This window comes from Chrysemys picta, chromosome 2 (genome assembly GCF_011386835.1).
Source record: "Chrysemys picta bellii isolate R12L10 chromosome 2, ASM1138683v2, whole genome shotgun sequence".
Classification (NCBI taxonomy): domain Eukaryota; kingdom Metazoa; phylum Chordata; order Testudines; family Emydidae; genus Chrysemys; species Chrysemys picta.
In genome coordinates this window covers 234,261,044-234,837,330 of record NC_088792.1, presented here as the reverse complement: position 1 = coordinate 234,837,330, position 576,287 = coordinate 234,261,044, and the positions used below count along the sequence as shown (strand labels likewise).

Here is a 576,287-nt window from a genome sequence, read left to right as displayed (position 1 = left end):
AGTCTCCAAAGGGTTTCTCAATGTATTTCGTGCTGTTCGCTTGGAGGCTCAGGTGGATGAAGGAACCAATGCCAGAATTGCTTTGCTCCTCTATCTCTACTAACTTTGGAAACTATCAGGCTGAAATTTTGCTTTTTTTCATGTTCTCCATGTTATACAGCAGCATGAATAGCACAAGTGTAGATCAGAGCAGTAGATTCAAAGGTAAGTCATTCATATGCAAGCAACACCATTGACTTTTGTGGCATTGCCTGGGTGTAATCAAGGAGATTGCTTAGGCATAATCCACTTCTTCTTCAATGCTTAGCCAGACTGTCGGCTGTAGCAATCATTTGCCATTTGATCCGTTCCTGCGCAACTGCGAAGGTGTGACGGCCTGAGAGTCCAACTACTCTTCACTTTAACAGTTGTATTATAAACATGTATTATATAAATGGCAGATAGCCCCTCCACTAAAACTCAGTAACAAACCAAAATGTTGCCCCTGGAGTTACACTCAGAAACAATCACAACTACACAGTTCACATCTGAAGCATCGGTGTCCTCCAAGCTCATGTTGCCCTCTTCTCTGTGTTGAATTCCAGGTGTCTCCCCCAAACTCTTTATGCAGGGTATCCAGCCTTTGCCCCAGACAAAAGGGAGTTGATAATTTCATTTCTCTGTCAGACTCCAGAAAATGCCTTCCGCTTCACAAATAAAACCCCTGAGTAGTCCAGCTAGAACGTTCCGGTTGATTCTCATGAGACTCTCAATGTAAGTGCCAGTTCCTGGGCACTGTAGCCTTTGGAAATTTTACTGCACTAACTTACAATGCAATCTTCCAAGTGCAATGTAATTTTAGTCTTTGTGAAACCTGTATTAACAAGAGGCCTGCTTCTACCTAGCTTTGTGCCTTGTGTGGTCATTTAAACCTGTACAAAGGGAGTGTAAAATGCCACCTGGCTCAGTGGCTAGTGTTTTGTGTTTACTTTGTGCAGGTATAAGTGACCACGCAAAGTGGAAGGCAGTTGGAGAAGCAGAACCAATGTTTCCTTAGGCTCAACATTAAACATTAAAGGATTTTTGAAGATTAATTAAACCTGATGCTGTGCTTCTTGAAAGAGCACAAGGTTGACTATTAACAACTCAGGTCCAGACTACATATGCTCAGAAAACTATCCAAGCAAAAATGGCACCTTCCTAGGCCTGCTCCCAGTGTCTAGTCAGTGTCATGACTTTATTTTTCTGACAAAAAAAGTAAGATTTCTACTATTTTTAACTTTGTTTAGTCCTGCGGAACCAGGACAGCGCTGAGTGAGTGAGCTGGATTTGTTTCGGGGTCATGAATTGGTAACAGAATTTGTAACGATTTTACAACTGCCGAATTGTCCATTCCTGGTGATGCCCAAACCAGGAATCACATAAACTGATGTTCACATCTCAGGTGGTGTGCACAGCTGGCAGTTACCAGCAAGGCCGGCTCTAGGTTTTTTGCCGCCCCAAGCAAAACAAATTTTGGCTGCCCCCCGTCCCAGCCCCGGGCTCCTTGCCGCACCCTCCTGCTGCCCCAGTCCTGGATTCTCCCCCCCTGAACCGCACCCCCCTGCTGCCCCAGCCCTGGGCTCTCCCCCCCTCCCCCCCCAACACACACACACACCCTGCCGCCCCCAGCTCTGGGCTCTCCCCTACCCCCCCACCATTGCCCCCCCAACACACCTCCTGCCGCCCCTGCCCTGGGCTCTCACCCCCCTCCCCCCGCACCTGCACCCTCCTTCCGCCGCAGCCCTGGGTCACTGGTAACTTGCTCCCAGGGCAGGTCATTCAGCAGGAATTTTAGATGTGCACAGAACACAGATAGGATTGGTTCCCATATGGTTACAGAACTGCAGTGAAGTGGAACAATTTTCAGCTTGTGTGATTGGAGGATATCTGGATGCATATTATAAGACTGTCCTACATAAACAAGGAAAAGTTGAGGTGCCTTTATTATTCTTTTGTTCCACTCTTTCTTTCTATGGGGAATTTGCCAATGCAATATCACTGTCTTCCTTTTAAACAAACAAACAAAAGGCAATGGCTGTTGAAAATAGCAATTCCAGTCCTAATAACCACTGGGAAGCATTTCTTGCTCAATTTTATCCTACTTTTTCTACAGCAAGTTATAGTGGATCAGTATATTTGATTTGGGAGAAATGAAGTAACAGCTGCCCAAACTGAGCTTGAGCACTCCTGAATTTTGAGGTGTTCAAATCTGGAAGGCAGGTGCTGGGGGAGGGGCTGTGGCTCCGCAGGGAAGCACGCAGCATGTATGCAGCAGCATGTCTGGTGCTGCACGGAGCCAGACACGCTGGTCTGAGTGGCACGGTAAGGGGGCTGGGGGGATTGGAGAAGGGGTATGGAGTTCCAGGGGGGCAGTCAAGGGACAAGGAGCAGGGGGGTTGCATGGGACGGAGGTTCAGAGGGACAGTCAGGGGCAGGGAGAATGGGGGGTTAGATGGGTCAGGGGTTCAGGGGGGCAGTCAGGGGACAGGCAGCAGTTGGATAGGCATGGGAGTCCCAGGGGTTTGTCAGGGGACAGGTAGGGGGTGGGGTCCTAACGAGGAAGTTGGGGGGGTCTCAGGAGGGGGCAGTTGGGGACAAGGAGAAGGGAGGCTTAGATAGGGGGTGGGGTCCTGGGGGGCAGTTGGGGCAGGGGTCCCGGGAGGGGGTGATCAGGGGACAGGGAGCAGGGGGGTTGGATGGGTTGGGGTTTCTGTGGGGGGGTAGTCAGAGGGAGTGGATGGTGGGAGGGTGGGGCTACCCTCCCGCCCCGTGGAGTGTCCTATTTTTTGAATGTTAAAATATGGTATCCCTACTCATAGTGCAGCTCTCCATTCAAAGCAGGCTGCAGCATGAGGTCTCAGCTTCCTCACTCCCTCCCCCTCTTTTCTGTTGGTAGTGGCCAAGGGAATGCTGGGAAATGTAGTTCTTTCCCTGCTCCAGGGCTGGCTCTATAGGCAGGGAGCTAACCAAAGAACTACAGCTCCCAGGACCCCCTGTTGGTTCTCAGCTCCCATGCTGGATCCCCCGGCTGCCGCCCCTGCAAATGGGCTGCCCCAAGCACGTGCTTGCTTTGCTGATGCCTAGAGCCGCCCCTGGTTACCAGTTAATCCCTCCCAGCCTGAAGGCCTGGAGCCTCTTTGATGAGGCTTCTCTGGGGTGGGAGGGTCTGGGAATGGATTTCCCTGGCCATAGATCAGGGGATAGGGAGGCTGTGGTCCTTCCTACTCACAGGCATGGAGAGCAGCATGGGGGCCTCGACATGTAAGACATTACACATGAATCCCATGGGACCAATTTACAGGACCACTTTTGAGGCATGCTAATGCTGGTGACACAATGCAGGTGTTCCAGTCTGTGTAGCACTGCTACATGCAACATGTTTATCAACAGCACAGCCGTCGTTCAATAGTCCAGTATAGCAGTGCACTTTGGACGGAGTTTGACCCTTGCTACACAATTTGCCAAAGATCCTGAGACCAGTTCATCCCCACTGGGAGTTACCCCAGTCATGAATGTGACCCTAGTCTCTAAATGTGACCAGACAGCAGCATCAAAATGCTATTCGGAAATGCTTCTCTGCAGTGATCTTAAAGAGATTTTCCTCCAACAGCCCTGATTCTTCCCTCTACAAAACTGGTAAATAAAAAATATTTCATAGTGTTTAACTGTTTTAAAAATGGACAATGAACATCTGAAATGCTCTGACATGTCCAGATATGTCTACTGTGCCTGGAACACTTAGGCTAAGTGGCACCACAGCAAATAATCATTTGTATTTAGTGTTTTAGATCGTACATTCTGTGAGGCAGAGTCTGAGTCAACTTTTGTTTGCAAAGTGCCTAGAACAATGCAGGTGCTAGTGCAAGCGAAATAACCACCACCACTTAGCCTGCACTCAGCATGTTTCACCCATGAAACATTTCACAAAGGGGAGCAAGCAGCCTCTTGCTATTTTACAGTTGGGGAACTTGTGGTACATTGTGAGGTAAGTGATTTGACCACGCCAAACAGTGACAGCACTTGCCATAGACTGCTTCTTCCATGCTACCTCCTTTGGCAGAGGCACGATCATTAAGGTCATGTCAATTTTCCCATTACAAGGGCTAAGCGCTAAATTTTTATGCAGTTATGGGCCTACAAGGTACACAGGTTAAAATGCGCCCTAATTTTATTTTCAAGCTATTTTAAGCACCTTCTGTGGGCAGTGAACCACAATATCTCACACACACACGAGAAGTCTTTTCACGGGGAAGTTAAGTATCTAATGAAGTTCAAAGCAAGAGCATTCACATGGTCAATTTTAGACCACTTATTGCCTCCAATTGCACGTATAGCCTAGCAACCAACAATCAGCAAATTCTGAAGGAAGTTTTTATGTTCACAAATGGATATTGCTCACTAGGCTCCCAAACAGACAGAGGCATTGCCTGCACTAGTGCAGAACACGGCAGTATGATGCTTATGGGGATGGGGTAGGTGAAGAAGATTTCTGCCTAAAGGCCCTTAATGGACTGAATCCTGGAAAGTGTTCTGAGCTTCCTACTTTCTCTAGATCATCCCATTCCTCTGAAGCATGAGGAAATGAGGATGAGCCACATGGGACTTATAGAGTCAACAGGGAAAATGTTTACATTTATGTGTCTGTGGTTCCAGCATTATGGAATCCCTTTGACCTGAGGGTGACCATGAAATTAGGCCCTCTTTAAAATAGGTGTAAAAGCCCTGGCTAGCTCCGACTACCCTTGAACTCACCAGTCTTATTGAGGAGTCGCTGCTGAGTTTTATTCATGTTTGTGCTCCAACTCCCAAATGAAACCAAAAGCAAGACTAACATTCACTGCAACAAGAGTTGGATCAAGTCCTTAATCAGTATTTTTGTCTTGTAAAAAAGCCTCTATTGTTTCTGATACTAAATGCTAGGCCAGGGGTGTCAAACTCAATTGCACAGGGGGCCAAAACTCAAAACTCGCGGGCCGAACAGTATAACCATTTATTTAACAGACTAAATATTTATGTTTTTTAACCATTAATATGAACCAAAATACAGGATATCATTCCAAAATAAATACATTTCAACTTAAAATATTTTGCTCTTCATAAAAAAATATCCTGTCAATACAATACATTCAAAATCTGTACATGCTGGAATATTAAAAAATCTGAAAATATAAATAAAAAATTGAATTTAAAGCAAAAGTATAATCATAACAAATCATAACATTCCATTTTCTTGTCCTATTTAGTCAGAGCCTGATACTTGGAGTCTTTTCTTTGCAACAAGTTCGTTTATGTTTGGGGTTAGGTTCTGTGTTGTGAAGATTCTCAGGATCGATTGCAGGTGTTCATCAGTGAGGCGACTCCTGTGTGACGTTTTGTTAATTTTCATCACAGAGAACAGCTGCTCGCACAGATATGTGCTGCCAAACATGGACAGGATTCGAGCCGCATGTTGGCGGAGCTGCGGCATCGCTTCAGGAATGAAGCGAGTGAACTGTGCTGGCCCCGCAGTGTCGTACTTTGCCTTCAGTGTCCCGTTACATTGCAGTTCTATCAGCTCCATCTGCATTTCTACAGGTGCGGTTTCCACATCGACTGCAAATGGGTTGCGAAGCAGCTCGAAGTTACTTTTCTGTGCCTCAAAGTCACTGAAGCGCCGTGCGAACTCAGTGCGCAGCGCGCTGAGTTTTTCAGCAAAGGTGGCATTTGGGAAAACTGTGGCACTTTCTTGGTTCCGTATTACTTGGCAACAGGGAAAGTGAGACAAGTTGCATTGGTGCATTTGTGTCTCCCATAAGCGCAGCTTCACTTGAAATGCCTTCACTGCATCATGCATATCGGTTATTATGTGCTCCCGTCCCTGGAGTTGAAGGTTTAAAGCGCTAAGATGCGACGTTATGTCAGCCAGGAACGCCAACTCACATTTCCACTTTTCATCCCGCAGAACTGTGCAGTCTTTCCCCTTACTGTCCATGAACTGGCAGATTTCCTCTCGCAGCTCAAAGTGTCTTTTGAGAACTTTTCCCCGACTTAGCCACCGGACCTCCGTATGATATGGCATATCGCCAAACTCGCTATCTATTTCCCGCAGAAAAGACTGGAATTGGCGGTGATTTAAACCGTGGGCTCTGATAAAGTTGACGGTTTGTGTTACAGTGTTCATCACATGATCCATTTTTAGGACTTTAGCACTCAGCGATTCCTGGTGTATGATGCAGTGATACACTGTCAACTCACCGGCACAGTTCTCCTCCCGCATCTTTGAGCGCATCCTTCCCACCAGTCCATTTTTTTCACCACACATAGCAGGTGCGCCATCTGTTGTAAGTCCAACGAGTTTTTCCCACGGCAGTTTCATGTCGGTTACACTTTGAAATACATTTCCAAAGATGTCTTCTCCTTTCGTTGTCCCGTGCATCGATTTAATGTCCAGTATTTCCTCTGTTACGCACAAATTGGAATCCACACCACGGATAAATATCGCCAGCTGTGCAGTGTCAGTCGCGTCAGTAGTTTCATCCACGGCAAGGGAGTATGCAACAAAATCTTTTGCTCTTTCAGTCAACTGTGTTTTCAAATCAGTCGCCATCTCACAAACCCGATTAGCAACAGTGTTTCTGCTGAGGCTTACATTTGCAAACGCTCGCGTTTTATCTGGACAAAGGACGTCGCACACTTTCATCATACAATTCTTTACGAATTCCCCCTCGGTAAACGGCCGTCCTGATTTGGCGATCTCTTCGGCCACAATGAAACTTGCTTTCACAGCAGCTTCACTTTGTGATTTTGCTTTGGTGAAAAACGTCTGCTGGGATGTCAAATTCTTCTTCAACTCCTCTACCTTTTGTAGCTTCTGTCCTGCGCTCAGGTTTTTGAATTTGTTCTCATGTTTCGTCTCGTAGTGCCGTCTTAGGTTATACTCCTTCATTACAGCGATATTACTCCCGCAAAGGAGACACACTGGTTTACCTGCAATTTCAGTAAACATATACTCATTCTCCCACCGGCTTTGAAAGCCTCGGTTTTCAGAATCAATTTTTCTCTTGGCCATTGTTGGGGTCTAGCTTTGATTTGATATTAGCGTTGTATACATCAACAGACCGCGAACTTGAACCGCGGCTTGCCGTTGGCGGCAATTGCACTGCATCATGGGATTTGTAGTGTGTGTTATTGGGGCGTCATATCACAGGGCCATTAAAAACAGATATATAAAACGATTTCGCGGGCCGGATATAATTGTATGGCGGGCCGGATGTGGCCCGCGGGCCTTGAGTTTGACACATGTGTGCTAGGCAAATAATGTGTATTGTTGGGAATATTTGTGTGCCTTTCTCCACAAACATGCAGGGTCCCTGCCTCTTTCTGCTTTCATTTGCATTATGTAAGCAGCTTTTCATGTCTCATTTTCCCTCTATATTCACACAAAAACGTCCTTTATAATGAAGAGGAAAATCAGTAGCTTGAATAACATATTCTGTAGTTTGTAGTTCTCTGGGGGCAGCATTTCATGATAAGTGGGAAAGGGTTGTTGTCCTTCATCAAGTCTCTTATTAAAACATAGCTAGTTATCTCCACGGAACTGCACCTACAGTATTAGTGATTAGTTTGTATATCTGGCAAGACTTGCACAGGAGATCTCCCTGGGAACTAGAAGAAGAGAAGGATGTCGTGTTCACCAGCTAACCTCCTACTCTGCCCCCACCAAAAACAAAGAACCCTAAACTAATGGAAGGAAGGTGTCAGTTGGAGGGGGGAAATGATGCCATCTGTATATGACTTCCCCTCATATCATCTACTCATGGCCCATACTTGCATGGGTTCCTTCCCCTTCTTGCTTTGCAATGATTTGAGCCTGAAGTGTGCAGTTTGTGGCTCAGACTTGCACAATGTTTCTGTGAGATGATTTCTATTAAAACACATGCCCTGTACTGTTTTAATTTTAAAGCACACTGCTTGACGTTTGCTTTATGCAGTTAGTCACGGGTAGGTGTGCGCTTTTGTACTTGGTGTTTTAACTTGGTAACAGTTTAGTACAAAGGAAATTTCAGGCATAACAATGAAAACATGTTTCTAATGTGTTCCCAATTAACTAGCCCTCAGTAATTGATTTGTAGAAAACAGAGAGTAAAGCAGTTACAAAGAGTGATTTCCAACCTAAAGCCTCCACTCTCCACCCAATGACACTCACCGGGCCACAATCAACCGTGGCACAACCAGGCACAATTCCAGTGGAGTTACAGCCATTTATTCCAGGGCCAACTTTGGCCCTTTGAGTTCAGTAGGGTTGCACTGGAATAAATTAGGGAAAAATTAGTCTGGAGAATGCAATTCATGCCCTTCCCTCCAGTGTGTTGAAGATAAACTTGTGCACTGAAAACAGATGGCCTGAGCCTGCCTGCTTAGTTTTTGCCTATTGTTTAGGTGCACCATAATATTTTTATCATGGTGTCACCTATTGAAATTGCTCACATGCAGCAATAATAATAAATCAATATTAAAACATAATTGGGCCTGATTCTCAGTTATACTGAGACCCAATTACACCACTCGAGCATTTCGACCAGGTGGACATGCAGTCGCATTTCTCACCCACGCCTCTGGTACAGCATCTATGGCATGGCCATCGTTAGAACATGGGCACAAAGATTCACTGTCGGCCGCAATTGGCAAACAAGGCTGTAGGCTAGGACCATTTTTATTATTATTTTAACAACTTGGCTTTAATGAGAGCTACACAGACAGTCCCAAAACAAAACATGACTAAAGGCCAAATAAGATCCAAACGCCACAGCTTTAAGTGGCAAATGAGTGAAATTCTGGCTCCACAGAACGCAATGGGAGTTTTACCATTGACCTCAATGGGGTCAGGATTTCACCCAAAGAGGCTATTGCACACCAAGCTAGAAAGGCAGCTCAGACTGAATAAGGTAAAAACTATTTGGCCTGAAGCTTTCTGATCTTATTTCATCAGATAAGAGCATGTGTCTGATGCAATAATCTTCTTATAACAGAAAATTTACCACCCCCAGGATGCAGCACAACAAACTGGTTAAAAAGGTCAAAGGCTTGGATAGAGTCACATCCTGGAGAAGTAGTTGAAACGACCTTCCCAAACACAGATGAAAAATTGTGCTTTTGAACTCAGGCCACATGGAAATCCAGGAGAAATCCAAAAGCAGCCCTGTCTTCCAAACCACTTGAACACCAGCAGCAGGCAGCACTATGCTGCCTCTTCCCCCAAACTAGCACCATCATTTCTGAATTCTCTGGATTGATCTTATTTGAGCTAAGGACGCTCGCAGATCATATTTCCTTACAATAAGTGGTGTGGCTGCAGTGCCATCATTGCCATATATTATCAATGCCTCCTTTTGGAAGAGAAGGGTGCTAACCATCTTTAGACATGCAGAGGTCCATCTCCTGCCACTGCAGTGCTCTCCTTTATGGAGAAGGAGAAACAGAAAGTCATAGTTTTTAATTTCAGGTGCACCTGCACCCCAGTGATACCTTGGGAAGGTTCCAGATTTGTTCAGTGTTTCTTTGCCATTGACATGATGCTTGTCAAGGTCAGGACTTATCTCCTGCCAACTTTAGAGCAGAGTAAGTCTTGGCAACTATTCTTTCAATAACTAAGGGACACTAACTGGTCTTCAGCATTTCAAGAAGAATTCCTAGAAGGTAGAAATCATTCACTGATGGACAGTGATTTATTGTCACCAATGGATTTCATATGCACCATCTTTCCAAGACCAATTTGTCATGTTGTTCAAGGTATGAGAGATTTCTTAGCAAAGTACTCTTTATACACAACTTAAGAGTATCATCAGTACGCTGAAAATTCATAGCTGTCTCTCTTTTTTTGCCCCATGGACCTGCAAGTTTGGTCTCCATCCTGTAGTAATGCTTGGAAAGTATAGCCAGCTGGGTGTGAGATACATACATCATCCTCTGCTCTAGGCAAACAGAAGTCTTGCTGCTGGGTAGATAGCAGCACTTACCTTCATGACTACTAGGCTCAATTATTGTAATTCCATTTTAGCAGCAAGTAATGCAATCCACTTCAACCCATTGTCCTTAGATGCCTTCTAGATGGTTTGAAACAACTTTTATTAGAACTAGAATAGAACTGATTGCACTTATTAAGACAGGTAATGGATTTTCAGTGGGTCTTGGAGACAGCATTTTAAATGAACCACAGCTATTAGAGATGGAAAGATGCATTAGGTCTTTTACTGTACTCCCTTTGTTCTGCCCAAGATTCCTGTCTCACCACTATTTGTACTTTCATCTTTGTGCCTACTTCCAAGCTGCTCCTTCATGCCTAGAACTCCCGCTTGTTCAGGATTGTCTAAGAATTCACGTATTGTTTTGAGTGTCCATGATCACATCTCACACCGTGTGTGTGCTCTACATCAGCTGCCTAGGAACTGACCGTTTGACTTGGAGTTGGCCCTGTTGATTTTTAAATCCTTGAACAGTGTAGATCCAGGCTGTACTTGATAGCTCCTTGTTATGCCTCATCCTGACAGATCGCTGGGCTCCCAGGCACCAAGCTTTTAGGGAATCGCGTTGTCACATTTTAGGTCAGATGGGATTATGTCCCCACCTAACAGCTACCTCAGTTCATCAATCACACACACACACACACACACACACACACACAGAGCGATTCACCCTGCTACAAACACTTTTTCCCATGCAAAAGATACATTTTCGGACCACTGTTAGTCCCAGGCTCATTCATACACGCTTACACTTATTTGGCCCCATGTAGTCATTTATTTTGACATGACAGTTTGGATTGGTTCTGTTACTTTGGCTGTTAGGAGCATGAGCTTTTAGGCTGAGGGTTTCTTGTATTTGAGATTTAAGTTTCCATTTCCTTGCACAGCTCCCACAGTTCTTCATCAAAAGGGGGAATGCTTTAGAAATAAAATTAGCATCACTATTCATTACCTTATGGCCTGCACCGAGGAATAATGGATGCAACACGCACAACAATTCATAGCTGAAAGCCAAACAAATGCTAATACCAAGAACTGTCAATAACTTGGTGCCACGTGGGTCTCCCATGTTGTGCAATTAAAGGGTAGCCTGGGTGACCAAAGCTTTAGTTTAGTGATACTGTTAAATGAAATTAATCAGAATTTGAGTTAACTTAAAATGTGCTTTCTGTGCGTTCCTTAGCCTTTCCTTTGGTGCAATAAAAAGCTTTTTCAAGAGTAGGGTAAAGGTTGCTCCCAAAGGCTGTTAACCTAGACTGTGTGTTTAGGAGGATTTCTCTGACTTCCATAATTCTGTGATATCCCTTTTAGCAGCCAAGCGAGTCAATCCCATAAATTCCTGTGGGTGGTTATTGGATGTGAGCTCTGGTATTAATTATTTATACAACACCACGAGTGTACATGAGGCTTTATAGACAAACGACGATACCCCCAAAGGGCTTGCAACCAAATGGCCCTAGTCCTACAAACACGTCCTACCCAGCATAGAATATACTATGCGCAATAGTCCCATTGAAGCCAATGGGGCTACTGACAGTCATAAGTATTCTGCTGGGTAGGGAGTGCTTGTGGGACTAGGCTGTGATTTAAAGCATGACGTGATCAGGGAAAGAAACATTTGATGGTAGGGGAGGGAGGGCAAGGGTTAGAGCAATAAGATCATGGCAGCTGCTTTGGGTATAATGAAGGTGTCTAGAGGAGTTTGTGTATTTTTAGCATTTTATGTTATTTATGGTACTGTTACTAAGAGAGGAAAGTGAAACTTTACGGGCCACACGGAGGAAGTGCAGTTGAAGGAGAGACTCGAAAGAAAGAGGGCAGGGCAGGGCAGGGCTGACTAGGTTGGGAAGGGGACTCCAAGCGTAAGGAAGGATGTACAAAGCGGGGCTGGCTAGTTGTGGGCATCTCTGTCCCCTGCTGCGGGACATAGGCACCGGGTTCTTCAGGGTTTTACTAAGAGTGTTTTAAACAATTTCCCTGTACATTTCCCTGCTTTTGGCAAGCCCAGAGCAAACACATTTGTGACATTTAACTGATAGGCTCCTTAGTAAAGGGAAGGTTGCCAGTGGACTCTTGTGCAACAATTTCTGCTACAAACCAATATGTACAACTGCCAGTTTCACTCTTGCAAAACAGATTCCCTTCTCCCTCCCCCACACCAGCTGAGAGTGTGGAATACAACAGAGCCTTTAAATACAGAGAAAACAATCAGCTGAGTCTAGGAGTTTGAAAGATATCAAGCATGACAGACAACGGGCTTTCTGCCCAGTAAAACAGACAGTCAAAGCCATGGCACATACGGTTTGAAAAGGCAGTCTACCTGTTACAACAATATAATACTCTGTGCTTTCATGCCAGGATCTCAAAGAATTTTGAAAAACTAAACCTCAAAACAAACCCCCCCCCCGCTCACCCGTGAGGGAGGGAACCCATCCTACAGATGAGTAAACCGAGGCACAAATTGGATACAGGATTTATCCAAAGTCTCAACATGTCAGTGACAGCAGTCCCAGGATTCAAACCCAATAGTCCCGATGCCCCGATCCCTTCTCTAATAATCAGATCCCATTTCACTGGAAATTTACCGTTCATTCAATCAAGGATTTTGTAGAAAAGTACAGCAACAGTGTAGTAGGTTGCTTACCGGGTCCAAGCCAATGACTGAACGTGAATGCCAAGCAAACCAGAGCGTTGTCTGTCCTGTCTGAAGAGCAGCATCTGCAAGCAGGAAGGTCTAGTGAAAATGAACTAGATGGTTGAAGGAAATCCCACCCAGGATGCCCCCCCCCTAGTAATCTGAGAAAATGACATACCACCTGTGGGCGCTTCTAAGAGGCAATACTTCCCCACTCACAAGCACTGAGTCTGTGTATAGCAAAGACAAACTTAATAAAAAGGGGAAAGGAACCGGATGTTAATTTGGGAAAACACCATAACCATGATTTGAACACATCTAACCGTGATTTGAACACATCTAACCGTGACCAAAATTCTAGCCCCAGAGTACCTTGGTCAGTGTCCTTTGCCTCCGTTTCTCACTTTGCGGTGTGACAGTCCAACAAACATACATCCCTTTAGCATGCCACTCCCCTCTCCTTCCACCACACCCCACTCACAGCTGCTGTCTTTGGTCAGACCTAGAGTTCAGAGGTGCGTTCATGTGAATTCACCTCCCATTGGGTCAGGGGAAGAAACATTTAGCAATGCCTCAGCTGCTGCCACCACCACAACTGCCTCCTAGTTGCCACCATTCGTTCTGCATCGCTGCCTGCTGCCATTGCTGCACCATCATTCACTCTGCTGCTGTCGGCCATTGTGCCATCGTGCTGTCATCTGCTCCGTCGCCCATGGCCCTGCAGCATCTCCTTCTGCTGCCACCGGCCTCTCCACTGTGACCTCTTCAAGTCGGCCTCTTGAGGTTCCACCCAGCTCTCAGCGAGTTCAGCGGCTAGAGGGGGAACCTCACTGCTAGTGCAGGCTGGGTAGTCTCTTCCACAGAAATGTTGTTCCACAGCAGGTCTAAGGCTGAGCTCGTAGACCTATTATCGGGGATTTCAGCTCTAGTGGTCACTTAACCAAACAGAAGACTCTCAATTGAGCCTAATCAGCTCCTCCTTTAAACAGTGGAGAGGGGCAGGTCAAATAGTGCCTATGACTCTTAGGCAGAGCCCACACCACTAGGTACAAACACCACCATCTCCTCCCTGGGTTCTGGCATCCAACCCCCTGCTTAACAAGTTCAGTTCAGTTAAGGGTGAGACCCTCAATCAGGACAGACTAAGGACAGTTCTGCTGCCCTTGACTCATACAAGCAGGATAACAATATTTCATTACCCCTGCATTCAGTACTAATGTGATTTGTACAACACCAGCCAAAATTGAGCACAGATCTATCTCACATCTATCACAGATCTATCTACACAGAGTAGATGTGTTCATATAAATACAGTCTAATCCTGAACCCTTTTCCCCTCAGCTCATCACTAGCCATCGGGGAGAGCTCATTCAGATCTTGCTTACGTGAGGCAAGGGATACTAGCCCTGGGGTCAGGGAGGGTTTTCAGGCAGAGATATATATAACAAGGCAGCACTTCTCCCCAGCTTGCAAATGATCCACTGCCACACCCACAGTCTCTTTGAGGCAGTTTTAGTGTCCAAACTTAAGCAAAACCAACAAAAACAGTTCCTCAGCTCACTCTAGGCTACAATCCCCAAGGGAATTTCCCCCTTTATCTCTCAGGCACTCACTGGCTCCCCTTCTAGGGGACCCTGACAGGCCTGCTGCTTCTGCATCCTGGTCCCTGAACACCACTGCACATGGCTTTCCCCCCCTGCAGCCCCATTTCAGAACAGTTCCTCGCAGGTTCTCACTGTCACACTCTCCCAGGGGACTCTGGAAGTCCTGCTCCTTGCAGCCTGTTACCTCTCACTCACTGGGTCTCCTCCTCCTTCCCCAGCCCCAGGTGCCCTCTTTTAAAGCCTAAGCTGAGTCAGCTGATGCAGCACAGATGCACTGGTCATGTTCCCCCTTAAAAGACCAGTGTCGCCATGTGACAGTGCAGATGGGAATGTTTATGTGCAGTAAGTCCCTTGCCTCTGCAGCCCTCTTGACATGAGTCCCCCATGAATCCTGCCTACCCTGCCACCACCAGAAAGGTGGGAAACGGGAGTTGCATGTTAAGGAGAGACACAAATCAGTGAAGGTAAGGCACAGCTGACTAGGTCAGGGAGAGGATTCTAGGTGCGGGGAAGAATGCAGAGGTCAGGGAAGCAGATGTTGGAGGTACCAAGAAGAGGGAGAGGAGCTGAGAGTGAACGTCAGGGCACAGGAAGGGAGCCAGCAACTGAGAAGCTGGGCCGGAATATTTCCAGCACATTACATGAGGCCAGGCATATGGAAGGGTGTTGTGTCAGTTCTAGGGGAGAAGAAGGGATCAGCAGTCAGAAGCAATCAGAGTACTCCCTAGGATGGGGGATGGAAGGAATCAAACAGTGAGGAAGAATATTCTTCTCTTCAGTTCCCCACAGCAACTTACTTGGCCTCAGTGCTCCAAGAGTTAAAATCCAGGGTTTTAGTTATGAAAGAAAGTAACATGGAAATCAAACTGGATGTTATTCCTCCTGCTTTCTGTTGGGCTATACTCTGTTCTCCATGACTCTGGCATACATTTGGAGTAACTCCATTGAAATCAATGGCGTTATTCTGGATTTACACCTTGTGAGAAAAGAATTTGTGCTATAATGAGTAGCTGATAAATCCCAATGTGACATTCCCCTTTGGTGTTATCTGGACTGGTGATCTGCTAGGTCACTCCAATCCTTGACTCTGGGAGCCAGCCTTACCCTCCTCTGCTGTGAGAACGCCCACTCCTGGGCTGTTCACGCACAGCCTCTGGCATGTGAGCTGCTCCTTGGATTGTGCAACTGAATGACACTAGCCAATATCTCCGGTCCCAGAGTGTCCAGTCTTGCAGTGTCCAGTTATGCCCGCTGGATGCTGCAAGTTTATATGAGTTCATCAATTTAACAAAGAAATTGATATGTACCAGGCTTGTTATCCCAAGGGGAGTCTCCAACATGCTTTAAACCAAATGCACTGTTTCAGGTAGAATAAACAAACGAATTTATTAACTATGAAAAATAGATTTTAAGTGATTATAAGTCAAAACATAAGTCAGATTCAGTCAAATGAAATAAAAGCAAAACGCATTCCAAGCTGATCTTAACATTTTCAGTGCCCTTACAAACTTAGATGCTTCTCACCACAGGCTGGCTGGTTGCTCTTCAGCTAGACTCTCCCCTTTGATCAGCGCTTCAGTCGCTTGGTGGTGGTGTCTGTAGATGTAGGTGGAAGAGAGAGAGCATGGCAAGCATCTCTCTCTTTTATCATGTTCTTTCTTCCCTCTTGGCTTTGCCCCCTGCCTTCAGAGTCAGGTGAGCATTACCTGATCGCAGTCCCAAACTGACCAAAGGAAGGGGGCGACTCACTCAAGAGTCTAACAGATTCTTTTGTTGCTGCCTAGCCAGTGTCCTTTGTTCCTGTGAGGCTGGGCTGGGTTTGTGCCCTGATGAGGTATGAATTGCCCCTCTGCTCTTGGAAAGTTTTTGCCTGGTCTTATTTTAAGCCATGAGGATACATTTTCAGACTCATAACTATATGCATGAAATTATAACCTCCAACATTACTATAACATTGTTGTAACAATGCTCAGTGCATCATGAGCCTTCCGAAGACACCCGACATGACAAACTTTGCATTGGATACCACACAATCATTTTACAAGGATGAACAGGGGGGTCCTGGGTGTTCCCCCAAGGTACAGAGCATCACACCCTGTTACACCTGAAGAGTGGAATCAACGTTTCCCAAAGAACCTAGAACCCACCCAAGACTCATCAGAATTCCCTTTTTCTAATCCATAAACAATTTGTTATTTTCGTCTCTCCTAACACTGCAAAAACAAATCCTTTCAGCGATTTTCATATCATATCACATACACAGTATAAAACACACGCACACAAAGAGGTTAAAGTTGCTGAGTTACATAAACACCAAAAAGAGCACAGAAAATTAAATTAGTAAATCCTCTAGAGACCATTTTTGCTTTTGTTGCTTTCTCTTACAAGTTTCACATTTTTAAACCTAAATTCCTGTGTGTTTTATTAAGAACATGATTTGAATTCCACATGAAAAGAACTGGTCATGTAAATAGCCAAAGCTTCCTCTCCAATAAATCATTTACATATGACAATTTAAAAATTAACAAAATTATCGGTCTGTTCTGAACTTGTTTCCCTTACTGGATGCACAGCTGTTGACATTGTAATCCTGTCTATATTGACCCCATGCATTTGACACATGAGCTTGAGTTTCTGTTGATACAGGATTCCCCTGAATGTCAGTTACACCAACCAGCCAGGCCATTTTCCTCCTGGATAATTACTATACGTCTCCCTTCGTAGAAAGCAGGTTTTCGGAACCAGCGTCTGATCTCATGGATGATATCATGCATTCTTGAGTTGTAACGTATGTAAACTAAAACCAAAAGTGCCAACAAAAAAGCACTCTCTCTCTCTCTCTCTCTCTCTCTCTCCTGGTGCTAGCCAAGGGGGGAGATTTTCATGGGGCTATAGCCAAGGAGGCACAAATGGCAATTTGGCTCCTGGCGCCCTTTGACAGTTAATAGGAGTTAGGTATCTAGCCTCCATTTATGCCTTTGAAAATCTCCCCAAGGTGACTGAGGGGGAGAAGGAGAAGAATTAGGGGGCAGAAGATAAAGTCACAGTGCAAACAGAAGTGTGCAATATGTGGTTGTGCAGATGAGGTCCTATCATGGTGCACAGTGGTGTGTGAGCCAATGCACACTGGTAGTGTCACAGCACAGCCAGCATGGCACTAAGCAGCATGGCACTTAGCTACTGCTATGGAGGTGCAAGTTGTAAAAGTCTAGATAGATTTGACTGGATTAAAATTGGTTCAGTAGGTTTGAGGGGGAAGGAGATGGGTGCCCCAAATCCACCAGATGCTTATATTGTCATCTGCAACAAGTGCCAAGCTGCTCCATTAGCAGTCAGGGCCTTGCTCCTGTCAAGTTCAGCACAGTGCATTGAACCAGCCCGATGTGCACTGTTCACCTCTGCAACAGTAACAGGTCTCTTTTGCTGGACACCTTGGGCAGGTTTTCTGGTTACCCACACGACACTGGCTTTCTGATGGATCATCTAATCTGGTTTGGGAAATTAATTTATTACTGTCTCTCATTATTCCTGCTATCAGAACCCGACATCATTAGATTACAAGCTACGGTTGCCAACTTTCTGATTGCTGAAAACTGAACACCCTTACGCCGCCCCTGCCCCTTCTCTGAGGCCCCGCCCCCGCACTCACACATCCTCCCTCCTTCCGTTGCTTGCTCCCCCCGACCCTCGCTCACTTGCTCATTTTCACCGGGCAAGGGCAGAGTGTTGGAGTGTGGGAGGGAGTAAGGGCTCTGGCTGGGGTGCAGACTCTGGGGTGGGGTTGTGGATGAGGGGTTTGGGGAGTATAGGGGGCTCCAGGATGGAACCAAGGGGTTCAGAATCTGGGAGGGGGCTCAGGGCTGAGGCAGAGGGTTGGGGTGTGGGAGGTGATGCGGGGTGTGGGCTCCAGGAGGGAGTTTGGATGTGGGACAGAGTTCCAACCTGATGCATGGAGTTGAGGTGTGGGAGGGGGTGAGGGATGCAAGCTCCTGGCGGCACTTCCCTCAGGCAGCTCCCGGAAGTGGCCAGCATGTCCCTTCAGCACCTAAGAGCATGGGCGGCCAGGAAGGCCGCGCACTGTCCTTGGCCACAGGCACTGCCCCCACAGGTCCCATTGTCCGCCGTTCCTGGCCAGAGCCGGATTAACTCTCCTGTGGTCCTGGTGCTATTAGATTTTGTGGGGCCCCTGTATACCACAGGCGGCTCCCGGCTGGCAGCAAAGCAGGGCTCAGGCAGGAAACGGCCAATGGGAGCTTCAGGGATGGTTCTGGGGATGGTGCCAGCGATCGGAGATGCCTACCCCCCTCGCCAGGGGCCTCAGAGACGTGTCAGCAGCTGGATGCTTCTGGGAGCGGCGTGAGGCCAGGGCATGCAGGCAGCCTGCCTGAGCCCTGCTGTGCTGCTGGAATTTTTTGCGGTCGGGAGATCCTGATTGACTGGCAGAGGCTCCAGGATCGACCAGTCGATTGCGATCGACAGGTTGGTGACCACTGATTATGGATTAATTTTTGTGGGGCTTCCCTTAGCCCGAGGCCCTGGCCTGCAGTCCCTAAAGCCCCTCCGTTAATCCAGCCCTGTTCCTGGCCAATGGGAGCTGCGGAGCTGGCGCTCGGGGCGGGGGTGGCGTGCGGCGCTTGCCTGGCTGCTCCTGTGCCTAGGAGCTGCAGGGACATGTTGCTGCTTCCGGGAGCTGCGTGGCACCAGGGCAGGCAGGGAGCCTGGCTTAGTCCCACTGCTCCATCGACTGGACTTTTAGCAGCCCAGTCAGTGGTGCTGACGGAGCCGCCAGGTCCCTTTTTGACTGGGTGTTCCAGTCGAAAACCGGACACCTGGCAACTCTAATACAAGCCCACCCCATTATTCCTCTTTTTACTAGCTCCCATTCTGGACTCTCTTTGGCTGCATGGTTCTCGGTTGCAGAGGAAGCATGTCTTCCCACCCTCTTACTCCTGGACCTAAGAGTATTCCAACATGGCCTATCACTGCAGGCCTCACAGCAGCATGATAAGGTCTATCACAGAGCCAAAGCCATCTTAACTTCTCTTAACATCGCCGCCAGACTGACTGTGGCTACTGAATGTCATGACATCAATCTAAAAACTATGCAGGGGAAGTACAGTTATTTAGAGCCCTGCAATGCATTTTGGTGAGGTAACCACAGGCACTGGCTTCCAACTTTACCTGGGGGGTGCTCAACTGCCTCTGCCCTCACTCCACCCCAACCCCGCCTCTTCCACCCCCACCCTCCCCCCCACTCTACCCCTCCCCCCAAGTCCCCACCCCACCCTGCCTTTTTCGCCCCTTCCCTGACTCTTCCCGCCCAATTCTGCCCCCTCCTCTGAGCACCCCTATCCCTGCTCCTCCCCCTCCCTCCCAGCGCCTCCTGCATGTTGTGGAACAGCTGATCCATGGAGAGCGGGAGGCACTGGGAGGGAGGGGGAGGAGTTGATCAGCAGGGCCACCAGCAGGCAGGAGGCACTGGTGGGGAGGGAGGGAGCTTGGCTGCCAGTGGGTGCTAAACCATCGGTGCCTATGGTGGTAATGATCAGAAACAACCCCCCCAAAATCCCCCTTTTTGTCATCATTGCACAGTGTAATCATAGCGTCATAGACTTCAATTTCTCAAAGAAACATGATACTGGTCAAATGTTGCTTTCAAACACACATATGAAGAATTCCCATTGGCTTCAAATGGGAATTGTGTGAGAGTATGGGAAGGCAGAAATTGGCACTGGTAATGTCCCCATATGTTAGTGACATTAGAGACTGTAGTTATTATTTAGTATTTGTATAGCATCAGCTATATGTTTGGTGCCTCCGAGACAGGTTTGAAAACAAGGCCTGGTCCTGAAGGCCTTACAAATGAAGAGCCGGCTCTGATAGCCTTACTCCCATTGAATGAGATTTTACTCCGCAAGTAGTCCTATTGGTTTTAATGGGACTACTTGGAGAGTAAGGCCCTATACAATGTAAGGGCAGTAGAATCTGATCTGAAATAACAATATACAAAAAAAAAAAAAAAAAAAAGGCAGGGGGAGGGAAGCCATGAGATGTGGCAGGAGTGAATGGTGAAGCTCAGCCCATATCTTGTTAGTTCAATGACATGTGTGTAGACTTTTCTAAGCTCACATTATTAAATGTGCCAAGCGAGTGTTTCAGATTTGCAGTCATCCATTTGTTAATACTGCCTGCGGTGAGGGGGGCAGGAGGAGCTGGCATTCAGCAGCTTTTTGGAAAAGGTGCATTTTAAGGAAGGGTTTGAAGCCAGAGAGGTTGAAGACACAAGGGTCTGGATCTGACAGGAGGTTCCAGGCACCTAGGGCCATGTGGGAGAAAGCCCCATGAGGAGAGTAGGGGAAGGCAGGGAGCCTCTTTGAGTTGACGTCTCACTCACATCCACAAGGATTAGACAAACGAACAACAAAAGACAAGAAGTCAGTGCATTAGTGATGGCAAAGGGGCACACACCTTTTCTGATTTCCCCCCAATCCTAGGGCTGCTCCGCACAGCACCAGACCACCCCCCCCAACTCCAAGTTAGAGCAGCCTGTGGACTGCTCCAGTTTATGCCAACTGGGAGGAAAAAACCCAAGGGTCTGAAAGCACAACCTGGGACTGGTCCAGCATATGGTTCCTCTGGCCACACCCCCTTCACTGGCAGTGGGTGTTGGTGGCAGAGGAGACTCTACCCCCAGAAGGATCATTCTGCACTGGAGAAATATCCCTGTGGCTGGATAAGCTGACTTTAAACCAGATTACACCCACAGTGTAACACAAGGTGGCCACACCGCCTAGAAGTGGCCGGATGTTCTTAAAGCTTAAAAAAACCCCTAATAAATTCCCCTCCCCCCCCTCCCCCCCGGTCCATCTGTTTTTCGTTAGGAATGCATTAACTTTGGCCAAATATAACTTATTTACACCTGAAGAAGTTAAATGGCCTCGTTCCCATGGATTCTCCTACAAATGCTGTCCTGGCCTGTGATTTATATAAAAGTAGCTGGTCCCTTAATTTTATCCACAATAGCTTCATTCTTACCGTATGAACCTGCTTTGTCAGTATTTGCTTTGATTTATGAAAGATTTCAAACTACCAAAATAACTATCCTTTTTCTTTTCATTAAAGCTAATCCCCACAAAGACACTTTCATCTGCTGATTAGTCATGCTCCAGCGAGCCTTGCTAACCAGAGGCTAAGTTATTGATGTGTTAAAGATGTAATCGCAGAGGCGCAAGCCTGCTGAAGAAAATGCAGTGTGGTGTTTGACAGTGTTAGGCTGTGCCTCGTTTATCCAGGCTGGGTGGCAGCGTGTTCCCATCTCCTCAACCGGGCAAGATGCAAGAGTAGAAGTCGTGTCAGATGGTGTTTCTGATACACAGGTACACTGCATTATAGTGATGCTAGGACTGGTGGGTGGATTTTCTAAAGCACATGAAGAAGTTAAGCATAGGAGATGAGGGTTTAACCCAATGAAGTGCTTTTGAAAAAATCCCACCTGACTGCCATACTTAAGGGTGCAACACAGTTTCCGTTTTAACCCACACACTTAATAACGCTCTGAAAACATTCACCTTCAGGGCTGAAGTTTTCCCAGCTTGTTATCTGACTGAAGGTGAATAGTTGTTTGGAACCCCTTGCAGCAAAACCCCTTCCGCTATTTCAGTGGAACAATTCTAATCACTGTGGGACAAATCCTTCCTCACCATGATCACTGCCTCTGAATGCTTTGTAGGACACTTTATTATTAAACTCTGGTGAGCAACATGCAAACCAGCAGCAATATAGTTGAGCTGGTCATCCCATGCTTAGCCCAGAGGGCATCCAAAGTAAGGCCCCTCGAGTTCTACAATGTAGCCTCTAACTAGTGGCCATCTTTGTTGATATTATGGAGATGAGGCCTGCAGAGATTAAAAGCCCCAGCCAGGCAATTAGTGTCAAAATGGAATAGTGCATGGTTGGACTTACGCTGTCTAAAGGCAGCACCTCTGTGGTAAATATACAGTCAGCTGCAATGTAAATACTTTGGATCTGTCAGTAAGTATGCGGGCGAGGAAAGGATCCAGTGCACATATCCTTTCACTGTGCATGGACTGTCTCCTGGCATATAATTCTAGGGGCCAGGAGACATTCCAGGCACAGCCTGCTATCTTTGCGCTGTTTAGGTGGCACAAAGGAGTGGAAACTGACCCCAAGCCTCTAGCAAGCACTACCCTTGGCATGGGAAGTCCCCAGCAGGTTGGAGCTGGCATATCAGTATTATTTGTATTATCATAGCACTTAGGAACCCCAATCACGGGCCAGGACCCCATTGTGCTAGGTGCTGTACAAACACAGAACAAAGAGACAGTTGCTGCCCCAAAGAGACAACAGATGGATACAGACAGATGGGCATAGCCAACTGCTACTCATCCTTCCCTGCGGCCACCAGAGGGCAAGCCACTGTCAGTAAGGGCTGGGAGGAGGGGTGACTGGAGTGCAAGGCCCTCAGGGACCAAAGCCCCAACACTGATCAATGTACGTACCAAGCTTCTAGCTGTCCAAATTAAGAGGCGAGGATGGATTTTAGAGGTGTTGTAAAGTGGGGGGGAAAGTGTAATTAATTTCGCTTAACCCTTACAGGTGCTGGTAAAGCCAGGCGTGACCCTCTTGCACTGGTGTGACTGACCCAGAGCATGTCAATGTGGCACAATTCTCACCATCAGAGAGTGGCAGAAGCTTTGAGGATCCCTGATAAAGACAACATGGCTCTAGCGTGTGGGCCTGATCCAGTTCTCATGAAAGTCAATGTGAACCTTACCATTGACTTCAGTGGTAGCTGGAGCAGGTCCCGAGCATCCCAGACACTGCATGGACACAGCCACAGTGCTTGGAAGCACTACTGTAGAGTACATTAATACTTTTTTAAAAGCAAGAGACGGTCTCTGGACTCTTCCTGGTGCAGAGAAGCTGCCTGGAATGGGGGACATATACATCAGCTGTGTAGGTGAGAGAAGGAGCCAATTTTAACTGCCTGGAAAGGGGAGAGGATGGCCATAGCTAACCCTCTACAAAGAGACACCATCCAAGGAGGGAGTAGGTAGCCTCAAAGTGCAGCTAAAGAAGCTGGTCCATGGGTCAATGCCATTACAAGAGGGATCAGGGACCTGCCAGGAATTCATTATAGAGGATGTCAGAAAGTTTGGAGCATTCATATAAGGGTCAAATCTTGAATGTTTATTCAAATCAAGTCTTCAGAATGACAAAACGCCTGCAGGTCAGCCCAGCTTCTGCTTGTGCAAATTATAAAGATACGGTTACTGGTTCTATCCATTGTGTGTCTCAATGTCCCCACCCCAGCTGGTTAAAATATTTCTGATTGCCTCACAGATCAGATATGACTGTGCTCCCGTGAGTCAGATAACTGACAGGTCACGATAAAAACATACCTTTCCTGTGCTCTCTCTCTCTTCACTGGTAACAAACTAAATTGCTTTGGAATGTGACACAGGCAGGTTTTGAGTGATTTTGTACATTTAATCTGATAAATTGCTTTAAGTAATTCATCATTTCCCCAAAATGAAGAAATGAAGGAATTGCATAAATTGGCTCTGTTCCTGAAAACCTTTGTGGAATCTAAGAAAAGCGCAAAACATAGAAATTGAACCCTTTATCTAATTCTGTAATTTTCAGAGTCTCTTTCACAGAGTCACTTAAGGTGGCTTTTAAAGTCACATTCACTGATGTGCTTATCTCCGTGCCTGAAGTGACCTCCTTAACCCAGTGTGTTGAGTTTCCATCCTCTTGTCTTAAACCCTTCCTAAAAAATCCACTTCTTCAATAAGACTTCACCGCTAACCTATGGGAATAGACTATCATCACCACTCCCCGTTTTTATTAACAGCAGCCACCTACAACATTGTCCCTACCCTCCCATCTGGTGTCCCATCTGATCTGAATCTTTTACATGGTTAGCACCTTTGGGCACCTTTGTATCTTCATTTGTGTCTTGAACACTGGCAGATACACTGTTAGCATTTAACAAATAATCACAGTCATTAATATTAATACTAAATGAGTTTAGATGCCAGAGTTCTTTTCCTCACAAAGTAAAATCAAGTCTTGCTGACTTAGTCTAATTTTGATTCAAACACTGATAACTGGGTATAAAGATTTTTACATCCAAGCCAGTGGTTTGACTCCAATCAGGTGGAAGCAGAGCAGAACAAAAGTATTTATTTGGTTAATATTTTTGCTCACAGAATATCAGTAAACAGATCATAATTAATTCAAATGTATTCTTTTTATTAAATTAGTCAGCAATGCTTGTTTATGCCATGCTTAGAAAACCACAATTCAAAGTATGTCACATAGGTGTGACACATAGCCACATAGTTTTGTTATTGTTGTCTGATTGGCTCAGAATAATTTATCAGCTTTATGGAGGTAATGCTAATGAAAAGCTAGCATTAAAATTCCTCACAATTTGTTTTCCATGAACAGTTGTGCTAGTAACACTCAACCGCATGAGCATTCACAGAAGTGAACACGTGGCAGATGAGAATTTGTTTAAATGCAAATTACTTTGCAAAGATTTTCTTTCAGTGTTCACCAAGTACTTTTGTTTTTACTGGGCGCTTTTAAATATCATGCTCCATGAGCTAACTTACCACTCTCTAGTCACAAACAAATGACATCTGGCCACTTTCAACAATAAACTTGGAAAGAGGAGATGTTTCCTGTTAGTTCTCTGTGTATCATCTGCTTGAACCTTCAAATTCCTACAATAATTGTTTTTTAAAATTGTTTTTAAAAGCCCCCAACGAATTAAGTCCAGCAATTAACTAACTTTCTTTACAGCCCCTTGATGTTTCAATGAGGTATCTTCTTACTGAAACTGTATTTTACTATAGAAAGACCATCAACTTGAGCCTGGCTTGCCTCACATAATACTGAGCTACCTTGTAAAGTTCACATTTGAAGAGGTATTTGTGAGTTAGACCCTCAAAATCATGAGATTAGCTTAAAAATAATAAATCAGGTTCTTTCTCCTTTGCCTTTTGGTTTTTGGTCCTTTAAGGTTCACGGTTTCAAGCTATACTTGGCTACCATAGCTCGCGGCAGTGTATGTCTACACTGTAAAGCAAAATCCACGCCACTGACTGCTCAGAGCCCAGGTCAAGTGCCTCGGGCTTGTGGAGCTTGGGCTGGAGAGCTAGCAATAGCCACATCGACATTCCCACTCAGGCTGGAGCCTGAGCTCTGAAAGCTGGTTGGGGGCAGGTTCTTGGAGCTTGGGCCCCATCCAAGCAGAAACGACTACATTGCTATTTTCAGCCCCACAGCCTGAGCCTCTCAAGCCTGAGTCAATTGACCCAGGTGCTGAGACTCAGTTCCGTGGGATTTGCTTTGCAGTATAGACATACTCTTACTTTGTTTGTTGAATCAAAGTTGAGGTTCCCATATAATCAAACGACTCCAGGAGCTGGGGCTGTTAGCGGAAAAAAAAATCAGATATCACAAGAGAGTGATAAAGTCACAGCAGTTGGCAACACCTGCTGCTGCTGTGGAATAAAGGAAAGACGCAGAGCAGTGCTGGTAAGAGACATTGATTGCCTACCCCCAGTCACATGACATGGCTCACTGACTCTAGTGCCTGCCTTTCAATCCTGTCCAACTCTTGAACTGCTAGGGAACATTTTTGGACTCTGCTGTTAAGTTTTCAGCACATACAAAGATCATTCATTCTTCACATTTTAAAATATGGTCATGGTGTCTGATAACACTAAGGAATTCTGGGTAGGGTCAAGCTACTCCCTAAAACTGCCTCCCTCAGCTACATCTCCTGGGGTATATCTGCGCTGCAGCTGGGCGTGAGCCTCCCAGCCTGGGTAGAGGGACTCGCTCTCGCTCGGCTCGAGCTAGTGTGATAAAAATAGCAGTGTGGACGTTATGGCTCGGGCAGCAGCTCGGGCTGTCAGGCCCACTTGCCCCCCTGGGTCTGGGTGGCTAGCCTGAGTCTCTGTTGAAGTAACTGCCACACAGTTATTTTTAGCCCACTAGCTCAAGCCCTGCTAGCCTCAGTCTACTTACCTTGGCTGGGAGGCTCACACCCAGCTGCAGGGTGGACATACCTTCTAGCCTGTCATCTGAGTCCCTATCCTGCATTCTTTGTCTCTCCAGAACTCCCAGTGAGAGTTTGGGGTGGGCAAAGAATGCATGATAGGGCCTTAACTGTCTCAAAATGCCTTCCGTATCCGTCATTGTTGCTGAGTTTACCATGGATGAGGCCACTTTACCAGAAAGAAATATAGCTTGCAGCACTATAGCACAAGTGTCACAGACTCTTACAGCATGCCTTAGCTTAGCACACATGCATGCAAGCAATACATGGAAAAGTAATTAGTTGCATACTGTTTGGTGGTCAGTCATCTGTAGAAAAGGGATTGGCTCATTTTGGTCAGTCTGTGGCTGCTTACAAGATGGAGGAATGAAAAGCAAAGAGTGTGTCATGCAGCTGACAGCAGCAGTTATGAAATCCTTTGAGAACAGTAAACTGAACTGTATAAATGGAACAGGAACTACAAAAATGGGTCCAGAGAGAGCAATGTTCACACACTCACTCTCTCACTCACATGTTACATGCATTCAAAAACATGACCTGGTTTAGAAGGCCACTGTGATAGTATATTGCCTAAGGGATATAGAAAAGTTTCTGAGGTTGTGATGCCATGCCCAAGGCAAAGAGAATTGTTTTAGAATAAAAATGTCCCAAAAAGCAGGAGAGGAGAGGGGGCAGTACACAAGTGGGAGATTTCTTTAAGTGGATTAATGTATTAACTAAAAATAAAGATCAGGCATATTTGGAATTCTAGGATTGCTTCAGTTGTCTGGTAAGAGCACATTCAAGCTCCCCTCTTGTGTTTTACGTCGTGTTCGGGCTCCATAATTCACAGTTACCAGGTAGCCCATCTGTTTAGCTATAAGCTTTTATCTATACACTGCATGTAAATATCTTCCTATGAACAGTGCCCTACATTGGGAGTTCTCATCTGATGTGAATGAATAAACTATCTTCAGCCTTCATGTTTTGCTAGAAGTGAATACCATTTAAAAACTTCACTAGAAGTAAAAAGAAAGGAAAAGGGTGTTTTATCTCATTGCTGTCTGCAAGTGAAGAAGTTTTGGATGAATAAACAGCTGATCTAAGATAATTCAGTGTTATGTGGGAAGCAATAATGAAGTATCTCCCTTTCATCTTGGCATCCAGGTAAATGAGTCTGGTTAGGCATGGGTTAAGCCCTTCTGCAGTCTCGGCCTACTCTGAAGTTTGACTCCTCCGCTCCCCTATAACAGTGACTTGGATTGCATTAGAGAAACATACCCGCTGTTGCTTGCCTCAGCTCAGGCTTTTGGATTGTTTTGCTGCACACTCAGTAATATCACTGAAATCTAGTTTTTGTATTTTTAACCTTTGATACATTGAGCTTTAACTATAGGAATCTCTTAGCACTACCCCCGCCTCCTCTCAGGAAACCAAGGTGCTTCATAACACACTCCGGGTATCAGTGGTAGTCATTCCGGAGATATCACATGAGTGTGTTACTAGGCAAATGCTGGCTTCTGTATAGAGTCATCATGGAGCCTTAGAGCCGCCGAAAGCTCTCAGTAACATAATTAGTACAGAATGCTGGGTCCCTCACAGTTCCCTAAGTTATTTCAGAATTAATGTGCTGTTGTACTAATAGCTTCAATTAGTTCTTTTATAAATGGAGGCAAACATTTTTTTTCTTGCCAAGCAGGCCCAGACCTAGGCGCTATATGTGTTAATCCAGCACTGTGCCTGCTGTCCAAATTCACTGAATTTTTTATGTCTTCCACTAGAAAGGACTAACCCTTTGTAGAATCTTTTGGTTACATATTAGCAGAACATCACTGGATAAAGAAGATATAACTAGAGTCAACTCACTTGACTTCTCATTTAGTTGGGTCCATTTCGTATCTGCCCTTCAGCTTCCTTGCTCACATTTCTAAACTCAGGTTATTTCGCCCCATACTAAACTGCAGGAACACCTTTAAGTTGCTAAATAAATAATAAAAATAAATAAATACTATAGCATGATTCTGTGTTGATTTTCCACAAAAATCTGCATAATTTCTGCAGGAAGTCTTCTATTTTATATTCGACTTGGGCTAATATTTACACTTTAGTACCAGGTATCACTGTAAGACATAATGAGGGTCATTAAATATATTTATTATCTTATTAAACTGAACAGCCATCACTGTTGCAGCTGGCCTGAATTTTATAGGTAACCCAGCAAATCCCAAAAGTCACACAACAGGAGTCCAATGCTTTTGAGCCAATGACAGGGTAAATACCAAATTTACTAGAACTAAACAAATTGGCAAATAGAGCAGTATTACATTATTTAAAACCCTGCCATGAGGCATAGTACATAATTCTCAATTGGAAAAGGTAAGTTTACTTTGGAAGGAAATATGAGAAGCAGTTTTATGGAATGTAGCGATACTTTCAGGAACATTATTTAATTACAGACAGTCAGCAAGCATTTGGATACTTTCTAAGGGCCTGCCCATTGAAGTCAATGGAAAGAGTCTCATCAGCAAGGTCTAGGCTAGAGTTGACCATAACCACCAGGTAGCAGGTTTTTAAGCACAGCTTGCCATATATACACTGCATGCCAAGTCCAATTCAAAATTATGTTAGTTAAAACCTGTTAGCTGACACATTTTAAAACACAACCTATTGTTCCAGTCCAGACATAGTCACAGACAGACCAGTGGCCATTGGATCTGGGCCTAAATGTATATGATAACTGTATATCATCCTTCACTAGGCTACCAGGATCATGTTTCTCAGCTCAAACTGTCTGCTCTAAAACCATTCTGTTTCCGTTTTTCCACAGAGATTACCAAAACTAGAGTGGTTTATTGTAAGTGCCTCTCCTGTCTCATCCAGGTTCCTGTTTCCTCATCCCTGCCAGGAAAGAAATGAGCAATGATGATGAGACTCCTAGATGATGATGTTTATTCAGTTGCTGTTGTTCTGAACTCATTGGGCCAGATTCACTCTGTGATGAGGTGGTAGCTGTGACCCAATGGGAGATTAACCCCAGGGAGGGCCTGGTATTGATATGGTCACCACACTCGCTCAGGGTTTAGCTTTAATTTCCACTGGGGTTCTACAGGAGCCCCATTGCTGTGAGAATGGACTGAATCAACACATTGCTCAGTCCCTCTTTGGTGTGCTCCCTCCTTTGGAGCTGCACGAAGTAATTGCCCATCCCTACAGGAGAGGTTGTGACCACTTTTAGCTGCAATCTCCCAACCACATTTTCCATCACTAGGGACCCCGAGCCTGGGGTTACATGTGGGTTAAATAGCCCTTTCACCCTCTCTTTCTTTTAAACCCACGTAGTGCCTAAACCTCTCCCCCTGTCCCCAACTTGCATTCAAAGGAAATAAATTATTTTCCCTTCACAATTCACTGAAACATTTCTTAAACTGATTCTCTGGGGCAACTATGAATGAGGGATTCTTTTGCGAATCTGACAGAAAAGGTTCATTTGAGATAGGTACAGTACGAGATATTTGCTTCTTTACATGGCTTTGTGTCAGTTTTGCCTTCCCACTTTCAGACGTAATCAGCTTCCACTGAATGAATCCTTATTCATTAGAAAGTTATTTTATTTTTAGAAATCTCTCTTTCTAAACATCTCCATCCAAGCAGTTGGGAAAGGGATCAGACAGGAAAGCAGAAGAACAATTTATCTAGATGATGCAACAAAACTGAGGAGTCATATTAGCCGGCTACACAGAGATAACAATGACCAAGAATGATGACCCACAAAATATTTGTCTGCCTGGTAGAAAAAAAAATCCCAGCATTGTCCCTTTTCCTTCCATTGCATCAAACTCATGAATAGCTTAACGTCATTTTCCGTAATGTCAAAGGAAACCCCCTGGTGAGGTGTTTTCACTCTCACTGTGTCTCACTCCTCTATACGAACACCCACTCTCCTGCTAGAGGTATAATGTCACAGTTTATTCAGCATTCAAGTCTCTGTCTCTCTCTCGCTCGCTCGCTCTCTTGATCTTCTGAATCACTGGCAGCAAATTTACTAGTAAAGATTATCACATTCTTTTTACTGTAATCCTGTAGAGCGGATTGGATGTTTCCAGAGAGTGCTTATAAAGCTGGATTTGTGTGTGTGGATTTGCCAGTAAATCATCTTAAATTTGTTCACTTGGAAAATCAATGGCTGCTTTGGCTCTTTTCTTGTAAACAAGACTGCATATTTTAACTGGAATAAAACATTCAGTACCTAACCCTGCACGCTTTGTGCTCACCAAACATTGACTTCAATGCACAAGCAATTCGGAAATGGGTCCCAACTAGCTTAAATACATGAAATATAAATAACCACACACATTTAAATAATGTTTCAGGGTTGACTTAGACGATCAACAGTCAGGAAATTCAGAATTCAGCATGACTCAGCCTTAATTTGGACTATTTTGCATGCTCTCTCTCTCTTGCTCTCTGTATGGCTGCAATTTAAAGATGGTGAATGAGCTTTAACCCCAAATTTCATTTCTTTGCTCAATTTACATTAGGTCCTTCTTTTCCAACTTTATCTTTTAAACTTCCTAAGCTTGTGTACTGTGTCGAGTTTTGTGGAAAATTGGAGTTCTGAGGAGAGCAACAAAAATGACCAAAGGTTTAGAAAATCTGGCCTATACGGAAAGGTTAAAAAAAAACTGAATATGTTTAGTCTTGAGGAAAGACGACTGAGGGGGAAACCTGATAACAGTTTTCAAATATGTTAAGTGCTGTTATAAAGAGGATGGTGATCAATTGTTCTCTATGGCCACTGAAGGTAGGACAAGAAGTACAGTAACTCCACGCTTAACGTTGTAGTTATGTTCCTGAAAAATGTGACTTTAAGCTAAACGATGTTACGCAAATCCAATTTCCCCATAAGAATTAATGTAAATGGGGGGGGTTAGGTTCCAGGGAAATGTTTTTCACCAGACAAAAGACTATATATATATATATACACACACACACACACACCACACAGTAACACACACACACACACACACAGTATAAGTTTTAAACAAACAATTTAATACTGTACACAGAAATTATGATTGTGAAGCTTGGTTGAGGTGGTGAAGTCAGAGGGTGGAAGTGGGTGGGATATTTCCCAGGAAATGCCTTACTCCTAAATGATGAACTAGCACTTGGCTGAGCCCTCAAGGGTTAACACATTGTTGTTAATGTAGCCTCACACTCTACAATGCTGCACAAATGGAGGGAGGGGGAGACAGCACGGCAGACAGAGACAGAGACACACACCCTGTGTGTGTGAGAGAGAGATGAGCATTGCCCCTTTAAGTACGCTGACCCACTCTAAGTACATTGCCTTTTTAAGTAGATCAGCAAATTGAGACAGTAGCTGCTGCCAGCAAGCTCCCTCCATCCTGAGCCCTGTCGTGTGTCCCCCCCCAACTCCCCACTATATGGAGATGGGGTAAGCGGAGACAGGAGCAGGGAGGAGGGGGACACCCTGACATTAGCCCCCCTCCTCTCCTCCCCGCCCCCCCACAGCAAGCAGAAGGCTCCCAGGAGCAGCTCCAAGGCAGAGGGCAGGATCAGCACATGGCACTGGGGGGAGGGACAGTTGAACTGCCGATTGATAGCCTGCTGGGCGGCTGCCGCACAGGGAACTTAGGGGAGTGGGGAGCTGAGGGGGGCTGCCGGTCCACCCTGGTTCCAAGTCCCCATCAACTAGCTCCAACGGGCTGCTTTTTCTGCAAGCAGTGGACAAAGCAGGCAGCTGCCAAACAACGTTATAAGGGAGCATTGTGCAGCTTTAAACAAGCGTGTTCTCTCATTGATCAGCAACGTAACAATGAAACATCGTTAACTGGGATGACTTTAAGTGAGGAGTTACCGTAATGGACTTAATATGCATCAAGGGAGATTTAGGTTAGATATTAGGAAAAACTTTCTAACTACAGTATAAGGATAGTTAAGCACTAGAATAGGTTTCCAAGGAAGGTTAGACAAGCACTTTTCAGAGATGGTCTAGATACACTTGGCCCTGCCTTAGCGAAATGGGGGCTTGACTAGAGGCCCTCTCAATGTCTCTTCCAGCCCTACATTTCTATGATTCTACAATAAATATTGCACAGGTGCTGACTTTCCAAGTGTCAGGGGGTGCTCAACCCCCAGTTCTGCCCCAGGCCCCGCCCCCACTCCATCCGTTCTCCCAAGGCACCACCCCGCCCCGCCTATTCCTGCTCCCACTCCACCCCTGCCCCACCTCTTCCTGCCCCACTCCCACCCTGCTTCTTCCTGCCTTGTTCTGCCCCCTCCCTGAGCACCGCCTCCTCGCTCCTCCTCCCTCCCTCCCTGAGCCTCCTGCATGCCATGAAATAGCTGATCATGGTGGGTGGCTGCATGAGGAGGGAGGGGGAGGCGCTGATCCCTGGGCCCCACCGGCGGGTGGGAGGTGCTGGAGGGTGGGAGCACCCACCATTTTTTCCCCATGGGTGCTCCAGCCCCAGAGCACCCAAGGAGTCAGAACCTATGAAATGTTGGCTAAATACTGTGAGTATGCTGCCTGTCTATGAAAGACATTCACATCAATGAGGGAGAGTAATTGTTTAAAGCGGTCGAAGGCATTCTAACCAGAAACAATAGGATGAAATTGAGGGAAGGAAAAGCTTCCTAGCCTCAGATCTGTGTACAGTGGAATAGTCTCCTGAAGGAAGCAGTGCAAGCCTCATCAATTAAGGCATTTTAAGCTAGACTGGAGGAAACACTTGAGAAAATATAGTCGGAAGCAATCTCGTATGGGTAGGGGATGGACTTGAAACCTAACGGATATTTTCCATCTTGAATTTCTATTGCACTCAGTGAAGTTTCTTCATTTGACTGAAAGGAAAAACAATGTTATTTGAGCTATGCTACATGTTTGTGTGGATCTCTTAGGCTTTAAATTGTAACAAACTATGGCTTATAAATGTATGCAAAGATTTTAATCTTATCTGCTTTGATTCAAGAGAAAGCATTGTCCATTCACAAACATATGCTCTGATACTACAAATTACAATGCATGGGTAGCACCTGCACCTATGAGGCTACAGCTGAAGGATCTGTCCCATTGAGCTAGTTTCTTATCCTGGCTTTCCTTTTATCTCCTAGTGGAGGCATTTTCAAAATCATAGATGCACTATTCATATACTGGCAATCAAGATACTGAGCAGGCATATGCAATGGCAGTTTCTGTGTAGTATTAGGCTACAGAATAGCTCTGAAATGATCATAGATTTAAATAAAGAGGTCAGCTAAGCTTCATATTTATCAGTGTAAAGTTCACACCAGCAAATGAGCTTTTAGTTGCTTGATGCTGTATGTTTAATTTTATGACCTTATGTGAATTATCAAGCAAACTAAATGAATTACACCATTCACTGAAATGGCATGCCCCAAGACTCACAATCTAAGAGTTTCCCAGTCAATCCATCCATCCCCCACAGCCATAAATAAAATCAAGAGTGGAAGATTCCCTTCAAAGAAATTTATCTCTTTGACAGTAAAGCAGGTGGCTATGTTAATGCAAATTCTCAAGAGAACTAGTTTGGTAAGAACTGCCCTGTAATAACTAACTCCAATGATTTACAAGGGACTAAATTGCAAGATTAGGCCTTGATAATTTTTCAACTCTTGACTTCATCATTACCTTTTGGATCTGAGTCTGACATCACCAGGAATGCCTGGGATCAAATTCAAGTGAAAACATCTGGTTCCACGCCAGTTAAAAAAAGTAGAAGAAATAAGACAGACTATTTTGAAGTAGAGGACCTGTTTTCTAAGAGAGCCTATACCCTTCTACTTCTCAAGCTTTGGGCCACATTTTCAAAAGTTGGCCTCTCTTTAGGGGTGCATTTTTGCCCCCACTACTATTTACAGTAATTGTATCTGCAACTTGGACATCTAAAGTTTTGATTTGTGAGTTGGATCAGTATTAATGTCCAGGTGACCTAAACGGTGGACTTAAAAAGGCAGCCTGGCTTTCTGTTTCTTGTAAGAAAGAAGTACCTAAATAAAATGGAATTGCAGGGAAAGTAAACAACACTACCATATTTAAAAGGGTACACAAATAGTTCTCATTAAATTATTTGTGAGCTCTTGTAAGTAATAGCTTGTTAGCAGGAATCTACTGTACAGATGCTCAGGCAGATATATAATTTGCATTTATTTATTAAGCTAGTTCCTAACACCACTCCTAAAACTCTTTATGGAAGGTCATTTGCAAACCTTTACACCTAGCCCATCATACTTCCAAGTGTCCTTCTCCCTCACTTTGGCCTAACCCAGAAGACTTTATCTGGGGTAAGCATACATTTATAAAATATAAATGCAGTATGTATTATTGTATATCAATGATCCTAACTGTTAGGAACAAGAAACTACATGGCTGTAAAATAGTATGTGGACCATAGGGATTCCTTTATATGATAGTTGAAAAGGGGAAGCTACTTACCTTATTGTAACTGGAGGTTCTTCAAGTCATGTGATTCCTATCTGTATTCCATCATGGATGTGTGCATGCATTCCATGCAAACTGAGTTAGAAAACTCTTGCTTTCCATGTGCTTTCAACCAAAGGGGTAAAGGGCAGAGTGGACCAACCACCTCTCCAGTTCCTACTCTACTGCAAATCCAGTAAAGATCCAACCAGAAGGGAAGGAGGGCAGCTGGTGGCATACAGATATGGACCACACAACTCGGAGAACCTCCAGTTACTATAAGGTAAGTAACTTCCTTTTCTTCTCCGAGTGCAGGTCCCTATGGGTATTCTACTATAGGTAACTGACAAGCAATACACAAGTAGGAGGTGGGTGAAAAAATGTAAATGGCAGAGCTTTTTGGAGAACTGCTGTCCCAAAGGATGCGTTAGTGGAGGCGTTCTGCACTAAAGCATAATATCTTGCAAACGTGGATGGAATTCTAGGTAGCTGCTCTGTACATAGGGGGGAGGGATAGCTCAGTGGGGGGAGGGATAGCTCAGTGGTTTGAGCATTGGCCTGCTAAACCCAGGGTTGTGAGTTCAATCCTTGCAGGGGCCACTTGGGGATCAGGGGCAAAATCAGTAGTTGGTCCTGCTCGTAAAGGCAGGGGGCTGGACTCAATGACCTTTCAAGGTCCCTTCCAGTTCTAGGAGATGGGATATCTCCATTAATTTAATTTATGTCAACTAAGGATATTTCTTGAAGCAATGTCAGTGAAGTTGCTTGTGCTCTTGTAGAATGATCTGCTTAGAAATCCTCTGGGAGGATCTAGTTTGACCTCAGGCTCATTCTGCTATAGCTAGAGACAATCTTTTCTAGAAGGCAAGAACATTTGTATGTCAAGGGAGGGAAGTCGCCTCTCCTCCTCAGATACATGCAGTTTGGGGGGTAAAAAACACAGGTACATGGATTGATTGGTTTATGTGAAACTCTGATGCTAGTTTGGGAGTGAATTTTGGAGGTGGTCGTAAAGAGACTTTGTCATTGTGGAATATAGTGTATTGCGGATCCGCCATTAGGACTCCCAGCTCACCCACTTTTCTGGCTCAGGTGATGGCCACAAGGAATGCAACTTTCATTGCTAAGTGAGACATGGAACAGGTAGCTAACAGTTCGAAGGGAGGGTTACAGAGCGCCAAAAGCACAAGATTTAAGTCCCAATGAGGATTAGGTTTCCTTGCTGGTAGAAAAGTTCTGTTTACACCCTTTAAGAATCTGCTAGTCAACCAGTGAATTAAAATTGAATAACCCTCTGATGGTGGATGGCATGCACTAATTGCTGCCAGGTGGACTTCTAAAGAACTGTGGGAGAGCCCAGCTGTTTTGAGAAAAAGAATATAATCCAAAATATGGGGGATATCTGCTGATTCAGGATCATATTTCTGCTATGCCCAGATGGAAAAAACGCTTGCATTTGGCTGAATAGCATTTCTTAGTGGAGACCTTCCTGCTATTATTAGTTATGGTTTGTATGGCTGCAGAGCAGGAATGTTCTAATGATGACACCCATTCAAAAACCAAGCTATGAGATGAAGTGCCTCAGAATTGGGATGTTTGATCTTGCGCTTTTCCTGGTCAAGAGATGAGAAAAGGACTGGATGCTGATCGAAGGATGAGATGGCAGTCATTGGAGATTTGGGAAACAAAACTGTCTGGGCCAGTGTGGGCAACGAGGAGGACTTGTGCCCTGTTCTGATGAATTTTCCATAAGACCCGAGGTAGGAATGGTAAGGGAAGAAAAGCATAGCTCAGATGGTCTGACCAGGGGAGGGGGAAGGAGAGTGTAGACCTATAGCTCCTCTGGAACAGTATATGTTGCATTTCTTGTTCATTTGGGATGCAAACAGATCCTGGTAGGCAGTCTCCCATTGAGTGACGATGCTGTTTACTACTGAATTGTGCAATTCCCACTTGTGATAGATACCAAAATGCCTGCTGAGGGAGTCCATCAACACATTCTGAGTTCCTAGAAGGTAAGCTGTCGACAGGGTGATTTGAGTCCTCATACTCCAGTTCCACAGGATGACCGCTTCTACACACAGGGGGATTGATCTTGCCCCTCCTTGTTTGTTGATGTAAAAGATGGTTGTCCTGTTGTCTGACATTATGAGGACATGGATGAATTGTAGAAAAACCTTGCAAGCTTCTGAGACTGCCTGAAGTTCCAGAAGATTGATGTGCATCCTGGTCTCATAGGGTATCCAAGTGCACTGTGCCATATGGCTGTCCATGTGGGCTCCCCAGCCTGAGAGAACCATCTATAATTATAATCTTTTCTGGGGAGGATGGTAGGAAGGGGATGCCCACAAACCTGAGGGGATCCTTTCAGCACATCAGGGAAGATGTTACTCTGGAAATAATTTTGACCATGGAATTCATGCTGTATTTGGTTGGTGAATAGACTGTCTGGAGCCATGCCTGAAGGCAACATAGGTGGAGTCTGGCAAATGGGTAACATAAGTACCTGAAGTGCCCCAGGAGAAAAAGGACAAGTTCTGACTGGAGCTTGAGGGTTGTGTATAACCTGCTCTATCGAGTTCCTCATGTTGTGAAACCTGTCCCTTGGTGGATAAGCTCTCACCGTGACTGAAACTAGGGTGGCACCTATGAAGTCTATAGTCTGCACAGGAGTGAGGACAGACTTTTTCAAGTTCACAATAAAGCCTAGAGAAGAAAGTAGTTGAAGCATTGATGAGGTCAACTCATAAGCTTCCTGACGTGTCTTGGCAATGAGAAGCCACTTGTCAAGATGGGAAAATGGTGAAGCTGTTCCATCTGATATGAGCTGCTATGACCAGAAAGACCTTGGTAAAGACCATGGAGACAGTGTTGAAGCTGAATGGGAGCACCCTGTACTGAAAGTGGTTGGGGCCTACCATGAATCTGAGAAAATGCCTGTGGGCAGGGTAAATTTCCATCTGAAAGTAAGCATTGTTCATATCAAGAGCTGTAAATGACTTGTCTTTCTCCAGGGGTGGGATTACTGATGCCAGAGTGACCAGTTTTCAAATAAAGATGATTGACGAGATCGAGGACAGGGTCTCCCACCTCCCGTCTTCTTGGGCATCTCCACATCTGACTGTTCATGCGTCAGAAGAAAAGGGAAAGGAAAAAATGCATTTGAAAATCCCCTCATGAGAATGGTCCATGAAGAGGGACAGGAATGGAGGTTTTGGAGGAGGTAGGGAAATAAACTCGATTGCATAGCCAGAATGGATGATATCTAATCATAGAATCATAGAACCATAGGACTGAAAGGGACCTTGAGAGGTTTTCTAGTCCAGTCCTCTGCACTCAAGGCAGGACTAAGTATTATCTGGACCATCCCTGATAGATCCCCACTTGTGCATTATTAGGGTACTCCAGTTGTGAAAATAGAGTGTTAAACGGCCCCTGAAGAATATGTGGAGATTGGGTAGTGGAGGCATCATAAATGGTTTGCCGCTCCCAAACTCCCATCCAAAATATTTTTTTGCTGAGGGATGGGATTGAGATGGCACTGTAGATGTGGGAGAAACAGGGAAATGAGACTTCTGTACTCTCTGTTTCTTAAGAGGAGGGTCAAAAGACTGCTGGTGATAAAACTCTTGAGATGCTGGTCTAGGTTTGTAAGACTGCTAGTGATACTTCCATTTTGGAGCAGGTATACATATTCCCATGGGGTGGTGGATGGCCCTGGAGCCCTTTAAAGTATGTAAGGACTCATCCACCTTTTCAATGAAAAGATGGGTTTCATCCAAGGATAAGTCCTCCATATTGTTTTGGCTCCCTGGCAGAATGCATGGGCTCTGTATATTTGGCATACAGGTCCCTTGCTCCCCAGTATGGTGTGTATGTTCATTCAGGCAGAGGTTGTGGAGGTCCCCAAAGCATGGGGTACCAACTGTCACAAGGTAAATGTCAAAGCAGAGGTTGGTACTAGGAGACTCTGGATCTATCTGGACTAACATTTCTTGGGGGAGATGATGACTCTCTGGAGGATCAGATTCTCCCAAGTAAGAGAAGAGAGTGTCTGTATCCAATGGCAGTTCTGACAGAGGATGGAAGGGGTAGATGGAAGAGGAGATAGGCTTCCGTTAAAGGTAACATCCTCTGGTGGAGTCACAGTCTCCTTAGAGAAGGTCCCAGTGATGGGGGGAAACTGAAGCTCAGAAAGAGCAAAGATGGCCTCTGGTGTAATAAAAGTTTCTGATCTCTCTGGACTTCCACGGGTCCCATTCGTTTGTGCTCATGGGGTCAGAGGATGGAGGCCCCTGTAGCCGGAGTGTGAGACAGCAACAGTACCATCAATGGTAGAAGCTCTGATCATGCCAGACTCAACAGATCATGACGTTTTTGACTTGGACTGTATTAATGGAGTGAGTATCGCTGGCACAGAGTCTGGTACCAGTAGAGTCCTGGGCTTATGGACTTTAGCGTTATGGCCCTAGGAATTAAGATGTACTAAGTCTTTAGGGATTGAATGAGAAGATTTGCTTGATTTAGGCAGAGTTGTGTCAGATGTCTTCAAAGCAGACTTAGAAGAAGGCCTGCTTTTATGCTTGTGCAAGTGTTCTCTGCCTTCTGGATGAGATCCCGACAGGAGGTCTGTTGATAATGGAGTCCCCTGCAACAGAGTCAGACTTCATGGCAGGAGGTGCACACCATGTTGATTCAGGCTGATGTACAGGGGCTTGGGGGTGAGGGGTGGGGAGGCCTATAGCCTGGGTCTGACTGTGGCGTCATGGCCTTCTCCATGAGGTGTTTTCTAAACCATGGTTCCCTCGCCTCACAGGTATGGCTAGGGAAAGAACAGCAGGTATTACACTTAGCTTTTGTGCTATGCGCCTCCCTGAGACAGTACAAACAGCACTGGTGGTTGTTGCTGACCAAGAAGGAAAGGGGGCAGGACACACCATTTTTAAAGCCTAGAGTTCTGGGCATAGTCCAATACGCATAATGAGGTATGTGGGAGGAGGCAGAGGGTGGTTCCCCAAGGAGAGGAAATCTAACTAGAAAACTATTAAAAACTTACTAACTATAAAGACCTTTACACAATAAGACATGAAGGCAAACTTTGAAATAATTGCAGATCAAAGAAATCGAAGGAAAACTCTGGACAGTGGAGGCTCTGACCCAGGCCAGGCATCGGTAAGAAAGAACCGGAGAGGTGGTTAGTCCACTCTGCTCTGCCCTTTATGCCTTCCATTGAAACCACAAGGCAGGCAAGGGCACATGTGTGGACCAACAGAGACTGCTTACAAGAATTCTCCAACACCAGGAGCATGGAACACATTCACAAACCCACCGTGGAATATAAATAGGGACCAGCACTTGATGAAGAATTGATAGTTTGTCCAGTCCAAATACCGCTAGGCCATGTAGTAATTAACTCTAATATTTATACAATGAAATGTAAAAATTCCATCCACTTCCTGCTAATAACTTTCCAAATAACTATTGCCTGCCCAGGCTATGAGCTCCAGGTCAGTGAATGCCTGCAAGGAGCCCCATTAACTTCAATGGGGGATCTGCCTGAATGGAGCACTTTGCAGGATCAGATCCTAAGAATGTGGACTGTGTCCAAAAATCAGTTCAAAAGTGCTTACTCTCTTGCATGGGTGTAACTTGTTTTGGATCCAAATCTTTGTGCAATACAAGTAACAGACGATAATAGGATTTTAATTCTACATTTCAGAGGCTGGTGTGTTCAGAAGGACGCAGGAGGGATCACATTTGTGACTCATCAGCTGATGGTGGCATCAGAGACTGGCTTTTTACCTGCAAAATTTCCAAGTGTTCTCTCTGCAAAGTCTGAAGGCACCAGCTGTGGGTGTCTGGTGAGAGCTCAGGGAAGTGTGACACAGCAGAGAGAATGGTAGTGAGCTGCATCTCAGTTTTCTTTAGCTTCCGTTTTGCCTGGAATGTCATAGGCTCACATCATTTTACATGAAGGGATTTAGAAGCCTTCCTATAAAATGTGTGTGTTAAATCAATGAAACCTGTATGACATTTTTTCCTCCTGTGGTAGTTTGGCTCCTCTGTGTCAGTGTCAACTAGAGCTCTTACTCGGATCTAGACTTACAATAAAATGAGACAATTGCTGCTCTTTTGCCTCCCTGAATGGGGAAGGACAACACAGATTTTTACTGTTGAAACATTATTTAAAACACCTGCAAATGCATGCCCCCTAAAAGGAAGATATTATTTTTTTAAGATGGAGAGCAGAGAGGATGGGAGTTAGCAGAAAGTGTGCTCTGTGCATTCTGGCTGGTGTTGCATTTTTCTAATGTCAGAGACGTCTTTGTTTTAAGCCACCAAATAGCTCCGAGGACAAGCAATTCAACCTCTCCCCTCTGTAGCTGTAATTGAAATTGGGCTAGAAATGTGTGTGCAGGCCAGTCAGAAAATGCCAAAAGAATAGCCTCTCTGACTTCATTTCGCTCTTTCTGAATTGCCTGGTTTGGGCTCAGAGACGCAGAGGCAAAAAAACAACTATAAACAAACAAAAATGCATAGCACCTTTTAACCCCCACCTCTCCAAATAGTTTCCATTCTTTTGTACCCAAACCAGAGCACCCATCCCCAACGAGAAATACAGCAGTCAGATACTGTATCTCTGGCAGGTGAGAAACTTCAGGCTTTCAAATACAAAATCCTGTCATGAATGGTCTGGTTTACTTGGTCCTGCCTCAGTGCAGGAGGCTGGACTTGACCTCTTAAGGTCCCTGCCAGCCCTGCCTTTCTATGATTCTGTGCTGCTGGAATTATCTTCAGGGAGTGCAACTTGAGGAAGAACTCCAGGCAATGATGGAACAGGAAGTTACAGCAGCTGTAGAATCTGAGGTTAATGATTTTCCCAGTGGGGCTTTAGCTTTTGCTCTGTCTCATTCCCCCTGGCCCAAAGTGCTGTATTAATTTCGCTGCTTCCCAGCCCTCTCAGTCCCACAGGCTACTTAGTTGAAAAATTTTCAAGGCAGCAGATTTTGTTATGGGTCCCATGTGAGAAAATAATTTTAAGTCCAATTCCAAATGTTTAGTAACAAAGACTCAGCTTCCCAAGGTGGATCCCAGGAACACTGAAAGCATCTCCACATCTGACTGTTCATGCGTCAGAAGAAAAGGGAAAGGAAAAAATGCAGTTTCTGGAAAACAAGAGATTTGGGCCTCACAAGCATATGAGTTATGGATTTGCATGTGTTTTTGCCCCTTCAGTAAAAGGGGATGGTTTGGCTGACCCAACCGTTCTCATTAGATACTCCAGGTCTTCAGATGAGACTCTTCGAATTGGACTGCAAATATTTACATACCAAAAATTCAGGGGAGGGAGGAAAGCTGCTTATTAGAGTATCTACCTCCCTAATCTAGCATAATTGTACTTCAACTAAAACCATGTCTTGAGAAGAGACTTTGGGCTTGGCATTTCTGACCCCCTGGTTTGACTTTCTTAGGCAGTGACTCAAACTAGTCAGTTTAAATGAGTGCCTCTCTCTTTAAGTGAGGGTGAAACGACTTGTTCTCTTGAGAAAATCGCAATCTCATCAACAGCTGTGGCTGAGAAGCACTCCTCAGACTATAAATAAGGCTCCTTTATTAAAATACTTTTAAATTTATTTTTTTAAAATTACTTCCATCAGAAAGGTTACAAACATTTTATGGTCTTTGGAGGTTTCAATAAAGGTAGGCCGGTTGCCCTAACTAGTGAATTTGCTTATTTGTCTCTGTATTGATCAATTTCCTCTAGTGGGCCATGAAAGTGTTCTAGAGAGAGACCCTTTACCTAACCACTTGAACAGCCTGCACCTTCCCCCTTCTGCAGCATTCCTCATACATTCCCAGCTGTCTCTGGAACTGACCAAGTGCCTTATATTGCAAATACTAAAAGATGTATGTCAACAACAAATTAAACTTTAATATAAGATTGTGGTTATTTAACAGAGAGGATCACTTTTATAACTCTGGAAATGAAGTTCAGAGAGCAATCACTAAATTGATTTTATTTTAAGCCACAGCAAGCAGACAGAGGATGGCATTTGGATAGGGGATATTAGGGAGATGAGAAAGTTCACAACATTTTTTTAGGACCTGTTCTTGTTTGTGGTCCTTCTGTTGGCAGCCTTGGTCTCATCTGTACACTGCTTATTTCTCACATTTCCTACCACAGCTAGCATTGATGTAGACAAGAATTTGGCAGCCACCATCACTTTAAGCATGCTAATACATAGACCTGCTCTGAGCAGTTAGGCAAGCATTGTACTTAAAAACTACAGCCATTTGCTACTGTTAGGGTGACCAGACAGCAAATGTGAAAAATCGGGATAGGGGGTGGGGGTCTATGTAAGAAAAAGACCCAAAAATCGGGTCTGTCCCTATAAAATCGGGACATCTGGTCACCCTAGCTACTGTACGTACATCTAGTGGTCTCAAGGTTGCTACCACCACCAGAGCTGAACCAGTAACAGTGGGAACTTTGGTGATTAAGGGCTAGTGTAAACATCTAATAAACTGATGAAAAAACAGCAGCTAAATTGCACAATATGTATGCTTTTGGTATGCTTTGTAAATTCACCACTAATGAAAGCTCATCATAGACTCCTTAGATAAGACCACTAGCTGTGCTGATGACTAGGCTTTAGCCAGGCCCAGGTATCACTGCTGCAAGAGTTTTTACCTGGATTAGGAAACAAAGGTTGCAGTAATCTAAAGCCCATAGACACTTGGCCAGGCACACAGTTGGTTTTAAATCAGTACGGGGCAATTTGTTTGAAAGATAATGTGAGGCTTTTAGATAGGGACACTGATTTTTAAAGAGATTTGGAGAAATATTATAGCCTGGATTGTAATTAGTACAGTCTGGGAAACAAACACCCTACTAAATTAATCTCTACTTTTGACCTGGTAGCTAGGTGCCCCAACTTATAGTTTGAAAGCTTTTTATGGGAAAGATCTATTTATTGTGTAGATTCAGCACAAAGCAAAAAAGGAAGCACCTATCTTAAAGTACTGTAGTCTTGGGGCTGTCTACAAGACTCTACAATAACCACTTCTTAATCTATGTTTAAGTAATGTTAGGGTTTAAGCAAATTCATGCCCCCCCCCTTTTTTTTTTTAAACTGGCAAAAACCAGTCATGGGCTTCTCCCTGCCCCCATCTTATAGCCAGGCTGAAGCACACCAGATTAATTGGGATTTTGTTTATTTAGCACCATGTCGCTGACTCCACTGTCCCAGAAATATTGTTCATTCTAGCTTCTTTGGAAGGAAGCAGTGCCAGTCTAGTTAACTATCTGGAATTTAGAGTTCAGAGTTTTATTACAAAGTCTATTTAAATCAATTAGATTCCTCCATTAACCATTGCTTCCCCAATCGGTTTTGTTTTGGGCATCTTATTGAAAGGAGTATGTTGATTTTACTTTTGTGGCAGCCAGTTCTATTTCCCATTCTTTGGGTACTTTTGTACTCAAGTAGAAGCTGAATGACTGTTCAGAGATCTATTTCATATGCAGCATTTTCTTCATGAGGGTTTGCTTTGGGAGGGAGTGTATTCAAATCACTATAGACAGGCACAGGCACACTTCATGGCTCACGTTTTAAAGGATTGCCATTTGTGCCCTGACCACTGGGCTTTGTTAGTGTCACTAAGATGAGAAAATGAATAAAAGTAATATTTGGGGGCGGCAGGTTTCTCAGAGAACTTCCAGACCAAATATGCAAGCAACTACACCTCTACCCCCATATAGTGCAACCCGATATAACATGAATTCGGATATAACGTGGTACAGTAGTGCTCGAGGAGGCGGGGGGGCTGTACACTCTGGTGGATCAAAGCAAGTTCAATATAATGCAGTTTTACCTATAACGTGGTAAGATTTTTTGGCTCCTGAAGACAGCGTTATATCAGGGTAGAGGCAGTGGCAGATTAACAAATTTGCCACACACACCCCCCCCCCCCCCCCGCCGCATGAGCTCACCTCTGCTCCCCTGCGGCAAGCCTGGGGAGGACGGGGGGAGAAGGGGAGTTGCGGCGTGCTCGGGGAATGGTGGCGGTGGAGCAGAGGTGAGCTGGGGTGGGGAGCGGTTCCCGGCCCCCCGGGTTACTCCCCGCACCCGTGGGCCCCAGCTCACCTCTGCTCCACCTCCTCCGAGTGCGTCGCTACTCACTTCTCCCTCCCTGCCTCCCAGCGCTTTCGCGTGGCAAGCCTGGGAGGGAGGTGGAAGGAGGGAAGCGTGGCGCGCCTGGGGGGAGGAGGCGGCGGGCCGGGGATTTGGGGAAGGGGTGCGAGCAAATTTGCCGCCCCTGCAAATTTGTTGGCCTAGGCGATAATACGCTGCTGGGTAGAGGTGTATTTAATTTCAAACTCAGGATGTTACAGCAAGAAAATGAGGGGAAAACAAGAAGATTCTACAATCAAAAAACTTAGTTAATTCTAGAAAAGGACAGAGTCCAACTCATTCCGGTATAACTGTATAGGGCTGCCAGGGACTAAGTAAAAGCTTATTAAACCAGTTCCAATTTGAAGTCACTATCATAAAGAATAATTTTTACAATAACACAACACTTGTCTAACTTAGGAAATGAAGCAGCTTCAAGCTAGCTTCTCCCTCCTGTGTTACCAAATTTGCTCCTTTGAGAGAACTTGTATTTTCTGTAATGGTAAGAAGTATAGCCTTGAAAAAACAGCACTTATTTTTTAAAAAGTTGGTTGTTTATATAGGGGGATATGGTACAAAGACTAGTCTACACCCAGTGTATTAGTTTCTAAACAAACTGAAGTAGCATATAGTCAGTGCAGCACAATCCCCTCATATGCATGCTGTAACAGCAGTACTTATTGGCATTACAGTATATTTACTGAAATAAGCTATAGACACATAAGCATCCTTTAGATTGTTACAGAATAACTGTATGCACACTAGGGGGTTACAGTGCATTGTCTATCAGTTTCTGAACAGATGGAGTTAAAGTGCTGCCAAAAACCAAAACCAAGATTGTTTAGGTTAGACAAATCATAAACACATATTTTGAGTGGCTTCTGTAACCAGTTAGTTAGTGAAAGAGTGATTTGATCGCTTTGAAACACTGTAACCAGAGGCCTAATCCTGCAGTCCTTACTGAGGCAGGACTTTCATTACCTTCATTAAAGGGTTGTACCACCAGGTTCTAGAACATGCAGAAAGTTAGTTCAGTAATGAGTAACTGTTCATTATTTGAACTACGTTGATGCCAAAGGCCATGTAACTGATATCAATAAGTTAGTACTGTGACATCAATAAGCCGTTCAAGGAAACATCCTGATTACGGTTTAAGTAAAAGGTGGCTCACTTTAATAAACAAACATTGGTCACTATTTAACAAGACATTCTAAAAAAGTAATCACATAATTTGTTTGATAGTAATTTACAAGTGGATGGTATACATTAAGATACAGAGGTAGAAGTTCACTTTTACAATGTTTCACTAATACACAAATTACCAAATTCAAGGCACAAAATTGTTTGCTTTACAAAAAATACTGTAAAAATGTCATTTGCTGTTCTACAATGCAAATACAACTTTCAAAAAAAGTCTTTACACCCTTCCATATTCCACATGTAAAGTTGCATCAAGCATTATTTTCTCTTTCTTTTGCTAATAGTTGGCACAAAACCAGAACTTACATAAACAATTTGTATCTCTGCTGGAGTTGCTTTGTATTTTAGGCAAGAGCCCAGCTACAGAAATTTAATACAACTTCCTCAGAGGGTGTGGTGATGCGGGTGCAGTGGGGCTGATGGAAGGAAGATTAAGAAGGAAGAAAAAATGTAGTTTATTAGGGCAGGAGTGATGGACAGAGCACATTTCAGGTCAAGTGACTTGAAAGAGTTGGATGGTTTAAACCACAGACCGCATTTCTCAGGAAAAAGAAAATGAGATGCCCAATACAGCTTTGCTTTGAAAATATTCCAAAGACATCTATTTGCCTTTGAATTGGAGATTTACAAATTCCTTTTTAAACATAGAAGGCATGCAGTCACTACATAAAAGAATGACACCGCAGGTCAGCCATGGGTCCTTTACAGCTTGGGTTAACATGTAGAAAGATGCATTCATAATCAGTCCTTGAATTAGCTAAAAAGGTCACGCGTAGGAGTAGTTTAAATTGCATGATTTTGTTTTAATACAGAGAGAAAGAAAAAGCCATTTCTGAAACACTGCATCTTCTAGTTGTAGACAGCTTTTAAACATTGGCAGTCTGAGGAAAAGATCTCACACAGTGCATCTCTACAAAAAAGTAGTATAACTAGCTTTACTGTACATACAGTAACAGTCTAAAGGACAATGGTGGCAGCTACATTTTAAATTCACTTTACCTATCACATTTTCCAAGTACTCTATAGTCAGTTTATTTACAGCATGTAAAAAAAACCATTGATTTTTAAGTTCAATACACAGGTTTAAGATCAAAGAGAATGCCACAGTAAAATGTTGACATTTGCATCAGCTAGATGCAAGTGCACTTCAGAACTCAGTCATGTAACATTTTTGATCATATTGAGCTACAAATGCCAGTCCGTACAAAACAGTGTTAAATTCCATTTTTTGCTTCATTGTTGTTTGTAGCCTGTTTTCTTTGAGCAATGAAAGGGTACATACACTTGTCTGCTCCCAAGAACCGGTACATGCACACAACTGCTTCAAAGGGCAGGATGCTGAAGAAAAGGGGAGAGGTTATAAATCTGTTATATGGCAGTGGAATGAAACTTACTGTGTACCATGATCACTTTTATGGAGACATAGTTTAGCCATTTCTGGGCTACCTAAGGGACAAAACATTTTATGTTTCTCATTTCACTAGGATATTTATGAAGAGAATAAAAATACAAGTCAGCTCAAACTACACAAATAGACTTTCTTTTGTGTCCTACTCCTTTCCAAGCCTTTAGCATGGAACCCCTAAACCCTCTTAATGACCTAGCCTGTGCTGGCTCTGTCACCTTCTTGTTTAAAAACAAAAGGTCTGCTAAAATCTAAGCCTCCCCTCGAAGCAGCATTAGCAAAATAAGACATTGTACATTTAAGAGATACAAAACTCCCAAACTGTAGAGATAAAGATGTGCAGTAACTCCATAGCTTAATCACTTGCTGTCTGTCACAACCCATATCCTCATCTTTTGGGCCTAATTTTCCCTCCCATAGAAGATACCCCAAAACAAGGAGGACTGAGGTTCCCCTCAGTCTTCTCCAAGGAAATTCCAATGGGGAAAGCAGGCTTTCCACACTCCTCCCTCCACTCATACATATTTGTATTACCATAGCAACCAGAAGTCCTAGTTATGCACTAGGTGCCAAGTAAGCTGTTGGAAGCTGAATGGCTGCTGGATTGGGACCAATGAGGCACACAGCAGGATCTGAGCTGTTAGAAGTCAACTCCTCCACTGCTGGAGCATTGGGAGGTAGATGTTGCTGATGCAGGTTCTGCTGCTGATGGTAGCACTGCTTGTGCAGTAACACTGGAAGAAGGCCTTTGATCTAACTGCCGCTGCCTGGGGCATGGATTGCCCAGAAGCTGCTGAGAGGGCCTTTGATCTCCCTGTTGGAAAGCTGGAGTGCTGAATGGGAGACAGCAGGAAGGGCCTTTGATCTGGCTGCTGATGCTGCATGGAGCACTGTCTGTGCAAGAGCACTGAGGCAGCCTCTGAAGAAGCCACTGAGCATGCTGCATCTCCAGCCAGTTCTAAAGGAGTTGCAGATAAAGCTTCCAACTTGTTGCCAGAAGAGGCACAGACTCCCTCCCGAGAAGGGCTGACATGATGCTGAGGAACAAAAACACCTCCTGGACTCTTGGGTGTGCCTGTCCACCATGATCAGGAGCTGCTGCATTATGAATGGAGCAGAACCCTCAAATGCCTAGGTCCAAATTCCTCACAAGAAGGCAATAAGAAAGGGTTGGAAAAAATAAAATAAAATAAAACTTTGCGAAGTTTTAAACACTCTTCCTATGTGCTGCATACTGGAGAATAAAAATCTAGGAATAGATTATCTGTAGAGCTGCCAAAAAGCAGTATGAATGGTGTGCTGCTCAAGTGGGTGGAATCCAGTCAGCTCCTTATGAACAATTGGTCAGGTTCTGCCTCTGATATTGAGATGAAACCCCAGTGCTGGAATGCCCAGCTTAGCTACAGAGAACAGATTCCCTCCACTTAAAAAAAATATATATATATATCACTCAACTGAATGGGGAGAAAGGAAAGTTTTTGTTCCCCTGCCTTTTCAGGCCGAGTAGTAGGTTCTACTTACAGATTTCCCCCTCTCCCACAAGATCTGTGTAGATCCCAGGGAATGTGCAGGAGCCTAGGGCCTCCGCATTGACTCTGGGGCTTGGCTGCTACAGATTCTTCTGCTGGCAACTACCTCAGGACACACTCATAAAGGGGTTCTACAGCGTGGAAGATTGCGGCAGGGAAATTAGTGGAGGCCTTGGCTACACTTACCCGCTAGTTCGGCGGCTGGCAATCGAACTTCTGGGTTCGACTTATCGCGTCTAGTCTGGACGCGATAAGTCGAACCCGGAAGTGCTCGCCGTCGACTGCGGTACTCCAGCTCGGCGAGAGGAGTACCGCGGAGTCGACGGGGGAGCCTGCCTGCCGAGTGTGGATCAAGGTAAGTTCGAACTAAGGTACTTCGACTTCAGCTACGTTATTCACGTAGCTGAAGTTGCGTACCTTAGTTCGAATTAGGGGGGTAGTGTAGACCAAGCCTCAGGCTTTTCTGGAAAAGGGAACTCATCCTGTAAGTCCCCAGATCCATGGAGCTCATGTTGTGTAAAGTGATCTTGTGAGCCAAGGCAGAGATCTGTGCATAGAACTCCAGGGAAACAGGCCTCTCACTAAGCTTTTTGGATTTAAATCTGTACATTTGTCTGAAGTGCTTAGTGGCTAGTATTTCATAAATTACCTTTTCATGAAGGTTACCATGTACATCAAGCGAGGTGTGCAAATCATAGGCTGATCAGTAAGGATAGCTCTCATAGCCTGCTTTACACAGTAGTCTGGTTTCAGAGGTGGGAGGAAAGGCTCAATTTCTTTTCTGAAAGATTTCATTTTTAAAATAGGTTGACAAAAGTAGATAGATGACTTTTGGTAAAAATCTGTTTACTTCATTAATAATTAAAGCACAGTGTCTAGTTCTAGAGTGTATTAGCTCACCTGTTTAGAGTATTTAAAAACTAATTATTTAATACTCAAGTAGCAGCAACTTTGCAATGATGTTGTATTAATATTTTAGCTTCGTTTAATTATAAAGACCATCGATAATCATAGATTTAAGCTACACACAATACATATAATTTGATCACATGTTGTTCTATTAAGTGCCATTTTAATTCAATATTAGGAAACATTAAATTTTAGTGTCGCTGGCGTGTATGAAAGATTGCTTCAGGTAAAGACAATCTCAATATTTTGCTGGCATAGATCCCTGCCAGGACTACTGTTAGAAAATGCATGCAAGAGATTAACACCATTTACTGTGGCTAAAATAATGGATATTTGTATAGCACTACAACCCAGAATGTCAGAATGCTTAAAAAAAAAATAGTAATAATAAAAAGCAAGTATCATAATTCTTACTTCAAAAACAGAAGCTAAACTCAAGGGAAGTAATTCAACTTGCCCTGGATCACACAGCAAATCTGCTATTGCCATATCAACCCATTGCCCATAATACCTTTAATCACTAGAATTTTATTGGTATTGGAATAAATGTATTTTGAGTAACATCTAACTTCAGGCAGATTACATGATACAGGGAAAAAATACAAAAGTACATTACACAATTGAAACATTTCTCTACACACTACTAGTAAGAGATTCCCCAAATCAGTAGTCAGTCACTGGACAAATGCTTGACCAGCACCTACCCTGAAGTGCACGTGTCCCCATCTCATACCCATCTTTACTGCCCCCATCGCACACCCATCTTTAACACCGAGAGGAGTTACATGAATAAAGGTACTGCAGGTGTCATTTTAACTGTTTTTTCTTTCCTATTAATTTGCAATCCCAAACCTCACTGTTTTTTGGGGGGGTTTAAATAAAAAGTGCTCAGAATTAGAGGATTAAGACTAGAGTTCCAGTGGTGTGGAGGGCAGGAGGGAGAGAGAAAGAATATGCAGTTGGTCTACTCACCTGATTCTACATCCTCTGAACATTCCTGTGTCTACAAGGTAAGGGCAGACCAGGGTTGTTTTAATGCCATCTTTGTCAGCAGCCTTCAATTCATGGCTCAAAGATTCATGGAAACCTACAGCTCCAAATTTGCTGGCACAATAATCCTATGTAGGCAATGAATTAAGAAGAAATAAGACTGTATCACAAGGAAGCGTATAACAGATTGAATGGGCCTATCCTTTTATCCTTTCAATCAAAGTTAAAGGTGATGATGTAACAAAGAGTAAATAATATTAAAAGGAAAGGCATATTTGATGTGGTTCTGTGTAGATCTATTTTCAAAGTGGCAACAAGATGAAAGATGTGCATTGAATACACAGCCACATCATCCCAAGTGTCATGTTACATTTAGGGCAGTTAACACAAGAACTCCGTGAAAGCAGACAAACTTGAATTAAGTATCAAGGAGATGACCTTTGAAGTGTATTTAAGTGGCCTTATTCAGCAAATTACATGGATACGGCAATTTGTTTAAAATAAAGGTTAGAACAAGAGACTAGAGACACAGTAGCTAGTAATACTACTTTTAGAGTCAAGTTCTGAGCGCATATAGTCCTGGAGCCAAAAACTCCCTACTGTAACTCCCCACTGAACGTCCTCTCGCTTAATGTTGTTTCGATCTTACGTCCCTGCTCAATTACAGAACATGCTCCATTTAAAGTTGTGCAATGCTTCGCTATAACGTCGTTTGGCTGCCTGCTTTGTCCACAGCTGGCAGCCCCCCTATCAGTTCCCCTACGCTCCCCCCCACACCTCCTGCCCGCGGCAATCAGCTGGCTTGTGGTGTTCGGGGGAGGGGAGGAGGAGCAAGGACTGGGCGCGCAGGCTCCCCCCTCCTTCCTGCCTGCGGCAATCAGCTGGCTTGCGGTGTTCAGGAGGCAGGTGAGGGAGGGGGAACCTGCGCGCTGTGTCCTCGCTCCTTCCTGCTCCCTCCTGCCTTCTGAACGCTGCAAGCCAGCTGATTGCCACGGGTAGGAGGCAGGGGGGAGGAGCAAGGATGCGGCGTGCGGAGTAAAGGGGGAGGGGGTGAAGAAGAGGTGGGTTAAGGGTGGGGGCTTGGGGGAAGGGGTGGCATGGGCGGGCCAAGGATTGAGCCCCCCGCCCCTGGTGCTTGTAGAGTAGGGGAAGCTGCCACTGCTGCTGCGCAATGTGCTTCTCCTAGCCTACAGCACCTTCAGCCTCCTTGTCTGCCTCATCGTCTCCAGTGCCAGTGGGTTGTGCCTGTGTGGGGTAAAGTGGGGGCACCTCCCAACTATAGTATTGTACTGTATGGCCAAAAAAAAAAAAAAAAAATTTTCCCTGGAACCTAACCCCTGCATTTACATTCATTCTTATGGGGAAATTGGATTCGCTTAACATCGTTTCACTTAAAGTCGCATTTTTCAGGAACATAACTACAGTGTTAAGTGAGAATTACTGTATTTTTAACCCTGGATTTAAACACATCACTTAAGTTGCTATGGAGCCTTGGGCAAGTTACTTAAATTTTGCCTCAGTTTCTCAACTGTAAAATGGATATAGCTTTCCCATCTCAGAGGTGTTGTGTGGATTGAAGTCCAAAAGTTACCTAGTACACAGCTGCAATTCTAAAATTTCTATTAGGATCATCCAGTAGAGAGATACTCGAGTGCTGATCAGTTCAAACAAGCATACTCTCTAGGCCATATGGGTCCACTGGAAACACTAAGACGGGGTCCTATAATCTACAAAGTCTTGAGAGCGATGCTAATTTAAGTTTTATTCAGTGGTGCAAGCAGAAATCATTTCTTACTGGTACGCTGCACTCATGGGAAGGACACGTGACTTCCCCGTGACTCCTCCCTGCCCCTGTGTGCTCCCCGTCCCCTCCCCATGATCCACATCCACCCCAGGTTACCTGGGGGGGGGGGAGAGGGGAAGGGGGAATTTCTGTCCTCCTCCCACTGCGCCAGAGACTTCTGCAGTACAGACCCCCAGGCAGGAGGACTCAGGAGACGCAGCTGCATGGAAAGCTGGGGGGCGGGCTCCTCCTGTGTCTTTCCGGTACTCTGTATCAGCTATAAGTAACTTACTGGTACAGCATACCGGACCGTACCACCGTACTTGCACCACTGGTTTTATTTCTATTCAGGGACTTCTACAATTCACAGGTATTAACCGGGCCAGCCCTAGAAAAGCTTGTACAACACTCGAGTGTTGCGAGTGTTTTGCCAGCAACATGGATGAATTTTCAGTGACTATAACTATTTGCAATGGATTGTAATGGCACAGGTGTAGCTCATGCTTGTTGCTTTCCAGTCCCTTGGCTCCCAACACAACTGCAGTACACCGAAGTCTTACTGCCTATTCTGATGCACCAACAAGTTATGCAAAAAGGCCAAGATTCAGAACTGACTAGTGGTTTTGGGTGCCCAATCGGACATACCTTAAAGGGGTCCGATTCCAGGTCGGCACTCAGCATTTTCTGAAATATTAGGTCCCTTTAAGATGTCTCAGAGTAGGCACCCAAAAAAGTCACCTGTCACTTCTGAAAATCTTGGCCTAAAAGCTTCAAGAGTAGCGTGAAGACACTTGCGCTTAACTCTCATCCACATTCGCAGGGTAGTGTTGTACCCAACAAGCATATATGTTGTGATAACACACAAACTAGTGGCCACCCAACTATGATGTTTTAGAACATTGCATTTGCTGATTGATAATGCAGTGCATTGACAGTGGTTGCTGCACACAGTCACTTTAAGGCTATGTCTACACTATCTGCCTGAATCGGCGGGTAGAAATCGATCTCTCAGGGATCGAATTATCACGTCTCGTCGGGATGCGACATTCGATCCCACAATCGGCACTTGTACTCCACCAGGGCAGGTAGGAGTAAGTGCCGTCGACGGGGGAGCTGCGGAGGTCGATTTGCCGCCATCCTCACAGTGGGGTAAGTCGGCTCCGATACGTCAAATTCAGCAACGCTATTCACGTAGCTGAATTTGCGTATCTTAAATCGACACCCCCCCCCCCCCGTAGTGAGGACGTATCCTTAGGAAGGTACTCCGGAGATATGTGAAAATTGCGTATAGGCTCACAGTGAATAAGACTCCTGCTAGTTCTTTCAATTTGCTAGTTAAATAAAGCCCCCCACCTCCCCAAACTAAGACATTAAAGAATTGTTCTTGGTTTCTGAATGCATTTGGTAAAATTGAAGTGGGCAAAAATCAATGTAATATTTTCATTGGATGAAAGTTAGGTTTGGCAGAATTCAGTGTTTACTGTTTTGATAATTTTAATGGATAATATTGAGGTTTGCTTTAAAGCATTTTTTGTGAGTTTCATTGATTTAAATTTTCACAGTTGCAGGAAATTGGGTGGCAGCAGTCAGACAAATTATATAATGACAGTAGATGTTGAGCTTCAAAAAAAGTTAAAGCTTTATAACTGTTAAAACAAATTGTCAACATCACATGCCAAAATACACAAAGTAAATATCCTTTAAATACACTAATAATTTCTCAAGCAGCATTTTTCTTACTTTGCCTATTTGTAAATTTTGGTAAATATCGATGGAGATACCTTTTCATCGGTTTGTGTGTGTACAGTAAAACTGGCATTTACTGACAAAAATCTAATATTTCCAAACCTACTTATACTACATTGTTAACAACAGGAGAAGGCATTTATCATTTGTGATAAAGCAACATATAATCTTTACTACACAGTTAAACAAACCTCCACTCCTGCAGTACTGAACAGTCCCAGGGAACTTGCAACTGTCACAATGTGTCCATGATTCATCTCCAGCATCTTGGGAAGGAATGCTTTAGTGGTCTATAACATGAAAGAAAGAGTGCACACAAGTCTATTACTGTAAGAATAAAGCATTAGTCATTCTAAACCTCTATTCCAGTTCAGTATCAGATGCAAGATGATTACACACGATTTTGAACTTCTGAGTTTTTCCAAAATTAATGCCAACAGAAAAACTATACTACATTCTTCACATCAGACTAAGGGACATAGAGGATTATAGCCTGAGAAATCCTAAGGTTAAAAGATCAGTTCAACTCAGACATGTTTATTTTTCTACGAGAGGCTAGTTACCCCGTGAAAAAAAAAAAAGAGAGAGAGAGAGAGAGAGAGAGAGAGAGATTTTGACCCTAAAATGGAAGTCAATTTTATAAAAAGGAAAGGAAAGTGTTTAATTACACCATAGCTGTGTTAAGACTAGTGAAAGTTACCAATTTAAGTTGCCTGTTGGCCAGGTGTTTTGTAAGTTGGGAGGTTCTTGTGATTTTTATCTGATTTACTCATTATCTTCTTGAGCATTTTACAAGAGCAGAAAACCTTGCCTCCAGTATTTTGGTTAGATTACCTTCCACATATAAGCTAAACTACCTATCTGTTAATCTCAACTACTCATCTCATGGTTATTGGCCAATATATTATATAATCTAATGATATATTATTAATTATAACAATGCTTATAGACATGTCTATGTTTTTACTGTAAGACTTAAGAGTTTCAAAATTCAGTAGTAAAACTTCACTTAAACTAGAAGCTTTGCATGTTTGATTTTTGCCCACTTCAATTTTACCAAAGGTTATTGCACTTATGCTATTCAATCTTAGAACATTAAGAGATCTGATTTAACATAAGTCAAGGGATTCAGACTCTGGGCTGAATCTCCTATTATGCCCAAAAGCTAATGTAAACCCTGTACATGCTAACAGACTTAACTACCCAATAACTATATTGCAAGTAGTCACACATTTCTAATCTGAAAAGAAAGAAGAATCAAAATGTAAAGTCTCACTGATAAAGCAATTTAATTGCTTGGGATTAAATAGCAAGATGTCCAACAGCAGTTACAAAAACACCCAAAACAGACTACTGATACAATATTTTAATAAAATTGCTCTTACCGTCATGATTTACATTAGGTTCTAACACAATAGCCATGATCAAAGTGTTCTTAAACTACAGCAACCTCAGGTAGTTATAAGAACAGAGGAAGTTATTACTTTTAGAAGCACATTTCTGGTTAATAACCAGGTCCAATGAAAATCATACCAACAATTCTTGATCTCAACACCAACTACCTCTAGCAGGGCCATTACTTTAATCAAGTCAATACCACTGAAGACTGTTTCAAAATTGCTTTAGTCTTCCCCAAAAACAAAAACTTCCAGCATAAAACTTAGATCCAGGCTCAAAGCACATAAGAGCCCCAGTAAGTATTTGCTACTTAATTGATGTCAGCTGCATACTTTATTTAAGTGTAAAGCTACAGCTGGATCCATCTAATTCCATTCTTACGCCGTCTGCATTTTCTAATCAGATGTCAGGACAGTTTTGCTTCAACAATTTTCACATGTTCTTGTACTACATTTTTGCCTGCAGGTGTTAAATGACTAATCCAAACCCAACTCCACACAAAAGAACGTTTTCAGTGGACAGCTGGCAAGTGATAGAAGATTACACAGCCCCAACTCTTGCCTCTTCTGTTGATTCCTATACATCTTTTAGGTTCTGTTTCAGCCATATAATTAATTTTTCCCCCCAGAAAGTCTGAAGTGAGCTCCCTTTTGTTTATTCCTCCCGTCATGGCAGGCCACGGTAAACTTCTTACGGAGTTTGAAACAAGAGTTCAGTTCACTTGCCAGACTAATCTGTGCCAGGCACACAGAGTTCCAACTTCTCTTCCCGTGCTGCATGGCAACAGAACCACTTGTTCCAGGGCAGCCTGGTCTGAAGTGTAACAGGCTTCACCCTGAGGGTAGAGTTGTTTCAGTGTGGGTTCCAGCCTCTGACACTATTAAGTTATCAGAAGAGGTGTCCTATAAATCATTCTCTTACAGTGTTGACGTGGATGGGAATTGGGAGAAACACACCAGAGATTTGAAACCATCTATATTGTATCAACTGACTAGAGGCCCATTACAATGGGCTGAAAGCAGCCATAGCTACACGTTGCTGTTGCTTCCTCCACAAAGCTCTATTTGTGTGTATCAATCCTGAGCTGAAACTTTTCAGCTAAAGGAAGGCCCAAGATTACAATAAAAATAGAGACACAAAGTGGGTGAGGTAATATCTTCCATGGGACCAACTTCTGCTACAACTGCACTGCATACAATAAAACAGATGCAATTTTTAATAATTTTAAATATATCCTATCTCCTAGAACTGGAAGGGACCTCGAAAGGTCATCGAGTCCAGCCCCCTGCCTTCACTAGCAGGACCAAATACTGATTTTGCCCCAGATCCCCCAAGTGGCCCCCTCAAGGATTGAACTCATAACCCTGGGTTTAGCAGGCCAATGCTCAAACCACTGAGCTATCCCTCCCGCAATAGTTGAGCTAATAGAGTTCAGAGTCATCTAAACAGTTGGCTTAGGTAGTTTGTATGTTTTGAGTTGTCATATGCTGTCATATCCCTGTTGTACATTTTAACTGGTGAAGTGTCCTCTTAAAAGATGAGCCCAATAGCTTGTGTGGATAGTGATAACTGCTACTGTTTGGCTACAAGCATCCTATGTAGACTTCTCATTTCCATTAAGCCTTCCTCTTAAGTTGTTTCAGAGGGCAGAATTTACCCCTGCTGCAAGCTGGGTTTATTCCTTCCAAAAACCTGCAGATGCCTTTTGATCTCTGCACCGAGGCTCAGTGCTTCCACAAATCCTAGTCTCCACTCCCTTCCTTATGAGAGTCATGCTCCCATATGGTCCCCACCGAGAGCTTCCCCAAACCCCTTATGGAGACTTTCATAAATAACCAACCTTCCACACAAACAGACTTTACTAAAATAAGACAGGAGATCTACATTACACACTTATAATAATAATTAATGGAGATATCCCATCTCCTAGAACTGGAAGGGACCTTGAAAGGTCATCGAGTCCAGCCCCCTGCCTTCACTAGCAGGACCAAGTACTGATTTTGCCCCAGATCCCCAAGTGGCCCCCTCAAGGATTGAACTCACAACCCTGGGTTTAGCAGGCCAATGCTCAAACCACTGAGCTATCCCTGCCCCCCACCCCTACAAAGGAGAAAGGACCATAAGCTGTCTAAAATCCTACCTGCCACATGGGGCCACAACAGTGGTACCCCTACCTCACCCAGCAATACCATCAATGTATCCTGCCACACACTCAACCCAGCAGAAGAGTCTGTCCTATCTCAGGGACTCTCTTTTTGCCCCACCACCCCCACAAACATGATCCAGTTCTGCGGTGATCTGGAAGCCTACTTTCACCATCTCCGACTAAAAGAATACTTTCAAGATAACACTGAACAGTGCACGGATACACAGATACCCCCCCCCAGCCCCCCAAGAGCACAAGAAGAAGAACTCCAAATGGACTCCTCCTGAGGGTCGAAATGACAGTCTGGACCTATACATAGAATGCTTCCGCCGACGTGCACAGGCAGAAATTCTGGAAAAACACATTGCTTACCTCATAACCTAAGTCGTGCAGAACGCAATGCCATCCACAGCCTCAGAAACAACTCTGACATTATAATCAAAGAGGCTGATAAAGGAGGTGCTGTTGTCATCATGAACAGGTCTGACTACCAAAAGGAGGCTGCCAGACAACTCTCCAATAACAAATTCTACAGGCCACTTGCCTTAGATCCCACTGAGGAATTTACTAAGAAATTGCACCATCTACTCAGGACACTCCCTACACTAATACAGGAACAAAACAACACACCCTTAGAGCCCCAACCGGGGTTATTCGATCTACTACCCAAGATCCACAAACCTGGAAATCCTGGACGCCGTATCATCTCTGGAATTGGCACTCTCACTGAAGGACTGTCCGGATATGTTGACTCTCTACACAGCCCCTACACCACCAGCACTCCCAGCTATCTCCGTGACACCACTGATTTCCTGAGAAAACTACAATACATTGGTGATCTTCCAGAAAACACCATCCTAGCCACCATGGATGTGGAGGCTCTCTACACAAACATCCCACACACAGATGGAATACAAGCTGTCAGGAACAGTATCCCTGATGATGCCACAGCACAACTGGTTGCGGAGCTCTGTGACTTTATCCTCACTCACAATCATTTCAAATTTGGTGACAATATATACCTCCAGACCAGTGGTACCGCTATGGGCACCCGCATGGCCCCACAATATGCCAACATTTTTATGGCTGATCTGGAACAACGCTTCCTCAGCTCTCGTCCATTCGCGCCCCTTCTCTACCTAAGCTACAGTGATGACATCATCATCTGGATCCCTGGGAAGGAGACTCTGGAAGAATTCCACCACGATTTCAACAGCTTCCACCCCACCATCAACCTCAGCTTGGACCAATCTACATGAGAGGTCCACTTCCTAGACACCACGGTGCAAATAAGTGACGGTCACATTAACACCACCCTATATCGAAAACCCACTGACTGCTATGCCTACCTTCATGCCTCCAGCTTCCATCCTGGACACACCACACGATCCATCGTCTACAGCCAAGCGCTGAGGTACAACCGCATTTGCTCCAACCCCTCAGACAGAGGCCAACACCTACAAGATCCTCACCAAGCATTCTCAAAACTACGATACCCACACAAGGAAATAAGGAAAAATCAACAGAGCCAGATGTATACCCAGAAGCCTCCTGCTGCAAGACAAGCCCAAGAAAGAAACCAACGGAACTCCACTGGCCATCACCTACAGTCCTCAGCTAAAACCTTTCCAATGCATCATCAGTGATCTACAACCTCCCTGGACACACAAAAGCAGACGTAAAGGTAGCCATCCTGTAGCAAAAAAACTTCAGGACCAAACTTCAAAGAGAAACTGCGGAACTTCAGTTCATTTGCAAATTTGACACCATCAGCTCAGGATTAAACAAAGACTGTGAATGGCTAGCCAACTACAAAACCAGTTTCTCCTCCCTTGGGCCTTGGCTACACTGGCAATTCACAGCGCTGCACTTGCTGCGCTCAGGGGTGTGAAAAACATCCCCCCTGAGCGCAGCGAGTGCAGCCCTGTAAAGCGCCAGTGTAATCAGCGCCTGCAGCACTGCACGCTTGCTCGCAGCGCTGCAAGCTATTCCCCTCGGAGAGGTGGAGTACTTGCAGCGCTGTGAGAGAGCTCTCGCAGCGCTGGCAGCATGACTACACTCGCGCTTCACAGCGCTGCCGCGGCAGCGCTGTGAATCCGCAAGTGTAGCCAAGGCCTTGGTGTTCACACCTCAACTGCTATAAGAGGGCCTCCTCCTCCCTGATTGAGCTAACCTCGTTATCTCTAGACTGATTCTTGCCTGCATATTTATACCTGACTCTGGTAATTTCCACTACATGCGTCTGACAAAGTGGGTATTCACCCACGAAAGCTTATGCTCCAATACGTCTGTTAGTCTATAAGGTGCCACAGGACTCTTTGTTGCTTTTTACAGATCCAGAATAACACGGCTACCTCTCTGATACTAGAATCAGTGTGTTTGTCACAGGATAGGCTCTTACAGGCCTACCCATTGGTCCTTCCAGCCTCTCCTCTCTACAGGGAAAAAAATAAATAAAAATCGCCAAATGAAGTTATTCCCTCCTGGGCCATGAATAGTCCCCAAATAAGAAAGACCTGACTGGCCCAATCTACATCTGTGATCAGTGCAGCCTCCTCCATGCTCTGGTCCCCAGTTTCCTATTGGTTATCTAAGGCAGGTAGGCCTGGTTTCCAGCTGAGCTACAGTTGCCTTAACCTCACCGATCCTTAGTCTTTTCCTGCCTAGTTCCTGAGTCCTAAATGCAGCATAAGGGACTGAGCGCTATGTGCCTCTTGGGTGGCCCTGCTGCCTGAAGTTGGGAGACGTAGATGGACAGTATAGCGCACACCAGTCTTCAAAAGTGGTACATGCGAGCTCTCCACAAAATATTAAGCTACAGGAGACTCGCAGTACAGCCAACCTAAAGCATTCAAGTCATGAGTCAAGCAAAAAACTCATGAGATTATTAAAATCACATGACTTGAGCCAAACAGATCTCAGGCTTAATTGCATTCTGCTTTTCTGAGCTTCCCCCTCCCCTACTTTTTCCCTTTGCAGCCAGGATGGGTAGAAATGTAGCTTTAAAAAATAAATACCATTCTTTTATATTCATGTGACTCAGAGCTGGTGCTCTTAATAAAAACCACACCAAATATGAGACTTGCCAACACTAAATATGAATCCACTGATGATCACAGAACAGTGGGTGGAATGAAGTTAAGCATGATATGGTGGGTCAGAGCAGACATGCTGTGATAGTGATTATGAAAAATAAACTTTAGTTAAGATTTCTGTCAGTCAGTCTATTTGTTCTAAACTACCATGTTTATACAGAGAGTTAGAAGGAATCTAAGACAACTTTCTAGATTGTTTTCAGAGTAGCAGCCGTGTTAGTCTGTATCCGCAAAAAGAAGAACAGGAGTATTTGTGGCACCTTAGAGACTAACAAATTTATTAGAGCATAAGCTTTCGTGGACTACAGCCCACTTCTTCGGATGTCCGAAGAAGTGGGCTGTAGTCCACGAAAGTTTATGCTCTAATAAATTTGTTAGTCTCTAAGGTGCCACAAGTACTCCCGTTCTTCTTTTTTCTAGATTGTAGAATAGTTCACCAAGGAAGCTAATGAAAGACCCACTTGAAATGCAATGGATGATGAACAACCCAGATGATTGACTAAACAACTCTTTTCCCAACTCTAATTTTTATGGATTCTTTAAATCAATTCCTTGCACTCCAAGCAGCTTCCTCATAGCTTCTGAATACATCACTGAAAGAGCGTGAACGATCCCTACAAGCTAAAATCAATGCTGTTTCCTGTGCACACAGCTTTAATGACTTATTAGACAAATGTGTGAAACTGAACAAGCATTTACATGTCATTTCATAGCTTTAGTAATCTGTTCTCAATCTTTTGGTTTACGGCAAATTAACTTCTAACAGTCTAGCACTTCTTCCCTCCCCTTCCCCAAATTCTTTAGTTCCATTCTTGGTGCTCTTAATGAAACAAAACTCAAAAGATTGTGCAACACAAAGAGCAGTGCAGCTGCAGTGTCAAAACAAATTAGTCTAACGTACAACAAATCAGAATATGAAGAAATACCATGTTTGGGAAAGTCTGATTTTTTAATTAAGTTTTGGATTAATTATGTTTTAAAGTAGTAAGTTAAGCATCACAAAATGTTAGCTGTATGCAAGTTCAGGACAATGGATGCAAAGTGCAAAGGGCTCATGAAAGTGGGAAGAGGTCAATGCCACACCATGTACACAAAATTGTCTTGATTTCATCAAAAAGGAGCAAGAAAGCCTGTACCAGCTCAGCAAATATAAATTTAGGAAAGGGGCTTTACAATACAGTGGAAGTTTTCATAACTTCTGACTCTTCTTTCAAGTGCCTAACAGCCCCTTTGCACCATTCTGGCAGCACAAAGGAGCTGGTTAAACTGGCTTTACAGCTATGCAGGAATTCCCCCTATGTTGTGGAATCTGAGTGACACAATAGTTCCATATTACTACCACCCTCCTTACAGCCGCCTCATATAAGGGGAATGGTTAGAGGAAAGGAGCATGATTATGCTTTTTACTCTAGGGTCTTGTCTACACAGGGAAGTTTACCAGCATTACTATAGCTGTGTAATCAAGTCCTCCTGTTCTTCATATTGCTATAGTTCTATCAGTATAGTAATGTCAGTAAATTTACCCATGTGGACAAGCCCTACCTATTCTCAGCTGTCAGAATTGCCCATTGGACAGCAGTGTAAATTAAAGTAGACACTGAGTGACTCCATCTTCAGCTGGAGCCCTTTCCTTTGATTCAAAGTCCTGTGTTAAGCACAGCTCAGCCAGACCAGAGAATTGAAAGTAGTCAAATAAGACAGGTCTGATTTAGAAATTTCCACCAAGCCTGCAGCCATAGGGAAACTCACCTCAGTAAGGACCAGATGATATGTTAGCTACTCATGTTCAAATGCCACATGGTGCAGCGTAAAAGCTGCTTCTTGTAGACTGAACTCTGGAATGAGTAATCAAAGATCCTGGAGGAATGGGGCACATCAGAGGTTTTAGCCTCCTCAGGCAGAACAGGAAACCATCACCTTAACTCCCTTTACAAACAACCTTCTCTAGACATACTTCCTGTGCATAACCATTCAACAGAACTACTACATGCCCCAACTCCCCGCACAGCTGTCCATGGAGGGTGGAGAGAGACAATGCATCTTTAGCCTAGCAGCTGGAGTACCCAATTGATGAGGCACAGCCGGCAGAGGCAGATTCTCTTGAACCAGCTCTGTATTACACATTCGATTATGGAATAAACGGACTATGTGAAAAAGACAAGAATCAGTGGGCTTGTCACTGGAAACATGGAAATGTTTTCAACTATGATGTTACAGCATGATTTGTTCAAAAAGACAGCTTCTTTAGATACATTTTGTAATTTCAATCTAACTTCATTTACTGGACTACAATTTCAGAGCCATCCCAACAACAGTTGAGAACACACAGGAAGTTATCTGTAGAACCCTATTATAGTTATTTATTCATAGCAAGCAAACTATCTCTCAAAACTGCAGCTTGACTGAAATACATTGATAGAAGTCAAGGCTTTATTTTTTTTAAATCATTTTACCTAACAGATTCCAATCCAAACTGACCAAATGGAAGTTTAATGTATGGAGAGCTATGAAAAACATAGTAACATTTTCAAATAACTGATCAACACATCTTTTTGAATATGCTGAAGATAATATTTTTAATTAGTAGCAAGACATTTATAGAGGGGTTTAAATTTTAGGATACGAGTGGCAACTGTGCTAAAGCTGAGGTGTGTGCAGTATTAAGATCTGTGTGAGTTGGAGAGTGCACAACAGAGCAAGAATTGGGGGGAGGTAATGTGGCACCATCAGCAGTAAGCAGAGCTAGAAAAGTAGAACAGCAGGTCAGCCAATTGCACAGTAGCGTGAAAAGAAACCTGGTACATAGTGTTGAAACAGACAGTTTTAGAGTCTGTCCCCCCCCCCCCCCCCCATACAAATCTTTATACCCACACCAGCTTTTCTATCACATAAGTTATTGTCTGCAACATTTCGCCACAGTCACAGCATGGGGATGCCAAGCTGGTACAAAGTTGCTGCAACCCTTGTCTAGCCAGAGAGTAGCCTGTTGAGCCTGGTCCAGGATCTATGATCATGTGTGGACAAGGAGGCAGGTACAGCAATGGATTCCTGGATTTGCTTAGCGTGTTAGACTCTTTCCAACAGATGCTTCCATTTGGTAAGAATGTAATTTTCAGCTCCCTGGCAGCACTGTCCGTGCACGATAGACCAGTGGCTTCATCCAAGGCTCAGTTTACAAGGAGTGCAGACACCTGCCTGGAACTGTCGATCAGAGAGACTTCACCACAAAAAACATATGTGACCATTTTAAGGGGTTGAGGAAATTAAACGGTTTCTTGGTTTATTCTATTGTGTGATGATCATCTTAGATTCTAAGCCTGATAAAAATCTTTTAATTCTGCACCACAATTTGGAATGGATAGTTTTTTTTATCTGAAATAGTTAATTTATACCGTTCTCTGATTTACATATAGATTGTTTCCGCTCTCAGGGATCTGGATGCATCAGAAGATTCATGTGATTTTTCCTCAAGTCAGACCTTTATGAAAATAGGTATCTATTTTAAAATATGAACGGAAGCTATTCTAGAAATCTCCCTCATTTGTGTCTGAAACAGGCCTTCTATTCACAACAGAAAAGCTAGACTTTCCAATGCTTTATTTCAAAAGAAGTCCCTTAGTTATTTAGCTCCTAGCAGGCAGTACAACCTTCAATTTCTCACTAAAGCTTCATTTGCCCTTCACATAAAAGACCCACTGTTTAGAAACCATGGGGATTCGTTTAATATTGAACTGCAACAGTAGTTAATACTTAACATACATGCACAGTAATATTGTTACAGTTGCCTTGCAACCAGAAGCTCATGAAAGAGCAAGATGGACTTAAAAAAAAGTCTATAATGATGACAAAACAAGCAAGCAAAACCACGCTTCCCCCTCCCCACCCCCAATATTAAACATGCTTGCTGATGAGGTGAAAATAGAGAAAGTTTGTCCAGGCTCAGAAGCTGGAGGTAACAAAGTAAAGGTCAGTAGATGGAAAACAAAAGAATTTGCGGTAGCATAGAAAATATTGGTCTTAAATTATAAATAAAAGCATAGTTTAAGACAAAATATATGAATCGTTTCCCTCCAACTCTGCATGAAATTTTGTTTTTAAGTTACTTGTTTTAACATTTACAGTTCTAAGAAGTTAACCTAGTGTACGTGAAATAATGGTTAACATTCTTTCCTTCTCACTGCCCCCCAAATGGATATATCAATATGGGTTACAGCATTTGCTCAGAACATGATTGACACTACTGAACTGAGATACAAGTGTCAAAGTTATGTCTCTCCCAGATTAAATCCATATGAAACAGATTTCTGACAAACTACTATTAAAAAAAATTCTGCAGCATACCATCTACAGGTACTATCTTTAGTTATAAATAGGCCTAAATACACCACTCTTAAATACTAAAGATAGCTAATGTGATCATGTAATGATCAATTACAAAAATTCCTCTAGATTTTGAGATCTTTGAGTATAATTGATATTCATGACCATTTCTACTGCTGGAGTGTTTTTCTTGTGTTCAGTAAGCGAACATGCAATGTATCAGAAGCAAACTGAAACTGAATTAAGTAGTTTTCTTAATCAAAACTTAGTCCCACAAAGCTCTTTACAATGGGGAGACAACAGAGATAAGATAAGTAGTTCTATTCAAATCATAGATAACTGGTGGTATTAGTTTGCTACAAGCATTAGTCAATTTTCCATTCTTTACCTACTATAAGAGTAATTATGTCATGTCTATGACAGCTGCACACAGTCTGGCTAAATTAAATCTCTTCTTATATACTGTATTAGAAGGCTTACTTGAGGTGGGGTGGTTTTAGAGGAAAGGATGGAAAATTAGAAGTGTTTAGACAGAGAAAAATGTAAGGATGTGTGTGTTATTGTGGGCTCATTCATGTAGTTACGTAGGTGCCCTTACGTTATCTAAAGAGCTCAGTTTCTTGTGATCTTGTGTAACTCAAGGCATGTATGCGACACAGTGGAAAGCAGCTCTCTCTTTTAGGTAAAGTGCAGATAAATACTCAGACTGAAACTAATGGTTACTTGAATAAAATATGACTAGGCCATTTTCTGTTCCATACATGATTACATTTTTTCTACTTTGAGTGGAGACTATAATTGACTCCAGAAGTTTCTTTCCTTCCTGAGATTCTTTTCAGATGGAGGTGCGGGGGAGTATCATCTCAGGTTTATGTGGGGTTAATGTATTCAGATTCCCATTTGTCTTAGATCACACTTTTCTACTTTTCCTTTATTCACTTTTATTTTCTTCCTCTCTAGAAGACAATTCCCCTGCGTTTACACACAAATACCACAGGAAAGCATAGTAGTGAATTTCCTCCTCTTAATAAAACCCAGTTTTTCCTCTAACATTTCACACACACACACACACACACACACACACACACACACACACACACACACACACACACCTGAGAGAGACCATCACCTTCGGCCCTTTCTGGGGGTATGGAGAGACGATTGGGAGAACTAGTTGAGCGTCTCATTATATTATACTAGCAAGGGGAAAGTTACAACTTTTATCTTGTTGGCATGCAGCCTCCTCCATTTCTTTGCTCATAAGCTGGTACATCCCTGTTTCTCCTGACAAAAGAATGGCAAATGCATTTTTTATATAGCTATATAAATATAAAAGGGGGGGGGCTTTTTCTGGGTTCGGAGTGCGGGTGGACTGGCCAGGGATCTTTTACTAGCAATGGTCTTAATATTTCTGGGAGTGGTGACACTGGAAGATGACAATTCGCGGACAATTCTAGAATGAAGGAAGCACCTGTTCCAGGTAAACACCCATTCATCTATGCCCTGGAGATCCTTTGTCACCAGGTGACTGAGGTGAATATTAAAGCCTGCAGAGGTTTAATAAGCTACGAAAGGCGGCATGGGAAGTTAGCTCCGTCTAAAACCCTGGCAGATCATTTGGAGCCGCTCCTGCATGAAAAGTTCTCCTACATCACTTGACTAAAACTCAGGCAAACATCAACAGCCTGCTGCACTAGGATGTAGCAACACAGAATAACCACAGACATGCCCTTCTAACTCCCCACTTTCCACCTCTGGCAGCTGGACTCACAGACCAGCTTTGGACTTCAGGAATTTGATTCTTTAACCTGCATTCAGATGCTCCAGTGAATACCATCCACTGCCAGCTTCTTGAATAGGTACTTGTGCATCTCCCTAAATCTTGGGTCTTACCAACCTCACACTAGCCACTTGTTGTCAGCATTCAGCCAACTGGCAGCTTACTGGGAGAATAATTTCTTGGCATCTTTGTTCAATTGCTATGGAACCACAATAGTAATAATGTAGCAGGCAGTGTGCTAGGTGTACATTATGTACACCAAGTTGGTGTACATACATTTTGTAGGATGACTTGTGGTGCAGAAGTAGCAAGTACGTAGAGGGGAAGAAAATAGAGGTCAGAAAATTATGAGAAGACTCTGAAGGACTATTGGCACCAGTGTTGATTAGCCTGCATCGACGCTCCAAAAACAAAAAAAGGGGAAAATTACCTTCACAGATTAAAGCTGAATCTGGCCTCAGACCTATACCCCAATCCATGCCAGACAAATCAGATTTAAAATACCATCAAGCCTGGGTTGAAGATTGTTGTGTGCACATGGGAGAGGGATTAGGGACAATATCCACATTACAGCGTAGGTAACTCTGCAGCGTAAACATACTCTTGGTCTACAGAGGGTCCTAGTAGCCTGCACTACCATGAAGTGAAGATTGCTTATGTGAGGCCTTGGCTACACTGGTGCTGTACAGCGCTGCAACTTGCTGCACTCAGGGGTGTGAAAATGCCCCTCCCACCCCCGAGTGCAGCGCTGTAAAGTGCCAGTGTAATCAGCGCCTGCAGCGCTGCAAGCTACTCCCCTCGGAGAGGTGGAGTACTTACAGCGCTGCGAAAGAGCTCTCGCAGCGCTGGCGGCGCGACTACGCTAGTATTAGTATCTAGCTAGTATTAGATTCAGATACATCTACACACTGCAACGGGTAGCATGCTTCCCAGTTCAAGTAGACAGACACTCTAGCTCTGTTCAAGCTAGCATGCTAAAGATAGCAATGTAGCCGGTAAGGGGAGGGGTAGCATGGGCAGCGCCTCAGGCTAGCCACCCAAGTATGTACCCAGGGGTCTTGGGTGGGTTTGTACTTGAGTATATTTCACAACTCAAGTAGATATGTACTAGCTCTCCTCCAGCTAGTGCGCTAAAAATAGCAGCATGGCCAGGGTAACATGTGGAGTGGCTCAGGCTAGGTGTCGGAGTACAAATCTACCCAGACCTCCTGGGTAGATAAGCTGCCACCTGTGCTACTCCGAGCAACACGAATATTTTTAGCGCGCTAGGTCAAGTACAGGAACAGGCGTCTACTCAAGCCGTGAAGCATGCTCCCAGCTGCAGTGTAGACATACCTTTAAAGCCATATTCCATTCATCATACAGTTGTCAAATGAGTAGAAAGGGCTAAACGCATGTGGCCTAGATTACAGAGTTCTACCACAGTTGTAACAAAACAAGTACATGAAGATAAATCCTCTAACTGCCACAACAGCTATTACTACTACCACCACCACGTTTCACCTAGATACATTTGCCAGTGAGGAAGACAGAACATATATTGATTGAAGTGTCAAACTCAATTCTTGAAGGGTTTCCACAGGCTCAGTACTGTCCTGAGTTAATGGGTACTCTCCCTCTCTTTCATAAAAATTAGGTTCAAGTCCTGGCTGAAATCAAGTGACTAAATGCTTTTGCTAATTATCTATATTGTTTATAGATAATCTAGAGGCCAGAGCTTCAATTAGCAAAAGTACTCAAAAGCTGCACTGAAAAGTTGTGTGAGGAAGCTATTAGTCTCTCACCCTCATTAATACATGTTTGTAGCAAGTATTCAAACCAGTTTGGGGTGCAAAATATTTTTATTTATCTATCACCAAATACTGGAAAGTCTTGACAAAAATTAAGCAGTTTCCAATTACTATTATGACTCTTCAATATACGTACTCCCTTAACTATTCAGAAAGGAATTTTATGTGGGTGTTTTATTCTGTTAGATAAGAGTGAGTTCAGAATACTCTGTTCAGCAAATAAGAATGCAGACTCTCTTTTAAATGCAGATTTTTTCCTAGACAGAACTTGCCATAAAGCTTAGTCATCATGTCAAACATTTGGCATAACTTTTTATTTTACTCTGCATGATATTCTGACAGCTTTGTTCTTCATTAAAAATGTGAAGGTTTTTTAAAAGAATTTATGGAAACTTATTCCTTAATATTAGAGTGAATGAAGCCTTTGAACTATGTGTTATGTAACAGATTATCTACTTCTTGAAGATGCACAATCTTTAGATTAAAAACTGCAGAGGTCATCTAAGTTTTAGATACCTTAAAGCCATTTCTTCACTATGACCACTGTTTACCATGGTATTTGTATGCAAATAGGAACTTTATAGTCAGCCTGCTCTTCCTGCTCAATGCATTCAGCAATACAAACACTGATTTGTGTTAAATGCCTTATAAAAAGAGTGATTTTACCATCTCCAAACATTCGACAGGAGGGATACGCCTATTGCCAGGAGAATGTTTATCTTTGTACATAAGCATTTAATCAGTAATAAAAAAGGAAATACAGGAGATTTTACAGTTGAGTGAAGGTTTGATAACAGTAACATGTGTTTGACTATGAAATAACTAAAGACTGCTGGTAGCTCCAACTTACTGTAGAGTAACCCTCATTGAATTATAACTAACATTTTTATACATAAAGTTTACTGGAGATTTTAGAAAAAAAGATGGATAATGCATTTTCAGAGATTCACTAACTGGCTGTACCAAGAGTATGGCCTTGGCTACACTCACGCTTCACAGCTCTGCAGGTACTCCACCTCCACGAGGGGATTAGCTTACAGCGCTGGGAGCGCGGCTGCACTGTTTACGCTTTACAGCGCTGTAACTTGCTGCGCTCAGGGAGGTGTTTTTTCACACCCCAGAGCGAGAAAGTTGCAGCGCTGTAAAGCGCCAGTGTAGCCATAGCCTAACTTACACAATCAACTGTTCTTCAAGAGTTTTCTTTAGTGATTTAAAGAAAGGGAGATGGACAATTCTATCTTTAGGCTGTCTGAGGACCAGCTAGGCTATGCTAGTGCCCCACATGCTACAACACAACTACTAACTGGTCTTCAATTTCTCAGCAGCATCACTGCAACCTAGTTCTACACACTTTTTTTTGGAGGGGTGGGGGGGAAGAGAAGGGGACAGCAGGAGAGCCACATCCACACATCCTATGCCTTTCAACAGCAAGAGCTATAAGAAAGCCTGAGAACCTACAACTTCTATCAGCTTCAATAATAGCTCTGAGTACTTAGTACCTTTCGACATGATGTCTACGATTTTGCATTACTGGTCTCTTGCAACATCTTTAGCAGTTTTTTAAAATTTAAGATTATTGGGAAGTGGTGGCAGATTGCAATGGCTAGGAAGGGTTTAGGACTATTAAGCTCTTTAGATCATTTAGCCGCATTTAATAGAACTCTTGAGCATGTGGTTAACTTTAAGCATATTCTTAAAAGGTAAGCACATGCTTCAGTGCTTTCCCAAGTCAGGGACATGGGCAGGATATTTGAGAAGTTGTCACAAAAATTTAAATAAACAGCAAATGGAAGAAAAAAAACCCCAAATGCTCATTCACAAACCAATTTAGGTGTAGAATTTAACAGCCAAACAAACTTGAATTTTCAAAGGATCGTGTTAAAATAGTCACCTTTCCACTACACATTTGTTCCTGTATTCTTGGAAATTTCCTCAGCCTATTAGTGCCTTCCATTTCTAGTTGTGACAGTTCACTGGTGTTGAGTCTCAATCTGATTAACACTATGAACTACTGGTAAGGTGCTAATTCTCTCACTCATTGAAAAAGTGTAATTATTTACATGGGCAAAACATTAATGAAGGAATTTATTGCAATGTTGTGAGTTAAGAACCCATCCACTTGTTTTATAAAATGTTTAATATTTTCTTCAATGTACGCATTTTCCCCAATTTCAGAAAGGCTTCAACAATCTAAGCATATTTACAAAGATGTACAATCTACACATATGTAACTACACTTTGAAAGACCTTATGCAGACTAAAATGTTGAAGCTCAGAGGAAAAGCTTACAGTATCAAGTGCCAATTTAACTTCTGTTTATGTCAGCCATTATCTTCCATGGGAGATGGATTGAGACTGAAAAGCTTGGTTCTGCAATTAAGTAGCAAGCATTTTTTTAGAAGTGGGAGGGAGGAGAGGAGATCAGTTATCTGGACAGGCTGCTGTAGGGAAAGGAGTATAAAATAGATAATCATACAAATAGAATGTGTTTTTGCACCACATTAGAGACAAAGGGCAAAGTTTATGCCTCAGTTACACCCATAGCTTGTTAGTGGTACAATAAGATGCAGAATTTGACCCATTGTACCCAATCTCTCCATTTTTAAAAAAAGGGGTAAGAGGACTAGTCAAAAGAAGTTTAATTAAACTCTTCTGACACTACCCCCATCCCATACACACGAAAATCTTGCTATCCCTAAATTGCAAAGTCAAGATATGCAATATCAAAGGCTGTGTCTGGGATTATAGTCAGTCAAAGGACAACCATAACAGCAGCTTAAATTTGCATATTGAGCTTGGCATTAGAGCCTCAAGTAGTCTAGAGGAAGTAAATGCAGAATTAGCCAAATTGCTTCTCAAAAGGCAGGACACATGCCATTTTACATGTAGTAGCCATATTATCAGCCTGAAGAATGCATTAGAGAAGAATGCTCACTTAGGAAGACGGTCTTTATTAAGTTATCTGGAAGAGAAGGTCAACAGCATATTAATGAAATCTGCAAGCTATACCAATTTTAGAACTTGGAAGGACGTGATATAACCTGACTTAAGCAAAGTTTTTGATACGGTCTCCCACAGTATTCTTGCCAACAAATTCAAGAAGTATGGATGGGATGAATGGACTATAAGGTGAATAGAAAGCTGGCTACATTGTCGGGCTCAACAGAGAGTGATCAATGGCTCGATGTCTAGCTGGCAGCCGGTATCAAGCGGAGTGCCCCAGGGATCCGGTTTTGTTCATCATCTTTATTAATGATCTGGATGATGGGATGGCTTGCACCCTCAGCAAGTTCGCCGATGACACTAGGCTGGTGAGAGAGGCAGATACACTGGAGGGTAGGGATAGGGTCCAGAGTGACCTAGACAAATTGGAGGATTGGGCTAAAAAAAATCTAATGAGGTTCAACAAGAAGAATCCTATGCTCTGCTACAGGCTGAGGACTGACTGGCTAAGCGGCGGTTCTGCAGGAAAGGAGCTGGATATGAGTCAGTGTGCCCTTGTTTCCAAGAAGGCTAATGGCATATTGGGGTGTATTAGTAGGAGCATTGCCAGTAGATCGAGGTAAGTGATTATTCCCCTCTATTCAGCACTGGTGAGGCCACATCTGTAGTACTGCGTCCAGTTTTGGGCCCCCCACTACAGAAAGGATGTGGACAAATTGGAGAGTCCAGCAGAGGGCAACAAAAATTATTAGTGGCCTGGGGCACATGACTTATGAAGAGAAGCTGGGGGAACTGGGGTTATTTAGTCTACAGAAGAGTGAGGGGGGATTTGATAGCAGCCTTCAACTACCTGAAGGGGGGTTCCAAAGAGGATGGAGCTCGGCTGTTCTCAGTGGTGACAAATGACAGAACAAGAAGCAATGGTCTCAAGTTGCTGTGGGGGAGGTCTAGGTTGGATATTAGGAAAAACTATTTCACTAGGAGGGTGGTGAAGCACTGGAATGGGTTACCTAGGAAGGTGGTGGAATCTCCATCCTTAGAGGTTTTTAAGGCCTGGCTTGACAAAGCTCTGGCTGGGATGATTTAGTTGGGGTTGGTCCTGCTTTAAGCAGGGGGTTGGACTAGATGACCTCCTGAGGTCTCTTCCAACCCTAATCTTCTATGATTCTAAGGAGACATGGAGAGGCTGGAGAAGAAAAAAAAATTGAGGCATGTGTCATTGATTCCCATGTAAAAGGACCTAGAAAGGTTAGAAATTTGCAAGTCACCACAAAGTGATTCACTTGAAAAATGCAAGTGAAGACAATGGAAGAAGGTTGTTCTAAACACAATATTGAACCGAATAGAGAAACCTGGAAAGCAATAATGCCCTAAGGACTCAAACTGGATTGTCCAAATCTGCAGGGCTAAAAATGCAAGTGATTGGGCAGGTGAACACAGCCTCCATATTCCTTGAATTTGTTTAACAGAAGTAACGGGAGGAGCTGGAGAGACTGGATTATAAAAGAAAGAGCTAAACTACACCTCTACCCTGATATAACGCGACCCGATATAACACGGGTTTGCATACAACGCGGTAAAGCTCTGACATCCTGCTCTGAGCAGCATGTTAAGATTGCCGGGCCTGGCCAGGGCGGAGGGGTTGGATAAGAGGGAGAGAGTCTCGGGCAGTTAGGGGCTCCCCCCAGGGTCTAGGAGGCAGGAGCTGGGGGGGGGGGGCAATTTTGGGGGCCCCGCAGTCCCAGAATGGCCCGGGGGATTAGCAGGGGGCTGGGAGCAGTCCGCTTCGCTTCTCTCGCCCTGGCCCCAGCAGTGTCGCTCGGGGGAGGGGGTTTGGAGGAAGGGATCCCCCCCGCTCTCACCGGCAGCGGAGCAGCCCAGCCCCAGCCCACTCCATTCCGCCACCTCCCAGCTGCAGTGCTCCACTACCTGCCGCAGATATGTGCAGAACCTTTCCCCAACCCACCCCCAGCGACACGGCTGGGGCTGGATCCCTCCGCTTCCCGTTCCTGCCGCCGGTGAGTGAGGAGGGCGTCCTTTCCCCAACCTTCCCGCACTCACCGGCGGCGGGAAGCGGAGCGCCATGGCTGGGAGGTGGCGGAGTGGAGTGGGCTGGGGCCGCGTTGCTCTGCTTCCCGCCGCCGGTGAGTGGGGGGGGCATCCTTTCCCCAAACTCCCCGCACTCACTGGCAGCGGAGCAGCCCGGCCCCAGCCCACTCTACTCCGCCAGCTCCCAGCTGTGGTGCTCTGCTTCCCGCCGCCGGAGAGCACGGGGGGCATCCTTTCCCCAACCTCCCCGCACTCACTGGCGGCGGGAAGTGGAGGGCCGCGGCTGGGAGGTAGAGGAGTGGAGCGGGCTGGGGCCACGTTGCTCCGCTTCCCACCGCTGCTGGTGAGTGCCTTTCGGGGGGGGTGGGGTGGATAGGGGTCGGAGCAGTCAGGGGGGTTGGGTAGGGGATGGTCAGGGAACAAGGAACGGGGGAGAGGGGCCAAAGCAAGTTCGGCATAACGCGGTCTCACCTATAACACGGTGAGATTTTTTGTCTCCCGAGGACAGCGTTATATTGGGGTAGAGGTGTACATGGTGTCACTAAAGCACGTTAAAAAAAGAGAGCAAACACTGATGGGCAGAATTTTTGGTATCATGTGAAGCATAATCCTAGTCACATCGTAACTGATTTAATTTTACTCAAAACACATGAACAGGCCACTCTTGTTTTAGAGAGGTATGCTGTGATCATTTGCTTATAATCAAGCAATAATCTGATATTGCAAGTATTTGAAAATAAAACCAGACGTGTTGTGGAGTGTATTTTTAATTTATCAAGAATCAAGACATTAAACAGCATTGATCCAATCAGCCAACGGCAGCTGGATTTTGCTCACATGAGATTTCACACCTCAATGATTTTGCATAGTAGAAGAGTATACAAGCCCCAAAACATGGTAAATATGTTTAGTCATACACTTAATGATCAAATCTATTTTCATATGTAGTTTCAGCTTGATGAATCTAATTAAATACTGCTAATTCTAAGTGGAAAGACAAATGACAATGAAGGGAAGTCTTCTCCCTTTTCCCTTACCAACACCCTTCTGCAATGGGAGATGGCATTTCACCTCTGAATGAAGCAGATAAAAAGATTCTACTTAAGAAGAAGAATTAAGTTAGGGGACCATTTTAAAGTGGAAAGTAGATATCAGCAAGTCCGTGAATGTGTAAACATGGTTTCATGAGAACCAATCAGGTAGCTGCTTGATGAGCACTCTCCACTGCCACAAAGACAACCCAGTTTTATTGTCTAATCCTCTGCCGCCTGTGAACGAAAATCTTCTGTTCCAAACTTTCATTAGGACACAATGTATTCCCCAGCCACATGAAAGCCATGTATTCTACCTTTGTAACCAGGTGTTTCCCTAAAGCAGTGAAAAAGCTAATCATATATTGTTAGGTTTCAGAGTGGTAGCCGTGTTAGTCTGTATCAGCAAAAAGAACGAGGAGTACTTGTGGCACCTTAGAGACTAACAAATTTATTTGGACATAAACTTTCGTGGGCTAAAACCCACTTCATAGTTCTTTTTGCATATATTGTTAGTGAGGATGAGGCACCTCACTGGGAAAGACCACAGTAATTATGTCTAAGGTTCTCCTGCTTCCCCAAATTCTCAACTCCCCAAATCCTATAATTTCTCTGATGCCTTTGCTCACATATTGTTTATTTTGTTGATTCTTTCCATAAGAGACAGGGATTTAAATTCCCTCTGATCATTCGTCCAGGACCAGTGCTTAAGAAGAGATTAGCAAATAATATTAATGTTTTGGGGATTTGTAAAGTGTTTGTGGCCTTGACAGGTCATGGGAGACCTGAAAGTCTGACTCCTACAGTCTTACTTCCTTATGACAAAACTCCAGTTCCAATTCTAGCTTTATTTTAGCAGCTGGTAGAGCCACCAGCCACAAAAATTAGATAAATAAATAAATTTGTTAGTCTCTAAGGTGCCACAAGAACTCCTCGCTGTTTTTGCTGATACAGACTAATGCGGCTACCCCTCTGAAACCTAAAATTAGATTAATACTCTATTCCTAAGGTTCTCAGAATGGCATGTCATAGACCACATCTTAACAGATGTAGGCTTCAGGAATACCTTCCCTTTGATATGGGGTTGTTAACTAGTCTGAGACACTTGCAATGGTTTACAAGGAATATTAGAAAAGCAGTACATACTCTATGCATTTTTGCCATCTTCATATAATTTAACAGCTGGAGACAAGGGTAAACCACATAATCAACCAGCTGTCCATAGACCACAACCCAGTACTTAGAGACCACCAATAGTTCCTAGGCCAGTTTGAGAATCATTGCTGTCTACCACGTCAATAGGCCAGACTTCAAACTTCTTCCAATTTGTGTAGGACATTGGAGTCTAGCACTTGTGGTTTGAAATAGCAGTTGCTGAAGTCATGTCATAATTGAAGTGGGGGAAAAAGCAAGATATTAATCTGAATGGCAGTTTCATATTTGTCATAACTCATTGGTGCTACAATCAAATGTTTTACACCAGAGAAAGCTAAAATGTTACAAGCCCTGCTGATTCACAAGATATTGAACCTTAAAGTTTACAGTGGCCATCCAATTGCCAGTATTGTTTTGCCCCAGTGCAGGACTAAGTATAGCAAGTCCAGACCAATGCAATTTTCAGCCTCTGATATAAGAGCAACAGTGCTGTGTCTGCATTAAAAAAAGGATTAATCACTGCAAAGCAGGATCAGTGCAAAGGCCCTAGTACACATGGGAAAGCTTGTGACCAGGAGGTTTGGTGGTAACATGTTCAAAGGCTGTTTTCAAAACACTTATTAACTGCCTTGATAGAAGCTTTCCTAACTAAAGACAGAAGCAAACTACTGTGGATCATTTTGTCTATGCACCTCAGTATATAACTACAAGTTTGTTATCACAGAGGTCTGATGATACTAGACAACAGAAAACCACAACTGAACAGACAGCATCAATGGATTTCAGGGAGTAGTGTTCTGCAACATCTGTACCACAGCTAGAGTTGAGTAGTGGATAACAGTTCTGGAATTCAATTTATGCATGCTTGAGTTTGCATAGTCTGTATATAAGGCAACATTTAGAAGGGCTTTTTCATAGAACGAAGACTTTTTTTGCACTCAACATGGTTAGCTATGCTTGCTGACTGTTCTCAAGGGAAATGATATATGGTCTGAAAAGTCATGTGTGTCTTGACTGTGTCAAGAACACTGCCACACACACTCTCTTCTATAACCTTGGATTAAGCATATAAATAGGCACTGAGGGTTTTTTTAATTTGTTTATTTTTAAAGAACCACACAGAAGGACCTTCAGCTTCATGAAGACAGATGATTGCTGGGGGCCTGTGGTCTAGAAGTATTCAAAAAGGACTAATGCAAGATAAATAGACATCCTGTGTACTGTTTCTAGTGGATGTCTGCCTGTTAAGGCCTGCAAATTTATATGGTGACAATTTAATTGTCCTTAGCACAAGACTACACAAGATTCATACAGAGTGCAAAATAACACAGTTGAAAGAAAAAAGCTTTACTACAAGACAGCTCTATTGGCTACTCAAGCTCCAGAAATAAATGTCCAGCAATCTAAAGAAAAAAATGTTTTCATTAAGACCTATTTTCCATCTTTGAAGGATGTTGTTTTCCAAACTACATTTCCTGAAGATGAAAAGATAGAAGCTTCATTCATTTCCCTATTTGAAAGTGTTTTCTTGAGAGTCACAAATGCCTAACGGTACTTACAGACTCTCTAATCCTCCCATTGCTACGGCTAAGGTCAGGTCTACACTAAAAAGGTAGGTCGACCCAGCTACAACTCTCAGGGGTGTGAAAAATCTGCACACGTACACCCCCCCGCCCCCCAGTGAGCGATGTTGTTAAGACAATCTAACCCCCAGTGTAGGCAGTGCTAGATTCATGGAAGAATTCTGCTGTTAACCTAGCAACCGACTCTCGGAGAGGTAGATTAACCACAGTAACAGGAGAACACCTCCCGTCAGCATAGGTAGTGTCTACACTGAAGCACTACAGCGCGACAACTGCAGCTGTGCCACTGCAGTGTTTATAATGAAGATGGAGCCTGAGAATCTTGCTGGGGCTTCACTATAGATGTTGCCAAGTAGCACAATACAAACTGTGTGTATGTAAGACCTGTGGACCAAAGAATGACAGCGAATGGGACTCAGTGCTGTCACCTGTTGGTGAAGTAGGAGAAGAGCGGCCAACAGCTGCTTAAGAGCTACAGATGGCCATGAGCTCCGCAGGCAAGGAAGCTCTCTGCCAGGATCTGTTGGAGAGCAAAGAGAGTTGACTGAACGGGCAGGGCCTTATTCGCATTTGAGCTATGTGAAGGTTTGAGGCATTTTGATAAATGTTAAGTTTCGCATTTGGGGGCAGTTAAATGCAATTGACCTTGCTGGGAAATAACACAGCTGTCCAACATGCTGGGTAAGGAAACCTGGACTAAGCTACAGGAAGAGGGGGGGGGGGAAAAAAAAAAAAAGACTCCTGCTTGTTATCTGTCAAGTGTCCCAGATCCCTCCCTAACAGCTAAGCTGAGACTGTTGGCTAGTGCAAAGTGATGGCAGCTTCGAGGGAGTAGAGGCAGATTGGTAACACCAGACAATGCAGAGCATTAGGGGCAGCAGCTGCAAGATGACCAGCAGTGCAGACTGCCAGAAGCAGCAGCAGCTTCTCCAAGGCAACGGACAGCTCAGAAGGGATGCAGAGCACAGAGCAGCAGTACAGCTAGGTAGCTTGGGCTGAAGTCAGAGAGAAGGCAGCAGCCTACCCAATGGATTCTGGCACAGATCTCCCTATCCAACAATTAAAGCTGAAATCATTCCAGCTGGGTTAGGTAATAAAGCCCCCAGAGAAGCCAAGGCAGCACTGACCTGCTAGAAACCTTGGACTTCTCCAACCCAGGACAATTAACTGAGTGGGGAGGACGGAAGTGGTCAGAACACATTAGCCATTTACAACGGCCAAAGGAGGACTGAGGTTGGGATTACTGTTAAGACCAATTCTTTGTTGTCTCCCCCCCCCACCCACCAAAGTATCTGCTGTAACCTCTGCACTCAGTGCTTGTGAGTGGGGAAGAACTGCCCACTAGGGGCACCTAGGATAGTGTATATAGATTCCCAGGTCTCTGGGTGGAGGTTTAAACTGGTGTTAGTTAAGCATTTAAGGAAATCCCAGTCTAGAAAACTCAACCTAGCCCTTTTTGCTGCCATCAGCACCTGGCAGAAGGGTATGTATGTCCTGTATGACTGTAGTTTGCAGAATTCCAAGACTATATCCAATAAAAGGACCAGAAAGAACATAGGAACACTTGCAAATACGTAATCCTTTCAGCTATCTTTGCTGGAATCTAGATTCCCTTTTGAGAGACTGGGTTAATGACAAGACAAACTTTAGATTTGAAAGAGCACCAGTTTGCCAAAGTCAGAGTTCCCCTAAGCCAATGGCTCACTGAGCTGATGCAGTTAAGGGATAACCACTGGTACATAAGGGAGCAATGTGGCCAGCATCACGTTCAACTGCCTTTAGCTGCCCTAACCCAATGGATCAAGTACTCCTTTTGCAGCAGGGTAAACTGGTGGTGACTGTTCAGCGTGAGATTGAGTGAGACTCAAACCCATGACCTTCAAGATTTTAGCCTAGCACCTGAACCACTCAGCCACCACAATTCACCTGGCCATCACTCAGATACTGTAGTAGGATACTATAGTAGCGGACACTATAGAAAAGCTTAAGATAGTAATCACTGAAGGCAAAGAGGACCAATAATTAAGTAAGTTACTAAACAGTACTGTTGGCAAAGCAGTTATATACTTATTACCAAGGGCAGACACAACTGAACCAAGGAACACGTTGAATGTAGTCATTTTGGTCACTCACATAGTCCTCTCCACCCAACATGAAGGTGCAGCCTCAAGAAGTTGTCACATTGTTCTGGATCCCTCCAATGAACTATTCAGATGGCATTTCCATGAGAAGGAGAGTTTCTATAAGCCCATTGATGTTCTTTGGGCCTATTTAGATTATTATAGTTTGCTTTTTCATGACAGGGCAAGATGTTTGCATAGGACACAGGGGATACTTTTCCTATTGTAACAGGTGCATTCCAAACTAACATCTACTATGGCAACCTATGGCATACGTGCCGAAGGCGGCATGCGAGCTGATTTTCAGTGGCACTCACACTGCCCGGGTCCTGGCCACCGGTCTGGGGGGCTCTGCATTTTAATTTAATTTTAAAATGAAGCTTCTTAAACATTTTAAAAACCTTATTTACTTTAGAATATATAACTAAACTATTGTTGTATGTAGACTTCTAGAAAGAGACCTTCTAAAAACGTTAAAATGTATTACTGGCACGCGAAACCTTAAATTAGAGTGAATAAATGAAGACTCGGCACACCACTTCTGAAAGACTGCCAACCCCGATCTACTGTATTGCAGAGAAACATTTTTTGTGTTGTTATAAAAGCATTAATATATTTAGCAAAGTCAAGAACCAAGACAACTGTTCGCTCAGTACCCCAACATCATGTAAGCAGTCTAGCAAGGTAGGACATGTCTAGGGACAGGGTCTTTTGCCCAGATGTCAACTCCTTAATCAACTGACTCTAAGGTGCTGGAAAGGGGAGAAAAGTCAATTGTGATGGAAGCCAGGTTGGATCATACTTCTTCCCTCACACATTTGGGACAGAACTTTACTTGGTTCACTGTTAAAAGCAGGCAAGTACTGCAAGTACTTTTAAGTAAGCATTCCTTTTGCAGTCTTGTACTTCTGAGGACAAAAGTTAGTTATTAGGAGCTGTAGACTACCTATAGTTACCATTTTGAACACAAGTGGAACAGCTATTTAGCATCTTAACTGATTAGCATATGCATTTAAAGTTAAACATACATAGTAAAAATACTAAAGAAAATCTAAAATAGAGTTATCTGCCATAAATCACTATGCACACAGCCCTCAAAACATTAAGCCAGGAATATTTGCAGACCTGCATATTTAAATATATGTGCACGTTATTTATACAGAGCAAATATATACATTTATATAAAGGTCATTTGAAATATGGCACATTTGTACATGACTATTTCAATGAGAAAAATTTAGCTTAGGTCTCAACAGTTACAAGAAAAAAGCAAGCTCTATAGCTAAAATATGGACTTTACTGAAGTACTAAAAGTCTCTGAAGTTTGAACAAGACAAGATTGACAGTAACTATAAGACACACCTGCATCACAAGCCTTTGGAAAGTACTATAGGTAGAGCAACTGCATGAGTATGCATTACATTTATTAAACACTATATTATGCAGTTTGTACTGGCTGGCTTTTAATTTCCTGAACAAAACATTTAACATTATTGGCTTTAGGTATTTCACAGGGAAGAATTCCCTGCTTAGGAAGGAGATAACTAATGAGAAATTTTCAGACAGTAGGTTATCTTACCTGCTTACTATATCAATATAAATGTCTGTCAAAGATTTAGGCACCAATTCCACAAAGACTTATATACATGCTTACACACAGAGTACTCATAGCACATAGTTAAACATGTGTGAAAAAGTCTTTCCAAAATAGGACCCTGTATAAAAATTCTGGAGAATACTCCAGAACTGGAGTTAAATGCTTTTGCTTCCCCCTTTTGGTTAGTCAAAGAGAAAGCTGATCTTCCTGTGATGGGCAAGATGCTATTCCTTTAGAAGAGGTAAGTTTAAGCTGAAAGTTTTGGAAAATTCATACATGGCAGAAAAACAGCAGGATTACTACCAGACTGATCTCCCTCAGATTTGGATCTTAAAGATCTGTGCCACAGATATTTTAGGTCTTCAGATTCTAGTATTTTGCTATATTCGAGCATTTGTTCAAGAGTTTTCATTCTAGCAACAAGACCTAAAAAGGCTCCTAGTAGACACCAAATGTCTACTGATGTGGAAATAGCATAATCTTAATCATATATGTACTGGAAAAAAGTCTCAAAAGAATCTGAAAGACTGTTCCAAGATGGATAATATGGGATAATATTTAACCAAAGCTATACCACAAATAAGAACAATTCCTATTTAGTGCAATTTGTTTTGTTGTTTATACAGTCCCTCATTGCTTAGGCACTTGGTTATGTATTTTACAATAAATACCAATACTCGATGAGGCACCCAAGTAATAGGAATGATCCAGTCATCAGTTAAAGAGGGCTAACCAAACAGGTAAGTCTTGCATTGTGACCTGAAGTTTATCAAACTGAAGTTCTGGCCAATTATCACTGGGAGAGAAAAAGTCGGGTGGGGAATTTAAGAGTAAATTCCTGGAACTGAACAACAGGGATGACTAAGTAAGTGGGTGTAAGGAGAAGAGACATTACATTAACATGCTGAGGTTTTATACACCTGTGGGCTACAAGTGCCAGCTTTGTTTATACAGCAGCATACTTATTGAAAACCATTAAGGGGCACTATCAGAAGCATTCTCATTATCTGAAAACTGAATTACATGTATTCAGTTCACATTGATAATTTTATTCAGTAAAGATTGCAATAGTTAGATACAGTGGTGACACATGATATATAAAACTCCCATAGAAAGTACTATGCAAATCATGCAGGTCAGTAAAATGAATGGTATCTTTTGGCTGAGGCATGCCACCAAATTTTTAGGCATTGCCATTCTGTGACATGGTACAGCCTAGCTGGCTCACAACAAAAGATACATGACATGCTTTTCACTCCCCACATGCTGGAAAAATTAAACACTTCTCATTTTGTATTAGCAGCTACCATTTATTCAATTTACTTGCAGTTTGCAGAAAAAAAAAGTGTGCCCATTTCACTAATTTCAGAAGAATAATGCCAAAGTCATATTTTTTAATTATTCATACACAGGTGCACTGAAATGTCAGAGTGTTTGAGGAAGTGGGAAGAATTTTCCTGTTATAATAGTGTGTCAATATTTTTAAGTCACATGACAAGGAATATGTCTTATTGTAATCCACTCATGGGTTTTTGGGACTAAACACCCTCCAAAAATAGTCATGTCTACACAAATGCTCTGGAGTACTAGGTTTTGCAGCTGTACCAGCAATTTAGCTGACATGGAAAAGTTTGACTTCACACATCTAGACACATTGTCCTAGTTTAAGTCAGCATTAACTTGCACTAAAAAAATCTGGCTCCAGATCTGGCTGTTTCAGATGGTACCTTATGAGTTAGTTTAAAAAACAAAAACAAAACAAAAAAAGAGTCAATCCACTTTTGGTTAAACCAGCCATTTGTGCGACCTGGAGAGGGAGAAGAACAGCTCTGCCAACACCAAAAACTGCCAAGCATCCCCTCACCCCACTTCCCCCAAAAAGCTAAAAACGTAGGACACAGGCTGATCTCTTGATCTAGAAAAGGAGTATATACAAGCAGGTCCTCAGTTAAACAAAGAGGGACAGCTCCTTAACATTTTTAGTGAATCCAAGTTCAGGAGACACCCCCCACCACTGATCTTTAGCCTTTAGGCCAATACAATTTTAAACAAGCATTCCAATACAAAAAGTTTGACTCAGTCAGAGTTTGGAAGAAGTTTCCTTTTAAATGGAAAAATATCACAAAAATAGCTTAAGTCTAACTTGGTTTCCCATAGCTGTTAGGAACTCAGCAAATATAAAATGGGTGCCTTAAAACAAGTTCTCTAAAACAATGCTGTAAATAAGTGACTTGATTTACATGCCTGAGGGAAGAACAGCTGGAGAATCTAGGATCCTCCCATATTTTAATGTACAGTGATGTCGTAACTGAGTTTCCAAGAGGTCTAAATTCTGTATTTAAACCACATTTTAAAAGCACAACAAGAACTCTCATTAAAGCTAGCGGACATCCCTGCTTTTGTAAGCATCAGTTGGACTTACTGCATTTTATCAGTGGACTGTACAGCATTTTTGGTTTTTGTCAGAGTTCACAAGATACTTTTAAACTTTTCAAGTTTCCTTTAAATGCATATTTTCAGAGTTAAGTCTCCATACACAGTATCTGATGTGCACTGAAGTTTAAATACGCTTTATAGACAAGTTCTACAATACTTGGGAAAAAGAGATTGCTCTGCTATTAAGTGTTTCGCAGTATTGATTTGAAGGGGCTCCTTTAGGGTTATGAAACAGCATTTAACTTCTATGTTAAAAAGTTACAGTAAAGAGGCATGTGAAGTTTCTGTACACCATGTATTTCACAAGATTTTAATATTACACATGCAGGAATAATCTACCAGCCATCTGCTGAAGTAGATTTCAGATTGCTTAATTCTTTGACTGTTTTGGAAGTAAATTTCATAAGCTTATTTGAGGGACCAAAGGACAATTATAATGCTGTGGACTTAGTCTGACAGCTAATGCAGGCCCAGTGTGTATCATACCCTGCTTTAACATTCTAGTTTTATATAAATCTGTTGAAATGAATACAAAAAATAAGAACAAAATTCAATGAGAATTTAGCATTCTTCAGTTACTAAAACAACAGCACACAAGAATCCATGTAGCTCTATTTTACTACTAATGGTTTACTCTGGAGAATGAGTTATAATTACAAATATGCAAGATTTCTGATAAGGACTTTCTAGCTTGGTTTTCCTTTGAGGTTCTCTTCTCCGCCCTGCCAAGTCTTCAAAAGTTACAGTTTGCCTTACAGCCAACTTTAGCTACATCTCAGACAGGGCTTTTAAGAAATATTTAAGTATCTTTTGAGAAATCGGTGAATCAATACTATAGCATCAAGTGCTATCTTAAAGCTGCTAAAATGCCAGTACAAGGCTACAAAAAGTATTAATTGAAAGCAGCAGAGAAGATTATTCAGAAGTTGTTCCTACAGAAAATGTTATACTGAAAGTCACGTAAAACATTGATTTTACAATTAAATGGTTGATACAAAAATTATTTTTCTCCCTTTGCCACTCTCCAACCCTCTTGGGTAATAATCCAAAAGAGTGGTAGATTGTATGTATAAGTGCAAATTCATATACAAAACTAAGTGATAGAACACCCTTCCCAAAATAAACTGAACAAAAGTGAAGCATAAACAAATGTATAGTTACCCAGAAGTGTGCATGGCAGTTAACCATCATGGTCCTTTCAATAAGCTCATCAGGACACTCTAGGAGATGGTGCCCAGAGACCACACCAGCATTGTTAACCAGGACTGAGACCTCTCCAACCTCTTGACGGACCCTCTCAGCTGTCAAGTAGACATTCTCTCTCTTGCTCACATCACAGGTATATGTATAAACCTGCAAGTTGCAGTGGGGCAGCACCTCTTCTTCACCATCTCCAGCTGCTAGGGAATCCAGAATAGAAAGGTTACATTCTCAATTAGATCTCAACATTCAGGTAAAAAGTCACAAAGAAGAAAGAGAGTAAACACTCATCCATTACACTTTAAGAGTTCTATTTACTTTGGCATCATCACAGTAAACAAACCCTATATTTACTGTTCCTGCCCGAAAAAGGTAAATTTGAGGCTCCAGGTTTACTTGCAGCCGTCTGAATCAAAGTTTATACTGATGAAAATGGTCTGTGCTCTTCCACTTATGAATCTTTCTTCCTAGCAAGGGATACAAGCACACAAACCCCACTCCCTCCTAGGTGGTCAGATATGAGTGATTGTGGGTGGGGGATGAAATCCTTGCTTACAGCTGGGTTTGTAGGACAATGCCAAATCCAACCTGGTTTAAGTCACAAACCATTCCCCTGGTCACCATCAGGCAGTTTGATCAGGAAATAGTCACAAGAACTAAAGAATCCCAGAAATATCCCCTCTGGATGTTCAGCTCTAACTACCATTTTTCCTTTCCTGGCAGAAGGACCACCACTGTGATAATGCAGGTGATTTTCTTGTAAGCACATCATTTAGCTACCCTTCCTGACAGGGCCGGCTTTAGGAAGTGCGGGGCCCGATTCGAACAGTTTTGACGGGGCCCCGGCAGGGATGACTGAAAAAAAAAAAACACGTGGGGCTTGTACTCACCGGGCGGTGCTCCTAGTCTTCGGCGGTGGGTCCTTCACTCGCTCCGGGTGTTCAGTGGCACTGAAGGACCTGCCGCCGAAGTGCTGCCAAAGACCCAGAGCGAGTGAAGGACCCGTCGCTGAAGTGCTGCCGAAGACCCGGAGCGCTGCCGGGTGAGTAAAAATTAAAAAGGAGCCTCTAGCCAGGGAAGGGATTCTCAGCCACTTGCCCCCACCCGGCGGCCCTGCCACTGGGCGCAGGGCCCGATTCGGGGGAATTGGTGGAATTGGCCTAAAGCCGGCCCTGCTTCCTGAAGCAGGTGAAAGATAGTTTTATGGGAAGTTAGGACGCAGTTGTACAAAAATAATAGTATGCCAATACTAGAGCCCTGCAGAAGCCATCTCCAGATATGTCCCCTGCCACGAAATACTGCCCGCACGTTATAAACTGGGTACTTTCTCCTCACCAGGGGTGCTGGAACAATTTTTATAACGTGGGTGCTGAGAGCCATTGAACCAAACTGTAAACCCTGTATATGATGGAAACCACTTCAACCAGAGGCTGTGGCAGCATGCCCAGCACCCCTAGTTCCAGCACCTATGCTCCTCATCCCTTGCTGAGCACCATCAGGTCTAGTGCCATGCTTCTGCCCCCCAAAAGACAGGCTGGCAGGTAAGGTAGGACCACTTCCTCATGGGAGACTAACCCAGAAAGAGTCCACTATCCCAGAGCCACACTGTCCCGGATCTCAGGTCGTGGGCTCTTATTGTAGTCTCTACATTTACTGGGGGGGGGGGGGGGGGAGGGGGAGAGGAAGGGGAGGCGTGATGTATTAGAGCTATGTTTTATGTTACGATCACAAAATACATCAGCATGTAGACCCAGGAGCACAGTATGTCACTGCCTGAGGTGGGCAGCGCAGTTACCTTGGTGGGCAGCGGCAGCCGCCTCCTCGGAGATCTCCCGGTAGATGTGGCGCACCATGCCTGCCGTCTCCTCATTGCTCTGGGTGTTGATGTCCCACAGCACCAGCAGCGCTCGGCGCCGGGCAAACTCCAGGGCGAAGAGGCGGCCCAGGCCGCTGCCTGCCCCAGTGATGAGGCATACCTGCCCCGCCACACTCTTCTCCTTGGGCCTCACCAGCCACTTGGCCGCAGCCAGCACGAACGCCCAGAGCACTTTGAAAGTGACTACGAAGAACTCCAGCAGGATGTTCATGCTTGCAGCGCTGTCCCCCGGGGCTCAGCTACAGTCCCTGCTGCCTACCGCGGGAAGGGGCGTCTCCGGTGCCCTGGTACAGGGGAGCCTGCCTGCTGTGCTCCAAAGGGTCCCGCAGCCCCTCCCCAGAGAGCAAAGAACAGCCCCCCCTCCGCCCGCCCCGAGAAAATCCGCGCGGAGCCCAATGAACTTAAGGGACACCAGCAACCGTGGCACAGTCCGCTCAGCCTACAGAGCAAAGGGCCGTGCAAAGCTTCCCTTGGCAGCCAGAGGAGGAAAGGAGGCGACTACCCCTAACACTAAGCACTGCCCAGGCTCCTGAGCTCCGCACTGCCTGCAGGCACCTGGGGCTGCTACTGTCTGGGAACCGCGGCGCTTGCTGCCTCCTCTGGCTGCTCGGGAGCCGCTGCGCCTGCAGCGCTGGCTACAGGGCTGAGGACAGGGATCCTGCGCTACCAGCTCTCCTTCCCCCGGGGCGGCAGCCCCTCGCCGAACGCCAGCCAGCAAGTTCAGCCACCCAATCGAGCCGCCCTAAGTTCGCCGACAGCCGGGGCTAGCTCCCCCCTCGCTGCCGCTAGCGCTGGCTGAGGAGAAGCTATCACTAGCGCAGGGCGAGGGGCCACCTCCACCGCTCAGCCAGGGAACGAAGCGCCGGGTTTCCCTTTCCTTCACCCCTGCCTAGCTCCCTCCTCCGGCGCTCTGCACCCCGCCACTGGTTGGAAGGGAGCATCTCCACGCTCCGCGCGCTATATACCCACGGCTGGGAAACCGGTCCCCTCCCCCACCCCATTCCCAGGCCCTCCCCCAGCCCAGCCCCTCTGCATTCCCAGATCTTCCCCCAGCCCATTTCCGCCTCCACCGGCCAGCCCACCCGCCAGCACAGCCCCACCCCTTCCTCACCGCCAGGTCCCCTGGTGCCCCGCCAGCCGCTCTCCGTGCGCTCCCCACCCCATCTCCTCCCACAGCGGGCCCAGCCCCCACCGCAGTCACGGGGAGTCGGTGGGATCCGCCCATGCACGCCAGGCCCCGCCCTCGCAGGCCCAGACCCAGCAACAACTCCCTCCCGAGTGGTGCCACCACTACCTCCCCGCGGCCAGCTCTCCGCCGCTGCCTGAAACACACGCGGCGCCTCGCACAGCGATACGTGCCCAAGCCCCAGCCACTCACATCCCCCACCCCCCGCCGCACAGCGGGACTTTCGGTCCCACTGTCTGTCAGGCGACACCGGACGCATCTCTCCACGGCAGGGAGCTCGCGGTTGGGTTAGAAACGCGAGTCCTGACTGTCCTCCAAATCTTCTAGCTAGAGGAGGAAACTGGAACGGACTACATGTCCCAGAATGCAAAGCGGCCCCCTTAGCCTACAGGTCCCAGGGTGTAATGCGCCATCTTGAGTCCGGCGACTTTCAGAGACTGCATGTCCCAGCATGCAATACGGCTACAGCCTTCCAACACGTCCTAGAGCCGTGGCCAAGGTGGAACTTGGTATGCTGGGACTTGTAGTCACCACCAGCCACATTGCTTCTCGGGCGAGCCCACTGTTTGAGGGTGATGTGTAAGCTGACGTACGAACCAGTTTGCAGTGTTCGACAGAGAAAGAAGTTCAGCATATTATTGTTAGTCAAATTCTAGCTATAGGACGATAATTATTCTAATATAACAATTTAATTGAACATTTGCTTGTGAATATATTTTTAATTCTCCTGTTATTTACTGTAGTTTTAATAAGATTCATGAATGTAAGGTGCTGTACTAATATAAATTAGTACTATCATTTGTTTTTACATCTATAATACTAACATAGCTGCTGTTCAAATGCTAATGTATTATTATTAATTCAACATTTTACAATAAAAGTAGCTAACATCTAGCAAAACAAACAAAACAGATCAATTAAAATAATAGATAGTAACACTTGATTATTCTGGGACAAACTGCTTAACCCTTACTCCCACTGAATGGTACCTCACTACACATACAATTCCATTGTTTTCAATAGGACTAGGGTGACCAAACAGCAAGTGTGAAAAATTGGGATGGGGGTGGGGGGTAATAGGAACCTATATAAGAAAAAGAACCCAAAATCGGGACTGTCCCTATAAAATCAGGACATCTGGTCACCCTAAATAGGACTGCTCTGCATGTGTGTAACTCTGCTCCATATGCAGTTCCACTGAAATCAATGAGAAAACTGGAGTAAAGTTTCATCCCTATGTAAGCATTTGCAGGATTGGGGCCCTAGAGCACAGTGAGTGGACATCTGTAAAAATACTTAGATGAACAGACTATTTTAGTCAAGTGGATTGAACTCCATTGAAGTTCATCTGTTTATGGCAGTGATGCCTTAAATGACTTTTCAAATTGCACCATGAATCAGCTGGCTTTAGAGATGGAAATGGAACCTTAGAAACTGGGGGCCTAATGCTGCAAAGACTTAAAGTCACATTGAAGTCCGTGAGACAATTCACACAAATGAAGTTAAACTCGTGCATAAGTGTTTCCGAGACTGGGTCTTTGCCCAATTTCCAGTCCCTTTTTGTCACCATTAGGTCTGAGACCCAAAATAAAATTAACAAGATTATCCATTTAATGCATGATTAAAACTAGTTAGGGCTACAAATAAACAAAACATTGTTAGATTATAACAATAATAAGCAAGTTTCTTTCTGTATCAACTTTTTTAGATTTTTAACCACTTTCATGACCTAAACTGTGTTGATGTATGTGTCGTGTACAGAACACATTGTCCATATTCGGCAAATAATAAAAATAAATAATAACTCTGCCTGATCCCGTTAAAGTCAATACTAATACTCAGATTTAGCCTCATAAAACAACTCTTGGAGCTGAAGGGAATCAGTCACCATGGAAATGAACTATTTAATGTAATAACAAAAGTGTTCTGGGCCTGAACACTGTGGGGACTGTGGATTGCGCCCAACTCAGCATGCTGAAGCTGTAGCCAAGCTGGAGGGGCTTTAGTAATGTTTTAAGAGGAAAGTGTTTATAGCCTCTACCTCCTGGTCTGTAAAAGCTTACTGTGTGTTTCAATGAGCCATCTAACCTTCGCTTTGCGCTCCTACATTCCCATCAAGCTCTGAGCCCCTTCAATTTAGCCACCGTACAGCTCAGGCACTCACTTATAGTCACCTCCCTATTCCTAAATTGTATTCAGGCACCGCGTTAGACAGCAAAACCCAGGGCTTTTGCCGTTGGCCCCTTCCCGGACCCGATTCTTTAAGTGTGTGATGCGCATGCGCGCGCTCTCTTTTCCGGTGGGGATCATGGCGGGCGTAGAGTAAGTGCAACTTCTTCCCCGGGAAAATCCGCTTCCATCGGCGGCGTGGCAGCCTCTACCCCCCGCTGGCTCCCCGAGCCCGACCGCCGGGGCTCTGCCTCCCCGCTGCCGCTCGTATCGACCCACCTCAGGCCCTCCCCGGCGGCCCAGAGCTGTGTGTGGCCGGGGCGGCCTGGGCTTGGGGCGGCAGGGGGTTGGTTCTCCTCGCCTGGTGTGCCAGGACTTGATGGGGAGTCTCTTGGGTGCGGCGGCCTGACTGCGTAGGGTCCTTGTGCTTGAGGAGGAAGGGTCTTCGGGAGCGGGGCTGGGGTTGCTGGGGGAGAGATGTCGCGTTCAGGAGCCATCATGATGGGATGCGCCAACAGCGTGCACAGTCTCCCCTGGCCGTGTCCCATAGGCAGGACCCCCAGTAACACAGCAGTCACTCCTCTCCTTTCTTGCTGTGTTAATGTGCTGTATGAAGCATTATTTAGGGCTAGATGCTGCCTTTGTATGCATGAAGTTAGTGGGAGTTGTGCCCATGTATCCAAGGGCACTATTTAGCTCTAAATGAATGATGCATTACAAACTGTGATGTTATTCTAACAGGACAAGTGACTTCCTAGACGGTCTTTCAGACAAACTCCCACAAAACTTAACGAAGTTGAATTACAAGCCTTAGTGATAATGACCTTAGACTTCCTTCATAATGAAGTATCATCAAATTTAATTGGTATTCAAGCTATAGCCAGGGATCGCTCCAGCCACCATTGCAGCTGTTTGTCAGTCTTGGACTGTCCCTGTACTGACTGAATTCAGAGCTAGATGTAAGATCCATTGTTTGAGAGAGTTTGCCTCAATTTTAAGCTAGGGTGATAGTTTTTAAGTAGAATGAAAGAACAAAACTTTTTAGACTCCCAAATAGTGTCTAAAAGGAAGGTGTTGGATGATAGTCTTTCAAATTGCTTGTTGCTTTTCATTTGTAAGTATTCAGATAAGTGATTGCTTTATAAATACCTAGAAGTAGCAATAAAAGGCAGTTAGCTATTTAGCTGCTACAGCAATGCAAGTTTCCTTATCTGTGGATGAAAGAGGCTATAAGTACATATTATAATACTATACAGGAGTTCAGGTTTGAGTAAGACCCTAAACAATTGAAGATACAGGGAGGCAGAATGTAATTATAAACTGTTCAGGACACTAAGGCCTGCATTTTTGGTTCCATGTGTGATTTATGTATATCAAAGCTGCTTATAATAATTCTTAGTGAAGCTAAATTTACAGATACACCTTTCATTATTTGTCATGTGAAAATGATCTATAAATAGACCCTCAAGTCTTTTTTTTTTTTTTTTTTTTTTTTATAATTTAGAGGAAAGAAGGTGCCATCTGTTCCAGAAAGCCTTTTAAAAAAGCGAAAGGCTTTTGCTGATATAAAGGCCAAGCGTCTGAAGAGGCTAGTGGTTCAAAAGAAGGTAAATATTTTAATAAACTTACTTGTTTGTATTTAATTATACAGTGAAGGTAATTCTAATATATAGAGATGGAGATAGAATTTAGTAGATCTTAAATCTGATATATAGACAGCTGTTTTGTTCATCATGGACATTTTGCAGGGTATTTTACTATGCACTACCCTTCAGAAAGAACAGTAATTTTTGGGAGAATAATCTTAGATGCAGTATTAGGATTTGAAGTTCAGAGTTTAATGTTCGTTGGTATATGGCAGGAAGATAGCCTATTCAGTAAGAAATTGCGTATTGGGGCACGATGACATAGCTGTTAAATGCCTTTAGAAACTTTGTCCAAAATGTCACTAATACTACTCTAAATACCAGGTGAGGGAAACAAACTGGTCTGCTTGTCTTAACTATGTCCAAAGTGTGGCAATAAATAATGGTTGTATGCACAGGAGATGCTACAGTACTTTAAAGCTGAGGTTGATTTTTTTCTGTTTTTATATGTTAGGATGGTGTTATTATCTATTGTACACATTTTGTAAAGCTTATTGATCACTTGGAATGATATTATTGAGCTGTTGTAGGTTAATATACTTATGAACATAGTGTACTTTTGGATGACATTTTATCCCTAATTTCAGCTTCGTAAAGCTCAAAGAAAACTCATCTATGCAAGAGCTCAGGCCTATCACAAGGAGTACAGGCAAATGTATAGACGTGAGATTCGTATGGCCCGAATGGCACGCAAAGCTGGCAATTACTATGTACCTGCTGAACCAAAATTGGCCTTCGTGATCAGGATCAGAGGGTAAGATATTTACCATTTTGGATTAGGATTAAAATTCATGGGAAATATATTAATTTTGTTAAGATATGGGGGGGAAATTTGGCCTTACCATATTTGATAGAGCAGCACTATAGAGTACTTAAAAGTTCATATCATTTGTAATAAAAGCCTTCCACTAGTAGGTCCAGGTAGGTTGACAGTACTAGCAGAGGACTCGTTCAGTTAGTCTAGTTCCAACCACAAACCCACCAACATGTTTGGAACAAAGCCCATGTTTTGACATTGTCAGTCTGTCGCATCTTACGCGCATTTAACGTGCGCGATTTCAACTTTACATGGTCGGCAAAAACAAAACAAAAAAAACCAACAACAGTTTTAATACTATACCTGTGGTGCGGGCGAAAGCGCCCGCCATTGAACTCAATGGGGTTTTGGCTATACGCGGTTTTTGCTTTATGCGCTAACCGCGGAACGGAACCCCTGTGTAAGATGAGACAGACCTGTAAAGAGGCAAACTAGCAACTGTGCATGGAGAGTGAATTATCCTCATTTACATTTAATCTTGGAGTGATGATAAAAGAGCAGGTTTGTCTATCAATTCAAATTGTTTTCCATGCTTGTTCTTCTATTATATACCTGCAACATTGCAAAAATTAGTATTTGTTACTTTTACAACGTAAACTGGATAATATGAATAAGTCTGCAGACCATTATTAATGAGGCACCATAGAAATCTCTCCCTCCACATGCTTCCGAACAGCTTGTTTAAAGGTGTACTAGGAGAGAGAAATCAACTAGTGATCCAGGAAAAAGGCTGTTTAAAGAAGGGTGTACCTAGTTCTCATTGAAGTTGAACTATATCCCTGGTTGTTTTCTGGTGGGGGCACTGAATTGTGAATCAAGAGTATCACCTTTCTGCTTTGCTTTTGCTCGAGTAGGTCAGACTGAGCCCTTGTAAGCTTGTTGAAGAGAGACTCTAGATTAAAAGTAGTAGATCTGGTTTGAATGAAAGTTTCAGAGGGTACGTCTATACTTACCTACAGGTTCGGCGGTAAGCAGTCGATCTTCTGGGATTGATTTATCGCGTCTTGTCTAGACGCCATAAATCGATCCCGCAAATGCTCGCCGTCGACACCGGTACTCCTGCTCCGCGAGAGGATTACGCGGTGTCGACGGGGGAGCCTGCCTGCCGCATGTGGACCCGCGGTAAGTACCTTGTAGTTCGAACTAAGATACTTCAACTTCAGCTACGTTATTCATGTAGCTGAAGTTGCTTATCTTAGTTCGAACTGGGGGGTTAGTGTGGACCAGCCCAGAGTATAAAATAGAGATGGTAAAACATAATACAGTTCACTGCAATTGTTACTTTGAATCATTGGTAAGCATATAGCTAATTACTGAATCAAAGCCACATAGCCATGTAGATCAAATTATTTGAATATTACTACAGACAAATGTAAATCTAAGGATATCACTTCTGCACTTTGCAGTATCAATGGAGTTAGCCCGAAGGTCCGTAAGGTATTGCAGCTCCTTCGCCTGCGTCAGATTTTCAATGGCACATTTGTAAAACTCAACAAGGCTTCAATTAACATGCTGCGGATTGTTGAACCCTACATTGCATGGGGGTAAGTGAAGTTTTCAATTTAACTTTAGCAAGTGAATTTGAAAAGTAAAATACAGGATGTATTGCTCAACACTGAAATAAGAAGCAGAAAAAGTAAACACAAGACCTGGTCTGACTCTCCATTATGAATTCCCATTGGCGCAACATGAAGTGTTTTGCATCCATTTTGTTGCACTGGGTTGTTACCCTTGGCATGCTAAGTTCCCTCTAAGCTGCGTGGCCACACAGCTGCCTATTGAGCATCGCGCTGGCACTCAAGTCTGCGGCAGCGAGAGATATCTCTTCCCAAACCCCGGACCTGCTGTGGCACCCAGCCCCGGACCTGCCACAACAGTGAAACAGGCGCCCTGACCCAGCCCAACCGGGACCTTCCCCGGCCTGGCCCTGAACCTGCTGCAGCTGGGGGAAAGGCACCTCTCCCACCCAGTCGAGGTGCTGCTGTGGGGAGAGAGAGATGAGGGGGAGTCCTCTCTCCCCAGGTAGCCCCACTGCACCCCAAGCCCCCCAGCCTAGAGCCTCACCCCCCCCCCCCACTGCACCCCAACCCTCTGTCCCAGCCCTGAGCCCCTTCCACACTCCAAACCCCCCTTGGTTCCACCCTGCCACATGAATTTTGATATATGCACCAATATGGAGGCACATCACTTCCATATTGGTGCACATACCAAAACTCATTCCGCACATGGGTGGGAAAAATTAGAGGAAACACTGTTGGTATGTGCATTGTCCTCATACTAAGCTCAAATAATTTAATATAGAACTTCATTTTTTGGCATTATTGAATGAGAATCCCAATCACTTCTATCTCACTTCGATATTTCAGTTACCCCAATCTGAAATCTGTGCATGAACTGATCTACAAGCGTGGTTACGGCAAGATCAACAGGCAGCGCATTGCTCTGACTGACAATTCTCTGATTCAGCGGTGTCTTGGTAAATACAACTTAATTTTTTAGCAATGATTTTGGTTTAAGATTATCTGATTTAGCTAAAAATATGAGCTTAAATTCTGAACACTACATCTGTCACTAAAAATAGGTTTTACTATGACAAATCACTATCTTGGCAACTTGATGCAAAGCAGGAATGAAAGTATTAGCTTTTCCTATTAGAAATCAAAACTTTCAAAAATGTAAGGTAAATTAACTTTTATAATTTGACTAGGGTATTCAACAATAAACCTTGTCTCTCAGCTTGATTTGCATTGATTTCTAATGGAAAAACTGATAGGTCAAGCAGGAGCCTTTTAAGACTGAAAATATCAGCGAGAAATCATTACCACTAGGAGTGGAAATACTGAAACAATGGCAGGTATTTCTGAACAGTTTTGAAATCTTTTACTAAGTAAATATGCAGTAATCAATATCTTATATCTAATCAGATTTTAAGATTTTGGGATATTAATTTAACATTGTGGTGCAGGAAGTTAATTTCCACATTCCACGTTACTGAATGTTGGTGAAACCTCACCCTCCCCATTCATCTGGAATTAACGGCAAAATAGTTTGTCTATTCACAATTTGAATTGTTCTTGTTTGTTTTTCCATTATTTACCTGGGTCACTAAAAATAGCAGTATATGTTCTACTTTTATAGTTTGCTGAGATATACACACTGTATATATAGTTTGTGTGTGTATATATATATATATATATATATATATCCTCAATATATATTCCACTCTATAGGCATCCGAAGAAGTGGGCTGTAGTCCACGAAAGCTTATGCTCTAATAAATTTGTTAGTCTCTAAGGTGCCACAAGTACTCCAGTTTGTGTAATCAGTGTTGATTTAATTTGTTTTTTTTAAAAGACCACTATGAAACAGTGTTTACCAAAATTCCATTAGATTATCATGGTTTTCTTTTCCCGGTCATTGCTGGTTAGTATTATTATATAAACAAGCTTTCTGTAGTGTTTTTCTGTCTTTTTTTATATGTAAGGGGGAAGCAAACCATTTGTTTCTAATTAGCAATAGTAACAGCCTTGAGGGGAAAAATAGTACACCACTTGTTTTGAAACATTAAAGCAGAGCATTCTGATTTGTGGAATTGACTTGATCTCAAGCAAACAACTTGAGATAGCATTGGTTACTAGTGAACATAACACTTGAGACAACTTTTGGATTGTGGATAGTGTTTTGTAGGTAATCATGCCACAGGCCTTGGGTTTTAGTCTGATAGTCCTGTATAATTACTGTTTCCTGGGTTTCAGAGAAATATGGCATCATTTGCATGGAAGATGTGGTCCATGAGATCTATACTGTTGGTAAGAACTTCAAAGTGGTGAACAACTTTCTATGGCCCTTCAAGTTATCTTCTCCTCGAGGTGGAATGAAAAAGAAAACTATCCACTTTGTGGAAGGTGGAGATGCTGGCAACAGGGAAGATCAGATTAACAGGCTCATAAGGAGAATGAACTAATGGTAAGACACTTAATGTCACAGGGAAAATGTACCTTAAAATTAGCACCTCCTTAATTTTACATTAAATATGCAGTAAAGGATGTGGTCCAGTGGATATGGAAGGCAAAGTTGCCTGATTTTAAGGGGGGGTGGGGTATGTAGTGGATGTATATTATCTGTTTGGATCAGACTGTTAGAGTGTGAAGCCTTATTGAACTAGTTTGTCCAATATCTTATTAGCTTTTTTAATGTTAAAATCTTCTCAAAGGTTATAAAAACATGTACAGAAATTGTTTGGATCTTCATTGTTGCTATGTATTTTTCCCCAACTTACTACTAACTTGCTAAACAAATAATTTACATATTTAGCCATGCTTGGGATTTGTAATGGAAACATTGACTGCCCTTACTGGCATTAAAGGATCAAAAGTAATAGTCATTCCCAGAAAGCTCCTTACTTTTGCTGTTAGCCATCAGTTAACTTCATCTGGCCACAAGGGTTCCTTCTTGTAACCACTAATCTAGATACAAGTGATCTCTTTGAATTTGGCTCTTAGCTTTGCAGAGTCAGATGTGCTTACAGAAATGGTAGGGGACGGTATGGACTATAAAAGCACTTCTAAACTTTTAATTGAGTGTGTGTATTAACAGGACATCTCTGTTCCCTATATTGGCCAAATTAATACTCTATTTCAGAAAAACAGGCAAAAAGAAACCATAAAGCAAAAAGTTAGTATGGATTGTTGAAATGGCCAGAGGGCTCGAGGACTACCAAATTCCTAGTCTAGAGGCTGATAAGAAAAAGGTCAGCCCACCAATGTGCTCCATGGACAATGCTACGATGCATTTTATTAACCCACGTATGTTGGGATTTCTAATGGTGCTATTCATGGACCGTGCTTGGCACTAGTACTAGTCAGGAACTTTGACAATGTTTTTGTTGGAACATGCCAGTTTGGCAAAACTGAACTGTTTAGTGGGAAAGGATCTGTTTTGACAAGCTTTCAGCTCAGATTTTTAAAAATTTCAAAATTGTCAAAACATTTCATTGACATCTGAATTGAAAAATTCTGGGCTTCTGGTTCAAAATGACTGTTTTGAAATTTAAAAAACAAATTCAAAGTTACTGAAACTTTCAATTGACCTAAACTGGAATCTTCTTGGATTTGAGGTTTGTGAAAATTTGAGATTGACTTGTCCCCATTTGGAATGGGAAATTGTTCAGAATTTGTGGGATGGGAAAAGTGTTTCCACTTGGCTGTACGTGGGACCTTTTTCATATCAGCCTTTAGTGACAGTCTGATACCTATGCTCTGGGGAGAATTCTGACCACTACACATACGCAGAACTCATGTCCTCACACAGATTTTTGTTCCTCTGCAGAATATAGGTTCCAGGGCCCCATGGGGACAGGGGCAGATGTGCCTGACTGAATGGGAGAGGCTAGAGGTCAGCCAGGGTCTGCATGGGGGAGGCTCCCTACTTCTCCCATCCACACCCAACAACCCACCAGGTTCACTCCCAGGCTCCTTCCCAGCAATTGCTTCCCTGTCCCTCAGCTCCTCGGTTACCCCGAATCCCTCCCTGAAGTTTTTGTGCTGCTTGTGAGGGGTGCTGGAAATAGATTCCTTACTAGGCATATTATTTGTCAAAAAAACATTTCCTGAATCTTTTTTTTTAGTCTGTATTGTTAGACATACTTGCTGACAAGTATTTTGAAATAAATTACTAAAATAATTGAAACTGGCATGATTATATTATTTTGACAAATAAAATATGCAGAATTTTAAAATTGTGGGCAGAAAAGATTGCATCATTTGGTCTGCCCTTCCTGCTGTGAGCATAAGAAGGGTTCTGCTACTTCAACGCACATTCCTCCCTTCATTTTCAGAGTTCTCTGTCCTCTGGCACATTCTTCAGTTCCAGTAATTTCTTTTGCTGTTTGTAGCTTTCCTAAGCCGCAGCAGAGTGAAACTGACTTGGTTCTTGTTAGCTACCTGTTGCCCACAGGGTTCTGAATAGTAGCTAGTCTTATCAGTTTTCTTCTGTTGCCTGACTAAAGTCTGAATGGTAGCTGCAGAGATGCACTGGAGCTACAATCAGAGTTTTGTGCTGCATTGACAGAGCAGAATAGACTGGATACAAAGACTTATTGGGCCATTTTAGCAATATGAGGTCACAAAGCACTGCTTTAAAGAAGAACAAAGGAAATATGTACTCCCACGCCGAGAAAGTATTTATTAGTAAGGCTACGATTTAGTCATATAGTTAGGAACCAAGTTCATGGTCCATGTTGGTCAATTTCACATCAGAGGATTTTAAAAATAGTAAGTTTCATGATTTCAGCTATTTAAATCTGAAATTTCACAGTGACTTAATTGTAGGGGTCCTGACCCAAAAAGGAATTGTGGGGGAGGTCACAAGGTTATTGTAGGGGGGGTGTTGCTGTCTGTTACCCTTACTTCTGCACCGCTGATGCTGCCTTCAAAGCTTGGTGGTTGCTGGCCAGGCGCCCAGTTCTGAAGGCAGAGCCACCACCAGCAGCAGTGTTTAAGTGAGGATGGCATGGTATGGTATTGCCACCCTTACTTCCATACTGCTGACTGCAGAGCTGGACCTTTAGTCAGTAACCCTCACCCTCCAGCCGCCCAGCTCTGAAGGCAGCAGGACAGAAGTAAAGGGTGGCATGGTATGGCATTGCCACCCTTACTTCTGTGCTGCTGCTGGTGGGTTGCTGCTTTCAGAGCTGGGTGCCTGACAAATAGCCGCTGTTCTCTGGCCTCCCAGCAATGAAAGCAGCACAGAAGTAAGGGTGGCAATACCGCAACCTCCCTAAAATAACCTTGTGACCCCCCCCTCCACAACTTCCTTTTGGAAGGACCCCCAATTTGAGAAACACAGGTCTCCCCCCATGAAATCTGTATAGTACAAGGTAAACACACACAACATACCAAATTTCATTGAGGGGGGGGGGACCAGATTTCATGGTCCATGATGAGTTTTTCATGGCTGAATTTGGTAGGGCCCTAGTTATGGGTATTTTTAGTAAAAGTGATGGACAGGTCATGGGCAATAAACAAAAATTCACCACCCATGACTTATACTGTAAATATCCGTGACTAAATTGGGGTGTGTGAAAAAAATCACAGAATTCTTGACTTCCGTGACAGACACGGAGCCCTATTCATGCCCTTTTTAAAAACCCAAGCACCTAAATTAGATTAAACAAGTGCTCAACATCACCAATTTTACTATACTACATTACAAAATAGCAAGCCTTCAGATTACTTACTCATTAGAGATTATGAACACCTAAATGCTTTTCTGTGCCCTTAGAGGAGGAGAGAAGGCCTTAATTTTTTAAAGGTGAATTTTTATGGCTGTGAAGATACCTTCTCAATGTCAACAATTCAAATAAAGTAATTGAAACAATGTTTCAATTGATCCAAACCGATTTTTGGTTTTTGTTCTTTCCAGTAGTCACTTGGGGTTGACTGGAGATGGGGAGTGTTTTCCTCCCTGTTGGAAAATGGGCTGCCTTCTCTGAAACTACCTGCTCATAGCAGTACAGGGGGTTTGTGATGAGCTCTGAAATTGGCCTTACCACTTGCTGGTTGTCTATGTGCTTTAAGTTCTATGGATCAGAAGTGCTGTAAGAGCTTGTTCTGTAGCTGGCTAGTCACATGGTGCTGGTTTCTCGCTCCACCTGCTAATTGCAAATAGGCAGTTTAAAATGTTAAATATTTCCTAAGTAAGCAATTAGTATTCCCAGGAATAGATGATTGGCTGGTGGGAAGAGGGGAAGTAGACCATTCTTTGAAATCTTTGGGAGCTCTTCTGAATAAGACTTGGAGGTTGGGATAAAATTATATTGGTATTATGCTAGTCTAGGGATCACACTTAAGTTTTGCAGAATTTTTTTTATTTGGTTCTGATGGGGTAACTTTCTGGGTGGTTAATAGCACAGTGCTTTTAACATTATTCCTGGAAATTTAACAAATGTGATGAAAAAACACTTCTAAAATTAGTAAATAAATCTTCAATCATTCAAAATTGAGCAAAACTGCCTTTGTTAGATGTCCGCAAACTGGATGGCAGTTCCCTCTTGTCTAAATAAATTGCTGTTTTTTTTCAACTGTATCCCAACAGCTTTAAGACCACACATTGCTCTATAGCAGGGGTTCTCAAACTGGGGATCGGGACCCCTCAGGGGGTCACGAGGTTATTACATGTGGGGTCGTGAGCTGTCAACCTCCACCTTAAACCCTGCTTTGCGTCCAGCATTTATAATGCTGTTAAATATATAAAAAAGTGTTTAATTTATAAGGGGGGGGGTCGCACTCAGAGGCTTGCTGTGTGAAATGGGGGGGGGGTGTCATCAGTACAAAAGTTTGAGAACCACTGCTCTATAGCCTATATCAGTATGCAGTCTGCACTCCTTCCATCAATGAGCTTTGCTTTTAAGTTTACTCAGCATGATGGAACATCATTGTGGCCTAAGCTTCCAGGAGCTTTGTGTGGGAAGGAAGTTTAAGCCCTACTTTTTCCTTTCTTCCCCTGAATGTGGTTAAGCTGCCTCTGTGCTCATATATACAGATGGCTTGAGTTCAGTGAAATGGTGCTTGTCATGATTTTGATTGGTGTTCCACCTCAATAGCATTCCTTGTCACTAGCTGGGTTCGGTTTCAGTCCATTCTATACTAGTACTACAGGTCAATACAAACTGCTGTGTCACTTCCATTTCCTTTTAATCACACTTCCTTGTTCTTATGCCCTTGCCATGTTATATTTGGGCTGCAGGTACCAGCGAAGCATTTTTAAAAACTCCTATAGACCCCTTTCATTGGTCTGCAGCTTTTGTAAATACTTTCTCCCCTTTGTTTCCATTCCCCTGTATTTTCTTTCCTGCAGAAAATCCCAGTTACTTTACTACTATCTACTGAAGTTGTTTACACATTCTCTAAATATATGAACAATGATTAACTCTTTGGAAAGACTATTCAATTTTCTCATTCATTACAAAACTTTGTGCGGGGGCAGAGAATTGTCTGCTAGTAATGTAGTGAAAACTAGCTCCCTAGCTTAATAAGGAATAGTGTTCATCTGAGCTAATGCCTACGTAAGCAAATGTCTTCTAAAGGGTTGTATGCCTGAAGGTGAATGTTCATTTCAATGTTACGTACCTGTGAGGGTATGATTATTCTCCTCTGCCCCTTTGTCTACATTAGGGAGATTTACTAAATATTTCCCAGCATTGTCTCACCTTGAGCAGTGTTTGTGTTGGGAGGCCCAATGCAGCTGAGTGCTTAACAAAGCTGAAAGGAGTGCCTTTAAGCCTTTGCTTAAAATTCCTTTGTATAGACACGTAATATTAACATAGGTGGAGCTGGATTGAAGTGCATTTTTACATAAGTTTAGCATCAACATTAACAGCAGAGACTATGACTTGATTGTGTTCTGCCTTAAATACTAGCTTTCCTCTTCATTCAAGGTAGACTTGCTTTCTTTTGTCACATTAATGTTCTTATATTAGGAGACATAACATGTTCTAAAGCTACAGTTGGAAGACAGTGCTTTATTGCGAATAAAGAAGCTCCAACCTCAATACCTAAGTTATTTGATTTGCATAGGATTCTAGTAAAGTCATATTAAATAGTTAGCACCTAAGGGTCTTTTCCATGTGGTTGAAAATATATACAAGTCACATCAGCTGTAATAAACTGATAATTTCTATATCATCATCATGTAGAACTAAAAGTCAAATAATAAATATTGTTAATGTTAATTTGTCTTCTCTTTCAGGTGCCCAGCAGTGGACTTTCCTACTCTGATCTGTTAATAAAAAAATGTTCTGTGCATAACAGTCTCAAGTCATTTTGCCTGGGGATTTTTCTGAAGTCCTGTGTAGTCACATTGTCTAAAAGTAGGCTTTAAAAGGGTACTCCCAAAGCTTCCTAATTAAGATTCAGTAGCAGAGACTTCTAAAATACTACTTCCTTTTTATTTTACTTCACACTTATTCTTCCTCTCCTCAAATATGAAGTACCTTCAGGGTAAGCCCTCCTCTTCTGAATTTCAACTGTAGCAGAGAAGAGGTATAGAGTGGCTTTTTTTGGAGGGGGAGGAGGGATGTTGGGTAAGCCTCTTATTTCTATTCACTGATTAAGGCCCTAGGAGGGCTGCAGAATCCAGGCTCAGTTTGCTGCAACATACATCTGGCAAACCAGTAAGTTTTCCACCACCCTTTTCCCAGATTCCTTTCTGCACTCCCCCATGCCAGTTGGGCAAGACTCTGCAGACTTGCTAAGGGGCACAGAAGAGTCCAGGCTCCTTAGGTCTGCAACAACAAAAAAATTAAGGTTCTCAGCACCCCACCACCCTTAAACAAGTTTAGACTAAGACACATGAAAGTTTTCAGTGCATTGAGAAACTAACTTTCTATTAAAACTGTATGTCAACCAGCTCTGCTACTGACAGTGTCAGTTACACGTGAGCGCTGAAACAAAGGGGCACAAATGGGTTAGTTGTCAGTATACTTCTCAAACTTGCTGTGGCCTAAAGATAGGATGTAATGTGACCAACATCCAAAATGAAGGACAAGTTATTCATCCAGGAAACTTCATAGTGCGGGATTCATTCCTTTTGTGTAAATACCTCTTTATATAACCTCAGTTTCATGATTCTTCTGATGTAATTTTCAACAATAAGATACCAGATTTGTATTCCTGTCTCTGCTGTTGAACCATGACTGTGGCAAGAAACCATTCAGAGTCATTTTACTCATCTGTGTAATGGGTTAAATATCTACAGTTGTGAAAGTCTCAGCTAATGAATAGCCCAAATATATGGAAGTGCATATTTTTATATAACAATGGAATTGTAATATCAAATAGCTACATAATTTGTCTAAGAAAATTACTGTTCTTCCATGGCTAGAGACATGAACAGCCCCACAGACAAGAGATTTCCAGTGTTTCAATGGCTGCCTTCAAAAATGGCATGATAGATGTGTTATGGAAGTCCCTCGTGGTTCCATAGTTATGGTCTTATTTAATTTTGCACTTAGAACACATTCAGCCATGTTACATGTGAAGCATACAGAGTATTCTCCCCATAATTAGTGTTTCTGCTATGAGTTTTCTGCAAATTTACAGTTAATTTTATGTTAAAATGGATCCTTTAAGAAAGTTGCACTTAGTGTCAAACATTTGCTTTCTCTCCAGTGGTTATTATAATGAATAATTCACATGCTTCAAACTTCTATTAGGGTTAAAGCTCACTGAGCTCTTGCACATGTACTAAATTTGAAGAATTTAGGATTCATGGTCATTTTTCCCATTCTTTAAAACTAACAGGTTCTTCAGGTGGTAGCAAATGTTCAACTACAGAGAATCCCACAAAAACTGCCCTCTTTCAAAAAAAAAAATCACTGCTTGCTGCTGTTCTCCAGGGGACTGAAGTCATAACTGGCCCTGTTATGTGTCCTACTGTTCCAATAGGATTGAGGCCACAGGCTGCTTTTAATTATAGCTGCTGACTTTATAATGGAAACAATGGGTGGTGGCCATTGTGAAATAGGACACCCTAACTTAAGTTTGCACATACCACAAAGACTGGGGAAATGTAAATAACAGGACAGGTCACTGATGCAGAGTGATCTGAATCACTTTGTAAGCTGGGAGTGATGGAACTACCAGGTCATGCTTGCAGGATGGGGGTCCCTATCCTGGTAAGAAGTGATTAGAAAAAACTTCAGGGTCATGGAGGATAATCAGCTAAGCTCCCAGGACAATGCTGTGGCCAAAAGGGCTAAGGTGATGCTTGGATGTATAAAGGGGACTCTGGAGTAGAAGTAGACAGGTTACATCTTAAGGAGAAAGTTAAAGAGTGTCCTGATCAATCTAGAAGTATCTACATAGGAGGCAGAAATTTGATGAGGGCTCTTCCATCTAGAAGACAAAGGTACAACACAAGATCCAATGGATGTTGAAGCTAGCCAAATTGAAATTAGAAATAAGGCATAAATTTGAACCAGCAAGGGTGATTAACACTTTGAACAACTTGCCAAGGGCTGTGGTAGATTCTTCACTGGAAAATTTAAAGCCAAGATTGGATATTTTCTAAAGGCTATGCTCTCGTTCAGGGGTTCTCAACCTTTTTCTTTCAAAGCCCCCTGCCCCAATATGCTATAGAAACTCCATGGCCCAGCAGGGGGACTCTAGGCTTCAGCCCAGGAGGTGGGCTTCTTCCCCTTGGGGCTGAGGGTCCAACTCAGGAGCCACATGGGGTGCCTGGGATCAGGGCTCCTACTTGCCCTGTTTGGCAGACCCTCTGAAACAGCTCGTGGACCCCTGGTTGATAACTGCTGCTTTAGTTCAAACAGGAATTAATTCAGGGAAGTCCTATGGCCTGTGTTATACGGAAGATCAGAGTAGGTTATTTCAGCAGTCTCTTCTGGCTTTATAATCTATGACGGGTGGCGAAGCGGAGCCTGAGAAGGAGCCTGAATTTACCAATGTACATTGCCAAAGAGCCACAGTAATACGTCAGCAGCCCCACATCAGCTCCACCCACCCCTCCTCTCCCAGCACCTCCTGCCCACTGGCAGCCCTGCTGATCAGCACCTCCCCCTCCCTCCCCACACCTCCCAGTCAGCTGTTTTGCAGCATGCAGGAGAACAGGGAGGGGGAGAGAAGTGAGGGCATGACAGGCTCAGGATAGGGGGTGGGAAGGGGTGGAGTGGGGGCAGGGCGTGTGGCACTTCCCCCCAGCTCATTGGAAAGTTGGCGCCTGTAGCTCCAGTCCTGGAGTTGGTGCCTATACAAGGAGCCGCATATTAACCTCTGAAGAGCCGCATGTGACTCCAGAGCCACAGGTTGGCCATCCTGATCTATGAAATCTAAGAGTAGCTATGGCCTCAGGCCTATTGAGGACATTAGGATATGGCAGCCATTTTGAAAGAGGGCAATCCTTGGCTTGAGTTTTCTGAAGATTTTTATGTACCAGCCTTTACAGACAGATGCCTTTAATTTTAAAGTAAAAAATTAACCTTGATCCTAAATATTTCTTTTCATAAGTTACCCATTGTGCCTGTTTAACTGGCCAGCATGATGCGGCTGCTTTTGTGCTCATTCACAGTGGGGAATTTCACAGGAGACTTTGTACTGCATCTCTTAGAGGGGCAGCACAGAACTCGCAGCCCCGGGTGGTTAAGCCACATTTTCACCCTCCTGATTCTGGGATACTGGAGACCAGAGACACCTTTGGTGTCACTGATCTTAAATTAGAGAGTAGAGCACATCTAATTTACAGCAGCCTCCCTGTGCAGAATCTCCACCACAAGGTCTTAGCCCCTCCCCTGGAACCTTCCCACAGCAAGGCTTGCTAGGGGCCTATGGGAATAGAGCCTTAAAGCTGTATACCATAGTACTTATGCCAAGGGAATTCTCCCCCAGCGGGGAGAGATGGAGCTTTTAGGGCCACTGTGCAACATCCCAGCCAGGAATGCTGGAACAATTTTTATAGTGGAAGTGCTGAGAGCCATTGAACCAAATTGTAAGCCCTGTATATAATAGAAACCATTTCAAGTCAGGAGGTGTTGCAGCACCACCAGCATCCCTAGTTCCAGCACCTATGATCCCAGCCCTTTAATGTAACATAAAAAAGCAGGGGGGGGGGGGGGGGGGAGTATCTTATTCACTGTGTTTATCTGCCAAGAAATACCCACCTTTTGAACAGAAAAAAATAAAAGATAGCTAACATATGGGACAGATTCTAATGATACAATATTGAAACTAGTAAATTTACATCAGAGGGTCCCTAAGATATAAAAACTAGAAATAGTTATAAAACCAGTGATTTAATACAGGAGGGGAAACAACATGTCAGAGGATTCAGAACAAATATTTCAGGTTTAGTTCTCTAACAATGGAGAGATTCAAGGGTAGAGCATTCATAATAGTGCTTTCTCTGGTGACATAATCTAATCACAGAAAGCAAAGTCCTGCATGCCCCATACTTGTGCTCTTCCTTTTGTCTCTCTATCCCCACTCAAGTTATTTTTGTTTGGCTTATATAAATTGTAAACCAGCAATAAACCCTGATTAGTGAATACATACATCAGATCAACCTTTTTTGCTGATCTCAATTTTACAATCTCTATTTCTGTATTTAGACCTTTTACCTGTAATTTTTTCTAGCACTGCATAACCTTTTCTGACATCTAGCATTGCAGAATAGTTTTGGCAGGGTAGCAGAACATATACTACGTTTGCGCCACAGCTCAGGTGCAATGGTGCTTGATTTTTCTCTCCTTTATATAGGGCAGGGGTCGGCAACCTCTCAGAAGTGGTGTGCCAAGTCTTCATTTATTCACTCTAATTTAAGGTTTCGCGTGCCAGTAATACATTTTAAGAAGGTCTCTTTCTAGAAGTCTAGAATATATAACTAAACTATTGTTGTATGTAAAGTAAATAAGGGTTTTAAAATGTTTAAGAAGCTTCATTTAAAATTAAATTAAAATGCAGAGCCCGCCTGGACTGGTGGCTGGGACCCAGGATGTGAGTGCCACTGAAAATCAGCTCGTGTGCCACCTTTGGCACACGTGCCATAGGTTGCCTACCCCTGATACAGGGCCGGCTCCTCGCACCAGCCCACCAAGCTTGTGCTTGGGGCAGCACCTGGAGGGGGGCGGCTCGTTGCCCTCCCCCCGGCGCTCCGGCCGGTCGGGGAGAGCGGAGCCCCGGCCGGCTCGTCGCCCTCCCCCCAGCGCTCCAGCCGGTCGGGGAGAGCGGAGCCCCGGCTGGCTCTCGCCCTCCCCCCAGCGCTCCAGCCGGTCGGGGAGAGCAGCCCGCGGCCGGGCTTGGCGCCCTCCCCTGCCGCGTTCGGGAGGGGAGGGAGGCGGCGGGAGGCTTTTTTGCCTGGGGCAGCAAAAAAGCCAGAGCCGTCCCTGCCCTGATATAGGGTAATTTCCGGACAAACTTGTCCACTTGGAGAGGACTGTGCAGTCAAACCAATGGAGAGTTTGAGGAGCATGAACAGTAAATATTTCTTTAATCCTAATGGCCAGAGGGCACATTAGAAAATGTTGGCCACATATTTAGAGAAACTGGTTAGAAGGTAGTTAATGAGTAGACTCCCGGACCAGAAGATCTATTGATGCAGGCTAACAGGCACAGCTTGTATTTATAAAGCTATATATTTATTTCCCTCTTTGTGGCTTTGTCTATGCCTTTACCCTGGTGTTAATCAGCAAATGTGAGCTCTCTCACCAGCACACCTTTTTGCCATAGACTTATGTTTGGGGCATGATTACTTTTGCTAATTAAAAGTCAGGGGCCTTATTGTTCATGAGATTTCCCTTGGGCTGTGGCTGTTTCATGTTCTATGATAAGGCCAAGGCTTGAGAGATAAAGTAGATACCTTGAGTGAATTAAGTTTGGTGGATGAAGATCTTCCCTCTGATCCAGGAAACTTTTAACTGACTCAAACATGCAAACTGAGTTTCTCTGGAAGGAACTACTCCTGATTCGAGATTATCTAGTGTTTAATTAGTTCTCAAGTGCTCAGAAATATTCCTTAACTATTTGTTCCAGTATTTGTTCTGGTATTTATATTTAACTAACTGGTTTTGAATTGGACAGGATGTCCACTTTTATCCTTAGAAACTAGAATCACTTTTCCAACTTACAGGTACCTCACTTTCAAAGATTTTTTTTAAATTATCATTCTGCAGTTTTCATGGGGGTTTTTGAGAACCCTATATTGACACCTTATAGTCCTATTTATTTCCATATATTCACTTTGTCTACATCCTTACTCAGTAGCCTCTTATCAGTCCCTTTCCTTTGATAAACATCTAGATTTTAATAATATTTTTAATATTGTGCCATGTGAGAATTTAGGCTGTGCAGAAAGAGGAAATGGGAACAGAGGAATACTTAGTTTAACATATCTGTTTTTTTAATTTGTTACTAGGGTGACCAGATGTCCCAATTTTATAGGGACAGTCCCGATTTTGGGGTCTTTTTCTTATATAGGCTCCTATTACCCCCACCCCATCCTGATTTTTCACACCTTCTGTCTGGTCAGGGAATGATGGGAAAGGGGTACAACTTGGAATCCAATGACATCCCAGTGTGATGGTGAGGCCAAAAGGGCTAATGTTAATCTTGGATGCATCAACAAGGGAATCTCAAGTAGGAGTAGAAAGGTTATTTTACCTCTGTATTTGACACTGGTGAAAACATGGCTAGAACACTGTGGTTCTAGTGTCCACAATTCAAGAAGGAAGTTGATAAATTGGAGAGACTGTTCAGAGAATAGCCACAAGAATGATTAAATTATTGGAAAAATGCCTTTTAGTGATAGACTCAAGGAGCTTAATCTATTTATCTTAATAAAAGGAAGAGTTAAGCAGTGAATTGATTACAATCTATAAGTACCTTCACGGGGAACAAATATTTAATAATGGACTCTTCAGTCTAACAGACAAAGGTATAACATGATCCAATGGCTGGAAGTTGAAGCTAGACAATTCAGACTGGAAATGAGGTGTAAATTTTTAACAGTGAGGGTAATTAACCTCTGGAATAATTTATCAACTGTCATGCATTCTTCATCACTGGCAATTTTTGAATCAAGAGTGGATGTTTTTCTGAAAGATCTGCATAGGAATTATTTTGGAAAAGTCCTATGGCCTGTGTCATACAGGAGACCAGACTAGGTGATCAATGGTCCCTTCTGGCCTTGACATGTATGAATCTATAAAATGAAAGAGCCTGACAATGCCATGTCATAGATTCATTGATTCCAAGGCTGGGAGGGATCATTGTGATAATCTAGTCTGACTTCCTGCTACCACTTTGGAATCAATGAATCTATGACATGGCATTGTCAGGCACATGTCATGTTATTTTAATTTAAAAAAATTAAACTGACTAATCCATGCCAAATTCCCATTTTTTGTTGCTAATTTCAAATTTAATCACCATATCAGTGTTCCCTGCTTGTTATTTTATGCCTTTTTCCATTGTTGAGTAACACATTCTATACATTACTATTGTTTAGAATGAAATGATTCTACCCGAGTTTTATCCCCTGTGACAAAGTTCCTCCTCTATCTTGGTGGGTCCTGCGCTTATTGGCGGATTTTCTTGCCTCAGAGATTCACCATGTGGGTTGGGGAACAGCCCAGAGACCTTCTCCTCTGGGAGAACCCACAGTCCAGGTCAATTGGGAGGTTTGGGGGGAACCCAGGCTCACCCTCTACTCCGGGTTCCAGCCCAGGGCCCTGTGGACTTCAGCTGTCTATAGTGCCTCCTGTAACAGCTGCATGACAGCTACAACTCCCTGGGCTACTTCCCCCTGGCCTCCTCCAAACACCTTCCTCATTCTCACCACAGGACCTTCCTCCTGGTGTCTGATAACGCTTGTGCTCCTCAGTCCTCCTCCAGCAGCACAGCACAGCACTCCTGCTCCCTCTCTGCTCCTTGTGCCTCTTGCTCCCAGCTCCTCACACACACACCACAAACTGAAGTGAGCTCCTTTTAAAACCCAGGTGCCCTGATTAGCCTGCCTTAATTGATTCTAGCAGCTTCTTCTTAATTGGCTCCAGGTGTCCTAATTAGCCTGCCTGCCTTAACTGGTTCTAGCAGGTTCCTGATTACTCTAGTACAGCCCCTGCTCTGGTCACTCAGGGAACAGAAAACTACTTATCCAGTGACCAGTATATTTGCCTTCTACCAGACTCCTGTACCCCACTGGTCTGGGTCTGTCACACCCCCCATTCTATTCTTAGGCCCTGCTTCTGCGTAGTCCCACTGACGTCAGTGGGGCTACTACTGGGTGTAACATTAAGCAAATGCATAAATGTTTTCAGGATTGTGAACCTAGTTTCCTACCATTTAGGTTGTACCCACATTTAACTTCTGTCAGTGTGAAAAATGTCTCAGTTTACTAACATTCCACAATTTTGTGACCAGTCCAACATATCTTCTTTTTTTTTTTTAACGAGGGGGAAAAAATCCCCATCCTTAATTTTTTCCATTAGGTTCTTGAGGACCTGGTGTCTTCATTCTACTGCAATGTGTTGCTGCAACATCTTGGAGAACAATTAGTGAGGTAAGAAAAAACTGTTTTTCGTGATCTTGCTTCTGCCGGTACAAATTAATGTGTCTGACTCACAGTGATCAAACCCAGGGAGGGCAGAAGTAACTTCAGAAAAGCCCATGCATTCCTGAGGAAAAGGAGGATTTGTGTTTCCACAGCTAGGAATCAGGATAGTGAAGGAGATCCTTTTCTCTGAGATCTTCTTCCACCTTGGATTGCCAGGGGCTCCTAGTACAGTAAGCTGAATGGAAAGCCACTTATCTTCTTTAGAAGGCTGAAGTATCTGCCAGGATTCGAACCTATGAGTGAGACCATTAACCCATCCCCTCAGGTTCTAAATAGCATTATACATAGCTTATGGATGTTTTAAAAACTTCAGCAAAATCGTTAGAGATGCCAAGATTTATGATGCAAGATTTAAGAATAGGAGGCATTTCATTGGATAAAGTTGCCGCAATAATAAAATGTAGGCCTACAGAAATATCCTAGTAACATCTTTATAATAAGCTACATATTGAAATATGTTACAAAAGCAGTAATGGCTCTTAATATTTAGTAACCGTTCTCCCGAAAGGAATAAGTTGGCAAAAATTTTCTGCCCAAACTAAAACCAGCAATATCAGAAATATGTGCTTGATTGTCAAATTATACTGGGGGCTGCAAAATTAAAGAATCATAGCAGCCTAAAAAGTACAGGCTGTTACACAGAATACAGTTCTCCAGCTGGAGTCTTCACTAAGTGAAAGATCTTGACTACCAATGCAGCAGAATTCCCAGAATGAATTTACCTCTTTATCTGCTGGAGAGTACCTTTACATAGCTGGTATGAATAAGACCAGATACCAAGATATAACCTTTGCTATTCAATGATAGAAATACCTTCTTAACATAATTTGGGTCATTTTTCAAGGACAGAACTATGTGGAGGTAGGGAAAGATTGTAGCTAATCTCTAGACTAATCTCTAGATGGAGCCACAGGGCATCAATCTACAATGTGAGCTCTACAGAGAAGGAAATGGCATATACCTTAGATCGGCTTTCACTGAGGCTTTCAACTGAGGAAAGACACGTTCACTGCAGTTTTAAGCTACATGTAAAGATCTGTCTGATTTCTTATCTGATTTATAGATTTTAATGCCAGAAGGGACTATAGTAATCATCTGGTCTAACCCAACTCTATAACAGACCATATGATTTCAAAATTGGACATAAAATCTCTTAGAATTGGTGGAACTGATTACTGCCATTCACATACGTCCTTTTTTGCTCCTATGTTTCTTTGTCTCCAATGTGTCTGCTTTGCCAGCTACTTAGCTTGCCTGTTGTCTTAGGAAAAATATGGTTTCTCACCTATTTTATGTTCCAAATACTCAGAAATTATCTATGAAAACTGAAAAATTGTCATTGCTACCAAAATTTAAGTTATTCAAATTTTTAAACAGATCCAGAACTAAACTTAGAACATTTGTTTCTTTTTTCATTAAAGGAATAGCACAGTCTAAAATATGACTTATGAGTAAAATAACCCTAAACTATTATAAAAACTTTCATTTTTTCAAAAACTTCAAACATATGTTTTCATAGTCTAGATCACAGCGTAACACAGAAATTGTCTAATGGATCACTTTCCTTTACATTCTTCTTCACATGACTTGCCTGCCACAACTACAGCTATTGCTTTTTGTAGAAAAGTAATATTAAGAAAGGGTTTCTATGTTTTTAGCTCTCTTTAGATGTGATTTAGCACATGGATACAAAGAGCCAGAATCATGTGACCACATGACTCTTCCCTAGTTTGGGAAAACCAAAGCAGCTACCTTCAGTGCATCATCTGAAGCTGGGAGGTGAACATTAGAACCAAGTTTCTATAACTTTTATAATACATTAGCCATGGTAATGGACCTTTATGATATTTCAGTGATGTGTTACTCAGGCATCGATGGTCAGCACATATTAATGTATGTTCTCAGAGTGAATGAGGCAGATTCAGTTAGGTTTTGTAAGTAGAGGGATATGGGTAGATTTGGCATTCTAGCTCATACAAAAAATGGATAGTCTTGTGGTTAAGGCACTAGACTAGACCTCGGGAAATCTCGGTTTGTTCCTGGCTCTGCCACAGATTTCCTGTGCATCCGTGGGTCTCAGTTCCCAGTCTGTAACTTAGGTACACTTCCCTTGTTCACAGGGACGGTATGAGGAAAGATACATGGGAGGTGCTGAGATATGAGTGAAATGGAGGCTCTGTACGGACACTGGGATAGATTGTGAAATGGCGAGTGGAGCAGGATGCTGCTCTGCATCCTATGATGAGGGCAAAATATGACCTGTGGAGCAGAAGAAGATGGTTGACTGTGGGGAGGATCTGATCTCCAACCTGTGGTAAAGAGAACTTTGATTTCAATAGTTATATCAGAGATGAATGTAGCTTATTGTCTTTAGCTTATCTCATTGAGGGTGCATCTGTATATATTTCACAGAAAAAAGGCAGAAGTAAGGTTACCTGTGCAATTTTAATTCAGCCCCCTTGTGCATATGTATTATAGTACAGTCTTTAATTACATGATCTCATGCTATTTTTTTCACAGGACCGCTTGCCTCATTCAGGGCACATGATGGATGGTGCTCACTTAATGAGGAGCTATTCGATATTTTGTTTTATCCTTCCTTGTTCAATGGATGGGCCCAAGCCTTATTTACTGCATGGTGTTCTGAAAACTATTATTAATTTCCTCATGGGCTTTTCTCTGGCATTCATCACTACAGTAGGGTGTCTCACAAACACTAATTTTTCTTCACAACATACCTGTGAAGAGTGGGGGTGGTATTATCCCCATTTTATGGATGGGGAGCTGAGTCACAGAAAAATGATGGTCAAGAGTAAGATTAAGTCTGACATTCCCTAACTTTTGAATGCTTGACTTTACAACCTTAATAATTGTAGGGATGCATAGCTCCCGAATCGCTAGCCCACAGGCGCGGCAAACTGCTCCCATGGCTACGAGGCTGGAGTGACCTTCAATCCAGCGTTTGTGTTTGGGAAACTTATTTGGCTGATTTGATTGTACCCTCGCAGCTGGTGTTCACGCGCTCAAGAGATGGGTTCGTTATCTTATGTGCATGTATACTGCCTGGCTTTTCTATGCGCAAGAATGTAACCACTAAGAAGAGTTGTAAACAAAGTAAGGAGAGAAATAAAAACCCCAGGAAAGTTTTCCTGGGAGGCTTTTTGCAAGAGGCTTGTAAAGCTCTCTGGCTACCAACAAACCTGGCGTTCTGTTTCCTTTCCTGTGTCGTCACCACAGCTGGTGACCCCGACGTGATACCCCTCTACTCACCGGCTGGATACGCCGAGCGCGCCCGCGGCTGTTTGCCGCCCCTTATTCGTGAGTATGGGGGGGAAACTTTCCAGTGCCCAGAAGGAGAACGCAAGAGAGTTACAAGAGATTATACGACAGCGATCATGTGTCGCTGTCCCGGTCGCTCATATTGAGGACCTCCTAAGGGAAATAGATCGCCAGTGCCCCTGGTATCCGGACTGCGGGTCATTACAGCTTTCTGATTGGATACGGATTGGGATCACCTTGTATAGTAAACCCCGTGCCCCAGTTCAGTGCCTGCTGCTCTGGCAGCGCTGTAAGGAGGCACTGGAGGGGTTCGGCCCAGACAGCCCCAAGCCGGTCCCCCTTTTGCCCCCAAGTGATGGGCCACCCCCCTCCTGCCCACAGCTGACCCTCCCTGCGCCGCCGCCCGTGGCGGCGCCCCCCTGCCTACCGGTCGGGCGGGGGGGCGCTGTCGCCGCGGCGGTGCGGCGAGCACGTGAGGCCGGTCTCTTGACCGACGAGGAATCCAAGTGTGGGTTCGAGGCGTTTCCCGTCTCTTGGCGAGATAATGGAAATGGGGGGCAGATAGTGGACTGGGAGGCTCTCCCCTACTCGGTTCTGCGCGAGCTCCGCAAGGCGGTTCGTGAGACCGGGGTGCGGTCCACTTTCACCCTGGGGATCTTGGAAGGTGTGTCAAACGGTTACTTCTTGCTCCCCCAAGATTGGAAAGATATGTGTCGCATGGTGCTGTCTCCCGCGCAATACGTTGTGTGGGACAGCGAGTACCAGCGAGAGGCGCTTGCGGCAGCAGCACAAGGTGGGGGGGCTTATCTTGCTGAGCAGTTATATGGCACAGGGCAGTTTTCGGGCATCCCCGAGCAGGCGGTGGGCATGCCCCAGGTAGCTTTTCCCATCATTGGCCAGTGTGCCCGTCGCGCGTTTCACAGGGTCCCCGCTGCGAGCGAGTTCTCTAAGTCCTTCGACCCTGGCGGAGTTGCTGCAGGCGTGTACTGATGTAGGCACTCAAACCCATCAGATGGCCCTGCTGGCAGCTGCCCTGCACAAGGGGCAAAAGCCTCAGGGGAACTGCTTTAACTGCCACCATCCATATTGATGATTAGGCGTACGGCCCTCCCCCTCCGTTGGCTCACTGACGAGCCCGTATGGGTTGCGCAGTGGCCGCTTTTCCCCAGAATATGTGCAGTGTATATTGTAGCAGAAGTAAAGGAAATGCAAACCTACCAATATAGGTTGTGTTGTCTTGTTCAGATCACTGGGTGTTTGAAAGCAGGAGTTAGAAGTAAAAGGCAATCAAAAGACTGGGAAAGTTAATTGTGTCCCTTTTAAGTAAAAATCTTTAAGCTGTGGATAGCTTTGGATTTGGAAGCAAGCCAGAAAGCATTTGTATTAATGCAAGTTTCTAACTAATAAGGTAGAAGCCACTGAAATCTGGGCTGCCTATGAACAAATACAAGGAAACATTTTAAGCAATGACTGACTGCCCAGAAGGGGTAGACCTCTGTTCTTTTGTTTTTCAGATCATCAGAGAAAACGGATGCCAGTTAAACAGCATTCAATGTACCATGCATTTACTGGCACAATAGGGATTATTTTTGTGTTTTATGGCAAAAATTGTTGTTAAAAATTGCATACCAACAGTCTTTGGAAGCAAGGACATGAAAGGTTAACCCACTCCCCATATTGTCCATGGGATCCTTCTGGCTACCTCAGATTTCTAGCCAGAGGGCTGGGGAGGGAGGAAAGCAATTAGACACCTGAGGTTGTACCGAGTGCACTCCTCAAAAGTGGGTGTACTTGTCCCGGTTTGTTGCTCCAAAGCTCTGTAATAAAGTTATTTTACTGGAAGAGTGAAGGTTTCCTTTGTAGGTTAAAAGAAGCCAAAAAAGGGAGAAGAGGAAAAAGCACAGAATGAGTTAATTGAGAGGAAAATACAGCTTGCAGGCTCATCCAAGGCCACAGCCAAAACTTGGCTGACCCCCAAGACAAGGGGGGGCTTAAATGTGCCCGAGCAACTATGAGATTTGCAAAACACTGCCAGGCATTAATGAAATGTGTTAGGTTTCTTTTCTCACAGGTAGAGAAGTGCTACCCAAAGACCCTAGCACCCCTGCCATTTATTAAAACCAGGAGACTGAGTCTATGTAAAGTCCATCAACGAAAGACTGCTTTGGCTCCATGCTGGAAAGGCCCTTTCCAAGTCCTGTTAACCACCAACACCGCTGTGAAGTGCCAAGGACTGACTGCCTGGACCCATGCTTTTCACTGCAAAAAGACCCCTCCACCTCGGGAGGACTCTTTGACTGATGATAAGCCTATTTCTCCTTCTAGTTCTGCTGTGCCGTCTGGACAGCAGGAAAAAGGAAAAAAAGACAAGGTGAAGTGCTAGTAACCTCTCCCTTGTCCACTGACAGACCTACTGTTGCTCTGAATTTTTCCAGAAAAAGCAAAACCATTACAGGGTGATGTGCTAGTAACCTCTCCCCTGTATGATGCTAAACCACATTGTTTCAGGAAAAGAGAAGAAGGAACACTTGCTTCCTTGAAACCACAAAGTCCAGGAATTCCTGACTACAAGAGACATTAAGAACTGACCCTGGTGAAGAAACAAAGAATTATACACTAGCAGGAAGAAACTTGTGGGACCCATGCTTGGGAACGTGGTATTGATTGGATTTTGGGGTTTATTCTACAGGCTGCGCCCTGTGTTTTGAATAAGTCCTTCAGTATGTATTGTCTTCCCTAATTGGATTTTAAATGATAAGTACCAAAGGCACCTTGTTGCCATTGCCCCTGCTATCTCCTCTACTACACTATTACCCCTGTAATACATCCAAATACAGACAATGACCCAGAAGTTGCTGACAGAGATGGTATTGAATATCACTGAAGCTGGGAAGGCATTGCAGTGGGATCTAGCATGTTCAGGCTTGGCCCACTGCCCTTACAGACACATCAGGAGTACCATCTGATCTGTGGCCATAGAGACATACTTGGAGACTTTCTAAGTAGAAGTGCAGACGTTCTCAATGCTCCTTCCAAGCATATGGACCGGTTGAGGGGGTGTGGCCTCCCACATACCGAATCCTGCCGGGTCCATGGGGAGGATGCATGTGGGATTAAGTAATTCACCAAAACATCTGGGAAATTAGACTACCTGGTATGCCCAGTTAATTTTAGTCAGTGCTCCTGGGATTACACCTGACAGGACGCTTACTTTTTCAAGTTAATGACAGCTATGTGTATGTTAATGACACCATATTACAAGACATGCAAGGTCTGTTAAGTACCTGCCTTGTTCCTGTCTGCAAACCACCCAGCAACATCTGGGGTGTGAGACAGTGAAAGAAATGTGTTGTTTTAAGCTTACTGATAATAGTAACCGTATGTAATAGCAAATTGATATGCTAAAATGTTATGCTTAAGCCATCCGCCAAGACGTTTTTCCTCCTTGGTGGGATTATATTTAGTTATAGCCACCCTTAGAGTGGATGAAGACCCTTTTATAGTATGGGGTCTTAGTTTTGATGTTTGATGTTTTACTTTGCTGCTTTGTTTAGTGTATACCCAATCTAGTGGCATTGTGTATGCTACCCTGCGAGAGTGCTTTGTTTAAACACCGCATCTATAAAATAAAACAGGGGGGGATGTAGGGATGCATAGCTCCCGAATCGCTAGCCCACAGGCGCGGCAAACTGCTCCCATGGCTACGAGGCTGGAGTGACCTTCAATCCAGCGTTTGTGTTTGGGAAACTTATTTGGCTGATTTGATTGTACCCTCGCAGCTGGTGTTCACGCGCTCAAGAGATGGGTTCGTTATCTTATGTGCATGTATACTGCCTGGCTTTTCTATGCGCAAGAATGTAACCACTAAGAAGAGTTGTAAACAAAGTAAGGAGAGAAATAAAAACCCCAGGAAAGTTTTCCTGGGAGGCTTTTTGCAAGAGGCTTGTAAAGCTCTCTGGCTACCAACAAACCTGGCGTTCTGTTTCCTTTCCTGTGTCGTCACCACAAATAATGTTCTTTTAACATTGTTTGTGTCTAATTTCCTAGATTAAAAAAAAAGGCAAATTGAAAAAAGAACTGAAATTCCATCATGTAACTTATTGACACCCACATGGGGTCAGCAGCAGGATTGGAACTGTTATATCCACCACACAGCTCCAGTGGCAGAGGTCTAACAGAGTAACTGATAGCAATAGAAGGTTGTCATCCTGTATGTGAACCAGCAGCAGTAAAGGGGGATGAACACTTTGCCAGTGGGTTTCAGACATATTTGATGACAGCAGAGGAATGAAAGGTGAGACTCAGGAATCTAGGATTTCATTCCAGGCTCTGATGGGGAGTGTGCTCTTGTGAGCACAGACTTCTGCCCCATCCCCTCCAACTTGTCCCAGTCCTGTCTCTTACCCTTCCCTGCCTTCTGATCCCAATCCTGTTTATCTCACCTAGCCTGTCACAGTCTCCAGTCCTGAGGCTTCTTATCTCAGTCCCAGTCTCCTGGTCCAGCACATCCTAGTCTCCCTCACCAGACTAGAGCTGAATAAATTTACTGATTTTTTCAGTTCACTGGCCAAACTGAAAAATAAAACAAAGCTTGGTTAATTTAGAATCAAAACTGATTTTTGTTTCTTTTTCTCACTGAAACACAAAAAACAAAACACTTTCATTCCATTTGAATCCAAGATGTTAATTCAAATAAACATTTCTAATTTTCTTTTCTTTTTCTTTTTCTGGCTGAAACTATTTGCCAAATTTGACCCACATTCGCAAATAATGTGATTAGCCTGAAAAATACATTTTTTGACAAATTTACTATTTGCTGAAAAAAATTGCCCAGTTCTACACCAGGCTTCCCATCTCTATCTTCCCCCCATGAAGTCCCAGTCTCCTTGTCCAGACAGTCCCACTTCCTACCATTCTCAGCTCCTCGTCTGATCTCTCTCCCTACCCTGGCATCCAGTTGCTGCCCTATCCTCGCTGGGTCCCAGTCCCAGTTCTTCTCCTTGTCCAATCTGTTTCCCCATCGCCCCATGCACACAGGCTCCTTGCCCCAATCTCGTTGCCCAGCCAGTGCCAGTTCTCCCATCACAACCCAGCTCCTTCTCATATGTCTCCCCTCCCCAGCTCCTTCTCATATGTCTCCCCTCCCTGTCCCACTAGTTGTTAGTCCTAGTCTCCTCCCCTACCCCTTTGGGTCCTCATCCAAATTCAGTCTCCCCCAACACCTCCATCCCCACATTTCCCTCTCCAACTCCTAGTCACCCTTCTTCCCCCACACCTAACATACCAGCCACCAGTCCGTTACCACTCTCCCACCTTCAAGGCCCTTGGTCCTTCTGCATTTGAATCAGGCAGCTTCCTCCTTCATGTTACTTGGGCCTACCATGGGGGCACTAGGAGAACAGGGGAGACAGGCTCCTGCTCTCAGTTCACATACTTGGATCCAGACCCAGCATGGCCCAGAGCTGCAATTGCAGGGAAAGCTCTGCTCAGTACCAGGCTAGTGCATGCTAGAATCTTTGGGGAATTCAATTGCTAACATCTGAAGTGTCTACTGAGCATGTGAAAACTGCAGTTTTTCAAAGTCTTGTAACTTGGTCAAATTTGGGCAGATTACAGGGATGGCACAAAGGCTACCCTCCCAGCCAAAGTTCAAGCTTCTGTTCACAAGCAAGGGTGTGGCAGATTTTATCAAAGCAAAGATTGCCAGAATTTTTTAACCTGGGCAAACATTTTTGTCTACCATCGTTCTTGGAAATGGCTGGACTGTTTTGGCTGAAATTAAACATAAAATAAAATAGAATCAGTTGGAGGTAGACACATGGCATAGAAAACAGGAGCCCAAACAGCTGATGTTCGGCAAAGTTGTTATAAGCAACTGAAAACAGGGTCTAATGGGAAATGATGAGCAACTTTAATAATAGGCTGTGCTACCAGTCCATCCTGTAATTTTCTATTGCAATTCCAGGGTTTCCTCCCAAAGGTACAGCCATTCCTTTTCAATTTCTCCCCTCTCCCTGCAAACTTCCCTCCAACTTTTATAGAAGATCATTGTCACGCTGACTGGAGTGGCTCACAACTGTGAGTGCCTACCTCAAGGCAAACTGTCAGAAAACAGGGAAGACACCCCCAAATTAGTGGTGTGTTCTATAATTGGATTTCACCAAGCCAGTAACAAATGTGAACTCCTGGATCATTGTATCAGTCTTACCATAGTAGAGTCACAGACAGTCCCCTTAGACTCTCCAGTCTATCTTACCACACTAACAAACTGAACTTTGTGATAAAAGGTCACAACCAAAAATCACATCACATCAGGTTCCTCCCTGTCCCAAGAGACCAGTCACTTATCCTGGATCAATTGGCACTCTAGATTACACTACCTACATGGGCTTTTCCTTTGATGATGGAGAGCGAGGAATGCAGTTTGAGTCTTTGACCTCCGATCACCACACACAATGTCCACTTGCTTTGAAATTAACACTTTTCTGTTAAAGTTCTTCATTTGCATTCCACAAGGCTTCTTTCTCATTTGATGACTTGTTTGATGGGTTATTTAGCTACAGGGATATGCACAGTGTAGAGTAGATGTTTGCTACTACATTATAGCAGGGTACAGATATATGAAAACAATGCAAGTAACATCCAATTCATTTTCATGAAGTTTAAACAACAACTATACTCTTACACATTTAGCAATCACTTTGATCTATACTAATGCACAATGAATTGGCCTGGCTATGCATTTGTAAGCATTCAGTGAGGTCTGGGGCTTTGGCATGAGCTTTCACCTGGTCTGCCAGTGTCATAATCACTACCACATGAGCGCTCATTCTGGGATCATCATTAAATGGAGAATTTAACTGGGGTGTCAAACCATAAAGCAGGTGCTTTGAGGTAAGCTCAGAGGGGAAAGAAACCTCCCTTGTAGCAGAAGGGCAAAAATTCCCTTGATCTTGCTAAATACATATACCATGAAAGCTAGCCTTTGGAGGTTTTAGACAGGTGATGTGAAGCATTACCACAGGGATAACTGACTTTATGGTTGATAAGTGACCAAGGGTTCATTGTGAAATCCTTTAATAATCCTTTAATGTTGTAGCTCTTTCAGGTGGTGGGAGGGATAATGAACCAAACATTGGATTATTAACTCACTCAGAGGGAATATGAGCTGGATTGATGTTGGTTACTTTTACTCAACACAAGCTGCATTGTAGCGATAGTGATCTGGCTCAGCACAGAGAGACAGACAATGTTTTGGCTGAATAGGCAAGCTACCACATGTAGCGTTACAACCCAATATTTTTGAATCCAAATTCCTTTAAACACTAAGATATCACAATGCTGTGGAATCTGTTGGCTTCTAAGAGCAGGCCAACCTCTCCTGTGGGTTACAGCAGGAATATTAGCTGTAGAGAGAGGTTTGTCTTGGGATGCAAGTAGAAAAGGAAATGAGCCATCTCTCACTGGTTACCCAGCACATGTTCATGGATAACTTAATATTTGTGAAGAAAGCTATTCAGTAGCAGGAAGCCAGGTAGTATCATATACACGTTGTATACAGTAGGTTGCAGATCAGGCTCTTGTACCAGATATGGACTGGCTACAGAGCTTCCTTCCCAGAGAGATGCACAGAGATGTGTTCATTATAAGATCCTCTAATGCAGTGGTTCTCAACCTTTCCAGACTACTGCACCCCTTTCAAGAGGCTGATTTGTCTTGCATACCCCAACTTTCACCTCACTTAAAAACTACTTGCTTACAAAATCACACATAAAAATACAGAAGTGTCACAGCACACTGGTACTGAACAATTGCTTATTTTCTCATTTTGACTATATAATTATAAAATAAATCAACTGGAAGATATATGTTGTACTTACATTTCAATGTATAGTATATAGAGCAGTATAAACAAGTCATTGTCTATATGAAATTTTAGTTTGTACTGACTTCACTAGTGCTTTTTATGTAGCCTGTTGTAAAACTAGGAAAATATCTAAATGAGTTGATGTATCCCCTGGAAGACCTCTGAGTACCCCGGGATACATGTACACCTGATTGAGAACCACTGCTCTGTACTGCGAGGTACAGCTGCAGTTAGCTTAAATGAGGTATATTATGCACAACACCTCCTAGCAGCTGAACAGTATAATACAGTTTAGCATTCCAGTCAGAGGAGCAGTGGTAAAGACCTCTGCAGCCAGACAGAACCAGCTTCTGGGATGATACTGCATTTCTTATTTTATTAAAGGTCTCTGTTCAGAGTTGAAAGAAAGGAATCCATTCTTTATTATAGTCACGTGACAGTACTAGGTGCCTGTGATGGGTGCAAGAGAAACCTTGGGAATGGAGGTTGTTCATAACTTTGAAATGTTTGTAACTCTGAACAAAACATTATAGTTCTTTCAAAAGTTTACAGCTGAACATTGACTGATGCAGCTTTGAAACTTTACTATGTGGAAGAAAAATGCTGCTTTTAACCATCTTAATTTAAATGAAACAAGCACGGAAATAGTTTCCTTGTCAATTTTTTAAAAACTTTCTCTTCATTTTTTTTAGTAGTTTAATGTTTAATAAGTACTGGACTGTATTTCTTTTCTTTCTTTCTTTCTTTCTTTCTTTTTTTTTGGTCTCTGCTGCTGTCTGATTGCGTACATCCATTTCCAAATGAGGAGTGTGGTTTAACTGGTCTGTTCATAACTCTCAGGTTCTACTGTAGTAAAATGAGTAGATGACCTGGGTTCAGGCCTGTGTATTCCATAACGGAAGAGTTACTTTACTGGCATCAGTGAACAATCAGCTCTTCATGCAAGATTTCATCTCCCTCCTCTGACACTGGTGGGATAGGGAGGAGGAGGAAGCAGGGCACCCACATTTCACATTCTGGGAAATGCGCAAGAGGATGGTCCAGTTTCCTCTCAACAAACAAAAAACTGCTGGATCCCACTCTGCTGTTTGCACCACATTGAGATTTCTCACCACCTCATCAACAGATCCCCCACTGGAGTCCAGTGAAGTCCCTTGAATCACTTGGTGTTTCCTTTTTTTTTCTTCTAAATTTCTTTATTACTTTATATAGAAAAGCTTCAGCATATGATAGTAAAATCACTGGACTTGTGACTCCTATGGGCACAGCATCTCTGACATGGTTAGACAACAACAGAATAGGAGAACACCACTTTTGTGCGGATGTGACAGTAAAGGGTTAACTTTCCCTTGCCTTTATCAAGGATAGTCTACAAGATAATAGCTGAGTAGTTTTGGCTGCTTCTGTGGGCCCCTAATAGCTCAGTTCAGTGGCCATTAGGTCTATGCAATCTGGCACCTCCATATATTTGTAGAAGAATGTCAAATTCATTGACTAACATGTCTAGCTTACACTCAGCCTCCCTCAGCATGAATTTCGTACCTTTTTAATACCAGGACTCATTATGCAGAGGCTGCAACTCCAATTGCTTTGATGTACTTCAGCAGCTCTGAAGGAGTCATTCCAGCCTACCAAAACAATGATTTAAGAAGAAATCTTACCACAATAAGCAGGAGTGCAGTACTAGCATCTCCGTTTTATTACAGCTGGAGTTCAGTCACTGAAAAAAGGTAAACAGAAACACTATTGAATTACCTGACCTGAAACTTGTCAGCTCATACATGAAATTCAGCACCTACTTCTTAAGTCTATCCTGGGGATCACAGATCCATAATCTTAGTGGTGCCAGCCAGGTGGTCCTCTCACGCACTGTATTACAGTGCTAAAGCAGCTCCTGCCCACGTGCATGAACAGCTTGTCGAGAATATGCTTCATCCAGCTGTTGTGCACTAGAAATGTACCCAGCAGGTGGAAAGGTGACAGATGAACCAATTAGCTAAAGAATATTGATGGCAAGAACAGGGCAAGGTTGACAGCAGAAGGCAGGTAGCAGGGAAAGAGAGGGAAAAGCAGTTAGACAACAGGAAAGGGAAAAAGGGATGAGAAGAGGGAAAAGGAAGTAAATATGGAAAAAGTGGAGAGAAAAGAAAGAAACATCCCAACATAAGCAGCCATTTCTTGGCAGTCACTGAGACAGCCTGATGAAAAATTAAAATAAATTTGAAATTTCAAAATTTTAAAGTTGTTTCTGTTTTGCAGGGTTCAAAACAGACCAATTTTTAATTTACATTTCAATTAAATGTTTGTGAAAGTTAGTGAATACATAAACATTTCAATAACAGTTCATTGAAATGATTATTAAAATTGTGAAAAACGGAAGTCCGTTATTTGCAAACATGTTAGGTTTTTTTTGGGGGGGAGGGGGGGGCTATTTTTTAATCAAAGAAAACTTCAACCTGCTTTAGTCACTGAGAGAGAAAGTTACCTAAAAAAGAGCTGATCCCATATCAAGAAGTGGTAGGAAAAATAAGGCAGGCCCAATTTATCAGACATAACACTGAAAACAATTATGGGAAATAGAAGACTGAGGCTACATCTACACTACGGGGGGGGGGGTCGATTTAAGATACGCAAATTCAGCTATGCGAATAGCATAGCTGAATTCGACGTATCGCAGCCGACTTACCCCGCTGTGAGGACGGCGGCAAAATCGACCTCTGCGGCTTTCTGTCGACGGCGCTTACTCCCACCTCCGCTGGTGGAGTAAGAGCGTCGATTCGGGGATCGATTGTCGCGTCCCGTTGGGACGCGATAAATCGATCCCCGAGAGGTCGATTTCTACCCGCCGATTCAGGCGGGTAGTGTAGACCCAGCCTGAGTTTCCAAGGGATAGAAGGCTTCTAGGGAAGAAGGCAAAGAAACCAGGGAAGGGTCCCAGCTCAGACATTCCCTCATAGACTTGGAGTGAAAAGCTCCATATTTATTTTCTTGGTATCTCTTTCTCCTTGTATATACTTGCCTTATCATTTATTTGGATGAAATGCCAATCCCTACTATAGGGCTATATGGATGGACCTGCTGACGATTATGTACTTTTCAACCTCTTACCCATTTCTTTTCCATCTAAATGCCAAGTTTCCTGTTACTTACTCAGGAATAATCCAAAAAGGGGATGATGGCATAGATTCAGGAAAGCCAATAGCGGTATTTCACTTATTCGGATTTGTATACATCTCAGTACCAAATATTTAAAACGTGTTTTATAAAGCAATTTCTGTCTACCTGGGCTTTTGCACTGATCAACATCAATGACAGGGAAAACAATATTTTTGCCTTTTAATTTATATGAATATATTGTTCATGTTTAGCTCTATTCTGACTATGTTTAGCTAAAACTAAAGTTACATGCACCGCACTTATGGAAGTACCAAGAACCAATGCTGTGTTCTTTAAACAAAAGAATCAGTGAAAGAGCTCTGAGCATATTGCAACACAGATACATTAAAATAATTAAATCTGCTGTTGGAACCTTAAATATTTATTTTAAGGCAGACCCTAATTCGAGCTTTCACAGACTCAAGACTGGTTACCAAATAAGGCAGCAAATGGCTCATTTCCTTTGACATAAACCATTTATTTCAATATTATTAAACAGGCACTCGCCAACCAACCAAAAACTTGACATATTGGCGCCAGCTGTTTCACTCCACAGCTTTCTGGATACAAGCAAAAAAATCAAAATAGGAAATATCTTTTATTATTTTTACAGCACCTGTTACCATAGCAGCAGAGCAATTACTTACAGTCACAAAATGAACAATTTTAATTTACACAAAACCACCCAACTTGTTGGCATTAAAAACATCATCCTTTTGTAATAACCAAATTCAAACGCAAATAAACCAGACAAAAGCTAAGCCAAACAAAAATATCTGACACCATGCTATGAAAGTTTCCTAGGCTCCAGCGGACTTCCAAAGAGGAAGGACTTCCTAGGGCCCTTAGCTGGGAAATCCCTGCTGCTGGGCTTGGAACCTTTAGCCCTCAGGAATGAACAGCAATTGATTCTCAGCTAGGGAGGGAGATAGGCCAAGAAAGCGACTCCAGCTAACCAGGTCCCACACCATTCAGGACCTTTACGGATAGTTTACAGATACAATTCAATTACCAATAGAAAGTCAGTGCAAAGAGTTGAGCCTTCAATAGGGGGCACTCTGCCAAATGCCAGAGACCAAAACACCACAGGGAAGAGAGCCCATTCCTTGGGAAGGATAAACTATTTGCAAGGATTCACTTTTCCGACCAGATGACAAGGCCTCAGGGCAGGGAAATCCCTCTTAGGCTGCTTTAGAGCTGATCAAAAGTTTGCTGCAAACATTTTTTCAAAATTTTCTCATGAAGAAATGTTTTTCATCCTGATTAGAGAGTGCTTGACATTTTGAAAATCTGCTGATAGTTTGCAAATGTTTGTCTGCATTTTTCTGTTGGAAAAGCAAGCTGTAGTCAGGGAAACCCAGGGCTTCTGGTGCCCTTCTGCTTGGTTAGATGGCTACAACTTAGGAACTGTCTGTCTGAACCAGTACTGGCCAGCCTGTTAAGAAGTATCAGCAAGCAAACAGGGCATCGTTTATGTCTCTATGCTCTATAACGCTTGTATAGCACTTGAGTTACAACTGGGACAGTCGTGAGCTGTTCTGCTTCCCATATGGGCCCCTAACTGGAGGGGAGTGAGTCTCTCTTTACCACCATCCAATACAGTGGTATTGGGCAGTTTTCCCTTTTACATTGACTTGGTGGACAATACTTATCCTCTCAGGTGCCAGGATTGTTGTATCATATGAAAAAAAATCCAGAACTGGATGAAATTTCAAGGAGCCACTGCTGGTTAGGACACAAGAAGTCCATGTATCTGTATTCCCTGGTTCAAAGAGCTTTGGTGTAGATTTCAAAATTCCTGGATAGGTGCCTGAACTTTGGCTGTCTGGAGACAGATAGGTACAGAAGGCAAACTTCCTAGACTGTACAAAAGGGGTCAGTGAAACCTTGGCCAAATTTACAACAAGTATTAGGAACTAGTACAAGTCTAATGGCCAGTAGGGGGCACTTAAATGAGATCTCTGTAAGTGTTTTGGAAAAACAGCAACCCTCTGCCAAACAGGAGAGCCCAACAATGGAGGTTCAAGTGGCCTCCTGTAAGTCTATAGAAACAGGAGATGGTCAGGATGACCAGGCAGGTAATTTCTTTTTGAACCTCTGGATGATAAGGGGGAATGAACAAAAGAGATTAGCTCTTTCAGCCAGAAGCTAGATGGTTCCTATCTCCAAAATGATTTCAGTGAAAATAGAGAACATAAATGTATTGCTTCAAGTGAAGTGACATCATAGGCCTTATGTCAAGAGGTATTGCACCATATGGCTGCATCTAAAGTGCTTTCTGAACCAAATCTTCAAGGGAATAAATTCAGAACCTAAAGAACCATTAACAGGAAGAGCTAAACTGAGGGAGGACGTGTGCTCTTGACTGTGGGGCAGAGAAGGATCTAACAGGCTTATTTTTAGTTCAGTTGGTGGCGTCTTGGAATTGGATGTCAACATCCAGTTTAACTACGAGGGGGCCTTCACCGTTAAGGAGGAGGCAGGAAGGAATGAGAGAGAGAAGCCCATCTCTTCCAACTTTAAGGCCCTTTGAGCATTAGTTGAATGTAGCTAGTGAAAGCCCGTGGTCTACTGAGACTTCCTCTTCCACCTCTCAAGCCATGACTGTGTGGAAGCTGAAGATTTTATTAATTGGTTCTGCTACTGGGTTCAGCAGCTTTGCACTGAAAACAGATTTGAGCATGTTGAGTTGCATGTTGAGCATGACTCTGGCTACTCACATTTTAAATTCACTAGATGGAGGAAAAACTAAGCAACAGAATAATTTAGGAAACTGTGTGGCACCTCAGTACTTATAATGCACACTCTGCTGCAAAAGTTTCTTCTAGACAGCCTAATCTCATTTTTTTCAGAGTCTAGGCGAGTGCAAAACAATCCTGTATTTCCACTGCGTGCTTATGAATATTCAAAGAGTGACATAAGTAAAAACTCATCATGTTAGACTGACTGTACCCACTTGGAAGAGTCACTATTGTTTGAAACAAAGCCTTCTGAAAGTGCATTTATCCTGCTATATATGAAGTGATTCTTAAAGGGAATATAAAGCACAGGCTTTTTAGATTATAAAACTGAGTGTGTTTAACCTGTCAGTTCCCTTTATTGGCATAACATTCCTAAACCTCTAATTTTGACTGTCATCCCTAAATTTATTCCATTGTAGCTGAAAAAGGGAAAGGAGAGAGAGAGAAGCATAGTAAGGGAAGACCACTGCTTTAAATGGGAAGTTTATATACAGCTGCATCCTTCTCTAGGAGGATTTCATAAGTTCATTACCCACTATCTGAAACTTGTTTTCATAAAAATAAGAGGGTGCTTCATTCATATGGCCAGCCATGGATTATCTATGCATTTATATTGTTATGGGTTGGGATAAACCTCATTGAAACTAGGGGATGTATCCATTGCCCTTCATGTTAGAAGCATGAAGCTCCTTTTTGGAACCAGGTAGTTGAAACAATAGGGACCCCCCAACCAAAACACAGTGACACGTCACCACCTACAACAAAAGCATATGTGAAGCAGCTCAGGAATTTGGACTATGTGGGTGGAGGAGCTTTGCTGGATATTATTTTAGTAGAGGTGTGTGAGAGTGAGTAGCAGGAAAGACACCGCAGAAACCACAGACAAAGAAACGGAGCAGAAAGCCAAGGATACAGCCAAAACAAGCCTGACCTTGAGGAAAGCCTGGGGAGAGCTTTTGGGTGAAAAGTGCCCACTGAAAGAGACTTGGAACTGTGAGCAAAAAAACTGTCTCCTGTTTGAGTCTGCCTTTGTTCAGAGAAATAGGACTTTGTACAAACAGGATTGCACCAAAGGCCTGGTCCACACTAACCCCCCACTTTGGACTAAGGTACGCAAATTCAGCTGCGTTAATAACGTAGCTGAATTCGAAGTACCTTAGTCCGAACTTGCCGCGAGTCCAGACGCGGCAGGCAGGCTCCCCCGTCGATGCCACGTACTCCTCTCGCCGAGCTGGAGTACCGGCCTTGACGGCGAGCACTTCCGGGATCGATCTGGGATCGATTTATCGCGTCTAGACAAGACACGATAAATCGATCCCAGAAGATCGATTGCCTGCCGCCAAACCAGGAAGTAAGTGTAGACCTACCCAAAGAAATAACTGACTGTCATCATGAAAACAACTTGCAAGACCCTACATTTTGGCTAACTGCTCAGGTCAAAAAAGGGGTAACAATATCATGTTCCTCATCATGATATCAGAACATAAATTATGATCAGCTTAGCTTCACATATCTGCACGATTCACTGCATCGACTCCTGCTTCTTGATGATTTCAAGTTGAAGTACCATATAAAGCACACGGGGTACCCTAGTGGCGGTGGCGACAAAGGCACAGATAACTGTAGCAAGTAAAGGATAACTACTGTGCTGGATTGGATCACTAGTTTATCAACTGCACTTTCTTTCCTTTGGAAATGTCCAACATCCAGCGCTTCAGAGAAAGCAAAAGACTTGATTTTCCCTACATTACAATGTGTAACTGTAAATATTTTTAATTGTAACTTTACCCACTCACTTTAAAAATGCAGCTGCAATGTTTAACTCTAGGCCCTCCTGCAGCAGTGCCTTCCACAGGTTGACTAAATGATTTAATTGTTTCCTTTTACTTTACTTTAAAAGTTGCCTGTCATTCATTTTATCAAGTACCCCTTCCTCATGCATTATGTTGAGACAGCATGAAAAACAGACTGACTAGTTTCCTATTGCCTTTCCTAATCTCTAAATATCTACATTCTCTGACTCTTCTGTAAAGGCTATAAAATACTGATTGATGCCCCGCTCCATCCCTAAATCCCTCATAGTTCTATCCATTTTCACTACTGCTTCTCCGAATCTTTCTAATAGTGTGCTTATCAGCTACACTTTCATACGCAGTAATGGCCTGAATTTGAGTTGTTGAGCATCTACAGCTCCCATTGATTTCAGAGATCATGAAAAATCAAGCCATGTGATTTTCTTTTTTAAAAGACTTCCATCTGCATGTGACACATGACATGTTACAAATCTACTCTTAGGCACCTGGCATATGAAGAGTCAATTACCATATTATTTACCACCTACTTAATAAGCTAAAATTTTGGGTTAATTTTAGGAGTGTTTGCAAAGGTTAGGTGGCTTTCATAGGAAAACTCCAAAGTCATTTCACAGGGTGGAATTAACTAATTTTCTGAAATTTCACAATCAGAGTTGGCAAACGGGCGTTTTCTACCAAAATTTCAGCCTCTTTTCTGTTTAACAGAAGGAGGGGGGAGAGAGGAGGAGAGACACTTTTTTGTCAAAGGAAAAACAAAATGCCAAGATGTTCTAGATCAGTCCCATAGGTTCAACTAGGTTTCCAGTGCCCATTTTCCAGCTGTCTTCCACCCTATTCAGGGCTAGCAGAAATACCATGAAGAAAAAAGCTTTACACCTGAAAGATTGTTGAGTTTTTGATTAAGCTGCCTCATGTTTGTTTTAGTGCCTACACCCTATAAACAGATTGCATAGAATGTTCCTTAGCAAATCTTCTCTGAAACTGCAGGTACAGCCCAAATAAACTGGCAATGAGATTTGCTTGACAGTCTCTTCAAATACAATATTATTTGACATCACCAATAGGCAAACATTTAAGGTCTGTATTCAGTTTCCAAGCAGCTCTAATATGATGCTACATTCAGAACAGAAAAAGGATTAGTTTATTCTCATTGCATTGTTGCATGTACATTTTTTCCTATGTGAAATATCTCAATGAATTGCATATATATATATTTATTACAAGTTATTTCTGTAGTTGGGAAAATACCATACAAGATCCAGAGCGGGCAGCATTTCAGTGGTCAGGGAAGTTTATTTTAAATCTGTATAGACTTACTTGATTAGCATGCCCTAAAATTCTTTGAGTTGAATGATGCTATATAAAATATAAGAAATAGTGTTTACCGATAGGAGAATGGCAATTGATATTCCAGTTCTTCTAATATTTGCTATCCCTTGCTTTTGTTAGATTTGGACAAAATAACTGAGAAAATATCAAGTTACAAGCCAGGAAGGGGAAACATCACCACTTTTACAATGCGATGACTGATGTCACTCAAACACTACAAATCATTTTTTTCTTTGAACTCTAAAACAGGTACTGCAAGTGTGAGTTCCTGGAAGAGAACCAGGGATTATCAAATTTCTAGTTGTACACAATACTTGAAGTATTGCTTCACCAGCTTTTATTAATGGATTTTAAAGAACATTAGACATTGCTTGTGCACTACTCTTTACCTAGCAGGAAGTTTTTCTAATTACTTGCAGAAAATTAGCGGCATATTTTTAAAATAATATTGGCCTAAAGTAGTTTGTGGCTGTTAAGGATTTCATTTCCTTTAAGCAGCAATAATCCATGTGGAGGAGACAATTGAGCTTTCAAGCTGCAGTTCCTAGGAATTCTTCCATCATGAATGCAGAATTTGCTCATTCTATTTGGAAGCGGTTTTGGGTTTCTATCATAGGGGATCCCGAGGAAACACCAGTACAGCTCTTACAGGAGCCATGTTTCCAGGGACTTCCCTACTTTTACTCCTCCAAAAGATATCTTGCCCTCTGATGGTATGAAGCAATCACAAATTAATATATAGACAAAATGTATGTTGGTTTCCCCAGAATGTTTGGGATGGGATGGGAGAAGGAGAAAATCCAGGGAAACCTATCTCTCCTCTTGCCTATCTCCCACAATTCTGAAGGCAGTCCCCCAGAGGAGCTACCATAGGTTTGGGCAGGAGGAGGGAACTGAATCTACTCAGAGCCAGATTAGTAGAGGCAAATTTTATGAAAGGGAGGAAGATCTGGCCCCAAAGTTTATTGATGATATACAAATAGTGGATTTTATATGGGAGTAACTATGCCACCCAGTGGAAATTTTTCCCATTCTAAATATGCTCATTATTAATTGAACAGTAATTGCATATATTAAACTGCAAAATGAGATTAGATCATTAAAAATATATACAATTACCCTTTTATCTAGTACAGAAGTAAATTTATTGAAGATTAAATGTACTATAGTTTCCACCATAGAAGTCTATTTTTCATGTGTACACGTAGCTGGTTTTTAGTGGCAGAGTTAATACAATCAAAGGTCTGCTTCTCATTTAAAGAATAATATTTCAAGTCTACATTATACAAACTGTAATCCATATCTTTCAGACTCAAGTTATTACTTTTTAATGAAAGCACTGCACGCTGCTCTGTATAAATATATAAAATATTTATTAAATATATCACAAGATTTGGTATTTACAGTTTATTTACATTAAACAGGTTTTCAGGTAAATCATTATTTAGCATCATACTGTATTTAAAAGCAAAGTTTTTGTATTTCAGTGGGCAAAACAATCTAAGCTCACAAAATAGTGTACACAAGAGCTTGTTTCTTGCCCATCAGCTTGTCCATGTTTCTTCTTTCTTGCCCCTTTTCAATTTTTTGTTTTTCTCTTGACGTATAGTTTCACACTGAAATGATTTTATTTCAGAGAGTCTCTGTACGTATTCAGGTGGAGCTCCAGCAAAAGGATCTGTGAAATGGTGATGACCTAAGGGGCAGGAAAAACCCACTGATTCTACCATACTAAATCAGGTAGGTCTTAAGTACCTTTAATAAAAAATATGTCTTCAGCAGAGTTACTTGAAAGGTTGGTTTGTGTTTAATGAATCACTAGTCTAACTCTAAAATTTGGCATTCCACTTTCAACTTAAAACCTCAACATGGGGATATAGGATTCTAGAAAACAAGTCTTGACAGTATATGTATTTTTAAATGGTGAACATCTCAACAGTCAAATCCATATTGAAAGGGGCAGTGGACAAGCAAAAGTTGCTAAAAACATGTATGATACTAACATTTTAAACGAATATTTTTGGCAAATTATTAAAAAAACAGATCTCTGTCTGGTTTTCAGTCCCACTATTATTCATTTTCTCCTACTTCTTTTCACATTACTTTTTAGCTCATCTACCTACACATGCAGAAATATTTTTACATAAGGGGCTTTTAATAACAAAGGTATGCATTGTATCTGGAGACATTTTTATTTCAGTATCATTACAAATATTAAACTATTACACAGGATACTGTTGACAGATTAATTTGCTACCTACTAACCCTTCCAAGCAGTATAAATACAATTGTGGTTTGGAACCAAACTAACCTAAAAACAGTACTTGCTAGATCGATATTTCAGCATAACAAAGTTTAAGTGGCTAATATGGTCAAGTGAGTTTAGAAGTAGCACTTTTCAGAGATAGTCTTCTAATGAAAAAGTTACAACACAGATGTTTCATGTACTTGTTGGTAGTTATTTTCCTCCTCAAATGTAGTGACACTGGAGGTCAGTGGGTTCATTTGCGTAATCTTTTCTCTGATCTCATCATACTGTTTAGAGACCAGTATTCTACTCCTGGAGCACAAGATTAGCAACCAGTAACTTCAGTTCTAATCCCAGCTCTGACAGTCACAGCCTCTGTCGCAGTTTCCCCATGTGCAAAATGTGGATAGTGGGAAGATTCTGTGAAGTCTACAGCTACAAAACACTTCATAAAGCCCTCTGAGTGCCAAGTAGCCTCTGTTATAGTAATAATTTTGTGCATTATTTAAATTTCTTCCAATCACAGCCATGAAAAAGTGAAATGTCATTGTCTCACAAATGACCTAAGTATATGTGTTGTCTCACACTACCCTTTCCATACAGACAACTATTCATGAAACTGAACTGAAAAATAGAAATTGAGCCAAAAAATAATAATAATAATAATAATAATAATAATAATAATGAAAAAAAAAATCAACAGAAAAACCAAGAAACATCTATTCATGTGACTCTTCTGTCATCTTAGAACAGGAATAATTCCTAATAGTTGATGACAGTATACTCAAAATAGGTGTTTTACAATTATCCAACCCAGCTTTTCTCATTTTTAACTGCCTGCAAAAGGTGTTATTTCTTCATACACTTCACTGTAAACATTATCCCTTCAATAAATATATGTAATCACTAGAACTTCAAGAAGTTTTATCACAGAGGAAACAGTTTTCAAAAGAACAACAAGGAGTCCGGTGGCACCTTAAAGACTAATAGAGTTATTTGGGCATAAGCTTTTGAGGGCAACCCCCCCACCGAAGTGGGTTTTTTTAATCAACGAAAGCTTATGCCCAAATAAATCTTTTAGTCTTTAAGGTGCCATCGGACTCCTCATTGTTTTTGTGGATACAGACTAATATGGCACAAGACAACTAAAGCATTGACAAGTTAGAGCTTGTCTACAGCAACAGTGAGTTTGTGACAAGCTGGGGATGTAATCCTCTTTCAAAGAGGACTAGATTAAAGCTCATTAACAAATTGTTAATGCATGTCAGCAGAATCCACAAAGTATGTAGCAGGCTAGGGTGGGGTAGATTCACACCTCAGTTGCCACAAACTAACTGTCCATGTAAACAAGCCCTTAGAGTTACCCCTTCTACAACTCCTCAGTTCTAATAGAATCTGACAAGAGCTGAACACTAAAATCATACACGCATTATACATTTCTTACCAAACTTGTATCTGGGTCCCGCTGGAAGTGAACATATGCTGGAAATGTGGTTATTCTTCTTGGATCTATGGATGTCACAGTTAAAAGTCTTGGAATTAATATATCTGAATAAAAAACACCCACTTTATAGAGAACACAAATAAAAAAATGGTTAGATTTATTCACTGTATGTATGTATGGAAAGTCATTAGTGTCTTTCCTAATGATGTTCCCAAAGATCCAAGGGAGTTGAGAAAGACTGTTTTGTTGATGAGAGGTTGAAAGGATTCTTGAATTCTATAATCATTTTATATTTCCATAGCCCTTTCCATCCAACTGCCTAAAAGCACTTTACAAATATTAATTCCTTAATATTGATATGCCTATTATCCTCATGCTGATGGGTAAATTGAGGCACAGAAATTATGCTCTGTGGCATAGGGCAAGTTTATCAGCGGTAGAGCTGGGAACGGAACCCAGATCTGCTATTTCCTAGCCTGGTACTCTATCTATAGACGAGTTAGGGCTTGTTAGGGATTTTGGGTACTTTGATAGTCTCTGCCTCCGAGCCTTTCAAACTACCCACAATCAGCAAAATTTGAAAGGCTCAGAGGCAGAGACTATCAAATCAATTGCTACAACTATAGACAATAAAGAACAGCAAAGAAAAAAACCTCCTAAATCTCATTGAATGGAATGGGAAGGATTTACCACCTATTGCGGCTCTTTTCTGCAGACAGTACTTTTGGGTCAGGAGGTGGTAGGTCAAACCAGTCCATCTCCAAAAGTAACTATAAAGAACATTTTTTGTTAGATATATAAAAATAGATGTTTTCTTTATGCCACCAGGGATTCCCCCTACACCACAGGAGTTTGCAGCTGTTCTCTTAGGACAGCCCTTCATCCCCTTTATACTACCAGAATGGCACAAAGGGATTGAGCAGAAGGCTAGGATATATCCCTTGACATTTAGGGCTAGTGATATGAAACCATCCTAATCTGGTACTTAACTGTACATGTTCCATTCAATTTTAAAGTAGTAACCACATTTGTAGCCTTTTTAACTTTTTCCCATTCTGGAATTTTATTTCACCAGACTATAATGGCCTCTATGTTACTAATTACAATAAGTAAAATGTTGAACACAAAGATGATAGAGCATCCAGTTTTCTGCCCAATGTTTTTCAAACAAGTCACTAGAAAGTAACACAAGTGCATATATACTAACCTTTTTGCCTGAGGAGCACAGAACAGTCTGATCTTTTCCACCAACATCCCTCCTCCCTCTAGCTACCTTTTGTACAGATTCCTTTCCATATATGACTCTCTCCAGTGCTCTGCCATTTCAGGCCTTGGAGGATTTGCTGGTATAGACACACCAATAGAACTATACTGGCAACTCTCCAAGTGGAGATGCAGCTTACACAAGCAAAAAAGTTCTTTTCACAGTAATGCTTAAACCACTGTCCTTCTGTTTCTCTTTTCCCTGATTCCCCCTTTCCTGTAGATATGCCATATCTTGTGTTTCTTTTCATAAGGGAACTGGGGTTACATTTCCCCCACCTCCACTAAAAATTCCTTACCTCAAAGCTCCTATCTCTCCACCTCCATCATGAATGGCTGGCATCTTCAGTGGACTTGGGTTCCAAGAATCTAGTCCTCTCTTCTGCAGATCCACCACAGTTATGTCTCCCCTGCAGAAGGAAGTAGTCGTCTTTCAAAAAGTGACGAAGAAGGGCAGGATTTCTATCTCAATTGGTATTGCAAGAAAGGCTCTGCTGGTAATATTGATTTTCACCAGTTATTTCCCCATCACTCCCAGCCCTAAAATGTTTCCCAAATGGGGGATGCATCCTTTTGTGGGGGCAGGTGAAGAACTAGCCAAACCTCTCAATTATTCTCCAGAATCTTCATTTAAACAAACCAGGCAGTTTTGAGGTATGAACTGTCACATTTATTTCAATGGGTGCTAACTTAGAGCCCAGTGACATAAGCAGGTAAGAAAGGCAAGGAAGTATATTATGAAGATCTATATCATGGGAAGGCCTCTAACAACATACAGTAGAGCTGAAGGGGAGCGCAGCTGATTTTATTTTCCTGAAGGGGGTCTCAACTTCTGAAGGTTTGGGAAACACTGCACTAACCATAAGTAGCCTAAAGACTGAATGTTCCTGGTAAAACTATAGCACATGCTTTAAAAATGTAGGAAGGGAACAGGCGTAAGTATGTGGGAAGCTTAAATAACCTAGAGTTTATCTACAAAAAGAAAAGCCTTGGAATAGCTAGTGTGGAACCAGTGGTGCAAGTAAAATCCATTTCTTACCAGTACGGGGGGGGGCACAAACTAAGGGGGTGGACACATGACCTCCCCATGTGACTCCATGTGACTCCTCCCCACCCTATCCCCAGCCCAGGGCCCCCACGCTCTCCCAGTTCCCTCCCCATGATCCATCCCATGTTACTGGAGCGGGGGTGTTCTGTCCTCCTCCTGCTGCGCCGGAGACTTCAGGAAAGGAGCAGAACATGGAGCCGCTGGTCAGCCCCACGCCAGCAGCTCCTCCAGCCTCCTCTACTGCCTCCAGCCCCCACCCCCGCCCTTCCACAGCCCTGCGTCTCCGTCCTCCGGCTCTATCTGTACAGCAGCAGCCCCGCCAGAGGACAGGGCTGGATGGGCAGGGCTGGGGGTGGTACAGTTGCCGGAGAGCTTCCAGCATTCTGCTCCTTTCCCTGCTGCCCCTCCTAGCGGGGAAAGGAGCAAAAGTCCCAGCCCCAACCCCTGCCCTTCCACGGAGCTGTGTCTCTGTCCTCATACTACAGCAGCAGCCCTGCTGGAGAACAGGGCTGGGGAAGCGGTGCTGGGGGTTCTGCACCTTTCCCCGCTGGGAAAGAAGCAGGGAAAAGAGCAGAATGCCGGCAGCTCCTCCGACAGCTGTACCACCCCCAGCCCCACCCCCCCAGCCCTGTCCTCTGGTGGGGTTGCTGCTATACAGATGGAGCCAGAGGAGAGGCAGTTCCGTGGAAGGGCAGGGGGCGGGGTTGGGGGTGGTACAGCCACACCAGAAGAGGCATGGGGTCACCGGCTCCTCCTGTGTCTTGCTGGTATGCCATACCGGCTATACATATCTTGCTGGTATGGCATACCGGAGCTTACCGGCCTACTTGCACTGCTGTGTGGAACTGACATTGAAAATGGATTAAGTTAAAGCACAAAAAGGCACTCTTAGTGCAGAATAAGTGTGTCCATACAGGGAGCTAGTGCAGAAGAGGCCATTGTACTTTAAATTCATATACTTAATTCATGCTAACTTTCCTGAGAATTCCCTGTCTAGACAAGCCTATAGATTTGGTTTGGAGGAGCATCCAACATGTGGGAAAATGAGTAAATTTTTTTGTTGAGGGGGTGGAACTAGGAAAGAAGGAACTGGCAGTATCTAAGGTACAGGGCTGGCTCTACCATTTTTGCCGCCCCAAGCAAAAAAAAAAAAATGCCGCCTGAACTGCCAAAGCCGCCCCAAGAATGGACGGCATGCCACTCCTTAGCATGTGCCGCCCCAGGCATGTGCTTCCTCCACTGGAGCTGGCCCTGCATCACCCCCTGCAAGGCTGTCTGCAGGGGGCTGGGGGAGGTGGGCCCACATTCCTTCTGTCCTGCTCCCCCTCTTTCCCCCCATAACTGCCTGCCCACCCAAAGACAGGACCCACCCAAATATCCCATGCTGGCTACCCCACTGAATCTCCCTCAGTCATTATCTAAACTTAAAACCGACAGTCACGTCCTATATTTGGTTGACGATTGATTTCACAGTCAAGACAGGATCCCTCACTGGAGTTGTTAGATTAAAGGACAACAACTATCTCCTTCAGTCTATTGATTAAATAAAAGCAATTTTTCCTTGGGTCAGCCTCCTGATATAATCTGATTACCTGCTTATTAATTTAATGATTTGATAAATGATAATCTAAACTATTTAGAGAGAGAAGTTGGATGAAGTAATATCTTTTATTGGACTAACTTCTGTTGGTGAGAGAGACAAGCTTTCAAGCCACACAGAGCTCTTTTCTCTCACCAACAGAAGTTGGTTCAATAAAAGATATTACCTCACCCACCTTGTTTCTCTAATATCCTGAGACTGACACAGCTATAACTACACTAAATATCTAAACTAATGTCACTGTTAACTCATTGATCTACTGATTTAATCTCAATTGTGATCTTAATTGATTATTGTATTGTTTCATTCTTAGTTTACTAAAGTTATAGTAGTTTTTGCCTTATCGATATATTTGTTTAATCTAAATATGTGCTTGCTTATTCTTTTTAGTAAAATCCATAAAAAGTACATAGACCTGGTTCTTTCAAATTGAAACATGGGTCCAGAATCACAAGGAATACGGTAAAATTAGTTATATTATCTGAGAGCCACTTGGCTCTCTTCCTAAATTAAAATGTTTGTCCCTCACAAGCAATATTGCACTATAAACTGAAAGTCTAAGAATTCTGGAATACTGCCAGGGCAGAGAGAATGTACTGCTAGAGCAAAATGATTTTGTTTGGTGTTATGGAAAATAGGACACAAGTTTTACTTATTAGTGTGCATTAATTAATTTGTGCTTGAAAGCTGGAGCAATTAGTCTCCATCACACCCAGAAGAAGCCCCTAATCCAGTATCTCAATCACAGAAATAAGAGGTCGCAAAATTTCATATTGGAGGAATGGAGACAAGGTGGGTGAGGTAATATCTTTTATTGGAGCAACTTCTGTGGGTGAGACAAGCTTTTGAGTTTACACAGAGCTCTTCTTCAGGTCTGTGTAAACTCGAAAGCTTGTCTCTCTCACCAACAGAAGTTGGTCCAATAAAAAATATTACCTCACCCACTTGTCTCTCTAATATCCTGGGACCAACACAGCTACAACAACACTGCATACATATTGAAAAAAGGCAGTTAAAAAGGAGCAACCGTTTAAGAACCATATTACTAAGATCGCTTTGCATATTCAGTAACTTAAAATCTTTCCTTAACTCTTCAGGGAATGGTGATACATAATAATTTAAAATGGAGACTTACCTATTTTTGCAAAACTCGTATCCTAAGTACTGTGATGAGGTCTGTGGAAGTATGTATGAAGTTGGCACACAATTATGCTCATCTTCACTATAAGAACTAAAAACAATTAGAACAAGATTTAAATAGATAACGGAAGTCTGTATTAAAATGATAATCCATTGTATAACATGCTTCACTGAATACCATCCCAGAACAAAGATCATTAACATTGTGAGATGACATGTGTCTGAAATAAGAATCCTTTAAGTAGTATTTTTGATTATAAAATCATAGGAGAATTATGACTAAATTCCAGCTACAGTCTGTTAGGAGAGACAGTCCAACAAAAATTTCAATAATGGGTGAATTTCTGGCAAACTGTTTTAAGGAGTAAGAATGAATGTATGAAAGGCCACTCTTTTTACTGAGTACAGATTATATTACTCTGTAATTAATTATTGTTTGCTTTATCATTATCAAGAACAATGATTCAGAAAAGATTCACTGGCATGAGCAAGTTGTAACAAAAATATGAAGTGCAATACATGCTAATGATAGCAGAATATTACATATACTATATTTCGCTGAAAACAGCATATTTTTAGGGACTTAGTATGTTGAAAACTAAGTGCCACATGCTATTTTTGCCATTGTTTACCCATCATATTTATTTATGTCCAGAAATGACTCCAGACAGCTTATCCGCACATGGCAGCAGTTTGTAAACCATACTGAAGACCACAAGAAAAAAGTCCTAGACAAAACTACTTTGTGGATAGCACTGGTGTAATTACAAGGAGGGGACTTGTCCCCCTCACATCTTTTATATGGGGAGGGACCAAGGGATGGGAGACAGGGGAGGGAGTGAAGAGAAACATATCTGTTGAGAAAAGTTACTCCCCTGTTTATATACGTAAGTTCGGTGGACACCTGTGTGGGAAGCATGGCGTTCCAACTGAAGCAAACAGATATCAATTATTAGATACAAAGAGGAGCACAGACAATAGGTTCTTAGTAAGAACACTGTGAGACAAAGCAAAATGCTGAGAAGGAAGCTTGAAATATCGCAAAATTAACTTCAAGGTAATAATCCTCATAGTTTTTCTTCTACAATGACTATTGAACATCTGGTCACTGCTAACAAGGTAGATATTCTCTGTATCTAAAAGGCACTCCTGATGCCTGTAGGAAGTATGGATTAACTTACTATCTTGACTAACACACAAATTAGTTCTAGAGGGCTAGACCCAAGATATAAGGATAGAATTATTTCAGAAATGTGTCTAGAAAGGTACTTTCTATAAGAACAGTAAGAGATCTACATATTTCCAGATGTGGATCCTCTTTTTCCAATCAAAAGGATTAACTTCTTTTCTGTTGACAAAATCTTCTATTTAGCAGAACGCAGAAGCATCATTGCTCTTCACAGCTACACTTGGAATTTACTAGGAGAACAGCTTTATTTCTTGTGATTCTGGTAAGGTGAAAAAACTGCTGATTGCCCTCTAGCAATGGCTTCAAGTCTGACATTGTGCCATGCTACAGAATTAATACTGACTTTGAGTGTCAGTGAGTTAATAGTATATATGGGATGTGCCTTGGAACCTACTCTGGATTTGGACATAAGACAATCTTTGCTTTATTGCTGCATTGACTCAACAGAAGTACATCCATAGAATTGTTTACACTTTTTACATTATTCTTCTGCATTACTCAAGGCTGATGTGAAAAAATAAACTAGAAGTTTCACTTCCCACTCTCTTCAGCAAATACTCATTTGACAAAGCTATCAAATACCTGGACTCTTTTACAAGTCTTTTCAGGTGCAATATGCCAGGGTGCACTTTGATTCTAAAAAGCTAAAATGTTCTAAAAACAAATACTTTTTATATGAAAACATTGACTATGGACATATACCCAGTTGGAAATGGTTTAGCAGCACCATATGCAAATCCTTTTTTCATCTGCAGAATAGGAGATGGGTTTTCTTGATAGCTCTGGACTCCTTGAGTAAGGTTTGGTATGGCAGCACTCTCCTCGCAGTCTCTCAAGTCAAAGGTTGAAGAGTATTCTGCTCAAAGTAGATAGTCACAGAAGTGTACATAAAATATTAGCATCTGAGCATAATTAGAACACACATTAAGGAGTATAAATGAGATGAGTTTGTTAAGCGCCTTTTACTAAATATGAAATCAGTAGAGATATATCATCGGGAGAAAAAACACATGGGTTGTTTGTTTTTAAAAAGTGAGGCCATTTCACAAAAACCACGTCTCACTCAATGCATGGTCATATGAAACCCTTAGAAATACCAGGAAATGTAAGGTACATTAGTAATTAAAGGCCAAATTTTGCTCCTTCTGAAGTCTGCTTAAGGCTGTGAGTTTGTCACGGAAGTTATGGAAGTCACAGATTCCGTGACATCTGTGACTTTCGCAGCGGCCGGTGGGCCTGGCTCAGGGGCAGCTCAGGCAGATCTGCCAATGGGAGCTGCGGGGGTGGTGCCTGCAGGCAGAGGCAGCGTGCAGAGCTTCCTGGCCACGCCTCCACCTAGCTGCTGAGCGAGAGGGATGTCACTGCTTCCGACAAACCCGCAGGTAAGCGCCATCCAGAGCCCACCTCACCCCGTCCCATGCCCGAATCCCCTGCCCCCTCCCACACCCAAACTCTACTGCTGCTGCGAGGGGGGGGGAGGCACGGAGCCAGGTAGGGAGCCTATCGGCCCCACCAACCCCACCCTCCCAGCACCAGTGGGAGTCCCAGGCCACTACCCGCCCCTCCTCACAGCACCTGGGCCTCCCTCCCCTGGCACCTGCGGGGGCCCTGGGCAGGCTCCCCCCACCCGCAAGTTTTAGTCACAGGTATTTTTAGTAAAAGTCATGGACAGGTTGTGGGCCGTGAATTTTTGTTTACTGCCCATGACCTGTCCGTGACTTTTACCTAAAAATACTAAAAGTAGCCTTATTGATGATTAAATTTCTATTAACTTTAAAAGGAGAAGGATCAGGTCCTTATAAAGAAAAGATACACACAACAGACTGATTATATAGAAGCCTTAATTAAGGAGCTCTTATGGTTGTGAATGCCAAAAATTAAGCTTGGAGAAATGCAGCACTAGAAGTTCTACCCCCTCTCCCACCCCTACCCCCCCCCCCCCCGCACACACATTTGCAGCACTGGAAAGGACAGCTTCTTAGTGAAGTTAACTAGACCATAAAATGACAAGCTGAACCATTTACCTTTTTTTATCCTTTCTGTCTTTAACAATGCGCTCCTCCAGTTACTTTCAAAGGGAAAACATCCCAATGATCTTCCTGAGGCTTTATTATTCAGATATTTGTGGTCAGACACTAGACTTGGCATTTTTTGTTCTTTTGATGCCTGAGATGAAAGCGATCTGCTGTTTCAGATATGAAATGAAAAAGATACCGTGGATGCAAATATGTGTTTAAAGAGTAAGGTGATGGATGTTTTTCAAAAGTTACAAACCGTGTTGTCAACATACATAGACACTTTGAATCAGGACTTCTCAATATGTGGGAAATTACCCATAAGTGGACTGCTGACCTGAACAAAACAAGTCAGTAAAATCCCATGGGCACTAGGACTCAGCAGGAGTGTGAGCAGGAGATGGAAAGAATCACTTATTCTCCATCCAACTCCTGCCTCCATCCTACTCCATTCCCAACCCTTGCTTCAGGTTCTCAGCCATTTCTTCCTCACCACACACCACATTCCGCTCCAGGAGAAGGAAAATATTACTTCAAGCGGGTGTCTAGCTGGCTGCTCCATAGCCTCTTGAAGCCGCAGAACTCCTATTGCTTAGGGCTGTGCATTATGGAAGGCGAAACAGTCTCAGGCAATAAACATCCACAGCCCCTCTTTCCCCAACCTTTTAGCATGTATGCCAACAGCCAATAGCCCCACAAAACTCCAAACCATCTGGCGTTTTTTGCTATCAATCTAATTTCACAATTTTTGTAGCAACAAAGGACTGTGGGATTGGGTGGGTTGCCTTAAACTAATCTGGTTTTGGATCCCTAGTACAAAAAGACTGAGAATCATGGGCTTGAAAAATAATATGAAATGTATTTTATTTATTAAGAGAGAGCTTTAGTAATGTGTACTGAATGCTCAAGAACCAGGGTCAGTTTTTTTTTTAATAGTGAAAAACAACTTTTTCTGGTCACAAATATACAATCCTGCAAATCACTGGCTGCCACTATGTATCAGCATCTATGGTGGTGGTATTGATGTCAGCCACTACAAAACCCCATGGAAAAAGTTACCTGCCCTATTCAAACCAATCAAGAACAGAAGTGGATGGTCATTTGGCCACATCCTCACTCCATCCACCCAAAAATGAGTCAAAGAAAAAGGGGGGGTAGATTTGTGGTCAGAAAACACCCAAAAGCTTTTCTTCCACCCACCAAGATAACAGCAGAGAGCTAATGGAACATCGAGGCTAGTGAATACAAGCTACAATATGAAAATACAGGAGAAGGAGGTTCAGTGGTTAGGATGCTGGTCAGGGACTGAGAAGAGCCAGGTTTTATTCCCTGCTATGCAGAAGTGAAAGTAAGTTAATGGACTTACTGGTACGCAGGGAGGTCAGGGTCCTGGGCAAGGTGGGGGGGCAGCTCTGGGCCCCCAGAAGGGCGGGGCCTTGGGCGAAAGGGACGGGGCTGGGGCCAGACTCCCCTAGCCAGCCCTTCAGCGCTGCTCGGCCTGCGCCGCTCAGGGCTCTGGCGGCGATTTAAAGGGCCTGGGGCTCCAGCCACTGCCGGGAGCCCCGGGCCCTTTTAAATTGCGGGGCCCCAGGACAGCTGCCCCTTTTGCTCCCCCCACATCAGCGGCCCTGCCTGTATGGTAGCTGTGTACCGGCTTTCTTACTAGTATGCCGTACCGGATTGTACCAGCTTACTTTCACCTCAGCTGCTATGTCAGACATTTTGTGTAACTTTTGGCAAGTCAATTAGAGCCTACCAATGAGGCAATAACTCAGACATAAATGATTCTCCTGGACTCAGAACTACACCAGCTCCATCCCACAAGATTTTTCCCACAACTATGCAGAAGATCTAGGTTTAATTCTGTCAGGAGATATGAGTGCTAGAAAGGCAGCAAACTCAGCTCAGAACCTTTGTAACCAACTCTTGTTTCAAACCTGACAAATTCACTACATCAAATACATTGCTTACAAGATATTTGTCCATAAAGGGTAACATGTAAGGTCTCTATTGAAAGCCTGAAACTTCTAGATGCTCAGAATCATGGTGTGATTTGAGAATGTAACCCATACACCACCTAGGTGTGGTGTTCTGTCCCATCTAGTGGCACTGAGATCACTTAAAGAGAGAGAGAGAAAACGAGTCTGCTCTACAGCCTTAGCTAACAACCAATTGGCTTTTAGCTCATGCACTAAGGTCCCCGGTTCGATACTGCCTGCCGACGACTGGGGCCTGTCGGCGTTACATGTACACACAGTATTTAAGGAATAGTGCAACCATATGATGAGCAAGTCCATTATGTCCATACCTGGATTGATCACAGCCTGGTTAGTAATGACCATGCCATCCTTCTCCCACCAGGGTAATAAGTAAATAAAATAAATAAATGCGACAAGTATACACGTAGACGCAACACGTATACTATTGGTGTAACCCCAACAAAGAGGATCCGTGGAAGAGATAACATCACCATAGCCACATGGAATGTAAGGACATTGAGACAAATAAGGAGGTTGAAAGAACTCATGTATGAAATCGAACAATATACCTGGCACTTAGTAGGAATCTCTAAGGTCAGATGGAAGAACTTTGGAGAGATACTAACAGAAAAAGGCCATGTACTCTATTACAGTGGACAAACATGTCAATGGTGTAGGATTTCTTGTGCATAAAGATATCAAGAATTCAGAATTAGGATGCCGCCCAATGTCCACCAGGCTCATTTCCATCCACCTAAAGGCAGTACCATTTAATATCACAGTGGTTCAAGTCTACGCCCCTACAAGAGACTATGATGATGAGAAAATTGAAGATTTTAACAATCAGCTCCAAGACATCATTGATAAGGTACACAAGAAAGATATCCTGATTGTACAAGGAGATTGGAATGCTAAAGTGGGTACTGATGCACAGGCAGATTAGCGAGATTATTGTGGCCCTTTCTGTAATGCGGTAACCAATGAGAGAGGATTGAGACTTTTGGAGTTTGCCAGCTATAACAATCTGGTTCTTGCAAACACATTAGGAGCACATAAAGCATCCAGACAATCAACATGGCATGCACTAATGGTCTACATCACAGCCAGATCGGCTACATCATGGTGCAAAACCGATTTCGTTCTGGGATTAACAGAGCTAAAACAAGGAGCTTCCCCGGTGCTGATATTGGAAGTGATCACGACCTTGTGAAGCTAAATTTTTGGCTGCAGCTAAGGAAAATCGTCAGGCCAAAGTTCACCAAAACCAAGTTTGACTTAGAAAGACTCAGAGACAGAAACATTGCAGAGTCATTCCAAGCAATGATCGGTGGAAAATTTGCCCCACTGCTTGCTCTAGAGGAAGACGTAGAAACAATGACCAATAATTTCAATGCTGTAATGAATGAGGCAGAAATGGACATCCTTGGGAAACATCATAAGAAGAGATCATACAGACTAACACGGCTGCTACTCTGAAACCTATCATAAGAAGAGAGTCCTGTGGCACCTTTAAGACTAACAGATGTATTGGAGCATAAGCTGCGTCTGACGAAGTGGGTATTCACCCGTGATAGCTTATGCTCCAATACATCTGTTAGTCTTAAAGGTGCCACAGGACTCTCTGTTGCTTTTTACAGATCCAGACTAACACGGCTACCCCTCTGATACTTGACATCATAAGAAGACAAAACCATGGGTCACAAATGAAATACTACAAATGTGTGACATTAGAAGAGAACTTAAGAGAGACAAGAACAGCACTGAGGGAGCTGATAAATACAGAGCAATTGGCAGATATTTCAAGAAAGGAATTAAGATGACCAAGGAAATATGGATTGAAAAACAATGCTCTAAAATTGAAGAGTGTATCAATAATAAAATTAGCACATGAGCCTTCCAGGTTGTAAAAGATCTGATGAAGAAAAGATGGACCAAAGCTAACGTAATTCAAGACAAAGAAGGGAACAGCCTTACGGAAGAAAAGGACATCACCAATAGGTGAACAAACTACTGCTTTGATCTATACAACCGCCAGACAAATGGAGATCCTAGTGTCTTAGACAGTCCACGTTCAACAGAGGAGGATGACTTTCCAATACTATGTGAAGAAGTGGAGACAACTGTGAAATCACTCAAGAACGGAAAGGCTACAGGTATTGACAACATCCCAGCTGAACTGATGAAATTCAGAGGAGAAATAGTAATAGATGTACTCACCAAGATCTGCAACAAGATCTGGCAGACTAGTGAGTGGCCCTCCACGTGGACACAGTCACTAATCATCACTCTGCCAAAGAAAGGCAACCTGCAATTGTGTCAAAATTACCGGCCCATAAACTTAATTAGCCATCCTAGCAAAGTGATGCTGAAAGTCATATTGAACAGATTGAAGCCACAAGCAGAATATATCATCGCTGAAGAACAGGCTGGCTTTTGTACTGGAAGAAGTATCACAGAACAGAATTTCAACCTTCGTGTTCTATATGAGAAGTATTTACAACACCAGCAGGACATCTACCACATCTTTGTTGACTTCAAGAAGGCGTTTGACAGAGTATGGCATGAAGCTCTCTGGGCAACCATGAAGTAGTACAATGTTGGTTGTAAGCTTATTCTTACCATTAAACAAATGTATGCCAAGGCCAGCAGTGCAGTTCTTGTCAATGGCACAATAGGAGAGTGGTTTCGCCTTCTTTCGCCCACACTATTCAACGTCTACTTGGAGCGCATAATGACTGATGCCCTAGAAGATCACTTATGCACAGTCAGCATTGGTGGGTGAACAATCTCAAATCTTCAGTTCGCTGATGACACTGATGGCCTGGCAGGCAGCGAAGATGAACTTGCCAACCTTGTGAAATGATTGGATGAAACTTCCGCAAAATATGGCATGGAAATTAGTGCAGAGAAAACCAAGCTAATGACAAACAAACGTGATGGGATCAGCTCACTTATCACTGTCAGTGGACAAGAGCTGGAGATAGTGAAACAGTTCAAGTATTTGGGGGCAATCATCACTGATGAAGGATCCAAGGCAGAAATTCGGGCAAGAACTGCGCAAACAGCAGCAGCAGTGGCAAAGCTAAAGCCAATTTGGAGGGAATAAGAACATCTCCCTGGAATCCAAACTGAAACTGCTGCATCCACTTGGTCATCTCCATTTTTCTGTATGTGTGTGAGACATGGACCCTTACAGCAGAACTTGAACGGAAAATACAGGTAGTAGAGATGCTTTACCATGTTATATCGGGTTGCGTTATATCGAGGTAGCGGTGTACTTGGAAGTAGAACTGACAGTGGTTAGTTGTATTTTACACTGGTTTTCTATGACTCCAATGGGCTGTTCTGATACCAGGAATATTGTAGGGCTGCCTCAACAATATGCCCCTCTGTTGGGAGGGGTGGCCTCGGATGGAGGGATACCAGTATAGGAACCATTACAGTGGTTTTACATCATCCTTTCAGACATTAAACAAACAGATGTAACACTGGTATGTTAATGGAAAATTGTTTAGGTTAATGAAAAGAAAAGCTATTAAAAAACCCATAATGTCAAGAAATTCTTTAAGTTCTTAGTGATGTGGAACAGAATCGCCCACTGGAATGCAAACAGATATTATTAAGGCAGTTCAGTTTCTGAAAGCAATCTCACCAGCCTTGAAATGAGCACGTTCTGGAATGAACTATGTCATGCCATCTTTACTTGTGGTTGGAATTTTAAGTCAGAAGTGTCAGAAATAGTGATTTTCTAATCACCTTACTAGATCTCCAAAAAAATTGCCTAGAGGGTGAGGCAACAACATACATGAGGATTTTCTTGTATGTTTTAATAAACATTGTGTTCTTCCAATTATGTATTTTTTCAGGATAACCCTGGAAGGAATTTATTTTATAGATTCTATTTCCATAAGGCAGAACAGCATCATTCAAATTAGATTTTGTTGTCAGTGATTCAAGAGCACAGTGGTTTAGTGTGTGTGTGTGTGTGTGTGTATAATAACAAACAAAATGCCACGTTTAAAGGGAAAAAATCCACAAACTCATTTTGAACTTCAGAATTTTTCACAAAATATAAGGAACTTCAATTAGATGATTTTTGCATAGTCTTCAATGATTACAAAAAAGGTTTTTGCTCTGTATAGTCATGACCAAAAATTGTGATAGGGATGCAGTTCTCCCCAAGGTTATACACAGAGGAAAATAATTCACTACCATATTTAAATGTCAACAGAAAAATACATTTTTTCTGTGACCTAATACTTTTGGTGGATTGTAACTCGTAGGAATAATAGTTAATTGAATACCCATTTGTTTTGCAATATTGAAGCAAAAAAACCAACATAATCTTTGGGCTGCAGAGCCATCAAAAATCAAGAAGGTACCACCTATCTCTATAAAAGATCCTAAATGTTTAGGATTACATGACTACATTTTTAGAACAGCAAATTGTAGGAGAAGACACATACCATACCTCACATTCATGAAAAGAATGAGAACCAGACAGTATAGCACTGTATTCTACTTAGCTAAAGTCCAAATATGGCATAAATGATGTACACAATTCTCCTTTCTACCCATGAAAGGAGAACCGTATATGACAACTGAATATTCATACAATCTCTCTCTTCTTCAGGATAAAAGATGGCCTCACATGTTGAACTTATAAATGTTATGTAACACAAGCAATAGCTTGATACGTTCAGAAAAAGACAATTTCTACCTTTCGTGAACCAATCTCCCCATATTCTCCTTAACCTATTCTGGTATCAAAGCATAGTTAGAGTAGGCTATTGGTAAATCCAATTACAAAGAAAGTTATCCCTACTTTTTAAAAAATACTTATTTTGTGACAGAATACTGCACGCATTTATGTCACATGCCATATTAACAAACTTACCATTCAGAGAGGAATGATGACTCTGGGTATTTAATGTCTTTTACATATGATTCTGCAACACAAAAAGTGATAAAACTATATTTAAAATCAAGAAAACCAAGTTCCTATGTATAATACCAAAAGAAAATGGTAAACAAACTCTAATTACCATTTACAGCAAAATTCTCAAACAATTTTTTTTTAATTACCTTGCCACCAATTTCCTCTACCACAGCCTTTAATATAAATGAATTGATAGGATTTGTTTCCTTGGAGTTAGTATTAGCCCTAATGTCTGGCCAAATTCCAACTTCCTATCCAATTCTCTGAATTTTCAACTGGATTGGGTACTTTTTACTTCCTGTTCTAAATTGTGTAGAGTGCTATACACTGCTGAACAGGTGTCATGTTTCACCACTGAGCTGTTTGTATTTTAGCTGTGATTGGTGTGATTCTTATGTGCAGTTTGTAAAGCAATTTGGGATCCTTCACGATGAAAGGTTCTATATAAATGTATAAATTGCATGTGTGTAAGGCACTTTATAATTAAATCTCACTATTTTTAAGCAGAACTCCCCAAAAGTCAATAGCAGGAAATGGCCTGATTTTATTGAAAGTATGTCTTTTTTAAAGACCTTTTCAGTCTGGGTATATTTTAAAAATAAATAAGATTTATAAAACAGATTTATGTTTCCAGATTTCAATAACTCATAACTGCATACCACTTTTGTTAGTTATCAAATTTCTGTGTTTAAATAAGTGTCTTTTTCACAACCCCATTTTCTTCTGCTTAATGTTCTGGTACACACATAAGTTCTGCCATCCTAATCACTGCCCTGGTAATAAATTGATACTGGAGTCCCTGCTAATCTCCCTTTTTTTATGAGTAGAGTTTATATTTTTCCTAAAGAAAATGTAAATTCTGTGCTTAAAATATTTGATGACACTATCCTTTACATTAGTAATAACGGTGCATCAGAACACAGGCCATTATTATTTAACATTTATGTTGCAGTATCTTAGTTTTCTAAAGTGCGTGTATACGTACTAGTATCTTACTTTACTAACAGGAAACAACCTATTAGAAATTCTGGGAGCACTCTGGAACTGAGAACATCATTTCCGTGATGCAGCTAAACTAACTGGAAAGTCAAAGTCCCAAGGTTCTGTCTGTTGAATATTCTCAGAGCCTCACGAACTGTGTGATGCAATGTTGTTTGCAGGTAATTATTTATGCCTTTGAAATGAAGATGTTCTTCTATTTCCTCCCCTTTTTGTTTCCCATCTTCCTTGAATTTTCATTATAATGAGCAAGATATTTTGAAATCTTATAAAAATCACTCAAACATTACCTCTTATATTGAAAGGTCAGGGTCTATAAAGTACTGTATTTTAGTGCTACATTTTATTTTTGGTGTCTTTCATAAAAAATGTTTACAGCATTTTGCAGTCATGAGCTGTGCAAACACAGAAGTGGCGTGTGGTTTATAATACCATACAAGTAATATCGGTACATATGACCAGGCAGAGCTGGATGAAGAACCAGGCTTCGGGGAGAAGAGGGAGGGGTAAAACAGAAGGATCAGAAAATAGAATGTGACTGATTTGTTAGAGAGCTGCTTGAGAGGGTCAAGTCAGTTTCGTCAAGCGTGAGCGTTTCCGAATCAAAAGCCTTTCAGGGCGGAGGTTTCCCCGCACGCTTGGAAGTCTCTGCCCTAGAACTGGGCGTGGCGTTGTGCTGATGGGGCTACTGAACGCGTTACGCCGAGAGCCCCGGTCGCTCTCCGCCTCACAACCTTCCTTCCTACCCCCGGTCCCAGCCCACCGCCAGTCTCCCCCTGAGGCCCTGCTGCCCCTTCCCCCGCTATCACACACGTACCCCGGTGCCCCCAGCGGGGCTGGTTCCTGCTCATGGTGCCGCTAGCTTCGGGGCTCAGCTCCCGGGCGGCTGCGGCGGGAGGGGGCTGGGAGGTGCCCGGCGGCTGCAGCAGGAGAAAGAGGAGCCCTGGCGGCAGCGGGATGCGGCCCCGGGCAGCAGCATCCCCGCCCCGCTACAGAGTCACCAAGCGGCACCCGCGGCACCAGCCTAGAAGCCCCCCCACGCTGTGAGCCCGGAGCCTGGGAGAGCGGCCCGGCCGGTTACCCGGCAACAGGGGGGAGCCCCGCGGGCAGGGCGGGGCCTCGGTGGGTGCGGCTGCCGCGGGGCCAAGGGCAGGGGGCGTGGCCCTGTGGAGAGCAGGGAGGGGCCAGTGGTGGGGGGTTTCGGGGGATTGAGGGCGGGAGCAGAGTGCTGAGGTGAGGGGAGTGATGGGGGTGAAAGTTGGTGACTGCGGGTGGGGAGGTGAAGAAGGTGGCTGCGGTGGAGGGAAAGAAGGTGGCTGGGGGGGTGGCTGAGACGGGGTTGGGTGGGGGGGAAGAAGGTGGCTGGGGGGTGGCTGAGACGGGGGTGGGGGAGAAGAAAGTGGGGGAGACGGGGAGACAGGGTTGGGTGGAGGGGAAGAAGGTGGCTGGGGGGTGGCTGAGACGGGTTGGGTGGGGGGGGGAAAGGTGGCTGAGACGGGGGTGGGTGGAGGGGAAGAAGGTGGCTGGGGGGTGGCTGAGACAGGGTTGGGTGGTGGGAAAGGTGGCTGGGGGGGTGGCTGAGACGGGGTTGGCTGGGGGAGGAAAGGTGGCTGGAGGGGTGGCTGAGACGGGGTTGGCTGGGGGAGGAAAGGTGGCTGGGGGGTGGCTGAGATGGGGTTGGGGGGGTGGCTGAGACGGGGGTGGGGGGGGAAAGGTGGCTGAGACGGGGGTGGGGGGGGGAAAGGTGGCTGGGGGTGGTGGCTGAGACGGGGTGGGGTGGGGGGGGAAAGGTGGCTGGGGGTGGTGGCTGAGACGGGGTTGGGTGGGGGGGAAAGGTGGCTGCGGGGTGGCTGAGACGGGGTTGGGTGGGGGGGAAAGGTGGCTGCGGGGTGGCTGACACAGGATTGGGTGGGGGGGAAAGGTGGCTGCAGGGTGGCTGACACAGGATTGGGTGGGGGGGGAAGAAGGTGGCTGGGGGGTGGCTGAGACGGGGTTGGGTGGGGGGGGAAAGGTGGCTGGGGGTGGCTGAGACGGGGTGGGGGAGAAGAAAGTGGCTGGGGGGTGGCTGAGACAGGGTTGGGTGGAGGGGAAGAAGGTGGCTGAGATGGGTTGGGTGGGGGGGGAAAGGTGGCTGAGACGGGGGTGGGTGGCTGAGACGGGGTTGGGTGGAGGGGAAGAAGGTGGCTGGAGGGGTGGCTGAGACGGGGTTGGGTGGGGGAGGAAAGGTGGCTGGGGGGGGTGGCTGAGACGGGGTGGGGTGGGGGGAAGAAAGTGGCTGGGGGGGTGGCTGAGACGGGGTTGGGTGGGGGGGAAAGGTGGCTGGGGGGTGGCTGAGACGGGGTGGGGGAGAAGAAAGTGGCTGGGGGTGGCTGAGACAGGGTTGGGTGGAGGGGAAGAAGGTGGCTGAGATGGGTTGGGTGGGGGGGGAAGGTGGCTGAGACGGGGGTGGGTGGCTGAGATGGCGTTGGGTGGAGGGGAAGAAGGTGGCTGGGGGGGTGGCTGAGACGGGGGTGGGGGGGAAAGGTGGCTGGGGGGTGGCTGAGACAGGGTTGGGTGGGGGGGGAGGTGGCTGGGGGGGTGGCTGAGACGGGGTTGGGTGGGGGGGAAAGGTGGCTGGGGGGTGGCTGAGATGGGGTTGGGTGGGGGGGAAAGGTGGCTGTGGGGTGGCTGACCCGGGATTGGGTGGGGGGGGAAAGGTGGCTGGGGGGGGGGGTGGCTGAGACAGGGTTGGGTGGGGGGGGGGGAGAAGGTGGCTGAGGCAGGTAGATCAGTGGGTGGGGGAGGTTGAGGCAGATGGAGGATTGAGTTGGACCCAAATTGAGGTTGGGGAACAAAATTGTCTGGGGCATCATGGCAGGTGCCTATAGGGAGAGCTGCATACCCACTCTGGGGAGTGTGGGATGCATCAAGTCAGTGTGAGCAGCAGCTCTCCCTGTGCCCCATCGCTATGAGCACATGCTATGCCTACACATCTACGCTCTGAGCTTCTCAGGATATGCCGCTCTGGCATAAATGGCTTTCTCTACACCTCTTAACTGTGCATCATTTAAGGTGGATTGATTCAGGTTTCTCTTGGCCTGTCTGTTTCTTAAAAAGTGAATACTGTAATGGCTGAGGTGAGTAACTATGCAACACGTTACACAGAAACTTAAAGATAAGTTTGCTTCCATATCACTTTTTCACATTGTATTTGTTTTTTCTCTGCATGTTTTGTCAAGTGTCTGTATGTAATTTACCAGTCCTCAAGGCACTCAATTAAAATACACAGATTAACAGTTTACATGACATATGCTATATAAATTAAAATGAACCAAAATACCAACATAATAAAAGATGTTCTTGAGCTAGAGACAGTTCACAACCTGCAATAAACCTGTAAGATGAGCTTGTACCACAATATATGTATTGAAAAACAGTAAACACAAGGTGGGGAGAGAGAAAGAGAGTTTAGTTTCAACAAAGCAGGATTCAAAGCGTAGTGTATAGGCAGATCTTGTAAATCTTCATGGAATCATAAAGCTGTCTGGAAACCTTGGGTATTCACTTTTAGGAGAGAGCCATGAACCTGACATGACTTCAGAAGTAGGAAGAGATCTGAAGAAAGGGGGTTACTTGATTCACTACTCAAGCATTTAATACCTCTTCTCATCTAGCTTTGATTGTTAGTGAGCACTTAGAAAGCACCCTAGATTCTTTAAATAGGATTGTGGACTATTAGAAGAAAAGACACATGAAACGTTGCACATTTCAATAGCATGGAAAGCGATGTTTAAAATCTTCATTTAATTGCAATTTAGCACAACAGAGCCATAATCCGAAAAAGTCTTGCAATAGAAGCACTGTCCATACTACAAGCATGTTAAGAAAACTAACATTGTTTAAAACAGGTTAACATGATTTGCATCCACATTCAAACTTTTGAAAGCCAATTTACAGTAGTATTTAATAGACACTCATGTGAGCTCATCATGAGCTAAATCCTTAGGTGTAGATGAGGAGTAATACAATGTGGGAGGGTCTGAAAAGGTGGCATAAAGCTCACCTTTGTTCTCTGCCATTTCTGAGCCAACTCAATGCCAGGCTAGTTGCCAGGCATACTATAAATGCACACCATGTGGTTTTCTATTAATTTTATAAACAACATAGCAGTAAGCAGTTATCCAGATGTTTAGGACAAAGAAAAAAATGATTTCAGATCCCAGCAGTCCAAGCTTGTTATCCATGGAGAAGAAGCAAACTAGGGTGCAACTGCTGATAACCTACCGACATGCTAGGAACAGGTATGACATGGCATTCCCATGAGCTGGATAAAGCAGATTGGCCTAACAAGCTATAACATCCAAAACATACTTGTCATAAAACAGGACAGCCAGACAGACTGACTTATATGGATTTTGAAACAAGTCTATCAAACCTAGCAAATGGAAATGGTCATGGATTTCAGATAATGACTAAACATATTACATGTATTGTGAGTTTGAATATTAAAATTCTATTAGTTCCAGGCTAGACTGAGCTAGTTTCAGAGGAATTAAGGAAGTTACAAGTTTCTTTGCTGACATACACAAGACACAGTGGCTGGATATAGGAGAGTTCACAGTTGGAAATTATACTCTCTTTTATTCTGGACATTCAAGTGGACAAGCGAAGCATAGGGATGAGGTTGCGACAGAAATGGACAAGAGAACATTGAACAGCTCAAAACTGGTGTCTGAACAGATGTCATAGCAAGGTTTACTACTGCCTATAGTAAACTGCATAAATGTGATCTGCTCTTATGCACCAACAGAAGCAGCAGAGGTGGTCAGATTTTATCAACAGCTAGACAGCATCGTAGATGAGCCCTGATGAAGATATGATTTTGATAATGGGAGATATGAATGCAAACATTGGTAGTGGACCTGGTAAGCAAATTAAAAGTGTTAGACTACACAGCACTGGGACAGCTAATGGTAGTGGGTAAAGGTTAAGAACTTGCGGTGAGAAGCACAGTATGATTATTGGGTGGTACTTGGTTTCCTTAGAAAGATTGCATGGAATTTACCAGGTGGCCCAATCAAAAGCCAGATTGACCACATTATTAGTATCAATAAAAGGGCATAAAAAGTCACTGTTGGATTTTAGATAGAAGTGCCCAGTGTGGCAGTGAACATGAACTACTAATGGGAAAGATTAATTTTAAGTCCAAGAAAAACTAGAACCACATTTGATCTTAAGTTAAAAGGAAAGTTCTGAGGGAGGTATACAAGGTGATGTTTGGAAGGACTTTCAGGCCATTAATTTAAGATGATGAAGAAATCTCATTTCAGACTGGGATATGAAATATTCAAGGATGCAATACAAAATACACCTTCCAGTATCTTCCTAGGCTGCAAGCAAACAATGACAATGGACAAGCAACAAAAAGAAGAACATTACAGGAAAAGTGTAAACCAGCTGACTTCTGGAAAAGTAGTAGTAAAAGTGTATGCAGTGGTGAAGAAATCACAAACATTGGACAAGCAAAAGTTCTGGAAAAAAGAGGCTCCAAAACAAGAGGAGGCATCAAGAAAACAAGATATAAAAATGATATACAAAAAAGTTGTATGCAAACACAATCAGGCCAATAATACAAGCAGTAAGAAAGGCTAACAATAAATTGATAGCAAATGCCAAAGAGGTGCTGGAAGTTTGGAAGGAGCATTTTGAAAAAAGTGATGAATCCTGTAATATATCCAGATGCAAATATTCTAGACATGCTAGATGAACAGGGCAGCTTGCAGGGCAGAATGGATATCCGCACTGAACCACCAAAGAAGAAGAAATAGGAAAAGCAGTGAAGCAGTTATAAAAAATGGGAAAGCTACAGGAATAGACAGTATAACAGCTAAGCTGCTAAAATCCAGCAGGACAAGTGCTATCAAAGCATTAGGAAAATATATATAAGAAAATATGGGAGCAAGAGGAGGTACTGGTCAACTGGCTAAACAGTTGTACCAAACCTAAAGAAATCATATCCTGCTGATCCAAATATTTATAGAGGAATAAGTTCATTATCAGTACTGGGGAAAATCATGATGAAAGTAATTATCAACAGATTAATGCCAGTTTTACCGGAGGTAGTAGGTAAGGAACAGTGTGACTTTAGGTCAGGCCAAAGTTGCATTGATCAGATATTCATGCTTCAACAGTTGATGGGGAAAAAGCAAGAATAGGGATTAAAGACTTCATAAAGGTATTTGGTTTGGAAGAAAGCATTATGGAAAATAGTAAAATCATAAGGAGTTCCAGAAAGGATAACTGCAATTATAAACATAATGTATGAAGACTCCTGAGTGTTGTGAGAATTGGTGGAAAATTAAGCAACTGGTTCAAGTCAAAGTTTGGTGTAAAACAGGGGGCATGGAATCATTGTCGCTTTTCATCATGTTCTTAAATTGGACATAAAGAATGGTAGACGAATCAGAGAGCGTGACAATTGGGTGATCAAGAATTAAACTCTTTAGCTTCTGCAGATGACAGCAACTGGCAGACATTTGAATTAATGATGATACTCTTTGCTACCTTGGAAAATTGGTATCGTCAATTTGGACTTAAAATAAATGCTAAGAACACAAAGTGATTGCATCTTGGAAAAGGACAATAGATAAAGTGTTGAAGTGCAGCAGCAAAGTCATAGAACAAGTAAAATATATGTACCTAGGAAGATTGATTAGTGCCAATGATTCATCAAGGATGAGGTTAAAAAGGAAATGTGCTTTAGCTACAAGTTCTGCACAGAAATTGGTGAAATTATGGAATGATGAAAACATTGCATTTGGTGCCAAAATGAAAATTTATCAAATCACTCTATTAACAATATTACTTTATGATCTGGAAGCAGCTGCTTTGAATGAAACAGAGATCATAAGGTTGGAGACAATGGAAATAAGTGCACTTTGGAAGATGGCAGGTGTAAAGTGAAATGATTTTAAGTAGGACTGTCAAGCAATAAAAAAATTAATCATGATTAATCAAGCTATTAAACAATAATAGAATACCATTTAAATATTTTAGGATGTTTTCTACATTTTCAAATATATTTATTTCAGTTAAAACACATAATACAAAGTGTACAGTACTCACTTTATATTTATTTTTTATTACAAGTATTTGCACTGTAAGGGCTTGTCTATACTTACCGCGCTGGTTCGGCGGCAGGCAATCGAACTTCTGGGTTCGATTTATCGCGTCTAGTCTGGACGCGATAAATCGAACTCAGAAGTGCTCCCCGTCGACTCCGGTAATCCTGCTCGCCGCGAGGAGTACGCGGAGTCGACGGGGGAGCCTGCCTGCCGGGTCTGGACGGCGGTAAGTTCGAACTAAGGTACTTCGACTTCAGCTACGTTATTCACGTAGCTGAAGTTGCGTACCTTAGTTCGATTTGGGGGTTTAGTGTAGACCAAGCCTAAAAAAACAAAAGAAATAGAATTTAATTCACCTAATACACATACTGTAGTGCAATTTCTTTATCATGAAAGTTGAACTTACAAATATAGAATTATGTACAAAAAAAACCTGCATTCAAAAACAAAACAATGTAAACCTTTAGAGCCTCCAAGTCCACCCAGTCCTACTTCTTGTTCAGCCAATTGCTCAGACAAACAAGTTTGTTTACATTTTCAGGAGATAATTCTGCCCACTTCTTGTTTACAATGTCACCTGGAAGTGAGAACAAGTGTTCTCATGGCACTATTGTTTTCGGTGTCACAAGGTATTTATGTGCCAGATGTGCTAAAGATTCATATGTCCCTTCATGCTTCAACCACCATTCCAGGGGACATGCATCCATGCTGATGATGGGTTCTGCTCGATAACAATCCAAAGCGGTGCAGACCTACACGTGCTCATTTTCATTATCTGAGTCAGATGCCACCAGCAGAAGGTTGATTTTCTTTTTTGGTAGTTTGGGTTCTGTAGTTTCTGCATCAGAGTGTTGCTCTTTTAAGACTTCTGAAAGCATGCTCCACACCTCATCCCTCTTAGATTTTGGAAGGCACTTCAGATTTTTAAACCTTGGGCCACGTGCTGTAGCAATCTTTAGAAATCTCACATTGGTACCTTCTTTGCGTTTTGTCAAATCTGCAGTGAAAGTGTCCTTAAAACGAACAAGATGTGCTGGGTCATCATCCGAGACTGCTCTAACATGAAATATATGGAATAATGCAGGTAAAACAGAGCAGGAGACATACACTTCTCCCCCAATGATTTGAGTCACAAATTTAATTAACACATTTTTTAAATGAGCATCATCAGCATGGAAGCATGTCCTGTGGAACGGTGGCCAAAGCATGAAGGGGCATACGAATGTTTAGCATGGTCTGGCACATAAATACCTTGCAACTCCAGCTACAAAAGTGCCATGCGAATGCCTGTTCTCACTTTCATGTGAAATTGTAAATAAGAAGCGGGTAGCATTGTTATACCAATAGAATAAAAACCAGCAGGATCTTATTAAGAGGGATAAGGCAAAGATGCCACATTTATTGTAAATATAACGATAAAGCAAAAGATAAAAGTTAACAACATTGTTTGAATACTTATTCCTATCACTACTTATTCCTTATACACACACACACACACATATATATTCATTCACACAATCGTTCATTCAAGTTCTGTATAGGTGTTCTAGTTACCAGCCTAGAAGTTGCTCATGCCAAGTTACTGGCCAGGTATCTTGGTCATGAGGATGGAGCCGAGTCTGTGTCAGGTGCACCTGATGCTCCTGGAGGCTGGCAGCAGAACCAGAGACTCAAAGTCCTCAGTCTTGAGAGTCCATTCTTATAGGATTTAATTTCTATGTTAGTCTATGGGAGCTGTTTCATTCTGCTGTTGCTGACTCAATCAGCAGATGGTACATTCCTGGACACATTTCTGGGCACATTCCTGGTGGCTCCAAACTGTCCAAAGTTTGTGTTTCTCATCCTTCCAGGTGATGAGGTGGATCTCAGTTTACCCTCCAGGGATTGTCTGGTCATTCACTTGACACATTCTTCGGCCGATGGATACTCCCTTTCTAGGCTGGCACCTCCCTAACCATTTATGTATATCAAGCATTCATCAGTATTCATTCCATATCTTAACCACATTTTAATTTACTGTCTCCACCACTTTCGGGGTGTGTGATAATTCATTTGAGACTCCCGGCCCTTTAATCATAGAGAGTGGGAGTCTGTCCTAGGAGCCGTTGAATGAAGTGAAAGTCACTTAACAGCTTATAGTGTTTGTTTACATTATATCAATTACTTCAAGAACAAAGTCAATTAACTTGTTTGTAAGTTTTACATAGTAATAAAGTATCTTTCACAGGATAGATATAATCAATGGTTTCTACAGACAGTAGCTTACAAGTTTTAACAGATGACCCAAGAGATTTTTGTACTTGGTGAAACTGTTGGATTTTAAAGTGTGGGGGACAAATTATGAGGGGGTCACTGTCACTTGGGAGAATCACTGTTAGTACCTTCTTTAATATCCCTACAGCATTATCATCTGTAAATGTAAACAAACTTGTTTGTCTGAACGATTGGCTAAACAAGGAGTAGGACTGTGTGGACTTGAAGGTTCTAAAGTTTTACATTATTTTGTTTTTGAGTGCAGTTATGTAACAAAAAAATTCTACATTTGTAAGTTGCACTTTCACGATAAAGAGATTGCACTACAGTACTTGTATGAGGTGAATTGAAAAATACTATTTTTTGTTTATTATTTTTACAGTACGTATATTTGTAATAAAAAATAAATATAAAGTGAACACTGTACACTTCATATTTTGTATTGTAATTGAAATCAATATATTTGAAAATGTAGAAAAACATCCAAAAATATTTAATACATTTCAATTGGTATTCTATTTTTAACAGTGTGTTTAAAACTGTGATTAATCATAATTTTATTAATTACTATTAATTTGAGTTAATTGCATGAGTTAACTGCAATTAATCGACAGCCCTGATTTTAACACAAATTAAGAAGTTAGAAGGAGAGTAGAATGTGAAGTCAGGATACTGGATTGGCTACAATTCAAAAGGTTATGATGGTGAGGATATTGCAGAAGACAAACAGATAGGATGTCAAAGAAAATAATTCAAACGTAACCAAGATCTGTTGGATCTGGAGACCGGCCACTGACTAGATGGTGGAACATCATACACAGGGCCATTACAGGCTGGACTTAACAGAGGAATAAGAAAATGACAGGAAGGAATGATGTCATTGTATTGCTCCCACTGTCTGCAAAGATTCTTTGGGAAGAGAAGAATTATAGCCACTGTCTCCAGTTCCCCATTAACAGGGACCCTATTTGAAATCTTCTTACATTCTTGCTCATGTCTGGGATTCCCACCTTTTTTCCTACTAGCATTCTATCTTTGCTGATTTTCAAACTTCTTTCTCACCTTCCCAAGAAAATAGAAACACTAGCTAATTAATTCTCACCATATCCATCACGGATGGGAGGGAAGTATTATAATTCCCACACTAGAGATGGGAAAACCAAGACAGAGAGGTTAAGTGACTAGTCCAAAGCCACAGAGGGAGTCACTATCAAATATGGGATTAGAATTCTGGGGTTCCTGGCTCTTGGTCCTGTGCTCAGATCACCGGACTGTGGCTTTCTTCTAATGCCTTGTCTTGTTTGGGTAAGTTGGTTGATCTGCACATAGAACAACGATTTAAATTTTCCACATTTATGACATGGCACTCCAAAGGTTGAGCAGATTCCGTGTGGGTGGGGCTTACCACAGCATGTGCACAATTTCTTTGTGTGAGCTCTTGTTGTGATTCTGACTCTCAGGTGGCTGGGCCCTGCCCATGCTGCTCTGAGTACTCTTTTGTGTATAAGCCTGTATGAACTTGTCAGTACGTGGCCCACACATGATCTCTATTTGTGTCTTTGTGGCTCTGAGGCTCTGCAAATGTCTATTGCTTTTTGAAACCCCAAATATTGCTCCCTCAGCAACCTTTGCATTAGTCTTTTATCGGTGACCCTGAACACAATTTTGTCTCTAAGCATGTCATTGTCTGTATTTCCAAACAAACAATTTCTGTTTTTTGCCTTAGCTTTGTGACATACTTGGCTATCTGCTCTTCTCCTAGGTGTGGGTGAGACCAGAACTGGTATTGTTCAAACACAACATGTTTCTTAGGGTTACAGTAATGCCTACGCATTATTAAGACCTCATCCAAAGTGGGGCTATTTTCAGTTAGCTGCTGGGAGAACATGTTATGAGCTTCCTCTCACACTAGGTGCAGTAAAGTGGCTGCTTTAATGTCTGCTTCTTTTTTATTTGCACCTGAGGCTTCCCATTGCTCCAGTTCTCAGGAAGATTGCCAACTGAAAATAAAGGAGGAGGTAGGTTGAGACCCTCCATGTTCAGATTTTATTTTTAATTCTATTTTCTATTGCAGTGGCTCTCAATCTTTCCAGGAGTCTGATTTGCTTGTGTACCCCCAAGTTTCCCCTCACTTAAAAACTACTTGCTTACAAAATCAGACATAAAAATACAAGTGTCACAGCACACTGTTACTGAAAAATTGCTTACTTTCTCATTTTAGCATATAATTATAAAATAAATCAACTGGAATATAAATACTTACATTTCAGTGTACAGCATATAGAACAGTATAAATAAGTCATTGTATGAAATTTTAGTTTGTACTGCTTTCACTAGTGCTTTTTATGTAGCCTGTTGTAAAATGAGGCAAATATCTAGATGAGTTGATGTACCCCCTGAAAGACATCCGCATACCCCCAGGGGTACACATACCCCTGGTTGAGAACCATTGTTCTAGTGTAACTGTTTTACTTTTGGGTTCACTTTTGTGTCTCAGTACTCATAGGCACTGACGCCGTGGGTGCTCTGGGACTGGAGCATCCACAGGGAAAAATTGATGCTCTGCACCCACCAGCAGCCAAGCTCCCCTCATCTCCACACCTCCTCCTCATCCCCCCCCCCGAGCACGCCGCATCCTCGCTCCTCCACCTACCTCCCAGCGCTTCCCGCCCATTACAACGCTCCAGGAGGGGGTGAGGGAAGGAGCGGGAACGTGGCACGCTCAGGGGAGGTGGTGGGGAAGAGGCGGGTTGGAATGGGAGCGGGGAAGGGGTGGGAAGAGGCACCAGCGCAGCAAGCGCGTGACTGGGGTGGCAAGCTGCGGGGGCGGCCTGCCAGTCGCTGTGAAGGTGGCAGTCAGGCGGCCTTCAGTGGCGGGCCTGCGGGAGGTCCACCGGTCCCGCGGTTTCGGCGGCAATTCGGCGGCGGGTACGCCGAAGGCGCAGGACCGGCAGATCACCTGCAGAAACGCTGCAAATCCACGTGACCGCGGACTGCCCGTGCTTGGGGCGACAAAAAACAGAGCCGCCCCTGGGCAGGGCAGGGGTGGGGCCTCATGGAAGGGGTGGAGTGGGGGCAGGGCTGGGGGCAGAGGTGGGAGTCGAGCACCCACATGAAAGAGGGGGAGTCGGCACCTATGTCAATACTCTGTACCTTGTGTTTGGTTCCTGCTGGTCTGTGGATTGCAGTTTCTTGTCTGTTTATAGCAGTTTGCAATCTTTACTGATTTACTGTGCTCCTGACGAAAACAGCCACTTCTTGCTTCATGCAGTATGTGGTCACTTCTGACACCACGTCATACTTTCTGGCATGGTCAGGCAGCAGAGAGAGTGTCTTCCTCAAAAGTATGCTGCAACCACAGTACTTCAGAGTGAGATAGAGATATAAAGTTTAGATCACAACTGTCTTTATTAGATACATAACAAGATGTCTCCTACAAAGATTGAGAACATCCTGAGTGTGCCTGCATGATGTAAGAGACCCATGACACTGGGAGACCCTCTGGTGATTATGTGAGACTAATTTTAAAGAGATAGTACCATAATACTACATTCAGTAGCCTGGCTAGAGGCAAGGGTTTCATGGTAGGAAGCCGGGGCGGCTCCAGGCACCAGCGCACCAAGCGCGTGCCTGGGACGGCAAGCCACAGGGGCTGGCCTGCCGGTTGCCATGAGGGCGGCAGTCAGGCTGCCTTTGGCGGCATGCCTGCGGGAGGTCCGCCAGTCCCGTGGTTTTGGCGGCAATTCGGCGGCGGGTATGCCGAAGGCACGGGATCGGCGGACCTCCCGCAGGCATGCTGCTGAAAGCCGCCTGACTGCCGTGCTTGGGGCGGCAAAATACATAGAGCCACCCCTGGTTGGAAGGATCCTTGCTTCACGGCGCATGGCCACTACTAAGGGTATGGTAGTTCTCCTTCTGCACTCCTGTTCCATGGACATCAATATCTGGTGGATAGAGTACTACATCAAATTGGTTTTCTCCAATCACAATCAGCTGCACTAGTATGCACAGGGAACCCTATGGAGCTGGTCTTCATAGCATGGTGAAAGTATGGCCTTCCCAAATGTTGCTTGCTGTATGCAGCTGGTTACTTTGCTTCTGGAACCCTTTGTATTTAGGGAACAGTATTTGTCTCAAAAGAAGTGCAGGAAGTACACACATAATCCTGCCTTTTTCCAGGCCTACATATGGTAGGCAGTCTAGCCATTAGTTAGGTTTTAAATGTACCCTATAGGTAAAATCAATGTCAGACAAGTGAACATAACAGAACATCTGTATAAAATACCGTTTTGAGGCAGGTATATGCTCTTTGCCATAGTATAATACCTGAGAAAGATAGTTAATATCTTCAGGTATAAATTCTGAGGCCTTCAAGTATCAATCCTCCATGACTTCATACCAGCTACAGCATTAATAACTAAAGAATGCTAGCCAGATATTTCCATTTCTGCTTTCCTGCTATGTGATGATATAACAAAAGAAAATTCAAGTGCAAATCAGGAGTCTGCAGAAATCGGAATAGCTCAACAATGCCTTTTAATGTGTGCTAAAAAGAAATGCTACTATAGTAGCAATTTGCATCATCTAGAGAATGCTGTTGCAGTATAAAATTATTAGATATCACAAATTAATAAAATCAGAATCTAAGCTCTTTGGGGCAGGGCCCATATATTTTCTATGTCTGTACAGTGCCTAGCACAATATGACTAAAAGCTGGACTGGGATTTGTAAGCAGTACCATAATAAATACAGATAATAACAAAATTAACATCATTTCATAAAGCTACATCACATCCAGAAAACACAAATTGATAAACTGTGGATGTAAAGAATCCAAGGGAAGTGAAGGCAAATTTGATCCACACTCCAAATACAACAGGCTCGCTGATGCCAACCTCTGAGCAGGGAGACACAGATTATTTGATTCTCTGTTCCAAAACTGGAGATACTGCAGAATCCCTGAGCAGTAAAGTAAAAAGAAAGAGCATGAGCAGTGAACAGTATGGACCTCACTGAGTACCCATCGCTCCAACTGAAGTCACAAAGTTGCCAGAACTCAGCACCTCTGAAAAAAACCACAGAAACAACAACAAAATCAGGCTCTGTATCATAGCTAACTGAACTAATATAGTTTTAATGGAAAAAAAGTAGTTGTGCTAAAAATGCTTTAATATGAACTTTGGCTTGGGTTTTATGTTTTAATACTTGCAATTAGGATCTCTCTCCAGACTTTTATTACTTCTGCAAACTGGGAAAATATAATGCGTGCAATTGAGGAGGGAATTTATGCATGTTTTATGCACAGCCTTGTCTTAAATGCCATTACTGGGTACTTGAATGTGGAAAGTAAAACCCAGCAGGTATGCTGGTCTTTACACAGGGGCGGCTCCTGGCACCAGCACACCAAGCGCGTGCCTGGGTCAGCAAGCCGTGAGGGGCGACCTGCCGGTCGCTGTGTGGGCGGCAGTCAGGGAGCCTTCGGTGGCATGCCTGCAGGAGGTCCGCTGGTACCGCTGCTTTGATGGTGGGTATGCCGAAGCCGCAGGACCAGCGGACCTCCCGCAGGCATGCCGCCGAATCTGCATTACCAGTGGACCTCTCGCAGGTGTGCCACCGAAAGCCGCCTGACTGCTGTGCTTGGGGTGGCAAAATACATAAAGCCGCCCCTGTCTTTACATACAGACTCTTGGAGTCACATCAACTGGTCGCTAGAATCTGGGTCTTGTCTTGTAAGAAATGCAGATGCAGACCAGCCTGACCCTTATCCAGCTCAATTCAGAGGTATTACTGAGTCAGCACTGTTCTAGGACTTAGGTGTGCTGGTCTTTTTGCATCATACATGCCACGTTCCATACCATAGCAGTATCCTAGCTTACACTCAGGACAGGGAAGAGAAGCTTGAGAGAAGTAACAGGAAACAATGGAATGTAATTGCATTCTTCATTGGCACTGCATTTAAACGAAATACTGTAGAATTCCTTATTTTTTCTGTTAAAATGTTTGTGCTATATCAGTGTTGTGTCTCTGACTCACAATTATTTTTGCACTGAAAATAACATTTGTTTTCCCCCGAATCAGCAGTTCCCAGAGCCATGGGGAGCTTCCAGTCACTGCTTGTTTCCTTGGCTCCAGAGACTGTCTGCTTCAGAATCTCGTCCATGTAAAAACAATCTTATGTGACCATCTCAGCATCTAAAATAGCACAACATAAAAACAACACGAACACAGCTCCATAGTACATTATATTCAGTTATTTTTAGCAACCCTGTGCACCACCATTGGTTACCCGTTGCTAATAGTTTTGCGGGCACACCTGGTTTCTTTGCAAGAGTCATTATAAAAATTCTTGGCTCTGTGCTAGGTTTCTGTGGCACCAGAGATGGACACATTTTTATTGACTTAATCTGACTAGGAAATATCTGCCACACAATTGGGCTGTTGCCTGGGAAATTATTAATTGTGATGACACCACATCCATCAAAGATGTTCTGAATTGTTCAAATGTGGAGCTGGTGTTTAACTGCTACTCTTGCAATCTACTCAAAAAGTGAGGAAAGTACTTTAAAAAGGGTGAAATGAAAGATATATAAGCACCATGGATAAAGAAAAAAAAAATCACTGAAAGATCTCAGGTCCTTTTACTCTCTCTTCTTGTATAGCTAGCAGCTCCATTTCTCTGGTCCAGGCTCCTAGCCACGTCCACACTGGCAGGTCTGTTCTTCAGCACCCCTGACAGTTTCTCTACATTCTGCTTCCTGATGAGCCTCATACATGTTTCTAGGAGCACAAATCAGATGCATTGAATCAGTCACGTGGGAGCAGCACAAATAATAGAGGGGGGGAAAGAGGAGGATGATTACTAAGATTAGGGAACTTGACTGGACAGTCAAAACCGATGTATTATTCACAACATGTACACCTCAAATAAGATTTAAAAGAAGGCAAAATAGTGACTGGCCTCTGTGCAAGGAGATGAGCAGGGATGCAAAGGGCCTCATAGCTCTTATGCACCTGGCCAATCACAGTGGCAGTACTCCTGCTTTCCTGAAGGCAAAGACTGCTCCCTGTTCATTGTCAGCTCTAGTACCTCAGAGGGCATGGCTATAGCCCTCCTTTCTTCCATGTCAGACAGCAAAACTGGCTCTGCATGGATATGGCGAAGTGTGTGTGAGGGTCTGGGGGTATGCAGGCTATACCCTATATGAGGGTGATGCAGCAACTGTGGTCTCTGCTCCTGGAAACATTGTGCCTCATTGAAAATATAAAGCCTCCAGGAAATCCCACTGAGACGGTGCATCTCCTTACCTACCCTTCCCCTGAGCAATCTTGTAGTGGGCCAGTTTAGCCCTTAGACACCACAGGGTAATGCGCTGCATCTCCTGGGAGCTTAAATCAGGAGGTAATGAAAATCTTGCTAGAAACCCTGATTTCCATAGCAAAGACACTTGGAAAGGCATCTGAACAACGGGCAGAGCTCTCCCAAGGTTTTGCGGAGCTAAGAAAGGCATTTAGACAGGCTTCAGACATCCACCTAACACATCCAAGGTGGTGGAGTGTTTAACACCAGTCAGATTGGGAACAGGATGCTTATCACTCGGAATCTGGGAAAGGATGGGCCCCAACTTCATCTTTCAAGGTGGGCTGTGATCATAGCAAGTGAGGGCGGTCGTGGGTGTGCTGGGAGGGGATGTTCACAAAGCCATGCTCCCCAAATTGTAGGACCCTGAGCAGCTGTACATTTGGCACATGATCTTAAAATGCTTCTCTGAACTTACTGAACTTTATAAGGTTGGCTTAGCATTGCTGCAGAACTCACAACTTGGAGACTTTCAGAGCTCTGGCTTCATAAACACAGACAAACTTGCCAAAAATAGAACTGAGATGCCACTATTTTTTTTATTATTATTTTTGATTAAGCATTTTGAGACTTATTGCCATAGCAACAAAAAGAAAAGACTAGCTGATTAAATTTTATATTTCACAGCGGGAATAAAACCAAACATATTGCCCTGTACATCAAAACATACACAAACCCAGCACATTAAACAAAAATAGAAAAAGCTCTAATAAAGCTGGATTCTTGCTCATAAAACAGAGAGCAAAATTGCTTGGTGATGCTGCCCAGCCATACTGCTGTAGCCTATAATAATTATTAATGGAGATATCCCATCTCCTAGAACTGGAAGGGACTTTGAAAGGTCATCGAGTCCAGCCCCCTGCCTTCACTAGCAGGACCAAGTACTGATTTTGCCCCAGATCCCTAAATGGCCCTCTGAAGGATTAAACTCACAACCCTGGGTTTAGCAAGCCAATGCTCAAACCATGGAGCTATCCCTCTCCCCTGACCAAACCCATCTTTGGGAGGCCCATGCATTTGAAGCAGGACAATTACTCAGACCACTAGGGCACAAAAACCTGGGTCAGTGGGTGACAGTCAGAAATTGCTGCTGTATAGAGGATGGAAAATAAATAAGTTTCTATTTTTTTAAGTGAAAATGGACACACAGCTTTATTGAAGATGTTCAGGGATTGCTCAGTAGATGAGTCACGAGTGCATTCAGTGGCTGTCATACCACACCTCTTGCGGATTGCAACTTCTCCATAGAAATACTACTTTATTATATACACAGCTTAGCTACACTGTTTAGTCAAACAAATCCAGATGGCCTCCCAACATTTTATCAATGGAGCATTTTTAAGGTGTGGAAGTATGTACAAGCTAAATGTTCCATGATTACAAGCAATTCTTTTGAAAATGTGTTGTAACAGTTGCTGTGAGCGTTCACTTAAAGGCAAAAAAAATGAATGTGATTGAGAGGCTTGTGCGGTGCCAGTTTTCAGTTTGCAACAGAGTTACACACACACACACACACACACTTTTTCTATACGGGACTCAAAAGTGTAAGAGCCACTTGTATAGATCTCTCGGACATCAGTAAGGAAAGCAAAACTCCTTGGCGTGATTCTTGAGAAGGAGGAGAATCAGATCCAACCTTTCCAATTACTGCATTTCTTAAAAACCCTGTTACTTAAATCTATTACTCACAAGAGGGCCAGTCCTAATTAAAGATGAGATTGGGCTACCCTCACACCATCATTGCATGCTCCCTTCCTCCCAGCATCTCACCAACCCATCCTGTCCTCTTCCTTTATCATTTTGTCCTCTAAACATGTGTCCACAGATCAAAGGCAAACTCACTGGCAGCCACCAACATCTGCCAGCACAACAGTGTTATATAAATGTTAGGATTCAAAATGTCCAGCCCTTTGAAAGTCTACCATGAAAATATCAAAGTATAACTCTACCCAAGTTATCTACTCCAGTTTGAATATTACTATTCATATTACTGTAGTGCTTAGAGTTCCCAGTTCAGACTGGAACCCTGCATTGTGCAAGGTGCTGTACATCAATATGTGTTTTTTTTTAACAGTGAGTCTTGAATTTTTAAAAGGTAACAGAGCCAGCCTCGTGTCCTACACAATACTCCTAAGTAAGAGACTCAAACTGGAGTCCTTCTGATAAGGACTGGGAATGCTGTGAAACACAGGATCCCCTCAGCCTAAATGATTGTCTCTGTGAACTAGAACCTTGATGGTAGTTGTGACATTATACTCCATATTCTTTATGAAAATATGCTTGTGGTAGGACTATGACATAATTAAAATATGCTTTATGCAAAATAACTCTTGTAAGGTATCATTGGAAAGGTTATAATTTACTGAATATGATTATCTTATTTGTATGCATGTATCATTCTGTATCTGAAATTAGGTATATTGACTATGTATCTATATTTCAACTGTGTTACTTTGGGTGATGCCCCTTGCTAACACTTCAGGTACAACAATGAAAAAGGCAGACAGTGCTGATGGTCCATCAGCAAGAGACAATGCACTGTAAGAGAGATTAGTATTCCTATGAGCATATGGGTCAACCTGTGAAGAATGGCTACAGGGGCCCTACAGAGGCACGTGACCATGTCACCTGATACTGGAACCCATCTTGAATTCTCAACTTTTCCATGAGAAGTTGGGGAGGGGGGTCAAACTAGGAAACAAAGGACTCCTGCCTTAAGCAAATCCTATTTAAGGGTGGGGAGTGAGGTAATCCAGGTCCTCAGTGCTCCCCTGCTACCCCACCCAAGATGACTGCTGGAAACAACTAAGACTGAACTGGGGGAAAAGAACTGGACCCAGGCTGGAAGGGCATCTGGCCTGTGAAAAAGATTATTAGAACCACATACAGGGTGAGAACTTACATGTAACCAGTTTCTTTAGTGTATTAAGCTTAGTTTGCATGCTCTGTTTTATTTTCTTAGTAATCTGCCTTGTTCTGTCTGCTACCTCCTTAACTACTTAAAATACATGTGTTATAGTTAATAAATTTATTTCTGGTTTACAATAAACCCAGTTTATGTGATTTCTAACTGGGGGCGGGGGGCGAGGTGGTGTGCACACCCTCCTCCACATTGAGGGAAGAGGTGAATTTCATATAATTTGGGGTTTGTACTCCAAGGGGGAGTGAACATCTGGGTGCTGTTGCGAGCCCCGTAAGCTGAGCCTTCTCAGAGCAGATCTCTGTCTCTCTGTGCTTGGCTGGAAAAGGCTGGGGAGCCTAGCCCAGCAAGACCAGGTAAAAGGGGGCCCAGGCTGGCAGGATAATCTGCCTCAGGGGCATCCCCGCACACCAGGTGACATTCTAGGGGGTCCAACCCATCATAGTAGAGGCGGTGAGGCAGTGTGGCCTTGAAAAATAGGCATGTGAGTGAAGCGGACCTGAGTTCTAATCCAGGCTGTGTCAGTGATGCATTGCATGGCCTTTGGCAAGTCCTCAGCCTTCGGTCTCAGTTGGTAATGTAGATAATAATATTTAGCCACGCACCTCATAAATTGTGAGGATTAGCAGTCAATGTCTGTACAGTGCTTTGAACAAATAAAGGGCTGTAAAACTATCTATGTATTATTAGTAATGAAGTTGAAGAAAAAATATAGTGCTTGGGCTTTTACCTTACAGGAATATAGAACCTTCATGGAACGAAAACCACAGTTCTGTGGTCCCAGGATGAAAAGCACTTGCAAGTAGGGCAGTAGTGAAAAAACACTAAGGGCCTCGTACTGAGCACCCACAATTTCAAATGAAGTCAGTGGGAATTGCAGTTGCTCAGGATCTCTGAAAATCAGGTCCAGCAGCACATAACTGTGGGGAGCGACAGGCCTGGGTAGATGAAAAGCTTTATCTTTATGAGCAAAGAGAGATCTCTTTGTTGCTGGACCTGTAGGAGAACCAGATCTGAACCTTCATTCATCTGAAATATAAGTAACACCTGATTACCTTTCTTTCTTTCTTCAGAATTTAAGGGAGGAGGTAGTATGTTTCTGCTTACCTTTTGCAAATTCTTTAAATAACTCTCCACAAAGGATTTACATATGTTCACTACCTGGCAGGTTGAGGCAGATTTCTAGAGACTATTGTCCCTCAAGGTTTGAAAGTCTGTTAATCTCTGTTTAATATTGTAATTTTATAATTCATTAGTTAAAATATAATTCTTGGTTAATTCCTTGTGATAGTAATCCAGGTAAATGCCATTACAACATGCATTTGTCTACTTAACATGCATCACAGAAGTGCCACCCCAGCACACCCCTCCTGGCTCAAAGTGGTATTGCAGCAGCTCTGCCACAGTTTCCCCAGTGGCTTCTCTGATTTGCAGGAGAAGTGTTAAAGAAGAGGAATGTACTTTGGATAAGGACCACACCTTAAAATCATACATTTATCGTAACAATTCAAGACCACATGAAGAAACATCCTTGGTCAGCACTCTGAATACCACCCTGAACAAAGGGGGACAGTCATCTGTAACATGGTAAGTTATTTTTTGTGACCTGCATAATGGGACATGAGAGCACAGGGGAGTGTGGAAAAGGGAGAACTAGGCCATGCAGTCTGTGCAGGTGCTTTGGATATGCTCCCTCATTGCAGGCTCAGAGAGAGAGAGAGAGCGCGAGCGAGCGAGCGCACACCACTCTCAGGGAAGGCACCTACAGAGAAGCATACACAACATTCTCCATCTGTCCATATGCAACTTGACTCCTCACGCAACCAGTCACCTGCCAAATTTACACTTGAACTATTGAACAGCTGTGTGTATATATATCTCCTCAATATATGTTCCATTCTATATGCATCCGAAGAAGTGGGCTGTAGTCCACGAAAGCTTATGCTCTAATAAATTTGTTAGTCTCTAAGGTGCCACAAGTCCTCCTGTTCTTCCTGTAATTATATTTATCTAACTCACTTTGATGTTGCGAGGCTCAATTCATTCAGATATATAAAGCCTTAAGAGACCCTTAGGTAGAAGGTGCCATGGAAGTGACAGAGATATTATCGTCCTCCAGAAACACTAAGTGCTTTACAAACTTTAACTGCTTTACAGCCTGAGCATTAAGAAGACCATAAACCCTGATGCATTTGAGCTTTTCCTTGGAAGTTTGCAGTGGAATTAGCCATACACACTTTTAACTGAGAATCAAAAAAGGGCAGTGGTCATGCTCCAAAGAGCATAATGTGTCAACAGTTGGCTCACCAGTTTCAACATGTTAGTCAATCGCAGGTGTAAACTATAATATATCTTTCAAAGGTGGAACAAATCTCAAAGGAAGCTAGAACTGTGTCACTCTGGAATGCAATTGAGAATAACATGGTGTTAATTTATTCCCCTTTCTCCATCTGTCCATATGCAACTTGACTCCTCACACAACCAGTCACCTGCCAAATTTACACTTGAACTATTCAGAAGAATGGCACCCGCCCACATCATGGAGTTATATTGGAAGATCTCCCTGGGCCTGCACCTCTAAGGTACACAGAGCATGTTTGAAGTTACGTAGCAACCTCTGACTAACATTGAAAGAAATATTACAGATCTTGGGCCAAATCCTGTTGGTCTTATTCACACCAGTAACCCTATTGTAGGACAACAAAAACACGGCCCTTCCTTTGTGTTTTAAGTTAGTCCAAATACTTCCTACAAAATGTTCATTGAAAATTTACTAGCCTAGTCACAAAATCTACGTGCCTATCCATTACCATGATGGTTGATGACAATGAAAAAACTAATGATCTTGCACTTCCCCCATGAAAACAACCTTATCGAGGTAAAATTTTGCAAAGGTGGTCAAAATACCAAGTATTGAGTGCTTCGCTTTTCCGAAAGCAGTTGCAAAGATTGTCAGTGGACACCATGTTGTCATCTGCAAGCTGAGGAACGTGATAACCTCTGGAATTGCCCTCAGGAGGTAGCAGCTATACTTTTTGCACCAACCCGCATATTTTCTTGGTGTGCCCCAGTATGTTGCGGTTTCCACAGGGTTTGTCCTTGAACTAACAAGCATTCAGAGACTTTTCCACAATGAATATGCACACAATCTTTGACAGTTGTCCATGTTGTGCTTTCTTGCACAGATCACATAACAATTGCAGCTCCCTCACCACTTTAGCAATTGTTTCCATTAATACAGCAATTTCTAGTGCGCAGTTTAGGGTCAAATCATCCTCAGTCAATAACAGATTCTGGGTGGCTTCATTTAACATACCTCTTAATCATCATTGAAACGGTCTCCAAACCGGAAACGTTCTGTTAATTTCCGAATCAGCAGTTGAATAGTCTTCCCATCAAACATGTCTGAGCCCTCTTTACCACCCTCTCCCCCTCCTCTCTGTGCACACACTTACCTGTTCAGTTTCATTTCCAGCTTTTCTGTTGCTGGTAAATACCCTCTTACAGAGCATGCATACGACATTCCCAAAGAGCAATGCATGAGAGCGATACCAACAAGGTGACCGATCATATCGTCATCTGGAGAATGCCCCATATGAGCAGCGTCAGGCTGAGCTGACTCTTAGGGCAATGATACAAAAGCTGCATTTTCTCTCATTACAGTTGCTGGTTGGACTAAACCTCATCTAAATTGCTGCAACCTCCACCCCTCATTTAAGATAGCTGTCAGAGACAGCTAAGCAGCCCTAGCTAAGACAAAGAGGGTATGCAAGAAGCCTGCCCAGTATTTTGCACTTTGAAGGCAGAGGGCTTCACAGGGTATTATCTTGGAGTGAGAGTAGGGTGACCGGACAGCAAGTGTGAAAAATCGGGACAGGGGTGGGGAAGGTAATAGGAGCCTATATAAGAAAAAGACCCACAAATCGGGACTGTCCCTATAAAAATTGGGACATCTGGTCACCCTAAGTGAAAGTGAGTATGTGGGAATGGTGGGTGGGAATGGAGAGACAACACTGCACAAGTGGAAGGACCACTGAGAGAAGCAAAAAGGAAATCACATACACACACACAGAACAAGCTGTCTGAAAGATTTTGGTGCTGTGAGCAAGGAAGCTGTTGTAAACCACACCCAGGAGGTGTGTGGGTGTTCTGTCCCCTCTAGTAGAACTGAGACCACTTAGAGATTAACAAATCTGCTCTATAGCCTTAGTTTAGGGCCAGTTGCCTCTTAGCTCATGCAGTAGAGGCTCATGCACTGTGCTCCAGAAACCCCAGGTTCAATCCCACCCACTGACAACTGGGGTCTGTCGGCATTACACTGTCTCCTGTTCTTTGTTTCCTCCTGTGGTGGGGGAAAACAGGACTTTGTATATTTTTGGCAAATAAACAAGATTGCATCAACGCACTAGACTCCATCACCAATTTCTCCTCCACCTGAAACAACTCAGAGGGCCCCAAAATGTGAGTAGTCAAAATAGGGACCATTACAAATACAACTCCTGGGCACTTATTAAAGACTGAAGTCAGAGATTCATGTTTTATTTGTCAGACAAAGAATGGCACCTCCAGCATCACAGTGGGCCTTATTACCATTATCTTCTTGGGGTCAGGAAAAAATTTCCCTCATGGTCACATAAATGACCCATTATGGATTTTCTTGTACCTTCCTCTGAAGCATCTGGTGTCAAAGACAGGATAATGGAGTAGATGGACCATGGTCTGATCTATATCTCTGGCATTCCTCTGTTCATATGAAACTTAACTTTATTCAGTTATTCAGAGAAGAAAGTGTTTCCAGTCTTTGTTTCATATAATTATTTCTATCTGTCCTCCGAACATATGTATTTCTTATGATTGTAGAATATATTCAGTCATAGTTTAAACAGCAGTAAGTATATTTATAGAGCGATGTAAAACAAAACGTTACTAGCATGTTTGCATTTGGTTGATCTTTACATTCTTGGCTTCAAAATGGTTTAAAATAAAATATACATACAAAACAGGGTGATGGTGGTGGGGCGGGGGGGAGAACGTGACTCTGGCCTCTTTGCTTTTACCCACAACAGAGCTGGCAGATGTGGGAAAGTTGGAATGTGCATATCTAATCATTCTCTTCTATGCCATCATTTTAAGCTGTAGGAATGTAACAAATTGGCCCCAGAGATGAAGGTTTCACACAGATTTCATTTATGACTGAGGGCTACGTGATACTCAGGTCACAGAAACAGCTTAGTTTATGAAAAGAGGGTGCTCCTTTTGAGCATTGTTGTGAAAATGAGGTAAGGGTGTTAAGATTGCATCAAAGCACTGGAACTAGGTAATCCATTCTTGTGTGAATAAACTGGAGTAAATGGACAGTTACTGGAAGGATGTAAAAAAATGGTTGCATTTGGGAAAGATGCCGGCTCTTGTGTGGTGTGATCTCAGGATGACCTTGTAGAGTCTCATGGTCTGGTGGACTCTTACCAGGCAGTTTGATAATTGGATAAATGCAGTGATGATTTACAATTTTGGAGCAACTTGTGTGTTTTAAATGCTTTCATGTGCCTAGAGCCTGGGATTGACACTGGATAAATCAAAAGAATTCAAATAAAAAAAAAAGTGTTGATGGCTTCTGAGCTATGACCTATTCGTATGATTATCAAGACATGAGCAATTAATCACTGATCAAAGGAGCAGTTCCCAAGCCCATGCATGACTACTATAACAGATAGTGTGTTCTTACTGGAGAGGGACCTGAACCAAAGCACTGAACTCAAATCTAGATGTGAATTTTAGAAATGGTCTGGCTTCATATTGGGCCAAATACAACCCCAGCTCTGAACACATGTTTGAAACCTGGATCCATCTTTTGGATTTTTGGCCTAAATCTAGTCCCTATACTGCCCTATGTCTGTTTTCTGCATCAAATGTATTTTCCTGTCATTGGCCAGGGCCTAAAAAGGTGCAGGAGTACATATATGTGCAATAAAAAAAATTAAATGTACATTGATATTTTAGTAATGTACCCCTTCTGGGGATAACCCTGCATTCCTCACAGTTGAGTTCAACATGTATTTTCCATGAGTAAGATTTGGCCCAGCTAGAAAACACCTAACATTATCATGGTAACTATTTACCTTGCTCTTTGTTCTCCGATACGTGTATAGATTTTTTTTTTTTTTTAAGATGCTCAAAGGCTTCTTCCAAAAGGCAGAAAAATCAAGCCATATCTGTGTGCCATTTTCTATAGGATGGGGCTCTGGCTGTCATGCCAAGGACATTAGAATTCCAAAGAAGCAGGAAAAGAAGAAATATTTTCTCAGACTTTGGAAAAAGTCCTCCTTTATAGTTCACGGCAGGACATTTCTCATAGGAAAACCTTACGTACTAGGGATGGATTTTCATTGTGGGAGGTCCTGCTCCTTTCCCCTTCACTGATTGTCAGGTGGGGATTAGGCTTGGCATGCAGCATCAGTGAAAGCTAGGAGATAGGAGTTTTTAACTTTGATCAAAATCCTCCTATCAAAAAGTTAACTGATCAGAGAAGGAAAAGGGGTTGATTCTCCATTTTGCCCAAGCCTCACTTGGTGCAGGAATGTATGTGGGGGCTGGGAAGGATGAGCTTTAAGCCACTTTTGAATCTCTGTGTCATGGAGATGCCAAGGGCATCTGCCTGACCCATGGCTGCTCTAAGTTACCCCGGCCTTAATGGTCTCCTCTCCCTGGCAGGTTCTCTATTCAAAGGGCTGGTGTTGAGCCATTCGGCTGGCTCTGCAACTTAAACTGGAATTGTTCCCTGAGGGTTGGTTTGGTTCCACTGGATTTATGGCCCCTTGACACTGCAGGAGTAGCATAAAAAGACCAGAGTGGGATGCAGAATTGGCCCTGGAGTCCTAAAATGGAGAACTACATTTTGTAATAACACAGAGTTTGTCAAAGCTTAGACGTACAGTATCCTGGCATTTGATTACACTGAGCCAAACCAGACTCACACTGATGTAAACCCAGAATTTCTCCATCAACTCCAATGAGGTTAGTCTGGGCTTATACTGGGACAGGTTCAGAATCTGGCCCAGAGTTTTGTAGAACTTTTATTATTAGGGTCCTCACAGAGTTGCTACTTCCTACCATTTAATTGTGAAAACTAAATATTGGTCATCGTGGTCACTGAGCCCAGGGTTCCCAACATGAGAATAAAGACAAATTCCATAATGCCACACTGTCCCATGAAGAAACTGTTGATTTAGATTTACTTTTAAATTCACAATCTTTTATGTCTTTTATTGCTCAGACTATTCCTTGACCTACATTTTAAAGCTGAATAATTTGACATGAGTTTGTTGCACAACTTCTGGGGATAAGAGTTTTTAATCATCTAACAAGAGTGGTTGGCCTCCTCCAAAAGCTTTTAAAATTTGATCCAATCAGTTGTCTTCACTGTACTGCTGAGCCTGCATTTTGTTCAAGTGCCAAGATGCAATGAAGCCAAATAATCAGGGTCAAAAGTTTCTGTTAGTTGGCATGTATCTCTGGCAGGCTTTATAGACTATCTTGATTAAAGCACATGTTAAGCCTTTACTGAATTCTTTTTCCTCTTATAAATACAGTAATGTCTGATTTGATTTTTCACTCTCCATATGCTTCTGTGAAGAGGTCTGTGATCAGAGTGATGGACTAGCAACCTGAAGCAAAAGGCAGGATTTCTGTCATACCAGAGGGATTTGTGTCATTCTACATTATTAACTACCCTGGTGACAGGTGTTATCTTCTGTGTTATCACAAGATCATATGCATGCTGCAAGCCAGTGGAAGTAGTCACAATACAGAAAACATGTCTAGCTAGGTCTTTTTGGACTGCTGCTGCACATACAGCTAACACCCACCAGGTGGTGCAAGGAAACAAAACACCAAAGGAGAGAGCTTTTTGAAAATGTTATGTAGGGTAGACGCTTGATACCTGGGTCAGGTTTACAAAGAGTCCAACTAGCTTAATGAACCTCAGCCACGATACAAGTGAACCTAGGCTGATGCAAACCATCAGAAACCTGATGATTTTACATGGTTTTTAACACCCATCCTGGCAGAATTTGGTGGATTTGGCTGAGTTTTACTTTTGAGTTTGGAGAGGTTTTGAACCTGAAATTCAGATATAGTTCAGCAGGTGCAAACTTTATGCAACTGGAACTGGGAAAACAGTTGACAAACTTTTGCCAGCTGAGAACATGATTTCTGCATACCTCTACATTTGAGATCTGCCAAGGATGTGGCGTACAATCCAATCAGATTTCAAATTCAGGTTTGGGATCGAGTTCATCAATGTCATACCCCTGGGCCCTGTACAAATAAAATTTCAGACCAAAATATTGAAATGTTACAATCCAGACAGCAGATTTCGCATCTGAACGAGATCCAGAAAACCCAAACTTTCCATTTTGGATCTGACCCAGTCCCAAAAATACATGGTCAAATTTGGGTGTGACTCCTATCTTCCCCCTTATCTACATTTGGAAAAGGGAGGGGTGGATTTTAGGTACTATTTGAACTGATATCTAATACATATACAATGCAACTGAGCATGTGGCCCTCGACTACTACAGTTAATCTGGCGGACCTGTCTTGGTATTGTCCTCATTGAGCTAAGACATCATTTATAGTTCCTGCCTCTCAGGAATGGATCCCAGCCATGTTGTAAAATGGATTTTTCACCTTTGCCACAAGCTGGGGTTACAGTTCTAAAGCTTCAGGCTTTAGAAAGCTTTTCTTGTGTATATCTGCTTTGAAAGCACAGTATTGTGAATGTTTATTGTCTTAGAGAGAGGGCGGCTGGAGTCTATTATTGGTCTGTGTTTAATTTTAAATGATGTTCAACATGCTTATAACTTTAATTTTAAAAATGCTTTAAATATTCCTATCATTTATACAGTCCCACTTTGGGGCATGGCACTTTAGAGGCCAGTAAAAAGACGAGACCCCCTGCCCTGAAGATATTAAACTCTGTGCTATATGGGACATATGACAATTTCCTGCAGTATCCTTGGAAAACTGTATTGAATAAAATTCAATGAATTGAATAAAAATACTGGTGTGTATTGTATTAAATGCAAAGGTTATGCATTGTTGTAGGCCTGGGCAAAGGACTATACTGAACAATGTGGCAGACAAGAATGGTTTTGCAGGGCAATCCATGCAAAGTGGATTTTCTGGGAAATATCTAGGGGGAGGTGAATGCAAATTCCTCCTCACCTCCTCATGCAAAAACTCAGCCCTTTGGAGCTAAGGTCTGAGGAAGGGCCTCCTGTCTGCTGATTACCTGTTCCTGGAATCTGAAGATTGAAGTCCACGCTATATAAAGGAAAGACTAACCCATTCGTGGGTGTGCTTGTTCTGAGTTGAGGTTGTTATGCACTTGTAACCACAGAAAACCTGTGTGGGGTTTAAAGGACTAACTCCTACCAGAGCCACTGTGGGAGTTGGGTGGGGAGGGGCTGTGATCTCTGGTAAACTTATTGGCATGCGTGTAGGTTTGTTTATTGTTTTAAATAGGTTTTCTCTGTAATGCTTTCACCTTAAGAATAAATGTGCTTGTTTAGAAAGTGGTAACTTATAACTCCTGTCAATTGCAGCTGTTCATAGGAAAGAGAAAGCAAAGCACAAATGCTAGCATGTTTAGGAAGTCTGCCTTGCTGGGGATAATCACAGTATAAGCAGGGAAGTGCACAGCCCAGAAAAACCCCTGTCAGGAAGGAGAGAGATGTGAATCTCTGCTGAGGAACCTAGAGAAAGTGCCCTCCAGGGACCCTGGAGGGGGAATACAGGTGCAGTTGCCCTGAACTGTGAGATTATGTTTCTGTAGTATTCTGCTCTTTGGGGTAGGTGTTATGTGATGCTGTAGTTTGGTACCATCAGACACCATTATAATGACTGCAGTATTAATAGTAATACTTGATCTTTCTGTAGAGTCTTTTATCCCAAAGGATTAGTATGGGTTGACATGATAACTAGTTAGCAGTTTGGAACAAGTTAGTTAGCAGTCTGGTGCAAATTCTGTTCTCTGTAACCCTTTAGGTTTCATGGGGGTTTCCTTAGAATAAGTGAGGACAGAGTTTTACCCTCCGTGGATAGCTAAGTCATCAAGGGAAAATATGGAACTACATTTAGTTTGGGTTTGTGTGCAATTGCTCTATATGGTGACCAACTGATAATACATAGCCCCAACTCTTAGGACAGCAGAAACCACTTTTTCCCTTTTCTTCACCTTCTACCCCGCCCTCCCACCACCCACATCCCCTTCCTTCTGTGGCTTATTCTGCTACAAATGAAACTGTCTAGTTTGGAAGAAATTGTATAGTGCTGGACAATAAGACATTCAGACATCTCTGGATTATTCAGTTACTGAACTATCTGGCCTTTCTCTGATCCAATAGTGTGTTGTAGCTCTGAATTACATCTTTTCAAGAGCACTGCTTCTGACTGTGGTACTTGAAACAAAATCTGTTTGGAAAACACCCCTCAGGACTCCCTCACTCAAGACAGCAGTATTGGAATCTCTTGTACCTGTAAACAGGTCAGAGATGTAATGCTCTCAGAGCAAAGAGTGGATTGAGAAATCACCATTTGTCTCTTCTACTTCCAGTTTTTCACTTTTTTCAGATAAGGTTTACATGCTTTGTCATGCAAACAGATAACCTGTGAAGCGATTACAATGAGCCCTTGAACGTGCACTCGGAGGTTTTAGAAGAACCTAGGCAGAGCAGGGCAAATAGTACAGTAAATCAAATATCTATTCTAATTTTTAAACGATTTCACTTCAGCTGTATTTGTACCTCTTGGGGGTTTGCTTTGCATAAATATTCTTATAACAGAGTTTTGCTAGCACAAATGCTTGCAGAAGTTAATTTTAAGCTTTCAGGTTTTAAATTCATCTTCTAGGAGCCTTTGCAACAGAAACAGTCTTAAGAGCTATGTTCATCCAGCCAGGGAACAGCAGCAATACCATGTGACTTGTCTGGCTAATGGCAACTCAGGAACAGAGGTCAAATTTCAGCACTTGAATAGCACATCGCTGATATAAAAACATCAGTGACTAATTTCAAATAATGAATACATTTGAGAATCACCATCTGTTTGTGGATAGTCCATGAACTGGAAAAGCAGTGAGATTTGCTGAATAAAGCAATTATAAGTTTATATCCTTTTAAACCCATGAACAGTCACACAATCCTGTCTAATACCTGCTCCATTGGGTGATCATCTCCTATATGTAAAACTACCTGTCACGAGGGCATTCCTCTCCAGCTCGCACTCTTGCAGCCTGCTGTGGGCCTGCAGATGCATGGCACTCATTCTCCTTTGGGTCTTTTCCAACAAGTACCCAGAGCAGGTTAGTTCAACCCTTCTTTGGGGAGTCTGGTTTATTCACAGTTCCAACATATGCCCCTTTACAGGGTGGGGTTTATTCACTCCTACAGAGGTAACTCACCTGTTTAGCCTCTCCAAGTCCATGTAAAAGTCCTGGCCAGTTTCCTCCACTGTTCATGAGGCCCCAGCCCTCCTCCCAGAGTCAGGCTGTATTTAATCAATCCCTCGGTCCCTCACCTTTATACAGGAGCCTCCTAGCTCTTCTCCTTCAAGCAGGAGTTAGACTTTAGGCCAGCAGTAGAGCTTCAAGCAGCTTTTCTCCCAGCTGACCTTTCCCCCCCCAATCAGTCCTTATAGCCTCAGGCTGGGAGGGTTCAGCTGGCAAACCTTCACCTGCTGCAGTCTTCCTCCTGTTAACTCAGGACCCCATAGAAGCCTCCTTACTCCCAGTTGTCTATAGGAATCTGCCCTGCTATGAGGGAGCAGGTAGCATTTATAGTGGCCCCTTTTCCCAGCTCATTCTTTATTGATTGGATAAGAGGGGAACCTTGCCCTATTCTCTCTGCAAGGCTCCTGGTCTGGGCCCTTAAAGGAGGAGTGACAAGATTCCTACTCCATCACTTCATTCCCAGAGCTACTTCCCCTCTATCTCTAGCCCCCCTTAGGTCTCTCTCTGTGGTCCCGCCCCTGCTCCTCCTCTTCCCCTGTGCCCCCCTACTCATCTTCCTCCTGAGGCCCCACCCCGGCCATGCTGGAAGCCGGAGTCGGGCCATGGTAAGAGCCGCCCAGGAAGCCTGGCCTGCTATGGGGAGCCCCAGACCCTCCACCTGCCTGGGTGGGGAGCCAGGGTGCCCAAGAGCAGCCCCCAGCCTGTGTCTCGCCCTCTCCCCCCAGGGGATGTCAGTCTCTCCTCCTAGTCCTCTCAATCCTCCATTCTGTTCTCAGAATACTGATTTGCAGGGCTGCTCCCCTCAAATCTTGTCCCCTTTCTAGGGCCAACCATAGGAACTAATCCTCTCCTGACATTTTTCCTTTTTCCCTGACTCTTGCCAGCCCTCTCTTCTCAGGAGAGGATCCAAGATCTCTCCTCCCACTGCTCGTATTCCTGCTTTAACTTCCTCCCTCAGCCAACCACCCTCTCCAGGTGTCCCAGGTTAGGTTTATAGAGCTCTCTGGCTCCAGTTAACCTCCCTTGTGGGCTGCCTGTGTGGAATTTAGGTTTTCTGGAGTACTCCCTGTTTTAATTTAAGCTACAGAATGTAAAAAATGTTCTACTCAATCACAAGCATGTTTAAATGCATTTTGTCCAGTCACTGTAGCTTAGGTTCCATTTTTAAGTTCCCTTTCCCTCTCAGCTCAAAATGCCTGTGCAAAGCCCTCTTCTAGATAATTCTGGTTTTGGCCTATCAGGACTATTAGAAATTTATTATCCTTTGACATTAAGTAAACTTTGTATTTCAGAAGAGCCATTAAACAGCATTTCACTGGGTTGAGTAACGGCCAAAACTCTGTCTTTGCTGATCCACAGCCCACCTGAAAAACAACTGGGAGGTCTTGTCTTAAATAAATGCTTTGGCAGTTGATGTTAGTGTGCGTGGGATTTTTTTTAAATAGGACTAAATAGGTCCTTGACACACTTTAATGAATAAATAAGATAATTAACACAATATCTGTGCAGCTAATCACCAGGCTATATCAAGAGCAAAAACCACTAAGATTCCATGAACAATATCTCTCCTAAATCAATGATTTCTGAAACGGTCCCACGAAATTATAACTTCTTAAAGTGATCAGACCTGTTCTGCTCAGTTGTCCTGGCTCTTATCATGCGCCTGAAATACACTGTAATGTTGGTGAAATACCTGCAAGCACTGGAGACTTTAGTCTCAAACATTTTGGGGGGCTTTGGACATCCTTTATTTTCAAAACCAAAAATCTCTCCAACATATAACTACAGTTTGGTGTAAAAAAAAAAAGAAAGAAAGAAAAAAAAAAGTGGTGTCTCCACATGAAGTGTAATGGTTTATGGCATCAGATTACCTGAGGTGACATCTTTAGAATCACAGGATAAATCAGACTAGGGCCCTGTGCTGGGATGAGCTGACCAATTTTATCAATGCAAAACCAAAGAGGACCTGTTCCTCCCACAGCAGGCTGTTAGGGGCTGACTGCTGCCTCCTCAGACCTTAATAAAATCTTCAGGGAAGGTGGGGCAGTCAGATTCTACTGAGCATGTGTCCTGCTGAACTGCCCCATAGGGTTCAGCCCAGTAATCTAGTTAGGAAGCCCTCAGAGATTTCTTATCACTTGCAAGGGATTATGGGTCTTCTCCCTAGCATGCGCTTTCTAGGGAATCCTTAAGGTATCCTTCACTACCATGCTAAAAACACATGGGATGCTCTTTGCAGAGCTGGCAACTGCAGTGCAAGGGGAAAGTATTTCCCTCTTCCCCTGCCCTCTGAGGGGCAGGCACTTCCTGGTTCCCCCTGCAACAAGTCCCTGGCAAAGACTGGGGAAGAGAAGGGCAATGGCACAAACTGGAAAGCCCCCATAAGAGCATGTTGGGAAGTGAGTGGGACCGGGACACTCCTGCAGATACTGAAGGCCAGAAGGAAAGCAGTTGATTGGTGGAAAAGGCCCATTTACCAGGATGAGATGTTTGAGCAAGGCCCAAAGTTGGCAGGGGGGCTACAGAATAACTCCCTACCTGAAACTGAACACCACTTTCCAAATATTTTCCCATAGGTTTGCTACTGTATAGACTTTTGAGTCCAGCTTGAGTTTGATGTGCATGTTTGGCATATGTGTAATCCTGATAGGAGCCACTCTGTGTCCTATAACCTTCCCATTGCTGCTTGAAGTATTCGTGTCTGGGCTAAGAACATCCATGCAAATCAGAGGTCTTAGACTTCTGCAGAATAAATTTGTCAGGCTACAGATAACAAGGCTGAAGTGAAGGGGTTCACCAGGTATCCAGCTGACAGAAAGAAGTTCTTTGTATGTGAAACTGAATTTCAACAGTTGGGCTAACATCAAATGAGCAACATCATTTGGCTTTGTATAGATAGGGATCATAGTGAAATTTTGCTGCATGTAAGAGGCAGATGTTAAGTAAAGCATGAATTCTCAGTGCTAAATTCATGTTCTCATTTACACTGGTGGAAAGCCAGTTACCCCATTGTCTCCAGACTCTGGCACATGGGGCTTAAGGAAAAGGAGCCACAGAACTGTCCTTATAGATTTAAGAGGATTGTAATATAAATAAAGCGAAGGGAAAAAACGGGACACAATTTTGGCAACCCTTTCCCTCTATTTTTGGTCTCAGCTTTAAAGCTTTCAAGATTTCCTTTTAAGGACAAATAAAATAAATAAAATTAAATAAAAAAAATAAAAGAGAGAGAAAACAAACAAAAAATCCCACCTTATAGTGGAAGCAACCATGCAAGTAATACTACTTTACCAGTGAGTGAAATACATTAAAAGTGCTAATATGCTGTAAAAGCTCCTGCCACAGATGGAGTGGACTGCTAGAATTAGCATAGATGATCCACAGATAATGTCTGGGAAATGTTAACTGTAAAGCTTTAAGTGCTGAAGGCCTTCAAGGTTTAAATAAATATTTCATGTAAATATTATGAAAACCTCTACTCCTTACAGTGAGACTCTGTTCCATGAGGGTCCAATGAGATACAATTTGTTTGTATTAATCCCTCCATGAGCTCCAATAAAATTAAAGAAATGGATGCATTGCATAGGATAGTTTCGTATGCCAGAGGCGCAGCTTAGTGGCTTAAGCCTCAAGGGACAAATACTGTTTTCTTTAGCAACTTGAGCAGCCTGGGGTCTTGAGTGAAGGTATGAAGTCCAGCAAGATTTTGTTCTAGGTTTGCAGGATTTGGTTCTAAGTCTGCAATCCCCCGAGTACCTAAAACAACAGGTTCAAATCCCAGCATGGTCAATTCAACTCTTCCTCCTTCTGTAGTAGATAAGTTCCATGCAGTGCACTGAGTTTCAAATGAAATCTTAACAACCAGGGGAAGGAATCTCCCTCTTGTTATGCTGTGCTTTATAGCTAGCAGGATATTTCAGGCAGAGTGGGACAACTATATATATATGGAGATAGCCTATCTCCTAGAACTGGAAGGGACCTTGAAAGGTCATTGAGTCCAACCCCCTGCCTTCACTAGCAGGACTAAATACTGATTTTGCCCCAGATCCCTAAGGCTCTCAAACCTGGGAGGGAGGGGGAGACTCCGAGTGGCCGCGGCACGGGAGCCACTTTTCCCCCTCCCTCCCTCCTAGGCTTGAGAGCCTTGGGGGAGGAGGCAGGGCTGGGGATTTGGGGAAGGGGCGGAGTTGAGGCGGGGTCGGGGTAATTAAAAAACGGGGGCGGCCAAAATTGTTTTTGCTTTGGGCGGCAAAAATCCTAGAGCCGGTCCTGCATCTAGTCCAGTATCCTGTCTTCTGACAGTGGCCAATGCCAGATGTCCCAGAGGGAATGAACAGAATAGGTAATCATCAAGTGATCCATTCTCTGTCACTCATTCCCAGCTTCTGACAAACAGAGGCTAGGGACACCATCCTGGGTAATGGCCATTGATGGACCTATCCTCCATGAACTTATCTAGTTCTTTTGAACTCTGTTATAGACTTGGCCTTCACAACATCCTCTGGCAAAGAGTTCCACAGGTTGACTGTGCATTGTGTGAAAAAATACTTCCTTTTGCTTGTTTTAAATTTGCTGCCTATTAATTTCATTTGGTGACCCATAGTTCTTGTGTTATGAGAAGGAGTAAATAACACTTCCTTATTTACTTTCTCCACACCAGTCATGATTTGCTAGACCTCCATCATATCCCCCCTTAGTCATCTCTTTTCCAAACTGAAAAGTCCCAATCTTATTAATCTCTCCTCATAGGGATGAGATTCCATACCCCTAATAATTTTTGTTGCCTTTTTCTGAACTTTTTCCAATTCCAATATATCTTTTTTGAGATGGGGCAACCACATCTGCATGCAGTATTCAAGATGTAGGCGTACCATGGATTTATATAGAGGCAATATGATATTTTCTGTCTTATTATCTATCCCTTTTTTAATGATTCCCAACATTCTGTTAGCTTTTTTTGACTGCCCCTGCACATTGCGTGGATGTTTTCAGAGAACTATCCACAATGACTCCAAGATCTCTTTCTTGAGTGACAGCTAATTTAGATCCCATCATTTTATATCTATAGTTGGGATTGGTTTCCAAGGTGCATTACTTTGCATTTAATCAACATTGAATTTCATCTGCCATTTTGTTGCTCTGTCATCTAGTTTTGAGAGATCCTTTTGTAGCTCTTGCAGTCTGCCTGCAAACTTTCTTGAGTAGTTTTATATCATCTGCACATTTTGCCAACTCATTGATTACCCCATTTTTCAGATCATTTATGAATATGTTGAATAGGACTGGTCCCACTACAGATCCCTGGGGGACACCACTATTTACCTCTCTCCATTCTGAGAATGGACCATTTATGCCTACCCTTTGGTTAAAAGATAGGAAACAGTTACCAGTCCATGAGAGGACCTTCCCTCTTATCCCATGAGGGCTCTTGTCAAAGACTTTCTGAAAATCTAAGTACACTGTAACCACTGGATCCCACATGTGTGTTGATCCCCTCAAGGAATTCTAGTAGATTAGTGAGGCATGATTTCCCTTTGCAAAAACCATGTTGACTCTTCTCCAACAAATTATGTTTATCTATGTTTCTGACAATTTTGTTCTTTACTACAGTTTCAACCAATTTGCCTGGTGCTGAAGTCAGGCTTACTGGTCTGTAATTGCCGGGGTCACCTTTGGAGCCCTTTTTAAAAATTGGTGTCACATTAGCTATCCTCCAGTCATCTGGTATAGAAGCTGATTTAAATGATAGGTTACAGACTACAGTCAGTAGTCCTGCAATTTCATATTTGAGTTCCTTTAGAACTCTTGGGTGAATACCATCTGGTCCTGGTGACTTATTACTGTTTGTTCCAAAACCTCCTCTAATGACACCTCAATCTGGGACAGTTCCTCGGATTTGTCACCTAAAAAGAATGGCTCAGGTTTGGGAATCTCCCTCACACCCTCAGCCATGAAGACCGATGCAAAGAGTTTATTTAGTTTCTCTGAAATGGCTTTATCATCCTTGAGAGCTCCTTTAGCATCTCGATGGTCCAGTGGCCCCAATGGTTGTTTAGCAGGCTTCCTGCTTCTGATGTACTTATAATTTTTTTTTTTGCTATTACTTTTTGAGTCTGTTCTTCAAATTCATTTTGGCCTTCCTAATTACATTTTTACCCTTCATTTGCCAGAGTTTATGCTCCTTTCTATTTTCCTCACTAGGATTTAACTTCCACTTTTTAAAAGGTGCCTTTTTGCCTCTCACTGCTTCTTTTACTTTGTTGTTTAGCCACAGTGGCACTTTTTTGGTTCTCTTACTGTGTTTTTTAATTTGGGGTATACATTTAAGTTGAGCCTCTATTATGGTGTCTTTAAAAAGTTTCTATGGAGCTTGCAGGGATTTCACTTTTTGCACTGTACCTTTTAATTTCTGTTTAACTAACTTCTTCATTTTTGTGTAGTCCCCCTTTCTGAAATTAAAGGCTACAGTGTTGGGCCACAGTCGTGTTTTCCTCACCACAGGAATGTTAAATTTGATTATATTATGGTCACTATTACCAAGTGGTCCAGCTATATTCATTTCTTGGACCAGATCCTGTGCTCCACTTAGGACTAAGTCAAGAATTGCCTCACCTCTTGTGGGTTCCAGGACTAGCTGCTCCAAGAAGCAGTCATTTAAGGTGTCAAGAAACCTTAAAATACTTTAATTGGGTCTTCCCCATGGAAAGAAAATGCCTGAGCCACTGAGCTATGGGATATTCTGATATGTGGCTTTCTCAATCTCTGCTCTTGAAGCTGTTCTATTTTTTTTAATTAAAAAAAAAAGTCATTAGAGCGGGGATTTGAACTTAGCACTTCCAAATCCAAGGCAAATGCCCCAACTATAAGACTGTAGAGTCAGTTACTTACGCCCTCCTTGGCCCAATCACCATTGTATCATTCAAAGTGGTATTTCATGGTGTAATATACTATGCTTCTCATATGGTAAAGTATTACACCCACTTTGTACAGGTAGGAATTATGGCACAAGATGCTAGGCAGTGCTGAATCAGGCCCTAGTTACCTGCCTAATTTATTTTTTTTTAAATAGAAAGGCTCTAAACTGCTTTGATTTATGAAGGCTCTAGACAATCCAGATTGCTAATGATGTTTACCAGGTTCCAACTCAAAACCAGGCTGATAGATTTTCTTCAGATTTTGTAAAATACTTTGCTCCTGGGCTAACAGTATGGATGCCAAGTTCCATACTCATGACTGAGTTATAGACCCCTATCCCTAGAGTAAGTAATTCACATCAAACCATGAACATGTTTTTAACTATAGTGGCATTAACAACTTCTGTGAAAACACGTGATTAACAAGTTCTATCACGGATACATAATTACAGGTTTAACTCTTTCTTTATGTTCATTCAGTATCACTAAATCTAATGGCTGAGAAAAATTACATCCCATGACAGTACTGTAAAATGTCTCAGTAGTGGTGTTTCTCTCATTACTTGCAGAACAAATTGCTCTATGGTCATATTTTGTGTTGTTATTGGGACTATCTTTAGGCAGGGAAATAAATGTTTCCTGTCAGCAAGAGTATGTGTCTACCTATAAAAAGACTGAATTGATGGGGAAAAAACAAATAAACAATGAGGAATGTTCAAAATATAGGTTTTTCCACTTGTAATCCAATCCCTCCTGTTCTTTTTTGCACATGACCTAGTTTTTGTTAAATCTTGAGTACCGAAGAGAAAATGAGCAATGCACTGTCTCGGAGGTACATTAAACATGTGATAAGCCCTTTCCTAGCTTTTGGGGGAGGGAAGGTGGAGAAAGCTCTACATCTTTGCTGATGTCTCCTGGAAAGTGGAGAAAGTGCCCTCGATATTAGCATTCCTTAGTTTTTTTTTGTTTTTGTTTTGCTTTGTTGTTGTTTATTAAGCACTAGTGGCCTGAGGTTTACTTTTGATTCTCTACACCTTTAGCTTTGAGAACAGTGTGCTATTCCAGCCACTCCAGAACGATTCCTTAAATATAGAAGTACTAGCACAGGATGAAGTCCTGCTGACAGAACAAACAAAACATTTAACTTTCAGAATGCTGGCAGTTTCCAATTAGCCAGAGGAATACTTTTCAACCCTTCATAGTACTAACAGGCCTCCAACCTCAGCAATTTACAGCCCCTCCCGCCAAAAAAAGTTAATATTAAGCTTAGTAAAAAAAGAAAAAAATAATCCCCAACAATAGATTTTCTGATACCTAAACTATCACCCAGACTTTAAAGTCATTTCAAACACTTATTGACACTCATCCTAATTAGCTGTCCAAATCTGAGGCAGTTTTGTAAATCTGAGCCCTATTGTTTTCAGTTTGTTAGTGAAGAGGGAAATATTTGTTTTTTGTGTTAAATTTTCACTATTGCCAACCCCAAACATTCAAAAAATCAGGATTCCATTCTCCCCAAATCATATTTTCTTAAAAACAAACAAACCAAACAAACAAACACACACCCACAATAAATGTTGGGTTATTTTTATTTCCTTCTGGTTTCTCAGCCTTTATGCACTTGCCTCACATTTTCAAGATTTTTTTCTGCAACCCAGTGTCTAGAAACTTCCTTTTATTTTTAAATGAAAATTGAGATGCTCATGCAATTTCTTCATTCCAGCATTTGGGGCATTAAGAAAGAAACTAAAAAACTGTGAAAATTGAAAAAGCTGCATTCAAGCCGGCTCCTTGCTCTCATCGACATTGTTGGGAAAAATGCCAAAATCAGGTTCTTTGTGTAATAAGTGATAAAATAGCAGGAAATACTCTTGTGGAGTCAGTTTTTTTGTTCTGTTTTATTTTGTTAAGAGCTGGAAGCTAAGCATCTTGGTATAGGGTCAAGCCTAGTTCCACTCATGTCAAACTAAAATATTCCCACCGACTCCAATGGTACAATTTGTCCAGTAAAGGAATTGTTCAGAGGAAGAGGGCAGGGTATGTTTCCTGTAAATTCCTGGTGCTATTTTAACTTTAAATCAAGATTTGAGGACTTCAGTAACTCAGTCAGAGGTCATGGGCCTTTTTCAGGAGTGAGTGGGTTGTAAGGCATGCAATGTTTAAGAGGTCAGACTAGATGATCGTGATAGACCCTTCTGGCTTTAAAGTCTACAAGTCCAATTGATAATTGTTTATCTAAAGAAGCTGGTTAGCATGGTTAATATGGAAGCATTTTTTCCCTCTCTTGCCCTTAGTGGATACTTAGGTAAACTTCTTTTGCAACTGGCTTTGTTGTGCAATACTGGAGGGTGTCACTGGATGATATTGGGGGCTTTTTAGTTTTGTTTAGGAGAAGATTTCAGAGATTGTCTAAACTCAAGGAGCCAAATCCTTAAGCGAGGGGTATTAAAGAAAAAACCTGAGATGAGGGATAAGTTAAACCAGTGTAAGTGAGAGAACAAACAGGACACAACCAGGGCCGGTGAAAGGATGTTTCACGCCCTAGGTGAAATTTCCACCTTGCACCCCCCCCGTCCCCAAGCCCCCACCCTGAGGCCCCCCCCGCAGCAGCTCCCCGCCTCCGCCCTGAGGCGCCCCCCCCCCACGGCAGCTCCCCACCCTGAGGCGCCCCCCCCACCCTAGCTCACCCCTGCCCCGCCTCCCCCCAAGCATGCCGTGGCTGCTTCACTTCTCCCGCCTCCCAGGCTTGCGGCGCCTAAGCTGATTGGCGCCGCAAGCCTGGGAGGCAGGAGAAGTGAAGCAGCAACGGCGTGTTCGGGGGGAGGCGGGGCAGGAGTGAGCTGGGGTGGGGAGTTCCCCTGCATGCCGCCCCCCCTTGCTGCAGGCAGCTCTCCCTGCGCTTCACTGCCCCAGCTCCCTCTGCCTAAATGCCGGCAGGGACCGGGGCGGCCGAAGATCCGGCCGCTGCAGTCGCTGCCGAAGAAAATGGCGCCCCCCAAATCCTAGCGCCCTAGGCGACCGCCTAGGTCACCTAAATGGTTGCACCAGCCCTGGACACAACTTATAATAAGCTACTTCTGATTTACACTGGAGTAAGCGAGGCCCTGCCTGCGCTGGGAAAATGCATCATGCCAGAAAATATATTCACTGACTCATTTTAGCTAACTTATTAAATACAATTTTGCCTTTCATGTGAAAAAGGACAGTCATGCTTATATACAAGTTGTCTGGTTGTGATAACCCCAGGTTAACCACAACCAGCTACCACATTTCAAACATGATATATCCCTGTCTACACTAAGTGCTTGTCGTGTTTAACGTTACAACATGCTTTCTAACAGGATACATTTGCCCCAGTGTAGACATGGCCCGAGAGGACAATTAGGCCATAAAGTCTTAATTTAGTATTGCCTTATACTTTAAGGAATTGTTTATCTATACAAGATGGGTGTAAAATGCTACTACCAGTGCAAATGAATGGGGAATTCTCACTTGGCAGTGTTCTACAATCATTCTGCACAGGTGTAAATGACTCCACAAGGTGCAAGGCATCTGAGAATCAGGGCTGAAAGGCTGGATTCTTGTCTGCCTCACTAAGGCTGCTTTGTGCTGTTTTAGCACATGTGAACATGGGTCAAAGCAAACGTTTATTTGAAAGTCATGGAAATATTCATGACTATTTGTTCTCACTCTTTTCCTTGTTCTACATTAGGCCCATAATGTTCTCATATTGCAGATCTTTGTACTTAAATTGCCCTGTATATCAGCAGTAAGAGAGATCTTTAAAGGTATCATGTTCGTCTTTATTATTTTATTTTCATCTGCCTGAAATCAGATCAATTTTCACATGCAAAAATAGCATTCTAATTAAGAATTAAGTGAATTCAATAGGTTAAATCAGTGAAAGTATCAGAGGGGTAGCCGTGTTAGTCTGAATCTGTAAAAAGCAACAGAGGGTCCTGTGGCACCTTTGAGACTAACAGAAGTATTGGGAGCATAAGCTTTCATGGGTAAGAACCTCACTTCTTCAGATGCAAGTCCTTGCATCTGAAGAAGTGAGGTTCTTACCCACGAAAGCTTATGCTCCCAATACTTCTGTTAGTCTCAAAGGTGCCACAGGACCCTCTTTTGCTTTCTACCAGTGAAAGTTACTAACTTTACTTATTGTAGTAAAAAGAGTTATATATGGCTCATTCAGCCACTTACATGATTATTTTAAAGAGATCAGTATGCCACAGAGCAAATTTGTCTGTTTCCTTTGACAATGAGTGAAAATTTCAGCTTGAAAGAGCAGGGAAGAAGAGAGTTAAGTGAACTCCACGATAAAACAGAAACTGTGGTGACTGGTAAATACAGACAAATATCTAATCAATATTGTTGTGTCTTTGGCTCTTTACACAATATACATAATATGAAGGAACCACATGTACACAGTGGAGTCCAAATAACTGTGTTTACTAACTAGCCACTACTTGCAAGGCCTCCATACCTAAGTCTGATAGTTTAATAGGAGTTGGTGAACTGCACAGCAGATTATACATTTTGGCCCCGTTACATTTGTTAAAACCGGCACCTTTTTCTCATCAGTCCAGTGCTGGAACTAGGGGTGCTAGTGGTGCTGCTGCACCTCCTGGCTTGCAGTGGTTTCCATTATATATCAGGTTTGCAGTTTGGTTCAATGGCTGTCAGCTCCCCCACTATACAAATTGTTCCAGCACCTCGATACACAGCTCCAATCTCTTGCTATAGGTAGGCCAGTGAGCTACCATTGTCCCCAACCAGCCCGATATGTTTAACCCTTTATATTTCTGTAAATGACCAGGTTACTCATGGGTGCAGTTAATTTTTCAGTTTTACAAAGGCCATGTCTACACTAGCACTTAGGTCAGCAAAACATTTGTCGCTCAGGGGTATGAAAAAACCCACATCACTGAGCGACATACATTTTGCTGGCGTAAGTGCTGGTGTGCACAGCGCAATGTCGGTGGGAGATGCTATCCCACAACATAGCTACCGCCGCTCATTGAGCTGCTTTTATTGTGTCGATGGGAGAGCTCTCTCCCATTGGCATAACGCAGCTATACAAGCGCTCTTACAGTGGCACCGCTGTTTCAATACAGCTGTGCTGCTGTAAGCATAGACACAGTCTACATCTCTGCAATCACTCTCTATTTCTCTTTATTCCTGAGTGTGACACTTACCTATCATGAGCGCAAACTTGCACACTGTCTCTCTGCTCCCAGCACTTCCTGTTGGATGTTAACCTCATCAGGGGGTGGGTGGGTTCAGTGGCTCAGCCCTCCAACCAAGTCACACACAGTCAATATGTGAATGAACAAACCTCTTCTGGGGTAAAAGGTCCAACAGGGCCTGTCCCTATGCCTTTGTTAACATCTTTAGCCCTGTCTCTGGGCTCAGTCCTCAGCCCCTTCTGGGCTAGCTTGAAGTCTGTGCCTGCCCCAGTATAAAGTAGTGCCTTGGTATAAAGCAGATGTTCTCCCTGGAGACTCTTTAAGTCCTACCCTTCACTTGGGCCTCTAAACAAGGCTTATCCTCTTCTGGGGGCTTTGCCACACCACCAGATGTGGGCTCACCCACTACTCCAGGCCCTGACCCAAGGACCCTATAAATAGCAGCCAAGTGTTGCTTCCTGTAATAGTTGTTGCTGCTATTCCTTGGGACACTTCCCACATAGCCTCTTCTGCTTCACCCTTACCTCAGGGCTGAAGTTCTCCTCTCCCTCCTCATGGAATGCAAATGTCACCAGAACCCATCTTCTGGTTCTCCCTTGAGCTCCAGCCAGGAGCTCCTTCCTTACTCCTCTGGTCCCTGCTGGGAACTGAGCTGCTCAGGTCCTGCAGCTTCTTTTAACTGAGCCCGCTGGGCTGTGATTGGCTGCTTCCCTGCAGCCTTTCTAGGCAAGCCTGGAGGTCCCATCTTTACTGCTCCTTTTTGGGGGCAGGATGTGGTAGGACCATGAGACCTCCAGCAGGGGCCCTCAAAGGCATAGGTATAGTTTGACTTCTATATTTGGGGGGCAAGAGGGTGAGGCTTTGTGGGGGGTCCAGGTGCAGGGGGATCTGAGTGTGTGGGGGCTCTGGATGCAGGGGGTGAGGCTGTGGTGGGGGCTCGGTGGTGGGGTTTTGGGTGTGGGATGGGAGGCAGCTTCCCATACAGTGATCCCTCCCCCTTGGCTGAGGAGTGATGGGGGCAGGAAGTGTGTGTGTGGGGGGGGGAGTGTGGCACTTTCTGCAGCTGGGGAGGTTCCTGGGGGTGGGTTTGACCCAGCCCTGGCTGCTCTATGTAGGGAAAGAAGATGTTCCAGCCTCCCCCCATGCACCCCAGGCCCCACAGCCCAACTGGGACTAGCAGCTGAGCCAGGCCCAGAATTTCCCCAGGAGTAATTCAGTCACTCGCCTGGGCTTGACACTGCTGCACAGAAGCTTGGGAAGCAGCTCAGCTCCTGGCTCTCCTCACTGAAAACAGGCAGCCCCCCAAAAGCTGTTGACTGCCACATGGATGTGTAGGCTGCTTGCGCTAACTGCAGCACAACGTAGGATGGCTGACCCATTGGTCTCCATAGCTTAAAAACGAAAGTCACATTTTTGCCAGAATGTATTGGTTCAAGTTCATAGCTGCTATGGTACATTGACTTCAGCAGAGCAGTACAAGAGATTAATCTCACCTTCTGTGTTTTGTAGTGATGGCGAGTGCTGGCCTATAAAGACCCTGGCCTAATATGCATTAGCACTGGTATTAGAAAAAATAAAATCTATTAAAAGGAGAATGTTCACCAACTTCCTTGGCCAAAGCACTTCAGAAAGATGCTGTGAACTGATCTGTCAGGAATACACAAGAAAAAGTAATTCTATTTAGTGAGAATTTTTTCCTTTAAAATTGTGTAACAAATGGAAAAGGGGGTCCTGTAAGCATTTAAGGCCCCGTCCTTTTCTCTCCTTTCAAACACGGAGGCTAGGAAAACAGTAGAAAAATCTACTGAAAAGCTCCACATATTGTCAGATGAAGAGGAGTCTGCAGCATAATCATCCCTTCCCTCCAACTCTGCCCAAGTACATGTGTGTTCTACATGCACGTGGAGAAGCATGGCGGGACAGGACTTGGATGAACTGCTCTCTGCAGCACCACCCTACTCCAAGCCTGGATTGGTTTTCCCACATCAATAAAGTTGATGCTGTCTGCGTCATCTTCTTACATCATATTCAAGGGCACTCACACACACACGCACTCACACACACACACACACACACACACACACACACACACACACACACACACCAAAGGCGATTTGCCTCAGGTACAGATGGTGAAATGATGGAGCACAAGACTTGTGGGAGCTCTGCTGCCATGAGGGATGAGGCCCAAAGAATAGCAGGAGTGGGCCTCATCCCTCATGGCCTCTGTGCAAATGTCCTGGCTCCCTGTGGAAGCATCAAGGTCCAAGAGCTTGCCTTGGAGACCTTGAGACTTCTGTGGATTAGGAGAGTCATGCTCACTGCTCATGCTGCTTGCGGGGCAAACATTTCATCCCCTCACCCTGGTATGATTTGTGGGAAACTGCAAATTGCAAGGTCCATTTGTTTCCTGCTGAGCGCATAATTTGGCCCTTAGAGAGGACTAGATGACTACTTTGATCTCTGTGTCATGTGCTCGTCATGAGTCTTCACAAAAATAAGTAAGCTAGGTGCATAAATCTGCTTGTAGACATCTCTAGTGGCTCTAGAGTTTAAAGTTAATCCTGACTTGTCAAAGCAGAAGGCTGGTTACTGTCTTTTCAAATAACGTGTGCTCCAGTAGTGAAACATGGATTTGAGTTAAATAAGCCAGAGCCAAAATTAAATGGAGACAAAAAAAAGAACATGGTCCTGTTAAGGGTTTTGTTTTCTTATAGTGTGCATGGGAGGGAAGGGGAGATAGGAGTGAGAATGGGCAAGAGAGGCGTAAACACTGACTTTAGGTGTAACCCATCATTGAATTTCAGGTCAGGTAGGGTCTGGGAGTGAAGGAACAAGCAGGCTCAGGGAAGCAATGACAGAATAACAATGGAACTACGCCAAGATTTGAGAAAGACTCTCTATATGAGGCTGTATGTAAAACTGAGACACTATGTGCCTCACTCTGGGCTATTTGGATGATTTTTCTTTACATACAAAATCTATGATCACACAGAAATCACTTGCCCTAGGAGAAGACATCAGCTGACATCTGCTGGATTTCTAATGGACTTTAAACTATCCTACTGGGGTTCTATTTGCAGCCAACATTTTAAAGAGAGAATGTGAGGTGCCATCTATTCTGTGCAATTCCCATTAATGTTAATAATTTATGCATGTGCTCTGAAAATAGACTAACCTCCTTACAGATTCAACACTTGGTACTCTCAAACCTTTTCCTAGTACAGCAAATCTGAAATCATTCTTTCAAGATGCACATGGATTGTTTCACAGGAGTGACCTGAGAAGATGCATATTCTTTCAAGATTCCCCCTTGGGAAGAATGGATGAACAAGTAGATCTTAGCTAAGGCTATATATAAAAGTCTTGTTTGCAGTGTTGTTGCAGACATGTTGGTCCCATGATACTAGAGAGACAAGGTGGGTGAAGTAATATCTTCTAGTGAACCAACTTCTGCTGGTGAGAGAGCCAAGCTTTCAAGGTACACAAAGCTCTTGTTGAGATTTGGGAAACAAACTTAGGATATGTCTACACTGGCAAGTTTCTGTGCCACAAGTTATACCACTTTTATTAAAACGCTGGAATTAACCTGCTGTTGCGTGTCCACACTGTGCTCTTTGTGACACTGGAGCGCATCCACATTAGCAGCTCTTGCAATGGCAAAGACAGCAGTGCATTGTGGTAGCTATCCCACTGTGCAACTGGCTGAAGGTACTTTGGGAAGGGTTTGCAATGCCTCATGGGGCAGGTACAGTGTCACATGATGCAGGTGTCTCAATCACACAGTTCCATGGGCATCTTATTAGATTGCCAGCCACTTTTCAACTGAAGTTTGTGGGGGGTGGGGGGGAAGGGAAGGAAAGTGGGTGACAAGGAGTGTGTGTGTGTGTGCGTGGAGGGGAGGGGAGAGACAGAGACAGAGTGTGTGCTGGGGTAGTGTGTGAGAGATTGTGTGTGGGGGGGGAGGGAGTGTGTATGTGAGAGAGACAGTGTGTGTTGGGCAGGTGGGGGAGTGTGTGTGTTGGGGGAGAGTGAAAGTGTTGGCATGCTGTCTCTTTAAGGCTAGGTCTACACTACCCGCCTGAATCGGCGGGTAGAAATCGACCTCTCGGGGATCGATTTATCGCGTCCTGTCGGGACGCGACAATCGATCCCCGAATCAACGCTCTTACTCCACCAGCGGAGGTGGGAGTAAGCGCCATCGACAGAAAGCCACAGAAGTCGATTTTGCCGTCGTCCTCACAGCGGGGTAAGTCGGCTGCGATACGTCGAATTCAGCTACGCTATTCACGTAGCTGAATTTGCGTATCTTAAATCGACTCCCCCCTGTAGTGTAGATGTACCCTAAGTTCAGACAGCAGCTGGAACAAACCTGAGGCAGGGGGAGGGGGACACTCTCCCACATCAGCCTCCACCACCCTCTCTGGCTCTGCACCGCACAGCAGTCTCTTCCTCTTCTCCTCTCCTCTCTCTCTTCCCCACCGCAGCAGCCTGCTCTGCCTGCCTGCACTGCGGTCCTAGAGCCTGGGAGAGCAGGATTCTGCGTTAATATTTTGATTCCGTGATTCCCTCCGAGTTCTCCCACAGCTTCCTCTCCCCACAGACCCAGGAGATGCACCCCTGCCCCTGTAGTCCAGGCAAGAGTGTGTTTACTGCCAGGAGCTGGCAGAGTTCAAAACAGTGAGCACAGTAGTTACAGTGAGCACTAGGGGATACACTGACGCTTTGTCAATCTAACTTTGCTGCAAAAAGCTCTATGCCTCTTGTCGAGGTGGTTTTATTTTGTCAGCAAAGCAAGAGAGTTTTGTCGGTGAGAGGAGCATTGTAGTGTGTACACCTCCACTGTTTTGTTGACAAAAGCTGCCTTTTGCCAACAAAATTGTGTAGTGTAGACAAGGCCTAAGACATATTGGGCCAGTTCCTATGGTGAGCTGCAGGTTTGTACTTAGCTCACCCTTTCTGCATCGACTTATATCTGGTGCCATCCCTGCAAAGTCAATGAAGATTCATCAGGTGGGAATTAGCTCAAAATATGACCCACAGTATTACCAGGTATTCCTCTCTTTATTGCAATTTAAATATGAATCTGTACTTCCCTGAGTACAACAGTTCTGGCTTAGCTCTAAATAGAACTCATATGGTTGTAGCTGTTGACAAAACTAGACACAGTTACAATGGTGATAGGCACCTATACAAGAACTTAGTAGATATAAACACAATTAAAGGACTTTAAAGTTCAATTTATAAAAACAACAACAACCAACCCCCCCCCCCCCACATTATATTTAACAAAAATGTTAAAATAAGTCAAGTTACAAAGAAAAAAGTCCTAAAATCAATAATATCCTTAATCATCTGTAAAGTTAATTGGACAAATTTAGCCCCACAAACTTCAGTAATGTGTTGGTTTCGGCCAAATTAGCTCCCATATGAAGAAACATAGGTGCACTTTCTATTTCTAACCAGGTGGTGGCAGGAAATCCTAAATTCATTCTTAAAGGGAAGGTAAGAGAGTTGTTGTTTTTTAACATCTGGATATATTTCATCACACCATTATCACTCTTTCAAAACTTGTTTTCACTTTTTTTATATTTACAAAAATAGTCCAGCTCTGAATGGGTTCCAATTAATTTAGTTCAAATTTTGGGTGAAGGGTCTGATTCTTAATTTGGCCAAACTCCATAGTAACTGCAGGAGCTCAGCACTTCCCAGGATGTCCTTAGCACCTTACAGTACCTTTAATTCAAGGATGGCCAACCTGTGGCTCCGGATCCACATGCGGCTCTTCAGAAGTTAATATGCGGCTCCTTGTATAGGCACCGACTCCCGGGCTGGAGTTACAGGCGCCAACTTTGCAATGTGCCGGGGGGTGCTCACTGTTCAACCCCTGACTCTGCCACAGGCCCTGCCCCCACTCCACCCCTTCCCGCCCCCTCCCCTGAGCCTGTCATGCCCTCGCTCCTCCCTCCTCTCCCCCAGCCTCCTGCATGCCACGAAACAGCTGATTGGGAGGTGCGGGGAGGGAGGAGGAGGTGGTGATTGTCAGGGCTGCCAGTGGGCGGGAGGCACTGGGAGCAGGTGGGGGGGGAGCTAATGGGGAGCGGGGGACTGCTGACGCATTTCTGTGGCTCTTTGGCAATGTACATTGGTAAATTCTGGCTCCTTCTCAGACTCAGGTTGGCCACCCCTGCTTTAATCAGTTAATCCAGCCAGTTAGTACTGCTCATCATATTCAAAAGTGGGCAGAGCTGCACTTAGGCCTTGGTTCACTGAAACATTTAATGACAGGTTTCAGAGTAACAGCCGTGTTAGTCTTTATCCGCAAAAAGAAGAACAGGAGTACTTGTGGCACCTTAGAGACTAACAAATTTATTAGAGCATAAGCTTTCGTGGACTACAGCCCACTTCTTCGGATGCATATAGAATGGAACATATATTGAGGAGATATATATACACACATACAGAGAGCATAAACAGGTGGGAGTTGTCTTACCAACTCTGAGAGGCCAATTAATTAAGAGAAAAAAAAAAAAAACTTTTGAAGTGATAATCAAGCTAGCCGAGTACAGACAGTTTGATAATAAGTGTGAGAGTACTTACAAGGGGAGATAGTCAATGTCTGTAATGGCTCAGCCATTCCCAGTCCTTATTCAAACCGGAGTTGATTGTGTCTAGTTTGCATATCAATTCTAGCTCACCAGTCTCTCTTTGGAGTCTGTTTTTGAAGTTTTTCTGTTGTAATATAGCCACCCGCAGGTCTGTCACTGAATGACCAGACAGGTTAAAGTGTTCTCCCACTGGTTTTTGAGTATTTTGATTCCTGATGTCAGATTTGTGTCCATTAATTCTTTTGCGTAGAGACTGTCCGGTTTGGCCAATGTACATGGCAGAGGGGCATTGCTGGCACATGATGGCATATATCACATTGGTAGATGTGCAGGTGAACGAGCCCCTGATGGTATGGCTGATGTGATTAGGTCCTATGATGATGTCACTTGAATAGATATGTGGACAGAGTTGGCATCAGGCTTTGTTACAAGGATAGGTTCCTGGGTTAGTGGTTTTGTTCAGTGATGTGTGGTTGCTGGTGAGTATTTGCTTTAGGTTGGGGGGTTGTCTGTAAGCGAGGACAGGTCTGTCTCCCAAGATCTGTGAGAGTAAAGGATCATCTTTCAGGATAGGTTGTAGATCTCTGATGATGCGCTGGAGAGGTTTTAGTTGGGGGCTGAAGGTGACAGCTAGTGGTGTTCTGTTATTTTCTTTGTTGGGCCTGTCTTGTAGGAGGTGACTTCTGGGTACTCGTCTGGCTCTGTCAATCTGTTTTTTCACTTCAGCAGGTGGGTATTGTAGTTTTAAGAATGCTTGATAGAGATCTTGTAGGTGCTTGTCTCTATCCGAGGGATTGGAGCAAATGCGGTTATATCTTAGAGCTTGGCTGTAGACAATGGATCGTGTGGTGTGTCCTGGATGGAAGCTGAAGGCACGTAGGTAAGTGTAGCGGTCAGTAGGTTTCCGGTATAGGGTGGTATTGATGTGACCATCGCTTATTAGCACAGTAGTGTCCAGGAAATGGACCGCTTGTGTGGATTGATCTAGGCTGAGGTTGATGGTGGGATGGAAATTATTGAAATCATGGTGAAATTCCTCAAGGGCTTCTTTTCCATGGGTCCAGATGATGAAGATGTCATCAATGTAGCGCAAGTAGAGTAGGGGCGTTAGGGGACGAGAGCTAAGGAAGCGTTGTTCTAAGTCAGCCATAAAAATGTTGGCATATTGTGGGGCCATGCGGGTACCCATAGCAGTGCCGCTGACTTGAAGGTATATATTGTCCCCAAATGTGAAATAGTTGTGGGTGAGGACAAAATCACAAAGTTCAGCCACCAGGTTAGCTGTGACATTATCAGGGATACTGTTCCTGATAGCTTGTAGTCCATCTTTGTGTGGAATATTGGTGTAGAGGGCTTCTACGTCCATAGTGGCCAGGATGGTGTTTTCTGGAAGATCACCGATGGATTGTAGTTTCCTCAGGAAGTCAGTGGTATCTCGAAGATAGCTGGGAGTGCTGGTAGCGTAGGGTCTGAGGACAGAGTCTACATAACCAGACAAGCCTGATGTTAGGGTGCCAATGCCTGAGATGATGGGGCGTCCAGGATATCCAGGTTTATGGATCTTGGGTAGCAAATAGAATACCCCTGGTCGGGGTTCTAGGCATGTGTCTGTACGGATTTGTTCCTGTGCTTTGTCAGGGAGTTTTTTTAGCAGATGGTGTAGTTTCTTTAGGTAATCCTCAGTGGGATCAGAGGATAATGGCCTGTAGAATGTGGTGTTAGAGAGCTGTCTAGCAGCCTCCTGGTCATATTCCAATTTATTCATGATGACGACAGCACCTCCTTTGTCAGCCTTTTTGATTATGATGTCAGGGTTGTTTCTGAGGCTGTAGATGGCGTTGTGTTCAGCATGGCTGAGGTTATGTGGCAAGTGATGTTGCTTTTCCACAATTTCAGCCTTTGCACGTCGACGGAAGCAATCTATGTAGAAATCCAGTCTGTTGTTTCGACCGTCCGGAGGAGTCCATGCAGAATCCTTTTTTTTGTAGTGCTGGTAGGGAGGATTCTGTGGGTTAGTATGCTGTTCAGAGGTATGTTGGAAATATTCTTTGAGTCGGAGACGTCGAAAGTAGGATTCTAGGTCACCGCAGAACTGTATCATATTCATGGGTCTGGAGGGACAAAAGGAGAGGCCCCGAGATAGGACAGACTCTTCTGCTGGGCTAAGAGTATAGCTGGAAAGATTAACAATATTGCTGGGTGGGTTAAGGGAACTACTGTTGTGGCTGCTTGTGGCATGTAGCAGTTTAGATAGTTTAGTGTCCTTTTTCCTTTGTAGAGAGGCAAAGTTTGTCTTGTAAATGGCTTGTCTAGTTTTTGTAAAGTCTATCCATGAGGAAGTTTGTGTGGAAGGTTGGTTTCTTATGAGGGTATCCAGTTCTGAGAGCTCATTCTTAATCTTTCCCTGTTTGCTGTATAGGATGCTGATCAGGTGGTTTCGCAGTTTCTTTGAGAGTGTGTGACAGACCTGCGGGTGGCTATATTACAACAGAAAAACTTCAAAAACAGACTCCAAAGAGAGACTGGTGAGCTAGAATTGATATGCAAACTAGACACAATCAACTCCGGTTTGAATAAGGACTGGGAATGGCTGAGCCATTACAGACATTGACTATCTCCCCTTGTAAGTACTCTCACACTTATTATCAAACTGTCTGTACTCGGCTAGCTTGATTATCACTTCAAAAGTTTTTTTTTTTTTTTTTCTCTTAATTAATTGGCCTCTCAGAGTTGGTAAGACAACTCCCACCTGTTTATGCTCTCTGTATGTGTGTATATATATCTCCTCAATATATGTTCCATTCTATATGCATCCGAAGAAGTGGGCTGTAGTCCACGAAAGCTTATGCTCTAATAAATTTGTTAGTCTCTAAGGTGCCACAAGTACTCCTGTTCTTCTTTTTGTGAAACATTTAAGCACATGCTGAACTTTAAGTACGTGGTTAGTTCCACTGAAGTGAATGGGATTTCTCATGCTTAAAGTTAAGTACATACTTAAGTGCTTTGCTGAACCAGGTCCTTAGAATAGAAAGAGAGGGAATTGGCTATACCCATATTTGGAGCCAAATTCTAAGTACCTCTGTGGCCTCCCTCATGGTAACAGCTGAGCGCCTAAAAACATTGATGAATTTATCCTCCAGTACCCCTGTGGGGCACAGAAGTGTGATTAATCCTCTTTTTATAGATGAAAAATGGAGGCAATGAGAGATAAAGTGACCTAACCAAAGTCACACTGGAAATCTGGCACCCAAGTCACTGGGATCCCAGTTCAGGGCCTAACCATCCTTACACAACCCAACTGAAGTCAAGAGATGAGGTATAATCTACTCAGATAGAAGTTGTGCTCAATAGATGTATGAGAACCAAAAATAAAGTTGACTTAAAGGGATTGTATGAGGTGTATGTGAGGGCTCATATTGTATAGACTGTTCTAGTTACACCATTCCTTTGGGATGTTCATTAACTTAAAAGCAAGTTTAAATGGCTTTGTTACACCCTGACTTTTCTAACAGCAATATGATGATATATAATCTGTTATTTATACAGTGCCGTAGAAGTACAAGGTGCTTTACCATCAAATGGAAGACAGCATTCCTGCTCCAAGGAGCTTACAATCTAAATAAGAGATGGGCGGGGAAAGATGACATCAAACATCAATGGGTTGAGGGGAAGTGAATATTATGACCCTAATATTACCAATATGTGTAAGATTCCCATCCTGGAGATCTCATTGCTTACTGTTCAATTTGTAAATGGTTACTGAGTTTTTAAATTTTAGTTATTTTTATAAATTAGTGCTGGGTTTTCAGCATTGGAAAAGGAATCAGAAGGGGGTTTTGAAGAACGATATATAGGAGATAAAAGTTGCATGGAGCATGAGATCAGAGTAGTCACTGCAGAAACAGGAGGCAGAATGGGAGAAAGCACAGAGGCACTTGCAGAAGGGGAACATAATAGTACATGAAGGGTAGTGGAGCCAACATAGAGCAGTTGAGACTATTAACTATAATGGTGAAGACTGGTATATCTCATGTGAGGAGAACAGCTTCTCACTGTCTGTTGTAGCTGCCAGTCCTCATCTCTTCCTGTGATTCTCACACATCCAGTGCTCCCAGCTCGCACCTGAGCAGATGTTCCTTCAAATACACTTCATTAATGTATGTAGACTCCTTTTGAAATGGGGAAGGAAATATAGCTATTACCACAAGGAGTTTAAACGGAGTGGACAGTCATTTGGGCTCAGTACCGTTTTAAAGCCCAGAAATTACAATAGAGCATAACAAAGTCAAAACATTTAAAACCAGATCCTCAGCTGGTATCAACGGGCACAGCTTCACTGCAGTCCGTGGCGCTATGCCAATTGACACCAGCTGAGGATCCGGCTCTCTTTTAAAGATCACATTATTTGTCTTTAAAATGATATCCAGATTAGCAAGTGAAACTGCAAAGCAGTCGGTAATATTTACTTTGGCGTGACAGAGCCATTGAGTCTGTGTCATCCTGCGATATGGTCTCTGCTTGCACTTTTGATTAGTATTTCAAATAAGGAACTATCTGTTACTGCTATTCCAAAAAAGGAAGCATAGGATAGTTCTGTAAGTGGAGCAAGTACTAACAAAACATAAACTCTCTCTGAGGTCCTTCAGCTGTATCCTTCTGCCAATCTTTAATAGACCATTTCAATTAAGTCCATAAGCGACAGTGCTGGCCCTGCATGCAGTAAGATATGGAGAGTTTCATCCAAAACTTTCCCCACATTCAGCTGGCCTTCTTCACTCAGATGCCTCACACCCTTTATGCCTCACGTACAGTATGTGAGTTCAAAGGCTGCTGGGATGTATACAGCCATGCCAAGAGCACAAAAAGCAAAGTGGAGATGGGGCCAGCAGGGAGGAGCAAGAAACGATGGACTCGGGAGGCAATCTGGGAAAGGAGAGAAAGGAGGCCTCAGAGGATAGTGCACTAAGCAACATGATTAACATCTGTCATGTGTAGTTCTCTCCTCCCCCCCCCTGCCACCACAGGGAGTGACGCATGTGCAATGGAGTGTCTTGTTGTGGTTTCAATGTACATATTGCTGTGTTAGAGAAGGCAAGGTCAAAGAAATGTCTGCACTAAATGCAAGGCAAGGTGGTGAAGTTTGTGATGGTCCTTAGTTCCTGGTCGAGTTCATTCTACAATGTTGGACCAGCTCCTGCGGAAGCGCTGTCTCCCACACAAACGAACTTTACCTTTATTGTAGAGTGTGTCATTGTGCCAGACAAGTGGAGTTGTTGACCACAGTCTTAGGCCTGGTGCTTAAGTTGATCTTTTAGATACCCAGAGACTAAGCCACAGAATGCCTTGAAGATAATGATCGAGACCTTGAACTTCTTTTTAAATTCTATGGGAAGCCAGTAGAGAGAATGTCTGTTTACTCTCCTGTCAGTGGAGGCTGTATATGTATGGAAATGTACTTTGCCTTCCCTGTAAGATGAATCATGGCTCACAATATCCTACTCTGCCTTCAAGAACACCTGTGCATGGGTGTAAATCAGGGAAGAATTTGGTTCTGTATAAGTTTTTTTTTTTATTTAAATAGAAGTTATGGACCTTAAGAATTCTGGAGGGTTGAACAGATGAGTCTTTTAAAAAAATCCCAGGTCCCAGTATTTAGGTGCCTAACTCCCTGTGTCCCAAGGTCCTCTTGATATTAACTGGCAGAGGGCACAGGAGTTCATAAGGGTTACAGGGATCTCTTGGGTCTGATATTTACATACTAGTTCGCCAAAGAGTGTGATGTAAGATCGCTAAAGCCTGTGTCACTCTGGTCATCATCATCTTTACGAAATATATGTGTGGATAATATGCAAGGAGATATGTGTATGTACATTTGAAATTATGTTCTTAGGTCACCCAGAGATAACATGCCTTATGATGTGTTCCACCAGACATCAGCACCGGTCATTTCCTTCTGTTGATTTTTCTACAATCTATTTTCTGAAGAACTGGTGCCTTCACATAGACTTGTTGATATTTTATTAAAAAGCTTGTGAGGTTTTTTTTAATATCTTCCCTGTGAAGACACTGTGATTGTTGTGCATTCTGCCTTTTAGTGCCACTCTCATACTTTCTAGATGCTATATCAGACATTTTTACAGGTTCTTCTACACTGTGTCATGTTCATGCCACAGCCCTGCCAGATAAAACTGGCATGTGACTTGATGGCAGGTCAAGGGGAGGGGGGTCAAATCTGTGTTATTCCAATCCATAAAGCAAATGATACATATTTTGGGGGGGTCCCTCAAAATCCAAAGCCCTCAGCTGCAACCCCCAAAGCCTTTATGTTGATCCAGCCCTGCATAGGTGTAACTAATTGGATTAAGCATGCAAAACTCTTATATCCAAAGACAGATTCTGGCCCTGAATATTTGTCCCTGAATAACATTTCACGCTACCTAGCCACATTTTAGTTTGCACAATGCATTTTTGTCCATGGACACTAAACACAGTCCATATACTAATTAAAAGAAAACAGGCTGTGACAGAAAACAAGAAAAAGCAAGAAAATGCAAAAGCATTTTTTTTATATGGCCAGCAACTTCACTGGCATCATTTCTAGCTACAAAGAGCTTGTTATTAGCAAACCCAGAATTATATAAACAGTTTCCTCTGCCAGCCAGTGTACACCACAATAACCTTTTACTTTCAAAATAATTCAAGTCAGCAAAATCCACCTTTTCAACAGAGCAGTAAAAAGAGTGGCAGAGGTTTTTTAAAAGTAGGATTATGCTCAGAAAAGTGACTCTCTTTCTTAACAGATCAGCTCCCAAATTAAATAAAATCATGGCCATTTCTGCTTACGTTATTGACAAAAAGAAGTGTTCATTCCTGTTAGCACTACACAGCCAACAGCTGTGTGAGAGTGAGCAGGATTCTACTCTGGCTAATTAATGCACAATCATCAGAACAGTTAATTAAGTTCAGGTTGCAGAATCTTTATTACCCGGGATGATGCATGACAAGGAAAGAATCAAGCTTGTATCTCTAATTGAGCCTATAGGGCTGGAATTATGCACATACACACACGCACACACAATTTGACATGGAGTTAATGAGAGACAAACATGCAATCCCACAAACCAATTTCACAGTCACTTTTCTGAGTACAACTGAACTTTAAATAATAATAAAATTGATAATAGGTTGCTTCTATCTTCAGTTCATCTAATTACATAGAATCTGACAAAATGTGAGATTGAATGCTCTTTACCTGGACTAATATTTGCTCTAGAGTCTACAGAACAACATGCGCACTACAGGATCTGTGGGAGAAAGGAGGATTGTTTGACTAAGGCATACAATAGAGATTAAGAGAAGCTGGATTCTATTCCCACTTCTCTCACAGACTTCCAATGGGATCTTGGGCAAGACATGTGTAGTTCCAGTTTAGTCAATGGGACTATTCATGTGCATTAAGTTATTCACAAACTTAAGTGTTTTGCTGGTCAGAAGTTTACTCTTTCTCTGCCTTTCCCCCCTACTATAAAATGCTGCTTCATGTGCAGGAGTGAAAAGGAGAAAATGAAGAGCAAGGAGAAGCCCTATGCGTCTCTCAACACAATCAAAGCCATTTTGTGGTTTCTTGGCTTCTGGCTTACCGTCCTTTTCCCAGTAGTTACCTCCGTCCTAATCATGGCTCATGCAATAAATCAGGCCCACACTAGAATAGTGACATTCTAACAGTCATCATATAGAATGCAACATACCTCAATCTCCCCACAATCTGATATTAAGAGATAAGATAATGCTGGATAACAGTGAGTGTGAATAGGAAAAGAGCAAATGATGGATATCTGAGACCACTTGCTCAGTACACATCATGAGTCACTGAGCAGCTGGCTGGGAATGGGAGGGATCAGGTATCCTTAGAAACTTCTGAAACTTTTCTGTCAATGACTGGCGATTATGGTAGCCACTGCTCTCAGCTTCTTCTCAGAGCAACTCATGAGCACACTGTACTCCTGGTTGCCAATAGAAGTAACTAGAAATCTTAAAAATGGCTGCACTTTAGCATCTGTCTCTGCCATGACACACTCGCTTCTCCTGTGTTATTTATTATCACCACTACTCTGTTTACTGAAGGCATAAATGTTTGCTCAGATTTCTCTGCACAGGTGCTTGGCAACAACTAGAGCTAATGTTTTGGTTCTTCACATTTCTTTAGCAGCCATAGGCTTGAGCCTTTTATAAGCCAAAATAAAAATATGCTAGTTGGTAGCAATGCAAGCTCATCCTGAGATCTAAAAATCAAGTGGAGTTTTGTCCATTTCATGAATCATTGCCTGCCCTGACCAACACCAGTGACTGGAATTACGACGTAGCTGGCAACTTTTGCTTCTATGGTGAAATTCCATCTGGCTAGAACTTACCAGCTAAAATAGATACAAGCTAAAGGCTGTTCTGCAGCAGTAGCCCTTGTAAAACATGACAAGCTATTTATAATGTTTTCTTAAGAAAAATCCAAGGTTTCCCTTCATTTTACCTACATAGTTTAAGCTATTGATCAGAGCAGCACAGTACTCTCCTTTTAACAACAAGGCCCGGATACCACTGAAAAGCTTCTTATATATATTTATTGTTATAGGATGATTATTAGTAAAGAAAAATGACCTCTTTATGGTGTTTTTTTTAGAACTACAAAATGCTGTTATTTCTTTAGGTTGCCTGACTGTTATACTAGCAAACACTGTGCTTTGAGTATTTAGTTTAGCAGGAAATTAACTCTTGTCAGATAGAGGCTTGCTTTTTCAGAACAACAGGAGCAAGATCCCCCACCACCCCCAAGACAAACTCAGTGCATTGATGGTGATGGTGTTTAAGGGAAGCATACCCTTGCATACGGAAGTGGGGACATTCTGTAGACTTTGTATCAACATAAATTACTGTGTTGTTTTAGTTAAAAAATTAAGAACATGTCATGACTTATGGGTTTTGAACCCAGACCCATGGGAGGAGCAGCCACTCTCCAACCCTCCACCTGGCAACCTGCTGACTACTGCTTACCTGGGGCCCTGAAGCCTAGCCCTAGTGTGAGGCTCTTCCCCTGAAGTCTGATTGGCAGAATCCCAGAGCAGCTGATAGGCCTGCTGATTCTACTTAAGCCAGGGGCAGGAACAGGAAGCGGTCTGAACAACTGGGCTCTAGTGCTTCTACTTGTCTCCTGGCATCTGACTTGTGGTTCCTAACCTTCAGTTTAGCTCCAACCTCTGACTCTCTGGTATCATGACCTGACCTGATTCTGGTTCCCAGCTCATGGTTCTGATCTCCAGTTTGTCTTCTGCTTCTGATCTCCCAATATCCTGACTGCAGACTCTGGCTCTGACTCCTAGATCTGGCCGACAACAACCGGTCATAACAGAATGTCCCTTCTTATGGAATGTGATCTCTGAAAATTAAATAGATAGGCCTGAACAAACACAAGTCTTAATAATAACAACAAAACAAACTATATGAAGTCTTCTCTTCTTGATCAATTAAGCCCCTTTAACAGGAAACAAAAATGAGCACCCTCTATTTGTGCAAGTTAGGGTCTTCCAGGGAGTTCACGTGTGTGTGTGTGTGTGTGGAATGCTCCACACTGACAGACAATATCTAAAATAAACTTGTAAGTTGAACTGAATTATCATTAGGTTGAGCCTCAATATTGCTATGGCTATCATTTAAATTTGAAAAATAAGAGCAAGGTATTTACAATGAATAATATAAATTATTGACAACATTAAGAACTTCTCCCAGATGCGAATGGCACTCTGAGTTTTCTTGACATTTCCTTTTTCCAAGTGTTATGGGACAAAGGTGCATAGTAGTGCTAGATAATTACTGAGTTTGGGAAATACATGGCTTACAGTGAATTTTGAAGAAGAAACAGTAAATTATTGCCCAAAGAGGGGTTAAGTTAGTTTTTTTTAAATGTCCAATATTGAAACACAGTTGGATCTATTCTGCTTTCATAACAGTAAGAATTAAAAAACAAAACTCCATTTAAGACAATAGAATTATATTGGTGTGAAACTGGGAAAAGATTAGAATGATGCTCACATGCACTATTCACATTTTATAGAAACTGATTGAAAAACATACTTCATTCTGTTTATTTTATTCTTTACTGCAAGGTAGTAATTAAAACATATTCTAGGTTAAAAGTAAGCTTGGCAGAATTCAACTTTTTTTAATAGAATTCTGATGGATAATATTGATGTTTATCTTTAATCATTTTTTATCAATTTTAATTTTCACAGTTGTGTAAACTTCGCCTCCCCCCCAATTTTTATCAATGTAAATGTTCACAGTTACAGGAAATTATGGGGGGGGGGGAGAAACAGACAATAGTTATTTAATGACAGCAGATGTTGAGATTCAAAAAGTTAAAGCTTTATACCATTAGAACACAAACTGTCAACATCATATGTCAAAATATACAGAGTAAAGAGCCTTACATTAAATTCTAATAAGTTCTGAAGCAGCATTTTTCTTACTTTGCCAATCTGTACATTTCTACTATTATCAATGGAAATATTTTTTCATTGGTTTGTGTGTGCACAGTGACATTGATGTTTACTGCCTTTCTCAATAAAAATCTAAGCCTAGTTAACAGACATGTAAGTTATCAGGAAACTGATTTTTGATTAGCAAAGGCTAAACCACTGTAAAAAATTAAAAAAAAATGTATCAATGTAAAAATAACTTAACACAGGGATAGATTGTGGCTTTGCCAAAAATCTTGAATGAGGGGCAGTGCCTATTTGTGAAAGTCACAATATGATCTTTGGTTCCTCCCTTACTCCTGGGGTTGGAAAGAAACTTATTGGCACCAGACCTTACACTGATGGAATTTGGGCTGAATTTGGCTCATATTATTCACTTATTTATGTAATGGCAATAATGAATACATTTGTATTTCAAAAATGAAGCACTCAAAGTTAACTACTTCCTATTTCCAGTGACCAGATGGATGCATATTGTTATCCAGCAAGATACCACTGCTGTTTGGAATGAGTCTGCTCATTCCTTTAATCATCACTTTCTTTTCTGGTTGCTTAGAAGAATGACTTACCTTAATTCTCCCAATAGAAGATTTAAAATAAAACTATATGCTTTTCAGTCTTGTCTTGTTTTCCCCCAAACTGGCATAGATCTAATTCCATATTAAGCCTTAAATTTTTTCATTGAGATTAATCTGTTTTTTAATCATACCTTTTTAATTTTATTTCAACCCTCCCTTAGGCACAAAAATCTGTAACTAATGCAGATAACTTTTAAAGTTCCATTTATACAGGCTATTCCGCCTTGGAATTAAAAGCTTTGCTGATGCTCTGCCTTTCAAGTGAAATCATAGGAATAATATTAAACTAAAGGAAAAACCCAAGGAAGGGGGCAATCCTGATCTCACCCTGATATTTTGGAAATGCAGCTCCTGGCTGGGCATCATTCTCCTCTTGCCTACCCAATCTTAATTGGAAGTAAACTCGTTAACTCACACCACTCTATTGACTTGCACCACTTTTACACTGGTCAAGCTTTATTGACTTTATAGGGGTTACTTCTCATTTCAACTGGTTTAACTGAGCAAATGAAAATCAACTGGGAGAGATTTAAAGTTCAGACTGACATTCAGCTGGTACAAGTCGCTTAAGTCTTGGAGCATATATGGTAGATAATAAGGCTCTCAAGCAATTAAAAAATTAATCACGATTAATTGCGCAATAAAAAATTAATCACGATTAATTGCACTGTTAAACAATAATAGAATACCATTTATTTAAATGTTTTTGGATGTTTTCTACATTTTCAAATATATTAATTTCAATTACAACACAGAATACGAAGTGTACAGTGCTTACTTTATATTTATTTTTTATTACAAGTATTTGCACTATAAAAAACAAAAGAAATGGGTGAATTAAAAAATACTAATACAAGTATTATAGTGTAATCTCTTTATCATGAAAGTTGAACTTGCAAATGTAGAATTATGTACCAAAAAAACTGCATTCAAAAATAAAACAATGTAAAATGTTAGAGCCTGCAAGTCCACTCAGTCCTACTTCTTGTTCAGCCAATCGCTCACACAAACAAGTTTGGTTACATTTTCAGGAGATAATGCTGCCCGCTTCTTGTTTACAATGCCAACAATTACAATTTCTTTTGTGACCCCCCCCCGCAACCTACTTTTATTTATTTATTAAGAAATAAATACCCCTTAGTCTGTTAATTGTGTCCTGACCTCAGAAATATTCTTAAGACAACAAACTATTGGCTCCTCCACAGCCAATTTCCACTTGCCAGATCTACATAAACAAACAAATAACTACACGGAGACAATGTTTTAGACGAGAGCAACTTTTCACAGCGGAGTCACACCTTCCTGAAAGTATGGCATTTATGAACAGAAACCCTCACAAGCTCATGGTGGTACAAAGGGCTCCAACTAACACTTTCCTGGGCTGCCATGCCAGTGCAGGAAAAGTTTGCCAGCGGTGGCTATGGGAGCAGTGTGAGGTCCTCTATCTTTTTGGGTCCAAATCCTGAGAGCGTTTCTCATTCTCCACTCAGTCAGGCTTCTAATGAATCAGAGAGCTTTGCCTGTAAGGACTTCAGGAGCTGGCCTCCAATGTAACTCACTCTCTAGCTTGCAATCTTAAACCAGGCTAGGGCCCAGTGCTTAATTTGTAATGAACCAGGTGTTGGGCCTCAAGCAATTGTTTTATTTTTGTAACTGTCTGGCAAACTCAGAGGTGCTGGGACTATGAGCTGCCAAGTCTAGAGGCTCAGCCCTGGCAAAAATTAATCACTGCCAGGGCCACTGCAGAAGCATTTGGAGCAGTTCCCTGAGGAAAGCAGGTCAGCCAGGCCAGGGGGGCTGCCCTGGCTCCTGCCTGGAGGCAATCTGAAGCGGCTGCTTGACAGAAGGAACAGGGAAGTGGTGCCAGAAGGCCCAGCAGTAAGTAGCAGCGGCCGCTGCCGCCAGCAGCCTTGTCTCGCTCTCTGGCCCGCAGCCAGTCACATTCCTTGCTGTGCCCAGGAGGATGGAGCCAGCCCCGGATCACAGCGCGAGCCCCCACCCGCCCCGCATTCCTCAGGGCAGGCCAGGGTGTTCTGCCCGCACGGGCTGCAGGGAGGCGCAGCGCGAGCCTCGGAGATCGAGCCGGGGCGGCGGTGGGGAAGCTACGGGTCAGTGACTAGCTCCCGGCATGTCCCCAGCGCCCCGTCCTCTGCCCTGCTCCCACGTGCGCTCCCTGCCCGCCGTCTGACCCGCCCGCACTGGGCTTGGCGGATCCCGACCCGGTGCTTGTCTCGGCGGAGCTTTTAGGGCACCCGGTGACCATGACTCAGTGCTGCCAGCCGGGCTGGGGGAGCCGAGCCGGGATGCTGCAGCAGGCGGCCTAGGGGGAGGCGATCGCGGGGGCCCGCAGCTCAGCCGGGCGAGGGAGCCGGAGCGTCTGAATCCTTCACTCCGGACCCGTCGCTGCTGAAGGGGAAGCAATGAGCGCAAGGGCCCTGGCCAGTGTCCTTTGGGTGGTGCTGCTGGCGCCGTGGAGACTCTGGCACCGGGCTGAAGCGGGCTGCTCTGAAGAGAGAAGATGCTGCCCTGGCCGGGACCCAAGCTGTGCCAGCACCGGCTGGAGGATGGACCGAGTCTATGGGACCTGTTTCTGTGATGAAGCCTGCAAGCTCACGGGGGACTGCTGCTATGATTACTCGCAGGCGTGCCCAGGTAGGTCACGCAGCACCCACCCCGGCATAGGGCAGGCAAGTGCAGGCAGCTGAGGTTTGATAGCTATCAGCTGTTCATGCTCCCACTGCTGTTTGGTACAATAACTTCACCCTGTGGCATTTCCTTCCACCTGAGGCATTAGTTAGTAGCAGTAGAGTCAGCCAGTTTTCTTCCAGTTCTTACAGGGGGTGAGTCACAACAGAATAAAGAATGCAAGGAAATGACTCAAGATGACCAGTTATTTCTTACAGTGAAGGGGTGCAGCTCAGAGAAACAAACTTCCATTCCTTTGCAAAGTTTAGTCCAGGAGGGGTACTGCATTGGCGTTATTGTTTATGATGATGTAAAGATAGTGTAAAAATGATGGAAGGATAATAAGAACATTATTTGTTGCATCTTGGTGGCTTATGCACTTGATGTTCCACCTGATTTTTTTAAAATTTTTTGCTTGTTTGGATTAGGGAATGGGCGTAAGAGGATGTGAAGGAGGCTCTGACTTTTCTTTAGAATGTAAAACACGGTGGGGCAAATTCATCATTGGTGTCACTCACCCTCAAGCTGTGAAGTGACAGGGATGGATTTGGCCCCGTGTGAACATAGCAGCTAGGAGTTGCATTAAGCAGAAAAGTGAGACTGAAGAATCTTTTCACCTATCCCTCCCCATAGCATTGGATGTGTATCCCGTTTCTGGTTCAACAGTAGTTGCTGTGCCTGGAATTTGCCTGCCCACTTTTATGTACCCCATAAAATGCTATGGATCTTATTTTTAAGCCATTGTCTAAATTTTCTCCTGCTGTAAAGGAGTTACAATGAGGATATAGGACCACAAAGCTAATGGAGTCACAGCAGAGATAAATTTGCTCCAAGATGTTTTGTTGGGCTGACTGGTGATGCTGTCTAGCTTAGTTACTCATAGAGCTCACATTACCTAGTATCTGAGTAGAATCCAGCTCACTCTCCCATAGCTGTATAGGCTCTGCAGAGCTAGCAAAAACAGAAAGTAGTAAACTTCTATTTTTGCCTCTCAAACTGCTGGGACTCAAGAAGAAATCTTGTTGGATAAGAATGTGCCATTTTTGTAAAGTCACTTTTCATACTATGACTGCACTGCAGTGATGCATTATTTGAAGCTCATGGAGAGAACATGGGTAGAGAGCAGTAACGGACCATATACAGAGAGGAAAGAAGCAGCTATCACATGAAAAAAAGGAACTGGAAATTTGGTTGCAAATACTGTTGCTCTTGTAGGTGTCTGTTACTCAAGAGGATCTAGTAACTGCTACTTTCTATCTATAGGCCAATTACAACTCCTAGCTGTATATGAGGAAGGGAACCCTCTTCACATTGATGTGTCCATAGATGTGAAGTTGGAGGTTCTGCCACATTCATGTCCTCCCCTTCCATAAACCCCACAGGGCAGCACGATGGTAGATGAAGCATTGGGGAAATGAATATGCATTGTCCATCACCTTCTGCCTCTCCCCCATCACAAGAAGGAAACTCACCAAAAAGCATGCATTCACTTTTTGTGGTGCCCCTCCGTGCAACGGAACTCTCTCTTTTAATGAAAGAGTAGAGCCCATACTAGTAGAAAACTGGGACAAAGGGAGGCCAGGCAGGGATCTTGGGGGATTCAGCAGTTATGGGGTGAAGCCCCTGTTCATTTTAAGAAGAGGGGCAGGGGCCAGACCCCACTTCCTTGATGGAATGATTTGGAGGAATCCCCTCCTCCAGAATGACTAACATAAGGGATTTCCCACGGGTAGGGGCAGTCTGGCCCTAAGCTAAAAGATCTGGAACTGAAGAGACCAAAATGGGAGAATGTAGCTTAATCTTCACAAAGTTAAAGAGAACCTCTGAAAAGCTTCCATGGAAATAGTTTGAAGACATTATGAGCTACTGTTTGAGGGCTTCAGAGAGAGAGACTTGCTAGGAATGTAATACAGGATGACCCTGCTTACTGAAAGCATCCCTGGAAACTAGCAGAGGAACACAATGTACTTGGAGTACAAGTGTCTGTGAAGTCCTGGAGAGAGAAGAAAAATGAAGATGGTTAACAAAAATTGGCTGCAGGATAACAAAAGGGCCTGATCTTGAGAGATGCTGTTTGCCAGCAACTCCCAATTAACTCAGGAGCCAGGCATGCAGAAGCATCGACAAGTCTTCTCATTTGAAGAGGGCAGATAACTACAAACTCATCCAACCAGGCCAGAAAGTGCAACTATAAAACTAATTTAATTGAGTTCATCTTTTCAATGAGAATGCTCAGAAATACTCTGCAACTCCAACAAACATTGTACTGTGTTTTACTTTTAAAAAATCCAAATATTATTTCAGTGGAAGTTTGTTTCATCCTCAACAGTCTAGGGCTAGGAAGACATTACATTTTGCAAATCAATAAACTTATCTGTATTTTATTAGTTATGTATGCACATGTGCACACACACATTTAGAAACACTGAGATATATGCACAAGAAACAGCATTAGCAAGATGGTTCTGAGTAGTTCGGAAGTTTTGAAACCACCCGAAATGGCATTAAAATCAAGAAAAATAGATTGAAATAGCGTGAGTATCCCTTTGTATGGAAGTGCAAAGGTTGAAAGCAAAGAACCTGAAGTTAGAATGCTTTCAGATGAGGAATGGGGTAGAGGTAATTTGGGGGAATTCCTATCATGCTATAGCACTTTTGTCATCCCACCCAACATTTACGTTTTTAGCTATGGCATTTTTGTCATTCCATCCCCATCAGCACTGCAAATTTCTGATTCTATTGGACAAAGTACTTTGGGAATTACAGAAATAGTTAAAATGCCCACCATCTTTAAATCTGTGTAATTAACAAATATATTAAGACGTACAAAAGCACTGCCCGGAACAGGGCCGGCTCCAGGCACCAGCGAAGGAAGCAGGTGCTTGGGGCGGCCAATGGAAAGGGGCGGCACGTCCGGGTCTTTGGTGGCGGGTCCCTCAGTCCCTCTCTTCCTCTTTGAGCTGCCGCCGAAGTGCCGCTGATCTGCTTTATGTTTTTTTTCTTTTTGCTTCGCTGCTTGGGGCGGCAAAAAAGCTGGAGCCAGCCCTGGCCCAGAAATAACATTAAAGGTGGGCCAGAAACCAGCGAAAGAAGGCCATTCTAAAGCTGTCAAATCAAATGTTAAGGTCTATTGTGCCTAGACATGGTAGCATGCCTGGTACTCTATAAAGAGATGCTCTGGTATGGTGTGGGCTGCAAAACCTATGTACAGGGATTTTTAAACTAATTTCCGTACAGTGTTTACAATGCTGAAAGGATGTTTGGTTGAGAAGCAGCACTTTACATAGAGCTGTGCACTTGGGCAGCAGCGTGTTCACCAGGATTTGGGCACAGTGTTATAAGCCACCTTCAACCAGACCCCTGTCAGGGACACCCAGAAGTAGTCAAGGCTGGTTGAGGGAGGGGTGGGGCCAGGGTACCCTCATAAAGCACATCTCCGGGGTAGCCTCCCCACCGGCCCGTTAAAACTACCCTTCTCTCGTGGATGGCAGCCAATAGAACCCCAGGAGAATCACGTGGTTACTGACAGGTTTCAGAGTAGCAGCCGTGTTAGTCTGTATCCGCAAAAAGAAGAACAGGAGTACTTGTGGCACCTTAGAGACTAACAAATTTATTAGAGCATAAGCTTTCATGGACTACAGCCACGGCTATGTATCCGAAGAAGTGGGCTGTAGTCCACGAAAGCTTATGCTCTAATAAATTTGTTAGTCTCTAAGGTGCCACAAGTACTCCTGTTCTTCTTTTTGTGGTTACTGAAAAGCACAAAAGGCAACATCTGGGGCTTGTGGAAGACAGACAGACACAATAAAGAGACGAGTACATTTCACTCTCCACTTCCCCCAGTTCTCCCCAGTTTCTGTTACTTAGAGAATCGTTGAGAGCCTGAAATACTTTTGTGAATGAACATGTTGATTCTCTGTCTGCATTAGCAATGATAACATAACTAATAGATGTTTTTTAAATAAGCTTTATAACTTTCTACAGCAAAGGAGCACAGAAGGGACTAAATACTGTCTGGGATTTTGATAGCCATTAATGACTTCATAAATGTTATTAATGAGCTTTTTAAGATGACAACATAAAACAGCAATGGAGACTAAAGTGGGAGTAAAGTCTGACACTTGTGACTATATAGTGCTGTATGAAAAGAGGTGCTGGAAGAAGATTAATATAAATTAAGCTGTAAATCTTCCCCGTGTCTTAAAATTTAATTAGGAAACATGGGAAAAATAATGATCCAGAACATGTGGTGTACACTGAAGGGAAAATGTAGATGGGATGGGAGAAAAAACTTAATTTAACCACTATTGGAATAAGGGCTACATTTCAAAATAATTCAAAGTGAATCTGAGGCACAGTGCCCAATAACTGTAACATGATTTATATTTTGTTCCTCAAACACCATATTGAAAAGCTACCTCTAAAGGACTAGAAAAAGCAAAGCAAAATATGATTAATATCTGAAAATGACATGCAGACAAAGTAAAAACTTTACACAACTTAAGAGATTTCCATATCAATAAGAAACTATAATGATAATATGCTCACCATTATGTTTTATAATAATTACTGAGCTGGTATTTCAGTTACACAACACTGAATACTATTTTATTGAGAAAATAACAGCACCAGAAAACTTGACGTTGATATTTGATGATATTTTGGGAGGAGACATGATCTAGTGGATAGGTCACAAGACCCTAGTGGAGTTAGAAGACCTGGGTTCTAATTCCAGCTGCACCAATGGCCCAAGGTGACCTTGGGCAGGCACTTCACTTCTCTGTGCCTCTGTTTCCCTGCCAACCTTTTGTCCCCCGTTTTATTTGGACTGTAAGATCATTGGGGCAGAGACTGTTTCTTGCTATGTGTTTGTACTTAGCACAAGAGGGCCCTGATCTCAGATGGGACCAGTAGTTGCTATCATAATACCAACATGTAAAAGAACATTTTAAAAAATTGGCTATGAGTGAAGTCTAGATGTAGGCTGTAAGGAAACTGAGATGTTAATGGATATGCAACCGTCACTACAGAATGATTAGAAAAAAGGAAAACTAGCACCATAGTATAAATATTTCAATTTTTAATCAAAGGGCCAAACTATTCCCTCAGATGTATGCATGCAGTTCCCATAGGACTTGGTGCTTAGATGTGAAATGTATACTAATTGCATTACCAAAAATCCCAGCGAAACCAAATTAATACTGAAGATGGGTCTGATTCTAAGCCCATGGAAATCAACGGGAATCTTTCCATTGACTTCCATGGGCTTTGGATCAGGCTGTGTGAGAAAAAATTACAGTATCTCGTATCCTAAATACAGAAAATATTGTAAGGGCAATAATGATTCTAACAAACAGATATTCTTTTGTACTTAGTACATTCCATTCCCCTTTCATGTACAGGTGTAGAGAGTCTTACCCCCGTGGCCTGTTCATGACCCCATGGACTAACTCTCTGTTTGTCATGTATGCCTTATAGGCTTTTTGTACTGCATTCATTTGCCTAGGGAAAAAATTATTGATGCCTAAAGTTAAAGCCATTACGATTGTGTTAAACACCTACTACACAGGACATGACATTTTGAGCTATGTGTTATTATTTCTGGAGTAACAGCAGTGTGCAAACTGCACTATATAAGCATTCAGCAATAATAACATTATTGTATTTGTATTGCAGTAGTGCCTAGCAGCACAGTCATGGATCAGGACTCCATTGTGCTAGGTGCTGTACAAACACAGATCTGTATCAACAGAACAAAAAGATGCCTCCTTGCACAAAGAGCTTACAAGATGATGACTTGGTTCCTGTCCCAAGGAGCTGACAATGTGGTCCAGAAAGATAGGCCAGATTGTATATCAGGCATAGATGACTTGTGCCTCCCGATCTAAAAGGGATGACATATGACCATCCCACGTGTCTCCTCTGCCCAGCGACCTCCCCACCCTGCGCCCAGCCTAGATTGGCCGTGCTCTTCCCGCCCCATGTTACCTGGGGTAGAGGAAGGGCTCTGTTCTTCTCCCACTTGCCCCCTCGCACATTCTCCCTGGCTGGCGGGCCCAGGCGGGGAGCAGGACGGAGCCATTTCTCACATGGCTGAAGCTGGCGCTTCGGGTTGCTGCTTTGTGCAGTGCAGCAGCTGCCTGAGAGAGCCTGGCGGTGGCTGCCCGCTCCCCAACTGGGCCTGGCTGCTGGAGACAGGATGGAGTGAGCCAGAAACGTGCCTGGGGGGAGAGGGGACTCCAGCTATGGCTCGCTGGGCCCCTGTCTCCAGCAGCTGAGCCTGGAGCAGCGACCCAGAGTGGCCGGCATGAGAAGCAACTGGCCCTGCTCCCTCCCCCGGGCAGACCAATCTAGAGGGGCACTTGACCCCGCATGTCCCCCCATGCGTCGCCTCTGACAGGGAATGGCAAGAACTTGGAGGTGTGATGTTATGTGGAGATAGTTGTGTATTTGAAGGAGGGATTTAAAGGAGCCCTGAATGTCACCTGGGTCACAAACAGAAGGGATCATTCTAAGTGCTAAGGTGCAGCATGGAAGGAGGCACTAGATGAGAGGTGTAAAGAAAACCCCTGTGAATGAGGGAATTAGCATCATCCTCATTTTTACAGCTGAGGAACATGAGGTGATTTACCCAGGGTCACACAAGACATCTATACCTGAGGAAGGAATTGAACCATTTTCCTGAGGCCTAATTCAGTGATTAACCACAAGACTATCTTTCTTCTTGAGAGGGGAGAAGGAAAAAAAAAAGCAGAGGAAACGTTGAATCCTATTCAACTTATTCATAAATGATCTGGAGAAAGGGGTAAACGGTGAGGTGGCAAAGTTTGAAGACGATACTAAACTGCTCAAGATAGTTAAGACTAGGGTGACCAGACGTCCCGATTTTTGGGTCTTTTTCTTATATAGGCTCCTATTACCCCACACCCCCATCCCGATTTTTCTCACTTGCTGTCTGGTCACACTAGTTCAGACTATAGCAGACAGTGAAGAACTTCAAAAAGATCTCACAAAACTAAGTGATTGGGCAACAAAATGGCAAATGAAATTTAATGTGGATAAATGTAAAGTAATGCACATTGGAAAAAATAACCCCAAATATACATACAATATGATGGGGGCTTATTTAGCTTCAACTGATCAAGGAAAGAGATCTTGGAGTCATCATGGATAGTTCTCTGAAGACGTCCACGCACTGTGCAGCAGCAGTCAAAAAAGCAAACAGGATGTTAGGAATCATTAAAAAGGGATAGAGAATAAGACGGAGAATATCTTATTGCCCTTATATAAATCCATGGTATGCCCACATCTTGAATACTGCGTACAGATGTGGTCTCCTCATCTCAAAAAAGATATACTGGCATTAGGAAAGGTTCAGAGAAGGGCAACTAAAATGATTAGGGGTTTGGAATGGGTCTCATATGAGGAGAGATTAAAGCGGTTAGGACTTTTCAGCTTGGAAAAGAGGCGACTAAGGGGGGATATGATAGAGGTATATAAAATTGTGAGTGGTGTGGAGAAAGTGAATAAGGAAAAGTTATTTACTTGTTCCCATAATATAAGAACTAGAGGTCACCAAATGAAATTAATGGGCAGCAGGTTTAAAACAAATAAAAGGAAGTTCTTCTTCACACAGCACACAGTCAACCTGTGGAACTCCTTGCCTGAGGAGGTTGTGAAGGCTAGGACTATAACAGGGTTTAAAAGAGAACTAGATAAATTCATGGAGGTTAAGTCCATTAATGGCTATTAGCCAGGATGGGTAAGGAATGGTGTCCCTAGCCTCTGTTTGTCAGAGGGTGGAGATGGATGGCAGGAGAGAGATCACTTGATCACTACCTGTTAGGTACACTCCCTCTGGGGCACCTGGCATTGGCCACTGTCGGCAGACAGGATACTGGGCTGGATGGACCTTTGGTCTGACCCAGTATGGCCATTCTTATGTTCTTAGCACCTCTAGTGAGAACAAGAAACTTGAATTTGAGATGGAAGAAGAGAGGAGACCAGTGAAGACATCTAAAGAGGAATGACATGGGCAAAATGGCAGGAGAGTAACATAATTTTGCCACACCACTTTGGACAAAATGGATGGAGATGAGCGGAAATAAGGTACTGGACTAAACTCATCAGGGATGCAAGTTCACTGAAGTCAATGGACTTGCATCAGGGGTAAATTTGGCTCTATGGGACCACCCCTGTGAGTAAGAGGAGCAAGATTTGTCCTGATCATATAAACAAGTGTCACTGTGTAAGTTATTAGAGAGCAGAGAGTTGATGCCTGCATTTCTCCACTCAGTCACAGAAAATATTTGCATCAGTTAAAAGCCCATTATCCCTGGGCCATCTCTGGTAATGTATATAATCATCTCACAAACAGAATTTAAAGACCTATACAATCCTTTATGACAATTTAACAAATAAATATGCAGCAGGCCATATAGGCACAGTTTTCAAAATCTGTAACTCTCAGTGTCTCGGTGAGATGACGCTATGGAAAGCTGAACTCTCATGCCAGTGTGTCACGCTGGTATGGATTTGTCTAATGTAAGGTGACTGTTAAATTGCAAACAAAGCAAAGATCTTTTCATTAGGCACTTTCTTACCCTGGGATAATGTATCCATAACCTGCTTCTGGAATCTGGGAAACAAGCTGCTAAAACTTTTCTTCCAGGCAGCTTGCAGAGTATCCGTATCCACCAGGGACATCTTTTGTGATCTGTTGTCCATGCTTTTAGAGGTAAAACGATACAGAGCTGCCGTTTTGTCAAAATTTGAATGGGAAATCCAAGGGAAAGGGAAAATATAGAGCAGAAAGAAGCTTATCATGATTAATATGGAGGAGAGATGCAAGGAAGATGTAATTCTTAGTGGATGTATCCAGAGAAGGAAGCATTTCAGATAAAGAAAGAGATAGTTTGGAAGAATCAGATATAACAGATCCATTACTGAGAATTTCTGCAGGCACTATCATTGAGTACCTTTAAAAATTTAAAAGCTGGTTAGTGTATCACCTAAATTCTATCTTCTATATCACAAGCACTTTCACCCTGAAAGGCTTTTTCTCAAGTAATCAACACGAGGTCTTATGGTCCAGTCTTTACAGCTTGCATTGATTCAGAGGGCTGCCTGATCCATCCAATACATCTATACGGCTGCATAAAAAGTATGCAAGGCCATACTTGGGCTAAACATTCCAGGTGTCACAAGAATTCTGTATAATACAAAACAAAAGTTTTATATAGTTGAACAGTGTTTTCCTTTTTTCTTTGATTGAAATCGCCAATGAGCTGACCATGTGTTCTGGTATTTCTCTTCACACAATATTTGTATGCCATTATGCCATAAACTCATTTTACCTGGTGAAAAATGAACTCCACTAGAACGTTGGAAAAATAAAGACTATATTAGTCTGATTTGAGGAAGGACATATAAACAGAACAGGATTTATAAACTCTCTGTTAAAATGTGGCATATGTGTTGTTTATTGGATGGTATTCCACTTTAATCCTCTGTGCCTCCATTTTCCCATCTGTAAAATGGAATAATGACAAAGGACTTTGGAATCTAAGATGACAAGCATTATATAAGTGATAAGTATTTTGTCTCCAGTAAATTTAGTGATATCAAGCCTTCATATTTATATTAACAGAACCAGATCAAATCAGAACTTCTTCAGACAATCCTTAGTGCACCTTTATCGAAGAAAAATAAAATGGCCTAAAAACCAAACAATCAATCAAAACAAAGCTCTTGTAGAATATCTGTATTGTAGGAGCCTTTCAGTAAGAACAAAATTTCCATGCAAAAAAGAATGCATAAGAGATATTATGTGAAAGTGATAAAGAAATTAAGCAGTATGTTTATACAATTGTATCTAAAAAAATGGGATCAAGTAATGCAATCATACCCAAGATAGTATCACTTAACAGGTACTTGGGGAGCATTTATGCATTCACTGCCTTGTTCATTAATAAAGTTTGTGGAGCTTTGAGCTCTGTGGATGGAAGATAATATGGAAGTACAGTGTACTAATGAGTATTATTGGTCAAGTCTGATATTTAACAGTCTTAGATGGCACCCAAAGCTTGTAAAATTGAGATTTGCAATATCATGTCAAAATACAATAGCCTGTTTACAGTCTGGGGGGACACAGAGGCATTTTAGATTAAACAGAAATTCTTAACATTGGAATTCATAGAACTTTGGTTTACCTGTATTGTTATTTTCAAACCTCTCGCCTTAAGCTGCTTCACTTTGTTGCTTTTGCCATTCAGTCTCTGTTCAAAAGTGATGATTCTTGGGAGTAACAGACTAGGAATACCGTAGTCTGTGGCCACATCTACCCTATGGGGACTATAGCGGCATGGCTAGCGTGCCATATCTATGCTGGCATAACCCTATAGTGTAGGCACAGCCTACACTGACAGAAAGTTTTTTCCCATCAATGTCAGAACACCATCCCCTTGAGTGATGGCAACTAGGGCGACTGAAGCATTCTTCCATTGACCTAGCTGTGTCTACACTAGGGCTTAGATCAGTATAGCTATAGCATTCAGGGGTGTGAATTTTTCTCACTACCAAGCACCGTAGCTATGTCAACTTAAATTTTAAGTGTAGGCCAGGCCTGTGTCTGCTTCCACGCATCTTTTCCCCAACTAAAGAATAGTGCTTACTTGGAGCTCCTTCTCCCTCTATCACTCTAACTGTGACTGATACAGCAGAACACTTTCCCCCTCAAAATCCAAAGATACAAAGCAAGAACAAGTGGCAGCATGACGTCAAAGAGTGTTTATTGCTAGGGGTATGTGGCCTTTGAAATACAGAGGAGCAATTTCTAGGGGTAGTATTGGCTCCAGCACGGTGCTTAATAATAATGGGAAACGTTGACAAATTTAAGGTAGTGTAAAATATTCTAGTGTTATCTAAGGGAACTTGTGGGGCCAAATTTGTAATTTTGTGCATCACCTTGTGAATTGTCACCTAATAGCAAAAAGGAAAAGGACATGAAGGCAGAGAAAGGGTAACCAAAGTGTACAGAAATTAAAATAAATTCCACTCACATCTTGCTCTCAGTTATATTAGAGTAATGCCATTGGAATTACATTAATCTAAATCTGGAGTAACAGCAGAATCTAGGCACATCAGTCAAAAAGGTTAGAGAAATTTGAACTGTGTTCTTTGGGAAATGATTAAAAGGGGATCTCAATAATATATATTCTTATACAATATTCTGAGGTGAATGAAGGAAAAAAGTGTTATTACAAGGCAATTTGACCTAGTTTCATGCACAGCAAGCAGGGACCACCCAACATAAACAAAAGGAAAACAAAGAAGTGGAGGCAAAATTTCTACCAGCTTTGGGAATAAGTTACCAGCAACAAGGTCATCTTGAAAAAAAGACTTTAAAAATGGGAAACCAGTAACTCCAAGGAGGGAAAGAGGTGAAGCGCAGATGCCCCCTAACTCCATTGTTTTATGTTTTATTTCTCTTCTCCTTTAAACCGAATTTAGCAACACAGGAATTGCCATACTAAATCAGACCACAGGTCCTTCTAGTCTATTATCCTGTCTCCAGCATGGCCAGAACCAGATGATTCAGAGAAACATGAAAGAAACCCTGAAGTGAGCAACTATGGAATAATCTTCCCAAAGGGAAAGTTTCATCTTAAACCCCTCAGTAAAGGGGCATTCCCAGAGGGCTTTAATACTAGAGTTGTTAGAGGGTGCTACTGTAATAAGATAGTGGTATTGACTGCTAGTAATATTCAAATATTGCTTTGTAGCTCTTCCGTGCATCGTTGGGGAGTGGAGTCACTGGAGTGGCTGTGCAGAGCAGTGTAAGCGTAACTTGCGAATGCGTAGGCGCTATGTGAAGCAGGAACCTAAAAATGGTGGGGAACCTTGCCCCATACTTGAAGAGAAGTCTGGCTGCCTGGAATACCTGACTTACCAGGGGAAGGACTGCGGACATGAACACGGTACTCTCTCTCTGATTTATTTGAATTGCCCTGATATCTTTTGTCACCACTTAATAGTAGTTTCACCCCCTCCCCCGCCACCAGGCATTGATGACAATAAGTTGCAGTTAAAGTCTACATGGTACAAATGCATTTTAAAACTTTGAGAGAGACAAGGGGGGTGAGGTAATATCTTTTATTGGACCAACTTCTGTTGGCGGATGTGGACAAGCTTTGGAGCTTCACAGAGCTCTTCTTCGGGTCATCAGATATCCCTTTTAAAACTTTATCTTTTACTTTCATATAATTTCATAGCTGCTTATTCTTTCTGACTTCAATATTTACTTACACATTTTGGGCCAGGTTTGGATTTTCAGTGACAGGTAAAATGCTCCACATCTCACAGGAGGCTCCTAACATCTTGCAGAATCAGCCCCAATAAAAAGGAAACAATGTGTATAAGGTGAATGCACTTCACCTAAATTACAGAGGATATATTATTGTTGGAAGTGTTTACAAGGAGTTTATTGTACAAAGAACTATAACTACATATTCCCCTTCACTTTCTTGACTTAGGCCACTCAATAGTTTTTAAACCCATCTTACAATGTATTCCTTTAAGCATTTGCACTAATGTGTCAGACACACAAAACTGGCACTCCTTATTTGGATGCTCCAAGACCATATCCAACATATCTCCAACCAGCCTGGGATCCTGAAAGGGAAGAGTGAGGAAACAAAGCTTGGAGGAAATATCCCCATCCCAGAGACAGATCCAGAGAGCTCTCTGAGCCAGTGCAGAAGCACCCAAGAAGTTGGCTCCAAAGGAAGATGGAAGCTTGATATATGTTGTTGAGGGGATTCAACTGAGATGAGCTATTTCAAGAGGTTCCTACATACCATAAAGGGCAGCTTGAAGCAAACAGCTTTGCCCCCTCAGATCTGCATGAGCCATTGGGATGGCTACTCTAGAGGCGTATGAGGCATAGATTATAATAGCAGTCTGAGTGCCACCTGCATGTAAATTGTTAAATAACAGTCCCTTCTACTTACCTATACATGGGATCACAAAAGGATGTTAGTCTCCAGAAGTAGGTCCATGGGCTTAGAATGGAAAGCCACCAATAAATCCACCTTCAGGTGGGACAACCACAGTTTATGGAAGTCAGTGTTCAACCTGCAGAGCCTGAGTAAGTTCCTGGGATAGGTGTTGAATCAAGAGTGCTAACTTTATTTCCATCATCTTCCCAACAGAAAGGGAGGTAAGCAGAATCACCCCAGAGAAGCTGCCTTGGGAAGAAAATAGAGTATCACTGCTCCATTGAAGACCATGACATTTTTGTTATGTGGGTGACCACTCAACCCTCTTCCTCGCAAATGACCTTCTGAGGGTATTTTTACAATGAGAGAGACAGTGTGGTGATCCAGATCCAAATCTAGCTCACCACCTTTGGGAGGTTCTTCAAGAAGGGAAAATGAAGGACAAGGCTTTTCTTGCCTCTTGGATCAATAGGTCATGGTACAGCCAGGAGCTCCCTTACTAAAGAAGGAAAATTTTCTTAGCTGTGAGGTAAAAGGATCCTTTGCAAGGGAGGCAACAGAGGCCCAGTTTATCTTAGCTATGGTTCCAAGATGAAAGAATTCTCTTGAAAGTAGAGGGGTTAGGGTAGTCCTAAAGAGACAGCATCCCCCTACCTCCCAGAAGTCCTTTCTGAGCCCTATTCCTCCTAAAAGTCCCTTGGATCTGTCCTGCTGGTGTCTATAATCCACAGGGGGCTGCTGGAATGTGGGTTTTCTACAGAATCATGCTCCTTATGGCTCAGGCCTGGCCATTGCACTTACATACAAGGGGTGTGTCTGTGTACAGAGAGAGAGAGTGCAGAAAAAGCCTGCTGCCAAAAGGTTGCAGGGGCAGGGACACAAGAATAAAATTTTAAGCCCTTCTCGCCTGGCTCTTTCTGGAAGAACATTTCCTTTGTGCTCCTGTTCTGTGGCATTCTGGAACCTCTTTTAGGCATGGAAGAAAGTGGCATTTTAGACACACAAACTGCAGCTGCTTGCAGTAAGGCAGGAAAACAACAGACCTGCATATAGGGCTGGGGAAGAACAGGATACAGAAGTCCTGCATCTGGACTGACTACTCCTGCCTTGTGAACAGATGAAAACAAGGATTTACCCATTTAACCATACTAGTGGCAATGGGAACAGAGTAGAGTCAGAAACGAATGAAAGCCTTTGAGGCAGAACTGGAAATACAAAGGAAGTTAAGCTGCTATGTTTCTTTGTCTTTGTAGAAAGTTAGAAGCGATTTTTCAAAGTTTTTGCCAGTGTGTGCACCAACAAAATGAATGCGTATGTGTTCTTGCAACAAATTGGGTACTCAGGCATGTGATTAATTGACTTGCACATGTGGCTGTGCAAATAAAAATGAGGATGTGTGGTTTGCATGGTATCAGATGCCAATTTAGTGGCTTATATGAAATGAATTTGTGTCAATCCAGTTCTTACTTAATAGGTGCCCATAACACCACCAAAAAAAAGAAAAAAATATCCAGTTGCAATTGTCACAATTGGCAGTTCATTTGCTAGGACTGAATGGGCATGGAGACCGTTACATCTTGGCCCAGTGCCCCTTCTGGATGATCAGCAGTTTGTTGTAAGTGGATCCAGCTGCTGGATCACACATGCTCAAGCTCCCTGGGTCTGGGTAATCTAAACATTGTTCTGCATCTCTAGGATGCACTCGCAGTCTGACCTCTTGTCTGAGCCCTTCCTTGGAATGTGGGACTTTACACTCCAGTCACCCTAGTCCAGCAGTGCCACTCACCCCAATTTGTCCCAGTTACCCCCTCATCCAGGGGACAGACCAAATGTGAACAGCACCGCAACTCCCTGTGCTAGGGACCAGGTTGCACTGCCTGGAGTGGGAGTCAACCCAGCCAGACCCACACGACCGGAACTGCTGCTGTGGGGTGAGTGCAGGATGGGTTTGCTCTGCAACTCCCCACTAGGGCTTCCCATTCCTCAGGGGCAGAATCCAACCCCCCAAGCTTCCCACTCCCCAGGGGCAGGACTTGTCCCCCTTTAGCCACTGGGAATGTTGGGAAGTATGCTAGTCTCTGAAACTCCAAAGTCCTCAGTTGCTCACATACACTCCCTCAGAGTTCTACCTAGCTGGGAGCATTTTGACTTCTAGTGTGAAAGCAAGGAACACAGGTTAGCCAGGATTTTTTTTAGCCACAGTCACTGTACTTTTAAAAGGCACTAGCAAGTACAGAACTGTCCAGAATAAAAGTCCTGAGATCTCACCCTTTCTGAGTCAAAAGTCAACAGGAGAACCCCACCTATTGCTGTAGTGAGTGTCCACACTGAAGTGCTGCAGTAGCGTTTCAAATGTAGACAAGCCCTGACTCTCTTCTTTTGGCCATATGGCCACTGGCAGCCTTATCCCTTCCCCTCTCCAAGTTCCCGTGTTGCAAATTTGTTGTTCCATACCATGTGGATGGGCCAGAAGTTGAGAGACAGTCAATGGCCCTAGATTGTTGTCTTGATGGCTTCTCAGAGATTGTCTTTCAATGATGTGTCAAGCATTTTTCCTGGGCATGTAGCTGACTGGAATAGTTAACTTTTGTAGGTCTAAAATGCTGCACTGGGGCAGCTGTGTCGCTGTAGTGCTTTAATGTAGATGCTATATACCGACAGGAGAGCGCTCTCCCGTTGGTGTAGTTAATCCACCTCCCTGAGATGTGGTAGCTATGTCAGTGGGAAAAGCTCTCCTGCTGGCATAGCGCTGTCTACACCTGTGCTTCGGTTAGTATAACTGTGTCGCTCAGGGGTGTGGATTATTCACATCCCTCAGGGACGTAGTTATATCAAAGTAATTCTGTAGCATAGATCTGCCCCTCCCTTTTTTTAGGCAGTTAGCACATAACACAAAATGGAGGTTAATTGAAAATGGAGGTTACAAAATGGAGTTCGCAATCTAACCCAAACATTTCCCATCCTATCTCAGAGATTAGACTGCAGTCATTCCTCATTCTGGAATGGAGGGACATTGGCAGGGTTGAGTAGAGAAGTTTGCTCAGGCTGAAACTGTTTTCAATAAACCACTGACTTCCATCTCTGACATCTTTAATGAGCCATCATTTCTCTAATAAAGACAACATAATTGATGCTATAAGTAAAATATAGATTAGATGTCTACCTTACTTCACAAAGGTTGTGTTCTTAATCTAACTATTTTCCCCTCTCAGTTCCTGCTTTCATAACTACCTCTGAATACAGTAAGGAAAGAAAAAGACGAGCTGTCTCGCCACTGTGGTCTTCAGATGCAGAGGAAGCTGGGTAATCTCTCACATGTACATTTGGGTCATCTTGTTAACTAAACAGTATTTATCTACACAGGGCCGGTGTAAGGATGTTTTGCGCCCTAGGCGAAACTTCTACCTTGCACCCCCCCGTCCCCGAGCCCCCACCCTGAGGCGCCCCCCCTGCGGCAGCCTCCCCCCGCCCCAGCTCACCCCTGCCCTGCCTCCTCCCCGAGCACGCCGGGGCTGCTTCACTTCTCTCCCCGTGGCTGTTCCCCTGTGTGCCGCCCCTCCCCTTGCCGCAGGCAGCCCTCCCCACGCTCCACTGCCCCAGCTCCCTCCGCCTAAATGCCGGCGGTGACCAGGGCGGCCAAAGATCTGGCCGCCGCGGTCGCTGCCAAAGAAAATGATGCCCCCCAAATCCTAGTGCCCTAAATGGTTGCACTGGCCCTGTATCTACACAGAGAAATTTAATTTGATATGGAATAATTTAAGGGCAGCACACAGCCCTAAATAACCACATATCTAATTTTTCTCCTCCTGTACTGCATTTTATTTTCTGTCAGTCCAGGTCATTATTTTATTTGCTAAGTATCCTGAATTAGACATTTATTGAGGTCATGGAAAATTTTGTAGTGACTGCTTTTTTAAAAATTAATAAATAAAGCTAACAAAGTCAAGTACATTTGTAACTATGAGTAGCCTGAGAAGTTATACATAGATTGCTGCATAAACAAAATTGGCTGAATGTTCCAGTCCCAAGGACTGCTCTACATGGGCTGGGTGGCAGAAGCTGTACAAATATGTAGCTCACAGATCTGATCCACTCAGCTCCATCACTGTCTCTAATGCTCTAGCCTACTCTGTTTACCCTGGGCCAATGAAACCAATAGGCATTCTGAAAACAATGAGTCATACGCTGAGTTTTATCTTTCACCGTTAGATTAAAAATAAGAGTGATTGGGAGACTGCATCCTACTAAAGTGTTTCATCCTAATTTAAGAAACTTTGTACATTATGTCATGCTTGGGCTGTGCATTAATGTCAGAACCAAGATCCATAGTTTGGTCGTGGCTGAAAGGGTGTGTAACTTAGTGATACAGAGCTTAGGAAAGAGATGCTTATGAGTCATTTGCTGAACAATGGCTAATACTTTTTGTATGATGCATGGATATGGCATAAAAGTGATTCACATGCTAATGTCTGACAAAGTTATGCTCATCAGTACTAAAGCCAGTTAAAGTGGTACTATTTTTTTCCCCACCTCCGTGCAGATATTGTGTGGAATTTAAAACTGAATCACTCTCTCGCCATTGCACTGTGGAGAATCGGCCATACGCCCGCTGGATGCAGTATCTACGAGAGGGGTATACTGTGTGTGTAGCTTGCCAGCCTCCAGCTATGAATACTGGCAACCATCGTTGTTCTGGAGATGGCCTGGGTGTGGATGGGTAAGCTATATTTCAATTTTAGGAGTCTAAATGCTTTTTGTTTAGTACTTTTAATATAAAACACCGAGCTCAGATTTCACTTACCTTCTATTCAGCTGGATCGCAGGAGAGAATGTAAGAATGCTCAGGGTTGAGGCAGTGGCTAAAGAGAAGTGAAATGATGGAAGATCAATGTAAAAGCTGAACTGAAATAGCTCACATTGACCAGCTGCTGTAGCTGAGATGACTTCTCCATTCTGCCTGGCCTAGAAGGAACCCTTCTCCCAGGCCTAAATTCATTACATTAGGCTTTCCGATAGAACTTGATGCTTTATTTACAGTAGCTGCTGAGACCATGGCCAAGCTATTTAGTGATTTAGCAAGTGCAGATTAGAACTTTAAACATCTCATTTTATTTTTAGATGAATATCTCCAATGTCCTACAGCCAAGTGTAGTGGTTTTAAAGCTTGCGGTTGTACTATAAAAAAGGTGGAATAGTGCAGATGATACTGCAGGAGCGCCACACTTTTTAAAGGGGCAGTGCTGTAATCTGAATTTGATCCCAAGCTCTAGCAGTTACAGGTTGGCACATTACTCTCTCGAATTCCATACACCCAATGTAGTTAATCGAACAGGGATTAAAAATCATCATCAACTATTTGGAACAGATTTTAATCCAATTTTGTATTCTAATAATTCAAACTAAAATCCTTAGTATATATTAACATGTATATTATGGTAGTGCCCAAACACTCTAATGAGGATAAAGCCCCATTGCACTGGGCACTGTACAGAGAAAGGCCCTGCTCCCGAGAGTTTACAGTATAAGGAATAAGATTCATTTATCTAGAAATGTTTTGTTTCAAAGGCTAATCAAGTCTGACCTGTCAGTTTTATTTACTAAAAGCATCCAATCTAGCACTGTAGTAAAAGTAAAACTTATAGTTCGAAGTATTTGAAAACCCATATTCAATTATTTTTAAAGAAAAAAAATAATTTACTGTCACATTTCAGAAATAAAGTTCTCCGTTGGCAAGCTGTTGGTAATCCTCGGTGCCAAGGAACATGGAAGAAAGTTCGGCAAGTGGAACAATGTTCATGTCCTGTTGTGCATAGTTTTATTTTTACATAAAAGTTGGAAAGAGAACTTTGAAGAACATCCATTAACATCTTTAAATCAATTTTATCACTTCGTGAAGCCACAAGAACTCTACTTTTCTGCTGTGCTTGCTTGCTGAACCTTAATCGAACTTTTAAAGACAAGACAAGACTTTAGGAGCCATTCTGGTTGAGTGTATGTTTGCCCTGTACCCAGATATTAAGATGGATCTTCTTACTGCTGAATACACTTTAAGCTACCTTTTTTCTCTTTTTTGTAATTAAAAAGATTGAAATTAATCTTTAATTAATTTAAAATTAATTAAATTAAAATTAAATGCCTCCAACGTGAGTAGTTTCAGTTCTTACCTCTTCATCTCTTACAAGGCACCCTTCACTATCAGAGGTACGGACCCTGCTCCACAGTAGGCAGGCTAATGTGCTCTGTTCAAATGTGGGAAAAGTTACCCTCACCCTTAATCCCCTAGAAGTGCTTAGAGTGGACAAACTGAGGAATTAGTACTGCATCTCAGTTCAAATCCTGTGCCCCATCTCAGACAAGTCTAGGCAGCTATACATGTTATTGAACATAAACATTTAAAGAAGGTGGATTAGCACTGTATGTATTCCCCTGGTCCAATGGAGGCAACCACCTTCATATTAAAAATTAAAGCTATTCAATTAGTTTACTTCCTGTTTTGCATGGAAAACCTCAAGGACTTAATATCACTTACCACCAAAGGGATTTTTTGGCAGATGATGCTAAACAAAGCACTCATGTACCAAATTGCAGATAATTCTTAAGGTTAGCCTTGAAAAGAAGTATTCTTTAATGGAGAGTAATGTAAATGTAGACTGCATTGTCCTATTGTCCCTGCTGCAGTGATGTAACAGGTGATTGACCCATCTCAAAGTAAAAATGCTCATTTACTTTAAAATTGTATCTGGGTTACAGCAGTGAAATAAGGGACTAACTGTACTTGAACCACTGTTCACTGGCTAAAAGTCTTGGGTAGGATTTTCAAAAGCACCCAGTATTGGTCTAGCTCTCTTCCCACTGATGAATTGACACTTGAAATTCGCATTGTAATAGCACTGAACAAGAATGAATTGCAGGTATCTTTATTACGTACTTTCAACATAGCATCTGTCTTGGCTGCTTGACTAGTATAACATTATGGAAGACAAGTTTCCTGTTGCAGCACAACACTTTAGATTTGTCCACTCCTGAAATCATGGACACCTGATGTGACAGACTTTCTGTAGTTTTATAGATTTATGGACTCCAAGGCCCAAGGGGACTATTCTGATCATTTAGTCTGACCTGTATAACACTGGCCACAAAATTTCCCCAAATTAATTCCTGGATAATATCTTTTAGAAAAGCACCCAATCTTGATTTAAGAATTGTCAATAGTGGAGAATCTGCCATCATCCTTGGTAAATTGTTCCAGTGGTTAATTACACTCATTGTTAAAAATGTATGCCTTATCTCCAAACAGAATGCGTCTGGCTTCAACTTCTAGCCATTGGATTGTGTTATACCTTTCTCTGCTAGATTGAAGAGCCCATGATTAAATATTTGTTTCCTGTGTAGTACTTAGAGACTAATCAAGTAAGCCCTTAACCTTCTCTTTGTCAAAGCTCCTTGAGACTATCACTATAAGGCATATTTTCTAATCCCTTAATATCACTCTTGTGGCTCTGAACCCTCTTCAATTTATCAACATCCTTATCGATATGTTCCCACCAGAACTGGATGCTGTATTCCAGCAGTGGTTGCATCAGTGCCAATACACAGGTAAAATAACCACTAGACTCTTACTTGAAGTTTCCCTGTTTATGCATCCAAGCATTACATTAGCCCTTTTAGCCACTGTATCACTGAGAGCTCATGTTTAACTGTTTGTCCACTACAACCCCCAAATCTTTTTCAAAGTCACTGCTTCCTAAGATAGAGTTCACCCCCATAGTGTAAGTATAGCCTATATTCTTTGTTCCTAGATCTATATTTAGCCTATTAAAATGCACATTATTTCTTAGTATCTTAGATGTCTGTATACTAATGCGAGAAGTATGGGGAATAAGCAGGAAGAACTCAAAATGCTAGTAAATAAACAACTATGACATAGTTGGCATAATATGCATGACTGGAATATTGGTATAGAAGGGTACAGCTTGCTCAGGAAGGACTGGCAGGGGAAAAAAGGGAAGAGGTGTTGCCTTATATATTAAAAATGTATACACTTGGACTGAGGTTGAGATAGAAATAGGACAGACCTTTTGAAAGTCTCTAGGTAAGGATAAAAAGGTTAAAAAACAAGGGTGATGTCATGGAAAGGGTCTACTACAGACCAACTAACCAGGAAGAAGAGGTGGATGAAGCTTTAAAAAAAAAGCTACTAACAAAATCATCCAAAGCACAGGACTTGGTGGTGATGTGGAACTTCAACTACTCAGACAGCTACTGGGAAAATAACACAGCAGGGCACAGATTATCCAACAAGTTCTTGGAATGTATTAGAGACAATTTTTTAATTTCAGAAGGTGGAGAAAACTACTAGGGGAGACGCTGTTCTAGATTTGATTTTGACAAATAGGGAGGAACTGGTTGAGAATTTGAAAGTGAAAGGCAGCTTGAGTGAAATTGATCATGATATGATAAAGTTCATGATTCTAAGGAATGGTAGGAGGGAGAACAGCAAAATAAAGACAATGGATTTCAAGAAGGCAGACTTTAGTAAACTCAGGGAGTTGGTACGCAAGATCCCATGGGAGACAAGTCTAAGGGGAAAAACAATTGACGACAGTTGGCAGTTTTTCAAAGAGACATTAAGAGAACAAGAGCAAACTATACCACTGCGTAGGAAAGATAGGAAGTATGCAAGAGACTATCCTGACTTAACCAGGAGCTCTTCAAGGATCTAAAATTTAAAAAATAAAATAAAATAATAAAAAAAGTCCTACAAAAAGTGGAAACTAGGTCAAATGACAAAGGATGAATATAAACAAATAACACAAGTATGTAGGGACAAAATTAGAAAGGCTAAAGGCAGAAAATGAGATCATAGAGACAAAGGGTAACAAGAAAACACTCTACAAATACATTAAAAGCAAGAGGAAGACCAAGCACAGAGTAGGACCATTACTCAATGGGGGTGGGGGGGGAATAACAGAAAATGTGGAAATGGCAGAGATGCTTAATGACTTCTTTGAGTTGGTTTTCATCAAGAAGATTGGTGGCGATTAGATGCCAGTGAAAATGAGGTAGGATCAGAGGCTAAAATAGGAAAAGAAAAAGTTAAAAGTTACTTAGACAAATTAGATGTCTTCAAGTCACCAGAGCCTGATGAAATGCATCCTAGAATACTCGAGGAGCTGAAAAGTCTTTGAAAAGTCATGGAAGACGGGAGAGATTCTAGAAAACTGGAAAAGGGCAAATATAGTGCCAATCTATAAAAAGGGAAATAAGGACAACCCAAGGAATTACAGACCAGTCAGCTTAACTTCTGTACCCGGAAAGATAATGGAGCAAATAATTAAACAATGAATTTGCAAACATCTAGAAGAAAATAAGGTAATAAGTAACAGTTAGCATGGATTTGTCAAGAACAAATCATGTCAAATCAACTTGATAGCTTTCTTTGACAGGGTAATAAGCCTTGTGGAGGGGGAGAACCGGTAGACGTGTATATCTTGACTTTAGTAAAGCTTTCGATACTGTCTTGCATGACCTTCTCATAAACAAACCAGGGAAATGCAACCTAGATGGAACTACCAAAAGGTGGTTGCAAAACTGGCTGAAAAGTAGTAGAGTAGTTATCAGTTGTTCACAGTCATGCTGGAAGGGCATAATGAGTGGGGTCCCACAGGGATCAGTTCTGGGTCCAGTTCTGTTCAATATCTTCAGTGATTTAGATAATGGCATAGAAAGTACACTTATAAAGTTTGTGGACGATACCAAGCTGGGAGAGGTTGCAAGTGCTTTGGAGGATTGTATTAAAATTCAAAATGATCTGGACAAACTGGAGAAATGGTCTGAAGTAAATAGGATGAAATTCAAAGTACTCCATTTAGGTAGGAACAAACAGTTGCACACATACAAAATTGGAAATAACTGCCTAGGAAGGAGTACTGCGGAAAGGGATCCATGGGTCATAGTAGACCACAAGCTAGATATGAATCAACTGTGTAACATTATTGCAAAAAAGTGAACACTATTCTGGGATGTATTAGCAGGAGTCTTGTAAGCAAGACACAAGAAATAATTCTTCTGCTCTACTACCCACTGATTAGGCCTCAACCTGGATTGTGTCCAGGTCTGGACACCACATTTCAGGAAAGATGTGAACAAATTGGAGAAAGTCCAGAGAAGAGCAACAGAAATGATTAAAGGTCTAGAAAACATGACCTGTGAGGGAAAACTGGAAAAGTTAGTTTTTTTTTTTAAGTCTGGAAAAGAGAAGACCGAGAGGCGACATGATAACCGTTTTCAAGAACATAAAAGGTTTTTACAAGGAGGGAGAAGAATTGTTCTTCTTAACCCCTGAGGATAGGACAAGAAGCAGTAGGCTTAAATTGCAGCAAGGGTAGTTTAGGTTGGACATTAGGAAAAAATTCCTAACCATCAGGGTAGTTAAGCACTAGAATTAATTGTCTTGTGGAATCTGTCATTGGAGATTTTTAAGAGCAGGTTAGACAAACAAACACCTGTCAGGAATGGTCTATATAATACTTAGTCCTGCTATAAGTGCAGGGGACTGTACTAGATGATCTCTTGAGGTCCCTTCTAGTCCTGTGATTCTCTTTGCTTGGGCCTACCTTACCAAGTGATCCAGACCACTCTAAACCAGTGACTTGTCCTGTTCATTATTTACCACTCCCCCAATTTATGTCATTTAAACTTTTCAGGGATGAACTTATATTTTCTTCCAGGTCATTAATAAAAAAAGTTAATGAGTGTGAAGCCAAGAACTGATCCCTGCAGGACCCCACTAGAAACACAGCCATTTGATGATTTTCCATTTATAATTACATTGAGACCTATCAGTTAGCCAGCTTTTAATCCATTTAATGTACACAAGGTTAATTTTATATCCTTCTAGTTCTAGGATCAGAGTATCATGCAGTTCCAAGTCAAAGTCTATGTATATTACATCAACGCTATCACATCTATCAACTAAATCTGTAATCGCATCCAAAAAAGGTTATCAAATTAGTTTGACAGGATCTATTTTCCAAAAACCAATGTTGTATTACCCTCATTTAATTCTTGAAGCAGCCACTCTGTTATCTTACTCAGGATTGTTGGCAGACTGACAGGCCTATAATTACCCAGCTCATCCCATTTATCCTTTTTAAATACTGGCACAACAATATTGGCTTTCTTCCAATCTTCTGGAACTTCCCCAGTGTTCCAAGACTTGTTGAAAATTCAACATTAATGGTCCAGTGAGCTCCTCAACCAGCTCTTTTAAAACTGTTGGATGCAAGTTAACTACACTTGCTGACTCAAAAATGTCTAACATTGGTAGCCGCTGTTTTAACATCATACTGAGATACTACTGGAATGGAATGTTGTAGGACTATATCATCAGTTCTTTTCCCCAAATACTTATAAGGCAGAAATGTTCAATCTGCATTATTATTGATAATTCTATTTCAATCTAGTAATGGATCAATGCCATTGTTAGAAGGCTTTTTAAAGTGTCTGTTAGAAACAAAAAAAATAAATAAATTTTTATTGTCCTTAACTCTGCTAGTCATAGATTTCTCCTTGTATCCCTTTGCTTCCCTTATCAATTTTCTACAATTCTTAGTAATTAATAGCTCCATGTATATATGTCACTGGTGTGGACTTTATTCTATTTGCACTTGATAAATGTGATCAAGTCAATCATTTGTACCTAAGTTGCTATTAATTTTTAGTTCTCTCAAATTCCTCTTTATCTGTCAAGACAAAGTTTAGAATTTCCCCATGTTGGACGCAACACTGAGTTAGAAATTGTCATCTATAATATTTAGAAATTCCAAGGATGTTTTAGTACAACATAAAGAATGCCAGCATGTGTCACTGAAATCAAAGTCAGTCAGCTTTTTTCTCTATGCATTGTTGATAATATGCAAGAAACCAGTCAGCCTGCTGCACAGCACAATCTGGTAGGCTGCAACAGACACACCAATACCCCATATTGTGCATTATCTGTTAGGACCTTGATGCATAAGCATTCAATATCATTTTCTTCTGAGTTATAAGTGACTTAGAAACAGGTAAAGCCATTTTTGACAGAATGCCATTCCCCCACCCCTTTTGCCAACTTGACCCTTCCAAATAGGCATTAACCATTGATTTTAACATACCAATAATGGGAATCATCCCACCAGGTTCAGTAATGCCAGCTAGATCAAATTTATGCTCATAAATGAGCAATTCAATTCCTCATTTGTTACCCAGGCTCTAGCATTGGTGTATAGGCAATTAATTTTTTTCCCATGACTTTTGATTCCTTGATTTGGTTCTCTCCATCTTGATTGTGTACTGAATGTTCATTCATACTCTTCCTCCTTTAAGCCTCCCCTTTTATTATTAAACACCCTGCTGACTACTCTGGCCAGTCTGTCCCTGAGACGATTAGTCCCCCCTCTATTGAGGTGGAGGCCATCCAAAGTATAAGGTCCTCCTGTCTCTGTAGAAGGTGGATCAATGTTCCACCCTATATCGCTTACCGAGGCAGCAGCTCATTTCTGGAATCTTTTGACTTCTGTTTTCCTTCGCTGATGGGACAGAGAGGATCTCAGAGAAAACTGGTTTACACCCGAATCTAGGAGCTCTGATGGAATACTGACATATGAACTAGATGCAGCAGGAAATCTTATTTGGAGATCTCAAACTTTTGCCACCATAGTGAATGTCAAGAGAAAGGTGTTCAGGAGATAGAGTTATTGTGAAAAGCCTAATGCAACTTGCTTAAAGAGCCTAAGAATAGGCAGCGCACCATTAAAGCAGCTGTTTGTCATCATGAACCATGGCTGTCTGCTAGACCCATCATGGTGGTACTGGTCTAACCTCTAGAAGTTGTGAAAAGGTAACTGAATGATTTCACAATAATTTCTAACATGACCTGGTAGACAGGGAAGTATGTGTTTTCTCCTTGACTTACAAAGCCTTTTCCTTGAGATTTTGGCATTCTGTACCACAGGTTTAAGAATGGAAGAGAGCCTAGATGCTCCCTACAAGGCAATAGGTGGCACACTGTCCTGCTTAGGAGCACTCACTCTTCTGATATGAGCGAATAGCATCCTGATGCTCTTACATGAGCTGCCCTTCCCAGAGTTTATCTTCATTAGCTGACGGTGAGAGAATACAGAAGCAGTCCTCTGAGCTAGCTATATCATTCCCTATGCACAGTGGCCTGCCCTGTGTCGACTAAACAGGCTACCGAACCATGTCTCAAACCTTCCACATCCTGATTTTACGGGGGGGGGGGGGAGGAGGAGAGAAACCCACAAGAGGATTAAGTGACCTGCAAATAATAGGTACTATCACAATATTACTCCCCACTCCTGTTCTACCTCACCCCAATTTCCCCTTCTGTGAAAGAAGAACTAAGATTAATTTTCAGTTGTGGCAGCAGTGTAGGGAAATTCCAAATGGCATCTTTACAAATATAGAGTAATGCCGTGAATATTTCTACAAAAAAACCACACACTTGCAGACAGTATCTTAAATTAGCAATGCAAGATTTTTGTGCAGTCATGCCTGCAGATAAGTGTACAAGCCACTTTGACCCAAGGTATCTCAAGAATGAAATGCTGTACAGAGATCAAAAACATCATTGATGCTGCATGACCTACCTTAATCTGATTCTTTGATGATAAAAAAACCCACGAGTAATTGCAGATGCAAGCCTTTATGACAGCTTACTGTTTTACAGTCTATTTACATCTTTAATATTACATAATTAGTATTTTACAAATTAAGTAAAACATTTACATTTCATGAGTGATAACATCCACTTTATACAGACAAATGCCATCTTTTATGTTAAGTTACATATCTATACTCAAACAAGAGCATATACAGATGATGTATACCTTTTATTGTTCTGGTTCCACCTTCAGGATGCTAGTTTTGAGACTTTACCTTATCTAACCAGAACTGACAAGCTATGGTATCTTTTGCTTTGCAGAATTAAAAAAATTCAAAAATATTAACACATTCTAAAGGAAAAAATATAAGATTAAGAGCTTACATTATTACTTATTGCTTTTCCTAGTATATACATGCAGAGAGAGAGAGAGAGAGAGAGAGAGAGAGAGAGAGAGAGAGAGAGAGAGAGAGAGAGAGAGAGAGTCTTAATTACTGTATTAGTGAATTTACACACAGGAAGTTATTTTATATCAACTTAAACTGCCCACAACACTTTATAACCAAAATTATTGGGAAAAGCTAGCTAGGTGTCCAAACATTATCCTCATGGGAAAAGTGGTGCAAGAGTTGAAGTTAGTTCTCACTGTCCAACTAAGCAATGTCTTTCTTGATCATAGTCCTCCATCTGTCTTTTAACATGACACTGGTTCGGTTGTTGAAGTCATAATGAATCAGAATTTTATTCCAATTTCCCACTCCAAACTTCTTTACCCCATCCTTCAGTCTACTGTCTTCTTCCCAAGTCCATCGCTTTAGAAAGAAGAGAACAATTGTATATACTAAATTTTCACCATAGAAAGTTCTAATTTGACAAATTTAGTATAAATATCAGAAATGTATGAAAATATTTTTTATATTTCACTTATTAGTTTACATGCATTCATATAATGCTACATTAAAGGTAGGTTAATTCTACATTTCCAGGTTACATCTTATACTTTGGGAGATAATCTCCTGTTTGGGTTTGGAGGATTTACACACAACATCTGTTATTGCACATTACCAACAAAGCATTAAGATTACAGTTGCTGTTACAGCTGCTGTGGAGTGCTGGCAGTTATACATGGTTTTGCTCAAACTGTCAGACAGCATAAACTTTTTAAACCAGTCACTAGGTTGGTTTTGCCACTTTCTTTCAAGGACCACAATACTGGAGGCTATATGCATCCAGCCTAAAGGTTACCAGTTCAAATGTTAAAGAATAAGTAGATACCCCTTTATAAATAAATAAATTTGGGCTGCTCAAGTTTCACACAGAATGTCACATAATAAAGATATAGGTGCATTTTGAAAATTCTACCCAATGACTCACTGGCTTTCAAAATTTACTAAGGAACTTAAGCTAGGCAGGCTCTTGAAAATTTTATCAGTGATCTAATATTAATTGACATACAGAATGACCATTAGGACATAAAACAGTACTTCTCCATATGATACATAGCTACCTATTTCTGAGACAGTTTCACTTGAGAAATAAGTATCAAAAGGAGATGCTGTGTATCAACACCAATGGCATTTCAAATGTTAGTTCTTTTCATATGTTTAGTATTTTTCATCCAGGATTTTAAATACAAGCATGTGTGTATTATTTCCATTTAAGACAGAGCAGTAAGCAACTTGCTCAAGGTCATAAAGCAACTACCCATCTGACATCTAGTCATGTGCACTAACCAGAAGGCCATGCTACGTCTAAACTAATCCAAGACTACAGCAGTATATTTAGTGTATTTTGCTATTAATGCAACTATCATTATAGGCCCACAAGTACAAAATTAAACATACAAAATGCATCGAGTTATCAAATATGACACAAAAGAACTTCCAAACCCAACGAAGCTACAAACCCTCTCAACTCAACCCTCAAAAAAAGTCTTAAGTCAGGGGTCCCCAACGTGGTACCCGCGGGCGCCATGGTGCCCGCCGAGGCATATACGTGCACCCGCGAACTGGCCAGCGGATGAGCATCCGCCAAAATGCCACCAACAAGTGGCGTCATCCAGAGGTGTCGCCACCGAAATGCTGCTGATTTTCGGCAGCGACGCCTCTGGATGACTGTGCTTGTCGGTGGCATTTCGGCGGATGCTCGTCCGCCGCCACGGTCCTCTGTGGCTCGTCGTCTGGCGCCCGCCAGATGAAAAAAGTTGGGGGAATCACTGTTTAAGTCATAGAGTTAAAGACCAGAAGGTACAACCAGGTCATCTAGTCTGTTCTCCTGTATATCACAAGACACCACCACCACCTAGCACCCACACAGTAAAACAAAACAACAACAAAAATTAGACCAAAGTATTAACTGAATCAGGCTGGATAAAAATTCATGACTAAAAAATTCATTTTTAATTTTTTTAAAATTTAAATTAAATATGGGTATAGTTTTAAAATTTAAAACTCAATTTGAAACTTACTATAATCTATTAAAATTATTTACATTAAAAATATTAAGCAGCACATATTTTCTGCTGAAGAACAATGTAAAAAACTGATGGCAGTCACAGGCTAAGTACCTGGAAACAGACTTTGTTGAAGTGCTAAACTAACTTCTGACAGCAGTAGCCTCTTCTGTATGTGCAGAGAGAATATTTTCTTCATTTCTGTTTATTCAGCCAGTTCAGTTCAATTACTAGTTCAGGGTGGCCCAACTGGCGGCCAATGGGCCGCTTATGGTGCCCATGGTGTCCACTCCCCCAGCAGCAGCTGCCTGGAATGTAGAGAGCATTGTGCAGTGAAATGCTGCACATGCCAGAGACCTGCTCTACAAAATGGCATCCTTTGCATGGCATGTCTTCGCACGTACCATGTGTGCGAGGTCCCGCTGCATGGAAGATGTCATTTTGTGCTACAAAATGGTGCACTCTGTATGGTAGGACCTTGTACGTGTGGTTCATGGGAGGTCACATTGCCTAGAGGATGCCATTTCATTTCTGTATTTGGAGGTGCTGCACAACTGCTCATGCAGCCCATGTGACTGAAAAGTTTATTCAGAGTCAAGAAACAACGGGGAGTTTCAAACCATGAAAAAAAAAATTTTTTCTTCTTCTGATCTATAATCAGTGTGAGGATGAGCTCTATTAGTTCTAAAATCTTGAAGGAAAAATCAGTTCAATTTACTAACTGCAGATAATACTTACTTTGTTTTATTAATCAGTTAGTTTTGAATGAAAAACATGTTTTGATAAACCTATGTATTCAGCATATTTAAGATTTTTTGTATTAAATAAAACTATTTAAAATGCTATTTTTGTGTGCAATTTTAATCAAATTAGAATTTCCATTCAACTACAGCTTGACTCAAATCACAAGTTAAAAAAAAAAAATCTAGTAAAGAAATGCATCCTCCATTTTTAAACATAATTAAAAATATAAAAATGATTAATCTGAATAAATGAAAGCTGAGATATAATATTTCTTAAATAAGTGTATATAGATATGGTGCATCCTCCTGATTAGTAAAAAGTAATACCAAGCTTAGTGTTAAGGCTATGTTTAGATGAAAAAAATCAACATGTTGGAATGGTTACCAACCAATGAGAGTCAACCTTTCTTTAGGAAAGAACTAGAGTACAAAAGCAAAAGAACTTTGATTTAAATCATGATTAAAATTGGTGATTTAAATCAATCCACCAGGAAGTAAACACAATGTTCTTGTAATACATTACTACAGCAACTTAACTATCTTTTGGACAAATGGAACGATGAATAGGAGAAGCAAAATCTAGAACATAGCCCTTCCTCTGGCAATTCCCTGCTCTCAAGACATACAAATCTAGGGGAACTGTCAGCTCAAGTGTCCCAGCTGATCTCAACTTTCAGGGTAAAGCATGGAGAGGGCCAACCTTTAAAATACTCTAACTATAAAGCCTATTATGTTTCAGGTTCAGACATCTCAAATTCCATCCAGAAACAAATGGGAAGCCAATGGAATCTAGTTGTATAGCTCTAACAGGTACCATTTCAATCATAAAAAAATGAAGCAAGCCATTTGGAAGTTGATAGCCCTACTAAAGACTCACTTTTAGCTAGCCTTCCAATGCTGATGTCCACTCCTGAACCTTACCAGTCCCTCAAACAGCATTATATACAGTATACAGAATTAAACAGATTTTCAAACCACACAGAAAGAGTAAGAGGGAACTAAAATATACCCCTGGATTCTTTTAATTTTTACTGTTATCTTGTTCATTCTCATTTTAGTGTTTGCATCATCCCTTGCAGTAACATATCTTAAGTAACATTGTAAGCTGCTTAGAGCAGGAAACTCGCATACCCTTATAGCACGATGCATTCTCTATCTGCTAGAGAACTAGGCAACAGCAGTAACAATAACTGGCAGATTTCAGAATTGGATCCTACCTCCCTCTGCTTCTGCCCTGTTCGTTCATAAGGTGAACATTTGTAATATAAACCTAAATGTACTCAGTTGTCATTTTTCACCCCAGCATCATAAAGAGTTTTAGTGATAAAGGAATAACCCTGTAAGGGTGAGTTATTCTGGAAGTGCTACCAGAAGGATAACCACAGCAGTGCTAGTACACTAAACTACATGATTTATGTCACCAGACCCTTTCTTACTCCTATGTATTATTTAAAAATCACATTGTGATAGCACCCAGAAGGTTAGGATAGGAGCCTGAGTCTCACTATGTTAAGTGCGTAAAAAACAGACACCGTCCCCACCCTGAGTTTACAATCTAAAAAAGTTCCTCTAACAATATTTCCATTTCTATTTCAAATAAGTTGGATTTTAGTTTCAAATGTCAAGCTTCCTCATACAGTTTGAGTGTCCCCTTCCAAAGCTCATTCCTGAAACACAGGATGAAGGACTCTACAAAGACTGAGAGACTCAATAGCTTAGATTTGTTCAGGGCTAGAGGTGTTCCAGGTTAATGCTGCTAGTTACCACCCGTTAAGCCAAATGGTGAATTGGGCCACAAAAAGAGCAAGCCAGCACTGACCCACAACTGAAAAGTTGGTGAGAAATAATTACAAAAAGCAAAGCTAACAGTTTAAATCCTTTGTGATAAGCTACTACAAACTCCTCTTAAATCCTTTACGTATAATTGCTCATGTATGAAAACAAGTATTACACATACTTGCAAGTTAAGTTGAATCCTCCCCACAAACCCTCCCCCCCTTCCCCAAAACTGAATTTTCTTCTTTGCCACAAATAAAGGTCCAATTCTGGATCCCTTGCTTTAACAGCAAGCTCCAACGATTTCAGTTGGGCTACTCATGTCAGTAAAGGACTTCTCTCACAAAAAAGGGGTATAAAATGGAGCCTTCTAGTACCCTAAATAAGTAAGTGGCACTTGCATCTGTAGAGTTCAATTTACTACTGAACGGCATTAGAAATTAGAGAGAATTCTCCTTTCAATAGTGTTGCATCAGACTGAAATATGTAGCTTAACTGAAAAACGTTGCTATGAAAAGCTGAAAAACGGGCACTGAACCATTGCAATGAAATGCCATTACAAAACAAGAGCAAACAAAGCCAACATTGAAAGAGGGACTGCATGGAAAAGGGAGTTCTAAAAGTCAACAACCCTTTCTGTGACATTCACAGCATTCTTTCATGCATGCAGACAGTCTTATATAACCCACGATTATGTGGATGAGCAGACTCAACTTTCTGGAATACCAAAAACACTGCTCTGTGAAATATTGATATTAGAGATCCCACTGACAAGGACTACTGCACAGAAATAGCAAGGAGATAAAGTATGAATTCTATAGGTTTATGAGAGCAATTATGTAGAATTTGAATTTTTTTCTTTCCATTCTTTATAAGAATTTAGGAATTTAACAATTTTTCCCACCCCCCTACCAACTTTTATCTGTTTCCATATGTTGTTGGGTTTCTGCATTTTTAATAGGGTTGACTTAACTATATACTTAACAACTTTAACCATCATAGCTTCTGGTCTTCCTAAGGTATCTGTGCACGAGCATCACTGAAGTCAGCACAAGTCTGGGAAAGGTGTTTGTAACTAACTACTGATGCACAACTACCATAGCAAAGAACAAAATATTGATAATATATGCAGCTTTTCTGTATTAGTGGGGAGTGAAAACTTAGCACCAGGTGCAGTATAAGGGTTTTTTTTTTTTTTTTTTTAAATCATGTGGCAATGTGCCAATATTCTTCATGTCATTAAGTGGCAGTTTTTGCTACCTTAATCAGTAACAAAACAAGAGGAAAGGGGGTGTTGGCTTTGAGCAATTTGAGGAATAAATATTTTAAGGCAAACAAATACATTGACAATGTGCTCTTCTAAAATTTTGTTTTGATAAAACATCTGTAGCTTCTAAGGAGATTGTCAGTCCTGTAATTATTTGTAAAGTTTTTGCCACAGTTAATCATTGCTTTGAAGTAAATTGTGTTTCAACTCAGTGTTTTAGATATGGAAATAGGAACCACATTAGTCTCTGGTGTATGGATGTTGGTGGCTTAACAATGGATCTCTTATTAGTAGATGGTCTAATTTGAGGATTGGATGTACCTGTAAATTTAAACCAGTACTTTGACTTTGATATAGGCTGTTAAGGAAGGGAGGAATAAAGGTGCTAGAAGGACATTTATCCACAGTAAACTGATAGGAAAGTTATTTTCTCTAGTTATTCTTAAAAATTTGAGTCACAAAAATAAGAATCTTTTCCTGATGAACTCAAGGTAAAAGGATGAATCAGCTTGTGTCAGACTGTTGTAAATGACAGTTTGGCGACTCAAACAAGATTTCCAACAATCTTGTGCTGTCTGACTCTCTCTTCAGAGTGCCCCGCTACGTTAAACTGAAGCCTATATTTTAGCTTTAACTGTTAGAAGATTTTATCATTATTTCAACGGTCATGACAGTCATTTCAGAAAGTTAACTGTATACCAGATGTATTATTTCAGAACAGTAGAGTCTTGTTCCCAAGCAAACATCCCTATATTAAACTCACATTTCTAGGTTTCCCAAAGTTAAATGGTACTTTAGTTTGTGTCTGTGATGTAACTAGTGTTTAAAATAGTGACTACAAACCGATTTCTACATTTTCTTCATGGATAAGGCCTTTATAAAATGCAGCATTATGGGAAGTTGCCTGTTATCAGACCACAGTAATAGGTTTACTTTGAAAACTCCAATTATGTATTTTCACCCTTACAATGGAGCACTTTGTTCACTAAGGTGACAACCCAACATTAAACCACTGCATGACAAAATCATTGATGCTAGCTTGTCCAAAGCTCCTGCAAGGAACTGCTGTCTTGAAGCCTATAACCTAGATAATGTAGATTAGGTATGGTCTAGTTTATTTAAAGTTTTCCATTCATGACTTAGTTTTCTGTAAATGTGTATGTTTGAAAAAAAGATATACAGGATGCTGAAACCCTAAATAGCAACAAATACACTTTGCAAGTTTGAGTTTCATGAGTAATAGCAACATACTGCCCAGTAACTAAAGTTAGAAAGAATGCTGTTACATTTTCTCTAACTGAATACCCATACATTTTGTAGATTAATTTTAGGTCCATTTACAGTATAAAACCAATACACACCCGCTTCTTTCGGCCAGTTTGGCTGTGAGACAGGGATTTTCCATCATTTTCAATGTTCTGCAAATCACTGAGACCTAAATTAATAAGTTAAGCACACAAAGATCAATAAATGTCAACATTCTGAACCTAATTCTCCACTGTAACATTTACACCCGTGAGAAGCTAGAACATCTATTTTGGACTATTTTAAGTGTCTATGCGGGATAAGCACGGTGGAGAATCAGACTGTCTGTTGGGGTACTCAGAAATGGCCACTAAATTCCTGCAAGAGATTGTACCAGTAGAAGAATTGTACTTGTACTTTAACGCTATTCAGAATTCTTGTTTATTAAATATTTAAACTTTTTTCCATTAGTACAAATAAAACAGTACAAAAATCTACCTTGTAACTATTTACATGCACCTGTGTCTACCTACCCATCTCCCCTGCAGCTTATTTTAACATCCCAAGTCTGTGCAGCTTTGTCACAGCTGTCTTTTTTAAAAAGCTAGTCACTGCCTACCTATTTCTTCTTCCTCCTCCCTCACAAAATGAGGAATTTCTCCCCAGAATTACCCTGGGGAGAGATCCAGGACAGGCACTACTAACTGCTTTCTTATAAATAAAATATACTCTAAAGCTCAATAAATCATGAAGTGGACAGCATAATCAACTGTTTCCTAGATCTTTTGATTGGTTTGTGCATTCAAATCATTTTAAAACTTTAAGAGCTAAAATTTGTAGCATTTGGCCCCCAAATCTGAAATCAGGCACAATCTTGAATCACCGTGATTGCTGCTTTCCTGTTTCAAAGGCAGACAAAAAACAGTGGAGTATGTGAACAAGTTAGTAGCAAATTTCAAGGGAGGAAAACAGTCAGGTAGAGGCAATATTTGAAAGCCCATGAGTATCAAGGTAATTTATCTGGGAACCGTTATATTGCATTCTGTGTACCACAGAAGTCTTAATGAAAGCCACAGAATACTCACTTTGAAGACAACTGGTTTTATTGTGTTTTGTTATCTCATTAGAAGGCACATTTTCTAGCTTCCAGAGGGTATGCTGTGCTAAGGAATAAAGGCGTTTGCGTGACCTGCAAGATACATAAAGATATAACAACTAGACCTGCTGAAACATTCAGAATACGTGTGACAACTATGCAAGCTAATTTTTCAGTTTGGTCAGTGAACTGAAAAAAAAATATATCATTTTTTCCAACAAACTGAATTTTCATTTTTTCTTGTCAAACAAAACATCAATCTGAAGTGACATTTCAAAACTGTTAGTTTAGAAAGTTTCAAAAGAAATAGTTACCTACATTTCCATAACTGCTGTTCTTCGAGGTGTGTGGCACATGTACATTCCACTAGAGGGGTGTTCACGCCCTCTTGCAAAGAGGTCAGATTTCTTCAACCCCGCCCCCCCAGTGGTACCCATTGGGGCAGCTTGAGCGCTCTGTCGCTGCGTGGCACTGTGTGCTGGCATAAGAAGGCAGAACCACTCCAACCCCTCTGTTTCTTCGTACCCATTTGACTCCAATAGGGAGGGGAAGGCAGGCAGGTTGTGGAATACACCTCAGAGCGACTGTTGAGGAAAGGTAAATAACTGTTTCTTCTTCTTTGAGTGATTGCACATGTTAATTCCATTGTAGGTAACTCACAAGCAAATAGCTATGGAAACTGGCATCGTCAGTGCACTGACGGTCGATGGTGTAATGAGAAGTGAAAGTGTGGACTGATTACCAAGTCACTGCATTACAAATATCAACAATTGGTACTCAAGCCAGGAAATCTGCAGAAGCTGCTTGTGCTCTAGTAGAATGTGCTAGTTCTGGAGATGGTGGGGTTGTGTTACACAGTTGGTAGCACAAATGGATGCAGGGAGAGATCCAGAAGGAGATTCTCTGGGAGGAAAGTGGATTGCCCTTAACTCTATCAGCAACTGTGACAAAGAGCTGTAAGGAAGTTTGGAAAGATTTAGTGTGTACTAGGCAGAAAGTTAATGCTCTTCTCGCATCCAGTGAGTAAAGTCTTTATTCATGCTTATGGTGAGGGGGTTCTGGAAAAAACATGGGCAGATGTCTTGGTTAATGTGAAAATTAGAGACTACTTTTGTAAGGACATTTGGGTGTGGACAGAGATAAACCTTATCTTTTTAAAAGCTGTATAAGGTGGTTCTGATACCAGAGCTCACCAACTCTTCTGGCTGAGGTGATCACTACTAGGAATACTACCTTCATGGAAAGGTGAAGGAAGGAGCAAGTCACGAAAGTTTCAAAGTGGAGTGCCGTTAGACTAGTTAGGGCTAAATTAAGGTCCCCAGGAGAGATGGGATCCTGCACTTGAGGGTATAATCTGGCCATGCCCTTCAGAAATTGACTAACAATGGGGTAGGACAAAAGGGGCCTATTATCTTCCCGTATACGGAAAGCAGAGATAGCAGCCAAATGTATCATAAGAACAGCCGTACCGGGTCAGATCAAAGGTCCATCTAGCCCAGTATCCTGTCTACCGACAGTGGCCAATGCCAGGTACCCCAGAGGGAGCGAACCTAACAGGCAATGATCAAGTGATCTCTCTCCTGCCATCCATCTCCATCCTCTGACAAACAGAGGCTAGGGACACCATTCCTTACCCATCCTGGCTAATAGCCATTAATCGACTTAACCTCCATGAATGTATCCAGTTCTCTTTTAAATACGGTTATAGTCCTAGCCTTCACAACCTCCTCACGTAAGGAGTTCAACAAGTTGACTGTGTGCTGCGTGAAGAACTTCCTTTTATTTGTTTTAAACCTGCTGCCTATTAATTTCATTTGGTGACCCCTAGTTCTTGTATTATGGGAATAAGTAAATAACTTTTCCTTATCCACTTTCTCCACATCACTCATGATTTTATATACCTCTATCATATCCCGCCTTAGTCTCCTCTTTTCCAAGCTGAAGAGTCCTAGCCTCTTTAATCTCTCCTCATATGGGACCCGTTCCAAACCCCTAATCATTTTAGTTGCCCTTTTCTGAACCTTTTCTAGCGCCAGTATATCGTTGAGATGAGGAGACCACATCTGTATGCAGTATTCGAGATGTGAGCGTACCATTGATTTATATAAGGGCAATAATATATTCTCAGTCTTATTCTCTATTCCCTTTTTAATGATTCCTAACATCCTGTTTGCTTTTTTTTTTTAAAATCCTTATGGCACTAATGGTCACATTCTGTTTTAGATCTAGAAGGTAGTTCAGCACAGCTTTCAGGTATGCTTTGTGAGGAGACATACCTTTCTAATGAGCCCAAATGGAGAAGCACTTCCACTTGGGCAGGTAAGTAATTCTAGTTGAGGGTTTTCTACCATTTAGAAGTACATTCTGGACAACCATCACTGGTGGTATGAAGAAACTGAGGGGGATGGGGGATAGCTCTGCCCTCTTAAACCAGCATGCAGTGGCGTGTGGCCCCAAAGAACCTTCAAGCTGCCCTGATGGGTACTGCTGAGTAAAAGAGAAATCTCCAACATCTGTGCATGAGGTGCACACCCCAAATCTACAACGGAATTGACACATGCCATCGCTTGCAAAAGAACTAGCTGTTTTGACTTTTTCAAAATTTGTTTCCTCATTTTTTTAATCAGCCAAGACTATTCAAGAATTTGGGTTGAATTCTCAAATAGTTTTGGTTGCCTCAAAATTGCATTTTTTGGCAAACTTACCATTCGCCATAAAAATTTCACCCAGCTCTAGAGAGACAGAGCAACAAATAATTCTCTACCTTTTTAGATGTTCTCTTGCATTCTCGGATGATTCATTTGCAATACTTCTCTGATCTTCTAGATTACTTAAAAAAGTAAGATAGACATGTTTAAAAGCCAAAAGTCATCCCCTAGACTTCAACCCTTCTGTCTAGCCAAGTGACCTTACCCTCGCTAATAAAGCTTCTAACAAAGTATACAAAGGTTAGTTATGTAGAACCATTAACCTCCTTAGAGACCCATTATTAGCCTATCCTTAAATCTACCCAGAGTATTAAAAACAAAAAAATAAACAACAACAAAAAAAATAGACTAGTGGCAATCCCTGGGCCTGCCAAAAAAAACCAAGAATACGTGACTAAATATAATACATGCTTAAAACTGAAATATTAATCATAAAGAAATCCTTCAAAGGAGTAGTATGCCCATATTTTCAAACTTTAATTCTAAATCCTTCTTATAGACAACCTATGGAAACCATTTGTATTCTTCAACTAAAACTTCCCTATCCTGTATTCTATCACTCTCTCTCAAGAGATGTAATTAATGTAAGGCACCAACCTTACAAGATTTTACAATTACTTTTCACTAATCGTCTAATCTGCATTCAGGTTACCTTCCTTAGTGAAATGTTCAGATCAAGCATAAAACAGTAGCAGTGAGGTCTACATCCACATGAAGATCATCTAGCCCACCATCTTTCTCAGTGAGAAACAGCTTGTAGCAGATCTAGGATTTCAATCACCACAGCACATTCAGCCAGAAAGAAAGGCCTCCAAATTTACAAGTTTAGTCAGTCAAATTTCCACATCCCTCATTATTAAAAGCATGTCAGTCCTTTCAAACAGAAGCTTTAAGAAGTTAAAAAACTGATTTGGAGTAGAGCAAATGGTTTAGGTTACTGGTTTGGAAGAGACCCAACTACTCTCTACGCTATGATCACAACTAGTAGACGATCTAATTTACTAGAGAGTCATCAGTGAACTGGGGACAGGTTTCTCCCCTCCACTTTGCAGCATACCAGGGCATGAAACCCCTGTCTCCCTGCTCTCTCCTTCATATACCAGTATGCCCTGAATTTGAAGGGCAGGACTAAAAAAGCTTGAGCATAAAGAAAAAAATTGAAATCTATTTAATTTAGCTGTCACAAGGTTTTGTTCTCTGACAAGATTTAAGTTAAAAATGTGCATCTTCACCAAATACTTACCAAGTCCGTGCCGTGCCAATCCCAGCAACTTGTTTTCTGTTGGACACTATCTTTTGGAAGAATTCTTTTACCTCTTTGTAGTTGAGCCCTGCACGGGACTATTTTTTTAAATCCTGCCCCATAATACCTGGTCCCACATTGTTTCTTGCATTTGTATCCTGCTCCTACCCACAAAAACCTTAGATCCTGCAATAGAGAGTCTCCCATGGTACTAAAAAACCAAAAACCAAAACTATGGTTGGTTAATATATTGTATATTAATGGAATTCACACAATTTTTACCACTAAAAGAATAAAACAAATCTTGCTTAAATCATGTAAATAAAACACTAACTCCTGTTATAATAGACAAGTCTCTTTATCTCTCACTTAAATTTGAGTATTAAAACATTGATTAAAAAAAAAAAAAAAAGATAGTATTTTCCCCACAAATTGCCAGTCTGGTTTTTTTTGCCCACCCATAACAAAGTACATTTTACTCGCTAAGCTAATTTCAAATACCATTGATAAATTTATATGATTACTGATATGATGCTCAGTTACAAACCTTTGTTCTGTTTCCAAATTACTTTCATTATTTGTTTCAATAGTATTTTCAGGTTTATCGTGTGACATTGTTGCTTCCAATCTTTTAGTCTCCACCTCTTTTGTGGCTGCCTATGAAGATTGTAAGAGCAAGTGATGCATTTATTTGAACACAAACTGCAGCTAAGTAACATGTATTACTGTTACAATGCATTAGGTATACTAAAGTAGTTACTTTGAAGAAATTTCTAATAGTAACATTTTGCCATTAAGATAAATATATTCAAAGTAGCATTGATTAGGTTATGCATAGAACTAGAGTTCCATCAGAACACTTATCAAAGTTCAATAACCAAAGACATTTTAAGAGAGGAACACATTTGATGCTATGTACATTAATAGTCATACAATGCATGTTCAAATAAACAAGGATATGTGGGGGATGCATGTTGTACATTTTAGAGCAATTAGAATAACATTTGCGCCGTTAACGGCAGATTCAATGGTACTGCTTGTATGAATAGATCCTACCGACTTTCTTGCAATTTTAAATTTAAAACTAAATTTCTGATAGCTCAGAATTTAAGACTATTGGTACAACATGTACAGCAGACACTTTTGGTGTGGCTGTAACAATAACAAATATTATCTAAGGCAATCAGGATATATTTGTGTGCTTATACACAAGTGGAGAGAGAAGCAGAAAAAGTGCAATATTAATAGTCAGCTATTTAAAACCATCAGTGTTTCAGATGATGTTTGAAAATTTAAAGTTAAAAGGACACATTTGAAAATCATGTTTGTGCCTGAAAATGTTGTACCTATTATTGTTAAAGTTAAAACATGAGATTGTAACTGACAAATTGAAGAAAAAAAATACCCCCCCCATTTATTGTGTATGAATTCAGATGGATTTTTTTGATGGCGCTTCCTCCTGTCTCAGTACTAGCCTGATGACACGATCGACACATTGCTCTGGCACAGTTTACCTATTTGCTCTTTTCAAAGCCCTGCAAGGAGTTCACCAATAGCAGCAGCAGCTGCACTTCTGAAGATTCTGAGTTTGGTGGTAGTCAAGAAAGACATCCTTCATTCTGACCCACATATGGGCCCCCTTTGCCTTACTTACCTCCCTGCATGGTACCAAGGGACAATGCAGCCAAGTGAGGGGGAGTTGTGGGAGTTCTCTATGCCAGGGAAGTACAGGCATGTCCATGGATATGTGTAGAAGGGGAAAGCAGCTGACTGTGCAACGGAAGGAGGGGGCTGTTCGCTCCCCAGGATTCCTCTGCATGTACCAGAAAGTACTTTGGACATAGACAGGACTAACCTCAGTGATGCTCCTGAAGAGTTTAACAGGGACGGATAGGAAAGGGAGAGTGGTATACTGTGGGCCTCAGAACATTTGGTGTGGAGCTCCTGGGCCTTCCTGTCTCACCTCTACTGAAGAGACACACAGCAACAGCAGGGAATTATCTAAAGGAAATTTTCTTTGGTGCCCTAACAGGAATCTGAATTTTTTTTAACCAATTAAAAAAAAAAAAAAAGAAGTTAGAACAGAGCCTGTCATGGATTAACAAAGCAACTGACTGCTCACCCAGAGCTGACTGGCAGCCCCACAGCAGCTGTGAGGATAAAAGTGCTGCAAGGCAGGAGGGTGGGCAACTGCCAGAAACAGAGGGATAGCAGAGAAAGGATCCCTCCAGTATACCGGTGAGAAGCTGCCAGACAAACCAACCCACTGAAAGGGGAGAACCAGGGCAAGAAGCTGGGGAAGACTACAGAGGTAGGAAGTCACTCAGGGAACAGCAAGGGTCTGTGAAGGGCTACTGCTGGCTGTTACTAACAAGGGCCCTGGGCTGGAACCCAGTGGAGTGGATGCACCTGGGTTCCCCTACCTACCCTAGCCAGGGTCTCTTACAGAAGAAGCTTCTACCTCCTGAAGAATTAGTACTGATTAGCTCCTACTGGAGTCACACAACTTCTGTTTCCTATTATCCTAAAGGGGACAGAGACTTTTGAAGACCTGGTCAGGAGGGGTCAGTTCTTCACAATGGACTTGACAAATGCAGAGTTGAGTGTGACGGCATAATGAACAATGGAGACAGGTTGGCGTAGTTCCCCATTCTCCTGCAAGGGGACACTAGCAGATAAAGACCCCCATATTACAGTGCCACTTTGAATACTTTAAGTGTACTTAATACTTTGAATGCTCTCCTCTGGTCTCCGCTTCTAAAAAAAGTTACAGAACCTCAGATTCATTGATTTAAAGACTTGTTCCTCTCTCTTTAGTTTTGTTAAATACCACACAAAGTTTTAGAAGCAATCCTCCTAATTACTCAATTATAAAAGCACACATTAAAGAATTTCCCCTTACTGTTGACTAGGTATAGTTTTCAATAACATATCTTTTCAACATCTATGTAAAAGACAATGGAATTTATTAAAGTGTCATCCTGAAGATGAACTGCGGTAGAAGTGTTGTTCCTTCCTATTTGAAATCATTTTTGAGATCGAGAGAGAAGTGAAAATAATTAGATTCTTCAATCTGATATTAATTTACAATAAATGTCTAAGCTGTATAATACTAGAAGTTTTATAGATTTAAAGAAAAAATAATGTAACTAGCTATTTCATGCTTATTTTTTAAACGGTCTGTTCTAGATGACAAAAAGTGGCCCTCTTAGCCATACACAAGTTTAAAAGGATCCAGTTTTAATCATACAATTCTTATTTTCTCATATCTCTTTTCTAAACAAAGCTTGTTGTGCAATACTTTTGTTTCCCACATTAAGAATTTATTTTCTGTAGTAATTTTTGTGAAATTTATTTTACTATTCTGCTCTCAAGCACATGCTTTACCTTGTTTATTAACAGAACCATGTGTGGCAAGATAAGGCTCTTCTCTCTCTAAAAGTGCTCAAGGTACTGTTCTAATTCAACTCATCTCCTGGACATTTTCCATCCCCTTTATTTTGCCCCAGCAATCACCATTTTTATTAGTTTATCAGCTTTGTGTTTACTCAACATACCTTGATTAGAAAGTTTGTTGAGTTTTCTGTCAAGAAAACATCAATGTAAGACTTGATTTTATCGATCAAGAGATTATAACTGAAGCTCTGAAGAAAAGGCAGATCTGGATTATTCCCATTAATTATTAAGGCCAGCTTCATTCTTAAAGCCTATAACAGAAAGAAAATTCAGAATATACCAAAAATTCATGTATTGTAAGTAATTATATAAGCAACACCTGCAAATATATTTTATAATATGCTTAATATCACTTCTCAAATTTCTATTCTGCACTGGCTGGGAATGGCAATTATCAAAAATGTACAAGAAAGGAAGGCTATTTACTAGTAACTGAGTCCTCTGAAGGTATTGCCTACATAGATCCTTATTTGGGGTTCTGTACCATGCCTTATGAGTTCCAGAACCATTTCAAGGAGTTTGGGTTGCATGAACATTAAACTGTAACCTATGGATTCCAAAACTTTCCAAATGACCCTTATTTCCTCTTCACCTTCTTTAAGCCAATCCCTCGACTCCAAGGAAATGGGGAAAAGGAGAGTGGAGCAGACAATTCAGAGATCTCCAGTTGTTAGTAAATAACACCTTCTCTTTTATTGCCTCTGCAAATTACCAAAGAGGCTAGCAATTAGTAGTAATATTCAGAAAAAGAAGAGCCAATTAGTACTAAAGCAATGAGAAAAAGTTGGGTCAAGATGTGACCTGAACTCCAGACAACAGCCTTCCAAATCCTGCAGACAGTACTACAGATTCATGTTTTGGAAGCTGACATAGCTTTAAATTTCAACTCCTCCTTGTGCTGCAATTTGTGGTAACTGACACCCCCATAAGGGTACAAATATCACTTGTAAGAGAGGAAGTGAATAGAGCACTCTGCAATGGTCCAGGTGGAAAACTCATGAGTATGACCAGAATAAAATTCAGGTTCCAGGCTTCTAGAAAGCATTCAAGTTTCTTGGAAATGCAAAGTTGCTATGGAACCCATCACAATCCATGCAGAGGAACGCATGGATTTACCTTGTTTCTCAGCACAATTATCACACGATGATAGAACTTTTAGTGAATATTCATTCTTCTTAGACTGTGCTTCTGCTCATAAGAAACTACATAAAAATGAAGTCTTTATTGATCAAATCTGTTCCCCATGAGTATGACGAGTATCATCTGCTTTAGAGACTAAAGTTTTTAATTGCTCTTTACTCCTGTTTGAATTGTACTGACAACTATTATGAGGAATGAGGTGGATTCTATTTCTGTTTGTGAATCACTAAAATTGTTCACTGAATTCCAGTTATGCTGGTGAAATCCTAATCTAGACAAAGCTGTATTGTCTACTCCTGGAAGATTACTTTCAGCCGCCTCTCTCACTGAGCCAGCTGACAGAGTGAATATGGCAAACAACAAACCCCAAGCTAAACAGCCTGATTTTATCCCCCTTAAATTCTACACAAAGGTGAAAATATAAAACAAAAACAAAAAACTTTAGAACCCCCAAAACCAAGACACCCAGAAGTTACCATTATTACCTTATTGGATTCCGATTCTGAAAATAGTCTTTCAAGGACTTCTGTAGCTTCCTTAAAGTATCCTCTCTCTATGTGGACGGCTACAGCCTATAACGAGGGTAAATAAATTATATCTACAGGATATACTAAAATGCAATACCATTTATAAAATCTGGAAGTATAAAACTTAAATTTCTGCAGCTTTTCAAGGCACCAAATCTATAGTAAGATAGGTCTACTTAAAACTCAAATTCAGATTTTAACTGATTCCCCATAAGATATTATAGTGGGAGAAATTTGTTTTTACTATTAATTTTAGAGCAAGTGAGTTCATTTTGTTATTTTTCTGCATCTAGCTATGGTACAGTGTGGGTGAGTACTTTGCTGTAAGAAACAGAAACAAGAAGTACAAGATTCAAAGAATGATTGGACATTTATATGGATGGCAAGAACTACCCAGAAATAGTTAATACTAAAAATAAGGTTTTGAAATGACCCCAGGCCTGAGATTTTGTAAGTGCAGATTATCCCACAACTGTCTAGTGTGGCGTACCTCGCACCTTCCCCTGAAATTCTCATTTATGGTCTCAACAGCAGTTACACCACATCCCACTTGCATATATGTAATATTTTCCTGCTTTTGAACTGGTGTCATCCTCATTTTATTTTTTAAAATCACATTCAGATGAGCACATTACATCTCTTTATTTTGATAGGTAAGGTTAGTTTCAGAGAGAAGCCCTGAACATATTGCAATGTATAGAATGTTCCAGATCATTACAATTAGCAGATAATCATTTATTGCATGTATGCAACAAACAAATTAGTAATTTATTACCAAAATAAAAGTTTCTTCAAGTGTGTAAATGACACTTGTTCAAAAATCCAAATGCAAATATTGGTATCTTATAAATAATCACTTCAGCACAATAAAAGTTTTTCCACCTCAACCTCACCTGACCTTATGTTTGAGAAATAGAATAGCAAAATGGAGTTTCATCAAGAACTTCAAGAAAGGGCTTTAGGTTAAGTCAAGCATAACAAAATTTCAACCCCAAAACAGTAATTTAGTCAGACACTATAAGGGCCTGAAAATAGGAATTTGGAATGCAAACTCAATTCAATTCAGCTACTGTTTTACTAAAAAGACCAGATATTAAATTACTCCAGCTGGAATTCTGTGCCACTACCCAATGCACAATTTGCACTGAATTAATGTTCCCTGCAGAACTTTACTTTTTCCCCAGACCGAATTTGTGATTTCCCCTCAGCATTCCCGCTGGGGCGCAGAAAACGGGTACGTGACTACATTGTGTTATTTTGACAACTAATATATTCAGAACTCCCCCATGAGTATAAAGTGTAAGTTGAACTCAGGCAGTTTTCTTTTGAGTATGTGAATTATTAGATTGTTCAAAACATTTATGCAGATCAACACATTACCTGAATCAAAATTAAGCGATGAATGTCTTCATGCAGCTTATCTGGTTTGCTTTGCTCTTCAAGCAATTTCCAAATTGACAGAGCTGATTCTAAAGGTGAAATTCTCTGATCGCTTTCAAAGCGACGACCTTAGGGAGAAAATGAAATAAAGTTTAGAAGAAAGAGCTACCTCTGAAGTGGCAAAAAGTAATAGCATGACACCATTTTCTTAACAGCTGAAATTATCACATGAAATATATTTAATTTTATGTAATTTTTTTATATACACTGTGCATAATGAGTATTAGTGTTTTAAAAAATTCACATCTCTTTAAAATATTTTCAGTGTGTGTAGGATTTGCTCTCTCACATTTTCTTCAAATGTGCTCTGCAGAGCTGAATTAGAGTCTTTTCAGTGTTAGCAAAACACAACAGGAACTGAACTCCCTCCCACATACTGGTGACCGCACTACTGTGCCTTTGTTTTTAAAGCAAGTTATACTTCTCAGTGCTGTGATTAGCTCAGTATTCTTGCTCATAGGTATTAAGTTTAAATATGATCGCTTGTATGAATTTTCTTTATTTTGGATGTACACCTCTACCCCGATATAACACGAATTCAGATATAATGCGGTAAAGCAGTGCTCTGGGGGGGCTGGGCTGCGCACTCCGGCGGATCAAAGCATGTTTGATATAACGCAGTAAGATTTTTTGGCTCCCGAGGACAGCATTATATCAGGGTAGAGGTGTATTAGTTTACATATACCTGGAATCTGGCTCAGTTTTTCCTCTTAATTTCAACTGATTAAATTCTGACTCTCCCTCTTCTGCATATACCGCATACAGAGTAGTATCTTCCTTAGTTTTGGAAGGGGTTTTCCCCGTATTTTTTAGTATCTTTCTTAACTATAGACAGATTATCATTCCTCCTGAAACTATTGAAATAGAGGTTTTAAAGTCAGCCACACTTAATATCACTTACAATATAGCTGGAGACTCAAAGAAAACTGAAGTGCCCTCAACTTCAGAGAGTAGAGAAATATTTATATAAACACACATTTCCATCTCTCTCTCTCTCTCTTCATATTGTTGTTTCAGTTACTACTAAACTTACAACTTAGTTGCAACTAGTGGCCTTTCAAAAGCTCCCATTTTGACATTTATAGGAGTCTGAAGAAATCTATTTCTGGGCCACTGCCTACAGCACCTTCCTCCCAAAGGAGGCATTTTGTAGTGCTTAACGAAGGTGTCAGCTATAGACTAAGTGGCTGTTCTGAAAATTTCAGAAGTGGATCCACTAGCTCGTCCCACACATGAGATTGCTAAAGATCTCATGGAGTGTAACTTGATCCTTTCAAAGAGCCCCTTAGATGATTTGTAAGCTTCCACAATAGTCTAATCCAGTGGTTCTCAACCAGGGGTATGTGTACTGCTGGGGTATGCAGAGATCTTCCAAGGAGTACATTAACTCATCTAGGTATTTGCCTAGTTTTACAACAGGCTACATAAAAAGCACTAGTGAAGTCAGAACAAAGCTAAAATTTCATACAGACTAGGGTTACCATACATCCGGTTTTTCCCGGACATGTCCGGCTTTTTGGTAATCAAACCCCCGTCTGGGGGGGAATTGCCAAAAAGCCGAACATGTCCGGGAAAAATACCGCCGGCCGGGCACTTCCCCTCCCGCGGCTGCTGTGCTCCTCCCCTGACTCTTCTGCTCTGTTTAAGAGCCGAGCTGCCCGAGCACTACCGGCTTCGGGCAGCCCCCATGTCTCCGGACCCTGGGCCGCCAGTCGGGCACTTGCCCTCCCAGGCTTTGGGGGAGCAGGGTCCAGAGACATGGGAGCTGCCGGTAGCGCTCGGGCAGCTTGGCTCTTAAACAGAGCTGAAGAGTCAGGGGAGGAGCACAGCAGCCGGAGCCCGGGAGGGGAAGTGCCCAGCCGGGGGCACAGGGTCCGTAGGCATGGGGGCTGCCCGAAGCCCGAGCGCTACTGGCTTCACGGTTTGCCGGGCAGCTTCCAGACCCTGCGCCCCCAGCTGGGTGCTTCCCCTCCCGGGCTCCAGCTGTGCTGGGGAAGCGCTGGCCAGGGATGCAGGGTCTGGAGGCTGCCCGGCAAACCGTGAAGCTGGCAGCGCTCAGGCAGCCCTTTTCACGTGGCTGACAGGGAGGAAGGGAATGCGGGGCGCTCAGGGGAAGGGGTGGAGTTAGGGCGGGGACTTTGTGGAAGGGGTGGGGAATGAGTGGAGTTGGGGCGGGGCCGGGGTGGGGCCAGGGTCCCGTGGAGTGTCCTTTTTTTAAATATGGTAACCCTAATACAGACTGACTTGTTTATACTGCTCTATACACCATATGCTGAAGCACAATATTTATATTCTAATTAATTTGTAATTATATAGTAAAATGAGAAAGTAAGCAATTTTCCAGTAATAGCATGCACTGACACTTTCATATTTTTACGTCTGATTTTGTAAGCAAGTAGTTTTTAAGGGAGGTGAAACTTCGGAGTATGCAAGACAAGTCCGACTTCTGAAAGGGGTACAGTAATCTGGAAAGGTTGAGAGACTCTGGTCTAATCAACCTAGCAATGGAGGACTTGGAAGCTCTGGGTCCCTGGTATCTTGAGTGGAAGGACACAAACTTCTCGTGGATTCTGTATGCTTGAGATAGATGTCAGAAAAACTCTGAAAATTTAAGTGTGCCATGTCTTTTTAGATGGATGTTGTAGTTTTGGACAGAATGAAAGAAGGTTTATGGTGTTCTGACCACCACAGTGTCCTTTTGGAACATGCATTAAGGCTCTTGTATAGACAAGATGGCCAGCTCTGATAATCGCCTGGTGGATATGACAGCTACTGAGAAACCAGTCATAATGAGTAAATAAAAGGTCACCAGTGAAGTCAGAGGCTTGAAGGGATGGCTTGTCAGGACCCCCAAAGTTAGCAGAAGTCCCATTTTGGGAAAAGTGCCCTGATAGTCTGACTGCTTGAAGGAATTTAGCTCCTTGTGGATTATCTGCCAGGAAGCCTGAGGATACTGCAAATAGCACGCTACTAAAAGTGGACACCTGATATGTAATGGTACTTGGCTGAAGGCCTCTGTCTATGCCTTCTTGGAGAAAGTCAAGAATGGTTAGAATTCCTGGATTTCTGGGATATGCACTGTGCTCTTGGCACAGTTGTTGAATCTGCAGTGCTTGTGAGAACTAAAGGATCTGGAAGGCAGATAGGCATGCCTTTGCACACATTGTCATGGGCTGACCACCATCGTAAGGAACCCATATTTGATTGAGGAAGTCGTCCCACACCTTTACTATGAAGGCTTGAAGACTTCTGATGAGTGATTGTGCCCATGGAGCGATCCCTATGCACGACACCAGGAATCCTAGCCTTTGGAAGCATAGCGAGAGGATATATTTTCTTGTTGCAGAGCCACAGAATACCTAATACTGGGTGCACCAGAGAACTTATCCTGGCACAGATGAAGCTGGATGCCTGGAAGAGATTCAGCATCCAAGATGTGGCCCTTTGTGCTCTTCACTGTGATGGAGCTCTGATCAAGATGCCATCCAGAAGGGTGTACAGATGAATCCCCTGCAACCCAAGCCTACTATCACTACCAATATTTCTGTAAAAAAACTGGGGGCCGAGGATAGGCCAAATGGGAGTGTTCAGTACTGATAAAGCAGGATTGTTTTTGAGAATTGGAAAAACAAACAGACACTAAAATTTAAAAACTAGAAAAAGTTGAACACTGTCTGAATGTAATCAGGTGAAAAATATATACTTAAGAAAAGCAATTTAATTATTCACAGTTACTAAGAAAAGTGGGGATTGGGGGAGGAGGAAAGAAAGAACTCATCTGGTGCACCATACCAAGTTAATGGAGAAAAGCATATCAGCTTCATCCAAATAATCTTAAAATCAGAACTACATTAAAAACAAGAAAAGAGTTAACTGAGAAATATTTACCAAGTGTTTTTCCTTCTGAAATTCGTGTCAAAAACTGACACAGGTACACTGTTTTCATCTGATGAGTAGCTATTTTGGACAGTCCATTAATAATAGCTGAAAAAGGAAAGAGTAAACTTAAATCAGTTTTGTTCCAGCAGTGCCACACTGTGGCTAGAGGTAAAAGAGGCACAGAACTTGCCATACCTATCAGATTTAAAGTACTTTAACTAGTCTTCTAACCAAAGTAAAATGCTTTTAAAAAGTATTAGCAGTCATTTTCAAAAGTGAATTAGTAAATAACTTTCTTCTCCATTACAAAAGGATGTAATTTAGTTCATATTTAAGACAGATGACTTGAGATTTACAACAGCAACTAGAAGTGATGGAGCACACCAGAGGTTCATATTCTGTAAAATATTTGGCTAAATTCAGAATTGCACAATACCACATGTAAATGAAAGCTTGTGTTTTGCTCACAATCTTAAGTGAGATAAATAAAATACAACTGGAGACTTCAAAGGCATTTTTGGGAATATCCCAAAACCATGTGCTGCCTCAGAGACCAGGAACAAAGGAAATATGATTACCTAGAAAAAAAATTCATTGTAGCTGTTTGACTGATAAAGCAAGTGTTACCATAGCAACAGCAGCATCTTAAAGCACAAGCAAGGGACATCCTCTTGCAACATTTCACAAGGAAAGAAGGACATATATATTACTATTATACCTATTAGGGTAAAAGTAGTTTTTGGAAAGAAGTAATTTAAGCACCAAGGGATTATGACCATCAGTCTAAAAACATTCATTAGAATTAGAAATATTAGACCAAACCAGGGTGGGTCAAGTAGAAAGAGGAGACATATAATATATTTCTTTGGGCTAAAAAGATTCATAAAGTGAATGGCATTGTAACATTGTTTAATATAGACGTGCAGTTTAGTATTAAAATCAATCAATCAATCAATCAAAACAGCAAGGTAAAGTTACAGTGCATAAAGTTCATATTTATTTGTAAGGTGCAGAACAAACTGAATTAATGAACCCTCATAACACAAAGGGTAAGTAGCCAAATGAGAAAAGTAAAACGGGAGGGGGCAGGAAGGTCAAGTAATTTGTCCAAAACCACACAAGCATCAAAGGCAGAGCCGGGATTGGAGAACAGCAATTCAGCAAAGCACTTAAGTATGTACTTTGTGCTAACTGGGGCTCGAATCCAGGAGCTCCTGACTCCCAAGCCCCGTGTTAACGTCACTAGACCGCACTGTATGCGGCAGTGGTCATTCTGTTTTACTTAGGATGTATTTACATAAGGAAAATCAAATTAATTTACTTGTTTACTGTAGTAAGTCATGGTCCATGGGGAAAGTTGGAACAGGCACTACAAATTTAATAGTGTTTACAAGTTAGTTTATTTTAAAGCCCTTGGTTTATTACCCAACACAGCTCTAAATACTGTATTGCTTTCCAGGCTTCCTTTACACTACTTCTTTACAGTCCTACTGCAGTGTGGACATAGGGAGCAAGAGCAGTGGGACTACTGTAACTCTAGACTTCAGCTAGAGAAATATAGTTTTGAATAGCAGCATAGTTCCACAATTTATTCTCACTACTTCATTGGCCTTCCTCATCGCAACCAAAATAGACTAGACAAACTAGAACTTGGTTTTGGTTAGCACCCCTCAAACACAAATACTTTAAGTTTTACATTTGTAATGTAGGGACTTTGTAGATAATAATTTCCTAATACAAATAGTACATTCCTTAGCTACTGTATCCTGTAGATGGAGTCAGAGTTCAGAAGATTTTAAAGAAAATTGGAGTTAGAGTTCAAATAACTAGAACGGGTAATGTATAAGAATTGTATTTCTCTAGCTGTAGAAGGCATAGTGGAAACTAAAAGTCTTTGCACTGGACCTATTAAAGTGTGCTAGACATTCCAGTTTCCTCAGCAGCTGTATTTTTTTCCAGATCTTTGACATGTATTTTGATCTTACTTTGAAGGTAAGTAGAGCTTGAATTCTATCTAGCTCTGGGGAGGGAGGCAAATATATGGAAATTTTTCGAGGGAGTGGAGAATGGAAGAGAGTTTTCTCAACCACACGTCCTATTATTGATAGCTATGATCGCTGCTTTACCGTGGTTTTTGCATTCCTTCCTGTCTCTCCCCTTCCTTCAAACTCTGACAGAAAGAGCCTTTGTTCCTGTACATTAGCACTTTCCACGTACATGAAACTGAATGTAACTGCAGTTAGATGATCGGACATACTGTTCAGGTATGAATTGATCAACGTACTTTAAACTAACAGAACAGACGGAATTTCAGAAGATGTTGCTGTAGTCAGTTATCTTATTAAAAATGCTTTGTGATACTGGAATCCCATAACTGTTCCATAGGTCATTAGTGGCCTTTTGCGATCTTTAAGAATCCAGTGCTTCTGTGAGATATTTGGAAACTGTCAGATCCATATCCAGAGGACACTGCAATTGCAGAATAGTGCTGATGGGCAATAGTTGAGAATTCAAATCAGCATGACTAATGTAGACAATGAACAAAAGATGTGTTTCTATACTTAAACGTTGGTTCAGGTTAACTTGATTTTTTCCCCCAGTATAAACTGTCCTGCCTCCCCACCCTAGCATTTTTCGTTTTGAATCATGCGGCATCTCGACCCACATTAATTAACACACTTTCAAAGTGAGTTAATCGACATTCAAAATTATTTCATATCCACTGTTCTGCCTCAGGCAGTCTTTCCACTTGTACGGGGACTGTTGCCCCCTTACTAACATTCAGTGGGGGTGTTTTGGTTGGCTAGCTCCCAGCACTAAAAGGGGAAGGGTCGATGGCAAATCAGGAGCCAGAGACTGACAGTCCCCAGGAACAATGGGGAAAGGCCAATGCTCCAAATCAGCCTGATTAGCCTGTCCGCCCTGTCAATCAAAGAGTCAGGAGGCCAGAGGGGTCCCATCCTCCATGTGAGCTGGAATTGCCTGAGTCAGACAGAGTGGGGCCGAGCTAAGGAGAAAGCGGGGGCCAGAGCTAAGTTGCTGGAAGCAGAGCTGCAGCCCCAAAGCCAGAGCACAGCCCAGAGAGAGCAGACCTGGCCTGGGAGCAGAGCTGTAGCACCCAGAGCCAGAGGGGCCAGAGAAGCACCCCAGGGAGCTGAAGGCAGAGCAGCAGCAGCAGCCGCCGTGCTGAGGCAGAGTGAAGCTGGAGCTGGGGCTGAAGCAGTCAGGAGCTGGGTACGGTGAGCAGCTGGGTAGAGTGAGGGGGACCCTGGGCAGTGGGCCCAGCACAGGAAGATGCCTCAGCCAAGAGGCTCTGCAGGCCAGACTTGGAGGGGGATTGTAACCCTGACAGGGCGGGGGTGACACTGGGAAGAAGAGTCCTGCCACCTAGAGCCTGAGAGCATGTGGCCACCACCAAAGCAAGTGTCCAACCCACAGCGTCTCTGCAGCACAGCCAGGGCCTGAGAAGGAGCCTGGGACCTACAAGGAACCGACTGTGAACTGCCCTGATGTTCCAGAGACACTGTTTGTAATGTTCCCTGCCACAGAGCAGGGTGATGTGTTTTCCTTTAACTTTTCCCATTTTTCCTTATTCTTTTTTTAAATTAATTGTTAATTAAACAACTTGTATTTGCTTTAAATTGTATAAAAATAATCAGTGGGTCAGGGAGGTGCCCAGTGCAAAGAAAGTACCCTGGAGTGGGAACACCCTAACCCCTGTCCTGGGTGACCACAGCAGGGTTGTGGGTTGAGCCCCCCAGGAATCCTGGGCCCAGCCTTGTCGGGGTTTACAAGGACTCTGCCAGACAGAAGAGTGGAAGGGGAGTCCTCAAGGGCAGGGAGGCCTCTGGGTAAAGGAAGAGGGAGTGAGAACTCAAATCCTTTCGCTAGCCCACTTCACCCGGGTAGTGTAGAAGCCAGGAAAGTTCCCCACAATAGCGAGACCATTCCCCTGCTTACACACTGCTATCCCACACTGCTTTGCTAGCCACATGTATGCCTCCTAAACTCTGGGGTCATCTTGACCAGATGTCACAGTCAAATACTGGTGTGTAGCCAGGTGCGCTCCTTTGCAATTCAAGCCCATGTCAAGTTCACACACCCAGAATCTCATTCCAGTTATAGAGCAGCCATACCCCAGGCTGAGTTCCTGGACTTCCTTGCCCTCTGGGGAAAAGAGTATTCCCAAGACCATCTGAATAGCAGTCACTGAATGCCCAGATCTAGAAGTGGCCAAATGGAGAAGGCGCTCTGGCAGGGTTATAAAAGCATCAGGGACAACAACAAGAGCTCATGTGGTCTGCAGCTACTATGAGGAGCCAGCCTGTACTTTTGCAAAGAATGCCATCATTGAATTTTGGCATGTTGTGGACACCAGGGAGGATACACATGCAGATGCTGAAGGAAATTAGCTTAATCTGGGATAAGAAAGTAGTGTGGATGCACTGGTTTGGAAACAAGTGGTTTCAAATTACTTAACCTGGAAAAGCGTAACCCCAAACAACTGTCACACGTAGACATGTTCACAGATCTGATCCTTACGGTGAACTACAAGTGTCTGTACTTTGGAACAAACATTTGGGGAACTCCCAAACTAATCTTCACAAGTGTGTCTCACTGTAAGCGCTACCTAGAGCTCATCGGAGTTTTCCATGGGAAAGTGAACTGTTCGGTGGGAAAAATCAAGACGGCGTGTCCGAGCTGCCAACTGGGAAGGCTCTTGTCAATCTCACTCCTGCCTGAGGCAAGGAAGCGAACTTGACAAGCGCCTTTCAGGCAGCAGCGGAAAAGCCCCGCGCAGGTTCTCCAGAGACGCAAGTTCCTGACAGCCCTTTCCCGGGTTTCACATTTTCACCTGATCGGGGGAAGGAAAAACGTTCAACCGTGAGGCTCTCCGGCGGCAGGAGAGGGGATCTCCAGGGCGCAGCCAGCTCCAGCAAAGCGCTGCCGCGGAGACCAGAGCGGGCCGGGAGTGCGGCGGCAGAGCGCTCCACGAGACTGAGCTTCAGCAGCGAGCCGATGCACCTCACGGAGCGGGACGGTTAGTGGCAACGGGGGCTCGGCCCGAGCTGCACTGGGGCCACGGTCAGAGCAGGGAGGGGCGACAGCTCAGTCGGCGACAGGAGGCAGCGCGGGGCGGCCCTGTGTGGCCACGCTCGTGTGGGCGGCCACGCGCGGGGAAGCCTCCCCACGGCAGCACGAGACGCGGCCCGGCCTAGCGCGCTGCCTGCGCACCTGTAGCGGCCGCTATAGCTGTGACGACACAAAAAGCTCCAATCACGGAGTGGCCGCGACCCGCCTTCCCCAGCACCGCCCCCGGCTCAGCCCGGCTCACCCTGCGCCGTGTCCCGGCTCCGCTCGAAGTCCCGCGTGCGCCCCTCCCGGAAGTGCCGGCATAGCGCGTAGCAGGTGAACTCCAGCATCCAGCCCGCGGCTACGGCCTCTGTCTCTGCGAACAGCCCGGGGGACTCCCCCTCCCCGGCCATCTCCCCGCGGGGCCGCGCTCCCGGCTGCGCCGCCTCGGCCCCGCTTTGTATTTTCAAACCCGCGCTCAAATGACGTCAGGCCCCGCGCCGCCAGTAACCGCAGTACGGGCGGGATGACGTCACCATTACGCGCGTGCCCCTCACTCAGGCTCCGCCTCTTCCGCCCTGCAAACCCCGGCCTCTGTTTGCTTCAATGTAATGCCCCCAAATGCTCCCGCAGCAGAGCCTTCCCCACCCCCGGGACAGGAAGTGACGTTAAGGGGGCGGAAAAGGTTCTGGAGCGGGAGCGTTTGGGGGCATTACATTGAAGCAATTTATGTGGGGACATGGGCAAGTTCACGGCCGCGTTCAGTCAATAAAACTCTCTGGTGAGCGGGACTTTGATTGGCTGGGAGCTGCCGGGGGGAGGGGGAACAGGGACGTCACACACCACGCCCTACCAGCTCCAGGCAGCGATGGGGTGTACTGTGTGTCCTGGGGTTGGCAGAACTCTCCTTCCGTTTATGGTCCCTGCCGCCTTAGGGAAGCCCCGGGTGCCCCTCTACTTCTCACGTTTGCATCTTCTTCCGTGCCGCCCGTCACCCCTGCAGCTCCCTCCCGCTGCAGCTCCCCTCACCTCCTCCCTCTGGCGCCTCCATAGCCTCTTACGCACCCACACTTCTTGCATGAAGCCCTTCCTGGGCACCAACCTGGCGGCATCAGAGCTGCAGGAGGGACATTCTGTCAGGAGCAGCAGTTAGGCCAGGTCTATGCTACAAAGTTACATCAGTATAACTACATCACTCAGAGCTGTGAGAAAATAAAAAAAAAAAGGAAAATACATATAAAATATGTTAAAATAATATTTAGATTGCAAAGTCAAGCTCGCAAAAGCTAGGAAAAGCCAAGTTTACACTTGTCTGGACAACATCTTAATTCTGCTCCTTCTGTGTGTGCATTATGATACAGACTTTAATTATATGATCACATAGCATTTTCCCACAGGATCCTTGCCTTATTCAGTGCACAGGATTAACCAATTGCTAGACGTTAAGGCCAGAAGGAACCATTATGATCGTCTTGTCTGACTTCCTGCATAATGACTGGCCACAGAACCACACAAAATAATTTCTTGTAACTTTTGCTTGAGCTATAGCATATCATTTAGGATATCCAGTCTTGATTTAAAGACTCTTAAGTGATGGAGAATCCACCACATAGGTAAATTTTTCTAATGTTTAATTACCCTCCCTATTAAATATTTGCTCCTTACTTCTGGTCTGAATATACATAGTTTCAGTTTTCAAGTATTTGAACTTGTTATGTATGCCTTCTTCTGATAGATCAAGTCATCTCTTAATCTTTTCTTGGATAAACTAAATACACCTCTACCTCGATATAACGCTGTTCTCGGGAGCCAAAAAATCTTACCGCGTTATAGGTGAAACTGCGTTATATTGAACTTGCTTTGATCCACCGGATTGCGCAGCCCCCTCTCCCCCGAGCACTGCTTTACCGCGTTATATCTGAATTCATGTTATATCGGGTTGCGTTATATCGACGTAGCGGTGTATATTGAGTTTCTTAAGTCTTTGAGTAAAAGGCAGATTTTCCAGATTTCAAATAGTTCTTGTAGGTTCTTTTTTTAAACCTTTTTCCAGTTGGGTGCATGGACGCACAAGTGGGCAAAATTAAGGTTGAATGGGCAACGGTATATCAAGCATTTTAACTTCTGAGTACTCTGAGTACTGCAACCTAAATAATATTCTTGTAACATAGATTTATTTTGTTTTGTTTGTAATTGTGTATAACTTGAGGACATGCAATATAAAAAGGAGTTTAAAATAAATGAAAGCCTAGATATTTCACTCTGTGTTGTCTACTTACAGAGTCTTCGTTGGCATAGCTATGCCAGCAGAGCCCCCTATTGAAGACACCATGTAAACTAGCAGGAGTTCAGCTGGCATAGCTACACTACATTACAGCATTAGCTAAAGCATTAGCTATTCGCGTAGCTGAAGTCGAAGTATCTTAGTTAGACTTACCTGGCCGTCCTCACGGCGGCGAGTCGAGATGACAGAAGTACTCTTCTGTTGGCATAGTTCTGTCTACACTGGGGGTTTTGCCAACATAGCTGTGTCAGCTACAGGTGTCAAGTATCAGGGGGTAGCCGTGTTAGTCTGTATCTACAAAAACAACAAGGAGTCTGGTGGCACCTTAAAGACTAACAGATTTATTTGGGCATAAGCTTTCGTGAGTAAAAACCTCACTTCTTCGGATGTGCATAGCTATGCATCCGAAGAAGTGAGGTTTTTACTCACGAAAGCTTATGCCCAAATAAATCTGTTAGTCTTTAAGGTGCCACCAGACTCCTTGTTGTTTTTGTAGGTACAGGTGTGATTGTTTTCACACTCTTAGCCGACATAGCTCCGTTCGCAAACTTTGTAGTGTAGATGCCGTAGTGAATATTGTTAGCACTTCTTTGATTTGGTTTGCTTATAATTTTGTGGGATTTCCGAAGTTCATATATAGATTCACTCCTTTTTATGCATTATTAAATATTAAACAACTTTAAAATGAACATTAAACTGATATTTATTACAAAAAAAGTATCAGTAGCATGATTCTCACTTAATGTGAGGTAGCTGCAGAAACAAACATTAGGGGATTCAGTTTAACAAACTCTATGGGGATCAGTTCCCCCCTGCAAAGATTAATTCACACAGAAAAGAAGTTCAAGGGTATTTTATTCTATCACATTAACCCAAATGTTTTCCTGAGGAGCTACATTAAAGAGTCAAACAGAGTTTAAGAGAACGCAGCTGACAGTCTGACCAACTATACCCATTAGCACAGTTGTGGCAATGAGTACACAACCAGTGTTGATAGTTTAGTGTATGAAACTTCCATTAACAAGAACAATGGTAATCTAACCCAGTGTAGAGTACGGGCAACTGTCCCTCTTCTTTCCAGAAACCAGCATTTCTCACAATTTTGTGGACCCTTTCCCATGTTCTTTTACAGTAATTTAGGACATGGCCTGCAGTCCTTAGGCTGAACTTCTGATGAACTTCATCAGAGTTTCACCCGAGCAAGGACTCCGGATCAGGCACTTAGGGCAAGTCTGTACTACAGCACAACATTGGCGAGGCTGCATCATAGCAGCTGCACCGCTTTAGCATGTCTGGTGAAGACGCACTATGCTTACGGGAGAGTGCTTTCCCTTCAGCATAATTACTCCACCTCAGCAAGAAGCGTAATCTATGGCAGCGGGAAAGCATTACCAGCCAACATAGCGCTGGTGTGGACAGTGCAAAACTTGCGTCGCTGGGGAGAGGGACTTTTTCACACCCCTGAGCGACATAAATTAGATCAACTTAAGCAGTAGTGTAGACCTGCCCTTAGGTTAAACAAATACAGGGCCCATTCTGCAACCTCTTACTCATTTAAATATTCCTTATGTTAATTCATTTTATGTGCTAAAGACTGCTTGAGTAAGGATTTGCAGAATAAGGCCTTCAAACTGTGGGCCAGATTCTGATCTCAGTTATATTGGTGCAATAGGGAGTAACTCCATTGACTTCAGTGGAATTATTCCCAATGTACACCATTGTTACTCAGACCAGAATGTGGGCCTAGATCATGAACATTTCCATGACATGGTTATTAGGAATTTCTCAGAAACTTTGTTTGTCTAGAAGGCAGAAATTCCAGCTGTTCTAGTGTCTGTAATTTACATTCTTTGCTTAGTTTGCCAGACACTAGGAACTAACAGCTCAGGAACTTTTCCTTCCCATGAAAGTAAGGTGTTGAAACTATTGTGATTTTCTGGCTGCATTGGTTATCTGAACACTATGTGTGTTAAAAGGCTTGAGGGAAAGTAAGGGGTTGGGGATTGGTGCAACACTATATTGTGAAAGCATTGATAATGATGACAGAGGGAAAGAGATGTAAATAGATTTATCAGGCTACATCTAAAAGGGGTAGAAAGGATCAGAGGTTGAAGTAATGCCCGAGGATGCAAAGCGTGTGATGTGAATTATTGGACAAAACTGAATGTAGTGCTGGCTCAACATCATGATTCCAAATGAGGAAAGAATCATTTTCTGTCATTAAAAAATTTAAAAGTTTAAAACTGGTACAATTCCTTTTCACTATTATTTTTAATGTTTTATTTTAAACGTCAATCATTGAAAGCTTAATCTTTGTGAGAGGTGATGCTTCTGAAAGTATACTGAAAATATATGAGTAACAAAGGGGTTTATTCTGACAGAAATATCAAAATGAATGTCAAGTTAATATATAATATATAATAATACGTTTAGGTGGTTACAGTTTTTTTCATTCAGTGCTCTACATTTCTGTGACATGATGTGGCAATTCTAGGAGGACTGGAAATGCTAATTGAGCCGAAAATTCCCTCTAAATTTTCCCCTTTGGGAATTTTCAAGTGAAACTTTTTTCACACATAGTGATATTGTCTACTACACAGTTTATATAATGGTACATATTTTAAATGATATCCTCATCCTCCTGGGTGAAGATAAGCATTCAGAAACATTATGGAAAAATCCATAAATATACTCGTCTTTTTTTTTTATTGTATAACTCGAGAACTGATTTGTTGTTTGCTAACTTCTTTGTTACTTATATTTATTAAAATCTTATTTTTTATCCCGTTCAAGAACTGGAGCTGCCCCACTATTCATTTTTTTAATATTGAGTAGTCCCATACCCCCAAACAGTGTATTTTCCCAATATTTCATAAGGTACACAATCTGGGGCTGCATTAAGAGCCTGAGTAAACTGACCTTGCATAAGTGATCCCAGTGGGGACAGAGAGCTGGCAGAATCTTCCCCTCAAGGCAGGGAGAACCAGAGCAGCTGTTCTGTAGCTGCTGCCATGAGAAACATCTAACTTTGGAAGTTATGACTGACTAGATTTTGATTACCTAGGTCATCATATACTGTGGGTATTATTAATAATATAAGAAATTATTAATATTGGAGACCACCAGATACTAATTTAATAATAAATTCCTTTATTAAGTCCAAAGTCCAAATGTGTAGGATGGTGTATAAACTTTTACCAACACAAATCCAGTTGGCTTTTTTAACCTTTCTTCATAGATCAGGTTTTCTAAACCTTTGATCATTTTTGTTGCTCTCCTCAGGATATTCTCCAATTTATGCACATCTTTCCTGAAGTGTGGTGCCCAGAATTGGACACAGTACTCTAGCTGAGGCCTCATCATTGCTGACTAGAGTGGGACAATTATCTCCCATCTCTTGAATATGACAACCCATGAGTACACCTCAGAATGATATTAGCCTTTTTCGCAAGTGCATCACATTGTTGACATATTCAATTTGTGATCCACTATAACGCCCTCATCCTTTTCAGCAGTACTATCACCTAGCCAATTATTCCCCATTTTGTAGTTGTGCAATTGATTTTTCCTTCTCAGTGTAGTACTTTGTACTTGTCTTTACAGAACTTCACCTTGTCGATTTCAGACCAATTCTCTAATTTTTCAAGGTTGTTTTGAATTCTAATCCTGTCCTCCAAAATGCTTGTAACCCCTCCCAGCTCAGTGTCATCCACACATTTTATAAGCATACTCTCCACTCTATTATCCAAGTCATTAATGAAAATATTGAATAGTATCAGACCCAGGACTGATCCCTGCGGTACCCTCCTAGATATACCCTCCCATTAGGATACGGAACTACTGATAACTACTATCTGAGTACGGTCTTTCAATCAGTTGTGCACACTACCTTATAGTAATTTCATTTAGACCACATTTCCCTGAGAATGTCACTTGGGACTGTGTCAAAACCCTTACTAAAATGAAGATATACCATGTCTTCTGCTTCTCCTGATCCACTAGCTCAATAATTCTGTCAAAGAAGGAAATTAGGTTGGTTTAGCATTATTTGTTCTTGACAAATCCATGCTGGCTATTCCTTTTAATGCTATTATCCTCTCAGTGTTATAAACCGATTGTTCAATAATGTATTTCAGTATCTTTGCAGGTATCACAGTTAGGCTGACAGGTCTATAATTCCATTGATCACTTTATAAAGACAGGTATTTTGTTTGCCCTTCTCCAGTCCTCTGGCACCTCTGGGACCACCTATGCTCCATCAATTCTCAAATATAATTGCTAACGGTTCTGAGGTTACTTCAGCTAATAATTTCTTAAGTATCCTAGGATGAATTTCATCAGACCCTGCTGACTTGAATATAATTAATTCATCTAAATATTCTTTATGCTCTTCTTTCCCTATTTTGGCTTGCTTTCCTTCTCCCTTGTCATTAGTATTGTGTTAAGTATCTTGTCACAATTAATCTTTTTAGTGACGACTGAAGTGAAATAGGCATTAAACACCTCAGCCTTTTTGATATAATCAGTTATTAGCTCTCCTTCCCTACTATATAGAGGACCTGTACTTTCCTTCATCTTTCTCTTGCTCTCAAAGTATTTAAAGAACCTCTTCTTATTTCTCTTTATGTCTCTTGCTAGGTGTAACTCATTTTGTGCCTTAGCCTTTCTGATTTTATCCCTACGTGCTTGTGCTGTTCCTTAACAATTCATCTATGTTTCCACTTTTTGTAGGACTCCTTTTTGATTTTCAGGTAAGTAAAGAATTCCTGATGGAGCCATACTGGCTTCTTACTATTCTTCCTCGCTCTGGGATAGTTTGCAGTTGTGCTTTTAATATGCCAGCTCTACTGAACTCCTTTATCTCTTAGATTTTCTTCCAATGGGACCTTACTTACTATTTTCCGAGTTTGTTAAAGTCTGCTTTTTTTTAAGTCATTTATCCTTATTTTGCTGCTCTCACTGCTTCCTTTCCTTAGCACAGTGAAATCGACCATTTCATGATCACTTTCACCCAAATTGTCTTCCACCTTAAGATTTGTGACAAATTCCTCCCTGTTGGTCAGAATGAAGTCTAAAGTGGCTGTCCCCCGGGTTACTTCCTCCACTTCCTGAAACAAAAAGTTGTCCCCAGTATATTCCAAGAACTTCCTATAAATTTAGTGTTTTCCATATTATTTTTCCAACAGATGTCTGGGTAGCTAAAGTCTCCCATTAGTACTAGGTCTTGTGTTTTTAATACTTCCGTTATTTGTTCTAGAAATGCGTCATCCACCTCCTCTTCCTGATTTGGTGGTTTATAGTAGACTCTTTTATTTTTATCAAGAACTTTTAACTGTTCTGCCTCTCACCTTCTTTTGTCCTCAGAACAAGTGTATATGTTCTTGATGTACAATACAACACATCCTCCCTTTTTTCTTGCCTGCTGTACCTCTCTGTACTGATTTTCCAGTCATGAGATTTACCAGGTCTCTGTGATGCCAATTAAGTCATAATTCAGTTTATGTATGAATATGTCCAGGTCTTCTGGTTTATTTCCTATACTCCTTGCATTTGTGTATAGACATCTAAGATGTTTAGCAAGTTCCTGCACTCATTTCCCTCTTGATGCTCCTATGCCCCTATTTTAATTTTCCATGCCCCCAACCCCAACATCTAGCCCTCTATTAAGATTGCCTTTTTTATGCTCGCCGGTGGGCTTTTGTCACCTGTCCTTTTTGAAGCTAGGTTAAAGTCCTTCACTAGGTTAGCGAGTTGGTGTGCAAAGATGCTCTTCTCCTTCTTGGTCAGATGGACCCCATCTCTTCCTAGCAGTCCTGCTTCCCAGAACAGCCTCCATGGTTGAGGAAACCGAAGCCTTCCCATCAATACCATCTGCGCAGCCATGCATTCATATCCAGGATGGGTGTCCCCCTGCCTGGATTCTTACCCTCAACCAGGCGGATGAATGGAGAACACCACCTGTGCCCGCCGCTCCTTTACCCTCGCTCCCAGAGCTTTGTATTCAGTGCTGATCTGCTCAGGGTCATACTTGGCAGTACCATTAGTGGCCACATGGATGAGCAGCATAGGGCAGTGGTCAGAAGGACAGATGAGCTTTGCCAACTTTTCAGTAAAGTCTCAGATGCAGGTCCAGGCAGGCAGCACACCTTCTGGGACATCAGTTCAGATCAGCAGATGGATGCCTTGGCCCCGCTCAGAAGGAGTCCCTGATCACCAACACCCTATGTATCCTCCTCTTGTGATAGCTTTATTCCTATAGTCTATTGTGTCCACTAATTCAACCTGCTGGGACTTAAGTGCACCAATGCACATTTGTTAGAACAAACAAATGTTGCTGTATGGCTGATTTTAGTTATTTCTGTTACATACGCTGCCTGTTGGCTAACTGTCAACATAAACACAACATGCTGTATGAACAATCAGGTTTGAATATACCAAGTAGAAAGGGGGGTTTGATAGGCCACAGTGTGCTTTAGTTGATAAGGCATATAATTAGTAGTCAGAAAACCTGGGTTCTAGCCCTGCCCTTGAAACTTACTTGTTGTGACTGTAGAAAACTTTTCTGCACCTCATTTTCCCTATCACAGAGTGGGGATAATGATGCTTACCATCCTTAGCGCATTTTGAAATCTCTGCATAAAAACACTTTAGAAGTGATTATTATTATTATATTTCCCATCTATATCCTATTTTGGGATAGAAGATTGCTCAAATCCTCATTTGGGGTCAAATCATGAGGTCTTTATTCAATTTTTGGTCAGCTTCTAATTCACTCTTTTAAATTCAATGGTGGTTTGCCTGAATAAAGTTTAAATGGAAATTGAGTAAGGACCTTAGTGTTGGGCCCATACAGTACATTGAGGCTGCTTCTAATGACAACTTGCCTTATGGTTCGTTGCCTTTTTACTATTTTTCTCCAATGTTGACCTTTAGGTAGTGCTTCAACTTTGCTTGTTGAGTTGACTAGAGGATGATCTCTTTACCCAGAACCACTAGCCTCAATGCAGTTTGAGTTTGGTCCCTGGACATTGCTCCCTTCTTGAACGTCTGCGGCTGCTTCCGCCTTCACAGTCCTTAGGAGATATTGTTTATCTAATTCCCATCCCTGGTACATTTCAGATATGATGCTTCTCATGAAATAGCCTGGTCTAGTGCCTGTCTGCTTTCCAACATTGAATCCCCTTTGACTTCATGTTCAATTGCAGATCAATTGCACTGACACCAGGTCAATAGTGACATTTTCTGTACTTACCGTATATTAGCATCATCAAGTCCATTCCTATCAAATGCTGTGTGGGATGCAACAAGTATAATCAGTTTGCGTATGCTGCTGCATCAGTCCACAGCTCCTTTTTGGATCCTAGAGACTTTTCTGAAGTTAGTGGAAATTCCACGCACAGAGCAATGGGCACGAAAGAAGGAGCTGCTGCACTTTGTTGGCAGGGGGCAGGGGAAAGCCAGGACATAAAGGTCTCTTATGCCTGGTGCATGGGCTAGGAGATACTTTGAAACACTTGGGACTACTAAGAGTAATCACTAGATTTGATTATTTAATACAAACCAAAATCTTCTTTCTCTGTGTGCATGGTGTCACACAGCGGGCAGGGTAGGTAAATTGGAGGAGCACTAAGAGGGGTGAAGCAGGGCTTCTCTGGGGCCAGGAGAGAAAGGGAAGGTTGAAAATAAAAGAAGAGCAGAACAAAACTTACTCATCTGTGCTACCAAGATCTATGTGCTTTATGCATTAAGTAGTCCTGAGGTTAAAAATCAACACAAAAAGGCTCTTCAGTACAAGAAAGTGTCTACATATGTGTTTGTACAGTACATAACACAATGGGACCCTGATCCTGAATGGGGCTTCTACAGTGATATAAACAATAATAGTAGGAATTACACATGCACATTAAAGGGCAGAATTTGGCCCTAAATCTTTATTTCATTGTTTTACAGATCAGACATAGAAATTCAAAAACAGCTTTCATTTTGGAGAGGAAAATGTTGTATGCATTCGTTTCTAAATGATATAGACTCTCTGCATATTGAAAAAAAATGAAAAAATACTTTTTCATATACAAAATATGTTTGGTTATATCAAAACTGTTATTAAAAGGAAACAAGTGCAAGTTATTCCTACTGCTGTTTTCATTTGAGTAGTTTCCAGATTATCTTTCTTTCAGAGTCGTGGGGGGGTGGAGGAAGCTGGGTTCACCCTCCATGCAGAGGATGCCAGTGTTCCAAGCATTAAGGCTAACCTTGTCAGAAGTGTGCAATAATTTTGGATGTTCAGGCTTCCTAACATTTATTTGTCAGAGGTGTCAAGCACCTAAAGTGCCTGTTAAGTTGAACTGGAATCCTGGGTGCTCAGCACCTCTGAAAATCAGCCCGTAAGTGTCTCAGTTTGGGTGTCCAAAAATCGAGGCACCCAAGATTAATGGACACTGCTGAAAATTCAAGACACTGCTAAATCTCTCTAGGCTTCCCTTTCCTCATCTGTAAAATGGGGATAATAATATTTACCCATTTGTACATTGCGGAGGTCTTTGATCTATAAAAATGCAAGGTAGTAGTAGTAGTAGTAGTAATGTTAGAGAGAGAGAACAAACAGCTTAGAAGCCCTGTATTTACTTTCTTGGAAAAATAATGGATTCTGACTTCATTTGCATAGTTGTTTAATTTATTTCCTTACACATTTTCTACTAGAGCTCCTGGTATGATATTGTAAAATAATGAAATCTAAAGACACTATGGATTATTGTATTGGTATGTATGTAATGTTTAATGTAAAGTGGCTTCATGCAGAGAACTGAAATGAGACACAGATGATTCATTTACACATTTATTTACTATCCTGCTTATTCTGTCAGACTGAAATGGAGAACAATGCCATTCATTTTACAGACATTTGACATAAATCAAACAGGTATTCTGATGTTGAACAATTGTACAGACTACCACATGCATATTAATATGTTGATTGGTGCAGAAATATTTAGTTGATTAGCAAAATCTAGTTTAGCAAAAAAAAAAAAATCACATTTCCTTTTTTATGAGGTTAAAATGCAGCTGATATGGAGACATTGATACAAATACCATTAAATGTGAGAAGTTATTATACTAATGGTGTAAGGTGGGGAGCTGAAAAACAGTAAACTATTGTTAAATGGTATTATCTGCCGAAAGAAATTAAATCAAAACATTTCTAATAAATATAATAATAATGAAACAAAGCATGTTTGATGCAATTACCATTGCAAAATGCCCTGTTATAATTCCCAACTGCACCCCAAGACAAGCAACATGTGAAGCAAAAGCAGCAAATTCTCCCACAAGTCTGGGGCATTTTGTAAAGGCAGATGAATGAGGTTAGACAAGACTTATCACATTATGCCTTTATCATCTAGCGACAGTTTTTTGTAAAGAAAGAGATATGTTGTTAACAGAGCGTTTTACAATGAAATGCTGCTAATCCTGTAAAATGAAACAAGGTGAGGACACTGCTATCGTGCCGAGAGAACTTGAAAAAATACTGTTGTGCTTTTTTTTTCTGCAGCATTCAGAGCATTCACAAAAGAATACAAAGTAAAATTCATTAAACTCAGTAAAACTAATTATAGTACATGCTACTGTACCTAATACAATAAATAACTTATAAAGATGAAATAATACATATTTTAGTTGATATTTACAAATATCTTAAAATAATAGGTTATGGAGTCAACTCTCAACTTCTTGGTACACTAATCCCTAAATGTTTCATTTTATGTGCATGACTCCCCTTAACTTTAACAGGAGTTATGGCTAAAACTCTGCATAACTCTTTGAAAATACAAAGGTATAAATCCAAAACTCAGCTTCTACCAAATGTGCCCTTGATTGTCCCACAACAAGCTTTTTTATTTTTCCATTTTGCAACATGTGATAGATACTGTTTGGTTTGCCTAAAGTCAAAATAGGTTGCCCAATTCTTCAGTTCTACACAGGCAAAACTCCCATTGGCTTCCTCTATAGAGACTGCAGGAACAGGAATAATGGCCCAGATCCTCAAAAGGTATTTAGGTGCCTAACTCCCATTGGGTCTAAATACTTTTGAGGATCTGGGCCAACATATTTTGTTTTCTGAACTTCTAGCTCAAGTACCAGTATAAAATATATGTACTTCCCCCTGTAATTGTAAAAAAAGTAAACGTCATTTTTTAAACTGATGAGTCAAAGAGGTCTATCCTACACGCTCATTTCAGATGGGCACAAATATACAGTCCAAGCGCCTGATTGTCCACCACTTTGTGTAGCCATTTATACTTGTGAAAAGTAGGTGTAATGCACCTCAGGCCTGAGTCTGCTCTCATTCACACCAGTGTAAACCAAGAGTAATTCTACTGAAGACAAGGGGTTACATGCTAATGTATAGCCACCACAGGATGCCCACTCCATTAGCTCCACCAATAGCCTACCATCGCGACTTGGTAACATTTCATACTCAGTTTGCATGGGTAAATGACTACTGAAGGTGCAAAGTACTGGAGAATCAGGCCTGAAGTGCTAATCTCGACTGTCACATGATCAAACCATTAGCTAATGTCATACATGGGCTTCCTCAGTTCACTTCACTTGGAATAACTAGGAATGTAGATGGTGAGAATTTCACTTTCACAAATGGTCAAATCCAGCTTTTCTTATGCACAAGTAGTCCCACTGATTTCAAATAGGGCAATTTGCATGAGTAAGAGGAGCAGGACCAGTCAAAGACTGCAGGATTGGCTATATCCCTGAAAAGTGATGGTTGGTATTCAGATATCTTTCCGGATAGTGAGATAAGAGGGTACTCAGATACAAATGTTTGAAGAATCAGGCCTTTCAAGAGTACACTTTTATTGTCACACTCCTGACATTTCCTGTCAGACTCTGTATAAGCACTTCAGTGTCTATACTGCAATTAAACACCGGCAGCTGGCCTGTGTCAGTTGATTTGGGCTTGCAGAGCTCGGGCTGCTGGGCTGTAAAACTGCAGTGGATGTTTGGGCTTGAGCTGGAGCCCAGGAAGAGAAAAGTGAGGGGAGAGTTGATAGCTGCCTTCAACTACCTGAAGGGGGGTTCCAAAGAGGATGGAGCTAGGCTGTTCTCAGTGGTGGCAGATGACAGAACAAGGAGCAATGATCTCAAGTTGCAGTAGGAGAGGTAGGTTGGATATTAGGAAAAACTATTTCACTAGGAGGGTGGTGAAGCACTGGAATGGGTTACCTAGGGAGGTGTGGAATCTCCATCCTTAGAGATTTTTAAGGCCTGGCTTGACAAAGTCCTGGCTGGGATGATTTAGTTGGGGTTGGTCCTGCTTTGAGCAGGGGGTTGGACTAGATGATCTCCTGAGGTCTCTTCCAGCCCTGATATTCTATGATTCTATGACCCTATGAGGGGGCAGGGTCCAAGAGCCCAGGCTCTAGCCTGAGCCCAGATGTCTACACCACAGTTTTACAGCCCCACCACCTGAGCCCCATGAGCTCAAGTCAGCTGACATGGGCCAGCCTCAGGTGTTTAATTGCAGTGTAGATATGCAAGTGTCCTTTGAAGACACTGTAATTTAGGATACTCATTTTGTTTCAGTGTTCATGCTGAGCCTTGTTCTTCCTTCTGATCACTTTGTGTGACTCCCATTGAAGTCAATGGAGGATCTAAGTGTTACCTGAGGGTAAAATTTAGCCCAATGAAATTAATTGCCCAGACTACTCTTTTGTTCAGCAGAGATTTTATGAGTGTTTACATTAACCATAAGAGTACAGACAATACAGAGTGATGAAACATCACTATTACATTTAATTAGCAGATTTGGACAGCATAACGTTTTATTTTGAATTAGGTGAATTCATTAGTATTGTGTTCTCTGGGAAATTTTAATTAAGAAGATCAATATTCATTGGTGTGTTAGTCCCCAACTCTACAAAGGGATCAGCATGGTCCTCTATTAGCCCTCATAAAGGAAATTAAATACCAAAATAATCATTAAAGTAATAGTACAGGGCCATATACCACTGATGTTTTAGAAGAAATCCTCATTGAAGCTAATGGGTAGTTCTGCTTAAATCAGTGGGACATTTCCCAAAGGTATTTACACTCCCAGCACAGGAAACACACAGACGTCTGTTACTCCACCCTTGACTCACCCCTTTGTACTAGTATGACATCTCATATGGTATAACCATGTTCTTTGGGCTGACATCAGTGTTCAAGAAGCCATCATGCAATGCAACCAGTATTCCCAACTACTGCCTAATATCTAATCTCTGTTCCCTAAGCAAAGTGATGGAGAAGCTGGGAAAGAGTCACCTCCAAGAACATTTGACCTGCATTAGAATCCTAGTTGTGGCACCTTAGAGACTAACAAATTTATTAGAGCATAAGCTTTCGTGGGCTACTGCCCACTTCTTCGGATGCATATAGAGTGGAACATATATTGAGGAGATATATATACACACATACAGAGAGCATGAACAGGTGGGAGTTGTCTTACCAACTCTGAGAGGCCAATTAAGTAAGAGAAAATTTTTTTTTGAAGTGATAATCAAGCTAGCCCAGTACAGACAGTTTGATAAGAAGTGTGAGAATACTTACAAGGGGAGATAGATTCAATGTTTGTAATGGCTCAGCCATTCCCAGTCCTTATTCAATCCTGAGTTGATTGTATCTAGTTTGCATATCAATTCCAACTCAGCAGTCTCTCGTACATGTACATTGGCCAAACCGGACAGTCTCTATGCAAAAGAATTAATGGACACAAATCTGACATCAGGAATCATAATACTCAAAAACCAGTGAGAGAACACTTTAACCTGTCTGGCCATTCAATGACAGACCTGCGGGTGGCTATCTTACAACAGAAAAACTTCAAAAACAGACTCCAACGAGATAATAAATTTGTTAGTCTCTAAGGTGCCACAAGTACTCCTGTTCTTTTTGCGGATACAGACTAACACGGCTGCTACTCTGAAACCTGTCATTAGAATCCTAGATCCTTTTCAACTAGGGTTTAGACCACACACTGTACTGAGATGGCTTAGGTTGATGATTTCCTCTAGTCCACGGACAAGGGACAAACATCCATACTTATGCTGTATGATTTCTCAATAGCTTTCAACAGTCAACTAAAAATTGCTTCTAGTATGCCGCAAAGACCTGTTGGGGTGAGCAAATCCACTGAGCTTCTTAGAATGATCATAGAGGGTGGTGATGGGAAACTGCACCTTTGCTGCCACAGGCCTCAGTTGGGCAGTGTTGCGAGACTCTAGTCTATCTTATTCAAAATATACGTAAAACTGTTTGGAGAGAGTGTGAGACATATAGCCTCAAATACCAATAGGTAGAGATGGCATCCAGCCCTGCTTGTTCCTCAGATCAAATACTAACAATGCCACCTCCTATTTACCCAGCACCTAAAGGAGATCAGTGCCTGGATGAAAAGCAGCCATCTGAAACTAACCTCTGAGGAAATGGAAGTGACAGTGGGAAAGTGAGTCTCTTTGAAAATCTACCCAAAACCTGCTCATCAGCCTCAGGTGAGTGGATCTACCGGCACTTATCATATAAACAATCCATAGCCTTGGAATCATCCTGGCATTTTACTTCTCTGATATGCACAAATAGTAATTAAAGCCTTCCAGAAACACCAGCTTCTATTTATGCCTTTACCCCCACCTACTGTATGCTGACTTTGCCATAGTTAGACTGCTAGACTGCTACAATGCATGTGTTAACAGGAAATGAGGGCAACAGCTTTGAAACAGCTCTGTCTGGTTCAAAGTGTGGCAAGTATTCGGTGTTCTGGATACTATAGTGGTTCATCACTGAATACAGGATGAAATTTAACTCCCTTCCAAGAGAGATTACTCTGAGCATGAATCTCCTTGTTCGCAAGACAATGAATTTCTCTATATATTTGCACAGCCATATCTGTCATTTAGGGGTAATGGGAGGAGAAGCAAAGCTTAACAGTGAGACTTTACTGTGAGTTTATTTTTCAGGAAAGTGTTCAAATATTATAATAAGCATGGTATAAATGCCCAGGTAGACACACTAGGTAGATGGAGACATAATTCACTGTTTTGAGACTCTCAATGAAGAACCATAGGAACTGCTATACAAGACTGTAGGTAAGTTAGGGTCAGAATTAGAGCCTTAATGTTATATTTCATACCCATATTTTCCTCATTATATATGCATAAGAACAACCGATATTTTTTTTAATTGACAACATGCCTTGTTTACTTACAGTTTCTCTGCCTTTCTTCCCCTTTATTGCATTTGCACTTTCTGGTGGACCTGGGCTGGCTACCGTGAGCCAGCCTCTTTCTGCCATTGTTTCATTTAAAATGTGTTACATGATCAAATCTTTTCATTGCCATCAAAGCCAAAATTGTGCATTAATGAAAATAAACATGTAATCAGTTAGGGTGGGAGCCTTTATCAGGCTAACCTGCAACTTTCCCCATTGAATTTGCTTGCAGTTTGGCCTGATAATGACAACAGAATTGAGCCCTTGTGGCAAAGCCATTTTTAAAAGGCAGGAGCATAAGCAGTTAATGAACTACTTTGCAAGCACAAGAACGTCAAAGTTCAAATTGTTTTAAATTCAATATTCCATGAAATTCTTGAAGAGTCTAAACATTGTATTCAGGAGTCTCTCATTTCTAATTCATTTTGCTTGTAAACATAACTAATTTCTATTTCTATTTTCACTTATATATTTGGGATTTAGTTTCAGGATGAACATCATTCCAAATAGACATAAAGAACCTTAACCAAGCTGCTGATCCATATATATAAAAAACAACCATTAAAACATGCCAATGTTTTTAATCTAGAAGAAACCAGATGATATCTATTGTTAATAGGAACTAAGAAGCCAATTACTGCTTTGATTTAAAGGTTAGAAGCAAGAATACAAGGTTTTAGATACATATTTTTGCTTATGTAGTACGGCAGTGGAAATAAATAGCTGTTCAACTCAGTTGCTTTGGTGGTGTATCAGATGGCAAACCACCTCTTTAACCGTAGCAATGTTTGACTTCTACACCCAATTGTGAAATGAGAATGCAGTGCATTATATTGCTGCATCAGCATAAGGGTTCACATGTTCTATAAATGAAGTTTAAAAGGCTTTTTGTGTTTATTAAAAAAGGTGGTGTTGGTTTACATAAATTGTGTAGTGCAATAACTTTATCCTCCATATTATATTCTTAAGACCATAGGTTTCCCACATAACCATAGTTTACTATATGTATTTACTTTGCACTTTGTGCAATATATTACTTTCTACCCCTCATCTGGAATAGTGTCATTTAGACAATCAGAAAATGTTCTGATTGATATGTAAATCTCTTTTAAACATGTAAGTTTGGCTAAAACATGGAAAATTAATCACAATTTTGATTCAGGATTCTGAAATCAATGTAAAAATTTAAAAAATACTCTTTGCCTATGTTTCAAAATCATCTTCATGAATGATCTTCATGTTCCAGGGATGCCAAGAACCAGACTCCAGTTTCAGTTGCACGGGTGTGCATGTAAATCTGGAGTTACCAGAGTCGCTCTGTTTATACTAGTGTAGAATCTGGCCCCAAAACTCTGAAAGGTCTCCTTCTATTGTAATATATGGCATATGGGAGCAGAATGGGTCTGAAATGGCTCAGAAGTCTCAGGAAAAGCAGAAAAAAATGTAGGTCAAGTAGTTTTGCCTAATTTTAAATGGATTAATTTTACTGAATCAAATCACCCAGGACCATGTTTCCTCTGTTGGAGGAAGAGACAGGCCCAGTCCTGCAGCCTTTACTCAGGGGTCAGTATTTTAATTTGGAGTTTTGCATGAGTTAGGTGTTCAGGACTGGGCCCCTTGTTTCTAGGCTAGGCTGGAAATGCCCACTGTGCAAGCCTGTGTTCCTGGAAATATAATTCAGCATGATCAACACTGTGCTACGTGAACTAGACTATCATAAAGAACATTTCTAAAGCCTGATCCTTCTGCCCTCAAGATTTCTAAAATTACTGTGACTGTTATTAATTAGAACTGCATTGGCTTTGCCTGTTCAATTCCAAGCTTCTGTGCTTCTCTGAAAATGTTTCAAATACGATGGCCAATAAGGGCCCGGTCTTGTGATCTTTACTCAGTCAAAGCTTTCATTGACTTTACTAGGGGCCAAATCTCAAAGTCCTTACTTTGGTTTTATTCAGTCCTAATTTTGCCAAACTCCCATTGGTTTCAATGGGAATTTGCCTGCACAAGACATGAGGGCTTGATTCTACACCCACTGAGTTCTTAATGACTTTATTAGGAGCAGAATCAGGCCTTGATAAAGGACTGATTTAACTCAGGGGAGACTTAAGGATTAAAGCTCCAATGAGCTCCACATGGTCAGACTCCTGCTCCTGTACAGAAAGCCACTGCCTTCAAAGGGGCTCTGACCATGTTCAGAGGTCCACCTGTGTGGAGCACATTGCGGCATCAGAACCCTAGACCTGGAGGTTTGCCTGAACAGAGTCATTAACTTGAATGGGAGTTTTCCCTAGGTTAAGACTAAAGGATTGGGCTCCATTTGGACTAAACTTGGTTTTCATTTTGTTGGCTAGAACCTAAAGGCAGATCAAATAGGACTGTGTGATTTCACAAAACTATAAATAGAAAATACGTACTGACCAACACTTTAGGCATATAAAATGGACTGGCATTTAGTCTGAGTCATTGAAAATATCTACCAGTAAACAATAAAAATAAATATAGAAGATTAACGACTAGCAAACATTCAAGAGATAAGTTTTGGAACAGTGAAACAAATGGTTGAAAAGTGTTCAGCAGAGTGCCATAGAAATAGGTAAAATTATATGTAGCAATAGGGTTACCTGGACTGCAACTAAGGACAGAAACGGCATTTTTATTTTGAGAATTAATGACCAGACACTGATTGGGAGAAATGATATCGTACACCAAGGTTTCAAATCACACAAGAAACACTTGGACTCATTTGGTGAAAAAAAAAAAAGTCCTTAAAAGACCAACAATTAAAGATTTTCCTATTTTAAACCAAGGAACTATGCTGTGCTTATTATTTGGTCCAGCCAATTGAACAGGTATTTGGGGTTCTATCTTGCAGCCCTTACATGGGTAAGACCTGAGTAAGCTCTGCATGATCAGCTCTGTAATCTTTTGGGGAAGGCAGCTTTGTAACAAAAATGTCCTCTCTTCCAAGAGAAGTACATCATGGACCGGACTGTTCCACTCACTTAAGAGAGGGGCAACTTTGCTTAAGTGAATGGAATCACATGGCTGGATCCTCAGCTTCTGTAAATTGGCCAAGCTCCACTGAGATCAAGAGAGCTATGCTGATTTACACCAGCTCTCTATCTCAAGTACTTGTATGGCTCCCATTACCACAGTATGTCAGAGCCTCATTAGCTTTAATATATTTTTCCTTACAAGACCTCTGTGAGAATTGTTCTTCCTATTTTACAGATGGGGAACTGAGGCACAGAGGGGGTAAGTGACTTGCCTAAAGTCACACAGGAAGTTTGTGGTAGAACAAGGGACTGAGCCTGAGTCTCTCAAGTACAAGGCTACCTCCCTAACCACCGGAAAATCCTTCATCTCAGGCAAGGAGCTGGTCCACATCATTGTAAGACCACTGTCAGTAAGAAGAGCATCAGGCTCTATATTTTTGAAGTAATCAGAGGAAAATATCAAAATGAAATTATTTGTTTTTCACTAGGAAAAATATTGGCTAGTTTACATTATTGTGAATCTGCTTATTCATCAGACATATGGGGATTTATGAAGTGAAAAAATCTACTGGAGAAAAAATGAATAGCTTCATTCATGCAGAGCTTCATTGGTGCATTATAAGCTAGGTTTGGGTTCAGCATCTTTCCCAAGGCTGAGACAGAGCTCAAGTACACCCTAAAAATAAAGATGCTTTGGCATCGGGGGGAATGGGGTGGCTGATATTTTCCTTTAATTAAATGCTTTTTTTTCTGTTGATCCATGGAGTGGCAATGAAAACAGCCTTCAAGATAACTGCTCCTCTGCCCTCCAGCTGGACCATGGACACCATAGTTAAAGAGAAAAGAGAACTGTAGGTTAAAGGGGGAAAATGCTAAAAAAGGGCCCCCAGGAGATCATCAAATAAAACAAAAGAAAGAAAAAAATTCTTCAGCAAAAATAAGAATTGAAAATAATTGTATTGAGAGTGAGAACTCTTTGGATATAAACTGTTTCATTCTTGATGGGCATTTGGCCCTATTTATTGCCACAGCAATAATTGTATGGTTTGTATTCTTATTTTATGATGGGGCATTGTTATAAATTATGAAATTTTGGCAGTGCTTATATAAAATATCAAATGCTTCAATTCTGGTCATTAAATCTTTACTTTTCTCAAGAATCCTTAATTTAAATTACAAATGCAACAACAAAGTTTGTGCAAATAAAAAATACTATGATTTACAGCACAGATAAACTAAAAATACTGAAGTCCCTTAAATAAACAGATATACTCATGAGCTTTTTAACTGAAAGCAAGATATGTGAGATGCTTTAAGCAGAAGTTGCAATTTTGCAACATAAGTCTGTACAAATCCTCCAGGCAATGTGCTGTGAAGGAAGTACCTGTGTCCCAGGAAACTTGATGTCCACAGATCCTTGATAACAGTAGCTCTCCCCCCGACCCCAAACTATTTACAAATATATTCATTTTGCAAGCTCAAAGCACCTTGTTTCACATCATTATGAATGCATGCATTGACTTTTAATCCTTTCATGTGCAAATTCTAAAACTCATTGTAACCAAGAGAAAAAAAAGTTCATAGAGTTTAAAATCTGTCTACAATCATAAAGTGAAAGGATCAAAAATGTCAGACTTTGCAGAACACTGGCTCCTAACAGAACTCTCTTTATTTTACTCACTGTTCTTGAGTCATTTTTTTCTCCCTTTTTGTTTGTTTGTTACAAAAAGCAGTCTTGGAACTCTTTACTTAAACAGTACGTAAACTAAACAACTCTTCATGCCATGCAAAAATAACAATTTTATGCACTTTTTTTTGTTTTTTGTTTTGAGGCTTCCATGTTTTAGTTCACAGGCATTACTAACTGTGGTTTTAAGAAGAGTTTTTTTTATTGCTTTTGTGACTAGTCACATGCTGGTTTCACGTGTGGGACAATAACCAGTTTCTCCTGGATTTGAATGAATTTCTGGGGCAAATAAATGGTTTTCCATTTTGTAACTTTCTTGGTTAATGTCCTTCTTTACTTCACTCCCAGCATGGTAAATGTCTTGAGTACAGTTGTGACCCATGCTTTTGGGTGAAGAAGAGCTGACTCTTGGCTCGTCTGTTAAATGGGTGCCATCATTGTGTTTGTCCCCAAAGCAATTTGTTTTGATATCCTGCTTCTTTTCGTGTTTCACACCAGAGATCTCCATGAAGTCTTCTTCTTCTTCAGTGTCTATTTCAGTGAAGCTTCTCCTCTCCTTTGAAGGGAAAGTGAAACGCTTTTGTTTGGGAAACAGAGGGGATGATCTTTTAGGAGGTCCCTGGCAAAGCATCGAGGCATCAGCACCCAGCATGATGGGTCTTTCACCTTGGGGTGAATTCTCTTCTAAAAGAATGGTGCTAATATGCTGAGATGTAGACTGTGTAAAGTCTGCTCCTGCTGTTACTGGCAATGGCCTCACAGTGCTTGGTGGAGTTTGTGGAGCACTGCCTCTGTTTTCCTTAAAGTTAACTTTAAGGGCTCTAGGTTTTAATGGATTGTTACCTTTTAGAGAACTTTTGGGGCTTTCCATGGCACTGTCAAAATGCAAATGACCATGCAGGACAGTTTGGGAGCCACAACCATCATTGTTTGCAGCGGTGTCAATTGGCTTATAGTCAAAAGTGACATCTCTAGGGGCAAGCATTTTCTCTCTTGTGAGTGATACAAATTGAGAACTCTTTGTTCTTTGGTTGTCCTCTAGATTAACAGAGTCACTCGGGAATCTCATTTGCAGGTGAGAGCCAAGGTAAGGAGGAAGGGGTGACCTTTCTGTTTCTGTGAAGTCAGTTGCACAACTGGTGAAGCTATCAATACTAGATGTGCTTCTCATGTCTGTTATTACATCTGTATGTCCAGCTGGCAACTGATCTCTTTGCCCAGTAACCTCTTCCATTTCTATTTCTTCCTCATACTCAGGTGGTTTTACTGGCTGATCTTGGTAGCCAGCATTAAGATTAGGCTGAGACTGAGTTTTAGTAATTTCATTATATAACATCTCTAATTTTTGAGCACTCAGGTGTTGTGGGCTGGAAGCAGCATCAGCGGCATTATTCAATTGCTCATGGGAGCCCTGCTGACTAACTTCCTGATATTTGTTCTCGTAAGACTTATTTGAACTAGTTTCAGACATTGTCCTTCTGGCCCACTTCCACCTGCTTGGAGATAAGTGGTTATCATCAGGTGTATCCTTTGAATTGGCTGGATCGCCAGGCTTTCCTGTGTCCACTGCTACGTCAATGAGTTCCATACTGCGCGCAAAAGCATCTTTCAGGTTCATGGAGATAATGCTTCCATTTCTTTTAGCTCGCTCAAGGGCCTCTCTTCTTTTAATGGCCTTTTCCTGCCGTTTTTGCTCTTTGTAAAACTCAGAGAAGTTATTCACAATGATTGGTATGGGCAAGGCTATTACCAGCACTCCAGCAATGCAACACAGTCCTCCAACTATTTTTCCGAGTAGAGTCTTAGGATAAATGTCACCATATCCTACAGTGGTCATAGTGATGGTAGCCCACCAAAACGATGCTGGGATACTAGTAAACTTTGTAGCATCTTCATCCTTTTCAGCAAAAAACACAAGGCTGGAAAAGATCATTATTCCCATTGCTAAAAATAATATCAACAAACCCAATTCATTGTAACTCCGCCTGAGAGTGAAACCTAAAGACTGAAGGCCTGTTGAATGCCTGGCAAGTTTAAGGATTCTTAGTATCCTCATAATACGAAATATCTGAACCACACGTCTGACGTTTTGGAACTGCAGCACACTTTTGTTGGACTCTGTGAGGAAAATGGTGACATAATATGGCAAAATGGCCAGTAAATCAATCACATTTAATGGACCTTTGAAGAACTTCCACTTATTTGGTGAGGACAGGAAACGCAGAAGGTACTCCATAGTAAACCAAGCAATACACACAGCTTCAACATGTGCTAATTGGGGGTTGTCATTTGGTTGTCCAAATTCATCTATTTCTTGAAGCTCAGGTAGTGTATTGAGAGACAAAGCAATGGTTGACAGTACGATGAACAGAATGGATACAATGGCCAAAATCTGTAAAACAAAATAAACAAGGCTCTGGTTAGCAACCCATCCTGGAAGTTAAAAGTAAAGGTATTTGTAAGTGGTTGCTTGTATTCTTTAAAAAATGTGTTATGTGCTCCAAATAAAGTCAAAATTATCTAAATTTTTTCTTTTATTTTTTCTTTCTTTCTTTCTTTTATTTGATTTTCACAAAGAAAAACTCTAGATTTACCCACATCAAGTCAAATACTGCTTCTCTTACTGATTCCAGAGGGTCTACTTATGAGTAAGGTGAGCATGATTTGCCCTATAATTTTAAAATAAAAAGGTTGATATTCATTAATACAAATTAACTCTACAGGCAAAGAATATAAAATGCCACAGTTTCTGTAATTGTGTTAAACATTCATCTTTTAGCATTCAGCATTAAATGTAATTATTTTAAACCTTACTCACTGGTGAGAAACTGAATGGCTGATTGTGATGGGGTGTACGACCCCATACTGGGCTTGAAGGGGTTAAAGGGCTGTACTGGGCCCAGATAGCCCCACCTCTCCAGACCTGCAGAGCATGCTCCAACTGAAGAAAGAGTTGAAAAGGGAGCAACCCAGCACAGAAGGAGGGAGGCTGGGGAGGAGGACAGACTCTCCATGAAGGTTCTTGACAAGGATGCCAGAGAAGCCTTCCAGAGGGAGGAAGACTATGTGTTGAACCTGGTTGGGTTGACGGTTTTGGTTGCCTTTTCTTTTTGCCTCATATCAGACTGGAGGAGAAAGGCAGACGGTAGGAAGTGACCCAGGGAGGGTAACTCAGAAGGCACCTTCAGGGGCCAGACATGGTTCAGAGCCTGGTTGAGTGTGTGGGTCGAGGCTCCCCTGCCAACGACCCCTATTACAGGAGGGACATAGACTTCCTGCCACCTGAGTGCACCTCTGATTAAGAGAAGGACTGCAAATCCTACCCACAGAGAGGATGGCGCTAAGAATGGTAACTACTAGGCCACCTTACCCCACCAAGCACCCTATTACACTGATTAACATGTTCAGAAATTAATCATGCAATTTAGTTAATTTAATAATTCACAGTGCTCACATCTCTCATTTCATCACATATAAAATCAAACATCAATTTTTAAACTAGAAAAGTCTAAACAAGGAAAGAAAAAGAAATGCCTTAAGAGCCTGATCCTGCATCGCTGTGATGCCTATGACAGTTTGGGCGCACTTAAAGAATGAAGGAAATGGCCATTTGATTAGGCAAAAGCTTGGTTGAGAAGTATAATCTTATACAGTAGGCTGAAGGCAAACAAAATCAAGTTCTCACAGATCATTGTATGGAAAAAGTTCCACAGATTGTTGTGGAAATGGCTTGATCTCAGTCTAAGGAGAAACATTTTGCCATTAATTTTAATGGGAAACAGGAATTTCAGTGTCTTTTAGCTTTCATTTTGTGAGGAATATCTGGTCATTTTCCTTCAGATAGTTAGCATTATGATAAAAGAACAGAATATATTACAGAATTTAATGCTTTTAGCATTTAGTTCAATTATTTGTAAGATAAAGGAATATGGGCAGCCTTGAAATTATTTATGAAAGTTTAACAGTTATGAGAAACAAATCTATAGAAGTACTTTATTTGGAAAAGCATATTTTTTAAAAAAAGCCATAAGTAACTCAAGGTTTCCATTAGAAGTACTAATGTTAATTATTTTCTGCTTTACTATTTAATTGATGCTCAGTCAAAAAGCCTTTGTTCTCATTTCTCAGAAATGGTTCATTTAAAACCATCTTTTGGTGTTTGGTGTTCTTCCAAAGATACAATAAGGCAGTCGGAAGTGCTCTAATATACAAAAAATGTGGAGTGCAATACAACAATATACAAATCTGTCCTACATGTGACGGCTGACTCATTGACCCCAATGGAAATAACAGAGGTAGGGGCCATTGGCTTGGGCTAGCTCATACTTTGAGAGGTACACCAGTCTTTTCAAGTCGGGCTGTAACTTACAGCAGACTCCGCTCTCTAAACACAAACAAAAAAGGCCACAGAGGTCTGAGAGTCATTCCCAGATACAATCTCCAGTTTTTTTTCCAACTCAGAATAATGCAGAATAAACATACAAAGTAGAACCCATCACCCATGCTTTGGAGTAACCCAGACAGGTATGCATCTCTCCAGAGTCTCTCCTGTCAACCCTCTTCCTTCTAAGGAGAACCATTTATATTAGAGCAATAAGAGCCAACTACTTGTGCTCAATGAATCCTGAACCATCTCTTTTGGTCTTCCTTCAACCCACAGTCCAAGCAGAGGGAGGAAAGAAGCTGTGCTCTAATTAACCTGGGCTGTATGTATCATTACATCTCTATTCAGGGCATTGCTAGGGGGTCTGTTCTCAATAGAAAGTCATCCCACTTCCCATTCAGGGAAAAGAAGTGAATATTAGCAAACTGCTACAGGATGGTAAGAGAACATGGAAGGGATAAGATTGCATAGCCAGGTACCAATAAGTGGTCCTAGAACTGAAATCCTTCATGGCTTGAGGTCAGTTATCAAAGGAATGGATTCCCAAGCAAATCATATTGCAGTGCAACCACTCCTCACTCAACTGTGAGACATGCCTTATCTATGTTAGAATATCAGGTTTCCCTGTGTAAAGGTTTGAAGCGTAAATAAAACCTGAGTTATTGCACATACCTCAGCATCCTAGAATAACATCATTGTAGCTTGCACATCCTTGGGTTCTATAAAATATTTAATAACACTATAATTTTATTTTAAAAATTTGAAGGAAAAATAAATACATAATCAATGTGGCCAAGGTAGGAACTGTGAAGTTGTTAACAACATGCACTGTGCAACTGGGAGCTACTGTCAGCCAAATTGATTGCTTCCTCATTTCAGCCTGACGCAGAATATAAAGAGTAGTATATGACATAGCCAGGTAGTACATGACAGAGTTATATTGAGATAATAAAATCATGAAAGCAGCATTTGTCTAATTTGTCATCAGACCTCACTTTAGTTAGGGGATGCTGGCCAGGATATAGGGGTTATCTTGTGAACTTTTCAAAATGTGCAGTAGGACCAGAGAAGGGAAGATCTCATCTGAGGAATGGGTGACTCTGAAGTACAGCACCCCTTCTAACACTGCACTGTTAGCATTATATGCAAGAACAAACCCTTTTCTAGGACTTGGACACATGACCTTCTTGTCAAGAGAAGAGAGTGCAACTTAGTGAATCAAGTAAAAAGCAACAGAGGGTCCTTTGGCACCTTTAAGACTAACAGAAGTATTGGGAGCATAAGCTTTCGTGGGTAAGAACCTCACTTCTTCAGATGCAAGAAGTGAGGTTCTTACCCATGAAAGCTTATGCTCCCAATACTTCTGTTAGTCTTAAAGGTGCCACAGGACCCTCTGTTGCTTTTTACAGATTCAGACTAACACGGCTACCCCTCTGATACTTGATTAGTGAATCAAGGTGATGCTACCTGTTATCTCTCAGTCATTCATTTTTGGTGCAAGTTGCTGGTAACATGCAAATCCTGTGTTCACCAGGGGTTTCAGTAAGAGTTGAAAATGCACATGAAATGGCAGATTTGCAATATTGTAGAATTAAGTTGTCAGCTATATATCTGTTCATGTTATTGAAGGATGTTTAGTGCAAAGGAAATGATTTTGGTTTCCTATAATCATAAAATCATAGAATTGTAGGACTGGAAGGGACCTCGTGAAGTCATCTACTCCAGTCCCCTGCACTCAGGGCAGGACTAAGTATTATCTAGAATATCCCTGACAGGTGTTTGTCTAACCTGCTCTTAATAATCTCCAGTGATGGAGATTCCACAACTTCCCTAGGCAATTTATTCTAGTGCTTAGCCACCCTGACAGGAAGTTTTTCCTAATGTCCAACCTAAACTGCCCTAGCTGTAATTTAAGCCCATTGCTTCTTGTCCTATCCTCAGGCATTAACGAGAACAATTTACCTCTCTCCTCCTTGTAACAACCTTTTATGTACTTGAAAACTATCATGTCCCCTCTCAGGCTTTTCTTTTCCAGACTAAACAAACCAAATTTTTACAATCTTCCCTCATCGATCATGTTTTCTAGACCTTTAATCATTTTTGTTGCTCTTCTCTGGACCTTCTCCAATTTCCCCACATTTTTCCTGAAATGTGGCGCTCAGAACGGGACACAATACTCCAGTTGAGGCCTAATCAGTGTGGAGTCGAGTGGAAGAATTACTTCTTGTGTCTTGCTTACAACACTCCTACTAATACATCCCAGAATGATGTTTGCTTTTTTTGCAACAGTTGTTGACTCATATTTAGCTTGCGATACACTATGACACCAGATCCCTTTCCGCAGTACTCCTTCCTAGGCAGTCATTTCCCATTTTGTATGTGTGCAACTGATTGTTCCTTCCTAAGTGGAGTACTTTGCATGCAAGAATTTAAAGTTTTTATTTCATTGGGACTTTGGAGTGTTATTAAAACTGTGCATCATTCCACATAGTATGTTTTAATTAAAAGGAGTCCTCGAACTTACGACGCCTGACTTATGTTGGATGCCACTTATGACGCTTTTTAATTGACTGCCCGTTTCATCCCTTATAGATTCATAGACTCTAGAACTGGAAGGGACCTCGAGAGGTCATTGAGTCCAGTCCCCTGCCCTCATGGCAGGACCAAATAGTGTCTAGACCATCCCTGATAGACATTTATCTAACCTACTCTTAAATATCTCCAGAGATGGAGATTCCTCAACCTCCCTAGGCAGTTATGATGCTTGTTTCACACTTATGATGCTCGATTTACATAAAGTTCACTTGAAATCACTTCCTGGTTGTGTTATATTGGTATGGAGCTGGAAGGGGTCACTTCTGATTGGCTTTGAGGCAGCAGGATAGCTTGTTGCCAGATAGGGTTGCTGCTCGTTTTTTATTGGCTCCCAGCCCCAGAAAGCTTGAAAAGTGATTGGCTGAGGCTCAGCATGTGTGCCATTCTCCCCAGCTTTCTGAGCCTGTGTTGCCGGCATTCTGAGCAGCATATGTGAGTTTATATGTTTATTTGAATGCTGTTTACAAAATACAGTGTACAGTAAATACATTGATACTGCAGCATTAGTCAGCTATAATTCATTTAGTACAAAAATCTGGGTTATTGTGATGAAAATAGTGTATCAAGCCTTGGTTCAGGAACCAATCCCCCCTTCATACCATTGATTCCTATGGGAAAAGCGGTTTGGACTTACAGCGTTTCGACTTAACAATGCAATTCTGAGGAACGAATTGTGTCGTAAGTCCGAGGACTCCCTGTATTGCAATTAATTAGATTTTACAAGTCATTGGGCAAAGCCTGGCAGGGGAGCAATAGTAACAGCAGCAACAGTCTACACAAGAAAGGGGTTGCCAGTATAGCTATACCCTCCCAGTGGAGATACAGCTTATACCAGCAGGAGTTCTTTTGCTGATATACCTTATACCAGGGGTGGCCAACCTGAGCCTGAGAAGGAGCCAGAGTTTAACAATGTACATCGCCAAAGAAATACGTCAGCAGCCCCCCATTAGCTCCCCCACCCCACTCCCAGCGCCTCCTGCCTACCAGCAGCCCTGCCGATCAGCGCCTCCCCCTTCCTCCCCGCACCTCCCAATCAGCTGTTTCATGGCATGGAGGCTCTGGAGAGGAGGGGGGAGAAGCAAGGGCACTGCAGGCTTAGGGGAGGGGGAGGGAAGGGATGGAATGGAGGCAGGGTCTGTGGCAGAGCCAGGGGTTGAGCAGTGAGCACCCCCGGCACATCGAAAAGTTGGCGCCTGTAACTCCAGCCCCAGAGTCGGTGCCTATACAAGGAGCCGCATATTAACTTCTGAAGAGCCGCATGTGGCTCCGGAGCCACAGGTTGGCCACCCCTGCTTTATACCAACAGCCTGAACAAAATATGCTTCACCAGCAAAATGTATTTTTTGCTGGCATAACTGCACCTACACTAGAGCTTCTGCTATGTTGTGTAGGGGTGTGATTTTTTTTACACCCTTACCCAACATCCTATGAGGCAAAACTTTTAAGTGTAGACCAGGCCTGAGGGAGACGAGTGAAAGTGAGAGGGGGAACAGCAGAACTCTTTGAGAAACAATGCCCTGGAGATTCAGAGTCAAGCTGCAGCTAAGCTTACATGTCACCTCCTCCAGGCTCCTTTGCCTCATACAGTGTTGGAGTGGCTGCACAGAATTTAGGATTACTGAGGGAACTATCTGAGATACGGCTGGGCCACTTGGCCAAATGCCTAACCAGAATTTTGTGATTAATTAGGAGATCAAGTAACCAACCTACAGAATAAGGTATCATGTTTAGCATTAAATGAGTAGGCGCCATCAAAAGCAGAGGAACCTGTGAATAGAGACACATTTACCATACATTTTATCCTTTTAAAAGGCTTATTCATTTAACACACCCACACACATTACAGGCACATATGCAAGTTTTCACACACAAACCTCATTATTCTTGAAATTTGCTTTGGTTCTTTCTTACTCCACATTTCACTCTTGGAAAACCTACTCTCGCTCTGAGTAGTTTAGAACAGCAGCACAAAAGACATTTGAAACAGCATGGCAGTTGAACTATAATTCAAGACAAGAAATAGTTTACTTAATTTTTTCTTTCTGCATTAAAAATGAATATCCATATCATCTATCGCTAAAGTGTTAATGGCAACTTATACTATTTAGCTACAGCTACAAAAATAAAACCTCATTTAGTGTTTTAAATATTTCCTGCTAGCCTAATGTTTCTGAAGTAATGTGTGCATAGAAATCTTTTCTCTGTAGACGAATACTTAAGCCCTGATTGTGCTTCTATTGAAGTGAATAGCAAAACTCCCACTGATGTCAAAAGTGCAGTATCAGATCCTTAGTGGGATTCTGTAGATACTGAAGCTTCAATATTCTTATGGCAAGAATTAGCAGCAATCTGTAGGAAATTTGGTAGATCTCCAATATTAAACTGCCATTAAAAACTGGCTTTGTTCCTAAGCATCTAATTTACTTGAACTCATCAACCATTATTACAACGACATAGAAAAACGTTGTTTTTTTATTATACAAAATCTGAAGATCATTACATAGAAGAGGTACAGAAAGTAAGGAAGACCATAGAGGCGTAATGTAATAGGTTTTCTTGCATTCCTCTCACTCTGCAACAACCCTTTTTATAAAATTACTTCTGAGGTCACTCTCATTAAAACCAAATTATTGCATGAAGTGGTGGAAAGGACACACTAGGTCCAAACTGAAATGCAGCCACCTTGCCAAGAGAAAATTCAGAGCTGAACTGAATCAGTCAGTAAAGGAAATCAGCTTAAATTAGTTTAAATTTGCAATTAGGTAAAACTAGATTAGCTATATTATCCCCTTTGATTTGAGTTCCAGTTACACATTTTTTGTCTGCATCACACATACAGCCATCATATTTGGCATCTTTTTTGACAAAGAGGGAAAGGACCGAATGGGCACAGAAACCAAAACTACTATTTATCCTCTGGGAGGGAGTTGATGCACATTGATGGGGGAGGGTTTGGCAAACCTGCACTGTCACTGCCCTTCCTGTACTCTTCTGTGGGTAGGTCTACACTTACCCGGTAGTTCGGTGGCGAGCGATCGAACTTCTGGGTTCGACTTATCGCGTCTTGTCTGGACGCGATAAGTCGAACCCGGAAGTGCTCGCCGTCGACTGCGGTACTCCAGCTAGACGAGAGGAGTACCGCGGAGTCGATGGGGGAGCCTGCCTGCCGCGTGTGGACCGAGGTAAGTTCGAACTAAGGTACTTCGAACTTCAGCTACGTTATTCACGTAGCTGAAGTTGCGTACCTTAGTTCGAATTAGGGGGTTAGTGTAGACCTGGCCTGTGTACAGAACTTCAGTTGCCAGCCCTGTCAGCCTGGCTTTCACAAGCACTAAAGCTATATACAAATACAATTATATTTGTACCAAGTAAAATAATTTATAGCCTACGATGTTTGCCTGCAGCTAATGTGAATGCAGGTACAAGTGTGGACCTATGGGCTCCTAAATCTTTTCATCAGGAAAAGAAGAAAAGCAAACACCAGTAGCCCATTATGCTTTTGAAGCATTATTAATAACTTCTATATTATGAGCAAATGTCTTGTGAAGGTGTATTAGGGTGCAGGGAGTCTCTCTCCCTAAGGCATCTGCCCAAGGGTAGGGAAGATATATGCATCCCGGGCTTGAGCCAAAGCCCACTGAAATCAATGGAAAACATTGATTCAGCAGGTTTTGGATCGAGCCATTAGGGCCCCACTGAATATTGGGTGGAATGCCCAGATATGCTCCATGGGAGCATGATCAGCTGGTTTATATGCATGGCCCAGCTCTTGGCACAGCATGTATAGATGCTGCTGTTGGCAACTGGTGCTAACAGAAAGGAGCATTCCCAATTGTTTTGTCTCTCAACCCTATGAATCGTCCTGTGGGATGGTTCAAGGACGCTCCCCCACACCAGTGTACAACACAATAGTCAGAGCAGAATTTGACCCTATATGAAATACAGAGTTGACATGAGTTGATTTCATTCCCGCCATGAGTGCTCACAATATGTATGACATGCTGCTGTGTGTGTTACTGTGCAAACCATTATTTGTAATGGAACTTTGACAACGCAGTTGTAGCAGCACTTCCTTTCCTAAAGTTTCCCTTTTGAAAGTTCACCTCTCCAACATGATCTCTGACTTCAGACTCCCGTGGCAGTCTAAACACAATGAAGGGGAGGAAAATAATTTAACAGAACAACATAAATTTGATCAAACCCGTATTACAATTACAATTAGCACATCTGATGAGACTTTGACAGTGTGTGTAATTACTGAACAGCTTCTCTCTGCTACTCATGATCTCTTTCCTTAATGATATTATTTAAATTCCTGACCTTTCAAGTTCAACTTTTCCCAAAATCATTGTGGTTTTTTTTTATGGACTCAGCTTGAAATTTCTCCACTGACCTTGAAGAGAGATGCATTCAGAATGCCATGAACTCCCAAGTAGAAGGCCTGCTCAAGGGCCTAACCACTTAATGCAGCACTTGTGTGGCACGTAAGTGGTACACATGGTCTTTTTACTGGTTTTCTGTGCTAGGTGAATGTCACAGTAAAGGCTTAGTCTAGACATCCTTATTGAGGTCAAACTCAATGGGAGTTTTGATTGAGGATTTGAAAACTGAGTCCATAGGTATTCTTTATAACATCCTTAAAGAACATCGTGCATAATTGCTAGATGTGTGGGAAAAGACCCCTTTCTCTTCTCTACCATTCTCTGTTTCACAACTTCTGTCATACAGCCCCCTATGCTTGGGACAGTTTCTCATTTCCTGTGTAATAAGAACCATGACCTCTATTCCTTCAGATCCCTGCTTAGCCTCCAATTTGTTCACAAAGACTTTCTATACTGATCTCCCCATACATATAATGCTGAATCCTCTTGTTCATCTTCTTGCCCAATACACTGTATTTCGCTGGACTAGATTTTAAGGGCCAGTTTGCCCCAGGGTGAATTTAAGCATCAGGATTTAGCAGGAATATGGGCTGGATCACCCACTTGTGGCTGAATACAAAGGTGGTTTGGTCTGAGATGCTTGCAAGGCAGGTATGACAGGGAGCAGTCATTTCTGGTCACGTGAAATAAGTCTGGAAGATGGTGAACCAGGAAGTTGCCAGAATCCTTTTGGACACTGGTGGTACTGTGGTCACACACAAGAAAATCAGGTACAGTGTTCCTGAACGTTACAGGGAAGTTGTACACATTTATCAGACACGGGGGCCAATATGTGGTGTAGACAAATTGGAGACTGAATTAGTCAGAGGCAGATATCAGGCAGTGAGGTGAGTGGGGAGGGGTGGCCAAACTATTCACTGGCACCTGCAGTGGCCAATACAGGGGCTATGTGCCAGAGGTAAACATGAGTGAGAGACCTGGGAGATAACTGCTGGATCTTATTAGCCTGGAGAAAGAAAAGAAGATCTTATGTTTTCACAAAGGTAAGCACTTTTCATGAGTACCCTTATTCCCTCTCACCAGGGGAGGGTGAGAGGATTCAGAGGTGGGCTGAAAGGGGTTAGGCGGAAGGGGGTCCAACCCTGAATATTGGTTATTGGGCATGAGGCCTTGTAACACAGCATTGGACCAACATAAATGGCTGATACATTTTTTTAGGTTGGGGATGGGGTTAACCCCCACATTAAAGTCAAGAATCAATGCAAGTGCAGCCTTCTCCTTTACAATTCATCACTGTCTATGTTTCATTCTCCTGCATGTCTTAATCAACATATATAATGTCTTAAATAGGAAAAAATTCCTATTGAAGTCTTAGTATTACAGTTAATACTTGAAGAATCTATTATAATTATGCCTCATCCTATTAGGATAAAAATACCTATCAAATCAGCTATGGTAATTTTGTTGTTGAATAGTGAAAGGCCATCTCAGATGGAGACATGAAATCAATAGCACACTGACATGCAGTATTTAATGCAGAAGAAATGTTAGTTCATTCTAATAACTGAGGACCTGATCCAAAATCCACTGAGGTCAATAGGAATCTTTTGGATTCCATCACTTTCACGTTGGGGTTCAAAAAAACACCAAGGACTCTGAGAAAAATCAGCTAATGTTGCAGACTTATGCCTGATGTTGAATGAAACAATAAAACTCTCCCTGAAACCTATGGAGGAAAAGTGTGGGTTCACTAAAATTTTTGCTCACATTCACTCAAAAGGTCCACAAACCTTGGCAAGCCTTTTGATGATCATAGGCTGAGTTTTACTGGTGTTTGGATTTTGTGATGAAAGCTTTTCACAGTTCTACTAATTTGCCAGACTGGACAAAGTTTAGTATTATCATTGCCAACAATGTGCTAGACTTTTTGGAACTCCCACATAAATGATGCTGCATAAATTACCATTCCACACTGTTGGCACTCTTCTGCATCCCTTGCACACCGCAAAAGTCTACAGGCCTTAAGGGCATTTTAGGTGGCCAAGGAGTGCTGACTATCCCATGGTGATAATAATGTGGACAAACAGATAGAATCAGACTATAACAGAAACATTAAATAGCAAAGCTCTATGGAGCTGTCCATGAAGGTGGTGCTGAATAACTTCCCATGGCACATTTCTAGAAATTGCATAGTTCCATTCTCATGCCTTGCATAAACATAGGTTTTTTGCTATCATCTCCTTATATAAATGAAGATGTGAAAATATACTAGCAGTTTATAAGGGTTATATTGGAGTGAGATTTATTTCTGAGGCAGAATACCACTGAACTAGGCTGGAAAATGTCTCCAGAGGTGAAATGTTTCTATTTACTGATTGCTGTTAAGCAGGTTGTTAGAAATGGCAGGAAAAACAAGGCACAGCCAAACAAGTAGCAGCAAGGAAAAATCAGATAAGAACGATCATTTAGCTGTAATTAATTGTAATATGGTTTGCTGACTAGATAGTATGGTAATCAGCTTATTTGATGTACAGATTTATTTTGACATTACTCATTTAGATACAGGAACCCTGTAGTTTTTTAGCTTTTACTTGAAGCAGAAAATTGGATATATTTGATTTTATATATATAAAAATGCCGCCAAAACAGATATTTTGTTATTTGGTTTGCCTCATAGTGAATGTTATTCACATTGGTTGATATTTTAATGGAGTGTATTTAAAGCTGAAATCTCTTAGGCACTTGAATTTATATTTGACTTGACATTCACATTTAAGTTCATTGTTAAACCATTCTTATTTCATCAACTTTACCTATCACTGGCCTTGATTTTCTTGAGGTAACATAATATATGGAGTATGGTTGATCTTCCAAACTGATGACTGCCATTATCTATCAGACCAATTTTTTTGTTCAACTACATCAGTGGTTCCCAAACTTGTGAAATTTGAGTCTCCCTTCAGGAAAGTGAAACCAGTCATCTCCCCTGGTAACCCGACCATGTATAGTTAAAGGCCTGCCCATCTTAATTCATACATCTTCTGCACACACCTCACCAGATAGTCCTTTGCATGCTTTGAGAGGGGCGTGCACCCCCACGTTGGGAAACACTGGTGTAGATAGTCAAATATGATACTTCCTCTTCTTTATTACATGAACAATCAGACAGTTAATGATACTGACATTTAAAATATCTTTGGCATCTGAGATAACACCTCAGAACTGTTGTTACAGGCTCTCTACAAACATTGGCAGATATTGCCACATCAGTTATACTCACTTCAGATTTTGAATTTTTTCTCCATGACCATAGCAGCTAGAGACTTAGTTTTTTAAGAAATTGAGGCTAAAAGAGAGGTCTCTTTGCACCCTGTCCAGCTAACCCTTTGCCTTCTCAGTGGGGAGGTTGGAGCACACCCAGACACTGGCTTATATGAAAACTCCAGTCACAATCTGAGGGACTTGATTTCATCACAGCATCCATGGTCCCATAAGTCTATAAACTTTCTTCTAAATAAACACTTTTGTTTTTGGAACCAAAACAATCACAGCAAATTAAGTTTAAAGTTAACCCCTGGTATTTATTATTTTTGTTTTACAGCTGTCTTGCTTGTGCTAAATACACTAAGCAAAATTCACTTCTGTATAATTCATGTGTTTTATGAGGCTCAATAATTCTATTAATGTGTCACAGGGTCAGTGCAAGCTCTCCCACTTTTGTCCTGGCACCCTGTGGTTAGGCTGGTATAATAAAGAGGCTTCCATGCCTTCTCTTGCTGGATCACCCAAGTGTCTTTATTTACAGTGTTCGTGCAGTTCCCCGGTCTCCCAACAGCTAGCGCCCCACAGACCCTCCCCAGGGTCTCCTGCCTTTGAGGCTTCCCTCTTTGGTAAGGAGACAGCGATACTACGCTCCTGTCTCCTCCCAGTCTAGCCCCCTGCCTGAGCTTTGTTCAGGGTTTTTATAGCCCGCCTGTGCCTCAGCCCAGCTGTCAGCACTCAGCTCAGCATGTTCCTCTGAGCCAGCCCTGATTCGGGCTTGCAGCTGGGCTCACTGCTGAATACCTGTGTCTCTACCCTGGCCTCCTGGCTGGAGAGCAGACTGCAGCCAGCATTTTGGCAGGGCTTTAAAGGGGGTTTTACCACTGCCCTGCCATATAATGGCATGATAATCCTACCAAAAATGAGAACATACTGATAACATATGAATATGAATGTATTCGAACTGCAGCCATGTTTTCTAAAAGAGAGAGATCATCTGACAATCCCAATTTCATCACTTCTCTATTGATAAATGAATTGTTTGTCATTACTTAACTCCCACAGATAGTTTAAAAAGTAGTTTTTCCTATGCTTCATTGCACAATAGCCTTGATTAGGTTCTAAATTCCATACTCTTTGTCTTAAATAACACATATTAACTTAAATCCAGTTTTACACAGTATTAATGCTAAAGGACAAAAGAAAGGTGCTGGTGTTTAACTAGACTCCATTTCTAAATTCCATGAAAAAGATACCAAATTGGTTTTGGCAGATGTACAGTAAGATTCATCCATGAGACTCCATTAACATACAGACATTTTATTCAAAGGCAAAAATAACAGTGTCAGTCAGAAATGGGAGGAGCTTCAATTGAATAATTAATAAAACCAAAATACGCTGCATATGTAAATTAAAAGGCAGCATCCTTAGATATTTTTTTTTTAGCTTGTTGAGAGTAAATTACAAGAAGATTTTAAAATAGAATATTTAAGTAAACTAAATGTGATCATTATGAGAAACTAAGTAGAAAACCAAAGTGAGATTTCTACAGAACGATGCCATAAAAGAACACAATGTTGCCTGATATAAACTGCAGTAACCCCATAGAAATTGATGACCCTAATTCTCTCCATCTAGCTGTTTTATACCAGTGAAATGGCTAGATTGGTTATATGAGGATTTCCTTTGCGTAAGATGTATGAGGAATCCCCCGGTGGCAGAGAGCTGGAGTAGCAGCTCTACATCACTATTGGCCCAGCCTCAGGTATAGGACACATGGCTAATAAACAGTGTGTGTTGTGAGGCCATCCCTGGTTGCCAACATGGCCCTTTGGCGCTATAGACTGCTTGGTGTAAATAAGAGCAGCCTTGAGGCTACTCTAAATTGTGCCAGGCATCAGCCCTAAGATCAGGGAGCTTCAAAAAGTGGCATAAAGCCCTTTTGTGTCCTGCGGCAAGCACAGCCTGGTCAAGTCAGTGAATCTGAGCCAATGTAAGCAGGCCAAATATTTATAGTAGTGAATTCCATGTTAATCTTTTCTGTATCTTACAACCTCAAGAGATTCTTTGATTCTAAATATTAAGGAAAGTATGGGGTCAGATCCTTGCTGGGGGTGGGCAGAGACACAAGCAAGCAAACCTGTAGTGAGGAGCAAGAGCCTGGGATAAAAGCTGGATGCCTCTGTTGTGGACTTTTTGAAACTGTGTGGATATGCTGCTTTGTAGACCTTCCATGATAGCAGCTGCAGTGTACATTGGGGCATGGTCAAGTGTTTGTGTACATAGTCCATATATTAATGAATGCATATTCCATAACCCAGCAATGGTGTCTATACATAGCCCTTTCCATCCCAGATTATTTCTATTCTTAGTAGGAATAATCTGGAAAAAGGAAGGACTGTGCACAGAAACATATTCCTACTATTAGTATGAAGACTGCACTGAATTGAGGCTGTGAATTCACAGCCAGGCTACAGGTGAACAACGATTCTCTTGTAGAACGTATGGAGGGCGATACTGGGTGATCACCCACACTCCCTGCTCTTGCTAAAAGTATGCCCAGCGTCATTGTGTAATTCTTTTTCAGTTTGATCATCCAGAGTCACACACTGGCAAGCTGATGTTTTGCAAGCACATAGTGAACGTTTCTCTGCTAAAAAAGTTCATATCTTGTCCCAAATTTCCCCAATGTTTGGGGTAGTTCAGACCCAGGGCTTGGGCTCAAGCCCATCTCTAGTCTAAACATTACTCCAGAATATTATTCAACCCCTCGCATAACTTCATCTGTAATTATGCAATGTTACATACAATGCTTTGCTACTTTTACCATGATATGATGCAGTCTGTGAAGCAGCCACTGAGTAAAATTTTTAAAACAAATATTTAAATGTCATCATATCATGTTTTGAAAGATCAGATTGTACCAACTAAAGATTCGATATACAAAATGTAGTATCCACCCATCATTTATCAGTTTATCTTTCTATGAACTCAAACTAATGGCTTGCCTTATTAAATAGGAAAGCAGGTTTTCAGTTAGGTGAACTCTCCTAATTTAACGAGGAGTCCTTGGGGCACCTTAGAGATTAACAAATTTATTTGGGCAAACGCTTTTGAAAGCTTATGCCCAAATAAATGTGTTAGTCTCTAAGGTGCCCCAAGGACTCCTCGTTGTTTTTGCTGATACAGACTAACACGGCTACCGTTCTGAAACCTGTCTCCTAATTTAGGCCCATATTTCAGATTAAGCATCTGCCCTGAGTTGCCAGGTCAGGTTCTGAACAGATGGGCGAGGAAAGAATTCTTCCTCCCAAATGGTGGAGTGGCCTAGAACAGTGCTACACACTTCCTGCACTGTGGAGGGGTCTGGAATATCTACTTGCCTGTAAACATCTATTACGCTCCATATCATTACATCCTTCTCACACTTCAGGGCTTGATTCTGCTCTTGTTGAAATCATTGGGAGTTTTGCTATTGATTTCTATTGGAGCAGTATTGGTGCTTGAATGGATTGGTAATATTTACTTCAAGAGTGACTAACAGCAACATGAGATCTTTTCTGCCTAAATAAACTAAGACTTTGGAACTTAATAGTGGTATGGAGACATCAGTGAAAGGAGATCTCACAAGTCCTAAGCTAGAGCTTCACAAAGTCATTCAAGCAAGTTTCCCTATTTTAACCAGTAGATGTCTCTGTTTTATCATTCAGGTGTTGACAAGGATACAAGATTTCTGCAGTAATAACACATGAAGTAATCTGTTCGATGATAATATATGTATGTATGTATATATATTAAAATCTAGAAATGCCTTAATTCTATTAATCAATGCTGGCTTGATCTTCAGATTTGCTGACCATCAGCAGCTCGTGGAGGCTTCAGTGGGAGCTGTGGTTGCTCAGCACCTCTGAAAATCACCCTTCTGGAAAAGTCCTATAGAAATTAATAGGGATGAAAGAAAATTTAATATAGTTCTATCAAAATTAATTAAAAAATCTGTAGTTTGTAATAGAGAATGATAAAACTCTTGAATAGGTTTTTTTTGAACCACATCTATAGAATTCTATTGCCTGGATATTCAATTTTTATTGAATTCCATGGGAGAATTTCAAGATCCTATAGAAAAATGATTTTCTACTAGATTTTGTTTCACCTCCTTATGCATAAGAAAAAGCATTAATATATATGGTAGCATTATTTCCATATCAATATCTAGAGACATACATAATTATGCTTTTATTTTTAAAAAAATAGTGATTCAGGACTCAAAATATTGAACCCTAATTAGAAAAAAAAAATCAAAACCTGACACAATGTTTTTTAATATATATGTGGATGTTCCCCATCAGTTTCCCCAAAGAAATAAGAAAAAATGTCAGTATTCTAAACCCTTTGTAAAATTGACCTTTTCTTGAATTATAGAAATGTTTTAAAATTGTGTCAGGTTTTTACCATATATGCAGCAGAAGACCATTTTGTAATCTTTGCCCTTGTTTGTTTTAAGAGCCACAAGATTAGTATCTGGATCTGGTCTGATGAAGTCAAGGGCAGTTTTGCCTAGCTTGCAGTGTAGCTCACATGAACAAAATCCTATTCAGTGATTTAGTGCTTGATTGTGCTAGTTAGGCACAGCCTTGTGTTAGGGGAAGGACTTCTTCAGGAAGGAGAACTTCCCCAAGAGAGAACAATGCATGTGCTCACTACTAAAGTCCCCTCATGGGGTGCAACATATTTCATCCACACTGTGCACATGGTAGCCTGCTCTGCTCCTGGCAAGTGGGGCCAATAAAGCTATGATTCTACTTACTCCTTGCCCCATTCTGCCCCTTTTAGAATGCTGTGTGCCCTCGGGCAAATAATGAGGCAGCAGTCTCCATGCCCAGAGGAGCGCAATTCTTCATGGCCCCTGTGCCAGCCATGCAAGGGTAGGGAAGTCTCCTTAGTCCCTCGTCCACACTGCACAGCTATGTGAGGGTCAGGCACAACGTGGGATATAAGCAGGAAATCTAAGGCTCAATCCTGAAAAGACTTATTACCAGGCACTGTTCCCCAAAAGCACCAACAACGAGGAGTTGACTGCAAAGGGGGAAAATCAGTCTTGCGTGGCTGCGAGAAAGGGACCAAAATGTCTGCTGAATCTTCCTGACTGTACAGTTGCCTGCCAGGCCACAGAGACCCAAGAGGTTTCCATGACTTTGGCTGTGAATCAGTAGGTCTACAATTCAAAAGAAACAAATCTGAAAATAAATTCTTCAGGTGAACACAATCATAATGTGGCTATTTCCCTTAACACTGTATACAATGAAATTCCTCTTCAAAGAACCCACGAAAATGGTATAAATATATTATCCTCAGATTGTGTTTTCAGGAAATCTGTTCTGTATATGATGACTATAAAATATATCTATTTCTTTTAACTGCCTGCATCTGGCAACTTATGACAAAAACTCAAAGTTGTTCCTTCAAATGGAGGGTGTTTATGTTGCTTATCTCTACCCAGAGATTACAAAAAGCTTACGTCTACATTCAAAATGCTGTATTTTAAATAAACCACACCCCCATAAAAATGAGGATAGTAAGGATGATAGCATCCTCTATTTGCCAATATCTTTACAAGGGGGTTGAGCATTGGACAAGACAGCCTTTAGTCAGAATCTGTGTTATTGATTAGTCATTAAGAAATATTAGCCAAAGTTATGAAAATCTTTATGAAAATTAACATTTACGGTAGGAGGAAAGATGATAAATCCATGTGTCTTTTAATCCTCTCTCTCTCTCTCTCTCACACACACACACACAAAGATAGGTATGTACACAGCACATACCTTTAGGAGTCCTGGCATAGTTCAAATATAAGTGAGTTACACCCAGAATAAATTTGGCCCATAATGTGATAATATACACTTCTATATGATTTCTCTGAGATGGCACTATTTCAGCACAAAGTTACATTATTTCAGAAGACAAGTTATTTATAATTGCTTCTGCAGGCTGTAACTTTCCTGCTGTATTAAAGGTCCTTCATACCTGATATATTCTCTGTACATAAAAGTAATGAGGAACACATATTTATCAGAGAATACTTGTTTTTACTGTACCTGCAGCCAATAGACATTGATTTATTTCATTGCTATTAAAAGAAACATGGCGATTGTATTGTGGCTGGATTCTGGATGTGAAATGATTTATCTTTATAATAATGGAAGTGCATGGTTCTATAATTGTACCATGCACATTTGAAGGCTAAAAGGTGGGAGGTAAGTGATTTGTTGCCCTTGGTGCCATAAGTGTGGCATTAGTAACAGAAGAGTTAACATTAATCTAAAAGCAACTCATTAGCAATGCTGCCTTTGCTGTCATATCAAGGTGCAAAACTTCATGCAACATGGAGTTTAAGGAGTCAAATTATCAGAGTAACTCTGAAGTACCCTTCTCACTTTTGGTTCTGTGTGGCTGATATGTGACCTGCTGTTTACATATAAGGGAAATGTAATTACAGCTCCCTACATTAGTCTGCTCCTCCGACACTTGGTAGATGAGTTGACCCTCACTCAGGGACTGTGCTGGGGATTGAGGAAGTAGTTCTAAATGGTGATGGGGGCGGGGCTCAGCATATATCCTGACTATGCACGCCTCTCACTGCAGACTGCACTGGCCCCTTGAGAGTCCCCTAGGAAAGGGGAGGTTGCACCATTTTCTGTCACAGCATCTTTCTCTTTTTGTGTATGAAAGCGTAAACTGTGACCCTTGGGCTTTTGGCTTTCCCCGGAATGCCCCTCTGACACTCCCATCAAAGAAGGCCTGAGGAGTGGTTTCTCTGCGTGCTTTGGTAAAGCCAGACTAGAACAGAAATCTTCTGCCCTGCCACACACAGATTTCCTCGTATACATGTTGTGGCTGGAATCTGATAGTGAGTCTGAATCATGGGAGATAGGCACACATAGCACCAATCAGCTGTTGCTGTGCATCTATAATGGATCAGTTGGGGGATGCATACCATACATAATTCAACAAGACAAAAAGCAACTTCTATGGATTTTTATCAGCAGGAGGCTTGTTTCAGAGCAGCATGATTTGGGTAAAATATTCCCCTACAGGCCAGAGAAACCATAAAAAATGTGAACACAGTTTCCAAATCTTTCTCAGTGGAAAGCATATTTCCAAAGAGGAAAATGGTGCCAGTGTACTGTATTTCCATTTTTATACTGCTTCCTTTCACATTTGGTCCTTAAATACAGTGAATGGCGCTGATAAATGAAGGGATGCAAATGAAAATTCAACTATAGTGTTAAACATAAGTAGCACTAGTAATACAGGTGTTGACAAACTGTATAACAAATATGAAACTTGAAATGTAAGGGGCTAGGTTTTCCTTCTTCACAGAAATGGAAAAGAAGGGCCCAGCTGATACAGTTACAAAAATATCTCACAAAACTGGGTGACTGGGCAATAAAATGGCAGATGGAATTCAAATGGAATTCTATGTTGATAAATCAAAGTAATGCACAATGGAAAACATAATCCCAACTATACAATATAAAATGACGGGGTCTAAATTAGCTGTTACCACTCAAGAAAGAGATCTTGGAGACACAGTGGATAGTTCTCTGAAAACATCCACTCAATGTGCAGCGCCAGCAGTCAAAAAAGCTAACAACATGTTAGGAACCATTAGGAAAGGGATAGCTAATAAGACAGAAAATATCATAATGTCACTATATAAATCCATGGTATGCCCACATCTTGAATACTGCATGCAGTTCTGGTCCCCCCATCTCAACAAAGATATATTAGCAACAAAAATGATTAAGGGTATAGAACAGCTTCCATACAAGGAGAGATTAAAAAGACTGTGGCTTTTCAACTTGGAAAAGAGATGACTAAGAAGGGCTATGAGAGAGGTCTATTAAATGATGAATGGTGTGGAAAAAGTGAATATGGAAGTGTTATTTACTCCTTCACATAACACAAGAACCAAGGGTCTCCCAATTAAATTAATAGGCAGCATGTTTAAAACAAACACAAGGAAGTACTACTTCACACAGTGCACGGTCAACCTGTGGAATTTGTTGCCGGGGGATGTTGTGAAGGCCAAAACTATAAGGGTTCAAAAAAGAACTAGATAACTTCATGGAGGATAGGTTCATCAATGGCTATTAGCCAAGATGGTCAGGGATGTATCCACATGCTCTGGGTGTCCCAAGAGCCTCTGATTGCCAGAAGCTGGGAGTGAATGACAGGGGATGGATCACTCAATGATTGCCTGTTCTGTTCATTCCTTCTGAAACACCTGGCATTGGCCACTGTTAGAAGACAGGATACTGAGCTAGATGGACCATTGTTTTGACACAATATGGCTGTTCTTATATATTTTTTCAAACCAAGCAAAAGCTGTTTTCCCTTCATATACAAATATATTGCTTCATTTATTAAAATGCATTTACTTTCTAACTCTCTGGTCAGTGTGTGAAAAAACTGCCTCTTGGTTTAATATTTCTCATGGCTTTAGAAACTGCTATTTGATTTACATTATTTGCTTATCAGGTTTAGTTTAAGAATGAGTTGTATATTTTTTCCAGCAGGCCTTCCATTTGCTAAATGGATCCATCAATTCTGGCCTAACATGTGAGTCAGTCTTATCAAAAATAACTGAAGGAGTGGCATCATATTAACCTCTTGGTACTGGGAGTTGGGATTAGGATATTAGCACTTAAGCACTATGAGCTTTGATCCACCAGAACTAAGGGATTAAACTGTGGAATGTTTGTAACTCTGCCTGTGTGAATGCATTTACAGTACATCTTTACGTACACATTCTACGCACACAGTCCCTGATTCAGTACTCACTGAAGTCACTAGGAAGATTCTCATTAACATGAGCAGGCTTTGGATTGGGTCCATAAAGCGCACGTTAAGGGTAGTAGAGTAAATCCAAATCCTACACCAAATTGGTGTGTTCTAAACGAAATCTAAAAACTGGGCCTGAAGTCATTCCTTCTGTTTTGTCTCTGTACACTACCTATTGTTATTGATTCAAGCTACACATGGTAAATTTCAAGTTATTTAGAATCACTGGAGCATAGAAATTAGAGGTGGAAAAGACCTATTAAATCAGCAGGAATCAGTGTGCCTTGTACTAGCAAACAATATTGTAACTGGCTAAGTAGCTGAAACAAAGATTTATTTCACAGCCATAATGCCACCTTAGTTAAATATGCATTTTAACCGAATAAGACTATAGTATACAAATGGATTAACATATCAAGATATACATCAAACTCTGATTAGATGAGTCACCTTTGCTGTCACATTCCCATCACTTAGCATTCAGCTGTTCCAAAAAAGCTTTTGAAATTGAATTGGCAGAGTTGCCAGGTCAGATCCTGAGCTGTTTTAAATCAGTATGACTCTACTGAAGACAATGCGACTACACTAATTTATAACAGCTAAGCACCTGTCCCCTAATAAGCATAATTTGTTTTTCTTGTAAAAGTGAATCTTTAGCAGTAGAAATTTCAGAGGGGGGGGAGGGGGAAGAAACAGCTAATGTGCAAGAGGGAACACAGACATCTCATATATGAATATACAGAGAAATGTTTTTCTTGTCCACATTTTTTTGTGATTCATTAACTATATCAGAAACTTTACAGAAACCTTGTAAATAAAGCTACAAAAACATCTCATGGTTGTGAAGATATCACAAGTCACTCAAGCGTCAATCTGTGAGTTATCAAAACTGGCAGCAAGGCCAACATTTTCAAAACCATATGCCTTAAATTAGGCATCCAAGTGCATATTTGGCCTCCCAAATAAAGGTGTTCTGATTTTCAGAGAAGCTAAAAACCTGTAGCTCCCACTGATGCCAATAAGCCCATAGTTATCTGGGGAATATCCCTTTAGTGTCTCAGCTTCCTCACCTGTAAAATTGGGATAATAATAGTTGCCAAATACACAGATGGTGTTGGGGGCTAAATTAAGTTTGGTAATGTCCTTGAAGAGTCATGAACAAAAGAACATAAGAACGGCCATACTGGGTCAGACCAAAGGTCCATCTAGCCCAGCATCCTGTCTTCTGACAGTGGCCAATGCCAGGTGCCCAAGAGGGGATGAACAGAACAGGTAATCATCAAGTGATCTTTTCCCTGTCACCCAATCCCAGCTTCTTACAAACAGAAGCTAGGGATACCATCCCTGGCCATCCTGGCTAATAGCCATTTATGGACCTATCCTCCATGAACTTTAGTTCTTTTTTGAATCCTGTTATAATCTTGGCCTTCACAACATCCTCTAGCAAAGAGGTCCACAGGTTGACTGTGCGTTGTGTGAAGAAATACTTCCTTTTGTTTGTTTTAAACCTACTGCCTATTAATTTCATTTGGTGACCCCTAGTTCTTGTGTTATGAGGAGTAAATAACCCTTCCTTATTTACTTTCTCCACACCAGTCATGATTTTATAGATCTCTATCATATCCCCCCTTAGTCATCTCTTTTCCAAGCTGAAAAGTCCCAGTCTTATTAATCTCTCCTCATACAGAAGCTGTTTTCCTAATCATTGTTGTTGTCCTTTTCTGAACCTTTTCCAATGCCAACATATCCTTTTTGACTGATTGAAGCATTGTTATTATCCTGACCAGTAGGCACTCAGAACTGTGCTGGGGGCAATCCAAATACCTAGGTAGATATTGTTACTAATAATTTATAGAAAGTACTGGAAGTGATGTCTCTTGGGCCAGTTAGTATATACTTTGGCTGTGCTATTACTCTTAAAAAGTCCTCCTTTGTATGGTGTGACTCTATGGCATTACACAATACATTTGTCTTACCAGTTCAATTATTTGTTATTATTTACACGGCATCATTTATAGACAAATAAAATGACAGACGTCTGCCCTGAGGATTTAAGAATCCAGATTAGACATGACACAGAATGGGATTGCAATAAACATAGTAGTGAAGAGAATGGGAAAAGGAGGATTACCAAGTTTAGTTACCTAGCTAGTGGTCAAACTTAACTGCTCTATATGTGTTTGTTGAGTACACCTTGGAGGAATGTTTCTACAGTTCAGAATTTCATGACTTCTAGGCGGCTTAAAGATTACGTGCCTGATTTTCAGTTACACTAAGTCCACTTTACACTGTTGTGGAAGCCTGATTTACTACTTTCAGTGGTAATTTAGGCTTTATAAATTATATTTACACCTACTTTAAGGCCCCTTTGCAATTACCAGCATGGTGTAGAGAGACCTTAATTTAAATTAGAATCAGGCTCAAAACCAACTGTGATAGCCATTCCTCCGCCTACCTCTCCCACAAAATGAAATAAAGATCTTCTCCAAGGACAAAAGGAATACTTGAGGTGGGCTAAACACCAAAGCACAATGTGTTTGGATCTGGTCCCCACAGTATCAATTGTGATGATGTGGCTTAGAGTAATTTATCAGGTTTTGGCACATCTCTAGATTTTTGCCCTCTGCCCTGACAATATCTCTGTTTGGAGCAGCTCTGGCAAAACTGAATAGTTTTTGCAGCTATTTTATGCAAATTCCATGGGAAAAAGAGTCTCTACATGGTCCACTTGCAGAAAAGAATATTAACAACAGAAAATTATCTTTTTCCTCTCCCCCTACACACCCACATCAGCCAGCTCAGAAGACTGACATTATTAGTTGTTGTCAGTGGACCATATCTTGACTGCATCCTGTCTGAGTTTTTTAGTTCCCATTGATGTAGTTGTAGCTATCGAGAAATTTGTATTAAGACACAGCGTATAACAAGAAACACACCCACGCACCCACCCATACCCACACCCTTTTAGTGATTTCTAGTGATCAGAATGCAATCAGGACAGAAATTTCAGAATTCTTTCAATATAAATGCCTTATTGATGGTATTTACAACTGACCTGCAGAATGCTGTGTTCAAAACGTGTGAGAGCAGCCGATGATGTGTTGGACCAGTAGGTTAAATCTGTACAGGAAAGCCTATATTACCACTGAAAATATTACCTATTGTTTTGCATGCAGGGTTATTTATAGTGCTGTTTAGTGAACAAGAATACTGGTATTGATCTATATCCGACTTTAAATAAAGCCAATCAAATGCCAAACAGAGAGGACAACAGATGCAAATAAAACTTGCCTGGTTGATATATGTCATTAGAATACAGTTTATTAAACATTAATGGGCACTTAAGAGGGATTTCCTGTGCTAGGTTTCTCTCTGGAATTTTTCCAAAACTAAAGAAGCTGCATTATACTCCATCAAATACACTTCCCCTTCATGGTCTATGGTAGGTCATACCTAGTTTCTTATTGAAACAATAAGAAACTATTTGTTTAATACCGCCACAACTATTAAAGCTAACTATATCCGGAAGCAGGAATGGGAATACAAGTAGCTGTGCCATAGGAAAAATTGGTCGTATGAACAGAGATTGTATAGGAAGAGGACAGCCAATTCCAGACCCTCAGAGATACTGATTTGATGGAAAGTTTGACCTCAAAAGTAATACACATAAGCAGGGGCTCCTCTTTCTCATGTTAATTATCTCACTTTAAAAAAAGGGGCTTTTAAAAGAACTTTAAAAACAAGATCCTGAGGTCATGAATGAAAGTGAGTTTAGTGGTCTTCCTTAGTCTTTTGTGCACATCATAAAACCCCTATGCAGTTCAGAACAATTGGCAAGCAGGAAGCATTATGTGCCTAGTGTCTGCCCAAGAGAGAATCATGAGCTTACACAAGTGGAGGGTAGTACAGCCCAGTCAATTTGGTCAGGGAGGGTGTGGAAAGGGGAAGTCCCAGCTCCATGCATGCTTCCTATGCTTTCCCTGGGTCCTCATAGTTATTTTGCTGGTCTGTATTTGAAACCAGGATGGGTATATCCTTTCTGCAGCTTTGTTCCATGATCATACCCAAAGACCAAGCAGATGCAAGTTAACGCTGACCCTGTTTTTTTAACTTGTGATAGCTCCCCTTCTATATTGTGAAACGCCTTTTGAGAAGGGGTTTTGGAAGCAGTGGCTGGAAAGGAAGTCTCTGAAACTTTGGTTCTATCCAAACTGTGCAGCCCTGGAGCCACCAAGAGGCTAATGGGGCCTGGTAGCAATGTAGAGGCATGGGGAGTCAGTATAGATGGCCATTTCTCTCAGCAGATCTTGGGGTAACCATAGATAGTTGAATACAAAATATCACTCGTTACAACAGACGAACGATGAAACTCTGGAAGTAATTTGCTGCAGGCCTCTTAAAGATGCAGCTTAATTTTAGGTATCATCTGCTTGTAACTGCATGCTTACATTGTGCTGTGGCAATGGTTCAGTACTGAGTCAGAGCAAGTTATCTGCTAAATCAACTGAGCTGCCTCAGGTCACCTATGCCATTTGTATTGACTTCCCCTATTATATGCTTTTGGCCAAATTCTGCTCTCTGTTACTTAGGTATTACGCCATGTGTATATCACTGTACATGAGCGCAGAATTTGGCCATTTTACTCTTTATGGTTGTGCACCGTAAAAATGGGGAGGGCAAATTAACCACTCAGACAATTCACCCCACATGGCCCACAGAAGATATTTAACTTAATCTAGGATGACTGATATGGACGTCAAAAATATCAGAACATTGCCCTGAGGTTACAGATTTTGCAGCAGTCACCAAATCTCAGATTTAGTTTTCTACAAAACTGCAATTTGTAAATCCCCAGATTTCATGAGAGCACCAGATGGTGAAAATACATTTCTAACTCATTTCAGTTCTACTAGTGGGATGAGTTCTTTCTGCGTTCTTCATACTTATCCTTCCTATATGAAATTACTTCTAAAATCACAAAACTGGGAATGGCTTTTCTTCTTCTTCTTCTTTTTGGAAGAGGTGGGAAGGGAGGGTCAAGGGAAGCTTATCTTCACTTCTGCTCCAAATACACCAGCTGTCAGTATATATATTGTCCTGTTAAAGATCCATAGTATAGGTCTCTAGTACTGAGAGACCAGGGTCTTAATTTAGTAGCATTTAGGGGTTTGGGCTGCATTGCTGGCATGTGCTAAATAAATTTACTAAATCTTTATGCAATGTTTTATTATACAAAAATTTGCAGATGTGCCAAACGTAACAAAGTGGATTGGTTTGGAAGATTTAATTAATTTATGTCAGCTCTGGGAGTCTGAGACAACATTAAATTCCTGGAGCTTAATTTGGATTGCTAGTGCTTTTTAAAGTAATTAAAAATATACAGTTAATAGTCAAATAGGGTTAGTCTGGGATGAAATTACTCTACTGGAAAATAAAGTTTCTTTATATGTTCCCTGTGCAATCAGTCACCCACAACAGTCTTTTCTCAAGCCTCCCTTTCATACAATGATTAAGAGCATATGCTGTTAGGACTCGGTCTTGTTATCCTGCCATATACTCAGCCCCTATTGACTTCAAAAAGGTCCAAGTGCAAAAGAGCTGCAAAAAAAAGTAAATAACGTCTCAACATAGTAAGAATGAAAAGACACTGACTCTGAAGATTTAAAATGAGAGCTTATAGAATAAATACATATAGACTATATCTCAGGGTTGTTAAACTTCAATACATTTCAATCTAACTCCACCAGAGAAGTCCTTTGGGGCCATCTGCCTGTCCCAAGTCAGGATAAAGGAGGAGGGTTGGGCGTGGGGCTAGCAACTCCACCCCGTAAAAAATTAATTTGCTACAGAAACGCCAACAATAGAGATAACAGAGACTTTTAACCTGGAAAAAGAAGGGCCTTCAACTCGAAGACGCATGACGCTGGGTGGTGAAAGTCGTGAGGAAGCCACTAAGCCGATTACCCTTCTTGCAACTAGGAGGATTACCATCGGTACATGGAACGTGAGGACCATGTACAAAATACCTGGAACCAGCTAGAGCAAATGGCCCAGGATAGAGGACTCTGGAGATCTGTGGTTGGCGGCCCATACCCCGATTGGGGTGACGGGCATGAGTGAGTGAGTGAGTGACATTTCAATCTAATGTTATTAACATACCAGGTTTCTTAGATCCAATGAAATGCACATTTGGGAACCATTTTTTTTTCTGGTTCGTCCATTGTATTTCTCATAGCCCCAGGATCCTCTCGTTTTGTTCACCCCTTTCCAAGCTGGTCTCATTCCATCTTTATGGGTAAGGAAGACTAGGTGAGACTCCTGCCAGAACTGTTGGTACAGCTCTTATTTTGGTCACACAGAATGGCTTCAGAATAAGACTTGTACTGGGAATCAGACTCAGGTCTCTCATTTAGTAAATTGAAGCACCGTCACTAGGAAGCTATGCTGGCTGCATGAGAAGAGAATAAATCTACGGTTGCATGCCACCGTCATATTCACAAAAGGTAAAAAAGATCCACTATGCTACACCAGTTTCATATTGGTGCAACTCTGTCAGTTTTCAGCATAAAACTGATGTAGCAGAATGGAGAATCAGACCCATGTGTCTTTACAAATTCCTCAATATTCACTATGTGTCAGAAATATTGAAAATTAGAGCTGATTGGAAAATGGTAAGCATTTTCCAGGATAATTTTTGAATGCCAGAAAAAAATTGCTACCCCCATTTTTTTGGTTGGCTGTTTGTTTTTTTTGTAATGAAAAAAGAGAAAAATTTGGTAAAGGAAATTCAGTTTTCAGACCAAAGATTGACAGCCAGCCCTGAGGCTAGGACCACCCTGCTGGTGGCAAACACCAGAATGACAGCTTCAAACGCTGAAAAATTCTCCAAGAACATAGCTAAGATAGATCACCTAACTTGTGACTCTCGAACAGAGCATTTTCCTTGATGCACACGTATTTTCCCTTCTAATCTGACAAACAGAGGAGAGAACCAACAACTTTAAATTCTGAGATAAATGAATCCTCCTTGGGTGGGGTCAGACTGTTGGACAGAGAATTCACAGATAAGAAGGAAATATTCCTTTCTCACAGTCTTCCATGCCTGACAGTCTGTGCAGTGGGAAGTGCAAAGCAGTACTCACATAGCACATTCAGAAATACTCTTCTCCCAAAGACTGCATCTGAGGAAGAAAGGACATCAACTTTGTAGTGCTTTGTACATGTGCACGGATGACCACGCAGAGGCCTTGCACATTTCTTCTTATGGAGTGCAAGACCTCTTAACCCAAGAGGATGCTGAGTCCCTCAGAGAGTGGGGTGTCATGTTATCTGGTTGATTTTTTCCAGATGCTCTATAGGTTTCAGAAATACATTCTTTAATCCATCATGCAATGGAGGTTTTTGAGGCATTCTTTCCTTTTATAACAGAGTGATACAACATGAAAAGTATCATGGACCTCTGATACGGCTCTATGCACTTATGAGAGATTTTAAATGCCAGTTTATGCTTTTCAGTCTCCTCAGGATGCTTTAGGATTAGGACAGAGAGAAGGCAATGCTACTTCTTGTGAACTGTGGAAAACGATTTCTTTATTAAATAAGCAATGGGTACATTTGAATAATCATTTTATTTTTATGAGAAAAACACAGATACTCCAAGTTCTGATACCCTCCTAGCTGAGGTGATTGCTACTAACAAAGCCACTTTGAGAGACAGAAAGTAGGCTAAAAAGCATGTAGTGGCTTCAGTCATTGTTTTGTTAAGGCTTCTAGAATCAAATTTGAGCTCCAGGAAGGGAATCTATATTCCACAAAAGGATTAATAAGCACTGCTGCCCTACGGATCCTTTTAATGTGGGGATAACTAGAGATCGTTGGTTCTTCCCAATTCAAAATGGTTGTTATGCAGTGATCCATCTCTGCAATGTTTTGGCCTTAATTATGTCATTACTTCAGGGGGAAAGCACATTTTGGCTTGTTGGTTACTTTTGATTAATTTCTACATCTGTAAATTGATCTCCATAGTCTAATTCACAGATATGTATTATGTATTACACTGCTATACATTGTAGGTCATTAACAGTCTTATGGATTAATTCATCTTACTGCTTATTATATTTCCTGACATTTTATGTATTTATTAAGTTTCATATGGTATGTAAAGAAAATAAAGATGCATTAAACAACAAGCGTGGTAACTTCAGCTTGCTTTTACAGTTAAGTTCCCTTTGGTTTTGGATGATATATACAAGATTATAATGCATCTTCCAAATGAATGAATTCGCATATTAAACTCAGGGAGACTGTCTGGGACATATTGCACTTTCTTGACTATAGATAAGTGTCATCTATTCTATTCTCACATCCTTCCCAGATAAAAACAGAAAACAAAGTTGGCCATTGTGATTTGAAACTAGGATTTTAGAATTTTTTTCTTTTCGCCAGAGCATAAATTCTGCAGTACAGTGTTTGAGCAACAAGTGTGCCTACAGTAGAGCCAGTGTGGAAAAGTGACCTGGATTCTGTGCTGCTTCAAACATCATCAACATTTTTGTCAATGAAGTTCCAATTACAGAATCTTTACTATTGGTGATGGAAGGACTAGAAACAATAGAGCATGACATCCAAGTCTCAGGTTAAGTTCTCGGGGGTGATAGTTAGAAAAGCCATCTTTTTACTTGCAAGCAGAGAAAATTTGGATATGGAGTCACTGAGAAACAAACATGGAATCCCAAATGCTGTTTTTTGTTTTGTTTTACAGATTTGCACTTCTGAGCACAACAGCACTTTAAGGACATAAGTCTGCCATTCTTGCCTATGCTGAATAATACCTTTCAAAACTCCTTTCGAAGTAAATGTGGGTAAGGGTAGCAGAATTGGATCCTAACCACATATGATAGCACAAAGAAAGCACCAACCAAGATTTTTATATTCTTATTACAGAGTCGCAAGATGCCCATTTTGGACAGTAGTTTTATGTTCCTTGTAGCAGAACATCTTGTTACCATAAAATACCAAATGTCACACATGCTGACTTGTCAGATGTGGCAGAAATTGATTTTAGTACAGGAAGCGAAAAGGCACAGCTAAAATGCCATAATTATAAATTGCATCTAAAGAACAATTTTCTGTCTTTGTCAAAGTGGTAATATAGATTGCACATTCAAACTGCAATATGGCAGGAAAGGGTTTACTAGAACAGATAAAAAAGTGCTGAGAAGATATCCTTGAATTGAGAAAGGCCAAAATGAAAATCAGAATGAATTTCTCAGTTATTGTTGAGAGAAACCTATTCAGAAAGTATTCAATGTCCAGAATTTTCATAGACTATTACATTGTTTTTCCTTGGTCTACTATTATGCTGATTACTAACAATAGTAATATTCTTTTGGTTGACATTTTAGTCCACTGTGTATATTGTAAAGCTGAGAAATGCAAGTGTATATTACAGCAAGCAACTAAAAAAATTTTTTTTGCCATTACATATATCACAGATTTTTCTTCTGAGATCATGTATATCTAAACAAGGGAGAGTTCCTCTAATTTCCAAAATTCAACCAGCTGTGTGACTTTGGCATATAGTCATCATGCCTGGTTATATTTCAATAGTTCTTCTTGATACATTAGGAAGGAAATACTCTAAATTTATAATGGACAAACTTCAAAAGATTTGGAGGCCCCTTGAGAGGACTACCCAGAAGTCTGGGTAGCTATTGGAAAATCATGTCAATTATCCAAACCGGTCAAGTCAGCAAAACTGCATCTTCTGACATTAGCAGGGAACTCTGGGAATTGTGCTCAATTGGCTGGTCCAGAGAGTTTATTGTGGAGAAGGAAGGTACATAACAGGGTGGCAGGTTGTAGGACCCTGCATAGAAATGCAATGCTCCTCTGAATTATTCCTCATGCCAATTGCTAGAACCCTATATAAAGATGCAGAGTAATTACTGATGAGTCATAGTGGCAGGTACAGGTACATCTTAACTTCAAACAGAATATTAGAAGCAATGGATTGCCTCTTGTTGAAGGGTAGAGGAAAGTAAAGTCTGGGACACAGGAGTTCCTGCAAGAAAAAATACTAGGAACAGCCATACTAGAGGAGAAAATAGAGGCTGAAGTTCATGTTTTGCAATTGCTATTTGAATTATGTGCAAAGCCAAACCCCAGGAAAGGTTTGGATTTTATACAGTATTTGTATACTCTGTTTGAGCAAGGCTGAAACACCACATGATTACAGTGAAACAAATGGTCCCTTTTTATCAACTTTGGTTTAGAAAAAAATAAATCAATAAACAACAACTTTGAAGTGGTGAACAATGCCATTTTCTAAGGACAACTTTATATGTACTTAGAAGTGAGCTGGTTTGTGATTTGACTGAAGCATATAATGTCTTAATTTTTTGAGCCATTGAGAAAGTAGTTTTTGCACATATTTACATTGTGCAGCTGTCATTCTTCTTCAGAGCTATTCATTAAACAAAAGAAGAGAACCAATGTCATTAATCACTTGATATAGTAGATATAGGGTTATTGGAATAGAACATTAATCATGAGACAAATTATGGAACTTTTTTGACCTTGTGTCTTAAATAATTATTATTGATGTAAGTAATTTGTGTGACTGTTCTTTCTGAGAACACACACACACACACACAAAGCTGCAATGCAGGGCAGCTTGCCAATGCTGTACCTGTTGTGTGGATAAATAGAGCACTCTAGGGGCCATCAATCCAGCACCTTTCTAAAGCACTAAATTTTCTTTAAAAACTAAAAAGAAAACCCCTTTCTCCATCTTACATTTGTAGATTTACTTTGCCATCACAGTAGGAAGATGTATGAGCCAAATATTGTTTTAAAAATAAAGACTCTTGCTCAGTAAAATCTCAGTGAAACAATCTGGGATTAAAATACAAATAAATTTACCTTTGCAAAATGTGAATCTGTTTGTCATTTTATACATCCATCTCTTTAAGATTGTAAGCCATACTTTACAAGCAACCAAATCTGAGAAATCCCCTCAAATCAACCATATCTATTCTGAATATATGTCTGACTCTGATTCTCAGTCCATCCTGACTCTGACTCATTGGACTTTCTCAACCAAATTGTGCAGTCAACCAGTTTCACTAACACATCTCCCAGTAGGCCCATGTCCCCGTGCACACCAGTTTGAAATGTAACTGTATTGACTTCAAGGGAGTTACTTCTGATCTGCATTAATATGAGGTCAGAATCAGGCCCCTGGCAGAACTGATATCATATTGGGGATAAAAGCACAGGAAGTCAGACAGTAAATAGATACTTTTGGGCTTGTAGGAGAGTAGTGTTGTTCTAGTCACCAAAACGTATGAACACACTTCCTTACATATTATCAGCAGAGCCTGTTTTTGTGGTATTCTGCTGTCTGACAGAAAAGTTCATCTGAAAGCTTATTTTTCCTTGAGAGTTCCATCAAATTTCAAGCTCAAACAAGTTAAGAGAATTTTTGAAAAATATACAAACTTTACCTATCTGGCCAAGGTCCTGAATTGGGTGGGACAGTCCTCATTTGAAACCTCACTGTGTGGAGATGATGTCCCAGCCAGTGTCCCCTGACTGTTGGCAGGTATGCTGTGTGCATATGCATATCAGCATAATAAAGTCACTAGTGAAGCAGCTGGCTTGGGTAACTGGGAGCTGGAGAAGAGCCTTTCAGCTATCCCGATATGCCAGGTAAAGCGGCAAGGGCAAAACAAGCAAGAGGAGTAGTAGCAAAAAACATAGGAGAGGGAAGCAGAGAGAAGAAAGAGGGGGGATAGAGGGCAGGGACAAAAAACAGTCCCTGCTGGAATGAGGAGGAGCAGCAGTGGAACTGAGGGAGAAGAGACAGTGGGTTCCAGTGAATCACAGAGGAAGAGGCAAGAGGACTGGGGGGAGGGGACAGAGGGGCAGCATGTTCCCAGTGAAATGGGAAAGAAAGCAGCAGGTCCTGGTTTGGGGAAGGCACTGTGTCCCAGATATAATGGGGACTGGAGAAGGAAGGGAACAGTAGGGGGAGCAAGACAAGTTACCATGAGCAATTTGGCATGGTGATGTGCTTCCTGCACTGGCTCTCAACTGAACAGAGATGAGTTTCAGGTCTGTTCAAAATTCAAAGCCCTCCACAGGACTGGCCCAGAAGTGCTGGAACACTTTTTATTGTGGGGGTGCTGAAAGCCATTGAACTGTAAACCCTGGATAAGATGGAAGCCATGCATTAAGTCACTATTATTACTACAACGCAGGGGGTGCTGCCTTACCCCAGTTCCCCTAGTTCCTGAGCCCCTGGATTGGCCTGAACTACCAAATTCTCTTTCTGCAACTTCAGCTGCATCCCATCGGAACCATAAGTGTGGAAACTGGGCCTAGATGGCACTCAATCCTGCAAGAAGTAAGAGTGGCCACTGGCCTCACCACTTTCAGAACTACACACAGAACTCATTACTCAGACATGGAGCTCCCTCAGTAAGTTCTTTATACAAGCAACCCCTCTAAACCTATAAACTAAGCAAGCTGCTTTTCATTGAGGCTGGGAAGGAGGAAAGAACTTGTTACTGCTAAACACTTGGGAGGTGCTCAGGAATTAAAGTGATGGGGACTAAGAGACTAAGTAGATAGAAGAGTTTCCCAGCATTAGTTGCACCAGAGAAAGCAGTAGTTATGCTTTTCTGGATGCTTAGAAGACCCTATCCCAGACCCTGGTGGCTGCCTTTCTCAATGGCAGTAAGCTGCCTGACAACTCCATCCCCCAATGCTGCCTATCAGTTGTGTGAAGATAATTATGTCATGAGGCTAAAAGCCATACAGATCAGTCCCTGGGGGAAGAGGGTGGGGATGGTAAAGTTGGAAAAGGAATAGTGTATTTTTTCAAGAGATGATTTCTAAGGAATGCAGGGCTCTAGGAGCTGCTGAAGGGATATATAGATATAGATATATATGTTCTGGTGATTTTTTTATTATTTTCTTCTCTTCTGAGAAAAGTGGAAAATAGGCTAAAATTCTTCAGAACGCATTCTCAGTACTCTGGAGGACATTCTGGTAGTTATCTGAGGCACAGAGTTAAAATGAATCCAAGGAAGACATATTTAGAAACAACCGTTCTGAAACTTAATATCAAACTGTTGAACACAATTCTATAAGAACATTATATTAGAGACCAAGAACCAGACTCTACTCCCAGTTACACCAGGGACTTCGGCGCTGTGGCTCTGGGTGTAATTGAATGTAGCATTTAGTTTCTAGTAGCTAATTCGTTTGTAAGATGAAATGAGAAGCTTATGGTTGGCTGATGAAAATGTAAAGCCAGAGTAATATGTTGTAATGAACAGTAAACAAATAAGGCTTGGTCTTCAGAAGTTCTGCACATTCATAATTCCAGCTGAGCTCAATGGGAGCAGCAGATGCTCAACACCTCTGAAAAACAGGACCATTAACATATTATCTCAACCCCTCATGAAATGAGAAATACATAAATGTCCATTTCTATAGTTAATATGGTCCAGATCTACAGCTGGTATCAATCTGCACAGCTCCTTGGAAGTCAATAAAGCTACGGTGATTTACACAATCTGAGCATTCGGCCTCATTTAAAGAATTAAACTGAACAGCAAAAAGTTTATGTTTAAGATGACAGGACCCACCATCAGAGTTCTGGTTTTCTGTGTAATGCCTTTCCATCTCCATTTAAGAAGCTTTGAAAATAATTAGAATTATTAAATAAAATAAATGAAAACTTTTCCTTTTCCTTTTTATATAGCTCATCAAATAGCTCTTCTTTGTTCCAATAAGCACATAGGTCTTTCAATGTCTTACAAACAATGTATTACTATTAGAGTTATCTTTAATGGTCTGACAGCTATGTCCCTTTCTTTTGCTTACAGAAATGCTATTTGGAATTTGGTTTTATGCTATTCAGTTATTTGCTTAATGATAGCTCTCTGGATATGGGCACTGTCCATGCACTGCACACATTCCTCTCACAAAGGGAGATGTCTTGCATCTGAAGAAGTGAGGTTCTTACCCACGAAAGCTTATGCTCCCAATACTTCTGTTAGTCTCAAAGGTGCCACAGGACCCTCTGTTGCTTTTTACAGATTCAGACTAACACGGCTACCCTTCTGATACTTGATTCCTCTCACAGTGGCAGCTTTGGGCAAAGAGAACTGTGTGTGTGGCTGCATTTAATATAAACCCCACTTTCACATGCAAGTCTGTGTTAACTCAAGTTAACTCAAGTTAACTAGCCACAGAGATGTCAACACAGGAGATGAAAAACTGTGGTAGCATATTAGCACTCACTCCAGAAGCAGCATTTTGTCTGAGATACTTGCTGTATAGAACTGACAAAAGACATTCATTTATGACATTCAAAGCGTACTGAATGTATCTGCCATGTACCATAAGGTTTATGAGTTAAAAGTACAGGTGAAGAATGTTGAAAGATACTATACTGAGTATATATATATAAAAAAAGGTAGACAAGCAGAAGCCTGTACAATCCTTGTGAGTTAAAAGCAAACATTAGTTAGATGGATTCAGATTTCTTTTCCTCCGGACCTGCTACGTGCACAGTTGGGGAATAAATTTATCTGACAGCCGGCTCAGTTACCTTTTTAATCTCACACAGAAGCAATGTACAATCCAATTCCCCTGGAAATCAATGGGTGAAATCCTGACTCCACTGAAAAAATTCCCATTGACCAGTGGGACCAGGATTTTACCTGTAGAAATCTAAATTAATGGGAATCTTTCTACTGACTTCAAGGGGAGTTGGATCAGGCCCTTAGATGCCAAGGGACAGAGAGGCCTTACTAATACCTGAAACAGAGAGGCTTTGGTTGCTCACTTGCAGTGTGGACTATACTCTGCAAACAATCTATTAACTATACACTACTGGGGTAATGATACTAATTCAGACAACCAGATACTAATTCAAGACATTCTCATTGTTCGGGGAACACATTCCTTGATAAAGTGTGCCAAGAAACTTCACACTCCTCCTTTAAAACCCTTCTGAAGCCTCACCTACTGGTGAGCCCCACCCTGCACCCTATCCACAAACCCTAGCATATTAACATTATTTTGTGCTAAACACACATTTTTTTGTTTTGTGAAATGAATAACCAGACAGAGGTATATACACCTCTACCCCGATATAACGCTATCCCCGGGAGCCAAAAAATCTTACAGTGTTATAGGTGAAACTGCGTTATATCGAACATGCTTTGATCTGCTGGAGAGTGCAGCCCCCCCCCCCCCCCCGGTAGCGCTGCTTTACCGTGTTCTATCCGAATTCGTGTTATAGTGGGTCGTGTTAAATCAGGGTAGAGGTGTACCATGCTTTCCCACTGTTTTAACTCTTCTCCTCCCACATTTTCCCTCCTCTCTTTGCTTATTGAGCGACAGAGTCCTGTGGCACCTTATAGACTAACAGACATATTGGAGCATAAGCTTTCGTGGGTGAATACCCACTTCATCAGACGCATGTGGGTATTCACCCACAAAAGCTTATGCTCCAATACACCTGTTAGCAACAGGACTCTTTGTCGCTTTTTACAGATCCAGACTAACACGGCTACTCCTATGATCTTTGCTTATTGTTATCCTTTGATGTGCTTTGTCTACTTACAACTGTAGTCTCCTCAGGTCAGGGGCTTGTGATTTTAGTCATGTAAAACACCATATATACCTAAGTGCTGTACAAATGACAAAAAATGATCTCCTAAACCCTAGCCATTGCACAGCAGAAGTGTCACAGACCAAGCTGCCTCAAATCATAATCTATCCCAAGGCATTCATTATTACTAATAGCCAGTCATCTGGGCATGACCTAGATAAGCTTTGTGGAAGGACACATTTTATACATCTAAAAATAAATACATAAATAAGCCTATTTTCAGTTTCTGTGTAATTGAAAAATAATCTATACAGTGAACTGCTTTGCCTATCCACTTTAAAGGCTCCGATTATCAAACTCGTTTTTATTGACAGTCATATCTGTGTTTATTTTAATGGACTAGGATCTAATGTATGACATTCGATTAAGTGACAATGTTATAAAGCCTGAAAATGGTTCAGTTCTAAAATGCTCTTGAAGAAACATCAGATGCTTTGTCAACCTGTGCAAGGAAAGAATGAGTAAGTGCTAAGAGTGGCTTCACATCCTTGCTATATATAGAAATCCTATTACAATTACCCTTAACTGTCCTTTACCTTCCTACAGTATTTTCCTCTCTGTGTCCTCCATATCTCCATTGGTAAATAATGTTCCAAAACTTGTCTGTGTACAGAGAAAACATTAAAATCCCCACCCTGACCTTAGTTTGTAGCTCCTTTCCAAGCAATCATACATTATCCACATTCATTATCTCCTGTTTTATATTTAAATGTGTGGTAGGGGTTCTTTATACCGCACCTATTTTTGTGTCAACTGGACTATTGTGTTGAGCCAGAGTGGGCCATTAACACAACTCATATATGGAATAGAAAATTTTCAGAAACGGGTCAGGCATCATTTAAGCTGCCAGAAAGCAAATTTCTGAAGAATTCATGGCCTGCAAAAGGTATAAAAGTTGTTTTTAGTGACGGCGTTATTCATATTCCATAGATGGTTAATCATTATAATAACCATCAATGTATTTAATCACATTTTTAATGTTCTTTAAAATTCTTCATTGATGCCAAAATTCTTTTTTCCTGACTGAGAGTGGAAAGCACGGCTCTTTTTTCCAGAAGATTAATGGTCATTTAACTATTCATACTTTTGTAAGGCTCACTACAGCAATATTCTCTAATCATCCATGACACTGCCAGTCTTTCCATGTTCAAAGCACATAATTTTGTGGAAACAGGATCAGAGATTAATTGAGTCAATTACCAGCTAGATTTGCAGACACTTCAGAGCACCAAAATTCCTCACTTACTGTATCTATTTGTGTGCAAAATGGCATCTAATTCATCACACTCCTAGAACTGGCAGGCTTCCAACAAGTTCTTATGCTTTCCTAAAGGCCAAATGGAAAGTCATGTGACCTTTCCAATGAAAATACATTTTTGTTCAATATATTCTTCCGATATATATATGGATATATATAGCCATTATTGCTCTCAGTAAAATTAGTGGTTAATTATCCCATTGTATTAATTTTGGAGTTGACAATGGAGCAGCTTTTACATTGACTGGAATCCGATGCAGTCCCATTGGTTTCTGTGGAGTTCCAGATGATGTAAATGAGGGCAGAATTTGATTCCATGACTTTTACAAAGACATATGTTCTATTCCAAAAAAAGAATGAATGGGCCAAATTCATTGCAGAGATTAATTTAGTCCAATTTGTTTGTAGTAGGTCTTTAGCTTGGCAAATATTATCATTTTTTGGCTAGGATTGTATTTCCAAAGATCTGTGCTGTTCAGTTGCAGAGTCTGTTCTAAAAGGGAGTCTAGAGGGCAAATGGTCAAAACTCTAGACTTTGGGCATTTGCACTATTTTCTGAGTGCATGTAGGAAACAGTGACCACATACCAATTAACCATAAATGATAATGAGCAAAAACTGGCCATCCAAGTGGTTGCAAGCTCAACACAATGTGCACACAAAGGGAAGCTGGGTTGAGGCCCCCTTTTGGCCCACTATCTAATGAAGAAGCTTTATTATGGTAATTGCATACAAAGGTTTACTCTGATCCTTCAAGAGTCTTTTTTTAAATAGCCCCAAAATAGACAAGCCAGAAATCCCTGTAAGCTATATAATAATTAATACAAAAAGGAACCTATTAAGGATAGGAAATGTTCAAACATCTGTTTACCAAGGAAGGAGAAAACCAAACTTAGGGCCCAATGCAAAGCTCATTAAAGTCAATCTGAATCTTTCTATTGATTTTAATGAGTTTTGGATTAGACCCTTAGTGTCCAACTATTCTGTCTAGAAGCTTTTTGCAATTAGGCTGGCTGGAGCCCAAATGAATTTCAGTGTTTTAATCTGTTAGTTTAATAAGGGTCCTTAGTAGTCTGATTATCCACCTCCTCAGTCTCCCCTTGGCAGGTATTACTGTGCACCAGAGTGGAGAAAGAACAGAACTAATGGTTTGAAAGAAAGAAAAGACAAATAAAGAAAGATTATGCAAGCTACTTCATTAGTGAATTCCCTCTTCACCTCCAAAATGCAATTCAAGGCTCTGGGCTGGCTACACACAAGTTAATCACTCTTGAATATTATTCAGTGAAGGTGGTAGGAAATGTGCTATTGTAAGAAAGCACAGCTTACATTTGCGTAGTGGTATAACAGAGTCTCAGCTACTTTGCATAATCAGCTTTGCTGCTTTAGCTAAATCATGGCATCATGTTAGCTTTAATATGTGAATCTCTGTTCTAGCCCTCGCAGTTTTCTGGCCCCATAATTAGTTATTCCATTCAGCATGGACTATTGTCCATCAGGAAGGCTTCTTATGTGCTAGAAAATGTTACAGATTACTTAGCACTTTCAGTTCATAACTGAGGTATGAAAGCATGGACTGTCTCCCTTTCCTTGAGAGAGGCATTGGCACCATCCTTTCTTTTTCATCTCCAGTGTTGTCCCTGTTTCCTTCACCGCATTCTTATTACAACATAGGGAGCATGTTTGCCATCCTCTAAAGAGGATGGCAGTGCTGTTGTATGGGGGGGGGCACCATGGAGGAGTTGGAAAATACTCTGAGTTGCATGACCAAACCTTGGTCTGGTACAGCAAATTTGGGGTTATTCAGTTATCCAACGTTGCACCAAATCTGCAGTTTTACATGGCAGTGAGTTGAGTAGTCACTCACCAAACATGGGTGCCGGTCCTTAAATAGAATACATTTAAAAATCCTAGTTCGCAAAAGGAGATCTCTTTCAAAATATGTATGAACTAGCTGAAGTATTGATATCATCTGAAGTACATCAGAGCAATTTTCTCCAGTAATAAGTCACATTTTGAAGGACGCAATCTTCCTACTGTTTGTAAACACATGGGACCATGACAGATTTATCAATGCACAAACAGGATTAAAAGTTAGCTTCTTTAGCAAAGGCTTGCTAATGTACATAAGATTAAGGGTTCTGAAGAGTGAGATAATTAACTTCTATTTTGAGGGTAACAATAGAAATGCAATAGCAAGTCATAAATATGAAGAGTATACACATTCACTAGAGAAAATCAAACGTGGGTAAAAGTTCAACTTGTAACCACAGTCTAGGTGTCTCATAACGTTACTAAACCTAGCCTCCCAGTTCAGCAGTCCCTTCAAACTACTAACACTATCTGCTGTCGTTTCAAACTCCACGAGTCTCAGGGTTTACTGCGGCACTTGAAACTTCTGGGGTCTTTTAGCTCCTTGTTAGATCTTTCACTGTTATGCCTCATCCTTAAAAAGGCCCCAATTCAGTAACATTAGACATGTGCTTAAACCTCATTGAAGTCAGTTGGATAAAAGCATTTGTCTAAAGTTAAGCACGTGCTTAAATGCTTTGCCTAGTAGGGGTAGACTGTTGAATTGGGGCGTATAGATCTCCACAGTGAATGCAACAAACCACCAGTACAGCACATTCATAAAGTCAGATGGATTTGTTCCTTCCATGTAGATCTGCATGAAACAGTAACATTTTAATTCTTACCGTTTCAGCCTCTTATCCATATTAGAAAACAGTGATTTAACAAATTTCTGGGTAACAGAGGCTCATAACATGTAGTCTAAATTAAGAACTTTAAGTCAGATGTTCAGCTTTATTTTAGTGTGTGTAGCTTTCTTTGGCTCACTTTTTATTTAACGTTAACCAAACAAATGAAATGAACAAAATCTAAACATCTCCAATACATGTTTAGCTTTAAAAAAATGTGTTCCACTTACATCATTGATCCACAAAAGCTTATTGGTTTTGTTTTAGTAAATTTTATATTATTTCATTTCATTTTAAATCCATATCATTACCAAACTATGCATGGAATAAAACTGGAAGAATGGGAGGTCACAGAGACTTTCACCTCCAAAGGGCTTGTCAATAGGAACAGTTGATGATGGGAAGCTGGGGTGTAAATCTACCTCATTCTCGCCTGCCGTGCATTAACTGTCCCCGTGCGGACCCTGCTGCTGCACACAAGAAATTGCCTACTATGCTTTGATCTACTCCCGTTTCAAAGGGGGGGTGGGGACTAGGGAACTTTTAGTGTGCAGCCAGCAGGGGCCATGCAGACAATTAATGTGTGGCAGGCTTCTATGGGACAGATTTACAGCCCAGCATGCTATGCAGTAACTGTTCGCACAGGCAAGCCCTAAGTCACTGTTTCAAATCCAGGCCAACTTAGAGTCAAAAAGACAGCTGCAGTTCTTGGCAGACAAATGTCTACAACACAAAAACTAATCATGATTTTCACTAACTGGCCTCTTTGTTGGCATTCTCAGCAGGGGATGAATAAGCATGGAGAATGAGCTACCTTTCACCACTAGAGACAATACCACAAGAACAAGGCTGAAGCACATATATGGGACAAGGAAGAGAGGTTAAAATTTAATTTCATGTATGTAATGTTAGAATCACACCACGAGGTTGTAGGGCTAATATATTTAGTATGTAGAATTTAAAATTTACCATATCTGTGAAACTGAGCGGGGTTAGGCTAGGTCAATATTTGGCTAGCAGACCTCCATGGAGACCACTTATAGTGGTCTCTTTCAATACTGAGCCAATGACTCAGCATGGAGATATGTGTGTTGAAGGTCTTTCACATGAGAGAGAAAACCGAGGTTCTGAAAAGTTGTGATAAGTAAAGATCCAGTGAGAGTGTTTGCAAAAATTAGTGTGTTAATCTTAGTGTTTTAGTCAAATTCCAGCATGGATATTTATATTGTATACTAAAACAAGCTCTAAAAAATTCATCTGGATATGATAGTTGTCGTTAGTTACTGTTCTAACCTGTTGGGTAGTGTTGTTGTTAATTGATAGAGACCTCTCATTTTCCACTTTTCAGTAGCAGGAAACCCAATCTACACAGTGGCGGATTGACGTCTGTGATCCTCGGTCCTGGCCAATTTGAGGGGCCGGGGGCCCCAGACTACAGCTGCGGGGCTTCAGGCTCAGACCCTGGTATCTGGCCGTAGGGATTCAGGCTCTGTCCCCCGGCCGTGTAGTGGTGCACTCTGGCCCCGGGCTCATCCCCATCGTCCCTGGTACCCAGGGCTGGCTCCAGGCAGCAGCTAAGGAAGCAGACGCTTGGGGCGGCCAATACAAAGGGGCAGCACTCCGTCTGCTATTGGGGAGCCCGTCCGAGTCTTCGGCAGTAAGTCCCTCAATCTCTCCCTTCCTCTTTGAGCTGCCGCCAAAGTGAAGAGGGAGTGAAGGACCTGCTGCCGAACTGCCGCCGAAGAATGGAGCGGCGTGATTGAGCTGCTGCCGATCGGCTATTTTTTTCCCCCGCCGCTTGGGGCAACAGAAAACCTGGAGCGGGCCCTGCTGGTACCTGCTATCTCCTCCGGCCCTGCGCTTCATCTGCATAGTGGCGGGTTCTGTCCCCTGGCTGGAGGGCCACGGGCTCCAGCCCCATCACCCCCCCATCGCCTTTGCCCCTGCTGCCTTTTCCGGCCCTGGGTTTTGACCATATGGCAGCGGGCTCTGTCCCCCAGCTGCAGAGCTTTGGTCTTGGGCCCTGGGATCTGGCCATGGGACTTTGGGCTCTTGGGCTCCAGCCGCTGGCTATGCAACAGCAGGTGCCGGCCCTGGGCTCACTCCCCCATAGCCCCTGGCCCTTGCTGCTGCCTCCTGCCCCCTATCCAGTCCGCCCATCACCACTGGCCCCCACTGCCTCCTTACTCACCTCCCCATCCAGGGCTTAATATTCTTTGTGCCCAGGCCCCAATAAATCTTAATCTGCCTCTGTTCGTACAGTATATATAATTTGTATAAGTACAATATATCAATTTGTCAAGTTTGTGTAAAGAATTGTGGGACTCTTCAGAAGGAAAAGCTGCTTTGTACATTTAATTTATTCTTAAGAGTAAAAATTAAAATGCCACTCTTCTCTTTTCACAGCATTTCCACCATCCCTTTGCCTGCCCTGACTGTGGCTCAGTTTAGTATAAAGACTCCCTTGACTTGCAGGAAGTAACAGGACAGCCTGAGATATATGATGAAGATTTGGCTTCAATGAGTGGCTTGATACACTGTGAGCACACAGTAGTGGTAAGAAATACTATCCGTGTTCTCCTCCAAATAGATTAATATGGTTGATACTACCAATACCATTCAACAGTTAGGGGTTAAAAAAATCACCTATTAGTTATTGCAGTTTTCCCATGTAATTATTTATAATGTTAGTCATTCACTCCCCTTCAATTTTCTAAAACTCTTGCAGTCCATTTTCCACCTCAAAAGACATTAACTCATCATCTTTAAAGCCCTTTTATAAAAAATGAATATGTTGTTCTCCTCTAAAGATGAAGTCAATGAGATAAAGCCACAGAGTGCTGGACTAAGATAGTAGTTCTTAATAAAACAGAGTGTAATGCAGCATTAAGAAGTGATCTAATGTAGATTGCTATATTATGGCCTAATGCCTGCAAGTAGAGGAGATGATTACAGAAAGCTCGAAGGCTCCCAAAAAACTAAGATGGAATTAGGTCAAAAGATAAAAATTGTTCTACGCATAGTGAGTCTGTACGAAGGGAAATTTGGCAATCTTTTTTTCCAAGCTCTCTCTTTGGAGTTAAGATTGTGAAGGATTGGCAAGTTGGTAACACAGCCACCCTGTCTGTTATTTCTAAAATGAAGCTGATCCAGGCAGACAGAAGTTCTTATGAGAGGTATTGGTAAACTAAAGTCTAGAGAGACTTAAACATCAACTGTTTGGCCCCAGCTTGCTTTACTCTTGATTACAGGCATAATAATACATTTTATTTATAAAGCCTCCCTCCCTCCCCCAACTCACACATCTTACGAGGGTACTTGAGGGACTGAAAACACCATTGTAGAAATAGCCTGAATATCTTGGTACCAAGGAGTAAAGAATAGCCAAAGAGCCTCTGAAGGGTGAGATCATTTATACCTCACTAATATGTCTGAATTCCTTATAGAGATGACAGGGCAGGAAGTAGAATCCAATGGCACAGAGAGAGACATTAGCTAATGGTCTGAGCGTAGCATGGCAATCAAGCTATATCTATCTAGGTTCTTTCAGAGCACCTGTCACCAAAGTATCTAAGTACTCCCAGATACTAATCCCAGCCCTGTCACTAACTCTCTCTGTGGTCTAAGTAAGTCACTTTCTCTCTTTCAGTTTCCTCACCTGTAAAACAGGGAATAAAACATTTTCTAATCACAGGGATGCTGAGAGGATTAACTGAACACTATTTGTAAACCACTTAGAACATGGAGAGCACAATGGGTCCAGTCTGCTACCCTGACCCACACTGAGATACTACCCTGCTCTGCAAGCAGTCCCATTGGTATCCACTGCAGAGTGTGAATAAGGATGGCAGAACCAGGACCTATGTAAGGGCTATGTATTATTATCATTTGCCGAGATGCTAGAGTTCCACGTGGGGGGTTAATATTTAACACCAAGGTTAGTGAAGCAGTGGGGAGAAACTGGCACGCTGAATACAGGGTTAACCACAGAATGATAATGAAGTACACAATGAGTTAGAAGTAATGCATTTGTGGGGTTAGGGAAGGGAGGACCTGAACAGTGGGGTTGAATGTCCAGTTTTGTAGTGACAGAACCCAATGGGGATCATTAGACCACAGGATAGTTTCCACAGAAGGCCAATGTCCTCAGAGAAGTCTCTCTCATGGAGTGTTTTAAAACAAACAAAATGGCTCCTACCTGGGGTTTCTTTCTCCCAGGTAGAAGGATCTATTTTCCTCCCAGAGACTGGCAGCAATACTACTGAGTGAATGGTGGAAGAGATGAAAGTTCTCCCTAGCTTTGGGAGAGATTGCTATTGCCTCCAATTCCCTTCAGTCTCCCATCCTATGAGGGAAGGAGGTGGTTATATCCTCCCGCCCTTCCAAACATGTCTCAGGGAAGAGGCTAGCAAATCCCAGGATTCTTCCTGACTGGCTGAACGAGAGAGAGGGAAGCCATGCCTCAAAGCCATACTTCAAAGCTCCAGTCCTAGGCTGTGAACAGACTTATCAGACCAGGTTTCTTCTCAAGCTGCAAAATCCAATTCCAGGAGTATTTCCTCTCTGTCAGTGGTTGTTTCCTTTGTCCCCTGGCTCTGTGTGTTTTATAAGGCCAGTATATCTCATTACATCATCGTCTGAGTATAGTGTTTGGCAAATGCAATTTAACGCAAATCAGTCTGGACAATGAACAGCAGGAGATATAAAAACATATTTACATTTAGCAGATATTATGACAAGAAAATATGGTATGGAAGTTCATGTAAAAAAAATCCCTCAACAGTAATGTGCTGTTCCAGTGAAAGTGACAAACAAGATGTTAAAGAACAGATTCCTGTGGCAACAGAGAGCCATTGCAGTACTAGTTACCCATAAAAAAAAAAAAGGCCATAATCAGTTTTAAGGGGGGAAATTACAGTGCAACCAGAATGGTAACTTGCATTAAATATTGATGTTTCAGATGACAGACTGAGGAAGATGGTTTATATTCCCTGAAAGAGATGCTTTTATAGTGATCTAATTTAAGTTCCTAACAGTATAGAGAGGATTGATAGAACTAATCCAAACTTTTCAAAAAATCAAGGAACATGAAAATGTTAGGATACATAATTTATAAATTATAAAACTATGAATAAGATGACAGCATTATGCCTAGGGTAATAAGTATAAGATATTCTTAATGAGTCTTTAAGAAAAAGCAGTACTGAAGAAAAAACCAGATTAATTTCAAACAAAAAGGACGGAGGGATATGACGGACATATAATAGGATAAAAAAAATAGTGGGACTTCACAACTTCTCTTGGAAGCCTATTCTAGAGTGTAGGGCTAATGCAATTTTTGGATGCAGCTGAAACTTGAGTAGGAGTAGAAAGGTTATTTTAACTCTGTAATTGGCACTGGTGCAACGGCTGCTGGAATACTGTGTCCAGTTTTGGTGGCCACAATTCAAGAAGGATGTTGATAATTTGGAGAGGGGTCAAAGAAGAACAACAAGAGTAATTAAAGGATTAGAAAACATGCCTTACAGTGATAAGCTAAATAGATTGAGCTCCTTGAGTCTAACAAAGAGAAGATTAAGGAGTGACTGGGTTACAGTCTATAAGTAGGGAACTTGGTCCTACATAGGGAATCAATATTTGATCATGGGCTCTTTAGTCTAGCAGAGAAAGGTATAACATGATCCAATGGCGGAAGCTGAAGCTAGACAAATTCAGACTGGAAATAAGGCATACATTTTTAATTAACCATTGGAACAATTTGCCAATGGAACCCCCTGTACCAGTTTGGGAACCACTGCTCTACCTCTTTATGCAGCTGGTCACAACCTGGCCCATAATATAAGAAAGATGTTTAAAAAACCCTCAAATGAATGCTTGTTTTCAGGATGTGTTCTCTCATGTGAAAGTTAATCCCTTGGACACAGAAAGATCAAATGGACCATGTGAGAGTGGGATGGAATCTTCTACCTCGTTGCTTCATGTTCACTAATACAGTAGAGACAAGGCAGGTGAGCTCTATATAAACTTGTAAGCTTGTCTCTCTCACCAACAGAAGTTGGTCCAATAAAATATATGACTTCATCCCCTTGTCTCTCTAATGTCCTGGGACTGACACAGCTATAACAACACTGCATATAACTAATATAATAGGCACTTGTGGAATAGTAACAGATGTGCAGAAAAATACCTGGAATTTGGGATTTCAGAATTCATTTTAGTCAGTGTGAAAGAGTTAAAGTTCACCTTTGCAGACTTATGGGTAATTAATTCATCTATCCCATGGCCCTAGCAGTATGTTTTGCATTGGGTGCTGGTTTTTAAATGTTGGCATTTGATTAGTGGAGCTCTCCTAATCTCATAGGATTTTGTGAGGGAAAGGGCAGATTTAAGTCTTCAGTATTTATCTAGTTTAAGTAATGCTGGACATATTACAAAACAGCACATGGATTTCCATCTGTCTGCCCTTTTTATGAGTCTATTTTCTAAGAGTAACTTAAAGATTTATTACATTAAAAATTGGGAAGGATACTATAGAACTTATAAATTTATTTACTATAAAATTTATAAACAGAGCAGTGAAGCCTGTCTAGGCTACAGGCAGAAGAGAAGAAAGGAGTGGATTACACCCAGCACATGGAATGCCATAGAAACCAGATGAGCTGTGAAGAAAAATTTTTTAGACACAAAATCCCAGAAGCTAAAGGACAAATACCATGAGCAGTATAGCTAGACACACCGGGAGGTCAAACGCCCTGTGAGAGCGGACAAATGGCACTATATTGATAATCTGGCAACACAAGCAGAGGATGCAGTTGCTCGTGGTGAACAAGGAATCGTCTACAAAATGAAGCGGTTTATCAGTGGTAAACGGGAGACACCAACAAACACTCTCATCAGGAACCCAAGGACACCTATAAACAACCGAAAAAGAACAAGAAATGCGCTGGACAGAACATTTCAAAGAATTGCTGAACAGGGAGCCACCTAAAGAAGAAGCAAACATCCAGGAGGCAGAAGAAGATCTTGATATCAACACAGACACCCCAACTAAGAAAGAGATAATTCAAGCCATCAAATCCTTAAGAAGTGGGAAAGCTCCTGGCAAGGATAACTTGAATGCAGAATTGTTCAAGGTAAATCCTAAATTAGCAGCATCTATCCTGGCCTCTCTATTTACATCAGTCTGGGAAAGGGAAAAAGTGCCAGATGAGTGGACCAATAGGGTTATAGTGAAGATACCAAAGAAAGGAACTTTCAGTGATTTAATAACTGGCATGGTATCACACTTTTATCTGTGCCAAGCAAAGTACTGTGTAAGATCATAATCCAGCATATATCAGAGGCAGTTGATAGCGTTCTCAGAAAAGTGCAAGCTGGTTTTCAGAAAGGGCGTGGATGCACAGACCAGATCTTCACTCTACAAAACATAATAGAACAGTGCTTAGAATGGCAACGGCAATTCTACACAAATTTCATAGACTTTGAAAAGGCTTTTGATAGCATTCACAGGACCTGCCTATGGTGGATTCTGCAGACATATTCCTTTCTGTATAATCAACGTCATCAAAAGCTTCTATTTCAACCTTACATGCAGTGTTGATCACAGTGAGTTCAGTTTTGAAGTCAAAACAAGAGTATGTCAGGGGTGTGTCATGGTTGCAATCCTCTTCAACATTGCCATTGACTGGGTAATGCAGCATACAACAGAAGACATGCCAAGAGGCATTAAATGGACACTCTTCTCATCCCTTGAAGACCTGGACTTCGCAGATGATGTCGCTCTCCTATCACATACCGAACACCATATACAAGAAAAAACAACTCGACTCAATGCATTCAGCCAGCAAATTGGACTGAATCAACCGCAATAAGTCAGATATCATGACCTTTAATATTGCCTTACCATCACCAGTACGGATAGAGGATTATGTTCTCACCAATGTAGAAACATTCACATACTTGGGCAGCACCATCAGCCAGGATGGTGGAACAAGCCAGGACATCCGGAACAAAATCAATAGAGCCAGGAACACCTTCAGGAGCTTAAATACAGTCTGGAAATCATCAAAATACAAAACCAAACTCAAGATTTATCAGAGTTGCGTACTTTCAACACTACTTTATAGTGCAGAATGCTGGGGAATGAGAAAGTATGACATGTCCAAACTGTCTTCATTCCATACAACCTGCCTCAGAAAAATCCTTCATATCTTTTGGCCCAGAACAATCTCAAACCAAGATCTATTGACACAGTGCCACCAAGAGGATCTGAGCACATCATTGCCAGGAAGCGATGGAGATGGATCGGCCACGTGCTTCGGATAGAAACTGATTCCATCACCAGAGTAGCAATAAGATGGACATCTGAAGGCAAATAAAAACGAGGCCACCTGAAAACACCATGGCAAAGAGTTGTGGAAGACAAGCTGAAAAACCTGGGGCACAGCTAGGGAACCGTTGAAAGACTTGCCAGAAAGAGACGGGGTGGAGAAGCTTCGTCACTGCCCTAAACGCCAGAGGCATAATAGGAACACGATGATGATGATGATGACGACTATAGAACTAATGCCATGCCATGATCATTCTCTTTAAATAACAAGTGACAACAAATAAAAATTTGAGCCTAGAATGAATCACTTATTTCTAGAAGTGTCTCGATACGGAGTAACTGAAAAACACTAGAAGAAAATGTATCCCTTTTACTAGTGTTCCCTCTTAAGAAGAATTTTTTATTCTAATTCATAGATTCTAAGGCCAGAAGGGACCATTGTGATCTTGTAGAGGAAGGAACAAGGAATCTCCCATCCTCACCACCGTAGTACCTTCATGCATGAGGCAGGCACATCTGCAGCACTCTTGTTGTAGTGTGTACTGCGGGCTGCACTCTTACAGCACCTCATGCGGTGCAAGTCACCTGAGAGGGAGTGTGGAAGAGGCATGACCCCGTTACCTGCCACAGTGGCTATCAGACCTGGTTGGCTACAGAAGGCAGCACATACTATCTTGTGGGGGTGTGCTTCCCCTGCATGATAGAAGCATTGTGTATCACTGAGGTAAAATGCCTCACTTTGCTCCAATGAGTTAGAACAAGTAGCACTTCCATAGTCTTGCCCTGCATATAATTCTGTATAAGAGGGGAAGGTCAGTCTTGTGGGAGTGCCGGATTCTACTACTCACTCTGCCATATGCACTCTTGTGTATGATCATGTGCAAGTCACTGAGGGTAGAATTTTCAAAGGTACTTAGGCACTTAAAGATGCAGCTAGATGGCCACTGGGATTTTCACAAGCATCTACATGAGTTAAATGCTTAATTCCTATTGATTTCAATAGGCATTAAGTGCCTAACCTGCTTAGGCATTTTTATAACTACTACTAGGCATGTACCTGTACCTTTAGGCAACTAAATACCTTTGCAATTCTGGTCCTAAGTATCTTAAGAACCTAAGTCCCATTGACTTTGGAGCTTGAGTCCCACGTCCTAAGTCGCTTAGGTGTTTCTGAAAATTTACCCTTAACCTCTGTCACAGCTTCTCCAGCTGTAAATTAGGGATATACTGACAGAAGTGTTTTAAGACTTAATTCGTTAATGTTTTAAACTTGTTTGAAATCCTGGGACTGAAGGTATTATTAGAAATGCATAGTGCAGTGGTCACCCTTAAAAACTGGCCAATTTTACCCTAAATAGATAGTAAGATTTTTTTAAATTCCTTTAGGGAATAATGCATATACTGAGCCAGTCTTGTCTCTCTATCTGAGGCAAAATTTGCAAGTGTTTAAAATGAGCACAATATTACTACACTGAGTTTTATGTGTTTTACAATCATCAGCTACATGGAGAGTAGAACTATAAGGAATTATATTAGTTACTTGAGAAGGAATTTCTATAATAATTAATAAGGATTCCTCTCCTATAAGCCTGTACTGCACTGATGTAATTAAAGTTTCCATATTTGAATCTTGCCAGCCAGAGATTGGCTGGCTGGCTGGAATTTGGGAAACTGTTTGGAATACTTACTCCTATCACAATGGACACACCCCTGCCTACAATGAAGTCAATTACAGCTCTGTCATAGGCTTCAGTGAGAGCAAGATTCAGGAGGTTGAATAAAAGGGCTTGAGCAAAGACTCTAGTCACATCACACAAATCAACTCAATCTGGATTTCACCAGGGCAACATAAAGTCACATTCAAAGCCTTACACAAGTCACTATGAAAAAGAAGTGGATCAGAGACAGTTGCCTACCAGACATTCATTTACTTTTTATTTAAGCATGGACATGGTCTGGATATAAACATCAGAAGAAGTGATCAAAAATGGAAAATCTAGAGGGCAAAAGCAAAATGAATATCTAACATTTAAATACAAGATCCTCAGCAACTTTCAACAAGTTTCAAGACTGGTAATCAACTGTATGCAACCACCATACGGGAAAAAGTATGTTTTTTTGTGTGTGAGTTATCCTTGAGCTAGACTGGAAAAATAATCTCTTACGCTGCCATTAATATAATGAAAAATTAAATTTCAGTGCAACGCCAAAGGGTATTGCATGGACAGACATAATACTGAGAGGAGAATGAGTTTGGAAGCCTATTCTGTCAGGATTGAGTTTTCTTCTGTCTTTTGCAAAGACCGGAAAATACAAAAAGTAAGACTCCTGCAGCCTGTAAATGTAAATGGTAACCTGTGAGGAAATGCAAAACAAGAGTGCTTGGTACATGAGAGGCTGGATGTATCTGATATGTGCAACAACTACTCAGATAAGAACGCATGGAGGTAGGGTAGAAGGGTACTGCAGAGAAGGGGACTAGAAATTAGAAAACCTGTGCACTATTCCCAACTCTGCCACTGAGTAAATGTATGAATTTGGGCAAATCACTTAACTTCTCTGTAATTAAGTCCCCTTCTGAAAAAGGGAATAATTATACGTTGCTTTCTTTGTTAAGAACTTTGAAATCCTTGAATATTCTTGATGCTCAGAATTTTCAACTTGGGCACATAAAGTTAGCGTCTTAATCCATATTTAGACATCTAAACAAGGGAGCTGATTCAAGTTAAGAGTCCTCATCACCCCTGAAATTCAGGCACTGGGGGATTTATGTTCAGCACACGAAAATGGAGGCATGCCAAATTGGTGAACACTTAATCTGGTGCATATGTTACGAGGTCACAGAGGAAGTCTGTAACAGAGGTGTTGTGAATCCAGTTTTCCGAATTCCTGTCTCTTCTCTAATTTTCTGCTATACCAAGGACTTAATGACCAACACATCACTGATATCTAATAAGAACAATATGGGACAAATGTGTGGGTAGGTTGACTTTTGGGCCAAATAATCTTGAAATTATCCCTTCAAGTGGCAATGTTGCTAACTCTCATGATATTTGGTGTCTTTCTTAAAACTCCAGCTCCTGGAACCATGTCAATATATGAGAATCCCAGCATTCATTTAAAAATAAAGTATGTTTCTAGCTTTTATAGTTGTGGAGAAAAGCTTGAAACATGACCTGAATGGACCCTAAAATTTCAACAACCAGAATGTAAATAAAATGAATCCAAAGTGTATTAAAAAACAATCTCATGATTTAAACCAAACTCATGATTTTTAGGAGCCTTACTAATGATTTTGTAATTCTTGGAGATGGCTATACTGGCGTGGGTAAAGTAAACTAATCAGATTTAGACAATGAGGGGCTGAAGTGTTTAGCAATCTCTTCTCCAGTTTCAGAGGACAGAACAGAGTTTGGATGCAATTCTTCCGCTGCCAGGCTACTTGGGAAACTAGTATTTTTTGAAGATTTTAGAATGACTGTTTCAGAACCTTTACCATATGTTTTGTTTGCATAAATTAGTCAAAACATATTTTGTTTTGTTCAGTGTGCTCTGAACTTTCACAGTTACATAATTATCTGCTCAGATGGTCTTGCAATCTTATTTTGACTGAAAGGAAAATAGTAAACATTGATAAAATAAACCCAGACTGGGAGGTTGGCAACTGTGCCATTTGTTAGTGTGAAAGAGACCCGGCTTCAGGACCTCTTTTTAGACAGGTAGACTTTATAAAGCCTTTACTGACATGGTGAGAGACAGTTACCCAAAACTTTAAAGAGGCAGTCAGACCACACTCTTCAGCACCCCTTTGGTAGAATGTGGTGATAGGTTTTACTTAGAACAGGCCAAAAAAACACTTGAATTTCTCTCCTGTGGGATTTTTTGAGATTTTGAAATTTCATTTAGTCCCAAATTGAGATGAAAAGTTGAAATCTCTGATTTTTTTGTGAAAAAAATATTCCAAAATATTTTTTGACCTTATCAAAAAGTTGTGTTCCAATAAGGTCAAAATGTTTTGTTTTGACTTTATCATTTTGACTACTGTTCTCTATTCAAAATTATAGTCAAAACAAAACAATAGCATCAGAAATGGAATGTTTTGACCTTGTCAAAACAAAATGTTTTGATATTTTCTCATCAAAAAGTTTGATGAAATCAATACATCCCCATGAAAAGTTTTGAATTGGTCCAGTCAGCATTTTCCAAACAGAATTCTTCTGTTGGAAAATTTTCAACTATTCATAAGCACCTTCTTGCTTCCTACAAGTAACTATTAACATCAACAACATGCTATTTAGAAGTTGCAGGTTTTTCTATCCAGCTCTTTTGTATTAAGATTGGGTTACACTGGACGTATTGAAACATATAAGGCCCGTCAACTGCCTTGCATCTTATGTAGTAATTTACCTCTCTGCAAAGTGAATGCAAACTGGGTGTAAAATACCTTCATTTAGCAGCATCTTACACGCATTTAGTAACATCTTACATGCTTTCTGCAAGGCAGTGGAGAACCAGGACTATGAATTCTCCATGTGATCCCCTGGACATCTGGTCTTGGTGCTTACAATGTCCTTGATGACCTTCTTGCCAGATACATCATTCACACACACAAAATGTGCTAAAGCTGCAGCATATGGGCTGGCTGAGGCTGAATGTAGAGGAGACCTGTTAACCTCTAGTACTTTGGAAGCAAATTGTTTTCTTTGATCAGCTTGGAGCCTGTACACCCTGGAACAATAAACTTTCACAGTGATTACTCTTTTGCATGCAGACCAAATGGTGCTTGTAACAAAGTGCTGTGTTTTCATTTGGACAGGCTTCTCAGAAAGCCTTAAGATTAGAAAGTATCTGAATTGTTATTACTGACTGGTTCCACAATAAATCACTGAATATTTCTTCCAGTATGTAGGCTCCTTGAGAACTCTGCATTCTGCACATCGTGTAACAGTAGCCATTAGAGTCAGAGGATAGTGATTTTTGTCATGTGACAGGGTTATTAACCTATCATAATTATGGATGTAGTTTTACTTCTATAATGGGGGGGGGGGGGAACAGCTCTAGTCAGGCCAATGGAACCATGCATGGGGGGGGGGGAGAGAAGTAAATTCTGCACCTTAGAATCGTAGAATATCAGGATTGGAAGGGACCTCAGGAGGTCATCTAGTCCAACCCCCTGCTCAAAGCAGGACCAATCCCGCACTAAATCCCCAAATGGTCCCCTCAAGGATTGAACTCACAACCCTGGGTTTAGCAGGCCAATGCTCAAACCACTGAGCAATGCCCACCCCAAACTACACCCATGATTTGTAACACTGACTTATGTCTGAAGAATGAGGTCGGGAAATAAAGTTCAGTCTCCCATCGGCACTCATGTGCCTCATGCCTTTATTAAATGGTCCCAAGAGGAACAAAATCTTTGGCAAAAATGGAAGAAATTAAACTACCTGAAACACTCCCTCTGTAAGGGTACCTGGCAGAGAACTGGAAAAGGTGGTTGCTCACTTCCAAATTTTCCTGGATGCTTATTTCTCAGGGGAGGCACAAAACAAACTCATGTGACAGCACTGCGACTGGTATGTCCATATCAAGACAGATATTAGTCAATGAGGTTTGAAACATTGGAATCGGAAGTCTTGTGTGCCTGGGTTGAAAGGAAGTCTGCAAATGCAGATCAACCAGATGAATAACTTGTCTATTGAAAGGATGCAGAAGGTATTCTAAAGAATTTGATGAAAAGGTTGATGTCATTCATTAAGCATATATATATATATAGACAGAGACCCTAGTGTGCTGCAAATAAAAAAGAAAAAAGTGACATTCATGATGCGGTAAATTCCCGGTACATTATTTGTTTTCAGCAGGCTAACCCCAGTTTTAATTACATACAGAAGGGTTACAATTGAAAGCCTCATAGGGCTCAATTTGCTCCCATTTAAGACAAACTAAGAATCCCATAAACTTCAGGGGCAGCAATATTAGGTCCTAGTACAGTAATCTACAATTTTTAATGTGGACTTTTTTTAAGCATCTGAATTTTTTCCCCACCTCATTGACCTTCCATCTTTCTCAAATCCCGGTTTAAGACACATTTTCCTTACTTGTAGTAAAAGCTTTTTGACAATCAAACACAGAATATTTTCCAGGGTATTTATCTGGAACAACACCAGGATTTTTGTAATTACCCTAAATCAAACCTTTCTATTAAAGTATTAAAGATAATTAATAAGAAGTATTCTGAGTTCAGCAAAGCGTTAATAAATCCACAGTGTTCTATAGCTGTATCTGTTCTCTAGTAGTGCAAATTGTAACTGCCTGCCCATGTTTATGACTCAAGGAAAAATAATTTTGGTGGACCAGGGAGGCTAAGGAAGTCTTTCACCCTCCTAGTTCAATTTGCAAGCTGACTTTGTTGGGGCATAATTTTTGGTATGGCGAGTTGTTGACGGTCCCTAATGTGGTATGTCTGAATTGAAAGTCTATCTCCTAATGCACCAGCATTCCAGGAGGAATGCTGGCTGTACCTTTTCCTAAGTGTAGCAATTCCCCCACCCCCACCCCCCTGCCCCAGCAAGGCTTATACTATACATCATTAATCCTAAGAATGAAGCCTTGCCCCCTTTGTGACATCGCATCATATTCTTCCTACCCAGTGTGACACAGACACTGGGAGTGCTGAAATGCACACAGGACCACCTTAAAAAAGCTACTGCTTTACCCTCAGGAACAGGAGAAAGTTAACTTAAAAATAAAAAAGTCTGAATTTTATACTGCAGAATGCTCTAGATGAACCCTGAATATCCTCAAGATGTTTAGAACCCTAGGTAGCCTCCAAGCCCTCAGCTGATAAGTCTTCATTAAATGAAAAACCCTTTCTAGGTATGCTCCTGGCAATTCAATAATGAGGTTGACAAATCTCTGGCAGGGTTAGTACCAGACCCTGCAGCTATTCAAACAGATGTCTAACAAAGTTATAAATAAAATCACTTAGTTCAGCCCAGAGCCCTAAGTTCCTGTTACAATAAAGCTCACTTCCTATGCAAATTAGATACAATTAACTTAGGTTTGAACAGAGACTGGGAATGGTTGGGTCATTACACTAATTGAATCTATTTCCCCATGTTAAAATATCCTCACACCTTCTATGGGTCATCTTGATTATCACTTCAAAGGTTTTTTTCTCTCTCCTGCTGATGATAGCTCATCTCAACTGATTGGCCTCTTACAGTCGGTATGGCTACTCCCACCTTTTCATGTTCTCTGTATGGATAAATACCTTCTTTCTGTGTGTTCCATTCTATGCATCCGATTAAGTGGGCTGTAGCCCATGAAAGCTTATGCTCAAATAAATTTGTTAGTCTCTACGGTGCCACAAGTACTCCTGTTCTTTTTGCGGATACAGATTAACACGGCTGCTATTCTGAAAATTGAGAAAGTTGCTGTCTGAGGCCATGTCTACACTACAAAATTATGTGAACCTAACTCACATCGGCATACAGCCAATGCAGTTATTAAATCACCTGTGTGTGCACACTTGGCTTCTTATGTTGGCGATGTGTGACCTCACCAGGAGTGCTTGTATCAATTGTACTGTCAGTGTGGGGCATTATGGGACAGCTCCTGAAAGCCAGTAACAATCAACATAAGCAACGTTGACCTAATTACATTGACTGCGGTGCTACTAAATCAGCGTAGAGAGTCAGTGGGAGTCAAATTTAAATGAAGACACTTCCATGACTAGGTTGACGGAAGGCAGTTTACGTCGACCTAACTATGTAGTGTAGACCAGGCCTGAGTTTGGAGAGGGAATGAAAAGTACACACAGAGAAACACACCATATTCATGAACTGAGGTAGTAAATTGACACATGGAGGCTCTCTAGACCCACAGGTTGGGTATCAATCATAAATTAATTATTAATTATTATTATTATTTGTACTGTGATAGTGCCCAAAGGCTGCTCATAGGGTTGCCAAACCTCCAGGATTGGCCTGGAGTCTCCCGGAATTGGAATTGATCTGCCGGTAATTATTGAAAGCTATCCAGGAGATTTTAATAGGATATTTTAAGAAAATGACATTATGTCAGGTTGGAGAAAAAAAAAAAAATCTCCCGGAATACCTTCAGTCAGAGTTGGCAACCCTAGCCACTCAAGGAACAAGGCCCCATGGTAGACATTGTGAACACAATATGAGAGACAGTCCCTACCACAAGTAGTTTGTAATCTAAGGCCCAAATTCAATGAGATGCTTAAGCACATGCTTAACTTTAAGTTGAAATGAATGGGACTACTCATCTGCATAAAGTTAGGCATGTGTTTGAATAAATTTGGAGCCTAAGTAATCACTGAGGTGGAGGTGGGTAGGAATAACCAATCTCCCTCAGACTTTGCAAGTGTTAGAACTGTTTCCTAAATGGCATGCCTTGGCAGGCAATGTTATGTATGGAACCTCACTAGCTTACTCCAGGTTATAGCCAGTGAGAGATGTCTCTCCTCGATGAATAAGCCAAATTCTTCAGCATTAACTTTTAATATTATGCAACAGCCACATTCTATAATTTGAGAACTCAAATTTAGCAATTTCCTGAAGCTTTGACAGTGGAGAGCATGCTTTCTTTCCCTGAATGGTGTGCTGAATGGATTATACCTTTCTTTTGAGGGCAGTCTGCATCACTGGTTTAATGTGTGCTGCTTATTTCATATAAAATCTTTCTATAGTTTACAACCTGGCTGCTTAGTTGCATGAGCTGCACTTTGCTTGCTTCTTATTAGGAGTTACACAGTAGGTTTATGATGTGTCATGGTGACATATGGTCTGGGCCATTAGTTACACATTCCTCCTTGTAAGATGGCAATGCTGGTAAGAAAGGACATCCTCTTTCCAAATCTATACATCATTTCAAACTGCTTAACCATAGCACTTTCTAGTACAGTGAGGAGCAAGCATCACATAACATAGCATGTAACAAACAACTTACCCATTTTTTTCAAATTTTAAAACAATTTCATATTTACAAGATGTGGCCTATCCGAAACCACAGGGCTTGTGCACAACTGACCGGCTTAAAAGCCCTATCTGTCAAAAATTATTTACAGCTTTCTGGGACATGCATGTACTGAAAAGCTACACATGCTGGGCTGTGCAGTGGTGTGATCTAATCAGAGGCAAAGAAGGCTGATGGAGCCTCCAGCGTCCCTGAACTGCAACTCTCTAGTCTAGGAAAAAGCAGGCTGTGCATGTTTCTATAGTTCTATTAGCTCCCCTGTGCTGATCCATAAGAAGGGAGAGGAATACAACTGCTTAATAAAAGAAACAAAATCTCACATAAGAGTTGGCAGGACCTTGACTTTCCCATTTTGATTGCAGTTTGGGGAACCCTCATCCTTGTGGTTTGATGGTTGGGTGGGTGGTGAGCAGAAAAGGTTGATGGTCCAGGAGTCCTTCTGCTGCTAATCCCCAGAACCCTCCCACAGTTGTAATGGCAGAATCGGTATCCCCTTCGGCTCCAGCACCCCCACAGGCTCCAGAGAGTACCCCCTCGGTGGGATTGTATCCGTTGATTACTGAGAATGTGGTAGCCCGTCCAGGAACACAGGATCGTGCAGCCCAGATTGTGCCAGTGTATTCTCATGTTCCTTTTAACCCAGTGCACCTAGCTGCCTTTAAGGCAGAAGCAGGGGAATTCTCAACAAATCCAAATCGGTTTATTTCAATCTTTGAAGGGTGTCTAGCAAGCCATAAACCTGACTGGGATGATTGCAATATACTTATGAGAACCTTGTTGTCTGAGGTGGAGCGGAATCAGGTTATAGCTAAAGCTAGGGAGGAGGCACAGAGAAGGCATAATGAGGACAGAGAAGGCAAGCCCCTGCCTGAGGTCGCTGTCCCTACAGCAGACCCCCGGTGGAATCCGAATGAGGAGGGGGATTTAAGGATGCTTAACTCCTATAAGGAACTGCTTATGTATGGCCTCCAGCACTCGGCTGTCAGATATAACAATTGGGCAAAGCCTTATGAGTTAGTCCAGGAATCAAAAGAGAGTCCGGTGGCTTTCCTACAGCGCATTTGGGACACCATCCGGCAGAGTACTTGCGCAGACCCAGACGATCAGGCAACTGAGACAATTATAAAGGGTATCTTTACCAGCTGTGCGGCCCCTGATATTAAAAGGAAACTGCAGAAAAAGGAGGATTTAATGGGAATGTCTATGGCTCAGATTTTGGAGACTGCAAATAGGGCTTATACTCTTAGAGAGGGAGAGAAGGAAAAGAGGCAAGTGAAAATGATGGTAGCAGCGGTGCAGGCCGGCGGCAGAGGAAGGTCACAGAAAGGTGAAAGGGGCCGGGGAATGAGAGGCTGTGGGCGCCCCGGGTCCCAGGAGAGGCGCCTGGGTCACAACCAGTGTGCCATATGCCGAAAGGAGGGACATTGGAAAAATGAGTGCCCTGAAAGGGAAGGTACCCCTATGATGGCAGCGGAGGATCAAGAATAGGGGTCTCAGGGGAGACGGACCATCCTGCCCCCGGAATCCCGAGTAAAAATGAGGGTGGGAAATTCAGAAATAGACTTTTTAGTTGACTCTGGAGCAGCACAGACCGCTGTAAATCAACCCCTTCAGCTGCCAGTGGCAGACTCCCTCACAGTGGTGGGTGCCACAGGGAAAGGAACTAACTGCCCAGTGTATGCCCCAGCAGAACGTGCTTTGGGAAACAAAACTGTATCTCACAAGCTGGTTTACCTCCCTGATTGTCCAACACCCCTACTAGGACGGGACCTGCTTTGTCGCTTGGGTGCCACCCTGCATTTCATTCAAGATGATATAACTCTCACCTTACCCCCTGAGAATGCTTGGATAATGACCCTTGCAGTTGAACCCTCAGCCATGCAAGCCCCAGAGTGGAATCAGTGGGAGGACCAGGTGTATCCCCTTGTCTGGGCATCAGGGGTCCCAGGGAAGGCAACCCATCAAACCCCTGTTCATATTCAGCTCCTTCCAGGAAAAAGCCCAGTGCGAATCAAACAGTATCCAATTAAAAGGGAAGCCAGAGATGGACTGCAAGAGACTATAGATCGGTTCCTAGAGTACGGTGTACTACGAGAATGCCAGTCAGCTTGGAACACCCCCATTCTGCCCATGCAAAAGCACAATGGCACGTATCGGCTGGTACAGGACCTCAGGGCAGTCAATGAATGGGTTAAGACTCTGCACCCCCTGCTTCCAAACCCGTATACACTGCTGGCCTCTATAGGGGAGCAGTATACCCATTTTTCGGTCCTAGATTTAAAAGACACTTTTTTCACGATTCCAGTCGACACCCAATCTCAGGAGATATTCTCCTTTGAGTGGGAGGACAACAGAAGGGTTAAAAAGCAGCTTTGCTGGACAGTATTGGCCCAAGGATTTAAAAATTCCCCCACTCTGTTCGGCCAGGCTCTGGCCAGAGACTTGGAGGAGTGGAATAATTCGGACAGAGTCCTCCTCCTGCAATATGTAGATGACTTGCTAATTGCTGCTGTGGGTCTAATCCCTTGTCTCAAAGCCACTGTGAGCCTCCTGAACTTTGTTGGACTCCGAGGATACAGGGTAGCTTGGAGCAAGGCTCAAATTGCTCTCTCAGAAGTACAGTATTTAGGTTTTCACATAAGGCAGGGAGAGCGGCAGCTCTCAAACGAAAGGAAGGAGGCTATCTGCCAAGTTTCTATCCCTAGCAACCGCAGACGGCTCAGGGCATTTCTGGGCATGGCAGACTTTTGCAGAATATGGATCCCAGAGTTTGGACGGTGGGCTAAGCCTCTGTATGAATGTGTTAAGGGAGTGGATCATGACCCCTTTCACTGGTCCCCAGAAGCAGACAGGGCATTTAAAATCTTAAAAAGGAAGCTGATGGAAGCCCCAGCCCTGGGTCTGCCGGATCTCTCTAAGTCGTTCCAACTGTATGTGCATGAAAGGAAAGGGATAGCCCTAGGAGTGCTTACTCAGTTATTAGGCACCTGGAAACGTCCCATGGCATATTTCTCTAAACAACTGGATCAAGTTGCAAAGGGGTGACCAGCATGCTTGAGGGCAGTCGCAGCCACTGCCCTAGTGCTTGCGGAAACTTAAAAACTGACACTGGGAGGAACTGTGCAAGTGTATATTCCCCATATGGTCCAAGCTCTGCTGGACACTAAGGGTGGTCTCTGGCTTACACAGGCTCGGGTTGCTCGGTACCAGGCAAAACTGTTAGAGAATCCTGAAGTTACCCTGCAGACCTGTCCCTCCCTTCATCCAGCTACCCTGCTACCAGAGACAGAAAAGCAGGAACATGACTGTCTGGAAATCATAGATGCCCAATACTCCAGCCACCCAGATTTAAAAGATCAACCGCTCCCAAATGCTGACTTGGAATGGTATACCGAGGGCAGTAGTGCCGTTGTGGATGGGCAAAGGAGGGCGGGTTATGCTGTTGTGACACTCCATGATACCGTGGAAGCTGAGAGTTTATCTGCTGGGACATCTGCCCAGCTTGCTGAACTAGTGGCCCTGACTCGTGCACTCGAGCTGGCAAAAGACAAACGGGTTAATATCTTTACTGACTCAAAGTATGCTTTGGGGGTATTGCATGCTCACGCTGGTCTGTGGAAGCAAAGAGGGATGCTAACAGCCCAAGGCTCCCCAGTTAAGCACGGTTCTCAAATTCTCCGGCTGTTAGAAGCAGTACAACTCCCCTCAGCAGTAGCAGTGGTGCATTGCAGAGCCCATCAAAAGGAAGATCAAGATGTAACCAAGGGCAATGCCAGAGCAGACAGGGAAGCCAAGCGCGCTGCTACCCTGAAATCACCAACAGAGGAGAATGCCCGAATGCATGCCCTCATCCCATCAGCAGGTGAGCTTGCAGCTCCTCAGTACTCCCATGATAACAGAAACCTGGCTGTCAGGCTCAGTCTCCAGGAAAAGGAGGGATGGCTTTATTCCACAGAGGGAAAAATCCTCCTGCCCAAGGGCCTGATCCGACCAGTGTTGCAGAAACTGCATCAAACCAGCCACGCAGGCAGAGAGGCTCTTACCCAGCTTATGAATAAATATTTTCTAACCTCTGGACTTAAACCCCTAGCATCACAGGTACAGGCTGAATGTTTAATCTGCCAAAAGAACAACCCTCGACCAGGAGTAGCAGTGCTGCCAGCCACTCTGGAACCTACCCCAGGCCCAGGATTGGTGTGGCAAATAGACTTTACTGAGTTTCCCAGGACCCAAGGATACAGATACCGGTCTTGGTGGATCGATTCAGTGGATGGCCCGAAGCCTTCCCATGTCGTAACAACACTGCCAAAACGGTGGCTCTTAAGTTTGTCGAGGAGATCATTCCTCGCTTTGGACTCCCCCAGTGGATGGAATCTGATAACAGAACACACTTCACATCTCAAGTTGTTCAAAAGATATCAAGTATCAGAGGGGTAGCCGTGTTAGTCTGAATCTGTAAAAAGCAACAGAGGGTCCTGTGGCACCTTTGAGACTAACAGAAGTACTGGGAGCATAAGCTTTCGTGGGTAAGAACCTCACTTCTTCAGATGCAAGATGACTTGCATCTGAAGAAGTGAGGTTCTTACCCACGAAAGCTTATGCTCCCAGTACTTCTGTTAGTCTCAAAGGTGCCACAGGACCCTCTGTTGCTTTTTAAAAGATATCAAGTGCTTTGCAAATCCCCTGGAAGCTCCACACACCATGGCGACCACAAGCCAGTGGAGTAGTGGAACACACAAATCAGACACCTCTCAGGAGGCCTCTCTTAGGTGGCCTGATGCTTTGCCCCTTGTGTTACTCCGTATTCGTGCTCTCCCCAAGGGCAGGTTAGGACTTAGTCCCTTCGAGATTATGTTTGGAAGGGCATGGCCTCTGAATGGTACACCAGTTCTTGCAGGAGAGTGCGAAATGGGGTATGGGTTTTTGTCTCAGTACATGTGCTCTGTGTCTGCTGTTCTTTCTTCTCTTCACAGATACACCAAAGATTCACAGCCTCTTCTGCTGGATGCCCCGGTCCACTCCTTACAGACTGGTGACTCCGTTCTCGTTCGGACCTGGAAGGACGAGCCTCTCCAAAAGAAGTGGAGACCGTCCTGCTGGTCTCCCACACAGCAGCAAAGGTCGAAGGGCACAAGAACTGGATTAATCACTCTCGACTGAAAGCAGTACCCGCTCCTGAATAGTGGACTGTCAAGCCTGCAGAGAGGACTGCCAGCGACGATTTGGGACTTAAGCTGTTATTCAAAAGACAGTAAGGGTAGCTGGGAATGCCTGGTGATCTCTCTGAACAGCCACAGCGCACTCCCTGCGAAAACCCTGAGCATTGGTTCTATCTTGTCACAGAAGGCCGACTTAGCCTATGGTCCTGGTCCTTTTATTTTTAAATTTGTTTGGTGTCAATAATTCTTATCTTCTGGGCATTTGGGTTGTTGTAATCACAATATGGGTTCAGGTTTAGGATCTCTCACAACATTCCTTTTTGTCACAGAAGCAATCCTTCTGTTACCTACTGTTTCACCCACATCGCATGCAGGATGGGGAGCCATCCCTACAGACATGGCTACCAACACCTATGAGGGCCTAAAAATTGCCTTTGCCCGTGAGTTCAATCTCTCCCACTGTTGGATATGTGCCCAGACTCCCCACCATTCAGCTGGATTGCCCTGGAGAGTAGTTCCCCCAAATTGGTCAGACTTTTGTCAAAGGTGGATGGTTACCAGCAGTAGCACCTCTGACAATTTAAGTTTGCGATCCAACTGTACTGCGGAAGCTCCTTATGGCCTACATAATGGCTCCTGGAATTCCCACTATAGTAGCAGCACTCTTAAGCCCAAGCCTATTCGTTTACGCTCTCCACCCACTGGTCTCATATGTTTTCAGCAAGCCAGTACAAGTAATCATACCTGGTTTGCCGGCATTAGTACATGTAGATTTTATATTGGTCCTGGTATAAATCTCACTATCCCTTTATTAAATACCACTGGTTGGCAAACCGGCATTGCATTTTTTGCCCTTTCCCCACAAGCCACCCTATGGGACCTATAAGGTAACAATGGAAAGGCTAGTTATGGTGAAGCATTCTGGATCTGTGGTAATAGTGCCTATAAATGGCTTCCTCATGGTTGGCATGGTAGCTTTTACAAAGGCTATCTCACTCCTCCCCTCCGTGTTTTAACCCAGGCTCCCTCAGGTCGCCCTAGGTACTATCGGTCCTTGAGAGCTACCATTGAACCCATCAGAGAAGGAGACAGGTTTGGAATGATATTCCTCCCTACTTATGGGGTGGGACGGCTAGCCCAACTCTACAGGAGACTTTCTAAATTTCTCACCCAGTTTGCCAATGATACCCTAACCATAGAAAAAGGCATAAGCTCTGAGCTGTACCAGCTTCGATTGCTGGCTCTACAAAACCGGCAGGCCCTAGATTATGTGTTAGCCTCACGGGGTGGGGTCTGTGCCCTTATTGGAGAAGAATGTTGTACCTATGTCCCAGAGTTTTCACAGGATATTAACAAGCACATCTTGTCAGCCGAACAGTCCTTGAACCCGTGGAAGGCCCAGGAAGGAGAACCCACTATTTTTGATTCCCTTTGGGGTTGGTTACCTGGTCTAAGGGGACTAGGGGGAGGCATTGTTTGCCTCTTGCTCACAGGTGTTGTGATATGTTTTGTTCTTTTTCTTTTGCTCGCTTGCTGTAAAGTGCTCATACATAAGATTTGTACCTCCCATTCCCCAGAAGTTCCTTTATACTCTCTCATTGATGATCCCAATTGCATGGAACTTAATCGCATTTTGTCTTTAGAGTATGAGAAAACTCTGCCAAAGGTTTGTTGGGTGTTCTCAAAGGAGGGAATTGTTGATGTCACTAGGCCTAGCTACCAGGTAACTCGGCGGGGGGGGGGGGGGGGGGGGGAGGGAGGTGGAAGGCCATAAATGCCAATGAAACTCCCCTGCTCTGGGTCTAAGTGAGCCACAGTAACTCCATCTTGTGAACTTTAACCAGCCTCCATGCTAGCAGCCTAATGCTGAAGCAGAATATGTAATTGTCAGCTTTTTTTAGCAGACAGCTGCAGTTTCGCTCGCACTAGCAGAAGCAGTAGTGATAAGAGCGGGGGGGAGGGGGAGGGAGAGGCCTATTACGTAGAGCTTGCAAGGCCAAAGATAAGCATGCGGGCGGGAACTTTTCTAACATGCCACAATGTGTACCTGCTGTAACTGCTCGGGAAGGGAGGGGTAGGAGGGAGAAACCAGAACAAAGGCTTACTCAAAACAGCTTGGGATATAAAATGGGAAACTTGCTTGTATTTGCTGCGCTTCTGATTTGAGACATGCTGGTCTCCTGAGTGCCTTTTCGAGATCTCGAATAAATTTGGTTTGCTTCTCCACCCTGCTGTGTCTATTGGTGCGGCGCACACCGGGCAATGAACCCTGTTGCCCCCTCGGGGCCCTCTGGGCCGGCAACAACCCTGAAGGTCCAAAATTTGCTGCCACTCTTTTCTTAAAGGGGTGCACCAAGGCAGCAGGATCTTCAGCAGGGGGAGTGAATGCCTGGAACACCCTTCACAAGGACATAAGGCATTATGTAACAAGTACAGAGATAGCACTTGTTGCTGTGTTGGATGATCTCCTCCTGACCACAATTAAAGGAAGGAATCTATAATTATACTGTTGGACCTCTCTATGGCATCTGAGATCATTGATCACCAAATACTTCTGAGGCTACAGGCATGAATGGAAATGTCCTGAAGTGGCTCAGGTCCTTCTCAAGCCAACTGTAGGATGATCATTACAGGCAGTTGCTCTTTTGCCTCTAAGGTGCTTCCCTTGTGGAGTCCGAAACCTGTTAGGATGTTGGGAGATGATATTTATTTTTATTACAGTATACTCACTGCTAATAACCATGTCTCCTATTGATGAAAAGTGTTGTTTTTCTGTGTTGTGTGCTTTTAGTGTTATTAGAAATCTAATGTTGCCTGATAAAGTCAGTTTAGGAAATTTTGTTAGCACCCTTCCCAGCTTCTTAAGGCTGTGACTTCTCCAGCTTCTCCCTATCACCTGCTGTCAATTGCTGGTGTCAGGGAGGTGCTGTCATCCAGGCTGATGAACAGAGCTTGGAGGATACTGAAAAAAAAGTCTGCCATGAAGTCTGATTTTTAGATTACTTTGCTTTAGCAGTACCTGGGCCCCTTTTGTGCTGCTTTCTCTGAACTTCCAAGTGTTTGAGATTGTTTTGGCATCAGTGTTTGTGGAAACTAATGCTAAATTTGTACGTACCAGTATTTGCACTGCTAATGCTTCCATGCTTGTTTAATGAGGCAACAGAAACTTCTGACCCATTAGGACTAACCAAAACAACTCCAATTTTAAATAGGGAATATTCACAGCTAACTGTTCCCAATCAATCAGCAGAATTGACTGTGAACTAAAAATACTAGCTGAATAAATGTTAACAGATAAATTCATGGAAATTATGATCTGCTTGTGTGGATATTCCAACAGCAGAATAAAAGGCTAAATTAGTTGGATGAATTATTCATTGCTGTTGTGTATTTGGTTGTTGTGGTAATAGAATCTTGTTGTTGCTATGGCAACTGAGTTAGATTATTAGGGGATAGCCCAGCCAGTTTTGGCTGGTTTTTGGTTAGTTCAGTGTGTGGCAATAAATGGCTGCTTTTAAGGTTTACAGCTCTCTGTGTGTCAAGTGATTTCTTCCTAAAACTGTTGCCCCCAAGGATATAACAATGTGGCGACGAAGGTGGGATTCCTGTGCTGCCCCAGCAACAGAAGAAAGTAGAAGTCAAGGTACAAAAAAAGCCCTTTTTGCTGTTGGAAGGGGGGAGAACTGGCTTGGTTGCACTAATTGTGCAAACTGAAACTAAAACCATGGCTACACTTACGGGGCTGCTGGAACCTTTTGAGGAGACTATAGTGCAATGGCACATATATACTGAGCATTTTGAGCTTTTTGTTATTGCAAACGACATTACAGAAGAGAAGAAGGTGCCAATCATTTTTAAGTGTTGTAGGGGCTAAGACCTACTCCCTGCTACGCAGCTTACTACACCCTGTTAAGCTAGAGACCAAATCTTACAGTGACATTGTGGAAATCCTGGGGTCCCGTTTTTTTCCAAAATCATTGGTAATTGCTGAAAGATATTGGTTCCACAAAAGAGATCAAGAAGAAGACGAAACAGTTGTACAATTTGTAGCAACTTTGAAAAAGCTTGCAGAACACTGAATTTAAGGAGATGTTAAATGACGCCCTACGTGAAAGGTTAGTGTGTGGTCTGCACAGTGAAGCTATATGGAAGCACCTATTGATAGAGGCTCAGCTTACCTTATAGAAGGCTGTTAATCTTGCGGTCTCCATGGAACTGGCTACAAAGGAGGTGCAATACATCAGTGCATAAGGTGTCACAAGAACCTAGCCACAAAACTGTGGGGAGTCAGGAATGTTACCGCTTAGGAAGATTCAGCTGAACTGGGCAGAAGTGCACCAAATGATTAAAAAAGAAACCAGTCTGACCGCTATACTAAGGAAACATGCTGATGTTTTTGGAGAGGATCTGGGAAGTATGAAGGGAATCACTGTGACATTGAACATTAAACCTGACAGTCAACCAAAATATCTGAAAGCCAGAACTGTGCAATTTGCCATTAGGACAAAAGTTGAAACGGACCTGGAGCACCTAGTCACAAATGGAGTCCTAATACCAGTTACCCATAGCCCATGGCCAACTCCTATCATTCCAATAATGAAGAAAGATGGCTCCCTCTGGATTTGCGGTGATTTTACAGTTACTGTAAATCCGATGTTGTGTGCAGAGCAATACCCGCTCCCCCGTATCTATAACCTCTTTGTGGGCCTGGCTGGGGGACAAAAGTTCAGTAAGATTGATCTGAGTTAAGCGTATTTACAGATGCACGTCGATGAAAAGATGAAAAGTCCCAAGAGCTGTTGACTATTGTGACGCATAAAGGGCTTTAGTGATACTGTCGCCTACCCTTTGGAATAATGTCTCCTCCCTGTTCTGGTCCACAGCCCTCTTGATCTTGTGTGGTTTGCCAAAAGTCCAGTGCTATCTGGACGACATTCTGGTCGCTGGAAGGAATGAGGAGGATCACCTAAAGAATTTAGAGGCTACTCTACAAAGACTGGAAGAGTATGGCCTACGAGTCCACAAAGACAAGTGTGAATTCTTCCAGCTCTCTGTTGAATATTTAGGACACATCATTGATGCTACGTGTCTTCGTAAGGCCCCTGCAAAATTTAAGGCTATTGTGGAGGCTCCCCCTCCTCAAAATGTTAGCCAGCTTCGCTCGTTTCTAGGACTATTAAACTATTATGGAAAGTTCATCTCACAGTTAGCCACACTGCTAAAACCACTTCATGAACTCCTTGGGCAGAACAAGGCCTGGAAGTGGACTGAAGCCTGTGATGTTGCATTTAACAAAGCTAAGGGTATACTGCTAAATTCTGAAGTTCTGATGCACTTTGATCCATCCTTACCCCTACAGTTGGCCTGCGATGCCTCCCCTTATGGAGTGGGAGCGGTGGTGTCACACATTATGCCCTCGGGAGAAGAGAGGCCTATTGCTTTTGCTTCACGCACTCTAAGCAAAGCAGAAATTAACTATGCCCAAATCAAATGTGAGGCATTGGGAATCGTTTTCGGAATTTGGAAGTTTCATCAGTACCTGTTCAGACAGAAGTTTACTCTTCTCACGACCTCGGACTTCAATTTTTGGACCCCACACACGCATTCCCCCATTAGCTGCTAGTCGTATGCAATGTTGGGCATTGTTGCTTTCCACGCACACACATGAAATCAAATATCGGAAATTCACTCTGCATGGCAATGGGGATGGTCTCTCAAGGCTGCCTTTGCCAGTCAAATGTCAAGATATTGCCCAGAAGGAAATCTTTTACTTTGAACAGGTAGAGAATACACCCATCACTGCTACTCAGGTAAAGAAGGCAACTCGCATTGACCCAGTATTGTCCCAAGTTATGGACCTGGTGATGCATGGAACATCTCGATGAATCTCTCCAGTCTCACCCGACCTTGTTACCTATATGTCCAGGAGGACGGAGTTATCGATCCAATCTGGTTGTTTGTTGTGGGGGAGATGTGTCATTATCCCATCACCACTGAGATCACAGATGTTAGAACAGCTACATTCCGGTCACTGTGGAATAGTGCGCATGAAGGAAATTGCACTAAGCTATTTTTGGTGGCCTGGATTGGACAGTTGAAGATAAGGCAAGAACTTGTATGTCATGTCAGGGTGTGAGGAATACAGCCCAGTGGACACCCCTACACCCATGGGACTGGCCTGAAAACCCGTGACAATGTATTGACGTTGACTTCGCTGGCCCACTTGAAGGAAGCATGTTCTTGGTAGTGGTAGACATCCATTCTAAATGGCCAGAAGTCTCTATAAAGCAGTCCACTACTGAAGAGAGTATTATCCAAAAACCACAGAGACTCTTTAGTTGTTTTGGTCTGCCAGAACAACTTGTGAGTGACAACGGACCACAGTTCATCTCTCAGGAGTTTCAAAATTTTATGAAGGCAAGTGGGACACACAACATCACTTCAGCACCACATCATCCATCCACCAATGGATTAGCTGAAAGATTTGTGCAGAAAATGAAACAAGCTTTGAAATCGGCAAGGGGACAATATCCATTCAAAAGCGTCTGGACACCTTCTTACTATCCTACAGAAACACACCTCATGCTACGACCAAGGCATCCCCGGCCTTTTTAATGATGGGACGACAGCTGCGCACTTGCTTTGATCTGCTGAAACCTTCTGAACCCTGACAAATTGTGCAACGTCAGCAGGAAGATCAAGTCATCAGGCATGCACTCAGCACAAAAGACCGAACCTTTAGTCCAGGACAGCCAGTTTTGGCTCAGAATTATACTTCTGCAGCTAAATGGGTCCCTGCCACTGTCATCACTCAAACAGGATCTGTTTCCTACAAGTCCGGACTGCAGAGGATCTCACCTGGCAGCGACATGTAGATCAGTTGTTGCCAGTTCATACTATTCCTCAGGACACATCTTCAGTTGAGTTGCCTGACTTCACCACTTCTGGCGAGACACCGAATCAAGAGTCACCTATTCCTGACTTTCCCCCTCCATTACTGCCAGCAGGAGAGATAACCCCCTGCACGGAACGAGCTGATACCACATCCTCACCCATTCACTCTATGAACCCTGAGCCCATTGTCAGGCCTGCCCCAAGACACTTTCAGGTGCGACAACACCGGAAGTCCGCCATAATCCACCTAGAGACAGAAGGCTTCCTCAATGGCTGGATCTTTAGGTAGGGTGAACCCACGGTTACGGGGCAAAATAATCCCTGGGGTTTAGCCGGGAATGGAAGCAGTCTACCCTCCTTCTCTAGTTTAGTGTTTGTTTTATTTAGGGGATGTTCTCATTAAGGGGGAGGAATATGTTGTGTATTCGGTTGTCGTGGTAATAGAATCTTGTTGTTGCTATGGCAACTGAGTTAGATTATTAGGGGATAGCCCAGCCAGTTTTGGCTGGTTTTTGGTTAGTTCAGTGTGTGGCAATAAATGGCTGCTTTTAAGGTTTACAGCTCTCCGTGTCTCAAGTGATTTCTTCCTAAAACTGTTGCTCACAAGGATATAACAATTGCAAATTTATTTATTTAACCAGCTCTATTGATGAACAACTTCCCTTCTCCTTTTGAGTGCTGCATGCCAAGTAAAAGGAGCATTATCTATTTCTGCCTTACTTAAAATTATGTCATTTACTGATGTAAACGAGATGGCAGCCCCTCATTTGTCTTGCTGAGCAGCATGGATGGGGAGGCAATAATTAGTGTCAAGAGTACATTTATTACATTGTTCTCATGGTACATAGTGCTGCATCCTTGTATCACTGTTAGGGTCATCCTTGTATCTATACACACACACACACACACACACACACACACACACACACGACTCAATGGTCAATGGTGGATTATGTTTTTTGCAATGTATATACAGAGCTGTATGAACCTATTAACAATCCCCTACATCATCCAGATTCATATTTAATTTTAATATGCATATAAGATACATTTTTATCTTAAAGTAACACTTAATTGAATTTATACAACTAGAGCATAAGGGAATAAAAAAAAATCACTATCCACTACTTCATCAGCAAACTTGATTTTCCTATTATCCACGTCTCCATCCTCAAAGATTTAACCTGTTAATTATTCTTATTTTCACAAATTCTGCACCACAGATCATGCAGAAGGGGCATTTTAATTATCAACAAAACTCAACCAAAATCTGCTTTTAATCTATGTGATACAGCTCTGCATATACACATTTGATACTTAGTACAAGTCCACATTGCAGTGATTCTGGAGAAGTCAAACTATGGTACAACAATACCAAGTACTTCAGTACTACAACTAAAAGAGTCTAAGCAATTACATTCAAAACCACTATTCTTTTACTTCTAGGGACAGATGGACCCAAAGCAAAAGCCTGGGACCAAACAGAGATCCAATTTTGGAGTTGTCAAAATGGGAATCCAGATCTATATAATGGAATCGACCAAATACCTGAATCTGAACATCTGCAGACTGTGAAGTACCAAAAATCCTGACCTGGCTCTGAACTTTGAGGCTTGAGCCCATTTCTATTAATACACCAGAAGACTTTCCCCTCCCCAGTAAAGAAACCGGTAGTTTCCATTTCCTTTGTATTTATTTATTTAGAGATTAGAAGAAATGTCCCCAAACACATTTCTGTATTTTCTTTTGAATCCCCCCACAGATGTTACAGCAAATAGTTCAAATGGCACTTATATTAGCACTGCATTTTTTTATCATAATCATTATCCCAGCCATAAAAGATAGTGCTTTATACCCTTATGAGTCATACAATGTGAAATTTCCAGGACATAATAATGTCACATCTGTCATGATCCCAATAAAAATCTGGTCTAGGAATTTAGCCTGTGGCATTTTGCCTGTTAGATAGTTTGTTATCAAATCATAAAATTAATGTTTTACCTGTGTTTTTCCTCTTTGCTTTGCCACTGATGCAGTGACATGCACAACAGAATAGAAAGCACTCTTTGGGGGTACCATTAAAATGGGCTTTGGCAGATACACATTTGAATAAAGATCGACTAAGGAGTTCATACATCCATAAGAATTCTGGCTTCCACTGAAAATCACTCTCTTAGGAAATGAAGTCTAATATCCCTCTGGAGATCAGGAAGCTCTGTTTGTAGGTGTATATTGTGGGAGATGATTGCTAAATAGAGCATGTCTTGGAAACATATGGGGAGGGCTGGGAGAGTAGGAGGGGACAAAGGACAAATTAATTCAGAAACAAAGCTGAATGTAAAGATTTTCAGCTTGAAGTTGGATCTGAAGTAAAGATCTGTCCATGAAATGAGATTGTACCGCATTTCCTCAGCTAAATCATTGATTTCTCCTACGTCAATCCCCATCAAAATTTGCCGAGTATATGTGGGAACCTAAAACGCCTTCTCAATGCTCAAAATGGGCACTACTTCGCAGAGTGTCTAACCATAAAGAAACATGGATTCCATGTCCCATTAAAAATATACTTGCACCTATACTTTGCACTCTGATAAATCTCTGGGAGTTAACTCCACTCTCCAACTTTTCAGCCTACGCTAGTTATAAATTTCCTATCAATGCCACCTTTACCACATTAACTATTTCTCTTTGTATCAAAATGAATTGGTTGTTTTTCCATCTTCCCTTTAAAAATTAACTATTCTAATATTACTATAATGAATAACTAATGTGTCTGTGTACCACTGTCTTCTACTGGAGAAGAACAGAACTGCTCAGCTGTTTCATTAGCCCTGTAGCGCTAAAACAATGGAGAAGACTTGTGCTGCTGAAAGAGGGGGGTCAGGTTCTATCTCCATTGTTGCTGTGAAGTTTGAGCATCCACAGTAAGTACTATTGTGAAAACTGTAATGTCCCGAGTGGCTATGGATACCTTACTGCTCTATGAAAGCCATAAGAGGTAGAAGTCTTCTGAGCAAAGGTAGACCCTGCCTCTCCAAATATCATGACAAGCAGCTTGGGAATGACTAAAACACTGCAATAAGTCTGCAGCACACCCAAATAGAAAAAACACCCCTTCTCCTTACAGCAGCACCACATTTATGGGAATTAATGGGATTGTTGCCTGAGTAAGGAGCATTATCAGGGCCTAAGCGGTCTCTCTATGTTTCCCCATAGGCCAACATCCTACCTTCAGCCTGCAGTCCAAGTACCAGGTGGATGCAGGGCAGACATGCTGCCTGCCTGGAAGGGAGGACTCTCCTTGTCTCCTACCCCACCACAGACTGAATACAGGGACACTATGCACAAAGATAATTTAACTGGCTTTTATGGGCTGTAATAATCTTCCACATGCTTTATACATCCTCACTGCAGGCGGGGATAAAACAAAAGATCTGCACAGTGGTGTATCATCTGGTCTCTTCCTCAGACCGTTCCTGCCTCTTCCCCTTCCAAATGCCCCTCCCCGCCTCCCCCCCGCGGTGCTGCCCCATGCACCATCTGTAGCCACAGTGAGTTTACCAAAGAAAGACTAAAAAATTACTGCATTATAAAAGAAAATCTGGGAAAGCAGAGTGCAGTTCAGCAGAGCCCCAGTGCGCCACGTAAGTCTTCCAGAGTCCATACTTGGTTTGAAAGAGTTTTTTGTGCTTTAATCACAGGCTTAGAATTTTCTGCCCATGGAAGATCACTTGGGCTTTTCATAGTTTCATCAACTCCTTGTTTTAAACTCTTTGGTTTTGGGAATAGTAACATTCTTGCATCTCCGAGCCTGTCCAAATTTGAGTTTCAATTCACAAACTTTAGAAGTAAGAAGTAATATCTGAGGAGAGGAGTTGTTCCTGAGAAGAGCGGAACCTCTAGCCATTAACCCCACATGGTCCTCTATCTCCAGGAAATGTTTTGTGGCTTGCTCAGTATTGCTATTATAAGATGTGTACAAAGAAAAAATACATTGATTTTGATAAATTCTCTTATTTGGGGGGGGGGGGGGGGAGATACTTTGGGACATTACATGTGTGACATCAATAATGACTAACCACACAGTCTTTCAACATCTTTTAAGAGTTGCACATTTTAAAAGTATTTGCATAAAGATGGCACCTGCTACCATATCTTTCTCCGGGACTGTTCTTTACCAGCTGGTGGACAGACAATCGTTATGTCTACAGTGCCATTAGTGTGCATAGTGTTTTACAGACATTAAAACAGGCCTTTGCCCCAAACAGCTTACAATAGAAGGCCTCGATTGGGCAAACACTCATGCAGTTTAGAAATGTTGCCCACATAAGTAATTCCATTTAAACGATGGAGAGATGCTGGCTTCAATGGCAATAGAGTCCATCTCTCAGGAGGTGTTCTGCTTCTCGCAGAATAAGATCTTAAGATCCGACAAAGGAATGAAGGAAGGAATACAAGATAAAAAAAGCAGAGAGAAAACCTAGTCCTACTGCAGTCAATGGGAGTTTTGCCTTTGTCTTTGCCATTAGGACCAGAATTTCACTTAACGTTACTAAGCAGGTATATTTGGCATTGCCCTTATTAGTTCCAGGGTGGATAAAAATCAATGATTTTTAAAGAAAAAAATCTAAAAAAAAATTGATTTTTTAAATTTAAAATTGGATATTTTTGATAAAATGCTTTTTGAGGGGAAAAAAACTATCTAAAGTTAGTTTTTATTAAGATACATTATAGCTGAAAGATATCTCATCATGGAATAGGGATTATAAATTCTAATTCTATAGTCTGAGATAATATATGAATGGAATGTTTAAGAAAAGTTTTGTAAATGAGTTCCAATAGTTCATGGATTAGGGACCCAATCTTATGGGGTTCCACAGGCTTCTGTATAGATTATTTAGGTTTATCTTTCTATCTACCCAATGGGACTCAGTGTTCAGTCTAGAAGATACCATCAGAGATGCTTAGTTTTTCAGTCCTCAAACTGTGGATTTGTATCTCCAGAGGTAACATGCTTGTTAACAGCAAAAATGTTTTTAAATACATAAATAATACATAGAGGTGATAAATAACAGACCTCTGCAAATTTGTGCACACAGTCAGTCAATCCCTTACCTCTCTCTAAAAGTGCAAAGTTTCAAAAACTTCAATGAATAGAAGATTGTTGGGAGTGGAATAGATCTGGACAAGATAGTTCACCTCCCAATGACTTCATAAATATCTGCTTCAATTATCTTTGGTAAATGAAATAACCAAAAAATCATTCATATTCTGATATAGCTGTAAAACTAATCTGAAAAGTTTTCAAAAGAAATCACTGTTTAAAAATGTATAGTGTGTACCTTCTAAAAATGAAACCTACATCTATCTCTGAGTTGTGAAAAATATGTATTAAGGTTATAACAACCAACGAGAATGCACTTTTACGTAGAAAACTATGATTAAATCGAGTCTTCCTGACTAGTGATTTAAATCATGATTTAAATCAATTTGATTTAAATCATGATTTAAATCAATTTGATTTAAATCAAATCCACCCTGATTAGTTCCAAGTTATTTTTTTGTTTTGTTTACTATGTATTATTTGTATTGTTAGTGATTGTGGTATAACACTAACTAAATTAAGACTATGAAGAGAGTAAAAAGAACAGGTATGGGCAGTTATCAATGGAACGTAATCCTTTTGTACAGGGATCTATTATTTGTTTGGGTCAACTCTCCCAGCTGAACAATGACATGTATAGTTGACTTAGCAACACTGTACAAATAGAAGACGTCCCACTGTGGTCCAAAGTACTGCACACTGTGTAGACAATTAGTTTGGTAGCTAAGTCCAGTCAGTGCAGGTTTTTTGAGATGTTACAGTCAATGTCCTGAGATGTTCACATTAAGTACAGTACAGTTTGCCATTCTGCACTCACTTGCCGTAAATCTGACCAGGGTGCTTACTGGAACTCCATAAGAGAAGTTTGAAGAGGTTCAGAATGTGGCTGTAATTACTTCACATGAAAGAGACAATTTACATCAGAGAGTTTAAAAGTGACTTTTATGTAATTATGTGAAATAAAGGGAGACTCTCAGGATGTTTAATATTTTGTCTGTCACTTGAGCCTAACGTGCCACATTCTGATCTGATTTATATGAGGTTAAATCTGGAGCACAGCTATGTAAATGAAATCAAAATATGACCTGTGAAAGAATACATCTGGTGAAAAAAAACCCTACATTATGTACATGAATGGTTCTCAACCAGGGGTATGTGTGCCCCTGGGAGTCCGCAGAAGTCTTCCAGTAGGTACATCAACTCACTTAGGTATTTGCCTAGTTTTACAACATGCTACATAAAAAGCATTAGCAAAGTCAGTACAAACTAAAATACCATACAGACTATGACTAATTTCATACAGACTGTTCTATGTACTACACACTAAAATGTAAGTACAATATTTAATATTCCAGTTGATTTATTTTATAATTATATGGTAAACAGGGCTGGCTCTAGGTTTTTTGCCGCCCCAAGCAAAAAAAAATTTGGCTGCCCCCGTCCCAGCCGTGGGCTCCTTGCCGCACCCCCGTGCTGCCCCAACCCTGGGCTCTCCTCCCCACACACAAACACTCTGCCGCCCCAGCTCTGGGCTCTCCCCTTCCACCCCCACCATTGCCCCCCCCCCCACACCTCCTGCTGCTCCAGCCCTGGGCTCTCCCCCCCACCACCTGCACCCTCCTTCCGCCGCAGCCCTGCGTCACTGGTAACTCACTCCCAGGGCAGGTCACTCAGCAGGAATTTTAGATGTGCACAGAACACAGACAGGATTGGTTTCCATATGCTTACAGAACTGCAGTAAAGTGGAACAATTGTGTGATTAGAGGATATCTGGATGCATATTATAAGACTGTCCTACATAAATGAGGAAAAGTTGAGGTGCCTTTATTATTCTTTTGTTCCACTCTTTCTTTCTATGGGGAATTTGCCAATGTACTATCACTGTCTTCCTTTTAAACAAACAAACAAACAAACAAACAAACAAACAAACAAACAAACAAACAAAAGGCAATGGCTGTTGAAAATAGCAATTCCAGTCCTAATAACCACTGGGAAGCATTTCTTGCTCAATTTTATCCTACTTTTTCTACAGCAAGATACAGTGGATCAGTATATTTGATTTGGGAGAAATGAAGTAACAGCTGCCCGAATTGAGCTTGAGCACTCCTGAATTTTGAGGTGTTCAAATCTGGAAGGCAGGTGCTGGGGGAGGGGCTGTGGCTCCGCAGGGGAGCACGGCAGCATGTATGCAGCAGTGTGCCTGGTGCTGCACGGAGACAGACACGCTGGTCTGAGTGGCATGGTAAGGGGGCTGGAGAAGGGGTAGGGGGTTCCAGGGGGGCAGTCAAGGGACAGGGAGCAGGGGGGGTTGGATGGGTCAGGGTTCGGGGGGGCAGTCAGGGGACAGGCAGCGGTTGGAGAGGCATGGGAGTCCCAGGGGTTTGTCAGGGGACAGGTAGGGGGTGGGGTGCTAGGGGGGAAATTGAGGGGGGGTTGCAGGAGGGGGCAGTTGGGGACAAGGAGAAGGGAGACTTAGATAGGGGGTGGGGTCCTGGGAGGGGGCAATCAGGGGACAAGGAGCAGCAACTCTTAGATGGGGGTGGGGTCCTCAGGGGCAGTTGGGGGGGGTCTCAGGAGGGGGCAATCAGGGGACAAGGACCAGTGGGGCTTAGATAGGGGGTGGAGTCCTGGGGGGCAGTTAGGGGCAGGGGTCCCAGGTGGGGGTGATCAGGGGACAGGGAGCAGGGGGGTTGGATGGGTTGGGGTTTCTGTGGGGGGCAGTCGGAGGGAGTGGATGGTGGCAGGGTGGGGCTATCCTCCCTCCCCGTGGAGTGTCCTATTTTTTGAATGTTAAAATATGGTATCCCTGCCCTTCCCAGTGCAGCTCTCCATTCACAGCAGGCTGCAGCATGTCTCAGCTTCCTCCCTCCCTCCCCTTCTTTCCCGTTGGTAGTGGCCAAGGGAATGCTGGGAGATGTAGTTCTTTCCCTGCTCCAGGGCTGGCTCTATAGGCAGGGAGCTAACCAAGGAACTACAGCTCCCAGGGCCCCCTGTTGGTTCTCAGCTCCCAGGCTGGATCCCTGCCACCCCTGCAAATGGGCTGCCCCAAGCACGTGCTTGCTTTGCTGGTGCCTAGAGCCGCCCCTGATGGTAAAAATGAGAAAGTAGCAATGTTTTCAGTAATAGTGTGCTGTGATACTTGTATTTTTATGTCTGATTTTGTAAGCAAATAGTTTTTAAGTGAGGTGAAACTTGGGGGTACGCAAGACAAATCAGACTCCTTAAAGAGATACAGTAGTCTGGAAAGGTTGAGAGCCACTGATGTATATTATATGGTTTGTGTAACTGTTTTTAATACACTGTGGAACCCATTCTCCTGTTGAAGTCACTGCAGACACTCCATTGACTTCAGTAATGACAGGGGTAGACACACAAGCATGACTCTCAGAATATTTGCTATATGATGATATATCGAGTGGGGTGAGAACTGGATTTTTCAATTCTAAAACTGAATGAAAACAAAAAATTCAATTTTTCCCACAACATGAAACTCAGGGGGGGGGGGGGGAATTGGTTTGAGTCAATCAAAATGTTTCATTTCGATAAAATCAAAATATTGTTCCAATTTTTACTTTGTAACATAACATTTAAAAAAATTGAAGGGAAAATTCATTTTATTTTCCATTTTGAAATGGAAAAAATCAAAATGTTCTGTTTTGAAAAGATTAAAATGGAATGTTTCCATCTCATCAAACATTTGTTCATTGTTTTCTATCAACACAAATGTTTGCTTGAAACATTTAGTTTTTGATTAATTGTATTAAATTTCAGACTACTGCTAGTGAAATAGAGCTTACACAAAAAGTATATAGTTATTCATAACCTATACAAACAGGCAAAGTTAGATTAGTTTTATTCTTTTTATGTTCATTGTTCAGCCCTATTACTGATTTTCCATACTCATCTCACAAAATTATTTTGCTTATTCACAAAAGTATAATCTAGTAGGCTGCAGTTTATTTACTGTATGCAGCAGATCAAAGATTAGTACTTTTCTGATTAATACTGTGGGAGTCTAGTGTGGTATTATGGTTTTACAATTTCCAGTAACTTGAAGTAAATCAGATCAAACATATTAATCCTAACTATACTTCCCAATAAATTATCTGCAAATTTAAAAATTTCTCTGTGCTTCTGGGTGATGTGAAAAACATCACCTTCCTTTTAACAGCATTGGAATCAAACAGCTTGTTCATTTTATACTGGACACTGAAAGTTATATGGGTTAGGAGATAAAACCTTTACATTGATTTTCTACACCTTTAAAAGGCACCCAAATCACTTACTGTACAAACAGCATTTGTCATGTACCTTCTCTAAGCTGAAGACATATTTGTCTTTATAGCCTTTCCCTGTTCAGACAGAGAGCAAAGCCATTTGGCTCAACTCCTATATGTTTAAGAAAACAACATAAGAAGCTGTAGCCTATTTGTGATTAGAACTCTAATGAATTAATCTAACACAGATGTGACATATACACAAACCCAAGGTGCCAATTTGCCAAATAGTGGTTCTGTAAAGTAAGGCATTTTCTGAAGTCATCTTCTTTTAGAGGGAAATAAGATATCAGGAAGAGTGTGGCTGGAGTGAATGCTTAATGGATATATACATTAACCGTGTCTTTAAAATGTTATTCATTGTGCTCCGTTTATCAGTTCATAAAAGGATCTGTTTTAATTTATAATACAGTTCCTTCTCAGCCCTTACTCTTCCGCCTACATTCACTAGATTATACAATTCACTTATGTATCTATGTGTTCTTCCTGAAGCAGAAGTTTATTTTCCTTACCACCCCTTTGAATGACAATAATCATTACCATTTTTACACATGTATCTTTGCCAAAATACTGCTGACTTGTATAAAGCATAATAACTTATTGGATAGTTCCCAGTTCTCCTGGTGTGCAATCCAAGGGCATGCTCATGAACATCATTTTTCTCCCTGATAAAGCAGAATACAGTGACCAATACTAGAGATAAAAATGCCATCCAGTTTGATTCATCAAGTGGAATAAAGACCTCTTGCTGAGAAAGCCTTTTGAACGCGGGTTAACTGTGACCTGTGCTCCTCTACAGTCCTTGGAACATCTGGCCATATGGGCTGTAAGCAGATTAATCCAGTGCTTTGCACTCTCCTCCTTTAAACAGCTTAAAGGTTGCTGTTTAAATAGCACGGCATGCAATTTTTTCTTAAACGACCAGCAAATATCCAAAATAACTGGTACCAAATGAACAACCCATTCCAAAGGATATTTTTGGAGGATCTGGGGAGACTAAGTTTATGAAAATTACCACATTTGGAGGATGGGGTGAAGTTTTACTTTATATATCTAAATATAATCTTTCCCAAAGTTGTCAAATCCTATCTAGTGTACATGATTGAATTAGACATACAACTTCCACTATTCCTGCTTCCTAGAAATGTAACTTACACAACTATAACCTGGTTAACCAGTGGAGCAGTGGTAAAGGGGGTGAGGTGTGCTCCGGTACTACCACTTAGTATGGAGGGAGGCATCATGTCAGTATGAGGGGTGCTGGTAGGAATTTGGTGAGCAGTGACTTCAGCTACAGCTTTAAAAAGCAGTAGAGTGCACTCTTGTAGCACTGCCTGACCAGCTGATACCTTCTAATGTGCAGAGCTCAGCAAGCCCCACACTTAAACATACACCCTCTGGGATGGTGGCCTTTGGCACTGATTGCACCTCCTAGCACGCCCCAATGCTTGCAGCCAAGACATGGCTGACTCCTGTACAGGATCACTGTGCAGAAGAATGGGGCTCCAGGAACTCTCTCTACTCTTTAACTCACCTATTCAGTGCCAACCATAATTGGCTGTCTAGATCCTATTGTAATTTTAGAGGTGGAGTGCATTGACAGATGTTGTGGTGAACTCTTCACCACTGTTTTAGTATGGTTTGATAAATATTAGAGGTGCTCAGAAAAATGGTATTTTCCATAAACATTGTTTTTGAAAGAAATGAAAAAAATATTTTTTTCAATGAAAAACCAAAACCCCAAAATGGAAGAATGGTTAGTTATTTTAGAAGATAGAAAATGTTTCCACTTTTCACTGAAAAGTTTCGAAGAAATGTAAGTTTTTCCACAAAAATCTTTAAGAAAAAAGCCAATTTTGACAAGCTCTAATAAATATGAAGGCGAATATTTCTTCACTTTTATCTCTAGGGTTTAATTTGTCACAGGACAAAACAAAAACCCACCTTTGAGTTGCTGATCTTGTGCTCTTGAACTGTGCTTTGTAAATTTGGTAATGTTTGCGTCTGTCACTTTCCTGTCAATTCTTCCCCATCACTATGTTACCCATTAGCCTCAATGAAAATGATTTTATTGTTATGTTGGTCTAGTTATTAAACTAGTGTAATTAACAGAGTCTTTCCCTTCTGGATCTGCATACCAGATCATGCAATTGGCCCACCTGGTTCACTCTCCTTCTAGCAGTGGCTTATACTCTGTACTTCAGAGAAAGATATAATAAAGACCCACAAAACACTTAGCTGATTATGTATGGGTGGGGTGGGGGGTTCTTCTTGACCCCTGCTGGTGATCACTTATGCCCTGGAGGATGAAAAAATCTTAGTCATTTGCATAGCTAGAGATGTTAGCAGTAGTCATAAAAGACGATGTTTTAGTTTTTGACAAGAAAGGAAAATAGAAAGAATAGTGTTAAGTACAGAGGGGCTTGGACTGCACTGGGAGCTTTGCTTGATTAAAGACTGCAGAATTTGGACTCTTTCCGTTCCTTTGAATTACAGGTATTTCTACCGCTTGGTGACTTTTCGACCCGCCTCCTTTTAGTTATTAAACTGTGGGTATTTGAGAGTCTCTCTTCTACTTTTAGTACAACATCCTGGGAGAAACGAAGATGTGGTCAGATAACCCTGGTGACGTGCTTTGTAAGAGTACTGGAAAACAGCTTCAGGGAACTAAAGGTTCATTATCATGCAGAGCAATGCTGCATCTATTTCTCTGCATTCCCAATTAATGGGGAAATTATTAGCAGTCAGCACTAAATTAAGAAAAGAAAAGATATTTTGATTTAGTTATTGAACTGGTTCCATTAAAAGAGACTCTGTCATTGAGGTGACAATCCCTTTTCCTCATTCTGCTGTGCATTCTCTAATAAGAGACCTGAATGAGAGAACAGTGTGCCAATGTGCTCATTTAAAGCTGATTAAAAGAGCATTGCTACAGGCAAGGTGCTGTTTCAGGGACTACTTCTCATCTCTGGCTGGTACAGTACATGTTGTCTGCTTATAAAAATTGTGTGCACCAATGTGCCACCTTCAGATTCAAAACATTTTATTTGGCTTACATTCAGTAGCTAGAGGCTATGCACCTCAAACTGCCATCAAGGCAGTGAGTGTGTGAGATCCATTCTGCATCAGGATCCTTTGTTAGATAATTTAGAGTGAAGAGCATGAAAATGCTACAGAAGTGAGCATGCAATTTTTTTAAAAATGAAGCATATATAGTATTTAATTTACACACAAAAATCTCTATTTTCTTATTACTGTTTATTATAATTTATTTCTCTCATATGGCACCCATGGCAAGAGCACCTACAGCTCTGAACAATAGTGCACAAATCTTAAGGACAAACGAATGCATTCTACCCTTTCAACTACTACTCCTGGTCTTTTCATACTTGACACAGCAAGAGTAATCCTCTCAACTCAGTAACACGATGGACTAACTGAGGGTACTATGTGAGATATGGAGGGTTAATAGCAGCTATTTTGTCTAAGAGCAGAAATCTTTCTGAAATGTTGAGGTATTAAAATAAACCACAATTCTGCCATAGGCAGTCTCTTTGGTGTGGCAAGAGAAAATTATGCACAGTGATGCAAGCAGAGGAAGGGTATTCTCTAGGATGATTGACACCTGGGATGCATCACATGCTCATAAAAACAAAATCTTACTGTTGGGGGGAAAGGGTGAAAGGACAGAGGGTCTGATCCTCACCTAATGTAAAACTGGCAAAGGTCTACTGAAGTTAATGGAGTCATGCTGATTTACAGCTGCTAAGTATCTGGCCCATAGTCTTTTGGAAACTAAGGTCAAAATCCCAGTTTTCCTGGATTCGGAGTGGCCAGCACTAAAAAGATCTTTGGGACCATTAAGTGGTTGAGAGAGAGGAATTCTCCCCTAAGCCCTGGAGTGGCAGTTATTACAGCCATGAGGTTGTTGTGAGACAAATTCTCTGTTCCCATAACTCCATTGAACTGGACAGACTTAAACCAACATTGATATTAGCCCAATAGCTAAAGCTCTATGGCTCAATTGTTCCCTCAGAAAGGGGGTTGGTGGAATGAGTGGCAGATCCATATAACAATAGATACAATGTCCCTTCTCCCTCAACAAACCACTCCATTCAAGAATTATGGACCATCTGTGCAACCAATTCACCTGGCACAATGGAACTGCACCAGTTTTACTGCACCTGTGTGTGTTTAGCAGATGAGGGGGATGGCACACACAGGATTATCCTTTAAGAGAAGTAGTGATGAACCATAGTTAGTCAGGACTAATTTTTGGAATTCAGTAGTTTTGTATGAGCTGCAGTTGAATTAAGAATGCTTCTACTGTTATTTAAGATCCATCTTTACTAAAAGTCATATCCTGCAATAATTATAGATAAATCTTGTCCATCTTGGGTCTATGCCTATTTATTCCTCACAAAAACCAGGGAAACAAAAAAGTTAACTCATTCCTTGGGCCTGATTCTTCTCCAGACACTGAATAACTTCACAACTGGGTTACACTGTTTCCCTCCACCCCCACTACTGTAAGTGAGAGGCAAATCACACCACCTGAGCACAAAGCTTCCTAGCCACTCAGAAATCATGACATTTACATTCCTCTGAACCCTGCCGTTTCTTGTTCTGGTTGTAACCACCATCCACCTCTTTTCATTGGATTCACTGACTGCTCACGAGGACATAGCAATGAAACCCACATGGGTTTAAAAACCTCAGTTATTTCCCCATCTGTCGTCTCATGGTTGTCATTAATATAATCAGGATCAAATTTTGCCCTTGAGATATACGGACAGTTCCCACCAATTAGAACGGTGTCCAAAGAGGAAAAATAAATAAATAAAAGGACCTTCAAGAGGGAAAGAGACCTGCCACAGCAAATATTTAACTAGAATGTCTATCTTTCTTGTGGTTCAGTGGGTCCTATGACTTACTGCACCATATAATTGCAGTTATACATAAAGGACTAAATCCTATGCTTAAATGTGCAATAGTTAACTTTACAAGATACTGTATTGCTATTCAGAGAGTCAAGATTTGACAACAGTCACCACACAGAATAGGAGCCAAGATGCTGCCTTCTCCCCCTAAAGGCAAAATAACTGTGGTTTCTCAGGGCTTGTCTATACTTACGCGCTGGTTCGGCAGCAGGCAATCGAACTTCTGGGTTCGATTTATCGCGTCTTGTCTGGACATGATAAATCGAATCCAGAAGTGCTCCCCATCGACTCCGGTAATCCTGCTTGGCGCGAGGTGTACGCGGAGTCGACGGGGGAGCCTGCCTGCCATGTCTGGACCACGGTAAGTTCGAAATAAGGTACGTCGACTTCAGCTACGTTATTCACGTAGCTGAAGTTGCGTACCTTAGTTCGAATTGGGTGGTTAGTGTAGACCAGGCCTCAGATACCACTATGTGGTCCTGCTGGCCAGTGCTGACTAACAGTGGTCACTGTTAATACATGCTGATATTCAAAAGAGAAGTATCAAAGCACAAAATGTTCCCAGCTCTTCTTGAGTACACCAACTGCTGGAGATGAAATAGATGTCGATAAGCTAACTATACATATGCTACTCTGAATAGCCTGAGAAAGTTGATCAGAAATGACTCGTGTTACCTTGGTTAACAAAACCTCATTTAAAGATACACCGCATGTCATGAGGTTTAGCAACCTCATATTATGTGGGCCAGGGCTAAAATTTTCATTTGCTGTTATGGTAGGAGCCATATGCTACACAAGATACAAGTATTTTTCATCCACTGCTTAATAAAACGTTGAATATGTGGAGGAAGATAAATCAGCCTCCTATGGGAAATCAGAGCTCTCGAGAAACATTGGACTGGTAATGCATCTTCTTTATTTGTGTTTACAGGAGCTGGGGAGCCTGCTGTTCTTGAGAGAAGGGAATCAAGATTTCCAGGGTGAGCATGAATGGAGAGGGAAATACTTTCACCTGAAAGGTAAAACCAACAGAATCTGCAGATAAGACACATGAAAGCTGAAGATGAGAGTTAAGTGAATTCAGGCTATTCAAAATTGTGTTTAAAAGGCACCAATAGTATTTTCTACTTTAATATGATTTTTTCTTCAAGATGTTTTATACAATTTAGATAACAAGTCTGACAATATCCTAGAATCAGAAGTAGACCATCTTATCCCCATTTCATAGACAGAGAAACTGAGGGATTAAGGAACTTGCCCCAACATCCCAAAAGAAGAGCCAGAGCTAATATCCAGAATTAATGAGGTTCCTGACTCTTGATTTTATATTCAGATCACTATAGCTCTGTCAGAGACCAATTCCACTGTGCTCATTAAGACTTTTTAAGCTGATACTTAGTAAATCATCAGGCGCAGAAATTGGTTTTGCTTTACAATTTGTGTCTATAGTAAATTGGATTGGTTTAATGGTTGAGGCTTTGGATTACAGCATTTAAGAAAAAAAATCATACCGGTGTTTAATTAGAGTTTGGGTAAAAATGAGGTCTTTTCTCTCTGAATGGACAGATCACTCTATTGTATCCAACACTAAAAACAGTTATCAGTGAGTTAAGCAAGAAAGCGAAGAAGATGGCTTTTTTTTTTAATTAAATGAGTCCCCCAAATGTCACAGTAAGAATACCAGGATATTGCAAAACAGGTTGCAAATAAGATTTTTACAAATGGATTTTTTTTTAATTGCAAATTACTTAGGTCTTGTCTTTTGCAATTTTATTTTTACAACCTCAACTTTCCCCCTAGTGAAAATTCAAAGCAAGACTTTTATTAAGATATAAGGAAGTCAAATACAATCAAGGTTTATATGAAGTGTATCTTCTGATTATCCTGTCATTTGTAGAAGACCTTTAAACCTGAAATGTTGGGGCACATTCTATGTATAAAATTAGGTGGACTAAAAGAAATTGATCCTGAGCAACAAAAACAAACCGTTTAGCAGCTCAACATCTCTCAGAAGTAGGCCCACAGAGAACAAAGAGTGAAAGTCTTCCTCGCAAAGCCAATGACCTTGATGCTAGCTTTGTTATAGTTTAATTTAACTATGCTTGTAAAGAAGAGAGCAGAAAGCCGGACATAAAAGTGTAGCTCTGTGTGTTAAGCAGTTAGGAACTGTCATAGCCTTGTGCGTTCTTAATTAATACTAGTGTGCAACTTGAGAGACACGTCTCTGATACTGAGAGATAGTCAAACAATATATTGTTCATTGGAATATACTTTTTACTGTTTGGTTTCTACCAGAGAAGTGATGTAACTCTTTTGTGAGGGAAGAATACAGCAGACCACTAACTGATATATACTTGTGCCTCTTATTTAATTGGCAGCAGTCTGTCTCAAAAGTTGATAGTGTAAGCCCCAAAGCAGTTCAGTTACTATTAGGGTTGTTGATTAATTGCAGTTAACTCACGTGATTAACTAAAAAAAATTAATCACGATTAATCACACTTTTAATCACACTGTTAAACAATAGAATAGCAATGGAAATTTATTAAATATTTTTGGATGATTTTCTACATTTTCAAATATATTGATTTCAATTACAACACGGAATACAAAGTGTGCAGTGCTCACTTTATATTATTATGTTTGACTACAAATATTTGCACTGTAAAAATGATAAACAAAAAAAGAGTATTTTTCATTCACCTCATACAATACCATAATGCAGTCTCTTTATCGTGAAAGTGCAATTTACAAATGTAGATTTTTTTTGTTACATAACTGCACTCAAAAAGAAAACAATGTAAAACTTTAGAGCCTACAAGTCCACAGAGTCCTACTTCTTGTTCAGCCAATCACTAAGACAAACAAGTTTGTTTACATTTACGGGAGATAATGCTGCCCGCTTCTTATTTACAGTGTCACCTGAAAGTGAGAACAGGCGTTCGCACGGCACTTTTGTAGCCAGCATTGCAAGGTATTTACGTGCTTGATATGCTAAACATTCATATGCCCCTTCATGCTTCAGCCACCATTCCAAAGGTGCTTCCATGCTGATGACGCTCGTTAAAAAAAATGCGTTAATTAAATTTGTGACTGAACTGATTGGGGGGAGAATAGTATGTCTCCTGCTTTTTTTACCCACATTCTGCCATGTATTTCATGTTATAGCAGTCTCGGATGATGACCCAGCACATGTTGTTCATTTTAAGAACACTTTCACTGCAGATTTGACAAAACACAAAGAAGGTACCAATGTGAGATTTCTAAAGATAGCTACAGCACTCTACCCAAGGTTTAAGAATCTGAAGTGCCTTCCAAAATCTGAGGATGAGGTGTGGAGAATGCTTTCAGAAGTCTTAAAAGAGCAACACTCTGCTGTGGAGACTACAGAACCTGAACCACCAAAAAAGAAAATCAACCTTCTGCCGGTGGCATCTGACTCAGATGATGAAAGTGAACATGCATCAGTCTGCACTGCTTTGGATCATTATCGAGCAGAACCCCGCATTAGCATGGATGCATGTCCTCTGGAATGGTGGTTGAAGCATGAAGGGACATATGAATCTTTAACACATCTGGCATGTAAATATCTTGTGACACCGGCTACAATAGTGCCATGTGGACACCTGTTCTCACTTTCAGGTGACATTGTAAACAAGAAGCGGGCAGCATTATCTCCTGCAAACATAAACAAACTTGTTTGTTTGAGTGAGTGACTAAATAAGAAGTAGGACTGAGTGGACTTGTAGGCTCTAAAGTTTTACATTGAATTTTTGAATGCAGTTATTTTTTGTACATAATTCTACATTTGTAAATTGAACTATCATGATAAAGAGATTGCACTACAGTACTTGTATGAGATGAATTGAAACGTACTATTTCTTTTGTTTTTTATAGCACAAATATTTGTAATCAAAAATAAATATAAAGTGAGCACTGTACACTTTGTATTCTGTGTATTTGAAATCAATAATTCAAAAAATGTAGAAAACAACCAAAATATTTAAAGAAATGGTATTCTATTATTGTTTAACAGTGCGATTAATCATGATTAATTATTTAATTGCTTGACAGCCCTACTTACTATCTATCATGCTGCAGCATTGAGTGGCTAAAAACCTCAAATTCTTAAACAAAAACCCTTGCAATTGATATTGCACTATTTGTGCTCTATGTAGGGCCAGTGGATGAAGCCAGTGCACTACTATCACTTGAGGCCTGCTGCATGTTAGTCTTCACATTCCCAGGGCCGCCCAGAGGATTCAGGGGGTCTGGGGCAAAGCAGGGGAGCTGCGGCGCTTGTACTCACCTGGTGGCGGTCCGGGTCTTCGGCAGCATTTTGGCGGCGGGGGGCCCTTCAGTCTCTCCGCGTCTTCGGCAGCACTGAAGGGCCCCCCGCTGCTGAAATGGCGCCCAAGTCCCGGACCACCATGGGGCCCCTGCTGCCAAAGACCCGGACCACTGCCGGGCCAGGGCTCGTGGGGCCTCTGCCGCTGAAGACCCGGGGCAAATTGCCCCACTTGCCCTCCCCTCTGGGCAGCCCTGCACATTCCTCTCTCTCAAACACTCTCTTCAGCCTCTGACTTCCTGGTGCAGTGCTGCTCTCCAGTGTGGCCTGTTGATAGCGGTATATTCCCAGCTTGCAATGTTGACATTGAAAGCTTTATAGTCCCTCTTGCAAATGTCTTTGAACCTGAGCCTAGGTCAGCCCAGTGCCTGCTGAAGGTGGTCCAGAGATCAACACCATACAGCACTATGCTTAGAATGCATGTCTAGTAGGCCCATATGTTGGGTGTTCAATGTTAGTTTCCTGTTATCCCACTCAATCTTGGTGAGTTGCCAGGATGTGGCAGCTGACTTTCCAATGAGAGAATTAGGCCTGTCCTCTAGAGGAAAGTTCTCCACTACAGTTGATCTTCGATAGAAGAACTTGTGCACAACTTCTAGAGTGGTGTTAGCTACTGGAAACTTCTGGTGCAGTCAACACACCTTGTGCCATAATTGGATGATGCAACAGAGGGTCCTGTGGCACCTTTAAGACTAACAGAAGTATTGGAGCATAAGCTTTCGTGGGTGAATGCCCACTTCATCAGACGCAAGATGCAAGTGGGCATTCACCCACGAAAGCTTATGCTCCAATACTTCTGTTAGTCTTAAAAGTGCCACAGGACCCTCTGTTGCTTTTTACAGATTCAGACTAACATGGCTACCCCTCTGATACTTTAGGATGATGGTTTGTTCTAATGCATCACAATCTAGCCCAAAACTATTGCAAAGTTTCTGAATCTCTTCTTTACTATGTATGGTTAGCACTGCATTATTGGTGAAAAGAAGTTGTTTGGCTTTGCTTTTTGCTCTTAGATGTGCAACGTTGAAGAATTTCCTATCTGGTCTTTTATGGAGATGTACACCCTCAATGCCAGATGAGAAAGCATGACGAAGCATCAGAGAGAAGGATATACCAAAGAGTGCTGTTGCCAGAATACACCCCTGTTTGATATCACTGTGGATTTCAAAGCTATCAAATTTATTGCCATCATACTGGATGGTAGCCTTCATCCCATCATGGAAGGTCTAAATCAAACTGATGAGAAGTGGGGGTCAACTAACTAACTACTGGAAAAGATCCTTTCTTCTGACCAGGTCAAAGACCTTGTAAGATCTATAAAGGCCATACGGACAAGTCTTTCTTGTTCTTGGCATTTTTCTTGTAGTTGCCTTAGTATGAAGACTGTGTGGATAACTGATCTACTGGCACAGAACCTGCACTGACTCTCTGGATATAAACGTTCAGCAAGAATTTGCTGTCTTTTGAGAATGACCCATGGGAATTCCTTGCCAGCAACACTAAGTAGAGAGATTCCTTTATAGTTGTTGCAATCATTCCGATCTCCTTTGTTTTTATACAGCTTTATGATGTTGGCTACTGCCTGACACTTTCTCAACAGTGGATTTGGTTCAGGGTTTTCTGCCATAACTTTTGTTCAACCAAGAACTAGCTGAAAGGCAGCAGCGCCAGGAGTTATTCCTTTGAGAATATTATTTTCCATTCCAGCAAAAACCCCAACACTCAGTGAATAGTTGCCTTAATGTGATCTGAGTGGTGGGGTTCCTGGGTTAGATGCCGAGCACCCAATCTGAAGCAGATTTTATAGTGTTACATGGTAACAGTAGGAGGCCTCACATGCTTGACCTGACCCAGGCCTTTTGTATAGACCAGATTGTAATATAAAAATTAAGCATGATTTTGAAAATCTGCAACCTATTAAATTGATATTTGCAAAAGTAATTACAAATCCATGATATTAGCATAAAGTGAATGATCATACTGCCTGCTGTCTTACTACATTTTAAAGGGCTAACAGCTGTCCTATTGTAAGTTATTTTGTTTTTACATACAAATTTCTGGTCTATTTGGTCTGTTACAGCCAGCAACTGAACTGTGAGTTAGTGTGGAGCCACTTTGGCCCACATCAATCCCCAGTGGTATCCTGGCTGAATCAACCAAAATGCCTCTGGGAGTGTTAGGAGAACAAATCAGAGAAGGAGCCAAGAAGCCCATTAAAAATACGGCAATCCATGTGTGCCCTTAATCAACCCTGCTCTATAGCCTAATGTGGCTGGACAGCACCAGATAGCTTCAGTCCTTCCAAGCCAAAAACACTGGGACTTTGGCCTGGTCCACACTAACCCCCACTTCGAACTAAGCTACGTAACTTCAGCTATGTGAATAACGTAGCTGAAGTCATAGTACCTTAGTTCGAACTTACCGCGGGTCCAGACACGGCAGGCAAGCTCCCCCGTCGATGCCGCATACTCCTCTCGCCGAGCAGGAGTACCGGCGTCGACGGCGAGCACTTCCGGGATTGATCCCAGAAGATCGATTGCTTACCGCCGGACCCGGAGGTAAGTATAGACCTACCCTAAGACTGTGGTTCCCCCTTACAGAAGAAATACCCAGAGAGGGAAAGGGTCCCTGTGGATGTAGCTGGAATCTATTCTTTTGGCAGGAAATGGATAAACCTTTGCACCAGTAAATCATGTTTCTATGAAGAGTAATGTCCATATAATTTTATAAACACAAGAGAATTGGCAAGAGGCTGAGGGTAAAATACAAATGGCCAAATGTTCTATAAATAAATAGAACTAAGCTGGTATCAAGCTGTGCATTAGCCAGAAGTGTAGTGAGAACCTCCTCTCACTGTCTCCTCCCCCTCTTGCATACTGTTGGGTACACCTACTTGTAGCATCTTAAAGTGAGTCTTTAAACTCTGTGGGGCAGGGACTATGTATTGTGCGTTTGCATGGCATGTAGCACAGTGGGCCACTGATCAGGACAGGGGCCTTTGAGCAATATTGTAACACAAATAATAAAGTTAATTTTATAAAAATGCATCCATCTGCTGGGTGTCAGTAAAATTTTGTAAAGAATTACAACCAATGTTTCAACAGAAATGAAATGGAGCGGGAAGAGATTCGGGTGCATCTAACAGACCACTCTAACCTCTGCGCCCACTCCATATTTTTAATGGTATGTCCCTTTCCATACTCCTACAACAAGAAAAGGTCTCTAATAAAGTCCATCAGAAAAAAATATCCCATATACTACTGTCCACTGTATAAGCAGTTTTTTAAAAAGTGAGGTTTTAAGACAGGCAAAGATAGCTGCATTACTTACACTTTATCAGAAAACTTTCCAAATTTCTTGGAAACATAAGTACAAAACAGCACATTTGTTATTAATGACATGAATCTCCATAAAACCCCGGTCTCGTAAAATGAAGTGTCAGGAAAGATCTGATTAAATGGCACTGTCCTCCCTTAGGGAAAACCTACTTCAATTAGAAGAAATTGTGTTAAAGAATGCATTTCCTGCACAATATCATTTTACGTCTCATTTCAATAACTTTCTTTATGATAGGCTAGAAAGTACACACAAAAAATAGTAAGGGTGGGGAAAACATTTTCTTTTCAAATACACATATTTATTGCATTTATTCCTTTACATGTATTTTGATCCTTTGCTCTGGTTTCAAGGCATAAATCTAGACAAACTGATGAAACTTACATGATTTTTTTTTGGATCAAAGGGTAAAAGTCACCTCTGGTGTAAGTGGGTCCAACTCCATTGACTTTGAGAACTGAATTTGGCCCTTTGGGACCTAATTTGTCCCTGGGCTGGTGCAGTGTCTGTGTCCCCTCAATCTTGAGGGCCGTATTAGCATCTGGAGAATAGCTAAAGCACAGAACGGCCTGCCCCAGCCACACCTCAGAACCCAGAATGCTCTAATTCCCAGGGCCTTATGACAGGCTTGGGGAGGTACAGAGCCAGCGCGGCCAGTTCTCTGTCACTGTCTAGCTTACTGTGATGGGGATTTTCCTTAGGGAAAAAGCAGCTAAAGGATGATTATTGACTGGGGTTAGAACTGGTTGAAACCCCCACAGTTTTTAGGGGGGTTTTGTTGTTATTTGTGAAAATTGAATTTTCACTGAAGATATTTGTTAAAAATGTTCAATTCAGAAAATTCTGACCCACTCTAATTGGGCTTTTTAACTGAGTCCACTCATTGCTAGAGCACCTGCTCCTAGCCAGGCACAGCATAGCAGCTCTCTCGCTTTGGAGTGCCCCCTTGCAGACAGTTGCTCTAGCATTGCGATGGCATCTCTTCCAGTGACTTGGCTCTCTGGCCAAGGTCACCATCTTAAGTCGTGACTCTGGAAGGGGCAAACTGTCCTAACTAAAAACCCCAAAACAACTTTAAACACAAACAAAATCCTTCCACCCTCTCTGGGGCTATTCCTCAATCTATCACCAGGGCTTAGCTGCAGCCCCCCTATGGGCTTAAAAACCCCTTGCAAGGGGCTTCTATACCCCCTTCCTAGGGGCCCCTAAGGGAACTCATTCCCACCCTCTATTCTAGATTCTGGCCAAGGGCCATGTACTGAACAGGTAGGTCTACTCTTACCCTGTGCTATGGTTTTCCCTGGGCTACTTCGTACTAGGGTTGCCAACTTTCTACTCACAAAAAACTGAACACCCTTGCTCCGCCCCTTGTCCAAGGCTCCGTCCATGTCCCACTCCTTCTCTGAGGCCCCCCCAGCTCACTCCCCTCTTCCCCCCCCATCGCTTGCACTCCCCACCCTCATTCCCTTGTTCATTTTCACCAGGCTGGCTCAGGAGGCTGGGGTGAGGGCTCCAGCTGGGGGTGAGGGCTCCGGGGTGGGGCCAGAAGTGAGAAGTTCAGAGTGCAGGAGGGGGCTCCATGCTGAGGCAGTGGGTTGGGATGTGAGGGCTCAGGTTGGGAGTGTTGGCTTGGGGGTGGGGCCAGGGATGAGGGGTTTGAAGTGCAGAAGGGAGCTCTAGGCTTGGGGACATAGCAGGCCCGATGAAATTAACCACGGGGCCAGATCCAGCCCATGGGCCCTAGGGTCCCCACTCCTGCCCTACATCTAGGAGCTAGAGGGGGGACATGCCGGGAGCCATGCGGGCGTGGAGGCCTGGTCAGCAGTGCTGGCCAGAGCTACCAGAATCCCTTTTCAACCAGGTCACCCTACATCCTACCCAGCCTATCAAGTTCTCCTGCGGGTCTCCCAGTCTCTTCCCTGCTTAATCAGGGTTTCTCCCAGGCCTCCCTGCTTGAAGAGCTTTCTTTACCACTCTGAGCTTCCTGCCTGGCTTTCCCACCAGTTCTTTCCCCAGCTTTACCACCACTTACACCTGCCTTTCCCTCTTTACTGCAGCCACCTTCTGCTCTTTATGGGGAAATTGCCTAATTTCCCCCAGGTGGGGCTCATTCTATAATCAGGTTGGCTTAGCACTGGGCATTCCAGCCAATGGGGCAAGCCACCCTGCTAGGGGCCCTATCCATGTATCATATGATTTCTGATACTCTTTCATGTCACATTAATTTCAACCCTACATTAGAGTTCTTATGAATCTAAGATATGTCACCCTATAGAGCAGGAGTTTTCAACTTTTCCTTCTGAGGTTCCTCCAGCTCACCTGTGCCACAACAACTGGTTTTCTGCATATAAAAGCCAGGGCTGGCGTTAGGGGGTAGAAAAAAGGGCAATTGCCTGGGACCTCACGCCACAGGGCCCCAGTGAATCTAAGTTGCTCAGGCATTGGCTTCAGCCCCAGGTGGTGGGACTCTGGGCCCTCGGCTTTCTGCCCTGGGTCCTAGCAAGTCTAATGCTGGCCCTGCTTGGAGGACCCCCTGAAACCTGCTTGCAGCCCCCCAGGGGGCCCCAGACCCCTGGTTGAGAGCCATTGCTGTAAAGCACAGAACTATCCAAAAAAACATGAAAATTAACGTAATTAACCTTTTTCCTGTGTTGTTTTGTCAAAATATGAAAATTTGAAAAATGTTGCCCAAATGTAATAGATAGTCATAGCAAGTGTCTGAGAACAGCCTTTCACTAAAGGTCAGGCAATGGGAGATTGGTGCTGGCAGCCCCAGACAGTTGCTTGGCTGTGAAGAGATGCCTCCCAAAATTTATAATGGTTTCTTTTAATTTTAATTTTTTAAACTAAACAAACAGAAATTTGTGAAACAAATGAGCAAAAAACTTCTCTACTTGCAGTCAAGTTAGGCGGCACCTACAATGAATGAACAAATAGCTGTTAGTCTTGAATGTCCTATTCATGCTCAGTTGGAGTTAGGCCATAATGACATTGGTATTGGGAGAGGTAAGAGTAGCTTAAAGCTGTCTTTGGACCCTGTATTCGTCACCAGTACTGAGTGGGGTTGTAGTACAGCTGAGGATCTGGCCCTTGGTTTATAAGAACCTTGGTGACTCTTCAGGTTAATTGGCATCACTACTCTTTTCACTTTGACGTAATAAGACAGTTGCTGTGTTTTGAATGAGTAGATGACTGAGAACATATTTTGAGGATGAACAGCTATGATAGATATTTTGGCTTTTGCTGCATGTCATTTGATCAAAATGTCTATTGCACAGCTGTGAATCTTCAATAAATATGTTCTTGTTAATCTAAGTGAGTATCATTGATACTGTGTTTAGTCAACACACAGTCATGGTTTAATTAGATGGTTTAATTAGATCCATATCTGGAACCACTAATTTATAACAGCACAGATATTTAGAAACGCTATGCAGGATTATACTAATATTTGATTTAGTTAGTTGGTAAAATGCTGTAGTTCACTGCATGTTTTACACTGCATGTGTTGCACTGCCTGAGAATATGTTGCACTGCATAGGGTGCATGACATCTGCTGTAATTCACAGCTGTCAATCAGCCTGGATACGTGTTCTAATTTTATTAATTGGTTTCGTTGCACATTCAGGCCCAGACTGCCTTGCCTGGCCATGCTGTGCTTAGCACAGGAATAAGGGATGCAAAGGTGGCTTTATGGTACTTATACGTTTCTCACATTCTGAAAGCAGCTAGGGATGCAAGTTAGAGCAGCTCAAAGAAGAACTGGCTTCCCGATGGCATAAGACAAAATCAGGTGGAGTCAGGTGCCAGACATTATAGCAGTGCTTTTTGACAATTTCTTCCACTGAATTAAATAGTATCCTCTTGTTCAACTCCCTTCACATTTCACTGATGTAATTTTTAAGTAACTTTCTCCAACCACATTGAGTCAAACATATCCATGTGCAGAGAGGGACAGCCCAAGGCTCAAGCACTAGTTAGGTCCTACTGAAGGTCTGTTTGGGGCTTAAGTGGTGCTAAGTCCTCACACTGGCCCACTGAGCAGCAGTGAGTTAGTCTTTAAAAACATTCCTTAATTTGTTGAGGTTCTAACCGATTTTCCATTTCTTTTATTACCTTCTTGCAGTTCTGTTTATGAGGGTACTTAAGTAATAGAATGAAGTGCAGGTTTATCAAACACCTGTCTTTCCAGTTGATTTGTGCAATAAATAGAATATGGGGCTTATACAGCAGGTTACATTTTTCTATTCACAGACAGATAAAGAACAGAGAGTAAAACAGGGAAGGACAAGAGCTTTATCCTCCCTCACTTTAGCATTTCAAGTAGATTAATATGCAGGGTGCACACAAACAGCCACAAGTGGCATTTATATAACAGGGAAAACTGGATATCACAAGGCAACAGGCAAGTATAATCCTTATACTTTCAGTAAAACTGTTTGCTTAAGCTCTGGTGAACTTGAGTTTTAATGAGAACTCTTAGCACAGATGTTGAATGCTGTGGATGAAACTTAACACAGACAAGCTTTAAGGTCTAAAAGACCTAAGCCCTCTAACTGTTTTGAGACAGATTTGGTCTTGAACTTAAAGTAACCATCAAGCTTTTGCAAGATCTTATGGATTCTGTCATATCCACAGAACTAGATAAGTATCCAAAACCATATCTAATGGCAATCCCATGGGTTACCTACTTTATTCCATTCAGTCATGCTTTTTCCAGTCAGTGGATCTGAAAAATTAGAGGAAAAAACTGAAAGTGTTCTGTTCAATTGTGAGGAAGCAGCACAAACACATGGATTAAAAAATGAACCCATTTTAAAGAGTCAGGCTAAGCACTAATAGGTATGTCATTGAAGTTTAAGTGATCAAACAGCTTCACATGGGCAGGCTTGCAGCTGAGAACCCTTATGTTCTCTTGGAACTCAACAGGGCTTCTGAAGAGCAGACAGCTTACCTTCGTTTGATCAAAACATTTATGCAGACTTGCAAAGCTAGGAAGAAGTTTCTTCAGCTGCTGATTCAATAGCTCTGCAGTACCTCAACTGAAAACAAATATTGCACTGAAATGCTTCCATTTAAAACAAATCCCCCCGAAAGACAGATTTAAGCTACTTTTTGAGCATTACATCCTTCTGTTCTGGTATGTAGGCTGCATCTCATCCACATGGGTCAGAGCAAGACTGCCCTTTCACTTAAAGGTGATTATGATTTACAATAGAATCAAAAACCTGGGGGGTGCAGAGAGGAGTTGAGTTACACCAGTGTTTCTGTGCTAAAGTTCTCTGGCAATTGTCTAAGGTTTCAGTTAGCACCTCCCTACATGACAGCCAGTATAACAAACTGGGAAACTATCAGGTGGCATAACTTGTTCCAAATCCTAAAATAATCTAGAAGAAGGGGAGAGGGAGAGTCATTTTGTACAGAGGGATAGCTAGAGGGAAAGAATTATGGCAGCCCCAGGCAAGGTTTACACCATTAGAAAGGCATGATAGAGGAAAAAATGCAGGAAGTTGGCAGACTCTCAGAGCTTAAAAATTAACTCTTTGGCATATGGTCTCCCTGGCTACCTGGGGAACTCCCTCATCTGAGTTCACAAACCAGGCAATTCTATAGCTGTTTAGAAACATTTTAAACAAGAATGAAATTTAAACAAAGAAAAACAATTTTTAGAACTTTTCTACAATTATCCTTTCACATTTTCTGACCAGCTCTAAAAGGCACTCCGGTACGAGCTTTGGCACATGCACAGAACTTCTGCATAAACAAAACAAGTTCAAGAGACTTTTGCAGGCACAATCAGCAAATGGAGACATGCAAAAGTGACATACGTGAAAAAAAAAAAAAAGGCCCGGACTGAACATTTGTAATATAAATATTTTCTGTCAGAATGGAAACTCAAATAAAGCTCTGGTCTATTCAGGAAAAACTCAAGACTCCAAGGTAAAATTCTCCTGAATTGAGGGGATTCTATGTACACCGTTATCAGAATCACTACAGTATTGTCATGAGCATCTGGATACTTTTATAACTCTGTCCCGAGTTATTGTAATAATATAAGAATGAAACAGAGTAAACCATAGGAGAGGAAAACACCCCTGTTTATGCTGCTGATCCTAAAGGATTCACCTGCACTAATTAGCTCTTTTCTTGGAGTATTTCTGAAACCTGGCTTAGAATTAACACCTAAATCCCCAGACTGTTCTCTGTTTTGCCTCTTCTTAAAGGTCTGACTGTGAAGGGCTCTGGCAAGGCTTCAAGTCACCAAAAGACCTGTATACCTCAGCCGAGATTTCAAAAGCACTATATAGATGAGGATAAGTGTTATTTTCCAGGTGGTGAACTGAAGCACACAACAGTCTAAGATCACAAAGTAGGTCAGTGACAGAGCGAGAAACAGAACTGAGGTCCTTTGCCTCCTTCTCTGCTGTCTTAGTCACTGGGCTATTCTACAGAAATCCCTATGGCCCGTGATGTGACTGTATGCACAGGCCCTAATTTTAAACTGTACCTTTCAGGAGAAGCAGTTCTGGAGGTACAACCCAGGCAGGGAAATAGCTGAGTGAGGGTTGGGGAAGGAAGGCTTTAAGCTATTTGTGCCTCCTGGATCTGGCCCTCTACTGCAATTTAGACCAGCACCTAAGTTAAGGTGGCTTCCCAGAGCCACCTGTGAGCATTTTGTTGGTTCTACAGTGGACCCAAGCCTCTCCCCTTTGTACCTCAACATACTTCCTCCTCCTCTTCTGGACCCCACGCTTACCTACTACACCAGGGGCTGTGAGGAGTGGTATTGGGTAGGGCAGCTTTGCCAGTCCTTTGCCACCAGGAAAGCCCCTTGCCGAGGGGTATCTTCAGGAAGGTGTTCTGCTCCCTTCTGTGCTACAAAGGAGCCGCAGCAGAGGAAGAGAACTGCGGCCCCTAAACTACAGACTAAATTCTAAGTCTTTAGCCTTATAAAAGAGCTGCTTCTCTAACTGCTTCTGCTGTATTTGACTTGAGCTGCCAATACTCTTCTCTTTCAATTAGAAAAATTAACAACATTATTATTGTTAGGAAGCAAGAGTTAATTTTTACATTGATCAGATACATGTTTTCATCCTGTGGATTATGTCACATTTACTCCTGTTATTTTTACAATTATTAATTTGGCATATTTTCCTTCAGCTATCTGTAATTTCATGTTATGACTATTGCCAAGTTATTTTAGAGCAGTGGTTTTCAACCTGTGGTCTGTGGACCCCCAGGGGTCCACAGACTATGTCTAAGATTTCCAAAGGGGTCTTCACCTCCATTCAAAATGTTTAGGGGTCTGCAAATGAAAAAAGGTTGAAGACCATTGTTTAGAGAGATTTACAAAGACAGCCCATAACATCTTCAGATGTTAAACCAGTTATTTTAGTAGCAAATAAAAACAAAAAAGTATCTGGAAAATTGTATTCTGGAAGGGCTAAGGAATATGGGCATGATGAGAATCTGACAGCAACCTCAGCAATATTAACACAAACATATATTTTCCATTTGGCTCTTAAAGGGGGCTGTCACGTGGGTCAGACATGGCAAATTGTCAGGAAAATGGAATTTGATTTTGAATCAGTAAGAAATAAGGTTTCCAGAGTCTCAGTTTTGCAAGCCAGGATGGACCTTCAATACTGGGAGTGTAATTCCTCCTTGACAATGTTTAATTTTGGTAACAGTGGGCCTGATTCCTTACTCACTGTACACCATTTTGACATGTCTAATTCAACTGACTTCAGTGGAGTTACCCTTGATTTAAATGACAGGAGAATCAGCCCCTGAATTTTGATCCCTGGCTGGTGTCTCTTAAGCAGAATATAATCACTAGGATAGCAGGACATAGGAAAACTAGAGAATAGAAGTGGCTGCCCCACCATAATCTGGATGACTGCCATCTCTGAATGGGTGAAGTTATAGGGGGGAAATGATTATTTACACAAAGCTCTTACTCTGTGAGGCCTTGGTGTGTCTGAGGCTATTTTGCTCAGCGTTTCAGATCAGTCTCTAAAGGCAGCTGACTATCCTGTACATGAATATCCTATGCCAGCTGCTCAACTACCCTTCCCCCTGATGGAAATGTGTGAGGTAGTGGCCAGAAACAACTAGTAAGGAAGCTGGTAGAGAATTGGGTTGGATTAATTCCAAAGGCATTTTTATGTAGAGAGGAAAAGCTTTTAAAAACGCCTTCACACAGAGATGACCACTCTCTGTATAAACTGGATGACAATTGCACAGCCACTAGTTCTGTATACACCTTGTGAAACAGCTGCTTCAGTGTCTTTTTGGAGGATGTTAGCTGGATCCCTCCATATCTGCCTTTCCAGGAAAAAACACATGGAAATGAAAATGCTTGAGCACTATTTCTGGACAGATGAAACTTATGTTGCAATATAATGATCAAATCAGATGGTTTCTAACTATAGATGCTCTTCACTACCGAGAGTAATTTTGGTGAGTGCTACTAAATAATATATATCTGCTTGCTGGTTGGAGTAGAGTGATGAGTTTGCTACTTAAAGCAAGCGGATGTGTTTTACATCCATGCCATACCAAAATTAGGTCCCATTCCTTTTCTTTAAGTAAGAAGAAATAAGGCCAATGGTCTGGATGCAATATGATGCCTGTTTAAAAGGACAGATGCCTTTTAATATGTTTTCCATACTCACAGAGCAACCATACATTTTAGATTCAGAGAACAAACCAACATGAAAAAACAAAAATAAAGTCTCCATGAAAGAAGCACATTATGTTTGTCTCCATATAACAGTCCACAACAAACAGAACACAACATGGTTGCAAATTGCAAATTTAGTATCTATATTTAAGAAAAAAAACTGATCCGTGAAACTACAGGTCTGTTAGTTTGACCTCAATTGTATGCAAAGTTTTAGAACAAAATTTGAAAGAGTAACTAAAGACAGAGGTAAACGGTAATCGGGATAAAATACTACATAGACTTACAAAAGGTAGATCATGCCACAGCAATCAGTTGATCAATTTTAGTAAAGCATTTGATACAATTCCACATGGGAAATTATAAACTAAACTGGTGAAGCTGGGGATTAATATGAGAATTGAAAGGTGAGTAAGGAACTGGTTAAAGGGATGCTACAATGGTTCATGTTGAAAGTTGAACTGTCAGGCTGGAGGGAGGTTACTAGTAGAGTTCCTCAGAAACCAGTCTTGGTATCAATCTTATTTAACATTTTCATGAATGACTTTTGCACAAAAAGTGGGAGTGTTCCATTAAAATTTGTGGATGACAAAGTTGGGTGGTATAGCCAATATGGAGGAGGACTGTAATATCATACAAGGAGATTTGGATGACCTTGAAAACTGGGGCAATAGAAATGGGATGAAATTTAATCATACAAAGTGCAAGATCATGCACCTAGGGACTAACAACAATTGTTTTTGCTATAAGCAGAGGGACTTTCCAGTTGGAAGTGACAGTGGAGGAGAAAGACCTGAATATATCAGTTGATCACAGGATGACTATGAGCCATCAATGCAATGTGACTGTGAAAAAGGCTAATACAATTTTAGGATGATTCAGGCAAGGTATTTCCAGTAGAGATGGAGAGATGTTAGTACTACTGTCAAAGGCACTAGTGACCTCATCTGCAATACTGTGCAATTCTGGTCTCCCATATTTAAGAAAGATTAATTCAAACTGGAACAGGTGCAGAGAAGGGCTACTAGGATGCCGAGAGCAATGGAGAACCTGCCTTATGAGAGAAGACTTAACGAGCTTGGCTTGTTTAGCCTAACAAAAAAATGACTGAGTGGAGATATGATTTCTCTCTGTAAGTACCTCAGAGGGATAAACACCAGGGTGTGAGAGGAGTTATTTAGGTTAAGGGCCAATGTTGGCAAAAGAACCTATGGATGTAAACTGGCCATCAACAAGTTTAGGCTTGAAATTAAATGATTTCTAATCACCACAGGAATGAACTTCTGAAACAAGGGGAGTAGTGAGGTAAAAACACCTAACTTCTTTGAAGACTGACCTTGGTAAGTTTATGGAGGGGATGGTATGATGAGGTTGCCTACAATGACATATGACCCAGCCACGTCAGCTATCAGCAGATATCTCCAACAGTTGGAGATGAGAGACTAGATGGGGAGGGCTCTGAGTTACTATAGAGAATTCTGGCTGGTGGGTCTCACCCATTTACTGAGGGTGTATATGATCATCATATCTGGAGTTCGGAAGGAATTTTCCCTCCCATGTCAGATTGGCAGACACCCTGGGGTTTTCGCCTTCCTCTAAAGCATGGGTCATGAGCCATTGACTGATTTGAACTAGAGTAAATGGTGGATTCTCTGTAATGTGAAGTCTTTAAATCAAGGTTTGAGGACTTCAGTAACTCAGCCAGAGGTTATGGGCCTATTACAGGAGTGGGTAGGTGATGTCCTGTAGCCTGCGATGTGCAGAGGTCAGACTAGATGATCACGATGGTCCCTTCTGGCCTTAAAGTCTATGAGTCTTATCCCTCTCTACTGCTGGTCCAAATAGAGGATGACACTGTACTACTGCTATCAGTTACGCCATTAGCTCAAGTGGCAGATAGCTGTGTGGTACAGCTAAAGGCTGCAACCCTGCCGATGAACCATGTGGGTGTCAATATGATGCCACATGATGGAATGTTTTTTGTTTGCTTTTTTTTTTTAAACTTAGCAAATATATATAGATATATTCACACTCAAAATATATATACATATATTCAAACTAAGGTTGCAAAGTCAAAAGCTAGAAAATGCCAAAATTAAGGTTGCCCATTGCCTGATTTTTCAGAGCAGCTAGCATTTTATAGTACTTAACATATTCAAAGCACAGTCCCCATTGAATTCATTTGCAACTGTGAATGCTCAGCACTTCCGCAAATCAGACCCCAGGATCTGAAGTCAGGCACCCAGAAAATGTGGAAAGACAATTAGAAACCACCTCTGAAAAGTTGTGTTTGAGCAACCTGCATAAGATCACACAGGAACTCTGTAGCAATGGCAGGGATAGAATTCCATCCTCTAGGACAGAGTTAAACTGTCATCCATGAGACCTTCTTTTCTCTTCCTGTAACCTCTTGCCTCGTTCACTACACACTTCTAACTTCTGCAACATGTAAAGCAGCAGTCCTATAGACAACAATTTCCTTCATCACACATTTCTGAACCATCTCCTGAGCATCTCCATTCCGTGCACTGAACGAGGCCGGGGTCCTATGAAAAAATAGTATGTGACTATGTAATGAAAGTGTATCATAATGCAAATGCACAAGGAGGCTGAGTTAAGGTTGTGTAACTAAATGGGGAGAGTGTGTTATAGGTTCTACACTGTGCCAATCTGCAAAGGATGATAAAAGTTATTACCATCCGCAGCTACAAAGACATGACTCCCTTCAACTCACCCTGTAGCAGCTCTGGAGAGGCCTGGTTCAATCCCTGGAGTGTTAACCAAGGTGCCAGGCCATCACAGTTACACAGGCAACCTTAATTCTGGATTTTCTGCTTTTTGAGTGATTGACTTTGCAACCTTAATTATGTTATTTTAACATAGTCTCTCTGTGTGTGATTTTATCTATATTTGCTTGGTATTGCTATGCTGTGGGCATACATCCTCACCTGATAGGCACCTCCTTGTCTCTCATCACTTCATTGCATGGAGTCCTCAATTCTACCACCCCCTGCTGGACTCTCTCTCAGACCTGCAATGCCCTTGCTCTGCCTGCATCGTCTCCCAATTCTCCCTGAGGGTATTCTGTGGCTTGATCCTCTGACTGAGAGACATAAAAGTCTAAACCCCTTACCGGGTAGCGAAACAAGTCTTCAAATTAATTGACCTTCCACCCCTCTCAGGCTTCACTATAGTTCCCTTGTTATATCCTGCCTGATAAGCCCTAGTCCAGGGCTTCTCTCCATCACAGAGACCTGTCTCCTCTGTAGTCTCTCCTTCCAGCTGAGCTCCCTCAGTCTACCTATATTTAGCTCTGCCTCCTCTGTTCAGGAGGCAATTATTTATCCCCTTCTGCCCCCACCAAATGCAGACTATGACTAATTGGGGTCCTTTCCCTTGTCTTGAAGGTAACGGAGGTTGAGCCCCATCACATATGCCCAATTAGTTAGCTGACACTAGTGAACTTAAATGACTAGAGCACAAATGAAGCATTAATTTAGTTTTTGTTAACTGATGAAGTGTGACATTCTAGACTGTTTTAGAGTTATGTAAATGATAAATTTGAAGCAGGTGTTTGTAGTCATTTACTTGTTAACTATAAGCAAAGGCCCATGAGCATAAAGTTCTACACTGCAAACATAAATATTTGCCAAAAAAATTGACAACATCCCCTTGAAATCCAAATGCTTAGTATGAGGTGGAGTTAAATTATTATCATGGGAAATCAAAGGCACTGTGTTCATGAATATGAAGCATAGTCGGAGGGTTTTATTAAAGAAGACTAGTATGCTCAAACTATTTACCTACCTTTGCAGTGGTCCCATTCAGATGTTGTACTTTTAGAACTATATTTTTCACTACTGAGTCTTATCGCCACTCAAAATGTTCTTTAAAATATAGAAGTGGTTACTGATGTGACATTCACAGTTCATGTGTAGTGTTTTTTTTAATAAAAGTCTTAAAATATGTTGTGCATGTTTCTTAGAAAACTGTTTTGATGATCAGTTAAAATAAATATGTAACATGATTTCTGCAGATAACATCTATCTCTTGAGACCACTCAAGGTAAGTCAGTCTTTATGTATAAGCCTCAAATGTAAGACTTTATAGGGTTCTCTTATAATTCTGATGTTAGTTACTCCTTCTTAGCTCCTCAATACATAATTCTCCCTTGTAATAATTATAGATATAAATTAACACTTGTTTATAGCACTCAAAGAAGGTGCCCTCCAAAAACCATGTTGATACAAGATTAGGAGTTATTAGTAAATGCTGAAACATGTTAGTGTCAAATAATTTGGTTTTTGAGCAAAATATTCTGGACACAATAAAACTTGTAACATACACTATTGGTAAAGGACCTGATCTTCCCATCTATTTCACTGCTCATAGTGGTGAGAATGATCTAATTTATGTGATTCCTTCCCAAAGTAGTAATAATCTGCACTGAACAAGGGCTGCTGCTCTGTGATGTGGTTCACATACTTACTGCGACACAATACAATCGATTCCTAGTGTGAACTTCCAACATATACAAGTGACACACACCCTGATGCCTGGGCATGTCTCACTCCATTAGTTCAGAGAGCTAAGGGTTTGATGACTCTGAAGTCTATGGCTATATGGTGATTTACACCAGCTGCGGATCTGTATCTATAACTTCTGTTTTTGTAAATAAAATCTTTTTAACTGAACAACTTAAAATGAATCCAGACTGTAATATAAAATTCGTTTTACCTTCTGAATGACGTGGATCAGCAGAAATCTATTGCTTGCAACATGTTTCCCATTTCCCAGAATGCACTAGTAAAAATATGCAATGAGCCAGATCCTACACTTCTTAATAAGGGAAAATTTGCCAATGGAATTAATGGATTAAGGTCAAGAGTAGGATTGAGCCCAATGGAAGCATAATTTTATATTGCTGCTTTGTTCGTATGTTATCTGCTTTCTTTTAGAGAATTCCATATTGGGTTTTTTTAAATGTACTGGTAGCCTGATAGAACTATCAAGCTGGTGACTAAAGCTAGATAGACAAGATATTTTTAATCTATGAAACCAATATGCTTTGGAAGTAAGTCAGTGCTAAGTCTTATACAGTATGTCAACAGTGAGGATACTAGAATATTATTCCTTTTCTGCAGCAGCATTTTATTCCCAAAAAATAAATAAATACAAATCAATGCAACAGCTTTCATAGTTAATGGATTTTGCTGATAAGCATCCTACTGCTGCCGTAAAAATCTGTACTTAAATCAAGTCACTTCAAATTGGGCTGACTAAAGCAGGCAAGATGTATGCTTGTCAAAGCCAACTCTTATTCCAGTTGACATGTAGTATTCTGGTGCTGACAGCTGAAGGCTAGAGTTCTGGTTTATCCATTTTCCTTTGGTTATAAACACCTTCTCATTTCCCTGAAGGTTCAAGCGAGCACTCAGAAAAACTGAAGGTCCTTGAACTGAAGGTATGCTGCTTATTCTTACATGGTCACTAATTGTGCAAGAGGGCTTAAGTTTGCATTTTCAGCCTGAATTTCCAGACCTGCCTGTACTTTATTAAGGATGGAGAAAAGTGTGTGGTTTCCTCCATGCAATAACTGTCATATTTACAGTGCTGGGCAACTCCATTCTGTGGGTCTCTGATCCTTAAGTCTCTGCACAGGCATGCAAATAACTTCAGAGGGAATTTTGCAGGTGTAACAACTTTAGAAAGGGTGCAAAATAAGAGTAATAGGATGTGTGGATAAGACCAGATGAAGCGGAGCAACAGAATTTGGATCTGGATCCATGTTTCAAAGTACAAGTAGTTTGGGGCTATTCAAATCTGGGGTTGTCCCACTATAGAGAAAATGGCCAGCCATAAAGTTTGCATGTAGGTTCTGATATAAAGCCCCCACCAACCCCTACAAGATTCAGAAGTGTTCAGGCCCATCTCTAGATGAAAGTAAACAACATGAACTTTACGTAGCAATGACATCACATAGGCAAGCAATTTCCCAAGCTCCAAGTGGTAAATGGGGCGGAAATGATAAAGCAAAAGCTCCAGATGTACTGCTAACTCCTCTCTGAGGCATAATAATAAATCATGTTACTTAGAAATGCCCGAGTATTGTTTAATTTATTTCCCTGTGAGTGTGTTTTTGTTTTGTTTTTTGTTTGCTAGGGCAAACATATTGTAAAATGGGTTATTGATACTGAAATCTGTCACTACAGAGACCAATTTAAATGAGAAAAATGTTGATTTTAAAATGAGAAAAAATCAATAGTGATACATATTGGGTCTGGTGCAGCACAAATTAATCTCAGCTGCAACTCTGCTGAAGTGAAGTGATGTGTAATCTAGTCAATGCAAGACAAAATCATGTCATCAAAATATATATTATAAATCCTTTTATTAAATATAATATATTATGAAAACATGATCATACATGTTTTCAAGCACTTTCCCTTAATTCTGCCACACTGTAGCATTTTCAGCTTGATCACTTTTCTACTGAAGTCAATGAGAGACCCTCCTTGACTTCAATGGGAGTTAGATCCGACTCGTAGGGCCAGACTGATAACCTTAATTACACTGAAGTCAATGAGAGACCTTCCTTGACTTCAATGGGAGTTGGATCCGACTCGTAGGGCCAGACTGATATCCTTAACTACACTGAGTAGTACAGTATTTCATAAGTAGCCTTGCAGCCATGGTAAAACTATGTATTTTTACAAAACCCTATCAATTTCAATATGTATTTTGGAAGCATGACCACATGTAAACGTTGAGTAACAGATATGAATATTTAGGTTCTGGAAATGTGGGGGTTCCCTGCCATAATGGAAATTCCAATTAAAATTTTTCAGTTGGTTCTAGTTGGCCAACCAGGCATGGAACAGTGGATTGAGTCTGTTTGGTCAGCTGATTCTTGCATTTATGGCCCCTCCAGTATAAATCAACAAAAACAGGGAAAAAAAATCAAAAGACAGGAGCAGAAATTAAAAGTAACTAGTTGAATTATTTTAATAGAGCCCATTGGAATTTCCACTAGAGTAGATCATCAGGAGTAGGTCTTCTTATTACTTAGAAATAACAACTTATCTTCCCCCCAAGGAAGCAATTTTGTATGTGTTGAGTTGATTCCTGACAGTAAGTTCAGGAACCAGGGGTCCTTTTATCTTCTTTTTCCCAACTCTAAATTCCTGGGAGGGCTGAATAGAGCGCTAATTTGCTGTCTAGACATTATAGTGAGTAATATAAATGACTAATGAGCCTATATCCAACATGCAGCAGTATTTGATTGGCTAGCTTTTATTACTGAGCTGAGCATATCAAACAGACATAAATTCTGTGGGGCAAACACTGAAAAAAACTCATGTCAGAGCAGAGGTCTAGCTGCACAACATGCTTTTCACTGTATTGAGGCTTCCTTCAGGGATAAATTCCATTCTTCAAAAATGCTTTCTTTTATGAGTGGTATAATGAAGGGATAGACAGGATGGTCTAGTTGACTGAGTATGGGACTCAGAGCCAGGAACTGTTCTATGGTACAGGCTGCCACTGAATCACTCTCTCTTCCTGCCTAGTCCTCTTTCTTTGTCTCATAACAGTCATACTGTGTCAGACCAATGGTCCATCTAACCCAATATCCTGTCTTTTGGCAGTAGCCAATGCCATGTGCTTCAGAGGGAATGAACAGAACAGGGTACCCATTGAGTGATCCTTCCCCTGTCATCCACTCCCAGCTGCTGGCATTCAGAGACTAGGGACACCCAGAACATGAGGTTGCATCCCTGACCATAATGGCTAATTGCCATTGATGGGCCTATCTTCCATGAACATAGTTAATTCTTTTTTGAACCCCTTTATAGTTTTGGCCTTCACAACATCCCCTTGCAATGATTTGCACATTGATTGACTGTGCATTCTGTGAAGAAGTACTTCCTTTTGTTTTAAACTTAATGCCTATTAGTTTCATTGGGTGAAACTTGGTTCTTGTGTTATGAGAAGGAGTAAATAACACTTCCTTATTCATTTTCTCCATGTCTTTTACAATTTTATAGACATTTATCATATCCCTCCTTAGTTGTCCCTTTTGCAAGCTGAAAAGTCCAAGTCTTTTAAATCTCTCTTCATATTGGGTAAGTCACATGTTAATCCCCCAGCCTTATTCCATCGCCCCATCTTTAAAATAAAATACTAATACTAGAGATGGGCCCAAGACATAAAGTTTGGATCAGTGCCTTAATCCAAACTTTCCCTATATTCAGGGATATTTGATTCCTGTGTTTTAATTCAATCCATTATAGAGACAGGATCAAATCCAGACCCTAACCTCCCCACAGGTTTGGGGATATTTGGATCAGGGTGTTTAGTTTTGGGCTGAGCTCGAAATAATACCCACCTATCTTGAAATGGTGTGGTTCATTAATTTTTATACAGTGCTCGGATAATGTGAATCGATTTCACTGCTAACTGATGTGTTCCAAAATGGTGCCAATCAGTAAGGAAAAATCCTACGTCCTTCTATGCAGTTGTAGAGGGCCTTCTAAACAGTGGGAAAATGTGGCAAGAGGCGAGGGTGGAGAATTTTCATACAAGTATGCAACCGCTCTGTGGCACAGAAGAACCCAGCTCTTCAGATGGCTTTCTCCAGGGTAATAGACAAGAAGTGACGAGATAGGGGATGAGTACAAACGTGCTTCTGATTGTCCTTCTGTGGGGTGGAGCACTGAGGCCTCCAACCACAAACTTTGTCACTTTCCATCAATCTGAGGTTCAGACATGCTGACCCAGTATAAGAACTTACACTTTAAATACAGTTGGATTTAAATATAGTGGTAAGAATTGCTCATCTCCATGTGAATGTTCAGAATACCAAACAGAGAACCAGTATTGTTTGTCCCATGTATGATGCATGCAAAGGTCATACTGCGCAGAGGATGCCATTTTGTGCGCTTGGTGGACCTGAGCAGCTGACGCCTGGCAGGCCAGATCTGGCTTTCAGGGCCCCACAGCTGTTGTTACCTTGGGGCCCCTGTGCTTGCATGGGTTTCAGGTGCCTGTCACCACTGCAGAGAACAATGGCACCAACTGAGCTCCGGAGTAAGAAGGCTACGTTGATTTAGTGGAATTGCTTCCACTTACATAAAGGCTCAATCTGGCCCAATAAATACAACTTCCTTGTGAGAAATAAAATGCCTACATGATCAACAAGACAACTGATTGATCCTAAGGGCAGAGAGACCAAGAAAAAGGGCTACAGGTTTGTTGACAACCTGATCCAAGAACTGGAAATCTAGAAAGATGGCATTGATCTCTGGCCAATAAGTCTTCCTCGTCTCTTTGGCCTGACACATTCAAGACTGAATGTACTTTATAGTTTCAACATTTTGATGCATGGCATTGGACCTGAGTAGAATAAAACAATAGTAATAAAAAAGGTGTCTGGATATCAGCCTGGTTTTTTTTTTTATTTAGTGTAAGGAAAGTAGATGGGACCCAAACAGTACTTCCTGCTATGTTCAAGTCATCAGTATAAATTTAAAGTAAACATGAGAGGGTTGGCAGTGGATATCTGGTTTAATGTTGCTGGATCAATTATGGTAAACAGCTGTTAACTGAGAAAATTGTTGAATCAAATCATGATAAAAAGCATGTTTAAATTAAATTTATATGACTTTTCACAGGGATTATACTTATATCTGACTTGAAGGATAGCTCAGTGGTTTGAGTAGTGGCTTGCTAAACCCAGGGTTGTGAGCTCAATCCTTGAGGGGCCCAGTTAGGGATCTGTGGCAAAAATCTGCCTGGGGATTGGTCCTGCTTTAAGCAGTGGGTTGGATTAGATAATCTCCTGAGGTCATTTCAAACCCTGATATTCTATGATTCTTTAAGTGGTATTCCTCTTGACCTTTGTTGTGCTCAGCATTTACTCCAGGAAACAAACATTTTGAAAGCTTCCTTAAAATTTTCATAAGCAACCACATTCAGAGATGCTGTGGTTAAGAGGGAAAAAAAATCAGTGCAGTGTGCACAGCATGAATTGTTAAAATCATCACTAACACATATGACAAAAACATAAGTTTTCATCCCATATTGCTGTATAGACTGAAAAGATTAGTACTCTTTACTGTTTCCAAACTCAGCTTTGTGCATCAAAATAAAATAAATGCATTCTGTTGCATGATTGGGGCATCTATATCCTGTAGACTATCCCTCAGCATGGTTATGGACACAGAACTATAACCACACTCCTCACAATGGTCTGATTCTGATCTCTTATTTAGGGATAAATCAGGAGTACCTCAATTTAAATCAGCAGAGTCACATCAATGTAAAACTGCTATGTGAGATCAGAATGAGGCCAAAGACCTATAAAAAAGAATTTCAGGCTCAAAAACTAGAGCTAAATCTGAAGACTTTGGGCCAAATTTTGATCTCATTTACACAGAGTGGAGTAACTCCACTGATAGAAAATGAAATTTAGGAGATTTACATAAGTGTACCTGTGATCAGGATCTGGCTGTCAGAATCTGAGTGCAATTTGTTTGTAAGGGTGTATATCTACCCTGCAGTATCTATACCACTCAAATGAAAATGTAACACTTGTGCTAAATGATAACTGATTTATTGTAAATTTACAATGTGCTTATTAACTCATGAACTCACAGTTTTTGTTAAAATCAGTTTGCTGGATTAGATGACAGTCACAGTTCATTAGGTAACATTAAAAAGGTAAATTCAGGCATTATATGGGTATTTAAAGAATGAAGTCTACATTTTTCAATAACAATTAGGCAATAAAAATGATCTGTGCCCTCTAAAATGATTTATCAATTAAGAATTATGACATTTAATTTGAAATCAATGACAATGTACAACCATTTATTGCAGATTAATATCAGGAATTCATAATATTTGTTATCTACAAAGCATCTGTTCTTGTTGAACTGCACCAATCAAACTAGAAATTGTTAAGGTATAAATGATTAGAAGCCTATTTTGTGCCAAGTTGTTAGAGCCCAATTTTAGCTGCATTGACCAGACCAGTCCCCAGTTTGTTTTTATTATTTTCCTTTTATGTTTTTACTAGATTTTTAACATTAAAATATTAAGAACAAATAAAGAATTACTTGTACAGTACAGTGCTTACACAGGTTGTGCAGAGATCTAGTCATAGGGGTGAATTTCACTCTATGCCAATTGTTGAAGATTGATCGAAAGAGAAAACATAAAGGGAAAACAGGTAAAAATCTAAAAATGCAATCTGATGCTCTAGTACACACACATCCAAATAGCTTCAATTATAGAGGAAATGGGTGCATTAAAGATAATGCTGCTCTGGCTACCTCAGTTTGTTCCTTATCAAAAATGTATGCAATTGCCTTTCCCTTCCCCATGAGCTTTTCCAATACGAGGATGTCCCATACTTTACCTTAACAAATAATTTGTGTGTGTATGAGGGTTTCTACTTCCCCTCTCTCCCAAGCAGCTAGCCTAATTCTTGCCACTACCAAGAGAAATCCCACAAATTTGTCAACTCTCCTGTGCCTCCTAGGGAGCAGGCTGCACTGAAATCACATTCAAAACTCTCTCTGGATGGAGTCACTTGTTCCTTTTGCAATTATATTTCCCTATTTAGTTTGATTTTAAGGCCCCCCAGGGGCCTGATTTTTAGAAGCTGAGTACCTACAGCTCTAATGAACTCAATGGTAACTGTGAATGTTAAGGGCCTGTGAAAAATCAGGTCCCATATAGATGAAATTGACTGTGCAAGTAATTGAGCTTTATGTGGGAGAAATGTTCTTTCAGAGTGGTCATCTAATACCATTCTTTGGACTGTGCAGCCCTTCCACAGCAGACTATCAACTACCTAATGTCCTGTTTCTCTGCAGCTGAGAGGGCTGTGTCCATTCAGAGGGAGGACAGAAGTTGATAGAATATAGGTAGGACTTGAAGAGAAATAATCAAATGGAAAAGTCCCATTCAATTACATCAGTGATGGTGATTGTGAAGTGCTCAGGGAGATTAAAGAGGCTACAAAAATAGAAAATTCAATAATGGAGGATTTCAGCTATTCCCATATTGACTGGGTAGATGTCACTTCAGGATGGGATGCAGAGACACCATTTCTAGATGCCATTAATGAGTGCTTCTTGGAGCAGCTATTTCTGGAACCCACATGGGAAGCGGCAATTCTTGATTTAGTCCTAAGTGGAGCACAGGATCTAGTCCAAGAGGTGACTATAGATGAACTGCTCCATAATATCAACCATAATTTAATTAAATTTAACATCCCTGTGGGGAACGGTGGGGAGGGGGAGATACCAAAGAAGCCCAGCACAGTAGCCTTAAACTTCAGAAATGGGAACTGTACAAAAATGAGGAAGCTAGTTAAATGGAAATTAAAAGGAACAGTCTCAAAAGTGAAATGCCTGCAAGCTGCATGGAAACTTTCTAAAAACACCACAATAGAGGTTCAAATTACATGTATACCACAAATCAAAAAGAACAGTACGAGCACCAGGACTAAACAGAGTAAAAGAAGCAGTTAGAGGCAAAAAGGAATTCTTTAAAAAGAAAAAACACAAAACAAACAAACAAACAAAACCAAAAAACCACACAAGTCAAATCCTAATGAGGAAACTTGAACAGAGAATGAAGTCAAGTACAAAAATATCATTAGGCAGGCCAAAAAAGAATATGAAGAGCAACTAGCAAGACAAACAGCATAATTTTTTTAAATTACACCAGAAGAAAAAGCCTGCCAAACAAATAGTAGAGCCACTGGATGATTGAGGTGCTAAAGGAGCACTTAAGGAAGACCAAGCTAAGAGTTACAAAGGGATCTCACAAAACTGGGTGACTGGGCAACAAAATGGCAGATGATATTCAATGTTGATAAATGTAAAGTAATGCACTTTGGAAAACATAATCCCAACTATACACACAAAATGATGGGGTCTAAACTAGCTGTTGCCATTCAAGAAAGAGATCTTGGAGTCACTGTGGATAGTTCTCTGAAAACATCTGTTCAATGTGTAGCGGCAGTCAGAAAAGCTAACAATGTTATGAATCATTAGGTAGGAGATAGATAATAAGACAGAAAATATCATAATGCCACTATATAAATCCAAGGTATGTCCACAACTTGCATACTGCAAGCAGTTCTGGTCGCCCCATCTCAAAAAGATATATTGGAATTTGAAAAAGTATATAGAAGGGCAACAAAAACAATTAGGAGTATGGAACATCTTCCATATGAGAAAAGATTAAGAAGGCTGGGACTATTCAGCTTGTAAAAAGAGATGAAGAGGGGATATGATAGAGGGCTGATAAAATCATGACTGGTGTGGACAAAGTAAATAAGAAAGTGTTATTTATCCCTTCACAAAACACAAGAACCTAGGAATCCCCAATAAAATTAATAGGCAGCAGGTTTAAAAAAAACATAACAAACACACAATGCACAGTCAACCTGTGGAACATATTGCCTGGGGATGTTGTGAAGGCCAAAACTATAACAGGGTTCAAAAAAGAATTAGATAAGTTCATGGAGGGATAGGTCCATCAGTGGCTATTAGCCAAGATGGTCAGGGATACAATTCCATGCTCTGGGTGTCCCTGAGCCTCTGACTGCCAGAAGCTGTGAGTCGATGACAGGGAAAGGATCACTCAATGATTGCTCTGTTCTGTTAATTCCCTTTGAAGCATCTGGCATTGGCCACTGTCGGAAGAGAGGATACTGGGCTAGATGGAGCATTGGTCTGACCCAGTATGGCTGTTCTTATGTTTTTATGATCCCCTGACATCATAATTCAAAGGACCAGGGCAGTGTCCTAGATTCCACCACTTGAGTACTGTCTCTGGCAGCAGTCCCTGGGAGCAGGAGCCTCCTCCTCAGGATACAGATTGCAATCCATGGCCATGGACTCAAGCTCGCCTGTGGGGCTGAAGTCAGACCCATGCTGGGGGTGGGTGGGAAGAGAGGCCAGATTTTATCAACAATTTGGGAGGCTTCAAGATATTGCTCCAGCTCCTCAAGTGGTGTAAGCCAGCATCAATCCACTGATGTCAGAGGCTGTCTCCTGATGTACATCAGCTGAGGATGTGGCCCACTGTATTTTTCAGTGTTAACTGTGTTTGAAATGAAAGTATTAAAAGGTTTTAGTATCCAATATTCTTGGTCTCTGTCTCAATTTAATTTGCTCCAAAGCTCTGAAATAGTCTCCGGTACTTCCTTTTTATGATTCAGTTATAGGGCTAAGAGCGAGTGTGGTTTCAAAAATGAGGATGAAAATATAAATGATATACGTGATTCAGAAAATTTAAATAGACAATCAGAATTAGTCACAGGAAAGAATAATTCCTTGGAACTGATTTATATTTGTGTTTTCATGCTTTGTAAATGGGGAGTAAACGCAGGTGTCCTAGATCAATTCTATTTGGCTAATTGCATTCTGCACATGTAAATTTCCCCTTTTGCTTTCAGTTGGACGAGGTATTCAACTTTGCGTCCTAAAATGTTCAGAGTGGTGCTATGTACGGTTTAGAAGGTGCATTTCCAGGGCCGGTGCTTCCATTTAGGCGACCTAAGCGGTCGTCTAGGGCACCAGGATTTTTGGGGGGGGGCGGCATTTTGCCGCCCTTGGTGGCAATTCGGCGGCGGGTCCTTCACTCACTCCGGGACCCGCCGCCGAAGTGCCCCGAAGACCGGGAGTGCGGAAGGACCCCCCACACCGCAGAATTGCTGACGACGACTGGGAGTGCGGAAGGACCCCCGCCTAGGGCGACAAAAACTCTGGCGCCGCTCCTGCGCATTTCACTCCAGCTGGGTTTTAGCGATATCTAATGAGATTCTTGTATATAACGTTTTTGTTCTATTCCATGACCTGCAATTGCCTCACTCAGTGACCTTAGGTATTTAACCCAAATTTTTTGTGTTTCATTTTCTCCATCTGTAAAATGAGGATAGTGAAATTTACCCTTCTTTGTAAAAAGCTTTGAGATCTACAGAAGAACTCAATGGCTTGGATAGTGGCTATTCCTTGCATGATTGTGCAAGGAATAAGAAAGCATACGGAGGAAGGAAAGGGCTCAATGCCACTCAGAAAAATAACATCCAGTTACAGTCATAGCCCCTGCATTGTCCTGAATGCAGTGACTATTCCCTCCTAGTACCCTGATGTGCTGGCAGCCTCAAGAGAGGTGGACACATGGTCCTGCTCCCCAGTCTGCACTAGCCATCTGTTAGCTGGATCTAGATAGGGCACCATTCTTCCCACAGCCTACAACTTCCCCCCTCCATCCTTCCTCGTGTCCACAATGCCTCCTGGAACTACCCCTGCCACAATGGAGGCCAGTGCCTTCAAAATGCAGCCTGGTCCAATGTTAAAGCCTAAGCAGTTGTACTTAGGTGCTGAGATTGTACTATAAAATACAATATAAGAAAATCAAAAAGTAATACAAGGAGATCTTATTTTATTCCTCTTTTACGGCTTTCTTTGATTTGTCATCCCCATCGCTCTCTTTGGGCAGCTAGAGAATTCTATCTCAATTTTATATTTTCTGAACTTATTTTCATCATCATGTGTGCTCGCTCTTTACTCCCTTAAGTGTTTTATAGCCACAAGGTGTAGCAAGGGACCCTCATTTTGCCTGCGGAAATACACTATGCTGCACTTTGGCATTCCATTGCCATGCCATTTAAAATACTGGGTTTGTCCTGTATCATCTTCTTAACTCCTGGTAGTCAGTTTGCTTGGAGTTAGTGTTTTCCACTCCATGCTGTTTTTCTTCTCTTAACTTTATCTTAATTCATCTTTGAGTCTGGTTCAGTATCTTTCAAGCAATACTGCCCTGGGGCCCTTAGTTAGACAGGCACAATGCCTATACATTTCAGTGGGTTTCTACATATCCCATATGGCCCATAATTTTCCAGCCCTAAATTTGACCTATTTTTGCAGTTATAATCTGATGCGGAAAATGTTCTGATTTATAAATACCTACTGTTAAATCTCGACAGCCTAGATCCTAAAAGTATTTAGACACCTAACTCCTATTGATTTCAATGGGAGTTAGATGCTTAAATACCTTTGAAGATTTAGGCAGACAGCCTTACTCAGTTTTTATTCAGCACTTAATGAGGTAAAGCCCATTAATTATAGGAAGGATTTGAGTACGAAAGTCAGGTTTGTCCCCCAGAATTACTTTTTAAAGCATCTCCCACTCCACCACTGAGAAATTTTAATAGTACCAAAGGCCGCTATTGCTGTAGGAGGTACATCAACACATTCAGCCAAATTCACTTCACTTCTAGTATCACTGCAGGCACCCATTTTTCCAACACCTGCTGCACTAGAACAATTCATTAACACAGGGGTCGGCAACCTTTCAGAAGTGGTGTGCCGAGTCTTAATTTATTCACTCTAATTTAAGGTTTCGCATGCCAGTAATACATTTTAACATTTTTAGAAGGCCTCTTTCTAGAAGTCTATAATATATAACTAAACTATTGTATGTAAAGTAAATAAGGTTTTTAAAATGTTTAAGAAGCTTCATTTAAAATTAAATTAAAATGCAGAGCTCCCTGGACTGGTGGCCAGGACCCAGGCAGTGTGAGTGCCACTGAAAATCAGCTCGCGTGCCGAAGGTGCCATAGGTTGCCTACCCCTGCATTTACAAATGCTACTCCCAGAGATGCATTGACATCAATTAATGATAATGGTAATGGTGGTGTACAAAGGTCATTAGGAAACATTATTTCACTAGGAGGGTGGTGAAGCACTGGAATGGGTTACCTAGGGAGGTGGTGGAATCTCCATCCTTAGAAGTTTTTAAGGCCCAGCTTGACAAAGCCCTGGCTGGGATGATTTAGTTGGAGATTGGTCCTGCTTTGAGCCGGGGATTGGACTAGATGACCTCCTGAGATCTCTTCCAACCCTAATATTCTATGATTCTATGATTCTGAACGTCTGCCACTGATTGTGGTGAGCAACATGCCCTGGGTTGGCCTAGTTTCTTTGGCAGTAGCCTAAGAGCATCTCTCCTCACTTCATGGGCTCCAGCCAGGAACTGACTTTGCTAGCAGCAGGCAACTCCTTTTATTTTGGCCTGCTAGACCTTGATTGGCTGTCCTATTGATGGTCCACAGACATTCTAGCTGCTGGAGGAACACATCTCAATGGTTCCCCAAAATGGCTGCTCTTGGAACACTCTAGGCAAGACTGGAGGTCTAATACTCACTGCTCTTTTCCTCCCAGATGGCAATTTCCTAGGGAGGAGTGTAGCATAGCAGTGGGGCCTCCAGCAAGGGGGCCACAAAGACACCCCATCATAAACACATTTATTTTATTTTCATTCAATACACAGAGAAAAAAACCCATTTTTGCCAAATGGAAAAGAGCCAAATTGGTTCCAGGAAAAAAAATATTTTAAAGCTTCTAAGAGGATTTTACAAGTAAATGTGAAATCAGTTTAAACAAAATACTAAATACTTGGTTGTGTCCTTTTAAGTACCATTGTTTACTTCTCATAATAGACCTGTTTACTCCTTTCCTGCCTCTTTTGATCTGACTCTTGAAGTGCCATCCCTGCTCTCTAGTTTTCATTGTAATCTCACACTTGGCCGAAGAATAGAGTAACTGAACAAAGCTGTTGATGTGTAAACAACAGCTTTGAAGATGGAAGCACCAGATTGTTCCTAAAAAGAAAAACTGCAGTTGCTTTTTTTTTTACCAGATAGGGGGGGAAAATCCTTATGTATAATTCACAGGCTGTCTAAAATCAAAGATTCCATTATCTCTGAAGAATAATCATTTCAGTCACACAGCAGGCATTTCCCGAGACCTGCGGAAACTGTGTTAAGGATATAAGTAGTGATGTTTTAAATGTTGACAAAATTGCTTATTTCAACCCTATTTCCATTTACACGTAGTTCATTTCAAATATCCTTGGATGGGAAATGTTTAATAATTGCTTCAATCATTTTTATCAGGGGAAAACAAGCAAAAGGCCAGATTCTGAATCCCTTACTCGTACTAACTAGCATCTTATTATTCCATGAGTGATCCCATTGACCTCCTTGGGACTATTCTCAGGGCATGTCTTCACTGCCCCACAGTTTGGACAAAGAGGGTGCCAACAGCAGTGCACACTAAAGTGCTCACTTAGGGGTGTCCACACAGGGGCATTACACCACAGCACTTTGGTGTGCACTGCTACTCATGCCCCATTAGTCTGAACTGGGGGGCATGGATCAGCATTCACGTTGCACTCCCCATCAGTAACAGATCCAGGCCGAGGAAGCTAGCGATCCAACCAGTAGACCAAATTGGGTGATGAATCCTGGTCACGTGCCACCTGAGTCATGCTAAGAAGAAGTCGGAACTGCAGAGCAATGCAAACATGTCCTCAGAGTAAGGAAATGCACAATGGGCCTGATCCAAAGCCCCCTAAAACGACTGGAGAGACTCCCAGTGACTGCACTGGGCTGTGGATAAGGCCCAATATGAACAGGGAGATCAGATTCTGGTCCAAAGAAATTAGAGATTGTGTCCATTCCCCTGCAATTGCAGGCTAGGCCAGTCTTATTCAGGCTATATTCTGATTCAGGCTATATTTCTGTATGAAACCTATTAATGAAAATCACTTTATCCAGCCCACAGGATGACAGTTTTCCCCTATGCAGTAAATGAGACACCAGCCTATAAGTCCAAACTTGCAAGCTGTGTGCATCTTTATTTGCACAAGGACAGCAGGATGTGACTTATTAAAGTAGTGAGGCCAGATGCTCAGCTGATATAAACTGCAATAGCTGCATGCTGATTTATGTCAGCGGGAGATCTGGCCCAGGTGATTCCCAAATTTTTTTTTGTTGGAGCCCCCACTTGTGACAGAGTCATAGATTTTAAAGCCATGAGGGACCATTATGATCATCTAGTCTGACCTGCATAACACAGGCCAAAGAACCTCGCCCAGTAATTTCAGCATCAAGCCCTTTGTGAAAGCCAGCCAGTTCTGATTTAAAGACCACAGGTGATCGAGAATCCACCACAGCCCTAAGTAAGTTGTTCCAATGTTTATCGACTCTCACTGTTTTAAAAATTTGCCACTTATGTCCAGTCTGAACTTGTCTAGCTTCAGCTTCCAACCTGGCAGCCGAGCACTCCCTTCTTCCGTATCCTATCACAATTGTCCCGTCTTTACTTTTTTCTTTCCATTCTTCTACTTTAGCCTCTCTTCTTTCTAAGAAAGAAAGCCTCTGCTGTCTTTCTAATTCACTGTAGCCTTTTGTGATAAGTTAGCATCTCTTTATCTTCCGACACTGACATCTCTTTTGCCTGTTTCTGCTAACTTTTGCTATTTTTTCTAAATATTATTATTATTAATAACAACAATAATAAATAATAATATTTAACACAGCATAGCTAATTAACATTTTACTTTAAAATTGCTGTTGGGCTATTGGCACAAGCAGGACCACACTTCAGTATAGCTAGGACAGTCACTCTAAGGATAAATAAGAAAGAAAAACTAGGGTTTAATTGGTGTAAAGAATATTTTCTACATCTGCATCTAATTAGCACTGATTAAACAGGGACATTTTCAAGCTCAGAAAGTGTAACCTCAGCTCCATATTAATTCTGAAACAGTGCCAGCATGATCAACTTGCTATTTATTTATTTTGTCCCCCATGCACTTTGATTGCCTAGCACTAATAATGTTTAAACCTCATTTATCATCACAGAGAATAGTAACTCTTTGTAAAGCAAATGTCACCACCACTTAGCCAGCTCCGAAAACATGGGCAGAATCAACAAAAGACCAATCATTATCCAGAAAAGGGCCCAAGCTTCTGTCACTGAGGGTAAAAGTCCTCTGCAGAGGGCCAGCCCCCAGGCCTATGCCCCACTTACGTCCCATTTGAGGGGCACATGTTGGCATTCTACAAAAGGGGGAAATTTCACCCCTTCTGAGCACTGAGACAGAAGCCTCTGTAATAGGTACTCTCTTAGTCTTATCCAGCTATTAGAAGGCTACCAGGCAGCGCTCCAATACGAAAGCTTTCACTTCTACATGACCCTATGGTTAGTGAGATAAAAAAAGAGTAGAATTAACAGGTTTGCTTCTTCCTCTGGTGGGCACTAGGACTTAAAAGAACAGTCTGGCTTGAAGCACCAAGCTTTGAATCTGGATCCAAATTTTCCCAAAGTTTTGGTTGTTCAAACCCAGATTTTTGGTCCATGCCCACCTTTGCTTACAAGCAGGAAGAATCAACAATGTTCTCCCATAAACCATCAAATGTCTTCACTCCCAGGAGGCTACCTACCAGGGCATCATTTCAGGAACATTCTATGGGGGGCAAAGTTGTGTCAGCATATAGAAAGTTATATGTGATTATATTATATCCTTCAAAGTCACAGGGGAGGGGAGGGGGAAGTGGAAGTCATAATAGAGTATATAGACCCATGAAGAGTCTGGGTTGGCAAATCAGGGTCTGCAAATCTGGGTTGGCAAATCAGGAGCAACTTCTCCCCTTGCCCTATAGCAAGTGACGCCCCTGCTATGTACGAGGACCCTGTGCCTTTCCCCTGGGATGTCTGGTGGAACAGTAGTTGTAATACTAGTGGCCACCCAAGTTTGCTTCCGTTCCCATTGTATTGAATACAGCAGTTGGCTTCATGGAAATGATATCACCATTACCCTAGTCATCCTAGGCAGCATGGAGGCAGGATTTTCTTCCTGATGCTGGCTTCTTTGGACCTCTCCCTTCCCTATTGAGGCTGCACAGAGAGTCTTCCCCCACCCCAATGAAGGGAGTAAACAGAGGAATGATGAAAATGACAGCATGTAGCAAAGGCCGTAGCAGTGTGCAGGAGGCTCATTTAGGCCCTAATTGAGCAAAACTCCTAAGAACTTATTTGAATCCCACTGAAGTCAATGGGAAAGCACATGCTTAAGTCTTTGCTGAACCAGTGCCTGAAATGAGTTTAAACAGCTCCCTGATGGGGGTGTTGGATTTTCCTCTTCTTGTCCTTGTGCTACCAAAAATGTTCTTGGCTACCGCTGAGCACTTCACAAAGTTGCGAGCAACCTAAAGCAACATACATTTGATTGACAGGAAAATTAAAATGTAGTGCCAATCTCCAAATAAGTCCCTTTAGGGCCCAGATCAATCATTGGTATGAAAGTACTGGAGCCTGGCAAGTCACAGTGAGATTGTGAGCTTTGTGAGACTTTCACTTATTCATTTTCTTCTAGCCTGAGCTGAGTTAAAATAGGTTTAAATCTTTGGGCTCTAAGTTTGTCCATTCCTTTAAAAAAAAGAAAAAATATATTATAATGGCATGTAATAGCAATAAGCCTGTTTACCTCTGTGGGTATGTCTACACTGCAGCTGGGAGAGTGCCCTCCAGCCTGGGTAGCCAGCCTCATCTGAAATCATCTCAATCTAATGCACTACAAATGGCAGCGTGGATACTGTGGTACCAGGGAAGTCTTGAGCTAGCCACCTGAGCTCCAGCTCAGGGGGTCAGGCGGATCTGAGCTTGTACTTTTAACCAGTACTAACGGGCTCACACACAAAAATGGGAGCAAGCCCACTAGTACCATTTAACATTTGAAGACTGTGGTTTGTGAACCTTGCTGTTAAAATGGCCTTGATAATAGGAAATGCCTATAATTTGACTCTGAATCATAGCACTACTCGCAGGAGGATTGTTACAAAAGACAAAGGCCCTGCTGCCCATTATAAACCTTTGCATTGCCTTCAGATAAATGCAGCTTGTCCTTCGATTTAAAGCTACCCATCAAATTCCACCCAGCAGCCTCCTTTGTTCACCCTAATGAAAATGCACTTTGTACAGTAGAAGCTGTCTAATTCATTACAGCAGAGACCGTTCATTCTCAGTCAACCGCCTAGCACTGGGGAGGAAACAAACCAAACCAAAACAAAAACCCCAACAGAACTAAAATGAACGAGAACATCACTTTCTATACAACATTTCACCTGAATTTGAAAACACTGAAAACTCCTTTTTAAAAAATAAAAAATGTGGTTCTTTTGTGTACTCAAAAGAAAGGCAATTCTCAAAGCACTTTGATATATCTGCTCCTTAAAAAGAATCTGTTCTTTTTGAGCTTTATGTATCTAAGGCATCTTTGAGCAAACAAAGCAGGCAATTTCTGTGGCTGTCTTTATTTTGCTTCCCTCTCCTTTCAGTTAATATTTGTCCAATATTTGTTAATTGTTACTAAAGATGCCGTATCAGGTAATGCATTTAATTTACCTACTGAGCCTGAAACTGCAGAATGGAAAATGTATCTATGGATATGCCACTGTAGGGTAGCAACAGTAGCTTCTGGCTACAGCTACTAAAAATAACTTGCTCGATGCAGCAACTCAGGTATGAAAGATTCAGACCATTCATAAGAAATGTAATTAAAAGCATCAAATGGGATGGAAATTCTCTCTTCCTTCACTCTGGCAATTCCTTTAAAACGACTCTATACATTTTTTTAAAACATGCAAAGCACACAATTTATTTTGATTGATTTGGGTCCTACTCATTTTAATGCTTAAAATACATGTAAAAGCAGGTTAAAAATACAATTCCTACAGTGTGGGGGGAGGGGAGGCCAATTTGTCAAGACTAAGCATTGTTAGAACCTTTGTAACTTGTTTATAGTTTCAACATGGCAGTTAAAAGCTATTGTGCTAATACTAACAACGTATAGGTAACTGAAACAGTGGTGCATGCTGATTGGGATACTGTAGTTTGCAGGCCTCAAATAATAAATAAAATCCTGTAAAGACTTATCTAAGAATTAGCTATAAATATACATTTAATTAGATTCTTTTGCAGTTAGTGAAGGCCAGATTGTGCACCTCTTATACCCACTGGCGAGAAGTTACTTGAGGAATAGTCCCATGGAAGTCAATGAGACTACTTATGCAAATAACCCCTCAGCACTGGGAGTAAGAGGTTCACAATCTGGCCCCCAGATTAAATACTACAAAATAATGTTCAAATGGATGACTGGCATTCTGGCTGATGCACAAGTGGCCTGTTTTAGCAAACTGGCATCCATAAAAACAACAGAGGTCAAAAGCAGAAAGCCACATCACGCACTCACTATAATCTTGATGCTGACAAAAGCTGCTTTCAAAGGCTGAATGAATGCATTTCAACATCAGGTAGTTTTCTTCCATTCCCCCCCTTTCAAAGTACATTCATGAAAGGCAATGTATTGATACCATGTTTTGATAACACTGGAGCACCCACTGATTTGCAGCAGTTTTGGCCACCTTCCTTTTAAATAGGACTTAAAAAGTGCCTGGGACTTATGCTAACTCTCTGAATACAGATGAATTTGAACAGGCATAAATGCACACATATAGAAAGACATTGGCTTTACCCCAAAGAGTTTGCAGACAGGCAAATAACCAAAGGGATGGAAGCAGAATATAACATACATTCAAAATGGTCAGACAGGTGTATGGCACGTTTTGTTAATTCCATCTGTATATCTGTACTTAATTTTATTATTTATACTTTTTTCTGTAAATATTTTGACCCTTGTCTTTTTACACTGTGCATTTGTATTTCACCCTAACCATATTCTGTTTTGTTTCTAATCAATCCTAGCCTTGCTGGTTTTGTGTCTCACGGTGTGTTTTTCAGGGTTACTGATGTGGTTTTGAATGTGAGTATATATTTTTTGTAATGTATGAGGCAGCCCACATTGCATCTTTGTGACAAAACATCATCCCCCACTGTTGATGTGCTGTCACAGTGAAATACACGGGGATGGAAGAGAACTTTGACCCTAGCTTTCCTGGCTGATGAAAGAAAACAGTGAACACCTGGGACCCATACTAATAGAGATTGTCAGCGGAGCTGCCACATTAAAGCAAGCAATAGTCCAACTTGCACTAAATTCAAAATGCCAGGATCAGGCCCTTAATGTTCTGTTATATGGTTCTTCTGGGGCTGATTCTGATTCCCTCATTCAAAATGAGTGGTACCTTACTGTAAGCTCATCTGTGGTTTCACCACAAACAAGGGGCAACGTGTGATTATGCTGCCACGGAGCAGACTAAGAACCAGGCTGCAATACAAAGAATTAGACTGACTCTGGGTTCTCCCTTGCAGGTGCAAAGTACTTTCCCTGGTGCCCTGGCTCAGCTGTGCCAAGGCTCCCCCTACTCTTTACCTCCTGTTCTTCCCCCTCCTCCCGCTTGCTCACTCCCCATCCACACATGTGGGAGGCAGAGTAGCATCTTAATGGAGGCTGTTCTCTTCTCACTGCATTGTTACTTGCAATATTGGTAGCCTGTGCATAGCAGTAAAGGTGTTCTTTCACCCCTTTACTCCTCTGCACAGGTGCATAGCCATAGTAATGCTTGGATCGAGTAGTCCCACTGAAACCAATGGGACACACACACATTAAGGTTGTATTCAGAGCAGGACTGGCTCCAGGGTTTTTGCCGCCCCAAGCGGTGGGGAAAAAAAAAAAGCCGCGATCACGATCGGCAGCAGCTTCTTCGGCGGCAATTCGGCGGCAGGTCCTTCCCTCCGAGAGGGACCGACGGACCCGCCGCCCCTTCCCCTTGGTCACCCCAAGCACCTGTTTGCTGAGCTGGTGCCGGGAGCCGGCCCTGATTCAGAGTGAGTAATGTATCAGAATCTGGTCATTTGCTTGTAAGATCCCTGTAGGGATGGTCAATGAGTCCTTTTTTCTCCATAGTTTGTGCATGTTCAACTAATAATAATAAAAAATCATTTTAAAAATAAAACCAATTATTCTTTGGTTTTAAAGAACTTTTTTATATTTACATATAAAATAACATCTCTGTCAGACACATTTTCATGGTGCTGTTTTCTATCCAAGTCTTTCTATATTAGTCAGTGTCGTGTATATTCCCCATATTCAAATGAATATAGACAGAAGCGACACAGAATGGTCCAATCACTGAATTATTCATACAAAAACATATGTTGCAGTAACACTGCCAAAGTGTTTATATGCAATATGTCAAAAAGAGAAAAGAAAAAGAGATGATGCATAATTTAAAAAATACATCTTGTAAATCATAAAAGTTGGGAAGAGTAAAGTCCTATGAGATCATCCAGTTCATTTCCCAAACTAATTTAATTTTTAAAACCATTTTTCTCAGTAACACTTCCTCAACCTATTCCACATAATTCTGTTCTTATGGGCTGTAGGATCCAGATTCACAATGACCACACAAATGGGGCATTTTCATGTCCTGGTTATCAGCCCTTATGATCTTCAGAGTTGTTTTATCTATTCTCTCCAATGGAATGTGTGTGCTCAAGGAATATATGATCAAACCCAAATATCTTTAATATTATTTATACTGGTTGTGCTTAAAACATGTCAATAGCTTTAGATAACTAAGTAGTATTAACTTGGAATTTGCAATAGTTGCTAAGTCTTGCCTTTACAGCATTTATGGCCACGTGTTCATTCTAGATCTACAACACAAAGTCCGGCGCATCTCAAAATATCTTCTTTTTATTTGTCTTTGGAACAGTACAGATGATTTTCTGTGCAGGTGCACTTTTTTTTCTGAGTACCAATCCAATGAGCTATCCATTGAACCATGCTTCTTTTCATGATGATGATAAGATATGTCTCAATTTCATGGTAATTGCACCTTCATTCCACCTTTGTGGTTCCTCAAGGGCACCCATTTAAAGACTTCCAGCTCCCAGCCTTCACTTCTCTTGAGCAGAGACCTGTGTCTCACTCTATACTGACCGTGGGTTTTAAGGCTGCACAGCTCCCTGCTCTATATATTGTGATATCCCCAGCAAGCCAGTCTGCCTAAAAGGCCAGCACCTCTGCTTTGCTTTCTTTCCAAAGACTATAACCCGTATACTGCCAATAGTTACAAGTTACTACCCCACTCCTTCTAAGCAAGCACATTTATTCTTAAGGTGAAAGCATTACACATTAAGCATATTAAAACAATAAAAAAATCTACACACATGCTAAAGAGTTTACCAGAGGTCACCCCCAACTGCAACACAGGGCTCTGGTAGAGGTCAGTCCTTCAAATCCCACAACTGAATTTTCTCACAACTGGTTACAAATTCATATCAGTCTTTAAATCAGGAACCAGAACCAAGGTTGGGCAGATCAACTATTTCCTTATACAACTTGGGCATTTGATGTCCAGTCCCTGGGAACAGGTAACTAGTGCTCTCCTCAGGCTGTAGCTTCAAAAGCCTGTTTTTTTGCATAACCAGAGTTGTGGCATTACCCATTCCCCAGGAAATCCTTTTAACACATATTGTCCCAAAAGTCTATGCTTGACTGACACATTTCAATACAAACATCTGAACTCTTTACACATCCTACGACTCACATCTGTCACAATATTAAAGGATGGAAATGCCTTCCCATGGTTGGCGATTGCAAAGTTACACTATCAATTTACTACTCAAGAGCTGTCCATATATGGGGACAGTATTTTCAGTAACTCCAAAAGCAGAAGCGTTGACAGAAGTAGCCTATTCTTTATACTTACTGCACAAAAAATGGTGATTATAGGGAATATTTTTTATTTTTGGTATTTTTTGAATGCTTTTTTGACCTCTCTTTTTTTATCTTGATTTTTTCTTTTTAAGAATTTCTAGGCCAGCAGAGAGCAACAACTGCAGCTCATACATTTAGTGGTAAGATTAGTCAAGTGACCTAAGAAAGAGAACAAAGTGTGCTGCTCTTTCAATCAGAATCTTCTTAACTGTCTGTTAACAATACTGAGATATTTACTGTGACATGAGAGATCGCTGGGGGAACTTCCACTCTAATTGTTGGTTTCTGACACAGTGGGGTAAATTTCCAGTTAGTTCTCAAGGGTGGAGGAACTTAGGGTACGTCTACACTACCCGCTGGATTGGTGGGTAGTGATTGATCTATTGGGGATCGATTTATTGTGTCTAGTGTAGACACGATAAAATCGATCCCCGATCGCTCTGCTGTCGACTCCGGAACTCCACCGTGGCAAGAGGCGGAAGCAGAGTCGATGGCGGTCAACTCGCTGCTGTCCTTACAGCCAGGTAAATCGACCCAAGATACGCCGACTTCAGCTAGTGTAGATGTACCCCTAGATTTCCAACCTCCTCATCCAATGGGCAAACCTCTCCAAAAAAGATAAGCAAAGAGTGTTGTACATAAAAATAAAGAGAGGAGAAATGGACTGCACTTCCCTCAGAATGGACTTGCACTGTTAATGTAGCTTGAACTGTAGCTCTTAATACATCAGCAGGCTACTGGCTGCAGCTGTGGGCATTCAGCCATGTTCTCAGCAGGTTTTGGGGGAACTGGGGAAACTACTACACTTGGATTGCCTTCCATTACAAAGAACAACTGCTTTGAGGCGTCAGTCAATTCGAGCAAAAACCTTTCTTATTATAGCTGACTGCCCATTGCTCCCATCACTAGAATGCTTGTTCACCTTTTTAAACATTTGACCTGTACTTACTGGTGTGATTCCTGGAAATGACTCTTGCATATATGGATATTTGACAATATTTGGTAACTTAATCTTGAGACTAATTACATCTGATGGTGTTTTATACATTTTCAGTCTTTTGGTGTTTTCCTTTTCTTCAACCACTGACAAATTGTGAAGAACAAAGCGTGCTGAATCATACATATAAAAATTATGGAACCTAACATTGACACAAAGGTTTCTTGTTTGCTTTAGTAATGAAACAACCACACACTTCCTTTGCTGAGATGCATGACTCATGCTGATACCAAAATAAAGATCCTGCTTAATAAGTTTGTAAATGTAATGATAACAGCCCTCTATCTGCATTGTAGAGCAGTTTTATATATATTTATTTGCACTGAAATCACTTATATGTCAGTGGATTTCTTGTTTCTTTCCCTACAATTCTGTCACATTGAATAGTTCAGGACAAAATGCAAGAGTCAAGTTTTGACAGGTATTGAGCACATCTTGTTGAGTGCCCTCAAATATCATTGTAGTCAAAGCCAGATGTCAATTAAGCCAAAGCCATCTTGCAGGACACAACCTCCTGTATGACATGGGCATACACTTACAGAGCTACAGCTCTGACAAGTCCCCAATATAGCAAAGTGTGTTGGGGGCTTCCCTCTTTGATAGGTTATTCCGAATGCCTAACCATTGCCTTGGGGTTGCGAACCTCCTACAACATTTGAAGAGGAACGAATTCACTCAGGAATCACTCCAGCGCAGAGATCTATTCAAACAACTTAATCAACTGGAGCACATAAGAACATATAAAAACATAAGAATGGCCATACTGGGTCAGACCAAAGGTCCATCTACTCCATTATCCTGTCTTTCGACAGTGGCCAATGCCAGGTGCTTCAGAGGGAATGAACAGATCAGGTAATCATCAAGTGATCCATCCCCTATCACCCATTCCCAGCTTCTGGCAAACAGAGGCTAGGGACACCATCCCTGCCCACCCTGGCTAATAGCCATTGATGGACCTATCCTCCATGAATTTATGTAGCTCTTTTTTGAACCCTGTTATAGTCTTGACCTTCACAACATCCTCTGGCAAGGAGTTCCACAGGTTGACTGTGCATTGTGTGAAAAAATATTTCCTTTTGTTTGTTTTAAACCTGCTGCCTATTAATTTCATTTGGTGGCCCCTAGTTCTACGAGAAGGAATAAATAACACTTCCTTATTTACTTTCTCCACACCAGTCATGATTTTATAGACCTCTGTCATATCCTCCCTTAGTTGTCTCTTTTCCAAGCTGAAAAATCCGTCTTATTAATTTCTCCTCATACAACAGCCATTCCATACCCCTAATCATTTTTGTTGCCCTTTTCTGAACCTTTTCCATGTCCAATATATCTTTTTTGAGATGGGGTGATCACATCTGCATGCAGTATTCAAGATGTGGGTGTACCATGGATTTATATAGAGGCAATATGATATTTTCTGTCTTATTCTCTATCCCTTTCTTAATAATTCCCAACATTCTGTTTGTGTGACTGCAGTCGAAATATTCATTTGTTCAAAGATTGATTTTTGTCCCTGTTGCTACACTCTCCTATTTAATTTAGCCACTAACAACCTTCAAGTGAGATTATGAATCCTTGTCACAATGCTATGACAGGAATGGAGATCTCCAATAAAAGGATGAGGAACTAATAGGGAGGAGAATACTGAAGGAGTCCAAACTTGAAAGCTTATTATACGTAGAAAAAGGATGTGAGGAAAAGGACCATCATCTGTCAAGAAGCAAGTGCACTGACAAGAGCTATCAGTGACCAAATGAGCTGCTTCTGTAGTATTTTTCTGCCCAGGAAAAGATGAGAATATTTCAAGTTGGGTGATATACCACCAGTTCTTAGCATGATACTTATGCCTAAAGAGTTTTAAATCAAAGTCATTTTTGTTTCTTGTTTATGAAATCACTTTTTGTTTTGCTAGAAGGGAAGTGCTTTTACTCTTCCTTATAATTCCAAGGCAATGAAGGAGTAGGACGATAAACCTATAGTTGTCTTTGCTTTGCTTTCCATAGTACAGTATTCTAGGTAAGGTCTCACCAGGGAAGTCATCTCCCTGATCCATCACATGATGTATACTTAGCTCTGCAATTTAGGCATTAGAAAATATATGTATAAATAACTAAACAGACTAAGGAACTAGGAAGAGGCATGCTAAACTTCACTGCTCAGCCAGACTGTTTTACATCATCTGCTATACCTCATCCTTTATCTGTACATTGTCTATTTAGATTGCAATCTTTTCAGGATAGGTCTTAGTTTTCTTACTGTCAGTAATCTGCCTAGCACACATTTAGTGTTATATTCTTAAAGAATAACAACAACCAAGAATAACTAGGTCTGGTCAGAACATTTTTGCCAATAAATAATGGAGAAAAATTGTCATTAAAAACTAAACTTCCATGGAATTATTTTTTAGGTCTATGCCAGCTCTAATAGTAACAATGGCTCCAATTCTGTGCTCCACTAAAGTCCCTTTATGGTTGCTCAAGCACCCTAAAGGGGCCACGAACCAGGTAAACCAACACGTGAGGGATAACTGTAGATGACAACTGGTCAAGGGGTGTGTCGTGGATGGGAGGATGAATGCTGGGGGTAGGAGAGGATGTGGCTAGACCACTCTATACTTCAGCTTTTCTGGGCTGGCGAAGTGGCCAATAGTCAGCTACGGAAGCCGCCATAAACTACAGAGAACTCTGGAGCTACTCTAATTTACACATGAGCTAGGTCCAGAATCCCAAAGTTACAAAGATGACTTATACCCCCCCCCAGGCTATGTCTTCTGAGAGGTACAACACAAAATCATGGCCAAAGTCTCATTGTACCACATGTACCACAAAACCACATTGGCCTTTTGCTCTCATGTTGCATTGCATACTAAAAGTGTATCTAATTTGATATCCATTATCACCCTTAGGTCTCAACTTTCATGTTATCTCCCACCAGTCTAATTTGTAACTTTATACCTGATAAAATTATATGATAAAAGACTCTAAGCCTGTTACATTTGTACTAAAGTCAGTGATTGATTATATTGCATATATATAGAAGAGAGAGGCAGAGAAAAAGATTCACATAGAAGTAGAACTATAATTTTGCCAGTTAGCATGGAGATACAGAGACTAAACCACCACCTTTCTGGCTGCCATTTCCTTTGTATTTTGTAACAATGTTAAACAGACCACAATGGATACAGCACAATGAGAGGAAACACTATATCCCCTTTAAAGGTCTTTCAGTCTTAAAAAACATCAAAGAGTGGAGATGGAGAGGCTATGAATAGAGAAAGGTTCTCCCTTTCTTAAGATCCCCAGATGTTTCTCTAAAAAATGTGTGGATAGCTAAATCCCTGGGGATGAGAGTGCCGCTACTGATTCCCTTAGGAGGCAGAAAAAGAAAACAAGAGGTAAAAACTTTGAAAATCCCCCTTAAATATCTTGCGCTTACACAGCCAGAGTTATATAATCATAGAAATGTTGGACTGGAGAGGTCATTTAGTCCATCTCCCTTGTTGAGGCAGGACTATCCCTAACAGGTGTTTGTCTAACCGGTTCTTAAAAACTTCCAATGACAGGGATTCCACAACCTTCCTTGGAAGCCTGTTCTAGTTGTGTGTGACTGCTTTGTTCAAGGTGACTGGACCCTGAATTCCTGTGAGGGTCTACATCTCTATACTTAGTGTGCTTTTATGTCAAGATTCTTGAAGGCTCAATCAAGGTGATTGATTAGACAGAACTTGGTTAGCTTCAGGCACTGTTTCCTTGAGATGTGGATATCTGGTGTGTGCTTTTGAAGTAAGATTAGTTAGGGCACCAAGCCATGAATATTTTTTTTCAATTGTGACCTATTTCTAATCTACAGTACACAAGGGGTCTTTGGATGAGTATAGAATGAAAATGCTTCAAAATTTGTAGTTTCGGGGCTCTATTTTGTCTCTAAAATACAAAACATGATTAATCTCAGTGCAGGATTTATTAAATCCGCTTTTAGCCATAGGGATATACTCAAAAAAGGGGAGGGGGAGAAATGTTACATGTGCCAAATTTATCAGTTTCAACAATTAATCAACTTTATTTATTGATCTAGTCATAGGCAATATTTTGGCAGATAAATGTGGGATTTGCTGCTACAATTTGCAATATTAATACAGACCAAGTACAATGGGCTTTGGAAACAAAGAGGCCAATGTAATTTATTAATCTGTTTAGTTGCATTTTTATTTGTTCTTTCAGACTGAAAGAATATGATAATTACCCAAATCCTGGATTATTTTTATGCAGAAGATTTTACCTCAATGCTTTGTACATGTACATAATAAAATCAATGAACCGTCTACATCTGATCATTATTGTTTCTATTGTTTAATTATAAATGGTGTCAATATTGTACTCACTCCCTGCTCTTGTATACTTGCACAGGGCTCAGCTCACTCTAGTCCTATTATAGGATGATGCTGTGGTGGGGATAGTGGGAAGTTCTGTGTTTATCTAGAGAGCAGGTTTAGAATGGAAAGAAATTGGCCACACTTCAGCAGACTCCCTTTTTATGTGCCTTAGCCATGACTTCATTTCACCATCTATGTTCAATAAAATACTATTGAAAGAGCTGTAAAATTAAATGAGATGGGGACTTTTAAAATCTTTTATATATTCTGTTCTTCAGCAAGTGGAAGAGCAAATTCCAATAATCCAAAGGGAGCAAGGTCTCAGTCCCAATTCATCTTTAAATGAGACTTTGTCCTCTGCTCAGAGATACCTGCTGTGTTCTGAACCTGCTTGACCCTTTCTTAATCATGATTTCTTATCATTTCGACAACCTACAGCCCAGTACTCTAGCCCCCAGAATGACCTACATATATCTCACTGAAAAATACACATTGTCAATTGTGCATTGACATTCCTCTCATCTGTCTGGCATGTTTGTAAAGGACCAACTGAGTACTGAAGGATTTAAATGAATTACATGTGGCCTAGTCTGAGCTTCTCAAGAGGGAGAAAAATGGAACTAGACGGTTGGAAATTATTGGAATTTGGAAGAATGCAGTGTAAATGCAGTTTTATTTTTGTATAATGTTAAAAATGATGAATGGAAACAAAAATAATATTTTCTAAACACATGTATTACAGGAATGGGAGAGCCTGGAAAGACTCCAAGACTGAACCAACAGCCAGGGCCGGCTCTGGCTTTTTTTGCCGCCCCAGGCAAAAAAGCCCCCCGCCGCCCCCCCCCCCCCCGCCAGCGCGGCAGGGGAGGGCACCGAGCAATCCCCCACTGGCCGGAGCGCCGGGGGGAGGGCGGCGAGCCCGCCGCGGCTCTGCTCTCCCCGGCAGCCAGAGCGCCGGGAGGAGGGCAGGGAGCCCGGCCGGGGCTCTCCGCTCTCCCCAGCAGCCAGAGTGCCGAGGGGAGGGCGGAGAGCCCCCGGCAGCAGGAGCGCCGCGGGAAGGGCGGCGAGCCCAATCGCGGCCCCACTCTCAGGCCGGAGCGCCCCGCCGCGCCGCCCCCCTCCAGGCGCCGCCCCAAGCACATGCTTGGTGGGCTGGTGCCTGGAGCCGGCCCTGCCAACAGCCCATGCAGAGGCAAAACAAGAACCTCAAATCTAAAACTCTTTGAACTTCAAGGAAAATAGTTCCAATGCCTACACAAAATGAGAGGCAGCATGGTTTAGCGCTTAGCGCAGTAGTGTAGGAGCCAGGAAACCTGGGTTCTATGTCAAGATATGCCACTCACCTGCTCTTTAATGTTGATCAAGTCTCTATGCCTCTATTTCCCCTTCCATTTTGTCTACTTAGATTGTAATTAGTTTCACTCTTGAGAAAAGAAGACCGAGGGGGGACCTGATAACATTCCTCAAATATGTTAAGGGATGTTATAAAGAGGACAGCGATCAATTGTTCTCCGTGTCCATTGAAAGTAGGACAAGAAGCAATGGGCTTAATCTGCAGCAGGGGAGACTTAGGTTAGATATTAGGAAAAACTTTTTAACTATATGGTTTGTTTAGTTTTGGAATAGGCTTCCAAGGGAGGTTTTTAAGAACAGGCTGGACAACCATCTTTCAGGGATGATCTAGGTTTACTTGGTCTTGCCTCCGTGCAGGAGCTGAACTAGATGACTTCTCAAGGTCCCTTCCAGCCCTACAATTCTATGATTCTATGACTGTAAGCTCAGTAGGGAAAGGACCATCTCTTACTCTGTGTTTGTACAATGCCCAGTGTACCTGGGACCCCAATTACATCTGGGGCCTCTAGGTTCCACTGGAATATAAATAAATACATAATAAAATGTCCCCAAAATGTGAGAGAAACCTCACACAATCACTACTGAATCTAGTGACAAACCCAGCCCTGATTCTCCTTCCAACTTCTCATCCTACCTTAACCCAAACACCATCCCCCCAACCCATTCTACAAAAGAACAGGTGGCTTCATCACTTTATTTATGGTTTTCATGCCACTGACTGAAAGATAATCTAGTTCGTGGAGAAAGGTGTATTTGCCTACTAAGGGCCTGACGCAAAACCCATTGAAGTTCATGCCTTATTTGGGTGGCTGACTGTGTTGCCTTGTGCCCTGTGCGTGTGGCATTTATTAAATGTCTCTTGCTACACTATGTTGATCTTGTCAACCTATAATATGACTTAGCATGCAAAGATACACTGGGAAATAAGTAATATACTACAGTATCACTTAGCACTAAACTGGATATTTGGTACTTATGTGTAAAACTGGAGTGAGCAGTTACTGCACAGTATACATGAAGTGAAAGCTATGTGGCAGTTTAACAGTTACTCAAAATTATTTCTGATTAGCGATATGTCAAAATCCCCAGATCAGCTCCAGCTGCTAGCTAGTCTAGGGCATCACTAATACCAGCTGCAAGGTGAAGATTGTCAACATTTGTTCAAAGGCTGTAAAGGATTAAAAATCATGGAGACAAAGTACAGCAGTATGAGAGCAAAATCAAAAGTGCCAGGTGTCATCGGAAACCAAAGTTTTGACATTTTAAAAGTTTATGGACCTGGTTCAAAGTTAATTGGACTTTGGGTCAGGCTTCAGCTGGCTTTGGATCAGGCCCTAGATCCCCAAATTTCCTGAGCTAGTCCCAGGTCATTCCATCCAACCTTGATCTTTTGGCCACTATATGTGCAGCCAGTGGGTACTTCTTTTTTTAACCCAAGCCCTGACTCCTTCCCTTCTCCACTGCTAAATTAAGAGAAACTTTCAACAGAAGTATAAAACTAGATCCCAAAACCCCGAAACAAATTGAGAAGCATTACACTTTGAGAGCTACTGTTGAAAAGTGCTATATAAGAGCTAGGTGTTATTATTACTACTACTATTATAATATTGGGACAAGTGCTTTTTATTATTACAATCAGGACAGACAGATATCAGGGTTCTAGTTCTAAAATTCCATACATAAAATGGGCCAGATTCTGTATCTCTGCACCTTGTGCAATCATTTACACCTGTGCAAAGAGGGAATAAAACCCTTCTAAATCAGGCCCCGATTCCTGAAAGCATTTACGCACCCTTTCTTTGAATAGGGATGTTTTCCCAAATCAGAGCCTCTGAATGGTAGAATTTTGCATCCACTTTAGATTGGGATAAATGCCATGGGCAGAGAAACAGACAGACAATCTGGCCCATTATGTTTTAAGCCATTTTCGCTACAAAACAGTGAAAGCTAGAAAACTGGTGTTGTGGGAAGCTAGAAAATTCAGCCAAATAGCAAGAAACTAGTCCTCAGTTAGAAAAGCAACATTGGTTATAACTAGATAATAGAGAAACAGCCATATTTGCTTAGGCAGAGGGAAAGGGAGAAGACGATAGGTTCTAAAAAGAAGCAGAACTTGGTATAACTATGCAATTTATTCAATATTTCTTGCTCTCTCTCTGAACAACACCATTATTATTCTTGCATGTGATGACGGACGGATCAGCTGTGGTGTGGATCAGCATAAATCTAAACAGAATTGGCAGAGGTCATTTAAAATATCGGTATAAGTATTATGAAGAATCAATACTTTAGTAGTGCATGGCACTTGTCATTGATTTAAGGGAATGACCTACTGTGCTTCATTATCTTGAACTTAATCTTTTTCCAATCAAGCTCTGAGCATCTCCTAAAGCTGCCTGTAATGTTTCTTTAGTTACTGAGTGCAATCTGAAATGTATAACTTTAAATAATGTAAATGTGACCATTTCAAATTTTTCCATTGTCATATAGTTTTCTTTTATGTTATGTAATAATACTGGACTGGGCCCCAATGATCTCAACTCATTTCAGAACATTGCCTTCAGGGAGCAGTTTGGGTGAGACCCAAAGGGCTAGGAGACAAATACAAGCAGTTCCATTTAATTTAAATGGAGACCAAGATGACATTCACATATAAAGAAATGTCACCTTGCCCTTTCCTGAGTGTGAGAGACACATGCTGTTCTGTTATATCTCTGTTATAATATGGTGCATGGGGATAGTTTGTGCTGGAACATATTTACCTGTTGGCATTTGTCTGGAACAGCAGAAGTAAGAGTACAGATTTAGAGTTTGATACAGATACCACTAAAGTCAATAGAAAGACTCCCATTCACTTTACATAAAGTTGCATCTGCTTCTTTTTTACTCATGCTGTGGTCTAGAATAAACTGCCAAATATGCCTACACATTCCATCTCTGCCCCTTATCTACAACTCAGTTTTTACCTGATGCAGGGAAAGTTGGGAAAGTTTTCAAACTTTATCTGTTTCACATGATGAACATAACTGACAGCATAAGAAACAATCAGTAACCTAGTTGTACTTTGATTAATTTCATGCCATCATGCACATTAATTATTTGCAATGGCATGACAATACATTGCACAGACATGTGGCCTAAACTACCATGTCATGTATGTTCCACTTTGGAGGGTATACAATGTACACTTCCATATAAACTCAAGCAATTCAAGAAGGTTTAAAGCCAGTTTTTCCAGAAAAAGAGTATTTTCTCCCCCAAAATCTCCTTTTTGCTTGGAGTTAGGGAAGCAGTTTAGATGAAGTAACTAAAGCTATACCAGAAACTAGTTTGAGACTTTAGAAGGACTGGAAATCTCATGAGAAAGACTGTTCTCATTAGAGATGATTAAGTCCCATCTAGTCAATGCTTGTCAATAATCTGTTGTTCATAATGGCCTGGTATTTTACTGTACAAAGTTAACTTAAATGCTCAGTTAAGAGTACTTAAAACATATAATTTAAAGGGTTACTGAAAACTATACTGGACTTAGGTCCAAGGAGGAGAGGCAGCTGTTTCTTCTGCTTGGAGCAGAAAAAATGTCCTGCTATCTAAAGGCAGATCAGAGAGTCTCATAAAAATGAAATATAAATGGTAACCAGACATGTCAAAATAATTGAGCAAAATGACTCATCCCGAAGAACTGAGAGAGCCACAAAAATTTTGAATAGCAGAAGATTAAAATAAAATAATATATTGATGCATATAGGAAACAGTGCCTTAAGTTTCATTACACTAAGTTTATGTACACTTTTGTAAGTGTGTGTTTATACACAGACACACACACACAAACCTCTGTATAGCTGGATAAATATCTGTGAAAAGGCTGACATCAACAAAAACTTGTTTGCTTAAAGCTACTTTACACAGGACAAATACTTTTGGGGGCCAGCAGATGGAGCCATCTGGAGAACTCGAAATTCCTGTAGGTACTGCCTCGTCATTTCTCACATCCTCGCTCCAGAAATTTACAGAAATAATTAAATCAGCCAAGAGATACCAGGATGTCACTATTCAAACATACTGATACAAATTCATCCCTGTTGTAACTTCACTGCCTTCACTGGAGTTATAGTAGGGATTAATTTGGTCCACTGGAGCAGATGTAAGAAGAAATATTTTACAAGTCACTGGTAACATCCCACCCAAAGAATTCTATTTAATAATCGAAGTAAGATTTAAGAAGTGAAACATATCCAGAACAAACTGCAGGCTATCAAATACAAATCAACAATATAATTATGATGAGGAGGAATGGCAATTAGCAAAGATTAAATTCAAGGACACAGCAATGAATGATATGCCATATTGATAAAAGTCATAGGTACTGGCAGCTTGAGTTACTGTTTCAGCCTTGGGTATATAACAGTTAGGAATCAAATAAAACAAATGCAGAAGAGACATCAGCTGCCTTTTTCTCAGAGAGAGAAAACATACGTCCCTTTGATCTAACCATAATTTCAAATGTATTTCAGCAGCTACATCCATCCCCCCCCCTATGCAAATCCCATTGTAAAACCACAGCCTTTCTGAAGTTTTATTACAACGGGATTGGTCACACTTTGTTTTTTTAATTTCTGAATCCCCTTTTGGATTTTTTGTGGGAATGACAGGGTCTTTAAAACAACCCCACTGATCCCGGCTAAATTAGCAGATAAAATAGTCTGTTAGGTTTGCTTTCCTGGTCATCACCATCAAGTACAATGCTAGATCTTGATGGGTACTCTGTGTGTGTCATTTAGTCACCATCCAAATTTTGCAGTTGGAGATGTGTCTGTTCATTTCCTGGTTTCTGATGCTCAATGGCCTGACACGTAATGTTCCTGTAATCTGTGTATAGGACCCAATTCTGCAGTACAACCCTCTTCAGCAAAGCATTTCACCATATGCTTAAGCCCCACTCAATGACTCATGTGTTCAGAGTTAATCAGCACTTGCTACAGTCTTGTGCCCAATAGGGATGGAATGTAAGCATGTGCTTCAATACTTTGCTGAAGTGGAGCCACAGTACACTGCCATGCAGAACTCCCAGGAGGAGGTGGTCAGACTACACCAAGGTCTAGTAGTGTGGAACACCATAATTTGACTAGCAAAGACAACTGCTACATATCCCAATGAGCTGAAGAGAATTTCAAGAATATAAACAGAATAAAATACCAAGCTTTGAAAAACACAAATGAATGCAGCCATGCTGGGCTCAGCCACTCCCTTTTGTAGTATGGCTATATTTGCCAGCCTTAAAGGAATAATAAACAATTAAAAATTTATAACAGCCAGTTTTGAATATTTTTTCTCAGATTCCTAGAAATGATGCTAAAGGGAATCTTATTGTGGGCTAATTTCTCTATATAATTTCTTCCCCTCCCAAGCAGATGACAAGTTTGGGTGGAAATGCAGGCGTTTCAGGTCTTCTTTATTAAACGAGACAAATGGCCAGTGACACGAAGGGTTCTGTAAAGCCATTGCCAAGAAGATCACTTTTGAGCCTTGTCTTCAAGCCCCTTGGAGAAAGAAAGCAAAACAAAACCTGCCTCCTCACAAGGACAAGCTGCAGTAATGCCGCCGTCAGCACTTGAGCTGTGTTTTCACTGCCTCAAGATATGGGTTGCAGAAATATATGTAGACTTAATAACTAAATCAATATAAATGAACACAACCAGCCAAATTCATGCCTAGTATAACTCCACCAATATCAATGGAGTTAGCAAGGCATGAGTTTAGCCCTTGGTGTTCATTTGTATTATTTATTTGAAATCATTATTCGGCGCTGTAAGCTTGGCTTTCTTCTTCCAACCATTCATTTGCTGGATCAAGGATGGTGCCTCCAGACTAAGAAGTCTCTTCTCTCTCCATAAATGCATGTTTGTCATTAATGGGATTTGCACTGATGTATCATGAAGAACAAAACCCCCACGTGAAGTCTTGACAGAAAGAGAACAACTGGTACACAGTTACTACGCGTTGGAAAAGGGAAATAATCTCAGGGAAATTGCTGGGAAATTGAAGGCAGCACACAGTGTAGTAGCATGTAAAAGACTTGGGTTCAGCACTGGGGCAACTATTCTTACATCAGTGGTATAATGTAAAAGTATTACACATGAATTCTATGGGAGAAATGAATGTTCTTCATATGTATGCTATCCAGTTGATTGATGTACTGAGTGCTATTGGCCTTTATATTTTAGAAAACTGCTCACTGAGAGTAAATATTTTTCTGGACTATGTTGGAATACTTGTACAATCAGTCACTGTACAAGTTTTAAATGAAGATCTGATAAGGTAAGCTGTAAAATACATGCACATTGATGAAAAAATAATCAAACAGAGAAATACAGCGAATAAAGGCAAAACTCTTCTCTCTTAGCTGCCCTATAGATAGCTGATGCATATCCCGCATTTACTCCATGCATGGTCTAATGGGATGTTGTCAATGGAAATGCAATGCAATCACAGCAGGTGAAATGAAATCCATTAGGGATGGGTTATAACCGAGACATTTAGATCCAATCTAATTTTTTCCAGAATTGAGGGTGGTGCTTTAATATTAGAGCTCTCTAATATTAGTGGAAGTTCTGAGGGTGGCATTGCAGTAGTGAATAAAAACTGCACTAGGGAGTGTGGGTCAAAAAGAAGAACTTTGCCCTAAATGAAAAGAAAATGAACTTAAAACAAAAAAGAAAAGAGAAAAATATGAGGTAAATGTCATTCTCTCTCACCTATGGGAATAATATGCATTTGACCAAATGCCACATTTCTAATATTAGAGAAGCAAGCTGAGTGAGTTAATATCATTTATTGGACCAACTTCCATTGGAAAAAGAGACTACACAGAGCTCTTCTTCAGGTCTGGGCTCTATGTAGCTCAAAAGCGTGTCTCTTTCATGAACAGAAGTTAGTCCAATGGAATATATTAATTCACCCAACTTGTCTCTCTAATAACTGGGACCAACCCAGCTACAACAACACTGCAAACATTTCTAATATGGAACTGGTAGTAAATGGGAAAAATATGGTCAGTCCTATAGACTCAGATTATAATTCACTCTATAGAGGACTACACTAAGAACTTTTGCCAAAAAATAGTCACAATGACTAAACAGAAAACACCCAATAAATCTGTGTACAATGCTACACGGTTTATACAAGCTATGCCTTTTCCTGTCCTAGGATCTTGAAGGTGGTACATCCTTGATGTATATCATGAAGATCTAGATTTAGGGTAATAAGGTTATGAGTGACTCTGCAGCAGGGACTTTGAACAAGGCTGCCTGATAGTTGGTCCAGTATAGACACCTCCATTAGAGTTTGACTTGTTAGGAAAAGCACCTTGCTCCTCAAATGGCCAGCACCTTTTGGCTATTACAATCTGCTACAGTATTCTCCCAGTATCAATCACCTATTTCTTCAACACTTCTTTTTGCTAGGAAGTAGGAAATGGGAAATTACAAGTGGGGCTTTATCACAAGCATCTCTCCCAGCTAAAATATACATGGGATTCTGTCCAGAGAGAAAATTAAATAAAACACTCTAAGAACCTTCCTCAACTGAGTGATCATATTGCTATTTCCTTCATCCTCTTTCCCTCCCCCACATTCTTTGTAATCATCTAATTATGCTTAAATTTAATCTGCAAAAACTCTACAGGGCATGCACCAGGTCTTTCATTTTTCATTTAAGTGCCATGCACATTCATAGCACTCTACAAATACAAATCAGCCAACACATTAGTAATGATACATTATTTTTTCATTATCCTTAATAAGTTATAGCAACAGCAAGAGATTTTTTTTCCTTAGTCAGGACTGAGTAAGAACTTCAGGGCTGGGCCCAAAGATTCCAGTATGCTTCTTCAGTGGGAAGGAAACAGTAATGATTGGATCATACTATACCTCCCAATGACCAGAAATATCAGTGTCATAGTGATAAGCCTATATTTTCATGGGAGCTTGGTGCTTTGCAAGCAGTGATTTGATGCACATGAGGACGGGGCTGGTATGGGCTATAGGTTCCCCATTGCACAGCCAGCTTGGTATGAAGCGTGACTACACGTTCCACTGAAGTGAACGGACTCTCTCTCTTTTCCCATTGAGAATATATTCATTTAAATAGTTTTAAAAGTAGGGCTTCTTCATGCTCAGGGCAAATCTGCAACAGTCAGAGACTTGTTAATAAAGTGGGAATCTGAGAGGAGGTAATACACATACAGCAGCCTTTATTGTTCAACCAGAAATAGAAGTAGGGTACCTTCACCCTGGCTGCAAGCCAAATAACAAAGACACCCTGGGCAAAAGCACAAGCTGAGAACTGAAAACAGGATTTGAAGTGATGTTTTCACCATGAAGGCTTTTTCTGCCGAGCTCCGGAAGAGACACATTAATAGGAAACTAACCTTTTATTTCTAACACAGCCCGGAACTTGGTTCACAGCCCGCCCCAGAGGATATTTCTTGCCTTATTTTTCATTTCTGGCATGTACTTGGAGAGTTAACGTTACTCCAGTGTATAGCACAAACTACTGCTTTAAAGCAGCAAGTACAAAGTTATCAGTTAGGGACAATAACAGGAGCTATTTCTGAATAATCACCATATTTAATCATCAGATTCGGAGGCGTGCCTACTGTTCTGGGAGGGTATGAGAGCTCTGCCAGCTCTGCTACCGCTCCAGCTGGCAGTGGTGTGTGCAGGGACAGCAGAGGCAGAACTTGCTGTGCCTAATGTGTTAAGCTATTATCAGACTTTACATACTAAATCAGAGGGCTCTGAAATACACCAAAGTGCATCATCTTTAGGAGCCGTGGCCGGGATGGAAGAAGCTGGAGCAGCTCGGGCCGGGCTGGGCTTCACCTTGAGTGTCCCATTTCCATCCCCCCTGGAGGCCCAAATCGCTCATGGCTCCCTGGCCCCCGACCCTGAGCCCCGCAAGGGGGGGATCAGCAAAGAACTGATGGTGACCGAGAACTTCCGAAACGTGTGCTGGAAAGCAGACGAGGCCCGGATCCTGCGTGTTTCCATCAGCTCCTTCCTGGACCATCTCTCCCTGGTGATACAGACCATGGAGATGTTTGGGCCACCGGTACCCCGATAGCACCTGCCCTCTGGCACCCCTGGGGAGTGCATCCGAAGAAGTGGGCTGTAGTCCACGAAAGCTTATGCTCTAATAAATTTGTTAGTCTCTAAGGTGCCACAAGTACTCCTGTTCTTCTTTTTGCATCTTTAGGCTGAATCCTGAGGCACCTGCACAATCAAGGCAGGGCCAAGGAAAATGGAAATACCTCATTGCCACTCTGTCTGAACCCTGCAGCCCCTTGCATGTTGCAGATCCAAGCTCTGTGGAAGCTTTCCCTGTGGTAGCATTGAGGGGTGTGTGTAGGTGAACTGTGAGAATGGGTGGAGGTGGCCAGTGGGTCTATGAATTGCAGAGATCCACTGGATCAGACCCCCTGGTAGAGGTTTTGGGGCTTAGTGGGCCGCGGTCAGTACTCAAATTAAGCTTCCCAGGTGATCCAAGCCACTCTTCAGGGCTGGAGGGAAGACTTCTTGCCCAACATCCACACAGTTCTTCTATGCAAAGCCTTTTAAGCAGGCTTGCTTGGAGGGCTAAAATTTCACCCTCAGTGCTTCTTTAGGTTACAACGTTATTAATTTTAACAATAAAGGAACAGATAATTACATCAGCGATAGTAAGTGAGAGGGTGGGAATGGTTCAAAGGATTACTGAGGGAATACAGTATTTCTCCTCTGGGCCTCTGAATCCAGCCCAGGATAGCAGGGACTGAGAGATGTTACCATCTGATGGAGCCATTCAGTGTCCTATGTGAAATGCACTAGGAGTTTCCAGTGCACAGCTGTCTCCATCACAAATCCACCACCTGTTTGCAGTCACAGCTCGGAGGCCAAGGACAAAATGAGCTACAAAGGCAATGGCTTCTCACCCCCACAGGAGGTCCCTCTATGCCTAGTGGAACAGGGCAAGGAAGCTGGCAGCCCATGCCACAGCTGTTATGAGGAGAGAGGACTTCATTTGGCAAGGCTACCAACCAGCAAGATTCGCAGACACAGATCCAGAGAAGTGGGTAAAATGAAAGACAAAGTACAGAAAAATATCAAAATCAAGAGATGGTCCTGAGTTGTGGAGTTATGATCTGAATCTAAACTCCACCCACAGTTGGGGTGTGCTCATACAAAGCCATTGTTGACAGATGCTGACAATGCTGTACAAGACACAAAATGAATACAGCCCTTGCCCTACAGAGCTTATACTCTAGTCAAGAAAAACTGAGAAGCTGGGATACACTGGGAAGCTTAGAGGAAGGAATGATTTAGAAGAGTTTAAAATATTTAGTTTAAAATATTTTTAAAGGCTTGGATTAGTTCAAATCCAAGAAATCACCATGTATACACCATTTGTGTAAGATTAACAGAGAAAGATGATGCCAGAAGAAAAAGGGACAGGAGATGAGTGCCAGCGACTTTATGTAGATTCCAAATCTCATATTCTCTCATCTTGGAGATTATCCATGTAACATCTTCAGTGTTTTAATTTAATGACATCTGTACAGGACTAGTGCAGTACTGCCCTATCCACGAAGATAACATATTCCCGCCCAAAATTAAAGTTAAAGGCCCTGATTCAACAAAACACTTATGCATGTCAGTAACTTTAAGCATATGAGTAATCCCACTGCTTATAGTTACACACTGTGTTAAGTGCTTTGCAAGAGCTAGGGCCCTAGTAAGCACTGATTTTATTTATCCCTAACTAGGGCTGTCGATTAATCGCAGTTAACTCATGCAATTAACTCAAAAAATTAATCACGATTAATTGCAGTTTTAATCGCACTGTTAAACAATACAATACCAATCAAAATTAATTAAATATTTGTGGATGTTTTTCTACATTTTCAAATATATTGATTTCAATTACAACACACAATACAAGTGTAGAGTGCTCACTTTATATTTATTTTTTTATTACAAATATTTGCACTATAATAAACAAAAGAAATAATATTTTTCAATTCACCTAATACTAGTACTGCACTCTTTATCTCTTTATTATGAAAGTTGAATTTACAAACGTAGAATTATGTACAAAAAATAACTGCATTCAAAAATAAAACAATGTAAAACTTTAGACTTTATGTAGTCCATTCAGTCTTACTTCCTGTTCAGCAAATTTCTCAAACAAGTTTGTTTACATTTACAGGAGATAAAGCTGCCCACTTCTTATTTACAATATCACCTGAAAGTGAGAACAGGTGTTTGCATAGCACTGTTGTAGCCGGTATTGCTAGGAATTTACATGCCAGATATGCTAAACATTTGTATGCCCCTTCATGCTTCGGCCCCCATTCCTGAGGACATGCTTCCATGCTGATGACGCTCATTAAAAAATAACGTGTTAATTAAATTTGTGACTCGACTCCTTCGGGGAGAACTGTACGTCTGTATGTCTCCTGCCCTGTTTTACCCACATTCTGCCATATATTTCATATTATAGCTGTCTCGGATGATGACTTTCAAAGCAGATTTGACAAAACACAAAGAAGGTACCTATGTGAGATTTCTAAGGACAGATACAGCACTTGATCCAAGGTTTAAGAATCTGAAGTGCCTTCCAAAATCTCAGAGGGACGAGGTGTGGAGCATACTTTCAGATGTCTTAAAAGAGCAACACTCCGATGCAGAAACTACAGAACCCAAACCACCAAAAAAAAAAATCAACCTTCTGCTGGTTGCATCTGACTCAGATGATGAACATGAACATGTGTCGATCCACAGTGGTTTGGATTCTTATTGAGCAGAACCCATTGGGGTTTAAATATATGGTATTCTATTATAGTTTAACAGCACAATTAATTGCGCGATTAATCACAATTAATTTTTTTAATCCCGCGATTAATCGTGATTATTTTTTTAATAGCTTGACAGTCCTAGGCTTAACTAATTAAAAACATAGGGCTCACTTCAGAAAAGACCTTAAACATGAACTTAACTTTTAGCATTTTGTTAAATTGGTATAATTCTGTAGTGTGGAAGCAGTTAGAACCACATCAAGGGGTTTGTTTTTATCCCTATAGTTTGTTTCTGTTTCTGAAACAAGCTATACCAATTCAAATACTTTCATAGTGGTATAACTGCATCCACACTTGTCGGTTACACTGATTTAACTAAATCAATGCCAAAGTTAAGTGTAGACCATCCCTAAATTGTTGGAACTTGATTTAAGAATGGGATGCGAATCTGATAAATAAAGCATTTGATAAAATGATAAAATTACAGTTTACCTGCCAAGTGTCCAAAATGACTGGATAGTCTAACTATGGTAGACACCCAGGGCCTCATCACTGCACTGCTGTCCTTTAACAATTTTATCACTATCAACGCAGATATCAGACCAGTATCCCAAGGCAGCAGACGTGCCCTTTTTTCAGTGACAAACAATAATTCTCCTTACACAGCTAAATGGCAGGTCAAGTTTGAATCAGTGCTAAATACAGCAGGAGAAAAAAATACACGTGGGGATGGTCCACTTTCTAGCTACTACAATTTCCAACATTATCAGCATAGTGGCCCAGCTAACATCCCAAGTGGTATCTAGCAACACAGCTGAAAAGAAACCCTCCTCTGACCCTCCAACACCCCTGTACTGTCGTGACAACCTGTCAAAAGAAAAATATGATTCAAATAAGATAGGGTTTTCCTTTTAACCAGCCTTCATAGCTCAAACATTCCTACACAGTTCTATGTCATCACCAGAGATGTGCAATGATATTTCTGATCTGAAACTTTGTACTCCTCTAGTTTAAAAGTGAGGACAGATATTGATCATGCATTTCCGCTGAGGGATCTAAGCTCTCCCAAATCTATTTTTGGCAACTTTGTGATAATGTTTCAACAGGTCTTATCTTGTCACCTTCTTGAGTCTTCTTTTATAACTTTTAAAATTTGTTTTCACTTAGGAAGTCTCCTGACTTTGTTTGGATGGACGTATGATTTATTTAAAAATCATTGGAAATGAAGAATTAATATTTAGTGAATAAGAAGCTCAGAGTCTGATGCTGCTCTCATTTACAGCAGTGTAACATCATTGTAACTCTGGTGTGAGATCAGAGTCTAGTTTTCAGTGTTTATTTATAAATTGATGACACTGGACCAAATTCTACAGTCACTGAACATAATTCGGAGTTCATCATAAGAACGGCCATACTGGGTCACACCAATGGTCCGTCCAGCCCAGTATCCTGTCTTCCGATAGTGGCCAATGCCAGGTGCTTCAGAGGGAATGAACAGAACAGGTAATCATCAAATGATCCATCCCCTGTCACCCATTCCCAGCTTCTGGCAAACAGAGGCTAGGGACACCATCCCTGCCCATCCTGGCTAATAGCCATTGAAGTTAGTTGGGATCAAAGTTGGCCTCAAAGTTAGTTGAGATTTGCATCAATGTAACTAAGAGGAGAATTTGGCTGTATATCGACTAAGATCAAAGTAGTGCTGAGTGAATCACAGCAGGTTCATAGTTTAAGTTTGGTAAGGTTTGAAATACTCATTTACTTGAATAAGTCCTCAATACTCCAGATCCCTCTTTCCAGTGTCAGAGAGGAACCATCTCTCTCTTTCTCTCTCAATCTCGTTGACCCTTGATATTAACAAATCCTCAAACATTCCCCCTTGCTTCCTCCCCAGAAAGCTCTCTACTTTGGAGACTCTGAAATGACTCTCATCTGTCCAGGTGCTCTATTTTTATCACACATTCACAAGGTCAGATGTACCCCATAATGCATTAGCCTTACCGATCTCAAGATCTGAAGCCTGCAATAGGCCTAGCAGACAGTGCCATTTCAATGGATTTCAGCAAAAGCAAAAGGTTGATCGGTGGTCAGGAAGTGGGAGGCAGGCACTTAAAAATTCAGGGTGCAGTTCAAGAGCTGGCCTGCATTAAGACTGATTCTTATTTCTTCCCAGCTGTTTCTCCCATTCCTCGTGTGAAGCTATTCTATTCTGGGCTCACAACAGTTACATTAAAGAATGACAAGATCCTTTTCCTAAAATTAAAAATGCAATTCTCAGTCAAAGAACCAAAACCAACCACACTCTCCTGTTTGATCCCCCTTTGTGTTTGAGCTGGATAAGTAGGTGTTCATTTCGAGGCTCCTTTTAAAAGAGGGCTGCCAATATCTACCAGCATTTCCTGAAATGTTTGGAGGCTTTCCAGCGTGGGTGGCTGCTCAACTGCGCTAGCTAGCAACTCCTTTACAGAACTTGGCAGTGATGTTACTAACATGCAGTGGTCTGGAAGAAACATTAATGAAATGTAATTCAGAAGATCTGTAAATACTGTACTGAACTGTTTGTAAACACGCATCAATCGGTAGAATGTTTGGACTGGGTGTGCTGGTGGATTGACTTCTCCACTGGCAAATACTATAGCTCACTAGAGAAGACACGGTCTCAGGCATCTGGGCCTGAAGCACTGCTAGTCTCCAGGCAGTCTCAGCAGTACAGCTGGCCTGCAGCAGGCTGCCTGACTAGCCATGCCACCTGATTGGCTGAAGAGGCCAGCAGGCCGGCTCTTCTGACAGCAGCAGCGGCTCACTGGCTTCTCAATGCTCATGTTTCCCAGTGTGCCTGCTCTGGTGTTACTTAGTTCATGCTGTTCCTCCCTTGCACCAGCCTTGCCTCTGTCCTGTCCCTACTTGCTCTAGTTCCTGACCTCCGGCTTGACCAATCAGCGCTGGCTCCTGACTACAGCTCTGACCCCAGCCACTAGGCCTGATGCCTGCTCTGACCACTAGGCTAGACTGTCCCTGTCGGCTGACCCATGGAAAGTGATATCATTAGCCAAATGGGAAGAACTAACTGAAGAATCAAAAATATAATTTTCAACCCAGATGGCAAAATTTTGTCCTCAGAGAAGCCATGTTAGCAGCTCTCTGCCAGGCGCTGATTTGCCATTGAAGGCTTCCCAGGCTTCCAGACTGCACTATGCCGTGCCAGCCCACCAGGGACTATTCCAGCAACGCAGATCACAAGCGCACAGCAGCAGCTGGGCTGCTACTTTCCCATTCCTGCCTCTCTCAACCCCTCCCTCCTGCCCATTCCCACTCTCACTCCTCTTCTGAACAGGACTGCATTTAACTCCTCTGCCCTATCATTTTCTGTCATCCAGTGCTCACCCAGCCTCTCCTGGTCCACCATCCTCTGATTTTGACTCCTGTCTCTCCCTTTTCCTTTCCTCACAGTCCTCCACACTCATCCTCTGTTACTTCTATTTCTGTGCCGATGACTAGGGCCCTACCAAATACACAGTGCATTTTGGTCAATTTCATAATCATAGGATTTTAAAAATAGTTAATTTCACAGTTTCAGATGTTTACACCTGAAATTTCTCAGTGTTGTAACCATGGGGGAGGGGTTGGGTCGGGGTCCTAACCCAAAGTGGAGTCGAGGGGATGGTGGTTTGCAGGATTGCCACCTTTACTTCTGCACTGCTGCTGGCAGGGGTGCTGCCATGGGTGGTGGGTGAACCCCTGCTTTGGGGAGGCTAGCCCGCCGGCTCCGCCCCTTTCTCCCAAGACCTTGACCACCACACTCCGGAGCCCCAAAACCCCCTCACACCCCATAAAAGGAGAAGCCCTGAGTCTGAGGGGCCCCGCCCCCATGTCTGGAGGAGCCCTGACTCGCCTGCCCCAGTCAGATCAGGCCAAGTTGCCTCCAGCCCCCTGCCCCTGACGTCCCCTCCTCACCAGAGTTGGGCTGGCCTCAGCGCCAGACCGAGCCACCAACTTTCCCAAGCCAAGCCACAAGCCTCCCCCAGTGCAGGGCCGAGCTGAGCCACCGGCCTCCCCCTGTGCTGGGCCAGCCCCAGCTCTGGGCTGAGCCACTAGCCTCCCCGAGCTGAGTCACTGGCTTCCCCCAGTGCTGGACCGGACTCTGGCCTCCCCCAGTGCCAGGCCGGCCCCAGCGCTGGGCTGCCATCCTCATAGCCCCAGCTCCTCCTGCCCCTGAAGGCCCTAACTCCTGCGCCGAGCCGCCTGCCCCAGTGTCTGGCTGAGCCTCCTCAGTCTGCCGGCTGCTGGCTTGCCACGTCCTGCCTCATCCCCCAGTCCCCGGTACTCAGCATGAATAAATTAAATGCTGCTTATCAAGGACTAATTCACAGCCTTCCTTATAAATGAGCAGCAATGAGCATCAGGGACCTGGAAGGGGGGGGATGGAGTGGAGGAGGCAGTGGGGGTCTCAGGGTAGGGCCGGGGCCACCGCAGCCCAGGTGTGTGACAACGGGGCAGCGGCAGCGCCAGGGAAGGCAAAGCCTTCCTTGCCTATTATACCCGCCACCGATTCTGCCTTCAGAGCTGGCTGGCCAGAGAGCAGTGGCTGCTGGCCAGGCACCCAGCTCTAAAGCCAGCGCCACCACCAGCAGCAATGCAGAAGTGAAGGGCTCAGGGTTTGGAGAGGTTGTCACTTTGGGGGAGGCAGGGCTGGCCTTATGGGTGAGCGACCACCCAGGGCCCCATGGTGAGGGGGGCACCATGGTCTATCCCCCCACCCCACAGCTAACTCAAGGCCCCTTTAACCTCCAAGTGCTGGGCCCAGAGTTGGGGAGGGGCTGGGCTGGGGTGCCCCAGCCGGGGCTCCTACTGTGTGCCAAGCTCCAGCTGTGGGGCTGTGGAGGGACGGGACTTCTGCTTCCCCTGCATGGGCTGCACCTGCAGCCGGGTCAGACCCACGTCCGGGAACCTCCCCCGGCTGCAGAAATCTCCGCAGATGCTCGCTGGGAGCCCAGCTCTGAAGGCAAAGCACCCTCACTTCTGTGCTGCCTTCAGAGCTGGGCTCCCAGTCAGCAGCTGCGAAGCTTCCTGCAGCCTGGGGAGGTTCCGGGAGGTGGGTCTGACCCAGCCCTGGGAGTGGCCCCTGCAAGGGAAGAGGAAGCCTGTCCCTCCCAAGACCGACTGGGACTAGCAGCTAGAGCCTGGTGCACAGTAGGAACCCCCTCCCTTACAATAGCTAGATTTCATGGGGGAGATCAGATCTCACAGTCTGTGACACATTTTTCAAGGCCGGGAATTTGGTGGGGCCCTTCTGATGACCCATCTGACCCCTTAGCCACACTTCTCTTTGCCCTCATCTCCTCATTCGACCTGCAGCCCTGGTCAATTCTTTCACCCACCAAAAGGCCTGTTCACTTGACTGCAATTACTGTGGCTCCCTTTCTCTGACCAATATGTGGACAACAACTGAAATAATATAAGCATATAATGGAAGAGAAAGGAAGAAAAGCAACAATGAGATTTTATTCATATACACAAATAAGCATGGAATAATAAGAAGAAATCTCTTATGATTTATGAATGTAAATAAATGTATAAATTTCCTTTCCATAATAGATAGATACACACACATATACACACGATATGGATGTAATATATATATTATCTATCAAGCAAAAACCAAAACCTACTCAGGCAGCTGAAACTCTGGGCCTGAAGCTCCCAAGCCAGGACAGTGCGTTCTGGGGGCCAACCAGAATTCAGTACAGTTGGGAGGGATGTGATTATTTCAAAAAACTATTTTGAAAAAGCACTTGCAGATAAAAAAGTTACTTATGCTTTAAGTACCTTTAAAATGTACTTAAATACATGCACTAAGTACAGAATCTTTAAAAGGCTCAAGTGCAAAGTACACAGAGTGCTTTAAAATATTGATGTGCTTAAGTACATGGGAACAATGAATCAGTGAGACTTAAGACTATGGCTAAGTTATGCACATGCTTAAGTGCTTTCCTGAAGCAAGGCCTAAATGACTACACAAGAGGCAATGCACTAGTGAATCAGGGCTTCATGTTCCAAACTGCCCCCTCACAAATATACAAGAAAGTACAAGTCGCTGCACAGGAAATGAGCAGGTCTGATGAGAGCAAAGATTTTTTTTTTGGTCTGGTTCTTTCCAACAGTTCCTGAACAATTTGTCTGGAAAAAATGGATTATTGTCTAGCAAAATGTCAGAGATCAAATTCTGCTGCTAGGCTACCTAACACCAATACCACATATCCAACTGGCTTACAGGATCACCTGTCCCTTACTTTAAAAAAGAAGCAAAAGAACCAAAAAGCTCACTTGAGCTTTAAAAAAAATCTTAGAATGCTACAAATTGCCCATATAAATTGTTATTTCTAACAACAACAACAACAAGAATGGATTTAAAGACAGAAATGGCTATTATTTAGCCAAGTTATTTCACTCTTGTTCCAAAGATACTGTAATTAATAACATTAAAGATGATTTCTTTCTCTATTTCTTTAAAAACATTTTAGTAATTCTGTATTAATAATACCTGCCACAGAGATTAACAGAACATTTTCACTATTCATTCATTTTTCTGCTGATTTTATATTTAAAAATAATGTTTTCATGCAGCTTTCCTTTAAAAGTGACAGTTGTAGTCTATTATTTTAAAGATTCTGTATTATTTATTCATACTAAGCACATTTAGGCTCAGTCTTATACCAAGAGTCACCTCCCACTGAAAGTAATGAAAGGACTTCCACTGAGTTTGGTGGGTTTTGGATCAGTTCCATAGAAGCCAATGAGATTACTCACAGTAGTAAGGACTATGCCCAGGAGTGTTTGCAGGATCAGGCCTCCAAATAATAAAACTACAACAAAACTGCATTTTAAACTTCCCTGCACAAGTTCAACGTTTGACCACTTAGGCTTTTCTCATGGTTCAAATTACTGACAAGAGCTAGTTAGGAAATGTTTTTTCCCTATGACAATTTGACAAAACATTTTTTGTTGTTATCTATGAAATTTTTCTTCAACAATTTTCTATGGTTTTGTTTTTCAAAAGTTACCCAAAAGTTTCCCACAAAAATGGAAAAATCTCCATTGAATTAAAAAACATTTTCCATCAAAAACATATGTAGACAGAACATTTTTGACCTGCTCCTAATATTGACCCAATAAAACAAGACTATTATTTTCTCAAACAATGACCTTAAAAATGCTTTAACACTACTGAAAGCTCCAGGCTTCTGAAACATTTCTTTAGGATGCAAGGGGAGAAATAGCTGGCCCAGATTCAATGAAGCTGCTGAAAGAAGATGTGAATTACACTTCCATGCACCATCCTCCTAGCTTCCTTGTGCCCCAGGGAGATTCACTCCAAAGGAGGGCTGGTAATGCTTCTGCAGATACCAGAAGGGTTTGCGGGGCAGTTCATTTTTTGGCTAGGGCTCAATAGGCTGTTAGAGATAATACACTGAATCAGATAATTCCTCAGTTGTCTCATTCACATCTCTTTGCCAGACAGTGCCATCCACTTCTGGTGCTGCAGTGGCCTCTTATGGACCCCTCCTTGCTCCCTGGCAGGCTGTGGAAGCTTTCTGGCGCTACTCCTCCATCTGGCAGTTGTTCTGCTGTCAAGGCCCTATACTAGGGTTTATTCTGGTTTCTGCCAGCATAAGCCTGAGCCGAATCTGGTCCCTGGTCTAATCAGTTGCAGCACACAACAGCCAACCTTCTGATGTAATTTGGAAAGCTGTTTTTCCATGTTTGTATGTATTAAAATGTAATCTGGAGTAAGGGCTGCACAATGTGATAATGGACTGTGCTTGTGTGGATGAAACACACTTTTCCCTCCTCTCACTATCTTATACTTAATTGTGAAAATGAAATTTCCATTCAATTTCTTTGTTTTCTTTCCCTGCATGTCTTTCTGACTGTCTCTGACGTGATGCCCTGGATGAGTAAAGATTGTAAATGTTAAAGTGCCATTTTGGCAGTAAGTTCCAGAAAGCAAATGGGCCCATCTTTGGTGACAAGATAAATGATGCAAGACGATAAACTGTTATGAAAATAACTCAACTGATAAAGTTAGGCTGCATGAAGCAGAGTTTGCATGCCGGGTGATAGCACTGTCCCCTGTGGCTGTGAGTAATGGACTATCCTCCAGAATTCAGTATTTACCATTTGTAAACTTAGTTTCAATATTTGTTTTTTGCTTAACTTTTTTCAGATTAGCTTCCTTTGGTAAAAGTTTGCGTTTAAGTATATCACTACACTCAGCTTCTCTGGTATATACAAGTAACATGATCATTTAAAGGAAGGTGTCATTAAGTGACTAATTATGGCTCAGTTGTGCAACTCATGCTCAGTTTGATTCATTCTTTTTCAACGAGTACCCCAAAGGAGTCCAAATGGAAGACCTGGATGTCCTAATATGGCACCTCCTCATTTGAAAACTCGACTGCAAGTGACATTCTATTGTTTGCCTTATCCATTGATTGGGTAATTTAAAAGTTTAATGTTTTGATCTGGGTCAAGGATACAAATGGAATATATCAGATTTAATGGCCTTGAGTTTGCTAATGATATTGTCTGGCATAAGGAAAACATGGGCTAGATTAATGTCAAAGATAAAGTCCAAATAAAAGATGGCAAGATTTGTTTCAGAATAAATGCAGAGAAGACAAAGATAACATAAACTAAAATCTGAATATGAATGAAGAGAGTACACCAATATGATTGATGAGTTGTGCTAATGAGGAAGCAAAGATCACAGGAAATGAAGAAGTTGACAAGCAAATTAAGACATGTATTAGCACAGCAGATGCAGCATTTTGAAAAGCTTAACCCTATGAAAATGCTGCAGACTAAACCTCAGCACAAAGGGAAGGTTGAACAAAGCTACTGTCCACGCCTAACAACAAGGAGATGTAAGATTTGAATGTGAATGTGAAAAGCAATAGGAATGGAGACTATTTACCATCTGCCTCAGAAGACTTCTACTGACTTGATAAAGACCCTATAACAAATAATACACAGACCACAACATGGTATCGTCAATGAGAATATCAGTACCTAGAGGCATATTTACCAGGATACTGTGTTGCAAATAAAAGATGGCTGCCCAAGAAAGCCACCCTAGAGGTAGGTTGACCAGATAGCAAGTGTGAAAAATCGGGAGAGTGGGTGAGGGATAACAGGCGCCTATATAAGAAAAAGGCCCAAATATCAGGACTGTCCCTATAAAATCGGGACATCTGGTCACCCTACCTAGACGAAAAGGAAGAGAGAGAGAAAAAGTGATTAGGCATAAGTCTTAGAAAAATAAATGATGATTGCAGAGAGTGTCTGGAAGAGAATCTAATAGGATTCTGTGTTCTTTTGAGGTTCTGAATGGTCCAGAGTTTTGCATGACACAGGAAAGACTGAAGACCTAGCAACTATTGGATACATATCCCCCTCAGCCCCCCATATATCTTTTGAAACAACCATAGTCACAGAACCAGTTAAATGCAAAGAGAATTAGAATTCAGTTTCTGACTGTGCAACATCCAATTTTTATACAGACCGATGATGCTAGTAAAAAAGAATAAAGGTTAATGGAAAAAGACTACAGTCACATGTCCAGAGACTATGCTACCAGATATCAAAGTGTGAACTAAGCCTTGCTGGAAGGGAAATATGGCCTAGTTTTCTATAAAATAAAGCAAAGTCAAACAGATCCATGTGCCTACTGAAAAGTAATACTTTAAACCAGTGTGGACTGAATATGCTGGCAAAAGAGACAAATCTGGAAAGTTCTGAATAATTCCTACCTCAATCTCCCTTTAAAACCCCTGAATTCCCTCTTAGAATAGATACTTTCCATGAGTTTAAGAAAAAGTGCCAATCTGCAAAGCGGTTTCTGTATCAAAAGTTTAGTAGTGCCTTTTATGTTCGTTCTAAATGTAAAGCATTTTTAAAAGTTTAGAGTGAGCAAGTATTTTTCCTCTTCTTTTCACACATCTTTTCCACTCACGCTAGCTATAATCTTCTGGCTTTTAATTTTTTTATCTTGCTTATTTTAGAATTTAACCACATCCCTATAAAGGATAGGTTTTGTGACAAGGACACCCACCCAGGAGCATCCCAGAGGGGGAAGTGTAGCTCAGCATGTCACCCATTCCCTGCCCACCTGCTCCGGGGAAGTAGTAAGTGGGTGAATAACCCTGCTTACTCTTGCACCTGAACCCACACCCCTGGAAGCCCATAGAGATGTAAGGAGGTAAGGAATTTTCTTGCTGCCTTTTGCTTAACTTGCGCAGATGTGTAATTCATGTCAAAATCTATCCCTAGGAAAAATCCTTCCTTATATTGTTCTCCTTCCTAATCAGGTGACATAATCCTGATGATATCATATATTTTACTTTGTCCAACATATACTGTGAGGCATAAAATTCCATGTGACATGTTGGGATTCCAAATGAATATCACATTTGAAACAGATTTATATGTGAATTAAATGCTCCCGGGATCAGATTTTGCATTCCATTTTTCTTTTTAGTTAATGGATGACCAAATTGATCTGTGGTTTATGAGGAATAATTCAGCTGGATTGACAATTACCAAAAATATCAATTAGATCAATCAAACTACGAGCAACTCCGGTTGACCGTAGTGACACTTTAAAAATTATGAACATGTATTAACTTGGTCAAAAACACACTGAAATCGATTGAAATCTTTCCATTGAGTTCAGTGGGCTTTGGAACAGGCGCTAAATTAATAGAGAATGATTTGTTTTTTAATTTTGACAAGTTATGCTTCTTCCCTCTCCCCTAAAAAAAACCTCCCAAAATGGATTAATTTTCTGCATCTCTTACATCTCCAAGCATTACTTGGACATTTTCTTTGATTATTGTTAAAATAAGAAAATAAATTATGACCATAAAGGAAAATGCATTAATCACATCAAGATTAAAGAACAGGGATGGTCTCCTCTGAAAACATGCAGAATTATCATGGGTCTCAACTAAAATAAATACATATATGGAGATATACCTATCTCATAGAGCTGGAAGGGACCCTGAAAGGTCATTGAGTCCAGCCCCCTGCCTTCACCAGCAGGACCAAGTACTGATTTTGCCCCAGATCCTTAAGTAGCCCCCTCAAGCATTGAACTCCCAATCCTGGGTTTAGCAGGCCAATGCTCAAACCACTGAGCTATCCCTCGCCCTCAATGAACTGTGGGGATTGATTTGTTAGGAGAAATTAAAAGCAGCAAATATGGACAGCTTAGCCAAATGAAGACTAACTCCCTGATCTGGAACCACTTTTGCAGGAGAATAATTCTATACATGTGAGAAATCCCACTGAGATTAATTGGACTACTCATCTGAGTAAAATTAAACACATGCTTACATGATCGCAGGACTGGAGCTAAGGCTCTGATCCTGCAAATCCTTCACCAAATATTCTTAGTGAAGTCAACTTGCGGCAATGGGACTTTGGCTCTTAAGTCACCGAAAATATAACCCAATATGATTTTAGATAATGGTATGAAAAGAAATGGAATATCAATGGTATTAATGGCTTTCAAAAAAAATCTTGGAGCATATTTTCATCTGCTTTTGTGTACATTCAAAAAACAAAAGCTTGGGGCTAATGCAAGAAAATTTGATTAGAACAGAGGTTCTCAAACTTCATTGCACTGCAACCCCCTTCTGACAACAAAAGGTACTACACAACCACAGGAGGGGGGACCAAAGCCTGAGCCTCCAGAGCCCGCTGCCCCAGGCTAGGGGCCTGTAACCTGAACCCTGCCACCCAGGGTCAAAGCCCTTTGGTTTTGGCTTTGGCCTTGGGCGATGGGGCTCAGGCTTCGGCTTCAGCCCCGGGCCCCAGCAAGTCTAACTCCAGCCCTGTCTAACCTCACTTTGGGGTCCCGACCCACAGTTTGAGAACTGCTGGATTAGAATATTGATAATATATAACATGGAAGTGACCAGTCTATATCCCTGACCAAACTGATTGAAGTTCAAAAAGTAAACACCCACCATTATGAAAAGCATATTAGAATTATTTAAAACGTAGTTTAGCTTGCCTAATCTGAGGGCTAGTCGTAAATAAATCTTTAAAAGATATTCATATTGACAAAATGTCAACACCTATGAAAACTGATTTAGGAAATGAAATTTTCATTATTCAATCAGTGTTTATTCAGAAATCAAAATACCAGAATGTTACTACATGGTGTCCTAGCAGAGGCAGACATCTGGTGTGGCAAACATCAAAAACAATGAGTGTTTTAAAGGTAACAGGCCTTTCTTACTGTTCTTCACATAATATCCATATAATAAACTTTTTGTATATTCCTAGCCAGGAAACCCTAAAAGGACAAAAACTAAACTCTGTACATGCCAGGCCAATTTTATATAAAAGCTTCGAATTGGTGTTTTGCTTTAACTGCTGTTTTGATTATAGAAAATTCTGATCACAAGAGATCTGCAATATAGTAATTGTTCACCCGGTATTGAAGATCCACAACAGATTCATATATATACACATTCACAAAAGCTGTATATGTGTAAATACCATCTCTATACACACAGTAAAGATTGATTCAGGGTTTTGTGCTTCTCTTGCATTAGTGACAAGTTCACTAACAGTTGCATTGAGAAAGCTTTCTGCTCATTGGTTATGGAACTATCTTGCCTGTTCTACCATTTGCCGTGTGGATATACTGTACTTGAACAATCATAAGAAAGATTGATGCAGACCCTGAAGCTTGTTCTATTAAAAAGATTTTAAAAACAATCTACCATTTACAAAAGAGTTAGCCAAAGGAACTCAAATACTAATCGAAAACTGTTTAACCCTTACATCACTGGCATTTTCCACTGCCAACAAAATCAGGGCCTTGGAGTACATATGTTGCAATCTACTTTATGTAAACACCCTCCAAAGGGTTACTGTAAATATTGTTAAGTGCAACTGTCAGATTGAATGACTGAAACTCTACTAAATAGGTTCTACTTGGCAGCTGGGGATCCTAAATTTAATGCTAACATGATATCTGACATTTATAATTGCTTGAATGAAAAAAAGAGACTCAACTACTATACTGAATCCTCATGACTTTTCTTTTATCCTCTACTCTGACACCCAGCTCTTTGTGCTCTAGAGTCCCCCCCTTTTTTTTTTTTTTTTTTTTTTTTGCTTTAATAGATTTGTGGAAGGAAGAAGTTTCCAGTCTACAAATGAAAAAGACAGATCATGGCAAAGCAACAGTTTTCTAATTGGCTGCCTTTTGGCCAGCCTATGTATACTCTACATTTTTAGCAGCACAAAATTTTCAGGGTGGAACAGCGTAAGAAGTAATCACTCCCAGCCAACAAAATGGCAGTGAATTAGTGTCCAAATGTATTGATAATATATCCTAGCTCTAACAAGCTCTGACTTTTAATTCTGTTGCAGTAGTGGCTTGTAAGCTATTTTATTTCTCATTGATCAGAGAGAAGGTAGAATTACTTAACAATACTTCTGTCTAAAGACATTTTAGCAAAGAAATGTGGTTTTTTTAACTTACATTGTGTTATCCAGTAGCAACTCACAAAAATACCTGTACTTCTCCTACTATGTCATTCCAGGAAGTATAACAAAATGCAATCTTAAAAAAAAAAAGTGCCCCCCCCAACTTCAATATTCATGACAGCTCTAGAACCAGAACTCCTTCCACGCACAATTCAGGTACAGCTCAGGTACAATTCAGGTACAGCAGCTTCTCCTTATGTCACTCAGACCTCCAGGGATGGGAGAATATGCTCCAGGCTCATTTAAACCTTAATCTCTGGGTTGAGGCTGCCAACAATTGTGCTTGTGATAGTTTGCATGAAATAGACACCTTTCCACTCGGAAGTGAACTGAAATCGTCAAATTCTCTTAACAGGAGAAATCTGTAATATTATGATACCTATTATACTTTATATATCTGAAGGCATTTTATGAATGATGGATGCCAAAACTACATCTGTGAATGTGGAGACATTGCCTGGATTCTCTCTCTTCCTCCTGCTAAATGAATAAGGGAGGGTAGTGAAGCTACTTTTTCACCTCCTGAACTCTGGGGGGCCTGCTTAACCACAACTGTAGATTAGAGCAGCCTCAGGATTGCTCTAGTCTGCACTCATAAATCTCATGCCCCCCTAGGGACCAGATGGACCTAAGAATAGGAAGAGTCCATTGTACTCTGGTTACTCCCTCCTCCCTCTGTGGTGGAGCAGAGGAAAGGGGAAGCATAGAGCTATTCTGCCAGCTCTGTGCCATACATAGAACCTGGGTGTATTCCCCAGGAGCAGTTCTGCATACCCTCTTTATTCTGACTGAATGGAGCACTGAATCTGGTCCATTATGCGCTTAAAGAGAGATGTAGTAATATCATGTTTTTGTCCAGAGAATGTTTAATGCCAAACTGTAAAGACAGAATATAAAAATATTGCTATTTTACATTAGAAAACCATAAATGATATTATTCGGTAACTCTGGAGCCCTTGCTAAATACCAAACCATTTAATTACATCCTACTTGCCTGGATTCCCCTATAGTTTCAACTGGATAAAAGATTCTTTACTTCCTATCCTAAGCTTTCGAACAGTGTTGTATACTCTCCTAAACACCTCCCGTGTTTTACCTGAGAGCTGCCTGAAATTCAGTGGTGGATGAAGTGATTCCTTTATAAAGCAGTTTGTTAAATTTGTAAAGCACTTTGGGATGAAAGCCTCATATAAATATAAGATCATTATCATTCATAGCATCCCACAAGGGCTGCCTCCAGAAGAGATTCTGGTATTGTTACATCATTCCAGTAATGACCATGTTCTGAAGGGGGTATTCTCCAGCAAGGAATATATGGGGACAGCAAGGGATAGATGACTATTCCTGTGGGCAAGCAAAGGCATGAATGATTAAACACAGTATTAGTCTTATTCATCTGTTAGTGTGTACCTGCTTGTCCAAAACAGAGATTGTTTCAAGGGGCAAAGTTAGAATCTGGGTTCAGGTTTTGAACGCCTCAGAGTCTGGGGATGTTCACAACAGGGATCTAGATGTGAGCCCATTTCTAGTCTGGATGCAAACAACCCTTGCACAGCCAGCTGTGACTGCTTTTATCCAGTTCAGTGCTTGCTTTAACAGAAAGAACATATGCATTAATTTGCAAAAAGCAGTGGTGATCTTGTTTCCAATGATTGGGAATTTTTTGAATTGACATAAAAAGCAGCCCAGACAATGGCTTCTTTCTCCAGGGCTATTAATTTAATTATAAGTAGGGTGACCATATTTCTCACCCCCTGCCGCTCGCCCAAGCCCGCCCGTGAGGCTGTCGCCCGTGGAACCCTTTGTGCCCCTCCTCTGCAAGGCTGTCAACCATCCTGGAACCCTGCTGGAATGCCCGCTCTGCCTCCCAATCTGTGGGGGGCCTGGCATCTCTGCTTATTCCTCCGCACATTCCTCCAACTACCCAACTTTTTTGACAAAAGTGGGCATCTGTACTGTTTGCTCTTGCCAACTGATCAAGTAAGCAAAAGCAATTGGGATAAATGCTTCCTTTTGAAAAAAAAGTCAGGATGGCTGTGGCAGGGCAGGGGTGAACCCCTTGAATGCCCTGCTAAAATGCTGGCGAAGCCCTGCTTTCGGGCAGAGAGGCCAGGGGCAGAGGCTCATAACAGCCAGCAGGGAGCCCAGCTGCAGGCCCTAACGAGGGCTGGCTCGCTACAATAGACTGAGCTAAGCAGCAACAGCTGGGCTGAAGGCTGGGAGGGCTATAAAAGCCCTGAACAAAACTCAGTGAGGAGGCTAGCCTGTGAGGGGACATGAGGCTACAGCTCTGTCTCCTCACCACAGGCAGGGAGCCTCAAGGGCCAAGGGACCTTGGAATGAGTTAGAGAGGGGATAACTGTTGGGGGATAAAGGGGACTGCACAGTGGCACTGTAAAATAAAGCACAAGGGTGAAACACCAGAAGAAGGCGTGAGAACTCTTATTTACCAGCCTGGGCACAGGATGAGAAGGCAGAAACCTGTGCGGACCCTGTGACAATGGCCCAGACAGGGCTTAAAAAAGGGACTGTCCCAGCCAAAACAGGACATATGGTTACCCTAATTATAAGGGTTGAGACCTGCTGAACTCTCCTGTAGCTTCTACACTGATAAGTATTCATTTTTGTTCTTACTTGTTCTCCCAATGGCATCAAGACTACAGTTACTGGCAGCCTGAATTCTCATAAAATAACAACAAATGAAAAATGCAATAAAAGACATGACATGGCTTTTACTAGCTCAATCTAATTTATCATCTAAAAGGCCCCTTTAATATAACATGTCATCACAGTACAGACAGTTATAAAGCGAATAGCAAATGCAATTAAAGGAAGGTGAATCCAGAGAAGTACAGGGCTTTACTAACTGTTTATCCCATTTCTGCTCACTGTTTTTCCCCACATAGGATAACACCAGAGAAGAAAATTAATATATTCCCACTAGTTTTGATTGTATTATGTGTAAAAATAAATGAAAACATAGAGGCAAAGCTCACACTGACTTCAATGAGGCCAGGATTTCACACCTGGTATGTAAACCCACTCCTTGTACATATTTCACAGGGTTGGATCTCTCACTTAAGTTTTTAGTTTGGGCCTAAACTATAAAGCCCAGGAGCTGCAAGGAGAAGAGGCTGCTGGGAAAAGACAGACACTTCCTGGAGAAAGGGAGGAGTGAGTGGAGATTGCAGGCTGCAGTCACTCCCTGGGAAGAGGGAGGAGGCTTTGGGAACTGGTAAGCACAGGAATAAAAAGGGACCTAGTGGCAGGAAGAAGTCCAGAGATAGAGCAGAGAGGCTAGAGAGAGAAGGCCCAGACTGCTGAGCTGAAGGTCCCTGGGCTGGAACCCGAAGAAGGGGGCAGGCCCTGGTTCCCCTATCTGCCACAGAGCGAGTGGCAGTGAGACAGTGAGTGAGAGGACTGCCTAGGACTATGGAGGAGTTATATTCCCCTGGAAGGGATGGTGACACGTCTGGCGGGCTGAGCCACGAAGAGGACGCTGTAGTTCCTGAGGCTGCAAGAGTGGCTGCAGACAGACAACAGAGGCAGGGTGATGATGTGCAAACCGTGGAAAGGGGGGCATCAGCTTCAAGCTAATCCCCAGAGTACCAGGAGGAGGCGCCAGTCCAGCGGTGAGTGGTGCGCCCGATGACACCTATCTCTGAATTTCTATAGCCATATTTCTCTTTCCTCTTTCTCTCTTCAGCTCACTCCCACCTCCCTTCACAAGATCTCTCATTCTCTGAGAAAGGATGGTCTTATGCTTAAGGCATTGGATTAGGACTCAGGAAATCTGGATTTTTTGGATGATTGTGGAAGCCATTTAATCATACTCTGCCTCAGTTTTGATCTGTAAAGGGGGCTAATAATACTTCTTTTCTCCCACCCTTTGTCTATTTTGTCTAATTAGGGGCAGACTGTGAGCCCCTTACTCAGACCAGTGAGCAGATACTTACACGAGAATCCCTCTGACTTCTCTGAAACTACTCATGTGAGTAAATGTTCACCAGTGAGTAAGGGGTTCGCAGTCTGTCCAAGAGATTGTTAGTTCTCTGAGGGCAGGGGCTGTCTCTCACTCTGAGACTGCATTGCCTAACACAGTGGGGATCCAATCTCCAGTGAGACATCTACCATGACACACATCATATTAAAGCCCTCATTTGCTCTTTGTTCCAGACATGTTGGCTCTGCCCTGTCTATGGTTTGTTACCTTGGATGGGCTGGCAGGAAGAAGGACTGGGAGGATGCAAATTCACTTGGTTTAAGTCTTAAAGTGACAACTTCAAATAGAAATCAAACCTTGCATCTGGGAACTTTTACCCCGCAATGTTCAATAGGTTCAAAACTCTCACAGCACATTTCCTATCAAGATTAAATACATTCAATTTTTTGTAGATCGATGTAACATTATTTTAACAACTGAATTTACAGAAATGGGTTATTAAATGAGTTGGTGAAGGACTATTACCTAATAAATAAAAAAATAATTTTAATATAGGTGTTTCAAACTGGAGACGAATACCCAGTAAAATTTATATGGATGAATCACATCTGGGCCTTTAGACAAGTCACTGTACAGTTGCAGCTCTTATACCACTGGGAAGTATGGCTCAGAGCTGTTGTCATTGACTTCAGCAGACACAAAGGCACCATGGATTGTAATGTTAGGTAATCTTCAACAGCAAGGTTTTATGAGAAAATTTAGTACTGGACGGTAAATACTTCAGTCCATAACTCCATTTCACACAGCTTTCATTTTCCAATATTACTGTAACTGAAATATAAATTTGGAAAACTTCCCAAAAGTTAAATATTTTCCACTCCTTTCACCAAGTAGCCCCTGAATGGACAATTATTTATGTAACTAATTATTTCATCAACCAAAGCCTGAATGGGAATGAAATCAAAGCAAAAGCCCTTCCAAGTATAATACTCTTTCAGATATGAACTGTAAGGTAATGAAAGGAGACACATTTCTAACTTTGGAGGGAATGTAGAAAGAAAAACATCAGGGTATCATTCCTCCCTTGGATTTTTCAGTGAATACCATGGACCAAGAGAGCATGTTCCCCTAGTGAGCAATAGTTCTCCTGCAATGAAAATTCTATTAAAAATTCAGCCATTGAGATGGTTGCCATTTTGTTTCCCTATTATATTTTGGTAAAAACATGATGCTCGTGGCCAGTGCAAGGTGTCACTCTGAGTTTGAGCTGCCCTCTATCCCTAACGAAAGGCACAGAGTAGAAGAGTAGTGAAGCAGTACAAGATCACATTTTGGATACAGACGGGTTTCTTATTATATCTGTCTATGGAGACAAACTGCAGCTGTCCGTGCATAGGGACCTTCTGCACAAGTAGAACAGGCCTGCCATTTTGGGGAATTTAACTGATTTGAGTCTACTTGACATTTGATGGTCCAGTCTGAGTTCCCTGACTCATCATGTGGGCGACTACAGTGACACCAGCGACAGACAAAAGAAAGGTCGGACTTTCCAAGACAATTTCTGGGACAGCATGAGGATCCCCATCAAATGAAGAACATATGCAGGCATCTTTTCATCTCTATTCTAAAACATGCATTTGCTCATATCCACATTGTGCTAACAATGGCTTCTTTTGGTTGCATATAGTATTATTTGGTTGAATATAGAATAATAATAATTATTATGCATAACTATAAATAAAGTGACAGTTGTTGCTGAGATTTCCAAAAAGCTGCCATGTTTATTTTACATCATTCACGGTCCCACTGCTGCCAGAGAGGCTTCATTCCGTCTAGCTGGAACACTGAATGATTGACATCGTGACTAGGACTGGCTGGAAAACAGGAATTCCATTTAGCAAAGAATTTTGCAAAGGTTTTGTCATTTGTTTTTTCCTCCTGCATCAGAATGAAAACTAGACCATTCAAAATATTTCACCATGACACCAGCACTGAGAGAGACCCACCCTGATGGTTGAAACACTCTCCTGGAATGTAAGAGACCCAAGTTCAAGTCCTTCCTCTTCCTGATTTGGAACAGGGACTTGACCCTGGGTTTCCCATGTCCCAGGCGAGTGGCCTACCCACTGGGCTATTCAGTTGTTTGCAATCTCTCCTGTTGGAGCTATTTGACAGTGTATAATTCAATGAGTGAGACTGACCCTATAGCCCAGCGCTAGGGCACTTACCTGGGATGTGGGACACCCAAGTTCATATCCCTGATCCAAATCAGGTAGAAGGGGGACTTGAACTTTGTCTCCCACAGCACAGGTGAGCACCCTAACCATTGGGCTATTGGCTGTTTTGGGGTCTTAGTGTCTCATTTTGACCAGAAATTCCATCCTTGAGAAGCCTTCCAGATTAATCAGCATTTTCCAACAAAAAAAATATTTAGTCAAAAAAGTTCCCAACCAGATCTAAGTGTGACACCTTTCCCAGCAGTGCCCCCCTTTGGAAGTGGCACTGAACTTCAGGAAATGGGTGTCTGCCATACCGGGGAATGTGGGGAGGCTTGGATGAGATACCCACAGGCAAGAGAGAACAGCTGGTATTTTAGTACCAGTGTCCAGGAGTTCTTTGGAAGTTATTCATGATAAATTTCAGCCAAAGGGGTCCTAAATAATACATATAAATAATTTAATTGTGGTTGAGTTCAGTGTAACTACAATAACTACTCTGAGATTGGCCAGAATGTGGAGTGTAGGATAATTGTGCACTTTGCCACGACTTGGAACAAAGTTAGTAATAAAGATTAGCTAGTGAAACAGGACAGCTATTATTTTGATTATGTTTTGGAATGGAAGTCCATTATTTTGATTCAAAGCTGTTGTTTAAGGAGCACCAGAAGACTGGGAAAGCCAAAACTACCAGATGGTGTGATGAACTGGTTGGTGCAGTAGCTGGTTGCTATAGAAAAGGAAGCTGTACGGCACCCAGGGAGGGAGGGAGGCCAGTATTTCGCCACCAGGGTGGCACAGTTTATTCTGAGTTCAAGTGCAAAGAGAGTCTTCCTGCTACAGAGTGCAAACAGAAATGCAGGCAATTTCCGGCAGCTCAGAATGAAACCATTACGGCCAATCAGGTTTCTATTCCACCCCCTCTGGGGAATCAGCTTCCTGCTGCCAATTAGGCTTGTCCACATCTCCCTCAGAGGAACTCCTGATGACTTATTAAACCTAATTGGTGGGTTGCTGGCAGCAGCTGCAGGGCTTCTGGCTGCCGCAACCAAGGTTTTAACCCTTTGATCGCCGGGCATCATATGGGTTTATCTTTCCTATTGCAGAAGGCAAACTACAAAGAAAATTTGCTGATAATAAGTCACAAAATTATATACTGAACTGGGATTTCTACATAAATTAGAAAATCCAGTCCCATATGACACACAGTATACACAAACCTGAACAGGAATCTGTTGGAAGTTTAAGTAACACATACTGTACAGCACTGGACTCTCCCAAACTGGCATGTTCTCATGGAGACAGAAACATGTCAGGAAAGAGATTGCTTCAATTAGAAGTTCATAGAAATTAGCCATCAGGGCAGGCTCATGACCAGGGAACGATGTCCTTGCCTCTGGGCTGTAAGCTGTCCAGCAACAATTATTCCCTGAGTCGTTGCTGCAGGCTTGGAGCTGAGAGGCTCATACCAGCAGACCTAGCTTGTACCAAACAGTACTACCACTCACTCTCCTCTAAAAACCTGGCAAGCCTTTCAGCCACTGGGTTGAACTGATTCTGTCAGCCATCTTCCCTTGGGCCTGGTAGAATAGGAAGAACACAATTTACCAGGTCCATTCATGGATCTGAGAGGAGTTTATCTAATGTAGATATCATACGGGGGACAGATACTGTAGATAGCTTGCTCACACACATAGTAACGTAATACTACAAGGGGAGTTCTAGCATTCAACTTTTCCTGTGTAGTCACTTTTATTTCATGAATTGCTTTAAAGACAAGCCATCCATAAAGCAATTAAACATTGTAAAAATGACTATAAAGCACAGTTGATTCATTCAGTTGCCATAAAGGGCCTGGGAAGCTGTATGAAGTAGTAGAGAAAGAGGTTTATGCTACAAAACACTAATGCCAAACTGTAAACTCAGCAGCCAGCATGCTATTTAAATGGGTGAGGAGTGCCATGTATCTATGTGCAGAGTCACTGAAACAAATTTCACTGACTCCAATTATTTCAATTAAGCAGCTGTGCCCTTTATCATGGAGACAATTATGTGTGTGCCTATGTTTTAACATCTGTTAGGCAAGAGTTGATTAGACCATATTCAGTGCTAAGGGCTACATACTGCACTTCATCCATGCATGGATCCCACAGACATCGAGAGGAGTTGAATGTGTGCACTGGGGATAGTGCACATCCCTAGTTAACTAGTTCCTTTTAGTTCCAATGGGATCCATTTTGTAGTGGGAAGAACCTGATTTGAATCAATGCCTCCATTTAATTTCACTGTATAATTTTCTTCAGAAGATGTTGCTCAAAAATTTTCTACATTACAATACAGAGTAAATTCTGCTACATTTTCAATAGAAGTGGCTAGAGATGATTTGAAGAGGTCTGTTCTAAGCCCAATACTGCCTCTATTGAAGTGAACAGAAAAATTCCCGTGGACTTTGCCAGTGCAGAATTAAGCCCAGTGCTTGATATACATTGATAGCCTACACTGAGGTGAGAATTTTCAAATCATACTTTATTGATGAAGTTGGAGGTGAGATTTAAAAGTGAACTTGTCTTGGGAATTGATTTACATCCAGAAAGCCTGAAGTTGATGGGACTAATCACGTAAGTAAAGTTACTCATGTTGGCAACGGGTGTGAAGACCAAAAATAAAATCAAACAATTGTATTTTAAATGACAAAACAACTGCAGCAACAATTTTGTATTTGGAAGTGGTAAAATACAGGCTACCATATGAGATCAAGGATTCACCATATCCATGTGTGCCCAGCATTTAACACTAAATAAGATCAGACCCATTCAGACCTGTAAGGCCATCTGTTTTCATGCATAAAGCTGCTAGCACTTCAAATGAAATGTATAGTGATTTCTATAATGTATTCATCCCAGGACACACTTATATCTCTGCAGTACAGTATACTTCACTTAATTGGGATGTGCGTAATCAGGATGGTGCCCTTATTAGGAGGTGTCCCAGAGAACCTGTTTAGTCTAATGATAGTGAATGGCAATGACAACTGCTTAACTGGGATAGTATTAGCCAAAATTTCACTTAATGGGATACAGTCAGCCAGTGTCAGGGGGCTAAGTGGTGTTTAACTAGGTGTGAAATTCTAAGCTCATGTTCCTTAATAAAGAAATTGTCATATAATAATCAAAAGAAGAAATAGAGAAAAATTGCAGTGTCTATTTCTAGTCTTGTGTTTATAGTCAGTACTAGAGTGGGATGAGTAAAAAATAAATAATGTATCTGAAAACATACACCTGTTTTTCTGCTCACAAATTGTCTGTGAACAGATTGCAATCTCATCATCTGTTTTCATTTTTTGCAATAACTAATCAAATAATTTCTGCAAGTAATTCTTTGGCTGTGGCTTATTTGAGAGGAGTCCATTGGAAGATTTCACTATGCTAAAACAGAGTTGTTTTGATTGGACAGGTGGTAGGTTGCTGATTCCTGATAGGATGAACATGCCACTTAGGATCAGGATCCCAGTGAAAATACTCTTGAATATGAATTTGAAATTCACTAACTACAAACCATTCTGAAATATTTGCTTAAAATTTATTGTTTAATGAACATTAAACACATTCATTTGTCAAAAATATTCTTGGGAAGCAAACACAGAAGGGCTGCCAACAAAGACTAGGCCAATTTATTTAAAAATGCTAATAAATGTTGATAGAAAATTCACTCAGGGCCCAATTATGACCCATATTGTGTTTAGCTGTATGGTGGGGAGAGCAGCCTAGCCAATGCATGTGGATGGGAAATGCAAGGTTCAGGCTAAGGGGCTGTTTAACTGCAGTGTAGACGTTTGGATTGGAGCCAGGGCTCTAGGACCCTGTGAAGTGGGAGGGTCCCAGAGCTTGGGTTCCAGCTTGAGTCCAAGCATCTGTACCGCAATTAAACAGCCCATTAGCCTGAGCCTCGCAAGCCCAAGTCAGCTGGCACAGGCCAGCTGCAGGTGTCTAGTTTAGGATTGTCACCTGTCCGGTTTTTACCCAGACAGTATGGTTTTTGTTTTCTGTGTCCATGTGCCATTGAGGGTTGCTAGTTGATGGTTTCTGGGGAGCTGGCAACCCTCAATGCCACCCAAAACAAAGTCCAGTTACCGCAGGGCTGGGTCATTAACCCGTGCCAGCCCCTGCTCAGCGGGGGCCACCTCCTACCTGCAGGCAGGCTCCTTGAAACGATTCAGTGAGCAACAGGGGGAGGGTGGGAGAGGAGTGGGTGATGGGGGATGGGTCTTGGGGGAGAAGAGGCGGAGCAGGGTCGGGGGCTGGGGGAAGAAGTGAGGCAGAGGGCAGAGTCTTGGGGGTCTTGTTATCTGCAATTAGAAAGGTGGCAACCCTAGTCTAATTGCAGTGTAGACATACCTTTAGTGGCCAGCTCCTGTTACATGTCCCCCTCTGTGCTGATACAGAGAGGATATTGTTCTCAGCTTGAGACCCTGCCTCTTTAGATCAATCTGTAGAGACGCATGCTGTTGAGGTCCCTGGTTCAATCTCTGGTGTCAGACAAGATGGTGTCCATTACATGTACATTCTTTGCAGTATCAGGCCATGCACCAATATGAAATGGGCATATACATCATAGATGTATAATTTCAGCTTATTATCATGTGCAAAAAATAAATGGTGTATGTAAAAGCCAATGCAGACAATTCAACATTATTGCATTTGAACAAAAATAATTATTAATTGCACACAAACATATACATGATGGTATAGTACCTTCTCCTAGATTCACTGCATTTATAAGCCTTACTGACATAAGAGTGCAGAACAATTTTTCTTGATATTGTATGCAAAGCACATCTTCAAATTCTGTTGGAAAAGTTATAGATACTTGTTTCAGCTGCTTTATGTAAGTATAAAATTACCTGAAGAGCTCACATCCACCTAACTGAAGGTAGCATCTGGCTAGCAATAGATTATAACACAATTCTACAATGACATATAACATTTCTAAATGCAAAAGCCTAGCAAGCAGGACTCACGATGTCTGATTCTTAGGTGTATTTTACAAGAACAGAAATTCATAAGCCTCTGGTGGGATAAGTACAGTAGCTCACAATCAAACTATGCTGAACCCTTAGGATTATCCAAGCATTTGGACTATTTTTCTTTGACATTTTCTACTTTAATGATCTTCCTCAGTGCAGTAAACAAGAAACATGTGTCTTGGTGTACATAGATTGATATGGGGTATCCCAAAGCACTTCTGAATTGCGCATGAAAACAAGAGGACGTAGGAATGTATTCAAACACATACTGAAAAGCATATACTAAACCCAGGGGCAGCTCCAGGCACCAGCGCACCAAGCACGTGCCTGGGGCGGCAAGCCACGGGGGGCGGCCTGCTGGTCGCCGTGAGGGCAGCAGTTCGGCGGAATGCCTGTGGGAGGTCCGCCAGTCCCGCGGCTTTGGCAGCAATTCAGCAGCGGCTAGCCGCGGGACCAGTGAACCTCCCGCAGGCATGCCACCGAATCCGCGTTACCAGCGGACCTCCTGCAGGCCGAAAGCCACCTGCCTGCCATGCTTGGGGCGGCAAAAAACATAGAGCCGCCCCTGACTGAACCTCAGCTGTGCAAACTCCAAAGCCTCATAATCTACAATAGTTTGCCTCCATGTTGGTAATCTTTGCTATGTGTTTGCTGAGTTCTTCGATCCTTGGATAAGCCAGCCATAAAAATGACAGAGTGCAATCACTGTGTCCGCACTGCTGAAGATGCAGTGGAGAGATATGATTGGTTCAACAGCTGACTCAAAGTCTGATTAAGTGTGTGATCTACTGCTGCTGAAGTCCTTCAATGACCTGGCTGCTATTTCTGTGTCTAAGTCATTTGTGAAATAGCTTCAGCATGTGATGACCTTGCTGACGCATGCACACACCAACTGAACAAGGTGGCCACTAGCTTCTGTCTCTGAGCTAGACAAAAGCTAGTGAAATACACCTGTTTCCTTTTATTTCTTGTTTTTGGTGGTGTTTTCTTTTTGTTGGTGGTGTTTCTAATCTACAGAAGGCAGACTGAAAACTTCATGTTAGATTAACTAAAAAAAAAAAAGAAAAGAAAAGAAAAGAAAAATGAGAAAGAAGGAAAAAAATTTTCAAGTCAGCCTTAAGTTTCTTGGATGAAACATATGAATTGATTTAAGTCTTCCTCCACCAAGACTTTCAATCTATTTAGAAGATCAAAATCACTATTAAAATATTACATTTGATCTGTTCAATTGTATGACTGCTTTCTTTTGTGCATTTAACAGAAACAGATTCCAGATAGACAAAGATGATCTGCCACATCACCTAAGATATCTTCAATTTCTGTGGGGGAGATCTTTATAAAAGAAGTCCAGGTCAAAGAGTTTAATTAGTGACAACTTTTGTCAGTCTTATGCTGAACAAATTATCTTGCCATCCTCAGAGCCCTGACCCTCTGCATTCACAATGACCCTTTAATCTGTACTGTTTCATCATCTCTTAGTGAAGTATTTATCTACTTCAGTATCCTAGTGGAGTTCAATTAGACATAATTAAACAAAGACTTGTACATAACCAAGTAACTCTTCAGTGAAGATTCGCTTAGCTAGGCGTGCTAACACTAGGATCTTTTCCTTTGGAGAGAAAGAAATTAATGTGTTTAATTATGTAATGAGGTTAACATGCTTCTTTAAAAATGACAAAGAAAAAGAAATGCACTTTTGCTTTTCTGAATAAGTCATTATCACAACCAGCAAACATGCCAGGCAAATAGGAGTACTTTTTTTTTCACTACTCACTGCCTCCTTGTGTTCGGTTCTCGGTCAGCACTGCTTTTGTGGTTTGAACAATTTAACAATAATTATGATTGCCCTTCCTAAATTGGTTTGGGGCATATGCTGTCCCCTGTCAACTTGAAGAGAAAAATGCCAGAAGCACATGTAGACTACACAGTTGAGCTGCCATTCATATTTAAACTTACTGAAACTACTGTGTCAGAAGAGCAGGAAGGATTGAATCAATTATTGTGGTAAGCTAGGTTGCTGCCTGACATGTTTTGAATTGTACGTACTGGCATGTACAATATTACACAGTAAGATATAACTTGTTTAAGGGATAGTGTTCCCAGGAGAGGAGTATAGAGAGTTTTGGTGGGTATTAACTGCTGAAGTGAAGCAGAGGAATTTGAAAACCACATGGGCATTTGTTCCAGGTATACTTCAGCACTGTGATCCATGTGAGTCAAATCCTGAAATCCTGACTCAACCAAATCCCTATTGACTTCAGTGGACCTCCTACTAACTGCTGAGGACTGCAGCGGTTGGCCCAGTATTATCACGCAACAAGATAATTCTACGAACTATAACATCGAACAATGATTTCTCTTGTCTCACGCCTGTTTGAAAGTTCTGTGGTGCTACTCCCACAGATAACTTGGCTTAGAGGAATAACTCCTCAAAAGATGGGTTAGAAAAGGCCAAAGACCATGCTAAGAAGAATATAACTGTTTCAGAGAATAGCCTGTGTGAAAATGGAGTGATGTCATTGGACACTGACAGACAGGCCTTGTCTACAATGGGGATGCTTTTCTATAATGTACCCCATTGCTCCCACCAGTGCAGATTGCTCCAAGCAAATCTAATAAAAAACTGTGTTAAAAATGTCTCTGACCCTGGGGTTCTGGTCTACAGTAGTGTTCCTAGCTTTGCTATTGGACCAATGTTAACAATGGTGATAAAATGTTAGTCAACTTGAGTAGCATAGAACAGGGTGGCTGAAACCCTACTCGTGTTGTAATGTATATATGTACAGAAAGGACATAGCCACACAATGACACACAACTCAAAGCATTAGTCATTGTTTGTTTTTGCTTTTAGAGTTAAACCTCCAGGACCAAATGTTTAGCTGGCTTGGCCTCCAACTAGCTTCTGATTTTGTGCCTAAAACAGGGCACACATCCACAGCTACAGTGGAGTTCAATTAGACATAAGCTACAGCTCTATGGGTACAAACAATAGCATACGCACATTCACAGGGCAAAATCAAGAAGCTACAAATGAAATTTTGGCCCTTATTAGCATCTCTCTCCTTTTTGTCTTCAATATGAATGCACACAAAGTACAATCAGGACCAAATAGCTCCAAACTTGAGAACATTCAGATCTGGCTCTGAATGTCATGTTTGGCCCCTGCCTCTGTAACAGGGTAAAATAAACACCCAGATCTGAATCTACTAGAAATTAAGTTTACATCTGAAGCCAAACTCTGTGGGTGGCATCCATCTCTAGCCATAAACAGAATGGATGGATTTTCTGGGGGGAGGGAAATTATGAATCATTACCACATTAGGGTTCAGCCCTGTCCTTAAAAGTCAGCCCTGCACTGGGACCAGTTTGGAACTGCAGAACCCCAGACAGAGAGAGTGCTGCATTCCTTCTGATGTACAGAATGTACAGAATACATCTCACTCCTTGTCTGGCCAGCTCTCCTGCATAGGGCAATGCAGCCACCTGCCTTTGGAGTGTCATCCATGGAGAAACTAGTCTCTGTGTTTCAGGGAACTCTAAGACTGTGCCCTGCTGCTGTGCAGCGACACAAAGGTGTATGGCGGAGGGGGATTCTTCTGCTCTCTCCATTCTTCATGTACCCACAGAGCAGCTGGATAGAGTTTGGCTCTTTATGAGAGAATTGAGAGGACTTTTCCTGAAGCATTCATGTTTTTCTTGAAAGAAAGGAAATGCATTACCATTACCTACTGTATATCAGAGTGAATGCATCAAAGCTCTATTCAAATCTTACATTCTCTCCTCTCAGATCCCCTAATTCGATGTAAATAAAACCTGACAGGCCTAGGCAATGTTGGAATTCAGCTGTAAGAACCAAGGGAAACCCACATGCATTCAGGTTCATCATGAGAGATACCTGAGCTGCCTCTTGAACTCCTGAAGCCAAGCCCTACTAGGCCATAAAATGGGTATGGACCCCAGAGTATAAATCCAGCACTAGATTTAGGGCACAACAATGTAGGCTAACGTGGAGCACTGTTTCATCATCACTGACAGGGGGCTGGGCCATTGGAGACCTTCTCCAGAACTATACAGCAACAAAGGCCGGATTCAGTCCCCACTGACTTAATAGAAAAACTCAATGGGTGCTGAACCCAAATGAAGTGAGAAGAATGGTCATGCCTAGCAAGACACCTGACGGTTCCAATTACCAGTGCTGATAGAGACCATGATGTCTTCCTTCTCTGCTACCAGAAATCAAGCTAATAGAGTTTGTCATAAGATATTTTCCACCGTCAATGGGATAGGACCATGGGAGGCCACTTTCAAAGAATTCTGTGCCAAGGTAGGTTCTGATAGTTTGGAAAATGTGGTGGTGGTGGTCAGATGACAGTGAAAAAAAGAATGTAACATATTCAGCCCCCACTTCTCCGTTTGAGTTGGCTGAATATAGACCAGCAGCTGATTTCAATGATTTAATTTAAAAATTAGAGGGAATACAGCACAAACTGCAATACAAGTGGCTTCCCTCTTCCTTCCTTATAGACACATACACATCTGATCCCCACTCTGGGCGGCTAATATGGTGGAAGAAAATCCCTCCTGCCAGATTTCCTCAATTCTTAGTGTTCTAATACAGACTGCCTATAGCTACAAAAATGTCTTTTTCCAAGTAAGATTCTCTGTAATGACGATTATTGCTGTTATAAGCAACAGAGGGTCCTGTGGCACCTTTGAGACTAACAGAAGTATAGGGAGCATAAGCTTTCGTGGGTAAGAACCTCACTTCTTCAGATGCAAGACTTGCATCTGAAGAAGTGAGGTTCACAGGACCCTCTGTTGCTTTTTACAGATTCAGACTAACACGGCTACCCCTCTGATACTTGACACATTGCTGTTATAGTTCCTATAAACTTCTGAGCAGCATCAGATTCTGTTGACCTCACAGATAGTTTTCAAAATATATCATTAGCAGCAGCCTGGCTCTAAAACTTGACCCAGGTGGCAATACACGATACATCAAGATCAATTTTCAACATAGTATACCACAGGGAATTAATTAGGTATGCAATTTCCATTAACAACCTGTTAAAATAATTGCATTCCTAATTTCCTGCAAGCAAACTGAAAATATATTCCAAAATAGTGAATCATTATTATGTCTTTTGGTATTTGCTGTAGTGCCATTAATCATGTTCACTTTGTTTGGTCTTCATGGGGCTATAAAATAAAATTCCATAGGCTCTCCATTGTAGTTCAGTATTAATTAGTATCCACTTTGTGGAGTGTGCTGCTTGACTGCTGAAATGCCCTGGCACTTATAAGGAAAGGGTCAGCTTACAGCTGCATGTGGCAGACTGTGTAGCCCTGGCATTCATTTTTTTCAGCAATAGCACTTGGACCTTTGGATAGTTTCATTGCTTGTCTTCTAGCTCAGAATAATGGTATATTTTGTACTGAAATCTCAGGTGTGACTGCAGTTCACGTAGACATATTTGTGTTAACTTTACCTGTGCTAGCTTTACCACAGCCTCTCTAGGCAATTTATTCCAGTGCTTAACCACCCTGATAGGAAGTTTATCCTAATGACCAACCTAAACCTCCCTTGCTGCAATTTAAGCTAATTGATTCTTGTCCTATCCTGAGAGGTTAAGGAGAACTTTTCACTCTTCTCCTTGCAACAACCTTTTATGTACTTGAAAACTGTTATCATGTCCCCCCTCAGTATTCTCTTCTGCAGACTAAAGAAACCCATTTTTTTCATTTTTTCCTCATAAGTCATGTCTTCTAGACCTTTAATCATTTTTGTTGCTCTCCTCTGGACTTTCTCCATTTTGTCCACATCTTTCCTGCAATGTGGCACCCAGAACTGGACACAATATTCCAGTGCTTAATTTGTAATGAAAGAGGTGCCAGACTCAAACACTGGTTTAATTTTAAATTTATGACTTTGAATGTGCAGTGATATTATTGTCATTACCACTCTTACTTATGTGCTGCTGCTGGCAGGAACGGTGCCGTCAGAGCTGGGTGGCCGGAGAGCGGGGGCTGCTACCTGGGAGAAACAAGGTGCCCAGGCTATGAACTGCCAAGCCTAGAGTGCTGGGGCTCAACCCCAGCAAGCTCTGGCACAAATTAAGCACTGGCCTTATCAGTGCGGAGTAGAGCGGAAGAATTACTTCTCGTATCTTGCATATAACACTCCTGTTAATACATCCCAGAATGATGCTCACTTTTCTTGCAACAGTATTATGCTGTTGACTCATATTTAGCTTGTCATCCACTATACCCCCCAGACCCCTTTCTGCAGTACTCTTTAGGAAGTCATTTCCCATTTTGTATGTGTGCAATTTATTATTCCTGCCTAAGTGGAGTACTTTGCATTTGTCCTTATTGAATTTCATCCAATTTATTTCAGATCATTTCTCCAGTTTGTCCAGATCATTTTGAATTTTACACCTCTACCCCGATATAACGCGACCCGATATAATACGAATTCGGATATAACGCGGTAAAGCAGTGCTCTGGGGGTGGGGGGTCTGCACTCCGGTGGATCAAAGCAAATTCGATATAACGCGGTTTCACCTATAACGCGGTAAGATTTTTTGGCTCCTGACGACAGCGTTATATCGAGGTAGAGGTGTATTCCTATCCTCCAAAGCACTTGCCACCCCTCCCAGCTTGGTATTACCTGCAAACTTTATAGTGTACTCTCTATTCCATTATCTAAATCATTGATGAAGATACTGAACAGAACTGGACCCAGGATTGATACCTGTGGGATCCCACTCAATATGCCCTTACAGTTTTACTGTGAACTACTCATAACTACTTTTTGGGAATGGTTTTCCAACCAGTTATGCACCCACCTTATAGCAGCTCCATCTAGGCCAAGGGTCTCAAACTCAAATGACCATGAGGGCCACATGAGGACTAGTACATTGGCCCGAGGGCCACATTTACTGACACCTCCCCCCCCGCCGCCCTCGGCTCCGCCCCCACTCCACCCCTTCCATGAGGCCCTGCCCCATCCCACCTCTTCCCACCCTTTACCTGCCCCCATTCCAACTCCTTCCCTGAAATCTCTGCCCCCTTCCTGCCCCCAGGGGGTGCAGGAGGGGTGTGGAGTGTGGCAGGGGCTCAGGGTAGGGAGTTGGGGTGTGGGGGGCAGGAGGGGTGAGGGGCGGCAGGGGGTCAGGGTGCAGGGTGCAGCAGGGGCTCAGGGCAGGGGGTTGGGGTGCAGGAGGAGTGCGGGGTGCAGCGGGGGGCTCAGGGCAGGGGGGCAGGGGAGTCAGGGTGCAGGGGGTTGGGGTGCAGGAAGGGTGCGGGGTGCGTTGAGGGGTTCAGGGCAGGGGGTCGAGGTGCAGGGTGCAGCAGGGGGCTCAGGGCAGGGAGTCGGGGTGCAGCAGGGGGCTCAGGGCAGGGGATCAGGGTGCGGGGTGCAGCAGGGGGCTCAGGGCAGGGGGGTCGGGTTGCAGGAGGGGTGCGGCAGGGTCCTCGCGGCCCCCTGCCCTCCCCCAGCTTTTACCTAGAGCGGCTCCAGCCCGATGTGCACCGGGGGCAGGGCAGGCTCCCTGCCTGCCTGCCCTGCCCCCGCGCTGCTCCAGGAAGCGGATGGAACCTGGGGGAGGAGTGTGTGTGGCTGTTGCTGTTGCTTCAGGCACCGCCCCCAGCAGCTCCCATTGGCCGGGAATGGGGAACCACGGCCAATGGGAGCTGCTGGGGACAGCGCCTGAAGCAACAGCCACACACACCCCTGCGCCCCTCCTCCCCCAGGTTCCCAGAGTGGCGCGGGGGCAGGGCAGGCAGGCAGGGAGCCTGCCCTGCCCCCGGTGCACGTCGGGCCGGAGCCGCTCTAGGTGAACGCTGGGGGAGGGCAGGGGACCGTGAGGCGCTTGCAGGCCGCAGAAAATAACCCAGCGGGCCGCGTGTTTGAGACCCCTGATCTAGGCTATATTTCCCTAGTTTGTTTATGAATGATGTCTCATGACTACTACCTCCCACCTGACTTGCTCATTTGGCAGTTAAATAGATTGCATTACCAACCCAGTTAAGAAAAGTGTGCCAAATAGTATGACTGAAAACTTTGTATGGGAAAAAAATGGCCTTTCAAGATTTTGAGCACTAGTTCACATACATGGAAATAGCATTTTTTAAAACATGTATTTTTCTGTCAAAAGGATAGAGAGGAGTATACTAGACAATGAGTCAGGAATGACTCTGGGGCAATTTCAGAATATACTTGGAAAGAATGTGACATAAAGGATGAGAAGAAAAAAGGAAAGACAAGCAGAGGAATTGAGAAGGATCCAGAATCTGAGGACATTCTAAAAAATTATGGTGAGCTAGGGAGGTACCAGAAAACTGGAGAAAAAACATAGCTCATCTTCACAAAAAGAAATCAGCATTGTCCTGGCAATTGCCATCCCGTGGGCTTTGGGTGACCAGACAGCAAATGTGAAAAATTGGGACAGGAGGTGTTTGTGTGCGGGTAAATAGGAGTCTATATAAGAAAAAGACCCCAAAATCAGGACTGTCCCTATAAAATTGGGACATCTGGTCACCCTACGTGGGCTTGAGTGACCTACATTGGTGGATGAGAGTGCATCCTGTCAGTGGGGGACAGTATTCCCAAGGAAGGATTTCCTGATGGGATTTACTGCTTTCTCAAGGCATTCAGCTAAGGAAGCATAGCTTTAAGTGTGCTAGAGACTCCATAAGAGCCCCAATAGCAAAGGCAGCCAAGAATATACATAGATTCAATGCATTCCTTTACTAGCTAGCACTGCCTGTATTTGGGGCTGAGATGGCCAGCTGTTGGCTTTTCAGCAGAATGAGGGCTGCAGGTGCATCATGGTGCTGTTATCTGGGTACTCTGCACTCTTATATGGGCAGAAGCTGGCATGATCTGGCGATAACTCAGGCCCCAAAAGTCTAGCTTCTACCGACTGTAAGGTAATGGAACAAATAAATATTAACTGAAAAAATCCTTCAAATTCTAGAACCCTAAACAATAAGCGGCCTGCACTTATAAAGAATAAATCTTGCCAAACTTGATTACTTTTTAGACAGATCATAAAATTAATGAGTGAATGGTACTAGTAGATACAATCTGAATTTTAGTGAAGCATTCAAGAGTGCCTCAAAAAAAAAAACCTTACTCTCCTAATTAATTCAAATTAGCCTGGATATAAACACTATCAGGTGGATTGAAAATTGGCTCAAAGAGCATAAACAAAAGGGTGATGATGAATGGCAATGTATCAAGTAGTGTCTAGTGAGATACCATAGGGATCAGAGTTAGACTCAGTCTTACTAATTATCTTCATTAGGGGAAATAAACAGTATGTTAATGAAATGTGTAGATAATAAAAAACTGGAAAGAGCTGTGTACTTCGGTGATGATAAAGTAACACAAAGGGACTTAGATTAGAAATAGGAGCAGCATAACAGCATAAATTGAAAAAATGCACATTGATACATGTTACAAGAAGGGAAACTTATCTAAAGGCTTGTCTACATGGAGAAATTGATCAATATAGATACGGTATAGCAGAATAATTATTCCACTATAGATATACCCGTATAACTCCCCCATGTGGACACTTTACTCCAATATAAAAGTGACTTTATTCTGCTGGTCAATTTAAGCTCTAAAACACAATAGTGGAGAGGAAAGCCTAAAAAGCAGGAATGCCAAAGGAGACCTAGGAGTGATAGGAGACATCCGTTTAGATGAGAGTTTGCAATACAAAAAGGTACCAAAGGAGGTCAATGTGATCTTGAGTTGCATCTGCAGAGGCATCACATCAGGCAGGAGAGAAGACATACACCATTCCCTCTGTGTAACACACCAGGAGACTATTGCATTCAGTACCAAGACTATTGCAGTTCTGTTTACTATCAAAGATTTTGCCAAAATGGAGAGAGTTCCAAGAAAAGCACCAGAAATGATTAGATAATTGGAAGGGACTGACTCATAAGGGAAGATTAAAAGAGTCCAACACATATAGCTTGTCTAAGTGAAGGCTGAGGGGAGAACATTGTAATGCTCTATAAATATGGGAAGCTATTACAAGAAGGGAGATGAATTTCTTGGAGTGGCACACAGGGGTACATGTAGGAGTACTGGGATGAAATTGAGAAAGGAAACATTTACACTGAGCATAAGGGAAAACTTCTTGCCAATGCAAAATACTTGTCTGTGCAACCACTAGGGGAAGAGGAAGAAATGAAGGTGCCACTGTTTGGAACATTAGAATATTAGAGAGGCCCAATACTAAAAAAGCACTAATCCTGCATTAATTGGGATCCATTCCAGATGGCCTAAGATTGTATATCTCTTCTAGCTTTTATTCCTATGATTCTGTGAAGTGGTCATGAAAATGCAACAAAACCAAAAAATGGAGTGAGGGAAAAAATGAATGGTAGAGACAGTGGAGAAAGGAGGAACATGAGGAAAGGGAAAATATGAAACACTAGGAAATCTTAAAAATAAATATAACATAAGTAAGCAGTAATGTGACCACAGTGAGCACAACTTAAAAATAAGTCTAAGGGTCTAATTCTTTGAGGTACTAACAATTCTCCATTAATCTTAATGGGAGCTGAGGACACGCAGCACTTTGCAGAATTCAAATTCCACCTACATCAACGGGAGCACTGAGGGCAGAAACAGAACATCATACAAAGGAGATTAGCTCCCTTTGCCATACGCTACTTACAATCTACGGTACATATCACACTTACAGATCTATGCTATTTAAATGAATTGAATAAAATCGAAGCTTAGACAGTAACGCAGTCTGATCCTTGAGACAACATAACTGCAGTCAAGAGATTAAATCATGAGTGCAAAGTCCTGCTGCTGCTCTACAACCTTAACATATGACAGATAGGTAAAGAGGGGATAGCCCTTCACTATGAGAGACGCAAAACTAGAGGATTACACCGAACTAGATTATAAAGTGATACCTACCCAATTTGTCTCTTTATATTCCACAGTACATAATGGAAACTGTTCTCGAAATAGATTTCTAATTTCTGTACAGATTAAATGCAACCAAGCTACTTTACTTGCTGATAATTTATCTAATACCTCTTAGCTGTGCCGTCACATTCACTACAATGAGTTTGACTGGGGGATATCAGCTGTCCTGTAAGAATTCAGAGAACTAGTAATAAAGCAGCTTCCTGCTTGGATTAAACGTACAGTAGTGTCATCATTCCAAACAGACATCTGTGAATTCTAACTCTTTAGCTGCCTCGTCAGAATCCTGTTTTGTTTACCCACCCAGTGCTTGATACTTTCCCAGGGACCTGAGTGGAGCCATCTTCTTTATACCTCAAACTGCTCCAAAGGCATCTGTGACTCAACTCTTCCCCACCCCACCCTGTTACTCTTACTCCTCATGCCCTGCACTGGAGCAATTTAGCTACCAGCCGAGGAAGACAGCGTGGCTCTACCTTTACAGAACACACATAAGCTACAGAAATGCTCTCTCTCTCTCAAAGGAATTAGTTGTGCTCAGAAGGACTAGCAGGGGGCAGCACTTAAGAGAACACAGGGCTCTGAGCATGACAGCTGGAAAGGGGGGCTGAAGGTCTCTGTGCCTTTCCTCTCCCTCCCTCGTGGATCTGTTTTGTGAGCCAGGTGCAATCTAGGCCTTACAATTTCTCCCTCCTCTATTTCTCTTCTGGTTGACACACTCCTGTTTTCCCCTCTGTGTTCTGCAACTAAAAGTAAAGGTGGGAAAGATCAATTACACCAGGTCATCGTCTCTGTTCCCCGGGCACTAAAGTACAGACCTTATCTGGTGCAATTTTTAAGGCCACGGGAAGTGGATGTTTTACCTACCAAATGCATCTCCAGTGAAAAACTCGTGGGGGCCAATGGAAAAAGAACAATAGCTCTGTGTCTACATTTAATTTCTTAACATCTAACAGGATAAAAAATCACTTCCATTCAGAGGATCGCTGCCAGTCCCACTCTAATGTAATTCTAAAACATTTCATTCTTTCAGCAAATGATCTCTCTCATAATCCCATATTATGGATGACTTTAGGCAGTGATGACAAATGGTGCATTATGGCTGCCTGTGTAGTCTTTGTGTCTCGATCTCTTTAATTATCTTTAGGAGACTGGCACAAGTTGCCATTCTGCCAGTTAAAAAATATATCTTTAAAATATGATACTGTTAATGCAAATGCATTGCGTGAAATGAGGAACACAAGATTTACTCAGACTTGCCCATACAATTATGGATTTTAAAATGGTGAAATTCCAAATAACAACAACCTAACTACATATGTAGCACATTATATGTCAGATGCTCAGCTGATGTAAATGAGCATAACTCTGCTGACTTCAATTAAGCTATGCTGATTTAGACCAGATGAGGCTCTACACTTATATCTTTAAAGTGCCCTGAACAATGATTTAATCTTTTTTTCATGTGGGTTGCCTCTGCAGGATGTTATTTCGGGGGGCACAGCTTCCCCTGTGCTGCACTGACACCAAATTTCATTGGCTTGGAACAGATAAGCTCCATCCTCAAGTTGATACTGCACTCAGAAGACAGCAGTGCCACAGAAGGCTACACTATGGGGAAGTTTCCCTTGTTGCTACAGTATTCTACAGTGATTGCCCAAACACTGCAGTCTTTAGGTGTAGTTAGGGGCTAGACTGGGGGCAATACAGCGCCCAGTCCTCTGCTGTAATCAGAGAGTGCTACTTATCCCTTGTCTCCCTGCCTCGAGAAAGCAGAACTTCTACTTGGCTTCTGCAAGGAGAGCTTCCCTCTTGCTTTAATCAACTTTACCCTCTTCATGAAGGGTTTTGGATCATTATTGTGGAATACTATAGTTCTTTCTTTTTTTAATTAAGGGAAATTTCCCCACAGAGCACACTCTGTGCACCTGAACCCCAATTTGGTAGGGGCATCCTTCAGTGCTGACAAGGGGTTCGGTCTCTGGTGCCTTAGCTGCTTCTCCTGAGACTGTAAACAAGGATTTGGGGTCAATACTGAGAGCTACCATTGATAACCAGATCTGAAATACGAATAAATAAATATAAATAATATGTAGCCATAACAGAGTGCTTTCCACCTTCAAATCACAGTATAAACATTAAAAGAAATGGCCCTGAACCACAACCTCACCAACTTTGCTGAAGTTCAGTTTTAGACCTATATTTTGCAGCTCAGACATACTTCAGTAGTGGGTCTAGTTGGAGTCCTGCACAAACCCATTCAGATTCAGATCCAAACCCATATTTGAACATCACAGCTTTTAATTTTAATTGGAAACCAAAGAAAAAAATAACATTTTAATTAATATTATAGTCCTACGGTGGTTCAAGAACAGAGTAGGACCCCTTTAGGTATAATTGTGTGGGTCACCTTTTGTTTGTATGCATGGCCTTGTTGCTTCTCATGTCCCATTGTTTAATGACAGTAAGTGTTCTTTGCAGCTATCTTCCTCTGAAAATGTTTCCACTATTTGGACCAAGCCCTGAATCTCCATTGTTCACCTTGTCACCCTAGCCCTGGAAGATTCAAAAACCACATTTTCCCATAGATCTATGCTTCAGAAATGAAATATAAAATATACTACTGGAGACAGTTCACTTGCTGATTTAAAAGATCACACAGGAAATGCTTTGAAATTACTTATAACAAATATAGCTGAGAGTTGCTTCTTCTCAGAACACCCTGCAAAATGTGGCTTTGAGAAGGAACAGAGAACAAGCTGTGTCTCTGCACAAACCATTTGACTTCCACCCTCCTTCTTGGCTTCATATGTAGGCTGGAGAGTTAGCCTCCCAAATCTTGGTCTGGTCCAGCTGCCACTCCAGAATCTATACATTGAACTTGAATTTGGTTTGGCAATTGTAAACATTAGAAATAGCATATGGCCAAATGGTAAATGATAGATCTATCACACCAGTCACGCACATGCTAAGAGCTAAGTCAAAGGGAGTTTTGCCTGTAGGCATGCAGAACTGAACTCCAGGTGAGCACATTCCATATTGCAAATGTCTGTATTTTCCTAGCTGATTCTGTGTCTGGGAAGGAGAAGGTACTTAGCTTGTTACGTACCCTCAAATCAAAGAAAGGCACCTGGATCAGGAATTTCAAAGTGATTTGTAATTTTGGGTTCCTCAACTTTTGAATGCTCAGCTTGAGACAACCTGATGGGGCATGATTTTCAAAACGTACTGAGCACCCACCCTATGAACAAAATCAGGCATCCCTCAATTGAAGCACCCAAAATCACAAGTCAGTTTTGAAAATCTTGGCCATATTGTCCATGTCACTACCAACCATTCACCAACTAGATAGTGCAAACCAAGAAGTGCAGGTAAACCAAACACACAGAATTCTGACTAGCTCTGCAAAGTGATTATGTCTTCTTTGTTCTTAATGGATCGAGAGGCTCATTGTACAAATTAAGTCTTACACATGGAAAAGCACTGTAACAAATGGGGTTTATTCAGTATTAGAATTTAATTCATACTAATTAATTACATAATTATTTCACAATATTAGAGTAGGCCAGATAATGATATTTTGTTCTAAATGGTTTGAAAGGCCTTTGGAGTGATGCTGCAGGGACTTCCCTGGCCCTGAATGGCCCTGGAAACCCTTCCAGCTGGGGAATCCTCAATGTAAAGGGTAGGACAGGCAGGAAGGATAATCCAGTTCTGACTGTATTAGATTTCTGGAGAAACCTCCACAGGGCACAAGGCAGGAAGATGCCTTCCACACAGTCCTAAGAAAAGTCATGGGGGAAGTAGAACTGCTCAGGAAACTTGTTTTTTCCCCCCTGTGCATAATTTAAATGTAAACTACTTTTCTTTGAATTCTTTTTCATAGAAAAAATGAAAACTATAAAATTTCCAAAAAAAATTAATTTAGCAAATAATCTATTTTTTATTTTTAAAAATGTTTTGATATAAAATTTTTCACCCCCTCTCAAGTGGGGTACTTTGTGAAGGTTTCAGCCTCCTTGTGTGTGAGGAATGGGAGAGACACACACCGAGGGACTCTTTGCACGCAGATCACAACTGTACAATGTGGCCCATAATTCAGTTGAAACTGTCCTTTTGCATGAATGACTGAATTTATATTCTTCAGTTATTGTGAATTACTTTTGAAGATCACTAAATATACTAGATACCTCAGACAATGAGCAAATACATGGTCCCACCAACCATTCCTTTCTTTTATTATTCTTTATCTTTTCAAAATTAATCAAGATCACTGAGTCCGAAGCTGTCTGCAAAGAGTTACAAAGAGGATCTCACAAAACAGGGTGACTAGGCAACAAAATGGCAGATGAAATTCCATATTGTTGCATGGTCACACCTTGAATACTGTGCCTAGTTTTGGTTGCCCTATCTCAAAAAAGATATAGTAGAACTGGAAAAGGTTCAAAGAAGGGCAACAATGATCAAAAATATGGAATGGCTTCCATATGAGAAGAGACTAAAAAAGATTTGGGCTGTTCAGCTTGGAAAATTGATGATTCAGGTGGGATATGATAGAGGTCTATAAAATCATGAATGGTGTGGAAAAGTGAATAGAAAAGTGTTACTAACTCTTTCCCACAACACAAAAACCAGAGGTCACCCAAAGAAATTAATAGGCAGCAGGTTTAACACAAACAATAGGAAATACTTTTTCACACAGTGCAAAATTAGCCTGTAGAACTCATTGACATTGGATATTGTGATGGCTAAAAGTATAACTGGATTCCAAAACAACCAGATATGTTCATGGAGAATAAGTCCATCAACTGGCCAAGATGGTCAGGGACGTAATCCGATGCTCGGGGGGACCCTAAACCTCTGACTGGCAGAAGACGTGAAGGGAAGACTGGAGTGGATCTCTCCAAAATCGCCCTGTTCTGTACACTTCTCCTGAAGCTCTGGTATTGGCCAGTGTTGGAGACAGGATACTGGGCTATCTGGACCATTGGCCTTACCCAGTGTGGCTGTTCTTATGTAAGAAATGGTGGTTATTTCAGCTAAAATTGCCACAACTTAGTGAATTAAAGAAACATGAGTACTGCTAGCCAAAGTCTTGTGTTTGTAAAGACCTGACAGTGTGATGATCTGGAAATAAACACACCTCAGTATAGGCCTATCTGTTTAAGGGATAATAAAAACAATATCAGAAGGGTCAAACATGTGGCTGGAAGCTAACACATGCTATGAACAGATGCCTTCTTAACTGGCAGTTCATTGAGTTTGAATAAAACTGTAAATCGAGGGACTCTGGAGGTGTGGGAGGAGTGGATTAAAAATTTAACAAAAAGCCTTGGTTTGTTAATTCCATGATCTGTCACATCCCTCCATCTGTGCAAAGCGTGTGGGTGTTGAAGAAAAAAATAAAAGGGTGGAGTGTTACAGGGTTTACAGTGAGATTCTAGCAAAGCGTGTCTGCTTCTGTGCTTTCCAAGCTGTACTACTTCAGAACACCTCTGCCTGCCTACGGAATCGAGTTAGACGTATTTATCAGCAGTCAGGCAAAAAATTATTTAAATAGCTGGACTGAAAATGACAATAGACATTATGATTGCAAAATGCCATTTCCTTTAAAGTGGTGCTAAAGCAAAGAAAGATAAAGAAAAACACCATACCGGGAACAGTAATTTGAGTAATAAAAATGGTGTTTGAAACAAGAGATTCTGCAGACCAATAGTCAGGGAGTACTAGCCGAAACAATGCCTGCCATGATTTTAAAAACCTCCCTTTGAAAATCTATAATACAGGGGAGCTGGAAGTAGGAGTGCTGAGGATGTGGCAGCACCCCCTGGCTTGGAATGATTTCCATCATACACCGGGTTTTTACAGTTCTGTTCAATGGCTTTCAGCTCCCCGACTATAAAAACTGTTCCAACGCCACTGCTACAAAGAGGATCTTCTGAACGAAAAATGAAACTATATACTAAGGTGCTAATTCTAGTTACACTTGAGAGTGAAATTTATCTTTGATAAGCTCCAATTACCAACCACTGCTGATTACTGATTAAATAATTAGTAAAAGCCTGATGCTATGAGTGTTCTAGAGCTGATTGCTTAAAACTTTACAAAATTAATGGAACAATGAATAATTTTTAAAGACAGGAAGAAATGTTTTCAGTGCAATGCCCAATACTAATAGTGCATCATTTACATGTCATTTGGTATTACTTGTACAGTTTCATATGTGATATACAAAGTCAAACATCCAGACAAATACCAGAAAGTGCTATTTGGTTCAGCCCTACTTACAATATTCTTATAAAGAAAAGACCACTGAAAAACTCCTTTTGGCTTTTCACACCAGAGGAAATGTACTACCATGCGAAGTGGTGGCACCAGCACAGCCTACTAGAAAAACGGGGATATTAACCAATGGACTTTGTACTGAAACAGGTTCTCACATGCAGGTCTACTTTTGTCATCTACACTTGTTACCAAGTGTTCAGCAGCAGACCAGCTGGAATGAATAAATATGTGAATAAAGTCAGCTGGATACTTTAATGGTACAGAGCAAAACCAAGATGATCTGTAAATTCTTCTAGCGGAGAATGTATCCAAATCTAAAAGATGGGCCAAACTCCTCCCCCCAAATAAGCATACTTTCCTATTAGTAATCAGCATCTCCTATGGCCCAGGCTCCTAGGTCAGACCACTCAGAGTACCCATCTGTTTGATCCTTGTGAAGTTTCATTAACAGTTTTTCATATTTCTGGTGCCACCTTGCCTCAGTAGGAATTGCTGACACTACAAGCAGCCATTCCAGCTTGTCTCTAACTGTCAGACTGCTCATGGCATCAAGTTGGGGGAGGGGGAATAAAAACCTACTCAAAACTTTTGAACTATGCTATGAGTATTAATAAGAGCTTTACAGTGTATTTTCTCTCTCAACTTATTTTGAAAAAAGGCTTTCACTTGAGATGTGGGTTGTGTGTGGGGCAGATCTCTCCCAAAGGGCTCCAGCTAGCTGTCTGCTAGGCGGGTAAAGGGAGAGGAAGAGCAGCTCTCTGAAACACATGAAGAATCGAAAGGGAGAAATATTTCTCATTTTATTTTAAAGTTCCATGTAAGCAAATGGTGCACACATCTCACTGCACAGCATTAGAGAATGCAATCTCAGCAACAAGAATGCATCTGCCTGCCTTGTATATTTGCTCTATGGGCCTAATCTAAAGCCTACTGAAATCAGTGGGAATCTTTTTATTGATTTCAGTGGGCTTTTGGATCAGGCCCTGTATTTGAGGGAAGTCTTTTTGGAGCTCACAGAGATAGGCAATTAGCCTGGAACAAAAAGGGGAAATCAAAAAAGCAAATGTGACTGGAAAACATTTAGGCCCAACTTTTCAAGAGTGGCCACTAACTTTAGATGCCCAGCTTGGGACACCGAGGATGTGATTTGTACAGGTGCTTCTCCTGCCTTCAACTTTAGCCTCAGCTTGAACAAGGAGTGGCGTGTAAGCTGCACCACCTCATGGAGCAGCCACTGGACGCATTCATGTGACACCAAGAGCTTGCCAGTGAGTAGGAAAGGTGGAGCCAACGCTTCAACCACTTCCTGCCCCCTGCTCCAGGATAGGAGTATGTGAGTACCCAGATCCAAAGTCCAGATAGCCATTAGACTTACTCTTACTCCCCTATGCAGGCATGAGATCCAAGTCACAATCTAACCCCTAGGATATGTCTTCACTGCAATTAGACACCCACAGCTGTCCCGTGCCAGCTGATTCAGGCTTGCGGAGATCAGACTCGTGGGGCTGAAGCCCACGGTCTGGGACCCTCTCACCTCACAGGGTCTTAGATCCTGGACTCCAGCCTGAGCCCAAATGTCTGCACTGCAATTAAACAGCCCCTTAGCTTGAGCCCCATGAGCTCAAGTCAGTTCAGACCTTTGGCTGACATACGAAGATCATGGTGTCAAAAATAGTTTTATGTGAAGATGGTTTGGGTATTGTGAGCATAGTGCATGCATTCATAGTGACTGTCTTCATCACTAGAATTTATTGGTTATGTTACCTGTATAATTTGACCACAGCACTAACATTTTGAGACAGGTTATGTCATTTTTTAAAAAATGTTTGAATTTCCATTGCCTTCATGGTGAAGATTTCAATGATGTTCACATTCTTAGAATTGTTTCTGACTGTGCTCTTTACAGGAATAGTCAGATTAGAAATAAATTTTAATTAATAAATGCTTCATCAAGCTAAAGTTTGTTATAGTAGAAAGAAGAGGAAGGAATAGGGGATTGCTACGGTACTACTGAATTTAATGGCACCAATCAACTTTTTTCAGCGTGGATTTTCTAGAAACAATTTATCAGGTAAATGTATTTTTTGTCATGTAAATCATTTTGAACTAATATTATACAAATGTCTTCATGAAAGATAGTGAGTGCTTTTCAGAATGATAATAAGCTTTTATAAAAGATTTGTTGTTTATCTACTAAGTGGTTTTTCCCAGCTTGGGAGCCAATGAAAGAATTAATGTTCCGAAAAAGTTCCCATAATCAAGATCTCAATCTGAACAAATGGGGCCTGATTCTCACTTACACTAATGTCACTTTACACCACTCTGGCAGTTTACAGGTGCCTTAAAGTGGGTGTAAACCATATTTGCATCCACTCTGAGGCACCTCTACACTGTCAGAACAGTGTCAATTGGCCTTTGTGTAAATGCAAATAGAGTCCATTTTCTATTTTATTTCATGTGCGTGAGCTCATGGGTTGATCCATTTAGTGAGGGAGGATGAAGAAAATGGATACCACAAAACAGCACAGGTAAATGCTTTGCAAATGTCTCTAAAAGGTCATCTGATGTATTGAACTTTTTCAGTCTTGACACAGAAGATATGAACCAGACTATTTACTATATTTGTAATAAAAGTGATCTGTGGCTGTTCAGTCAAGTCCTGTACTGGCTTTTTTCCATCCAGTCTCCGCCTAGAAGGTCAGTATCTATTGCAGTACACCAAATGTGGCTGTCAATTTGAGAAAACCAGCAGTGATTCTATACTCTCTGGCAGGGAGCTACAGACCCTTGCTTTTCCATCCTTCTTGTACTGTCTAATTTAAAAATCAAGAGCAAGAGAAGACGAGTACCACGAATTAAAACAGACCATGCAGCAGGTGTCCATGTAATTTCCATCTAAAAGCCTTTCTATTCCTGCAAGAGGCTTTCACTGGTGACACTACTGAGTTCTATATGCTGAGTTAAGGCAGGACACAGCCCTAGCTGATCTCCTCCAATGATTGTGTATGAAAATCTAAGTATTACTCAGAATCAGGCTGTCTGGAGTGGAGATGGGGAAGGAGTAGTATGGAGAGCAGTGGCTCTAATTCATGGACTAAGTCCATTCCGTAGGAGAAAGAAGACTATTGGGGTTAGCAAAGGGAACAGATAATCTTCACTCAGAATATGGTAACCAGGCAATCACAAAACACGTGTGGCTGATATGCATAATTTATATTTCTGCTGAGATCCAGTTTTTGAACAAACAAAAGTTACTTGTTACTTGAGCTGAGTTTCAAACAGGACCTAGAGTACTGGCAACCACAAATATTAAAAAATCATGAGATAAACTACAAAAATTCATGAGATTAGCTTAAAAATCATGGTGGGTTTTTTCAGGGGAGGTTTTTGTTAGTTTGTTAAATGGGGGGTTATTTGCCTCCTGGTTTTTGAGTGTTTAGGACACAATTGGGTTATACTCACTAGCCTTTCTCCAAAACCATGACTAGAGCTCCATGTCTGTCATGGAGGTCGCGGAAGTCTCAGATTCTGTGACTTTCCACGACTTCTGTGACTTCTGCAGCGGCCAGTATGACTGACCCAAGGGCCGCGCAAGCAGCTGATTCCAGGACCAGATGCTCAGGTGGCCCCTGGGACAGTCGCACTAGCCGCTGCTGGAGCAGCTCCACAGCCAGACAGTCAGGCAGCCCCCAACCAGCCGCACCGGCGCTGCTGGAGCAGTCCTGGGGCCAGCTGCACCAACCGCTGCTTGGGTGGACCTGGGCAGCTGGCCCCAGGGAATGTCCAAGCAGCGGCCAGTGTGGCTAGCCCTGGGAACCTCCTGAGTGGCCTCCGGCAGCTGGTGCTGCTGGCCACGTGCCCCCCGAGCAGTGGCCCCCTGAAACTCCCCCAGCAGTGGCCCCTGGGGTCCCCCCAGAGCAGCGGCCACCCAGCTAAGATTTAGTCAGGGGTATTTTTAGTAAAGTCATGGACAGGTCATGGGCCATTAATTTTTGTTTACTGCCTGTGACCTGTCCATGACTTTTACTAAAAATACCCATGACTAAATCATAGCTTTAATTAATTACCTATGTGACTGCAAATTAGACAACAGAGAATCACCCATTGCATGCACAGTTATTCAAGTTTTGCACTGGATAATATAATACACATCCTCAAAAATTTAGGCAAGTCACCATTGTTAGTTTGTAAAGATACATCACCTAAAGGTGAAATTAGATGCTTTTAACAAAAAAATCCATTAAATATATTTCAGATTGAAAATTATTAACTAAGCATATATGTGTAGCCTTAAAGGCCTAACTTGTTAAAAAAACATACATATAATTTAGCAGAATTACTGCAATTTTGCACATAGCAATGGTAGCTGTACTCACAAATGATGAATTATGCATCTAATTGGTCATTTGTATTTGAAATAAACATTAATATACCCAGTCTCTAAGGTGCCCCAAGTACTCCTGTTCTTTTTGATTAATATACCCAGTGAGGCAGGTATGTACCTGTATATTTTGCTGAAAATTTAGGTCCAAAGTTTTACACTTAAAAACAAACTATGTAAAAATCAGTATTTTTTTTTAGTTACCCACAAAGACATCAGTCTAGGGGCTCCACTTCTCTTACAATATCTTATGCTTTCACTTACATGAAAGACAATATATATATAGAGAGAGAGAGAGCCTCTCTCCGTATTCCTATATGTTAGCAATTATTGCAAGAGAAACACTGAACCCTAGATTTGGATTTTTGGCAGGAAATAAATTTTCTATTTCTCTGATGTGGTCTGCCAGTCGCATATGTTGTGGGAAAGGCAGCGGTTGACCATTTATGGTGAGATCCTCAGGTAGCATTAACCAGCATATCTTCAGCGAAGGTAATACAGATATGCAGATTTATACCTGCTGAAGATCTAATTCATGCTGTTTGTTTACAACATACAGAATAGAAACATTATATGAATATATACAATCAAAATACCCAATAAAAAGACTGTTTTCAATGTTGATATTTAGCACTTCATTCCAAGAATTAAATAAGATCAGTTTGTAAAGCAAATATATTAATCTAGTTAGGTTTATATATGGACCTTATCATGGTAGTGCTTGAGCACCATAGTAATATTAATTTATCTTCATGATACCTCTCTGAGGTACGGTAGTGGGAAACTGAAGAACTGATATGTTACGTAACTTGTTCAATCTTCCTCCATGTAAATGGGTTTCCATTTTCTCAATAAATAAATACATTTACAAGTGTGTATATTTGCGTGTGCACACACATTTATTTTTACAACTTTCAAGAACTTTTGCTTTCCAAGGGAATGGCAGTTCCATTACAGATGGGTTTTGAATCAGACTCTATATCCTGTCTGTGGGGCAATGTAATCTAGCTCTTTTCCACTTCCACGTCCAGTGATCTAGCTCTTTTCCACTTCTAATTTTTAATATCTTATAAGACCTAACTTTTTAGAATAATAGACTGAGAAGCCACTAAACCGGGACAAAGTGGTATATTTTTTTCTTTTTTTGTTTTGTTTTGTCTTTCTTCTGTTTCATTCCACATTGTTCCAGTTTTTTCTTGCCATCTCTCATGTCTACAGCAGGAGTATATTAAGAGTCTGATGTTAAAAAAGAAAAAGTAATAAATACTGAGTTTTTCCTACAGGTCCCATAATACAGTACTGTTGAACTAGACACTAAAGGGCTGTCCACAACCTGACATCAATTTTTATGTAGCAGATGGGAGTTCCGCACTCAGAAAGATAGATAAAAACCTGGAGGAATAAAGAAATAAACAAGTGACACTTAAATGGCTTTTCATTTATTTTCAGTGGAATTCCAAGCAGCTCTGGAAACGGATTAGGCTTCTCTTACAGAGAAACTTTAAAATGACAAAATACTTCAGACATACCAGACATGAAACAAATACGTTTATCTTTCATATTTTCATAATTTTCTGACATTCTAATTCTCATTTTGCAAAAACACTTCACGAATAAATTCCCCCCCACACCACCACCACTGTTTGTAAAATTTGTCGTTATATTTTAATCAAATTTTTTACCAAAAAAGAGTTAGAAGTTTCTCATTTACCAAAAATTTGGGTTTTGGTAAACAAAAATATTTTGACAACTATTTAAATAATGGTTGCAATAAAGTTTTAGATAAAATATTTAATTTAAATGAATGAAAACCTTCAAAAAGAAAAAAGGATATTCTGTGAAACTTTGAAAATTTGCAATTTTTTTTCTTTTACATTTTTCAACCAGCTGTAATAATAATACAGGAAGGAACTACATAAATGCAAAATATTATATGCAAGTTTTGGCAAGCATTTGCTTCTGCACTGACCATCTTCTCCTCAACCTTGATCTTCTACTGAATCTTAAGCCCATATCAGGCTCTCCTTTGTCTGTATGCATATGTTTAAAGAGAAGTGTCTAGGGACCTTGTGCAAAAGTAGAGCTGTACTCCCCTAAAATTGGGGAGGCCACAGTAGAGGTCCTTTCTGCCTCCAGAGGTGGGGTTTGTGGTGAGTGGGCATGGTCCCCATACTTTATCACATAACCTTGTAATTCCCTAGGGCTGGCTAAAATATTGGCGGATGATGACACTTCTTTTGCAGCATTAGAAGTTCATGTTAAAGTTCTGCATTTCTAACTTGGGTCCATTAAAGGTGTATTTATTACACCTAGTCATTTACTTGATACTAGACTGTGATGTCATAAATGAAGAATAGTGTCGTAGTGGGAAGAGCTGCTGAATTTTGAGGATGACAGCTTTTATTCAAACATAAATAGAAGGAGTCTCAAAAATACATCCTAGGAAAGATTGTCTTTATATTGCCTGTTTTTAAGTTTGCTTTCTTCTCAATGCCCCTCTAAGGCACAAAGCTGTAGCTCTCCTATATTCTTTTAAAGGGATTACTCATTCTTTAAGCAGAAGTTAGGGAAATGAATTACAAATATGTATGTGCAAAAAGAAGAACAGGAGGACTTGTGGCACCTTAGAGACTAACAAATTTATTAGAGCATAAGCTTTCGTGGACTACAGCCCACTTCTTCGGATGCATATAGAATGGAACATATATTCAAAAGTTTTTTTTTTTTTTTTTTTTTTTCTCTTAATTAATTGGCCTCTCAGAGGTGGTAAGACAACTCCCACCTATTTATGCTCTCTGTATGTGTGTATATATATCTCCTCAATATATGTTCCATTCTATATGCATCCGAAGAAGTGGGCTGTAGTCCACGAAAGCTTATGCTCTAATAAATTTGTTAGTCTCTAAGGTGCCACAAGTCCTCCTGTTCTTCTTTTTGCGGATACAGACTAACACGGCTGCTACTCTGAAACCTTTCAAATATGTATGTGTGTGTTTGGCTTAATTAAGTTTAAAGAATTGAATTATTCTGTAAAGCTCATTAAAAGTTTATTTGATTATTGATTCTTAATGGAAATATCTTTCTAAATGGGATTGTAATCACGTGATCAAAGTTCTGCAGTATACAGAGAGAACATGAACATATTTTTTAGCTAGGTCAGGCGGTTAAGAGAGATAGTGTTGTTTGGGTGCTGGGTGATTTAACAAGAAGATAATTACAGATGGTAGCTACTGGATAGTCATTTTGGTGTTATCTGGAACTGCTACATAGAATTTACTAGAGATATTGAAAATGGAATGAACTAGAAAACCTAATCATCAATTGTTATGGACTGGATGCAATTATTATTAACCTATAACAAATTTGCTGCTTTGACTAAGTTATTTACGAGGCTGGTTATGAATTCTGAAATCTCTTTTCATGAGTTTTTCACACAAGTTATCTTTTTGACGCTCATTAAAATGTATTTAACTATATCTAAAAATTACAAATCTAGATTCTAGTTTTATAATGGCTCAACCCCTCTGATGTAAATTAAATTACTTCTGACCTTGTCTTCTCATTGGTCGCAGATGATGGAGCTTTTTCCCATCCCCTATTACCAGCAAGTGATGGATGAAATTCAGAAAGTTCAGATATATATTCAAAGTTTACTTGCATTATCAGAACCCCATGGTTATGCAAAATTGGTCTGGAAATCTCATGAGAATAGGTTGTCTCATGAGATTCCTAGTGTTTCTACTTATGTCTAGAAATATCATGCCAGAAGATGTCTTGTAGATTTATTCTTTTCCAGTCTGGAAGTGGTGTGAATGTGTATCCTTTATCAGAATATTTTAGAATTTCAGAAACAAGTTTTGATTTGATTTTAAAACTGAAACAGTTCAGTGTGCTATGCTTCAAATGCTGAAAACTTCTGCTCAATGTGCAGCAGCAGTCAAAAAAGCTAACAGCATGTTAGGAAGCATTAGGAAAGGGATAGATAATAAGACAGAAAATATCATAATCCACTATATAAATCCATGGTATGCCCACATCTTGAATACTGCATGCAAATCTGGTTGCCCCATCTCAAAAAAGATATATTAGAATTGGAAAAGATACAAAGAAGGGCAACAAAAATTATTAGGGCTATGGAACAGCTTCTGTATCAGGAGATTTTAAAAAGACTGGGATTTTTTAGCTTGGAAAGGAGATGACTAAGGGGGGATATGATAGAGGACTATAAAATCATGACTGGTGTGGAGAAAGTCAATAAGGAATGTTATTTACTCCTTCACATAACACAAGAATTAGGGGTCATCCAATGAAATTAATAGGCAGCAGTTTTAAAACAAAAGGAAGTACTTCACACAACACATAGTCAACCTGTATAACTCGTTATCAGGGTATGTTATGAAGGTCAAAATTATAACAGGGTTCAAAAAAGAAGTAGATAAGTTCCTGGAGGATCAATGGCTATTAGCCAGGATGGTCAGGGATAGAACACCATGCTTTGAGTGTCCCTAGCCTCTGTTTGCCAGAAGGTGAGAGTAGACGACAGGGGATGGATCACTCAATGATTGCCTGTTCTTTTCATGCCTTCGGAATCACCTGTCATTGCCACTGTTGAAAGACAGGATACTGGGCTAGATGGACCGTTGGTTTGACCCAGTATGGCCGTTCTTATGTTCTTAAATAAAAAGAGTTTAATGAAGTTTCTAAAAAGAGAGGCAAATTTTACACTGAGTTTCTGTCATGTAAGAAAGCATTGGACATTTCCCAAAGGATTTTCTAATCTCTGGTAGAGGCTGTATTCGTGACAGCCATTCTCTCTGTGCCGTGACATTTACAGCCCATGCAATGCATTACATATTAACATACAGAGTATGCATTATGCATAGCACATATAAAGGATTACTAGGTCAGAAGAGCTGGAAAAACACATAAATTCTAACTGATGCTAATTTCTTTTCTATTTTTGGTTAGATTCCCAGACCTCAAACATGATTTCTCCACAGCAAATGTTTTCTTTCTAAAACTTCTAATTTACATTATCTTCAAGTCTCATTACTTTGGATTACCACTTGTCATATCAAGATTGTTGGGTTTTTTTAACCTATAAAAGAGACAGCAATGTATCTGCTTAACCAATCTTGCTTAAAAATAAGGCGGCAACTTGCTTCTCAAGGAGGCAAGTGACATTTCTTCCAGAAGTCACACATGGGTCACAGCTCACTGGCTGTCATGTTCAGAGCACATTTTTACATAATCTTTATTATAACTCGGGACTTAAACAGATTAGAACATTTCTAAACAGAGCAAAAAATCCTTCTGCGAACCAGCTGAGGCAGCTGGATTCTCTGTGATTAAACAAACTAGAGGGGATATCTGACAAGCTCGCTGAATAAAAAGAACCTAACTGATCTGTGAGTGTCATACACATGGAGAACCAGGGACAGAATGAGTAGTTAGCTGCCTCAGCAACAACTTAGCAAGCATGGGGTAACCTTTGTGATTTTTTGCCCTTGAGGTGACTAGAGCACTATGAAAAGCACTGTTGGATTGTTTACTCCTTGCACTAGTAAGCACATACACAAATAGTCCCTTTTGACTTCAATGGGACAACTCTTGTGAGCAAGAGCTCACCCATGTGAGGAAAGGTTGTACAGTCCAGCTCTGAATGAAACAATAACAATACATTAAGAGTCCTGTGGCACCTTATAGACTAACAGACATATTGGAGCATAAGCTTTCACGGGTGAATACCCACTTCGTCAGACGCATGAGTCTGACAAAGTGGGTATTCACCCATGAAAGCTTATGCTCCAATACGTCTGTTAGTTATAAGGTGCCACAGGACTCTTTGTTGCTTTTTACAGATTCAGACTAACACGGCTACCCTCTGATAAATAACAATACATTGTACCTTTATAGCTCCTTTCATCTAAGGTTCTCAAGATGTGTTACAAACACCAGTCAACTGGCCTTTCTTACACCACCACAGTGAAGAATTGCTATATCTACTAGCTGGCACCCACAAGTAAAATCACAGTCACCACCTATGTTGTCCTACCTCTCCCCTCTTCTGCTGCTGTGAACAACTCATTTGTGAATGGTGGGACTGTGGCATCAGAGCTAAATGGCTGAGGCATTGGGTGACTGGGGAGTGGCCCATAGACAAAGAGGGCTATTGTAAAGAGAGCTCTTACAGATGGGAAACTGAGTCAGAGAGGTTAAATAATTTCCCCGAGTCAGTGACAGAGTCAGGAAATGTATCCCAGAATCTTGACTACCAGTTCCCTGAGCCCGGCACTAAACAACTTGCTTTTTTGACATGGAGAATCACATTTCAAAGAAGCTCATGTCAGCCTTTCAATTTGCCTGCTTAAATTTGAACACCTATGCTTTTGTGCACTTCCTGTTTGACTGTTTAGGTCTTGCGCCTGGGGGATCATTCCTGGAAACAGGGCCGGCTCCAGGGTTTTGGCCACCCCAAGAAGCCCCCTCCCTCCCCCAAAAGCCGCGATTGCGATCTGCGGCGGCAATTTGGCGGGAGGTCCTTCGCTCCGAGTGGGAGTGAGGGACCGTCCACCGAATTGCCGCCGAATAGCTGGACGTGCCGCCCCTCTCCGGAGTGGCCGCCCCAAGCACCTGCTTGCCAGGCTGGTGCCTGGAGCCGGCCCTGCCTGGAAATATTGCCTCTTGAATTGTTGGGCTGTTCACAGAGTCACAGATTATAATGCCAGAAAGGACTAATGTTGTTATCTAGTCTGACCTCTGGTATAACATAAGCCGTAGTACTTTTCTGAATTAATTCCAGTTTGAACTAGAGCATATCTTTTAGAAAAACATCCAGTCTTGTCCTTTGTAGTCCCTGATAAGTCTGTATTAAGAGGTAGATGGGAGTGGTGTACTCTCTCATACAGATAGTCTATGTTTGTTGACTGCTCTAACTCCACTGTCAGAATCTTGAAAGAATCCTCCTGGAAATAATGGCAGATATCCATGGAAACCTTCTACTGCCCTGTGATGTGGTGGGGAGACAGACATGTACAGTACAATGTGGTGAGGTTTTTTTCATAGTTCTTTTAGAGGAAAGATGTAATTGTCAACAATACTTTTATACTGTCAGGACAGAGTGCATAATGTGTTGTGCCACAACTGGGTTGGTATTTTCATTATTCTTTTATATAGCATTCTGCATGCTCCCGTACTGTATATGCCATTTAGTTTTGCAATTATTCTGCAGAAATTAATAGCTTTGCATCAGATAAATGTGAACCTGGGTGAAAGTCAATATGAATTGACTTACTGTACACTAGAGAAGTGCAACATGTTCACTCAGATGGTAGTGATGAGGGCATGGTAGACAAACAGGCAGAGCCATACACTTGTCTGGTTTAGGATTCTATTTATAAACTCAAAACTCAAAAGATTTGGGGAAAGTTTTGTTAAAAGCACTTCAGCAAATCAAAGCCAATTTTCAAGTAAATCAAGGGTGACTCATGTTCTGAGGTTGAATGCTAAGAAATAAAAGGTTGCAGAAACACATGCAAATGAATGTATGCAACTGCACCTATAAATGTGGGTGTGTAACTGCTTATGAACCTCTAATCTCCCTTTCTCAAAATCTGAACTTTTGTAACTTAAACTAATAATACTAATAAAAATACACTTTTACAAAATTATTTTCATCCATATCCCTGAAAGCACTTTCCAAAGATGATTAAGCATCTCTAAACCAGAAGAAATTCATGGTATTCCCTGTGATGGTGCAAAGTCAAGAGGAAGTTAGAGGTTTTAACTGAGCTGTCAATTTGAGATTTTAGGTTCCTTTAAAACCAAAGCCCAAAGGATAACTTGGAAGTGAGTTAACTCAGATGGATCAAAAGCAAAGGAAATGTTTGCAGAGATCCCAGTGAAGTGAAACTGCAGAGTTCACCACATTTCTGTTGTGAACAGTTTAAAATCTACATCTCTCTAACTTCTCCTGGAGTTTAGAACCGAAGTGCTGTGAACTGATTAAAACCAAAATTGAACGTGTGACGGTCCACGCTCCTGGGGTCAGGGCAGCGTGGACTATCAGTCACGGTCTATAGCACCATCCTTTGGTGCAGGGCAGCATGGCCTAGAGGCCAGAGTCTATAGCACCACCCTTCGGTGCGGGGCAGTGTGGCCTAGCGGCCAGAGTCTATAGTGCTCCCTTTTGCGCAGGGCAGCATGACCTAGCAGCCAGAGTCTATAGCCAGGGCCGGCTCCAGGGTTTTGGCGGCCCCAAGCAGCCAAAACAAAAACAACCCCCCCCCCCCCAAAAAAAACAAAAAAAAGCCACGATCGCGATCTGCAGCAGCAATTCGGCGGGAGGTCCTTCACTCCCAGGCGGAGTGAGGGACCGTCCACCGAATTGCCGCTGAATACTTGGACGTGCTGCCCCTCTCCGGAGCGGCCACCCCAAGCACCTGCTTGAGAAGCTGGTGCCTGGAGCCGGCCCTGTCTATAGCACCACCCTTTGGTGCAGGGCAGTGGGGCCTAACGGCCGGAGTCCATAAAGCGACCCTTTGGCGCAGGGTAGCATGGCCTAGTGGCCAGAGTCTATAGCATTGGGGTGTGGCTGCCCCGGTAGGGGGTTTCCCATGAGACGTCAATTCCCCTGTGTTCGGCAGGTCCAGTCGTCTCCAGGGTCTCCTCCAGTCGCCGGGGTGCAGGCAGGCCGTGGACGGCTGCGATTCCCAGCGTGGTCAGAGGCTGTGGCTGGCCCTCCACAGGAGCTTCCCGGGCAGATCCTTCCCCTGCAGCCTCCAGCCCAGAATGAGCCAGTCTCCCTCCATTTATACTACTAGAGCACTTGGAGCATGCCCAGTCTTGCCAGGGAGGTGGGACTTCCGCTGTCAACACCTGGGGCTTAACCCTGTCTAGGCTAGTGCGGGGTAAGCCGACCCCGTCACAGAACTGTATTAAAATTGTATGATGCTGCCAGCATAATGGCTGCATGGTTTAACAATAACTCTCTTTATTTTAAAATAAAAATTATCATGAGCCATTTGTGTTTGCAGAAAAGCTGTGTCCAAGAGACTTCCCTAAATTTACGAGGCTGTCCCCTAAATAGAATTTTTTTTATTAGAAAAGTGGAGAGAAGTAAAAAGGAAACTTCAAGTGTGTGTGTGTGTGAGAGAGAGAGAGAGAGAGAGAATGGATGGGATATCAGGGAAGATGAGAATACAAAGAGAAGAGAATGTGGGAGAGAAGGAGATCACGAGGGGAGTGGTATCAGAAGAAGAAAACAAGGGGTGTGAGAAATGTAGGAGAAAGAAGACCAAGGAGAGTGGGATGGGAGAGAAGACAAGTAGTGGGTTGGAGGAGAAAGAGCAGAGAGAGCAGATGTGTTGAAGAACGACAAAGAGAGCGATGACTCATCAAGGAACAAGAAGAAGTGGAACAGATAGGAGAAAAGGGAAAAAAAGAAAAACTACAGTGACATAGTCCCACTAATCAGCAACTGTATCCCTGACTCCACTGGGAATGTAATTGCTTTCAGAGTGTTGCTAGACATAATTTCCTGTGAATGATAGATTTCTGAAGAACTTTAGGATGCTGTACATACTGTGAAATGTTCTATTAATCCATTCCTTTAGAATGGGAGGAATGGCAGGAAATCACTGTGTACAGCACTGCGTGTTATTCTGAGAGAGACATAACACCTTGTTTGGTATGACATCACAAACCAGATAAAACTGTGACAAAAGCATTTAAATGCTAATCTGTCATTTACAGCTAGTAAACAAAAGCTAATGCATAAAATGTGCAGTACTAGTAGGAGAGTGGTCTAAAAGACTAGCTTAATTTTAAAAGGACAGCCTTCTCTTTGTGGACACTATTTCTAACTGAAAAATCTGAACTGTGGTGATCACAAATGTGGGCACTTGAGTCTCTAACTTGCTGATGGTGGGCTCAGATCACATAGTCAGAGGCACACACAGTCTGATTTTTCAACTGCAATTCATTCTGCAAAAATGTGGGCACAAAGTTTTCTAGAGTAATTTGCACCTGAAGGAACCAGGGCCTCAGCCCTATTGAAAATTGACACCAGGTGTGACAAGAAGTCACAACAATCCTAAACTCATCAAATAATTTTGCCTTTTATACACCCTCCCCTTCACTGAGCCTACATTAGAAAACAGTTACAAACTCTACCCAACACCCTCAGCTATGACTCAAGAGATCAAAGTGCAGCTTAGGATGAGGTTGAAAAAATGTGCTCCCTTGAGCATGGGCCAGCTGTTTTCTGAACCAGTCCACTGGTGTAGTGTAAAGAAGCTTGAGGACTGCTTTGAGTCACACTGTTTACCAGTGCCCCCAAGAGGGTGATATGAGAGCAAGAGATTGGTGGAAGCACTAACCATGCCCCATCAGCTGACAGCAGAGATGGGGGGGGAAATGAGTTTCTATGCCAACTCTATGCCACTAGGTGATCTCCCTACACTGCAGTGATATTCCTGTGGCCATCTACTCCAATTCTAGTACCAAAATCCACCAGAGTCTTAAAGCAGCTGTATCAGAGAATATCAGAGTTGGAAGGGACCTCAGGAGGTCATCTAGGCCAACCCCCTGCTCAAAGCAGGACCAATCCCCCAACAGATTTTTGCCCCAGATCCCTAAATGGCCCCCTCAAGGATTGAACTCACAATGCTGAGTTTAGCAGGTCAATGCTCAAACCACTGAGCTATCCCTCCCCCCAAGAATTGGGGCCCCTGCAAGAGAGGCACAACCCAGGATCTCAGCCTTTCTCTCTCCATTAAATAAGAGAACTGGGCCTTAGATTTCAGTTAGAATCCACCCCTTCATTGTCATCAGAGTTGCCAGGGGGACTCTATGAATTTACAGGACGCAAAGAGACAGACAGATCAATTTATAATAATGTGTCAAGTGCTTTGCTCCTCACAGGACTCAACCTGCAGTTCTTACTCAGGCAAAACTCCCATTAACTTCAGAGACAGTTCAAGTGACCACAGTTTTTAAACATGGAGAAGTAGCCGAAGAGGGGGAAATCACAGATCTTGTGCACAGGTGGAGCTATAGATAGACGAAATGAATTAATTTTATGGAACTTCATTCAGTAATGTAAAATTTAATTGAAAACCCATTGGTTTAGCCAATCTTCCTTCCTTCCTCTCTTTCATGCAATCTCCTAGTGATCCTCTTTGTTGGATTCCTTCTAAGGTCATTATGTTTGCTATTGGTCTCACAATCATTTCATGTTTGTTTCCTCTTATTTCCTTTTTCTCTTTTATTCTGTGCGTTTGAATTTTTTTTTGATGTATTTTGGATAGATATTTCTTGAACTACATCTGGGTAGAGAAGAATAACACCTCATATGTTGAGTTTTAAATGGATGAAACGTATATAGGTTCTCTGCTTCACTGTCTCTTCCATGTTAGCACAGCTCTGACAGAGTGAAGAAACAAGCCCTATGGGTTATGATATCTAGGCAGGTCTGAGGTTAGCATTAGTCTTTCAGCTATGGAGATCTGAGTTCCAGTTCAGATTAGATCACCTGTCAGTCTCAACTTTATCCTTATATCTGTCACATCATGAAACCATCATGCTACCTAAAATCACCTCTGCTCAATGCTAAAACAGTAGGAGCAGTGCAGGCTGTTGGGATATAAGTCTGTTAACAGAAGTGTATGTGGAAATTGGCAACACTACGGGATGCAATATCTCTATACAGAGCTCTCAATTCTGCTTTTTCAAACAGCACTAAATTTCCTTTCATGTTTCAGAGAAGCCTTTAAAATATTTGCATAAGAATTCTTTGAGCTAAAAGATTTCTGCACAAGCCTCTAATCACACGTTCCCCCAAAACATGTCTAAAAACAATTCATTATATTTCAAACCCATTTATTTTAAACTGAAATCATAAAGCCTTTTGTTTAAGCAACTGCTGAAAAAAAGACTTTCTAATTCTGTCATGTTACAGAAAGCTATTTAACAAAACATTGGGTCACATCACATTCTAGGAAGGGAAATGTGCAATCCAGTCTAACATCTCCGAAAACATTCAGTTGTACTTGCATTACACAGTTGGGAGTATTCATAGAATAGCATGCAAGAGAGTAAAGAGACCTCATGCAGGAGAAAGGAGGAGGTAACCTCACCCCAACCACATAACCACCTGCAACCTCTCTGTGCCCACTCCAGAGAAAATGATCTCCACACGGCTAGGAGGATATAGTCAGAAGAGGGAGGAGCAGGTGAATGGCTGTTTTATGCAATATGATTCTTTCTCAGAAGCTTACAATGCAATATACATTAAAACTTACTGCTGGCATGAGATTCTACAGTCCGAGACTGGGGTATTGGTGGACAGCTAATAGAAAGTCGAACACTGCCAGTATGACAGGCAAGATTGCTGTGTTGCTTGTGTTGTGAAGAGGCCTGAAGGAAGCATAAGCTGAGTTTCTGGGGAAATGTCCTTGTTGTTCCCACAGAAATGCAGGCTTTGGAAAAACTATTGCCAGACCTACCTGCTGGATGAAAGGATGCAGTGGTGTGGCAGCTTAACAAAGGCCATGCAGCTATGTGCGTCTGTTCTCCCTTTCTGCACAGAAGGGGAAGACACGGCCCTGAGTCACTGATGCTAAGCCAGGAAGTGAGTGGTGCTATCATGTTGCTCAACTCAGGGAAAAGAAAAGAAATGTTTAAAGAGACAATGTCTTATCAGGTAGTATGGGCCTGACTTTTATAGTCCAGTCCTTTAAGTGTTCAGATATGATAGTGACTAGCATAGTGGACACAGTTGTCCTAAATCAAGCTAGTAGTCCCATTGACTTCATCAGAACCAGTAAGTGAAACTGACTAAGAACAAAAGGAAAAATGAGAAGCCTATTCCTTCTCCTTGTAACATGATTACAGCGCAGGGAAAAAAGGTCACAGAGAGTGTGATTTTCCCATTTGTCTGTGACTTTTTTTGTGTCCGCAACTCACCTCGCAGTGGCAGCTTCTGTGGCTCCTGTCCTACAGGGCTGAGCCCAGATCCCCATTCCGGGTGTTATGACCAGGCATGTGGGATCAAAGCGCCACTCAGGTTAGCCCAACTGCCTCTCGTCATGACAGGGAAGGTTAGGGGAGTGGGCCAAACCGGAGTGGCACTGAGACCCGGTGTGACAAGTCGCAACACCCAGAGCAGGGAGGTGGGCTCAGCCCCCTGGGAAATAGGAGCCACCACCGTCAAGGGTGAGTGTGAAGCAGGCTCCCTCTCAACCCTGGGGTCCAGCCCCAGAGGACACAGAAGCCATCCCTGCCCAGGGTGAGTCCAGAATGGGCTCATTCTGCAGACCCCCCACCTCCCTTTGCCACCCAGGCCAGGATTAGGGTGGCAGTCATGGGGTGGAACCCGCTGCTGGCAGTGGTCAGTGCTCCCTCATTTATCTGGACATTTTTAATCAAAAATCACGGAGCAGTCACTAAACCCTGTGACATTACCATAAACATGGTATATCAACCTGGCATCTACTTACATGGCCTCTATCACCCTAGTTACTGAGCACCTCACAACATTAATGTATATATCTTTACAACGCCCCATAAAGGGTAGGGATGTGAAGGGTAACAAGAAGGGTTTCTACAGGTATGTTAGCAACAAGAAGAAGGTCAGGGAAAGTGCAGGACCCTTACTGAATGGGGGAGGCAACCTAGTGACAGAGGATGTGGAAAAAGCTGAAGTACTCAATGCTTTTTTTGCATGGGTCTTAACAGATAAGGTCAGCTCCCAGACTGCTGCACTGGGCAGCACAATATGAGGAGGAGGTGAGCAGCCCTCAGTGGTGAAAGAATAGGTTAAGGGCTATTTAGAAAAGCTGTAAAAAGCAACAGAGGGTCCTGTGGCACCTTTGAGACTAACAGAAGTACTGGGAGCATAAGCTTTCGTGGGTAAGAACCTCACTTGCATCTGAAGAAGTGAGGTTCTTACCCACGAAAGCTTATGCTCCCAGTACTTCTGTTAGTCTCAAAGGTGCCACAGGACCCTCTGTTGCTTTTTACAGATTCAGACTAACACGGCTACCCCTCTGATACTTAGAAAAGCTGGACATGCACAAGTCCATGGGGCAGGATCTAATGCACCCGAGGGTGCTGAGGGAGTTGGCGGATGTGATTGTAGAGCCATTGGTCATTATCTTTGGAAACTCATTGCGATTGGGGGAGGTCCCGAACGATTGAAAAAAGGCAAATATAGTGCCCATCTTTAAAAAAGGAAGAAGAAGAATCCAGGGAACTACAGACCGGTCAGCCTCACCTTAGTCCCTGGAAACATCATAGAGAAGGTCCTCAAGGAATCAATTTTGAAGCACTTGGAGGAGAGGAAGGTGATCAGGAACAGTCAACATGGATTCACCAAAGGCAAGTCATGCCTGACCAACCTGATTGCCTTCTATGATGTGATAACTGGCTCTGTGGACATGGGGAAAGCAGTGGATGTGATACCAGCCCTTGATTAGCCAGTCATCCAGGTAAGGGTAGACCTGTATTCCTAGACATCTCAGGAACACTGCTACCACAGACATACATTTTGTGAAAATCCAAGGAGCTGCTGATGGGCCAAAAGACAGCATGCTGAACTGGTAATGAGAGTGCTTCACTATGAACCTGAGAAACTTCCTGTGACCTTGATAAATTGCCACATGAAAGTAGGTGTCTCTTAAATCAAGGGCAGCATACCAGTCTCCAGGATCCAGGGAGGAAATAATGGAAGACAGGGTGATCATGCAAAAATCTGTTGAGCTGGCATGGGTCTGAAATTGGTCTAAAACTCTCCTTTGCTTTCAGGATTAGGAAATAATGGGAATAGATTCCCTTTCATCTGTGACACTGCACAACTTCCTCTAGGGCTTTTACCTGAAGGAGAGACTGAATCTCCTGGATTAGGAGCTCCTCATGAGAGTGGCCCCTGAGAGAGATGGGGAGAGAGGGAGGGAGGAAGGGGTAGATATAAATTGGAGGGTATATCCCACTTCCAAAGTGCTTAATACTCATTAGTCTGAGGTAATCTGGGATTAAGCCCTGAGGAAGTGGGAAAGGTGGTTTGCAAATCCGTGGAAAATGAAATCTGGCATCCTGGAAACTGGCATGGCATCCTCTAACACAGATGTGGGCAAACTACGGCCCGCAGGACCGTGCAGCCCGGCCCCTGAGCTCCTGGCCGGGAAGGCTAGTCCCCGGCCCCTCCCCCGCAGCCACGCCACCACGCAGCTGAGCTCTGGCCCGCCACTCCCGCTGGGCAGCGTGGGGAGCGCAGTTGGCTCTGGCCGGGTGTCGCAGCTGTGAGCTCCTGCTGGTGGTAAAGGGGCGGGGAGCGGGGGGGGGGGGGTTGGGTAAGGGAGCAGGGAGTCCTGGGGGGCAGTCAGGGGGGAGGGGGCGGTTGGATGGGACGGAGGTTCTGGGGTGGTGGTCAGGAGATGGAAAACAGGGAGGGTTGGGAGTGGGAGTCCCAGGGGGTCTGTAAGGGGGCAGGGATGTGAATAGGGGTCGGGGCAGTCAGGGGACAAGGAGCAGGGGGGTTGGATGGTTTGGGGTTTCTGAGGGGGGTGGGGAGTGGGAGGGGGCAGATAGGGGGCAGGGGCCAGGCTGTTTGGGGAGGCACAGCCTTCCCTACCCAGTCCTCCGTAAAGTTGTGCAATCCCGATGTGGCCCTCGGGCCAAAAAGTTTGCCCACCCCTGCTCTAACATCCCATCAAAACACCTGTTTAGCACCTGGGTGTCTAGATGGAGCAGGTATTGATGTAGAGGCAGAAGGAAGAGGAACAGGTCTATGTCTATAACCCCTACTCTTCTTTCTTTGCAAGTCCTGCTGAGGAGCAGAGGCAGAATAATAGTGGGTCTGCTGTGGGCAGAAGTGCTTTCTGGACAGGATTGGAGTGTACAACCCCAAAGACCTTAGAGTTGCCCGAGAGTCCTTCAAGTCATGGAGCTTAGAGTCAGTTTGCTCTGAAAACAGCGAAGACCCTTCAAAGGGCAGGTCCTGTAAAGTCTGTTTGACCTCTTATAGAAACCTCAAGGATGGCAATCCAGAGTTCTTGAACTAGGCCACTGCAGAAGCCAGGGACCACCAAGTCTGCTGCATCCAACACAGTTTGCAGTGAAGATCTTGCTACAGATTTCCCCTCAAGAACTAATGAGGACCCTGTGGGGTGGGACGATCCCAGAACTGTGGCTCCAGCCCAAGCCCAGAAGTGTACACAGTAACGAAACAGCCCTATAGCATGAGCCCTGCTAGCCTGCATCGGCTGGCATGGGGCCCACTGGGGGGGTTTCTTTGCTGTGTAGACATACCTTCAGTGCTGAATCTGACCAACAGGGTTCTGATGGAGATCTTAAGGCCGCCTCCATGAGCAAAAACTTTAGCCTGGACTCTCCGTCTTTCCTTGTCCGAGGCTTAAAGTCTTGCAGCTCTGGCAATGATCCCAAATATGAGTTTCCCCCAAAAAACCTTCAAGCAGCTTGATTGTGGGTTGTTCATGAGCATCGGCCTAGCACAAGAGACACAGGGCTGGAAGCTGGCTGACCAAGGCATCACTCGGTACTACCGAGTAACGGAAAACCCCCCCAACTGGGGCAAAAAAGTAAACTTACATTATCTACGGTATTAACTAAGTACTAACACTTTGAGAGCAAACCAAGTGATTCCAGTGACTGTCGTGTGTGCCAAGAAGGAACTGAGGGAGCTTGGGGGTGGCTGAGCCCTTTATGCTGGTGCACAGTGGCACGCGGCAGCAGAGGGTGCTTGAGACGCCCTGACAGGTACCACTAAGGGAAGAATTTCTGACTGTGCGTAGGATGTGAACACACCAAGAGTGGAATACACATGGGCAATCACTCCAAGAAGAAGTACTATTACTATTTCAATTTTGCAGATGGGGGATTAAAGCACATAGGGATTAAGTGACAGATCCAAAACCCACTGAAGTCAATGGGAGCTTTTGCCTTGACTTCTTTGGCACAGGCCCTAGGTGAATTGACCAAGGTCACATAGGAAGTCTGCGGCAGAGACAGGAACAGAAACCCCATCTTCTAAATCTCAGTCCAGTGCCTTAACCTCAGACTGTCCCTTTATCTCCTGTGTTCTGTTTTGTTATGATATGAAAATGCTGTGCAGCTGTGCCACTGTTTTTTTTCTAGGAACAATATATTTAAAAAAAAAACACAAAAAACCATACAGTGTATAAAAACAGATATTAAATTGAAGATACTTTTTATGTTGAGCTTCTCAGCTTTGAGTGTCTCCTTAAATCAGATTTAACTCCCAACATGCTGTCTGGCTTAGCCAAGTTCATGCATCCGACTGATTTCATTGGTAGTCTCCATCTAAATTACACAAGTAACGATAAGCCATGATGAATTTTGTGTAGCTAGAAAATGGCGTGAAGCAGTGAAAGTTGGAGTTCACCTTGATTACACATAGTGCTAAAGAACTTGTGGGCTTGAATCTCAAACCGGAGAGTTACATACAGTATAATGTATAGTTATGCTTTAGATCCCTCACCAGCCCTAAAATGCATATTAAATCCAATCCATTAATAAATCTTTATCGCTGATTTACAAATATGGTGCCAAACCATGCTCCCCCTACTGAGGTGAATTGTCCATTGGTATAATTGGGACTACTCACCTGCAGATGATGATCAGGATTTGACAGCTCTGTGATACTTTATTAATGTTAATGTGCTATATGTGGGATGTGGCTTCTAAATCTACCATTTTATCATAAAGATTTCTTTCAGAATGAACTTTGTGTTTCAAGGCTCTGTGAAACTACTGCATTGGTTCAAAGTGGCTAGTTCTGTCTGTGTGGGCTTTGACATTGCTCCTTCAACTGACAAACATAATCTCATAGTGTGCCTAAGCCTTTCCAGACAGATCTTACAAGCTTTGCTCCTCTGTCAATATCCCGTCTCAGGTTTCATGACCTAGGTACAGTGAATACTTCAGGACACCCAGCACATGGCATCAGACATCTTGATGACACCAAACCTTGTACACTGCTGTTTAATGACCTCTTGTATTATTTTTGGCTGTTGACTTTCTAAACCCATCAAAGCAGATTACAGCCACTTATAGTGTTCATGTCTTCTGAGTCCTCTGTTCAGCTTAATTCTGCAAGGAAATCACCTTATCTGCCAGATATTCACCTTTCCCTGCTGCCTCCCACCGTCCCCCGAAAATGAAATGTAACTGTTCTGTTGGGCTAAGGGAAAAAACAGCTTTTAACTAAATTACAGGATCCTTTTCAAACATCTTTATATATCCATTTCCTGTTTTCACAAAGGGCCAGATGTTGCCAACCTTGTTCACATTGAGTACTCTGAGGAGCCCATTGATTTCAATGGAACTATCTGTGCAGTAAAATAGTTCTCTGCATGAGTAAGGATGGCAGAATGTAGCTCATAGTTTTTAAAAACTTTTAAGGTTCCCAAATGAGGACACCTTGGAATGCAGTGATATTATATATTACACCTCATTAAACTTTTGCCTGTTTATTACAGGCTAATAAACAGAAGCACAGCACAGTAATTGCATGTCACTGTACTGCTGTAGATGGTGAATTAATTTCAGCCTTGGTGTAAGTGCACACAACTCATATTGACTTTAGCTGATAGTTGTGCATGTTTATGTCAGGGATCAAATTTGGTCTGGTGACGCCAATTGTGTTTGTTTTATTTTAGATATCAATTAATTTTTCAGTGGGGTGGAGACTATACGTATATGTGTCAGTTTACAGAAAGGATTAGAAGTCAAAAAATTATTAAGGGAGTCAATTAACAATCATGTCAACCCTTTGCCACTGCCCCGTCACCATCTCAGCATACATGTCCAGTGTTAAACACGTGAGGTATTAAAACAAGTTTTCTTCCAGAATTTAACTTGGACACAGCTGTGCCCTGGACAAATATTCTGTATCCATCACTTAAAGCAGGGAGAGGACATGCTGAGGCTAAAGAAAATGTGAGCTGCTTTTAGCAGTGCTTGTTGTTGTGTGTTCCTAGGTTAGCAGAAAGGTTAACATGAGCAGTATGTTCAGTTGTTTTGTTTTCTTCTCACAGAAAGATAACATTCTGCATTTATGCAGGAGAATTTACTGCCGCCTAACTAAAATTAGATAGTCCACATTTATGCTTTGAGTTTATGTCATTATCCCAGGAATGGTGTGGGAGTTTAAACCCATAATCTCTGCATACACAGAGAATAGATGCGGACTGCACTGAATAACTGTAACAAATCCAGAAATTCAGTTCCCAGCATTTAGCTCATTTTTTAATGAACTCAAAATATGACTCCTACAAAGCACAATGAAGGAAAAAATAGACTAGTAACCAAGTGCACCGTATGTGTATTTAATGTAACTACCAGTCTGCTGTTTAACCACTCCGCAGTCTTGTAATACTATTAACTTAGACAGACGTGTGAACATAGTTATCAGACGTCACTGATGGGCTAAGATATACTGTAGTGCTAAGCCGCAGCATTTGAGTTTATATTGTACATTGTAGCTCTGAGTGAGTCATGTTTTAGCACTAGAGCTAGACATTTACAGATGGTCAGATACTTAATAGATTAAAAAAACATTGCTAGATGTAATGACTTTTTATGGATTTTCTTAAACCTTTCAATGCTTAACTGTGTTGACATATGGGTCTAGTCAGAGACTTTTTCAAAGCCAGATAGTTTGGAATCTGTACAGTCTTTACACTGTACATTTGACAGTAAGGCAACAATGACTAGAAACATACCAAGCTCTCCGCAAATATTTTGAGTAGCTGTCAGACCATGGCCAGTGCTTGGTTTGTGGGTACCACTGATACAGCACTGTATCACCATGGCAGCTTCACAGATTGCAGCAGAGATTCATTTCTCTCAATGTGCTGCAAGACATTTTGAATTAATTTAATTAGAAAGTGAGTGCCTTCTGCACATTTCCAGTGTGTTCATCTTTAGATTTTCCTTCTATTTCACTACATTCAGTTGCATTAGGCCTTACTAAAGACAGATATACAAGGAGATGGATGATGTTATGCAGCTGAGTTCAAAGCAGTCCAAAAAATGCAATGGGAAACATGTGAATTGAGTTCAGATACCCTTTTTCCAGCATTTTTAACCAACTAAACTGCTTCCTTACATACCTGGCACATGTGGCAGGATGCAGCTCTGGTGTCACACCATTTCTCAGCTATGTCACAAGTTGATGAGATGACATATCAAAGAACATTGCTGTTTTACACCACAGAAGCTGCAATAATGACAAGCCTCAGAGGGGCCAAAGAGTAATTTGGTGGATCATGTGTCTGTTAAAAGCCACATTTTGTCTTATTTGCTCAAACTGTTGTTTGAAACCTGTTTATTCCTCCCAACTCAAGAAAGTGCTTAGAAGTTTTTGAGAGCCTGGATCACATCCTAAAGATGGAAAAGCAATTATTATCCCAGACAGCACATAAACAGGAACAGTTCACTTACAAGCAGGAATAAAACCAGGCCCAATTATCAGGCTAATTTCAGATTTATAAAGCCTTCACCTTTTCTTACTCCATGTTACTTTCAGTACAATACACAATCTAGATCTCAGACATCACAGATATGATTCCTCATAGGATCTTCACTGAAACTATGAACAAGCACAGGCAAGACAGCAATTGTTCATCTCGATGACTATCCACACAGCATGTGTGTGAATAATTATGGGGTTGCACTAAATGTTTCAACAAGGCAAACCATTCAGGGGCTTATTAGTGCTTATTTCACAAGACCTACAAACAATGCCACTTCACTCATTCTTACAGCAGATTTGAATTTGCAACATTTTTGCATAATTTCATGTATAATCATACAACACTCTGCCTAATTGTTTTCTGTCTTAATAGGAATATTAGCCACTAGCTAAATGTTCTTTGGTTTCTCATACCTTCAGATAGTAATCTGCCTATCTTTGGCTGTGGTCTTGGGTCAGATTAGAACAATGGATCTGATCTCAATGGTAGCTGCTTTATCTAGTCTGAGCAGCTGTGAATTGGGAGCACTTGCAGAATTTAATGATTTGTGAGCTTTATCCAAAAGTATATATATATATAAAAGTAATTGCTGGGATGAGTTTGATGCTAAATCAAAACATCATCCTCTGAATGCCAGCTGTCCTCTGAAGTGTTTGAAACACTTTAGGTTCTTTTGTGCTGCCTGTCCTCTGAAGTCTAAGTGCTTTAGTCTCTCAAAACAAATGTTGGTCACAAAACAAGAGGCTGCACATAGATTTTCTATATTATCATTACTATTATCTGTATTATGGGAGCACCTATAAGCCCTAGTCATGAACCACTACCCTAATTTGCTAAGTGCTCTATACACACAGATCTATTTTATATAAGACCAAATTCATTACAAAAATGCCTATAATACATATGAGCTACAGTAAAATACAGACAAAATTAAATCATAGTGATTTGACTGGTTTCATGAATCTGCAGTAAAGCTGCCTATTCCCATGTTGCCTGCCATAAATACCAATATATAAGCTTATACTGAGTAGTAAGTGATTCTCACAGCATGAAATATATCTGAATCCAAACAAACACAGAATTAAAACTGGGCACATCTGAACTTCCTCCTGGAAGTGGACATGTGGCTAAAATGTAACATCTGTGATACTGGCAGTCTTGAGACCTGGCCGCATAGATTCTTAACCTGTTTCTGCCCTGCTGTAATATAGATTAATTCACTGAAAAAGAATACGATATAATATTAAATATTTGGCATATATACTAGACAGTCAGTTTGGTTCATTGATTATTTAACCAGCATTTCAGCAGGACACAAACTGCCTTATGATTCCTGACTGGACACATTCATACAGCCAGTGTCAGAATCTTATCATTTCCCAGAAAAACGGCTGCTACCAACAAGAAACCCCCCAACAATCTGCTCATATACAGTAGTTAAATTTCAATTACATTTCACAAATTAAACCTAGTAAAAGCTGCTCATTAACAGCCTGATCCTGCACCATTGAATATATGGGAGCTTTGCCTTCCAGGCGCTGCAGGATCAAGAACTAGTGTGTGATCGTTCAAGATCCTGCACAGAATCAAATAGGGGAAATGACTTCTTTAAAATTCACTTAATTACATATTTCAATTTGTATAAGTGCTGCATGTGTGATGCAGGTGTGATGTACTTTGACTAATAAAAGATGCATGGAAAATATATTTTTCTTTATAGCTGATTCATGCTACGAATCTGATTCTGATTGCATACAGCAGATACATTTTCTAGATCGATTACACAATGTGATGCATAACATTTTGAGTACCATATTCCTGATGCTTAGACTATGAGTAGTAAGTATTTTATTTTTAAATCCCATTAACAGGACACAATATTTCCTGGATACTCCCCATCTTATTAATGATTAATAAACGAAACAAGTACTTTCACCAAATGAGGTGCTTTTGTTGGACTACCAACAGGGTGGATTTGATTTAAATCAAATTGATTTAAATCACTAGTCAGGAAGCCTCGATTTAATCATGGTTTTCTACATAAAAGTGCATTCTTGTCGGTTGTTATAACCTTAATACATATTCTTCCCAACTCAGAAATAGATGTAGGTTTCAGTTTTAGAAGGTACACACTATATTTTTAAACAGTGATTTATTTTGGAAAACTTTTCAGATTAGTTTTATAGCTATATCAGAAAATGAATGATTGTTTGGTTATTTCATTTACCAAAGATAATTGAAGCAGATATTTATGAAGTCATTGGGAGGTGAACTGTCTCCAATTCAACAGGTTAATCATTAATATTTGGAGGATTTTCTTACCATGCTGTATTAGGAGAACGTCACCAGACAGACATTTCAATTGTTTTATTTAACTAAAACAACAATGTTAAGTATTCTGGATTTTTTTCTTCAACAGCAAACATATAATATTTTAACAAAACAAAAAACAAAAAAGCATATGTCCCTCGCTTCTCACATTTATCTCCAGACTTCTTCTCCTTGTCCAGATCTATTCTGCCCCCAACAATCTTCTATTCATTGAATTTTTTTAAACTTTGCACTTTTAGAGAGAGGTAAGGGATTGACTGACTCTGTGTACACAAATTTGCAGAGGGACAATAGAGTTGAGGTCTGTTATTTCTCAGCTCTATATATTATTTATTTATTTAAAACATTTTTTCTGTTAACAAGCATGTTACCTGTGGAGACACAAATTCACTGAGAACGGCAAAACTAAGCATCTCTGATGGTATCTTCTAGACTGAGCACTGAGTCCCATTGGGTAGATAGAAAGATGAACCTAAATAATCTATACAGAAGCCTATGGAACCCCATAAGATTGGGTCCCTAATCCATGAACTATTGGAACTCATTTACAAAACTTTCTTAAACATTACATGAATATATTGTCTCATACTACAGAATTAGAATTTCTATTCCCTATTCCATGATGAGATATATTTGAGCTATAATGTATCTTAATTAAAACTATCTTTAGATAGGTTTTTTCCCTCAAAAAGCATTTTAAAAAAATCCGATTTAAATTAAAAAAATCTGATTTCTTTTTAAATTATTGATTTTTATCCACCCTGACTACTACCAAGCAGATAAATTATGTACAGACCTTGAGATTATTAGTGAAAATTTAATGCTGGATCTGATTATTTTTCTATTTTATTTTATTTTATTTTAATGGAAACTCCACATGTATGTATGAAAGAAGAATTTGTCCCATGGATACAAAATTAAAAAGGGGAAAATGTAGTTCCTCCCTCTGATACAGGGTATGTAAACTTTTGAGGCAAATCCCAAATGGAGTTTGGTTTGATTAAGGAGTGAGAAAGAACTGCAAGACTTAGCCATTATATGGGAAATAGTACCCTGGCAGCCGATTGGTACAAGTTAAGGCCCCAAGCCCAAAAACAGTGGTGTCAGTATTTACAAGCTCAGGACCTACTTGCACAAATTCCATTATGGTAAACTCTGCACAGCTGTTCAAAGTCTTAAAATGCTTCCCCAAGCAATGGTTACAAATTACACATTCTTTTTCAGAAAAGCAGTGCTGCATGGACTCCCTCGTTTGAAGGAATGGAGCAGGATAACATCCTGGTAACACCCTGGTAATATCCATCAACATCCACACAGCAGATGGTGTTGAGTAGAAAGCTTGGATCTTGAACTGGATCTGAATCTACACTTCCTTAAAGTTTTGGAGGATTGCTTGGTCCAGTGTGCAAGTGCAAGCACTTATTTAATCTAGATCTGACTCTCTAACGTGATGATTATTTAGCACTGTAATCATTTTTATGACTCTAGGGTACTGAATCTCTCAAGCAAACAAATCTTTTAAAAAAAACAATAAAAATGCTTATACAAATTTTAGGTTGCAGAGAACAGTTTTCTTCAATTTTAGCAGTGAACTAAGGCCATCAACCTGTAATAGGATGCAATTGGTGAAATTTTTCACAAAAGGCATAATATTGTCTATTAGCTAATATGTTTGAATCCCTCCATCTAGCATTCCCAAAAGTCTGTTTCAGTTTATTTGACTGCTGGATGGTGTGTGTTTTTTGTTTTGACTGCTGGTTTTGTGTGAGTTCAGTGTCTTTTTATTTATCATCTGCTACCTCTGTAGAACAAATCTGCAAGGTTTGTCTCAGCAGTTTCAACCTGAAACTTCCTTACCTTGAAAACTGATGGATTACAAAATACCAAAAATATAATGTATCATTGTGCATTAGGGTGACCAGGTGTCCAGTTTTCGACCGGAACACTCAGTCGAAAGGGACCCTGGTGGCTCCGGTCAGCACCGCCAACTGGGCCATTAAAAGTGCAGACGGCGGTGCTGCGGAGCTAAGGCAGGCTAGTCCCTACCTGTCCTGGCTCCATGCTGCACCCCGGAAATGGCCAGCAGGTCCGGCTCCTAGGCAGGGGGGCCACAGGGCTCCACGTGCTGCCTCCGCCCTGAGCACCGGCTCCGCACTCCCATTGCCTGCAGGCGAGAGTAGCACTGTGCACAGAGCCACCTGCCATGCCTCCGTTTAGGAGAAGGACCTGCCGCTGCTGGCTGCTTCCAGGGTGCAGAGTCGAGACAAGACAGGCAGGAAGCCTGCCTTAGATCCCCCGCTGTGCCGCCGAGCCGCCGGAGGTAAGCCAACCCCGAGCCCCAACCCTCTTCCCCAGCCATGAGCCCTCCCCAACTCGGAGTCCCCTCCTGCACTCCAAACCCCTCATCCCCGGCCCCACCCCAGAGCCCGCACCCCGAGCCAGAGCCATACCCCCTCCCGCACCCCAACCCCCTGCCCCAGCCCAGAGCCCCCTCCTGCACTCTGAACCCCTGTGCCCACCCTCAAGCCTGGAGCCCCCATCCTGCACCCCCAAACTCCTCATTCCTGGACCCACCCCAGAGCCTGCACCCCCCAGCCAGAGCCCTCACCCCCTGCCTCAACTCACAGCCCCCTCCTACACCCTGAACCCCTCATCCCCTGCCCCACCCCCGAGCCCACACCCCCAGCCAGAGCCCTCACCCCCTCCCACAGCCAACCCCCCGCCCCAGCCCGGAGACCCTCCTGCACCCTGAACCCCTCATTTCTGGCTTCACCCTGGAGCCCACACCCTCAGTTAGAGCCCTCATCCCCTCCCACACCCCAGCCCAGTGAAAGTGAGTGAGCATGGGGGAGAGTGAGCCACTGAAGGAGGGGGAATGTAGTGAGTGGGGGGCAGGGCCTCAGGGAAGGGGTGGGGCTGGGGTGTTTGGTTTTGTGTGATTAGAAAGTTGACAGCCCTACTGTGCATGTTAACCTACTGTTAGCCTGTCACTATCTAAATTTCCAGGAGTTAAGAACAACATTAGATTATTTCTTTTTGTAAGTGAATTTAGAATTGGTGCCAGGTGCTGGATTCAAACACCAGAGGTCAAGATCCTCTGTTTTTCCATTACATTTAGGGAAGCATCAGGAGATAGAATAGCTCTGGATTCCATTTCCAGTTATCCAAGCCAGTGTGCTCAAAGGCATCAGTTCAGCAGAGAACTTCAGAATGTGCTTTTCTCTTTATTAACTTACGTCTCTTTATCTTCAGATTCATTCTTTAAATAAAAAAGTCATCTTCTCATTTTTAAATTTCCATTTCCATTTCCCCAGGTATTCACATTTTGCATATGGCATTTCATAGGGAATCTCCATGAAAACACATACAACAACTACAATTGACTGATAAGATATTAACTTCAAAGCAGTTAAGCACAGAAGAGACTAATTCTAAGGTCGTGTTCTAGTGAGCACAGACAGCATGACTAAAAGAACAAGAAATGTCTGATTCCCTTTGCTTACCGTGTCACAATCTACTACCCATATGAGGGTAAAGAATGAGGTTTAATAACATGTCAAGTTTTCAAAGGAATTGCTTATGAAAGTTTCCAAGAAGCTAGTATTTTGTATGTGTGTCACCAGATTTGATCAGTTTTGGTGGATTGCAATGGAGTAGCTTTTTTTTTTTAAACTGGAGGGGGCTACATGACATTTTGTATCCTCCACTTGGTTTTCTGCAATCTTTTTCTCTAGCAGTTTGCTATAGTTTGAAGTGAAATAGAACATAATAAAAACTACTTCTAGTTTCCCAAGACTTCGTTTCTATGGCATGCCATGTTATGGGTCGGATCCTGCAAGATGATGAACATTCACTGACTGTCCTGAACTCCCATTCACTTAATGTGAGCTGCGAGTGCTCCGCGCCCCCCAAGGATGCTCACAGGCCTTTGCAGAATTCAACTCTTATTTTGTAGTATTATTTAAATGATGCTTTTGAGAACTCTGGCTATGTCTAGATTAGAAATGGGAGGTGTAAATTCCAGCTTGAGGAGACCGTGATCGAGCTAGTGTGCTACAAATAGAAATGTAGCTGTGGCGATGCAAGGGGTTAGCCACCCTGAGTACATCCCTATGGTCTCAGACAGGACTGTACTCGAGGCGGCTAAGCCCCTCCCACTGCTCGCACCACTACAGCTACACTTAAATATTTAGCACATTTGCTAGATTAGAACTAACACAAGCATGTCTCCTTCAGCTGGCATTGACACCTTCAGCTAGCGTGTCAACATACCCTAAGACTCGGACCCTGCAAAGGGAACTGCTTGGGCGAAGCCCTGCACCTGCATGGAGCCCTCATTGACTTAAATGGTTCTCTGCAAAGGCCCTTGGTTCCTCTCCAGCTATTCTCTTTGTAGGATTGCAGACTAAGAACCCAATTCAGCTCTCATTACCCATTGACTTAGGGGGACACTGAAGCAGACCTTAGAATTTTGCAAAAATAATAATAATAATAATAATAATTAGGACACTGTGGTGTCTTAGCAAACTAATCATTAAAGCCAAAAATTTTCAAACATGATGCCTAATGTTCAACACCTAAATAATATAAGCACCTAAATAAAAGTAAATTTATGTCAGACTATTTGGGATCATAACACATTATAAGAGTTCTACTCTGTCTTTTTTCCTCAGAAACTAGACAAAATTTGTATTTGGCTGTGAGGCTTTGGTATCATAGTAACTAATGAAAAAGCTAGAGCAGCAAGACACTGATACAGTTTAGGAATAAATGTTGGTTCCCAAGCAGAGTCCCTAGGGCTTACTTCAACAGCTCATAAAGAGGGTTTATTCCCGTGTGATAAACACTGGAAACTTTGCTGATAAGTTTATGTTTTTATTATTACAAATAAAAAAGATAAGAGCTATATTAATGTTCAGCTATAATTATATAAGCAAATAGGGCCTGATCCTGAAGCGCTTACTCAGGCAAAATTCCCACTTATTTCCAGGGAAGGTTTTTCTGCACAGGGAATGCAGAATCTTTAAAAATAAAAGAGAGAGGATCTATTAAAGACAAAAAATAAAAACATAAGTTTACAAAATGAAATGGCAAAAGTTATGTGAATTGAATGTTAATGCACAAAAGCAAGGAATTACAAAAATTACACTTCTCGTACACATACTGGGCTTTTCTCCCATGTGCACTAAGCCGCCTTTACACCATTCTTGCAACGTGAAGGACCTTTAAAGTAGGTGTAAATGTAACAGATCAGTGTAAAGGGCCCTTAGTGTAACTGAGCATAGGCCCATTCATTCACTGACATTGCACGTGTATAATAGCTTGATTAGTAATTAGATTTTACCTGAATATATGCATGCACAATATGAATTACTTAATATTATTAAGATATCAGGAGAAGAAAAATATAAGATTATTTGTACATTTAAATGCATAATCCTAATGTAGATGAACATTTTCTGTATTTTTTTCCTTTTTAGGAAAACATAGGAGAAAGCTTGGGCTTAATAATGTTATCATTTAAGTAGCTCCAACAGGCTTTGAAATTCATAACTCAATGAGATGAGCAAGGGGAAAGGATGAATTCATAATCCTTTGCTTAATATTAATACTTGGCACAGTAGTGTTTTTTATCTGTAAACCACTGTACAGACATTACCTAATTATTCCTCACAACGTGTCTGTAAGGTAGGTAGCTGTTATACCAATATTAAAAATGAGAAAAGTCAGACAAATGAGATCACTTCCTGAGGCCACAGAGTAATAAATGGCATAAAATAGGATTAGATTAGGATTAGAACTCAGGAGTGCCTTACAACTGTATTTAGGCAGCTAGACCACACTGTCTCTATTAGATACCACTTCTCTTTTCTGCCACTGTACTATCACACCTAATCACCACAGGGAAAAGTAGAATCCGTAATTCCCAAAGAGTACAGCTTTACCATTGGAAGCTCTGGTGTAAAGAGGACTTGTGTGTATTTAGTTGTGTCATCTAACCCCGCTCAAAGCATGAGAGTTTCTAGTATACTGTACTCAGTTTCCCCCAAACTTCATCTGTCTTTTCTATTTAGAGTGCAAGATCTTTGCTATAGGGACTGTCTTTTATTATGTCTTTATATAGCCACTTAGCACAATGGGGCTTTGATCCTGATTAGGGCCTAGGGTTACCAACTTTGTAGTATTTAAAAACTGGACACTGCAGCAGGAACCTCCTCTGCCCTATCTCTTCCCCCTGAGGCCCTGCCTCTGCCCCGCCCCTTCCCCCCAATGCCCCACCCAGGCTGCCTCTTCCCTCATGATCCCACTTCTACCTCGCCTCTCCCCCCCCCATGTCCCGCCCACCATTTGCTTCTCTTCCTCCGTTGCTCACTGCTTTTCCTCTCTCCCCCCCCCCACCCCCTGGTCAGGAGGGACTCGCCTGTGGAGCCTGGGCTGGGAGCTGCAGCTGCCCAATGCAAGTAGGAGGTGGCCCTGGCTGAATAAGGGCTAGCGTGGGTGATGACCTGGTGCCTCCCCACCTCCCCCACCCTCAGTAACCAGACTTTGGGTGTCCATTCAGTAGATCTAACTGGACACTCTCAGGTCCCCTTTTCCAGTTGAAAACCGGGCACCTGGCAATCCTATTAGTGCCTCTAGATGCTACTGGAAAACATATAATAAATAATAATGATGAAGACCTAAGTATTTGGATTGGAGTTCTAATTAACAGAGATAGGCTGAGCCAACACTGCAGAGCCAAACACATTTGCTGGGGAAGTTTAGATTTGAATCTGAATCCAAATCTCTAAAAAATGAAGAAAATCTTTAATACCTTCCTCCTCTTTTGCGTACTGAAGAATTACACAGAAATCCTCTTGAATTTTTTTTCTCCCATAAGGGCTTTGTGCTACCTCTCCAAGCCTCAGTGCATTAGGAGATTATGTAAAATGATTGGTGGATGGGATTACTTACCATCACATGACCTGCTTACACTTGAAATAATCTTTTGATTTCCTCTTTTATCTGCACAATTTGCTAGCCTAAAGAGTCAGAATGTTGTGTCAGTTTCCTCTCACATGGATAATTTTCTTTCCTTACATTAAAAAAAAACAACATATCACCATATATCCTATCAAGTGATGTTTCAGAATGTCATGAGAGATACAAATAAATCCTGGTCTTTTTATGTTTTCAATTGTTACCTTGAGATGCATTTCATTTCATTGCACTAAAATGCTCAAGCTGTCTACTGTGTAATAAATAGCCACTATGCTGTTACTGTCTCCCCTAAAAGCCAGTAGGTATATGCAGGGACTAAAATTTGCTTTAAAAATTGAATTTAAAATATAAACAATTGTGACTTTATTTTTCTTAAGTAGACTTCTAAATCTCATATTACCTTTGCCTCACTGATATTAAAGTCATTTACCCCCTGTTATATTTCAACAGTCTGTGCACTACTGGAAATGAATTTTTTATAAGATCAGTAGAAAGAGAGCAAGATTCCAGACTCAAAGAGTCAAACTACAAAAATGAAAGTTCATCTTATAGAACAAGCATAGCCACAAGTGTGTTCATACAATGTAAGCGTTTGTTTAAAATCAATAAACAAAGGTGTAATTTCCATTGACCATTCAGTCAAAAAAACAGTTTTTCACACAGTATTGCAGACAAAAAAAGGGGATTTTATTACCCTCTCTGGTCTTGAACTCATTCTCCATGGTTGTCAACTTTTATCCACTCACACATCTGGTCTGAGGCACCACAGAGATAGAAACAAGAGGGTAATTGCCTTCCAAATGAATCTTCATTTTTAGCTAGCCCCTAATAAAATCAACATCCATACGGTAGCACAAGCACTACTGCATAATGTGACAAGCAAGACTTCCCTGTGAACTCTCCCTGAAGCAGCTTTGACATAATACGCTCCCTAACATATTCCAGCTCAATATTGTCTCTCCACAGACTGTTAGGACTAATAAGGACTCCTTTCTTTGCCATCAGTCAAACAATTCACGTTTGCATTCAAAGCATTTCACTTGATTTGCCATACTTTACTTCCATACGAAAACATTTTATGACCCTGAAAAAGTAGCTAGTAGGTAAATGTCTCCCTTTATAAAACCCATAGACATTAAGGCACAACCGCTCAGAGCCTCAAAAGTATTTAGGCACCTAACACCCATTGATTTGAGGATCTAGGCCAATGGGACCAAATGATCAAAATCCAAAGGGGCTTTTGCCAAAGGAAAAACAATTATCTCTTCTGTGCAACCCATGATGCAGCAAAGACACTAACCAGCTGTCACAAAGCAAGGCCGCATTGTCTGCAGCACTGTTAGAAGTCAGCCCCAGCTGTGCTTTGTCTCTGGCCTGGTAACAAGCAAAACTACTGTGATTAGGTGGGGCGGTGCATTCGTCTTGACATTTCCCTCAAGTGCCTTTTTACAACTCCACCTCTATTAATTAACTTCATGTTCTAGCTATACAGGATAACTGCCTCCTCTTCAGATATGTGAGATGCAAAGAATATGTGTGGAGTTGCACTTAAGCTGATTGGCTGTGTGGGATGATGGTACAAGTAACACAATGGTAAATTTACTGGATAAGGCCATTGCCGTTAAAGTTTTATCACAGCTGAAGAAACTCACTTTGGAGGAAGCTTTTTAAAAATTATTTATTTATGTATTTATTTATTTAAAAGTTTACCAAGCTCACTTAAGGGAGTAAAATACAGATAACCACTCAATGAAGAAATAAAAGAGCAAGAGGAGATAAGCTAGATTTAGACGACATGACTGGTGAAGGCTATTTTCTACTAAAAAGAAAGAACAAGAGATCACTTTTGATGAGAACAAAATGGACAAGGAAATGCTTTTCCCATAACACCAATTAATCTATGGCACTCATTGCCACTGGACACTGAGACAAATAGCTTATTAAGTTAAATAAAAACAAGTGGACATTGACATGAGCACAATAGCATCTGCAGTTACACCAGTTAGGAGAAAAATAAATAAGCGCTCTCAATCCTTGTGATGATGTGACATTTATTAGTCTATGGAAAGGGCTCCCAAAGAAACTAGTTGAAGCATTGAGCTGGAGAATGTAGTATGAGGAATAATGGACTGGATGGTCCAACAGGTGTTTTAAATCTCTAGGGTCTATGAATCTATTATTCTCTGCTTCTTAGATGACCATCAGCAGGAGTCAAAAGAAACTGTCCCCATTGGCAGGGAACTGCACAACAAGGTGCATTTGCAGATTTTAGACCACTCTCTAAAACATCTATCGTTGGCCCTTGCCAGAGGCGGAGAACAGGTGAGTTCTGAGATAGCACTTCCAGTGGTTTAAATTTGAGGATAAAAAGTAGAGTCGGCTAAAACATGGTAAACAATTTTCATGAAACTTTCCCCTATTTTTCCCCAATTTCAAAAAATGTTGACCAGTTCCTGCTAAAACTTGAGAAACAGTCAATTTTGATAGGTCTTGGAAGAAGTCTGGGGGAAAGCAAAGGAAGGTGAATACCATTGATAAGTGATTTGAAGATTGGGACAGATTCACTTGAGAGAATACGGTGCATTATAGAAACCCACGAGGACACAGTTGGTGTGCTGCAACCACAGCTTATTAGGGTAATGTATCACTGTTAGCTTGTGCTGCCCATATCAGTTTGTTGCATCCAGCTGTTGTTGCTTGTCGTATACTTAGGCCTGGTCTACACTACAGGAGAAATTCGATCTAAGCTACGCAATTTGAGTTACATGAATAGTGTAACTCAAAATGATGTAGCTTAGATCTACGTGATGTCACTGCTCCTCGATCCCCAGGTAAGTGTAGACAAGCCCTTAGACTATAAGCTCTTTGAAATAGGTGTTCTTTTCATTATGTGTGTATGTACAGCGCGTAGCACAATGGGGCTGTGATTCCTTACTGAGACTGCTAGGTGCTTCTGCAGTATGAAATAATCATAAGGATAACAGTCAGAGGAGGACATCTTGCCTACCTTCTTGTGCCAAAGCACAGTTGCAGAAAATTTCTGGGGAACTACTTCTTGCTAGGAATGCCACATGAGCATGTTGTAGCTCTATCTCTTCCCTAACCCATGAGTAATTAACTTGATTTCCTCTCTTTCAAAAATACTTGATCAAACGGTCAAAATATGCCTTTTTATTTGTTCATTAACACGGTTCCTCCCCAGCTTTTGGCAGTCATCTGGAAACGTGGCTAGTAGGGCTTGTTAAGTGCCACAGTAGCAGCATTGATCAGCAAATTTGTTTTCATTATTTGACAGCCTCCTCATCTTGACCTGACATTACACAGCACTCATCACTCTCAGGCCTGGTCTACTCTAGGGGGGGGAGATTGATCTAAGATACGCAATTTCAGCTACGAGAATAGCGTAGCTGAAGTCAACGTATCTTAGATCGAATTAAAATTACTTACTTCGCGTCCTTTGCTTCCACCTCTCGCAGTGCTGGAGTTCAGCAGTCGACAGGAGAGCGATCAGGGATCGATTTATCGCGTCTACACTACACGCGATAAATCGATCCCCGATAGATCGATTGCTACTCGGCGATCCGGCGGGTAGTGTAGACATACCCTCAGTGTATACTGACGCTACATCAGCATGCATAGTTATTGTTACATTGCTTAGCATTCTCAGAATTCACAGCTTCTCCTTGGGTAGTAAAAATATTCCCCTTGACACACAGAGCAAATGGGTCCTGAGTCTTGACTAAATGCTGGAAGCTTAAACACTTAACAGCAGGTCATACTTTTCATAACCAAAAGCAGTAGGCAGAGGGATCTGCTCATATTGCTCATGTTTTATTGTCATACACATTGCTCTGACAGAGACGCTGTCAGCATGGAGGGGCTTGGGCCTTTCTGACGGGTAGTTGTGACAATAACAATTCTTTAATTTTCACTGGGAACCATAATTTACAGGAAGAGCAGCTGGAAATATTTGATGAAGCAGGAGAAACAAGGGGTGATTCAATTTTGCTAACCACTCTCACTCATTTGAATGAGAAGGCTGAAGCTTCAGACTAGCTACTTCTGGGAGAATTCCTTTATCCTTTGACAAACAGGCACCAACGGGCAGTGACACCTAAATATTACTGCTATATTTTGGGTTGAATAAAATGGCTAGGATGCAACAGGGGGACTCTTTCATTCTGGAAATTCTTACATCACTATCAAATCCGGCACTTAAAATATCCTGCTCACAACATAGGATCATAGAATATCAGGGTTGAAAGGGACCTCAGGAGGTTATCTAGTCCAACCCCCTGCTCAAAGCAGGACCAATCCCCAATTAAATCTAAACAGCCCCTGTAAGGATAAATTGTGACAGGCCCTGACCTGGTCTTCAGGAAAGGAAAATTCAAGGAGCTTCCCCACATATTGTGCAGCCCAGGCAAGGGCCCATTACAGTTGCTGCCTCTGCACTTGAGGGAGCTCAGGGATAGCCCAGGAGGGGAGAGAGTGGAAGCAAGGCCATGGCTCTGTCCCCCTTCATACGGACTGTGGAGTAGGCTGTGTGTACTGGGGGAGCAGACTCCACCATCACAGGGAGCCAAGATGCCTTTCTGGACTATATGCTTTAGTCAAACACAAGTTACTGGACACAATACAGGGGGACCTGAGTGAAATTCTCTAGCCTGCAATATACAGGAAGCCAGACTAGATAATTTAATGGTCCCTTCTGGCCTTAAAAATCCATGAAAATTATTGGAGAGACAGGGTGGGTGAGGCAATATTTTTTATTGGAACAACTTCTGCTGGTGACAGAGACAAGCTTTTGAGCTTACGCAGAGCTCTTCTTCGGGTCTGAAAAAGGTACTTGGTGGAACAGCTAAATACAAGGTGGAACAGATAGTTTAGCATAAGTAGTAGCACATATTATAGGGACCATTCAAGGTGAAGTGGCCTGTTAAACCCCTGTAGTCATAGGACAAAAAGGGGAAATAGTGGGTTACAGACTGATGTAATAAGCCATAAATCCAGTGTCTCTTTTCAGTTCATGATTTTTAGTGACTAGCAAAATTATGAATTTACATTCCCAGATTGTCTTTTGAAAGTGTTGTGCAGGTTGCCTTTGAGGATGAGAACTGAATAGGTCAGTTATAGAAGGTTTGCTTTGTGAAAAGTGTTCACCCCATCGGTGCTGACTCCGTGGGTGCTCCAGGGCTGAGGCACCCATGGAAAAAAAATAGTAGCTGTTCAGCACCCACCGGCAGTCACATTAATCAGCTTCTCTCCCCACAGGGCCTCCAGCCAGCCGGTGGGCCCTGCCAATCATCCCCCCCTCCCCCGAGCCTTCTGCCCGCTAGTGATCAGCTGTTCAGCAGCATGCAGGAGGCACTGGGGGGGGGAGGGGAAGGACCAAGGGCAGGAAGAGGCGGGGAGAGACCTGGGGTGGAGCAGGGGTTGAACATCCCCTGGGAACTCAGGAAGTCGGCGGCTCTGGTTCATGGTGTCTTTGTCTTTCATCATTTTCCTGGGTGAGTTCATTTGAAAGCATAGTGATTGTCTGGTTTCACCTACGTAGTTGTTACTGGTTCATTTAGTGCACTGGATGAGGTGCATTGCGTGTTGTGACAGTCATGTGTAGGACCCATGGATCCTGAAAGATGTGTTGTGGGGGTTGTTGATCATTGTTGCAGTGGAAACATGCCTGCAGGTTTTGCATCTGTTGTTCTGGCAGGGTCTAGTGCTGCTTTGAGTTGGTGTATCCTAGTCTGTGAGGAGCTTGCTTCTGATAATGAGTTTGGAGAGATTGGGGGGTTGTTTGAAGGCCAGAAGAGAGGCTCAGGAAAGATTTATTTTAGGATGAGGTCCCCACTGAGTATGGTTTGTAGCTGTTTGATGATGCCCCGTATGGGTTCCAGTCTGGGGTGAGAGCTGACAACTAGGGGTGTGCAGTCAAAGGGGGGTTTATTTCTGTATTGAAGCAGGTTCTTTGGGGGTATTTGTTGGGGGGCCATAGCTACAACAACACAGCATCCCTGAAAATTAACAACAGTTTCTTGGTTCCAACCAGAAAAGCTCTTAAGCACATGCTTTATTTTAATACTTCCATGGGACTATTTTTGTGTCTATGTGCTTAAGTGCGTTGCTGGATCAGGGCCCCTTGCGTAACCTCTGCTTTTCATGACATGATATGGATCCACATTATCTCCAATTTTTCCCCTTAAACCTATATTATTTATCTTTTCATTACATAAACGTATTCTTTTCCTGATGCTTCTCATTTGACTGTTTACTAAACCTAACTTTGCACTTCCACGTTCAAAGAACTTTACCAACAGTAACTAATTATCCCTATAATGCTCTTGTGAGGTAAACATTATTAGCCCTATTTTACTTATGGGGAAAATGAGGCACAAAGGGGTCAGTTAAATAGCTTGCCAAAGGACACACATAAAGCCAGTAGCAGAATGAGGACTGAAACGCTTGACTACCTGCTGCCACTCACCCGCAATGCTTCTCAATGGAGTTTTTCATCCTGCCCTAGGAATCTAACCTTTCCCCTGCAATCTCACCTGGAGTAGAATTCCATCACTCACTAATAATTTGTCTCCTATTACCTTCCTCTCATTTGCTGCCAGAACACCCAGGGACATATCTGTCTCTCATGTTTGACTTCTCTCACTCCTCATCAACTCCAGGGGGATTCATTCCTGCAGAGCTGCTTTTATTGCAATTCTTGCCCATTGTAAATTAAACCTTCCAGTTTAGAGATCATTCAACTTCATCTGATGACCTGAAAGGTTCTGATAGGTTTTGGCTGCATACGTCTGTGCTTTCAAGAGTCAGCTGATTCCAAAATGTTCAAAGTATTAGGGGATGTACTGTGCTTCTGAAACTAAGGGAAGCTGGCTGCACTGAATATAAACTCTTTCAACTTGCCCAAACTACATTTAAAGAGTAGTCAGGCTGCTGGCTCTCAGAGGAATAGTTTAAGAACAACTTACTGAACAAAAGGAGATTTCCAGTGAAAAGAGCAGGAAGGAATTAAGAGTCCATGACTATGAGTAAAATATCTTTAAAATAAAATGCAGACCTACCTGTAGACAACCGTAATCTTTAATCTCTACTTCCAGCTTTCCTTCTTTTTTTACTCCCAAATCTTTTTTTTTAATAAAATCTTTACTCACTTTCCTAACAATGTACTATTGAAGGAATTTGATCAGGGCAAAACGGTTACTATTATGGACAGCAACTAAATTAGACAAGTATAATGTAATCTACAGCACTTTCTTTTAAACAATAACCTCGGGTTGGACAAATGAACTATGTGGCCAAGACACATGTGTGCATGCAGACACACACACGCAGTTGTTGGATTTAGTGTGCGGGGCCTGGGTGGTGTTGGTGGCCTGTGGTACACAGGTGGTCTGATTAGATGAGCTTGTGGTCCCTTCTGGCCTTAAACTCCATGACACATACCCAAAAAATACAAAGGCTGAGATTGCCTGTGGGATTTGGACACCCAATTCCTATTAAATTTAATAGGAACGGGATGTACTAATCCCTTAGGTAGCTTTAAAAAATCTCTGCCAAAAATTATAAATGGAAACATAATTTGATTGGCTATGGTCAGTGAGGATAAACTGTGTCCAGGTTATGTCTGAAACATGTAGGCTGGTGTTTGCCCAAATACGAAGGATAGTCTAGTGGTTAGAGTGCTAGGTTTGGCCCCAGGAGAGCTGTGTTCAATTACCATCTCTGCTACAGACTCCTTGTATGACACTGGGCAAGTAACTTAGTCTCTTTGTGCCTCAGTTTCCCTCCTGTAAAATGGGGATAATACTACCTCACAGGACTGCTATAAGCATAAATTAGTTAAAAATTGTGACATGCTCCGATAAATACAGTAATGTAAATTAGGGTCAGGTGATTGTGTCTAAATCCCTCATTTCAGACTCAAAATAATGCTAAAAAAATCTGGTGTCTTGTTGAAAATAATTTTAATCAAAAATAAAGAATCATGACACTACAATTATACAGGGAGTTGTTTTTGCTAATGGCAGAGATCCTCAAATCATTGCAAGCTTCTTATCATGGATACTTTATTTGTGTCCCTCATTTGGGCCTCTGCAGATTGAGAGGTACGGTGCAAATTCCCTCTCATGTACATGCAAATCAGGTATCTGCATGTGTACATGGCCTAATAGGTACCTACTTCACTATATGCAAATACCTGTTGTGTGTATGCAAATTGGGTATTTATGCAAATAACTTGGATTTGAGCAAACATATGCATACAATTGTTCCCTGCTTACTCTGAAAATCTGAGCTATAAAGTCTAGGGAAACATTAAGAATTCATAGAAGCAGTAACACAATCAGATTACATATGAGCCCTTTCTCATTGTTATTAAATAGCTGTCACTCTCCTGCTGCCCTTTGCCAGAAGTTAAATGATGGCATATTGGAGAACTGTCACATCACACCCTAATCAACTGCCACCTTCCATTTGTACCCAGCACTCATTGCAACTTGAACCAAAAAGCTCCCGATGATTTGGTAGATAATATACTCATTATTTAAAGTGTTCTGAATTTTAAAGGTCATTCATGTGACACAATGAGTTTTTCCTTTGCACTCGAAAGCATGAGTTTTGTTTCATGGCAGCCTTCATTTAGAGCTACTGCTAATAGCAATGTAGGCTTAGGTGAAGGAAGAACCATTTTTACAAGAAGGAATTTAGTAGTACTTACTCTTTCCTTGTGAACTGTGTGTTTTGTTTTCAAGAAAATTCAACAGATTAGCAAAGCAATAGTGGGTTTTCATCTGTGACACACAATACTTCAAAAGTACGCACTGCTAAATGTAACCTGGAATTGATTCTGCTAAGGTTAAATAACTGCTGGGTAATTACCAGAGCCTTGTTATACTTTGTAAATCCCAAAACACTTGGTAGAAAGATTTGAGCCATAAAGTGGTTTACCTTGAAAAGTAACCTAACTACTAACTCTGCAGTGTACCTGGATTAGTCCCCGCTGTGGTAATTTACAAACTAGATCAGAGTGGTTTGTGAACAATTTGTTTATTTTTTTTGTCCACTGTGCATTCTGAAACTACTGCAAGGGGGGGAAAAAAGAGCTATCGAGAGAGCAAATACAATATTTGAAAGTCCTGTACTTTCATTCTTACAAAGAGCTTTAGTTATAACCAGAGTATTATGAGGGCTTTAATAAAGTAAGGTAGCTTTATATTGAATATAGTGTTATAAATGAGCTCCTTGGAGACACACAGGTGTAAAAAACCCAGACAAAAATCCCCAATCTGTAATAACGAGCAAAGAAATAGATGTGATCAGGAAGCTGTGAGATTCTGAACAGAACGTGTCAGGATTCCAATTTGGAATTACACAGGCTTATGGATCAAAAGTACTGATGACACAGGAACATACATGATTATGATGTTATAAATGATGAAACAATGGAAAACATGGCATACGGCACCCCCTTCTCAACAGCTAAAAGAAGCAACTCGTGTTAGAAATTACATTTCTTTCCACTTCCATGCAGCATAAGAATGTGGCTGCTGCAATATCCCAAATCCATAGTATTCACAGATCATACTGAAAAATGCCTGTGTTCCTGGGCAGTTCATGACACTAGGGATATTATATACCGGACATTATGTTTGATTGCAACAGTAAGTGACAGTGAGAGTGGTATGTTTGATCCTGAAACTTTCTGGAAAGCGTGCTGGAGCTGTGTCATTCCCTGTCATTAAAACCCTATTAGGAAAAGAAATGGGACTCTTGCTTTCCCTGGTCAACGGAGATGTGGCCTGTTTTACTTCCGAAAACACAACTTTGATTATCTGAAGGTCTTGTGGGAGAAAGTTAGCAGAACTAGCATCCCCAATTATCCAGGAGATGGGGAGACTGCTCTAGGCTGTTGGCTTCCTCCTTCAAGGCCAGTCCTCTCAACAGGAACCAGCAGTGGGGAAGTAGGGGAGTCCGGGAAGAGAGCTGAACAATATAGTCACCAACAGGCTTTATCTGCCAAATCCCTGATGCACATCAGGATTTCAGCATACTAAGATATCCGGTTACTTTCCCACTCTTGTCTCCTCCCTGTTCCTTCATCTCTTCTTCTCCCCTGCTGGCATTAGGGAAGTCATCCACTAACCTTGATTGTCCATTCCATTTTTCTTAAATCCTTATTATATGAAACAGTGCTGGGTCCTTAGCTAAATTCAGTGATGGAAGGATTAGGTTTTTCAGTACAGGATGAAACAATAGGTCCTACACCCAAACATAACTGATGCTATCCCAACCAATCTGGAATCTGTCCACAGATCTAGTTTAAAATTTCTTTGGTGTAGGGCAATTAAATAAATGGAAATATCCCATCTCCTAGAACTGGAAGGGACCTTGAGAGGTCATTGAGTCCAGCCCCCTGCCTTCACTAGCAGGACCAAGTACTGATTTTGCCCCAAATCCCTAAGTGGCCCCTTCAAGGATTGAACTCACAACCCTCGGTTTAGCAGGCCCATGCTCAAACCACTGAGCTATCCCTCCCCCAATACAGATGGGACTTTCAGGCACTGGCCTGTGTCTGTGGACTGTGATTGAATTGCCCCAGAGAGCACTCCAGGTGCACAGTGGCAACACATCTGCTGTTACACATCTTGAGAGGGTGCAGCATACTGTTCTGACTGTGAAAAGTCAGCAATACTGTAGGCCTGAGACCTGATCAACCCCCCACCTCCACATTAAACCAGCTTTGGATAAAACTCAGGGAGTTCCCCATTAAAATAAAATAAAAAACAATGTTCTGCTGCTGATAAAGCACCCCCACCTCAGAAATGTCCCTAAGGAGAGTTATAACCACCAAGGTTTTAAAGTAGAGACATCCAGGGGCTGGAAAATTAGGGAAGATACAGAAAGAGACTCAACAAATGGTAAGTTATGCTCTAACCAGCATTTTTATGCTGATCATCTGCATAAACAGAGCGGGTCAAAACTAAGTTACAGTTTAGGTATGAAAGATAAAATGTAAAAACTTGGGCAGGAAGGAGGACACATAGGTGTCAGTGTGTAATTGGTTAAAATTTCTGTTATTTAGGAGTGTGGGATAATGTGATAGCTTTAGTAAATTTGAAGGAGGTAGCTAGTTTTACCTATATAATGTAAATGAAAAACAATGCTCTTTGGGAACCATTTCCAGACTGCAGTTCAACATCAAGCTACTAGAACTCTGAAAACCTCTGCATGACCATGACGTGCAGAGGCATCACCAGGAACCCCCAGATGAATGCACCCTGACTGGCCATTGAGTGACTGGTTGGGACTGGTATATGTATTCTCTGTGTATTGCTAATAGATAGATGTTTAGAGCACAGCTATCTCTTTCACTGGGAGAAGGTTCCACAGATCCGTAGAGCCCTGAGGGAAAGGGCGGGTGCTTAAATTGACCAGGTTTCTTCCTGAGCCCTGTGGGTAAGAATAGGTGCCTTACACCCTGGGCCGTTGGAAGGGAAAGGGTGGAGATGCCTAAATTGATTGGGTCACGCCTTGAACCCTCAGTAGGGTATAGGTGGGGTGCCCTAAATTGATCAGGTCATGCCTTGAGCCCTTGGTAAGGTATAGGCGGGGTGCCCTAGATTTTTGCAGGTAACAATACTGGTTGGTAGGCGAGTGCAGGCCACAGGCTCTGTCTGCTTCTTGCCCCTTTTGGAGGGGCTGGCACCACTAGCAGAGTCAGCTCAGAAAGATCCTTGATTCCTTATGCGCAGGGGAGTGCAATGGCTGAAACTGAGGCCAATCTCTGTATGAGAGGCACAGTGTCTTTCGGCGTTCCCAGCAGGCACAAGGGAGCAGGTCCACTACTACACATTTTGGAGGGAAGGTGGAAAACTCCTGTTCAGACACAATCTGGCCCTTTATTTTACTTTTCTTTTTCATCCATTAACTCAGTTCCATTTTTTTACAGTACTGTAAATCTCCTTTTACAGCAACTGTATTCCAAAATAGCCCTTTTAAGCCCAGGAAATCTACCTTATCTGTGACAACTCACCAAACACGGAATGCCAAAGTATTTGACATCATTGTATAAAAATGTATCAGGCTTTTTCATCCACTGAAAAATGTACAAGTTTTTCTCATGCACTGAATCAAATGTATAGCAGTGCCCGCTATAGTTAATAGTCTGACAACTTTCCTGTTATAACTCCCTTGGGAGGCTTTTCTCAAAATCCCGTGTAGGTTGGACTTTGGCACACAAGGTCTCAGCCTGGAGAAATTTAAGAACAACAATTTAAAAAAAGAAAAATTGTATTTCCCCTTAGCCCTCCAGAAAACAGGGAAACACAGAGCTGTTTTCACACTGTTTTTTTCCCCATAGGCACAGCTGTGTATATTCAATAGGGAAAGGAACGTAACATCTCATACATATATAGGCACAACAGGGACAGTAAGGGCTGAAGAGGAAGCCTTTACTAAAAATATCCTTACTTTTGCAGGCATTAGTCAGGCCCTTTATTGTAGCTTTAATGGTTTTTCAGCCAGTAAATTTATTTGCCTTCAAAGAAAAGCAGTTCTCCCCCTATTTCCCTTCTTTTTCTGCAGTTCATCTTTAATCAATAGACACCACTGAATGAGAAATCATTAATATGTAGATTGCTGCATGCAAATTGACTGTCACGGGGATTTCCCAAGAAGCTATAGTTAGCTTATACACCCAAAGGATTTTTCCTCCCTTAAAAGAATACTTTGCTTTGATAGTTTCAACCTAGATTCTGACGGATAACATCCTTTTTACATAATCATGTAATGTGCAGAGGTACTGAGCTTGTGGATTTAATTCCTATCTTTTCTAAAAAAGAAGGGAGGAGGGGAAAAAGCAGCAGAGGGAATTATTGCTCTGCCTCCTGCTTGCAGTGACTGATGTGGAATCTCCTTTAGCTTGCATATTGCCTTTCAGCTTCATTGAACACCCAGAAGACATCTATGCCTGAACAGTGCAGTTTACAGATGCACAACCCCTTTCTAGAGAAGCCCTAAGGGAGGATGCCTCAATGAAAGATTGGCAGCAAATTTGTTTTTAACAGTGATTGTGTTCTGTTAACCATTCCTTTGTCACAAAAGCTTTCTCTTCAGGCATCCAGGAGGTTTTTAAACATGTTAAACAAAGGAATAGATGCCTGTAATGATGCTGGGGTTACATTTATTATAAATGCTAAGGTTACATTTAATATGACTAACGTTGCCATAGGCATGTATCATATACATTATCAGGAGCACCGTGCAATTTTATGTTTGCAGTTTCATACCCCATAAAACAAAATTTTGATGTTAAAATAAATACAAGATCAGCCTCAGAGGAAAAAAAATAGCAATCCCGACTAGCTCTCTCTTCAGAGGGATGGAGATTTGTTAGCAGGCAAAAAGGAGAGAGAGAGAGAGATTGATTTAAGGCATCTTATGTTCCACACAGTTGTCACTATTACCAGTGACATAAGAATTGTAGTGTCACAGTATCATGCTATAGTTAATACAGTGAAGCCTTTTCCATTCTGAACCCCCTCTATTCTGTTTATAGTAAGTTTATATAACAAAATTCCTCTTGATCTGAAATCTCTCATCTATGTTATTCTAATCAAAATAATATTTCTCTTGAATATGTTTTTCATCAAAATGTACATGTACAAAACAAGTCATGACAACTAGATTATGTTCATTTTTACTAGATTCAACCATGTAAGAACTAAATGGAATTATTCAGCATCTCATGATGGCAGCAACTACAAAGTGCTTTGGGTTAATGTCCTTCATATAGTATAGTATCAAAAACATGCGTATCCACTTCAGCACTATACAGTACAATGTAACTGAGCATAATAAAATTCAGAGTACAATAAGCGGACATTGACATCTGTTGAGGCAAATATAAAAATTGAGTGACCTGAAAGATGAATTCTGACCAAGTGAATATTGAGCACTATGTACTTTGAGGACCTAAAAGCTCTTAGAAATATTATATGTATTAACAAATTAAGCCCTCAACATACCTGTGTTTAGGGCAGTGTTACTATCCCAATTTTACAGGTGGCAGAACTGAAACAGAGTTTAGGTGATTTGACCAAGGTCCCACAGGGCTACAACTAGTTCTGATCAAAATTCTCCATTAAAACTATTTTTTGATGGAATGAAATGGGTCTCCTGTCCATGGAAAATTTTATTTCTTTTGTTGAAAAACTGAGCATCTGAAAACTCATGTCCTCATTCTTTTCTATGGACTGGTCTCCCTATGTACTACATCTCCCATAATACTAGGGAGCCCAGCCCATAGAGGAGAATGGGAGCATTAGACACCCAAATGACAATTCCCATGAGGCAACACAGCAGCCTTTTCTAACTCAATTATTCTGGTTTGTGATTTTTCATCTAAAAGTCAACATTTTCTTTGGGTGACCCCTGCCCCCATTTTCTGACCAGCTAGAACTATATCCCAGATCTATTCCCTCTAGGTGCATGCCTTAACCACAAGACCATATTCACCAGCACAAGAAGTTAATACATAGACTGTTAGAGTGAAAGCATTCAAAGCAGTCTCCACACCACCTCAGTATAGGCCAATACAGATATTTTCTTTGAAAGCATTTATTTAAAGGAAAATTAACTTAAAAGTCCAGAAAAGCCTATATTTTATTGAAAATAACAAGAGCCTATATTTCCTTTAACTCACTGCAGCCACTGTGGATGCACTCTAACATGCAATCTGATCAGTTAGCTTTGTTTAACTGTATTCCAGTTGTCATTATGTTAACCTCTGGGGACATAAACAATAGAAATGTACTGACCTTTCACTCTATTTCCTGTCAAGAATGAACCAAGTTTTTTCTCAAATTTTTAAGTATTTTTATACTGATCGTCTTACCCATAGCATAAAACACTGCATCCTGCTCTTCTTATTTAAAACCCTCATTCATCATTTACTAACGTGAAGAAATCCAAATCTAGATTTTTGGAACCCTTCTGAAGAACTATTCTTAGACTTTTAAAGAGGCTTGCAGGTTTGCATTTTCAGAGTAACTGATCTAAGTTGAGTAAGCTCTAATCAGGTTCCCTCATAAAGCTGAACTGCTTGGCCTTTAGTCTGTTTGTGTATCTACTGAGTTATTCCTTAAAACACTCACCATGCACTCTTATTAGCAGCTGAATACAATGAAGTGCAACACACTATAAAATAATAGAACAACAGACTCAAAGTTGCATAATGCATTGTAAAAAAATCCAGAGAGGCTTAAATCATGAGATAGAAATTGTCAAAAGATACAACTGCTGAGCAAACTAGGTGACTGAAAATGGCAAGAAAAAAATAAGTTCCTATTGGAGCACAATTTTAAAGATTGCTCTTCATAGGTCATTTATTTCTTTAGGCGCCAATCCTGCAAACACTAAAGAACATTTAACTTTACACATCGACAGTTCCATTGACTTTGGGGCAGTGACCATACTTGTGTGTATGTGTTTCTATACCACCTAGTACAATGAAGACTTATTTACAGTCAAACTTATTGAACAGAATGCTATGGAGTATCAGTGTTGCAAAACAAGAGACAAATCTGTGTATACTTAAATGGAACCAGGGGTATTCCTATAATACAAACATTAAATAATTATCATGGCCAAATTCAGTCCTATTATAAATCCCTTAAAATTAATAGTTACAACAGATGGATTGTGCTCCACATCTTTTTAGTAAATCCATGATGGACGTTAACTCATATCACTAAATACCTGTATTTAATGACTAGTAAGCTTGTGTACATACAACTTTGTAAACTGATAGCTCAATCCTGCAAGGCCTGGAACCCTCTGGGCCTGATTCAATAGCGCTTTTAAGCATGGGCATGTGATGTGCCAATGGGAATACTGATGTGTAAATGTGATTTAGTGTTTGCAGGATCGAGGCCTAAGAAATAAGTGACAACCGAAGAGAAATGTTTAAAATTGTGCTCCACTAGGAATTCCTTCTCTTCTTGACATTTTCAATAAAATGAGACATCAAAAGAAGTTTTGTTCTAAACTTATGTTTCAAAGGCTTAGCCTCATTTTCAGATATCTTCATTCCAGAGCACTTGGCGCCTTGTGGGATAAAGCCCTATGAGCCTGCTTGCATTCTTTGTGCATCTGAACTCACACTGAATTTCATAGGAGTTTGGGATGTTCAGTGAATGCAGGACTGAGCCATGCACCTTTGTTTTCATTTTAAATATTCAGTGCTTTGCTCTTGCATGTTAAATGAAGCTAGGGCCTGATCCAAAACCCACTGAATTCCATGATAGGTTTTTCATGGACTTCAGTAGGCTATGGATAAGATACTGAGGCCTTGATAATCATGCGGATTTTGTGTGCAATGAGCTCAGACACTTGGAAATGTTTTTAACTTGGAGCTTACACTTCAAGGTTACTCTGGAATTTATACCTGAAAAATGTAAAGGAGAATATGTGAGTTTTCTGGAAAATGATGCTATTGCATATAATTGCAGCCAGGACTTTATGCACTTGTGAAACTGCTAAAAGTAGAAATAGAAAATGAGATCACTGTTGGTTCCAAAAACAAGCCTATGGCAAGTACTGGATGCTCATCTACTTTTTTCTCTTCAGTACCCAGTTATAATCTGCTGACTAACGACAGACTTTGCCTTTTAAATGTAGTCATGGTAAGCAAAGAATCATTGCACTCCAGCAAAACCATACATTTCACAAAACAGAGCAGACTGATCAGCCTAAGAATTAAACAAACATAATGTGGGGATTACAATGCTCTGGAATGACGATATCTGAAAATGAGGCTGTCTTTGAAACATAAGTTTAGAACAAAACTTCTTTTGATGTCTCATTCTATTGCCATGTAAACATCTTAATTGATTTAGAAAACTTTGATAAGAAGTGAGTCATTCAGATTTGAGATTGTCCCATGAATTCTCTAAAAATATCACCTGGCATGATATTACAATAAGCAAAGTAAAGTTGAATTGAGCATTATACAATGCAAGGAATGTCATCACTCCTCTCATCCAGGGGGCATCCTGCAAATGACTGACGACATCCGGAACTGTATTACTATTACTTGGCTGCCCTTGGGATAGTTCTGGCATGTGCTATACCTAGGCTATTTTAAGCGGTATCCAACCCTTGTGGTTGCATCAGGAGGGACTCAATGAAAGATGAGTGAAAACACTGAAGCTTAGGTGACAATGTCCTCCAGTGTCCTGCAGTGAAATTCACAACCACCTTGGGGAACAACTGACTTCTAAGAGCCATTCCGTGATTAACTTTGCAGCTGTTGGTTTATTAAATTACTTATTAGAGGACAGAATAGAAAATCTGTTAGGTAATCTAAGCAAGTTTTTGTATTAGCCGAGTGAAGTGCGAGCTTTCAGGTAGGAGTCTAGTGGAGTGGAAAATGCCACTTTTAACAAGCACTATTCATTAAACATTTCTTAGGGTACAGATGAACCTGAGGCACAAAGTTTAGACTCAGATCTGCCCAAACATAATGACAGTGAAGCAGGGGCCACCTTAATTCCGATCCAAACGTCCTCCAATCTTGGGTTGTCCATCTCTAAACTTTGGAATAACATTTACGATTCATGAATGACTGTCAATAATAAGTAGCTGAAATTTGACAAGAAAACAAACAAGATTTGGAGCAATTTTATGTCCCCAAAGTAAACGTTTTACATGGCCTTCTACTCTTTTCCCCATCTGTTCTCAATTCTTAGACACAACTTTGCTAGGCCTCTGATAGGTACACACTATTGCATTGTTGTGAATTTAAACAAGAACTGCTTTGTTGAAAGTGTTATTCTGACAAATAGGTTTGTCTGGTAGGGTCTACATGTGGACTATCTATAATCAGAACCTCTAGCAGTCCCTAAAATGATTCCTGCTTATTCTATACAAGTCTTATAAATAGGGGGTTGTTTGTCAATAATATGAAGATTTTATTGATCCAGCACTAAACTTTCTTCTTAAATTTCCTTTGCTTCTTAAAACTATCAAAATGTATCACATCTAGCATTAGTTCACAGCCTGCATTCTAATGAGATGGAAAGTACATTATGCACTTTAACTTTAGGGCTAGATTCTGAATTGAGGACCAGCGTCTTAATTGATGTAAATGAGTAATGTTCCCTGGGTTTCAGTAGAATTACACTAATTTACACCAGCTGAGAATCTGGGCTTGTGATTTTCACATGTATGGATCACAATTACCAGAATTACCAATGCATATGAGGAGCAGATTGTGGTCTCCACTCATAGAGGTAGCTCTACTGGGATGCTGTTTTGCTTCCAAAGGCATTTTAAAAACAATGGTGAAAGTCTCACATGCCTGTCCTCAAATGTCTGGAGAGTTGAGTGCTTCCAGGGCTCAGCACTAGGCATCAGATATTCACATACTCCCATAAAAAAAAAAGCACACGTGAGTCCAACGTGTGTCAGGACAAATGTCATTTTCTTGCTGGAAGAAGCAACACACAGGAACCTCTTTAGCTGCATAGTCATTTAGGAGCCATCTGCCCTCTTGTGCTGTCACCCATCTTATACACAAATCAGAGAGCCAAATGCAAAAGCCAGCACTCAGGGACATTATATGGATTTGTTATGCTCTGAGCCCCGAATCTGCATGTGGAGTACATTCAGCTATATACTCTGTGTAGTTCGTCATCTGTGATAGATGTAAAAACAACAAGGAGTCTGGTGGCACCTTAAAGACTAACAGATCTATTTGGGCATAGTCTTTAAGGTGCCACCAGACTCCTTGTTGTTTTTGTAGATACAGACTAACACGGCTACCCCCTGATACTTGATATGTGATAGATGTAGTATTGATAATCTTCAATTAAAATATCACCTGTGTATAATTCATTGCTATTTGTTAATATAAGTCTTAATGTTACTTAACTGTTTTCAAACATCATGCCTGAGAGAACACAACACAATGACAACTGCTTATAAAAATATGCAAGGGGACTGCTGCCTTTTGGGACATGTGACCTTCCTCCTGTTGAAGTGAAAGGCATAACACTCTGTTTTTTCCACTGAGGCATGACACAATTTAGGTAACATGTCAGACCTGAAAAGCCAACTTGTGATATGCCTTGGAGTTGACTGAGGGGCATGCCATATTCTGTAAAATGCTACAATCCTAACTGGAAAATAGTGTGATCCAGAGGTACAGAGCACTGCTGGGCTATCTAATTTGTCAGTACAACTGTCAGAAATAGAAGAAGAAGAATGGTGGCAAAGCAAACAATACAGGGCTAAATCCTGCCCTTAGCAGAGGTGGCTACCGGTAGTATGGAATAAGTGTCTTGCTCTTTCATGAAACCAACACAAGAGGTATCCTGCTTTATGGAATGAGCTGCATCCAATGGTGAATCTGTGTAATCCACTGCACTACAGAAAGCTCCTGTTTGCCTGTGTGAACGGTGAGAGAAAAAGCTCTCTAGGCACTTCCCCCCCACTTCCCTTTCCTCGCACAGGAAAATACCACCGGCCAAAGTTTAACACAAAGTATGTAGAACAGATTAACCTGTTCCTTTTTTTCTAGGTATTCCTTTTTTTTCACAATCAAGCCCTTTGCATTTTCCTGTCCAGCAGAAGTATGGTTTTCTTGTGAGAGAGCTAATAAACAAGGACTGGAGAGTCAGTGAAGTCAGTTTTCATTGCTCATGATGTGAAAGATCCTTTTCCCCTGCACATTTAATGAATGGAGATATTCCCTGGTGCGGCTGTTTGAAGTCAGTGATAGATTATCTGGATTTGGCTCACTGTAGCTCTGCCCCAGAATAGCTTTCATACTTGAAACACCAGAATTACTAAAAGTTAACTGTTGATACCCAACAGGTTACTTTCAAAAGACATTATATTTGTGTTATTCCAATATCAACAGTTAGCAAGTTCTGTTTCTCAGAAAGAACTTACAGTACCATAGACAACATCACATGACCTGAAGGAATCCTTATGTAACGGAAGGTATTAAAACGCCAAAGCAGGACAGATCAAATGGCAGCCCTGTTTTTCTTGATATTTATGCTGATCAAAAAATGCTGAATCATGAGTTACATGATACTTCGTGCGCAAACTTCAGAAGGTAAATAATCTTTTAATGACCAACTCAGTAGTCAGCATATACAAGCTTTTAAAACAAAATCAATTAACTACTACCAATCCGTTGTGTTCCTTGATATGATATATATTGGCATAGCAATAAACTCACTTAGCTTTCAAGACTTTAAAATACTTTAGTTATTAAATTTTAATGACAAGGATAAAATATAATCTCTTTGTTTTACAGTCACATTGGCTGCCATTAAAGATTTGCACAGAAAATGAGATTTGCTTATAAGTGAAGATGGAAAATGTCCTGATTGAAATAAAGGATGAACTGGTGGTAAAATGCCTATAATCCATGAGCATCCATCCAATCTCCCAAACAGAACTGCTGCATCATGGATCTGCTTTGCCATAACTTCATTTTTGGAAGTATTGTGTCTTAAAGGCAGTGGTACTGGGAATGAGGACAAAGACATAACAGCAGTGCATTCAGATAAAGGCATGGGGGACGATTCTGTAGCCACTTCATGACAGAATTTCCAATGAACTCAGTGGGAATTAGAGGTCAATAGTAAGTCCATCTATGGATCATCAATAAAATCAGACCAACAGTTATTAAAACACTCATTTTCAACACAAGCTGTCAGGTACTGAGGTAACCAAACTCTTGTGAAAATTCAGGAATAAATATTAGTACAGAAGCAGTGCCTATCCTTTTAAGAAGGAGGAAGAACCTCATTTCCCTGTCTCCTTCATCCTAGGTCTGTAATTAGACAAGAGAGCACACAGGAATAACACAGCTTTTGAGGACAGGGGGCAAAAAGAGCCTTAATATAGGGTCTTGTGGATATTGCATTATTGTTATTAGTGTAACCATGCTGACCTAGAGCATTATACACCCTAAGCCTAACATAAAAACAGAGGACGCAAAGACATTTTGTCTGGGCTGCATAACTCAAGATGTAAATGTAAAGAAATGTATCTTCTTCCATTCTCATGATAGCTCTGACATTTGTAATAGAAACATCCATTTGATAATACACTATTTTTCTTGCATAATAACTCGCCATTGCACTGTGTACAACTAGCTAAGCGGCATATATTATTCATTCTTCAACTCTGCACTCTGAAAATCAATAGTGCAGCATTAACGTGGCTTGGCCACTGGGCTAACACTCTGCTTGGCAAACAAGGGGTTAATATATGACTTGCAAAGGAATTTGTATAAATGTTTCATATGACATCCATTTTCATTCCAAAGACATGGAAAATTAATGGGTGTGATTTTCCCATAATGCCTGATCAAAAGCCCATTGAATTCAATGTAAAGACTCCCTTTAATTTCAATAGGCTTTGGATCAAACCCATAGGGATTTTATTATGTTTGATAACTGGCAAAAAACACCCAAAAAGCCAAACTGAGTCCTCAGTGTTTATCCCACACTGTGTAAGAAATAGATTCAACAACAATCTGTTCATGTCAACTGCTAAGGTGCAATGAAGTATCTGAATGAGGATGCAGATATTGGTAGATTAAATGAATATGATATTCTTTTTCATATTTCTTTGAAAGATAGCAAAGTAACAATATGTTTTAGGTTTATGCTGAATGATATTTCCATATGTTGTTCTTGATTTTCCATTCTAAAAATCCCTTAATTGTTTCCCTTACAAAGAGAAACTTCACCTCTGAACAAGAAGACAGACAAGCTGTCCTTTGCCAAGCTGACACCAATGCTGTTCTGACTGGCTGGCAGACAATGTCCTAGGCATGGCTGAACTAGCCCCTTTTCCCTGGGAATTCAGCAAGTCATCTCAATGACATGTCCAGTCTGGGGGCTTGGATCCTAAACATATAACTAGATAGCGATGCAACATGCTGTTGCAGTGATACTGGATCAACAAAGACAATAATTTTTCTATTTTCCTTCTACAGAGGGAATGAGTTTATCCAGTACAGCTTCTTGCCCCTTGTTTCAGGATAAATTAATAATTTGCTGCGTGAATATGTAATTACACTTTAAACGTAAGAACATAAGAACGGCCATAATGGGTCAGACCAAAGGTCCATCCAGCCCAGTATCCAGTCTACCAACAGTGGCCAATTCCAGGTGCCCCAGAGGGAGTGACCCTAACAAGTAATGATCAAGTGATCTCTCTCCTGCCATCCATCTCCACCCTCTGACAAACAGAGGCTAGGGACACCATTCCTTACCCATCCTGGCTAATAGCTATTAATGGACTTAACCTCCATGAATTTATCTAGTTCTCTTTTAAACCCTGTTATAGTCCTATCCTTCACAACCTCCTTGTGCAGAAGAACTTCCTTTTATTTGTTTTAAACCTGCTGCCCATTAAAACAAAGTGCTGAAATTTGAATTTTTTACCTTAGATGAGGATCATGCCATATATCCTAATATGCTATCCAATCAACAGCATATTGTATTAAAGCACATAATGTATACCAATTTCAGTATATCTTGGTTTATATGAGGCTAGTTCTTCATTTTCTAATGTTTCATAGATTCCAAGGCCAGAAGGGACCATTTTGATCATCTTGTCTGACCTCCTCTATAACACAGGTGAGACAACTCCCCCAAATAATTCCTAGAGCAGATCTTTTAGAAAAACATGCAGTCATAGAAATGAATCATAGAATCATAGAAATGTAGGACTTGAAGGGATCTCAATAAATCATCTAATCCAGTCCCCTGCCGTGAGGACTAAGTATTATCTAGACCAGGTGTTTGTCTAACCTGTTCTTAAAAACCTTTAAAGATGGAGATTCCCCAACCTCCATAGGATAATCTTGATTTAAAAACTGTCAGTAATGGGGAATCCACCACAACCCTTGGTAAATCATTCCAATAGTTAATTACCCTCACTGTTAAAAATGTATGCCTTATTTTCAGTCTGAATTTGTCTAGCTTCAACTTCCAGCCACTGGATCGTGTTATACCTTTCTCTGTTAGACTGAAGAGACCATGATCAATATGTAGCTATTTATGGAATCTAACCAAGTCACGCATTAACTTTCTCTTTGTTAAGCTAAATAAATTGAGCTCCTTGAGTCTATTACTATAAGCCAGTGGTTCTCAAACTTTTGTACTGGTGACCCCTTTCACATAGCAAGCTTCTGAGTGCGAAACCCCTCCCCTTATAAATTAAAAACGCTTTTTAATATATTTAACACCATTATAAATGCTGGAGTGAAAGCGGGGTTTGGGATGGAGGCTGACAGCTCACGGCCCCTCCATGTAAGAACCTCGCAACACTCTGAGGGGTCCTGACCCCCAGTTTGAGAACCTCTGCTATAAGCCATCATTCTCGTGGCTCTTCTCTGAACCTTCTCCATTAGACTAGGCCAGGGGTTCCCAAACTTGGTTCGCGGCTTGTTCAGAGTAAGCCCCTGGCAGGCCACAAGACGCTTTGTTTATCTGAACGTCCACAGGTACAACCGCTCGCAGCTCCCAGTGGCTGCGGTTCGCTGTTCCTGGCCAAGGGGAGCTGCGGGAAGCAGTGGCCCAGCCCGCACTGTACCTGCAGACGCTCAGGTAAATAAAGCATCTCACGGCCCGCCAGAGGCTTACCCTGAACAAGCCACGAACCAAGTTTGGAACCCCTGGCCTAGGCCCATTGGGACAATTTCTGCTCTCATTTACATTATTCAACCACAACTTCCATGGGAGTAATTGACCAGATTTTGACCCACTGAATATTTACATATAATGTATTCACTAGCTGAGGACAACTGAAAGACAACTCTAACTGTATAATATGCTTTACTTCAAGTTACCAACCAAGAATCACAAAATGGGCAATAAGTCGTATAGAAGGCAATTTAAATTAGGCAAATAGGCTTCACATAGTAGCATACACACAAGCACATTATGCATTTCATTGCAACCAAATAGAATAAAACTATATGTTCTGTGAGTCATGTTCAGCCAGATGAGGGGGGAAATCAAGAGGTGCAAAATAAACAAAAATGAGCCCTACTAGGTAAAAACAATAAATCACCTTGATTTCCAAAACTTGCCTGTACAGGGTATTAATACTGTGGGTACCACTTTTTACCTAAATCAAATATATTGCCAGGCCCTTCAAAATAGGCGAAACCAGTGGTAAAGTATGCTGTCAATAAACACTTTGTTCAGGGTTTTCAGAAGTGCTCAGCGTTTGCCTAATGCTGTTCCCACTCATGTAGGTCAATGAGGGTTTTGCTATTGAATTCAATGGGAGCAGAATTAGACTAATGTTGAGTATTGATGAAAATCCCACGCCCTCTATGTACACACAATTAACCACCAAGTAAAAGAACGATCAAGAGCAAAACCAAACAAAACACATTCTAATAGACTGAAGAAAGGACCTGGGGTTTCACTTTTGCCATATCTGCTCAGCATTATTGTCTTGCTTTCTAGTTTACAGTATATTCTGGCAGAAGCATGACTCATGGATATTAAGTACTATGGGCCATAGCCGCCTCTCTGACATGAGAAAACACAGAGCAGAACCTACAAGAAAACATCCCCTCTCAAAACTGTCCAGCTGTTGGGAAGCATAAGGTAGCAGTATAAAATTATTCTGGCAGCAGGCATGGCCAGGGAGCTACAGGTAAGCCAATGATCTCTGAGTTCAAACCCAACAGCCTCCATCATCATGTGCGTATCTAATATGGTTCTATGGCGCTTTGGCTCTCTCTCTCACTCCCTACCACGGGCAGCAATGCTGGCTCTGGTGCTGTGCTGCCATTCTCTCTCCCCTCTACAAGAGCACTCATATTTCTGGTGGTTAGGGGGAGGTCATGCTTACTTAACCGCACTGCAAAGAAAATATGCAGCATTGAGGGACTGACTCAGCCCTGTCCAGCAGGCTGCATAGCAGCTATATCACAGAAGTGCAGCAGGAAGCCTGATGACCGCTATACCATGCCACTGTGTAACATGGCTTCCTCAAGACATTTTTGGTACAGCTTATGCCCATCTGCTTCCCTCTGCTCCTCCTAATGGAGAGGAACATATGGCCCAGAATACTCTACTCTCAGAAGTAGAAAACCCATTTGCATGTATTTTCTAAAACATTCTTTAGAACACCCTCGTTTTTCACTGTCAGCTGTTTACTCTAGTTACAAATCTTTATACACCAGGCCTTGACTCTTTAAAGAACATTTTGTCCAGTCTCAATCCAATTATACAGCCCATGGTGAAAAATTAAAACAAGAAATAATATGCTTTTTAAAAAGTCTAACTATTACGAAATGATTATTAACCAATTCATGGAAATGTTGCCATGCTTTAAATTTGCATAAACTTTCATATTTTAAAGTTATTAATATAGGACTGACACCTAGTACCCCACAAGTGAGAGGGCAAAGCATAGCCAGAGTTAAGCAATACGTGTATACTAAGCCTTTGTGTATAGTTTAAGTGCTATTAATTTAGGGCCAGATTTTGATGGTCTTGCTCATATTGAGTAGTACCTTATGCCATGAATAGTCCCACTGAAGTCAATGGGACTCCTCAAGTGCTTTCTATTGTAAGTAACAGTACCAGAATCTGGCCCTTCCAGTCCAATCCTGCCTTCTTAACAAAGGTAAACTTCCCCTTGATATCAGGAGTACATTTGCCTACTTTGCCTGGATAAAGCCAGGAGGATTGGGACATAGTCTAATGAAACAATCTGATTCCTTATCTCTGCATATTCTATATATTCATACAGAACTCATTCTGGGTTTCAAAGGTTTTTTTTATCAGAGATAATATCGCTGTGATATTTGCCAGATACAAAGCAACCCTCTGGCTGCTGGTACCACTCTCCTGACGGTCAAGCTGATGCCACTTATTAGATGTCCTTAATTAATGAATTGAGAGACAGCCATTTTAAACCTATACAATGCCCCTAATGGAAACAGTATGAACACTCGGAAGTTGTAGAAAACATTTCTTTATAATCAAATAAAATGATTTTATAAGCAAGGAAGCTACTAGTGTTTCATACTTATACTCGGCAAAGATTAGACATACATGCAGTATACCATTACGTGTGCGTGTTTGTGTTTATATACAACAACTCTGAAGGTTTATAGTTTATATTTATAGTGTTTCAGCCTGATTCAAAGCTTACTGAAGTCAATGGGAGGTTTTCCATTGATTGCAATGGGCTTTGGAGAAGACATTTAATCAGGTGTATTCATATGATCACATGTACCCTTGTTTTTCTCTATATTAAACATTTTGAGTGAAAGTCATTGATGCATTTCAGATAAACAGGTCATGTACTTTTAATTTTCTAGTGCTTTTGTATTAAGCATGTCATTTACCCTACCTTTGCAGCCACGGATGAGTTGGGTTTCTCTAGCAAGTCCCAGAGTTTCTTCCTTTTCTCTGGGCAACAAGTATTATCAAACTCTTCCCCTTCTCTCTCACGCATTGTCTCTGCCTCTCTCCTCAATTCCTCATTCATTTGTTCTTTCTTCTGATGATACCTTGCCTGGCAGCAAGATTCTAAATATATTTCATCAATCCCCCAGAAATCAAGCTCTTGGCCAAAAGAGAGAGCACACATTTCTTCCATCATGTGTAGCTTCCCTGTCCTGTAGAAATTCAAAATGGAGGTGAAAGCGCCTGGGTGTCGATCAAAGAAATATTCATTCTCATTCAGGTTATAGTCATCACACACTTCCAGCAGAGAATCATGGGTATTGCAGTCTCTGAGCTTTCCTAATCGAGTCCTTGGGAGTCTGTCCAAAGTCCTCCATAGAACTTCATGATTGAGCCCACCTACATTTATTTTAACTCTCCTTGAGCAAGTTTTGCTCCTAATGATCTCCACTGGTTCTGGTGGGAGGGAAAGGGTAGACCTTGAAGACTTCCTGTTCATCGCTGGTGGAGCCTTCTCTGCCATTCTGAAACGGATGCAGCTGTGAAACCAAAGTCTTTATGAGAATGAGCTTGGAGAATACAAATTTTCAAGTAGGATCCTCTTTAGACAGGTCTCCCCATTCCTGGAGCTAGAAAAGAAAAATAAATGGAATCTTGCAACACACTGCATATTCACACAGCGTTTTTCTTATGTGACTATATACCTCCCTTTCTACACTCTCATATACACATCAGAATATAATGACAAGTGCAGTAATGTTGCTCACTGAGAAGGGAAGCTCTTTTTTTCTGGTGGTAGTAGGAACAATGCCTCAATTTAAATAGTTGGGAATACCAAAAGTATTTTCAGAGACAGTCAGAAAAATTCCAGTGAAACATTTTTGTGAGAATTTGCCAATTCATCTAAAATCAAAATAGTTTGCCAAGATGGTTCTGATGGAGGGTTTCTGCCTGGTTTCCTACTAGCTCACCTCACTCACTGGGGAGTCCCGGCTTCCAGGGTCCACAGCTCTGGTGTATTCGCCAAGCAGACCTCTCTGGGTTCTGTGGCTCCATTCCCTTGTTGCAGAGCATTTTGAAATTCTGGGATTTTGCTCTGAATTGAAACAAAGCCAAAATTTCAAAATATCAAAATCCTCCATGAAACGGAAATACCTTTCTCTGCGCAGCTCTAGGTATTATGTGATTTATTACATTACTTCATGACCATGCATCTTTTCATTGACCAAGGGAGATTTGACATGTAACTAAAAATAGTTCAGCTCCACTGCCATTATAACTGGTCAAGTTTTCTAGTGCTAGAAACTAATGACTGGCTTACAGATGTTTGAACATCATCACGTGACTCTGTTCTAGCCATTTACATTATATTTTGGGTTGCACATTGGAACAGCAGGCATATATATCACTCTCTATCTTGTCAGAGACCCCTTCTTCTGCACCACTTTGCCTACCTGTTCAGTTGCTGCAGGAACATGATTCCCAATGAATTACAGCAACCAGCATCTTCAGGTTTCTGATAATCCTCAAGCTCATCTTCATTCACTGCCTAATGTTGCAGAATCCTTCAACAAGTGCAGCTTCCCTTCACCCCCAGTTGGAAATACCAATATCAAACAAGTAGTCCCCACATAATGTGGTACAAGTCTCCCACAAAGAATAGTTCTCCCTATGATCTCTTGCTCATTTACCAGACACTATGTTTAGATAATATGCTGATTAATCAAGGGGCCAAAAAAACTCAACCAAGGCTAGACAGACAGGGTCTGTAAAAGAACATAACAGATAGACTGACAGACCTCTTATAGGGAAGGTGAGAGCTATCCTTGTTTTCCACCACTGGAGAACAGGCTTGTCTTCCTACCTGCGGCCTGACCCTTCTTCTGAACTGGACAGGGATGGTGTCCATAGCCAGGGCCGGCTCCAGGCACCAGCTGAGCAAGCTGGTGCTTGGGGCAGCAGCTTGTAGGAGGCGGCATTCCGCCCAATCCTAGGGCGGCACGGCTGCTTTTTGTTGTTGTTGTTGTTCCGCTCCAACCGTCCTGTAGGGGGCAGCGGCGTGGAGAACAGGAGCGCCCTGCCGGAAGTCCGGCAGGGCAGCCTGCGTCCTTCCCTCCCAGAGCGGAGTGGTGTGGAGCCCTCCCGGCAGGGGGCATGGCGGGAGGGGCCGCATGGCTGCCCCCCTTGTCTCTCTCCCCCCGCTCCCTCCCACTCCCCCCGCTAGCCGGGGCACATCTGCAGGGCAGGGAGTCCCCCTGCACCCTGGCTCCGGCCGCGCCACAGGTTTTTGTTTGTTTGTTTTGCTTTGCTGTTCTGGCCGCTGCGTTTTTTTTTTTTTCTCGCTTGGGGCGACCAGAAAGCCAGAGCCGGCCCTGTCCATAGCCTCTGTTTGCCAGAAGCAGGGAATGGGCGACAGGGGTTGGATCACTTGATGATTACCTGTTCTGTTCATTCCCTCTGAAGCACCTGGCATTGGCCACTGTCAGAAGACAGGATGCTGGACTAAATGGACCTTTGGTCTGACCCAGTATGGCTGTTCTTATATTCTAAATAACTTCAGTTTAATTACAAATGTAAGAACAAGAATTTAATCCTGTTTACAACACAAAAGCTAAAGTAAAAAATCCCTAGAGATTTTATTATATTTATACTTTTTAAAGATTTCCTTTCTTCCTTCAGCAGGTGGAAGAACTCCAAGACGTCTGGGCCCTATCCTGTGATCAGGGCCGGCTCTGGCTTTTTTGCCGCCCCAGGCAAAAAAGCTGCCGGCTGCTCCCCCCCCCCGGGGGAGGGCGGCGAGCCCTGCCGTGGCCCCGCTCTCCCCGGGGGCCGGAGCGCCGCGCCGCCCCCCTCCAGGTGCTGCCCCAAGCACAAGCATGGTGGGCTGGTGCCTGGAGCCGGCCCTGCCTGTGATGTACTGGAACTGCCTGCCTTCAATGCCAAGCAATATCAGGGAAAGAAAGGAAAGGGTCTACATCCTTTCAGCTAATATTTCACGTCATAAAAACATGTATTTATATTTGTATGCATGTATAAAAAGACACACAAGATTACATTTTATTCTGTGTAGAACTTACTGTCTTACTGTCAAAAACAAATATCTTAGTAGCTGAAATCATTTAAAAGTCAAAAGGATTCTGCCGTTTCACATTCCACACTGCACAATGAAACTCCCTCCTGATCTCCTAGAGTAAACGCACTGAGGAGGCAGCCCAAAGCTGCTCAATGCCTATTTACATGAGGGCTTAAGCCTATAACATTTATCTTCATTCATGAAAAAGACACCTGATAACTTCACTTGAGGAGATAAATGTCATATCAAATCAAAGCCCTCAGGCTGGATGTTTCCACTCTCTGCGTCTCTTTTTTTTTCCACTGGGCCAGCTCCTGTCTTCTCACCCACCTCACTGCAGCCCTAAATGTAGCAGAACTACCATGATAATATTTAACAAATTTGTTAGTCTCTAAGGTGCCACAAGTACTCCTGTTCTTTCTGCGGATACAGACTAACACGGCTGCTACTCTGAAACATGATAATATTCTGCAGCACAGAGGGGACCGGCTGCACATATGCAACATGGGGGGGGGCTTCTACACCCTGCAATCTGCACAGTACCAAAATGGGGTATTGGGACTGGCAGGGGTAAGAGTTGTGCCCTCAGAACTACTCAGTCCACTCATGCAAGTCTCCACATAGCAGACAAACAGCAGCTAACAGGTGTTCCTTACCTTGAGAGAGGATTCTGTACTGAACTACCCCTGGAGAGATTCTCTGTGCATGGCCTGTTCACTTAGGTTTTGTCCAGGGGTCCAGGATGTATTTATCTATTATTTAACATAGAGGTGGAGATAAATAGATATTTACCAACTGCAATAACATACATGAATATTTATCATCGCAGAAAGCAGTCTCAACCCTTATGAAAAAATCCCTTAGAACTTAATAGACAATGTTAACTTCTGTATAGGTCTCTTAGGCTGTTGTATAGAATTTAACAGGAAACTTTAGCCCTGCTACAGATTTAAAAAAAACTTAGAGAGGTTATGATATTCTTTATTAAATTCAATCAGTAGGTTTATAGAGTCATTTCTATAGAAGTCCATTGGTTTAATCTCTATTAAATTCTAAAGAATTTAGGGAAATTGTGTAGCCCTTTCCTTTCTTTTATTTTTGTTAAACTGTGCTTCCTAGTTTTAGCAACTTTAAGTAAAACTCACTAGAAATCAGTCAGTCAACCAATATGGTTAGGCTAACCAGACCCTTATTAGCTTTTGAGTTTTTTTAAAAAGAAAAATTTTTGCTGCACAAATTTGTTTTACTATTTGTGCAGCACAGCTGTGCCATGGCATTGTTAAACAATGCAAAATTATACTGCCACCAGCATTGGGCCAAAGCTGACAAAACAAAACATTTTTTATTATGACACCATGATTACTGGTTGAATCTCCAAGTTTCAGGAAATGTTTATTTATCAAGAATTTCTAAAATAGCAGCAATGGGTTTGATTCTGCTCACAGTGAAGTCAATGGTAAAACTCCTATTAACTTCAGTGTTCAGAGGAATGGTTCCGCTATATTATAGAACAAACTCAAGCATTGCTATTGCACATAATTGCATGTCACAATGTGCAGCGTCGTGAAAAGATGAAAAGTAAAACCACTTCAAAAATCAAAGCATCATTTCTAATTTGCATTCTTTATATTGCTGTACACTGCATGCTGCACATCACATGCAAGTAACAGCTTTTAAGAAATGTTTAAAAAGTATTTTGAGCCTGTTACATAAGCCTCTTCATGCTTTTTCATTGTTTTTTGTTTTCAGATAACATTATAAAAATCTCTATTACTGTGAAACTGTTTACAGAGGGTAGAAGAGAGTGTTTGAATCTCTCTGTATCACACAGATGTAATCAATAGTCTTCACTTCAAGAGAGTAACGTTTTCACCTTTATAACCCACATAATAAAACACATACAAAATAACCACAAATCTTTAAGCATAAGTTAGGAAACAGAAGTGCACAATCAGGGTTACCTTTAAAATTCTTTAAATAGCTTTAAATAAACTTGGCTACCTCCAACCAAACTCTTTGGATATTGCAAGTTTAAATTATTTTAGAGCCTGAAAAGGATTTTAATATTTTTCTTTAGCATTTAGCTTACTGGCTTGAGTCTTATAGGTCAGTGTAATTACAACACACTGCTCTTGGGCCTGAGAGTAAAAGGTGTGATTACATCCTTAGCATCCTATTGCAATAGTAGAGAAAAGATACAATAAAATAACTACAATATATAATACAAGCAGCTTTCGATAGAATATATTTTCCTTCCTTATAGTGTGCATGTATGTGTGTACATATATTACATCAAAAAACCCAACATCACTACATTCAAACAACATTAAGATTGCAAACTCACTCAAAAGTTGGGAAATGCCTGTGCAGCCTTCATTCAGCCCCCTTGCAGCTTTTAATTCCATAATCATGAACTGCGGGAGGGGGGAGGGGGGAAGTTTGCAAAGAAGCCCTGCCTCATTCAGTGACTGGGTAGTTATTTAATATTTCTTTTCATCTCCTCATTCAGTGTTTGGTCCCTGGCATTTTTTAATACACACCATTCAAACCATGTCCTAACTATACAATTATTAATTTCCTCATGGGCATTTCTGTGGTCCTCTCACTATAGCATCTAAGTGCTTTACAAACATCAGTGAATGTATTTTCACAACACCCGTGTGAGGGGGAGGGGTGGTATTACCCCATTTTACGCTTGGGGAACTGAGGCCCAGAGAGGTTAAGGTCAAAAGTATCCACTAACTTTGGATGCTCAACTTGAGACACTGAGGGTACATCTACACTGCAACAAACGAACAAAATAACCCACAGCAGTGAGTCTCAGAGCCTGGATCAATTAGCTTGGGTTCACACATTTCGTGCTACAGGGCTAAAGATAGCAGTGTAGCTGTTTCCGCTCAAGCTGGAGTGGGTCTCAGAGCCCAGGCGCCAGCCCCAGCAGAACATCTGCACTGCTATTTTTAGCCCCGTTGTGCAAGCCTGAGTCAGCTGACCAGGGCTCTGAGACTTGCTGCCGGGGATTTTTTTGCAGTGTAGACGTATCATTAGGGCTTGTTTTTTCGGAATACTTAGCACTATTTAGCACTTTATATGTTCAAAGCTCAGCTCCAATCAACTTGAGTTGCAATCATGAGTGGCTAGCTTCACATAGGAACACTAGCAAAATCAATCCAACTCCTCCAGAGAGCAGATCAACTCCTTTAACCATGAGACCACCCTTCTCTTCCAGCAGTTCCCTGCCTCATTCAATACACATCTTTCAACTTCTGCAACAAATCAAATGGGACTCCTACAGACAACAGTCTCCTTCACTACACAACTCTGGTTCATCCCCCCGAGCTAGTGCATAAAGCAGCATATGATCGTGTAATTGAAGGCTGTGTCATCACCTGCGTATGCGGAAGGGGGATGAATTAAGGGCGCACAGCCAACATTAATTCTGGCATTTCCTAACTTTTAAGTGCCTGACTTTGTAACCTGAACGTTCCGTTTTTAGATATATTTTCCTAATTTAAAAACCAAAAAAACCCAAAACTGAACAAACAGAATTTCATGTGGAACAATACTGATTCAAGGTGGTCAAGAGCAGGATTCAGACCTCTATACCCACACCACACATCTCTACAACACCACACATCTCTAACAGAGTAAGTGACAGCAATAGTAGGCTACTATTCTCTACATGGAAAAGCCACTAGAAGGAAAAGAAACATGCACATTGCAGTAGGATTCATAGCTGTTTGCTGACAGCAGAGGAGACAAAGGGTTCAATTCCAATTTCTGGAGTGGAGTGTTGTCTATTGGTTATAGTCCCTTTTGCTTCTGTGCCCCAAACCCGTCTCTGTCCCCATCCCCCACTACTATCCAGCTCCTAGCCCAGCTCTCTCTCCTCTACTTCTAGCCCCTATTTGCCTCTGCTCTGATCAATCCCACTACTGTCTGGCTCTTCCCTCCCTCCCTACCTCTTCTGCACTTATGTAACCTCCAGCTCCCTCCCACATCTCTTCTCCTACCTTCCCTCTAGCTCAGGGGTGGGCAAACTTTTTGGCCTGAGGGCCACATTGGGGTTCCAAAACTGTATGAGGACTGGGTAGGGAAGGCTGTGCCTCCCCAAAGAGCCTGGCCTCCGCCCCCTATCTGCCCCCTCCCACTTCCAGCCCTCTGACTGCCCCCCTCAGAACTCCCGACCCATCCAACTCCCCCTGCTCCTTGTCCCCTGACCGCCCCTCCCGGGATCCCCCACCCCTAACCACCCCCCCCCAGGACCCCACCCCCTATCCAACCCCCCCTTCTCCCTGTCCTCTGACTGCCCCCACCCCTATCCACACCCCCGCCCCTTGATAGGCCCCCCGGGACTCCCAGGCCTATCCAACCGCCCCCACTCCCTGCCCCCTTGCCATGCCACTCAGAGCACCAGGACTGGCAGCTGTAAGTAGTACACCGTAAGTAGCACATTCCTATAGGGAGCAATTTAATACACTACACCCTCTGCTCTCAAAGGCACGCTGCCTGGCAGGAGCTCGCAGCCCCCCCGTCCAGAGCACTGGCAGCACAGCAAGCTGATGCTGCAGGGGAGGGGCCGGGGGCTAGCCTCCCCGGCCGGGAGCTCAAGGGCCAGGCAGGACAGTCCCACAGGCGGGATGTGTCCTGCGGGCCATAGTTTTCCCACCTCTGCTCTAGCTCCTGCAAACCCTCCCTTCCATTTCTCACCCCTCTGCAATCTAGTCAACCAGCTTCCTCCTCCTCCACATGATGCCTGGACACCAGGAAGAAGAGCACTGAGAACTCAGGAGAGACTATCTCCCTTCTCTCAGCTCTGGTGCCACAGTAGTCCCCGGCTACCCAAAGGAGCAATTCAGGGAAAGTCTTGTGTAACCCAGCAACAAAGAGTCCTGTGGCACCTTATAGACTAACGGATGTATTTGTGTAACCCACATGCTTTATACTGCAGCATTTGACTTTGTTTAGCCCAGAGAAAGGGAGAGAAACAGTGTGGAGGAGACATGGATTTTAGTTGGAATACTCTAACTTTGCCCATGTGCAGGGCAAAGCAACTCAACTACAGGCCCCGAAACATCCAGAAGCAGGGTGTGGCAGTTACTAGATATGCTCAGTAGCTGTTTCTGAAACAGTGAAGGAAGGTTTCATTGTGGGAAAGGAGACTTGCAGTCCCATGCACAGTCACTAGTTGAGAGCTGAGCCAATCAGAGCTCAGAGAGGAAAAGTTATAAATAGATAAGTTAAAGACGGACAGCCCTGTGGGTTCAGCAGGTGGTCCACACAGGACCAAGAGATGTGTCTGCTGTGTGAGCTGGGTCCCCATACCTGTACCACTTTGGATAGAGGCTATGGTCTGCTGTTTCACCAGCAAGTGAGGACCAATCAGCCATTAACCCAAGGGCAGGAATGTTGCTAGCTGGGGAGACCTCCGACTGTTTGCTGAAAGGCTTCTGAATGAAATGCTGCCTTTCTTCTCAAGCTGATACACACTGCATACGAAGGCCACACTATAAAGACTGATAAATCATCTCTGAAAAAAGATCAGATGGGAATGTGTTTATGTGTGTGTGCTAAAGAGTATAAAATGTTTTGTTGAAACCATATATTTAAATATATGTAAGAGCAACAAAGTGGGGAAGTCTGTATAAGAAACAGTAGATTTTATTATCTAATGGTTTTTGTTGAAAAGTTATTCATATTCCATATAGTATTTAGAATGTTTTACACTTCTTACATTGCTTTCTATGCCCCCTCAAAGGTGGTTTCACTAAGAAAGTATATGGTACTCTCTCTTTGAGGTGGACTGGCAACTATTAACTAGAGCAGGCTGGAATTATTTTTTTTTCATTGGAAAAGGCCAATTTGTCAAAACCGAAACTGTTTGTGGAAAAGGGTCATTACAACAAATTTCTAGTTCTGAAAATTGTTTGAAAAAAAGGTGTTTTGAAACTTTAGAGATGCCTCATTTCAACATTTTTCAAACAAAAAGTTCTAGTTTTGGGTCAAAACAAGATTTTTGTTTTGAAATTTAAGATGATTTATAGTAAAAAAAATGTAAAAGGTCAGTATCAAACCAAAACGTTTTGACTGACCTGTTCTGACTTTGTTCAGTTCACAAAAATTTGAGATTTTGACTTTTTGTCTCTGTCACAGAGCTTAGCAAGAACCCCTTTTGGCCTTTCATTAAGACGGCCATCAGGGGATTCTAAGCTTCTGTACTCTGATGTCCTGGGATGTGCTAAGCTTCAACAGGCTGAAGTACTGGTACCTCCTTTGGCCTCTCTGGAACATTTCCTGGGCACTGACTCTCAGTCTGTTACCCCTTCTCCTCACCCCAACTGTCCTTGGCCTCCAGGACCAGTGCTGATCCCCAAGGTACCCCAGTTACTTAAACACACCCCTGTCCCAGAACTCTGCCCAAAAGGTGTGAAGCTTCTGGTTTACAGTGTAACTCTCAGGGGCATGCAACAGTTATGAAGCATTTAACACATAGAGAGAGACACTTTGCTCAGAGTCTCCACATTTACTTAATCATACAAAGCGCAGGAGAGTACAGATCATACGAGACAATAAACATTCAATGCATGTCCCTGTCTCATGGCATTCTTTTGGCTGGGGTCCAAGACCCTTGGGTTGTCCAGAGTCCTTGGGGCCATTTGGACTCAGGAAAGCATGCAGGACCCCTTATCCCATGAGGCTGCTACATGATGGGTGACCTCTCCCTCCCACCTTGCTCTCTCTAGTCCCACATTTCCTCTTACTCCCCGCCTCCCACACCCCATTCCTCTTTTGTTCTATCCTGGTAAGTTTCTACTGTGCCTACTTTCTCCTCTCCTTTTTTTTGGGGGGGGGGGGAGGGAGGGTCAGCTAAAATTGGATTTCTAGGGATCCAGCTAACTCTTTGTTCCCAGATGTTTGAGTTCTGATAGTGTTATTAAAGTCCTAAACAGCTTCTATTTGTATCTTTCTGGTGCAAAGCTGCTACAAGACCTGTGAGCAATGGTGGATCCACATATGCACAGGTGTTCATGATACAGCAGTTTTTCATATGACAAAATCACAATAAGTTATACAGACAGAGCCCCAATTTATCATAGTCCCAGTATGGGAACAGGAAAGATTTTCATACAATAACCCTGAGGTTTAACTTTGAAAAGAGAGTTCTGTACCTGGCCTCTAAGTACAGGTACAGAAAGAAGGGGAGTGTAATGAACTTGTAGATAATATTGCCTCAATATCCTCCTACCCTGTTACATCTGCTCAGCCCATGGATGGATCATGTTTAGTACAAACTAACAAACTTCTACTGAGCATGTGCAAACTGAGATTCTTCAGAGGAATATAACTAAGGCCAGGTCTACACTACCCCCCTAATTCGAACTAAGGTACGCAACTTCAGCTACGTGAATAACGTAGCTGAAGTTCGAAGTACCTTAGTTCGAACTTACCTTGGTCCACACTCGGCAGGCAGGCTTCCCCGTCGACTCCGCGGTACTCCTCTCGCCGAGCTGGAGTACCGCAGTCGACGGCCAGCACTTCCGGGTTCGACTTATAGCGTCCAGACTAGACGCGATAAGTCGAACCCAGAAGTTCGATTGCCAGCCGCCGAACTAGCGGGTAAGTGTAGCCAAGGCCTAAGATATTTTGGGCATAGTTTCATGAGAACAGCAAAAGACAAATCCCTGATATGAAGCTGACCCTCCACATTTCAAGTTCCTTGTCCAAATCATAGAGGTGAGATGAGCTTCTCAATTAAATGCTTGCAAGATTTTTTTTAAAGCATGGGCAAATAGTATTTTTCCCCCTAATTTCATCTCTGAAGTTGCTGAACTCTTTTAGCTCAAACTTAAAAAAAAAAAAATCAACCTGAGGCAGACACCCGGCATGGAAAATTCCAGCCCAAACCAACAAAATTATAAGCAACTGAAGGAGATCCGGTAACGGAAAGTGTTGGGCAACCTTAACTAAAGTCAGTGCCCCAGGCTCCACACATAAAACACAGACACTCGCACAAACAAACAGATCGAGAGAGAGAAATGTGAAAACTTAAGAAAAGTAATTAAACTTTGATTCTCCATACATGTATTAAATTATTAAAACATATTTCTCGGTTTTGAAAAATAAAATAGTTGTCCAACATCTTGCAGACCAGGTTTATGACTGTATGCAGCTGACAGCTGTAGGGAACACTTTACAAGGGTTTGGAACTTCTATAAACAAGCCTGTCCAAGCACTTAAGTCAGTTTGATAAGTTCCTTGTTCTCTTTGGGTTGAGCATGGATGATGAGCTGAACTTACCCAATGAGTAGCACTTAATATATTATTTTATTTTTTTAAGCCTCAGACAGACAAACCAGGCTGGACAGAATTAGATAGTTAAGCAGCCTGAAGACAGCAAAAGAAAGAGGTAATTGGTAAAATGTTCACAAAACCTGGTAACTACAAGTCCTTGAATGTTTTGGCTTATTTAAGTTTTCTGAATCCCCAATAGCACTTGTAATTACTTATTGGATTTTAACTCCAATAAAGATTGGTAGGTCAGCCCTAGGCTCAAGTGTAGTTGATCTGGAGAACTTCAAATAAGTGTGAGCTTTGTTTGCCTAGTTTATTTTCCCAAATTCAGCTCTTCCATTGTAATTGTGTGAAAATAGGAGAAACTTTATCAGCTCTTAGCTTCTGTGCCTGGTGTGACACTACGATGACACTCAACGGTAGCTTGGACACTAAACTAAACCACTTGGGATGTTTTTGGATTCCCTGGAATATTCAACTATTACCATAAAAGTGATGGAAATGTCATGTCTTCTTATCAGGTACCTGCCACAACTGAAAAATACTGCAAGCTACTTTATCCCTACCTTCTCTCTCCACACACACAGCCTGAAAATATTTTATCGCAGCTTTTTATGATTTTTCAGGCCTTTGGCTCATTTCTTGTACTGTAGTAAAAATGCTGGTAGAGGCTGTGGCACAGCAGCTCTAGTGCCACCTTTGGGTTTTTAGTTTATCTGATATACTGTAATCTGACTGGCTTCAGATACTGTCACCACATTGAGTCAAGCCTTGCAAAGATGTACAATGACATTTTGTTGCAGGCTAACTCTGGTTCTCTGTCATTCCTCATTACTAATACTTCATTGTTTGTGCTTTTGACAACTAGCTGGCTATCTGATCCTAGCAAAATCAATTCCAACATATTCCTGCTCATTTTATAAAATACATTTCCATTTCATCTAATCTAACACAAGCATGTTAGCATGTCTCACAGGGTTTTGGGTTTGGGCCTAATTCTCCACAGAGGCTCCATTTTTCTATTCACTTTTGCGTTCTGTTGTTAAGGGCTGACTTACTATTGAATTGCTGAAAACATTGTGGTGTATTTCATTGCATATTCATCCTTCTCTGGAAATTGTGGTGTGGGTCAATTGTCACAGGGAAACAGAGCTGAATTGTGGGCAATTTTTTTTATTTTCATATATCCAGAACTGAATATTTGATTATCTGAGATCCTCAGAGTAGGGACTGCGTCTTACTATATATTTGTACTGCAGCTAGCACTACAGGGCCTTGGTTTTGAGTGAAGCCTCGGAGCCGTACTATAAGAAAACTCTGATTAGTATTAATAATAAATTAGATCCCATTTTTGTAATTACTGTTTGACTGGGGTTTTCATAATGTCATCACAACACGTTGAAACTGTGGGAGATATTTTTAATTCAGCACTTTCCTTCCATGAGATGCTGTCAAGATTGGTAGGCCTAAAACAGTGGCACCCTTTTGAAGACACTATCTTCATAAATCTCCCTCTTTCCCTGCTTCATAACAATTATCGCTGCCACCAACAAACTGAAAAAATAAGGAAATAAGCATTTTTCTGTGAGATTACAAAGCAGTGGAAGCAGATTATTAAAGCTGATTATCTGATTTGTATTAATCTTTGAATAAAGGAAAACTAAAACCATAACCATGAATCCAAGTCACGTATCAGAATCTGAGATCAGAACTTGAATTTATTGATGGAATTAACCATTGAATCAGAGCATCCCAAAATTACAGTAAATTGAAATTCAGAGGAAAGATTGTCTTCTTTGTAAGGAACTGAACTGGGAGATCAGAGTTCAATTTATGGCTCTGCCAAAGACTTTCCTGGGCAAGTCAATTAATATCTGTGTGCCTCAGTTTTAACGAGTGCCTTCATACATAGTTAGAAATCTACAAAAGGCCTCAGCAGCAAAGTCTCATCATGGGAAAGCCTTTATAACTAAAAATCAAATAAACAAATATCAGCAGGGGCTTTCCATGCCCTAGCTTGAATCTGGAATAGCCAACACCTTGAACTTCCAGGTGTCCCAAATTCTCTGGTTGATACCCTCAAAAAAGTGGACCTACAAGACTTCAATCATATCCTGCTAACTGCCCCCAGATTCTCCCTTGCCTTCTTCAGCTGTGCTACATCCAGGCTATCATTTGTTTGGTGGCTGCAGGAGAGCACTTCTTCCTAGGAACTGTAGTCTAACATAGGGAGTTTTTACATTTGTTTTGTATTTTATTAAGTCCTACCAGAACTGGGCCTTGCATGAGTTTTGGAAAGGCAGGTGTCAGGCTTGTGAAAAGCTGATATCTGAATTATTCATATTTGAGATCTAAAAGTTGGCCTAGGAATCCAAAACAAATATGGACATATATGCACAGCCCTATGCAATATCATTGTTATAGCACATTTTGAAATAAATACATGTTAAAAGGAAAGTCCTTTTAAGGTTGACATGGTAAATGAGTTAATGCACTAAAACACCTTCTATGTATCAAACCAAAACATATTTAATAAAACTGTGAAGCCCCCTTAAATGAAGCCCTGTATACAGAGGTCAACATTTTAAAACTTGCATCACTAAAGTTAAGCATATAAATCCACATCTAGGCCTACTGAATAATAATGGCCCAATTTACAGAAGTGCTATGCATCCACACCTCCCATTTACTTCAGTGGCAGTCAGCAGCTCTGAAAACTTGGCATTTAAGCACTCACTTAAATGCGAATTTGCAGGCCTAACTTTAGGCACCCAGGCTTGACAGTTTTGGCCACAATTTTAGCATCATTTTAGACTATCCAATTAGCATCAGCAATGATCAGTGTGGGGAAAGAGCTAGATGGAAATAATCTGGAAGTTGGGACCTTCTAGATGGCACGAATGTCAAGGTAAAACATTTTTTTAGGCTACTAACCTTGGCAATCGTCGAATGAGCACATTAAATACTGTCACTCATGCATTTGTAATTTCAAGGCCAATTATTGCAGTTCTCTGTTTTAAGTCTGTTTGTTTTAAGTAACAATTGCTTACATCAGTGCAATTGTTCCAGCTGTAGCAAAATGACTGCAGGTTGGGTACATTTCCTGCTCAAGATGTCCTAGCATCTCTCTATAACATTGGTATCCTTGCATCAGCTATCTTTGCATTCATATTAAGTATATGATAACAGACAATAAGGTTCATGATGTGGGAATTCATCCAATTAGATTGAAGCCATCAAACTCACCAATGACCCAAGTTTTAAAAATCAAAATGCATAACTGAATTCTCTGTGGAACCAACCTATCTATTTTCTCATTTTTTGCTGCTGGTGCATCCGTTAGTTTCTTTATCAACACTTTCTTTGCAAATTGAAAATAAGGCTTATTTTTAACAGGTTCATATTTAATGAGCTACTCCTTAATAAAGAAAATGATATGAACTGTTTTGAGATGATTCTTATTAAAACTCCTAGGCAAGTTTATTTTGTATTGTATTGCCTAGAAATAGAATGATAGTAATTGATTTCTATTTGTTAACTTGTTATATAATCAATGGGATAAACTCATTCTTGGTGTTGTCAATGGATTTTGCATTTTAGGATTTTGCACTATTAATTTTCATTACAGCTTTACTTCCTATTTCCTGGCCACATTATCTTACCTAAAAGGCTGACATTTTATTTCCTAAGGAACTAACACACAGTAGAGTGGCAGCATGCATAAACTTCTGCAATGTCACAGTATACCGAGGTTTTGCTTTCACTATATTATGGGAACTAAAATTTGGTTGCCGTTATTCCCTATAAAAACTATGGCTGCTGGATACGGCTGGCGGCCACTAAACACTATACACTTCATTATGCCCTGCCTGAAATATATTGCATCTCATCCATCCATCTCATCAGTGTATCTGAAAAGATATTGGTCCTTATTCTCCTCACTTCTGTCTGTGTAATTTCATTCACAGACCCTGAGGAGCTGTCAAAGGATGAATGGGGCCATATGGAAACCAGACAAACACTCAGCTTTACTTGTCATTATGGTTAAGAGTAGATTTTCTTCATTAAAAAAAACCTAAGCTTTTATCGCACCAAGTCTTTTCCATTAGTATTTGCAGGCTGTTCTTGGGTGTGGTCATCATAAATGAGTAAGAATTATTTTGAGTTTTCAAAATAATACTCGTACTAAATATATTTCAAAATTACCCTATTTTTATTGCTTGTAGTTTAAGGTAACAACCACAAGTCCTCAGTTTACACTAATTTTGCATGGCTGACAGTTAGCAAGTTCTCAAATGTGTGTCTGACTTGCACCTAGACTATAGTTTGTACAGTAGTTCTCAAGTTCAATATCAGGAGAAAATAGAATGGCCTTCCTAGTCTCTCCATCCATAAAGGGGAATATGGCCAGTATAATCTTAATTAAATATCTTAATTTTAGATATTCTGACTGATGCATATAATATCTAGGGTTTATGTGGACATGAAATTACGATTATATTCTAACACAAAATCAAACTAGATGAGAAGACAATGACACATTTTTATTAAATGAAAATCTTCTTGTTCAATTTAGCTATTTGAATAATTTTTAAATGAAATCTGAGTAAAAATTAACAATTGTCATGCAAAATAGCAAGACAAAAGTCTCTTTGCTACAGCAGACAGTTAAAGAGATGCTATCTGAAAATGTACAATGAGCAAAAAACCAAAAAAACAAAACAGATTGTTTCCATGCTGTTATAGAATCATGGACTTAGACACAGACTTATTAGGTCATCTATCTTCCAGTCAAACCAGGTTTGTTTTCTATTGTAAAATTGCGTGATTTTGTAAGCATAGTTTTGAATGTCCCAAGCAATGGTGCATCGACTATTTGGGAGGAGGAGGGAGAAACTATTCTAGACATGAAAAGAGCTTAGGTTATATGATTTAAAATTGAAGGGTTATATTGATTTATAGATAAAAGTTGCAGTCAGAAAGTGGACATCGGTTCTACCTACTGTAGTGTGATAGGTAAAAGACATTCTACACATTTAGTGAAAAATCCAACAAATAAAGTTTCCAGTACCACCATCCAAGCCATGCACTAGAAAGAAAAATGAGAGTTTCCTATAAGAAACCATACATTTTCTCTCATGATGCCAATGTTCTGGTAAAAGCAATGATGCTGCAGATATAGAGGGTAAAAACAGTTCATTTATAAAGTTTGTCCGAGTTGGTCGTGTTCAGGTGTCTAAAAATTAGAAAGCCTTGTTGCCAAAAATATATCCTAGTGAATTATTATAAGCATACAAAGAATCCATTAGATAGACATCACTCACAATTCTTAAGAGCCATACACATATTGTTGCTAGATAAAGTTTATAAAGCAAAAACAGAATTCTTTAATAAAAATGACCCACGAAAGTTTAAAAATTCATACTTTTAATTGGGGTGTGTGTAATGTCTGGCCAACTTTTACACAAAACTAGTGATTTTTAAGTGCCTCAATGTTTGGGTCCCTAACTTGAGATAACCTCAAGAGGCTGGACAGAGAATGAGTTATCTGCACTTACTGAAAAACAGGCCCCTTTGAAGGTGTCTCAAGTTGGACTGCCCCCACCGCCCCAAAAAATGGTGGCATCTAAAATCACCAACCACTTTTCAAAATATCATTAATGTAGCTGACTGTTTCATATAAATCATGCAGAACTGAGACTATATAGCCCTCTCCAGTATATAGTTTCTAAAAGAACAAAATATGAACTAGAATATTGGATGGATGCCCTCAGATACAGAGCTTTAAAAATAATTAGTGGCCCAAGAATAAGATGTTATTTGCACATGAACTAACATGGAGCTCAAAGAACTTGGAAAATTGAGATTTTTCTTTTGAAAAGCAATAGGAACACCATCTGCAAACTATTTGGTTGAGTTTCAGTGCTTAATTTGTGTGAGGACTTGCTGGGACTCAGTAGCAGCAACTCTAGGCTTGGCAGTTCATAACCCCGGCACCTCTGGGCTTGCCACATCAATTATGAAAGTAAATCATTCTTGAGCCCCAGCATCTCTTTCATTACAAATTAAGCACTGTTGAGTTCCAAACTCTGGCAAGGAAGCTCCTCTATGCTTTTACCTCCACGCTCTTTTTCTCCTTAGCTTGTCCCTAAATGGCAAGCCAGATGTGTGTCAATTAAATTTGCCAAAAAAAAGTGTGAACATAAATAAATGCATAGAAAATTGCACCATCAAGCCAACAGGAAATTTCAAAATGCTGAATCCAGGAGAAATGATCAGAACAAAATAAAGTAATTTGGAACATCATTTCCTCCTGATCTTGATCCTGAAGATATTTTCATTTTTAGTGTGTGTATACTTATGACTGAGGCTAACTTGAGGCCAGTGCAGCACATCAGTGAGAGTGTCTGATAGAGAAAGGAGGAGGGCAGTGCAGTTTGAGCACACAATTATTTTGAAAACAGCATGTCCAAGTATCCTTTAAAAACAAGTTGGGGCAGCTGAAAGGACAGGAGAAACTGGGACTGGGTGTATAAGTGTCTGAAAGGACAGGGAGGAGTGGGCAATTGTGTAGAAACTTTTTTGCACTGCACCTTACCTTTCTGACAAAGGTCACCAGACCGTTAATACCAAATATAAGGTGATCATATAGCCAACAAATCTCAGAGTCACCATTAATTGAGTGATCCTACTGCCACTACAGTCTCTGGCAAAACTCCCTTCAGATGGAAGTAGGATCAGGCCCTACTTCTTGATTTCATGTGTAGCTTTTGTCAGCTCCTGCTCAGCCTCAAGTGCTTGATTCTATTTCTCCACTAAACTGGTTGAAGCTTCCTTCAAACACACCAGGTGGGTAAACTTGGAGAACTCTGTGTGGTTTTAAAGCAAAGCTTCCTCACCAAGCAGGTTTCCACCATCCCCAAGCCTGTCCAGCTTTGCTGCTGTTCTTCCTCATCTAAACCGACCCTGGCAGCTCTTCAGTACTAAAGGATAGGATTATTGACTGAAATCTTTCTCTGAGGTGTCCTCTTAGTCGCAAGGTCTTGATGACTCTTTATTTGCTAAGGGACATCTCTTACACCTGACAGTATTAACACACGCTTTACATATAGAAAACGGGAAATGTGATTTTAGCCCTGATGTGGGAACTGGAGTTAGTCTCATCAGCAATGAGTTAAAATGTCCCAGAAACTGTAAATATACTGTTTATTTATATCTTAATCATTATGCAACTTGACTTGAATGAAGTCCAAAAGCTACTATAAATATGGACAGTACATACATAGGCTATAAACATAGCTTTATGTACCCATGCATTTAAATATTGCTATAAATCAATAAAATATATTGATTGGATTATGTATAAACATGCAGCATACTCACATTTATAAATACACACATTTCTAAATACAGTTTTGTATATAAATCTATATAAAATTACAGTATGCTGCATACTATACCGGTGTGGGTATGTTTAATAGTTTCACTACTTCGATAAGGAAGATCTTTAAGTCGCTAGGTACACTGGCAAAGTACAATAATAGATATCTTTTGAGAGATGTGAGGTTTTATTTCACCAAGTTCCCACCAGCAGTATAGTGCACCAGAAACAAGTGGTGAGCATTTATCTTTATATTTCATCAAAGGCAGGAAGTAGAATACTACAGAATGGTATTCTTCCTCTAAGAGCTTTGAAGGAATACAAATAGAAGGAATAATTTTTCGTGTGTATGCTACATGAGAATCATTCAACCCCATCCACAACGGGGGAATCATATTCATGAAAAACTGAACCTACCAGGCATCCTGTCTAAAAACAGTTCTGTGCATGGAAACAGCATCGCTTTACAGCTCCCCAAGAAGCATTTCTGCATGTTGCACTTTTGCATGTGCATTAAAGGAGAAAGCTCCCAGCTACCTTGCTTATAAATAATATCTTAAGTCAGATCTGGGCACTCTAAGTCCACTTGGAGCCATATGGCAGTTTCCATCTTCTTTGCAACTAATATCAGCGTAAGAAGCAGTGGTGATTCATTCTTAAGAAAGACTCCACAGTAGACGAGAAATGCCCCTCCGCTTACCTTATTCAAACACACCACGTTCAGCATAAACAAGGGCTGGAGAACCACAAAAGGCTCAGGGATTCCCTCTTTCTTCCAGGGGCTGGTCTCCGATTTCCTTTGCAAGTGATCTGTTGACAACCCCGCGGAGAGAGGAGAGGTTTGTTTTGGGGGCTTCTTTTCTGATGCTGATTTTTGCTCTGTATTCCTGACTCCTCCAAATCACCATCCCCCCCGGGGCGGAGGGGGCTGAGGGAGGACAAAAAAAGGGAAAGCCATCCTCCAAAAATCAGTGCAGCGAGCGGCTAGGATTGCAGGCTGAGAAAAAAAGGAAAAGCTCCTCTCGCCCCAGTGTAATCTCCCTCCGGTTGCATGTGATGTGGTGGCTGCTGCTGGTGGTGGGTGTTGGTGTGTGTCTGCGGATGTGTGCGCTGTGTAAAGGGAACAGCAGCGGGCCGGGAGCTCGGCACAGCATGGAGTGAGCTGTGGAGACAATCAGAGGCACACGCAGGCACACACTGTGTGCACACACAGGGACTGCACACTTGAGGAGCTCCATTCCCCTTAGCCAGGCAGGGTATACACCCGTGCACACCCTCTCTGCTCCTAGCTAGGGTGCAGGCACACACACACTCAGAGAAACGCGCGCGCACACAGTCTTCTCCCAGCCATAACACATGGACACAGCCTCACTCACTCCACTTCGCCTGGGTGGGCACACTGTATAGAGCTCCCTCCTTCAACCCAGGGACACATACACCCACATGCACACACCCTCCCACCAGGCAGCCAGGGTGTACACACACGCCTTCCTCCTCCCAGTCAGGGTGTGTACACACACCCCTGCAAACACACGCGAGCATTCCCTCTCTACACGCACATTCCTGTTCCCAGCGAGGTAACACATTCACACGCTAACAAATTCAGAGACTAACAAGCTCTATTGGCATGACAACCTAAACAAGGTGTCGCTAACATGTGAAAGGTGTGAAAACCTTAAGTGTCTATGAGACGGTGCAACACAGTGTGCCTCTGCACAGAGTAAGTCTCATCCCTTGTGCCCTTTGCCATTATTGGCAACTTTTGATTGTGTAGCAGGCTGTTAGAGAGGCTATTATTTTTGCTGCCTCTTTCCTCCCCTCTCGGCTTATGCAGTTTTTTTGCCTTGCCTTATAACGAAGTCTTGTTCCTGATAATTTGAGGAAATCTCTCTGATGCTCCCTTATATTTTGGATATTGGATTAGAAAGTGAGTCTCCATTTCCGTCTCCCCTCTCTCACCTTGGTTGTATAACAGTTCCTCTGGAGGTTTGCCCTGTATTTCCTGTTTTCCACTTGCCACCTCTGATTCTGTGAGGGGTAAGAGTCTGCCTTGGTTTTGCACATTTCATTGCTGTGCTGTACTGTAATTTGCTACTATGAAGGTTTACTGAAGGGATCTGTAGAAGTCTAGCATGTTGCTGTTTTTGATCTGTTGTTCCTCATGCTTATGTGTTTTGCACTAGTGTCTTGAACATACTCAGTTTAGGGTGAGATGGTTAGTGATTTTGAAGTCTGCAAGTGTTATACAGAACTGGATTATGTTTTCAGCTGCTTTGAATGTTTGGTTCTTAGCTCTTTTTCAGTAGAGGGAATATTTCACGCGCACACAACACGCATGCTGTAAGGGTGAGTCTACATAGGGAAACTGAGCGGCATAGCTATAGCAAATAATTTCACCACTAGAGTTATGCCAAAGTAACTCCCCTGTATGGACGCTATTCCAGAATAACAGTGACTTTGTTCCACTCAAGGCAGAGTAGTAATTACAATAAAGTTAACTTTTATTCTGGAGAGTAATTATTCTGGAATAGCATCCAATGGAGGGAATTAAGCAGCATAGCTGTCATGGTATAGTTATTCCATGATAGTTATCCTGGTCAATTTTCCCAGGTAGACAAGACCTTTCCTTCACTTGTTTCCTTTGCTTAGTGAGGACTTTTGCAGGCATATACACCTTCCTCTGCTCTGCCACAAATGGGGGCTGGAAGTCAAAGAATTCCTCCTTTCCCATAGGGGAACCTTCATCTGCTGAGCAGAGGAAAAAAAGCAAGATGTCTCCCACCAACCTGGGGTCCACCATCATCCAAACCCAGGGCTGAGGGAAGGTACCACGTGAGGCTTTCATCAACTGGGGAGGAACAGAGGAGACATCCAATCTTTCTGTTGTAGAATACCTTCTCTCCCATTCCACCTATGACTCTTCAGAGCCACCTCTCATCCAAAGAGTGCTTATTAGGTCTTTCCCTTCACCTCCATAATCCCTGGATGGTGCCCAACTAACCCACTTCTCCTGTGCTCTTTGGGGGATTGTTGCAGGACAAGTACACACTGTCCCCCTCCTAGGCAGGCCAAAGGTATTGCAGCCCCACAGCTAAGTCCACTTGACCACCCTTATCCTCAGGGCAGCCTGATCTAGTGGCCAGAGTCAATATAGATGTCCACTCCCTCAGGGCTGTGTGGCCTATGCAGTGGTCTGGGCAACTCCGGGGTCTCCGGGTTCCTCAGCCTGTGTAGCTCCTGGTGGCTCCAACCTCTCTTGGATGTCTTCAGTTAGCCAGGTATCTGCTTGAGTCTCAGGGCTTCTGCAGCTCCCCGGCTGGAGTTGGCAATATGCATCCTCCCTCCTCAGCAGTCAGCACTGACTGAGCTGGGCTACTCCCTTTTTTATACTGGTGCTCCAGTTGAAGCATGCCCAGCAGAGGTGAGGGGCGTGGCTTCCTCAGCCCACAGTGCAGCATTAACCCCTCCTTGTGCAGTGCGGGGTTAGTACACCCTGTCACAGGGATGCTTTCCAAACCCTTGGTGTGGGGTGGGGGGAAAGTGATAGGAGGGATGGCAAGCAGGTGTTTCCAGAGATATGGACCACTTTATTCCCCAATTCACCCTCCATGGAAGTAGGGCCAAGACTCCCTGTGGGCCCTGCTGCTGCATAGTAATGCCTGAACCCACGAAGCAGCAGCAAGGAACATTCAAAATCAGAGTCCAGCTACCATAGGGCAACATCACCTTCTGCACTGGTGAGGAGAAGTGGCCCATACCTTTGCCTCCTCCCTAAGAAATAAGATGGAGGAGAAGGCATGCAGCCATCCCTGAAGAGTGCAGAAGACAAGAGAGAACAGGAAATTGCCCCTTGAAGTCTTTGTGGATGTGGGGGGGCCAAGAGCCTGTCCTCTTCCCTCCAAAACTACAAAAGGTGGCCAGCTATTATGGGGGGGAAGGGGGAGATCAGCTCCCTAGGTGTCTTCCACCTCCATCCAGTTCCTCCACCTAGAAAGACAGGAATGGAAATAGCTTATCTAGTTCTCCCCTGCTTGCAATTGGAGTCATCTGTTTTCATTCTCCTTCCCACATCTGAGATACATTCACTATAGATGCTGTAGAACAGTTTTCCTCCATGCCCTCATACACAGAAACAGCCTCTGGCAGTAGCACCTCAGTTCAGGGCAAGCAGTCAGTTGCCCCATATACACCTTTTGCCTACCCCAGGTCTGGATTATGTACCAGCTGGTGCAGAGTTTTTTCTCCCTAGGAGGACTTTCTATTCCCATCATGATCTTCTGTTTCTTTTTTACTGGCTTCCCCCACTGAGGTGGCACAGCTGTCACTTCCTCCTCCCAGGAGCTGAATGAGTCACAGCTGCCAGCTCTTCCCGCCAAGTGAGGCAGCTCAAGTATTTTTTGAGTGCGAGTCTCTCCAGGGAAGGGACTGGGTGACATAGAGACGGGGCCCTGCCACGAGTTCTTAAAAACTGTTTGGTACAATTGCACCCAGGCCCAATGGCTGTTGCCGCCTCTTCCTCCCTAGCTCTGTAAGTGGAGGCTTACAAGACTAGGCATCATGAAAAACAATAATAGATCAGAGAAAGAGCCCATTTAGAAAGGACAAATCATGGGCAAGATGCCTTTGTTAAATGAACCACAACCTTGGCTTTTTTGGCTGTAAAAATGAAATTGATTCCTTGCTCCTTTCTTCTCCTCCAAGGGACTGAAGATTTTGCTCTGGACTGAGCTGAATGAATAAGTAGAAATTGCTGCCAGGGCAGAGATCCTGTGCATACATTAGAGAGCACCAATATAACCCCCCTTTGAACTGAGCGGATGCATATCAATAAAATATCAAAAGAATCTCAGTTGCACAAGCTGACTTATTTCAGATTTGGACATTGTCTTGTGTATGAAATTCTAGCAGCTTGTTTTTCTCAGGCAGGCAGAATGCTGCCTGGAGCTCCCAGGTGCACAGGATTCTGTAAGGCTGGAATATAGTGTGCTCCTCTCTGCATCCCCGTTGCACTATTTAATTATTTATACAAAGTGGCATAGCTTCAACAGGAGAGTTTAAGGGAGCCCAGCATCAAGATCATAGAATCATAGAATATCAGGGTTGGAAGGGACCTCAGAAGGTCATCTAGTCCAACCCCCTGCTCAAAGCAGGACCAGTTCCCAACTAAATCATCCCAGCCAGGGCTTTGTCAAGCCGGGCTTTAAAAACCTCCAAGGAAGGAGATTCCACTACCTCCCTAGGTAAAGCATTCCACTACTTCACCACCCTCCTAGTGAAATAGTGTTTCCTAATATCCAACCTGGACCTCCCCCACTGCAACTTGAGACCATTGCTCCTTGTTCTGTCATCTGCCACCACTGAGAACAGCCGAGCTCCATCCTCTTTGGAACCCCCTGTGATGGGTTGGATCACAGAAACCCCCTTGGGAGCTGCCACCCGATGCGCAAAGACTACCCCTGCTCCTGTTTTCCCTGCCAGCTCAGGACTCCAGCACCCTGTCTTGCTGAGCCAGACACTCCTGTTTGGCTCCAGACACAGATCCAGGGTCTGAATCACTTGTCCCAAAGCTGCAAGTTTACCTGAAAACAGCTCACAGTAGTGTGCTTGTCTTTAGCACTCAGATGCCCAACTCCCAATGGGGTCTAAACCCAGATAAATCCGTTTTACCCTGCATAAAGCTTATGCAGGGCAAACTCATAAATTGTTCGCCCTCTATAACACTGATAGAGAGATATGCACAGCTGTTTGCTCCCCCAGGTATTAATACATACTCTGAGTAAATTACTAAATAGAAAGTGATTTTATTAAATACAGACAGTAGGATTTAAGTGGTTCAAAGTAGTAACAGACAGGACAAAGTAAGTCACCAAGCAAAATAAAATAAAATGCGCAAATCTACAAATCAACCCTCAGAGATGTTTCAGTAAGTTTTTCTCAGACTGGACACCTTCCAGGCCTGGGCACAATTCTTTCCCCTGGTACAGCTCTTATTGCAGCTCAGGTGATAGCTAGGGGATTCTTCATGATGGCTCCTCACATTCTCTGTTCTCTTCCCCCCTTTATATATCTTTTGCATAAGGCGGGAACTCTTTGTCTCTCTGGGTTTCCACCCCCACCTCACTGGAAAAGCACCAGGTTAAAGGTAGATTCCAGTTCAGGTGACATGATCACATGTCACTGCAAGACTTCATTACTCACTTGCCAGCACACACATATACAGGAAGACTCACAGGTAAATACAGCCATCTGCAGACAATGGGAGTCATCAAGATTCCAAACCATTATTAATGGTCCACACTTTACACAATTACAATAGGCCCTCAGAGTTACATTTTATATTTCTATTTTTAGATACAAGAGTGGTACATTTATACAAATCAGATGATCATACTCAGTAGATTATAAGCTTTGTAATGATACCTTACAAGAGACCTTTTGCATGAAGCATATCCCAGTTATGTTACATTCACTTATTACCGTATTTTCTCTAAAACTATCTCAGCTACATTATATTGACTTATTATCAAGTTTTTATAAAACCATATAGACTGCACAACGTCACACCCCCCTTCAGATAGTTGAAAGCAGCTATCAAGTCCCCCCCCATTCTTCTTTTCTGGAGACTAAACAATCCCAGTTCCCTCAGCCTCTCCTCATAAGTCATGTGCTCCAGACCCCTAATCATTTTTGTTGCCCTCCGCTGGACTCTTTCCAATATTTCCACATCCTTCTTGTAGTGTGGGGCCCAAAACTGGACACAGTACTCCAGATGAGGCCTCACCAATGTCGCATAAAGGGGAATGATCACGTCCCTCGATCTGCTGGCAATGCCCCTACTTATACAGCCCAAAATGCCATTAGCCTTCTTGGCAACAAGAGCACACTGTTGACTCATATCCAGCTTCTCATCCACTGTGACCCCTAGGTCCTTTTCTGCAGAACTGCTACCTAGCCATTCGGTCCCTAGTCTGTAGCAGTGCATAGGATTCTTTCATCCTAAGTGCAGGACTCTGCACTTGTCCTTGTTGAACCTCATCAGGTTTCTTTTGGCCCAATCCTCCAATTTGTCTAGGTCCCTCTGTATCTGATCCCTACCCTCCAGCGTATCTACTACGCCTCCCAGTTTAGTGTCATCTGCAAACTTGCTGAGAGTGCAGTCCACACCATCCTCCAGATCATTAATAAAGATATTAAACAAAACCGGCCCCAGGACCGACCCTTGGGGCACTCCGCTTGAAACCAGCTGCCAACTAGACATGGAGCCATTGATCACTACCTGTTGAGCCCGACGATCTAGCCAGCTTTCTATCCACCTTACAGTCCATTCATCCAGCCCATACTTCTTTAACTTGTCGGCAAGAATACTGTGGGAGACCGTATCAAAAGCTTTGCTAAAGTCAAGGAATAACACATCCACTGCTTTCCCCTCATCCACAGAGCCAGTTATCTCCTCATAGAAGGCAATTAGTTAGTCAGGCACGACTTCCCCTTGGTGAATCCATGCTGACTGTTCCTGATCACTTTCCTCTCCTCTAAGTGTTTCATAATTGATTCCTTGAGGACCTGCTCCATGATTTTTCCAGGGACTGAGGTGAGACTGACTGGCCTGTATTTCCCCGATTCCTCCTTCTTCCCTTTTTTAAAGATGGGCACTACATTAGCCTTTTTCCAGTCATCCAGGACCTCCCCCAATCGCCATGAGTTTTCAAAGATGATGGCCAATGGCTCCACAATCACATCCGCCAACTCCTTTAGCACCCTCGGATGCAGCGCATCTGGCCCCATGGATTTGTGCTCATCCAGTTTTCTAAATAGTCTCGAACCACTTCTTTCTCCACGGAGGGCTGGTCACCTCCTCCCCATACTGTGCTGCCCAGTCCAGCAGTCTGGGAGCTGACCTTGTTTGTGAAGACAGAAGCAAAAAAGGCATTGAGTACATTAGCTTTTTCCACATCCTCTGTCACTAGGTTGCCTCCCTCATTCAGTAAGGGGCCCACACTTTCCTTGACTTTCTTCTTGTTGCTAACATACCTCAAGAAACCCTTCTTGTTACTCTTAGCATCTCTTGCTAGCTGCAACTCCAGGTGCGATTTGGCCTTCCTGATTTCACTCTTGCATGCCTGAGCGATATTTTTATACTCTTCCCTGGTCATTTGTCCAGTCTTCCACTTCTTGTAAGCTTCTTTTTTGCGTTTAAGGTCAGCAAGGATTTCACTGTTAAGCCAAGCTGGTCGCCTGCCATATTTACTATTCTTTCTACACGTCGGGATGGTTTATTCCTGCAACCACAATACGGATTCTTTAAAATACAGCCAGCTCTCCTGGACCCCTTTGCCCTTCATGTTATTCTCCCAGGGGATCCTGTCCATCTGTTCCCTGAGGGAGTCAATGTCTGCTTTTCTGAAGTCCGGGGTCCGTATTCTGCTGCTCTCCTTTCTTCCTTGTGTCAGGATCCTGAACTCGACCATCTCATGGTCACTGCCTCCCAGGTTCCTATCCACTTTTGCATCCCCTACTAATTCTTCCCTGTTTGTGAGCAGCAGGTCAAGAAAAGCTTTGCCCCTAGTTGGTTCCTCCAGCACTTGCACCAGGAAATTGTCCCCTACATTTTCCAAAAACTTCCTGGATTGTCTGTGCACTGCTGTATTGCTCTCCCAGCAGATATCAGGGTGATTAAAGTCTCCCATGAGAACCAGGGCCTGCGATCTAGCAACTTCTGCTAGTTGCCAGAAGAAAGCCTCGTCCACCTCATCCTCCTGGTCTGGTGGTCTATAGCAGACTCCGACCATGACATCACCCTTGTTGCTCACACTTCTCAACTTTATCCAGAGACACTCAGGTTTTTCTGCAGTTTCATACCGGAGCTCTGAGCAGTCATACTCCTCTCTTACATACAACGCAACTTCCCCACCTTTTCTGCCCTGCCTGTCCTTCCTGAACAATTTATATCCATCCATGACAGTACTCCAGTCATGTGAGTTATCCCACCAAGTCTCTGTTATTCCAATCGCATCATAGTTCCCTGACTGTGCCAGGACTTCCAGTTCTCCCTGCTTGTTTCCCAGGCTTCTTGCATTTGTGTATAGGCACTTAAGATAACTCATCAATCGTCCCTCTTTCTCATTATGAGACAGGAGTCCTCCCTTCTTGTGCTCTCCTGCTCGTGCTTCCTCCCAGGATCCCACTTCCCCACTTACCTCAGGGCTTTGGTCTCCTTGCCCCGGTGAACATAGTTTAAAGCCCTCCTCACTAGGTTAGCCAGCCTGCTTGCGAAGATGCTCTTCCCTCTCTTTGTTAGGTGGAGCCCGTCTCTGCCTAGCACTCCTTCTTGGAACACCATCCCATGGTCAAAGAATCCAAAGCCTTCTCTCCGTAGCCTGCATAGCCATTCGTTGACTTCCACGATTCAACGGTCTCTACCCAGGCCTTTTCCTTGCACAGGGAGGATGGACGAGAACACCACTTGCGCCTCAAACTCCTTTATCCTTCTTCCCAGAGCTACGTAGTCTGCAGTGATCCACTCAAGGTCATTCTTGGCAGTATCATTGGTGCCCACGTGGAGAAGCAGGAAGGGGTAGCGATCCGAGGGCTTGATGAGTCTCGGCAGTCTTTCCATCACATCATGTATCCTAGCTCCTGGCAAGCAGCAGACCTCTTGGTTTTCCCGGTCGGGGCAGCAGATAGATGACTCAGTCCCCCTGAGGAGGGAGTCCCTGACCACCACCACCCTCCTCCTCCTCTTGGGAGTGGTGGTCGTGGAACCCCATCCCTAGGACAGTGCATCTTTTGCCTTCCAATTGGAGGAGTCTCCTTCGGCTCCCTCCCCTCAGATGGGTCGTCTAGTCCACTCTCCGCATTAGTACCTGTAGAGAGAACATGGAAACGATTGCTCACCTGTATCTCCATTGCTGGTACATGGACGCTCCACTTTCTCCTTCTGGAGGTCACATGCTGCCAAACCTCCTCACAATCCTTCTGTCCCTGCTGTGCCTGCTCTGAATCTTCAGAACATTGTGGCCGTAGAAGCATCTCCTGACGTCTGTCCAGGAAATCTTCATTTTCCCTTATGTAACGCAGAGTCGATACTCGTTTCTCCAGCCCTCGAACCTTCTCTTCCAATATGGAGACCAGCTTGCACTTTGTACAGACAAAGTCGCTTCTGTCCTGTGGAAGAAAGACAAACATGGCACAACCTGTGCAGGTTACAACAGCTGATCGCTCACCTTCCATATCACCTTCCTCTTACGAGCTTCCTCAGCTGTTGCAGGAACTACTCAGAGAAACCTGCAGATGAAAGCCTCAGTGAGCTCTCCCCAGGTGAACTCCCAGGCAAACTCCCTCTGTTAGCCTCTGCTGTTCGCCGCTCCCTCTGCTGTTCGCCGCTATCCAGAACCCAATGGTTTGAGCACTCACCTGAGAGGTGGGTGTGACGGGTTGGATCACAGAAACCCCCTTGGGAGCTGCCACCCGATGTGCCAAGACTACCTCTGCTTCTGTTTTCCCTGCCAGCTCAGGACTCCAGCACCCTGTCTTGCTGAGCCAGACACTCCCATCTGGCTCCAACACAGACCCAGGGTCTGAATCACTTGTCCCAAAGCTGCAAGTTTACCTGAAAACAGCTCACAGTAGTGTGCTTGTCTTTAGCACTCAGATGCCCAACTCCTAATGGGGTCTAAACCCAGATAAATCCGTTTTACCCTGCATAAAGCTTATGCAGGGCAAACTCATAAATTGTTCGCCCTCTATAACACTGATAGAGAGATATGCACAGCTGTTTGCTCCCCCAGGTATTAATACATACTCTGAGTGAATTTATTAAATACAGACAGTAGGATTTAAGTGGTTCAAAGTAGTAACAGACAGAACAAAATAAGTCACCAAGCAAAATAAAATAAAATGCGCAAATCTATGCCTAATCAAACTGAATACAGATAATCTCACCCTCAGAGATGCTTCAGTAAGTTTTTCTCAGACTGGACACCTTCCAGGCCTGGGCACAATTCTTTCCCCTGGTACAGCTCTTGTTGCAGCTCAGGTGGTAGCTAGGGGATTCTTCATAATGGCTTCTCTCCCTCTCTGTTCTCTTCCCCCCTTTATATATCTTTTGCATAAGGCGGGAACTCTTTGTCTCTCTGGGTTTCCACCCCCCCTCACTGGAAAAGCACCAGATTAAAGATGGATTCCAGTTCAGGTGACATGATCACATGTCACTGCAAGACTTCATTACTCACTTGCCAGCACACACATATACAGGAAGACTCACAGGTAAATACAGCCATCTGCAGACAATGGGAGTCATCAAGATTCCAAACCATCATTAATGGTCCACACTTTACACAATTACAATAGGCCCTCAGAGTTACATTTTATATTTCTATTTTTAGATACAAGAGTGGTACATTTATACAAATCAGATGATCATACTCAGTAGATTATAAGCTTTGTAATGATACCTTACAAGAGACCTTTTGCATGAAGCATATCCCAGTTACGTTACATTCACTTATTACCGTATTTTCTCTAAAACTATCTCAGTTACATTATATTTCTTATTATCAAGTTTTTATAAAACCATATAGACTGCACAACGTCACAGTGGGAAAGCCCTGTTCAAATCCCTTCATCTCATCAGGCAGAGGGGGTATTGAAGTGGAGGCTCTTATGTCCTGGGTGAGTTCCCTAACCACTGGGCTAAAGGTTATAAGGGAAGCCTCTCCCTGCTGTTTTGTGTGGAGTTGGATGTGCACCAGTGCTGTTCTTGCAAGAAACAACTTAGGTGCCTAATTCCAAGAGAGTGTTCCTGGCTGTGGATCCCATCCCAAACAGAGACAGACACCTCCGTCCATCCCCAGTTTAGGGCATGTTCTACACTACAAATGTTTGCCAGTTCGATGTTTGCCAGTTCAAGTTACACCAGCATAAAGCCACCGCAGTTACTCTATTACTTGTGCACGTGCATACTTGGCTTCTTGGTGTTGTGTGTACTCACCAGGAGTTCATGTTTTGGTGCACTGTGCAGTGCATCATGGGTAGGAATCACAGGGTGCAACTCTCCACCATTCAGCAGACTGTCTTTTGGGAAGCTTTGACAATGGCTGATGGGGCAGAAACAAGTTGCGCAAGGTTGACTGGAACTACAGGGTCAAGTTCCCATCATCCAACTTTCTCCACCCCAGAATGTCAGCACTAGCCCATATTTTTTGCACCTATTTTGAAAATCCCATGAAGCTGCGTGGGGCTTGTCACTGTCTGCTATCTCTGACAGAAGCATGGAGCTTGCCCAGCTGTGCACTACTGTCATGAGCATTGCAAGCACCGGACACATAATCCCAGGTATTTGCAGAGCTGCAAGAAGAGCCACTGGGAACATGACCATTTCCTAGAGGGCAGATTGCTGTGGAACATTACTAGAGTCAATTCAGGATAGTTGGTGGAGTTTCCAGTGAGCTGCAAATGGTGGGGCTCCACTTCTGGGCCTGAGAAACTAGCACTGACTGGTGGGATCGCATCGTAATGCAGGTTTGGGATGATAAGCAGTGGCTGCAGGGGGATGATAAGCAGTGGCTGCAGAACTTTCAGATGCACAAGGCCACATCCTGGATCTGTGTACCGAGCTAAGTCCCACTGCACATAGATGCCAGAATGAGAGCTGCACTGACAGTGGAGAAGTAAGTGGTGATAGCACTGTGGAAACTTGCAATACTGAATTGCTACCAGTAAGTGGAAAATCATTCTGGACTTGGAAAATCCACTGTGGGGGCCGTTGTCTTGCAAGTGTGCAGGGCCATCCATCATCTCTTGCTATTCTTGCCAATGTGCATGACGTAGTGGATGGATCTGCAGCAATGGCGTTCCCAAACTGCAGTGGAGCAATAGATGACATGAACATCCATATTTTGGCACCAGACCGCCTTGCCACAGAGTAGACCAACAGAAAGAACTACTTTTCTATGGTTATTCAAGCATTGATGGATCCCCAGGAATGCCACGTCAACATCAGTGTTGGCTAATCAAAGGAGGGGCATGACACTTGCATCTTTAAGAACACAGAACTGTTCAGAAAGCTACAAGCAGGGATTTCCTTTCTTACCGGACAGATTACCATTGGTGGTGTTGAAATACTGGGAGACCCACCTAGCTCTTACTCCCTTGGCTCATGAAACCGTACACTGGGCACCTCAACAGCACCAAGGAAAGATTTATCTACCAGCTCAGCAGGCATAGAATGATAGTTGAATGTGCTTTTGGCAGATTGAGGGGTGCTTGCATTGTTTACTCACTAGATTGGATCTCAGTGAGAAAAACATCCCAGTGGTTATAGCTACCTCTGTGTCCTACATAATATCTGTGAAGCAAAGGGGAAGAAGTTGTCGCTGGGGTGGAGGGCAGAGGTGGAGCAGCTGTCTGCTGATTTTGAACAGCCAGACACAAGGGCTATCAGTAGATCTCAGTGCGGAGCTATACAGCTTAGAGAGGCTTCGAAGGAGCACTTTAAGAGCAAGCTACAGTAATGTGTTGTGTTGTACTGTGCTCTACTTGGCCCTGCAGTTGGGGGCCTGTTTGGAATTGTGTGGTACTTGGTGCACATCTACAAATATAACACTGACAATGCACATATTAATTCTGTGGTGCTTACTGTACATTTTATTATTATGACAGTGTGTTTGTCTCTGATCCTATGAGCTGTGTCACAGTGTACGATAACAAGTAAGTGGGGGCTTTCACTAGCCAAACAGTAGCTTTATTGTGTAATCATAGAAATGTAGGACTGGAAGGGACCTTGATAGGTCATTTAGTCCAGTCCCTTGCACTGAGACAGGACTAAGTATTATCTAAGCCATCCATGACAGGAGTTTGTCTAACCTGTTCTTAAGAACCTCCAATGATGGAGATTCCACAACCTCCTTAGCTAATTTGTTCCAGTGCTTAACTACCCTGACAGTTAGGAAGTTTTTGCTAATGTCTAACCCAAATCTCCTTTACTGCAGTTTAAACCCATTACTTCTTGTCCTGTCCTCAGTGATTAAGGAGAACAAGTTATCACCCTCCTCTTTATAATGACCCTTTATGTCAGGGGTGGGGAACCTTTTTTCTACCAGGGGCCATTGATCCACAGGAAAAATCAGTCAGGGGCCACACACAGCTCCGCGAGTGGGGTGGGGCAGAGGCTTGGGGCTTCCCGAGCCAGTGCTCATGGCTACAGCCCGGGGGGGGGGCATGGAGGCTCAGGGCCTCCCCATGCCTCTGGGGTGGCACCAGAAATGAGGGGTTCAGGGTGTGGGAAGGGGCTCCAGGCTGGGACGGGAGGTTGGGGTGTGAGAGGAGGTGAGGGCTCTGGCTCGGGGTGTGAGCTCTGGGGTGGGGCTGGGGATGAGGGATTTGGGGTGCAGGAGGGGAGTCTGGGCTGAGGCCATGGGGGATGGACTGCGGGAGTGGGCTCAGGGCTGGGGCAGGGGAATGGGGTACATGAGGGGTTGTGGCTCTGGCTGGGGGTGTGAGCTCTGGGGTGGGGTCAGGACATGGGGTTGGGGTGTGGGAGGAGGTTTGGGGTGCGGGCTCAAGGTGGGAGTTTGGGTGTGGAAGAGGGCTCAGGGCTGGGGCAGGAGGTTGGGGTGTGGGTGGGGGTGCGGGGTCTGGGACGGAGTTAGGCTATGGAAGGGGGCTCAGGAGTTGGCGTGCAGGTGGGGGTGCACGAGGGGGTTCCAACCTGGGGCAGAGGGTTGGGGTGCGGGAGGGGGTTCAGCACTTTCCCCAGGTGGCTCCCAGTTGGTGGTGCAGCAGGGCTAAGGCAGGCTCCTTGCCTGCCCTGGCTCCATGCTGCTCTGCTCCTGGAAATAGCTGGCATGTCTGGCCCCTAGGCGGAGGGGCCAGAGGGCTCTGTGCGGTGCGGTTCCCGGCCAATGGGAGCTGTGGAGCCGGCACTGATCGCCCATTCGCTGAGGGACCGCAGGGACATGCTGGCAAGCCAGTGCTCATGGCTCCACTCCTGCTAATACATCCCAGAATGATGTTTACCTTTTTTTGCAATAGTATTACACAGTTGACTCATCGTTAGTTTGTGATCCACTATAACCTGCAGATCCTTTTTGCAGTATTTCTTCCTAGGCAGTCATTTCCCATTTTGAATTTGTACAATTGATTACTCCTTCCTAAGTGTCGTACTTTGCATTTGTCCTTATTGAATTTCATCCTATTTAATTCAGACCATTTCTCCAGTTTGTCAAGATCATTTTGAATTCTAATTCTGACTTCTAAAGTGTTTGCAACCCCTGTGAGATAGTATCAAAAGCATTACTAAAGTCAATATATATCACATCTACTGCTTCTTCCCTTTCCAGAAGGCTTATTATCCTGTAAAAGAAAGATACTAGATTGGTTTGACATGATTTGTTCTTCACAAATCCATGTTGGCTGTTACTTATTACCTTATTTTCTTGTAGGTTCTTACAAATTAATTGTCTAATTATTTGCTCCATTATCTTTCCAAATACTGAAGTTAAGCTGATTGGTCTATAATTCTCTGGGTTGTCCTTATTCCCCTTTATATATATATGTATTATATTTGCCCTCTTCTAGTCCTCTGTTATCTCTTCCATTCTCCACGAGTTCTCAGAGATAATCACTAATGGCTCAGAGATCTCTTCAGCCATTTCCTTGAATATTCTAGGATGTAGTTCATCAGGACTTGCTGACTTGAAAACATCTAACTTGTCTATGTAATTCTTAACTTGTTCTTTTCCTAGTTTAGACTCAGATTCTATGCCATTTATACGGATGTTCTCTATGTTAGTCATCCAATCACTGCTAAATTTTTGGTGACAATGGAAACAAAAAAGACATTTAACACCTGGGACATTGATGTATTTTCTACTATTGTCTTTCCCTCCTCATTGAGTAATGAGCCTACCCTGTCCTTGTGTGACTGAA

At 42.0% G+C, this 576,287-nt stretch overlaps 6 protein-coding genes and 3 long non-coding RNA genes across 18 annotated transcripts; 4 read left to right on the top strand and 5 right to left on the bottom strand.

Moving 5' to 3' along the window:
• Window positions 1-46,123: 46,123 nt before the first annotated feature.
• On the bottom strand, window positions 46,124-88,772 carry RDH10 (retinol dehydrogenase 10). 2 transcript variants are annotated; one of them, XM_005306793.5, is made up of 6 exons: window positions 86,974-88,772; window positions 85,140-85,378; window positions 54,727-54,825; window positions 50,989-51,134; window positions 49,757-49,888; window positions 46,124-47,511 (listed from the first exon to the last, which is right to left on the bottom strand). In XM_005306793.5, exons 1-6 carry the CDS (start codon window positions 87,263-87,265, stop codon window positions 47,388-47,390), a joined length of 1,032 nt encoding a protein of 343 aa, XP_005306850.1. In that variant the 5' UTR covers window positions 87,266-88,772; the 3' UTR covers window positions 46,124-47,387. The 2 variants fall into 2 exon arrangements, with proteins under 2 accessions (XP_005306850.1, XP_005306851.1); XM_005306794.5 differs by having other exon boundaries at window positions 85,140-85,375.
• A 1,642-nt stretch (window positions 88,773-90,414) lies between these two features.
• On the top strand, window positions 90,415-102,675 carry RPL7 (ribosomal protein L7). Its single transcript, XM_008165301.4, has 7 exons — window positions 90,415-90,562; window positions 91,914-92,016; window positions 92,643-92,809; window positions 94,279-94,416; window positions 95,239-95,348; window positions 96,628-96,838; window positions 102,620-102,675. Exons 1-6 carry the CDS (start codon window positions 90,513-90,515, stop codon window positions 96,834-96,836), a joined length of 777 nt encoding a protein of 258 aa, XP_008163523.1. The 5' UTR covers window positions 90,415-90,512; the 3' UTR covers window positions 96,837-96,838; window positions 102,620-102,675.
• Window positions 102,676-114,097: 11,422 nt separating this feature from the next.
• Window positions 114,098-118,241, top strand: LOC135981738 (uncharacterized). 2 transcript variants are annotated; one of them, XR_010598905.1, is made up of 2 exons: window positions 114,098-114,310; window positions 116,343-118,241. It is a non-coding gene; the product is annotated as an uncharacterized LOC135981738 (long non-coding RNA). The 2 variants fall into 2 exon arrangements; XR_010598906.1 differs by having other exon boundaries at window positions 114,143-114,310; window positions 116,327-118,241.
• Window positions 118,242-132,569: 14,328 nt separating this feature from the next.
• C2H8orf89 (chromosome 2 C8orf89 homolog) lies at window positions 132,570-152,175 on the bottom strand. 5 transcript variants are annotated; one of them, XM_005306799.4, is made up of 8 exons: window positions 151,860-152,174; window positions 150,002-150,053; window positions 143,135-143,295; window positions 141,813-141,966; window positions 139,917-140,012; window positions 136,433-136,543; window positions 134,871-134,935; window positions 132,570-132,874 (listed from the first exon to the last, which is right to left on the bottom strand). In XM_005306799.4, exons 1-8 carry the CDS (start codon window positions 151,891-151,893, stop codon window positions 132,723-132,725), a joined length of 825 nt encoding a protein of 274 aa, XP_005306856.2. In that variant the 5' UTR covers window positions 151,894-152,174; the 3' UTR covers window positions 132,570-132,722. The 5 variants fall into 5 exon arrangements, with proteins under 5 accessions (XP_005306856.2, XP_023958572.2, XP_065441805.1 ...); XM_024102804.3 differs by having other exon boundaries at window positions 143,135-143,292; XM_065585733.1 differs by lacking the exon at window positions 151,860-152,174 and adding an exon at window positions 150,190-150,343.
• Window positions 152,176-164,917: 12,742 nt separating this feature from the next.
• On the bottom strand, window positions 164,918-182,459 carry LOC135981162 (uncharacterized). Its single transcript, XR_010598125.1, has 3 exons — window positions 182,137-182,459; window positions 166,432-167,175; window positions 164,918-165,463 (listed from the first exon to the last, which is right to left on the bottom strand). It is a non-coding gene; the product is annotated as an uncharacterized LOC135981162 (long non-coding RNA).
• A 31,397-nt stretch (window positions 182,460-213,856) lies between these two features.
• On the top strand, window positions 213,857-233,827 carry SBSPON (somatomedin B and thrombospondin type 1 domain containing). Its single transcript, XM_005309281.5, has 5 exons — window positions 213,857-214,654; window positions 226,471-226,665; window positions 230,898-230,988; window positions 232,226-232,402; window positions 233,397-233,827. Exons 1-5 carry the CDS (start codon window positions 214,423-214,425, stop codon window positions 233,512-233,514), a joined length of 813 nt encoding a protein of 270 aa, XP_005309338.2. The 5' UTR covers window positions 213,857-214,422; the 3' UTR covers window positions 233,515-233,827.
• Window positions 233,828-241,374: 7,547 nt separating this feature from the next.
• On the bottom strand, window positions 241,375-270,014 carry TERF1 (telomeric repeat binding factor 1). Of its 3 annotated transcripts, XM_005309282.4 has the most exons (10): window positions 269,656-270,014; window positions 264,330-264,425; window positions 260,382-260,509; window positions 258,960-259,046; window positions 257,436-257,585; window positions 254,426-254,535; window positions 252,692-252,757; window positions 249,917-250,020; window positions 248,948-249,021; window positions 241,375-242,160 (listed from the first exon to the last, which is right to left on the bottom strand). In XM_005309282.4, exons 1-10 carry the CDS (start codon window positions 269,804-269,806, stop codon window positions 242,002-242,004), a joined length of 1,125 nt encoding a protein of 374 aa, XP_005309339.2. In that variant the 5' UTR covers window positions 269,807-270,014; the 3' UTR covers window positions 241,375-242,001. The 3 variants fall into 3 exon arrangements, with proteins under 3 accessions (XP_005309339.2, XP_008163522.2, XP_023958558.2); XM_008165300.4 differs by lacking the exon at window positions 252,692-252,757; XM_024102790.3 differs by lacking the exon at window positions 264,330-264,425 and having other exon boundaries at window positions 269,656-269,925.
• LOC103305886 (uncharacterized) lies at window positions 269,067-294,151 on the top strand. The gene is made up of 3 exons (XR_508394.4): window positions 269,067-269,361; window positions 285,096-285,221; window positions 293,198-294,151. It is a non-coding gene; the product is annotated as an uncharacterized LOC103305886 (long non-coding RNA).
• On the bottom strand, window positions 289,122-561,710 carry KCNB2 (potassium voltage-gated channel subfamily B member 2). Of its 2 annotated transcripts, XM_005309283.5 has the most exons (4): window positions 561,061-561,621; window positions 545,344-545,439; window positions 541,559-542,243; window positions 289,122-293,012 (listed from the first exon to the last, which is right to left on the bottom strand). In XM_005309283.5, exons 3-4 carry the CDS (start codon window positions 542,135-542,137, stop codon window positions 290,841-290,843), a joined length of 2,751 nt encoding a protein of 916 aa, XP_005309340.2. In that variant the 5' UTR covers window positions 542,138-542,243; window positions 545,344-545,439; window positions 561,061-561,621; the 3' UTR covers window positions 289,122-290,840. The 2 variants fall into 2 exon arrangements, with proteins under 2 accessions (XP_005309340.2, XP_023958557.2); XM_024102789.3 differs by lacking the exon at window positions 545,344-545,439 and having other exon boundaries at window positions 561,061-561,710.
• Window positions 561,711-576,287: the final 14,577 nt, after the last annotated feature.

Coding starts and splice junctions, on each gene's coding strand:
- RDH10 (XM_005306793.5), bottom strand. CDS start 87,265: ATGAACATCCTGCTGGAGTTCTTCGTAGTCACTTTCAAAGTGCTCTGG. Junction 85,379..86,973: donor GGCTGCCGCTGCCCACCAAG/GTAACTGCGCTG, acceptor TGGATTCCCTAG/CAGCTGGAGATGGTGAAGAA. Junction 54,826..85,139: donor ACTGCCATGCACACTTCTGG/GTAACTATACAT, acceptor TTCATGTTATAG/ACCACTAAAGCATTCCTTCC.
- RPL7 (XM_008165301.4), top strand. CDS start 90,513: ATGCGCATGCGCGCGCTCTCTTTTCCGGTGGGGATCATGGCGGGCGTA. Junction 92,810..94,278: donor TTCGTGATCAGGATCAGAGG/GTAAGATATTTA, acceptor TGCACTTTGCAG/TATCAATGGAGTTAGCCCGA. Junction 94,417..95,238: donor GAACCCTACATTGCATGGGG/GTAAGTGAAGTT, acceptor TCGATATTTCAG/TTACCCCAATCTGAAATCTG.
- C2H8orf89 (XM_065585731.1), bottom strand. CDS start 151,893: ATGAGCAGGAACCAGCCCCGCTGGGGGCACCGGG. Junction 140,013..141,812: donor GCTAAACCATTTCCAACTGG/GTATATGTCCAT, acceptor AATTGTTTTTAG/TTCTTATAGTGAAGATGAGC. Junction 136,544..139,916: donor TACGAGTTTTGCAAAAATAG/GTAAGTCTCCAT, acceptor TTCCTTCTGCAG/GGGAGACATAACTGTGGTGG.
- SBSPON (XM_005309281.5), top strand. CDS start 214,423: ATGAGCGCAAGGGCCCTGGCCAGTGTCCTTTGGGTGGTGCTGCTGGCG. Junction 226,666..230,897: donor GGACTGCGGACATGAACACG/GTACTCTCTCTC, acceptor TTCCCCTCTCAG/TTCCTGCTTTCATAACTACC. Junction 230,989..232,225: donor TCAGATGCAGAGGAAGCTGG/GTAATCTCTCAC, acceptor ACCTCCGTGCAG/ATATTGTGTGGAATTTAAAA.
- TERF1 (XM_005309282.4), bottom strand. CDS start 269,806: ATGGCCGGGGAGGGGGAGTCCCCCGGGCTGTTCGCAGAGACAGAGGCC. Junction 259,047..260,381: donor ATCGCTTAATTTTGATTCAG/GTAATGTGTTGA, acceptor CCCTCGTTATAG/GCTGTAGCCGTCCACATAGA. Junction 254,536..257,435: donor CAACAAACTTTCTAATCAAG/GTATGTTGAGTA, acceptor CAATCTTCATAG/GCAGCCACAAAAGAGGTGGA.
- KCNB2 (XM_024102789.3), bottom strand. CDS start 542,137: ATGGCAGAGAAGGCTCCACCAGCGATGAACAGGAAGTCTTCAAGGTCT. Junction 293,013..541,558: donor ACTCATCCGTGGCTGCAAAG/GTAGGGTAAATG, acceptor TTTGTTTTACAG/ATTTTGGCCATTGTATCCAT.